General features: G+C 39.3%; 4 protein-coding genes, 2 long non-coding RNA genes and 2 pseudogenes across 9 annotated transcripts; 6 read left to right on the top strand and 2 right to left on the bottom strand.

Moving 5' to 3' along the window:
- Positions 1-43,357: 43,357 nt before the first annotated feature.
- LOC138421940 (acidic leucine-rich nuclear phosphoprotein 32 family member B pseudogene) lies at positions 43,358-44,494 on the top strand (annotated as a pseudogene).
- A 20,941-nt stretch (positions 44,495-65,435) lies between these two features.
- Positions 65,436-89,148, top strand: SHISAL2B (shisa like 2B). The gene is made up of 3 exons (XM_069556312.1): positions 65,436-65,834; positions 70,264-70,421; positions 87,520-89,148. The coding sequence occupies exons 1-3, from the start codon at positions 65,644-65,646 to the stop codon at positions 87,654-87,656; spliced, it is 486 nt and encodes a 161-aa protein (XP_069412413.1). The 5' UTR covers positions 65,436-65,643; the 3' UTR covers positions 87,657-89,148.
- Positions 89,149-91,867: 2,719 nt separating this feature from the next.
- SREK1IP1 (SREK1 interacting protein 1) lies at positions 91,868-123,094 on the bottom strand. Of its 4 annotated transcripts, XM_069556317.1 has the most exons (7): positions 122,900-123,094; positions 113,236-113,283; positions 107,323-107,466; positions 96,086-96,158; positions 93,788-93,876; positions 93,300-93,373; positions 91,868-93,189 (listed from the first exon to the last, which is right to left on the bottom strand). In XM_069556317.1, exons 1-6 carry the CDS (start codon positions 122,910-122,912, stop codon positions 93,342-93,344), a joined length of 399 nt encoding a protein of 132 aa, XP_069412418.1. In that variant the 5' UTR covers positions 122,913-123,094; the 3' UTR covers positions 91,868-93,189; positions 93,300-93,341. The 4 variants fall into 4 exon arrangements, with proteins under 4 accessions (XP_069412418.1, XP_069412416.1, XP_069412415.1 ...); XM_069556315.1 differs by having other exon boundaries at positions 91,868-93,373; XM_069556314.1 differs by lacking the exon at positions 93,300-93,373.
- Positions 123,095-123,096: 2 nt separating this feature from the next.
- Positions 123,097-379,013, top strand: CWC27 (CWC27 spliceosome associated cyclophilin). Its single transcript, XM_069556311.1, has 14 exons — positions 123,097-123,583; positions 135,144-135,240; positions 146,979-147,091; positions 150,444-150,587; positions 152,010-152,108; positions 153,126-153,229; positions 155,887-155,956; positions 170,430-170,509; positions 171,485-171,518; positions 175,395-175,552; positions 272,547-272,650; positions 337,980-338,089; positions 346,815-346,918; positions 378,573-379,013. Exons 1-14 carry the CDS (start codon positions 123,542-123,544, stop codon positions 378,733-378,735), a joined length of 1,422 nt encoding a protein of 473 aa, XP_069412412.1. The 5' UTR covers positions 123,097-123,541; the 3' UTR covers positions 378,736-379,013.
- LOC138421874 (NADH dehydrogenase [ubiquinone] 1 subunit C1, mitochondrial) lies at positions 174,135-174,547 on the top strand. The gene has a single exon (XM_069556318.1). The coding sequence runs from the start codon at positions 174,148-174,150 to the stop codon at positions 174,376-174,378; it is 231 nt and encodes a 76-aa protein (XP_069412419.1). The 5' UTR covers positions 174,135-174,147; the 3' UTR covers positions 174,379-174,547.
- Positions 368,408-482,592, bottom strand: LOC138421876 (uncharacterized). Its single transcript, XR_011249662.1, has 7 exons — positions 482,375-482,592; positions 467,308-467,361; positions 465,890-465,992; positions 464,226-464,348; positions 446,283-446,459; positions 369,019-369,063; positions 368,408-368,536 (listed from the first exon to the last, which is right to left on the bottom strand). It is a non-coding gene; the product is annotated as an uncharacterized lncRNA (long non-coding RNA).
- Positions 386,236-397,545, top strand: LOC138421875 (uncharacterized). The gene is made up of 5 exons (XR_011249661.1): positions 386,236-387,803; positions 388,293-388,456; positions 389,696-390,118; positions 390,809-390,902; positions 394,089-397,545. It is a non-coding gene; the product is annotated as an uncharacterized lncRNA (long non-coding RNA).
- On the top strand, positions 446,389-446,452 carry LOC138422050 (U4 spliceosomal RNA; annotated as a pseudogene).
- Positions 482,593-482,812: the final 220 nt, after the last annotated feature.

Here is a 482,812-nt window from a genome sequence, read left to right as displayed (position 1 = left end):
GGAAATGGCATCCACTACAGTATTCTTGCCTGGAGAATCCCATAGACGGAGGAGCCTGGTAGGCTGCAGTCCATGGGGTCGCTAAGAGTCGGACATGACTGAGTGACCTCACTTTCACTTTTCACTTTGATGCATTGGAGAAGGAAATGGCAACCCAATCCAGTGTTCTTGCCTGAAGAATCCCAGGGACAGAGGAGCCTGGTGGCCTACCTTCTATGGGGTCGTACAGAGTTGGACACAACTGAAGCGACTTAGCAGCAGCAGTGCTGAATGAACAAATAAATCTAGGTTTAAAAGTGCATACTGCCATTAGCATCCAGCATTCACAGAAGCTGAGTGATGGATGCTGTGGTGCAGTAAAACAAATGTAGGCAGGCACCACAACATCTACTACAGTTCCTCCTCTGCACTGCTCCGGCTTGTCACATTGATCTACACCATCAGTTTTAGTTTCTTCTGTATTCTGTTGTCACAACTCACACATACAAAAAGAGACACAGTGCACAAAGCATTGCCCCCACTTATGCAGGTGGTCCCAATTTTTATGTAGCAGCTGCTGATGACCTCTCTTATCAACCACCCATTCTAGATTTCCTTCATCCTAGTCTGGCACTTCTGAAGTGCCTGGTATGATGAACCAGACCCTCACTCCTAGTGGTCTGAGACTCTGGTGACCCTTCAGTAGAATATGGTTGTTGTACTTGCCCATTTATAGGTAAACCTAAAAAACCCATGAGCATCCAAGAGATGACCTAGTCATCTAAGTGTCAGACATGTTCCTCTGTGCCTCACTGTGTTATAGTAGCCCTCTTTCCTCATGATGATTAGGGCCAATAATCTCGGTCAGCATAGTAACTCCTTTATTCACGTAATAGTTTCCTGGCATGAGGAACCTAAAGTGACCAGGTAGCAGTGGTAGCTTAAAGTTTTGTGGGACATTTCCCTGTGACCCAGAACCTCTAGACACAGACGCTAGACCCCACAAATATTAGATTGTGAAAAGGTAATTGCTATTTTGGACTGTGAACCTTAAATTATTAAAACTAGGCTCAAACACATATTTATTCATTAAAATAGGAACCATGACAATCAACACATTTTTGCCAACGAGAAATGTTTGCTTATGCCTGAAGCAGAAAAATCCTTGCTGTCGGATTCAATGAACTCTTGGAAAGCATTTTCTGCCTTCTGCTCTTTGTGGAAGTGTTTTCCCTGCAAAAAGGTGTTGAGATGCTTGAAGAAGAGGTAGTCGGCTGGTGAGAGGTCTGGTGAATATGGTGGATGAAGCAAAACTTCATAGCACAATTTGGCCAAAGCAGAAATGACACTCAGCTGGAGAAGTGTCTGGTAGTGAAAGTCTGATGCTATAAAGAACAATATTACATAGAAACCTGGAATATTGGTTCCATGAACCAAGGTAAAATTGGACATGGTCAAGCAGGAGATGGCCAGAGTGAACATTGACATCTTAGGAATCGGTGAACTAAAATGGATGAGAATGGGCGAATTTAATTCAGATGACCATTATATCTACTACTGTGGGCAAGAATACCTTAGAAGAAATGGAGTAACCCTCATAGTCAACAGAAGAGTCAGAAACACATTGCATAGGTGCAATCTCAAAAACAACAGAATGATATTGGTTCATTTACAAGGTAAAGCATTTGATATCACAGTAATCCAAGTCTATGCCCAACTCACTTATGTTGAAGATGCTGAAGTTGGATGGTTTCATGAGGGTCTACAAAACCTTCTAGATCCAACACCAAAAAAAAAAAAAGATGTCCTTTTCATCATAGAGGATTGGAATGCAAATGTAGGAAGTAAAGAGATACCTGGAGTAACAGGAAAGTTTGACCTTGGAGTAAAAAATGAGGTAGGGCAATGGCTAACAGAGTTTTGTTAAGAGAACACACTGGTCATAGCAAACACCCTCCTCCAACAACACAAGAGACGACTCTACACATGGACATCACCAGATGATCAATACAAAAATAAGATTGATTATGTTCTTTGCAGCCAAAGATAGAGAAGCTCTATACAGTCAGCAAAAAAAGACCTTGAGCTGTGGCTCAGATCATCAGCTCCTTATTGCAAAATTCAGGCTTAAATTGAATAAAGTAGGCAAAATCACTTGGCCATTCAGATGTGGCCTAAATCAAATCCCTTATGATTATACAGTGGTGATGATAAGGATTCTGGGGATTAGATCTGGTGGAGTGCCTGAAGAACTGATGAGGGTTCATAACATTGTACAGGAGGTGGTGACCAAAACCATCCCAAAGAAAAAGAAGGTAACGTTGTCTGATGAAGCTTTACAAATAAATGAGAAAAGAAAAGAAGTGAAAGGCAAAGGAGAAAGGGAAAGATATGCCAACTGAATGCAATAGAATGGGAAAGACTAGAGATCTCTTTGAGAAATTGGAGATATCAAGGGAACATTTCACACAAGGATGGGCACAATAAAGGACAGAAATGGCAAGGACCTAGCAGAAGCAGAAGAGATTAAGAAGAGGTAGTAAGAATACACAGAAAAACTACACAAGAAAATTCTTAATGACCCAGATAACTACAATGGTGTGGTCACTCACCTAGGGCCAAACATTCTGGAGTGTGAAGTTAAGTGGGTCTTAGGAAGCATTACCAGGAACAAAGCTAGTGGAGGTGATGGAATTTCAGCCGAGCTATTTCAAATCCCAAACGATGATGCTGTTAAAGTGCTGCACTCAATTATGTCCGCAAATTTGGAAAACTCAGCAGTGGCCACAGAACTGGAAAAGGTCAGTTTTCATTCCAATCCCAAAGAAGGGCAATGCCCAAGAATGTTTAAACTACTGTACAATTGCACTCATTTCACATGCTGGTAAGGGTATGCTCAAAATCCTTCATGTTAGGCTTCAATAGTGCATGAACTAAGAACCTCCAGATGTACAAGCTGGGTTTAGAAAAGACACAGGAACCAGAGATCAAATTGCTAACATCAGCTAGATCATAGAGAAAGCAAGGGAATGCCAGAAAAACCTCTACTTCTTCTCCATTGACTAAGCAAAAGCCTTCGACTGTGTGGATCACAACAAACTGGAAAATTCTTAAAGAGATGGAACACCAGACTACCTTACCTGCATTCTGCAAAACCTGTTTGCAGGTCAAGCAGCAACAATGGACTGGTTCAAAGTTGGGAAAGGAGCAGGTCAAGGCTGCATATTGTCACCCTATTTATTTAATTTCTATGTGGAGCACATCATGCAAAATGCCCTGCTCAATGAATCACAAGCTGGAATCAAGATTGCCGGGAGAAATATCAACAACCTTAGATATGCAAATAATACCACTCTAAGAGCAGAAAGTGAAGAGTAACTGAAGAATCTCTTGATGAAGGTGAAAGAGGAGAGTAAAAAAGCTTGTTTAAAACTCAACATTCAAAAAACTAAGATCATGGCATCTGATCCCATCACTCGTGGCAAATAGATGGGGAAAAAGTGGAAACAGTGACAGATTTTCCTTTCTTGGGCTCCAAAATCATTGTGGGTGGTGACTGCAGCCATGAAATTAGAAGACATTTGCTTCTTGAAAGAAAAGCTATGTGAGATCTAGACAGCGTATTGAAAAATAGTGCCATCACTTTGCTGACAAAGGTTCCTATAGTCAAAGCTATACATTCAGTTGGTATATCTTTCCCTTTTTCCAGTAGTCATGTACGGATGTGAGAGGTGAACCATAGAGAAGGTTGAGTGCTGAAGAACTGATGCTTTTGAACTGTAGTGCTGGAGAGGACTCTTGAGAGTCCCTTGGACTGCAAGGAGATCAAACCAGTCAATCCTAAAGGAAATCAATGCTGAATATTCACTGGAAGGACTAGTGCTGAAACTGAAGCTCCAATACTTTGGCCACCTGATGCAAAGAGCCAACTCATTGGAAAGACTCTGATGCTGGGAAAGATTGAGGGCAGAAAAGGGCAACAGAGGATGAAATGATTGGATATCATCACCGACTTAAAGGACACGAGTTTGAACAAACTCTGGGAGATAACAAAGGATAGGAAAGCTTTGCATGCTGCAGTTCATGGAGTCACAAACAGCTGGACACAACTTATCAACTAAACAACAACAGCTATTTGTATTCATGTGTGTTCAGGCATTGTATTAGTGACTCAGAACCAAACGGTGATGACTGAGTTAAGAAATATAGTGCACCGGAGTATAGTGAACCGAATGCTGCAAGGTCTCCACTCCCTTGAGAGACCATGCCACCACACTGTTGGGATGGCAGCTTCTGTTTGGTGGAGTGTATGTAGAAAGAGTGGATCCTAATCATGTCACTGACGCACCTTCTTTGCTATTAAGTGGAGCCTTTTTGTTGTTGTTCAGTTGCTAAGTTGTATCAAACTCTTTGTGACCCCGTGAACTGTAGCATATCAGGCTCCTCTGTCCTCCACTATCTCCCAGAGCTTGCTCAAACTCATGTCCATTGAATCAGTGATGCTATCTAACCATCTCATTTTCTGTCATCCCCTTCTCCTCCTGCCCCCAGTCTTTCCCAGCATCAGGATCTTTTCCAATGAGTTGGCTCTTCACATCAGGTGGCCAAAGTATTGGAGCTTCAGTTTCAGCATCAGTCCCTCCAGTGAATACTCAGGGTTGATTTCCTTTAGGATTGACTGGTTGGATCTCCTTGCAGTCAAATGGACTCTCAAGAGTCCTCTCCAACACTACAATTCAAAAGCATCAGATCTTCGGCACTCACCCTTCTTTATGGCCCAACTCTCACATCCATACATGACTACTGGAAAAACCATAGCTTTGACTATGGGGACCTTTGTCAGCAAAGTGATGTCTCTGCTTTTTAACATGCTGTCTAGGTTTGTCATAGATTTGCTTCCAAGAAGCAAATGTCTTTTAATTGCATGGCTGCAGTCACCATCTGCAGTGATTTTGAAGCCCAAGAAAATAGTCTGTAACCACTTCCACCTTTTCCCCTTCAGTTTGCCATTTGGGACCTTTGGTCTGAGACAATGTTATATAGGATTCCATATGGATAGATCAGATGCTCTGTGAGCCCATGAGTACAGGTACTGGCTGCAGCCTTTCAGTTGGTAATGGCAAACCCACATTCAGATATCAACTTAGCCCTGGTCAGGTCACCAAGCGGCAGGTGTTCTTCCCAAGGAATGCTATTGGATCAAGAGCACAGTGTCAATCTTTGTTGCAAACAGGAGGTAATAAATAAGCTAGTCTTGAAGAGAAAAGACTGTATTAGCTTCCTATTGATATAATAAATGACCTCAAGTTAGTGGCTTAAAACAGTCTAAAATCAAGAGGTCAGCAGGTCTGCATTCTTTCTGGAGGCTGTAAGGGAGACTGTTTCCTTTCTTTTTCCAGTTTTTCCAGGCCTTAGGCATTCCTTGCTCATGGCTCATTTTCCATGTTCAAGTCAACAAGGTAACATCTTCAGCTCTCTGTCTCTGACCATGACTCCTACTTCCAACATCACATATCCTCTCAACTTTCATTCTTCTGGCTCCCTCTTATAGGAAACCTTGTGTTTACATTAGGCTCACCCAGATAACCCAGCATAATTTTCCCATCTTAAGATCCTTAACATAATCATATCTGCAAATCCCATTTTGCCAAATAAAGTAACATATTAATAGGTTCCGGAGATCTGGATTTGAACATCTTTCAGTTCAGTTCAGTCACTCAGTCCAGGGACCTCAAAATGCCAGGCCTCCCTGTCCATCACCAACTCCTGGAGTTCACCCAAACTCATGTCCATTGAGTCAGTGATACCATCCAACCATCTCATCCTCTGTCATCCCCTTCTCCTCCTGCCTTCAATCTTTCCAAGCATCAGGGTCTTTTCCAATGAGTCAGCTCTTCACATGAGGTGGCCAAAGTATTAGAGTTTCAGCTTCAACATCAGTCCTTCCAATACTCAGGACTGTTCTCCTTTAGGATGGACTGCTTGGATCTCCTTGCAGTCCAAAGGACGCTCAAGAGTCTTCTCCAACACCACAGTTCAAAAGCATCAACTCTTTGGCACTCAGCTTTATAGTCCAACTCTCACATCCATACATGACTACTGCAAAAACCACAGCCTTGACTAGACGGACATTTGTTGGCAAAGTAATGTCTCTGCTTTTTAATATCCTGTCTAGGTTGATCATAACTTTCCTTCCGAGGAATAAGCATTTTTAAATTTCATGGCTGCCGTCACCAGCCACAGTGATTTTGGAGCCCCCAAAATAAAGTCAGATGTTTCCCCATCTATTTGCCATGAAGTGATGGGACCAGATGCCATGATCTTAGTTTTCTGAATGTTGAGCTTTAAGCCAACTTTTTCACTCTCCACTTTCACTTTCATCAAGAGGCTCTTTCATTCTTCTTCACTTTCTGCCATAAGGGTGGTGTCATCTGCATATCTGAGGTTATTGATATTTCTCCTGGCAATCTTGATTCCAGCTTGTGCTTCATCCAGCGAACATCTTTGGGGAGCTGCTATTCTGTCTACCACAAAATCAATGTTGTTGGACCCATTTATAGCCTCCGTCTCTTCCAGTAGCTGCTTTCTGAATACTGTACCATTTCCTGCTGCCAATCGTATGCCCTTGCTCTAGAATCCTAAGCACCCATGCCTTGACTCTCTTATTGGAGTTTGCCAGAGTCTTAATACCATCCTTTTTATCCAGATGGCCTTTACCAGTTATGGCCTAAGTGACAAAGCTGCTTAGGCTTAAGCCTAAACCCACTGCAAAGCCCCTTCCTGCTCTGGAACCCACTTAAAGCTAGATCTCTTAACATTATCTAATAAATGGGTCAAGTGTGAAATTGCCAAGTGTGAAATACATTGCTTCCAAGGCCTGATGAAGCCAACCAAGCCTGACATTTCTTTCTCAGTGGTAGAAGATGGAAGGGACAAAAATTTGTTGTCACCTAGGATGGGATAGCCCGGCATCCCCTGACCACAGGACTCCTAGAAAGTCACTGATGTGCAGACCTCTTGATATTGGTGAGTCTTATCTCCCTCCCTCTGAAGTTCATGTGTGTTACTTACCAAGGCATTCAGAGTACTCAGCACTTTTGCTCACTACATGCAGGTAACATGATGGCATCAACTTAGTGGGCAAATGTGATCTTTTCTAGAAAGAATGCTCAAATCAACAGGATCAGACTATGCTGTTGTGAGATGTGGAGAGGCCTTCTAGGGATAGAGAAGCCTGGTTTCAAAAAGCCATCTGTGGACATGGATTTATGCTAAACCTTGGGTACCTAACCACTCGATGATTAAAGTACATATTATAAATGAGAACACAGAGTGCTATAGATGTGGAAAGTCTATTCGAGGTAGAGAAGCCGGATTCTAAAAGGTCATCTGAGGACCCAGAGTTGGACTATACCCCAGTTCACAGCTGCTAAGTAATAATATTCTATTGTGAGTAATAGAGTTCTATCGTCTATGTTCTCATTGTTAGATAAAAGTCCATAACAATATGGCATAACTTATAATAGTACATACGTACCTCAGTTCACTTAATGGTTGGCATTTTAGGGATTCCTCTTCACCAGCCCCACAAAAAAGTCTCTGCCGGGGACTTTTAAGGGTAGTTAATTTGTTGTAGGGAAGAGAAAACTAGTAATTCTCACTGGGAAGTCACAGTGTCTCTGGAATCCTGATCTCTCTTCAGACTTCTTATACCTTTTCCACAGCTCTCCTAACTGCTATTTCTCCCAAGCCAGGGAAACTGCTTGCGGCTCAGTGGCAAAGAATCTGCCTGCTGATGCAGGAGACATAAGAGACGTGGGTTCAACCCCTGGGTTGGGAAGATCCCCTGGAGAAGGAAATGATAACCCTCACCAGTACTCTTGCCTGAAAACCCCAGGAACAAAGAGGTTTGGTAGGCTATCATCCATGGGGTCACAAAGAGTCAGACATGACTTAGCAACTGAACAACAAAGGAAACCATGGGAGTCAGCACAGCCCCTCCTACTTATATCCTGTCCAAATTCATGAGGTGAAGGTCTTAGACATCGCACTACTACAACATCGCCAATGCAATGTTCCACCTACCATCAGGGCAGGAACGTCACTACTATCTGTCTGGTGAGTAATCCCACCCTTAGAGTCAGTTTCCTAGGACTACTTCTAGTACCCAAAGTCTTCACGTAGGTTTCAAAGAAATGGATCCAAAAATAAGGATTTGTGCACATATAACTTTTTTTTTTTTTTTGAGGGATGGGGTATCTCAGCATCTCCCCACACCACTGGACTCCTAAAGCATTTGATTTGAAAGCTCTTTGGGAAAAATCTAGGAGGGAGAGAAGGAAGCTGGACAGGAAAGAGGGAAGTAAGGATGTTGCCTCAGGTAAAATCTAGGCTGTCGGGTGTGGGAGACAGATGGTCTGAAGCTTGATCTGCATTGCCTAATGGTGCCCTCTGAGGGAAGAAGTCCAGCTTCGCACCCTCATATTCCTCAGTCATTGGTGTGGGCCACCTGACAAGGGAACTGTGCGGAGTAGCCCCTGGAGCAAGGTAGGTCATCAGCTGAGGACAGTTCTCTGTGAACCATCAGCAGCCATTGGAGGAAGGTGGATGGCCCAGGAAAGGCTATCGGGCAAGGTATCATGTCTTCCAGAGTCACCTTTCACTGGGGTCTTATATGATTTCCTTGTTTAAAATAGGAAGCTCAGCACTCTTCAGCTTCCTTCCTTGAGTTATTCTCCTCCAGAGAGCTTATCAGCTTCTAATATTTACTTATTTTACTCATATCTTCCTTGTAAAATGTAAGCTTCATGAGGGCAGGGTTTATTGTCTGGTGTTGATCACGATGTGCCAGAAGAGTGCCTGGCACATAGCCATCCTTGAATAACTCTTTTGAATAAATGGCTTGTTAATATTACTGTCTTGTCATCTGGCATATCAAACAAATGGATATCTTTTCAGTTAGCAAAACAATCATTTCTCCACCCTGGGTTTTCCTCAGAGAATTTTACTCTCTAATTGGCACCTACCATTTTCCCATCAACAGTGAGGCTAAGATTGCCCCAAAGATTTATTTAACTATGTGTTTTTCTAAGTTTTTTAAGCTCTGTCTTTATCAATACGTGTCAGGAAAAAAATAATGCAAAACAATAAATTAATAATAGGTATCAAAAATAGCATTATTATCTTACAAGCTTACAGTGCTTGGGACTCAGCTGTTACTTTCTGATTCTGCAAGAGAAACTTTTATATGAAAGAAATTTTTACAGAACTCCACAGGGTGAAAGTCTCCATGATATCACTCAGTGCAGGAAACAATTTGGTGGAGAGTGCTCCGAGGTTTGGCTTCACAGTATATGGTTTTTATTCTAGCTCCTTCCTGCGTGACCACAGTCTCATTCTGCACGATCTCAGTTCACCATGTTTTGGTCACCTCACCTGTAAGGTGAAATTATGTGCCTAAGGAAAAGCTTTCCCAAACACATCCACTGCGTATGACAGGGAAGACAGAAAAAGCAAAGGAGAAAAGGAAAGATATACCCATCTGACTGCAGAGTTGCAAAGAATAACAAGAAAGCCTTCTTCAGTGATAAGTGCAAAGAAATAGAGGAAAACAACAGAATGGGAAAGACTAGAGGTCTCTTCAAGAAGATTAGAGATACCAAGGGAACATTTTATGCAGAGATGGGCACAATGAAGGGCAGAAACAGTATGGACCTAACGGAAGCAGAAGATATTAAGAAAAGGTGGCAAGAATACACAGAACAACTGTACAAAAAAGATCTTCATGACCCATGATGGTGTGATCACTCACCTAGAGCCAGGCATCCTGGAATTCGAAGCCAAGGGGGCCTTAGGAAGCATCACTGTGAACAAACCTAGTGGAGGTGACGGAATTCCAGTGGAGCTATTTCAAATCCTAAAAGATGATGCTGTGAAAGTGTTGCACTCAATATGCCAGCAAATTTGGAAAACTCAGCAGTGGGCACAGGACAGGAAAAGGTCAATTTTCATTCCAATCCCTAAGAAAGACAATGCCAGAGAATGCTCAAACTACCACACAATCGCACTCATCTCACACACTAGTAAAGTAATGCTCAAAATTCTCCAAGTCAGGTTTCAACACTACATGAACCATGAACTTCCAGATGTTCAACATGCATTTAGAAAAGGCAGAAGAAACAGAGATCAAATTGCCAACATCTGTTGGATCATCGAAAAAGAAAGAGAGTTCCAGAAAAACATCGACTTCTGCTTTATTGACTACACCAAAGCCTTTGATTGTGTGGATCGGAACAAACTGTGGAAAATTCTTAAAGAGATGGGACTACCAAACCATTTTATCTGCCTCCTGAGAAATCTGTACGCAGGTCAAGCAGCAACAGTTGGAACAGGACATGGAAAAACCAACTGGTTCTAAATCAGGAAAGGAGTACGTCAAGACTGTATATTGTCACCCTGCTTATTTAACTTATATGCAGAGAACATCATGAGAAATTCCAGTATGGACCTACTGGCAAGAAATACAAGCTAAAATCAAGATTGCTAAGAGAAACATCAATAACCTCAGATATGCAGATGACACCACCCTTATGGCAGAAAACGAAGAGAAACTAAAGAGACTCTTGATGAAAGTGAAAGAGGAGAGTGAAAACGCTGACTTAAAGCTCAACATTCAAAACACTAAGATCATGGCATCCAGTCCCATCACTGCATGGCAAATAGATGGAAAAACAATGGAAACAGTGACAGACTATTTTCTTGGGTCCAAAATCACTGCGGATGGTGACTGCAGCCATGAAATTAAAAAGATACTTGCTCCTTGGAAGAAAAGCTATCACCAACCTAGACAGCATATTAAAAAGCAGAGACATTATTTTGCTGACAAAAGTCTATCTAATCAAAGCTATAGTTTTTCCAGTAGTCATGTATGGATGTGAGAGTTGGACCATAAAGAAAGCTGAGCGCTGAAGAACTGATGTTTTTGAACTGTGGTGTTGGAGAAGACTCTTGAGAGTCCCTTGAACTGCAAGGAGATCAAACCAGTCAATCCTAAAGGAAATCAATTCTGAATATTCATTGGAAGGACTGATGCTGAAGCTGAAGCCCCAATACTTGGGCCACCTGATGTGAAAAGCTGATTCATTTGAAAAGATCCTGATGCTGGGAAAGATTGCAGGCAGGGGTAGAAGGGGACGACAGAGGATAGATAGGATGGTGGGATCACATCACCGACTTGATGGACATGAGTTTGAGCAAGCTCCGGGAGTTGGTGATGGACAGGGAAGCCTGGCATGCTGCAGGCCATGGGGTCGCAAAGAGTCAGACATGCCTGAGTGACTGAACTGAACTGAACATCTTTCAGAAAAGCTTTCTCATAAAGGATTTGTTCCAATCTAATTCCATCTTTTAAAATCCTCTCTACTCTTCTGTTAAAGCTCCATCTCCTAATACAGTACATCGTTTACCTCTGAGGGTTCTATTTCATCTCTTATCTCTGTAAGAATTTATTCTACTTATGGGTAGAGAGAGGCATTTTTACCCCAAGTTAGGGGTAGTGTAGGACCAGCATTCACCTTGTGGTAAATGTTCAGAACCCCAACCGTGACACCTGAGCTGGGCTCGCCCCTTCCACCGGCAGCCCTCTGTACTTGTTGCTTCCCCACTTGCCCTCCTCCAACCTAGAAATTACTTCTGTATTTTATTTTCTCACAGATTTAAAAGGGATTTCTGCACACACAAGTTTCTAGAACACTGGTGCAATTGCCTAGTTCTCCAAATTTTGATCTATATGAAATTTTAGTAATACTTTTGCTAGCTGTTGCTATGGTGAGTTTGCCACTGAGCTGAGAAAATTGTATGAATTGTATAGAGCAGGAGCCACCTTCAAATAAAAGGTGAGTGAGTGAGTGAAAGTTGCTCAGTTGTGTCTGACTCTTGGCGACCCCATGGACTATATAGTCCATAGAATTCTCCAGGCCAGAATACTGGAGTGGGTAGCCTTTCCCTTCTCCAGGGGATCTTCCCAACCCAGGGATCGAACCCAGGGATCGAACCCAGGTCTCCAGCATTGCAGGCAGATTCTTTATAGCTGAGCCACAAGGGAAGCCCAAATGAAAGGTAAGAGACTTAGAAAATAAACTGGAAGATTGGGTTCTTCCTAAACATACAGTAGTTTTGCCTCATTAATATAAAAAAGATTATTGTTATGGCAATGAACAGTTCTAAAAATTGGCACAGTGGTAAAGGGCAATGAGATGAATAGTTCAAAAATGATTATGCTGCAAAATTCTAATGTTAGAAACCATGCTGGAATGAAGCCATTAGTCAGCCGGTAAGAATTCTGCCTGCAATGCAGGAGACCTGGGTTCAACCGCTAGGTTGGGAAGATCCCCTGAAGAAGGAAATGGCAACCCATTCCACTATTTTTGCCTGGAAAATCCCATGGACAGAGGAGCCTGGCAGGCTACAGTTCATGGGGCCGCAAAGAGTCAGACCCAACTGAGCAACATCACTTCACTTCACTTCACCACTCAGCAGCCAGTAACAATGGCTACTCATTGTTAGTCAGGAATAGACAAGCAAGGCTCATTGGACATTGAGAGTAGTTTACAACTTAAAAGAGAAAGACTATCATCAAATAAATAAACAAATTAGAAACAATAATATCAGAGAAAACAAATAGTTCTAATTACATATACTCAAATAAATTTGAGAAAATATCGCATCCTCATCAAACAAATATAGGATATTCTGAAAAAGGAAAAAAATAGGGAGTAAAGAGGAGCTAATGAAATTCAAATCAATTGCTGAAATAAAAATTTGAAATAATTATTTAAGAAAGCACTACAAAATCAAAGATAGTATAAGTGGACCAAGGCTATTGTCTCAGGAATGCACGATTAGTTCAGTTTTCAAGAATCAATTGAGAAGGAAGAGAAAAAAGAAAAAAATAGTCAATATTTGAAGAAACCATCTTGAAACATCAAGAAATCAAAGAAGAAAAATAATATGATAATCTCAATAGATAGGGGAAAAAACATTTGATAAAACTCACCATACATTCATAATTAAACAAACAAACCTCTCAGCAAGCTGGGAACTAAAAGAAATTTTCTCAAAAGGATAGGGGGCATCTACAAAAAAACAAAAAAAACAAAAACAAACACAAAACTGCAATTAACATCATGCTTAATGGTAAATAACTGAATTTACCATTCTTTACCAAGAAGAATTCTTCTTCTAAGAGGAAGAAACAGGTGAGAATATTTACTCTTACCAAAATTGTACTGAAGCTATAAGATAGAAAATAACAAATTGGTTAGGTTGTAAGAAACTGGAACACTAGTACATCGCTGGTGGGAATTTAAAATGGTACAGCTGTTTTAGAAAACAGTATAGCTATTGCTCAAAAGTTTAAATGTAATGTTACCATATGACCCAGAAATTTCACTCCTAGGTATAGGTATATGCCCAGCAGGAAACAAACACAAAAATCTGCAAACTAACATCTGTATCAGCATCATTCATGATGAACTCCAAGCCTCTAGCACAGTGCCTGGCACCAATGAATGGATAAATAAACATGGCATATCCATATCATGAAATATCTTTGGCAGTAAAACAAAATGAAATACTGATACATACTACAACAGACATAAATGTTGAAAACATAAACTAAGAGAAAGAACCTAGTCACAAAAGACCACATAGTATATGATTTCATTTATATGATATATCCAGAATAGGTAAGTCTATACAGACAGGGAAGCGATGGCTGGTTTCCTAGAGGCAGCAGGTTGCAGGGGACGTGAGGAGTGACTGCTGATGGCTATCGGGCTTCTTTTGAGAATGATGAAAATGTTCTAAAATTGACTATGGTGAAAATAACTGCACAACTTTGAGAACACTAACAACCATTGAACTCTAAACTTCAAATGGATAAATTGTATGGTATGTGAGTTAGATCTCAATAAAGGTCTTTTTTTTTTTTTCAAGTGTACCAGTGGTCTCAGTCAGTGAAGCAAAGAATAAAAAAGAAATAGGCAAAGATTTCTTAGCTAGGACACAAAGAGCACAAACCATGGGGAAAATATTGATATATTGGAATTAATAAAAATTTAAAATTTCTGTTCCTTGCAAGGTTTTGTTTAACAAATAAAAATCAAACCACAGACTGGGAGAAAGTGTAAGATTCACATCTGATGAAAGTTTGATATCCAGAATACATATATATACATATATATATATATAGATATATGTATATATATATATACACACTCTTGAACTTCAATAAAAATAATCCAATTTTTATAAACAAGCAAAAGATTGATGAAACATTTCATCCAAGAAGATACACAGATGGTTAATAAACATACAAAAAGAATTATCAGTCATTGAGAAAATGCAAAATAAAACTATAATGAGATCACACTATGTATCTATTAGAAAGGGCTTCCTTGATGGCTCAGCTGATAAAGTATCTGCTTGCAATGGAGGATACCCGGGTTCAATCCCTGGGTTGGGAAGATTCCCTGGAGAAGGACATGGAAACCCACTCCAGTATTCTTGCCTGGAGAATTCCATGGACAGAGGAGCCTGGCAGGCTATAGTCTATGCAGTCGCAAAGAGTCAGACACAACTGAGTGACTAACACACACCTATTAGAAGAGGGCATGGGAAAAAAAAAACAACCATATCAATACAAAGTGTATACAAGGATATGGGGCATTTGGAACTCTGGGGAAACAGCAGAAACAGTGTCAGACTTTATTTTGGGGAGCTCCAAAATCACTGCAGATGGTGATTGCAGCCATGAACTTAAAAGACACTTATTCCTTGGAAGGAAAGTTATGACCAACCTAGATAGCATATTCAAAAGCAGAGACATTACTTTGCCAATAAAGGTCCGTCTAGTCAAGGCTATGGTTTTTCCAGTGGTCATGTATGGATGTGAGAGTTGGACTGTGAAGAAAGCTGAGCACCAAAGAATTGATGCTTTTGAACTGTGGTGTTGGAGAAGACTCTTGAGAGTCCCTTGGACTGCAAAGAGATCCAACCAGTCCATTCTGAAGGAGATCAGCCCTGGGATTTCTTTGGAAGGAATGATGCTGACGCTGAAACTCCAGTACTGATTGAACTGAACTAAACTGATGCATTGCTGATGGGGATGAAAAATGGCACCTCCACTTTGGAGAACAGTATGGTACTTTGTCATTAGGATAAATCATATACTTCAGTTCAGTTCAGTCGTGTCCGACTCTTTGTAACCCCATGAATCACAGCACGCCAGGTCTCCCTGTCCATCACCAACTCCCGGAGTTCACTCAGACTCACGTCCATTGAGTCAGTGATGCCATCCAGCCATTTCATCCTCTGTCGTCCCCTTCTCCTCCTGCCCCCAATCCCTCCCAGCATCAGAGTCTTTCCCAATGAGTCAACTCTTCGCATGAGGTGGCTGAAGTACTGGAGTTTCAGCTTCAGCATCATTCCCTCCAAAGAAATCCCACAGGGCTGATCTCCTTCAGAATGGACTGGTTGGATCTCCTTACCCCACTCCGAAACATTTACTCAACTGAAAACATGTTCACTCAAAAACTTGTATGCGAAAGCTTATAATGGCTCTGATCTATAATAGCCAAAATCTGGAAACAACTCAAATGTCCACTGTACACTTAATACTCATATAATGTTTTATATCAAATTACATCTCAAAAAATTAAAAATAAAAATGAATGGTACTTACAACAATATGGATAAATCTCAAATGCATTAGGCTAAGTGAAAGAAGCCAGATTCAAATGGATACTCAATACTTCCACTTATATGACATTCTGGAGAAGGCAAATGTATAGGAACAAAAAACAGAGCAGTAGTCACTGGGGGCTAGAGGGAAAGGGAGGCAACTGATTTATGACAGAGCATGAGGAGACTATCTTGATTGTGGTGGTTACCTGACTGTATATGTCTTGTCAAAATTCAGAGATACTCATCAAAAAATAGTGTATTTTACTGTATGTATATATACCCACTATGCATAACTTTAGAAAATCTACTGAAGTGTCATTCATTTCTTTCATGAATTTATTGCAATCTGGGGTTCTAGCTCTCAGTCTCGCAACTTCAAAACCTGTCAGCAAAGTCTCAGGAGAATCAAATTAACACTTTAAGGATCACATTAAGTTCACAAGAATTAATACATAAATCAGAATGTCAGTTGATTTATCTGTAATGGAATTGCCAATGCTAATAGATAACCTAGGTTTTTAGTCAAGCCTTTCTCTCCCTGTAATCATGAAGTAAAGTGATAGTCACTCAATCGTGTCCAGCGCTTTGCTACCCCATGGACTGTAGCCTGCCAGGCTCCTCTGTCCATGGAATTCTCCAGGCAAGAATACTGGAGTGGGTTGCCATTTCCTTCTCCAGGGGATTTTCCCGACCCAGGGATGGAACCCAGATCTCCTGCAATACAGGCAGAATCTTTACCAACTGAGCCACCAGGGAAGCCCTCCCTGTAACCATGCTTCATGAGAAACCATGGCCATCACCCTAAATGATCCCCCCATGCAGCCTCTCTAGGTCCCACTTCCTAGCTTTGGTAACACCTTCTCACTGCCAGTACACCACTATCTTGTGGTTTCCCTACGCCTTGTCCATACTTTATAAGTCCTTTTATTAAACTTCCTTCAAATCAGTCATTTGGTTCCTACAGATAGAGTTACTTTGTATATTATATCCTATAGTTGACACACTGAGGTTTTCACACTAAAGCAGCACAAATACTCCCTGAGAACCTCCTTTGTGCCGGGTCTTAGGGAATACAGCAGTGAGCAACATCAAGAAATCCTCTCCCTCTGTCCTCCGCTGGGTGACTAAGGAAGGATTTCTCCCGGAGATGACTTTGAGGCAGGTTCCAGGACAAGGGGAAAAAAAGCCAGACATACAAAGATCTCTAGGAAGAACTTGCCCGGCAAAAGGACAAACAAGAGTGATGACCCTGAGGCAGAAACAAGTTTGGCCTTCTGAGGGACAGATACAAATGCAAGTGGCTGTAGTGGAGTGAATGAAAGAGAAAATGGTGAGAATGGGAAGAAACAGGAGGTTTTGTAGGTTGTGTTAAAGGGATGTGAATTTGATTCCAAGGTTTGTGGGCAGCCTTCGTGGGAGGGGACAGGGGAATGGTTGAGTTTGGGAGAAATATGATCTGATTTACATTTAAAGATTCATTGGCTGCTGTGTAAGAATAGACTGTAAAGCAGGAATGGCAGCAGAGAGTATTAAAATAGCTGAGGGAAGAGATTATGGTGGCATGGATCAGGCTGGCAACAATACGAGATGGAGAGAAGTGGCAATATTCAGAAAGTATCTGAATTTGCTCATTCATTGGAAATGGAGTGAAGGGGAAAGGAAGAGCCTGCTGCTAAAAATTATGATTTTTAACACTTCAGATGCCAGTTACTAGGTTTTTCAACATTGGGATGGTGTAGAAAAATAAGGATTGATATGTTTATTTGATATCCAAATTGAGATGTCGAGGAGGCAACTGAGTATGAGCCTGGCTCTTAGGAAAGAAATGAGAGTTTAAGAAATACTCATGTGTGAGACACCCACATGGGACTGGATGAGGTTACCCTGGACTCCTCTGCTGGTCCAGTAGTTAAGACTCCCTGCTTCCAATGCAGAGGGTGCAGGTTTGATCTCTGGTCAGGGAACTAAGATCCCACATGCTGTGCAATACAGCCAAAAAACTCAGAGGCTTCCCTGGTGGCTCAGACAGTGAAGAATCTACCTGCAATGTAGGAGACCCAGATTTGATCCCTGGGTTGGGAAGATTCCCCGGAGAAGGGAATGGCTACCCACTCCAGTATTCTTGCCTGGAGAATCCCTTGGACAGAGGAGTCTGGTGGGCTACGGTCTATGGGGTCCCAAAGAGTCAGACATGCCTGAGCGACTAAGCACACACTAAGGAGGTTGCCCTGGGAAATAGTGTGTCAGAGAAGATTAGGGACAGGGAGGAGCCAGGAGGGTGGGCTGGGGTTTAGAGCTTGGAGAGGAGAGGAGGAACTAGCAAAGAAGCCTACGAAGAAGCCCCAGCAAGGACAAGGGAAGAGGATTGTGGTGGGTATGCCTGGACCAGTGTGAGACTGACAACTCCATCTCCTAGAGAAAGGGTGTTTGAGAAAAATCAATTGTGCTAAATATGACTGAAAAGTGAAGGAAGACAAAGTTGAACGTCAAGTCATTGAACATGTAGACTATTGAGGCTTTCAACAGCAAATGACAGAAACAAAAGTAGGTTAGTTAGAAAACGGATAGTCTTAGAACGGAGAGCACGAACATAAACAGCTATGCGAAGGAGTTTTGCTATAAAGAGAGCACATGGAGGGAAAAGTGGAGTTGAGACTGTGGTTAAGATAGAAGACGTCAGGACCACCTGTGGGTGGTGCTAGTGGTAAAGAACCCACCCGCCAATGCAAGAGATGCGGAGACAAGGATTTGATCCCTGGGTCAGCAAGATCCCCTGGAGGAGGGCATGGCAACCCACTCCACTATTCTTGCCTGGAGAATCCCACGGACAGAGAAGCCAAAGGGTCGCAAAGAGACAGACACGACTGAAGCAACTTAGCACACATATACTGATGGGATTTTTCTAGCAGAGAGAAAAATAGATCATCTGGGGAAAGGAAAGATACGTGAAAGAAAAATGTTTTGAAATGAGGAGAAAGAGTGGGAGCCATTATGTAAGCAGAGGAGTTGCCAACTTACAGGAACCTGAACATTCTAAACTCTTGGTTCTAAATTCCATCTATATATTAGAATCTCTTGAGAATTAAAAAAAAAAAAAAAGAATGTTCCATACTGGATTAATTAATTAAGAATCTCTGAGAGTGAGATCTGGGCATCAGCATTTTAAAAATTCTACCTTTAGCCCCCACTGATAACCATGGACACTTTGAAAGAGGAGCAAAGACAGATTGAATATGGATCCAGACTGTTGGCTCGACTTGGTGATGGGAAGATGAGGCATTTCTTCCCTGATTGCTTTTCTCTTTTCTCCATGAGATATGAAACAAGGTCTGAGCTGAGAGAGTGTAGTTTGTTTGAAGAGGAAGAGAGGGTTAACAGATGAATAATTTTAGGAAGTAGGAAAGCAAATTTACTCACTAAATGCAATAGGATTGCAAGGATTTTCAGACGGTTGTGGCTCATCTGGTAAAGAATCTGCCTGCAATGCGGGAGACCTGGGTCGGTCCCTGGGAAGATCCCCTGGAGAAGGGAAAGTCTACCTACTCCAGTATTCTGGCCTAGAGAATTCCATGGATTGTACAGCCCATGGGGTTGCAAAGAGCTGGACTCGGCCGAGTGACTTTCACAGTTCACTTGAGATTTATGGCGATAAATGTAATATGAGACTAAATTAGCACAGCTGTGTTTCTTCTCCAGCCTGTACCATCCAGGACAGGCAAGGAGTAGGTGGAGATGTTCCTTTTGTGATATCTGAAGCAGTTGGCACCCCTTGATTTCTGAGTAAAGTTACAAAGTGGAAACAAGCTGTCTTCAGAAATTTCCTACCCACTTCTGCTTCCTAACATACTAAAACTAACATACTCCAGGCTGACTTAACCCCTCCCACCAACCCACTAGAATGTTATACAAGAAGAACTAACAAACCCAAAGGGAATTTTAATTGGTGGTAAATTAAGGTATAGGAAAAGAGAATTTTAACAGCATCTTATTGAGCCATGATTTACATAAAGTAAAATCTGTGCAGACCTTATGTGTACTGCTTGATAACTCTGTATGTTTATATACACCAAAATGTGATCACCACTAGGTGAAGACAGAAAACCATTCTCGTCACCCCTACAAAGTTCCCTTCAGGCCAGCACACATTCTACCAGGATAAGAGACTCCAAGACTGATTTTCTGATTTCCACCCTTACTCAATTCAGACAGAGCCAGGGTCAGTGAGGAATCAACCCTAACACCAAAAGTTTCATTCCCTCATTCATTCATTCACGAATAGATACATAGATGATATATACACGTAGAATCTGGATGTCAATGTCTTTCCTTTGTGCCAGAGACTGCTATCGCATCCTCCAGGGCACTTCCCAGGGGTAAAATCTTCCTGTTGCTAAATTCCTGAGTTTGGGGGCTGCAGACAGGAAGCCATCTGCAAAAACTGACTTCTAATGTCCCTTCCAGCTTTACCAGCTAATCATTCCAGGAGACCAGCGTCAGTCATAACTCTTTGACAGGTGCTAATCATTGTTGACTCAATATCTTATAGTTGGCCTAGGAGCTAAAAAGCCTTCAGGTTCTACACCAGTGACCATACTCACTGTTGCTGATACTTTAAAAACATAATAACTACATTGCTTTTGAAAAACAATTTATTTGAACTACACAAAACTGTAGTTCAAAATATGTCCCAAAGATGGCAGTACAATAATACTTTGTGCTCTGTTGTATTAATAGCTTCAAATATTTTTAGCCCTGCTAAATTATAAAACATTTTAGGTGAAAATTTCATCATGAGAGACTAAGAAAAATAGAAATTTTGTTTTCCGTTATTGTTTTGCTACAGGAATCCATCTCCAAGTAAATCATATCACACATCTGCATAGTACTTTAAAATATGCCAAACATCATCACATGAATTACTTTGCTTACAAACCTGTATGATGGTTATTTTCATTTTATATCACGAAGTTCAGAGATTAATCATGACTAGTTTAGAGTCACTCAGCTAGTAAAGGAACAGAATCAGTTTTCCAAAGACCAGAATTTTTTCCTATACACCTCTGCTTAGTAAAAACCAAACATCTACAGATTCATAATTTACTGTAAACATCACAGGTTATTATGATCCAGAAAAAGTTTGAGGTTAAAATCATAGAAGTTAATCACTGAAGCTATAAAGTTGCCTTGATAAGGAGGGTGACCAACTCATCCTGGTTTGCCTGGGGCTTCATCCGTTTTAACACTGAAAGCCCTACATCCTAGGAATCTCCTTGGTCCTAAACAAACCAGGACTGTTGGTAACCAGTGCCCTGAATCACCTTGTCCACTGGTTACCTGGCGGTTGCCCAATAATTCTGTAAGCTCTGCTAGTGCTACTGCTAAGTCGCTTCAGTCGTGTCCGACTCTGTGCGACCCCATAGACGACAGCCCACCAGGCTCCCCATCCCTGGGATTCTCGAGGCAAGAACACTGGAGTGGGTTGCCATTTCCTTCTCCAATGCATGAAAGTGAAAAGTGAAACTGAAGTCGCTCAGTCGTGTCTGACTCTTAGCGACCCCACTAACTGCACCCTACCAGGCTCCTCCGTCCATGGGATTTTCCAGGCAAGAGTACTGGAGTGGGATCCCATTGCCTTCTCCAAAGCTCTGCTAAGCAGTGCCCAAAACATTGCCTCCCACTTAATACTCTTCAATAAAAATTAGTGAAATTGTAATTCAGTGTTGTGTTTTGTTTGGGAAGTTTTTTTTTTTTTTTTTTGCCGTTTCCTAGATAAGACATCGGAGAAGGCAATGGCACCCCACTCCAGTATTCTTGCCTGGAAAATCCCATGGACGGAGGAGCCTGGGGTTGCTGAGGGTCGGACACGACTGAGCGACTTCACTTTCACTTTTCCCTTTGCTGCATTGGAGAAGGAAATGGCAACCCACTCCAGTGTTCTTGCCTGGAGAATCCCAGGGACGGGAGAGCCTGGTGGGCTGCCATCTACGGGGTCGCACAGAGTTGGACACAACTGAAGCGACTTAGCAGCAGCAGCAGCAAATAAGACATAATCTCTGGATTCATTCTTATTGATTCCAGACACATCAGCTCAGCCCATTGTGGCATCATTTTCCACTCTGGTCACTCCTGGTCTCAGCTTGGTTCAAAAAAAAAAAAACTTCCTTGAAGTTTTCATCTTCTCTTCAGAGGCTGCTGTTTGAGAGAGGGCGGCAGAGAACAGGAGCTGAAAAATACTGTGGGTGGAAGTAAAAGATCTTCCTCTATTTGCCTCCAACACAACGGAAAGCAAAAGCAAGTTCTTTCCCCCTTCAGATACTTCAACAATTCAGCAATGTTTAATGTGTGATACACAAGTGGTCGGTCTTTCATTATCCTTTATCTTGGATATGCAAAGAATAACATACCCCTGGGAAAATGAAAGCAAAATCAAGTGTATTAGGAGTTGAAGTAGAAAGGGTGTGTGTGTGTGTGTGTGTGTGAATACAGGAAGCAGAGGGCACACATAAATGTGGGGAAACATCCCCGGACACAGTTCCCTGCACACACCTGCACCTCTGCCTCATTCTGTCCTACTCCAGAAAGCAAAGTCAACTAAGTGGATTTGGAAAGCCAGAAGATGGTGGAAAATTCTTTGAACCAAAGAAACCAACCCTATCATTAAAAGCAAACGAAACAAACAAACACTTCAAATTTGTAACCTGTACAATACTTAATAGTAAAAATATCCCCAAAAAATAATATTGTAAAAGAATACCCACAGAACACAGTTTCTGTGAAAAGTGAATTGCTATAAACTTTTCAAGTAGTTCCACAGATTTACTCATACTGAAATTCAAATATGAAAAGTAAGTGTAGCTTTTCTGTTTCTCTAATCTTCACTCGCACTGAAATATCTTAATCTCTTCAGCCTCAACAATTTCTTTTCAGTATCAATAGTGCTTATAGGGGAATTCTGCTTCTCAGATGCCCTGACCCAGGGCCTCCCTATTGGTCCAGTGGTTATCAACTCTCCTGCCAATGCAGGGGACATGGGTTCAATCCCTGGCCCAGGAAGATCCCACACGCCACAGAGTGACTAAGCCCAAGCATTACAGTTACTGAAGCCCGCATGCCTAGAGCTGGTTCTCTGCAACAAGAGAAGCCACTGCAGTGAGAAGCCCAAGCACCCCAACAAAGAGTAGCCTCTGCTTGGTGCAGTTAGAGAGCCCACATTCAGCAAGGAACACTCAGTACAGCCAAAAATAAATAATAAAAAAAGATGCCCCTAAGCGTCCCTCCCCAAGATGGCATATGGACGCATGTCCTTGTGGGGACCTGTGACCTTCTCAGCAATGGACTCCTTCCCATCACACTGGTGGTATGGATGCATGAAGTCTGCGGCTGATGCATTTGCTTGGGTTCCTCCTCAGCCTGGCTCGGGCCACATGTTCCTCTCTCCTGACTTGACCCCACGTCAGCCACCCACCCTCCATGTATCCTCTGGGAGTGTAACTGTAATTCCTGTTTTGTCCCCAGAGCAGGCAGGAAGACCTAGATCCAACTGCGGTGAAGAGAAAGAAGATTAGGGAAGAAAGGCATACACATGAAAAATTTAAAATATGAACTGAAAATATATTTCTTTTCTCTCTTCTCCCCAGTAAATTAAGCAATCATGCAGGGAACCAGCCTGTCATAGCCCCTACAAAAGGAGGAGAGAGAGGAAGCCCTCTCAGGCAGAAGGCATGATGGAAGGGAAGTTCTAACAGGCCAGCAAGAAGTAGAAATCTGGCTCCTTTCAGCCTCCATGAGATAATGGAGAAAGACAAATAACAGAAGAAAAACCAAGACTTGAGATATTTGCTAACTGATCTCTGCACTGGTATCATAGCAAATATAAGCTGAGAAGAAAGCTACAAGACTTCACAGGGCCTCCTAAGGACCCTTGCAGGGTACAGTGTAGAGGTCCAACCATGTGCATGGCACTCTTAGCAACTCAAGGCAGCTGCTTTAGAGTAAGATTGGAAAGGTTATGGGATGACATGGTACTGGGGGGCTTCCTAGACTTTCTCAGCTCTAGGTGGCATAAAAAGTTGCTAGTAGCTCCCATGTGGCTTGTGGGTGGAGCACAAAGGAGTTAACATTGCTGGCTGGTGAGCTTCTCCAGGTCATTTTACTGAGAGCCATGTCTCAGAACCATGACCTAGGTCAAGACCAAAGGGGAGTTCATGGCCAGATCTCAGGCAAACTACGCAACATCCGCCGCAGCTGACAGACAAGACTACCCCAAGAGAAACCAGACCACGACTTCTCCAGAAACTTCAGCAATGAGAGCCAGCAGAGACAGCAGGGACAGACAGACAAGGAACACTCTCTCCACAGAAGGACAATGATCCACTCACAGATCAGAGTCCTCTCCCCTCCCTCTGCTATTGCCACATGCTCAGGTGCTTTAGTCGTGTCCAACTCTTTGGGACCCCATGGGCTGTAGCCTGCCAGGCTCCTCTGTCCATGGGATTATCCCAGCAAGAATACTAGAGTGGGTTGCCATTTCCTTCTCCATGCAATTGCCACAAGAACACAAAAACCATGACCTTAGAAGCCATCTCTGTTAGGGACAAGGAGAATGGTGAAAGAATAAACAGTTACTGAAAAGCCATAAACTGAAAGGAAACACTTGAAGTCAGAATACAATGATAAATCCTTAATTTGCATTCCCCTGGACACACACTCACATACACACACCCACACATAATACTCAGGAGGGCAAAAATGTGGGTGGGAAGGGTGCTTACAAGACTGGATTTTTGTTGAAAAATGAAATAACCACTTTTTTTTGCACTTTTATGAATAGAATGAGCAAATATGCCATTCTGCTATAATAGTTAATAGAATGAAGTTTTTAATGTATTGCTAATTCAGCAAATAAGTCTTTTGATGAATTATTCAATCAGCTAATTACTAGTCCATAAATCACAGTTTGGCAAACTGGTGCTCAGCACATTGCTTTTTTTTTAGTAAACTAATCTTTTGATAAATTGCTGTTCAGTGAATTGATCTGTTTCAGCCTACTGGTTTTAAACACACATACACACACACACACACACACACACACACAGAGAAAATCCCCACTCCCATTGTGCTTATTTTGACTCTCTGTTGTCTTACCTCAAATTCTGCATAATCATTGATCTGCATTGATCATTTTGGCATAAACATAAAATCTATGAACCATATATAACTGTCACAGACCTGGTGTGAGTGGCTCTCCAAATACAGCTGGTCTTTCCAGAACACTTATAGACAAGATGGGACTGCAAGAGCTGAAAGGAAGAGAATGGGATAGGGAGAATGAATGGGAGGTTGAATGATAAAAAATAACCCTGAAGCAACTGACACTAACACCCATCAAAATCCACAGATTTTCAGCTCTCAACTGGGACTTGCACGCCTTAGGCTCACTTCCAGATAATTGTTCTTACTTCAAACCACTGTTTGAAGTTCCACTCCACCTAGAATTCCTTCTCATTGATAAGCTTTGTAGGTGCATGGTATGCAACATTTTTTCCAAGGTTTACTTTGCATATGTTGAGACTTTTGTGTCCCTGCGAGCATCTGTAGTAAAACACCATTACAATTAAAATCATCCACTGTCAGGACTTCCCGGGTGGTCCAGCGGCAAAGACTGTGCTCCCAACGCAAAAGGCTGGGGTAAATCCCTGGTCGGGGAACTAGATCCCACATACCATAACGAAAAGCCATTAAAAAAGATCCCATTGCTGCAAAAAAGATTGAATATCCTGTGTGCTGCAACTAAGACTCAGCACACCTAAATAAGCAAATAAGAAATAACAATTTTTAAAAAATCATCCACTGTCATAATCCACAACATGGAAGGCAAGCTCTCCCTGCCTAGTCATTCTGATTCTAGCTCTCTCTACTCCAACACAATATAGGCAAGTAGGTGCCATCAGAGTCTCCCACATCCCACACATTACTCCTGCCACAACTGTCTCTTATTCCCACTGTCCCAGCATGCCTACCTTCTGCTCAATCCCTCTGTTTTCAAGGCTCTCTCATCTCAACAATCTCATGAAATCCTGCATCAACTACTTCACAATGATCTCTCTATTCTCTGGATGCTTGCCTGCATCATTCATTTCGGCTCTCACTTCATTCATTTCACATTTTACTTATTTCACATCTTACTTATGTATGTGTCACTCCAAACACCATACATTTCTTGAACTGAAGTGTTGTGTCTGATATTTCATCCCTTCATTCATTGATGAAGACATCAACATATACTCTAATAAAGATTTATGGAACTGAATGGAATTTTCTATTGTAACTTTAACACTGTGATCAGGTTTAGAAATAATTGCACTTGCTCACATGCTCAAAATAGACACCACACCGAATCACTTAGTAGAAAGAATGCTTTCAGAAAAACCTCTGTAATGATGGGGAGAGATGGTATTCAGAAATGGAACTGAATTGGTTCTTTGGAAAATCAACATTGGAACATAATATTCTTCTTACAAATTTGCTGAACAAAGAATACAGATCTAGCATATTGGCTATTTCTGGGGGAGGGGAATAAATTTAGGATCTAAATGAGATAATAGAAGCAGAAACTAATTCACTTAAGATGGAAAAATCTTACAAAATTCAAGACAAGAAAATAAAGAAATTATCTTTGTGTCACAATAAGCCATAAATTGAATATGAAGGTATTTTTAGAGTGAATATGATACTGGGGTAGAATGAATAAGGCATATGTATATTGAAAAGGGATCTGAAAATAAAATAATTTTTGATGAAGATTCATACACAGTCAGCTCCCTCAAATCCACAGACACAGACCCCACAAATATCAAGGACTGGCTGTGCTGTACCATTTTATGTAAGGGACTTGAGCATCCAAGGAGCTTGGTATTCATGAGGGACCTGGAACTTATCTCCCTCAGATTCTGAGGGAAAACTGTGGCAAGTTCCTTAAAATTTCCTTAAATGAACTTAAAATCAGTTGGCAATGTGGTTTATGTGTGTCTCAAGAGTATATCTATTAAATACTTATGGCCATTAAGACACATTGTTTATGTCCTCTTAATTGGTTAATTTTTAAGGCACCGAATTTTCATCTGGGAATCTCATCCAGAGGTGTGGAAAAATTGGAGTTAAAAAGCAAATGAAATAAAGACTAAAAAAAATAAAGCAAAGGTTAAAGATTTCATAAGCATGATTTTACCTATATAACTACTCTGAATTTTTTATGTATATATGTCAAAATGTTACCAGAATATGTGCAGAAATATAGAGATAAATACTGAAAGAAACAGCTAAAATATTTGAAAATAGTACCTCTGCGGAGAAGAAAAAGAGATGAAATAGTCCAGGGAACAAGAACTTCCCCCCCCCCCATTATACTAGTTGTAATGCTAATTGATTTTAAAGATATGCATGCATTATTAATACTTCAAAAAAATTAAATTTTAACGAAGATGCTGAGGAGCTGATTGGAGGTTCTGCACACCTAGGTGGAAATTCTCCACTAGTGACCCTCACTAGTGACTGGGTAGTGATCCAGCTGTAGAGAAGGTGTTTGAGTCTGTTATTAAATGGAAGTCTTTTCTCTGGGACTGTTTTCCTGAAGTGAGTTAACAGTGTCTACAGCTGATCAATCAAAATTTCAGTATAAGCACATTTTTGGAGATCTGTAGATTACCATGGAATTCAACAGACTTTTTCTCTAAGAAGAAAGTGCTATGAGGAAGTGTGTTCATACGAGTTTCCATCACAAGCCCATCATGTGCTTATACTATTGAAGGGAACACTTTAAAAATAGGAGATTTTTTAGCTGCAGTCTATCATAAATCATTTTTTAAATGTAAATAACCACTTTCCATAGGAATCATGCTAATTTTATATTTGTTTCTCTCACATTTCTGAGTGCAGTGCTTTCTTACATGCTAAGTAATCAGTGGGTGTTGAATGAGTGAACTTTGGTCCATAGGTACTGCATACTCTCCATGTTCCCTTCCGGTTTATAATTCATTTTATCTCCTGTCTATTGGCTTCCGGTTGGCTCAGCCAATGGGAGCCCTTCCAGGATATCTGATCTTGGGAAGAGAAAAAGATCCAGGTATTTTCTCCATCTGCTCTTTCTCTTTTCCTTTCTCTCTGCCAGCTCACTGTTTGGCAGCGATTATGTCCTCCCCTACCCAACGTCACCTCTTGCTAGGCAGCCTGCGTGCAAAGCCGCTTCAGTTGTGTCCAACTGTGGAACCCCATAGACTGTAGCCCACCAGGCTCCTCTGTCCCTGGGATTCTCCAGGCAAGAATACTGGAGTGGACTGTCATGCCCTTCTCCAGGGGATCTTTCAGACTCAGGGACTGAACTCACGTCTCTTGTCTCTCCTGCATTGGCGGGCAGGTTCTTTACCACTAGCGTCACCTGGGAAGCAGCCTTTTTTCTACAGTTGCCAGATTCCAGCAGCTGCTCCCTTTCCTTGCCTTTTTCAGACCCAGAGGAAGTGACTGCTTCCTGTTCGTCTCAGCCCCCGTGTGCTTCACCACCTTCCCTTAACCCACAGTTTTCTAAGTAGCCCTTTCTTTAAATTTCTTTTATTCCTCTTTTGATTCTTCTTCTTAACTTCTGTTTCCTGCTCTAACCTTGACAGAGTCAACATGTGCCTAACATATTTAGTCCAATTTCAATAACTCTTTAGGGTAAGAGGCATTGGGCAAAGTAATGCGGTAGATACAGAGACTGAGTCTTGCTCTTTAGTTATTCAATGCAGTGAAGGGGAAAAAGACATAGAAACAATTATATACTCAACATACAAGTCCATTTTATTCATCAGAGATGAATGTAACATTGGTAAACTCAGGATAAATTTAAAAATTTCTCTTTCTCCATCTGTTGCCAAAAGAGCTCTTCAAGGACCGAATGCACACACATCTGCCTTGTCCTTTGTCGTAACTAGGTCATAATAATTGCTTTAATAAAGAGGTCCTAGGTTTCTGGACCTGGGACCCATTTCAGCACCTATCTGATAAACATTTAAGACCTTTGAAGGTTGATGTGGAGCAACAAAATATACAGCAAAGGCCTAGATCCTTTAGTATTTATAAATGCATAAATTTTTTTGTTAAAAATTAGAAATACCAAGAGCTCCAGAACATACAGAGTTGGAGATTTCCCAGGACAGAGGGAACGAATATATGTTTTCCTCATCCTCTTTCTTTTTTTGACAATAAGAATATAGTTTTATTTATAGAAGTAATAAAAGGAATATACCACACAAGTGTCTTACACACAAAACAACTTAGACACAAAAAGATGGAGGTGAATTTTTACAGTTTATTCACATCGAGTCTAGAGTACCAGGTGACCAATTGTCACCTTAAAAAAGAATCTTGTCACATCTCTTGAATGCAAATTAAATAGCTCAGACTGAAGTGAATAAGGTCACATAGAATCGCAACTCACTCTAGTCTGTGCTCTTACGGTAGCTCTTGAAGCTGCTACACTTACGATAGAATAATTCAGTGGGTGATGGGTCAGACAAAAGAAACACTAAACAGATTCTCCATCACAGCACTGCAGGTGAAAGGGAAAGATAAACTTTAAACAAAGCTGCATTTATCAATCGTGTTCCCTTTCATCTACCCTCAAAAGCTTTGACATACGAGTGGTTGTGGTGTTTTGTCGAGAGAAGAATGGAATTGGTAGACCAGGATTTTAAAAAGTATATATCAGGCAGTATGGCTTACCAGTTAAGGATAAGCTGCTTGGGTTCAATCTTGGTTCTTCTACTTCCTGAGATAAGCTACTTAGCAGCCCAATGCTTTAGTTGTCTGTAAAATGCAGATAAGAGCAGTATGTATAGGATCACAATTAAAATTAAATGAATTAACATGTGTAGAGAAGTTGCACATGGCACATTATACAAGTATTAGTTGTTGTTGTTATATTTTGGGAGCTTACAAAGTCATTTTTAAACTCTTACTCTGAAATTGGTTTGGTTGCCCTGGTACATGGCTTGACTTTCTCGATGTGAGAAATTCTATGTGGCCCATAGATTTTTTTAAATTCTGCCGGTTATACGTCTCTATATTTCCCAAGATGAGTCCTGATTGGTATAACACTGCGAACTATAGTAAAATTTAATTTTAATTTAAGAACACTTCAAACTGTAAGTTCCAGAGTGCTCAAAGAGGGAAGAAATCATTGCAGACTGGGAACAGGTCAGGAAGAAGGATATTTGGGATGGAATACGAAAAAATCAGTGGGATTCTGAGAAGGGGGAAAGGAAAGGTACGTGCTTTCCCTCTCAGGAAAATATTTTTAGTTACCAGATTGTGCTTATCTTTGTTTATTCCAGGGTATACTTTCTAAAAGCACTTAGTCTTCCCAAGAACAGCACTAACAGGCTCTGATGTTGTCTATTCTGGGAAAAAAGAAAAAAGCAGAATGAAAGCAAAGGTTATGTAACCGTGTTACAAATTTAAATGCTTTGTGTTCTGCTCTGCCAGAATTTCATGAAAGACTGTGAGTTCACAATAGTAGGCACCCACTAGGGGTGTGTGTGTGTGTGTGTGTGTGCACTCACACACGAGCTGTGTGTGCATCTGCTTCTAAGTCATTTTCTTCTAGTTTGTTGGGGAGAAAAGAGGCTTTGTCTCCTCCCTGCCCTGAGTCAGTCTCATGCTGCAGCTATTTCTACCTCAGTTAGTGCCCCCATGAGCTGTCATTCGCTTTACCGCTTCTTGCTGCCAGGACACCTGGCTTATTGCCCCTTTCAAAGGATGTAGTTACTGCTTGTAGATATCAGCAAAGGGATGACTCTGAGGTTGGCATATTTACTGCCCTGACATTTTATTTCCTGCATCACCAGCTCACAAGGTTGTTCTGGCAAATTAAATTTATACTGAAGATTTAGAGTTACGAGGAGTTTACTTCATAACACAACTTATTATTATTGAATATTAACATCCCTGGCCTTAAAGATCTTTTGGTTCCTCCACTATTGGGAATTTTCTTCCTTCATCAGGCTTACTTCTACATTTCTCACTCCTTTCCCCCAAGGCCTCTGTTCTTTTATTTATTTACTTTTCCTCTGTTCTTTTAGATTAACCCCAATATAAAATCTTTGTTTACTCTTATACAGATCAATTTGTCTTTTTGTTTCATCCTCCTCTTTAAATGCATACCCTCAGGATCTCTCCTCTACCCCTAAACAGCTCATTAAGGCATTTTCCTAAACAAAGACATGAAGAGAACTCTGAAGACAACTCTGGTGCCAGGTGCTAAATGTTAAACATAGATGGTAAGAGGGAGAGGAATCTCCTCACAGAGGAAACCTGTAACTAAGTATGAAAGGATCAACCTGGTTAGTTATTCCTTCATCGACTTGCTAGCACAGCTATAGACAGTAGCAAAGTGGAAGACCATCTCTGCTTAATCAAGTTAAATGTTAGATGATGTCTTAAATTGGGCTTCCCCGGTGGCCCAGTGGTAAATAATCTGCCTGCCAATGCAGGAGACACAAGAGATGCGGGTTCAATCCCTGGATCGGGAAGATCCCCTGGAGTAGGAAACGGCAACCCACGCCAGTATTCTTGCCTAGAAAATTCCATGGACAGAGGAGCTGCTGGCTGCAGTCCATGGAGTCACAAAGAACTGGACATGACTGAGCGACTGAGCACGTACATACGATATCTTAAACTGGATCCACTAGAAATACAACTGAGGTGAAAATTACTGTTCAAGCGTTTTATTAAAAGAATGCCCTCAGGGAAACCTGTAGAGGAGTGAGGAAAGCAGGCTGGGGACCGGGGGAAAATCCAGGCAAAGATGTGGGTTCATCCCACAGGCAACTCTGGAGCAAGTACTCTGGCTGATGGAGCTGCCTATCAGTCAGACATTAACCGTGAGCCACCCTTCAGAGGAGGATATAACTTCCCATGCATTTCCAGGTCAGGTGCTTTTGTTAGCAAAAGGCAGTTCTCAGGAGAAGGGTGTACCTATGAGCTGTTTCCAATCAACAGGTAACGGAGCTGGGGGCTGGGTGTATCAGTCTAATGAAGAGGCTGAGGTGGGTGCGCAACAGTAGCATCTTCTGTGATGTCCGTGGTAGAATTTACCATCCTGACACCTGGGTCTGAAGCTGACTGAGACAGCTCAGGAGCTATCCAGGCCCGGGAGACAATCAAACATACACCAAATTGCACTCTGCCAGTCACTTTCTTTTCCATCTTTTTCCTTCCCTAACTTATTTCAAAATGTCTCCTCTCCATACTTACATCATATTTCATATTTTTATTTTAATACAACTCACTAGCTGCAAGCATTTACTGTTCTTGATGTATGAGTGGTGCTTTTTTCCACAATAGGTGCTACCAAAGTTGAATCACCAAATCCTGATAACGTAACTAGACACGTGTGAGGTTTACACGGGATCAAGACATCACTGGGTTCTGATTGGCTGGCTTGCTAGAGGCATAGATTCACAAAACATTGATCGCTCTTACCAAAGAAATAGAAGTTACATTCTTTTAATATTTTATACTGCAGTTTTTTTCTATGAAAATATTTAGCAATGTCCTATTCATTTGATAACTGCAAATAAAATAACCCAGAACACAATGTTTCCCTATAACAAAAAAAGATGTACACAATTATATTATATAGTATTAGAGCCACGATTGTCAATTACAAAGAACAAATAATTCTACTAAAGAGAGAAGTTAATGTCAAGGATACAGAAACTTCACTGACTCCAAGAACAAGGGATGACACAGAGAGCTGGAACGTCAGAAGCTCTCTATCTCTTAGCAATAGTGTGGCCTCCTTCACCCCTGATTCTTTCTCCAGATTGGTCCATGTATCATGGACCCTCAGTCATCCTTCTTTACTTTCTCACATTATACATAGCTATTGGCCCAATTCCACATTAGACCACTGATGACTGAAACCTCCCTCTAGGTCTCTTGGTTCAAATCCTGAAGAGAAGAAATCTGACAGGGTAAAGTGAATATCTTTAGTCCAGTCAACTCATGAAAGGGTCAGAGGAGTACTGTCACCTACTGTCCACTCAGCATGGCTGGAGCAAGAAAGCTCAAGGTGGATAATTAAACTGGGTATGATAAGACATTACTTTGCCAACAAAGGTCTGTATGGTCAAAGCTATGGTTTTTCCAGAAGTCATGTATGGATGTGAGACCATAAAGAAGGCTGAATGCTGAAAAACTCATGCTTTTGAACTGTGGTGTTGGAGAAGACTCTTGAGAGTCCCTTGGACTGCAAGGAGATCCAACCAGTCAATCCTAAAGGAAATCAATCCCAAATATTCATTAGGAGGACTGACACTGAAGCTGAAACTCCAATACTTTGGCTGCCTGATGCAAAGGGTCAACTCGTTAGAAAAGACCCTGATGCTGGGAAAGATTGAGAGCAGGAAGAGAAGGGGAGACAGAGGACAAGATGGTTGGATGGCATCACTGACTCAATGGACATGAGTTTGAGTAAACTCCAGGAGATGGTGAAGGACAGGGAAGCCTGGTGTGCTGCAGTCCATGGGGTCTGCAAAGAGTTGGACACGACTGAACAACAACGATAGAGACATTGGTATTTTTGATCCATTGAGTTCATATAAACCACACACGGTCAGTGACTGGGCGTTCCACATTCTCCTGTTAAGACAAGGGAAGAATTTATTCCAGTTTAGTCTGAGGCCTGGAAACTAGTAAGGCACTTAAACAAATAAGCCTGTTATGTAATTTGCCTTAGAATATAGCGAATTCTATAGGTGGGCTAAGTCAGAAAATAAAGAAGACATCTGGAAGAAGTTTCAGCTTTGGACTGTGTCTATTCAATGACCTAGACGAGGCAGAACAGTTGGGGGTAATAAATGCCATAATTCTTTCCTAAAGTCATTTTCATTTTAGGGTGCTGAGGTTGAAAACCTAAGATGGAAGATTCTGCTCTAATCACCCCTTTTCAATTCTACCCAGCTCCCTGAAGCTCCAGGAAGGTGTCTGGCCTGCAGACCACCTTGTGCCTTTGAGGAACAATGTTATATGCAGTGCTACTGTGGTGTTGGAGAAGACTCTTGAGAGTCCCTTGGACTGCAAGAAGATCCAACCAGTCCATTCTGAAGGAAAGCAACCCTGGGATTTCTTTGGAAGGAATGATACTGAAGCTGAAGCTCCAGTACTTTGGCCACCTCATGCGAAGAGCTGACTCATTGGAAAAGACTCTGATGCTGGGAGAGATTGGGGGCAGGAGGAGAAGGGGACGACCGAGGATGAGATGGCTGGATGGCATCACGGACTCGATGGACGTGAGTCCGAGTGAACTCCAGGAGATGGTGATGGACAGGGAGGCCTGGCGTGCTGTGATTCATGGGGTCACAAAGAGTCGGACATGACTGAGCGACTGAACTGAACTGAACTGAATACACAGTGTGATTGGAACTCTCAGAAGGGCATGCCTATTCCAAAAAGCTCCTTGCAAAAAATAGACAGCAATGCCTGACATTTCATCATTAAAGACTTAGCTGTGCCCAGATGAGTTTCTAAATACCATTCCCCACTAAAAGGGAAAGCACATCTTGGAAATTTGCTGATTCCAGGTCAAGGGCAGGGAAAATTCAAGGTGAACCTGGGACCTCTTGTCCTACAAACCAAACAAGTGCTCAGAAGTTAATCAGATCATGTCAAAGGGACATAGGTGCTAACTTACAGGGACTTTCACTGGTTAAATTTGGAATAATTCGGGCATTAAGAGAATAATTATGACAATGATTATAACACCCAAAAGTCCATAGCTATACTTGAAAGAAAGAAGGAAAACTCTCCTTTACAAAAGACTGCAGCTAATAAATATAGATGAAATGATAGAGGAAATCAACATTTGCAGCTCTCATTATAATAATTGATTGAGACAAGGATCCTCAGTGTATTCTCCACTGATTAATACTGCGGATGATGTTGGTTCCTGGAATCCATACCTCCCTTCTACAGTTATTCCAGAGTGGCTTTTGAGGATAGGAGACTGCAGCCCAAGCTTGTCTACCACCTTGACAGAAAGCAGAAACAAGACATTTTTATAGCTCTTGATCTATAGTGGCTGCAACATTTGGACTCAATATAGGCTACAAAAATAGTGAAGCAATTTGTACAACCACTAGAAGGTACCATGCGTGTGTGTTAAGTTGCTTCAGTCATGTCTGATTCTTTGTAACCCTATGGACTGTAGCCTGCCAGGCTCCTCTGTCCGTGGGATTCTCCAAGCAAGAATACTGGAGAGGGTTGCAGGCCCTCCTCCAGGGGATCTTCCTGATCCAAGGATTGAACCTGCATCTCTTATGTCTCATGCATTGCAGGCAGGTTCTTTACCAAGAGTGTCACCTGGGAAACCCAGAATGTACCATAGTGTCCACTAACTTCTGTCCTTGCCAGCAATATGTTTAATAACTATATATTTTTCTAATTCAGTATGGCAAAAGTACATTTTATTGATTTATTTGCATTTCTTTGTTCACCAATGAAGTTGAAATTAAATTTCTTCCAATATGTTTATTGAGTCCACGGATTTCTTCTCATGAGAATTTGGCTATTCATGGCATTTGTTCATTTACCTTTTTGAGGCTTTGTGTTCTTTTCTCATTTATTTAGTCTTCTATGATTTAGTCTGGTTTATGATTTATCCATTTATTTTGACTGACTTTGAGGACTTCTTAAAGTATATTATAAAAGACCTTTATGGTATGATAAGAGCAATAATGGAAATTCTGATGATCCCACCACAATGGAATATTCCTCCACAAGCTCTCTATGAGATAGAGATTGTAACTTTTTTTCTGTTCTGTTATTTATGTGCAAATATTCCTATTTATGTATATGCAAATCTGTCAATATTTTCTGTATTATTTTATCTGCTGTTTCTAAGCTTATAATTTTAAAACTCTCTTCACAATATTCAAAGCTATTAAATTACATTTTATTCAGGTTTCTAAACTTTAGTATTTTATTGGTCAATCTTTTAATTCATCTGAAATGGATTTTGAGGAAGAGAAAAAATAGTTTAAAATGCAAAAATTACAAACTGACTTGCAAAATGGACTTCATGCCTTTTATCCAGCTAAATTATTACCACAGTGGATGGCATCGTGGATCTAGGCATTACAAAGAGATAAATACTCTGTTGTCAAAAAAAAAGATTGCTCAGCCAAAAGAGAATAATGACAGAGGGGAAACTCCTAAAATGTTCTTACTGAGATACTATTTGGTTTTATTTTGTTGTTATGATAATTTGATTGTTGGGGGAAGGGCTGCAAAGGGAAATGGAAAAGGCTAGCTCAATTTAACTCTGTATTTTATTGCAAAACTGCCTGAATAATACAGGAGCAAGTTTGAATTGTGACAGCTGGTGCGGCCTTGCCTAAACCACATGGAGTTTCAGGCATAAGCTGAACAGTGACTACTAAACTTTGCTGAGCTGATAATGCTTTTATTTCCTGAATAAATTCATTACCTTTATTTACTTCATTTTCTTTCTGCTTTCCTTTGATTCAAATATGAATGAATTTATAACATTATGTTCTTTGATGACCAAGTTGCTTTCAGATTACACTCAACTCCTTTCACCTCACTGAAACCTGTCCTTCACCCCAGATACTGATCGTGGCTTCCAAGCCATCTTTGTAAACCAAGGAAAAATCATGGGGTGACTTTTTCTAATTGCCTGCGAAAAATAAGATACCCAGATGACAGAAATGTTCTCAGTACACTTCCCGTGTGCTTTTTCCCTGTGGAAATAATTTGCTTTATTGAATTAATACAATTCTTACCTTCAACTTGGTAGAAGGTGTTTATCAAACTGCTCTCAGACTCCATGCCTGGATAATTCTGTTGCTTGAGCTGTTTGGCACATTGGTTGTCAAGTAACTTGAATGAAGTCAATTTCCTTCTTTGTACTTTAATGTTTTCATTTGCAATAGCAATATAGCACCTATCTATTGAGAACTCAATTATTCAAAATATATTCATATAAACGTTCGAGGACACAGTTGAATGGTATTTCGTAATTGCAAAGGAGAGCTTAGGAAAGGAACAGGAGGAAACTTCTGGTTCATTTTAGACTGTCTACCTTAATGGACAACAGCAGCTGCTAATTCTTAAAGGGACATTATCTGGCCTTTGCTTTAAATGTATTTTTTATTGTTTTTGTTTTGTTTTTGGTTTTGTTGTTAATGCTACAGTGTCTGGCATATATGTTTTCCTTAAATAAATAAATGAATGAAATCCAGCCATCCAAATTCTATACTCCCAAATTAACTAAGGACTATGTAACAGCCTAAAATCAACACATTCCAGGAAATAATTGGAAGAAAGTACATTAAACCAATGGACAGGTGAGTCCATGACTCATTTGAAAAAAATTAATACTATTTTACAACTAATAAAATAAAAGCCAATACCGTGAGAAGGCAATTAAGAAAGGTCTGTTGTGCCTTGATTTACTTTGGTCTGCTTTCTTATTCTATTAGAAACAGCTGATGCCATTAGAAACAGTTGGATGTTTGTAATACAGATTAAATGAAAAAAAAATACACTTCCATATTTCAAGTTCTTTTCCTTGTACTGAGATCTGGCTCCCACTCACCTTTACTATCCTCCATTGGAATGTTTCTGTTTTTTGCTGGATGTTACCCATTAAAAGCCCCATAAAATAGTAGATTTCCAAGTTAAGTTCTCTTATTAGGTTAGCTATCCTGTTCCTATCCCCATAGCCTCCCCTAGTGAAAGTTCTAAACCTTAACCACTGGACCACCAGGAAATTCCCATCACATTCTACCATTTGTTATCATTGTGATGTCTTCATCTCGTCTCCCGTACAAAAGAAACTCCTTGAAGACTGGAAGAAGCCGTGTCTCTGACAACTGCATAGCTGCTATGGAACCTGGCACAGTGTCAGTGTACAGCTGCACCAGACCAATCTTTGTTGACTGACTGATTGACTGAAGGAATATTAAAGGGTCAAATTAAATTTTACCTTATTTTCCCCTCCATTTCCTTTATAACTCTTCCTCCCCTCCCCCTATACCCGGGCAGATGCCCAGTGTCTTCTCCTGCTACTTTCTAACTGTCCAGCTTTTCCCATCCCCCCTTCATGCATTACTTGCTAAACCCATTCCCTCAGACGTGCTCACTGCCAGGGGTCTGGGTTAGATTCCTGGTTGAGGAACTAAGATTCTGCAACCCGTGCATTGTGTGGCCAAAATAAATAAATAAAGTTAGAGTGTGGTAAAAGACATACATTCTTTCATCCTCATCCTCAAATTTCTCTCCTCCCATTTTTTCCTTAACCCACCCTAAAAAGGTTCTTTCCCATACCACTTTTCCAAAAATGTCACCCGTGACCAATTGCTAAATCTAATGGCCAGTTCTAAGTCCTTATCTGGTTTATTAGCAGCACTTGCTGCAATTCATCATTCTCCCCAAATTTCTGTCTTCCCTTGGTTTCTAGGATAACACACTCTCTTGGATTTTATCTCCTCTCTCTGGTCTCTCTTTGTATCCTTTGTTGCCTCATCATCGTCTCTTAAATTTTTTTACAATTTGAGTAAAACCTAGTTGTTGGTCCTCTTCTCTATCTACCCTTACCCCCTTGATGATCTCATCTAGGCTTATGACTCTAAATAGTACCTTCTTGCTGATGACTCCCAAATTTGTGTCTCCAGCCTAGCGCTCTCTTCTGGACTTGATACTTATAAATCCAATTGGATTCATGACACCCCACTTGAATGTCTAATAAACATCTTATATTCAGCATGTTTATATATTGAAACTGAAGTCCTGATCGACCCTCACCCTCCAAAACTAAAAAATCCTATTTAACCCACAACTTGCCCTTCTTAGCTTCTGGCTACTCTATCCTTCAATTTGCCCAGGCCAAAAACCTTGAAGTCAACTGTGATCCCTCTCTTTGTCTCACATCCCACATGCAATCTGTCAGGAAATCCTGTTGGCTCTACCTTTTCTAAAAAATATCCAAAACTTCGCCATTTTTCAGTGTCTCCACTGCTACCACACTGGTCCAATTAACTTGGTCCTCTCAGGTTCTCTTACCATCTTTTTTTTGCCATACTGCACAGCTTGTGGGTTTTTAGACTGGCAATCAGAGATTGAACCCGGGCCCTCAGGAGTGAAGGTGCAGAGTCCTGACCACTGGACCACGAGGTAATTCCCAGGTTTTCTTAGTTTTTAACTGATATCTCTACTATGTTTGCCCTCCTTCTCTGTAGTGTATTATTAACCTAGATGCCAGAGTAATTATTTTGAAACAAAAGTCAGATCATGTCAGAACTGTTCAAAACCCTTCAGTGGCTTCCTTTTTCATTCATGTCAAAGTTAAAGTCCTTACAGATGGCCAAAAGGGCCCTTAACGATGACTCCTCTCCCACCATTCTCTCCCTTGCCCTCTCTGCCCTAAAATTTTCCCCAACACACCAGGCATTCTCAGGACCTTTGCGCTAGCCATCCCTTTGCCTGGAAAACTCTTTCCCCAGATGTCTGCACCTTCAAATCTGTGCTCAAGTGGTACAGTTACAAGGGGACCTACCCTGACTGCTTTATTTAATACTGCAAATTATGCACCTCCATTTTTCTTCATACTTCATTATTATTTTACTTTACCAGTTTCATTTTACTTTACTTTTTCATTTTTTCATAGCACTTAGCACTATTTAAGCTACCATATAACTTACTTATTTACAAGTATATTGTCTATCTTTCCCTGCTAGAATCTGAGCTCCAGGAGGGAAGGAGTCTTTCTCTTCTTTATTCACTGATATATCTCAAGTACCTAGAACATTGTCTGGTGTTTATAGGTACTTAATAAAATGTGTTAAATTAAAATTGAATTCATTCAACATCCATTTGGCATATACATATTTAGCATCTCCTATGTCCCAAAAACTGTTCTAGAGGCTTGATGTTCAGCAGGGAATAAGATAGACTTGTCCAAATATTCATGGAACTCACTATTAGCAGGGATAATAGACTCTGAGCAAGTAATGGCAATGTGATAATTGTTGGGAGTAGGAAGTGTTATGGGGACATATACCGGGCATCTCACTAAGGCTTGGGAGTTAGAAAAAGACTCTCTAAAGGAAAAGATTGAAGTTCAAACCTGAAGAAGGTATGAGTGGGAACTAGCTAGCTAGTCAGTTCATTATCAGTTCAGTCACTCACTCATGTCTGACTCTTTGCTATCCCATGGACTGTAGCACACCAGGCCTCCTTGTCCATCACCAACTCCCGGAGTCTACTCAAAATCATGTCCATTGAGTTGGTGATGCCATCCAACCATCTCATCCTCTGTCATCCCCTTCTCTTTCCACCATCAGTCTTTCCCAGCATCAGGGTCTTTTGAAATGAGTCAGTTCTTCGCATCAGGTGGCCAAAGTATTGGAGCTTCAGCTTCAGCATCAGTCCTTCCAATGAACACCCAGGACTGATCTCCTTTAGGATGGACTGGTTGGATCTCCTTGCAGTCCAAGGGACTCTCAAGAGTCTTCTCCAACACCACACTTCAAAAGCATCAATTCTTCAGCACTCTGCTTTCTTTATAGTCCAACTCTCACATCCATACATGACTACTGGAAAAACCATAGCTCTGACTAGATGGACCTTTGTTGGCAATTATTTCTCTGCTTTTTAATAAGCTGTCTAGGTTGCTCATAGCTTTTCTTCCAAGGAGCATGTGTCTTTTAATTTCATGGCTGCAGTCACCATCTGCAGTGATTTTGGAGCCCCCAAAATAAAAGTCAGCCACTGTTTCCATTGTTTCCCCATCTATTTGCCATGAAGTGATGGGACCGGATGCCATGATCTTAGTTTCCTGAATGTTGAGCTTTAAGCCAACTTTTTCACTCTCCTCTTTCACTTTCATCAAGAGGCTCTTTAGTTCTCCTTCACTTTCTGCCATAAGGGTGGTGTCATCTGCATATCTGAGGTCATTGATATTTCTCCCAGCAATCTTAATTCCAGCATGCGCTTCATCCAGACTGGCATTTCTCATGATGTACTCTGCATATAAGTTAAATAAGCAGGGTGACAATATACAGCCTTGACATACTCCTTTCCCGATTTGGAACCAGTCTGTTGTTCCACATCCAGTTCTGACTGTTGCTTCTTGATCTGCATACAGATTTCTCAGGAGGCAGATAAGATGGTCTGGTATTCCCATCTCTTAGAGAATTTTCCACAATTTGTTGGGATCTATGGAGTTAAAGGCTTTAGCGTAGTCAATAAAGCAGAAGTAGATATTTCTGGAACTCTCTTGCTTTTTCTTTGATCCAGTGGATGCTGGAAATTTGATCTTTGGTTCCTCTGCCTTTTCTAAATCCAGCTTGAACATCTGAAGCTAGCTAGCGGAAAGGGCCAAAAGAGAGTTCTAGACTGAGAAAACAAGTTGAGATAGTATTAATAAAGGCATATCAAAATGGAATATTTTGTTCATGGCTCGGGGGGAGGAGAAGGCAGCATGACTGAGATCATATTGAAAATAAATTAACCATTAAAATGAGTTACCCAGGTAAGATGGTGAGGATTGATAAGTGGGTAGAAGTGTGCCAGATGAAGACACCAGTTTAAGCTTAAAATTAAGAGATAGGAAAAATATGGAACTTATAAGATACAGTTTGCCTGGAGCATAGGGTTAGAAAGTCCTAAGAAAGGAAAGGTAGATTGCAACCAAGAAGGTGGTAGGGAAGTCCTGGCAGATTTTTAAGCAGAATTGTAACAACCAAAACTGCTCTTTGCTGCTGCTGCGAAGTTGCTTCAGTCGTGTCCAATTATAGAGAGATTTAATTTAGCTGCAGGATATAGACACTCCTAATTGCCAAGTTCAGACTTAAATTGAAGAAAATAGGGAAAACCACTAGACCATTCAGATAGGACCTAAATCAAATCTCTTATGATTATACAGTGGAAGTGAGAAATAGATTTTAGGGATTACCAAAAATATAATAGGAGCATTTTGAATGATGTCATTAATAATTTAAATATAGTAGATCTAATTTAATTAATTGATATTAATCATATTCTACACAAATATATTTAAAATTTTGTGTCTCATACATTGTTAATACAGATGTCCATAGGACATTTAGGAAAACTGGTAAAAAGATAAACATTACTAAATTTCAGAAAGTAGAAATCTTTTTTGTGTGTGTGATTCAGTTATACATATACACATGTGTTATTTTTGAAATTATTTTCCATTATAGGTTATTACAAGATATTGACTATAGTTCACTGTGCTATACAGTAAACCTTTGTTGCTTACTGCATATCTATTTTTTAAATTAGAAATCTAGCATTCTAGAATAGAATAGCACTCTAGAATAGAATGCTGCTGCTGCTGCTGCTAAGTCACTTCAGTCGTGTCCGACTCTGTGTGACCCCATAGACGGCAGCCCACCAGGCTCCCCCATCCCTGGGATTCTCCAGGCAAGAACACTGGAGTGGGTTGCCATTTCCTTCTCCAATGCATGAAAGTGAAAAGTGAAAGGAAGTCGCTCAGATTTCTAATTTAAAAAATAGATATGCAACATTCTATTCTGGAGAAGGCAATGCACCCCACTCTAGTACTCTTGCCTAGAAAATCCCATGGACGGAGGAGCCTGGTAGGTTGCAGTCCATGAGGTCGCTAAGGGCTGGACACGACTCACTTTCACTTTTCACTTTCATGCATTGGAGAAGGAAATGGCAACCCACTCCAGTGTTCTTGCCTGGAGAATCCCAGGGATGGGGGAGCCTGGTGGGCTGCCGTCTATGGGGTCACACAGAGTCGGACACGACTGAAATGACTTAGCAGCAGCAGCATTCTATTCATACTAAGTCAAACAAGAACAATCAAAATGTCATAAAATTTTAGTTAAGCAAAAATTCACAAGTTTTCTAATATATATATTATACATAGTATTTATATATAAGTATACAAAAGCTTTTCTACTATGTTTGATAAAGGCTTAGGAAAGAACATCAAACCAAAAAAGAGATGGAGAAATTGGAAAACACACACTAAATGAAATGGGAACACTGAATATAAAATAGAAAGAGTGAAGCAAACTAGATGAAAGTAAAAGATACTCAGATAGTCCAGTGTTTTTTTAAACACGGCTGCTCATTAGAAGCATATCTGGAGCTCTGTCAAAAAAATAAACACAGTACCTGGGCATTTGTATTTTTCAAAAAATTCCAAGATAATTCTGATATGCATCTGGACTTTTTAAAGTGATTACAGGTTTTTCTGTTGAAGGTAGTTTTAGTGATACAGAATCCTATAAGTTTTCTGTTGACCAAACATTATACAATGATATTAAGTGAGTAATAGTTACATAATCACAATATTAAAAATGTTTATCAGTTTTCACAACCAATAACCAGACAAATTATAAAAGATAATTACAGCTTTTCCCTCCATGGTTTCTCTCCGCTCCCGCGAGTAACCTGTCTCCGGGGGCTCCGCTCGCCTGCCCGCTCGCCGCCCGCCACCCAGGGCCGCGCCGTCGGCCTGTGCCGCGAGCAGACCCCTTCCGACGGCCCTCGCTGCGCAGGCTGGGACGCCTCTCCCGCTCCGCCCCCGCCGCGGAAAGTTACGTTTGAAGAGGGGGGAAGAGAGAGAAACATGGACATGAAGAGGAGGATCCACCTGGAGCTGAGGAAGCGGACCCCGGCAGCTGTTCTAGAACTTGTCCTGGACAATTGCAAATCAAGTGATGGGAAAATTGAAGGCTTAACAGCCGAATTTGTGAACTTAAGAGTTCCTCAGTTTAATAAATGTAGACTTGATTTCAGTTTCAAATCTTCCCAAACTACCTAAATTGAAAAAGCTTGAGCTCAGTGACAATAGAATATGTGGAGGTCTGGATATGTTAGCAGAAAAACTTCCAAATCTTACACATCTAAAGTGGAAATAAACTGAAAGATATCAGCACCCTGGAACCTTTGAAAAAGTTGGAATGTCTGAAGAGCCTGGATCTGTTTAACTGTGAGGTTCAGTTCAGTTCAGTTCAGTCGCTCAGTCGTGTCCGACTCTTTGCGACCCCATGAATCGCAGCACGCCAGGCCTCCCTGTCCATCACCATCTCCCGGAGTTCACTCAAACATATGTCCGAGTCAGTGATGCCATCCAGCCGTCTCATCCTCGGTCGTCCCCTTCTCCTCCTGCCCCCAATCCCTCCCAGCATCAGGGTCTTTCCCAATGAGTCAACTCTTCGCATGAGGTGGCCAAAGTACTGGAGTTTCAGCTTTAGCATCATTCCTTCCAAAGAAATCCCAGGGTTGATCTCCTTCAGAATGGACTGGTTGGATCTCCTTGCAGTCCAAGGGACTCTCAAGAGTCTTCTCCAGCACCACAGTTCAAACCCCAGATTCAGATGCCGAGGTGGATGGTGTGGATGAAGAAGAGGATGATGAAGAAGGAGAAGATGAGGATAAGGAGGAGGATGAAGATGGTGAGGAAGAAGAGTTTGATGATGAAGAGGATGATGATGAAGACGAAGATGTAGAAGGGGAGGAGGATGAAGAAGTCAGTGGGGAGGAAGAAGAATTTGGACATGATGGAGAAGTTGATGATGATGAAGATGAGGATGAAGACGAAGATGAAGATGAAGAGGAGGAAGAAAGCGAGAAAGGTGAAAAAAGGGAGAGAGAAACAGATGATGAAGGAGAAGATGATTAATAAGACCCCAATAACCTGCAAAAAAAAGCTGTTCAGTATTGGTTGGACTGCTGACATGGATTTGGCAGCTTTTTTTTTTTTTTTTTTAAGAAAAATAAAAGGGTAGCTGTGATACAAACCCCAGGACACCCACCCACCCAAAGAGCCAAAGAATAGTTCCTGTGACATTTCACCTTCCTCCACTTAGTCCCTCTTGGAAATCCACCACCAAGCTTGGGGACTTCACCCCAACAAAACTGTAAGCGTTTTTAGGTTTTTGTGTAAGACTTGCTGTAGCGTGGATAGCTGTGATTGGTGAGTTAACTGTCCGTGGCTACCAGTTACACCAAGATTGTAACAGCATTTTTACTTTCTGTACAACAAAGAAGCATTGTAAATAAAACCTTAACATTAAAAAAGAAGATAATTACAATTTTTGCAAGCCATAATGGAAACATAATTAACCTAACAATATAAAATAATTACATACAGTTTAGGGGGTCAAGCAGAGTGATGTGGTAAGTGGAAATGGCCTACATACACATGTTTTCATCTGCTCAGTTAGTCCATATCCTTTGGTTGGTGCATTTAATTCATTTACATTTAAGGTAATTATCAATATGTTTGATCCTATTACCATTTTCTTAACTGTTTTGGGTTTATTTTCTGTAGGTAGGGATTTTCTTTCTCTTGTTTTCTGCCTAAAGAAGTTCCTTTAGCATTTGTGGTAAAGCTGGTTTGATGGTGCTGAATTTTTTTAACTTTTGCTTGTCTGGAAAGCTTTTGATTTCTCCATCAAATGTGAAGGAGAGTCTTTCTGGGTAGAATATTCTTTGTTATAGTTTCTTCCCGTTCATAACTTTAAATATGTCATTCCATTCCCTTCTGGCTTGTAGAGTTTCTGTTGAGAAATCCACTGACAGCCTAATGCGAGTTCCCTTATAAGTTATTTGTCATTTTTCCTGTGTTGCTTTTAAAATTTTATCTCTGTAATTTCGGTAATTTTGATTACTGTGTGGCTCAGTGTATTTCTCCTCTGGTTTATCTGGCCTGGGACTCTCTGTGCTTCCTGGACTTGGTTGATCATTTCCTTTCCCATGTTGGGGAATTTTTCAGGTATTATTTCTTCAAATATTTTCTCAGGTCCTTTCTCTCTCTTTCTTCTCCTTCTGCGGCCCCTATAATGTGAATGTTCATGCATTTAATGTTGTCCCAGAGGTCTGTTAGGCTGACTTCATTTCTTTTCGTTCTTTTTTCTATACTCTGTTCTGTGGCAATGAGTCCCACCATTCTATCCTCCAGGTCATTTATCTGTGCTTCTGCCTCAGTTATTCTACTATGGATTCCTTCTAATGTGTATTATTCATCTCTCTTTGTTTGTCCTTTAATTCTTGTAGGTCTTTAGTAAACATTCCTTGCATCGTCTCAATTTTTGCCTCCATTCTTTTTTCTGAGATCCTGAATCATATTTACTATCATTATTCTGAATTCTTTTTCTGGAAGGTTGCTTATCTCCACTTCGTTTAGTTGTTTTTCTGGAGTTTTATCTTGTCCCTTCACCTGGGACACAACTTTCTGCTTTTTCATGCTGATTAACTTTCTGAATGCGGTTTTGTTTTAGCCACTATGGGATTGTGGTTCTGAACCCATATCTCTGAAATTTCCCGAATTGGCAGGCAGGTTTTTTACCACTAGTGCCACCTGGGAAGCCCATATATTCATACATATATATGTGTGTGTGTGTGTATATATATATATACATCTATCTATCTATCTATCTATCTATCTATCTATCTATCTATGTCAAAGATATCTCAATAAAGCTGTTTAAAAAATACTGAGGCTGGGCACCACCCCAGGTGAAATGAATCAGAATCTCTTGCAGTGGAACCCAGGCATCAGTGTGACAGGGGTAGTTTCTCAGGGCTCCCCAGAACTCTCATTTTGGATTGGTAAAACACAAGCTTTGGAAGGGAACTTTGGGACCTCCCTTTTGGAAGCCTCCAGGAATAACCAGACTTGGTCAGTTTGACACAGTTTGGTACCAGACACTCTTTGGAGATGTTAATCCACTCTGAGTGGTTCAGAGGGGGAGGTTTCCTGCAGGTCTTGGAGTGATCCTGCTTTTAGCTCATGTTGTCTGTCTCTGCTCTCTCATAGCATTCACAGGACTCTTCCTAATGGGCAAACCTTCCCTCATTTTTCAAGTTCTATGGGTGAGGAAAGGCACTTCACTAGGTGATTAGATGAACCAAATAGAAAGAAACCTGGAATAAGAAGGTTGGCTAGGAATCTGTGCTGTAGTCCAAGCACTAGGCTGTGGGTAGGGTGATAACTGCAGGACAGAAAAGGAATGGAAAGGAGAGGGGAGGGGCAGGAAAAGGAATGGAAGATTAAATTAATTGTATTAGATTTAAACTATTCTCTTTGTACTAAAACTTTAAAAAGTTTACAGAGGAATAACTGAAGTCCCTGGGGAAGGGGTGATTCACAGAGCATCTAAACATAGAAAATTATGTGACAACTGACCACCATTGACACTTTGACAAGCTAACGACAGGGTTTAATTTCTCATTTGAATAATGTTTTTTCTTTGTAACTGTGAATATTGTATTCTTTTGACCCTAAATCACACATTATATAGCAATTAGACTATTAGGTCACAAAACAGAAGGCTGAGCTACTGATAAATGAATTTTAGAAGAGCTAGCAATCACTTGAGATATGAAGGTTAGACAACACACACGCACACATGATAAACTCCAATAAACAAATATTATAGTCAAGATAATGTTTTATCCTGAGAGTCTTAAAGAACTTTACAACACTTAGTTTTTCTTTGAAAAGCAAGGGGTTAAAAAAAAATTGATGAAATAAAAAATGTCTTCAAATTAACTTCCGTAATGTGTCTCCCACATTGTTCAAATTAGCTTTTTCAGATAAGAAATATAACTGCTTGACATACATCAGTGTTCCCAGATGTATTTAGAGGCAACATGTTGTTTACCAAATCCCTTTCATGTTTTTCCCTCTGTGTTCAGGGACTTAGCACAATCATGTAGCTGTCTAAATAGCTATCCTGCTGAGTTAATAATAGCATACTTATTATTTCATTTTAGAAGTTTTCTGTTTCACTATTTGAATTCAATAGCAAGAAACTCAATAACAAAGTGAGCCAAATTGAAATGTTTTTGACAGAGATGAAATATGATATCTGAGATTTTAGAAAATGGAATATTTGTAAGTTTTAAATACAACAGCTTGAAATCACTGATTTTATATATATTAAAATATAAATTTATATAAAATATAATATAAAGTGTTTATATTTATTAAAATATAAAATATAATATATTTCATCCAGGCAGACTGGATGAAGCACAAACTGGAATCAAGATTGCAGGGAGAAATATCAACAACCTCAGATATGCAGATGACACCACCCTTATGGCAGAAAGTGAAGAAAAACAAAAGAGCTTCTTGATGAACGTGAAGGAGCAGGGTGAAAACGTTGGCTTAAAACTCAACATTCAGAAAAATAAGATTAAGATATCCGGTCCCATTAGTTCAGTTCAGTTCAGTTCAATTCAGCTCAGTCGCTCAGTCATGTCCAGTTCTTTGCGACCCCATGAAATACAGCATGCCAGGGCTCCCTGTGCATCACCAACTCCCAGAGTTCACCCAAACTCATGTGCATCAAGTCAGTGATGCCATCCAGCCATCTCATCCTCTATCGTCCCCTTCTCCTCCTGCCCCCAATCCCTCCCAGCATCAGAGTCTTTTCCAATGAGTCAACTCTTCACATAAGGTGGCCAAAGTATTGGAGTTTCAGCCTCAGCATCAGTCCTTCCAATGAACACCCAGGACTGGTCTCCTTTAGGATGGACTGGTTGGATCTCCTTGCTCCAAGGGACTCGCAAGAGTTTTCTCCAACATCACAGTTCAAAAGCATCAATTCGTCGGTGCTCAGCTTTCTTTATAGTCCGACTCTCACATCCATACATGACCACTGGAAAAACCATAGCCTTGACCAGACAGACGTTTGTTGACAAAGTAATGTCTCTGCTTTTTAATATGTTGTCTAGGTTGGTCATAACTTTCCTTCCAAGGAGTAAGCGTCTTTTAATTTCATGGCTGCAATCACCATCTGCAGTGATTTTGGAGCCCCCAAGATGAAGTCAGCCACTGTTTCCCCTTCTATTTGCCATGAAGTAATGGGACCAGATGCCATAATCTTAGTTTTCTGAATGTTGAGCTTTAAGCCAACATTTTCACTCTCCTCTTTCACTTTCATCAAGAGGCTTTTTAGTTCCTCTTCATTTTCTGCCATAAGGGTGGTGTCATCTGCATATCTGAGGTTATTGATATTTCTCCCAGCAATCTTGATTCCAGCTTGTACTTCTTCCAGCCCAGCGTTTCTCATGATGTACTCTGCATATAAGTTAAATAAGCAGGGTGACAATATGCAGCCTTGACGTACTCCTTTTCCTATTTGGAACTAGTCTGTTTGTTGTTCCATGCCCAGTTCTAACTGTTGGTTCCTGACTTGCATACAGGTTTCTCAAGAGGCAGGTCAGATGGTCTGGTATTCCCATCTCTTTCAGAATTTTCCACAATTTATTGTGATCCACACAGTCAAAGGCTTTGGCACAGACAATAAAGCAGGAATAGATGTTTTTCTGGAACTCTCTTGCTTTTTCAATAATCCAGGGGATGTTGGCAATTTGATCTCTGGTTCCTCTGCCTTTTCTAAAACCAGCTAGAACATCTGGAAGTTCACAGTTCATGAATTGCTGAAGCCTGGCTTGGAGAATTTTAAGCATTACTTTACTAGCATGTGAGATGAGTGCAATTGCGTGGTAGTTTGAGCATTCTTTGACATTGCGTTTCTTTGGGATTGGAATGAAAACTGACTTTTTCCAGTCCTGTGGCCACTGCTGAGTTTTCCAAATTTGCTGGCATATTGAGTACAGCACTTTCACAGCATCATCTTTCAAGATTTGAAATAGCTCAACTGGATTCCATCACCTCCACTAGCTTTGTTCGTAGTGATGCTTTCTAAGGCCCACTTGACTTCACATTCCAGGATGTCTGGCTCTAGATTAGTGATCACATCATCATGATTATCCAGGTCGTGAAGATCTTTTTTGTACAGTTCTGTGTATTCTTCCCACCTCTTCTTACTCTCTTCTGCTTCTGTTAGGTCCATACCATTTCTGTCCTTTATTGAGCCCATCTTTGCATGAAATGTTCCCTTGGTATCTCTAATTTTCTTGAAGAGATCTCTAGTCTTTCCCATTCTGTTGTTTTCCTCTATTTCTTTGCACTGATTGCTGAGGAAGGCTTTCTTATCTCTCCTTGCTATTCTTTGGAACTCTGCATTCAAATGGGTATATCTTTCCTTTTCTCCTTTGCTTTTTGACTTCCCTTCTTTTCACAGCTATTTGTAAGGCCTCCTCAGACAGCCATTTTGCTTTTTTGCATTTCTTTTTCTTGGGGATGGTCTTGATTCCTGTCTCCTGTACAATGTCACGAACCTCTATCCATAGTTCATCAGGCATTCTGTCTATCAGATCTAGCCCCTTAAATCTATTTCTCACTTCCACTATATAGTTCATAAGGGCTTTGATTTAGCTCATACCTGAATGGTCTAGTGGTTTTCTCTACTTTCTTCAATTTCAGTCTGAATTTGGCAATAAAGATTTCATGATCCGAGCCACAGTCAGCTCCTGGTCTTGTTTTTGCTGACTGTATAGAGCTTCTCCATTTTTGGCTGCAAATAATAATAGTATTTGAAAAACCCACAACGACCCAAAGAACTATGTATGTTTTTTACTATGTGTTTTTTACTTGCATGAGAATGTTGATTCAGGTGGGTGTCTCAGCCACACCTAATAATAAAAGATTTGGCACCACTGACTTAAAATAAGAAAAGCGTACAAATGTATTTTCCAACAGTCTTTGGTGGATGAACACGTAGTTTAAGGGCTTTAATGCACAGAGACATGGATTCTCAATTCCGTAGTCTTCTCAGCACAGTGCCTCCAGACCCAGACTCGATCACTGTAGGTAGAGTGTTATCCATCTGATAAGCTGTCAGGTGCGAAAAGAACCTGCAGATCTCTACCCTTGACTTTCCAGAACTGTCTGAGGCATTATATCATACAATGGTTGACTTGTTGCATCTTTGTTCTTACCTTCCAGAGAATAGAAATGCCCAACAGTTTTAAATGTTGGCATTTAATGACTGCAGTGATTGAGAAACATCTATGACCATTTTTATCCAGGGACGTTTTTTAGGCTTTTTGAATGCCAAGCCACATGCTTTTATTTGACAGAATGAAATGTCCATACTAGAAAGGTTAGACATTTAAAACATGTCCTCTAATATTTAAAAATAACTTTATGTGATATTTTATTTTATTTTTTACTCTCTTTGCCTGTCTCTCTGTCTCTGATAATTCTGGAATATACAGAATCCTTAGACTGTCCTTCTTCCCATCTCCCTGTTTCTGCTAATCCATTTTTGGGTTCAGCATAAAATCAGTCTCATTGATTCCCTCATCTCGGAGCTTGTACTGACAGCATAGCTAACTTGTATTGTTAACCTGTACTGAGAGCATAGTTAACTCATACTTGCAAGTTAACTTGTTTTGGGGTGAGCAACTAGGGCTTTGCCTTTTGCCTTTCAGGCCTCAGGTACCTAGTTGTAGAGTAGATAGATACAGAAAATCTATGACAACTCCGGTAATCAAGGCTTTTTACCTAGGCTGTTGCTAGGCAATGGGAGGGAACGCAGGATGCCTTGTACTTGGGTCTTAGGACTGTACTGGGAATAAAGATCTGCCAGTCATTCCTTTTTCTCAGGGGATGTGCATGTGCAGGGTAGACCCAACTATGGAGATTCAGCGTAGCATCTGGACTTCCCTCTGGGGTTCATGCTTGCAGCTCATCACCATTCCCTGCTCTGATGCCACATTCTGACAATGGGGCTCTTGTGCCTCAGTAAACATCTCTTCTCCCCAGCACATTCTCCTTTCCCCTCCTGATTTATTTCAGTTCTGAGGATCAAGCTTCTCATTTTTCCCAGTTGAAGGTCCTGCTTCCCTCTTGAGATCCTGCTTAGAGTCCCCAGTCTTAACACCAACCTGGGGTCAAGTGCTTTGATAATTACACCTCTATCTTCCAGCTACCATCCTTGCCCTGGATTTGCCACGTCCATGTACCCTACATTCTCCCTGGTCCGTGATGGACAGTGACCACTTCCCAGCCCCTTCTTGGGTCCCACTTCAGTTTTTGCCACTCCTGACTAGACAGGTTGAACACCCAAGGCTTCTCTCCTTCTTCCAACTGCAATCCTTTCCACATACTCATACATTCCACATACACTCCAAATTCCAGTGTCCGTGTGTGTGTGCTCAGTAATGCCTGACTCTTTGCGACCCCGTGGACTGTAGCCTGCTAGGCTTCTCTGTCCATGGGATATTTCAGGCAAGAATACCGGAGTGGGTTGCCATTTCCTACTCTGGGAGTCCTCCCAACCCAGGAATTAAACTCATGTCTCTTGTGTTTCCTGCACTGGAAGACAGATTGTTTACCTCTAGAGCCTCCTGGGGCTCCCCAGGTGGGAATCTGCCTGTCAATGCAGGAGACACAAAAGACTGGAGTTCAGTCTCTGGGTGGGGAAGATCCTCTGGAGTAGGGAATGGCAACCCACTCCAGTGTCCATGCCTCTGTGGCAAATCCTGAGGTATGATGTTACCATCAATGTATGCCTTGCTTTGATGCCCTTTTTTGAACCTTTGTTCTGAACACGGAGCTGCATGCACACAGTGCTTTGGAATGGGCTAGAGTACACGGACCAGACTTTATATGACGTATCAGAGAGTTTCTAACATACAAACGGGTTATGTTCCCCCAGAAAAATCTACTTCTGAGACAATAACTGAGTCTACATGAACAATCATTTCAGAATCGATGTTATAAATTGTAGTTGGGCTCTCATGTCGCCTGTAAAGAGCCTACTTGATACAAAATGCACCAGAGGTATGGTACTGAAGCATTACTTCAACCCTGGCAAAAGCTATTTCTGCAAAGAAATGGAATGTAGGTTTTCACTAGCAGTTTCAGAATCAAGCCCCTGAGCTCCAGGGGTGGAAAAAGACACTTCCCTAGTGCCTAACAAGAGAAGGTGGAATCAGAGAGGCACTGCTGGAAGGAATACAAAGAATTAAGGCCAGCTGCAGTAGGAGTGGAAGGGTTAGAAGCAAACTGACTCAGTTATTACCATAGACCCTGGAAGATGGCAGGCAACCCACTCCAGTATTCTTGCCTGGAGAATTTCAGGGACAGAGTTAGCCTGGCGGGCTACAGTCCATGGGGTTGCAAAGAGTCGGACATGACTGAAGCGACTTAGCATGCACACATGGCCACAGAGGCTGAGAAGGGGGAGCCCAGTCGGTGGAGAAGCAGAGGTAGAGAAGTCTTTCTCTGTTGGGAACCTTCCTGCCTGAGCAGCCAGTGCCATTAGTAGAGAGACTGCCAACTGACAGCAGCCAGGATGGGCACCAGGGAGGGGTGGGCCCTATATCAAATCTGAAACAGGCAAAACCTGGGACAGAACCAAGGCTATGAATAAGAGTGATGCAAGCTATTGGGATTTCTGTCCAGAACCTTCTTTAGAGAAATCCTTCACTAATTCCCACTTCTATCCACAGCCATGTTATTGCAACCTGGGGCCACCAGGGTAATTTAGTGACTCTATCTGAGTAACATATTAAGAGATTAGACAAAGGATGGACCTTTACCTTCCCAGGAATGTAATTTTAAGATCAACAGACCTGAAGTATTCTCAGTACACATGCTTAATTGCTTCAGTGATGTCCAACTCTGCGACTCAGTGGACTGTTGCCCACCAGGCTCCTCTGTCCATGGGATTCTCCAGGCAAGAATACTGGAGTGGGTTGCCATGCCCTCCTCAAGGGGACCTTCCTGAACCAGGGATCTGACTCGCATCTCTTATGTCTCCTCTGTTGGCAGGTGGGTTCTTTACCACTAGCTCCACCTGGGAAGCCCATTCTCAGTCTACCTGAACACAAAATATAAAAATTCAGGGACTGTAGGCATGTTGTACCATGTGACCCTGGAACAAGGAAATCTAGCTGGCAGTAGAGATGAATTCATTCATTGTTCACTCACTCATTCATTCATTCATCAAGGGGGGATGGGAAAGGCAGAGAAAGGGAATTAGCATTTCATGAGAGTTTATTGAGTGCCAAACAGGAGATCATACAGAGGCTGCAAAGAAAACTGACGATGGTTCAGGAATGGGTGGTGTAGTCAGTAGGGAGAGGAATTTGGTTGTGATGATTAATTTGGTACAACCTGGAGTCAGAGACAAAGGATGTGCCTTGCCTGTTTGGGGGTATCCACCCAGGGCTCCCAGTCCTACCACTAAAGAAAGTTTTCCTTTGCTTGCGGAGTGCAGCAGACAAAATAATCTCCATGGATAACTTCTGAGGATTAGTAACATGTTTTGTACAAAAATGGGGTTGCAAAGAGTCGGACACGAGTGAGCAACTGAACTGAACTGATGAGAAAAAGTAACCATCTGGTTTGAATAGCCACTCCGTTCTGAAGGAAAACAGAAGGTGGTGTTGAGGAGAAGCATCCTGAAGCACAATCCCCAACTTTCTGTAGGTGAGTTAAGCACCTTGCATAACATCCCATGGTTTAATCAGTGAATTCGGGCTTACAAAAATGTGATTTTATTTTTTGTCATCTTCAAAGTAACACTATCACCCACATTATAGCACAATAGCATAGTAGACTGAGAAGACCACAGGACAATGATATAATCAATCAGCGATGGACGTTGCCAGAGCCCACAGAATGAAGCTAAATTGTAATTACTAAACTGGGCAACTCAAGTGGAATATAATATTTCTAAGCTTGTGTGATTTAAGAGTACTAAAAATACCATCTTTTTCGTTTTCTAAATAGACAGTACGCACAAGAATCGCTGCTTAAATACAATTGCACAGTAATCTTGACTAACGTGGCAAGATAACCCAAGAGAAAAATTAGCAATGTTTCATGTTTCTATAGCCTCAAGACAAAATCATGAGATATATGACTCCAAATTCCCTGTTTCCATCCTGACGCATCTTCTAATGAAACACACACACACAAAGGAAAGTTGAGCTTTCTCTGTCCCAGGACTGTGCTGTGATTTTTTTTTTTTCTTCAAAAACCTAAGCAAAGAGCAGAATTATTCTGGGAGGGGGAGGTATTAAGGATTAAGAGGAAGGGGACTGGCCCGACTGGAATTGGAGGAAGGGGATGGCAGTTACCAATGGTCCCCACAGCATGGCAGAAAAGTGACTTGTGTTGATGAGCAGAGCACGAATGTAAAGGAGACACAGAAAGAGCCCCGGGGACTCTGCTGGGCAGACTTGTCTCCTTTAAACAGACCCTACTGACAAGAGCAGCGGCATCTGCAACGGACTGAACACCAGAGCAGGAGCACAGAGAGCACATTTCATACCAGGAGCGGATAATTGACTTGATATCTCTACCTCCATAAGCCAAAACTTTTAAAGAATTCATCACATAATAATAACTATTTTCTTGACTTATTCCTTAGTTTTAAAAGCTAACAGTTTAAAATATAAAATTTCAGTTTACAAGTTATTGTGCAAAGGCGCTAGGATCATTCATGTAGGAATGAAAAGGCCCTAACCCAAACAATAATATTATGCATCACAGGCTGTGCTGTGTTGGGCTGCCCCCCACTCCCACTCCTGGAGGCCTAGAAGGCCTGCGCTTGCCTGGCTTCAAGACTGAAGAAAGGGCTTGGGGTGAGCCACAGAGACATCAGTGGTTTAATGGATGGGGCAGCTTACATTTCTGAAACAACGGCCTTGAGTGACTCCCTAGGGTGTGCAGACAGATGGTGGTGGGTGGCAGGGGTGGGTGGGCTGCACATGGCATGGTGGCGCTCTTCACTGCCAGCAGAGGGTTGCGGGGGGCTGGGCGGGGAGGAGAGATTGCCAGTAACAGGGGAATTAATATCAGTTACTAGGGAAACCGGCAGAGGGGCACACCCTCACTGCCCCTTTGATGAGAACAATCACCATGTGTGGCCTGGGACGAGTTCGTGGGAAGGTCAGTCCTGTGAGTAGGGTGTAGGTGAAGCAGGTACTGGTGGAGCAAGGGAGGGACCGAGAGTGAGAGAATAGCCATCTCGAGTGGCCTGACCATACACTCTCTGATTCACTGTTGTAAAATTTAAACACAGAAATTCCAAGTTGTCAAATTGAATGGGAGAACTGAAGTATCTGAAGTTTTATTTCTTCATATGCATAATCAGTTTGTTATCTTTGCTTCTCTTGAATTGAATCTACTGTTTAAATGCAGGAATAAGTAGCTCCACAGGGATTCATTCAAGTGTTTTTTAACATTTAGGAATTAATTACTAAGCAAACATGTATGACTGCTGGGTCCATGGCAGAAATGGGGGTAGCAGGCAGGGAAGAACTGAATAAAGTTTCTTCTAATTAAAGTTCATGCATATATAATAACATATTTAGTAAAGAATAAGAGATGATATGTAGTTTGATATATATTCTAAAAACTCAACAACGTTCACAGCAGTTGTTTAGAATTCATACACACAAAGATGATTTTCTCATAACAGAGTATCTACCCCTGAGTGTTTAAAATTGCTCTTGCATGATGACAATAGAAAAGTAACCTTGTAATCAGCATTATTATTCTTAATTACCCACAAAAATGCACTCCCTTACTGCCTGCACCTCGAGCAGACTGTTCCCACCAGTCCACTTTTGGTGTGCAGAAATTATTCGAAATTGCATAATCTCTCTAGGACATTTGTACCATCAGGAGAAGAGGAAAAAGCTTCCCAAAATATAAATGAGACACTGAGATTAAATTTCCTATCAGTTAGACTATTAAATTTCCAAATCAGTTGCATCAGATTGCCTTTCCTTTTTTTTGTTTTTGGTTGCGCTGAACCTGGGCCCAAGCCAGTGAAAACACCAAGTGTTAATCACTGGACCACCATGGAATTGCCTCATTTGATTCTTTACCTGCGTGCTTTAAATTCATATCAGTTATAATAATATAATATTGCTATAACATAACTAATTGCTATAACATGACTATTGCTTAAACATTTGTTTTTTTCTACATTAAAAAACTAAGCATTCTTAGATTATTTTTTTCTGATAAAACATGGGAGGAGGTGGTCAAATTTTCAAAATTTTATAAAGTAAATCAATCACAGAACTTATGATCTAGGTACATTTTCCAGATAATTCTCCTACCAGAAAGTCTTCTATAACAATGGTAAAAATGTTATCTTTTCCCTCTCTAACTTGGTAGTCATTAAAAGTGTTCCAGGCTTGAAAACTACTCAGCCTGTTTCCTCAGGCTGAACCATTCTGGGAATAAAATAATGTCATATAAATAGTAAATAACAGTATTTCTTTGCTTCAGCTCCACCTACTATTTCAGCATTTTAGGTTATTTTCCATCTTCCAAATTACCTGCATTTATTAATAGGTGCATTCAGAGGGGCAGCTAGTCTTCGCAGCCTATGAGCCCTCTCAGTACCCATCACCTCAGAGGTCTTTTCTGGCGCTGAGAGCCTCGCAGCCGTCTGAGGTCACCTGTGCTGCCGCAACCGGCCCTCTGCTTCTGATGACGACACCCGCGCCACCTCCACAAGGCACTTGCTGTCGCCGCTGTTGCCACAGCCGGTATTGGCGCAGTGACCCAACTTACACTTGACCCGGGTAGATTCTCGAAGACATTTGAATGCAGATAGCAGCACTCAAAATTGCAACCAAAGTTAAGAATATGAATGTTTCATTCCAGGAGGAAAACAAGGAAAGAATGTCCCCCAGGGGGTGTGAAGGATCTGAGGCCAGCTGAGATACCAGTGTATAGAAACCATGATCTTTTCTCCTAGTAGGAGCGTTCCTCCCTGAGGTGCCAAACTTTCAGATGAGCAGAGCCAATCCCCAGTCCTTGATTCTCACAATTACAAAATCTAGCAGAGAGAGAGAGGCGCAGAATCTTTGAGTTGAATACTAGTTGAGACTAGCTTCTCCAGCCATACAAATTAAACAGAGCCTTGGTAGACTGACTATCAAGTTTATCTTTGGGAACTACATACTAGTTCCATGAACCAAAGCTAATAATGCAGACACATGAGGCCATCCCACTTCTGTCACTCTCTGGGACCTACCTGCCCTTGGACCACCGATTCTCACCAGCCTTAACAGTCTGGACAGTGCCTCTCCCAGCGTCTGGTCTCTTATAGCAGACAACCAAAACACAAATCACAAGTTCCCCTTTAATGCTGGAGGAGGGGGAAGGACGAGGAACTCTTTATCCCAGTTCCTCAGTCATAGTAAATGCTAAATGAATGAGAACCTTTTTCTTCTTCTTGGACAGAGGAGGGCAGTTTAAACAGTGACTATTAGGTAGGTTACTGCGCTTCCCTGGTGGCTCAGTGGTAAAGAACCCACCTGCCAGTACAGGTGCAGGTTTGACCCCTGGGTTGGGAAGATCCCCTGCAGAAGAAAATGGCAACCCACTCCAGTATTCTTGTCTGGGAAATCCCATGGACAGAGGGAGTATGGTGGACTACAGTTCATGGAGTTGCAAAAGAGTGGGACATGACTAAACAAAAAAATTAATTAGGTTAATAATGGTTAGGTTAATAATGGTTAGGTTAGTAAGAGAAACTCCTTAAAAATTAGAAAATAACATATTGGGAAATGAAAGTCTAATCAAACCAGTTCCTCAAATGAGGAAGAGACTTTTCCTTTTCTCTACATCCTGAGACTCCCAGGGAAAGGGGAAGGTCAGAAACCAGTCCCTGGGCTGTGTTATGATACAATGACCTTGTCTCATTTCAGCCCCACCCTAGGGACCAAAGGAGGATAGAGGCTCCTAAACACTGGGAACCAACCTTCTCTCACCTCAGGTCCTACATGTCATGGGGTGTAACAGGCTCTCTCTTTTTTTTTTTTTTTTAAATTGGAGGCTAATTACTTTACAATACTGTAGTGGTTTTTTCCATACATTGACATTAATCAGCCATGGGTGTACATGTGTTTCCCATCCTGAAACCCCCCCACACACACACACACCTCCCTCCCCATCCCATCCTTCTGGGTCATCCCAGTGCACCAACCCTGAGCACCCTGTCTCATGCATGGAACCTGGACTGGTGATCTGTTTCACATATGATAATATACATGTTTCAGTGCTATTCTCTCAAATCATCCCACCCTCACCTTCTCCCACAGAATCCAAAAGACTGTTCTTTATTTCTGTGTCTCTTTTGCTGTCTCACATATAGGGTTATTGTTACCATCTTTCTAAATTCCATATATATGCATTAGTATACTGTATTGGTGTTTTCCTTTCCGACTTACTTCACTCTGTATAACAGGCTCTTGATGGAACATCTGCACCATTTGTTGGGGACAGCCACCACTTCCTGATGACGTGCTACTTGTCTTCACAGGGATTAGCTGGGACTCCCAACTTTTCACTGGTCCAGTCATAGTCTGCATGTGAGGAGCACAAGCTCTTCAAGTTATCTTGACGTGCTGATGCTCATCCCAGAGACGAAGGACGTAGATGAGCCATGCCCACTGGACCATTAGCCATGAGCCTGTCCAGCGAATTCATGGGCCAGAGTAAACTAGAGCTCACCATGTGTGTCCAGGTTTTGGATAAAATCTGACACTTCCTTCTACATCAGATTGTGAATTCTAAGTTTGAAATGGAGCAGGACCCTAGGGTCCTTGTCCTCCTGGCCCCGCATCCCAGGCCAAGCCCCCTGCCTGCCTTTGTCTGAAAAAACTTTAGCCAAAGAGTATGTTTAATCAGAGAAGAGAGAAAATGTAGAAACAAAGGAAAACAGTAAAAGGAGACCAAATAATAATAATGTAGCCCTTAAGCATCGTCAAGGACCTTTAATTCCTTCTCAAGAGCTCTTGATGATCTTCTGAGCCATATCCTGTGAACTGTTTTAGATACTGTAACACCCAGCAGATGGGAGAAGATAACTACACGAGGACCAGACTGTAGCCATGACACATGCTGCCACAATTCTGAGGACTGGTCTCAAGGAAATGCTAACAAATTGACCTGGAACTGAAGATTAACTGTGCCTAAAACAACCAAGATGACACTGGTCAATATCAAGATGACTTAAGAGCTGACTGTGCTGTTTCTACATGTAGTCCCCTCCCTCAGCCTACAAAAGCTCTGAGCCATTGATTGCCTGTGGGAGAGTCAGCCTTTTTACCTGGGTCCACTCTCCCCTGGGGTCACCAGCATCTAAAATAAAGCAAACTTTCCTTTTCACCAACTTGACCTCTTTAATGTCTTTTGAGCGGCGAGCAGCCAGACCTGGGTTCAGTAACAAGTTTGGCTGCTGTTTCTGCCCTGCATGTCTTCTTCAAGGGGGAAGCCAGATACATAGGGAGGGAAGATAATGTGAAGATACTGGAGCAGATTCATCCTGCACAGCCCTCAGAGGAAAACAATCCTGCTAACACCTTGATTTCAGACGTAGTCTTCACAACAGTGAGAAAACTACTTCTCTGTTGTTTAAACCTCCCAGTCTGTGGGTCTTAGCTATGGTGGTCCTAACAAACTAGTACATGAATCTGCCTGCAATGCAGGAGACCCTGGTTCGATTCCTGGGTGGGGAAGATCTGCTGGAGAAGGGATAGGATACCCACTCCAGTATTCTTGGGCTTCCTTTGTGATTCAGCTGGTAAAGAATCCGCCTGCAATGTGGGAGACCTGGGTTTGATCCCTGGGTTGGCAAGACCCTCTGGAGAAGGGAAAGGCTACCCACTCCAGTATTCTGGCCTGGAGAATTCCATGGGGTCACAAAGAGTCGGACACGACTGAGCAACTTTCACACACAATTATATAGAATGCCTTTATTGTGATGTAAAGAAGAAATAAATGGAAGGTGATTTACAATAAAGTCTGTATTGGCACTTGTAAATGATCAAGTACATCTATACCAAAAGACATAATGTTTCTACCATACTGGGCTTCAGCGGCTGTAAGTGTGACCGTGCAAATGAGAGCTCTCATGGAAAGCTCATGGTACTGGCGATTCAAATACAAAACTTGAAGCAACATTACCGTTGATGCGAGATCTTCTGAAAGAGTGAAAAATGCTTGGTAAAGTTCCAGACAAAACAAACAACAATCTTCCTTCAATTTACATGGTAGTTACCTTCCTGGAAAGTTTAAGTGATATGTGGTATTCATTTGTGACAAGGGAACAGGTGCTAAGCACAGATCATTATAAATAGGTTTTTCACTCCAAGAATGTCCTGTGAAATGTTTGAAAGTCACAGCCAATACTTCAGTTTTCTGTACGTTTTTTGCCAGCGTGTCTAGCATCGCTGGCTCATAGCCCTCACTGTCAGTAGCGTACAGTCATCATGACAACCAAAAAAAAAAAAGCCTCTTATTTCCAGAATATTTCCTAAAGACTCCCTAAAGGGGAGTACCACCATGGTTGAGAAGCAGTGATATACAAGAAGATTAAAGTGGGAATTCCCTGGTGGTCCAGTGGTTAGGACTCTGCACTTCTACTGCACAGGGGCATGGGTTCAATTCCTGGTAGGGGAACTAAGGTCCTGTAAGCCATGCGGTGAAGCCAAAAAGTTTTTTCTTTTTAATAGAATAAAACCTTTTAAAAGAAGATGTAATGTATGGCTATCTTTTGGTGCCCAGCCAGCCCCATCCACTCCTTGCCAGAGCCCGTCCGTCATGCCTGGAGACAGAGAGCTGGGGACTGGTTCACACAGGATCACACAGCAGGCAAGTCAAGCAAGGGATATGCATCTTCTGAATTGGTATTACTGAGACCCACAGACTTTTAAAAAAAATTACTTTATTGAAGTAAACTTGATTTGCAATGTCATATTAATTTCTGCTTTACAGCAAAGTTATTTAGTTATAAATGTGTGCATGCATGCTAAGTCACTTCAGTCATGTCCAACTCTTTCCAACGCTATGGACTGTAGCCCACCAGGCTCTTCTGTCCATGGGATTCTCTAGGCAAGAAGACTGGAGTCGGTTGCCATGCTCTCCTCCAGGTGATCTTCTTGACCCAGGATTCTAATTCACGTCTCTTATGTTTCCTGTATTGGCAGGTGGGTTCTTTACCACTAGCGCCACCTGGGAAGCTCCTTTAGTTAACATATCTATATTTTATCTGTATTCTTTTTCATATTCTTTTCCATTATGGCTTATCATAGGATATTGAATATAACTCTCTATGCTACACAGTAGGACCTTTTAAAGAGCCATAGTCTTGACACAGTCTTTGAGCTTCTTGTATTAAAATGTTCCTTTGCCTAATGGAACTTTAGAGGCCTCAATGTACTCTAAGCTTGGTAGAGACTAGCAGTTTGGGCACGTCTTCCTCGGTGTGAGCTTTTGTGTGTATTTGGAGGGTTGGAAGGGCCAAGGCACTGGCTGTGATTGCAGAGGGGGTACTGTGCCAGAGCACAGCTCCAGAGCACCATCCTGACAAATCCTGCTGTCCATTGCTTAGCTCCTTTTCCTGAACAATTGAACGTTCATTTTTGGAAGATATCTCATGAACCCACGAATTGGTTTCACCCGCAAGCTGTAATTTTTAATCATTAACTGGGCCCCCAATGCTCCCAACCCTTCTGTCCCACTCTACCTGCCCCCAAGGATGGCTTCCAGTGTTCACTCTCATACATTTCCCTCCTCTCAAGCACTCAAATTCCACGTCCTCGTCTCATGCTCCAGGCAGATTTTTGCACATTGTATTGAGACAGTATCAGTGTTCAAAAAACTTCCTTCCTTTTCACCTCAAAATTTCTTCTCCTCTCACACAACAAGAAGCAGAGTCCACTTGTGTGGACTATTGCTCCCCTTTCCAAGGGAATATGCTCCACTGATTAAAGAACTTTTTCCTTTTCAACTGCCCTCTCCTCTTCACCTTTGCCTGGAGATGTGCTGTTTGAGTTAGAACCCTTTCCTTGCAGGTAACAGAATCCAATTTGAGTGCACTTAAGCCAGAAAATAGGGCTTTAAGGAATAAAAACAAACAAAAAACAAAAAACCAAGCCAACGGTCGGAATGCCACAGGTCTCAGGAAAGGACTTGAACGAGAATTACAGAAGCATCGTGCCCCTTCCACCATTCTTCGCTGCCCCTCTGTGCTTCTTTTTTCTCATTCCTGTACACTAGCTTCTTGCGGCTTTCTGTTGTCGACTCCAAAAGATGCACAACCTGCGAGCTGAGAGTTATGTTTTATTCAGCAGGTTTTCTGAGGACTTCAAGCCAGGGAGACAGGACTCTTGGATTGTTCTTAGGGATTGCTTTAAAGAGGTAAGGGAGAAGCCGGGTTATATAGGAGTTTTGTAACAAAACCAGGTAGTTGGAACGTCAAAAGATGACTGTTAATTAAAGAAAACCAGACATCTCAAGTTAATGAATTTCGTGCTTTTCTATGTTTTGAGAATGCAAAGGTCTAGAGCTCATTGAAGGCATCCCTTTGATATGCACCTCAGTTATCTAGGACCAGTATCCTGTGTTTTCCATCCTGAGTCTCCTCAGGGCACACCCGTGAGGTGACTGCAGTGGCCAGCTGCCTGATGGCGGGGTGTCCTGTTTCTTTCCTGTGTTCCCTCAGGGCTCAGTGTCAGCTGTGAAGGCTGATGGCCTGATAGTAGCAACCTCCTTTGTTTACCGTTAGGCAGGTGACATTGTTAGTCCACCCTGTCCACACAGCAGAACCTCAATTCCAGGAGTGAGAATCCAACTGGCTAGCTTGGATTAGGTCTGATCCCTTGTCCAAGTCCATCTAAAATGACTTCTCTCAACTTCTGAGATGACCCCATGCTCCAGGGCCACTCTAACTTTTTGAGAGGAGTAGCATGTGGAATGTGTATGTCTCTAAATAAACCTTTCACTTTCCTGAGGCATGCTCACGAATTCCTTCCTGCGCAAAGCCAAGGACCTTCACTTGGCAGCCTGTCCCATGGGCTCGCCTGAGACCTGGGACATGACCATCCACTTTAACCCTACTTTTCTGCAACAAGAAGAGAATCATCAGTTTAGTCCTCGAGTCTGCTCTGGTACTGCCTAATACAGTTTAAAATCAAACCTGAAACAAATCCAACTGTTTCGGTTAGGGAATCGTGGACTGACGCAGCCTGCCTTGGTCAGGCATGATAATAACCACTTACATGAGTTGTCTCACAACAGGCGGTCCCAATAAGGAACACAGTGTTACCCTGAAAACTAACTGGGAGAATGTGGGAGGGGCCAAGAGGAGAAAGGAGAGGCCAGTCCATAATATGTCCTGCCAACTCCCAGAAACCCTCAGGCTGGAATCCATCTTGGCTCAGAGATATGCACACCGTCAAGAAGGGCCTTGAGTTGGACCAACTACAGGTATAAGTAAGATGACTGACCAGAGATGACCTAGAAAGCTAACCCTATTACCATAAACCCCAAGACTGTGAGCCATGTGGCAGAGCAGTTCTCCTGGGTTCCTTTACCCTGCCACTCTCTGCCTGGTTGAACAAAGTCTCTTGCTTTGCTGGTATGTATGCCTGCATGGAAAATTCATTTCCAAGTGTTAGACAAGAGCCGACTCTCAGGCCTGGAAGGGGTCCCAGGTCCAGTAACATTTCCAAGTAATTTAACTCCATCAAGGAGCAAAGCTCAAGAATACTTATGGGAATACAAAAATATACAGCATTCAACAGGATAAAATTCACGATTCTGATGCCCAATCAACCTTCAGTTGAAGGAAACAAGTGGAAAATGAAGAGGAAGGAACGATGTCCTATCTCAGCAATTCTATGAATAGTCGCCTCCTCTCCCATTTTAAAGCTATTGATATTTTCTTTTTTACACATCAAAGTATTGTTTGACTTACTACAAAAGCATCCATTACTACTGTTATTTTTAAAATCTTGGTCAACAAATGAATCACTAAAATGAGAATACCAAACAAAAAGAGAAATGTCTGCAATGCTTTAAAAGAATGAAGTTTCTCCCTCTCTCCCTATTTCCTTCGCCTCCTCTTTCTGCCCGCCTCTGTAAAAAGTCCTCAGTTTCTTTACTTTAATCTCTTGCTTTCCTTCCTTTTTCAGTTTAACTTAATACAGAATGCTCAGTGGTTGCGGTGCTTGGGCTTAGTTGCCCCGTGGCAAGTGGGATCTAGGGCTTCCCATGTGGCGCTAGTGGGAAAGAACCTGCCCGCTGATGCAGGCGGCCTGAGACCGCAGGTTCGATCTGGAGGTCGGGAAGATCTCCTGGGGAAGGAAAGGGCAACCCACTCCGGCATTCTTGCCCTGGAGATTCCCAGGGACAGAGAAGCCTGGCGGGCTACAGTTCATGGCATCGCAAAGACTTGGATACGACAGAGTGAGGACGCAGACCCATGGGGAGTTCCAACTGTTTGCAATGTTTTCAATGCAGGATGAACCCTGCATTGAAAGAGGGATTCTCAACCACTGGACCATAAGGAAGTCCCTTGCCCTTGATTTTTAAATTGGTAGGTTTTAATGTCTTACACATACTTCTGAAAAAAGAAGGGGTCCTATTCAACAGCCCCTCACGGTAGTTCAGCGCCTCTTGATCCGCCCTCTACCCCGCTCTCCCAGCCCAGCTCTGTTGGCCCGGAGCCCATCTGCCCTGTACCTGGGCAAACAGAGTCACACCTTTGGCCGCATCTGTCCGGATGGCAAACCGGTCCCACACCTCCCGGCTTCCTTCAGGGGCAATCTCCTGCTGGCATGGAGCGGGGTGGGCTCCATGAATTGAAGGAAAGTGGAGATAAGTGAGCAGGCAGACGAAGCGAGAGGGAGAAAATGTACAGGGCAGGAGATCGGCAGCTAAGAGAGCCGCTCGGTAGCGGGAGGGAGAAGCGCGAGTGAAGCGACCAGACACCATGTGGACAGAGGGAGGCGAGCGAGCAGAAGAGGCGCGCGACGGCTGCCCGCCCAGGCAGTCAGCTCCGGATCGCAGGAGGTGAGCCCGGCCGGAGGGGTCTGCGGGCCGGGCCGGGTGGGACGTGAGCAGCCCAGGCAGATCGGGGGGCTTCGTGAGCCCCCGGCCCGCAGCCGCCCGCGATGAGCGAGGCCAGTCGGGTGTGCTCCGGCTACTACAGCCTCAACCACAGCTTCGTGGAGCCCTTCCAGTGCCCCCGGCGCGGCGAAGGGGCCACCCTCCTCTACTGCTGCGGCTTCGCCGACCTCAAGTACTGCTGCAGCGAGCCGGGCAGCTACTTCCCCTACAAGCACAGCTACATGTGGAGCCTCAGGTGGGCAGGGCCGGGGGCTTGCGGCCAGGGCTCTGGGGAGGCTACCGTGCCACGCCGGGAGGAGGGAGGGCGCCCGCGTCCTCGAGACACGCTCGGATCCCTCGGATCCCTCCGCGGGGTGGCGGAGCCCCCAGGGGCGGGTGAGGGCCCTGCAGGGAACCGGTTTGTGGCCACCGTCGTCCGGGTGAAGGTCGCGCTGAGGTTCTAGAGTTGTGAATCCGCCCGGGGACCAGAGCGAGGCGCGCGCGGGAGGAGCGCAGGCGACTCGCCCTGGGCGCAACCGAGCGGACTGCTCTGCTCTGCTCTCTCCCTCGCCCGGGGACCGGTCCCAAGTCCGCGGCTCTGCGGCGCACAGACAGACTCACAGATAACTTGAGGAGGTTTTCATTCTCCTTTTGATTGGAGTATTTGGTGCATTTGAATCGAAAGGGGCTCTTTTGAGACTAATTTTAAGGCGTTAACCAAGGATCTGAGTATTTTAAGCCTCTTTGTGGCTGAGAAGGAATTTGCTGTATCCTTTAAAAAAAAAAAAAAGTATGTGTGAGTATGTATTTGGGCGCGCACAGGCGACAGGGCTTTATAATTTGCCCTTTCAGTTGATCTCACACTAACTCAGAACAGAACCGGAGATTCACAGAGAGGCAGAGTTTCAGTTGCAATGATTACACACCGAAGAACCTTTGCAGGACACCCCCTTTCTCAACATCTGAGCCCTTTGGCCATTGCTAGAAAACGACGGGACTTTCAAAGGTGGTGTCTTTCTGGCCTCTTTTCCCCATGATGGGAATTTTATAATAATTATTAATTTATTCAATTGGTATTCACACAGATACTTTCATTGTGAAGGGCTTTCCCTCCCCTCCACTCCAAAGGATTGAAAACTTAGACCTTCATTCTTACATTGTGCCTGGAGAAGGAACATGGTGCTGGGGTTATAGGAAAGAACTGCCACACCACCAGAAACTGTTTCTGACAAATTAGCTAATGTCTGGGAGAGAGAAAGAGGCTGACTCTGCTAAGGACGAGGAAGAGCTCTTTTTCTCCCAGTGTCCTAGCATGGTCCAGAACTTAGCATGCATGTCAAGACCATAGCAAATGAGTTCAAATGTTACTTCTTAGAGCAGTAAAGTCATTTTTTAAAAAATGCATTGCAAGCTTCTAAAAAAATCTCAAAAGGAATACCTACTTACCAAGTCCAACTACAAAGTAGTGTTGTGCCCTAATAGGCAAAATCTCAGAAAATAATGACAGCTTATCCTTACTACTTGGGGAAGAAATCTGTATTGCACTGGGATATTATCTGGCCTTTTGGAAAATGACATAGTAACCCAGCTCTGAGTCCTTGGAGGTGTTAATAAGGGTGGCAGCACCTCTGAGAAGAGACTGTCAACTCTTAAGTCAGACTCAATTGGAAAAGTGCCTGGGATTTTCAGATCCCTGAATAGTTCAAGAGTGACAAGCAGCAGAGGATAGAAAACCTTGCAAAGGTTTATGAAGGCATAAAAGAATTATTAGCTTCCTGGGGTCTTCATTCAGTACTGACAATGCAGCTCAGTTGCTGGGAAATGTAAAAATCATTTCAACTGATGGCATCAGTTGGCAATGTAATCCTGGAGTTCTTCGTTAGTTATTAAGCTCTGAGAACACAATGGGGAGGTAAACATTTAGAGCTTCGGTTCCCTTGTATTCTTTGCTCTCTCCCCTAATTTAAAACAGTCCAACTGTGAAAAATTTCCCTAGTGTCACTAGCATCTGTTCTGAGATTCTGTAACTGCTGCAGAAAGTTTCAGGTGTGTACCTCCAGGTAAATGAAGTTGTCGAGTCGGAGAATTCGTTAATGTGACAGCAGCTACAGACCTTTTCTCGGGGATTGAAAAGCAAACTGCCCTGAGGTGCTGGGAGGGAAAGATAATTCTCCCTTTTCTCTGCCCCACTCTCATCCCTTCTCCTCTTATAAATAAATCCCTAAGCTCTAAGGGTTTCCCTTTGGAAACCTTCAGGACCTAGGAAAATAACACGTATTGCACAAGGCTACACTCGAGTTCAGTAAGTTATTTATTGAAATGAATATTTTAGGAGATTCCCAGAGCTGCATCTTTATCTGGAGTTTTGCATACATAAAGCAACATTTCTAGAAAGTGGAACTATGGCACTGACACAGTTTGTTAGGATTATGAAGAATATCTTTTTATAACAGAAAGAAGTGCCATGTTGTTTTTATTTTTCCTTCAAATCATGTGACCTGGTTTTTAAAGTGTGTATTAACGCATGTAAAGCCCATACTATGTCACTGAATTCAATTAAGTTGATGATTTTACTTTTAATTGACTAAGTCACTTTTTCACTTTGAAGATGTTTTTAATAACTGGGTTCTTGTTTCAGAAATCTTTCCAGATGTCTGGCCTCCTAGCTGCCTTGTGAAGCAAATAATTAAGCGGCTATGTTCCCATATGTCTCTATAGAGTCCTAACCCTTCCTGACACATAGAATTTACAAAAGTCAGCTTTGGTACAAACAAGCATGAAAGAGTAGTTGCCAGAAGCAGGGATTCTACCCCTTGAAACAGAGGGCACCAAGTGAGGGCAAATTCCAATTTAAATGTCTAACTATATGCTGACTCTGCCTCTCATTGATGGCTCAGACAGTAAAGCATCTGCCTGCAGTGTGGAAGACCAGGGTTTGATCCCTGGTTCAGGAAGATCCCCTGGAGAAGGAAATGGCAACCCACTCCAGTACTCTTGCCTGGAAAATCCCATGGACAGAGGAGCCTGGTAGGTTACAGTACATGCGGTCACAAAGAGTCAGACACGACTGAGCGACTTCACTTTCTATACTGACTCTAACCAGAAAATTACCTAGTCTACACTTGTGTGCAGGGCTAAGGGAACTGGCTGATTATCAATAAACGAGCACAAAAATTGCTTCATGTCTTTGACTCAGAAGGCAAACAACCTCTAAATGGCAAAGAGACTTTATCTGCTAACATGAAGCGTAAGTGGGATGAATTTAGCCCTTCACTTTCGATTCTGTTCTTCCTCTCAAAGCAATGACATACCTAGTGTCCCTGGTCAAATTCTCCCTTCCTTCCCTGTTGGAACAAGTCAAATTTTTTACCGCCCTAATCTCTGGGAAATAGCAGAAGCTTAACGACAAGCCAGGAAGATAATGAAGAAAAAGATTACTAGTTTTCAATGACTATTCCAATGATTGTTACTTTTCAGTGATGATTACTTTCCAGTGACTACAAACAGATCAATCATCAGTCATTTATCATTTACTTCCATTTATGAAACATTAACTGCAAGCTAAGTACTCTATTAAACATTTTTAAGTGTGCAGATCACACAGTCAACAGAAGTATCTACTCTTGAGCAGTTAAAATCTAATTTTATATCTTTACACACCCCCACACACATAGGGCTCATGAAAGTACATGTGTTTATATATTAGTCTTTAAAGACAACTTTCTTTTTTTCCAAGCCTCTTTTCCCATTTGAAAATATTAAGTTCACTGGTTTGTGAAAACTGTGTTATTTCTCAAATGATTAGCCTTATACATAACTGTATCAGGAGGAATGATTATAAACTGAGTACTGAGCAAATATCAGATGTGCAATGCATTTTTAGAGGAAAGTACAAAGATTTCTTCCTTAATGCTAGAAGCCATTGGTGTTATGTTCTTTTAGAAATGAAAACTTTAGATTGAACATGAACTTTATATAAATTCCATAAATATTACTTTCCTTTAATTAAACTTTCTTCTTCTCTCTTGTAATAGCTATGGTTTTGTATATTAATACATAACTCCCATACACATCTCCAAAATAAAAGTTCTATACTTCTGGCAAGCATTTGTTTCAGTATTTTTGCAAAGGTAGATCCCTGGTGGCTCAGATGGTAAGGAATCCACCTGCAGTGCAGGAAATCTCTGAGTCAGGAAGATCCCCTGGAGAAGGGAATGGCTATCCGCTCCAGTATTCTTGCCTGGGAAATGTCATGGACAGAGGAGCCTGGAAGGCTACAGTCCATGGGGTCACAGTCAGACAAGACTGAGCTACTAAACATATACAGATTTTTTCCATTCATCTTTTATTAGTGAACCTAATCTTTCCCCTAAAATACATTAATAATAGAGGCTTATTGGATTGAGATGTTCTTGAACCATCCCTAGAGAATTGTGTCACCTTTTACCTGTAATATGAATTCATGTGGTATTCTATAATAATATTAACATACAAATGTATAGAGAAGTACAGTAAGACTTTGATGGTAGAAAAAGGTGAGCTGTAGATCTCAATAATATGCTGTTTATAGTAAAATATAATTTGGTTATGAATGACTGAAACAAGAACTAATAATATTTAAACCTTTAGTTTATGTGCAAACCAGTTTGTATGACAGTCACAATGTTTTTTTCTGTTTTCCTCAGCATTGGTGCCCTGATCGGATTGGGAATTGCTGCCCTTGTTTTACTTGCCTTTGTCATCAGCGTCTGTGTTCTTTGCTACTTATTTCTGTATACAAAGCCTCAAAGATTAGACACTGGCCTTAAACTTCAACACCTAGAGGCTGTTTCCACTCAAGAAGGTAATCAGTAGCCATTATTTGCAACCAATTACCTGTACTCTATTCAAAGTAATAACCTGTGCCTGGGTGGCAGATTATACACTTAAAAATGAATGCTTTTTGAAAATTCAGTTTAGTATGTGTCTTTATAAAAATTTATGTTGAATTAGGTCTTAATAGGAGAAGGCAATGGCACCCCACTCCAGTACTCTTGCCTAGAAAATCCCATGGGTGGAGGAGCCTGGAAGGCTGCAGTCCATGGGGTCGCTGAGGGTCAGACACGAATGAGCGACTTCACTTTCACTTTTCACTTTCATGCATTGGAGAAGGAAATGGCAACCCACTCCAGTGTTCTTGCCTGGAGAATCCCAGGGATGGGGGAGCCTGGTGGGCTGCCGTCTCTGGGACTGCACAGAGTCGGACACAATTGAAGCGACTTAGCAGCAGCAGCAGCAGCAGCAGCAGCAGCAGCAGCAGCAGGAGGTCTTAATGATTAAACACCTTTGAAAGATTGTGCTCAAGGAAAAAATAGTGGCAGGATGTAAATGTTCTCATGAAAAATAACACATTGATCTAATAAATCCACTTTAATTTATTTAGGTGTCCCTCAATTATAAAGGTTGTATCCTCTTGAAATTTTTAATTTTGTTTTTTGATGGAGCCAAAGAAGTCAAATAAACAGAGGAACAAAATATCTGATAATTAATCATCAGTGTTGCATTGCTCTAAACTGATTAGTCAGTGGTCAGTTAGGCATTAGCTGTGTGCCCACCGTGTGCAGAATTCAGAGGCATATAAAAGAAATTAAAAAATAAATAAAAGACAGTCTTTGTTCTTGAACAGATCACAAACTAGTTAAGCCCTATGTGTATGTGTGTGTATATTTGTGTATGTAGTGCAACCATAAATTAGAAATGTTGAAACGTAAGGTTTTTGGAACTGAGTCTCATTGTTATCTTAATTATAAAGTGCAATACACGCTAGTCATTATTATTATGAAACAATCAGAAAGAACTTGTAAAATTTTGTGAATACAAATTTCTATTAGTGTATTTTAAAAGTCAGTTCAGTCAGTTTAGTCGCTCAGTTGTGTCCAACTCTTTGCGACCCCATGGATTGCAGCATGCCAGGCCTCCCTGTCCATTACCAACTCCCAGAGCTTGCTTAAACTCATGTCCATCAACTCCGTGATGCCATTCAACCATCTCATCCTCTGTCGACCCCTTCTTCTCCTGCCTTCAATCCTTCCCAGCATAAGGGTCTTTTCAAATGAGTCAGTTCATCAGGTGGCCAAAGTATTGGAGCTTCAGCTTCAGCATCAGTCCTTCCAATGAATATTCAGGACTGATTTCCTTTAGGATGGACTGGTTGGATCTCCTTGCAGCCCAAGGGACTCTCAAGAGTCTTCTCCAACAATACAGAACTTTGTTGGCAAAGTAATGTCTCTGCTTTTTAACATGCTGTCTAGGTTGGTCATAGCTTTTCTTCCAAGAGCGAGCGTCTTGCTTTCATGGCTGCAGTCACCATCTGCAGTGATTCTGGAGCCCCCCCAAAAATCTGTCACTGTTTCCATTTTTTCCCATCTATTTACTGTGAAGTGATGGGACTGGATGACATGATCTTAGTTTTTTGAATGTTGAGTTTTAAGCCAGCTTTTTCACTCTCCTCTTTCACTTTCATCAAGAGGCTCTTTAGTTCTTCTCTTTCTGCCATAAAGGTGGTATCATCTGTGTATCTGAGGTTATTAATTTTCTCCTGGCAATCTTGATTCCAGCTTGCACTTCATCCAGCCCAGCATTTTGCATGATATACTTTGCATATAAGTTAAATAGGATGACACTATACAACCCTGACGTACTCCTTTCCCAATTTGGAACCAGTCTGTTGTTCCATGTCTGGTTCTAACTGTTGCTTCTTAACCCGCATACAGATCTCTCAGGAGGCAGGTAAGGTGGTCTGGTATTCCCATCTCTGGTATTCCATTTTAAAAGTGGTGATCATGAATTTCATTTTGATATACATACTGAATATATTTAGCAAAAATTTAGACTATATATTATGCATATATATATATATATTTAGAACAAGACGCAGGTGGTTACTAACTTCTATTTGAAAAGAAAGTGAAAAGCTCTCTTCAAAATAATTTAGAAATTTCCTTCCCGTATGTCCCACTTTAGCTGAATCCAGAAACTTATGTTTATGGAGTACATACTCTTTGACCTTCTCAAATACACCAGCACTGCATGACTGCATTAGCTCTAGTTTTCTTCTCTGTAGGGATCTCAAAGGGTGCCCTGTGTCACAAAGCAAGAAGCCAAGATCCATTTGGAGTTCTTTTTCTGAAGCACTGTTAGAGATTACATGGCCGAATTGACAGGTTGTTAGCTGAATTTAGTCCAATGGCTTAGACTCCGTTTCTCCACAGGCAGCATGAAGCAGTGGACTAGTGATTATCAAATAGTAAAATCAATTTTTGTCTCAATTGCTTAGACAATTTATAGTCCTTACATTTTCTTGTGTGTAAGAATCACCTGCTGCTGCTGCTGCTGCTGCTAAGTCACTTCAGTCGTGTCCAACTCTGTGCGATCCCAGAGACGGCAGCCCACCAGGCTCCCCCGTCCCTGAGATTCTCCAGGCAAGAACACTGGAGTGGGTTGCCATTTCCTTCTCCAATGCATGAAAGTGACAAGGGAAAGTGAAGATGCTCAGTCGTGTCCGACTCTTAGCGACCCCATTGACTGCAGCCTACCAAGCTCCTCCATCCATGGGATTTTCTAGGCAAGAGTACTGGAGTGGGGTGCCATTGCCTTTTCTGAAGAATCACTAAGGGATCTTGTTAAAACCAGAGATTTCAGACTCTGCATTTCAAAACAAATTGCTCCTCTTCCTGCCCTGATCTTTCTCTCCTGCTGTCTATTCTCCACAGAGAAACCAGAGGGAGCCAGAGCCAGGCTACATCACTACTCTGGTCAAAATCCTAATTGCTTCCTATCTTTTGATAGATGGGAATGGAGCCCTATATGTATGGACCCTAACTGTGAAGTATGGGGGCTTGCCCTTCCCACCTTTATTTCTTGCACCTTATGTCCAGCCTCCTTGGCATCTTTGCTGTTCCTTGAAGATCCTGCCTCAGGGCCTCGGCACATGCCATCTCTGTACTCTGGAATGCTTTTCCCTCACTTTCACTTTCTTTAAATCTTTACCCAGTCACCTTTCCCCATCACTAAATCTGCATCTTTAACTTCAACATATCATGCCCCCTTCCTGCTTTATTTTTCTCCTAAGCACTTGCCACTAATTTACTATGTATTTTACCTACCCATTGTCCAGTTTTTCTCTATTCCAACTAGAAAGTTCCAGGAAGGTAAGACTTTTTATCTTGTTTGCTCATTGTGTGTCCCTAGTGCCTAGAATGGGCTTTCCAAGTGGCACAGTGGTAAAGAATCCACCTGCCAGTGCAGAAGACACAGGAGACACCAGTTTGATCCCTGGGTCGGGAAGATCCCCTAGAGAAGGAAATGGCAATCCCCCCCAGTATTCATACCCCCAAAATTCCATGGACAGAGGAGCCTAGTGGGCTACAGTCCGTGGGGTCACAAAGAACTGGACACGACGGAGTGAGCACACAGTGCCTAGAACACGTAACAGATGAACTAAGGAAGCAGCACTGCACTTCTGTTGTAGGCGAGCAAAGGAGCACTTCTACGGTCACCATTCTAGTCATCAAACATTCACTGAGTGCCTCCTCCATACAATGCATTGTGCTAAGTAAAAATTGATTGTTTTTTCCTGATCTATCTCAGGGAGTACTCCAAAATTTTATTCAAGCTGGCTCTGAGAGCCCAGAGACAGAAATAGTTGGCTTGTTGATCCTTCTTGTAGTCTTATGCCTCTTCAGCTAAGGCGATCCATTACTGTACTTCTTATATAGTAAGTTGAGGCTACTTGCTTGCCATGAACTATCCCCACTCCACTCCTCTGAAAAACAGTTTATCAAGTCAGCAAATCAATACACTTTTCCTCAGTGATTACTCTTGGTAAGGCAAAATTTTATACAACCACTGCCTTCTGCTGCTTTTAAATTAGATGATTGTGGGCCCATTGGTTGATATTAACCAAGTAAGACATAGTGGAGAGTCAAAAACAAAATAGGTAATTCAAATGTTACTGGAATAGGAAGGGAAAGCAGTTTATATTTGAAAGTAACTCTTCATAGTTATAATTAAAAACCATTGCTGTACCTGTTGTTAAATATGCATGCTTCATTCCAATGATTCTCCCACCCAGGGATAGATGCCAGTGTTCCAGCATGAGAAAACAAGACTTTATTCCGTTTAAGGAATGCCTTTAAAGGTTAGGAACATAATATTATGTTTGTGTAATAATCAAGCAAGTAAAACTATCTCGGAGAAAAACTGATTTCACCGGTTACCACTCCTTTCTTTCTAAAATTTTTTTAAATTTAAAAAAAATAAATTTTGGCCAGGCAGCACGTGGGATCTTAGTTCCCCAACTGGAAATGTGGAGTCTTAACCACTCGACCACCAGGGAAGTCCCTACCACTCCTTTCAAAACCATCTGTTCTTAAGACTCAACCTCCCATTATTTTAATTTTTTTTTAATGTTTTAATTTTGTGATGGGCTATAGCTGATTGGGCTTCCCTGGTAGCTCAGCTGGTAAAGATCCACCTGCAATGCAGGAGACCCCAGTTTGATTCCTGGGTTGGGCAGATCCCCTGGAGAAGGGATAGGCTACCCACTCCCGTATTCTTGGGCTTCCCTGGTGGCTCAGATGGTAAAGAACTCGCCTGCAGTGTGGGAGACCTGGGTTTGATCCCTGGGTTCGGAAGATCCCCTGGAGGAGGGCATGGCAACCCACTCCGGTATTCTTGCCTGGAGAATCTCCATGGACAGAGGAGCCTGGCGGTCTGTAGTCCATGGAGTTGTAAAGAATCAAATGGGACTAAGCATAGCGCAACCAAGCTGATGGACTAACAATGTTGTGATAGTTTCAGGTGAACAGCAAAGGGACTCAGCCATGCATACACATGTATCCATTCTCCCCCAGCCTTCCCTCACATCCAGGCTGTTGCATAACACTGAGCAGAGCTCCCTTTGCTACACAGCAGGTTCTTGTTGGTTATCCATTTTAAATATTGCAGGGTCATGTTGATCCCAAACTCCCTGTCCTTTCCTCACATCCTTCCCCACTCCCCACTGTTGGCAACCGGAAGTTTCTTCTCTAAGTCTGGAAGTCTCTTTCTCTTTTGTAAGTTCATTTGTATCATTTCTTTTTAGATTCCACATATAACCCCCCATTATTTTAATGTTTAGAATTGAGATGTTTGGCAGTTTGAACGGCCTAAAGGGAAACATGTTTTTGTGCACATACTAAAGCTGACTTAAGGCACTGAACTTTTTTTGTGTTTCTGTAAATGGCTGTAGTGTTACAGGATAAACAGGTCCAAAATGGAGTCCCTTGTTGCTAAACCCATCAGCAAACCAAAACTCTATACCTAACTGCAGTTTCAGTCTCTTCCAGGAGAGAAATTTTAAACCTATCGGTCTGGAATTTCCTGATCAATACTAGTGAGGTAAACTGCAGGACAGGGTGACTTTACCAGAAGAAAATCTTTTGCTTATGATTTCCTTATCCTATCCCCCTTTTCCTACAAAATCCTTCATTGCCTGCATCATCTCAGAGCCCCCTTCTACTTGCTAGGTGGGATGCTCCCAATCCATGAATTGCTGGATAAAGCCAACTAGGTTTTCATATTCACTCAGCTGAATTTTGTTTTATAACAATAGTCCAAGTCTAAAATAGTCTAATCTTGGACTATTTTGCCAAGATTTTCTTTCAGGTATGTTTATCCTCTTGGGGTTCATTATTTTTAATGTATACAATGGAAGGCTTTATACATTTTGAATTGATCCTGAAAATAGCAGGTACTGGTACTGACTACATGTAGAGTTTAATTTGGCTACCTCCAGGCTCACTTAGTACAGAAGTACTACTGCTAAGCAATTGATTGGGCTTTAAATTGTGTCCCATAATCATTTTCTTTCTTTCTAACTTTTGTGGTTTGAGTTACACCTGTATCAAATGCTAATGTTTAAAAGAATACCATGGTTTGTAAATTGTACTGTATAGGACAAAGAGTTCTGGGCAAAGGTTGACTGTGTGAAGGACATCTTTCTGAGTAGGCACTCCTGGGATGAGGGCTCATGGCATAAATTGTGGAAGAATTAATGGTTAACAGGGGAGTAATTAAAGGGATGATTGTGTTAGATTCTTGCTTCTCAAACTTTTCCATTGGAGAACTCCTAAAGGTAGATAAGAAAGGAATGGTACCACCAAAATTCCAAGGTTTTCTTCGAAAGCCTTGCTTTATGAGCTTTAAATTATTTGAAGATGCCCATTATACTTTTTAAAATATGGTAATTTTTGATTGCAAATATAATGACTTGTTTTATCTAACAACAGCATCATATCCTTTCCACTTATGAGTAAAATTGATTCTCTTGGAAGATAAAATATATTCATCCTGTGGCTTTGAGTATCCATTGACACTCCAGGGTTGTGGAGTGTGGTGGAGAATTGAGGAGAGGGTCCTTAGAAGCATAGTTTTTGATGAAAATGAGAAGAGCAGAGAATAGAGCTGCTTAATACAAATAAAATAATATTGTTGTATAGGAATAATAGACAACTCCAATTACCTATTATTTGACGGTCTCTTTTGCAAAGGCAGGCAATATAAATGGGAAATGGTAAACAAATCAGCAGTAAGGCACAGGTTGTCTAGGAAAGAAACAGAAATTATATCTAGAAAACTGGGAAAGCAAAGCAAATTTGACAATCACATATGCAATTATTTGTTCTGCCTGTGAACAAAGTAGGATTTGGACCAGCTCAAAATGGTTTGCTATATTTCTTCTTAGAAGGCATCCTTACGTGCCCAGAAAAAAAATCCTTTCTCTTAATGCACTTTCTGATTAGGAAAATTAAAAAATATAGAAAAACTAGTAACTTCATCCGTGATCATACCACACAGAGGTAACAGATATTAACAGTGGTGAATATCCTTCACGGATTTTTTTTTCCTATGTATCTATAGATACATGTATGTATAACAAAATGGGGGAAAATGAATCCTATAACATGGGTTTTTTTCCACTGAACAATATTGATATCAGTGTTTTCCAAATAAACACTTTTAATGATTCCATTTTATTACTGTGATGGAGTGCTATGCATTTTTATTTTTTTATTTTGACATAGTTCACATTTCCAGAAAAGTTGCAAGAAAAGTATAGAAAAGGTAGTATACCTTTTCTCAGCTTTACTAACTGTTAATACTTTGCCTCATTTCCTTCAAAATTGACTTTCTTTTTATGTATATTTTCTGAACCATTTGAAAATAATTTGCAGAATATTTCAGTATGTGTTTCTTAGGAACAAGAATTTTTTTTTTTTTAGCCTAAATTTTTTTTTTTTTAGTTTTTTTTTTTAAATTTTAAAATAAGAATTTTTTTCTTATGTAATCACAGTATATTTATCAAAGTCAGGAAATGTAACAGTTATACAGTAATATTATCTAATCTGTAGTTCATATTCAAATTTTGCCAATATCCTTAAGTAGCTATTTTTTTCTTATCTAGGATCTAGTCCAGAGTTACATCTTATAATTAGTTATCATATTTCCTTAATCTTTTTTTTTGTCTTTGAAACGTTTTGCCATTACCAAGTAATTTGTTGGGAGGTATGAGAACATCCTGTTCCTCCTTCAACTATCACCCATCGTTCTTGACTAAACGTTTTCATTCAAAATACAAGATAATTTCTGAATTATTATTATGATAGCTATAATATAGTGATTTTCTAGCCTCATCATTTCTTCTGTGTTTATTAGTTGTTATTCTACTACAAGGAAGAGCTTTCCCTTTTCCACCTATTTATCTATTAGTTTATTAATATCAGTATGGACTCAGATCTTTATTCTAAAATACTCTATTACTATCATTGTTTATTTTGATTCATAAATTATCCCAGATTCGGCTTGTGGGAGCCCCTTTAAATTGAGTCCTGTATCCTTTTGAAATATGTACATCATTTTTTGAGCATTTTTTTTTATGTCACAAAATGTTCTCAAGCCTCCTGTACTTTTTCTTTTTCCTGTGCCAGCCCTGAAGTCTGCTATTTCTCCAAGAAGTCTGATTCATTTTGTTTGGGAATGGTGTCTAGTGGCTCAGAGGGTAAAGCATCTGCCTGCAATGCAGGAGACCTGGGCTCGATCCCTGGGTCCGATCCCTGGGTCAGGAAGATCCCCTGGAGAAAGGAAACAGCAACCCATTCCAGTACCCTTGCCTGGAAATTCCCATGGACAGAGAAGCCTGCTAGACTACAGTCCATGGGATTGCAGAGTTGGACATGACTGAGTGACTTCACCCTTCACCCTTAGAAACCAAAGTCTGAGTATATAATACTTTATTACTGACTTGGAACTAGCTTCCATTTTTTTTTCCTACTAATATTATACATATGCACTGAACACTGAAGTATTTTCCTAGCATAAATCCTTAGGAATGGAATTGCTGAACAAAGATTTGGTACAAATAAAAGGCTTTGGATACAAGTTGCCAGCTGTCCTCTAGAGAAGCACTCTTTTTTTATTTCAAAAGATATATATCTTACTAATTTCACTGAGGGAAACCATATAGTATTTTTAAACTTATCTAATTAGGAGTGAAGGTATAAATTTTAATGTCATTTTTTGGTGATATATTGTTGCTCATATTCTTATACACATTTTTCTAGGGGGTTGTTCATTTTTCTTTGCTTTATAGGAACTTCCCATACAGTAAATAAAAATTTTTTTACATATAATGTATTTTCTATAGTTGTTGCCTTTTTAATTTTATGTGTGACAATTTTTCAACTGTATGTTTCTCCTTTCGTGATTTCTCCCTTTAGTTTCTTTTTTAAAAAATTAATTAATATATTTTTGGTTGCACTGGGTCTTCATTGCTGCTGGTAGGCTTTCTCTAGTTGCAGCGAGCGGGGGCTACTCTTTGCCGCAGCGCATGGGCTTCTCACTGCGGTGCTTCTGTTGTGGAGCACAGGCTCTAGGTTCGTGGGCTTCAATAGTTGCACCATGCGGGCTCAGTAGTTGTGGCTCACGGGCTTAGTTGCTCTGTGGCATGTCAGATCTTCCCGGACCAGGGACAGAACCTGTGTCTCCTGAATTGGCAGGCAGACTCTTATCCAATGCACCACCAGGGAAGTCGTTTCCCTTTAGTTTCATACTCAGGAAGTTCTTGTGTGCTTAGCGGCGCAGTCGTGTCCGACTCTCGAGACCCTAGGGACTGCAGCCTCCCAGGCTCTTCTGTCCATGGGGATCCTCCATGTAAGAACACCGGAGTGGGTTGCCATTTCCTACTCCAGGAGGAAGTTCTTCCCTCACTCTAAGATATAAAGATATTCACCTATATTTTCTTCTAATACATTTCTTTAATAATCCTGGAATTAAATTTTTGTGTAAAGTGTGAAGTAGGGATTTGCCTTTATTTTTATTTTACAAATAATGAGCCAGTTGTCCAAATATTCATCGGGAGATCTATCTTTTTCTCTTATCAATTTAAAACTCACCTTTGCCATAAACTAAATTATTATATATACTTGGATCTGTTTTTAGATGTTCTGTTCTGTTCAACTTATTAGTCTGTTTATTCTTAAGCCAGTAATATACTTTAAAAATTATTGTAGCTATATGGTTTAATAACAGATTAGGCACGACTTTCTCTTCTTTCCCATTATGATTTTTCAAAATTTCCTGGCTACTTTTGTAGTGTTCAGTATTCCAAATAAACCTCTGAATCACACTGACAGGTTTTTAAAAATTAAGTGGTATTTTGATGGGCTGTACTAAATTTATAGGTAACTTTGCAAGCTATTTTTCTTAGTAGCCTTAATACCACTTCAACCAAATTCTGCTCGGAACACTTACTAATTATGATGCCAAATTATTTTTAAATGCTATTCTTTGTTTCAAAGAGATTTTAAGAACTCACTGTGACCTCAGTAAAAGATGAGGTAATTTGAACTCAATGGCAGAAAAGGACACTTGTGTCTCCTGAAAGGGGCCTTTCTACTGAAAGTGATGAACCTGGAATTTCCTGCAACTCTTTTTGCTCCTAGAATGTAGAAAACCAAATTGCTCAGTAGAGTTACTGCTACTTTTAGCAGCTGTGAGTCCTCCTCAGGGAGCCGGGTTAGGCAATGCTGGCTGATATCGGAACCAATTAGCAAAACAGAAGCCAAAGATTTAAAATATCAGCTAAATTCTTTTGTGAGCTATGCCAGTCACCTATGGTTGAAAGAATCCAACAATGCAGGAAAGAAAAAAAAAAAAAGTCCAATTGTGGAAAAAAATAGGATAGGAAAAACATTTCTGGAGAGAACTGAGTTCATTCACTGTTGTTAGAGCATGTCTAAGATTTTTTTCACAATGAATTGTTAGCTGTATTTTCATGAGATACATATGTGTCCTCCAGGGGAAGGCAGAGCATTGAAGAAGGGAGAGGTCAATAGATCACGAGGCAAATTTTGCTCACTTCACCATTTTTCTCAGATCCAGTTCTGTGGTTCTGTGTATTGTATTAAATTTGAAGGGAAAAATGTCCCCTCATAAATAAAAAACACCTTTAGGGTGCAAATTTAAGATTGCTTGTTTCCACTAGACGAAAATGCAAGATGAGTCGGGTGGGAGAGATTTCTGCTAAACAATACGGTGAGTCAGCTGGTTTGTCACTGAGGCTGCTATAGGGCAGCAGATTGGTAATGCAGAAGCTGGGAGGTCACAGACAGAGTGGCAGAAAAGCTTAATTACAGTCCTGCCACATAGCCCGAAGATAAAGACCTGCAGTGGGGCCCAGCATTCTTTTGATATTTTGAAATGGCAGGCAAAAGCAGAGTTCACAGAAAAGTTTCAGGATAAATGGACCTCTGAGGAATGGTTCTGAAAATGAATGTAAAATTTAACTATTGCAGAAAAAAAAAAAATTGGCCTAGTTTGTGATGAGGATAAGCAGAAAGATTTTGATGAATTTGATTTAAATGGTGAATTTGATTTGCTTGATGAACTGAATTTAAATTTTAGCAAAGGCCAAAGCTTTAATTTAAATGATGGGCTGAGAGGCGTAGGACTAAAGGAAGGTTGAGATTTAGGGATGTTGACCAGACTGAAGAAAAGAATAAAAATGGGACATGAGCAGCAGAAAGGACAACTAGTGTCAACCGAGGAGAACACAGGGATGTTGGATCTTTGTAGTCTGCACTCAGGTAAAGAAAAGAAGAAATGAAATAAGAAAAATCCTTTATGTGTAACAAATCCCTTGAGAGCCCAATGGTATTACAGATTTCTTATTTAAAATTTAATCCATGTTGTGACCTTGTGACAGAAGAGGCAGCTGGTTTTATCTCTTTGTTGGCTAAAAAGTAGTTTCTGTTTATTAAAGGAAAACTACGAAAAGGTGAAAAGGAAAACTAGGAAAAATAAGACTTTTTCTCGTCTCTCTTTTAAAATCATTCCAAAGGGATGCAGTTAGCTGGACTCTGATATCACTACAAGCACAGCCCCACTTAACTGCAGTTGCTTTTTCCATAATATGCCCGATTACTCTAACTTACCAGAGGGATATACATTGAAAGCACTTTTGACTTTTAGAAGATGCAGGTTTAATCCCTGGGTCAGAAAGATCCCCTGGAGGAAGAAATGGCAACCCACTCCAGTATTCTTGCCTGGGAAATCCCATGGACAGAGGAGACTGGCAGGCTTCAGTCCATAGCATTGCGGAGTCAGACATGATTGAAGCAACTTAGCACACACACACACAAGCTGCAGGAAGAGAGGGAACACCAGGGTGTTGACTTCCTAATCAAAGTTCTTGCTTCAAATGATGTCAGTATGGTGTTTATATCAAATCTTTTCTTATTTTTTCATGTAGCAAATCAGTTTGGCTAGTGGCACTGCCTTGCCTTAAGGAGCCAGTCTAAGAAGTGATTTTTGTGCCTGCACTGGTTAAAAGGATCCAGTAGCCAAGGACATAATGAACCAGGGCTGGGGAACAGGGGGTTTTACAAGTCCTAGAAGAAGGAAAATCTATAATGCTGGAATGTGCTTTGCAAGCCTCTAAATCTCAAGAGGACAGTAGACAGGTTAGATAAATTCTTTCGGTTGTTTCCAGAAAAACACATAATGGAAACAAGCTGACAGCTCTGGAAATGCCTTAAGAGAGAACCCCAGACTAAGGGATTCCTAGAGAGAAGCTCAAATTAAGGAATTAACTTTCTGAGTTTAATCCTCATAAAAAGCAAAAAACTCTTCTATGTGACAAGGTTGAAAAACCATCTTGAATGTCTCACTAGAATATTAGGAATTTAACTGTGGAAAAAGCTTAGGAAACATGAAGGATTTGAATAAACCAACATTACAGTCTTCAGACTTTCAGGACTTTGACTAAAAGGTTAAAATTTTAGATGTTTAAAGAAACGCTGGAGAGGGAAAACGAGTAAGAGGCACAAACTATTATGTATACGTAAGTGACAAGGACATATTGTATAGCATAGGGAATATAGCTAATATTTATAACTTTAAATGGAGTATAATCTGTAAAAATATTGAATCACTATGTTGTATGCCTAAAACTAACATGATATAAATCAACCATACTTCAACAAGGAAGAGGGGCTTCCCTGGTGGTTCAAAGGTAAAGAATCCACCTCGAATCCACCTGCCAATGCAGGAGACGTGGGTTTGATCCCTGGTCCGGGAGGATCCCACATGCCATGGAGCAGCTAAGCCCCCGTGTCACAGCTACTGAGCCGGTGCTCTAGAGCCTGGGAGCCACAACCACTGAGTCCATGTGCCGCAACTGCTGAAGCTCGCACTCCTTAGAGCCCATGCTCTGCAACGAGGGGTCACTGCAATGAGAAGCCCACGTACCTCAACTAGAGAGCAGCCCCCACTCTCCGCAACTAAAGAAAAGCCTGCTTAGCAACGAAGACCCAGCACAGCCAAAAATAATAAAGAAAAGAAATGCTTATATCAGATACAAATTCTGCCCAGACAATATGGAACTAACTTTTATTTTAAATCCTTGGTCTTTTTAAACTTTACCTACTGTGATACTGTAGAGTACAAATGATGCTAAACCAATAAAAATAAACCTACATTTTATTTTCCAAATGTATATAAAGCAAATAGTTTCAAGGGTGTATATATATATATGTGTGTGTGTGTACACATATGTATATAAACTTAGGTAATGGGATCTACATATATACATATGTTTAATATACATACATACACCCTGGAGAGAGAGATATATATATATCCCATTACTTAAGTTTTTAGCAGTTACATTTGAATCTCAAATATCCTTTATGGTCTACCTTGCAAATAACAGTCAAGAATCTATCAGGTCATCAAATTTTCATGCCAGCTTCCCCAACTACATTTATCTTAAACAATCTTGCTTGCTGATTGGGCAAAGAGCTACTTGCCAGGCTAGAAAATGTTGTGATTACAACAATTATCTTTTTGTTTAAAAATCAAATTATATAGTCGAAACATTATGATTGGATGTTTAGGGATAGAACATTAATTAACACCAGAGTTCAGAAGTAATGAAATAAAGTCCATCTGTTGTAGGCCCCACATTTTAAACTTACGATACTTTCAATGTTAGCTCAGCGAATGCCGCACGTTTCAGGCATATGAGTAAGATCTGAGAGCTGGCGTGAAACATTATCTTTCAAAACTTACCAATAACATTGTCCCTTAACAGCCCACAGTGGAGGATGTCCTCATTGACTCCAGAGAGCAGTCTATGTCTAAATTACTTAGAAATAGGCAAAGCCAGGCAGTATGAACACACTTAAAGATGAGGCTCAGATTTAACTAAAGAGGGAAAGTGAAAAAGTCATATAAGAAGACAGACTAGATGGCAAACAGTAGAGAAAAGCTACTTCTAATAGTGAAATCTCTTGACTAGTGAGTCTCCTTTCCCCTTTAGGTAGTTTTGGAGCAGACTTTCTAAAATTTAAAGGATAAGTAAGAGTTATTCAAGCAAAGAAGAGAGTTAGGGACACCGGGCAGCTGGAAGCATGCAAAGGCTTGGGGCAGAGAGAGCAAGCAAGCAAGCAGGGCAAGTCTGGGAGCCTGTCAGTCAGTATTTCTATATGTCTGAAATGCCAAATGCGAGGAAGGGAATGGGGCCAGCTGAGCCAGCAGAGGGAAGCAGGGCTGATCCTCTGTCTAAACCAGAAATTCAGACTTGATCCTAAAGGATTTTAAGTAGGGAGACGCTGTTATGAGGAAATGCTGTATGAGCAGTAACTATTATCGTACTGCTTGATAGTATCGCACCTCTCACTTAATGTTATATTCAATATAACAGAACATTCAATATCATTAAAAATTTCTAGAAATCAGTTTTTTCAAATTAAATGACTGCATCATACTTCACTACTATTGTTAAGGTACTTACATTTTTTGGTATTGAAAATAATCAGTGAGTATCTTTATATATAAATTTTAGAGCTCATCTCTCATGGATTCCTTGGGAACTTCACATTAAAATCACAAGGTATGAACACTCGAGACTTAAAAAATAAATGTACAGGTTACATTCCCATTGGGCTGTCCCATTAGCCCAGCTTCCTAGGGCTCAGCAGGACATCCCCCACTACGGGTTGATTTCATAGACCAACAATATTTATAAGTCTTGAAAAATGATGTCTCACTATAGCTAGCAGATATTGCCCACTGACCTGAAACATGCATGGCATTATTCTCTGGGCTAATATTAAAAGTATCAAGTTTAAAATGTGGGGTCTTGAGTGGTACCATATATGGTTTTATTACTTCTGAATTTTTGTGATGGAAATATAATTACTAATATAGTAAATATAGATTACTTACTCTTAGCCAAGAAAGATTACTTTTAATCTGCTCCTAATTGAGACATGAAAAATGGTATTATAATGTTTTGAATTTACACATCTTTCTGACTAGTGGAGATGCAGTATATCTTTTGTCCATCTCTTTACCATCTTACGTATGGATGTGTAAGTCCCTGTTACATTTGACATGAATTATTTGTTCTAAACGTTTCTTCCCAGTTGACTTTCAGCCTTGTCTTGTGCAATCTACAACTTTAAAACTTTTTACTATGTCACACTTTCACTCAACAAACTGACTGAACACTAGCTACATGCAAGGCAATTTTCCTGCATCATCAATGAATAAAATAGCGATCTCTGGCATGTGGTGCTTATATTTTAGACAGAGGAGACAGATAATAAATGATAAAATAAAAAGGTAAATTATATAGTATATTAGAAGATCAATACTATGGGAAAAATAGTAGAGAGCAGAAGGAATTGGGGATGGGATGGAGGGAACGTAGGTTGTAATTTTAAATACAGTGTTTAGGTCCGATTGAAAAGGTGACTTTTGAGCAAGAATTTAAAATTAAGAGTTACCATACAGATAATCAGAGGGAAGAGCACGCCAGAGTGAACAGCCCGTGCAAAGGTCTAGTGGCTAGAACATGCATGAAAGTCTGATCAAAGAGGTGAGAGTGAGAGAGAATGAGAGGACAAGGTAGAGAAAGATGAAGTCAGGGATATTAGTGTGTGTGTGTGTGTGTGTGTGTGTGTGTGTGTGTGTGTATGAAAACATGAAGGCCATTATAAAGACTTGGGTGAGATGAAGGTTCTGAGTAGAGGATGTGCTTTATGTTTCAAAGGATTACTCTGAGTGCTGTGCTCAAAACAGAACAGTGGTAGTAGTGAAGGTGGTCTGATTCCGGATGTATTTTAGAAGTGTAGTCAACAGGATGTCAGGTGAATTGGTGGTGGGGCTGAGAGAACAGGAGCAAGGCTGACTGAGGTTTTAATCCTGAGCAACTAAACACATGGAGTTGCCACTGATTGAGAAGATGAAGACTTTAAGAAGCTTTTTTTCCTGGGAATGATCCAAATATCAGTTTTGGACTAAGTTGGAGATGTCTATTAGATACCCAAGTGGAGATGGCAACTAGGCTGTTGAGTCTAGAGTTCAGAGGAGGTGTGGATTAGAGATATGTATCTGGGAATGATCAGCAGAGATAGTGTTAAAAACTGTGGGGCAGTTGAGACTAATAAGGGAGTGAGACAGAGACAGGAACCAATGGCTGGAGCCCACAGGCCCTCCTCCAGCCCAGGATGCCTGGGAGAGGAAAAGGGGCCAACAAGGGATATCAGGAAGGAGCAATGGTGACACGGAGTGAGTCGAGGAATGGTGGCATCTAGGAAGCCAAGGAAAGAACAGGCCACTTATGGGTCATATAAATGTGGCTTGTGAAGTGGGCTGTGGGTTTAGCAACAGGGGGTCGGTGAATAGCACCATCTGTGACTTCTTGCACTGCTTTCACATATTTGTAAATTTAAAATATATATTTCAGTTTGTATATATTGGTGAAATACATTACATATTATTTTCACACTTAAGATTTCTAACATCATCCACTGATTATAATAACCCATTTATTCACTATGAGCTTGTTAGTCTAACTTCTGATGAGCAAAGATCCATATTTCTCCACCCGTGAGCATTCTGGACCCATTTACATAAACTGAGTGAATGGGATTGTGGAACAAACATGTGCTTTTTAAATGTTACATCTAAATTGATTATAACGGCAAAGCCTTGAGATTGTTGTAAATTATGACTTTAGCTTTGTTCACTTCATGCATAGGGACAGTCACACTTTTACTAAGCAACCCAGAAATTGTTACCTTCTGATCAAAAGTGTACTCTCCTCCATGGAAGTGTAGAGAAAGCAATCAAGCATGGAAACAAAATCCTTACTTTTGTTACTGAAAATTTCCCTTATTTGATCTTCAGGAGAAAATGCTGAAGAACAACTCTGCAATGATTCATACACAGTGCTTAGAGGACATCTTACTTCCAATATGCTAAGAAGTTTATTTTTTAAGGACAAATTTTAAAGTAAAATTTGATGTCATAATTTCAAATAATTATTTCATTTTGTTTTGTGTATTTATTTGCAGGCAACTCAAATAGAAAAAGCAAAGCCCCCCGTTCAAATGCAGCATCAAATTCAACAAATGAAACGTTCTATGAGGCTGATGATATAATTCAAGAAAAAACAATGGATACGACACAAATCAACACTGCTTATTGTTAAAAATCCTGTGTTGTAAAAGCTCACTGGAGAGATGGAACAAAAAAATAAAGAGTGCACTTCAAATACAGTTTGTAATAATACTTTTCAAAACTTTGCCACACACAAAGCCAGACACAGTTGCAGTTTTGATCATTCAGTTAATTTATTAAATATCCACTAGGTTTCTGATAGACTGCCATGTGAGGAAGTTTACTTTTATTTGCTAATTAATGTGTTTCTACATTACATGAAATTATGCTAACATTTCAGGAGAAATTATAGAATTTATCAGTAACACAGATTAGCGCACCTATGTCAGTGAGGAACAATGAGAAGTTCATGTCACATTACCAGCATTTCACACGTTTCTCATTCTTGGAGGCAGTTATTTTCATAAGAGATGGTACTGGATAAGCTAAATCTCAGATAGCTGGCCTTATGAACGAGAAATGGCTTGTTCTTAAGTCTCTTAGAAATCAACCCATGCCTTTTTTAGAGGGTTTGCTGAACACACAATGTATTATTGCCTTTATAAAAACTAACATTAGATAACAAAATATATCATGTATAACCTGCATGATAAATATTTTCTATATACCAAGGGGTAATCATAACAAAAATCCTTCACTGATAAAGTTCCTAAGGAATTTCTAGAATGAAAGTTATAAAGCAAACAAGTTACTTCTCTGGTCCCACCTAAGTCTACTGCAGTAATACCATTTAGACATCTAGAAATAAAACTACAGTTTCTGCAAATTAAACCTGCTTTAAAAGATTTTTATTCATAAACATGGTTTCTATTATAAGAATGGAGACCTGGTCCTACAATGGAATTCAATAGGAAAAAAAAGAATTAATTTTAAGCTGGCTCTGCTAAACATATCCACTGTGTTGTACCAAGTTTCTGTAGCTGGAAGACTAGCCTTTCAAGGTATGCCAAATACACTCTGATCTGTTAGGGTAGGGGGCAGGTAAGGAATGCTTTATTCCTCTCTGGCATGCGAAGCTCAGGGTTACAAACTTTTGATCATTAGCCTGTCAAAATTTCTACCAAGAGTTGGGAATTCTAGCACTGTCCAGTAGAGGTTTTTATGTGATGATGGAAATGTTCCTTCTGTATCTGTCTTGTCTGGCAAGGTAGCCACCAGCCATATGTGGCCACTGGGCACTTGAAATGTGGCTAGTGCAACTAAAGAAATACTTTTTCATTTAATTAATCTACATTTCAGCAGCCACATGTGGCTAAGTTGACAGCGTAATTCCAGGTCATTATTGCAACATCTTACTGCCTGTGTTGTATTTCCAATTCAAAAGGAAAACAGTTTTGCCAATGTTTAAATATTAAAATTGCTTAGAGTGTGTGTGTCTGAAAGTTGAAACATTTCCACTACAAAAATGACATTTTATGTGGTTATAAAACCAAAGAATTTTCATTTATTTTTTGAGAAAACACATAAAGCATTTGTGGGTAGTTCTTGATCTCAGATCCAGCTTTGATGGAAAAAAAAAAAAATCCCAGACAATTGTGTATCTTGATACACAGATAAAAATAGTTATATTACTAATTAGATGTTGCCTCAGGTGAAAATCTCAGTTGAGAAGGTTAGTTAAGGCGCTGTTTAGTCTACTTTTGTTGCTTAAGGGCAAGAGCAGAGGCCATAAAGAGTAAGAAGCAGGAAACTTAAGAGACGGGCAGGGCCAGCAAAATCCTCCTGATTCCCCAGACTTTCGGAAAGGCAAGCTGGGGTTGGGCATGCATCGTGGGTTATGCTCTCAGGGAGGCAACCCAGTTCTCTGGCACTCTGCAAAATTTTGGAGGAGTTAGGAGGAGATAAATGAGGTCTGAAGACCCTGGGCTCTGCAAGTGAAAGTATCATTTAGTGGACGTAAAAAATCCCTACTATTCTCGGATGCCAACTGCCTGGGAAAACCCAAGTCTCAGTACTCGTATCAGCTGCAGTCTGTGGAGCACTCCCTGCTGAGCCAGGGAGCCTGCGGGAGAGCAACAGGGCTCACTGAGTGGACCAACTATGTGTGACACTGTGACTCTGACGCAGCTGTGCTTCATAATATTCACAATATTGAGACAAAATATTAAAAGAAGGCTTACTGAATTATGATAGTGTGTACATTGAAAAATACATTTTAAATGATTTATTTTGACCAAAAATACTAATATTATGACAGTCAGAAATAACCTAAAATAAAACTAAAAGCAAAGCATTCCAAATTATGTACATATGCATGTAATTCTGGGAATGGGTGTGATAAAGAAGACAGTAGCTTTTTAGAAAACTTAAGTTACTACAGCTTTTAGAAATAATCAGAAAAGTGGGCCTAACAGAAAATCAAAGTTTCAAATTATTCTTTATGTGGGCTTCTGATGAAAGCAAGTTCATCCTTTAAAAACTGGGAATTGGATTAAGAAATGGATGGAACTAAACCCCAATAAAAGTCACTTCTTTCCTTGTTCGTTGTTCAGTCGCTAAGTTGCATCTGACTCTTTGCAACCCCAGGGACTGTAGCATTTTTTTCTTAAAACTCGCCGGTGGGGTCTCTTGCTTACAGATAAAGTCTAAGCTCCCAAACATGGAGCATAAAACCTCTTTCTCTTGTACCTAAGAACCTAGAATGGTGGTCTTGATTCTTACCACTCCTGTCCTACAAAAGGCTTGTAATTCTTGACACACACACCCCAGCCTTGTCTACTGTGGGCTTTGTTCACAGTACTCATTCTGTCAGGAATTGCTCTAACTCCCACTCTCATCCTCAATCAAAATGTACTTCAGGCATTACTTTTTCTAGGCAGCTTCTTCTAACTGTTCCAGACTCTTACATACTCCTTGAAGTCTTCCAATTACTGCAGTTTGTACCTAATGATGAGTTTGCTGATTCCCCTACCAACTAACCTCTGAATTCCTTTCAGAGAAGCAAATGTGTCTTATTAATCTCTGTATCCCTAGTTATTTAACATAGTGCTTGCCATGCTAAGTTCTCAATAAATGTTTACTGAAGAAAGGACTCAATGGCATTTATCTAGACTATTAATGGTAACTCATCAATCTAGTTTAAGGTAACCTAAGGCATGTAATTTGAGAGGCTCATAAATACAGATACACACAGTTGTTTTACTTATTGATGTTTTAGCCTCAAAGAACCAAAGATGTAAACAGATACATATTCTGTGACAAACTGGGGATCTCTCTGAGAGGTTTTAGCCAACAGATGATATGGAGAAAAGAAACAGGGAACTGGGTAGGGTGTAGGTCCATCAGCTCAAAACCAATAGTCTCAAAATGTTCAGATAATCGGGTTACAGATACAAATCTAAAAATAAATTCTGTCTGCGTCTAGTGAAAATGACATACACTGAGCGGGAAGGATGTGAACCAAATGTCAATTATCTGCTTCGAGAAGTGACATGTGTTTAACAGCTATATTAATAAATTCAACCTTTACCACTACAGAATGCTACCTGCTTATCTGCAGCCATTTCTAAATGAATAATTTATATTCCTAAATGAATATAATTTCTAAAATATTATTATTTGAATTTTACTAAAACATTGATAATCATATATATTAAGGATTACAAGGGATCTCAGAGATAATTCAGTACAATATTTTACAGAGGAAAGACATCAAAGCCCAGAGAAGGTGAATGACTTTGTTGAAGGTCACACAGGTAGTCAGAGTGACGAGGATTTTTGGACTTTTTACTACCAAGTTCAATTTTCCTTATGCTACACATTGCCTGAGAGGAAATGTCACTAATTTACTCCTACAATATATTAGTGAGATTTACATCCAATCCTAATAACGATAACAAGATCACTTTAGTAGAAATTATTTTAGTAAAAACAAATGTATTTTATTCAGGTGAGATCTTTCATAAACTATTCTCATACTATGGGAAATTTAAGCAAGAACTATTCCAAGATTTTTTTCTGGGAGTAAAAAAATTACATATTAAAATCTTTTAATTTGCAAACTCTAGTAGTTAATGAAGGCCAAATTTTATACAACTCTCCTGAGCCACTGAGTATGCCACCATTCAAAAAACAAATCTGATAAGCCAATTTATTGTCTCTACAATTAACAGAAATAAAACATAAATAACTGGATTGACTCTGTGTCACTACAATAATCACTTATAACCACATTACATACTCAATACAATGAGACCATCTATCTGCATGTAGCACTTTCTAATCATCTTTTTAAAGATGGAATTTTTTTTTTTTACTTTTTTTATTCTGATAACCAAAGGACTGTATTTTCATAAAGTACCGGTTTTAAAAATAAACTACAGCAAAGGCAAAACAAACCCTTAAAAACCTAACAGCTCTGTGTTTCTCTCCCAATAACTGACTAACACATTTAAACAAGTGGAGGTCTTTTAAAGGCGGCTACTGGACTGAGCTGGGTTATAGAAAAGCTACAAGTGTCACAGCATCCATAGCTGCAATGCTACAACAGGGATGTGGACGCAGCTTCCCTAGAGTCTGCACCTGGTAAGCACATGCTCAGAGGAGCTATGAGGCTCTCCCAGGCTTACTGAGGTCATGCCAACTAGGGCTGCTGGGTGAAGGAAGAGTCAGCACACCTTTCCAGCCTGGGAAGTTATGTATACTTACCTGATTTCATCATTATGAATACACCTACAGCCACGTATGTAGGCTTCCAATTTGTAACTGCACCACAGTGAGGTACTCGGCAATCTTTGGTGCTGTGCCATGATAACTAGCTGACTTTCGATGCTGCTACAATAAACAGTATTTAACTTATAGGATGTAAGGGATATTGGAGTATTTGGCAAAGTAAGTAACACTGATCATTGTGAAATTAAAAAAATGCAGAAATATTTAAACCTACTACTATGTATCTGACAATGCTGACTCATACAAAATTTTCATTATTATATAAAGGCTTTCATGATGTAACTCCCTGGCTCGTAAATTTTAAAAAGTACAGAATAAAATTCTTAATCCTAAATTTTTGTCACTGCTCCTGAGATTTATGACTGAAGTAAGAGAAACACCCCAAACTGGTCATATTATGAAATCATAAATTCAATGGAAACCTGCTTCAAAACTACAAATTATTTCAGACAAATAAATATATATGTTCACATTTATAAAAAATTTCCACATTACTCATAGAAACAAGCTTCATAAAATTTATATACTGAATACAATAAAAATCAGTTCTAATGAAGATTTAGCTGTTGTCCTTCTAAATAAAAAACTCTGTGTTTGAGGTATTTCTTTAAGACATGCCAATATGGCACATTTGTAAAACAACCCAGGAGTCTGTCCTAAAAATCCTGCCCAACACAGCATCATCTCTACCAGACTTACAAATAGGTTGAACTAGACTTGTCTTTTTAAACAAGGAAGAAATATTTTGTTACAAAAATGAAGGAGGCAGGTACTAGAAACTCTGCATCTCAGAAAACAGTGAAATTTTGTTATAAATATTTTCATTATCATATTCCTGCTGATACCATCCATTTAGAAAGTTCTAGTCAAGACCAACAGAGCAGCTTCATCTCCTATGACATCAAAAAAAAAACAAAAAATCCAAGTGAAGAATTTCATTATCTTAATAGTAATATATTATCATAGGATATAAAGCTTTTAAAATTTTCAGTGTCAAGCCTACCTCACTTTATCATTGGAAGATAACCACTTAATCCAGCAATATTCATTTACTGCTAGGTAGATTGCCTGTGTTGACTGTAGTAAAGCAATTTACAATCAGCTTATGAAGTAATAACATTAACACAGAAAAGAATACCAAAAATGATGAGTTTTGTTGCACAGATATCCGTACTTGGGGCATGGCTATCAAGTAATAAGACTGATTCCATACTCTATAATCATAGCACATTAAAATATTGTCAGACAATAATGGTCCTATATATGAAAAAATGTCTATACGGAAATGGCTGTGATTTATTGCAAAGCATAATTATATGGCAAATTTCAAAGAAGGTCAAATAATTTTCAAAATTAAATTTTTAAATTTAATAGCTCAGGCCAGTCTCAGTTACTTTTTGGAGATTTCAGAACTGTTAGGGGCAGAGGAATGCTTTTCCTTTTTTCTCTTCTTTTTGTCCTTTCTGTGATGCTTCCCCTTTTTTGACTTACTCTTTTTCTCCTTTTTCTTTTCTTTCTTCTGGTATTTTTGCTTCTTTTGTTTTGAAGTGTCCTCTTCAGTGGAACTAGATGAATAAGACCTACGGGTAATAATACATACTGACTGATAACTGTATTTATGGCTGATGGGTGCATTTAAATGGAATCCGAACTGCTTTGAATCCTTCTTGGAACAAGGTGAGAGTATAGAGAAACTCGAATGTGCCTTTTATATCTGTATGCTCTTAAAATACTGTAATCAGAATTTTTGCCACTTAGCCAGAGAAACTAACAAAATAAATATCTCTATTCTGCTCAATTCCAGTTATGAGTTTTAAATTCAGCAAGGATGAAAAAATTTTCCTGTGATTTTCAGTTTCTCATCCTGTGTACCTTCAGTGTACCCCTTCAAAATCTTTCTTATAAGGCAAAGAAAGTGGCATTATATACACTCTCATTATATACACAATTCACTGCGTATACAATAACTTGTTAGTTTATTCTCTTAAAAGAGCCACAAAGAATGCAGTAATATAAAAAGAGCCATAATTGTACCTCCATATAAATATATGAAAGCTGAAAATCGGCAAAATAAAAGCACTTCTGTTATTTCTTTTTTATTTTTCAAGTTAAAGTACTTGATTCTTTTATACACAGAGTGATACAGATGAACAGTTGCATTCCATAATAATTTTCAGTAGTTACAAAAGGATACTTTTAAATGTATAATCTAAATAAATGAGAATGATTTACCCAAACCCCAAATAAGTAGAACAAAACAGAAACTGAGTTAATTTATAATAAAAAAAGGTATCTCAGAGTTAGATGGGTGATCTAAACATGAGAAGTTACAACTCAAACTAAGAAAACGTGACAGAAACACACAGGAGAAGGAAAAGTAAACCCAGGAGCCCACAAGGTTGCGTCTGTAGAGAGACTCGCTGTGCGAATTCCTTGACTGCCTCCCTGGATTAGGGACCCCGAGTCTCCGGGGTTTCTGTAACAGTGTGTTCCTTCCTTTTCATTGTTTGCCCTCTCAGACTCTGGCTCTCCTGAGCCTAGTTTCTCATGTGTTCTCTTGCACTCTCTTCAGTCCTGTTTTTCTCAGCTCTTGCCTGCTTTCCTGTTTTCAAGGCCTTCTTGACCTCTACATTCTGACCAGAGCTGCTTCTTTGCCTATACTTTTTTCTTTGCCTTTTTGGACTTGGATTCTCTTTTTTAAGGCAGAATGTTAAACTTTAACATAGCAACTACATTAAGTGGCATTATCTTCGCTAAAAGCGTACTTAGAAAAGTTCTTTTAATTCTGGGCTGTGTCTGAATGAGGTCTGCAACTGAGCTACAAAATCAGTATACGAAAATTTGGAAGAAAATAGAAAATCTCACTTTTCCTACAAGGAATCCATTATCTTGTGCTAGTGCAAATAACAATACAATATACTAATCAGACTACATTATACACTGAGCTCTACCTTCCTTCATTAGTTCTTACATTAGACACTGTTATTTAACTCTCAACACCTGAAAGTGAGTTAACTTCCAATATGTATAATAGCTGAGGTGTTAGAGCTTATATATTTCATGCTCCACAAAAACTACAGACATAACACCTGACATGCAGAACCTACTCTATCATAGAACTTAGGTCCAAGCTAGATATTACTACCTGCTAAATACCTTAAATAGTGCCTATATGTACATGCTTATTCTGGTATAAATGAAAGTGCACTCATGAACCAAGGAAGAAGTTGTCTCTTAAGTCTTTGGATCAATTTCTTTAACCAGTTGCTATTGAAAGAGTTGCCAGTAAAAAAAAAAAAAAAAAAATCATAGGTAGTTGAGAATTCTGAAAGACCTGAAGGAATTTTTAGCATGACAAATAGGTACACAAATCCAATTAATTAATGAATTAATTTCATTAATTAATGATATTCTGAGAATACTGATATTTAAGCCCCAACTTCATATATATGAGGACAAAATGTGTACGTGAAGAATTTCAACATATGTCCAAATTAAAACTTGACTAATGTTCCATAATTTAAAAATTCTAGAACACAAATAGAATACATAAAAGAAGCAGGTGGGGCTATTATTTATTTATATCTTAATTTGCTCCAAAAAAGAAAATTTAAGGTATCTGAGCGCTGACTCTATTTTTGAATCCTGACAGGAAGGATTTTGTTATTTTACTGAAACAACCAAAGTCTCATTAATATTAAATTAACTAGACTGTAATGTGAAAAATAAAATTCTTTAATCCATCCTATATTCAGTCCTATTTTTTTAAAGAAAATGTTTAAAAAATACCTCTTTCTTTTTTTTTTCAACTTGATTTTCTCTTTGCTTTTTGCTTTTTTCTTTTCCTCTTCTTCATTAATTCCTGTGTGTTGAGGGGAAAGAATCAGGTCATCATCAGTTTATACATTATTGTGGTATGTAAGCATTTTTTTTTAAAAATTGGGGTACAGCTGCTTTACAATGTTGTACAACAAAGTGAATTAGCTATATGTATACATACAAGGCCTTCCTCTCTCCACCACTCACCCCACCCTACCCACTGAGGCCGCCACAGAACACTGAGGTTGAGCACCCTGCGCTGTACAACAGCTTCCCAGTAGCTGTCTGTTTTACACACGGCAGTGCACATTCGGCAATTTCAATCTTCCAGTTCACCCCACTCTCTCTTTTTCCTTTGTGCCCCTGTCTATTCTCCACATCTGTGTCTATTCCTGTCCTGTAAATGGGTTCATCGGTATCATTTTTCTAGATTCCACATATCTTCTTTAATACATGATATTAATATTTTATACATTTAAAAATTTTGGTTGTTGGTTGGTGAATTTCACTGGTCAGGATCTGCACTTTTCTTGTAACAATGTCCCCTTTCTTGATTATTTTTACTCATTAAAAATCTAATAAAAACAGTTTTTCATACAAATTTCAAATCAACTATGTATATTTACTAAAAACTTCAAGTATTTCATTTCTAATTCCTAATCAATGTTGACACTTTGCTGGGTACTATTTCAGGCCTTAAGAAATGAAACACACAATCATGTATAATTTAAAAAAATTTTCCGTTTCAAGCAAAATTAGGATCACAAAATCCTAGGGTAATGGGACAATAACCACTAATATTTATGTTGTCAGTATCTAGGAAGGAGAGAATACACACTATTTTCTAGCTTGATTTTTAAATACACAATTTGGTGTGTATTCTTCTAGGCTTTATCTATACATAACTAAATTCAAACACACATTCACATATACAAATAAAGTTACATGTAAGTCCCAAGTTTTTCCTCATTTGAAAAATGTAGCATATATAATATTTTTCAACTTACTTATTTCACTTAACACTTCTAAAAATATTCATTTATTCTAGCACTATTTGCTGAAAAGACTTTTTCTACACAGAATTGCCTTTTCACCTTTGTAAAAAATCAGTTGAACTGCTTCTAGGAAGATGAAGTAGACATATTTTTCCTATTCCTCTCATTAAGTATAACTACACATCCCAGACATAACAAAAACAAGCATAAGAAGACTGAAAGGTGAAAAGGCAGACACTAGCTAGGGTTCTTGTATAATCTAGAAAATGACCCAGTACTGAGTTCCCTGAAATGTCTTTTTGCTTCATACAGCACAGACTTCAGAGCTACAGAAGCTGGCAACCTGGCAATGTCAACAGGTGGAGACAAAAATGCCCCACCAAGAATCTGCTCCTTCTAGTCAAGGACCAAAAAAGAGACAGCATAGTGACAGGAAGCTTTTAGATAATAATTGCCATTCTCCAGGCAAACACCACAGAAAAAAATGTGGCACCATCCACATCATCAAAGGCTCAGTGGAAAACACAGACTTCCTCCCTTGTGAGGCTATGATACCAAACATTCAAAGGATTAATACAAATTTTATATATACTTATCTAACAAACAGAAGAGAATGAAACCTTTCTCAATATTCTATGAAGCTAAGGTTACTCTGATGCCAAAATCATATTAAAATAGTACAAAATTAGAAAAAAAGACTAACATCTCTCATGAACGTGGATACAAATAACTGTTAATAAAAGATTAGCAAAGATAATTCAGTATTTAATATTTAAAAAAAATTATACACCATGACCAAATGTCACTTATTCAAGGTATGCTAGGCTGATTGAATATTCAAAAATCAATTAACGTAATCTACTGTATTAATTCTGAAAGAGATGGGAATACCAGACCACCCGACCTGCCTCTTGAGAAACCTATATGCAGGTCAGGAAGCAAAAGTTTGAACTGGACATGGAACAACAGACTGGTTCCAAATAGGAAAAGGAGTACGTCAAGGCTGTATATTGTCACCCTGCTTATTTAACTTATATGCAGAGTACATTATGAGAAACGCTGGGCTGGAAGAAGCACCAGCTGGAATCAAGATTGCTGGGGGAACTATCAATAACCTCAGATATGCAGATGACACCACCCTTATGGCAGAAAGTGAAGAAGAGCTAAAAAGCCTCTTGATGAAAGTGAAAAAGGTGAGTGAAAAAGTTGGCTTAAAGCTCAACATTCAGAAAATGAAGATCAAGGCATCTGGTCCCATCACTTCATGGGAAATAGATAGGGTAACAGTGGAAACAGTGCCAGACTTTATTTTTTGGGGCTCCAAAATCACTGCAGATGGTGATTGCAGCCATTAAATTAAAAGACGCTTACTCCTTGGAAGGAAAGTTATGACCAACCTAGATAGCATATTAAAAAGCAGAGATATTATTTTGCCAACAAAGGGTCTGTCTAGTCAAAGCTATGGTTTTTCCAGTGGTCATGTATGGACATGAAAGTTGGACTGTGAAGAAAGCTGAGCACCGACAAATTGATGCTTTTGAACTGTGGTGCTGGAGAAGACTCTTGAGAGTCCCTTGGACTGCAAGGAGATCCAACCAGTCCATTCTAAAGGAGACCAGTCCTGGGTGTTCATTGGAAGGAGTGATACTGTGGCTGAAACTCCAGTACTTTGGCCACCTCATGCGAAGAGCTAACTCATTGGAACAGACTCTGACGCTAGGAGGGATTGGGGGCAGGAGGAGAAGGGGATGACAGAGGATGAAATGGCTGGATGGCATCACCCACTCAATGCACATGAGTTTGGGTGAACTCCGGGAGCTGGTGATGGACAGGGAGGGAGGCCTGCTGTGCTGTGATTCATGGGGTCGCAAAGAGTCAGACACGACTGAGCGACTGAACTGAACTGTATTAACAGTTTAAAGAAAAACTGTAGGATCCTATCAACTGATACAGAAAATGCATATGGCAAAATCTGACACCCATTTATGATAAAAACTCTTTCAAAATAGGAATAGAGGGATACTTCCTCAACTTGATAAAGAGTGACTACAGAAAAACTGACAGCTAACTGCTAAGGTTTGAACATTTCTGTCCCCTAGGGTTGGAATCCAGGTAAGAATTCATCTCTCACTGCTCTTTCTCAATATAGTACTATAAGTTCTAGCCACAACAATAAGTCAAGAAAGGGAAATAAAAGGCTTACAAATCAAAATGGAAGAAGCACAACCACTCTGATATGCAGATGACATGACGGTTTACATAGAAAATTTCAAGGAATCTGCCAAACACTCCTAGAAATAATCAGTGAGTTCAACAAGGATAAAAGATAAACATACACAAATAAACTGCATTTCTATATACTCGTAATGGACACGCAGAGAATGAAAAAAATCATTTACAATTTTTCAAAAAAATATTTATATATATAAATCTAATAAAACATGTAGGATTTATATGCTGAAAACTGAACAGTGATAAGAAAAGAAATCAAAGATCTAAATAATTACAGAGACACATTATATTTGTGGGTTGAAATGCTCAACACAGTGAAGGTGTCAATTTTCCCCAAATTGATAAACATGCTTAATACAATGAGTATCAAAAATCCCAGCAAGATTCTTTGCAGATAAAAATTTTTATGGAAAGGGAAAGAAACTAGAATAGTTGCAATAATTTTGAAAAAGAAGAATAAAGTAGAAATCTCAGTCCTACCAACTTTAGCTATATTAATCAAGAATGGGTGGAGGGATAGACACACAGATCAATGGAGCATTATAGACAATTCAGAAACAAACCCACACAAACATGATCAACTATTTTTGGCAAAAGCAAAAAATTCAATGAAGGAAAGGCAGCCTTTCAATGAACAGTGCTGGAACAATTATTTATTCTTAAACAAAATACTAAGTGCTCTAAGTTTCATATCTTATAGAATAATCAATTCAAATGGATGAAGGACTTACTGTAAAATATAAAACTATAAAAATTTAGAAAAAAGTAAAGGAGAACAAGAGATAGGTAAAATGTTACACTTGAAAGCAAAGCATAATCTATGAGGAAAACTTAATAAATTAGACTTTATAAAAGTTAAAATCTATTGCTCTGTGAAACACCTATTAAGAAGATGAAAAGACAAGCTACATATTGGGATAAAATATTTGTAAACCAGGCATCTAACAAAGGACTTATATAAGTACACTAAAAACTATTTGCTTTCTCCTGGCTATTTTAATTGTATTATATCATTTAAAAAAAACTTACAATATTCAAGAGAGTTGGAATAAGATCTCTCTAGCTCTAAGGACTAAGGAAGAATTCAAGGAGCCCCTAGGATTATCTAAAGGGTGTTGGTCAAGAATGCACTCAGTCACTCACACTGAGAACTTACCCTTTCAGAGGCTTTGAACATCATCATCAAATTGTCAATGGAACTAACCATCACAGATTCTACACTCCCTTCCTCTGTGTGCTTCAGACCCCAGTCTATGGTTTATTTGGGTAGGGGTTACTGGAATTCCTTTCCACTGTTCACATAAGAAGGCATTCTTATCTCTCCTTGCTATTCTCTGGAACTCTGCATGCAGTTATGTATATCTTTTCCTTTCACCTCTTGTTTTCTCAGCTATTTGTAAGGCCTCCTCAGACAACCACTTTGACTTCTTGCATTTCTCTTTCTTGGGGATGGTTTTGGTCACCGCCTCCTGTACAGCTTATGAACCTCTGTCCACAGTTCTTCAGGCACTCCATCTACCAGACCTAATCCCTTGAATCTATCTGTCACCTCCACTGTATAATTGTAAGAGATTTGATGTATGTATGTATGGTTTTAGAAAAGGCAGAGGAACCAGAGATCAAATTGCCAACATTCGCTGGATCATGGAAAAAGCAAGAGAGTTCCAGAAAAACATCCATTTCTGCTTTATTGACTATACCAAAGCCTTTGACTGTGTGGATCACAATAAACTGTGGAAAATTCTGAAAGAGATGGGAATACCTGCCTCTTGAGAAACCTGTATGCAGGTCAGGAAGCAAAAGCTAGAACTGGACATGGAACAACAGACTGATTCCAAATAGGAAAAGGAGTATGTCGAGGCTGTATATTGTCACCCTGCTTATTTAACTTATATGCAGAGTACATCATGAGAAACGTTGGGCTGGAAGAAGCACCAGCTGGAATCAAGATTGCCGGGAAAAATAACAATAACCTCAGATATGCAGATGACACCACCCTTATGACAGAAAGTGAAGAGGAACTAAAAAGCCTCTTGATGAAAGTGAAAGTGGAGAGTGAAAAAGTTGGCTTAAAGCTCAACATTCAGAAAATGAAGATCATGGCATCTGGTCCCATCACTTCATGGGAAATAGATGGGGAAACAGTGGAAACAGTGTCAGGCTTTATTTTGGGGGGCTCCAAAATCACTGCAGATGGTGACTGCAGCCATTAAATTAAAAGATGCTTGCTTACTCCTTGGAAGGAAAGTTATGACCAACCTAGATAGCATATTCAAAAGCAGAGACATTACTTTGCCAACAAAGGGTTCATCTAGTCAAGGTTATGGTTTTTCCAGTGGTCATGTATGGATGTGAAAGTTGGACTGTGAAGAAAGCTGAGTGCCGAAGAAGTGATGCTTTTGAACTGTGATGTTGGAGAAGACTCTTGAGAGTCCCTTGGACTGCAAGGAGATCCAACCAGTCCATTCTGAAGATGAGCCCTGGGATTTCTTTGGAAGGAATGATGCTAAAGCTGAAACTCCAGTACTTTGGCCATCTCATGCGAAGAGTTGACTCATTGGAAAAGACGCTCATGCTGGGAGGGATTGGGGGCAGGAGGAGAAGAGGACGACAGAGGATGAGATGGCTGGATGGCATCACTGACTTGATGGACGTGAGTCTGAGTGAACTCCAGGAGTTGGTGATGGACAGGGAGGCCTGGCGTGCTGCGATTCATGGGGTTGCAAAGAGTCGGACACGACTGAGTGACTGAACTGAACTGATGTATGTCATATCTGAACGGTCTAGTGGGTTCCCCTACTTTCTTCAATTTAAGTCTGAATTTTGCAATCAGGAGCTCATGATCTGAGCCATAGTCAGCTCCAGGTCTTATTTCTGCTGACTGTATAGAGCTTCTCCGACTTAGGCTGCAAAGAAAATAATCAATATAATCAATCTGATTTTGGTAATGACCATCTGGTGATGTCCATGTGTAGAGCTGTCTCTTGTGTTGTTGGAAGAGGGTGTCTGCTATGACAGGTATGTTCTCTTGGCAAAACTCTGCTAGCCTTTGCCCTGTTTCTTTTTGTACTCCAAGACCAGATTTGCCTGTTACTCCAGATATCTCTCGACTTCCTACTTTTGCATTCTAATCCCCTATGCTGAAAAGGACATGTTTTTTTCGGTGTATATTGTCACTCTGCTTATTTAACTTACGCAGAGTACATCATGTGAAATGCAGGGCTGATGACTCACAAGTTGGAATCAAGATTGCTGGGAGAAACATCAAACCTCAAATATGCAGATGATACCACTAATAGCAGAAAGCAAAGAGGAACTAGAGCACCTCTTGATGAGAGTGAAAGAAGACAGTGAAAACTCAACATTCAAAACACTAAGATCACAACTTCATGGCAAACAGATTGGGAAAAGTGGAAACAATGATGGATTTTGTTTTCTTGGGCTCCAAAATCACTGGAGATGGTGACTGCAGCCATGAAATAAAAAGAGGCTTACCCCTCAGAAGAAAAGCCATGACAAACCTAGACAGCATATTCAAAATCAGAGATATCACTTTGCTGACAAAGGTCCATACAGTCAAAATTATGGTTTTTCCAGCAGTCATGTACGGATGTGAGACCTGGACCATAAAGAAGGCTGAGCACCAAAGAACTGATGCTTTCAAAATGTGGTGTTGGAGAAAACTCTCGAGAGTCCCCTGGACAGCAGGAGATCAAACCAGTCAGTCTTTAAAGGAAATCAACCTTGAATATTCACTGGAAGGGCTGAAGCTGAACCTCCAATACTTTGGCCCCCTCATGCGAAGAGCTGACTCATTGGAAAAGACCCTGATGCTGGGAAAGATTGAGGAGGGCAAAAGGAGATGGGAGCGGCAGAGAATTAGATGGTTAGATAACATCACTGATTCAATGGACATGAGTTTGGGCAAACTCTAGGAGGTAGTGAAAGACAGGGAAGCCTGGCATGCTGCAGTCCATGGGATAGCAAAGAGCTGGACATGACTTAGCAACTGAAGAACAACACTGGGATCCCATTTGGTGATCATGAAATAAATGTGGGTCCCTTCTTTGCATATGTGTTAGTTGCTCGGTTGTGACCAACCCTTTGTGATCCCATGGACTGTAGCGCATCAGGTTCTTCTGTTCATGGCATTCTCCAGGAAAGAATACAGGAGTGAGTAGCCACTCCCTTCTCCAGGGGATCATCCCAATCCAGGGATCGAACCTGGGTCTCCAGCATGGCTGGTGGATTCTTTACCACTGAGCTGTCAGGGAAGCCCTACTACACTGGAGTGGGCAGCCATTCCCTTCCCCAGGGGATCTTCTTGACCTGGGGATCGAACCTGGGCCTGCCTCATTGCAGGCAGATTCTTTACCATCTGAGCCAGAAAGCTGATGCTAATAATGAAGCTTCACCAACTACTCTCTGTCCTGGAGGCTATTATATGCTACTTCCTCCCCTTTCTCCCAGAGTGGATCTGTCCGGGCGTTCTTATTGAAAAATCACCTCTAGAACAAACCACTATTCATGATGGAAGTGTAGTTTATGCTTCAAGATTGATGTGATAAAGGACAAAAAGGTCAAGAACCAACAGACTGGATGATATCTAAGGTAGGAGAGCAGCATATTGTAATAAAAATACTACAGGACAAGTAGGCAAGAAACCTGGATCATGGCAAGAAATGTTGGCTCTACTGTGACCGGTAAGTGACTTTGGAAAGTCACCTGTTTTCATTTTCTTTTTCTACAAAACTAGGTTTTAAAATTATTTGTTCTAAAGATTCTTCCTAATTCTAAACTCTTTTGCATTTGTCTTCTTAAAAATAGGGCAGTATAGGTGAAAGGGATAGAAAGTATCCTTGTGGGATTAAGGATCTTAGGCTTTCTCTCCTAGAATCTTCTGTTGTGCTCCTATGTGGCTTGACTACTCTCCCTTTTGGTGCAGCTGTCCTTCTGGAATATCTCCTTACCAGCATGCTACAAATTTCCCTTCTTTTCTATTCCCTACATTCCTGTCTTCCTGTATTCAGTGTATTCCCTTACATTGGTAGAACACTTATTCCAGAGGTTTTCTGAGAAAGAGTGACAAGTAAATTGTTTTTTGAGACTTGAATGTCTGACAATATCTTTACTGTACTTTCACATTTGATTAAGAATTTGGTTGGGTATATTATCCTAACTTGGATATAACTTTTCTTCAACAATTGAAAGCATGATCCACATTCTACTAGCTTCCAATATTGGTTTAGAGACGTACACAACTATTCTGACTCCTCATTCTTCACCTGTGACCTGCCTTATTCTCAAATCTGGAAGTCTGGATTATATCTTTTGGTTTCTAGCATACATTAAGTTTCATTATAGTGTACCTTCCTATGGGATATTTTTAACACTGTGCCTGGTACTTGTTAAACCTTTTCCTCTGGAAATTATTTCTTCTCTTTCTGGGATTCATTTGAATGAAGTATTTTCAAGAATGACTCTTCAGTTGTTCTATCTTTTTTCTCTCAGTTTGCTCTTCTTTGTTTTTTCCAACTTTACCTTCCAACTCTATCAAGTTTTCCATCTTAATTTTTAGTTTTCAAAAGCCCTTTAGCTGGTTTTATTCATATTCATGCATGCTATATCTTATCTTTGTATGAAACTAAATATTTATTATTCTGCTAAGTTTTCTCCCTCTACAGATTATATTTCTCAAGTTGATTTTTTGTTTGTGTTTTGGAATCTATATTTCATGTGCGAATCCTTCTGCAGAAATTTAGCACTCCTCACTGTCTAAAAAGCTGACCGGAAGCTTTTAGCAAGCGAAACTTGGAAGACCAGACTTCACTGGCCATCTGGTGAGATCTTGTCTTTGAAGGATCCCTAATGTCAATATCCTTATTTCTTTCTTCTTTGGCTGGTCAGATTCCCCAGGGATGTATCTTCAGATCTTCTGCCTGAGTGATATATGACTGGGAACAAATAGGTGAAGATGGCTAGAAGGCTCTCACCATTCTGTATCTAACCTTTAACTTGAATATCTTCATTTGGGTTTGGTGTGTCCCAGTTTAAAGACTGTTGATCTGACCCTGTCTAGAAATAGGCCTGTGGCAGTCTGCTGAGACGACAGGGCTTCACAGAACAGGGGGAGGGAATGGAGCATTAACTACTGCAGGCTTTTAAGCACTCCCTGTTTCTAGCCTTACACTCTCACTTTCAGAGGTAACCAAGGATACTCACTGTCAAGATTTTAGGGGGTTTTAGAGTGGATACTCAGGTTATTTCTCAGCTTTCCACACTGTTAAAGGGTTGAGCTCTCTTAAAGTGTGAGTTCATTATCACTAACCCAAATTTTCTGACTCTTGTTTTCTTTGTCCTTGTGAATTTGGGTCTTTAAAAAATTCTTCTATTATTATTTTAGTGTTATTTCAGTAGGGAGCAAAAGAAAAAACATATATATTCAAGCAGCTATCACTGAAGTTGTACAGACTCATATTTCCCGTCACTCTCGCCTGCCTTCTTTGAGATGCTACCCTTCTTCTGCCTTCTCAGCTTGTCCCAGTACCCTGGCATTTGACTTTCTCCACTTACCTTCACTGGACATTATATGGAAAGGTTAAAAAATTTTAAGGTGTTTCTCGTTCTCTTATGATCAAAAACAAGTTTAACCTTTTTGTATCTGTCTCACTCCATGCCTAAACCCATATTCAAATAAGCTGCATTTTGCTTCTGTGTGACAACTAACAATATGGCATTTTGTAGTTTACAAAATATTTTCACATATGGCATATTTTATGCTTAAAAACCCCACTGCAAAGACAGGTCATTTTACACACAAGATGGAAAACAAATGGTTAAACAGTTGGTCTGAAATTTGTTCTCTGTTGCAGGGGAAAGGAGGATGCCTCAGGAAAGAAAAAAAGGTAACTTGGTCATATTTCTTTATAAACATGCTAATGATAGATTTCCTGGAAATAAATTACTAGTAGTTGCTAGCCAGAAAATCCTTTTCTGGGTGAGTGGGGAAGAGGTGGTGTATGGCCAAATTACAGAAATTTATTTCCTCACAGTTCTGAAAGTTCGAAGTCTATGATCAAGCTGTTGGCAGAAGAATCCTTATTTATAGATTGCATATAGCTGAATGTACTTGGTTGGTCTAGGACTGTTTATGGTAAGTAATCCTGGAATCTAGGGATTTATGGGGCATAAATCCATAATCCCTGGGAAATGTAACTATCTGGGCATAAAATTAAGGTGTTTCATGACCAAAATGACTTTCTTTTTGAAACCTTTTACATTAACCGTGGCCAGAGTGGGAACCTAGGAGGTTGTACTGTCGTCCCAGAACTCTTGCTGCTTTGCTATGCCACAAGGTCGTCCACATACATAAAGTTACAGTTGACCCTTGAGTGGCATAGGGGTTAGGAAATAAATTTTGTGAGAAAACAAATTTTCTGTAATTTTGCAGTCCAAAATCCAAGTATAATTTAGAATTGGCTTTCCACATACACAGTTTCTCCATATGCATGGTTCTGAATCTGTGAATTCCATCAACTGTAGCTTGTTTATTATTCTGGTATGTAATGCTGAAACAATTTGTATGAAAGTCAACCCATACAATTCAAAGCCATGTTGTTCAAGGGTCAACTAAACCTTGATACCGCTAAGATCTCTTATTTTAATGAGTGTGATTTGACGATCCAATCGTTTAGACTCTGTACCATGTGATACATTCCAGTGAGATGGAAAAACAAAACACAATAAAATCTGGGTTGCAGAATTAGAAACATACTTGCCTGCTGGTTCTATCAATGACCAATTGTTTGATTTTGGGCAAGTAACTTACAACGTTCAGCCTATTTCCTTACCCATGCAATACTTCTTATGTAAGATGCAAACTATCTTAATGACAAATAGAACAGAACAACAGATAAAGATGACATAATACATATTTAAAAACAACCTTTAACGCTGGAGGGAAAAAAAGGTATTGCTTACTTTTTTCTTGTAATGCCTGCAGTTTATTCAGTTCCTCATTCTCTTCATCACTCTCTTCACTGCTTGTGCTGCTGACATCCAAAACTATATCCCTTTTGGGATCTACTCGGAGAAAATTGCGGCATTCGAAAGTCAGGTGACCAGCTAATTAAAACAAAGAAATATGAATGACAAAGCTACAGATACATTACATATTTTTTGCTTTGTTTGTCCACTAAGCAACAATTGCAATTTAATAATATAATATTTAGTTTTAACTTTTATTCAGTGAGTGGTCATCTGCTTTACCTGAATGAAAAAAGAACTTTTTTTAACAGGGCTTCTTATTCAATAAATATTTTTTTTTGGTTACATCTTATGGATTTTAGAATATTGAATTAATGTAAATATTCTCAACTTTAGATTTTATATTTAATTTCTTTCTCCTATATTTAATTTCTTTCCCCTTTTTGCTTCTCATCTTACTATTACATTTTTCATTACACAGCTTTCACCTAACTAAAGGTGTCATAATAAAATAATTGAACATGTTGTTTGCAAGAATACTTATGATTTTAATTCTAACAATAATATTCAGTCCTTAAAGATTCTCCCTATAAGAAAACTACAACAGTTATCTACTTATTGCATGATGCAATTAAAAAACCAAACATTATAAACACCTGGAGATGAAACACTATCAGAATATCTAAATACCTATCACCTGCATGTTAACATTTTGCTTTATTCACTTATAATTTTTTTTAAGTGAAAGGCTTGCACACGTGTACACACACACAAAGTTGGAGAGCTTGCACCATGCCTTGGACCCCTGCCCCAAACCCATCCCATTTTCTTTGTCTTCAGAAGTTGGTTATACTGAAGTTGGTGTCGATATTTTCAGAACATCATATTATTATTTTTTAACATAAACTCAATTATACTTAGCTATCATTCTGTAACTGTTTCTGCCATTCAATATTATGTTTTGTGATTCAGTCGCTTCATTTGTGTCCGACTCTGTGCGACCCCATAGATGGCAGCCCACCAGGCTCCCCCGTCCCTGGGATTTTCCAGGCAAGAGTACTGGAGTGGGGTGCCATTGCCCTCTCCACTATGCTAACATGCTGCTGCTGCTAAGTCGCTTCAGTCGTGTCCGACTCTGTGTGACCCCATAGACGGCAGCCCACCAGGCTCCCACGTCCCTGGGATTCTCCAGGCAAGAACACTGGGGTGGGTTGCCATTTCCTTCTCCAATGTGAATATAAGTAGATGTAATTATCTCATTTTATCTGATGAATAATGTTCCATTGTATAAAAATACGTTTACCCTTTCTACTACTGATAGGATCTTAGGTTGCTTCTAGCATTTTGCTATTATAATAATTATGAAATGTGTAGTTAAACGTGCATATATGCCTCTCTAAGGCAGTAACTTTGAAATTTTTTTGACTAGGACTGACTAATGATAAAAAATAGCAATGCAATCAAGTGTATTAATATATACGTTCATATGCAAATACACACTAACTCACAAAAATTAAAACAAAAATTACATGAAGCATTATGACATTTGATACTCAAAAGATATGAATGCTGATAGAAACCACATAATTTATTTCACAACCCACTATCAATTCACTACAACCCTGTTCTAGGATTTATTCCTAGTTCTTACTCAAGGATAAAATCTTCTGGAAGTCTTAGACTCATATGAGAGCATCTCCTAGGAAAGTACCAATCTTGGGCCGGGTCCTGGGCCTTGCCTTATTCCCTGAACTCAGTCAATACACAAAAACAGAAGTTCAAGAACCCTGGGTTCAGCAAATACCCTCAACACCTCCTAGACTTTCTGCTTTCCTTTGGTTGCTAGTCTCTAAGTAGTCATGAATTCTGTATTTTCTCCTAGCATACTAATATATCTAATATGTACTGCATATTTTATACTAGTTTTTTAGTTGTTTATAGTAGGGTCCAACCTGCCATACTGCTGAAAACAAATTTTCTTGGTTGTGATTTCCTTCCAAATGAATCATTCAAATGTTCTTTTCGGTTCCAAACATACGGAGCTTTCAGGTTATGCTATTGCTGATTTCTAAGCGTGTTACACTGTTATCAGCGAGTATCTGTATGGTAAACCAGTGTTTTAGTGTTTGTCTGCATGGTATCAGTGTTTCAGTATTCACTAAGATTTCTTTTATGGCCTATCTTGTAGTAAATTTGGGGAAAACCTTGGAATGTATTTTAAAAGAATACATCACTACTTGTTGAAGAGAGGCTTTCATGTTTATTTTGTTGTTCAAAACTCCATCTTACTTTTTTGTGTAATAATTTCTGATAGTGTAATTTTTAAGTACCTTTATCACTATATGTTTGTCCATTTTTCCTTGTAGTATTTTTGCTATACATGTTTTGACATTATATTAATAGGTATAGTCAAAATCATTATTTTATCTTCTTGTTTGATTAGAACTGCTCTTGCCTCAAAAGTCTAATATTATAATTGCTCTACTAGTTGCTCTTTTGGTTATTAGTTGAATCATATGAAATTACCATTGTCATGAGTAAAACTGGTTGAATATCAACAATATTCAACCTAATATCTATCTGCTCTTTTTCCTCCATCCCTTTATTTTGAAATTTCCTATGTAGTTTTCAGTTTTCTAAGTAGTTTCACTAATAATGGCATGTAGCTGGACTTACTTTTTTATACTTTTTTAACTTGATAACAGACTTACTTTTCACATTAATTTCTTAGCTTGGAAAGCTAGTTTCTGCCTCATTGGAGGCAGTGTAAATTTACTCCTCATACCTACAGGTGGTGTAAGCTTGGACTGTCAATTCTGAATTATTCCTTTCCCTCTAATAATTGTTTTATAGGAAGTTAAACACAGTAAACTTTCTCATCACTTCCCCTAGAGAGTAAATGGAATTTCTGTAATTCCTGCTTCACTGCTTTTTTGAGCAGTCTGGCTTTAACCAAGAGCCTTCACTCCAGCCATGCTGTGATCCTGCAGGGGTCTAAAGCTTCATTCCATATTGCATAAAAGTCTACCCAGGAGGCCTGTGAACCTCATTGTTTTCAGCTATCATTTCCTACTCTGGCTTTGAGCTCCTTTTACTTTCTAACATGTGGCAATTCTCCTTTTATGCTTTTGAGCTAGGTTATTTTAATTTTTGTTGTTACTATATTTTTCTCCAGCATCTATCTGTGTTTGGAGCCAAACAGAGGACTTTCTATGTTGGTTTAGCTTGCCATTTTGATCAGAATTTCTGATGATACAATTTTTCTTTTACTTAAACTAGCTTGACATCCAAACATCTTACACTGTCATTATTATTTAATATAAACAAACTACTTAAATAATAATCACACTGGCAGCAGTCTTTGTCTCACATCCTTTTAAGCCTTGCTTTAATGAAACTGACCCTAAACTGATAATAAGACACACTGCTTATGAAGCTACAAAAAAAATTTCCTTTTTTTTTTTTTCAGTTGGGGAACATAAGTGAACAAACTTAGGAAATTACTCCAAAATATAGTTCTTGTGAGTTCTTTTCGAAATAGACTCTCAGGAGACAATGAGCAGAAAAATTCTTAGATGATCAGAAACTTAAATTTTGACCACAGATATGTAGAGACATTTCAAAGTTATAACATCTCAGTTCAGTTGCTCAGTCGTGTCTGACTCTTTGTGACCCCATGAGCCGCAGCACACCAGGCCTCCCTGTCCATCACCAACTCCCAGAGTTCACCCAAACTCATGTCCATTGAGCTGGTGATGCCATCCAGCCATCTCATCCTCTGTCATCCCCTTCTCCTCCTGCCCTCAATCTTTCCCAGTGAGTCAGCTCTTCGCATGAGGTGGCCAAAGTATTGGAGTTTCAGCTTCAACATTAGTCCTTCCAATGAACACCCAGGACTGATCTTCTCTAGGATGGACTGACTGGATCTCCTTGCAGTCCAAGGGACTCTCAAGAGTCTTCTCCAACACCACAGTTCAAAAGCATCGATTCTTCGGCACTCAGCTTTTTTCACAGTCCAACTCTCACATCCATACGTGATCACTGGAAAAACCATAGCCTTTACTAGACGGACCTTTGTTGACAAAGTAATGTCTCTGCTTTTTAATATGCTATCTAGGTTGGTCATAACTTTCCTTCCAAGGAGTAAGCGTCTTTTAATTTAATGGCTGCAGTCACCATCTGCAGTGATTTTGGAGCCCCAAAAAATAAAGTCTGACACTGTTTCCACTGTTTCCCCATCTATTTCCCATGAAGTGATGGGACCAGATGTCATGATCTTCATTTTCTGAATGCTGAGCTTTAAGCCAACTTTTTCACTCTCTTCTTTCACTTTCATCAAGAGGCTTTTTAGTTCTTCTTCACTTTCTGCCATAAGGGTGGTGTCATCTACATATCTGAGGTTATTGATATTTCTCCCAGCAATCTTGATTCCAGCTTGTGCTTCTTCCAGACCAGCATTTCTCAAAATGTACTCTGCATATAAGTTAAATAAGCAGGGTGACAATATACAGCCTTGACGTACTCCTTTTCCTATTTGGAATAAGTCTGTTGTTCCATGTCCAGTTCAAACTTTTGCTTCCTGACCTGCATATCGGTTTCTCAAGAGGCAGGTTAGGTGGCCTGGTATTCTCATCTCTTTCAGAATTTTCCACAGTTTACTGTGATCCACACAGTCAAGGCTTTGGTATAGTCAGTAAAGCAGAAAAAGATGTTTTTCTGGAGCTCTCTTGCTTTTTCAATTATCCAGCGGATGTTGGCAATTTGATCTCTGGTTCCTCTGCCTTTTCTAAAACCAGCTTGAACATCTGGAAGTTCACAGTTCATGTATTGCTGAAGCCTGGCTTGGAGAATTTTGAGCATTACTTCACTAGCGTGTGAGGTGACTGCAACTGTGTGGTAGTTTGAGCATTCTTTGGCATTGCCTTCCTTTGGGATTGGAATGAAAACTGACCTTTTCCAGTCCTGTGGCCACTGCTGAGTTTTCCAAATTTGCTGGCATATTGAGTGCAGCACTTTCACAGCATCATCTTTCAGGATTTGAAATAGCTCAACTGGATTCCATCACCTCCACTAGCTTTGTTGGCAAGCTTCAACTGAGCCAGGTTTCAGTTGTTGCTTGGAGGCATGTGACTTGGTTCTCCCAGCATGCTTTTATTCTTAGCCCTTGGAGATTCATACCCCAAGTATTCTCTTATTACATGATTTAAAAAGTAAATTTTTTTCCCATACAAGAACATTTTTATTCCATTACAAAATAACTCTGCTATGAACTAGAGTATCAACAACAATCCAGGTTCATTTGCATTTTCTCCAAACAACTTAGAAAACAGTGTAATGCCACTGTTAGAGCTGTTATCAAGGCTTTAGGAATTGTCACATTTATATAGAGAAATGATATTTGTTTACAGTACATAAGTACAAATTTAGATTGCATAACTGCACATGCTGAAGTTTACTTTTTCACTCCATTAATCATAATGGAGCTGTTTAAATCAAGGTTTCAGCAGACCAAATTCACCTTTATACAGAGTTAATTCAATCAACAGGAAAACCTTTCATAAACCGTTTCCACTGCTCACCTCTTCACCTAGTATTTGCAGGGATAAGGAATAAAAGGTTAAGAGTCAATATAGTTTTTTCTGGAATATACTTTCTCCAAGCTCCTAAATCTACTACACTTGTACTTCATGACATCTTTGCTAGTCACCAGATACAGAGCCACCTGTCACTGGGTCTGTGGCAGGGGAATAGAAGTGCTGACAGAGGGATTTCTGAATTTTCTGCAAACCCAAGACAAATAACAGAGCTAAAGGACTATGCCCAAGGCCCTGAAATCAGGATGCTAAATCACATTGTCCAAAGAGGCAATGATTCACTGCACAAAATGCTATCCTTTAATGTACTTACGGTAGCCACATTTTTTACAGCCTGCTCGGACACTGTCCTTGTTGCAACCTGAAATACAATTAGATAACATTTAAGAAGACATACAGACAAGTAAAAACAAACATTTCATCACTTGGAAAAGCTGAGAAAACCACTTGTGATAGAATTTATTTCTTAAAAAAAAAAACCCGAATTCCCCCTGACCTAGCTTAAGAGTACTGCTCAATTATTATAATTATTAGAAATCACTAGAAAAGCTAATTCACTCAAATTATTTCCTTGACAAATACTTAACAGAAGATTTTTTTTCTAATACAACAGAAATGCAGTACAATAGTCAAAGTTTCAACATTTCAAGGACTCTCTAACACTGCAGAAGAAATTCCAGGGTACTTTGGCCTATCCCTCAAATACAAAGCAATTGATTAGATAAATATGTAAACATTCAGGTTAACAAATGCTTTTCTGCTTACCCTTAAAAGAAAAAGAAATTCTAACTTTCTTAAAGGAATTGGTGAAATTTTAGAAAGATACATAATTGCTGGGTATTAGAAGGAACATCTCAAATCAGCACTCAAATTTTGACAAGAGAAAGGAAACTAGTCACATACTCAGTCTGACCAATGTTTAAAAGTATTTACAGTATCTCCGTACAATTAGTGGTATCCACAAGTAATGTTGAAGATACAAATAACAGATGAAATAACATTTTTTATTGTGATAAAATACATATAAAAATGTATCATCTTAACCATTTCAAAGTGTACAATTCAGTGGTGTTAAGTGCATTCACAATGTTATGCAACCATCACCACTATATCACTTCCAAAACTCCATTCTTATCATCTCAAACAGTAACTGTAGCCAATAAACCATTACAGTCCATCACCTTTCCTTTTTAGCCCCTGGTAATCTCTGTTCTACTTTGTCTCTATGCATTTGCCTATTTTAGGTATCTTATATAAGTGGAATCATACAATATTTATCCTTTAGTGCTTGGCTTATTGCATCTAGCATTAAGTTTTCATGGTTCATCCATACTGTAGCACAAACCAGAATAGCATCCCTTTTTATGACTGAATAATATTTCACTGTGTGTATATATACTTCAAACTGATTTTAACCTTCAGTAAAGGGCTCCCATCCAGAGAAGGCAATGGCACCCCACTCCAGTACTCTTGCCTGGAAAATCCCATGGACGGAGGAGCCTGGTAGGCTGCAGTCCATGGGGTCGCTAGGAGATGGACATGACTGAAGCAACTTAGCAGGAGCAGCAGCAGCAGCAGCAGCAAGGGCTTCCATCAATCAATCAACGGGCCAGTACAGTATTACTCTATTTCCTTAATGAAGGGTGTTTCACTTTCAAATCCTTCAAATGGAGATATCCCAATTTAATAAGGTATATAGTGTAATATAATATACCTAATTTTAAAAGAAAGATCATTTTCAAACCATTTCTTTAATATTATAAAGTCAAATATTAATTTCCAGCTAAAATATATATTACTGAGTTATTCTAGTAAAAATACAGTCAGTTGTACTACTACGCTTGATTTTAGAGACGTAAACTTGTTCCAGTGCATCTAAGAGGGAACAACTGGAGTGCAAAGTGTCCATGAAATAGACCAGGTGAATACAAAAAACTGCATCCAGTTGACTGGAGCCTCAAAACACACATGGGCACATCTCAAACATTTCCAGTGACCGCAGTTCACCCCATGTGTCTGAGAGCAGCACCCATACCTATCTGGTTTTGTATTATCACCTTCCTACCGTTACTTTAGAACAACTCACAGGCTGCAATTCTTCTGAATTCCACTCCCACAGCAAACTTCAGGACTTTTAAAAGGTACAATGCCCTACTTATTTCAGTATTTATGTATCTTTTAGCCAATTAACATGTGCAGATAGGTTCCTATGATTTTTTATGTACCAGTGATGAAGTTTTTCAGTGTGGTGCCCCAACCTCATATTTCTCCCTTTAAACCTGTGGGTTTTATTGCAGAGAGTAAAAACACATATGCTGCACTGTAGCACAATTGTAAAATGAAATTGGTAATAATAAAATCAGGCTCTTTGTTATGAAATAACTACATGCTGAAAAAAAGGCTCAGAGAATCCAGGTCAATGTGAAGTTTGTTCCCATAGAAACCATAGACACTGAATAACACTGAATAAAACTGCTAAACGCCCCGTTATCCGTCTTATAGCAAACTCAAGACGCTGTAATGGACAGACTGGAAATCATCTCATCTCAGCACATATTAGAAATAACGCATCTTTGATGAAAGATGTTGATAAAACTCATCATTCAAGTATCTCATATTTTTAGAATGAATAAAATATGAAACTTTTTCAGAGTAGTTCATCTTCTTTAATAAGGCTGTAATTTTTACATGAAAGGGAAGTATAATAAGAACTCTAAATAATTTCACATCAGGTATTTACTCATCAGCCTTTGGTTAAATTAAGATTTCAAGCTTCATCTGTCTGTAATTTCCGTGACTATCTGGCCAGCTAAATGCTTCTACCTGGAACCTTGAACCTATCTTCCTGGAACCGATCTTTCTTGAACCTTCTACCTGGAACCTCGCTTCCCTTTTCTGCCTAAATTAACCAGTCTGTTTCTGCTGTCTGGAACAAGAACTCTGTTGATACACCAGTACTCGAGATCTGCATCAAACTGAACAGCAGGATTGTAAGGGAGGCCCTGACTCTGACAAGTTTTCCATTTCCCCACTTAGGTTCCCATGCTGTTCTCTGTTCCACTCCTCTTCAAATTTTGAGAATAATAAACCCTGCCTCCCTCAAAATGTTTCAACAATCCAAAAGCCATTAAATAATCATGATCTACAATCCAAAAACCATTAAATAATCATAACCTATAATCCAAAAGCCATCAAATAAAAACTCAGAAATCTGGCTACATAACAAAATCTGAATGGCAAAGACTACCAAAAGCAAACTCAAAATGCACATTAAAAAAATGAGAAAAAATATTTGCAATTCCTAGTGCCAACAAACGGCAGTTATCCCTACTCTAACCCACCAGATCATTAAGACCAATAGCCACCAGGGAAGAAATGGGCAAAGGAACTGAACAGAATGTTCACTGAAAAGGAAATAAAGACAACTCTGAAACACATGGACAGATGCTCAGCCTTATTCATGATAAATGAAATGTACATTAAAATCTATCCTGGGATTCCATTTTCACTTATCTGAACAGCAGAAATTGAAAAGGTTGAAGAGAGCGTGGCGGGGAATATACCTATGTGTTTCACTGGTAGAAGTATAAATCAGTACCATCTCTATGGAAAGTAAGCAGACAAAACCTATCAGAACCACTCAAGTACATACTCCTTTGATACAGCACATCCACATTTGGGAATTAATCCTCAATTTACCTGCACAAATGCATACAGGTTTATGTACAAAGTTATTCACTGCAGCATATTTGTAACAGTAAAAGAGTGGAAGTAACCTAGTCATCAATTATGGTATGAAAGAATAAGGATGTTGCTTACTTAAAGATATGCAACAATCTCTGAAAGAAAAAAGCAAACTATAGAATACTGCTTATGGTACATTGCCATTTGTATAAAAGGAAGGAAAACCCCTGCACAGTTATACATAATATACATGACATTAATAGATACAGACATGTAAAAAATATCTCTGCAAGGATATACATTGGTTACCTGAAGAAAGCAGTCCTGGCTCCAGGGGGGAAAGGGTGAGAGATATGTCACTACAGACCTTTTATATCTCTAAAATTTAAAATTTGAATGAGTTGCTTTCTCAAAAACAGAACCAAGAAACCTCCCTCAAACAAACCAAACTCAACACTAAGAAGGGTTGCTGTCATGCACGTATTCGTAGACAAAAGGCAACGATTGCACTTGCAAATTCTTCAGAGAAGCTATATTGCAGATTTTCAATAAAATTTCATTAACTGAAGATTTTAGGAGCAAATTGTAGAGATCTTTATATCTTGCATTATTATATGTTAACAGGCTTCCTCTGAATCTAGAATTCTGCTGAGGTTGAATGGTAGGAGTTCTTCCCCTCCCAGGGAACTTACAGGAGCAAAAAATGCCAGATTCTCCAGATTTGGGCCACGCTACATTTTGTATACAACTTAGTGCCTAGCGTGGTGTAGAGTGGCTAGGAGCTTCTCAACAAATTTTTGTTGCTTTGAGGTTATAAACTTAAAATACTTCAACAGTTGGGAATCAGTAATTTCTACAGCTCCCAATTGCCAGCTATGAAACTGTTGTCGTTAGCCTATCTGAAACATGACAGGCTCTAGAAGGAAAGGAATTAAAGGACAAAAGAAAACAAAACGATGATTGCTGGGTAGGGGGAAATGACAGAGACACAAGGAAACTTCCTGAGGTGATGCAAATATTCAAAATTTTTATGTACGTATGAACTTCAAGTTGTAGAAAAGTTTTCCTGCCAGCTACATCAATAACAGACATTGCCACTTTTGCCAGGTAACTCTTCACTGGGAATGGTTAATTATTAACATGAATGTAAGAATGTGAATGATAAAAGCAGTTTCAAAAGAAAGCAAACTTCACTGAGCAGCTTCCCTGGTGGCTCAGCGGTAAAGAAGCTGCCTGTAGTGCAGGAGACGCGGGTTCAATCCCTGGGATGGGAAGATCCCCTGGAGGAAGAAATGGCAGGCCACTCCAGTATTCTAGCCTGAGAAATCCCACGGACAGAGGAACCTGGAGTCATAAGAGGCGGACACGATTTAGTGACTAAACCACAACTTCACTGAGTTTCAGTGTGTTAAAATGTCCTTTCCTTAATAACAACTCCGAGTCCATAATTTCACTAAGTAACAGTATACATTTCATTGTGTTACCTACAAAATGGTTACATACACTGCTATGGAAAAGCAGCTGGAGGAGGTGACCATAAAATAGGTGAGGCTGATTATCATTTGTGGAAACTAACCTTGATACTTTATAGTCATACTCTGTAATAATCACTAGCAGGACCACCCAAAAGACGCCATGCTGTAGAAGAGGGCAGCAGAGGATGAGATGGTTTGATAGCATCACTGACTCAATGGACACGAATCTGAGCAAACTCCAGGAGACAGTGAAGGACAGGGAAGTCTGGTGTGCTGCAGTCCATTGGGTCGCAAAGAGTCAGACACAAACTAAGCGACTGAACAATATCTGTATGAGCATTATACCTAAAAATAAAAGAGCATTCTTATCTTTTTGATGATCAGAATCGTTGGAGCCCTATTTTCATGTAATACACTATCTGGATCAATCATCCAAGAAATTACCTTCACATTTTCTGTATTTTCTAATGGCACTTGCATTGTGCTTTTACAGTGCTGTCATGCTTATTATTTCAATTTTTTCCTGGGTTTAAACAGTTTATCTATGTCTTACCATCTAACTTAATGGCACAATTTAAGATGATTACACTTTGAAGCATTATTTTGAATTGAAAGAAGGTTAACATATCTATAACTCTGGTCTAAGTTTAAGGGAACTTCAATAAGGATTTTTTTAAAAAAATCACTTTTGTCCTCTTTCTTTTTTTTTTTTTAATATACTGATAGGTTATATTTTATTTTATTTTTTTAATTTTTACTTTATTTTACTTTACAATACTGTATTGGTTTTGCCATACATTGACATGAATCTACCACGGGTGTATACAAGCTCCCAATCCTGAATCCCCCTCCCACCTCCCACCCCATATCATTTCTCTGGATCATCCCCATGCACCAGCCCCAAGCATCCTGTATCCTGTTGTCCTCTTTCTTAAGCAGTGCATTACATTTCACTACTTGACCTAAGTTTCATGAGGACACAGGCTGTGACACTGTGTCCCCCACTGTGCCTATACCACAGTGGTGCTCAAAACACTTGCTCAAATAATGAAACCAACAGGGGCAGCAGGTCAACTCAGGATGCAGCTGTGTGTGGTAAAGGCCACCAGGGCTGACTCAGCTTATCAAGATGCCGAGGCAATCTACTGTGAAGACTGGACTTTCTCCGCTGGCCCCTTACACATTAATATTCTCCAAGATCCACCCACAGACCTTCCCTTCGCACTCTATACATTCCACCTGGGCAAAGACTTCCATTCCCCTGGCCTATTATAAGTGTGTGGATGACACCAAATTGTTCTTTGATTCTGTTTTCCTTCCTAAGCTACACATTTTCTCTCTTAGTGTCTATTAGATATTCTTATTCCATGACTACACCTCAAAAGACCCAACTGAACGCATCATCTCGCTAAAAACTGCTCCTTCTCAGGTGCTGCCTGAAATAGCCCCACCCAACTGCCTATCGGTGAAACTCAGGTGTATCTCATTTCCAATCTTACTCACCTACCATGAATCAATCAGTGATTTCACCACCAGAAATATATCTCTAATCTATCTACTTCTCTTCTTTTTCACTGAGACCATCTGGTGAGGCATCATCATAACTTACCAGAGTTACTCTGAACTGGTGTCTCTGCCTCCAAACTAGCTCTCCTCCAATCTACTGTGCAGCCATGATGCGCTTCCAAAATGTGAGTACATTTAAAAATCCTTAAATCTCTTCCAGTGGTCCTGAAGGAAACATCCAAACTCCTTCTCATGGCTTAAAACATCCTCTACGAATGGGAAATTGCCTTGTAATTATACTAAAACATGGCAAAATGGACAAGCACACAGGGTCCAGAGGAACGGCACTGACCCGTCACTTCCTAGCTGTCTCAACTACTCACTTGACTTCCCCGTCCCTCAGCATTCTGAACTGCAGCATGGAAATTGTAATACCTATCTCGCAGTGTGGGTGCCAATGTTAAATAAGAGAAAAATACAATGTTTGAGACAGCGTCTGACACATCTGACATGCAGCAAATGTTGAGTAAATATTAGCCACTGTTCTGTCTCCAGTGAATTTCTCACTTCTCTCTGTTTGTACTCTGAGTTCCATCCAAAGGGTACATCTTTCATTTCGTCTTCTCACACATTTCCTCTTTCTGTACATATCTAGTCCCTCTGGCTATAACTCCCCCTCCCACAATTCTTCAGGTCTCATCCTAAATGCCACATCCTCTGGAAGGTCCTTCTGAACTCTCCAGTTTCCTATTAGATGCCCTTTCTATGTGCTCCTCAAGGCTGTGTATGTTCCCTGTCATACCACTGTCTGACTTTCTAGTACTTTCTTTTCACTGCTAAATTGTAAGTCCTGTGCCAAGGGCAACTGTATTCCCGGGGCCTAGCACAGAGCCTAGCATGCAATATGCCTTTAATAAAAATTATCAGGTCTATGTCAATGACCCAGATAACCATGATGGTGTGATCATTCACTTAGAGCCAGACATCCTGCAATGCAAAGTCAAGTGGGCCTTATGAAGCATCACTACAAACAAAGCTAGTGGAGGTGTCAGATTCCAGTCGAGCTATTTCAAATCCTAAAAAAATTATGCTGTTAAAGTGTTGCACTCAATATGTCAGCAAATTTGGAAAATTCGGCAGTGGCCACAGGACTGGAAAAGGTCAGTTTTCATTCCAATCCGCAAAAAAGGCATTGCCAAAGAATGTTCAAGCTACCACACAATTGCACTGGTCTCACACGCTAGCAAAGTAATGCTCAAAATTCTCCAAGCCAGGGTTCAACATGCGTGAACTGAGAAATTCCAGATGGTCAAGTTGGATTTAGAAAAGGCAGAGGAACCAGAGATCAAATTGCCAAAATCCACTGGATCATAGAAAAAGCAAAAGAGTTCCAGAAAAATACCTACTTCTGCTTTATTGACTATGCTAAAGCCTTTGACTGTGTGGATCACAACAAACTGTGGAAAATTCTTTAAGAGGAATATGAGACCACCTTACTTGCCTCCTAAGAAACCAATACATAGGTCAAGAAGCAATGCTTAGAACCAGACATGGAACAGAATGGTTCAACATTGGGAAAAAAGTACATCAAGGCTGTATATTGTCACCCTGCTTATTTAACTTATGTGCAGAGTACATCATGCAAAATACTGGGCTGGATGAAGTGCTAGCTGGAATCAAGACAGCCAGGAGAAATATCAATAATCTCAGATATGCAGATGACACCACCCTTATGGCAGAAAGCGAAGAACTAAACGGCCTCTTAATGATAGTGAAAGAGGAGAGTGAAAAGCTGGCTTAAAACTCAACATTGAAAAAAAGAAGATCATGGCATCTGGTCCCATCACTTCCTGGCAAACTGATGGGGAAACAATGGAAACTGACAGACTTTCTTTTCTTGGGCTCCAAAATCACTGCAGATGGTGACTGCAGCCATGAAGTTAAAAGACGCTTGCTCCTTGGAAGAAAAGCTATGACCCACCTAGACAGCATATTAAAAAGCAGAGACATTACTTTGCCAACAAAGGTCCACCTAGTCAAAGTTATGGTTTTTCCAGCAGTCATGTATGGATGTGAGAGTTAGGCTATAAAGAAAGCTGAGCACTGAAGAATTGAGGCTTTTGAACTGCGGTGTTGCAGAAGACTCTAGAGTGTCCCTTGGACTGCAACAAGATCAAACCAGTCAATCCTAAAAGAAATCAATCCTGAATATTCATTGGAAGGAATGAAGCTGATGCTGAAGCTCCAATACTCTGGGCACCGGATGCGAAGAACTGACTCATTGGAAAAGACCCTGATGCTGGGAAAGACTGAAGGTAGGAGAAGGGGATGACAGAGGATGAGGTGGTTGGATGGCGTCACCAACTCGATGGACATGAGTCTGAGCAAGTTCCCAGAGTTGGTGATGGACAGGAAGCCTGCATGCTGTAGTCTATGGAGTCACAAAGAGTCGAACACGACTGAACTGACAACAGTGCCCTGTGTGATCCTCCCAAAACTGCATTTGGTAGAACAGCACAACCTTCCCATGCATAACAGCTATGTGCAAAGCACAGTTCAGCAAAGGCTGCCACAGAACAAACGTGGTCAAATAATACTGGGGAGGGCAGGTAAAAACAAAGTTAGGGCTTCTGAACCACTGCACTTCTCAGCGTCTTTTCTAAGTACCGTGAATCTCCAAGTTGTATGTTTGAGTGGGTGGAGGGGTGGTGGTGGTGTATATTTCTCAAAATAGCTCCTGCAAGGAGAACTGGAAGGAACCACAGGTATAAATCAACACATTTTTTTTTTTAACAGTTGCAGAAACAGGCCCAGGAGGGCAAAAAGAAGGGTTCAGGACCACACAGCTACTACATGTAAGAGGAAGAGAGAGAAGCGGAACCGCAGAGGCTCATTTCAGCCCTGACACTTCCAGTGCAAACAACGCCTTCGGCTACTTGGGTCCGCCAAGTGTTGCCACCTCAAATTTTATTTTCAAACCATACTAAAGTTGAGGTTAGTTTTTCTGGGCCAACTGCCTCCTAGGCCTACAGACAGGAGTCTGTCTCAAACACCCCTCCCCCACTCCGCCCTATATACACTTTCCCTGTAAGTCCGTTTTTGGCAGTGGGAGCTGGGCTGCTGCGGGGGAGATCGTTTCTTTCTTCTTTTCTTTCCTTTAGAGTTTATTTTTGGACTGTAAAATTTTTCTTGTAAACCAAACGAACCTGATCATTTTAACCTTCCACCCTTGGGCGGTACTCCTTACCCAGCGCACACTAACCTACCCTACCTACTCCCTCCCTCGCCCAAACCCCTGCGGTTGGTCTTTACCTGGAATTGCCATGGCGTTGGTAAGAGGGGTCGCAGAACCCCTAGGCTTCGGAGGGTTCTCTCGCTTCCCGCTGGTCGCGAGGACAACACCCAGCGAGGGGGCCGTGTTTCTCCCACCCGCGCCGCGCCACCCGGGTGACAGCAGGGGAAGGCCCTAAAAGCGCCTGGAGATTGCGGAACCAAGTGGCTGCTGATGCAGTTTCCGGGGGAATCGTATTGTACGCCACACACGGCGCGAACCATTACTGCCAGCTTCGAGGAGGTGAAGGAGACCTGTACACGCGTGTAGTGAAGTAAACAACACCAAAACTTACGAACTGTTGTTTTAAAAATTGGAATACAAGTTAAATTCATCTATAGGAGTTTAATAGTCTCTTCTCAATTCCCTGGACGCCATTGGAATCCCCCTTTTCAGGATTAGCGGTGCTCGGGTCCAGGAGCAACATGGCGGCGTCCGTGAGGACCTAGGCTTGGGAAGAGCTAGTGTTTGGTGTGGTGCTACTGTCTTGCGGGATATTGACAGGCTGGAGCTTTCCGCGACTTGCCAATTTAAGGAAGCGTGTACCCATAGGTGGGCAGCTCTAGTTACCGGCGGTTTGCTCTCATCCCCATTTAGGAGCGGAGTTCTGAGCACTGACCGGAATGAGCAACATTTATATCCAGGAGCCTCCCACGAACGGGAAGGTGAGTCTCACCTAGGGTACCTGGGCTCCCCAAAGCGATATCTCATTGAATAAAGGAATTCTGGGGTTGTAGGGTTGGAAGGGATTACAAAAACTTTACCTCTGTCTCTGAGCAGGATTGCACTGAAAGCCACATGCTGGCACTTCTCAGCACATAATTGAAAAAGTCCTCAAGTGGAGATTTCTCCATCAACCAACCTCCTGGCCCTACTGTTCCTTGTTTTGCTTCAACCTAACTCTGCATGCGTTTTCTAGGGTCGTAGGTAAAAAGCCAGGTATGTTTTAAAAATTGACATTCTTTTGCTAAACTTGGAGATCGCGATTTCTCCATTTTTTCCACAATTCTATATTGACTGAATGCCTACTAGGCACCAGGTGCGGAGAATACGAAGATGGATGTTTAAAACCTGTTGCTGCCCTGGAAGAGCTAATGGTTTTAGTTTTAGAGACAGGCAGGTAAACAAAAACCTAATGGTATGTTTGGGAGGCGTTCTAATGGACAGAGGAGCATCTGCTATGGTATTACTGAGAAGTTAGCAACTGGGAAAGTAGAGAAAGTCTTCGTGGACGAAGTATCTTTTGACCTGGGCTTTGTCAGCGGAACTGGGGAGTGGAAAGAAAAGCCAGCATTGTACCTATTATCACAGCTTAAGTTGAGTGAAATATACATGAAATAGTCATGCAAATTAGTGTATGCAAACTGTGTTAAACATTGTTCTTCTGAACAGAATTGGACTGAGAAAGAATATCAGGCACAGCCCAAGTTTTCCTTCAAAACCAGTTTGGAACTTTTTATAGCATAAAACCAATTGAAGAATTGAAGCTTCAAAATTCTGTACCGTAGACAGCTTGGCAAGAATTTTGGCGTGGAGAACTCAGACCAGTGCTATGTGACAACCTAGAGGGATGGGATGGGGTGGAAGGTGGGAGGTTCAAGAGGGAGGGCACACCTGTATATCTATGATTGATTCATGTTGACGTATGGCAGACACAATGTAAGCCAACACAATATTGTAAGGCAGTTATCCTTCAATTAAAAATAAAAAGAAAATAATTTTGGCCTAGAAAGAATTTAAAGCAGGTGTAGTAAGTTTGCTTAATGAATGTTTGTTTAGTGATCTGTACTAAAAGGATTCAAAGATATTCCAAATAAATGGGACAAAATTTCTCTCTTTAAAGAGTAGTATCAACTTAGAAAGTACCCCTTGAAGAAATTTCCTGATCTACTGAAGATGAAATTTCCATGTATAATGATGATTTAATCTACATTTTATATTAACCCATATGTTTTAATCTTAAGAAACATTATCACAGTATTGTCTTACTTGTAAGCATTAAGAAAAAGAGCCACTGATACATGACAGAGTAGTTGTGGCCAAATGGAATGCATAGCCAGAGGAGGAGCAATGTACCTTCTTTTTTAATTCAGTAGCTTACCAATGAAAAGATTAAGAAAACCTGGTTAGAACTGTGACCCAACCATAATGTGGTTTTACCATATAAACTTACAAGTTTCCTGTTGTCAAAAATTTTTATAAAAATAATAATTACAACAATTATAGCTACCATATTTTGAGCATTTACTCTATCAGGTACTGTTCTGAGCAGTCTGTGTATGATAACTCATTTTGTCCTTACAGCGAACCTATGAAGATATTACTATCCCTATTTTTATTTTTTATTGAAGTATGGTGTATGTGATATACATTATTAGCTTCATGTGTGCAACATGATTTAACATTTGAAACATTACAAAATGGTCACCACAATAAGTCTAGTTACCACTTGTCAGCATACAAAGTTAATGCTATTTTATCGACTGTATTCTCTATGCTGTACTTTTCATCCCCATGACTTACTTATTATGCAACTGAATGTTGGTACCTCTTGATTCCCGTCACCTATTCTACCCCTCACCTCCCACCCATTTTCACTGTTTCTCACCTCTGGCAACCACCAGACTATTTTCTGTATCTAAGTCTGGGTTTTATTTGTTTCTGTTTCAGAGTCCACATGTAAATGGAATCATGTGGTATTTATCTTTCTATGTCAGACTGAGTTCATTTAGCATAATACTCGTAAAGCTCCATCCATGTTGTGGCACAGGGCAATATTACTTTCTTTTTTATGGCTGAGTAGTATTCTGGTGTGTCTTCTTTATACTCATCCATCAGTGGACACTTAAGTTGTTTTCTTATGTTCAATTCAGTCACTCAGTCGTGTCCGACTCTTTGCGACCCCATGGATTGCGGCATGCCAGGTTTCCCTGTCTATCACCAACGCTGGGAACTTGCTCAAACTCATGTCCATCGAGTTGGTGATGCCATCCAACCATCTCATCCTCTGTTATCCCCTTCTCCTCCCTCTTTCAGTCTTTCCCAGCATCAGGGTCTTTTCCATTGAGTCAGTTCTTCACATCAGGTGGGCAAAGTATTGGAGCTTCAACTTCAGCATCAGTCCTTCAAATGAATATTCAGGACTGATTTCCTTTAGGACTGACTGCTTTGATCTCCTTGCAGTCCAAGGGACTCTGAACAGTCTTCTCCAACACCACAGTTCGAAAGCATCAATTTTTTGGCGCTCAGCTTTGTTTATATTCCAACTCTCACATCCATATGTGACTACTGGAAGAACCATAGCTTTGACTAGATGAATCTTTGTTGGCAAAGTGATGTCTCTGCTTTTTAATATGCTGTCTAGGTTGATCATAGCTTTTCTTCCAAGGAGCAAGCGTCTTTTAATTTCATGGCTGCAGTCACCATCTGCAGTGATTTTGGAGCCCAAGAAAAGATTCTGTCACTGTTTCCATTGTTTCCCCATCAGTTTGCCAGGAAGTGATGGGACCAGATGCCATGATCTTTTTTTGAATGTTGAGTTTTAAGCCAGCGTTTTCTCTCTCCTCTTTCACTACCATCAAGAGGCTGTTTAGTTCTTCTTTGCCTTCTGCCATAAGGGTGGTGTCATCTGCATATCTGAGGTCACTGATACTTCTCCCGGCAGTCTTGATATGTGTGACCCACACAGTCAAAGACTTTAGCATAATCAACGAAGCAGAAGCAGGTGTTTTTCTGGAACTCTTGCTTTTTTGATGATCCAGTGGATGTTGGCAATTCGATATCTGGTTCCTCTGCCTTTTCTAAATCCAGCTTGACCATCTGGAAGTTCTTGATTCACTCACTGTTGAAGTCTGGCTTGGAGAATTTTGAGCATTACTTTGCTAGCTTTTGTAAATAATGCTGCAGTTAACGTAGGGGTGCATATCTCTTTTCTAGTTAATGTCTTCTTTTTCTTTGGATAAATATTCAAAAGTAGAATTGCTGGTTAATATGGTAGTTCATTTTTAATTTTTTGAGTAACTTCCACAGTGTTTTCCATAGTGGCTGTGCCTATTTATATTCCCACCAACAGTTCACAGATGTTCCCTTCTTCCATATCTTTGCTAACACTTGTTATTTCTTATCTTTTTAATAATAACCATTCTGTTGGGTGTGAGATGATACCTCACTGTGGTTTTGATTTGCATTTACCTTATGATTAGTGATTTTGAGCATCTTTTCATGTGCCTGTTACCCATCTGTATGTCTTCTTTGGAAAAAATGTGTATTCAGATCCTTATATGTGGTTTTTAAACACATTTTTTGTTACATATGTTATGGAAGTTCTCTTTATATTTTGGAGATTAACCCTTTATCAGATATATGATGTGCAGATATCTTCTCCCAATTCAGTAGGTTATGTTTTCATTTTGTTGATGGTTTCCTTTGCTGTGCAGAAGATTGTTCATATCGTCCCATTTGGTTATTTTTACCTTTGTTGCCCTTGCGTTTGAAATCTCATTAAAAAAAAAAAAGCAATTTGCTAAGACCAGTACTATAGGCGCTTACTGCCTATCTTTTATTCTGGAATATTTATGGTTTCAGATTTTGCATTCAAGTCTTGAGTCCACTTTGAGTTTGTTTTTGTATATAGTATATGATAGTGGTCTAGTTTCACTCTTTTACTTGCAGCTGTTCAGTTTTCCCAGGATAGATTTTTTTTTTTTTTAGTTTTTTATTTTCTTAATTTTAAAATCTTTAATTCTTACATGCGTTCCCAAACATGAACCCCCCTCCCCCACCCAGGATAGATTTTTGAAGAGAGTACCTATCCCCATTATGCATTCTTGCCTCCATCAGTTCAGTTCAGTTGCTCAGTCGTGTCCGACTCTTTGCAACCCCATGAATCGCAGCACGCCAGGCCTCCCTGTTCATCACCATCTCCCGGAGTTCACTCAGACTCAAGTCCATCGAGTCCATGATGCCATCCAGCCATCTCATCCTCTGTCATCCCCTTCTCCTCCTGCACCCAATCCGTCCCAGCGTCAGAGTCTTTTCCAATGAGTCAACTCTTCGCATGAGGTGGCCAAAGTACTGGAGTTTCAGCTTTAGCATCATTCTTCCAAAGAAATCCCAGTGTTGATCTCCTTCAGAATGGACTGGTTGGATCTCCTTGCAGTCCAAGGGGCTCTCAAGAGTCTTCTCCAGCACCACAGTTCAAAAGCATCAATTCTTCGGCGCTCAGCCTTTTTCATAGTCCAACTCTCACATCCATGCATGACCACAGGAAAAACCATAGCCTTGACTAGACGGACCTTAGTCGGCAAAGTAATGTCTCTGCTTTTGAATATGCTATCTAGGTTGGTCATAACTTTTCTTCCAAGGAGTAAGCATCTTTTAATTTCATGGCTGCAGTCACCATCTGCAGTGATTCTGGAGCCCAAAAAAATAAAGTCTAACACCGTTTCTACTGTTTCCCCATCTATTTCTCGTGAAGTGATGGGACCAGATGCCATGATCTTCATTTTCTGAATGTTGAGCTTTAAGCCAACTTTTTCACTCCCCTCTTTCACTTTCATCAAGAGGCTTTTTACCTCCTCTTCACTTTCTGCCATAAGGGTGGTGTCATCTGCCTATCTGAGGTTATTGATATTTCTCCCAGCAATCTTGATTCCAGCTTGTGTTTCTTCCACTCCAGCGTTTCTCATGATGTACTCTGCATATAAGTTAAATAAGCAGGGTGACATGGTAAACTAATTAACCATGAAAGTGTGGTCTTATTTCTGAGCTTTCCATTCTGTTCCATTGATCTATGCCTCTGTTTTTTACACCAATACTATTCTGTTTTGATTGCTATAGTTTTGTAGTATAATTTGAAATTAGGGAGCATGATACCTCTGGATTTGTTATTCTTTCTCAAGGTTTCTTTGTCCATTTGGGGTCTTTTGTGGTTCCATACAAATTTTAGGGTTATTTGTCCTAGTTCTGTGAAAAATGCCATTGGAGTTTTGATAGGGATTACACTAAATGTATAGATTATTTGGGTAGTATGGACTTCTTTTTTCCTTTTACTTTCTGGCCTTTATTTTTGTTGTTGTTGTTGTTGATTTATTTTTTCTAACTGATTTATTTATTTTAATTGGAGGCTAATTACTTTACAATAATGTAGTGGGTTTTGCCATACATCGACATGAATCAGCCTCAGGTGCACATGTGTTCCCCATCCAGAACATCCCTCCCAGCTCCCTCCCCATCCTATCCCCCAGGGTCATCCCAGGGCACCAGTCCTGAGCACCCTATCTCATACATTGAACCTGGACCGGTGATCCACTTCACATATGATAATATACATGTTTCAATGCTACCCTCTCAAATCATCCCACTCTCTCCCTCTCCCACAGAGTCCAAAAGACTGTTCTTTACATCTGTGTCTCCTTTGCTGTCTTGTATATAGGGTCATTGATACCATCTTTCTAAATTCCATATATATGCATTAGTATACTAATTAGTATTTTTCTTTCTGACTTACTGCATTCTGTATAATAGGTTCTAGTTTCATCTGCCTTGTTAGAACTGATTCAAATGCATTCTTTTTAATGGCTGAGTAATATTCCATTGTGTATATGTAGCTTTCTTCGCAGAAGGCAATGGCAACCCACTCCAGTACTCTTGCCTGGAAAATCCCATGGACGGAGTAGCCTGGAAGGCTGCAGTCCATGGGGTCACTGAGGATTGGACACGACTGAGTGACTACTTTCACTTTTCACTTTCCTGCATCGGAGAAGGAAGTGGCAGCCCACTCCAGTGTTCCTGCCTGGAGATTCCCAGGGATGGGGGAGCCTGGTGGGCTGCCGTCTATGCGGTCGCACAGAGTCGGACACGACTGAAGTGACTTAGCAGTAGCAGCAGTTTTCTTATCCATTCATCTGCTGATGGACATCGAGGTTGCTTCCATGTCCTGGCTATTATAAACAGTGCTGCAATGAACATTGGGGTACATGTGTCTCTTTCAGTTCTGGTTTCCTCAGTGTGTATGCCCAGCAGTGAGATTTCTGGGTCATCTGGCAGTTCTATTTCCAGTTTTTTAAGGAATCTCCACACTGATCTCCATAGTGGCTGTACTAGTTTGCATTCCCACCAACAGTGTAAGAGGGCTGCCTTTTCTCTGCACTCTTTCCAGGATATTGTTTATAGACTTTTTGATAGCAGCCATTCTGACTATTGTGAGATGTACCTCATTGTGGTTTTGATTTGCATTTCTCTGTTAATGAATGATGTTGAGCATCTTTTCATGTATTTGTTAGACATCTGTATGTCTTCTTTGGAGAAATGTCTGCTTAGTTCTTTGGCCCATTTTTTGATTGGGTTGTTTATTTTTCTGGAATTGAGCTGCAGGAGTTGCTTATATAGTTTTGAGATTAATTCTTTGTCAGTTGCTTCTTTTGCCAGTATTTTCTCTCATTCTGAAGGCTGGCTTTTCAGCTTGCTTATAGTTTCCTTTGTTGTGCAAAAGCTTTTAAGTTTAATTAGGTCCCATTTGTTTATTTTCGCTTTTATTTCCATTACTCTGGGAGGTGGGTCACAGAGGATACTGCTGTGATTTATGTCAGAGAGTGTTTTGCCTATATTTTTCTCTAGCAGTTTTATACTTTCTGGTTTTACACTTAGATCTTTAATTTATTTTGAGTTTATTTTTGTGTATGGTGTTAGAAAGTGTTCTAGTTTCATTCCTTTACAAGTGGTTGGCCGGTTTTCCCAGCACTACTTATTAAAGAGATTGTCTTTTCTCCAGTATATATTCTTGTCTCCTGTGTCAAAGATAGGTGTCCATAGGTGCGTGGATTTATCTCTGGGCTTTCTATTTTATTCCATCGATCTATATTTCTGTCTTTGTGTCAGAACCGTACTGTTTTGATGACTGTAGCTTTATAGTAGAGCCTGAAGTCAGGCAGGTTGATTCCTCCGGTTCCATTCTTTTTTCTCAAGATTGCTTTGGCTATTCGAGGTTTTTTGTATTTCCATACAAATTGTGAATTTATTTGTTTTAGTTCTGTGAAAAATACCATTGGTAGCTTGATAGGGATTACATTGAATCTATAAATTGCTTTGGGTAGTATCCTCATTTTCACTATATTGATTTTTCTGATCCATGAACATGGTATATTTCTCTGTGTGATCTTTGATTTCTTTAACCAGTGTTTTATAGTTTTCTATATATAGGTCTTTTGTTTCTTTAGGTAGATTTACTCCTAAGTATTTTATTCTTTTCATTGCAGTGGTAAATGGAATTGTTTCCTTCATTTCTCTTTCTGTTTTCTCCTTGTTAGTGTATAGGAATGCAAGGGATCTCTATGTGTTAACTTTATATCCTGCAACTTTACTATGTTCATTGATTAGCTCTAGTAATTTTGTTTTGTGGTGTCTTTGATTTTGGTATCAGGATAATGCTAGCTTTGTTAAATTAGTTTAAGAAGGATAGATATTTACTCTTTGAATGTTTGGTAGAATTCATCAGTGAAGCCATCTGATCCTGTGCTTTTGTTGGCAGTTTTTGATTACTGATTCGATCTCTTTACTAGTAATCTATTTAGATTTTCTATTTTTTCATGATTCAGTCATGGAAGATTGTATGTTTTTAGTAATTTTTCTATTTTTTTTTCTAGGTTGTCCAATTTGTTGGCATATAATTGTTCAGAGTATCTCTGTGCTCCTTTGTATTTGTATGGTATCAGTTGTAATTTCTTTTTCATTTCTAATTTTACTTATTTGAGCCCTCTTTTTCTTTGTGAGTGTAGCTAAAGTTTTGTCAGTTTTGTTTATCTTTTCAAAGAGCTAGCCATTAGCTTCATTGATCTTGTCTATTGTTTTTTAGTTTCTAAATCATTTATACTGTGTTCTTTATTATTTCCTTTCTTCTACCAACTCTTGACTTCATTTGTTCATCTTTTTCTAGTTCATCTAGGTGTAAAGTTAGATTGTTTTAGATTGTCTTGTTTCTTGAGTTTGGCCCATATTGCTATGACCTTCTCTCTTAGAAACACTTTTGTTGTACCCCATAAGGTTTGGTATGTGGTATTTCTGTCCCTAGGTATCTTTTTTTCTTTGATTTCTTTAATGATCCATTGGTTGTTCAGTTAATTTTTTTTTTTTAACTGAAGTATAGTTGATGTACAATGTTGTGTTAGTTTCAGGTATACAGCAAAGTGATGCACTTATACATATAACAGCAAGCCTCTTAGCATTTTTCCAACGGCATTTGTTCACTTTGTGTCTTTGGGTCACATTTGGGTAATTCTTGCAACATTTTAAGCCCCCCACCAGTGAAAAGATTATGATTCACTAAAGGCTTACATGTAGATTGGCAGTTTTTAATAATAAAGTATTTAAAAATTAAGGTTTGCACTTTGTCTTTTCAGACATAATGCTGTTGCATACAGTGTAGAGTCAACATAACTTCTGTATGCACTGAGAAACCAAAGACTTTATGTGGCTCACTTTTTTGCAATATTCACTTTGTTGTAGTGGTGGGAAACCAAACCTGTGATGTCTCAGAGGTGTGCCTGCATATGCTTATATGCAAAGCAATATGTGAGTGCTTTTGACTTAGACATTATTCTCTACTCAAATCATTTGTGACCAGGGTAACTTGGAGGTTTATTTTGCAACATGTGATGGTGCCCTAGAGTTTGATGGACGTTTTTTTTCCAGCATAGTATGGAATTTATGGAGGACTTTGTGGAGGCAGTATGGTGAGATAGAAGAAGCATGGGCTTTGCATTAGAAAGCCTTTGGTTTAAGTGTGTTCACTGTAGACCCTGGATAAATTGACTTTGTCTGAGTCTCTGATTCTTCATAAATAAAATAAGAGTAATGATACCTACCTTGCAGATGAGGATTAAGTGAGATAGGATATATAAAGTGTCTGGCACAGAAGCTGGCACATGGGAGGCACTCAACAAATACCCCCTTCTTTTTGTAGAGAAAGTGTAAGGATTGAGAAAATCATGCACCTTAGTACTTTTGGTTCTTTTATATTTCTTTAAGGGTTCAGTTCAGTTCAGTTCAGTCGCTCAGTTGTGTCCAACTCTTTGCGACGCCATGAATCGCAGCACGCCAGGCCTCCCTGTCCATCACCATCTCCTGGAGTTCACTCAGACTCACGTTCATTGAGTCCGTGATGCCATCCAGCCATCTCATCCTCTGCCGTCCCCTTCTCCTCCTGCCCCCAATCTCTCCAGCATCAGAGTCTTTTCCAATGAGCCAACTCTTCTCATGAGGTGGCCAAAGTACTGGAGCTTCAGCTTTAGCATCATTCCTTCCAAAGAATACCCAAGACTGATCTCCTTCAGAATGGACTTGTTGGATCTCCTTGCAGTCCAAGGGACCCTCAAGAGTCTTCTCTAACACCACAGTTCAAACGCATCAATTCTTTGGCGCTCAGCCTTCTTCACAGTCCAACTCTCACATCCATACATGACCACAGGAAAAACCATAGCTTTGACTAGACGGACCTTAGTTGGTAAAGTAACGTCTCTGCTTTTGAATATACTATCTAGGTTGGTCATAACTTTTAAAAATCTACTACAGTATAGATTTTTGGGGGCTCCAAAATCACTGCAGATGGTGATTGCAGCCATGAAATTAAAAAACGCTTACTCTTTGGAAGGAAAGTTATGACCAACCTAGATAGCATATTCAAAAGCAGAGGCATTACTTTGCCAACAAAGGTCCGTCTAGTCAAGTCTATGATTTTTCCAGTAGTCATGTATGGATGTGAGAGTTGGACTGTGAAGAAAGCTGAGCGCCGAAGAATTGATGCATTTGAACTGAGGTGTTAGAGAAGACTCTTGAGGGTCCCTTGGACTGCAAGGAGATCCAACCAGTTCATTCTAAAGGACATTGGTCCTGGGTATTCTTTGGAAGGAATGATGCTAAAGCTGAAACTCCAGTACTTTGGCCACCTCATGCGAAGTGTTGACTCATTGGAAAAGACCCTGATGCTGGGAGGGATGGGGGGCAGGAGGAGAAGGGGACGACAGAGGATGAGATGGCTGCCTGGCATCATGGACTCGATGGATGTGAGTTTGAGTGAACTCCGGGAGTTGGTGATGGACAGGGAGGCCTGGCGTGCTGCGATTCATGGGGTCGCAAAGAGTCGGACACAACTGAGCAACTGAACTGAACAGTATAGATATTGTCTCCTCCTCCACCCCCAGGTGCATAATTATGAGAGAACTATGTAGCCAGTAAAAGCTCAAAAAGATACAATACATTCATCAGTGTTATATAAATTATGGCAGTGTAATTTGGGCTTCTGAAGTAGAAACTGAAAGGCAATTGTAGCAAAAGTGATGGTGATGGTCATGTGTCCTGGACCATTAGTCAGCGATTGACAGTGGACTCTGTTCTGCTTTGGTACACTGAGGGCTGGTGTGTGGGGGAAGTGATACTAGAGCAGTTGGATTCAGCTGTGCCAGGGTGTTCAGATTTGGAGCTTTCTGTTCTTTGTGGCTGTTTGTGTTTATTAATAAGACTTATAAGCTGTTTCTTCCTGTGGACTCAGTAGGGATTTTGGTTCCTGCAAGATGGCTGCTTGCACCAAGGAGTAACTGCCTTCATAAGCTGTGGAAAGAAGACTCTCAACAGATTTCATTTACTGTAATTTTAGTAGTAATTTTAAGGGGCTTCCCTGGTGGCTCAGTGGTAACAAATCCACCTGCTAGTGCAGTAGACACAGGAGACACAGGTTTGATCCCAAATATACAACCCAGAATTGGATTAAGAATGTTCCTTTGTAAATTAGAAATGGCATGATTGTGAGTGAAGAGGTCAGCTGTTCATATGTTAAAAGATAATTGGAAAATCGTCTTTTAGTGATGTAGTTTCATGGGATCATTGTTCTTTAATGTCTTAATTTACTATACCAATTTTATTGGAAGAAATGTGGAAAACTTTTAAAATTAAAGCAAATTTACAGTATGGATGTTTAAATGAATGCAGTTGTTTCTGTGATTAAAAACTATTTTTCCTTAAAGCATAAATTATTTCTGAAAATAGTATTTAAAAAATAGTAGAGTAACTTGTACTGATTATTTGAAGTTTTTAAGTATAACAACATAAACCAAGCAAAGTTTCTTATTTTTGTTTTAAAATTGAGAATTCAGTAGTGAATACTTTATGTTGAGCAGCCAATAAACTCATTATGAAGCAAAATGATAACTTAATGATTTTATGTGCTTTCTACAGGTTTTATTGAAAACTACAGCTGGAGATATTGATATAGAGTTGTGGTCAAAAGAAGCTCCTAAAGCATGCAGAAATTTCATCCAGCTTTGTTTGGAAGGTAATCATAATTCTTGAATTTTATTCTGTAAAAGAAATTTTGTTAATTTAAAAATTGCAATGTGTTTTCCTACAACATTGAAGACTCATGTTAAATAGTGGTAATGAATGATCAGAGTTGGTATAAGCAATGTGGGTTTGAGCTGTGTGTCAGGAGATTGAGAGAGGAGATAAAATCCCTCTAATCCCCCGCCACCAGTCAGTAAATCTCTGCATCTTTAACAGAAATTTATCTCACTTCTTTCTTTCATCCTCTAAAAGTGGGTACTCCCTAAGATGCTTTAGTTCTTTTTTCTTCAACTGTTATTTCCAACCCGTGAAAGTGAAAGTTGTGAAAGTCACTCAGTTATGTCTGACTCTTTGCAACCCCATGGACTGTATAGTCCATGGAATTCTCCAGGCAAGAATACTGGAGTGGGTAGCCTTTCCCTTCTGCAGGGTATCTTCCCAACCCAGGGATCGAACCCAGGTCTCCCACATTGCTGGCGGATTCTTCACCAGCTGAGCCACAAAGGAAGCCCAAGAATACTGGAGTGGGTAGCCTATCCCTTCTCCAGTGGATCTTCCCCACTCAGGAATTGATTGGGGTCTCCTTCGTTGCAGGTGGATTCTTTACCAACTGAGCTAACTTCCAACCATGTAACCATCAAATGTAGAATTCCAACCATTTCTCCTCTTTTGAACTCTAATTTATATATCTGATTGCCTAGTGGACTTTTCTACTCAAATCTTCTACTGTCAGCTACAACTCAAATAGTATAAAACTAAATTTACCAGTTTCTTCCCCAAACTGCCTTAACTGTGTGATTGTAATTGCCTCTTACCTGGTCTTCCATTTTCTTATCTTTGATCTCTTTACCCTCATGTTTAATTCATCTGGTAGTTAAATCCTCAGGCAGCTTGGCTTCCTAGTTTTCCAACTTCATTTTTCATTGCACTGAATAACTATGTGGTCTCAGTTGACTCTTACCTTTATTTCCTGAGCAGGTCCTTCCCATTTCCACTCATAACCTCCTTCATTTCTTGAAATCTCATATCCTCACATGCCTTTTTGGAATACTTTCTCTTCCCTTCTTTTTCTGTTCAAGTTAACTCACTCGTTCTTCTCTTTTTTGTCCATGTGGTGTCGCTTGTGGGTTGTTAGTTCCCTGACCAGGGCTGGGGTAAATCCTGGGGCCCCAGGTAAACCATCCAGTTAATCCTACCAGGGAATTCCCAATCCACTTTTTCATGTGTATTAAAAATTTTGTTTGCTTCATAAAGCCTTCCATCCAACATTCAGTGATGATATTACCAATGTTACTAGTAACTCTTAGATTTGAGTAATAAAGTGACTATCTTTCTTTTAAACAAACTTTACAGAATTACAATCACTTGGGTGTTTTCCCCTTTAGAATATTCCCTTTTAGAGCTAAATATCCCTAACATTTATAACATGCTTACTTTCAGTATACATTGCGTATAGTTTCAGATATCTCCAGTGGTGGCAAATCATTGTCCTAAATTATATCTGATTTTTAGGAAAAGAGAAGGTTAATCAAGGTATCAGAAAGCAGCGCTCTGAGTCTAAAGCAAGATGTGAAAGACAATACAGAATAACCAGTAGTAGGGTGCAGTGAGAGCTCTCCAAATAGATAATTGGAGAGAAAATTCCCAGTGGAAGATTTAAAGAATAAAAATACCCAGACCAAAACAATAAAACAAAACAACCTCCTTCAGCACCTCAAAAAAGAAAAGAAAAATTGAGCTGACAAAAAAGAAAAGGAGAAAATAAGACATCTGTAAAGACCATTATTAATAATTACTATGGCAGGCAGGAAGGAAATTGAGTCAGACAGGTAGTTCAGTCAGAGAAACCTCAAATAACTGTCTGCAGAGCTGAGAAACACAGTAGACACAGAAAAGTCAGATTTTTTTTCTGGAAAGAAGTTTGAAGAATATTAAGCTCAAATTTTACAGAGGATCAAAAGTATAAAAACATTAGAAAGAATAAATGGTAAATTATAATCCATGACCAAGTGAATAGAAGAAACAGAAAACATCTGGATATAATATAACAATGAAAGAAGAAATAAGGTTCTTAAGTTAGGTGATGATGAAACTTAATCACAACATCAATAAAATTATTTCCCTATTTATGAGAATACAAGTAGAAAGAAAAAAGACAAGGAAAATAATAAAAAATAACTAGAGCAATTCTTTTAACTGAAAAGGTGAGAAATAAAATTATTATTGCAAAGGTTAACAAGAAACTTGAGAAAACTAATTTAAATAAAGATGCTTCTAAATGAATAAAGTCAGGGTTTTAAAAATTTAATTCAGAGGGCCTCATTTTAATTCTCTGCTTATATGATTTAAACAAATCACAATATTCTAGATCTTATAATGGTCATATCAATATTAAAAGAAAAAAAAGGCCATGGTTTCCAAAATTAAAGAGCAAATGAATAAATGCGAGCTAGTGGGAGCACAGCCTCAGATACAGCCTTCAACTAAAATGGTGTTTACAGCTAAAGAGAAGTTCTTATTTTTTTTTTCCAGTTTTATTGAGGTGTGATTGGCAAAAATTGTATACAGTTAGGTTGTACAACATGATTTTTTAAATAGTGTACAATGTGATAATTTAATATATGTATACATTGTGAAATGATTACCATAATCAAGTAACATATCTGTTACCTCACATAGTTACCTTTTTGTGTGTGTGTATGTGGTGAGAATATGATATGTACACATTTCTAGTATACACAATTCTATTAATAAAAATTTCTAGTATACAATAATCACCATACCGTGCACTAGATCCCCAGAACTTACTCATCGTATAATTGAAAATTTGTATCTTTTTGACCATCATCTCCCAATTTTCCCCATCCCCCCCAGCCTCTGGCAACCATCATTCTACTCTCTGTTTCTGTGAGTTGAACTTTATTTTAGGTTCCACACAAAAGTGAGAAAATTAACTATTTGTCTTTCTATGTCTGGGGGTAGTTTTTAGTGTTTATGAAAACAAAAGATTTACAGTTACACAGACTTAATCTTAGATTTCAGATCTTTGCAAGATAGTTAGGTGAACACTCAAAAATGTGAAAATGTTCCAGAAATTCCCTGGTGATCCAGTGGTTAAGATCCCGCCCTTCCAATATAGGGGGTGCAGCTTTGATTGCTGGTTGAGGAACTGAGATCCCACATGCCATGTGGTGTAACCAAAAAAAATTTTTTTTAAATGAGTGAGAATTTTTAAAAATTGCAGGTTTAAAAAGTAGGTTAAAGAAGAGAAGGGAAGCTTGTTATCTTTGATAATTTGATTAATTCTTCTGAAAAATGAGGAAGAAATAAAATTTTAGGTTTGAAAAGCAAAATGGGGAGCAAAAAGAGAAGTAAACAGGAACATCAAAATTTTTATACTTTATGTGACTGTTAACTCTTTTGAAATTTTATTTCAACCATGTCTCCTCAGTGTCCATGCTTCATCAGTTATCTTTTATCCTCTTTCTCCTTTAGCAAGAGTTTTAAATTCTTTAGAAGTTACAAACATTTAAATATTATAGTAAGAGGTTAAAAGAAATATCTTTACAAAACTAAAATATTTGTTTAAAAAAACCCAATGGGCTAAAATAGAGAGCTCATAAAGAACTTTTAAGTAAAATGTTATTAAAGATAATATTTGCAGAAGTAAACACAAAAAAATTCTAAGAGACACATATACATGATTTTAAAATGCAATGTAAATTCCTATATGTGCTTAAGCAGAAATATAACTAGTCAGAATATGTTGTTATACCCATACATTGTTATAGCCAGAAATACAAAACTTAATGACAGTAGCAGACTCAGCATCCAAATAGAAACTTCATTTTCTATTTGAGATACATATAAATTGCTTTTTTCAGTAGTGGAGAAAATTCAGGAGGATATTATGAACACACATAATGAAATAGCAAGACCTCTTCAAAATACTAATTGAATGATAAATAAACATTTAAGAAGGACGTCAAACATCGCAAACAGCAAGATCTTTTATAGCACATGATAAGCTATAAGTGCATAGTTCAATGTGCATGCATGCATGCTGAGTTACTTCAGTTGTGTCTGACTATTTGTAGCTCTGTGGACCGTAACCACCAGGCTCTTCTGTCTACCAGATTCTCTAAGCAAAAATATTGCAGTGGGTTGCCATGTCCTACTCCCAGGAATCTTCCTGACTCAGGGATTGAACCCCATGTCTCTTAAGTCTCCTGCTTTGGCAGGTGGGTAGGCAGGCACAGTTCAACAGTGATTATTAATAAATTACAAGGAAGTGGAAATAATGGATATAGAAATTATGTGGAAATTTGGAATTTTAGGCATGATAGAATACAAAATTAAAGTGTAGAGAAACTACAGAAAATTTATATTCAATATATATAATGTTATAATAATTTCATTTATCTGACAAGAATATAATTAAGAAAATAAAGAAAAGTTTAAAGTTAAAATCCAACGTCACTGAAAGACTTAATAGGAAGTACAAAAAGGAAAGATGGGTAATGTTAAAATCTGAAAACACAATAAAAGCCTCTTCCATCATCTCAAATAGATTGTGGAGTCTTAATAGATCCTGTTCTAGAGAATTCTTGAATCTGTGTGTCTCCAGATAAGCCATAGTTGTGTTTTGATTGGACAACAGTTGCTCTCTATCCAGCCTTGTAACTTACTGGAGTTTAAGTGATCCTTTGAAAAAGTAAATCTGACCATGTGCTAAAAACTGTTGCTTACATATTATGGGCATAATGGATTATTTTTATTTTTTGATGTAGGCTGGGGTATGTTTTATATTCAAATTTAAATAGGGATTTGTCAAATTTAAGTGGAAATATCAAAGCTTGATCTCACATTTGTGTTGAACTTGAGAATTTATAGGTTGCCTCCATATTATTTAATCTTCAGAATAGCACTATGAGTAATTTATATTGTTGGTTTCATAATTAGAAAATTATATGTGCAGCATGTTGACTATAGTTATTGCATATTTGGAAGTTGTTAAAAGAGTATATCTTACAAGTTCTCAGCACAAGAAAAAAAATTTGTAACTGTGTGGTGATGGATGTTAACTAGATTTATTGTCTGTGAACATTTCACAATATATGCAAATATTGAATCCCTGTGTTGTACATCTGAAACTAATGTAGTCTTGTATATCAATTATATCTCAAGTTTTTTTTTTTTTAAGAAAATTGAGTTTTCAAGTTAAAGCCAACGAGAGGCAAGACTTACAATTGCTAACTGCAATACACATTGTTAATCAAAATAAATGGTTACTTAGGAATACAGGAGAAATACTTTTAGACTTCTTGGTTTTTACAATTTCTGTTTGTAGCCAAAGAGAACTTATCTGTACTTGGGAGTTCTTATGAATGTAGTGCAACAGATCTTCACTCAGAATGGATTGGGAAAAAGAATCAGTTAATCTTCCTTTCTATTTCTTCCAATCCATCCTCCAAACTGGATACAGTTGTTAGATCACTTGTTACTTTGTTGTTACTTTTTTTAACTGTGAGTTTTATTTCCAGTTATAGCTTGCTCATGTGAAAAATTATAAGGGTGCCTGTAAACAAGCCACAGTATTATAGTATTTTGTGAATTATGATAAACCATAGTCATGTTTTGGCTAATAAAGTGTCACAAAGTACTCATGTAATTGGTATTTTATGGATTATGTCAGTAATTGTATCAGTACAGTGCCTGGTCCACAGTAGGCACTTGATAAGTATTTGTTGTTGAATGAGCTGGGTTGGTTCAGTTTCACATAATAGAAGACTCAACTCAAATGATTTAATTAATGGAGACATTTATCATTCTCTTTGATAAGAAATCTGGTGTCAAGAAGTTCTGCAACTCAGTAAAGTATTAAGGGAACTGTGCTCTTTTCATCTCTGTTTTACAGTCATCAGCATGTGATTAAATTATAACTACACTCAATTATTGACTCCAACTCAATCAATTCAGGGATCATATAAGATCTCGCATGTTTATTAGTGTATTTATATATAAATACAAATAATTTCTTCAGTCATTTAGCAAACTTAATGAGAGTCTAATTTGTTATTCAGCCGCTAAGTCATGTCCGTCTCATTGAGACCCGTGGACTGCAGTGCACCAGGCTTCCTCCATCGCCAACTCTTGGAGCTTGCTCAAACTCATGTCCATTGAATCAGTGATGCCATCCAACCATATCATCCTTTGCTGCCGCCTTCTCCTCCTGCCCTCAATCTTTCCCAGCATCGGAGTCTTTTCCAATGACTCAATTATATATTGTGTTGATTACTCATTTTATTTGTTGACTGTTTCTTGAGCAGGGTGCACTGATGGTGCCAGACCCATAATCAGTGAGTAATTTTGATATATTTTGGATTTGTATAGTGTTTGTGTAAGTTAATTTTCTGTGGGGAGACGAGGGAGAATTAAGAAATAGGCTATTTATCTCTATGAAGGTTTCTCAATCTCCAGCACTATTGATATTTTGGGCTAGTAATTCTTTGTTGTGGGCATTTTTTGTGCCTTGTAGGATGTTTACAAGTATCCTTGGTCTTTCCCTACTAGATGCCCGTAACATCTCCCATGTGTGACAGCCTGATATTTCCAGACATTCACAAATATGTGCCACAGAGAAAAATTGCTGCTCCTCCTACCCCTAGTTGAGAACCACAGATCTGTACCAAAACCTCTTCAATTTTTATTTTGAAAATTGCATCCAGAGTTTGAGAGAATCCTTGAAGTAGATACAAAACAACCAATACTATGGTTTCTGTAGAAACTGAGTTAGATATTTTATAGTAAGTAGGGAAGAAAAGATTTTGGTTAAGGAGCCTATTTAACATTCTGGGGAAAAAAAATCTTGTGACCGGTTGTGTTAACTCTAACTATAGATACACTTAGTTTTAGGCATTGATAAATTTTCATTTTATTAAAGTATATTAATTTCAGATGTACAGCAAAGAGATTTAGATATCAGTTCAGTTCAGTCACTCAGTCGTGTCCGACTCTTTGCGACCCCATAAATCGCAGCACGCCAGGCTTCCCTGTCCATCACCAACTCCCGGAGTTCAATCAGACTCACGTCCATCGAGTCGGTGATGCCATCCAGCCATCTCATTCTCTGTTGTCCCCTTCTCCTCCTGCCCCCAATCCCTCCCAGCATCAGAGTCTTTTCCAATGAGTCAACTCTTTGCGTGAGGTGTCCAAAGTACTGGCGTTTCAGCTTTAGCATCATTCCTTCCAAAGAAATCCCAGGGTTGATTTCCTTCAGAATGGACTGGTTGGATCTCCTTGCAATCCAAGGGACTCGAGTCTTCTCCAACACCACAGTTCAAAAGCATCAGTTCTTCAGCGCTCAGCCTTCTTCACAGTCCAACTCTCATATCCATACATGACCACAGGAAAAACCATAATCTTGACTGGACGGACCTTAGTCGGCGAAGTAATGTCTCTGCTTTTGAATATGCTATCTAGGTTGGTCATAACTTTTCTTCCAAGAAGTAAGCATCTTTTAATTTCATGGCTGCACTCACCATCCGCAGTGATTTTGGAGCCCAAAAAAATAAAGTCTGACACTTTCCACTGTTTCCCCATCTATTTCCCATGAAGTGATGGGACCAGATGCCATGATCTTCGTTTTCTGAATGTTGAGCTTTAAGCCAACTTTTTACTTTCACTTTCATCAAGAGGCTTTGTAGCTCCTCTTCACTTTCTGCCATAAGGGTGGTGTCATCTGCATATCTCAGGTTATTGATATTTCTCCCAGCAATCTTGATTCCAGCTTGTGTTTCTTCCAGCCCAGCGTTTCTCATGATGTACTCTGCATATAAGTTAAATAAGCAGGGTGACAATATGCAGCCTTGACGTACTCCTTTTCCTATTTGGAACCAGTCTTTTGTTCCATGTCCATAAGTAAATAGATTCAGATTCTTTTCCATTATAGGTTATTGCAAGATACTGAATACTGATACGGATACTGAATACTGTCCTGTGTTATCCATTGATCCTTGTTTATTTTTTGTATAGTAGTTTGTATCTGCTAATCCCAAGCTCTTTTTTCAGATTAATTCAGTTTTGGCCATGTTGGGTCTTCGTTGCTGTGTGTGGGCTTTCTCCAGTTGAGGCAAACAGGGGCTGCTCTCTAGTTGCAGTGTGGAGGCTTCTCATTGCAGTGGCTTCTCTTTTGTGAGGCATGAGATCTAGGGCACATGGGCTCCTCTAGTTGTAGCTTGTGGGCTCAGTAGTTGTGGTGCAGGCCCCATGGCATGTAGGATCTTCCCAGATCAGGTGTCCCCTGCATTGGTGATTCTCAACCACTAGGCCACCAGGGAAGTCCCGAAACTCTTAATTTATCCTTCCTCCACCCTCTTTTCCAAGTTTGTTTTCTACGTCTGCTAGTCTGTTTCTGTTTTGTAAATTAGTTCATTTGTATCATTTTATAGATTCTCCATGTAAGTGATAATATATGGTATTTGTCTTCCTCTGACTCCACTTATGATAATCTTTAGTCCGTTCATATTGCTGCAGATAGCATTATTTCATTCTTTGATCGAAATATTTCATTCATTGATATATGTGTGATTTCTGCTTTATTGACTATGCCAAAGCCTTTGACTGTGTGGATCACAATAAACTGGAAAATTCTTCAAGAGATGGGAATACCAGACCACCTGATCTGCCTCTTGAGAAACCTATGTGCAGGTCAGGGAGCAATAGTTAGAACTTGACATGGAACAACAGACTGGTTCCAAATAGGAAAAGGAGTACATCAAGGTTGTATATTGTCACCCTGCTTATTTAACTTCTATGCAGAGTACATCATGAGAAACACTGGGCTGGAAGAAGCACAAGCTGGAATCAAGATTGCTGGGAGAAATGTCAATAACCTCAGATATGCAGATGACACCACCCTTGTGGCAGAAAGTGAAGAGGAACTAAAAAGCCTCTTGATGAAAGTGAAAGAAGAGAGTGAAAAAGTTGGCTTAAAGCTCAACATTCAGAAAACGAAGATCATGGCATCCGGTCCCATCACTTCATGGGAAATAGATGGGGAAACAGTGGAAACAGTGTCAGACTTTATTTTTGGGGGCTCCAAAATCACTGCAGATGGTGACTGCAGCCATGAAATTAGAAGACGCTTACTCCTTGGAAGAAAAGTTATGACCAACCTAGATAGCATATTCAAAAGCAGAGATATTACTTTGCCAACAAAGGTCCATCTAGTCAAGGCTATGGTTTTTCCTATGGTCATGTATGGATGTGAGAGTTGGACTGTGAAGAAGGCTGAGTACCGAAGAATTGATGCTTTTGAATTGTGGCGTTGAAGAAGACTCTTGAGAGTCCCTTGGACTGCAAGGAGATCAGTCCTGGGTGTTCTTTGGAAAGACTGATGCTGAAGCTGAAACTCCAGTACTTTGGCCACCTCATGCAAAGAGTTGACTCATTGGAAAAGACTCTGATGCTGGGAGGGATTGGGGGCAGGAGGAGAAGGGGACGACAGAGGATGAGATGGCTGGATGGCATCACCGACTCAATGGACTTGAGTTTGAGTGAACTCCGGGAGTTGGTGATGGACAGGGAAGCCTGGCATGCTGCGATTCATGGGTTGCAAAGAGTCGGACACGACTGAGTGACTGAACTGAACTGATATGTATATATATTGCTATATCTATCTATCTGCCACAAATTCTTTACCCATTCATCTGTTGATGGACACTTAGATTGCTTCCATGTCTTGGCTAATGTAAATGCTGCTGTATGAACATTGGTGTTGTATGTATCCTTTCAAATTAGAGTTTTTGTCTTTTCTGGATATATGCCCGGGAGTGGGATTGCTGAATCACATGGTAACTCTATTTTTAGTTTTTCTAATGAACCTCCATGCTCTTCTCCATAGTGGCTGCACCAGTTTACCTTTCCACCAACAGTGTAAGAAGTTTCCTTTTCTCTACACTATCTCATGTATTACATTTACATTTACACCCATTTATTGTCTGTAGACTTTTTGATGATGGCCATTTTGACTGGTGTGATGTGACACCTCATTATGGTTTTGATTTGCATTTCTCTAGTAATTAGTGATGTTGAGCTTCCTTTTATGTGTTTTTTGGCCATTTGTATGTCTTCTTTGAAGAAAAGTTTATTTACGTCTTATGCCCAATATTTGATTGGGTTGTTTGGTTCTGTTAAGCTGTATGAGCTGTTTGTATATTTTTGAAATTAATCCCTTGTCAGTCTCATCTTTTGCATATTCTGTCTCATTCCATAGGTTGTCTTTTGATCTTATTAATAGTTTCCTTTGCTGTGCAAAAGCTTATAAGTGTGGCCAGGTCCTATTTGTTTACTTTTGCTTGTATTTTTGTTTGTTCTGGGAGACTGACCTAGGAAAACATTGTTAGGATTTAAGTCAGAGTTTTGCTCATGTTCTCTTCTACTAGTTTCATTGCATGATATCTTATGTTTAAGTCTTTAAGCCATTTTGAGTTTGTTTTCTAAGTTCATTGATTTATATGCAGCTGTCCAGCTTTCCTAATAACCACTTTCTGAAGAGACTGTCTTTTCTCCATTGTTTATTCTTACCTCCTTTGTTGAAAATAATTGACCACAGTGTGTGGATTTACTTCTGGGCCCTGTATTCCATTCCATTGATCTATATGTCTGTTTTTGTGCTAACACCACCTGTTTTGATTACTGTGGCTTTGAAGTATTGTCTGAAGTCTGAGATAGTTATGCTTCTACCTTTGTTTTTTTCCTCAGGATTGCTTTGGCATTTTGGGGTCTTTTGTGTTTCCATATAAATTTAGGGTTACTTGATCTAGTTTCATGAAAAATGTCATAGATAATTTGATAGGGATCACATTAAATGTTTAGATTGGTTTGGGTAGAATGGCCACTTTAACAATGTTAATTCTTCTAACCTACGAGTGTGGGATATCTCCATTTTTTGAATCATTTCTGATTTCCTTTATCAGTGTTTTATAGTTCTCAGTATATAGGTCTTTCACCTCCTTGGTCAGGTTTATTCCTAGGTATTCCTGGAGCCTGGCCACTGCAACTCCTGAACCCATGCACTGAAAGGAAGAGAGCCCCTGCTCACCGCATCTAGAGAAAAGCCCACACAGCAGTGAAGACCCAGCACAGCCCAAATTAAATAAAATTAATTTAAAATTTTACCAACTTATCTGTATTACCTTTGATGTAATTTTAAAAGGGACTGTTTTGTCAACAAAAAAGACAAAAACCACGTGGTCGTGTCAGTAAAGCATTTGATAAAATTCAGTGTTCATTCATGATAAAAACTCTCACCAAAATGGGTATGACGGGAAATATCTCACCATAATAAAAGCTATTTGTAACAAACCCACAGTCAGCATAATACTCAATGGTGAAAAACTGAAAGCCTTCTTGCTAAAATTTGGAACAAGACAAGACTCATCACTTTTATTCAACATAGTATTAGAAGTCCTAGCCATAACAGTTAGACAAGCAAAATAAATAAAAGTTATCCAGATTGGAAAGGAAGAGGTAACATTGTCATTATATGCAGATGGCATCATACTCTATGTAGAAAACCCCAAAGACTCCACACAAAAGCTATTAGAACTGATAAATGATTTCAGCAAGGTAGCAGGATACAAGATTAACATTCGGAAATCTGTTGCATTTCTTTATCCTAACACTGAAATAACAGAGAATGATAAATTATTTTTTATTTTCTTCCAGCATATTATGACAACACCATATTTCATAGAGTTGTGCCTGGCTTTATAGTCCAAGGGGGAGATCCTACTGGCACAGGGACTGGTGGAGAATCTATCTATGGAGTCCCATTCAAGGTGAGATTGAATTTTACAATTTATTTTCAAGTCAGTTCGGATTGCTTAATTGAAATGATTGAGCCCCAGAAGAAAATGCATTTTACATTAGTACACAAAATGGGGTCTATAACATATTTAGGATTATACAGAGTAAGTGCAGCACTTATCCCATTAAGCTTTCTTTCTAAGTTGTCTTATCACAGAGTTTTATGCTAGATTGAATTCAGGTGGAGCTAAAGGTGGTAATGAGCATAATGTGAATCAGCGAAAAGACTGTATAACATTTTTCCTGATATCTGATTATCTGATCTTTGTAACTTTGCACATGTAAAACATTTCTAGAACATTGCATATACCATTTGATTTTAAAACATTTTATTTTAACAATACATAGAATTTTTATTAATTTACTTGAGCCACTATAACAAAGTACTTCTGACTGGGTGGTTTAAACAGTAGCAATTTATTTCTCACAGTTCTGGAGGCTAAGAAGTCTGAGATCAAGGTACTAGCATTCACCACCTGTGAAGGTTCTCTTGCTGGCTTGCAAATGGCTGCCTTCTTACTGTGTCTTCACATGGTGGAGAGAGAGCGTTTTGGTGTCTTTTCCTCTTCAGTATAGTCACATTGGAGGTTAGAGTGTCAACATGAACTCCAGGAGAACATAGTTCAGTCCAGGGCAGAATTCATTTTAAACTGTACGCAGTAGACCTTTGTAGCACAAACTGCATGCCTTAATAAGAAATCACAAAATGCATGCCATAACACGGGGAAATGAAAGAAACAACATAAAAAATGTTAGAAAAAGATGTAAGTTTTAATCAAGAATAGGTCAATGCTTTGTTAACTGCCAACACAGATCTAAAAAGAAAGAGTTAATGTTATATTTACGATATTAAGGATAATGGTGGGTTCAAGTAAAGGCTAAAAGCTGGGTTGTTTATCAATCTTATGGTATCAATATTATGTTCTCTTAGTAAACATCAGTAGCTCTTAAAATATGTGAATTTTTAAAAAATTCACATTTATACTAAAAGGATAGAGTGTCTGGAATTTCCTTTAAGTTTATACTGGGTTACTATATGACTCTTGAGAAAAATATTTGAACTGTTTGCTTTAATTTTCACATGATAATGGCCTTTAGAGCACGTGAAATAGTTTTGAAAATCTCAAATGTCACTGTTAGACTATTTTATATTTTACAAAATTGAGATATCTTATAATTTTAGAGCCTCCATCTGTTAGGAAGCATTCCTTTATTATTTGGTTAACAGAATAGCTCTTGTGATGATTCCTTTCTAAATTGAGATTTTTGCTTATTTTATTCAGGTAATACAGATAAGTTGGTAAAGTTTTAAATTAATTTTATTTAATTTGGGCTGTGCTGGGTCTTCACTGCTGTGTGGGCTTTTCTCTAGTTGCGGTGAGCAGGGGCTCTCTTCCTTTTCAGTGCATGGGTTCAGGAGTTGCAGTGGCCAGGCTCCAGAGTGCAGGCTTAGTAGTTGTGGCCCACCGGCTCAGTTGCTACATGGCATGTGGAATTTCCTGGGACCAGGGATCAAGCCTATGTCTCCTTCATTGGCAAGTGGATTCTTTACCACTGAGCCACCAGGGAAGCTTGCTGAATTTTTCAGTTAGGTCATTTTGAATACAGTGTACAGAGTTATGATCTTTTGAGTTTAGATCTCTTGAGAAGAATTTATTAAAGGAAAAGAACTTTCTTTCTGAAAAGCATTGATTATAAAACATGTCTACATTAAAAGTGAGTCTAGTATCTGCTCTTCTGTTGACTAAGAGACTGGTGTAAATGTTAGGTAGCCCTACCCTAGTAAGAAAACCACCTTAGAATGGCTTGCTCTTGCTTTTTTTTGAAAACTACCAAATGGAACCAGTGCCAGTTCAAAGAAATTTAAACTTAAAACTTTAAAAAGCATAGTAAAGCACCTAACACCATCACACTAGCTTCCTTGAATTAAACAAATAAGAAAACAGTTGTTTCATGACATTCAGAAAAGGATCGAGAAGAGAATAGTTGAAGCTTCTGAAGTGAAGTGAAAGTTGCACAGTCATGTTCGACTCTTTGCAACCCCATGGACTGTACAGTCTATGGAATTCTCCAGGCCAGAATACTGGAGTGGGTGGCTGTTCCCTTCTCCAGAGGATCTTCACAACCTAAGGATTGAACCCAGGTCTGCTGCATTACAGGCGGATATTTTACCAGCTAAGCCACAAGGGAAGCCCTAACCATTAATTCAGATTTTAAAATGTGGCTTATTTTTTAAAGTGATAATGAAAGTCACTCAGTCTTCTCTGACTCTTTGTGAACCCATAGACTATACAGTCCATGGAATTCTCCAGGCCAGAATATGGAATGGGTAGCCTTTCCCTTCTCCAGCGGATCTTCCCAACCCAGGAATTGAACTGGGGTCTTCTGCATTGGAGGCAGATTCTTGACCAACTGAGCCGCAAGAGAAGCCCATTGAAGCCTCTATAATGACTCAAAAGTAGTTATCCTGGAGAAAAAAGAAATAGATGGTTCTGAAAGCTTGGAAGGAAAGTTATGACCAACCTAGATAGCATATTCAAAAGCAGAGGCATTACTTTGCCAACAAAGGTCTGTCTAGTCAAGGCTGTGGTTTTTCCAGTAGTCCTGTATGGATGTGAGAGTTGGACTGGTGAGTGCAGAAGAATTGATGCTTTTGAACTGTGGTTTTGGAGAAGACTCTTGAGAGTCCCTTGGATTGCAAGGAGATCAAACCAGTCCATCCTAAAGATCAGTCCTGGGTATCCATTGGAAGGACTGATGTTGAAGCTGAAACTCCAGTACTTTGGCCACCTGATGCGAAGAGCTGACTTATTTGAAAAGACCCTGATGCTGGGAAAGATTGAGGGTAGGAGGAGAAGGGGACGACAGAGGATGAGATGGTTGAATGGCATTGCTGATTCAATGGACATGGGTTTGGGTGAACTCTGGGAGGTGGTGATGGACAGGGAGGCCTGGTATGCTGTGGTTCATGGGGTTGCAAAGAGTTGGACACGACCGAGTGACTGAACTGAACTGAACTGAACTGAAAGCTTAGATGGCTTTGAGGGATGAGAAGAATAGGGAAATGTCTCAGAAATCCATTCCCCTTGAGTAACCTTGCTCAGTGTAAGTAGGCAACTTTCCACAAAAAATTTGTGTTTGAGTGTATTTAGAAGACACAGGTGAGTAAAGTCAAGATTAGTAGATTGAAGGAACTGTAGATATTGGATTTGATTATATGTGAAAATCAGTAGAAGTTGTGTGGGACCTTGTTTGTTAGCTGATATATGAAGGGCCTTATAACTGAGGACATTCACTAAATCTTTGTTTTTTTTAATGCTTCAGGATGAATTCCATTCACGGTTGCGTTTTAATCGTAGAGGACTGGTCGCCATGGCAAATGCTGGCCCTCATGATAATGGCAGCCAGTTTTTCTTTACCCTGGGTCGAGCTGATGAACTTAACAATAAGCACACCATCTTTGGAAAGGTTTGTATCCAGTTATCTTAGGCTTCTATGATGTATGTGATCAACTTACCTAAGAGCTGCCTTCATAAAAATATTCCCAATGATATTTATTTATTATTTCTAAAAATGGTGAAATGCTCTGTGTTCCTGTTATAGTGAGCTGTGAGGGACTACCTGAATTTTTGTCTGTGTGTTTCAGTCCAGTCATTGATTTTTAACTTAAAATTTTTATTTTTTCTAAAATTGTTTTAATCATTATTATTAACTGCTGTGTCACTCAGATGATATGTTTTAATGTTTTTAGAAAGACATTTAGGTAATAACATTTAGTAGTTTAAAATTTATTTTGTTAATAATGAATTCCCTTCAGTTTAAAGTGGAAGTTGTGTTAACATTTAAACTGCTTACCTGAAATATTACTTTGAATAGTACCTGTTTAATCCTGCTGACATTTAACAGCATATCAGAGATTGTCGCTTCCATAGAATTTTCAATAGTTTTCTTTTAAAGGGATTCTGAGGGTTTTTTTTTCCCTTCATACTTCTCCCTTTTCATGAATATGTTCTCAGATGCCTTAAGTGTTAGGCATATTAGGCATCACTAGTGTTTCAGCTCCCTCTGCTGGTTCAATTAGAATGGTTTCCCCATATCCCAGACAAAACTGGATTTTGTGCTGATGAAAAGAAAATAACAGCACACCTGGAAAACTGGTATTATTTTAGATTTTTAAATATTTGATTAAAGGAGTCATGCCAAAAACATGGAGTGCAGTATTGTTGCTTAATATTTTTGAGCCACTCCAACACAGGCTGTCTGACATTTGTGGATTTTCCTCCCTGTTATTTAAAAAAATAAGTATGTAATAAAATGATATTTAGGTTGTCCTTCTGCACCATTGTTTACAACTGATGTTGTATAACTCACACAGTAGAGGCAAAGTATAGCATAGTAGTTAGAAGACAGAAAGGCCATCACTGTCGGATCTTCAACTTCTTTCAGCCTCAATTTTCTTATCTAGAGAAGAAAGATAATGATAGTACCTATTTTAGGATGTTTTGAGGATTAAGCATGATAATGTCTTCAAAGCACTTACCACATTGTTTTTATTATTTGCTTGTTCTGCCCTCTTCTAAAGTCTAAATTTGTTTATAATGTTTGAACAAAACGTAGTCATTCAGAAGGAAGTTACTTGGCACTGTGTTTTTAATAAAAACTGACATTCAGTATATATTGGAAATTTCCCAAAAATCTTATTGAGGAATTAAAGTTTGTCAAACCTTTCCCTTTAGGATTATGTTGCTTTATTTGCACTGTTTAATGCATATAATCTTATATAACAATATGAAATGCCTTTTTAATTACTTTAAAAATATCAAAAGTCCTCCCTGATTTCAAAGAATTAATTTAATAATTTTCAATTAAATTTCCTTTTTTATTTGATAGGTTACAGGGGATACAGTATATAACATGCTACGCCTGACAGAAGTAGACATTGATGATGAAGAAAGACCAAGAAATCCACATAAAATAAGAAGTTGTGAGGTATGAGCATGATTATTAGAGATATATTACTTTAATTGTCACTTAAAAGAAATTGAATATTTGTGTTCAGTTATCAGATGAAGGCTTTATACTAAATTAACATCACAACTTGGATTTTAGCTCTGTAATTTAGTTACTGTTATGCCCGAAGTCTGAGTCCCCAAAACTGAGAGAATAAGACGTCCACAGCAATGCAAAAACATAAAGGGGTTTTATTGCTAGCTCGAGCTAGGGCTCCCGTCTCATCCAGCGCAATGGAGTCTTGACGAGAGCCCGGAGCTCTGAATCACAGCTGCTTTTATACAGGTGGTTCTTAGTACAGCTGGCGGGTAATGATTGGCTGAGCCATAGGCGCCAGCACGATTTTCAAATCCCGCATCCCTATCCAATTGGCTCAGGTTTGGTCGACTTTCCCAGGGTGTGGTTCCCCAGAATCATGACTCAGGTTTTACAAGAATCTGAATCTTAGGCCTAGTATAGCTTGTTGAGCCTGTCATGGCTCAGGTCTGGTCCTTTAACAGTTACAGTTTCTGATTAAGAATTTTTTTAATGGAAGATTTTGAATTCAACGATGAAACCTAAGCTGATAATCCAATGAATGAAAAATTCCATGGTGCAAAGCTGGATGAATTAGGTTTATTTAGCTCAGTGAAGTGTTGTCTTTGGTAATTTAAGAGCGATCCTTCATTGAGAAAACAAGGACCTGAGAACATTTGATTTGAAGTCAGAATACCTCAGTTTAAAAAAAAAATACCCGAGCTTGTCTCTCTAACTATATATTGTTTTCTTGAATGTCTTTCCCTTTTGTTAAATAAGTATAAAACATTTTTTCCTTAATAGCACATTGGATTACTGGGAGAATCCAATGAGGCCATGTAAGTGGAAGTATATATATCATTATACTGGTTCTATGAGGAGAAATTATAGACACTAATGGCACCATAATTAAATACTGGTTTTATTTTTTTGTGAAATTAAAAAAATTGAGTAATATTTTCAAAATATGTCTTTTCATAGGTTTTATTTAATCCTTTTGATGACATCATTCCAAGAGAAATAAAAAAGCCGAAAAAAGAGAAACCAGAGGAGGAAGTAAAGAAATTGAAACCCAAAGGCACAAAGTAATCAGAGTAGAAAGATTTTTTCCTCAACTTGAAAAGCAACACTGATTTATTTAGTTCACTTTGTTTCCTACTGTAATAATTGTTCAGTAATTTAGGGGGAGGCCAGTTTAGACCAGGATATATGTCTAAATTATCTGTGTGTGTTTCTTTTTCTAGATGTACATTTCTTATATTCAAATACAGTGTATAACTTAAAAACTTAAGCCAAAAAAGTATTGTCTGAGATGTCTGATGAAACCTGTTAATAAATAGATAAATATTTATGACCACCACAAGAATTATTTATATAAATGAGTTGTTGAAACTTTTGTTTGTTTGTTTACTTGTTTTTCTGATAATACATGCTCAGGATAAAGAAGTTAGAAAGTAAAGTATGAAGGATATAATGACTGCATGGTTAATATTATTTAACTTTCTCACTTTTTATTTTGATGCTATTAAAATAACCTTATTACAAATATATTTACACATAAAGTTCTTTCTGTATTCTGGATTAATTCCTGAGAATAGTTTTCTAATAACAGAAATTGCTTCAGTATTTCTGTGAGTAATATTCTTTACATTATTAATTTTGTCTGTTTTATTAAAATAGGTATCAGAGAGTTAGATTTCAACTTTCTCTTTTACTATACTGTAGCATCCATTTTAGGGATTTTGTTGTACTTATATAAGTGTTGGAGAAGGCAATGGCACCCCACTCCAGTACTCTTGCCTGGAAAATCCATGGACGGAGGAGCCTGGTAGGCTGCAGTCCATGGGGTCGCTGAGTTGGACACGACTGAGCGACTTCACTTTCACTTTTCTCTTTCATGCATTGGAGAAGGAAATGGCAATCCATTCCAGTATTCTTGCCTGGAGAATCCCAGGGACGGGGGAGCCTGGTGGGCTTCAGTCCATGGGGTCACTGAGTTGGACACAACTGAGCGACTTCACTTTCACTTTTCTCTTTCATGCATTGGAGAAGGAAATGGCAACCCATTCCAGTATTCTTGCCTGGAGAATCCCAGGGATGGGGGAGCCTGGTGGGCTGTCGTCTATGGGGTTGCACAGAGTTGGACACGACTGAAGCAACTTAGCAGCAGCATATAAGTGTTAGATTCAGAAAGCTTTAAGTATAATCCTGCCTACTACAGTTATAGGAAGCAAAGTCTACCGATCTTTGAGCTTCAGTTTCCCCATCTTATAAAATGGAGATTTATAGTATAGCATCTGCTTATTACAAAGTTTAAATGAGAAAGGGAATTTGAAAATACCCAGTAGTGTAGGTATTCAATACATATTCATTTCCTTTCTTTGATATCCTATAATGTAAGTTAAGTTGCTGTTATAAACTGTCAAATATGAGCCAAACTCTAATAGGCAGTTGATATATTGTGGCAAAATAACTTCTTACACAACTATATATTTATTTATTTTTATTTTGTATTAATTTATTTTTACTAATTTATGTCTGGGTGAAAAGTCACTGTCACTATATTCAGATATAATATTTCATCACTGATTTATCTTGACAGCAAAGCCAAAAGTTGGATATTTTGTTTTTGTTTTTAATTCATAGCAAATATGTTAGGGGTGATGTGATAGTTACTGATTATATCTAAGTAAGTTTTGAAATGAAATTCCTCTTTTATTGCCTGATCTTTTGTTTTTCCAGTATTTCAGAGGAGTTTTAATAACTTACTATGTATCTTCCTTGTGATGTATTAATCTGAAGAGTCAAAAAAGACTAAAGTTAGTTTTTTATTCCCATGGGCTGTTTGCTTAGCTAAGTTTGTTGCTTCCCCCCACCCCATAATTTTGTGTAACTTACTAATTTTAAAATATTGAAATTATTTTGGCAGACACTAGATAAATTGCTTCCCATTTATAGTACCCTCAGAGCTGTATGTTTATTAGTTTTTTAGCAATCCTTATTTGATAATATGCTATGCTGTGTTGAGTTGCTCAGTTTTGTCCGACTCTTTGCGACCCTGTGGACTGTAGCCCACCAGTCTCCTCTGTCCACGGGATTCTGCAGGCAGGAACACTGGAGTGGGGTTCTGTGCCCTCCTCCAGGGGATCTTCAGACCTGGGGACAGAACCTGAGGTTCTGATGTTTCCTGTGTTGACATGAAGGTTCTTTACTGTGCGTGCCACCTGGGAAACCCACAAAAAGCTTTAATTATTTCTGTCGTGCCTGAGTTAGTGTATTTAATCATAGTTTTCAGGATAGATTTTTGGTCATTAGTTTAGTCTAGTATGTGAAATATGGGAAAGATTGAAGCAAAAGGAGAAAGGGGCAGCAGAGGATGAGATGGTTACATAGCATCGCCAACTCAATAGACATGAATTTAGGCAAACTCCAGAAGACAGCAAAGGACAGGGAAGCCTGGTGTGCTGCAGTCCCTGGGTTAGCAGAGTCAGACATGACTTTTCAACTGAATAACAACAACAATATATAAAACATCTGGAACTAAACATTTAATGTTATGCTAAAATATATATATCCTTAGTATATTTCCCCTGAATACTTAGTAATTATTGTCTACTGAGAGAATGTATTTCTTCTTGTAAATTGTGTTCTATTGCTTTGAAAATAGGATATTTATAAGTTTTGTTTAACTTTTTCTTTCTAATTTTATTTCATTCTTTTTTCCTTCTTTCTTTTTCAATAGAAATTTTAGTTTACTTTCATTTGGAGAGGAAGCTGAGGAAGAAGAGGAGGAAGTGAATCGAGTTAGTCAGGTAAAACTCTTAATTTGCCCTTTGTTCAGAATTGTAAAAGAGATTAGGGTCTATATTCTCATTCATTTTTGTATCTATTTTTGTTTCTGTGCTATATATAGGATAGCATATTTTACATGTTTTACAGCAAATTTTAAATGTTCATTGAACTGATTCATAAAATGATTTGTGTGGTCAGTAATATTTGCAACTTCTGAAATGATTTGAAATATATTTTTTAATCTGGCATTTTAAAAATCAGTTACAAACTGGGGTTAAAGAATGATTTAATGTCATGATTCAGATTTTAGTTGCTGTTGGTTTAATTGGATTACTAGATAGTTTGTTATTAATATTACTGTAATAAACAGTGACAGACCAAAGCTCTTATCTTCATTTTAATATAATATATATATTTATTCTTTTCATTAATTCTCATCACAGCCCTGTAAGGTAGGTATTATTATTTCCATTTTACCTATGAGTTAATAAAGTACTAATAGGTTATAATTTGCTCAAACTCACATACCTAGTAAGTTGCTAGAGCTGAGAGCTGAACCTACAGCTGTCTCTCTAAAATCCACGTCTCAAGGTTATACATTGCTTCCTGGCCTTTACCCCACCAATGCTTCCCTTAGGCCTTTAAGTATGGTTTTCCTCATTATCCCTTTCATCACGGTACTCATTGCTGAAACACCTACAGTACCGTACCATTGTTTAAAGCAGTGATTCTGACAAATATGCCCCAAGAAAATCATCTTAAAGGATTTTTACTCTCCTAGATTTTCATCTCATCCTTTCATGACAGGTAGTGAACACTGAGACCTAAAGGATAAGATTCAGAGTCTTTTTTGTAGTATGTAATTAAAACTCTATAACCTAGTACTGCCTTTCTCACTTAACACAGTCACCTATTTCTTACTGACACTGACAATAGCATCATCTTAAAAGCACTTTATTTTTACCCTTGTCTTTACTTCTTTATCTGCATGCTTCCCTCATCATTGAGCCTGGTTTGGTAAGCTCTACTATTGGGCACACAATAAGCACTCTACTTATACCTCTTGCATTAAAACTGAATTAAAATGGGCATGTGTAAGTAAGAATTTAGTCATAATTTTTTTTACTTTTACTGTCTTCAGTATCTTTGATTGATCTGTTTGATACCATAGATTCAGTTACCACTTGTATACTGTTAATAACATTCTGAACTGTAGGAGATAAAGCCAAATATTTCCTCTGGGCTCTTATCCCTCATTCTGTGTTGTCTTCAGGAAACATCACTATTTTTAGATATCAAAACTAAATTCATTTTCACATGATAACTTCCTTTTTAAATTTTTTATCAGTATCACCAACTACTCTGTCACCTCTCCCATCAGAAAGCTTCTGTACCCTCTTATCCTTCTCTATCAGAGGGCAGACAGACTAAAAACCACAATCACAGAAAACTAACCAATCTGATCACATGGACCACAGCCTTGTCTAACTCAGTGAAACTATGAGCCATGCTGTGTAGGGCCACCCAATTTGAAGGGGTCATGGTGGAGAGTTCTGACAAAACGTGGTTCACTGGAGAAGGGAATGGCAAACCACTTCAGTATTCTTGCCTTGAGAACCCCATGAACAGTATCAAAAGGCAAAAAGATAGGATACTGAAAGATGAACTCCCAGGTTGGTAGGTGCCCAATATGCTACTGGAGAAGAGTAGAGAAGTAACTTCAGAAAGAATGAAGAGATGGAGCCAAAACAACAACAAAACTCAGCTGTGGATGTGACTGGTGATAGAAGTAAAGTCCCATGCTGTAAAGAGCAATATTGCATAGGAACCTGGAATGTTAACTCCATGAATCAAGGCAAATTGGAAGTGGTCAAACAGGAGATGGCAAGAGTGAACATCAACATTTTAGCAATCAGCGAACTAAAATGGAACGGAATGGGTGAATTTAACTCAGATGATCATTATATCTACTACTGTGGACAAGAATCCCTTAGAAGAAAGGGAGTAGCCATCATAGTCAACTAAAGAGTCTCAAATACAGTACTTGGATGCAGTCTCAAAAATGACACAATGATCTCTGTTCATTTCCAAGGCAAACCGTTCAATATCACAGTAATCCAAATCTATGCTCCGACCAGTAATGCTGAAGAAGCTGAAGTTGAATGGTTCTATGAAGGCCTATAAGACCTACAACTAACACCTAAAAAAGATATGCTTTTCATTATAGGGGACTGGAATGCAAAAGTAGGAAGTCAAGAAATACCTGGAGTAATAGGCAAATCCGGCCTTGGAGTATGGAATGAAGCAGGGCAAAGGCTAATAGAGTTTTGCCAAGAGAACACACTGGTCATAACAAATACCCTGTTCCAACAATACAAAAGAAGACTCTACACATGGACATCACCAGATGGTCAATACCGAAATCAGACTGATTATATTCTTTGTAGGCAAAGATGGAGAAACTCTGTACAGACAGCAATAACAAGACCAAGAGCTGGCTGTGGCTCAGATCATGAACTCCTTATTGCCAAATTCAGACTTAAATTGAAGAAAGTACGGAAAACCACTCAACCATTCAGGTATGACCTAAATCAAATCCCTTAAGATTATACAGTGCAAGTGAGAAATAGATTCAAGGGATTAGATCTGATAGACAGAGTGCCTGAAGAACTATGGACGGAGGTTTGTGACATTGTACAGGAGGCAGACCTGTACAAGACCATCCCCCCAAAAAAAAGAAATGCAATAATGCAAAATGGTTGTCTGAGAAGGCCTTACAAATAGTTGTGAAAAGAAGAGAAGTGACAGGCAAAGGAGAAAAGGAAAGATCCCTGAATGCAGAGTTTCAAAGAATAGCAAGGAGAGATAAGAAAACCTTCCTCAGTGATCAATGCAAAGAAATAAAGGAAAACAATATAATGAGAAAGACTAAAGATCTCAAGAAAATTAGAGCTACCAATGGAACATTTCATGTAAAGATGGGTACAATAAAGGACAGAAATGGTGTGGACCTAACAGAAGCAGAAGATATTAAGAAGAAGTGGCAAGAATACACAGAACAATAAGGAAAAGATCTTAATGAGCCAGATAACCAGGATGGTATGATCACTCACCTAGAGCCAGACATCCTGGAATGTGAAGTCAAATGGGCTTTGGGAAGCATCATTCCGAACAAAGTTAGTGGAGGTGATGGAATTTCAATTGAGCTATTTCAAATCCTAAAAGATGATGTTGTGAAAGTGCTGCACTCAGTATGCCAGCAAATTTGGAAAACTCAGCACTGGCCACAGGACTGGAAAATGTCAGTTTTCATTCCAATCCCAGAGTAAGGCAATGCCAAAGAATGCTCAAACTATTGCACAATTGCACTCATCTCACATGCTAGCAAAGTAATGCCCCAAATTCTCCAAGCCAGGCTTCAACAGTATGTGAACCATGAACTTCCAGATATTCAAGCTGGATTTAGAAAAGGCAGAGGAATGAGAGATCAAATTGCTAACATCCGCTGGATCATCAAAAAAGTAAGAGAGTTCCAGAAAAACATCTATTTCTGCTTTATTGACTATGCCAAAGCCTTTGACTGTGTGGATCACAATAAACTGTGGAAAATTCTTCAAGAGATGGGAATACCAGATCACCTGATCTGCTTCCTGTGAAATCTGTATGCAGGTCAGGAAGCAACAGTTAGAACTGGACATGGAACAACGACTGGTTCCAAATTGGGAAAGGAGTACATCAAGGTTGTATATTGTCACCCTGCTTATTTAACTTATATGCAGAGTACATTATGAGAAACTCTGGGCTGGAAGAAGCACAAGCTGGAATCAAGATTGCTGGGAGAAATATCAATAACCTCAGATATGCAGATGACACCACCCTTATGGCAGAAAGCGAAGAACTAAAGAGCTCTTGATGAATGTGAAAGAGGAGAGTGAAAAAGTTGGCTTAAAACTCAGCATTCAGAAAATGAAGATCATGGCTTCTGGTCCCATCACTTCATGGCCAGTAGAAGGAGAAGCAATGGAAGCAATGAGAGACTTTATTTTAGGGGTGGGGGGGGGTGCTCCAAAATCACTGCAGATGGTGACTGCAGCCATGAAATTAAAAGATGCTTACTCCTTGGAAGAAAAGTTATGACCAACCTAGACAGCATATTCAAAAGCAGAGACATTACTTTGCCAACAAAGGTCCATCTAGTCAAGGCTATGGTTTTTCCAGTAGTCATGTATGGATGAGAGAGTTGGACCATAAAGACAGCTGAGTACTGAAGAATTAATGCTTTTGAACTGTGGTGTTGGAGAAGACTCTTGAGAGTCCCTTGGATTGCAAGGAGATCCAACGAGTCCATCCTAAAGGAAAGCAGTCCTGAATCCAATACTTTGGCCACCTGATGCGAAGAACCGACTCACTGTAAAATACCCTGATGCTGGGAAAGATTGAAGGTGGGAGGAGAAGGGGATGACAGAGAATGAGATGGTTGGTGGCATCACCAACTCGATGGACGTGAGTTTGAGTAAACTCTGGGAGTTGGTGATGGACAGGGAGGCCTGATGTGCTGTGGTTCTTGGGGTTGCAAAGAGTTGCACACGACTGAGCGTCTGAACAGAACTGAACTGACTGACTCTGTCACCCCGGTATCTGAGAAGTCATCTTTAGATGTCAGTGTACTAGTCTTACATTATTCATGATTCACATTTGTCCCTAATCAAAATGAAAGATTCACTATATATTGTGATCCTGTAGGTATTTTTGTAAATAGAAAAAATCATGAATGTTAGATCTGAGAATTGCCAAGATTCCCTTTCATTGATGTTATCTGAAGATGTCCAGTTTCCTTGTGTATCCATGCCTTCTGCAGCATCCTCCCAGGCCTGTTTTTTCTTTTCCTTGAAGTGTGTGCTCTCGTTTATTTGACTTATTTTTATTTTTCCTTTGTAATATTTAGTTTCATTATTAACTTCTTAATGCCTGTACTTCCCTCCCAAAGCTGAGCCATCAAAGCACTTATTATCCTTCATTGTAATGATTTCTTTTCTTATCTGTGCTATGTATTTTATGTAATCTTTATAACAGTAATGTCATGGATTTTATTCCTGATTTATAAATGGCAAAATCAATACTGAGCTATTAAGTTTCTTGTCTAATTAAGAGTCATGGAATCTGAATTTTGACTTGAGTTTCTGTAGCTATTAAAGTATCCAATGTGGTTTTGAATACTGCAAAAGCTGCCTCCTTCTAAATGGCTGGCAAAAAATTTCACTGATAGCACAGCATTCTGGGGTTGGGGACAGCTAGCTCAGTGCAGTCAGCCCACTGCCCTTTCCTAACTTCCGCAGGGTCCTGGGTGGTACTAGTTTAGCAGCCATGTAGAGCAAGAGTAGGTAGTCAAAGGGAATTTTCTGTCAGTCTTTTTGTTGAATTGAATTTCTGGTCTAAAATAAGATTTGTAAAAAAATAAAATAAGATTTGTGCACAATTACTGAGATTGACTTTACTAGGAAATTAGTTTGAATTTTTTCTGTTGGTAACAATATGTCTTAAACATATCTGAAAGCATATCTTCCTCCTGCTGCTTGCTTTTTGCACAAAGTTTAAAAAAAAAACTACATGTTTTAACTTCTACTGAATATAGTAAACTGGCCACTGCAAAAGCAATTTGTGTTTGCTAAAGGTTGAAAAGTGAAAGAATCCACTGTAGATAGTTGTAGCTTGCTTTTTAAGTTTTCTTTTAAATGTGTAAACACTTTAAACTGTAGAAAGACCAGTTAAAATCTTTCCTTCTTGCCAAGAACATTGCAGCCCACAGTCCATTATCAAATAAGTAGTATAACTAGTATTGTGTCATCACATTTCTCTCGTCTGACTTTTTAATTGAGGGTGCTGTGTGATAAAATTATCAACTGTTTGTTTCTGACTCTCAAAGCTGTATCTCTAGGCTGACTTATTTTTCTCCAGCTGCCTACTAGGCATCTCTGTATTAGAATTTCCCACTAGTTACCCAAGCCCTAGCCAAGGCTTAATTCGTTATCTTTTCTTCCCAAACTTCTCCCTGTTCTGTGAATTCTTTTTCTAACTCCTTGGTATCAGTGTCCCCTAAAGAAAAATTTTAGATTTAATTCTGATGTTTTTCTTATTTTTTCCCTTGTACAACCAGTTAGTTGCATTAGGTCCACCAGTTTTTCATCTGTGGCGTATCTCAAATCTTATTTTTAATTTATTTTACTACTCCTCTTATTCCAGCCTTCATTATCTCTAGGCTGTGCCGCTGCCCTAGTCTGCAGACTGATCTCCCATCTCCCTTCTCTTTTTTCCCCTTCCACTCATTGCTATCAGAATAGTCTTCCTGAAGCCTGATAAAGATGCTATAGCTGCTCTTTGTTGACTATAAAAATAAGGCCAAGTTCCTTGGCCTATTATTTCAGGCTTCTGCTTCATGACTCCTCTTTACCAACTCTGTCCTTTAGGGTAATGGTTCTTAAACTTCCTCACTAATAAAAAGTCACTTGTAGTACTTAAAAAAAATTAAATTCCTATATCCATCTCAGACCTACTGATTCAAAATCTCTAGGGGAGAAACCTAGGAATCTGGATTTTTAATGAATTCAGTAGAAATCTTACCTGGAAAATGTAGGAAACACTGTGTTAGCACATCTGAACTATTTGCTGTTCTACATATATGCCTTGTATTTTCCTTTATGTGTCTTTGTTCATGTTTTTTTTCCTCTGCATGTAGTAGCTTATTCCATTTCTCAGTGTCAAAGCCATATTTATCTTCAGCATGTAGAATACTATATTTTCTAAATGTCTTTCCCAGTTTTTCTTAATCTTTTCTTTTTCTGATCTAATTTCTACCTTGTGATTCTTGCATTTTCCTTTTAAACACATTCTTTTTGCTTTATTATGCAAGAAATGTATGACTGCATTCTTGTTGTATACTAAAGAACATTACACCCTTTTATTTCTGCCTTATTAATTTTGTAGGGTCCTAGGTGCTGAGCTCCTTCACAGTAAACTTTGTGTCATCTTTGAGTGGCCGTGTGTTGCAGTAGAAATAGCATAGATTTGGGATCATACAAACTCATATTGGCACTTTTATTTTTACAGGTAGTCTGTGACTATGGATAACTTAAGTCTCTGTGAGCCTCCATTTTTCTCTTTGTAGCATGGAAATAATAGATACCATTTAGAGATGTGGAATAAGGATACAGATAATCCTTAACTTTGATAGGTCATGCAATTGAAAAGTGGTTTTGAAAGTCAAATGTCTTAAACAATGTACTCTAGAAGTTGTCTTTTATTCTCAAAGAGCTAAAGAATTCCAGTCACTAATATGACCATGATTATCATGCAGAAGCTGCTGCCCTGCGCTCAGGTAGTCTAGAGGGCTGCTGAGAAACTTCACCAGCAGTCCAGCTTCCTGAGGTAGGAGGTCATGAGCACAGCACAGTTGGCCCAGGGCCCTTCCTGAGCACTCCCACAGGGTCCTTGATAGTAGCTTGAGCAGCCTGGGAGAGCATGGGTGTACACCTGTACATCATAACCCACCAACGACTCATTCTCCATATGTGAGTGGGTCTTGGAACAATGAGCAGAATCTTTTGGCATACAGAATTTAGCTGTTTTGTCTATTCATATTATGGAATCATGGGTAAGTTTAGCTTGAGAAAAGAGAGCAACAACACCAAAAATTGTTGACATTTACTGGCTTAAAGAAAAGGAAGTTTCTGTAGAGAGCATGAGATAAATTCTAGGGAGAACAGAAATAGAAATATATGTTGTTTATTTTGCTTTTGTACTGTTCTTCACCCTTCAAATACATTTTGCCTTTTGGGTACAATAGGGTCAGAAAAGGGAAGGCTAGCTTGAATTTTGGAAAAGTGTGACCAAATGGTATATTTTAAAAAATTTAGCCTAACTGTTTTTAAATACTGATAACTAGAGCCAAAGTCAGTGTCTTTTATAGTGACTAAAAGCAATTTGCTGTTTCAGAGGTTGCATGAAATTAAGTATTTTTAGAGGGCTTGAAAATAATTGTTTCATTATTCATTTGCTTATCAAGTTTCTTTCTTTCAGTGACTCCACAGTGTTAATCTTTATCCCAGAACCTAACATCACAAGTTAATAATTGGTAAAGTCTGAATTGAGGCTTTACTTTATGTGAAAGGAGAAATAAGATAGAGTCCCCTCTGGTTTATGGATTATCAGTGTGGGATTACAGACACTGCTTTACCCCACTCAGTATTCATGAGAAGGTGCCTCTCTCCCAAGGGTTAGCTTTCTTTCATTATTTATTTCAGTATCTTTCTACTACCTGATAAAATCTCTTTTAGAATAATAGAATTTTATAGCTCAAAGGGATCTAGTCCAACTTCCTTTCTTTATAGATGAAGAAACTGAGACTCTGGTTAAGTGACTTGCCAGACTGACTTCATTTCCTTTTTGATAGGATTGCATGATAGGAGGATGCCATAACAAGTATCTTGAGTTCAGGAAAGCACATTGTCAGAGTCTCTCATGATATGCTTGTGGACAACATGAGGAAATGTGATCTGGGAGATAGTACAGTCAGATGGATTTAGAGCTACTTGAATACTTCTGCCCAAAGAGTGCTTTATTGTCAACCTGTGCCTAATTATTTGAACTAGTAAGTTGAAATGTAATAGGAGTACATGTATATTCTGTGCTTTAGTTTAATGAAATCAGCTAAATAGGTATGACTTAATAGCCTGTAAGCCTTATTGGATTATTAAGAGTAAGGTCTCTGGAATAAGGAATTTAACATTCTTTGCATTTTGGGGGATTGCATTTGCAGCATTTTGTTCAGTTCTGAACACCTTTAAGAAGGATACTGACAAACTAGATGTATCCAGAGGAAGGGAGGGTCATGAGGAGGATGGGCAGGATGCCAAAAACATGCTCCTCAGGGAATGCTTGAGTAACTGGATATACATTGGCGAAATAAAATCTAACTGAAAATGGGAGCCTAGGCTTCAAATATTTGAAAGATTTTTATCTGGAAGATACTCTCCTTTATATTGCTTTATTAAATAATAGTTTCATTCAAATATCCTTGTTGGTTTAAAATTTGCTCCTGAATTTTTGTATATAACTTAAAGAAGAATGTCAGAAAATGTTTTTCTAATAAAAACTTAGGATCAGATGAGTAGTTTTCTTGAGGCAAGTTAAATGGTAGGTCTAGTAAAAAAAATAGGTAAATTTGAAAATAGTTACTAAATTGTGCCACATTCATATTGATACACAGTATTTTTTCTTACTTCAAGATATGTTAACATTTTAATTTCAAACCCAAATTTATAAAAAAGCTTTTTTCTTACCCAGAAAAATGTATATTGATAAATATATCACTTTTGAGAATAAAGTGATAATATTTTTGTCTCATTCTCATTTATCCTTATATCTTATTCTCATTATAGTTTCCAGATGGGTTAGGCATGGCCTGGAGAGTTTTGTACAGAGGCTGTCAGAAATGTTAAATAGTTTTTTTATCACATGGCTTGTGGGATCTTAGTTCCCTGACCAGGAATTGAGCACCCCCTCTCAGCAGTTGAAATGTGGACTCCTAACCATTGATATTGCATTTTTAAAAATGTTGATGTATTTGTAATCACTTCGTATTTCCGCTGTAGAAAATTACCATAAACTTAATGATTCAAAGCAAAATAAATTTAGTGTCTTATAGTTCTGGAGGCCAGAAATCCAAAACAGGCTTCACTGGCCTAGATAATGAGGTACTGGCAGGGCTGCCTTCCTTCTGGCAGCTGAGGAGAATCCATTCCCTTATTTTTCCAGTTGCTAGACACTGCCTGTATTCTTTGGTTAATGTCTTCTTCATCTTCAAAGCCAGCAGTAGCAGGTCAAGACTTTCTTATCTTTCATCATTCTGCCCCTGACTTTCCTGCTTCCATCTTTCTTATAAAGACTCTTGTGATTGCCTTGGACCCACCCTGATAATCTGGGATAATCTCCTCATCTCAAAATTCTTAATTTACTTGCAGAGTTCCTATTGCCAAGTCAAGTAATTTACCCACAAGTTTTGAGGATCAGGAAGTGGACATCTTTAGGGGCTGTTACCTGCCTACAGCCTATTTGTATCTAAATGAAACTGTGCGGAATATTCCTATTGACAACACTTGTTTATGGTTCATTTTTAGTTTTAGAAGGTAGAAATAGGATTAGTTGGATGATTGAAAATTAAACATAGATTTTTTTTTTTCTCCAGTTAGAGGAAGACTTCTCCAATTACAGAACTCCTTTAAAAAGGGGTGATTTTTCATGTGTGTGTGTGTAGTTATTAAGCTCCTTTCCAGTGTGGAGATACTAGTTGACTAGTCAGTGATGTCAAGGAGATTCCTGCATTGTGTGGGAGGCTTAAAGATTTTTCCTCCTGTCAAGTTTTCTGGTTCTGTACTAAAGGTCACAAGAATGTAATAGGGTTCATCATAGAAACTATGTATATATTTATATATAAGCAGAAATGGAGACTGATAGATTGATTGAATTTTAGGAATTGGCTCATATGTTTATGGGGGCTGGCAAGTCTAAATTCAGTAGAGTAAACCAGCAAGCTGGAAACTCAAGGAGGAGTTACTGTGACAGTCTTGAGTCCAAAATCTGTAGGCTGGAAAGTCAGGCATAATTTTTGTGTTACAGTGTTGAGGCCAAATTGCTTCTTCTTGGGAAAGTCTTTACTCTTCAGGCCTTCAGCTGATTAGATGAGGCCCACCTACATTTTAGTGGATAATCTGCTTTACTCAGTCTACTGATTTAAGTGTTTAATCACATGTTTAAAAAATACTTAGTTTTGTAACACCATCTAGACTGGGGTTTGAATAGACAGCTTGGGTACATAACATAAAATTAACCATCACACACTGAAGTAGTTAGAAATTGACACTCAGACCTTCCAACTTCTTGACCACTATGCCTCTTGCTTTCTTTCTACTTGTATTTAGTTTCCACTGTTTCACTGCCTCTGTTCTTGATAAGAAGTAGCAGATAATAATATAACTTTCGCAAATCCCCTTTGATGTTCATTTTCAGGTTTGCTTATGGTTTTGAATTTACCTTGGAGCTTCTTCTGTTGTGCTCACTAAATATATTTAGTAATTTTTTCAGCCCCTAAACTGATTAATGAGCCAGCTGCCTTTATGTAACTTCTTCAAAAATTATTTTAAAGTATATTTGGTGTTTCTTCTTTCGCTAAAATTATTATTGATGGTATAAAATAGACCTTAAAATAGGTCTCAGAAAGAATAGGCATGAAAGAAATATTTGAATTCATTTTTACCCTCTTAGAGCCTATCTCCTATTTATTTTCTTGGCCTGCAGGATTCAAAGTCTACTATAGTGGGAATGGACATCTAAAAAATTGCTTTTGATCATATATTTCTCCACTAGTTTAGTTGAAAATATTAATTTAAATTTGAAATGGTAATGATTTATTCATATTAATCCGTTTCCTTCTATTGTGAAATCTTATTTAAAGTTAATGTTAAGACAAGTTTCTTCTTTTCCTTTAAGCTGGTTTAAGTTTTAGGAGATAAACAAGAAACCATTTTTAGAGAAATTTTATTAATCTATTTTTGGCTGCACTGGGTCTTTGTTGCCGTGTGTGAACTTTCTCTAGTTGCAGGTGGGGGATACTCTCTAGGTGTGGCATGCAGGCTTCCCATTGTGGTGGCTTCTCTTGTTGTGGACCCACAGGCTGTAGAGTGCACAGGCTTCAGTAGTTGCAGCGCATGGGTTCAGTAGTTGTGGCACATGGGCTTAGTTGCCCCATGGCATGTGGAATCTTCCTGAATCGGGGATTGAACTTGTGTCCCCTGTTTTGGCAGGCAGATTCTTTACTACTGGACCATCAGGGAAGTCCAAAAACCCATTTTTTAAAAATGTTGATTAAGCTAACAATTATAAACTAATATTTACAAGTAAATGGGATAGTATAGCTTATTAATGGACCAAGAACCTGGAGACCTGAATTCTAATCTTACTCCTCTTATGTGTTAGTGCAGCTCTCATTTCCTGATCTGTTATCTGTTTCTGAACTAGAGAGTCTGAGGCCTCCTCTGTCTGTTATGTCTGTAATTGTGACTCCATGAAGGAAGCACATGGGGAGAATTGATAAGGAACTATTTCTTAGAGTAAATGAAAATAAACATTGGTGGCTAGAGGTGCAGAAGGAAGAAATTTTAGAAAGGAAAACATGAAAAAAAGATGCTTGTGTTTTATTCTAGTTGTGGTCACTTTATATTCATTTGTTTACTTTTGCACATATCTCATTTAACAAAACTGTTATTATTATTATTTCCATTTTTTAGGCATAGGTTCTGAAGTCTGAGGAGGTCATTCTCTTTCCCCAAATGGTACAAGTTTTGGCCTAAAGCTCACAGAATTACTGATTATTAGATTTTGAAATTCTTTTGGTCCAACTGTTATCCTCTTTTCCTGTGTTCTTTCTATTATACCACCTTCAGTTTTTGGACAGTTTACATTGTTAGACAAACATCAAGTAATTCTTTGATGTTTGTCTTTTTATTACTTCTTGGTTTTTGTAAGGTTATGGAATTAGAAATTCATATTAATTGCATATCAGATTCTGTGCCTTTTTAAAAGTATGGATAATAGTATCTTTAGATTGAGAACAGTTTTTATTTTGCCTAGATAAACTGGACTATAAGTATATTTAAATGGACATCTAAAAAATGATTAGGTCTTTAAAATGTGGAGCACTCCATAATACAGAAAAATTCTAAAATAGATTATTTTCATCATGGAAATAAATTTCAGAAAGTATACATCTGCTTCAAAGTAAGACCTGTCAAATTTAGAAGCCTATTCTCAAAATTGTTAAGCAGTGAAGAATGAGGATAAAGGGAAAAAGGTATTTTCACCTCTCTGTATTTGACATTTTAAAATTTCAGTTAACACATTTTGTAATGAATTTTTCAAAATAAAAATTTCCTTCAAGATAGAAATTGTCTTCTTTCTTGTCAGCTCTAGTCTCATGCTGGTCACTCAGACATGATTAATTGAGGGATGGGAATGGTAAGCAGCTTTCCACCTTAAGATAGAAAGTATGAATTTAAAGTGTTCTCACCTTGTGGTGAGGAAGCTTGTACAATAGTCTGCAGCTCTGAAACAGGCCAGTTGTTCTGGGTCCATGGGGGCCTATAGGAGAAGAAAAATGGATTATATCATTGTGAGATAGACCAGGATTTAAATCTGAGATCTTCTACCACTAGCTTAGTGAATTACCTAATCTCTCTAAGTCTATTTTCTATCTGTAAAATGGGACTAATAATGGCTACCTTACTTACTTTCATTTGGGGACAAGAGGAATTGAGATGTGGGAATATTGTATTGTAGCTCAGTGCCTGACACAAGTATATATTTAATAAATTAGAATAATGGTTGTAGCTTGTTTAAATTTTTATTGGGATATATTTGATTTACAGTGTTGAGTTTCAGGTGTACAGCAAAGTGAATCAGATATACATACACATATGTCCACTCTTTTTTTAGATTCTTTTCCTGTATAGGTCATTACAGAGTGCTGAGTAGAGTTCTCTGTGCTACACAGTAGGTTATTATTAGTCTGTTTTACATATAATCATGTGTATATGTCAATCACAGTCTCCCCATTTATCCCTCCCCCTCCTTTATCCCCTGGTAACCATAAGCCTGTCTTCTGCATCTGTGACTCTACTTCTGTTTTGTAACTAAGTTCATTTGTACCTTTTTTTTGATTCCACATATAGGCAGTTATCATAGGGCATTTGTTTTTCTGTGTCTGACTTCACACAGTATGACAATTTCTAGGCCCATCCATATTGCCAAAAATGACATTATTTTGTCAGTGTTTTAATAGTTCTACTTCTTATCTTCTAATGTCTTATTATATAAATTTAAAGTATAAATTTACTGAGAATATGACTTTTGAAGTTATTTAATATTAGGTCACCAAGGAGCAGTCATACATGAAAAGATCTTTTACATATGTTAAATAGTATTTTATAGATGTTCTCATCTGGTTGCTTGGGTACATTTTAAAAGTGATTCTGTGCAAGAATACTATACTGCTAGTATACACAGTATATTTGAAGAATAATAGTGTGTGTTTATTTCAGATTACTCTTGTGATTTGTCTTCTGAGTTTTAATATATCAATCAAAAATTAACTAAGAAATCATAAAGAGTGTTTAGTGTTTGGAAATAGTAATCAATAAACTTGTTTTTAAGGCTATATCACGCTTTTTGAAGGAGAGATGCTTTTCAAATAATATTTTTAGTCTATGGGAGAATAAGATTGCTATTTTACAAAGCTTTTCTTTCTACTTAGATTTTTCAGGAACATGTGTCTTTTACTAATAACCACAGTATACCAGTACTAGATTCTATGTAAATGTGTTAACTTGTCCTTTTGGAAGACTGTTTTTTCCCCCACTCATGATTACATTGTACATTTCTTTCTAGAGCATGAAAGGGAAAAGCAAAAGTAGTCATGACTTGCTTAAGGATGATCCCCATCTCAGCTCTGTTCCAGCTGTTGAAAGGTTAGTATGGTGCTAAGCTCTCATTTTTTGGCTCATAATTTTCTGTCTCCCTTTGTAAGTAAGCAGTCAGTTCTCATTAAGTCAAATTTTGTCAGCCCAACCGAAAAACTAAAGCATTTTGGTAATGGGGGTAATAGAGCTACTAGCATAATGGAGAGAGAATCCCTCTAGTCACATTCACTCTCTCGCTATCTATCTTATTTTTGTTGAGCTAATTACATTTAAAGTTATCTCTTAAACTTCTAAATCTCGGGATAGTTTGAACACTAGAGAGCTGTCCACTTTAATGATTTAATGCTTAATTCAAAGGTTTTTTTTTATTAATCTTCTTCTTGAATCATTTTTGTCTCAGAATCATGAATAAGCAAATCAGATTTGAAGGGTTTTGTGAGGAAATCACCACATTTTGGACCAGTTCACTGAGTATTATTCCATATATATTTCAGGAGTTACCAGAAAACTATCTTACTGTTTTTGTTGCCTCTCTTTGGTATGGGCAAATGTCTGACTGTTAAATGTAATTACGTGTGATTTACTGGACCAGTGTCTGAAAGGGGGACTACAATACTGTGGTACTGAGTTTAACTCATTTTCAGAAATTATATATTGAAACAGTCTCTTCTTGACATACTTGTATTTGAAGGACTTGTCTTCTTCAGCCTGAAGACATAAAGCCAATAGAAAAAATTAATTTCTGCAGCCTTTTGTTCATAAAAATAGCACTATTGGTTATTTGCTTTAAAAAAAAATTCTAGTGAATTTGTATTTGTGCTAATGGAACATACCTTCTATTCTATTTATAAAAACAACTTCTTTTAGAATGTTTCTCTTTGCTCTATGATGCCATTCTGAAATTCCTATGTTGAAGTATTTTTGAGTTATTAATCATAGCAAAATATTCTACTTTTTTGAATAATTGAATAATTTTGCTAGTTTCATTTTGAAGCTAAAATTTGTTTTTCTTATTTTTTGTAGTGAGAAAGGGGATGCAGCAGAAGATTCAGATGATGTGAGTTTTAATTTTAGTATAAATATAGTTGAACAGTTTATAGAAAATTCAAAATCTTTACAAATGATTATTTTTCCTAAAAGGTACTATATATTATCTTTTATAAATATATAAAAATTTGAAAAAATTTTGAAAGATTTAAAAAATAAATTATGTATTTCAGTGTTGGAATTTTCTTCATACTATATTTATGTATTTGTTTTCCTCCAAAATCAGAATCTTATATGTGAATTTCTAGCCTTTTTCTCCATCTCACATAATGTTACATGAACACTCAAAATTTAGATGTCATTGATTTTATTATGATAAGTTTAAATGTTGTTGTGTGACATCCTATATGATATATGGGAAATGCTTAAATCAGTCATTTATGGTAGTTTCCTTCTTCATACAAACATTTCAGAACATTCTCTCTTAAAACTGTCTTGATGTCTCTGCATTACTTGTACTGGCTATTAAAGCTGATAAGGCAGGATTTCCTTTATGTGTAAGAGATCAAGTTTTTCAAATCATTCACTTATATAAAAACTCATTGATCTGTGCATTGTACAGAAGGAAACACATAACTGTCCATGCGAGAACACAGCTTCATCTATTATCATATTCAGAAGACAGCATTTTCTCTATATGTAATGGAGAAAGAATGACTGTCTAACCTGGTCAAGAGAACCTTCTGGGAAGAGATGATGCTGTGTTGTGTCTTATAGGAGAATTAGGAGTTAACTAGATCAAAAAAGAAACTGGTAAGGGTGGGATCACTCTAGCTTAGAGAACAGCATATGCTAACACATAGTAACCAGAGAAGGCAATGGCACCCCACTCCACTACTGTTGCCTAGAAAATCCCATGGACAGAGGAGCCTGGTAGGCTGCAGTCCATGGGGTTGCTAAGAGACGGACATGACTGAGTGACTTCACTTTCACTTTTCACTTTCATGCTTTGGAGAAGGAAATGGCAACCCACTCCAGTACTCTTGCCTGGAGAATCCCAGGGATCGGGGAGCCTGGTGGGCTACCATCTGTGGGGTTGCACAGAGTCAGACACGACTGAAGCCACTTAGCAGCAGCAGCAACACATAGTAACAAGGAGAGAGTATATCTTATTTAGGAAGTACACACTAAGGTTAAAGTTTGAGAAGGAACCTCACTGTGAGGAGAGCAGGAGGGAAGAGGGTTAGGAGGAGCTACATCTACAAAAGGCTCTGAAGTAGGAGAGAGTTTGTTGTGTTTCAGGAGCTGAAAGCAGAACAAAGTGACCAGAACTTAGTGACAGGAAGGAGAGTGGTGAGGTTGGAGAGGTGGGGAGAAGTCAAAGAATAGAGAGCTTCATAGACTATGGTGAGGACTTTAAATTTCATTCTAAAAGTGATGAGAAACAGTTAGAGGGCATTAGTTAAAAAGATGAATGCTGTGGTCAACTTTGCATTTTAGGAAGATCCCTATTGGCAAAGTTAGAGAGGACACATTAGAAGAAATAGGCAAGAGTCACGGAGAACTGTCAGGGAGCTATGTTGAGAGGAGAAAGAAAGAAAGTGAAGTCGCTCAGTCGTGTCCGACTCTTTGCAACCCCATGGGCTGCAGCCTGCCACGCTCCTCCATCCCTGGGATTTTCCAAGCAAGAGTACTGGAGTGGGTTACCATTTCCTTCTCCGGAGCATCTTCCTGACCCAGGGATCGGGAACCCGGGTCTCCTGCATTGTAGGCAGACACTTTACCATCTGAGCCACCAGAGAAGTCCTGTTTGGAGGAGAGCTGATAGAAAATCACAGCTGTGAGATGGGAGAGCGAGAGACTTGAAAGAGGTCTAAGAGGTGACTTATTCTCAGGGAAACAACCATAAGATTTCTGATTTGGGCAGCTTGTTCGATGGGTACAAAAGACAGATGGGGAGAATGATGAAAAATAATGTGCTTAATAATATACATTTTGTGATTCAGATAACTTGGAGACATCTGTGTAACATTAATATGGGTCTGGAAGGTAGGACCAAGGCCTGATGTAAAATTATCCATACATTCTTATGCTCTAGGCGGGGGTGAGGTCACCTAAGGATAGTGTACGATCTTTAACCTGTTTAGTATCCCAAGATCCTTTGCAGTCACTAAAACAGTGGACCTCTGTCCTAGGAAACATTGCATCCACAAACAAAATTTTACTAATTTGCATGGCATTTTTTTCTGTCTCCTGAGGACCATGCATGGAAGACCTGGGTCAATGGTTATGAAATTTTAAAGCTAAAGAAAGTCTTAAACATCTCACTGAAAACACTCACAATTTCTATCTGCAGAGATTAGAAACAATCCACATTTTATAGCCCGAGAAGCACTGGCCTTGGGTCCACAGGCCTAAATTTAAGAATCCTGCCTTACCATGACTCACCTGGTCAAAGAATCACAAGAGAAAAAGATCAACTTGGGTAGTTTCTTCCCTCTTCTCTACCCTCTTCCCTCCTTCTCTCTTCGTTTTTCTCTCCACTCCTTTCTCTGTTAATCTGGGAAGCTATTCTGGAAGTTGTCAATTTGGCAATAAGCACAACAGTCCAGAATTTTAGCTCTTATGGAATCCTTCCTCTGATCATTGGAGACAACAATCATATAAATAATTAAAATAGGCCCAGGAAGCCAGGCAAGATGGCGCCGTCCGCCTTTTTGCGCCCATTCTGGAAGCTGCTGGCCCCGGCTAGGTTCCCGAGTGTCTCTTCATCGCGGTCAAAGTTCTACATTCAGGAACCGCCACATGGCAGTCCTAACTGGCTGAAAGTTGGATTGACCTTGGGCACCTCCGCTTTTTTGTGGATCTATCTCATCAAACAACATAATGAAGATGTTTTAGAGTATAAAAGAAGAAATGGGTTGGAATAAACTTTGGAAATACTAAAACAGTGTGTTCCATATAGTGATTATAGCAGTTCCTCTGGATTCACGAATCTGTTGAGTTGTAAACGTGAGAGAAAGAATTACGTGTGACCATATGTCAAGTCAGCATTTGTGTTTTACATAATTAAATTAAAAAATACTTCTGTGTTCGTCAGATTATGTATATTGTGACAGTGTATAGAATGTCAGTTCTAAGGTAAATTATTAAAAGTATTTTAATGTGGAACGTGCCATCTGAAAAAAAAAAAAATAAATAAATAATTAAAATATATAGTATGTCAAATGAGTTATAAATGTTTTGAGGAAAAATAGGGAAGGGGAATAGAGACCACAGTGGGTGAGTGTATGGTTCTGCAATTTTATTAGGGTGATCAAGAGAAGGAGCACTGAGAGGGTAGCATTTGGCCAGAGACCTGAAGGAGAGGAAAGAGTGAGCAATGCAGAGTCATAAAGTAAGAGTTTCAGGTTGGAAGGAAGAGCAACTCCAGAGCTGGCTGTATGGCTGGCCTGGAATTGTAGGAGATTATGTCAAGGAGCTACAGATTGTATAGTGTCTTGGTAGAGTTGGGCTCATTGCAGGGTTTTGAGAGAGGAGTGATTGCTATGTCTTAATTTGTAGGAAGAAATATCAGCTTCTTTACCTCCTCCTCTTTAACTTGCATTACGTGGTTGAGATCAGTATGTTAGCCAACTGCCTCCAGAAGCCACCTTGCCCACTGGGGAAGAACAAGAATGTACAACAGATCAACACAAAAGTCTGGGTGATCCAGCAGGAGCACAGTACGGACTGGTTGTGGATTGAGCAGCAACACTTGCTGGGCTATGGCATACTCAGAGCTGGGTATTCCCACCTGTAGCAGATTCTTCAAGCCCTTACTAGTTCAAAATGAAACAAACAAAAAACCTGGCCTAAAATGCAGTGAGGAGAGTCTGAGACAGACCTCTGGAAGCGAAAGGAGAAAATGGAATGCCCAGTAAATACTACATTTCGATTTTTACAGGATGGAGAATATGAAGATGCAGAGCAGGATGAATATGTTGATGGTGATGAGAAGAACCAGATGAGAGAAAGAATTGCAAAAAAGTTAAAAAAGGACACAAGTGAGAATGTTAAGAGAGCTGGAGAGGGTGAAGTGGAGAAGAAGTCAATTAGCCGCAGGTGAGTCAAGCAGTTGAAATATCAGAGTTTCTGTCTTTTATACTTATTTAAGATTAAGATTGAGTCCTCTATTCAACTTTCCAAAATGTTGTTTTCATAGTGTTTGATATATATACCAGTTGTCTTAAATTAGCCCACTCAGGCCTAAAAGAAAATAGACCAATTTTATTTACATCAATGGTCTTAAGAGTCAAATTCTGCTTTATTTCTCTTTGATCTCTTCTTTAAAAGCCTCTAAGGTTTTTTTGTTTTTTTTTTTTTTTGAGGTAAGCAAAATATTAGCTATATGTGGAAGACTGTATTTGTTTAAAACAAACAAGATAAGTCATTATAAAAAACAAAAAGATGTCCTCAGATTTAAGGGAGTAAAATTTGTCAAAAATGGCTAAAAAGAGGGTGGGCCTGAAAATACTCTTAAATATTTTTTCAAGTCTGATTTATACTGTCTACCCCTCCTAACCTTGGTGGTATCATAAAATAAATCTCAACACATGTCTCATTTCAAAGACTTGTTAAATTTTGTGACAACATTTTATTCTCCTGAAATTCAGCTTAATTGAAAAGCTCTCCTTTATAATTCTGTTATTATAACTTTGTTACACATATAAAATAATATAGCTTTAAAAAAATGGTAGTGTTTGTTTTCTTTGAATGACCTACAATTGGGGGTAAGATAGGTGTAACTCCCTGTAAACAACATTGTTTTATTCTGTTATGTTTCTCAACCTCACACAGAAAAACTACAAATAAAAAACATTTTCATATTATCATCACTTAGATCTCTAAATTTTTTCTTTGTGTAACCAGAAAAGTACTTCCCTAGAAATTTCCACTGATAGTATAACCTTTTGCATTCAGAAATGGTACTTAGAAGTTGTCTTTAAATATCTTTTTCTGGTGACATTCACCTGATGCTCAAGTAATCATTGTTGAATAATTTAATATAGTTGATTAACTTTGGGCCACTATTGGATGAAGATTTTAGCAATCATATATATGCTTATATAAGGCCCGTGGAGTTGACGGGCCTCTTATCAGCCCGAACTTTTAGTTAGATCATCAATATAATCAAGAATCCTTTATTTCTTTCTCTTACTCAGGAGATACATTTCCTGATTTTTCAGTTCCTTTCAGTCCAGTCGCTCAGTGATGTCCAACTCTTTGCAACCCCATAGCCTGCAGCACAATAGACTTCCCTGTCCATCACCAACTCCTGGAGCTTGCTCAAATTCATGTCCATCCAGTTGGTGATGCCATCCAGCTATCTCATCCTCTGTCATCCCCTTCTCCTCCTGCCTTCAGTCTTTTCCTAGCACCAGGGTCTTTTCCAATGAGTCAGTTCTTCACATCAGGTGGCCTAAGTACTGGAGCTTCAACTTCAGTATCAGTCCTTCCAATGAATATTCAGGACCTATTTCCTTTAGGACTGACTGGTTTGATCTCCTTGAAGTCCAAGGGACTCTCAAGAGTCTTCTCCAACACCACAGTTCAAAATCATCAGTTCTTTGATACTCAGCTTTCTTTATGATCCAACTCTCACATCCAGCATGACTACTGGAAAAACCATACCTTTGACTAGACGGACCTTTGTAGGCAAAGTAATGTCTCTGCTTTTTAATATGCTGTCTAGATTAGTCACAGCTTTTCTTCCAGGAGCAAGCTTCTTTTAATTTCATGGCTGCAGTCACCATCTGCAGTGATTTTGGAGGCCAAGAAAAGAAAGTCTGTCACTGTTTCCATTCTTTCCCCATCTATTTGCCTTGACGCGATGGGACTGGATGCCATGATCTTTGTTTTGTGTGTGTGTGTGTGTGTTTTTTTTTTTTTTTTACTTTATTTTACTTTACAATACTGTATTGGTTTTGCCATACATTGACATGAATCCGCCATGGGTGTACATGAGTTCCTAATCCTGAACCCCCCTCCCACCTCCCACCCCATATCATCTCTCTGGATCATCCCCGTGCACCAGCCCCAAGCATCCTGTATCCTGTATCAAACATAAACTGGCGATTCATTTCTTACATGATAGTATACATGTTACAATGCCATTCTCCCAAATCATCCCACCCTCTCCCTCTCTCACAGAGTCCAAAAGTCCATTGTATACATCTGTGTCTATTTTACTGTCTCACATACAAGGTTATCATTACCATCTTTCTAAATTCCATATATATGTGTTAGTATACTGTATTTGTGTTTTTCTTTCTGGCTTACTTCACTCTGTATAATAGGCTCCAGTTTCATCCACCTCATTAGAACTGATTCAAATGTATTCTTTTTAATGGCTGAGTAATACTCTATTGTGTATATGTACCACAGCTTTCTTATCCTTTCATCTGCTGATGGACATCTAGGTTGTTTCCACGTCCTGGCTATTATAAACAGTGCTGCGATGAACATTGGGGTACACATGTCTCTTTCAATTCTGGTTTCCTCGGTGTGTATGCCCAGCAGTGGGATTGCTGGGTCATAAGGCAGTTCTGTTTGCAATTTTTTAAGGAATCTCCACACTATTCTCCATAGTGGCTGTACTAGTTTGCACTCCCACCAACAGTGTAAGAGGGTTCCCTTTTCTCCACACCCTCTCCAGCATTTATTGCTTGTAGACTTTTGGATCGCAGCCATTCTGACTGGTGTGAAATGGTACCTCATTGTGGTTTTGATTTGCATTTCTCTGATAATGAGTGATGTTGAGCATCTTTTCATGTGTTTGTTAGCCATCCGTATGTCTTCTTTGGAGAAATGTCTATTTAGTTCTTTGGCCCATTTCTTGATTGGGTCATTTATTTTTCTGGAATTGAGCTGCATAAGCTGCTTGTATAATTTTGAGATTAGTTGTCAGCTGCTTCATTTGCTATTATTTTCTCCCATTCTGAAGGCTGTCTTTTCACCTTGCTTATAGTTTCCTTTGTTGTGCAGAAGCTTTTAATTTTAATTAGATCCCATTTGTTTATTTTTGCTTTTATTTCCAGTATTCTGGGAGGTGGATCATAGAGGATCCTGCTGTGATTTATGTCGGAGAGTGTTTTGCCTATGTTCTCCTCTAGGAGTTTTATAGTTTCTGGTCTTACGTTTAGATCCTTAATCCATTTTGAGCTTATTTTTGTGTATGGTGTTAGAAAGTGATCTAGTTTCATTCTTTTACAAGTGGTTGACCAGTTTTCCCAGCACCACTTGTTAAAGAGATTGTCTTTAATCCATTGTATATTCTTGCCTCCTTTGTCAAAGATAAGGTGTCCATACGTGTGTGGATTTATCTCTGGGCTTTCTATTTTGTTCCATTGATCTATATTTCTGTCTTTGTGCCAGTACCATACTGTCTTAATGACTGTGGCTTTGTAGTAGAGCCTGAAGTCAGGCAAGTTGATTCCTCCAGTTCGATTCTTCTTTCTCAAGATTGCTTTGGCTATTCGAGGTTTTTTGTATTTCCATACAAATTGTGAAATTATTTGTTCCAGCTCTGAAAAATACCGCTGGTAGCTTGATAGGGGTTGCATTGAATCTGTAGATTGCTTTGGGTAGTATACTCATTTTCACTATATTGCTTCTTCTGATCCATGAACATGGTATATTTCTCCATCTATTAGTGTCCTCTTTGATTTCTTTAACCAGTGTTTTATAGTTTTCTATATATAGGTCTTTAGTTTCTTTAGGTAAATATATTCCTAAGGATTTTATTCTTTTCGTTGCAATGGTGAATGGAATTGTTTCCTTAATTTCTTTTTCTACTTTCTCATTATTAGTGTATAGGAATGCAAGGGATTTCTGTGTGTTGATTTTATATCCTGCAGCTTTACGATATTCATTGATTAGCTCTAGTAATTTTCTGGTGGAGTCTTTAGGGTTTTCTGTGTAAAGGATCATGTCATCTGCAAACAGTGAGAGTTTCTTCTTTCCAATTTGGATTCCTTGTATTTCTTTTTCTGTTGTGATTGCTATGGCCAAAACTTCCAGAACTATATTGAGTAGTAGTGGTGGAAGTGGGCACCCTTGTCTTTTTCCTGACTTTAGGGGAAATGCTTTCAGTTTTTCACCATCGAGGATAATGTTTGCTGTGGGTTTGTCATATATAGCTTTTAGTATGTTGAGGTATGTTCCTCCTATTCCTGCTTTCTGGAGAGTTTTTATCATAAATGGATGTTGAATTTTGTCAAAGGCCTTCTCTGCATCTATTGAGATAATCATATGGCTTTTATTTTTCAATTTGTTATTGTGGTGAATTACATTGATTGATTTGTGGATGCTGAAGAATCCTTGCATCCCTGGGATAAAGCCCACTTAGTCATGGTGTATGATCTTTTTAATGTGTTGTTGGATTCTGATTGCTAGAATTTTGTCAAGGATCTTTGCATCTATGTTCATCAGTGATATTGGCCTGCAGTTTTCTTTTTTTGTGGCATCTTTGTCAGGTTTTGGTATTAGGGTGATGGTGGCCTCATAGAATGAGTTTGGAAGCTTACATTCCTCTGCAATTTTCTGGAAGAGTTTGAGTAGGATAGGTGTTAGCTCTTCTCTAAATTTTTGGTAGAATTCAGCTGTGAAGCCGTCTGGACCTGGGCTTTTGTTTGCTGGAAGATTTCTGATTACAGTTTCAATTTCCGTGCTTGTGATGGGTCTGTTAAGATTTTCTATTTCTTCCTAGTTCAGTTTTGGAAAGTTACACTTTTCTAAGATTTTGTCCATTTCTTCCACGTTGTCCATTTTATTGGCATATAATTGCTGATAGTAGTCTCTTATGATCCTTTGTATTTCTGTGTTGTCTGTTGTGATCTCTCCATTTTAATTTCTAATTTTATTGATTTGATTTTTCTCCCTTTGTTTCTTGATGAGTCTGGCTAATGGTTTGTCAATTTTATTTATCCTTTCAAAGAACCAGCTTTTGGCTTTGTTGATTTTTGCTATGGTCTCTTTTGTTTCTTTTGCAGTTATTTCTGCCCTAATTTTTAAGATTTCTTTCCTTCTACTAACTCAGGGGTTCTCCATTTCTTCCTTTTCTAGTTGCTTTAGGTGTAGAGTTAGGTTATTTATTTGACTTTTTTCTTGTTTCTTGAGGTATGCCTGTATTGCTATGAACTTTCCTCTTAGCACTGCTTTTATAGTGTCCCACAGGTTTTGGGTTGTTGTGTTTTCATTTTCATTCGTTTCTATGCATATTTTGATTTCTTTTTTGATTTCTTCTGTGATTTGTTGGTTATTCAGAAGCATGTTGTTCAGCCTCCATATGTTGGAATTTTTAATAGTTTTTCTCCTATAATTGAGATCTAATCTTTCTGCATTATGGTCAGAAAAGATGCTTGGAATGATTTCAATTTTTTTTAATTTATCAAGGTTAGATTTATGGCCCAGGATGTGATCTTCTGGAGAAGGTTCCGTGAGCACTTCAGAAAAAGGTGAAATTCATTGTTTTGGGGTGAAGTGTCCTATAGATATCAATTAGGTCTAACTGGTCTATTCTATCATTTAAAGTTTGCATTTCTTTGTTAATTTTCTGTTTAGTTGATCTGTCCATAGGTGTGAGGGTGGTATCAAAGTCTCCCACTATTATTGTGTTATTGTTAATTTCCCCTTTCATACTTGTTAGCATTTGTCTTATATATTGCGGTGCTCCTATGTTGGGTGCATATATATTTATAATTGTTATATCTTCTTCTTGGATTGATCCTTTGATCATTATGTAGTGGCCTTCTTTGTCTCTTTTCACAGCCTTTGTTTTAAAGTCTATATTATCAGACATGAGTATTGCTACTCATGCTTTCTTTTGGTCTCTATTTGCATGGAATATCTTTTTCCAGCCCTTCACTTTCAGTTTGTATGTGTCCCTTGTTTTGAGGTGGGTCTCTTGTAGGCAGCATATATAGGGGTCTTGTTTTTGTATCCATTCAGCCAGTCTTTGCCTTTTGGTTGGGGCATTCAGTCCCTTTACGTGTAAGGTAATTATTGATAAGTATGATCCCGTCGCCATTTACTTTATTGTTTTGGGCTCGGGTTTATACACCCTTTTTGTGTTTCCTGTCTAGAGAATATCCTTTAGCATTTGTTGGAGAGCTGGTTTGGTGGTGCTGAGTTCTCTCAGCTTTTGCTTGTCTGTAAAGCTTTTGATTTCTCCTTCATATTTGAATGAGATCTTTGCTGGGTACAGTAATCTGGGCTGTAGCTTAGTTTCTTTCATCACTTTAAGTATATCTTGCCATTCCCTCCTGGCCTGAAGAGTTTCTATTGAAAGATCTGCAGTTATCCTTATGGGACTCCCCTTGTGTGTTATTTGTTGTTTTTCTCTTGCTGCTTTTAATATTTGTTCTTTGTGTTTGATCTTTGTTAATTTGATTAATATGTGTCTTGGGTTTGTCCTGTTTGGAACTCTCTGGGTTTCTTGGACTTGGGTGATTATTTCCTTCCCCATTTTAGGGAAGTTTTCAACTATTATCCCAAGTATTTTCTCATGGTCTTTCTTTTTGTCTTCTTCTTCTGGGACTCCTGTAATTCGAATGTTGGAGCGTTTCATATTGTTCTGGAGGTCTCTGAGATTGTCCTCATTTCTTTTAATTCGTTTTTTTTTTTTCCTCTCTGATTCACTTATTTCTACCATTCTATCTTCTATTTCACTAATCCTATCTTCTGCCTCCTTATTCTACTATTTGTTGCCTCCAGAGTGTTTCTGATCTCATTTATTGCATTATTCATTATACATTTACTCTTTTTTATTTCTTCTAGGTCCTTGTTAAACCTTTCTTGCATCTTCTCAATCCTTGTCTCCAGGCTATTTGTCTGTGATTCCATTTTTATTTCAAGATTTTGGATCATTTTCACTGTGATTATTTGGAATTCTTTCTCAGGTAGATTCCCTATCTCTTCCTCTTTTGTTTGGTTTGGTGGGCATTTATCCTGTTCCTTTACCTGCTGGGTATTCCTCTGTCTCTTCATCTTGTTTATATTGCTGCATTCGGGGTGGCCTTTCTGTATTCTGGCAGTTGTGGAGTTCTCTTTATTATGGAGTTTCCTCACTGTGGGTGGGGTTGTATCAGTGGTTTGTCAATGTTCCTTGGTTAGGGAAGCTTGTGTCGGTGTTCTGGTGGGGGGAGCTGGATTTCTTCTCTCTGGAGTGCAATGAAGTGTCCAGTAATGAGTTATGAGATGTCAGTGGTTTTGGAGTAACTTTGAGCTACCTGTATATTGAAGCTCAGGGCTGTGTTCCTCTGTTGCTGGAGACTTTGCCTGGTATGTCTTGCTCTGGAACTTGTTGGCCCTTGGGTGGTGCTTTGTTTCAGTGTAGGTATGGAGGTGTTTGATGAGCTCCTATCGATTAATATCCCCTGGAGTCAGGAGTTCTCTGATGTTCTCAGGATTTGGACTTAAGCCTCCTGCTGCTGGTTTTCAGTTTTATTTTTACAGTAGCCTCAAGACTTCTCCATCTATACAGCACTGATGATAAAACATCTAGGTTAGAGATGAAAAGTTTCTCCACATTGAGGGACACCCAGAGAGGTTCACTGAGTTACATGGAGAAGAGGAGAGGGAGGGGGTAGTTAGAGGTGACTGGAATGAGATGAGGTGGGATCAAAAGAGGAGAGAGCCAGCTAGTCAGTAATCACTTCCTTATGTGCACTCCACAGTCTGGACTGCTCAGAGATGTTCACGGATTTATACAAGGAAGAGGAGAGGGAGGAAGTAGACATAGGTGGCCAGGAAGAAATGAAAAAGAGAGAGACAGATCCAGCCGGTAACCAGTTCCCTAAGTGTTCTCTATCGTCTGGAACACACAGAGATTCACAGAGTTGGTTAGAGAAGAGAAAGGGGAGGGAGGAGACAGAGACAACCTGGTGGAGAAAAAGGAGATTCCAAAGGAGGAGAGAGTGGTCAAGCCAGTAATCTCGCTCTCAGGTAAAATTGGATACTGAAGATTGGGTTTTTAAATGTACAAAATTGTCAACAAATACCAAAAAGCAAAGATTAAAAATCTAGAGTAGAGGTTGGATTTTCAAAAATACAATATTAAAGAAAAGAAGAAGAAGAAGAAAAACAAAGTCACAGGAATTATTAAAAAAACAACAACAACCAAAAAAATATATATGGCATTTGCTTTAAAAATAGGGTCTTTTTTTTTAAAGTAATAGGTCATAAAAATAAAAATTAAAGGAGAAATAGAGGACCTAAAAATTTTAAAAAGTTAAATAAAAAAGATAAAAGAAGAAAAATACAATCAAACAGCAACATCAAAAAAAAAAGAATGATCATAAAAATAGTAAAGATATATCTGGGACTTTCTCTGGTGTTGTGGGCAGTGTGGGGTCACTTCCAAGGCAGTTCCCTCTGTTGAGCTTCTTCTGTTTGCTGGTTTCTTCAGTGTCTGATTTCCGCCCTGATACAAGGGGGGCGGTGGTGGACACTTTTTTTAAGCTCACTTGTTCAGTCGCGCTGTGGGGAGGGAGGGATGCTGCAAACAAATAACACTGGCATGTGCTCGCAGTGCCTCAGCCACACATGCTCACGGAGCACACCGCTCAGGCTCTTCGTTGCTCTGCAGGGAACCGTCTGAGGCTGGCCCTAGGCTGCATGCACCTCCCCGGTCTAAGCTGCTCAGGCTTGGCGCTCAGGTAGCCCTCAGACGTGCAGATTCGGTTGGGCCTGCGTTTTGTGCCCTTCCCAGGTCTGAGTCGCTCAGGTGTTTGGTGAGCGCGGTCACTGCGACTTATCACCTTTCCCATCCCTGCTGCTCAGTTTTCTGGGTGTACTGCTGGCGCCCCTTCTGAGGTGGATAGTGACTGTCCAGAACCCAAAGAAGTCTTAGCAAGGAAGCCTGCTTGCAGTTTGGTAGGAAATGTCTCTCCAGGGCTGCAATTGCCCCCTTCCAGCCCTTACGGCTCTGGCTGCCTGTCACCGGAGGGGTATGGTCTACAGCCGGCTATTTCTGTTCCGTCCTTTGTTCTGTGTGTGGTCCTGGTGGTTTCTTATTTTAGAGCTTTTCACGTGGTAGCTATCCCACCGTCTGGTATGCTAGCCCAAGTTAGTTTGCTCCGGTTACACTCAGGGCATTCTGGCCCGATTCTTAAAAAGCACTGCAGCCTGCACCTCCCTGCCCAGCCCCTACTTGCTAGTGGCGGATGTGGGCGTCTGCGCTGCTTCTCCACTGGGGGAGTTACTGTTGGGCTGGTAATCTGTTGGTTTTAATTATTTATTTATGTTTCTTCCCTGTTATGTTGCCCTCTGTGCTTCCAAGGCTTGCCACAGACTCGGCAGCGAGAGTGTTTCCTGATGTTTGGAAACTTCTCTCTTTTTAAGACTCCCTTCCTGGGACAGGACTCCCTTCCTGGGATGGAGCTCCCTCCCTACCTCCTTTGTCTCTTTTTTTGTCTTTTATATTTTTTCCTACCTGTTTTTGAAGACAATGATCTGCTTTTCTGGGTGCCTGATGTCCTCTGCCAGCATTCAGAAGTTGTTTTGTGGAATTTACTCAGCGTTGAAATGTTCTTTTGATGAATTTGTGAGGGAGAAAGTGGTCTCCCCGTCCTATTCCTCTGCCATCTTCGAGCTTTGTTTTTTGAATGTTGAGATTTAAGCCAGCTTTTTCACTCTCCTCTTTCACTTTCATCAAGAGGCTCTTTAGTTCTTCTTCACTTTCTGCCATAAGGGTTGTGTCATCTGCATATCTGAGGTTATTGATATTTCTGCCAGCAGTCTTGATTCCAGCTTGTGCTTCATCCAGCCCAGCATTTCTCATGATGTACTCTGCATATAAGTTAAATAAGCAGGGTGACAACATACAGCCTTGAGGTACTCATTTCCCAATTTGGAACCAGTTCGTTCTTCCATGTCCAGTTCTAACTGTTGCTTCTTGATCTGCATACAGATTTTTCAGGAGGCAGGTAAGGTGCTCTGGTACTCATATCTGTTTAAGAATTTTCCACAGTTTATTTTGATCCACAGTCAAAATCTTTAGCATAGCTAAATGATGCAAAAGTAGATGTTTTTCAGGAACTCTCTTGCTTTTTCAGTGATCTAGTGGATGTTGGCAATTTGATCTCTGGTTCCTCTGCCTTTTCTAAATCCAGCTTGAACATCTGGAAGTTCTCAGTTCACATATTGTTGAAGCTAGTTCTCCACTAGGTTGGAGAGCTTTGAGCATTACTTTGCTAGTGTGTGAGATGAGTGCAATTGTGTGGTAGTTTGAGCATTCCTCGGCATTGTCTTTCTTAGGGGTTGGAATGAAAATTGACCTTTTCCTGTCCTGTTGCCACTGCTGAGTTTTGCAAATTTGCTGGCATATTGAGTGCAGCACTTTCACAGCATCATCTTTTAGGATTTGAAATAGCTCCACTGGAATTCCATCACCTCCACTATCTTTGTTCATAGTGATGCTTCCTAAGGCTCTCTTGACTTTGCACTCCAGGATGATTGGCTCTAGGTGAGTGATCACACCATTGTGATTATCTGAGTCATGAAGATCTTTTTTGTATAGTTCTTCTGTGTATTCTTGCCACCTCTTCTAAATATTTTCTGCTTCTGTTAGGTTCATCCCATTTCTGTCCTTTATTGCACCCGTCTTTGCATGAAATGTTCCCTTGGTATCTCTAATTTTCTTGAAGAGATCTCTAGTCTTTCCCATTCTATTGTTTTTATTTCTTTGCATTGATCACTTAGGAAGGCTGTCTTAACTCTCCCTGCTGTTCATTGGAACTCTGCATTCACATGGGTGTATCTTTCCTTTTCTCTTTTGCCTTTTGTTTCTCTTCTCAGCTATTTGTAAGGCGTTCTCAGACAACTTTGCCTTTTTGCATTTCTTTTTCTTAAGGAGGCTTTGATCACGGCCTCCTGTACAGTGTTATGAACCTCCATCCATAGTTCTTTAGGCACTCTGTTGATCAGATCTAATCCCTTGAATCTATTTCTCACTTCCACTGTATAATCATAAGGGATTTGATTTAGGTCATACCTGAATGGTCTAGTGATAGTGGTTTTCCCTACTTTCTTCAACTTAAGTTTGAATTTTGCTATTTAAGTCTGATTTCTATAAGATTAGCTTTCTAATGTGACAAAAAATACATTGAGTTTTTAATAGGTGAACCAAATATTTGTTCATGTAAGTCCTTTTTAAGTCCTCAACTCTGTTTTGTTGGCCTTAATACAACTTTAAATACTTATATACCCTATAATTAATATAACTTAAAGTTTAACTAAGTTGAATTTTCTGTAAGAATATATAAAACTTACTTGGTAAAACTTGCCATAGTAAGTACAAAACATCTATTTATAACTGTTCTTCTCTTCCCCCAGGTTTTTAGTATTCACATCTTCCTTTCTCCCTCTTTCATCCTCCGTCTCCTACCCTACAAAGAGAAATTAAAGAAAAAGAGGTCAGGACAAAGTACAGAATTTCAGAGAGAAAATAGTTTTTCTCTCTTGTCTCGAAACGTCCATGATTGTCTCATGACCACTTATTTTGAGTGGAAGAAAATTTCAAAATCATTAGAGGTTTTGGTCAGCTAAACCAGCTTCACTATAGTTTGTCTCAAGTTAATTTTATGTTAAAAGAAAAAGAAACTTCTAAGAGTCTTTAAAAATTGTAATGTGGTTTTAAAAAAAGGATAATTGTATTTATTAATAAAAGAAAATCACTGCTCAGCCTAAGTTAAATTACAATGGGTATAGATAGTTGCCAGCCCTGTAGGATGTCAATGTGGAATCATTATCTATTCAAAAAGCAATTCTTTTGGTATATACAAACTTTTCACCTGATGTGTTTGAAGTACTCTATTATCCTTCAGTTGTTTTCCGATTTGAGCAGTATGATCAAGGACTAGAACTAGCCTTGGTCAACTTTTTATGCTAGAGCCATTCAAAGTGTGATTTTACTGAAAATTTGTGGTAAAGAAACATCTGGACTCTGTTAAAGCTGTTTATCACTTTGGATGGTAAACCTACAAGCAGGTTTCTTGAGTACTTAATATTTAAGTTGGGGAATGATATTTCATAATATAATTTTTAGCAGATTTACAGAGTGGAATATTTTCCTAATTGTTCTGCTGAAAAATACTTAGGGGTTCAAGAGGGGAAAAAAATGCAAAGCTCTTATTACCTTCTCTCCTTTCTTTTCTTTCATGTGCTTATTCTGACTTGAGGATCTCTGTCTCTTGCTTCCTTCCTTTTCTCAGTGTATAGTCTCACTCTTTCTTATCCAGTCCACTTTCTCTAAGCCTCTACCTTGACTACTGAATGCTGCTGAACAGAACCACACAGCCAGGGACAAGTCCAGCCTCAGCTGTGCCTCCAGTGCATCTTCATTATCCAGTCCCTGGTGCTCCCCTTCAACCTCAGGTTCACTCTCTCATCAGATCACCTGACTTTCTGCTCTATGAAACAGGAGTACCTTCTTCAGCTCATATTCTTTTCCTGTTTATTCACATCAATTCTTATCTCCTCCTCTTCTACTGTAAAGGTAGGAATCCCTCTACCCACTGAAAATGATTCCATCCTCTTTTTTTTGTTTTTAATTTTCTCTCACTCTCTTGCCTTCCTTCAACTTGTGGATAGACTTCAGGAGTGGAAAAAAGAAAACCACTTAATTTTATTTCCTGTCCCCACCACCTTAGTTCCTATTTATTTCTAAATACACATCATTCAGCTTCTCCTTCATCACTCTCCTGAAACTGCTCTCCCTAAGGCCATGTATTTGACACGTCTAGTGACTGCTTTCCAGTTTTTGTTTTTCCTAGTGTGTCTGTTGTGGAATTTGGCATTTTTTTGCTTTTTCCCTCTTAAAAACCATCCTCCTCACGAACTTGCCACCTAAATTGTGTTTCACTTGGGATCTTTATAGAAATGCCAAGTTTCAAGCCCCACCTCACACTTTTAAATCAGAATCTGCATTTTAATAGAGCCCCCAGGTGATTTGTATATTCAAGTTTGAGAAGCACTCCTCTGGAATAGTAATTTTTACCACCTGTGCCACTGGACTAGTTCAAGTTTGTATCATCTTAGCTCTAAGGTCAGCAATTTCCAACTCCCCAGGGTGTTTCCCAGGGTATTCCTATAGCATCTTTCTCATGCTTCTGTGATAGTATGACATCAGGTTTGTATATATATATATTTCTTCTTTGTGTGGCCTTATACTGTAATTTTCTTGAAGGCAGAGATTATGTCCATTTATCTGTGGTCAAATAATCATAAGTACACAAATATTTATGTAAATAAATGAATAACAAAAAAGAATGAATCCTTCATGGACAAATCATTTCTGTAGATCTTATAAGTGACTTACTTGTATTTATCACTTGAGATTTATTGGTTTGCCTTCTACCCATTGCCTGGAGTGAATTCCTTCAGAGATCATCTTATTTATCTTTAGGTCCTCTGAGTCTTATGTAATAAGTGTATGGTAATTAGTCATTAAAGTTTGTGTAATGAGTGGGTGAATGAATGAATGAATGCATTTGTGATTCTTTAGGGGAGCGGTTTTTACCTCCTGACTCCACATTAGATTCACTGGAAACATGTTAAAAAGAAAAACTATTGATACCCAGATCCCACTCCCAAAAATTCTGAATGATTTAGTCTGAAGTGAAGTCTAGGCATATCCTTTTTTAACATTTTAACTTTCAATTTAAATATAATATACATACAGAATTTATCTGTATGAATTATATTTCATAGTGCACGTATTATTGAATTTTTACAAACCAAATACACCCCTATACCCATCACCCAGTTCAAGAAACAAAATTGCCATTACCCACAGGTCTCCCTCTTGCCCTTTTCTGGTTATTTCTTCCTTTATCCCCTAACAGTAACTACTTTTCTAACTTCTGAGAATATAACATTAATTTACACAATAATACTTTGTAAAATCTGTCCATATATTCTAGTGTGCAGTTAGGGTTAAGAACCGTAATCCCCACCAAGTACTAGACTTAAAAAAAATAAAAGTTGCATCACCTCCAAGTCTTTTTTGCAGTCTGACAGAGACAAAATAGTAATATCAATGGAACTCAATTTAATCTCTGAAAAAGTCAAAGGGTCAGTATAGTGGGAAGTCATTTTAGAAGAAACAGAATGATACTGAGTTTTCCTAATGTTTTTCAAGATGTGTGCTGTTAAAAACACAAATCAGTATCTCAGTCTTTTCCATATATTTGAATCACCTGAGGAAACCCCCACCCCCACCCCGCCGCAATCAAGACAGTCAAAATGTTTGGACCATGAGAAGTTTTAGAAAGCACAGGTTATTCTAATGTGCACTCAAGGTTAACTGAAAGGCATTGCAGCCTGTCTTTTGCAAAGTCCTGTTTTAAAATTTTTTCTAAAAAATCCTTTTGTTGCCTGTAGGTGGAGCTCAGCTGCTGCAAGTTAGTCATATAAACCAAGCTGAGTTGTCTGCTCTACTTTTTTTTCGCATATGTGTATAGATTTATAATAAATGGCTAAACAGTAAAGTCGGATGTGACAAGCAGACTGGATAGTCAGAAATCAGTGGTCTGTTGTGCTGATTACAGTCATCATGGAAATCCTTTCTTTTATTGTGTAATTTCTATCATCTCTAATTTTATTGTGATTACTCTTACTTCTATATTATTTTCATCAAATTAAAATATAAATCAAAGAAATCTTGACACGTACCCTGAAATCGCCATCATTAGTTTCTGTAGTAGTTGTTCAAGGTTAACTGGAGTAATGTTAGTTTTGGTGTTTGCAGAGGTTCTTGTTTGGTCAGCTGTGTTATGTCACATTAAGTCAACTGTGGCACTATTCCTTTTTTATAAAAACAGTTCTCTTATTTGGTAAAGTCAAGTTAATTTGTGTTCTATTCATAAGCTGTGTTAGGTTAACTGAATATCTTATCTGATAGTATCAAAAATTTAGATATAAATATTGAAATTGAGTTTGAAACCTAATGAGTTGAACTTTAAATTATGAAACAAGGGATAATACAGTCAGAAATACCTCCTTTGGCTTGGGTGAACACCCAAATGAGCTGTTGCTAATTTTAGCCTTACACTGTAAGTCTCCTTTTGTTTATGGGACCACATTTTCTTATGGTACTTTGAATACTTTTATTTCCTCAATATTTCTAGCCTTCTGAAAAATATTAATAAGTTTTCCCTGAGCCTTAGGGAATTTTTTGAGTCTTAATATACTTTGTATTCTGTTTCTCTTACTTTGTGATCAAACTTGAGGAAGTACATAGCTGTCTCCAGTACTTAAGTTTAGTTTACTTTAGCAAATTCAAAAAGATAGTGTCATATTTAAGTTTCAAAAATTTAAAAGATAATGCACATTTAAAAATGATAGTACAAAATTTAAAAGATAATACAGTAACAAGGATTGAAGTCCAGAGACATTCTTACCATCCTATGTAAATCATTAAAACCATGATCTCTAAGAAGTCCCCCTGCTGCTCTCAGAACTTTTATAAGCGAGAAATGAAATTAACCAGTTAGAGCATTTCTGCTGCTTTTCACCTTCTGTTGCCCCAAGATATTGTACTGAAGCAGAGAGTAAAAAAAGAAAAGAAAGAAATGTAAGATCTATATACTGGATAAGTGGTCTCTGAAAATTTGCAAGTGTTATTTCTTTGGTATGGAGTAGTAGTGGTTTAAATACTGTATTTTCAGAGAATATTTGGGTTTAACATCAGATGTTAAGTTTTGGAGCGGTCTGGTAGCAGCTAGTTTGCATACTAACTTTTACTAGAACTTGGCTTTTCTTTTCTGCATGTTCTTTCTTAATCTACCCTTCTATTCTCTTATCGTCAGTTACTGTGCAAGAACTGCTATATGCCAGACAGTGCCAGGCCCCAGGAACATGAAGACAAAGGAGAAATGGCTTCTGCCCACAGATGTTCACAACTGTAGCACAAGAGTAAGAATTATGAACAGTTAATTACAGTTCAGTATGGCATGTGCTGTAATGGAAGTGCATGTGAAATATTATAGATGTTAAGTAGGCAATGTATATTTCAGGAAAAGATTAAAATACCAGGTTTAAAAAGGATTGAATGTATAATTGCCTTTTTTGTAGATCAAGAATAGTAAAATACAGTAATCTCATAAGTTCCACCCAAATCCTAGTAAGATAGGCCATTTCTTGGAACCACTATCTAAAAGAAATAACATTTTAGCATTGTCAAATTATCTAGTGTTGTATAATCTCCTTATGTAGACTAGATGGTTTATCATATTGTCTTTACCTGTACTTTTTAAAATTATGAAATAGTTATAAACTATACCATTATTTGACTTTTCTGGTGAGCTTCCAGTTTTCTTCTTTTTGGGTATTTATAGCAAGAATTTGGATAAAACTGTTTCTTGGGCAGTTAGAAATAAAATACCACTTTAAAATGCCCAGTTAGTTTATTGATAACCTTAATCCATATCCAAAGAACCACTTTCAAAATAAAACCAAAAAAGTCCTTGAACTTCAGTTATACACTTCAGAAATATAATCACCCTACCATTTTTACAGTTAGGTTTTATATGACAGAAAGAAAACAGGGAAGTGTACATATGGGGGGAGATTCTCCTGTCAAAATAGAGAAGTAATTGCATCTCTTTAGAATGTATTGTGGAGAAGGCAATGGCACCCCACTCCAGTACTCTTGCCTGGAAAATCCCATGGATGGAGGAGCCTGGTAGGCTGTAGTCCATAGGGTTGGGAAGAGTCGGACAGGACTGAGCGACTTTCACTTTTCACTTTCATGCATTGGAGAAGGAAATGGCATCCCACTCCAGCATTCTTGCCTGGAGAATCCTAGGGATGGCGGAGCTTGGAAAATCCCAGGGACTGCGGAGCCTGGAGAATCCTGGGGATGGCGGAGCCTGGTGGGCTGCCATCTATGGGGTCGCACAGAGTAGGACATGACTGTAGTGACTTAGCAGCAGCAGAATATATTGATTTGTATTACCCTTGAGAGTTATATTCTATTGATCTTGTGGCATCAATTGTTTATAGGCAGTGGAATTATACATTTGAATTATACATTATACATTTGAAATGTAGCATTGAGATTATGTGTGGGAAAACATTCTTTTAAGTTATCCAGCATTTGAGGAAATGTTCAGTGTTGTCACACTGAAGAATTTTTAAACATTCATTCCTTTCCTACCTTCCTTATCAGGACTTTGTGAATTCACCTGTAAATGAAGTTGGCAAGAGTAGTTTGGTTAAATACAGAAGAGAATAGCCACTCAAGATGCCAAGTTCTTGTTTAGCACAAAGTTAAAAGCACATGTAGTTACACAAGGACTTGAGGAAGATTTATCATTATTGATTTTATTCACTCTGACTTTACCCTTTCTCTCTGTTTCCTTCTGTAACCATTCAGGGTGTGTTATCCACTTTCAGACATCACTTAACTTTAATACTTTGACTTCCTCTTTAGTCCAGGCGCTGTGCTTGGTCCCAGGGTGCTCAGATGAGAGAGGCTCAGCCCCTTCTCAAGCTGCTTAGTTTCTAGTAAAGGGAGATAATTAGATAAGCCAATAAGAGCTGTGAAGTTTTCACAGCCAGAGATTTGTTCTCTTATTCCACAAGTGTTTATTGTTCTACGGTGTGACCAGGCAATAAATTATGCCAACTCAGTTTATTTCTCTAATTTAATCCTGAGAACAAAGCTGCTAGTAACATTATGATTCTTATTTTACAAAGGAAAAAAAAAAAAATTGTACTTGAAGAGGTTAAGTGACTTGTGGCCAAAAAGTGGCAAAACCTGTACCTGAACCTGTGTTGTTTGATACCTTTACGGAGCCTAGAGAGGGGTTGGCTAGGGTTGACTCCTGTGTTTCCAGCTGAAGTGTGTCTCATGTGGTATGTTTCTGGCAAAGTGGCAACATCGTTTTAGGAATATGTATTACTCTGTATAAATGTAGGGAGTGGATTAGAGGAAGGAGACTGAAGCAGGAAGGCAAATTAGTAGATTATTACTTTAGTGCAAGGGAAAGGTAGTAAGAGGCTAATTAAGATAGTATCTGTGAGGATAGATACAAGAGACATTAAGGAGTAATAGATTGGATGTAGGAGACTTAGAGGAAAAAGATATATTCCAGATGATTGTTTTCTGGCTTGGATAATTGGCTAAGTAGTGTGATAAGAATTGAGACGGGAACCCTGGATGTTCCTATTGCTTCTCTCCTGTTAGTCCTTTCTGTTATACATTGATGTCTCAACACGTAAACATACATACTGAATTGTTTCCTATTTAATTGCTCCCCCTGGTGGCTCAGACGGTAAAGAATCTGCCTGCATGCAGCAGACCCAGATTCGATCTCTGGTTCTAGAAGATCCCCTGGAGAAGGGCACAGCAACCCACTCCAGTATTGTTGCCTGGAGAATTCCATGCACAGGGGAGCCTTGTGGGCTACAGTCCAAAGGGTAGCAAAGAACTGGACACAAGTGAAGCAACTTTCACTTTCACCTTTTAAGTCAGTTGCAGAGCCAGAGACGACTGAGCAACCAAACAAAAATAAGTCAGTTTAGGTCAGGTTATACTGTAGTAACAAACAATCCCCAAATCTCACTGGTTTAAAATTAATGTTTATTCCTTGCTCTAGCTACATCCTGGTGAGATCTGTACATCTGCTCCATTATCATTTTCATTTAGGGATAGAGGATAAAGGAACAGCCTCTTTCTGAGAAGCATGGTAGAGGGAAAAGAGTGACAATGAATTATGTGCTAGTTCTTAAAGCTTCTACCTAGAAGTGGCATATATCACTTCACCATTTTATTAGCCAGAGCGAGTGATATAGCCAAGCCTGATGTCCACATGGTAAAGCATCAACCTTTCACCGAGTGCTTAGAAACAGTAACACAATCTACTACAGCCTCTGTGCTTTATCTAGGAATTGCTATAAACACCTGTGCTTGTGTAATAAACTTATCCATCCTCCTCCTGGCAGAAAACACAAAAATAAACATCAGTTCAGTTGCTCAGTTGTATCCAACTCTTTGCAACCCCATGGACTGCAGCACGCCAGGCTTCCCTGTCCATCACCAGCTCCCTGAACTTGCTATTTCCGTCGAATCTTGGTGATGCCATCCAACCATTTCATCCTCTGTCATCCCCTTCTTGCCTTCAATCTTCCCCAGCATCAGGGTCTTTTCCAATGAGTTGGCTCTTTGCATCAGGTGGCCGAAGTATTGGAGCTTCAGCATCAGTCCTTCCAGTGAGTACTCAGGGTTGATTTCCCTTAGGATTGACTGGTTTGATCTTCTTGCTGTCCAAGGGACTCTCAAGAGTCTTCTCCCTCACCACAATATGAAACCATTAATTCTTTGGTACTCTGCCTTCTTTATGGTCCAACTCTCACATCCCTCCATGACCACTGGTAAAACCATAGCTTTGACTATATGGACCTTTGTTGGCAAAGTGATGTTTTTGCTTTTTAGTAGGCTGTCTAGGTGTGTTATAGCTTTCTATTAAGTGTGGCAGATCCTAAGTCTAGCTGATAGTGTAAGACTGTTTCTTCCAGGCCAGATTCTCTAAGGTGGGAATGTGGGAAGGGAGGAAATGAATGGCTGCTTCATTATTTCAGATAATTTTCTTAGTTGGTTTTCTCGTTGTTCCTGGAAGAGAATCATCTCAATCAATAACGCTCAACATGTCCATCCCTTCTCTTACTTTTTGGCGAATCATCTTGCTCCTTATTTCATTACAGAAACAGAAGTAGTGGGAGAACTTTCTCATTTCCCCACCACGAAATCTACTTATCTACATCTGAATTCATCTTCTAGTGAAGACAACCCCCCCACTCTCTTCTCTGATCCTCACTTTCTTACACTCATTACCAAGCTGTTAGCTACCTTACTCTTGTTGCTCACTTCACACCTGGCATATTATCCTTCTTGCTGTTTCAAGGACAGGTAAAGCTCATTCGTCTTTCAAGCCTCTGCACTTGGGGTTGCCTCAGCTTGAAACTTTCTTCTCTGAGATATTCTTAGTAACCATTCCTCCTCTTAGTAGCCATTCAATTCCTTATTCAAGTGTCATCTTGTCAGAGAGGCTACCACACTGCTTAAATAATGGCCTCCATCCCTACTGATGGTACATACCCAAATGACCTGGGGACAGGACCTTAGAGAAGGAAATAGCAACCCACCAGAGTATTCTTGCCTGGGAAGTCCCATGGACAGAGGAGCTATAGTCCTCCTCCTGAGTATAGTCCATGAGGTCACAGAAGAGTTGGACACAACTTAGCAACTAAATGACAACAAATGCTAGGACTGGCTCCCCTCAAAAAAGCAAACAAAAAAACAAAACTCATTCAGTATGTCTAATATGATTTGCTCACATTTTTTTTTTAATTTTTATTTTTGCTTTATTTTACTTTACAATACTGTATTGGTTTTGCCATACATTGACATGAATCCGCCACGGGTGTACATGAGTTCCCAATCCTGAACCCACCTCCCACCTCCCACCCCATATCATCTCTCTGGATCATCCCCGTGCACCAGCCCCAAGCATCCTGTATCCTGTATCGAACATAGACTGGTGATTCGTTTCTTACATGATAGTATACATGTTTCAGTGCCATTCTCCCAAATCATCCCACCCTCTCCCTCTCCCACAGAGTCCAAAAGTCCATTGTATACATCTGTGTCTTTTTTGCTATATCGCATAGAGGGTTATCATTACCATCTTTCTAAATTCCATATATATGTGTTAGTATACTGTATTTGTGTTTTTCTTCCTGGCTTACTTCACTCTGTATAATCGGCTCCAGTGGAGATTCCTTAAAAAATTGCAAATAGAAAAGCTCACAGTTTTTGAAGCTAGTTAATTAGTGATGAAAATATACATTACTTAATGTTTTCACAGTGTTGGGAGCATCAGAAAATAAAATTAAACAAGTTTAAAAAGCAAGTTTGGAACTAACTTATCTGTCCTTTTCAGGCTCAGATTTTGTAGAAGACAATGGGCACTCTACTCTAGGGAGTTAGAGGGTTTCTTCTCCCCACCAAAGTCACTTTTTCTACAAGTTCTACAATTTTAAGAATGATTACTTTAGTGTTTCATCAGCATTAATCTTCTAAGCAAGTGGATTTTGCTCTGTTTTGTTAGCCTTATTGAATCTTAGCATTTATTTAAGCTTGTCTTTTTAAGAGTAGACATGATAGAAAGTCTTCAGTAAAGACTTACTTTGAAGAAGAATCTCACAATTCACTACAATTCTTTCCTTTTTTGCCAATTTTGATATGTTAGAAAAATTTGACCTCTCCTCCTTCCTTAGTTTTTGTTAGATATTGCTATGCCATGTGTATCAGTTTGTTCAATGTAAGTGTGCATTTATATTGATTTCAATGTGTGTACTATATAAATGCACCTCTGTGAGTGTTAAGGGCTTTCCTTGTGGCTCAGATAGTAAAGAATCTGCCTACAATGCAGGAGACCGGGGTTTGATCCTTGGGTTGGAAAGATCTCCTGGAGAATAGAATGGCAACCCACTCTAGTATTCTTAATTGGAGAATTCCTTGGACAGAGGAGCCTAGTAGGCTTATAGTCCATGGGATTGCAAAGAGTTGGACACGACTGAGCAACTAACACTTTCACTTTCATGTGAGTGTTAAACCTTAAATAGGTTTCCCAGTATTACTTTGAAGTATAGCTTCAGTGGCTTAATGTCAGATTTTTAATGTAATTTTCTATTTGATTTATTTTTTAGTAAGTCAATAAATATAGTAAGCCTGTTTCTTCCAGGGCTGCTAATAGGGTAGGTCCTTTCAGGTGGGAATATAGACAGGAAGGAAGTGAATATAAGCCTATCTTCTACTTCATTTTTTTGTTAAAGGTTCTTAATACATTTTTATGGTATCACTAATTGAAAATTTTATAATGTCAGCACAGTTTGCTTTCCATTTTAAAATTTATATTGTTGATTTAGCTGCTTCTTTAAAGATTTATCTTGTTTAAACAGTCTTGAGTTTATTATATGATAGTGGATAGGATTCTGTTCCTACTGAAAAGTACTTTTCTTATGGTCAAAGGCAGTTATTAAATTGGCATGCAAGCTTAAGTATTAAATCCTTTCTTTTTAATTTGTGTTTTCAATTTGTTCTAGAAATTCATTAGATCAAAGGTATATATGTACTCAACAGATAGGAAGTTAGATTTGTTCTTTGCTGTATATTTGATTTTCTTGATCCTAAGAAAATGTTTTCTTAACTTCAAAAGTTATATAATGACTTCCTGCCAATTTCTTTTTCCTTTTAGATAAGCATTTACCTTTTTATCAATGATTTTATTAATCATTACAGATTAATAGAAAATTTCTGGATGTGCTTATTTGTTCACAGTATTGACAGTAACTTGAAATGTCTTAAAGTTGGGCTTTATGTAAGGGAGTTAAAAAGAAAAACCCTTGGCTGGACTTCAAAGAGTTCAGAAAGATAGTCATGTAGGCCTCATACAAAGACTTGAGTGTTATAGTCTCTATTTTATATCCTTGCTGCTCTTTGGTAAGATTCAGTTTTAGATACAATTTGTATGTACTTGCCTAGTCATGTAGGAAAAAAGATCTATGGCTGACCTGTGAAAGCATATTTGTGATAGAAGGTGAGAATGTCTAATCCTGATGCTTCTGGAGAATAGCCCGGAATTTGAAGGCCAGGATAACATTGCAGAGTTATCACCAATATTAATTACTTGACTTTATGCTCATCATTATACTCTTAGGTAGGATTTATCAGTGTCCTAGGGAAGTTTTGAAAAATTAGGATTTTTTTTGTTTGTTTTAAGGATACTATATGGTATGCAATGGATTTTGTAACAAAATGTGTTTACGCTTTAGTAAATATTTAAGTCTTTGCTCACAGTTTTTTAGTAAATTAGTGATAAAAATGTCACTTAATGTTTTTCTATGTATTGAAAGTATAGATGAATAAAGGTAAAAAGATTAAAAACAGGTTTAAATATAGATTATTTGTCTTTTTCTTTTTTTTTAATAATCTCTTTGGGATCCTTTATTGAGATTTCTACTCTTTGATTCATTAGCTATGCAGTATCCTTTTTTTTTCTTTTTTTTTTAAAATTTTACTTTAATTTACTTTACAATACTGTATTGGTTTTGCCATACATCAACATGAATCTGCCACGGATGTACACGTCTTCCCAATCCTGAACCCCCCTCCCATCTCCCTCCCCATACCATCTCTCTGGGTCATCCCAGTGCACCAGCCCCAAGCATCCTGTATCCTGCATCAAACATTTGTCTTTTTCAATGTTAGGCTCAGATGTTTGCAGAAGACAGTGGTTACTGTAGAGAGACAAAGTGAGAAGAACCCTTCTCCCAGCCAAGCTAACGTTGTTTCTAAGCTGTGCCACTGAATAGCAACAGTTTGCACTAGGAAGAAAGAGACATAACACCTGCTATAGTACTTACACACAGCCTTCGACAAAACACCTGGGACCTTGGCCTTTAGAGTGGGGCTGCAGTCTAAGGATGGTTCAATGCAGTATCACTGCTTTGGGTCTTTGGTGCTAGAGCCATAAAATGGAGAATGTTAGAATTACCTTAATTCGTGGAGTTAAGTAATAGCCTTTTACCACGTGTAAAAGCTCCTACTAACTCAAGGTACTTTTCATAAAATACTGATAAAATGACTGTTCCACCACAAAAAGCACATAAGGCATATTTGCATATGAGAAGATTAATTTGTTCTTTTAAAAAGTTTTTAAAGTAACATTTTAAGAATATTTGTAATGTATGTATTTTTGAGTTACTCTTTTATTTATAGCACTATTACTGTTGAAGTTTAATATAGATGAACATCTGGCATCTAAACCGGGTTAAAACAAAGTGCAAGCAATTAAAGCAACTATAAAGCTATAAATCTAATATGAAATGAGATTATGCCAAAGGGATTTACCTCATCTGGGCCCTTTAATGTTGAAAAACTCCCAGTTTCTAGGTAGCACAATTGCCTAGCCTTAGTATATTATTGCATGCTACAGCATTACTTTTTTGCTACACATTAGTCAATTTCTGCTTAGGTCAACTTTTTGTTATTGTTGTTAGATTTCCATTGTTTTATTCTTAGGATGGAAAGAAACTCATAAATCAAACTATAATACACTGGACATGAACCTTGAACGAGAAGGAATACTTAATTAAGCATATTCTGTTGACCAAATCTAGAGCATTGCATACCTATTAAATCTTAAAGAGGAAGAAATAATAGATGGCTAAAGAGTAGAGAGAGATTGATGGGACAGAATACAGCACCCAGAAATAGATTCATACAAATATAGTTTTCTGATTTCTGACAAAGGTACAAAGACAATTTGAGAAATGGTAGTCTTTTCAACAAATGGTAATAGAACAGAGTTCCATATGCTCCAAAAGTGAATCTTGACACATACACACATTTAAATAGGAATTAACTCAAAATGAATCATAAAACTAAATGTAAAACTTCTAAGCTTCTGAAAGAAAACAAAGAAGAAAAGCCCATATGAACTTGGATTTGATAATGAGTTTTTAAGATACAAAAAACATGAAATACACTAATAAATTTGAATACTTTGGCTCTGCAGAAAATGCTATTAAGGGCATAAAAAGACAAGCCATAGACTGGGAAGCAATATTTCCAAATTACATTTCTGATAAAAAACCATGTATCCAGAGTATATAAAGAACTCTTAAAACTCAACAATAAGAAAACAAAGCAATTTAAGAAATGGACAAAAGATCTGAACAGACTTCACCAAAGATATATGAGGCAAAAATGTATGAAAATGTACAGTATGTGTATCCTTGCTGAGATGGACAACTATTGTAACTGAAAAAGAATTTGAAATTTTCTGTTTTGTTACTTCATATTTTAGTATACAGTGAATATGGAGCTAGAAGAAAACAAAGAGTACTGCTTATTTGTTTTTAAGTCTTATTTGTTTTAAAGTAAATCAAATACTTCTTCTGACAAGGAACCTAGAGCTTAGATTTTAATGCTGGCTCTTATTTTTGTATTTTACAATAAACGTTGATGTTGCCCACCTAACCACTAGAGCAGAGTTGTATTGCAAAGAGAGCAGGAAAAGAATGGTGAGGCTAGAGAGTTTTCCAGTCTTCCCTCAATTGTATTTGCGAAGTTTAACTTACTCAGAATTACTCTCCCAAGTAAGGACAATCTAAGATTTAAACACAGATAATGTTTAACTCAACTGCCCTATTATACCTCCCCTGAGATGAGGTATAAAGAATGAGCTGTTAGAATGATGGATCTTGTAGATGGTCTTACAAGGTATAGGTAAGAGTTTGCTGTTCTGATAAATATGGAAACGCGTGTAAACGTGGATGCACATCTGCATGAATTAACCATACAAAATGGAAGAGAATTAGACTAGGGTCATGTCAAGATCTCCCTTAGACAGTGGAGAATAGTGTACACTGAGAAAGGGACATAGTCAGGTTTTTGTCTTAGACTACTGTGGTAGTAATATGGAAAATACAGTGGAGAAAGCCAGAATTAGAGGTTGAGGAAACTGACCAGGAGACTGCTTTACTAGACCAAGTCCAAGTGAGATATGATGAAAGCCTGATATAAGACAGTGTTCTGTTTGCTAAGTAATTTGCGTTAAAAACAGTTTTTCATACATCTACAGTATGCATGTGGTAGGTATAAAACTAAAGAAAGATACTCCCTTGTCACAAGCTCTGAGCTGATATATATATATAGCCATGAACTATAAAACACAATGAACTCAGTATAAAACAGAGGTCCAGAGAAAGTACAGTAGCCTCATGGAGGAGGGAGAGATTAATTCTGACTTAGGGGTCAGGAAGTCTGCGTGTATGTAAAGTAGATAGCATTAATACCAGTCCTTGAAGAAGGGGTAGAGTTTGAATAAGAGGAAATGGGTGGGAAAGGACATTTCCAGTAGAGGAAACTTAGAAAAGTACAGAGTGTATTTGAGGAACAATCTGTTGTGTCTAGAGGAGAGGATATAGTTGGAAATAAAGCTGGAAAGATAGTTTGGGATAGATGAGGTACCTTCCAGGACAGTAAAGTAGAAATATAACTCATTTTTGCTTGACTTTTGTATTAATTCAAATGTACAGATAAGCCATAGATCAACTTCTTTTTTTCAACCAAAGTATATCAGTTTGAAAGATTCAAGGTTAGGTAAATTTTGGATTTCTACATTTTTGGAAAAGAGAGTTTGGTGAGACTACTATAGCTGGTAGTCATGTTTATTTTACTTTTTATAATTGGAAAATGAGTGCCTGTAGTAAATGAGGTCACAGTTTAAGGAGAGAGATGAATCTGCCTAATGGCAAGACGAAAACAAGTTTTATTTCTGGCACTGTGCTAAAAATTTTATTTATTCAAATAAAATTCATTATTCAATGAAAGTTCTGGTTGTTTAGTCACTAAGTCATGTCCAACTCTTTTGCTAGCGCAATGACTGTAGTCCACCAAGCTCCTCAGTCCATGGGGTTCCCCAGGCAAGAATACTGGAGTAGGTTACCATTTCCTCCAGGGGATCTTCCCAACCCAGGGGTCGAACCTGCATCTCCTCCTGGTATATCCTTTACCATTAAGCTGGCAGAGAGCTTCCCTCTGTGTATTCCCTCTGTGTATTTCTTGGCAGAATAACAACTGCATTCTAGACTGAAAATGTCTTTAATTTCCGCAGAATTCCAAATGATCAAAGCATCCTCAGAATCATTTGAAATATGGTATCAAATATAGATAGGAATTCCCTGGTGGCCAGTGGTAAAGGATCTGCCTGCCAATTCAGGAGATGAAGATTCAGTCTCTGGGTCGGGAAGATCCCCTGGAGAAGGGAAAGGCTACCCACGCCAGTATTCTGGCCTAGGGAATCCCGTGGACCATATATAGTCCATGGGGTTGCAAAGAGTCTGGCACGATGAGCGACTTTCATTTCACTTCACTCCCCGCCACCAGAGAACCCATATTGAAAGTTACTCAAATTTAATGCCAATTTAAACAATGCTGAATTGCTTTGTTTACTCTAAGTGAGATCTGAACAAGTCAACTTTTCCGAATCTGTTCTTCACCTGTAAAATGTGATTAGTACCTGCCCTCCCTGTCTCAGTAGAATTGTGGTCAGATCAGATGAAATATTGCATGTGAGACTACTTTTAAAACATGATGCTATTGATGGCTCATGACTGTAGAGTTTAAAGTGATTTTGCTACCTCACAATCCAACCCTTTCTTTAATGAGCATAGGACAGCTCACCTTTTGGTACTCCTTCCAACCATGGCATATTTTAAAATAAAATGAAAAATTAATTTTTCAGGCAATCGACAATTATTATTAGGCATGGATGGCAGCCAGTGTAGTGTTGAAGGGGATGTATGTGTTTAAGGGGTATGACACCAACAGAGTAGAAGAGATCCGTGGGGACCGGGTAGAGAGACAAGCCAAGACTGCCTAGAAAGAAAATTAGTCACTGCTGTTCTTCATAGACGTCCTGGTTGTCCAGCCTCCTACATCCCTCTGTTGACTACCGAGCATGTACTCTGCATCACATGCGATTATTGCCTAATTCATGCTCTGTAAACGATGAGCACATGAAATTACTTAAGAAAGTAATACATTGAAAAGTACCAAATGGTATAGACAGAGTACTCTGAACATCCCAAGTAAAATATTGTTAAGTCAGATGAAGTTAATTAGTTTTCCTGAAGGTGTGTTTTAAGGCCATTTATTTATATTGCCAATAGTCAGAACCTAAACTGCAGTAAGTGGATTGTAGGAGTAATTTTGCTAGTAAAAGAAATCTTCTAAGATAATGTGTTTTACTGAAATTGTTAATTACTATTTTTATTTCATTTGTTTCATTTTGAATGTTTATAAAAATGGAAGTATTATTTTTGAGAACATCCTGTTTATAATAAAAACTTAATGACAACTTCATAAAACAAAAATAGCATGTGTCTACAAATGTGATTATGGACTTGTTCACTTAAGGAAGCAAATTTAGAAGATAAAATTCTAACTTTAGCTAGTATATGCAACTGTTTTATTTTAGAAAGATAAGTGTCCTTGCAATTATGACATTTATTACTTAGGAAAACATGTTGCTTTATTTTTTCCTTCCATGTGACTTTTAATATAGCACTTACAGAAACACTTCAAATCTAACTAAATAAAACAAACATAAAATGTCACTTTTTAAAATGAAATATTGTTAATAAACTTTTTCTGTCTAACACTTACCGTTGAGATTCTCCTTGAGTATTTATAATATTAGAACTTCTGTATGCCAAGAGTTTTAAGATACAGCTTAAGAGTTTTAAAATGTAATTTTTTCCTTTTTTAAATTTCATTTTATATACATTCAACTCATTTATGAAGGGAGTATTTTTATGGAGTGACATTACTTGATTTTGTGCATTTGACATTATAGCAAATGATTAAGTAGGACTACTGAATACAGTTTTGCCCATTGTAACCTGAAAAAGAGGACTTAGCCAGAGAGTGTGAACATGGGCTGGAATCTGGCTGGAGCTCCACTTCAAGCCTTGTGCACTGGTGAGGGGCCACATGGACTCCAGAAAATAGGTGCCTTTTTGTAATCTCTCAGCTGAAAAAATATGTGTATTTTGTAGGAGATTTTCCAGAGAGAATATGCATAAAGGTGTTTTATGTGCTGGCCTGTGGATAAATTTAAGAAGTAAAAGAAAATGAGCAGATAGATATGGTGGTAGTTTTCCTGATGGTTACTCGAGCATAGTAGCCTAGATGTGGCAGATTTTTAGTGACAGGTAAAGCAACTGGGAGATTGTAAATTGCAATGGGAAGAACTCTGGGAAGCAGTTTTGGAAATCAGGTGCTAGTCCTTGCTCAACTTTTTCCTAGCTGTTTGATCTTTGGTGTCTTTTCTTGAAAATGAAGGGCTTGAACTTCATTCTACCTTCAAGGATGCATCCAGATTTCAACTTCTGTGAAAGTTGTATCCGGAGCATGGTAAGCAAGGAGAAGTTGAAACTGAGAAATTTTCAAATTGTCACGTTTCATATGTGATTAAAAGTCTTTGCGATACCTATTTACATGATTTATAATATAAAATAGTTTTGAAATCAAGTAGCTTTCTGTTTTCCTTCTTTTACTTACTTTCTATTTAATCTGCTTGTTCTTCTTTTTCTTCTTGTCCTTTGTTGTTGTTCTTGTCTTATGTGTGTGTGTTTTCTTTTTCTTAAGCTTCGTTCTTCTGGAAGCTGAGATAGTTGATTTTGGAATTTTTTTTCTATTATGACTACTTAAAGCTTTAATGTTCCCTCTAAGCACGGCCTTCTCTGGATCTCACCGATTTTAACATATTGTTATGATTGTCAGTTTCATCAGCTATCAACTTGGGTAGGCTATAGACCGTTTAGTTCAGTCGCTCAGTCGTGTCCAACTCTTTGTGACCCCATGAACCGCAGCATGCCAGGCCTCCCTGTCCATCACCAACTCCCGAAGTCTACCCAAACCCATGTCCATTGAGTCGGTGATGCCATCCAGCCATCTCATTCTCTGTCAGCCCCTTCTCCTCCTACCCTCAATCTTTCCCAGCATCAGGGTCTTTTCCAGTGAGTCAGCTCTTTGCATCAGATGGCCAAAATATTGGAGTTTCAGCTTCAGCATCAGTCCTTCCAGTGAACACCCAGGATTGATCTCCTTTAGGATGGACTGGTTGGATCTCCTTGCAGTCCAAGGGACTCTCAAGAGTCTTCTCCAACACCACAGTTCAAAAGCATCAATTCTTCGGCCCTCAGCTTTCTCTATAGTCCAACTCTCACATCCATACATGACCACTGGAAAAACCATAGCCTTGACAGATGGACCTTTGTTGGCAAAGTAATGTCTCTACTTTTTAATATGCAGTCTAAGTTGGCCATAACTTTCCTTACAAGGAGTAAGCGTCTTTTAATTTCATGGCTGCAGTCACCATCTGCAGTGATTTGGGAGCCCCCAAATATAAAGTCAGCCACTGTTTCCAATTGGTGTTGTTGTGAAGGTATTCTGTAGATACTATTAAAATCAGTAATCAGTGATTTAAGGCAGATTATCCAAGATAATCTGGGAATCTTAATTCAATCAGTCGAAAAGCTGAGGAGCAGAGCTGAGGCTTCCCTGAAGAAGAAATTCTACTGGTTCTATTTCTCTGGTTAAACCTAGTAATTTAGTTGCTTAGTTATGTCTGACTCTTTGCGACCCCATGGGCTCCTCTGTCCATGGGATTCTCAAGGCAAGAATACTGGAATGGGTTGCCATTCCCTTCTCCAAGGGATCTTCCTGACCCAGGGATCAAATCCAGGTCTCCCGCATCACAGGCAGATTCTTTACTGTCTCAGCCACCAGGGAAGACTGGTTAAACCTGGACTGATACAATTGTGCTTTCAATTTCATTCAGTTCATAATACTTCCTAATTTCCCTTGTGGTTTCTTTTTTGACCTATGGGTCATTTAGAAGTGTGCTGTTTATTGTCCAAATATCTGGGAATTTTCCAGATATTTTTCTGTTACTGATGTCTAAATTGATTTCATTGTGGTCAGAGGACATATTCTGTAAGATTTCAGTTCCTTAACATTTATTGAGGCTTGGTTTTTGGTCCAGTGTTTGGCTTATGTTCCATGTGAACTTGAATATATATCCTGCTGTGGTTGTTTGGAATGTTCTATAAATGACCCCAAGATTTTTGATGGGACCTTAGATGCATTTTAATGTTTGAGTTATACCTGGTAGCTTATAAATTTCATTGGCTGATCAGATTTTTGAAAATTATCCTATTTCTAAAAAACTAAAAGATGGAGTAATAAGTTCTGACTTTCTACTTCATTGCTGCTGCTAAGTCACTTCAGTCATGTCCGACTCTGTGTGACCCCATAGATGGCAGCCTACCAGGCTCCCCTGTCCCTGGGATTCTCCAGGCAAGAACACTGGAGTGGGTTGCCATTTCCTTCCCCAATGCATGAAAGTGAAAAGTGAAAGTGAAGTCGCTCAGTCATGTCTGACTCTTCGCGACCCCATGGACTGCGGCCCACCCGGCTCCTCCATCCATGGGATTTTCTAGGCAAGATAGTTATTTCAATTAATAAGTTAATAGTTATTTTAACTGCAGTTCTTACTACTTGATTATTTGCAGTAGTTCATAATATAAGACAACTGTTAGTTTCATGTCTTTGCTTTCAATTTAGTCTTATATAATACATTTATAATACTTAGAAATCTTTCTCAGCTTCTTCTTGATTATCAAAGAATAAATTTTTAGTTGATAAATTTTCTTGGATTTGTCCTACTTAATTTTTTCAAAACAGTGTGTGTGTCGCGTGTGTGTGGTAATTTTGTTGCTGTACCCTTTGGAGCAAGTTTTTCCTATCTTTAAGAAAGCATTATTACCCCGGGTTAAAATGGTCTTTTGAGTTTTCAGTGTTTTTCTTAAACTCAATGAAAGAAAATAGAAAGTTTTAAAAGAGCAAGTCTTTGGATCCTTTCCTTAGAAGATCCCCAGTATTACTTCTTGAAATTATATGCTTATTATTTGTGATTAATCTACGATTGATGTGTATAAATTATACATTTATGTATGAGTGGGAAAATGCATTAGATAACCTATGTAAGCCTCAGTGAATGAAGAAGACTGCTTAGATTTGAGACTTGGAAAATGGCCTAAGAAGCCATCTTATCTAGAATCTCACCCAGCCCCAGAACTCATTTTACTGGAATTTATTCCATGTCATAAAGTGTTATACCATGTGTGTGTGGGATTTATTTTTCCATGTTGTTCCTTTTCCCATTACTATTAGCAATTAAAGCTTGACTATAAAAAAGATACTCATTTGTGCGAATTGAAATGCATGATATTATAGTGGGAAGAGTATTGCTTTATAGTCAGACAGACCCAGGTGAGAATATCAGTGGTGCCATTTTTTAATTTAGTGTCTTTGGATGAATTATTTAATCTGAGCCTCAGTTTCTTCATTTTCAAATAGGAATTAAAATACCTTTTTTACCAGATTATTATATGATGAGGTAAATCAGTAAGCAGTCAGTAAATCATAGTTATTAAAATTGCATCAGTTATAATAGTTTCTTTTTCTGTTTTCAAGAAACTTTGTACTTAGAATGATATTCTCTAATATATTTTCAGAACCTTTTGAGTGATTCTTTCTGAATGCTGTTCATTTTACTGTTTAGTTTCTTAATTTAAGAAGACACTAATAATGTATAGTACATTTTAAAATAGCTAGGATGAGTCATTTATACTACTTTTTTTTTTCCTACTAAGAAGCATATAATCTCCTGTCTCAATAGTTCTAAGCCAAATGTTCACAGCACCTAAATAGAATTATGTAAGTTTAAAACTGGAGGATCCACGAAAGTGAAAGTTGCTCAGCGGTGTCCAATACTTGCGACCCCATGGAATTCTCCAGGCCAGGATACTGGAGTGGGCCAGCTGTTCCCTTCTCCAGGGGACCTTCCCAACCCAGGGATTGAACCCAGGTCTCCCATATTGCAGGAAGATTCTTTACCAGCTGAGCCACCAGGGAACCCCAAGAATACTGGAGTGAGTAACTGTCCCTTCTCCAGCGGATCTTTCTGACCCAGGAATTGAACCAGGGTCTCCTGCGTTGCAGGCGGATTCTTTATCAGCTGAGCTACAATTCTGCTTCCTCATTTAGCAGATAAAGCTTTGAGAGGTTAAGTGACTAGATCGAGATCATTTGTTATGGACAACCTAAGCAGTTTCAGTGAGTCTGAATGTCAGTGTGGCATACTTTGTCATGTGCTTCCCTCTGGAAGCTTCCAAACCACTCTCCAGTCTACTAAAACATGTGAAATTCTGGAAGCAGCTCTTAAGTTTCACATTATTTTTCCTCTACTCCCTAAATAGTACACACAAGCAAAAGCCAGGAAACCACCTAAGGAACTAGTCACAACTTCTACCAGTGGCATCTTGTGTGTAATAAATTATTCAGCCATTGTGAAAGAATGAGTGAATATTAAATCTATGAGTTAGGCAAGTGATAATCCCAAGTGATGGTGTCAAATGAAAATGTGATTTTCAGTACTCTGATGTTTAAGATAAATTTGATTACAAAAGAATAATTAAACTGTTAATATGACTAAGAAAATTACCTTTCTTGATTTGGGTTTTCTAAAAACTTGCCTCACCTGTACCTTTTATGGCTCATATGTTTCATTCTTTTTTTGTTAGATTATTTGTTGGGTCCAGGAAATTCAGTCAGTTTCCAGTTTTAGAATTATTGGCTCAATGTCAGGGTGCTCACTGATTCGTAAATGGATCATATTTGTAATCTTTTTGTTTTTTTATTTAGAATTGAAGAAAATTTTCCTATAGAAGCAGGCTATAACTTGTAATTGGTTTTTCTTAATTTGGGATCTATTGGAATGCCACTAGGGAAACAAAGATGTTAAGAGATAAATATGTAACTTTGCATACATATGCATTAGTGTGTATGTGTAAAATCTAGGAAGTGCCTTTAGAACTACATGTAAGGTGCATATACACAATTGCTAAATATATCCTGACAATAATTTCAATGGCAGGTCTGCGGAAGGAGAATCATTTTAATCAGTTTATTCACCTATTTTTTGTTAAAATCTATTTAGCATCTGATGTCTTTATGGCATATTTTAAGAAGTTTATATCTCAGCTAGATCTTCAGAGATGGATAGGATTTGAACATATGGTATATTTCACTATGTTATGCTTGTATAAGTATTTGCCTTACTTTATAAATATGGTCTGTTTGTCAGTCACACATTTAATTTTGTGTTTTTTCAAATATTCAGGAGAGCTTGTATAGTTTTGCTGGCCGTTTGACCCTCATAGCTTTCTTAATTACTATTACTACTTTCTGCTTAGAACACTACTTTTATTTTAATGCTGAATAACAATTTCTTGAGTTAGAGAGTTACAGTTGCTAAGATTATTTTCATGTTTGTGGTCCGTACATGCTCTTCCCTATAGGGAAGTAGAGAATCATCCTTCACAAAACAAAACTCTAGAAGTTGGGTAGTAAATATAGGAGCAGCCAAGGGCTATTGTTTTCCCTCTATCCCATAACATGTACATGGATACACACAAACTCACACATGTAGAATAGTGACAGTATAGCTTTGTGTAGAAGTTCTCAACTTTTAGTCTCAGAATCCTTTATATTCTTAAAAATTTATTGAGGACCACAAGGAGCTTAATATTCATTAATATAAATTTAAAATAGCAATAGTCAACTTCATTTTATTTTAACATAAATAACACATGTTAGGGAAAAAAAAAAGCCTATTTCCCTAAATTAAAAAAAAAAATTTAGTTAGAAAAGTAGAATTGTTTTACATTTTTACAAATCTGTTTAATGACTGGCTCAATAGAGGGCAGCTGGATTCCCATATCTACTTCTTTAATGAGTCTCTTGTGTGTTGTTTTGGTTAAATTATAGGAGGAAAATATGTTCTCACACAGATATATGCTTTGAGTAGAGATGAGTATTTAATAGCCCTTTCAGTTTTTTCTAGGTTAATGTGAAACCAATAAATCATAATCTACTATACTTTAAAACCCATTGGTTTAATTTGCACCTTGAATGGATTTTTTACCATGCATGATTTTTTTATTATTTTGCATTGATCATTTGGAAAGTGTTGATCCAGTTAGTCAATGCAGATCTACCAATGTTGATACAGTTTGCCATGCAATTTTTTAAAAAAATCACATTCATTAATATCATCACTGATCTCCAGAGTCTCCCAGTGTAGTGATAGTGTGGTTCTGAGTTTTCTAAAATTCAATTTCCTTCCCTTGAAAACTCAGAGTTTATCATTGTCAACAAATTTACCATTTTCAGTCCTTTTCCTTGAAGTAAAAGTATCACTTTGTTCCCAGATCAGAATAACCAGTTTGTCTGTTGTTCATTCAAATAAAAGTGGTGTATTATTTGAAAAAACAAAACTGTTTTACCTCACAATTCAAATAATTGCATGTTTTTCCTCAGAACAGCTACATTTCTGTATGCAGAAAAAGTGCTTTATGCAATACTTCAGTTTCATCACATAAAATATTGTGCTCAAGGGTTGAAGTTTCATAAAATTAATAATTTTTACTGCTTCATCAAGGGTATTCACAAGTGAAACTGGTTTAAAAAGTGTTTTCTCCACTGTGAGTTCCTGACAGTGACAAATATTACAGTGACTTATACCCTAGTGCTGCCACTGCCTGATTCATGTCATAGTTCCAGCAGTTTTACCTACAGTCACTTTTGTACCATCAGTACAGCAGATGTCAACACATTGGAAAGGGAAAATCACATCTTAATAGCATTACTAAAATAGTTTTGAGGTCACAGACTCTTGAAATGGTTTTATAGCTTTTCAGGGTCTGTGAACCATAGTTTGAGGACTGCTCATGGAGTGGTTTTAAGGTATTGTGCACACTCAGTTGCATTTGGCTCTGCCTAGCCATGAGATCTAGAGCTCTAGAGCAAATAATTACTTCAGCTTTATTTGTAAAGTGAATTTATAATAGTGTGATATATGGTTTGTGGGAGGGTATGAGTTAATATATATAAGCTTTTAGACCACTGCCTGGCATAGAGTAAGCCTATGGGTTTGCAAATTATATTTTTATATTTTACAGATTTAGATAGGTATTCCATTAATTCTGGATATTTGGAAACTCCGGGTTCATCTCACTGCTTTCAAATCCGCTCATACTTAAACCAAATAGGTGATACATTTTAGTTCTGAAGATGCTCAGGGACAGTTCTTTATGTATTTTTTTGACATTGCTTCAATTTGAAGAGTGTTCTTTGGATTGTTTGATAGCAGTCAAGGAGTAAATGCTTCCATTTATGTGCTGTAAGTGGATTCTCTTATTTATCAGTTGATCAGTGTGTGCTTTTGAGATGATTCCTTTTGCATCTTAAGTGGCCTTAAGAGGTATTTTCAGTGGTAGTTTGGCCTTCAGTGTTAAACGATAGCACAACTCGGCTAGTCTCGTAGTTAAACAACCATTTGTATTGCTTTATGTAGGCTTTTGCTTTCAGTTCATATATTCTTTGCAACTTGAATTTACTTGAAAGTTGTTAGCTCTGTGACATACTCGGAGTTTTGATTCTCTCTTTCCTATGGCCTTCACTCAGAGCTTTGTACTAAGAGGCTAATTGTCATCTTTGCTACACAGTGTAGGAGGAAAATGTTGAGTCTCTCAACAAAGTTAGTCTTTGCTTAATTTAAATTCATCATATATCCAGAATATACAAGCTATTGATAGCCTGTCTTTTACACTTGCTATAACTTCTGATTAAATGTAAAATTAGCTTAACTGTATTTTTGAGGCTAACAGGACCCTTTATGCTAATGATCAGTCACATCGAATGAAATTATTCTGTTAGAATAGTAAATAACAGTTACATGAATATGTTTAGTATCGCTAAACATGAGATGGAGGAAAATCAATGGTGAATTTTGGGGGGAACCAACCTCAAAATTTGCTCCTTGCCATTTTTTAAAGGAAAACATATTGTATCATTTATATTCAAATTCTAAAGAAAGTAAAACCCAATTATTTCTTTGAAAATTTTCGATATTTATTGAATTTCATCTGTTTACATAAGAGTAATAAGTACAATTTTTTCTGTCATCTTTATAACCAGAAACAAACGTCTGTTCTTTTCTTATTCGAACTTTAAATGAACTCTTCTATAAAGCTCTATTACGTCTCCTCTTACTAACTCAGTATTCTTCTACATATCATAACACAAAGGAACTTTCTATTTAAACAAGGCAACTTTGATGTAATTTGCTAAGACCCTACAAAAGGTCTGGAATACTTTTATATTTTGTTTTAACCTCATGTTTATAATTTGGTTTTTGGCATTCTATGAAACGCCTTTCACTCTAAGTTAGACTAGATGATAATCACTCTTCTCAGTCTGGCCAAAAGGTAATACTCAATGCAGTGACACATTCAAAAGGAAAATGGAGAGATTTCCAAGCATTTATATCTTAGTTTGATTTTTACTGATGTGTGCCCTTTTTTGTATTTTCTGCTGTTTGCTTTGATTGAAATTAAAGTTTCTTCGTAAACTCCAAGGACACATATGTATTCTATACCTAGGGTCCAAAAGTTTCCCAGTCATATGCTTATACTATGCTTCAAGACTTGTGTACACCTAAGCTCTTAATCCTTTCCCCTGAGCCATCTCCAAAAGCAAGCTTCATATTTGGTGAAGCAAGAATTGTTTCTAAAGATTGTCCTTGGATTCAGATGTAGAACAGGAAAAGAGTTTGCAATTCTGGGAGTTCCCCAGGCTCCCACCGCCAAAACAACTGACAGTTTCTGGAGCCTGCATATGTCTCCCTCTTAACAGTACAGAGACACTCTTTTAAAACCTGAATTAACAAAACAGAAATGGAGAACATTGTAATAAATGTACAATTTCTTATGGTTTTTAGATTTACAAGTAATTTTATTTATTTTGATAAATAAAACACTACTCTTTCAGACACATAAATAGTAGAATGAAGAAACTTTTCTAACAGTAGGATATTTCCACTCAACTTCTTTAGTGTATATTAACCTTGTGTCTTTGACTAGTAGACATCTTCCAATATTATAATTTAAGAATTTACTTTTCATAAAATTCCTGAATAAATGAATAGCAGTTTTCTATGTAAAGTCTAAATCACATTTTTTAAAGGATTATAGGCTAAATCTGTGTTCCTCCTTCCCATTTACATGCTTGTCCATAAAAAAGACATCATACTGGCTATGGATATCTTGTGCATTCAGAGTCTGTAGATTGCTGAATGTTTGGCAAAGATAATTATATGCTTTGGCTTGGGATTTGGAAACAGTAAACTTTTCCACTTTCCATTATGTAAATTAGCAGTGGAAATAGCTGTATATTTCTCTATGATGTTATCTTGCTAAATATAGGTAAGGCAGATTCATTTCTATTAGAAGGAATAGTTTGCCATAAACTGATGGTTCAGTTTTTGGTATAAGTTAGATTTTATATTAACATTTTTCATTGTATAGGAGTATCTTTCAATAATTTATTTTTTCTTCTAAACTTCAATGGATTTTTAGCCTCTAGCAAAATTAATCAGACTTCTCTCATGACTTGTTTTATAGGATATCTTTATATTATTTATTTATTGAAGTATAGTTGATTTATAATATGCAGTTTCATGTGTATAGCATAGTGATTATTTTTGCAGATTATACTCCATTATAGGTTATTACAAGATAATGGCAGTAATTCTCTGTGCTATACAGTATATCCTATTTTTTTTTTAAATCATATGAATACAATATATTTGCATTCAGAAAAACATTATCCCAATTCAAGAATTTCTAATAGCCTATGGTTATCCTTACGATTGAAGAGGCTCCTATTTAAAATTAGACATTCAACAATATTCAGTTTTAACAGATATTGCAATTTTACAGATATTATAGTATTACACTTTTAACAGATATTTATCTTTATGCCCCAAATCTAGTTTTTATATAGAAAATAAAAAATTAAGAACCTATTTAAAATTAGGCATTCAACAATATTCACTTTTAACAGATATTATAATTTTACAGATATTATAGTATTACACTTTTAACAGATATTTATCTTTGTGCCCCGAATCTAGTTTTTATATAGAAGATAAAAATTAAGAACCTTATAGTAGAGAGGAAACTTAAAATTCGTAACAGGTCAGTATAAAACAGTGTCACTGATAAAATTCAGTTTTGATGTAGTCATTCAACAACTAGTTCAGGATCCACTACAGTGTACTTAGGCTTTGACCTTCCGGGGCTTAGAGAGGGCCAGAGCAGACAGCTCAGACATTGTATGCCCTGCCTAAAATTAAAGATTTAAGTTTTTGAAACTAGACTGCAGACATTGTTTGAATTTTATTTATTTTTCTGCTAATGTCCTTTTCTGTTACCAGGTCCAGTCTAAAATCCCATAGTGCATTTAGTTCTGTGTCTCCTCAGCCTCCTCCAGTTTTAAAAAGTTCTTTTACCTCATTTTGTCTTTCATAACCTTGACACTTCTGAAGGATTCTGTCAGGTGGAGTGTATGCTCCTCGGTTCTTTGTCTCCTCACAGCAAAGATTTGGAGTGACGGACATGAAAGCCCCCTCGGCGTGTCACAGCTCTCGGGTCTTGGGCAGACCGTGTCACAGCTCTCTGGTCTCGAACAGACCATGTTATAGCTCTTAGACAAATCAGTGTTACAGCTCAGTGTTACAGCTCTATTTTATTTAGAAGATAGCAGGAAAATCCATCTTGAGGCATGAGGGCACATCGATCCAAAGACATGAAGAGAAGAGCGCCCCAGCACATGGGAGAGAGAGAGAGAACCCTTTGGCTCCTCTTTTTATGTTTTTTTCTTCCCCCTGGGCCTGCCCTATGCAAATTGGGCTTAGTCAGGAGTGCTGTTCTACCTAAAGTCCTCACTCTGGTCCGCAGACTTTCCTTTGACCTTTCTCTGTTCTATTTTTGTGGGCCCTTCTCTTCCGTGTCTTTTAGCCACCACCATTTTGGACTCCTTTTCCCTATTCTAACTACCTAACAGTTCTGATCAACTATTTTGTGATGCCCCTCACTGTGGGTTTGTTTGATGTTTTCTCATAAGTAGGCAGAGAGTATCAAAAAATGTCATATTAGGAGTACAGAATACCCATAGATCTTTTTATTGATGATACTATCTATCCCTAACTATTTCATCAAGGTGGTATGGCCCAGGTTTTCTATTATAAAATTACTATTTTTCCTTTGTGATTAAAAAATATATTGGGGGCACCCTTTGGGACTGCATAATTTTTTAAAAAATTTTAATGAGAGAGACCATTGTGTTCTTTTTTTCTTGTTTTTGACTCTATTTTTAACTGGAGGATAATTGTTTTACAGTGTTGTGTTGGTTTCTGCCATATATCAACATGAATTCACTGTATTCTTGCCTAAGGAAAAAAAATTTGTTTTGTCCTGATATATGTTGCTTCTGGATCTCTTATTTCTTGTGAGCTTATCTTAATTCTTGATACTGTTGAAATGTGGACAACCAAACCCAAACAAAAATTTAAAACTTGCCAGCTTAATTTTGATGAAAATAGAGAGTAAATTACCTTATTAAGTATTTCCTTCTTGAGTTAAGCAAACTAGTTTATAAATTATATCCTATATCCAGTTTAACAAATATTTGAATACTGCGTTCAAATTAATTATTTAATTATCATATTTAAGGCATTCAACTGAGAGTATATTATTCTTATCGATTTATGATAGTGGAATCTGGTGAACCTTGAGCAAAGGACTTAAGCTGAAAATTGCTGAGGTACCATTTTGTTTCAAAATGCTTATAAATCCTCCGCTTTTGAAGTAATCTAATGTCCTTGGTGGCTCTAGAAGACAATGGACCGGAAGGAGAAAAGAAGTGAATCTGAGACAGCCAGGCACAAATAGCACAGATTGCTTGCTGTAGGCCTGCATTGCATTGTGTGGCATATTCTATTTTTAGGTTTCACTTAACTGTTATGTTTTTACTTTCATTCAATTGCTAATCAAGAGTTTCCTCTGTGAAGATGTTTTTGCTATTCTTGGAACCACATGGAGTTTTCCCCTTTAATACTGTTTGCTGTGGTCCCAGACATGTGACCTTTAAAAAAAAAAAAAAAGGCAAATCATCTTACTTTTAGTATGTGGTTAGAAGTAGGTTGCCCATTCACATCAAGCCTAATTTGATGTGAGTTAGTACTAACCTTTGACAAAATCCATGGTTTAAAATTTAGACTAGAAAGAGACCATAAATCTTACTGTTTAAATCACCGAAAAGGGTAACTGTACTATTTGTAACATTTCTCCAGTCTTCTGTTCCCAAATCTGTTATTCTGTGATGTAAAGCCTTGGTTGCTTTTCACTACTTTTAAATTTGTTTGCAGAAGGTGGAGCCCAGAAAATGTGCCCATCATTGAATATTCTAAGTTTAGCTAAGGAAAAGCAAGGCTGCTGTAATGTTCCTATTCTAAAAAAGTTGTATTTATCTGAGTTACAGGACTGGTTTACATAAATGAGAAACTAAGATTTTCCATACACCAGGAAAAGTTTCAAAAGGATGGCTTTTGTGCTTGCCACTTCACCCCCACCAAATGTTACAAACAAATACTCATGTCTGCAGTGGGCCATTTGTGGGTGTACTTAATTGCAGTTCTCAAGTCATTCAAGCTCAAGACTTTTCCAGGTAAAAATGAGAAAGTCTCAGAAAATTCGTCTTTCCTCTGCACTTTTGGAATGAGGTTTAGCTTTAAGGTTTACAATTTTTTTTAATTAAATTTTTTTGTTTACATAGAAGTAGATATATCAGAGGCTCACTTTATTTCAGGAGGGAATTCTAATACCTTTGGAGTAAAACAGCACCATTATAATTTCTGTCATATGTAACTACATTTTTGATTGTTGGGACTGGTATTTTAGAGATGTTAAAATCTTCAATAGCTTACTTTATTTTTGTTAACTTTTAAAAAGAACTTTGTACACTGATAAGTTTTTAATGTGACTCCGTTGCTTACTTTGGCTACTGAACTGCCAAATTTGGTTTCAGAACTCAGGAGAAGATTTTAATCAGTCTCTTTTTCATAAGGAAACCAGAAAAGATTTCAGTGAAGTCGTGTTTAATGTTAGTCTTATCTGTTACTATATAGCAAAACAGCTTGTGCTTAGACCAATAAGAGAGAAATCCAGGCTTAACAAAATCCATTTTACCACTCTTTTTACCATGTTGGACATTGAAAAAAAAAAAAACACAGAAACCCCAAAAACTGCTCACAAGGATCTTTCTTATTTAGTTTTACAACTTTACAACTTATTTAGTGTGTAATTTTGCTGAACTTGTTCCAAAATATAAAATCTAAAGTAGTTGTTGCTGGTTCTAGGAACTCTTCCCTTCAAAGTATTTTTGAAGTTGAAAACTTTTAATAGTATTTCCTTTGGAAGACATTTTTAATGTCAAAAGACATTTTCTGTTTCTTTTGAGGTGTCATTTCTAAAAAGTTGAAGTGTCTCTCAAAAAGCACCTTACTATATTTTTCCTAGAGATTCCTGAATTATATACATTTTGTTTCCTGAGTAGGAGTACTGTCTGTTCTAGAAGGACTATTTTCAATTAATCAAATGATCATTCTTTGTAGTTATTATTGATCATGTAATTGATTTATTCCTGAGTAATATAAGTAACATTACTTATTTAGTCAAAGCTGTCTTAGTTTTTCTCTAAATTAAGTACAGTGTTTTGGGTGGGTTTTAGATTGACAGGAGGTTAACTATATACATACATGTGTGCTTTTTAGCTTTAGTTCCTAATTTAATTAACCAAAGATCCAGTATCTCATCAGAAGTAAAGTCAGGGCAAAAGCAGATGTAACATATCTGAGCATAGCTTCTTTTAGTTCATAATAGGAATCAGCAGTTGCTAATAACGAATTACATGCAAGGTAGTATCCTTGAATTAGGAAAAGTTCATCTATTTCTATGTCACTACCCTTTTAGATTCACTCTTCTAAAAGAACTAACGATCTGGGAGCTATTCCATTTTCATCACTATTCCAGAACTTAAACTGACCATCTGTGGGCTTCCTTTTAAGGGAATGTTTATAATTACCAGACTCCTGGTTCTTGAACCAAACTCAGTGTCAGCAAGGACATTTTCTCATTCAGAGGGCGAAATCAGAGTTAATACACAGGTGTCCTCTGTCTCTTTACTTACAAGTGTTCTGGAAAGCCCACTTCCCCCTAAGTATTAAACCTGAAATTTATAACTTTGGATCTTAGAATAACCTAGTAAGCTCTTGATTTTTTGCATTAAAGAAAAGGAATAGAACTATACTAATCTAAATGGACCAAATTTATACAATAGTTTGTTTCGGTTTAGAATTTCTTTTATACTCAGATTTGATGTGCCTAGGGTATTTTTGAAAAATAATGATTCATATTATGAAAACTTGACTCAAGAAGAAAAGAAGCTACCTGGTGTCTTCTTCAATAGGAAAATAACCTTTCAAAACAATGCAAGATGGCACCATAAAAGAAAAAACTATTTCTCACACACCTCTGACACCAAATGTGTGGTTTTCCACAGCAAGCAATTCTCCACCAACACTAACTAGGTGTCCTACAATTTAATTCAGTTCTGCTACTTAATACCTCGACTTAGCACACATTCCACAGGTTTCATATATGCTTACTCCCCAACTTCCGTCTTGCCCAGTCATGTCTTATGCTGTGCCTTTTTACACTAAAGTCCCACAAGACTGTTCCCCATTTCAGATACTAGTTGCAAGCTGTGGGTTTGAAGATGACCCACAGTGAGTCCAACTTCATTACAAATCTGCTGCTGCTGCTGCTGCTAAGTTGCTTCAGTTGTGTCTGACTCTGTGCGATCCCATAGACAGCAGCCCACTAGGCTCCCCCGTCCCTGGGATTCTCCAGGCAAGAATACTGGAGTGGGTTGCCATTTCCTTCTCCAATGCATGAAAGTGAAAAGTGAAAGTGAAGGTGCTCAGTCGTGTCCGACTCTTCTTGACTCCATGGACTGCAGCCTACCAGGCTCCTCCGTCCATGGGATTTTCCAGGCAAGAGTACTGGAGTGGGTTGCCATTGCCTTCTCCATACAAATCTGAGACTCCCACATTTTTTCCTCTCTCTCAGGTTCAGTAGTTTGCTGTAACAACCCACAGAACTCTGGGAAATACTTTTGTTTACTGGTTTGTTATAAAGGATTTTTAAAGGATACAGGTGAACTGCCAGAGGAGATAATCATCGCATGAGATCTGGAAGGTCCTGAGCACAGGCACCTCTGTCCTTGTGAAGTTTAGAGGGTATCACCCTCCGAGCGCATAGTTGCTTTCACCAACCCATGAGCTCTCCGAAACCTGAAGTTTAGGAGTTTCTGTGAAGGTTTCATTACAAAAGCATGATTATTAACTCAATCTCCATCTCCTCCTCCCTCCCTAGAAGGTGGATGGTGAAGCTGAAAGTTCCAAGCTTCTAATCACGGTTTGACCTTTCTCGTGCCAGCCTCTATCCTGAGGCTGTCCAGTTAGCCCGCCAACAGTCACCTCATTAGAACAAAAGATACTCCTGTCACCCAGGAAGTTCCAAGAAATTTAGGAGCTCTGTATAAGACACTTCTGTCACCCCTATCATTCAGCAGATTACAAGTATTTTAGGAGATTTGTGTCACAGGCACATCTTCCCATGTCACAGATGATTTTTATAATTTTAGTTCAGTCCTCTTTGTGAACTCCTAACCTCTGTGCCTGACATACACTGGGTGCTCAGGAAACACTTATTGAATGAGTGAATAAGTGAAGTACTTATGTCTATTAAGTACCTTCATCAGATCTTTAATTAGATGTGCAGAGATTAGAGATGTGAAGACAAAGTCTTGGTCCTCAAAACATTTGTTGAGAAGAAACATTAATTCAGCATTCATCTACTGTATGTTGAATTATGTTGATCTCTGTGATGATTCCAATAATGAAGATGAGGGGAAAATAACTTCAGTAAAATGTAGTATAGTGACATAGGAGACAGAAGTTGGGGAGTTAAGTATTATTATACAGGCAGTGTTGGAAAGAATTAAGGTTGACTCTTGTGAAGAAGGAGAGCTTAACAGAGTAGATAGCATTTAGCTGGCAGGCTACCTTCCATGGGGTCGCAAAGAGTCGGACACGACTGAGCGACTTCCCTCACTCACTCACTCACTAAAAACTGAGTGGGATACTGAGGAAACCAAAATTGAAAAAGACACATGTATCCCATTGTTCACTGCAGCACTATTTACAATAGCTAGAACATGAAAGCTACCTAGATGTCCATCAACAGATGAATGGATAAAGAAGTTGTGGTATATATACACAATGGAATATTATTCAGCCATAAAAAGAAATGCATTTGAGTCAGTTCTGATGACGTGGATGAACCTAGAAGCTACTATACAGAGTGAAGTGAGTCAGAAAGAGAAAGAGAAATATTGTATCCTAACACATATATATGGAATCTAGAAAAAATGGTACTGAAGAATTTATTTACAGGAGAACAGTGGAGAAGCAGGCATAGAGAATAGACTTATAGACATGGGGAGGGGGAGGAGAGGGTGAGATATATGGAAAGAGTAACATGAAAATTTACATTACCATATGTAAAAGAGATAGCCAACGGGAGTTTGCTGTATGGCTCAGGAAACTCAAACAGGGGCTCTGATTCAATCTAGAGGGGTGGGATGGTGGGAGATGGGAGGGAGGTTCAAAAGGGAGGGGATATATGTATACCTATGACTGATTCATGTTGAGATTTGACAGAAAACAACAACATTCTGTAAAGCAATTATACTTCAATTAAAAATTTTTATTAAAAAAACTGAGTGGGATAAAGACAGGCCACTCCTTTTTGGAGGGGATTTGAGAAAATACCTGAAAGCAGGAAAACACAAGGTCTGGTGAGGGAGCTGGGAGAGACCCAGCTATCTTCATGGACAAATACTGGGGAAAGAAGTGCTGGTCTGGAGTGGAGTCTGAGGCAGTCTGTCTCGGCTTTCCTTGGAGGGCTATTTAAGGTTTCTGAGTGCTACACTCGTAAGATGGATTACAGCAGTGGAAGACTGGAGGCAAAAAGATCAGTTAGGAATCTGGGGCAGTTATACAAAGGAAAGATTAAAGCACTTGAAAAGAACATAGAAAGGAGAAGATGGGGGAAAAGTTGATTGTGAAAGAAGAAATGGCAGCTAGACATGGCACGGACTGAATGCCCAGAGGGGATAGAATCAAAGAGGATTCCTGACACTTCTTACCAGGGGCCTGGTAACTGCCTGAGCAGGGCCATCTGTGGCCAGAAGACTGCAAATTACAGATTTTCTTATACCTAATCTCACAGGATTCTTTTTGGGAGGAAACTCCTGCAGATGAGCTCCGTGCCAGGGACATAGCCCTTCAGGCCTGCCCCCTCCTGAGCCAAATCTCCAGTCTGGGTCTGGGAGTTAGTGTGGTAGGAACAAGTAACTGAGTGTGCCAAGCAGAGAACTGAACTCTGCAGGCCGTTCCAGAGAACAGCCAGATGGGGAGGAATGACTCCACCACCCCAGAGCCCTGTCCTGAAAGGATATAGATGCAAAGATGGAGTATTCGAAAGGACATAACAGAAGGAGTTGCCAGAAAAGGGAATTTTTGTTGTTGCTCTTGTATGTGTTTTAACTTTCTCTCACTTTTCATTAAAAAGAAAGGGAGGGGGTGTAATATGTACTAATTCAAGACATTTCAGAAAACAAAAACTTGTTTAAAAAAGTTTTCCTCATCTATATAGAACTGTTCATATTTTTGGCATAATATTTATAAGTTTTTCTATGGAGCAGGTTTTTTTCAGCTGAAGGTAATGATGTATGCTATATAAGGCAACAGGCAGCTACTATAATTGCTTGTTATTATTTTTCAACAAGATGGGATTCTCTGGTGGCTCAAATGATAAAAAGTCTGCCTGCAATGAGGGAGACATAGGTTCAATCCCTGGGTCAGGAAGATCCCCTGGAGGAGGAAATGGTAACCCACTTGAGTATTCTTTTTCTTTTTTTCTTTAAATTAAAGGATAATTGCTTTATAGAATTTTGTTTTCTGTCAAACCTCAATGTGAATCAGCCATAGGTATACATATATCCCCTCCCTTTTGAACCTCCCTCCCATCTCCCTCCCCATCCCACCCCTCTAGGTTAATACAGAGCCTGTTTGAGTTTCCTGAGCCATACAGCAAACTCCCGTTGGCTATCTCTTTTACATATGGTAATGTAAGTTTCCATGGTATTCTCTCCATACATTTCACTCCAGTATTCTTGCCTGGAAAATCCCATGGATGGAGGAGCCTGGCAGTCTACAGTCCATGGGGTTGCAAAGAGTTGGATACGACTGAGCAACTTCACTTTCACTTTCAGATAGGAGTTAGATCCTAAAAGGACTTACACATTGTTGGGGAGCTGTTGAGTTTTAAGCAGGGGAGTGCCATGATCAGATTTATGTTGGAGAATGGTTCTTTTGGCCATAGTGTTCTTGTTGATCAGTTGAGTTGCTAAGTCACATCCAACTCTTTGTAACCCCATGGACTACAGCATTCCAGGCTTCCCTGTCCTTCGCTGTCTCTTGGAGTTTGCTCAAACTTATGTCTTGAGTTGGTGATACCATCCAAACATCTCATCCTCTGTCATCCCCTTCTCCTCCTCCTCTCAGTCTTTTCCAGCATCAGGGTCTTTTTCCAGTGAGTCAGCTCTTCTTATCAGGTGGCCTAAGTATTGAAGCTTCAGCTTCAGCATCAATCCTTCCAATGAATATTCAGGGCCAATTTCCTTTAGGATTGGCTGATTTTATCTCCTTGCAGTCCACAGGACTCTCAAGAGTCTTCTCCAGCACCACAGTTCAAAAACATCAGTTCTTCAGCGCTCAGCCTTCTTTATGGTCTGACTCTCACATCCATACATGACTACTGGAAAAACCATAGCTTTGACTATACAGACCTTTGGAGGTGTAATATAAAGCAGCACAATGGCAGTAATTCTTACCACATTTACTTCCCATCCTAGATTCCGTCTCTCAGTGACTATGTTCTTGCCCACCTAGATGACCAAACTAGAAATTTGGATGACATCCTAGACTCTTATTCCTCTCATATCTATCTCTACATCTAGTCAGTCTCCAAAACCTACCAGATCTTCTACTTAAATCCTTAAGATTGATTTCTTTATGTCTTCATTGCCACTGTACTTGCCAAGTTCTAGTTTTTATTTTTTACTTAGAACAGAGATTGGCAAACTTACAGCTTATAGACTAAATCCATCCTGCCACTTATTTCTGAATCACCTGTTTCTGAAAGTGTTGACTGAAATAAAAAACACACAGTTTGAGAGCTGTGAGTTTCATTTATACTGGGGACTTACTGAGCACTGTATCCCAGGAGGCAGCCTCTCAGATAGGTCTGAGGAACTGCTCTGAAGAAGTAAGGCGGGAGGTCAGCATATATGTGGTTTTGGCAAAGGGATGCGTGCAACCAAGTACATCTCAGTAAAAGGTTTCTGCTAGTCACGAGGCACAGATACCTCTGTTAGTGATCTTAGTGCTTTACTAAATATGGGAGGATGCAAGAAATTTAACTCACAAAATTTTCTCCTGAAAATATCTATCTGAAGGCCTGTTTTGCCAGTTTTACCAGAGCACAGAGTACCTCATTCTTGATCTCCACCCTGAACTCCTTTCAGGGTGTGTTGAAGGTCAGCGACTGCAGTGGCTAGTGACTCAGCCCTTGCAGAGCAGATGGCTAGTGATGTTCTTTAGTTGGCAGAAGTTTTAAGAGAACACAGCCACACTCATTTGTTTACATTTTGTCTGTTGCTGCCTTTATACCACAAGGGCAGAGTTGAGTACTTGTGATCAAGACCATGTGGCCTATAAAGCCAAAAATATTTACTATCTGGTCCTTTACAGAAATATTGCTGGCCCTTGGCGTATATTGTTGCAGTTAGCTGGCTTCCCTGACTTCAGTCTTCCATCTGGCCTTTACTGTGTTGATGGAGTGACTTTCCCAAAACGCAGTTCTAGTCGTATCAGCTCCCCTTGATCATATTTCTTTAATGGCTCCCAACAGCCAACAGAATTAAATCTACAACTCCTTCACATAGCAGGTACTGAGTTCTAGTATAGTTTCTCAAATCCTAATCCCAAAACAAACCCTATCTCAATCATCAAGTTCTTTGTAATGGTTCACTTTAAAGGGATCATTTACATGAGAACAATTTCCATTAATGTTAATGTTATGAAGTTTAGTTTTTCAAAGTCTTGTACAGAAATTATTTGATGAATTCATGTTTCTATGAGGTGATATTTCTTAGAAAACCTCCATCTATTGGCGGTCAGTTGTATATGTCAATAAAAAGGAAAAGAGTAAATATTGTTGCCAGACATTAGTTTTACTTCTTCGATGAGAACTCTGAAGCTTGCTAAGATTTTTTAACACTTCTGCTGTTTTCATTTATTTTGTGATTCTGGAAAGACGACGACTACATATTATCAGGAAACAAAGAGAGCCTTTTATAGACTTCCAAATTCAGCACAATAAAAAAAGTTGAAGATAGCTTTGTGTGCAAGAGAAAACAGAATCAAAGTTTTGCTATGTATATGAGAGAACATTCTTTTTAGTGTCTTAGCACTAAATAAACAATATTGAAACATTTTAAAGTACAAAGACATTTCATTTGCAAGTTTAGTCTCAAACAGACTCTATTAATGACATATTCTAGGAGAAATATATCAGGAATCAGTTCTTTTTACCCTTTATCCCAGTAAGGAATTCTGTCAGAAGAGAAGAACCTTGTTTTCTAGGTTGACAATGAAAGGAACTCATAGATTTTGATTTGAGAAAGGTCCCAGGTGTTTTAAAAGGGAAATTAGTTGCTTGTCTCTTTCTCAATATTAGCAGAACTTTTTATAGCACTGGAGAATCAAAATGGAAACATAGTTGTAGCCATTCAAGTACCTATATAAATATCTTCTTTTAAATATCTTCTTTTAAATAGAAGAAGATATTTATATAGGTACTTGAATGGCTACAACTATGTTTCCATTTTAATTTACTGGAAAATTTTTGAGAAATGTAAATTTTAATTATATGAATTTAATTGCATTTAAGTTATTGAATTTATTTTTATTTTCCTCTTCAGGTAAATTTCAACCCTTTTAGAAGCTAATAGAATTTCAATTAAGTACATGAAAGTAGACTTTTCAAAAAGTTTATAAGCAATTATTTTGGTATATGGCATAACCTATCGATATAGGTTAGACAGCATAGTCCATCAGAATGATTTTGAAGACATGATAATGTTACCTAAATTACTTTTTTTAAATTCCTGAAATAAACTTTCACTAGTACTGAAATATAGGAGATTTCCTTACAGTGGAAAGCAAAAGTAATTGGTTAGAGTGCTTCAGTAATTTAGATGGGCTGCAAACTAATGCCTAGTATTGGTTCTTGTTTATACAAATGAACCCAATGATCACAGTGACAAAAATTGTCTTAATCACTTTAGATTGTTGAGTGCTGAACATCTAAAATCTCCAACACAAACGAAAATGAACCAAATGGCTCCTAATAAGATACTGTGCTTTTGTCACAACCTTTGGGCTAAAGCACTTTGCTAACAGCATTTATAGATGTCTGGGAGCTACTTGGAGGAAGGACAAAAGAGCCAAATGGAGTTTCAGGGTCTGAAGAAAAAACCCTGTTGGTGATTAAAGGCTTGCATTGCCAAATAGAAGGAAAACCTAAAATTATAAATGATTTCAAATGAATTAACATTCCTTTGAACTTTTAATCAGAACATTTTGAACTCTATTTTAAGAGAAAATGACTTGGAATTATATGGGTCCTATTACCCATCCTTGAGGGCAACGGGCTCATGAACTTGCAGGCAAAAAGCTAGAGACTATGGTATTATGGCATTGTCTCCAACCCCTTTATACTGAAAGATGTTCATATGAAAGAACTAGGTGATTTCTGTCCTCTCTAGAATTCCTAAGGCGGGAGCCAGAACTAATGAATGAACGTTGCTAGGAAGCAGTTTGGGGTTCAACAATAAATAAAAACTTTGTAATAGGTAGTAAGTGAAAGTCACTCAGTTGTACTCTTTGTGACCCCAAGGACTATATAGTCCGTGGAATTCTCCAGGCCAGAATACTGGAGTGGGTAGCCTTTTCCTTCTCCAGGGGATCTTCCCAACCCAGGGATCGAACCCAGATCCCCCCATTGTGGGCAGATTCTTTACCAACTGAGCCACCAGGAAAGCCCTGTACCAGGTAGACCAGGCTCAAAATAGGACAGAAGAGCCTGGCAGGCTACAGTCCACGGAGTCACAAACAGCTGGACATGAGTGAAGCGACTAAGCACACACATATGCCATATCACAAAGCATTACAGTGGTCCAAATGGAAGTTAACGGCCCTTTGCCAGAGGTGCTGGGGAGGGGTGTGAATGGGGAGAGAGTGGACTTTTTTATTTTTAAGAAATGAACTTTAAGGCCCCTACTGAGTCAAACAGTGAATCCCTGCTTTCTTCTGAGGAAGCAGTGCAAAACTTCTGGACCTTATTTCAGCTTATCATCAAAAAGTTAATTGACTTAGTTTATTGAGCACTGTCTTACGCAAAGTATTGACATAATTTTGCCCCTCCTTCTCGTGGAACTCACTTTTTAAAAAAAATTTTTAGATGTGGTAAAACAGCATAAAATTTACCATCATAACCCTTTTAAGTGTATAATTCAGTAGAGTTAACTTTATTCATGTTGTATAACCAGCTTCCAGAACTTTTTGATCTTGCAAAACTGAATGTCTATACCTATTAAATAGTTCCCAATTTTCCCTTCCTCCCAAGTTCCTGGCAACCATCATTCTACTTTGTGTTTCTGTAACCTTGACTACTATAGGTAGTATCACACAGTAGTTGTCTTTTTGTGACTGGCTCATTTCACTTAGCCTAATGCCCTCAAGGTTCCTTGATGTGTCGGAGTTTCCCTCTTTTTTAAGACTGAATAATATTCCATTGTATTTATGTACCACATTTTGTTTATCCATTAATCTATCAGCAGACAGTTGGGTTTCTATTGTGAATAATGCTATTAGGAAAATGAATGTGTAAATACCTCTGTGAGATCCTGCTTTCAGTTCTTTGGGGTATATAACCACAAGTAGGATTGCTTGGTCATGAGGTCATTCTACCCTTATTAGTTTTTTGAAGAACTACCATACTGTTTTCCATAGTGCTGAACTCTTTACATTCCCACCAACAGTGCACAGGGGTTCTGATTTCTTTACATTCTTGCCAACACTTGTTATTTTCTGTTTGGGGTTTTTTTTGATAATAGTCGTTCTTATGGATGTGAGAAGTACTGACACTTTTGACTTCAGTGCCTTGTGCAATACCCTACACATAGCACCTACTTTGTAAAAATTCGTACTTGAGATGAAAACTCATATTTTCATAAAATGTTCATTTTATGAAGTTGATCTTGGATAAAAAATATTAATAGAGTCAATAGTCTCTGTTCTAGGATAGAACAAGGAAGCCACATCTTAGTTCTTCTTATAGCTGTTTCTCGATTAATATTCCAATTTTCAGCACTGATGTTAACTTATATGTGTTTTTCTCATAAATACCTATCAATATCCTAGCTTAGGGTCATAATCCATCTCCTGGTTTTAGCAGTCTGCTTCATTCTTTTATTCTAGCACTTTTAAATAACACTTGTGAAAGACAAACATACTGATTAGTCTACAAGCAAACTATTCACTGTATCTAGGAATTAAGGTTTTTGGAGTTGTGGTGTTTTTTTTTTTTTTAAAGAGTCTTGTCAAGAAAAGAATCTGGTTTACTACATTTGGAGTTGTAGTGTTTAGTTTTTCTCTTCTCCTTTCTTCCCCTGCAGTGCCTACAGGCTGATATGAGATCACTGGTACTCTGAGCCAAGTTTATAGTTAGTGTGGTCATGTTTAAACTTTTGCTATCTTGAGTAAATGCTTGGTAACCTTAGTATTAACGGTCTAACAATTACCAGTTGCTGGCCTTTTGAAAAAGAGATTTATGATTGTTATCATATTTGAAAAAAGTGGTTTGGGAATAAATAAGGAAGTAAGAGAGCTGAAAGTTTTCACTCCTAAGTAATTATTGCAGAAGAGTGTTTTAAGTAGTATTTTCTTAGCAATGAGTGAAATCAACATTCTGAGGCTTCTGCAAGTAGAAAATATATATCTTTTCTGAACATTCTGGCATAATAAGCAGGTGCTTTGTAGCTGTTTCACCTTGTATAGTTAGGGTTGACATAGAGCAGGGCTCTGGTCTATGTTTAAAATGAGGAGGTTTCAATTAATTTATTGCTTCTTTGAGAGCAATATAAGAAATGTGTAAGGTATAGTTATACTCTATTTATGAATCAAAACCAAGTACTATGAGGCTCAAGCAAGTGGAACGTCTTTTAACCTCCCAGGGATAAATGTTTATTGAATAATGACTGAAGCAAGCCTACACAGTGAGCAGTTGGGAGTAATGTGGTAATAATGTACCTACTTAAATAGTGTTCCATCATGACCATTTCACAAATAATATTTGGTTGAACATGAAAAGATTCTTCAGAAAGCTTCATCAGGTTCTTCTTTCTATTTTAATAGAACAAGGCAAACAAGGGTATGGAAGTGTGAGTAACTCATACTGAACATTTGGGAGTAACCATTTTTATTCAGACATTTTCCCTCACGCTCACTTTGATAGAAAAAAACTTTTTCTTGATTTAATGTAGTCTTATTGTAGGTCTCCAAGAGAAAAGCAAAGACTGAAAAAGGCTATTTGTAAGAAATCCATAATATGAGCAGGTCAAACATAAATTTAGCTATCAGGAGGAAGCTTGGCTTACAGGGAATTATTATCATCACCATCCTGTTTAGTCCAAAAGTTTTTAGGTTATTCTTTTTGAATGCAGATTTTGTAGTTTTTTAGATGGCTAAAGTCTTCAACATTAATTTTAAACAAATACCTCACATTCTTTTTAAAAAGCAAAATGTGTCCTGTAATGAGCCAATTTAGTAGGTACACATACCACCTAATATCAAGTGGCTCAATGGTAAAGAATCTTCCTGCAATGCAGGAGCTTGGGTTCGATCTCTAGGTCAGGAAGATCCCCTGGAGAAGGAAATGGCAACTCACTCCAGTATTCTTCCCTGAGAAGTCTTGTGGACAGAGGAGCCTGGCAGGCTATAGTCCATGAGTATGCAAAAGAGTCAGACATGTCTTAGCAGTTAAACAATGAGAATAACACCACCTAATGTCAGTACTTATAGACATGATTGATTTGTTCTAATTGTTATAACTTTTTTTTAAATGTTGATATATTTATGCTTTAATTAAAGCTTTTGTAGAACATATTTTCAAAAGCAAATAAAATTAGTTTTCCTAATAGGAAGAAATATTATAAAGCATTTATAGTAAAATTTAAAGAGAGCTTTTTAATTTTTTCTTGAAACTATTTCCTATATATTTTGAGAGCTGTTATACCACTTTCATACTTAAAGAAATTTAGTGTGTTGTGTGTGTATGTGTGTGTGTGTATATATATATATATATATATCCTAGATTTTAATCTGAATTTTTAATCATTTAGCTTTTCAACAAGTTTTTGTGTCTGCTGAAATAAAACAATATTTGGGGTAAGTTTGTGAGGTTCTCTTATTGCTCTAGTTGCATCATGTAATTCTAGGGAGAATTAGGGACTTGGCTCATTCAGGGATATCACATTCATTAGAAGAAAAGAGATCATATTAAGTCAGTGGTAGTTTTAAGAGGTAGACATTGTTAAAGATATATGTTTGAAGAAATAGTTGGAGGCAGTAGAAATGGACTTATTAGTTACCTTTTCACAGCCTTTCTGTGTAATCAACTCCATTTTTTTTATAGTTCTGAAAATCAAATATACATTGTTTTCTTATTTCTGTAAATGATCTCTGTATAATAACAGTTTGTGATGGACCAAGTGCTGTTAGCTAATGTAAATAGCCCAGGTTGAAAATACAGGTATGTTGATAAAGATCTGTAAATATGTAAAAGCCTATAAAGAATAGTAATAGTTTACTGGCAAAGAGAAAAGTTTCAGTTGACAGTGCATTTTTCAGTCCATTCTTTCTGAGAAGGTCTCAGATTAGAGATATTGTAAGCTCTTACTTAAGTTCTGAGTAAGTTGTTAATAGCTGAGTGATATATTGTTTTAAAGAATAAAACAATTTATTATTTATTATCAGTTTAAATTTCAGTATTCAGTTTATTCATCACTGCCTAATATACTGAGATTGTGCTTTTTTTTTTTTTTTCACTACATTTACTCACTGACTAGTGTTCTGCTACTGTCCAAATAGAGACAAGGATAAATGCCTATGTGTGGGCAGAATACACTCAGTCAGGGTTTCACTTTATGACTACCAGGTTTAAAAGATCCAGCAATACAAAGCCCATGAAAGTGGAACCCTTGACAGGGACCTACTGTTAGGTAATTTAAGGATCAGACCCACAGAGGAACTGTTAGCACTTTTTGGCAACCTGGAGGGTGTATTGAGTGCCTGATCCGTGTGAATATCTGATTTGTTGACTTTGAAAAAAGGAGTCAAATTAATATTCAGTATATTTGTACACATAAGGTAGCATTACTAAAGTACTAGAGGTCAGATTTAAAATAGCCTTATTAAGTCGGGGGGGGGGGTGCGGTGTAGAAAAAGCCTTAAAAATGGAAAGCCGCTCAGGTCAAATGTATCAAAGTAATAGAGGAAATCGTGGACCAGAGGTCAGTGACAGATGTGGTATTGGAAATTCATCTTGGACCTCATTGCATTTTCTTTTGGATTTAATAAATAATGATTAGAATTATGATTTCACATTATATAATTCCAGTATCAATTGCACTTTAAAGGAATAACAAGGAAATCTACAAAATTAAAATTTTTTGCATATCAAAGGATATTGTTAAAAAATGAATAGGTGGATACAGATTTGGAGAAATATTTGCAACGTGTATATTTGATAAAGACTTGTATCTAGAATCTTACCATTCAAAAATAAGAAGATAGTTTTTTTAATGAGGAAAGGACTTGAACAGATATTTCACAGGAAGACGAATGGCCAGTAAGCACATGGAAAAACGTTCATCATTTTAAAGGCAACAAAATCAAACCACTATGAGATAACACCCACTGGATTGACTAATAACAAAGACTGAAAAACTGGAAGTTTAGCAAAAATGCAGCAAACTAGTCACTGGTGGGAGTATGAAATATGACAAGCAATTTGAGAATTTTTAATAAAGTTCATGATGCACATACCCTGTGTTCCATCATGCCCAGGTGTTTATCCAAGAGAAATGAAAGCATTTATCCACAAAAAACACTTGTACATGTGTGTTCGTAATAGCTATATTCATAACAGCCCCAAACTAGAAGCAATCCAAATTTGTATCAACATAATCGATGATAAAGTGTATATATTCTTGATGGACTACCACTCAGCAATAAAAAAGAAACAAATTACTGATCCACACTATAGTATTTTCTATGAATCTCAAAAAGTGCTTTGTTCTGAGTGAAGGAAGCCTGACAACAAAGAGAACATACTACGTGAGTTTCATTTGTATGAATTATTAGAACATGGCAATCTAACATACGGCGTTAGAAAACCAGAGCAGTGGTTGTGGGCAGGGATAGTGGGAGTGGCAGAGATTATGTGCAAAGGGGTACAAGGGAACTTTTGAAATGATGGAAACACTCTAAGAGTTTGGGTTACCCCAGTGTAAACATCTATCAAAACTTGTTAAACTATATACACTTAAGATACAGTTTATTACACTTTGTCTAAATTATATCTCATAGAAAAGAAAGAAATTTCAAAAAAGAATAGGACATGATTAGAATTCAGAGTAGAATACCAACATCACTAAAGTAGGGGCAAGTAGATCTGTCAGCTATGATGAAGTTACTACAGGGACTTTGTCTGAGGAAGGTACTGCTGTGTATTTGAGCATTAAGAAGGCAACACATTCCAGAAGCAGAATCAGATGATTCCTTAAGATCCTTTCCTGCTAGGATTCTGTTCTTGTTGTGAAGTACTTATTCTGTCTCAGGGACTATACTGAGTCCTTTATGTTGATTTTCTTATTCTTGGAGAGACCTTTTCCAGAGAGTCGTCGTTGTTCAGTTGCCCAGATGTGTCCAACTCTTTGTGACCCCATGGACCACAACATGCCAGGCTTCCCTGTCCTTCACCATCTCCCAGAGTTTGCTCAGATTCATGCCCATTGAGTCAGTAATCCCATCCAATATTATTGTTCATTTAATTTTGAATTTTGAAACTGTAGCATCAACATTTTATTATTGGTAAAGTTAATAACAATTACAGATATTTATTTGGCACATGTTATATATGCAGTCTTCCATGTTAATTCATTAAACCCTCTCCACAACCCTACAAGAGTTACTATAACTAGACCTATTTTTGGTTTTATTTTATTTTATTTTATTTATTTATTTTTACTTTATTGGTTTTGTAATACATTGACATGAATCCACCATGGGTGTACACATGTTCCCCATCCTGAACCCCCCTCCCACTTCCCTCCCCATCCCATCCCTCTGGGTCATCCCAGTGCACCAGCCCTGAGCACCCTGTATCATGCATCAAACCTGCACTGGCAATTCGTTTCACATATGATAATATACATGTTTCAGTGCCATTCTCCCAAATCATCCCACCCTCACCTTCTCCCACAGAGTCCATAAGACTGTGCTATACATCTGTGTCTCTTTTGCTGTCTCACATACAGGGTTATCGTTACCATCTTTCTAAATATATACCATCTTTCTAAATATAAATATATATAATGCATATATATGCATTAGTATATTGTATTGGTGTTTTTCTTTCTGGCTTACTTCACTCTGTATAATAGGTTCCAGTTTCATCCACCTCATTAGAACTGATTCAAATGTATTCTTTTTAATGGCTGAGTAATACTCCATTGTGTATATGTACCACAGCTTTTTTATCCATTCGTCTGCTGATGGACATCTAGGTTGCTTCCATGTCCTGGCTATTATAAACAGAGCTGCGATGAACATTGGGGTACACGTGTCTCTTTCAATTCTGGTTTCCTTAGTGTGTATGCTCAGCAGTGGAATTGCTGGGTCATATATCAATTCTATTTCCAGTTTGTTAAGGAATCTCCACACTGTTCTCCATAGTGGCTGTACTAGTTTGCATTCCCACCAACAGTGTAAGAGGGTTCCCTTTTCTCCACACCTTCTCCAGCATTTATTGATTGTAGACTTTTTGATAGCAGCCATTCTGACCATTGTGAGATGGTACCTCACTGCAGTTTTGATTTGTATTTCTCTGATAATGAGTGATGTTGAGCATCTTTTTATGTGTTTGTTAGCCATCTGTATGTCATCTTTGGAGAAATGTCTATGTAGTTCTTTGGCCCATTTTTTGATTGGGTCGTTTATTTTTCTGGAATTGAGCTGCAGCAGTTGCTTGTATATTTTTGAGATTAATTTTTTGTCAGTTGCTTCATTTGCTATTATTTTCTCCCATTCTGAAGGCTTGTCTTTTCACCTTGCTTATAGCTTCCTTTGTTATGCAGAAGCTTTCCAATTTAACTTGGTCCTATTTGTTTATTTTTGCTTTTATTTCCAATATTCTGGGAGGTGGGTCATAGAGGATCCTGCTGTGATTTATGTCAGAGAGTGTTTTGGCTATGTTCTCTAGGAGTTTTATAGTTTCTGGTCTTACATTTAGATATTTAATCCGTTTTGAGTTTATTTTTGTGTATGGAGTTAGAAAGTGTTCTAGTTTCATTCTTTTACAAGTGGTTGACCAGCTTTCCCAGCACCACTTGTTAAAGAGATTGTCTTTTCTCCATTGTATATTTTTGCCTCTTTTGTCAAAGATAAGGTGTCCATGCTGCTAAGTTGCTTCAGTTGTGTCCGACTCTGTGTGACCCCACAGACGGCAGCCCACCAGGCCCCCCCCATCCGTGGGATTCTCCAAGCAAGAACACTGGAGTGGGTTGCCATTTCCTTCTCCAGTGCATGAAAGTGAAAAGTGAAAGTCAAGCTGCTCAGTTGTGTCTAACTTAGCGACCCCATGGACTGCAGCCTACCAGGCTCCTCCATCCATGGGATTTTCCAGGCAAAAGTACTGGAGTGGGGTGCCATTGCCTTCTCTGAAGGTGTCCATAGGTGTGTGGATTTATCTCTGGGCTTTCTATTTTGTTCCATTGATCTATATTTCTGTCTTTGTGCCAGTACCATACTGTCTTGATAACTATGGCTTTGTAGTAGAGCCTGAAGTCAGGCAGGTTGATTCCTCCAGTTCCATTCTTCTTTGTCAAGATTGCTTTGGCTATTCGAGGTTTTTTGTATTTCCATACAAATTCTGAAATTATTTGTTCTAGCTCTGTGAAAAATACCATTGGTAGCTTGATAGGGATTGCATTGAATCTATAGATTGCTTTGGGTAGTGTACTCATTTTCACTATATTGATTCTGCTGATCCATGAACACGGTATATTTTTCCATCTATTAGTGTCCTTTATGATTTCTTTCACCAGTGTTTTATAGTTTTCTATATATGGGTCTTTTGTTTCTTTAGGTAGATATATTCCTACGTATTTTATTATTTTCATTGCAATGGTGAATGGAATTGTTTCCTTAATTTCACTTTCTATTTTCTCATTATTAGTGTATAGGAATGCAAGGGATTTCTGTGTGTTGATTTTATATCCTGCAACTTTACTATATTCATTGATTAGCTCTAGATATTTTCTGGTGGCATCTTTTAGGGTTTTCTATGTAGAGGATCATGTCATCTGCAAACAGTGAGAGTTTTACTTCTTCTTTTCCAATTTGGATTCCTTTTATTTCTTTTTCTGCTCTGATTGCTGTGGCCAAAACTTCCAAAACTATGTTGAATAGTGGTGGTGAGAGTGGGCACCCTTGTCTTGTTCCTGACTTTAGGGGAAATGCTTTCAATTTTTCACCACTGAGGACAATGTTTGCTGTGGGTTTGTCATATATAGCTTTTATTATGTTGAGGTATGTTCCTTCTATTCCTGCTTTCTGGAGGGTTTTTATCATAAATGGATGTTGAATTTTGTCAAAGGCTTTCTTTGCATATTGAGATAATCATATGGCTTTTATTTTTCAATTTGTTAATGTGGTGTAGTACATTGGTTGATTTGCAGATAGTGAAGAATGGACCTATTTTTGAGTTAAGCAGCCATAGCCAAAAGCTAAAAAGTGGCAGAGCAGCATTCCAGATCAAGTAGTCTCATTTCAGATAACCATGTATTTAACTGCTTTGTCATATTTCCTACCATTATTACATTAACTTTAACAAACTGTCACATTTTAACAGTTTTATCATTTGTTGATATTTAAATGAATTAAGATATTAATGGTGAAAAAAATTACAAACTAATACTAGATTTTTTAATGTATTTAAACCCTCAATGTGAATAAAATGCAAAAATCATTAACATTTATGATAAATAAAGCATCAGACATCAACATCTGTCTTAAATAGAGCTTTTGCCTGCCCTGTCTGTTGGGGTTGTGTGTCTTCATCACCCCATGAACTGCCCTTCATGTGATTTTAAAGCAGGCCACTATGGTGTGATGGGTGTCATCAGATAAGGCTGAAATGCTAGCCCAGGCTCAAGGTTTTAAGGCTTGATTTTCAGTTTTTGCCTTTGGATGCTTTGCCTGTGTTTTACTTTGAGTATGTTCAGTGCAAGGATCTCGTTGGAGTCTTTTTATTTTTAATGTTGTTAATATTAACAGCATAAATCTTTCTAGCTTAAAACTTCACGTCAAATTTTTGAGTGGGTATTTTACATGTATAATATAGTATGTTTTAAACTGTTGTGGTGGCTCAGTGGGTAAAGCGTCTGCCTACAATGCGGGAGACCTGGGTTCAATCCCTGAGTCGGGAAGATCCCCTGGAGAAGGAAATGGCAACCCACTCCAGTACTCTTGCCTGGAAAATCCCATGGACTGAGAAGCCTGGTAGGCTACAGTCAATGGGGTCGCAAAGAGTCAGACAAGACTGAGCAACTTTCCCTTCCCTTTAAACTGTTGTAATAGAAACATCTGTATTTCCTCTTAACTTCAGATATTTTGATCCAGCTCTTTGTGGGCACCATTTGGACTGATTAATAATGGTTAATTCCTTCAAAAAATATCACTGCTAACTTATGAGTACTCTTGGTATGTTATCAGTATATAAATGACTTTGCACCATACTAGATTCCTGTTTCAGTTATCTCTTTCTGTGTGGAACTATTCCCAAACCTAGTGACTAAGTCAAAAAACTAATTCTACCCATCAGAAATTTAGATAGGGTACAAAAGGGACCATTCATTCTTTTCTGCTATATCTGGGGCCTTAGTTGGATGCGGTATCTGGTTATCTCTTGTTTCCTCAAGATTAAGTTTATCTCTCATTTATCTCTTATTTATTTATTTATTTATCTCTCATTTCCTAAGTTTAGGTACTGATAGCTAGTCTACAATATTGTAAAGTTATGTTTTTCCTGGCATATTCTCTATGAGGTGATACTTTGGTATCACATGAATATCTAGTATTCAAGTAATCTAGTAAAGTTTTTCATATCTATTGGTAATTCTTTTCTTGAGTCAGTTACTTCAATAGAAGTCACAAAATAGTGATTTTCTATCCTTTCTATATTTATTAGCTTGCCATCTTTTATAAAAAAAGGTTTCACTCATTAGCTGAAGCTGTTGGTTAGTAATATATAGAGAGAGATGTTGTTAGTAATATAGAGACAGGATAAATCCTTATTTCCTTCTTTCATTACCAAACTTTCTAGCAACAAGTTAATAATAGTCACCTCTGCTTCTGCTGCTGCTAAGTCTCTTCAGTCGTGTCCGACTCTGTGCAACCCCAGAGACGGCAGCCCAACAGGCTCCTCTGTCCCTGGGATTCTCCAGGCAAGAACACTGGAGTGGGTTGCCATTTGCATCTCCAATGCATGCATGCATGCTAAGTCACTTCAGTCGTGACCGACTCTTTGTGACCCATGGACAACAGCCCACCAGGCTCCTCTACCCACAGGATTCTCCAGGCAAGAATACTGGAGTGGGTTGCCACTTCCTTCTCTGATAGTCACCTCTAGAGATGGCAAATGAGTTTTTTGTTTGTTTGTCTTGGCTTTCTTTTTTATGAGTATTATTTATGACTCATAGATTTTTATATTGATAACCTGAATAGTTAATATCTTGTTGGAATATTAATCTTAACAGAATTGTACATTTAGAGTCATTTTCTAAAAAGCTCCTCTTATTTTAAATTCTTCCAGATACATCTGTCATATATTGTGACTGTAAGAAAGTCAATCTGGATTTAAAATATTTGGAACTCAAAACAAGTCATTATTACCAAAGTATGTTAGAAAGACTTGGTTAAAATAATCACACACATAAATAACAAATATTTCTAAGTTCTTGGGACTTGAGACCAAGAAGCTTTCTTAATAAGAGCCTCAATTTTTTCATCCATAGAACAGGTGATAAGCCCCTGCCCTGCATTCTCTGAAACTTCGGTAAGATCATGTGTGTACACAAACTTTGTTGGTATGATTTGAATATGTGTTTGAGACCAAGGCCAGTGATTTTTATCTCCAAGTTATCACATTAACTTTTGAACTCCCAGAAGTATAATTCCCAAGTAGCAAATGACAAGAGAAAATAATTCACTGGTTGATTCTTATTATATGATCCAAATTAGGAGAAAATACTGGAAAACAATTACTAGGCTAAGAGTATCATATTGATAGCTTATGTTTACTTAAGGCTTACAGTGTGCTAAAGCAGTAAAAAGCACTTTATAATTATCTCATTTATTATTCAGAACATCCTTATGAAGCAGGTACTGTTGTTAATCTCATTTCCAAATTGAAGAAATTGAGGCTTAGAAAATTTAAGTTACCTACCCCAGGGGCTTCCCTGATGACTCAGATGGTAAAGAATCAGCCTGCAATGCAGGATACCCAGGTTTAGTCCCTGGGTTGGGAAGATGCCCTGGAGAAGGAAATGACAACTCACTCCAGTATTCTTCCTGGGAAATCCATGGAAAGAGGAGCCTGGTGGGCTACAGTTCATGGGGTCACAAGAGTTGGACATGACCTAGGAATTAAACCACCTTCCAGTTCAGTTCAATTAGTCATGTCTGACTCTTTGCAACCCCATGGAATGCAGAACGCCAGGCTTTCCTGTCCATCACCAACTCCTGAAGCTAACTCAAACTCATGTCCATTGAGTCGGTGATGCATCCAACAATCTCATCCTCTGTTGTCCCCTTCTCCTCATACCTTCGGTCTTTCCCAGTATCAGGGTCTTTCCCAGTGAGTCAGTTCTTTGTATCAGGTGGCCAAAGTTATTAGAATTTCAGTCCTTCCAGTGAATATTCAAGACTGATTTCCTTTAGGACTTACTGGTTTGATCTCCTTGCAGTCCAAGGGACTCTCCAGAGTCTTCTCCAATACCACAGTTCAAAAGCATCAATTTTTCAGCGCTCAGCTTTTTTTATAGTCCAGTTCTCACATCCATACATGACTACTGGAAAAACCATAGCTTTGACTAAATGGACCTTTGTCAGCAAAGTAATATATCTGCTTTTTAATATGCTGTCTAGGTTGGTCATAACTTTTCTTCCTAGGAGCAAGCACCTCTTAATTTCATGGCTGCAGTGATCAAGAAAATACAGTCTGCCACTGTTTCTATTTTTCCCATCTATTTGCCATAGATGGGACTGGATGCCACCATCTTAGAATGTTGAGCTTTAAGCCAATTTTTAACTCTCCTTTTTCACTTTCATCATGAGGCTCTTTAGTTCTTCTTCACTTTTTGCCATAAGAGTGGTGTATCTGCATATCTGCGGTTATTGATATTTCTCCTGGCAATCTTGATCCCAACTTGTGCTTCATCCAGCCCGGCATTTGCCTGATGCACATGGCATATAATTTAAATAAGCAGAGTGACAATATACAGCCTTGACATGCTCCTTTCATGATTTGGAACCGGTCCGTTCTTCCATGTCCAGTTCTAACTGTTGCTTCTTGACCTGCATACGGATTTCTCTGGAGGCAGGAAAGGTGATCTGGTATTACCATCTCTTTAAGAATTTTCCATAGTTTGTTGTGATCCACACAGTCAAAGGCTTTGGCATAGTCAATAAAACAGAAGTTGATGTTTTTCTGGAGCTGTCTTGCTTTTTCTATGATCCAACAGATGTTGGCAATTTGATCTTTGGTTCCTCTGCTTTTTCTAAATCCAGCTTGAATATCTGCAAATTCTCAGTTCACATACTGTTGAAGCCTGGTTTGAACAATTTTGAGCATTACTTTGCTAGCATCTGAGATGAGTGCAATTGTGCGTTAGTTTGAACAGTTTTTGGCATTGCCTTTCTTTGCATTTGGAATGAAAACTGTCCTTTTCCAGTCCTGTGGCCACTGCTGAATTGTCCAAATTTGCTGGCATACTGAGTGAAAGCTTTTCACAGCATCATCTTTTAGGATTTGAAATAGCTCAAGTGGAATTCCATCACCTTCTCTAGCTTTGTTTGTAGTGATGCTTCCTAAGGCCCACTTGACTTTGCATTCGAGGATGTCTAGCTCTAGGTGAGTGATCACACCATCACGGTTATCTGGGTCATGAAGTTCTTTTTTGTATACTTGTTCTGTGTATTCTTACCATCTCTTCTTTTTTTTTTTTAATTTTTATTTTTACTTTATTTTACTTTACAGTACTGTATTGGTTTTGCCTTATATTGATCACCTCTTCTTAATATCTTCTGCTTCTGTTAGGTCCATACTGTTTCTGTCCTTTATTGAACCATCTTTGCATGAAATGTTCCCTTGGTATCTCTAATTTTCTTGAAGAGATGTCTAGTCTTTTTCATTCTATTGTTTTCCTCTATTTCTTTTCATTGATCATTGAGGAAGGCTTTCTTATATCTCCTTGCTATTCTTTGGAACTCTGCATCCAAATGAAAATAGCTAGTGAGTGACTGACTTGGAATTTAAATCTCAGCAGTCTGACTCTAGAGCCTACACTTTTGTTAAGGACAGAGTTCAATCTATAGATCAATATGAAGAGTATTAAGTCTTCAGATGCAGGAATCTCAGAGGTTTTTCCCAATTATTTACATAATTACTAATTTATCTGAACAGTGTTTCCTAGTTTTCAGTATACAGGCCTTGTACTTCTTTTGTTAAATTTATTCCTTAGTAGTCTATTCTTGATGCATAAATGGGATTTTTTTCTTTATTTTCATTTTTCAGTTGTTCATTACTAATATATAGCATGTTTACATGATAGGTCACTTCAGTCGTGTCCAGCTCTTTGTGACCCTATGGACCGTAGCCCACCAGGCTCCACTGTCCATGGGATTTTTCAGGCAGGAATACTGGAGTAGCTTGCCATTCCTTCCTCCAGGGGATCTTCCCAACGCGGGGATCAACATGGTTCTTACATCTCGTGCATTGGCAGGTGGGTTTTTTGCCACTAGTGCCACATGGGAATGTTTGTATCCTACAGTCTTGTGGAGCTTATTAGTTCTAATATTATGTTTATGGATTCCTTATGATTTTCTATACAAAATTACATCACCTCCAATTTGGATGTCTTCTATTTCTTTTTCTTTCTTAATTTTAATGGCTAAATCTCCAATACAATATTGAATAGAAGGGGCAAGATCAGATGTTTTAGTCTTGTTTCTGGTCTTAAGGAGAGACATTCAGTCTTTAACCTTTAGATGTGATGATAGTTGTGTACATTTTATATACTCACTATCAGATTGAAGTTCATTTACATTTCTAGTTAAGTTTTTTTTTCATGAAAGGGTTCTAGATTTTTCAAATGCCTTTCCTGCAATTATTAAGATTAAAATATGGGTTTTGTCCTTTATTCCATTGATTGGAATATAACATTGCATATTACATTAGTTGATTTTTAGATGATAAACCAACCTTGCTTTCCTGGGATAAATCTCGCTTGATCATAATTATAATTCTTTTTATCTGCTACTTTTGTTGAGGATTTTAGAATCTGTATCCACAAGATTTTGATCTGAAATTTTCTTGTGATAGTTTTGTCTGGTGTTGGTATCAACATAAGACAGAATGAGTTAGAAAGTGTTCCTATCTCTTCTGTTTTGGGGCAGTGTTTGTAAAGAATCAATATTAATTCTAAATGTTTATAAGAATTCACCATTGAAACCATCCTGGGTTTTACTTTGTGGACAATTTTTCAATGACTAATTCAGTCTCTTTACTTGTTATAGGTCTATTCCAGTTTTCTATTTCTTCTTGTTTTGGTTTCAGTAATTTTTTGTCTTTCTAGGAATTTGTCCATTTCATCTAGGTTACCCAATTTGTTGGTGTACAGTTGTTCATAATATTCCCTTATAGTCCTTTTTAATTCTGTGAAGTCAGTAGTGATAGCCTCTTTTTCATTTCTGATTTCAATAAGTTGAATTTTGTCTCTTTTTTCCCCTTGGTCAGTCCAGCTAATGGTTTGTCAATTTTGTTAATCTTTTCAAGAACCGACTTTTGGCTTAGATGATTTTCTTTGTATCTTCTATTTCATTAATTTGTGCTCTAGTCTTTATCATTTCCTTCCTCTGCTTGGTTTAGTTTTAGTTTGCTTTTATTTTATATTTATATTACTGGTTTGACATCTTTTTACTATTAATTTACAGCTGTAAATTTCCTTCTGAACATTGTTTTAGCTGTATCCCACAAATTTGGATTTGTTGTATTTTCATTTCCATTAATCTCAAATAACTTTAATTTGCCTGGGATTTATTTGATTCATTGGTTACTTAGTGTGTTGTTTATTTCCACATATCTGTGAATTTTCCAAATTTCTCTTTGTTACTGATTTCTAGTTTCATTCCATGTGTTCAGAGAACATACTTTGTATGATTTCGCTTCTTTTAACAACTACATTGAGTCTTGTTTCATGACCTGGTATATAGTCTATCCTGAGACTGTTTTATATGCACTGGAGTAAAACATTATTCTGCTCTTGATAGGTGCAGTGTTCAATAGATTAGAGCCCACACTTTCGGTCACTCACCATAAGATATAAGCAGGAGTATTGGAAAAGCTATGACACTTTTACTGAGATATTTCCACTAAAGTGCTTTATAAACACTCCACAAACCTAAGAATTATGAATAAATAGAATTCAGTAGCTTCTAGCAAAAAAAGAGAAACAGTTTGGGTTAGTCTGAGAATGGAAGAAGAAGAATCAACATTTGTTGAGAATTCCCAGCAATACTGTGGTCCAGTACTCCTTGGAAGCAGTCTCAGAGATTGTATATAAACTTCCCTAATGTCACACAGATCATGAATTTTTGAGTCTGGATTTGAACCCATATATTTCTGACTGCAAAACTTCTGAACTTACCGTGTGTGTGCATATATAGTCGCTCAGTCGTGTCCAACTCTTTGTGACCCCATGGACTGTAGCCAGCCAGGCTCCTTTGTCCATGAGCTTCCCCAGGCAAGAATACTGGAGTGGGTTGCCATTTCCTTCTCCAGAAATTACCATATAGAACTTATAAATGGAATACATTTGAATCTTGCTTTTGGTATTATTGATGTTGTTGTAAATAGATATGTTACAAATTTTCAGGATTATAAAGTATGAATTTGCATTTTAACAAGAATAAGTTTCTATTTTATGAGCACCCTTTTCATGTGGATATTGAGAGGACATGAAATCTAAGAAAGCAGCCAGTGATTTATCATTAACTTAATCCTAACAGCTGGGCAAGCAGCACTACTCAGAATCTAAAATATGTGATACGATTGCAGAGTTGAAATTTTCAGACCAAGTCAGGGGTCCTGATAAAGAAAACCTTGTTAGGCATTGGGACAGACCTCCAGTGTGAATTATAAGGAATTACTTTGCAGATCAGTGGGACATGAGAAGGTACTCTCAGTCATAATATTCCACTACTTACAGAGTACACTTGATGTGTGAACTTACTGAATGACAGTGATCCCATGTCAAGATTCCTATAGTATATTGAGTATTTGAGATTATTTTCAATGCAGAACATTAGGACTTATCTCTAACCCTAACCTCCTCTCACCCACAACTAGGGAAACTTATCAAAGGGAGAAGAGAAGGAAAGTATTTTAGGAGATACCTCCAGATCCCATTTGTTTTTGTTCTTTGTTCTGTTTTTAACATTAGTTGTAGACATTCACTGCTGTGTCAAATACCAGATTTGTATCCTTCTGAGCCAGTACTTGCATTATAGTGCCAGTTAAGAATGCACATCATAAAACCAGGGGGCAGTAACATCTATAAAGCTAATGGTAATGTTGAAAATTCACCAAGAAATTACCAAGATTCTGGAAGACTACTCTCCCTACCCCAAATGTATTACCTTCTTTTAAACTATATGTTAGAAAAGTCATTCTGAAAGCTCTCCATGTTAACTGTGACAGTGAAAGAGCATTAAGCATGTAGAGGGAATCTGTGTTCCCTCTGGCCTCTGGAAAATACCTCAGTTTGTTTATTGAAGATCTTACCTGGGAGCAAAATTACATCTATGTACTTACCCACCATTTCCCAGTTGCCTCTGAAGTTTTTTTGTCCCCAGCTATAAATACTAAAGTTTGATCAGATCGTTTCATGGCAAATAGATGGGGAAAGAATGGAAACAGTGACAGACTTTGTTTTCTTGGGCTCCAAAGTCACATTGGACGATGACTGCAGCCATGAATTTAAAGACACTTGCTCCTTAGAAGAAAAGTTATGACAAACCGAGACAGTGTATTAAAAAGCAGAGATATCACTTTGCCAACAAAGGTCTGTATAGTCAAAGCTGTGGTTTTTCCAGTAGTCATGTATGGATGTGAGAGTTGGACCATAAAGAAGGCTGAGCGCCAAAGAATTGATGCTTTCAGACTGTGATGCTAGAGAAGACTCTTGAGAGTCCCTTGGACAGCAAGATCAAAGCAGTCAATCCTAAAAGAAATCAAGCCTGAATATTCATTGAAAGACTGATGCTGAAGCTCCAATACTTGAGCCACCTGATGCAGAATGCCAACTTATTGGAAAAGGCCCTGATGGTGGGAAAGACTGAAGGCAGGAAGAGAAGGGGGTGACAGAAGATGAAATGGTTGAGTGGCATCACCAACTCACTGGACATGAGTTTGAGCAAGCTCCAGAAGTTGGTGATGGACAGGAAAGCCTGGCGTGCTACAGTCCACAGGGCCACAAAGAATCTAACACAACTAAGTGAGGAACAACAAAGCAACTAGTTCTATTCAATAACTGACTTAGACTTATTTTCAAATTTAAACTAATATTAACAAAATTGAAGATTTGCATATGTGACATTTCTTTGAGCCATTTGTTCTCAAAGTATGGTTCTCAGACCAGCAGCATCATCTTCCCCAAGGAACTTGTTGCAAATGGAAAGCTCAGACCCCACCTCAGACTTAAGGAAGCAGAGAGCATGGGAGTAGAGACCAGTGTGATTCTGATGTGTGCTAACAGTTGAGAACACTGTTTAAACTAGATTCCGTTGAAAACACTTTCCACCTGCCCCCACTGTTATCTTAAGTGATCTTTAAGCTTATCTGTCCAATCAGACTCTTTTGGCATTTAGAATGCAGTATGTATGAAGTATGTTGTTTTGTTATCCCAGGTTTAGACTTGGAGTTTAAGTTATTGTGCACTGTCTTCTAGGTAAGCTGAAATGTTACTTCATTTATTTTGCAGTTTCTTGCCTCATTATCTTTGCATATGTCATTCCCTCTGTTCAATTCCCCATAGCATTCCCTCTGTCCACTTGTAAAATAAAACTTCTATAGATTTTGATGTGAGGTCTAAAGGCGAAAGTGTATATAGTTGTACTTAGCACAGCACTTGGAACATTTTAGAATAGACAGAAAGATAAAAGGAACTGTGTGAAGTTCTGATCATATTACTTCACTGCTTATAATTTTTTAGTGAATTTACTCCATTGGACAAATTTTAGTTTATTGACAAAATTAACGACAAATACAAAATGTAGTCCACTGGAAAAAAGGAATGGCAAACCAGTTCAGTATTCTTGCCTTGAGAACCCCATGAACAGTATGAAAAGGCAAAAAGATGGGACACTGAAAGATGAACTCCCCAGGTGGGTAGATGCCCAATATGCTACTGAGATGAGTGGAGAAATGACTCCAGAAAGAATGAAGGGATGGAGCCAAAGCTAAAACAGTACCCAGTTGTGGATGTGACTGGTGACAGAAGCAAGGTCCAGTGCTGTAAAGAGCAATATTGCATAGGAACCTGGAATGTTAGGTCCATGAATCAAGGCAAATTGGAAGTGGTAAAACAGAAGATGGCAAGAGTGAATGTTGACATTCTAGAAATCAGCTACCTAAAATGGACTGGAATGGGTGAATTTAACTCAGATGACTATTATATCTACTACTGTGGGCAGAAATCCCTTAGAAGAAATGGAGTAGCCATCATGGTCAACAAAAGAGTCCAAAGTGCAGTACTTGGATGCAGTCTCAAAAACGATAGAATGATCTCTGTTTGTTTCCAAGGCAAACCATTCAGTGTCACGGTAAACCAAGTCTATGCCCCGACCAATAATGCTGAAGAAACTGAAGTTGAACCGTTCTACGAAGAACTACAAGACCTTGTAGAACTAACACCCAAAAAAGATGCTAAAGATGATGCTGTGAAAGTGCTATACTCAGTATGCCAGCAAATTTGGACAATTCAGCAGTGGCCACAGGACTGGAAAAGCTGTGAGAAGAAAAGATGTCCTTTTCATTATAGGGGACTGGAATGCAAAAGTAGGAAGTCAAGAAACACCTGGAATAACAGGGAAATTTGGCCTTGGAGTACGGAATGAAGCACGGCAAAGGCTAATAGAGTTTTGCCAAGAGAACACACTGGTCATAGCAAACACCCTCTTCCAACAACACAAGAGAAGACTCTACACATGGACATCACCAGATGGTCAACACCGAAATCAGATTGATTCTATTCTTTGCAGCCAAAGATGGAGAAGCTCCGTACAGTCAGCAAAAACAAGACCGGGAACTGACTGTGGCTCAGATCATGAACGCCTTATTGCCAAATTCAGACTTACATTGAAGAAAGTAGGGAAAACCAATACACCATTCAGATATGATCTAAAGTGAGAAATAGATTTAAGGGACTAGATCTGATAGACAGAGTGCCTGACAAACTGTGGATGGAGGTTTGTGACATTTTACAAGAGACAGGGATCAAGACCATCCTCAAGAAAAATAAATGCAAAAAAGCAAAATGGCTGTCTGGGAAGGCCTTACAAATAGCTATGAAAAGAAGAGACGCAAAAAGCAAAGGAGAGAAAGAAAGATATACCCATTTGAATGCAGAGTTCCAAAGAATAGCAAGGAGAGATAAGAAAGCCTTCCTCAGTGATCAGTGCAAAGAAATAGAGGAAAATAATAGAATGGGAAAGACTAGACATCTCTTCAAGATGATTAGAGATACCAAGGGAATATTTCATGCAAAGATGGGCTCAATAAAGGACAGAAATGGTATGGACCTAACAGAAGCAGAAGATATTAAGAAGAGGTGTCAAGAATACACAGAAGCACTGTACAAAAAAGATCTTCATGACCCAGATAACCACGATGGTGTACTTACTCACCTAAAGCCAGACATCCTGGAATGTGAAGTCAAGTGGGCCTTAGGAAGCATCACTACAAACAAAGCTAGAGAAGGTGATGGAATTCCACTTGAGCTATTTCAAATCCTAAAAGATGATGCTATGAAAGTGCTATACTCAGTATGCCAGCAAATTTGGACAATTCAGCAGTGGCCACAGGACTGGAAAAGGACAGTTTTCATTCCAATCCCAAAGAAAGGCAATGCCAAAGAATGCTCAAAATTCTCCAAGCCAGGCTTCAATACTACATGAACCATGAACTTCCATATATTCAAGCTGGTTTTAGAAAAGGCAGAGGAACCAGAGATCAAATTACCAACATCATCTGGATCATTGAAAGAGCAAGAGAGTTCCAGAAAAAAACATCTATTTCTGCTTTATTGACTATGCCAAAGACTTTGACTGTGCGGATCACAATAAACTGTGGAAAATTCTGAAAGAGATGGGAATACCAGACCACCTGACCTGCCTCTTGAGAAATCTGTATACAGTGCAGGAACCAACAGTTAGAGCTGGACCTGGAACAACAGACTGGTTCCAAATTGGGAAAGGAGTACACCAAGGCTGTATGTTATCACCCTGCTCATTTAACTTACATGCAGAGGACATCATGAGAAACGCTGGGCTGGAAGAAGCACAAGCTGGAATCAAGATTGCCGGGAGAAATATCAATAACCTCCGCTATGCAGATGACACCACCCTTATGGCAGAAAGTAAAGAAGAACTAAGAGCCTCTTGATGAAAATGAAAGAGGAGAGTGAAAAAGTTGGCTTAAAGCTCAACATTCAGAAAACGAAGATCATGGCATCTAGTCCCATCACTTCATGGCAAATAGATGGGGAAACAGTGGCAGACTTTATTTTGGGGAGCTCCAAAAATCACTGCAGATGGTGATTGCAGCCATGAAATTACAAGACACATACTCCTTGGAAGGAAAGTTATGACCCAACTAGACAGCATATTAAAAAGCAGAGACATTAATTTGACAACAAAGTTCCATCTAGTCAAGGCTATGTTTTTTCCAGTAGTCATGAATGGATGTGAGAGTTGGACTATAAAGAAAGCTGAGCTCCGAAGAATTGATGCTTTTGAACTGTAGTGTTGGAGAAGACTCTTGAAAGTCCCTTGGACTGCAAGGAATTCCTTCCAGTCCATCCTAAAGGAGATCATTCCTGAGTGTTTATTGAAAGGATTGATGTTGAAGCTGAAACTCCAGTACTTTGGCCACCTGATGCAAAGAGCTGACTATTTGAAAAGACCCTGATGCTGGGAAAGATTGACGGCAGGGGGAGAAGGGGACTACAGAGGATGAGATGAGTGGATGGCATCACCGACTCGATGGACATGAGTTTGGGTAAGCCAGGAGTTCATGATGGAAAGGGGGCCTGGCGTGCCGTGGTCCATGGGGTCGCAAAGAGTTGGACGCAACTGAGCGACTGAACTGAACTAAACTGAAGGACAAATACTGAATCTTGCCACACATTTCATATTGGTTTAACGAAAAGCAGGAGGGGTATGTGATGGCCAAATGTACACCTTATTCTATAAAATGGCAGCTTGTATTCATGAATCACGAATCAAGCCTAAATAAAAAACTCACATAAGTATAAATAAAGCATCTTTTCCGTTTAGATGGCGCTAGTTTGGATTTCGCATTAAGCCGAATTAAAAATATGTTTTTATTAGGTGCAAGTAGTTTCCAGAGTGCTTTTTCAAGCTCACATCTTGTCCTTATTTTCCTGACGGCTTGGTCTAGCACAGTTCAAGCAAGTTTTTTGGTCCTCTTTGTCTGCCAGGTGGTAACAGACTGGGAAACCCACAGAGAGGTTAGGTTTACATCGACTTGCAGAAAAGAGAAGCTGACCTTTTTGCAGCAATAGCCTGGAAGTGAGTCAGTTCTTGCATCCAGCCACTAATGCTCTGAGGATGCAGCTTGTTTTCAGCTAAATACCAGCCAGGGTTCTAGAAGTCGAGAATCTAATTAATTAGAAATTAATACTGCATACTAATTAATCTCACTGTTGTAGGTGAGAGTTTTTACAAAAGTCAGGAAACACAGATTGATAGCCTTTGCTGTGGCTCAGTGCCTATTGGATATGTAATACTTTCATACTGTACCATGTGTGTGTGTTATGTAGCCAGAAAGGAAAGAAAACTAGTGGAGTTTTTCCTCTAAATTTAGAGCTTTACTTTTTACTATTAAAAGTATTAGAATTTTTTTTCCTCTTTTCCTCGTATTGTCTTGGTTTCTTGCTCCTTCCCCCAACCTCCATTCCCTTCCCCCATGGCTCTGAGGATAGGAAAGAAGCTTTAAAAAAAATATTAAGGTTTATGTTCATTCTCCAAACACCTTTCTAGTGGCTGTGGATCAAAAGCATATTTCAGTGTAGGTCCCAAAATGTTTAGTTTTGAGAGGTGAGATCAAATTTGAGTAAAAGATTTTGAGTAATTTGGGTTCATAATTTTATAAAATTTGTACAGCAAGTTTATTTATCTGTAGTGACAGGTAATAAAATTGCAATGGAAATTTTAAGAAAGCTTTTCTAAAAATCTCAATGCCATTGTGTGATAGTCAGCTTATTACTTAGTACAAACTATAATATGCCCTATAGTAAAATTTGTCTTACAAGCAGGAAAATCTAAACATTGTATAAGCATTCAAATATGCTAAACTCTGTCTTCTCTTCTGGAATAGTATATTTTATTAATAAGCTCTAAAATATCTGCGATTAATATCTGAGATTGTGCACTGTGACTGTTGTGGAAATCAGAAAGTTCTAACAGATGGATTCTTAAATTGGTCAGAATGATGCATTCAAAGTGCTGGACATCAGAGAAGTTTCAGTTGATTAAATTTAAGTTCTTAGTTGTAATTTTTTATTTTATTTCTTTTTTTTTGCTTTAAAGATCAAGGAGGAAACAGTGAATCATAATACATACCAAAGATGTTCAGGGAAAATTATTTCAAATAATTCCCCATGTAAGAATTGAATCGCCAGTCTATGTCTGACGCAGGATACAGCATGCTTGGGGCTGGTGCAAGGGGATGACCCAGAGAGATGTTATGGGGAGGGACGTGGGAGGGGGGTTCATGTTTGGGAACGCATGTACGAATTAAAGATTTTAAAATTTTAAAAATAAAAAACTTAAAAAATAAATAAATAAATAAAAAGAAAAAAAATAAATATATTTCCAATTCAAATTGTCAAAAAAAAAACTTTATTTTTTTTTAACAGAAATAGATTTTTCTTTATAATCAAAATTGAGAGTTTATAAAAATCAGCAAGTCATGTGGTATTATAGTGTACAGAGCTAATTATTGTTTTCATTTTGGTAAACTTACTTTCAAATCTTTCACATGGCAACCCGTTCCAGTATTCTTGCCTGGAGAATCCCATGGACAGAGAAGCCTGGCGATCTATATATAGTCCATGGGATCACAAGAGTCAGACACGACTGAACACAGCTTGGCATGCACACACAAACACATGGTTTTATATAAATTGAATGATTCTTTGTCTTTATTATATAATCTATATTATATAGTCTAATTATTTTAAATACACATTTCCCATTTGTAATGATGTTTTAATGAACAGCCAGCACTTTTTTATTTTTTATTTTTTTTGCATTGGTCCAGGTGCTTGAACACTTTGGAGCCCTTAGTTGAATGCCTGGAATTGCTGAGTTCAAGGGTACACAGATTTAGTACTGATACATGCTGTCAGTGATTAAGAGAAACTATTTTTTTAGTGTTAAATGTACTTTTTTTCACCTATTCAAAATGAAGATAAATTGCTGCATTAGGCAGTTTTGAGGAAAAATTAATGCCACCAGCAATTTGGTTCAATTTGATGTGTTTTCTGAATGCTGAATACTGCTTATGTGTCAGATTCTATGCTAGTTATTAGGTTTGTAAAAGTGAAGTGACTCAATTTTATTGGACTAATGGAGATTACAAACAAATAATAGGGTGTTAAAATACAGTATGGTAAGTGTAACAGTAAGGATAAAATACAGGCAGCTTGTGTACCAGTATCAGGAGTTCTGAAGTCTCAGCATGAAAACTGAGAACTGAGGACAAACTGAGTTATGTGGAGGAAGGATGTAAGAGGAAGGAGTATTGTAGGCCATGAGGAGTAGGTGTCAAAGATTATGATACATTCTAGGAACTATTATAGTAGGATTTTAGAATGTGTGAGATGCACATAGGGACTGACGCACCAGAGCTAGAGCTGGAGAATACAACAGCTGAAACCGTGAAGAACCTTGTAGTAGAGCTAATGAATATGGACCTTGAGAATTAAGGGGTGCTGTGTAGCATGGAAGCAATGAGATCAAATTTGAGCTCTAAAAAGTTATCCTGACTTCCCTGGTGGCTCAGAGGTTAAAGCGTCTGCCTGCAATGTGGGAGACCCGGGTTCGATCCCTGGGTTGGGAAGATCCCCTGGAGAAGGAAATGGCAACCCACTCCAGTATTCTTGCCTGGAGAATTCCATGGACGGAGGAGCTTGATGGGCTACAGTCCACGGGTCGCAAAGAGTCAGACACAACTGAGTGAGGCACAGCACAGTTTGGAGCCAGGAAAATGCTAGCTCACATTGTACTTTTTGTCTTCCTCGTAAATGGTTCCGGAGGCATGTGAAGTGGACTTGTAGATGAAACTGAGACCTCAGCATCTCTGCATGCTATAAGAAAGGCAGGGCCAATTGTCCCTAAACTTAAAATGTGAAAAGTTTCAGTGATGTAAGAGGAACACCTCCATGCAGCTCCATTTGTGGAACACTGTATAAAACCTCATGATTCTCTAGGAGCCAATTTATATAATTCTGATTCATACTGTTAAAAGTCCAGCTGAATGCCAGAAAAATTTTTGCCTCAGTTTCTTTTCCTTATATAGTCATATAGTCCATTTTGTACTTAAAATCATTTGTTTACATTTTCATTCTTTTATGTAATCTAGAAATCATTTTGATGTCAGGAAAACAGACTTCAGAATACTGGGGGAAATGGGAAATCTGTATTAAACAATTTGCGTAAAGCTTTTCTGTCACTGAGTAAGTATGACCTTCACTAAAATGACCCCATCTTTTTTTAGGTAGACATTATTTTAAATGACGTCTTTTTCTTAGTAATTTTTATCCTGTGTGCTACATTTGAGATGTCTGTCTTCTCACAAAATTTCTGCTCTTTCCTAGCTTCCACACCTCCCTCTGGTGGTTTCCAGGATTAGTATTCTGATACTGTTTTCCCCTTAACTTATGACTATTTTTATTTAGTATATACTACATAGTATACTCAATGTTAGAAACTGTGATAAATGTACCTAATTAAATTTTTTACATGACTTTCGTTTTTTGTAAAAATGATGCCTGCTCATAAAAAATGAAGGCAATACATCAGAGAGAGGAGAAAATAGGAAGCCGAAAATGACAGCTCACTGAAAACTATCCAGAAATAACTATCATTAACAGTAAGTAAACCTTATTCAACCATCTCTTCAACTCAGGACCAGAGAAAGGTACTGGAGTAAAAGAGATGGTGGCAAACAATGAATCCATTTAAAAAGAAAACTGAGGCTATACAACTCTGAAAATTTTGTGCAGATTCTGTAGACTTTGACAATTTAAAAACACTAACATACCCCAAATTGGAAAATGAAGGAAGGAAAAGTAGGAAGAAAATGTTCAGTTCAGCTCAGTCGCTCAATCGTGTCCGACTCTTTGTGACCAGCGTGCCAGGCCTCCCTGTTCACCACCATCTCCTGGAGTTCACTCAGACTCACGTCCATCGAGTACGTGATGCCATCCAGCCATCTCATCCTCTGTCATCCCCTTCTCCTCCTGCCCCCAATCCCTCCCAGCATCAGAGTCTTTTCCAGTGAGTCAACTCTTTGCATGAGGTGGCCAAAGTACTGGAGCTTCAGCTTTAGCATCATTCCTTCCAAAGAAATCCCAGGGTTGATCTCCTTCAGAATGGACTGGTTGGATCTCCTTGCAGTGCAAGGGGCTCTCAAGAGTCTTCTCCAACATCACAGTTCAAAAGCATCAATTTTTTGGCACTCAGCCTTCTTCACAGTCCAACTCTCACATCCATACATGACCACTGGAAAAACCATAGCCTTGACTAGATGGACCTTACTCGGCAAAGTAATGTCTCTGCTTTTGAATATACTATCTAGGTTGGTCATCACTTTTCTTCCAAGGAGTAAGCGTCTTTTAATTTCATGGCTGCAGTCACCATCTGCAGTGATTTTGCAGCCCCCCAAAATAAAGTCTGACACTGTTTCTACTGTTTCCCCATCTATTTCCCATGAAGTGATGAGACAGGATGCCATGATCTTCGTTTTCTGAATGTTGAGCTTTAAGCCAACTTTTTCACTCCCCTCTTTCACTTTCATCAAGAGGCTTTTTAGCTCCTCTTCACTTTCTGCCATAAGGGTGGTGTCATCTGCATATCTGAGGTTATTGATATTTCTCCCAGCAATCTTGATTCCAGCTTGTGTTTCTTCCAGTCCAGTGTTTCTCATGATGTACCCTGCATATAAGTTGAATAAGCAGGGTGACAATATACAGCCTTGACGTACTCCTTTGCCTATTTGGAACCAGTCTGTTGTTCCATGTCCAGTTCTAACTGTTGCTTCCTGACCTGCATACAGATTTCTGAAGAGGCAGGTTAGGTGGTCTGGTATTCCCATCATTTTCAGAATTTTCCACAGTTTATTGTGATCCACACAGTCAAAGGCTTTGGCATAGTCAATAAAGCAGAAATAGATGTTTTTCTGGAACTCTCTTGCTTTTCCCATGATGCAGCGGATGTTGGCAATTTGATCTCTGGTTCCTCTGCCTTTTCTAAAACCAGCTTGAACATCAGGGAGTTCACGGTTCACGTATTGCTGAAGCCTGGCTTGGAGAATTTTAATCATTACTTTACTAGCATGTGAGATGAGTGCAATTGTGCGATAGTTTGAGCATTCTTTTGCATTACTTTTCTTTGGAATTGTAATGAAAACTGACCTTTCCCAGTCCTGTGCCCACTGTCGAGTTTTCCAAATTTGCTGGCATATTGAGTGCAGCATTTTCACAGCATCATCTTTCAGGATTTGAAACAGCTCCACTGGAATTCCATCACCTCCACTAGCGTTGTTCGTAGTGATGCTCTAAGGCCCACTTGACTTCACATTCCAAGATGTCTGGCTCTAGATTAGTGATCACATCATCATGATTATCTGGGTCATGAAGATCTGTTTTATACAGTTCTTCCATGTATTCTTGCCACCTCTTCTTAATGTCTTCTGCTTCTGTTAGGTCCATACCATTTCTGTCCTTTATCAAGCCCATCTTTGCATGAAATGTTCCCTTGGTATCTCTAATTTTCTTGAAGAGATCTCTAGTCTTTCCCATTCTGTTGTTTTCCTCTATTTCTTTGCATTGATCACTGAAGAAGGCTTTCTTATCTCTTCTTGCTATTCTTTGAAACTCTGCATTCAGATGCTTATATCTTTCCTTTTCTCCTTTGCTTTTCACCTCTCTTCTTTTCACAGCTATTTGTAATTAATTTCCTCAACCTTTAGGGCAGGATGTTAATCAATATAAACTAAAATTAAATCATGTAGTTTAAAAAGTGACTCTATTCTCTTAGTATTTTCATAACATTTCATAAAATGGAGACATTTCTTAAGAAAGCTCTTGAGACAAAGAAGTGAAAGTCACTCAGTTGTGTCCAACTCTTTGCAACCCTCTGGACTGTAGTCCATGGAATTCTCCAGGCCAGAATACTGGAGTGGGTGGCCTTTCCCTTCTCCAGGGGATTTTCCCAACACAGGGGTAGAACCCAGGTCTCCCACAATGCAGGCAGATTCTTTACCAGCTGAGCCACAAGGGAAGTCCAAGAATACTAGAGTGGGTAGCCAAACATTTATGTAAAAATTAGAAATTTCTCGGTTTACTTCTGTTTAATATTTTTGTGTTAAATTCAAGTACAATAAAATAGTCTCTTTTAATAAAATTATCTGTCTAAACTTCCTTTCCCTCTTCTTGGGTCACTAAAAGAGGTGAGGACACAGGGCAAACTGCTGCCGGCCAAGATTAGAGAGAGAAACTGACTCCCTGTGTTCAACTGTTTATCTGAGCACAAGCAGAAATTGCACTGGAACCAGTGCTAGAATATGAAACCTGAACTATAATTGACGAATTGATGGAGGCTCAGCATGGATAAGTCTGAGAGTTAAAAACTCCAGGGGCACCTGGTCATGTAGGGGGCACAATATTGTGAGATTTATTTTTGAATGCTTGACTAGGTCCTCATAGTAAATATCACAGAAATAAAATTTCTACTTCTTCCTTTAGGAGGAGGAAGAAAGGAACCATTTGACTTAGACCAGAGCACTCTTTCTGTTTTCCTTCAGGGAAAACCAGTTAACTAGAGCTCAACTTGCTGCAGGAGAAGGCAATGGCACCCCACTCCAGTACTCTTGCCTGGAAAATCCCATAGACGGAGGAGCCTGGTAGGCTGCAGTCCATGGGGTCGCTAAGAGTCAGACACAACTGAGCGACTTCCCTTTCGCTTTTCACTTTCAGGCATTGGAGAAGGAGATGGCAACCAACTCCAGTGTTCTTGCCTGGAGAATCCCAGGGACGGGGAAACCTAGTGGGCTTCCATCTATGGGGTCGCACAGAGTCGGACACGACTGAAGTGACTTAGCAGCAGCAGCAGCAACTTGCTGCAGGTTATCAGAGCTTAATGGACCTGGGAGAAGGGAAATGGCCAGCTTCAGGTGGCTCTAACCCTCCATGTTGGAGAATAGAAACACCCAGCTGCAGCCCATCCTAACCATCCTGTCCCTACCTAAGGGAGGAGAAAAAACCTAAGACACATTTCTATGTTCCACAGTCCAGAGGCATAGTATCACTAAGAGACTTGAGACCTAATCACAGGACTGTAGGACACACCCCCTTTCCCCATACTTCACTATTACATTACTCAAGTTCTATTTATAGCAATTCCTTTTACTGGTATATAATATCTGGCTATCAAGAAAAAAGTGTAGGGCATACCAAAAGACAAAAACACAAGTTGAAGAAATAAAGCAAACATCAGAACCAGACATGGCAGGGATGTTGGAATTATCAAACAGAATTTGAAACAGCTACAATTACTATGCTTAAGGCTCTAATGGATAAAGTAGAGAGCATGAAAGAAAAATAGGCAATGTTAGCAGAGAGATGAAAATCTTAAGAACAAACCAAAAAGAAATTCTATAGACCAAAAACACTGTAAGAGAAATGAAGAATGCCTTTGATGGGCTAGTTAGCACACTGGACTCAGGAAAGAATCGCTGAGCTAAAGGATATATCAAATAGAATCCTCAAAAACTGAAGCGCAAAGAGAACAAAAACTGAGCAAAGAGTAAAGAACATTCAAGGACTGCAGAACAGTTATGCAAGGTGTAAATACTGTATTTTTCTTGTGTGCTAAGTCACTTCAGCTGTGTCTGACTCTTTGTGACCCCATGGACTGTAGCCTGCCAGGCTGTTCTGTCCATGAGATTCCCCAAGCAAGAATACTAGAGTGGGTTGCCATTCCCTTCTCCAGGGGATCTTCCCGACCCAGGGGTGGAACCTACATCTCTTATGTCTTCTAGATTGGCATGAAGGTTCTTTACCACCTAGCACCACCTAGACCTAGTGAACATAACCATTTTTGGCAGTCACATCATAGTGTTGATTCAGACTGTGAGGTGAGGTGAGGTGAGGTGAAGTCGCTCAGTCGTGTCCAACTCTTTGCGACCCCATAGATTGTAGCCTACCAGGCTCCTCCATCCATGGGATTTTCCAGGCAAGAGCACTGGAGTGGGTTGCCATTTCCTTCTCCAGAGGATCTTCCCAACCCAGGGATCGAACCCGGGTCTTCCACATTGTAGGCAGACGCTTTACTGTCTGAGCCACCAGGGAAGCCTGATTCAGACTGTGCAGTCAACTAAATGCTTCACAGTCTTTTTTGTTCTTGCTGCTGCTATTACTCCTCTTACCTCCTGACCCACTCATATACCCTCTATCTGTAATTGTTTTGTCTTCTGATTTATGTTCAATGCAACGTCATATGTCAGAATATGGTAAGGACCTAGTGGACAGTATCTTAGTAGAAATATATCTCAAAGTTAACTTTGACTTATTATTTAGCATTCTGGGAAGAGTTGCACTAGTTGAGACTAATTAAAAATCATTTTTGCTTAAGCATCTAGGCATTATTTGTTCTCTGCTTTAATGGCTGTAATGAAAGATATCACTTAAATCTTTTGCTGCATAAGTCCATGACTACTTTATTCTCACAATATGTCCAGTGTGCTGCTGCTGCTGCTAAGTCATTTCAGTCGTGTCTGACTCTGTGTGACCCTATGGACAGCAGCCCACCAGGCTCCTCTGTCCATGGGATTCTGTCCAGTGTACTGTCAAAGAAAAAAGCGAACTCGATTTGAAGTGATTTATCCTTATTAATTTATGCTGGTTGTTTATGGTGTTCTGCATTTTGACTACGAGATGTCTACATTTGGATTTTACTTTCATTTATCCTGCTTAAATTCATTGAGCTTCCTAAATCTGAAAGCTAATGTTTTTCATCAATTTTGGAAAGTTCTCAGACATTACTATCTCAGTCTCATTCATTCGATTTTTCTCTTTCTACAGTTTCACTTATACGTATGGTAGACCTCACTCTGTCTTCCATGTCCTTTAAAGTCTCATAGTTGATGTTTTTCTCTGTGGGTTTTGCATCCTATGTTACTCATTTTTTTTCAAATAGGTCTTTTGATTCACTCATTCTCTTTTTCAGCTATTCAACTTTTCATTAACCTTAAATTTAACTATTTATTACTTCTAAAATATTTTTTTGCATTTCTTTTCCATGGGGATGGTCTTGACCCCTGTCTCCTATACAGTGTCACAAACCTCCATCCATAGTTCATCAGGCACTCTATCAGATCTAGTCCCTTAAATCTATTTCTCACTTCCACCGTATAATCATAAGGGATTTGATTTAGGTCATACCTGAATGGTCTATTGGTTTTCACTACTTTCTTCAATTTAAGTCTGAATTTGGCAATAAGGAGTTCATGATCTGAGCCACAGTCAGCTCCCAGTCTTGTTTTTGTTGACTGTATAGAGCTTCTCCATCTTTAGCTGCAAAGAATATAATCAATCTGATTTCGGTGTTGACCATCTGGTGATGTCCATGTGTAGAGTCTTCTCTTGTGTTGTTGGAAGAGAGTGTTTGCTATGACCAGTGTGTTCTCTTGGAAAAACTCTATTAGCCTTTGCCCTGCTTCATTCTGTACTCCAAGGCCAAATTAAGAGAAGTAAAAAGCAAGGGAGAAAAGGAAAGATATAAGCATCTGAATGCAGAGTTCCAAAGAACAGCAAGGAGAGATAAGAAAGCCTTCCTCCGCGATCAATGCAAAGAAATAGAGGAAAACAACAGAATGGGAAAGACTAGAGATCTCTTCAAGAAAATTAGAGATACCAAGGGAACATTTCATGCAAAGATGGGCTCAATAAAGGACAGAAATGGTATGGACCTAACAGAAGCAGAAGATACTAAGAAGAATGAATTTATTATTATTTCACAATAAACTGTGGAAAATTCTGAAAGAGATGGGAATACCAGACCACCTGACCTGCCTCTTGAGAAACCTATATGCAGGTCAGGAAGCAACAGTTAGAACTGGACATGGAACAACAGACTGGTTCCAAATAGGAAAAGGAGTACGTCAAGGCTCTATATTGTCACCCTGTTTATTTAACTTATATGCAGGGTACATCATGAAAAACACTGGACTGGAAGAAACACAAGCTGGAATCAAGATTGCTGGGAGAAATATCAATAACCTCAGATATGCAGATGACACCACCCTTATGGCAGAAAGTGAAGAACTAAAAAGCCTCTTGATGAAAGTGACAAAGGGGAGTGAAAAAGTTGGCTTAAAGCTCAACATTCAGAAAACGAAGATCATGGCATCTGGTCCCATCACTTTATGGGAAATAGATGAGGAAACAGTGGAAACAGTGTCAGACTTTATTTTTTTGGGCTCCAAAATCACTGCAGATGGTGACTGCAGCCATGAAATTAAAAGACGCTTACTCCTTGAAAGGAAAGTTATGACCAACCTAGACAGCATATTCAAAAGCAGAGACATTACTTTGCCAACAAAGATCTGTCTAGTCAAGGCTATGGTTTTTCCAGTGGTCATGTATGGATGTGAGAGTTGGATGGTGAAGAAAGCTGAGTGCCAAAGAAGTGATGCTTTTGAACTGTGGTGTTGGAGAAGACTCTTGAGAGTCCCTTGGACTACAAGGAGATCCAACCAGTCCATTCTAAAGGAGATCAGTTCTGGGTGTTCTTTGGAAGGAATGATGCTAAAGCTGAAACTCCAGTACTTTGGCCACCTCATGCAAAGAGTTGACTCATTGGAAAAGACTCTGATGCTGGGAGGGATTGGGGGCAGGAGGAGAAGGGGATGACAGAGGATGAGATGGCTGGATGGCATCACTGACTCAATGGACTTGAGTCTGGGTGAACTCCAGGAGTTGGTGATGGACAGGGAGTCCTCGCGTGCTGCAATTAATGGGATCGCAAAGAGCTGGACACAACTGAACGACTGAACTGAACTGAACTGAACTGAAAGTATTTTTATTCTTTTTCCAGTTACTGTTGTAGATCTCATATTCAGTTCTTTATTCTCTTTCATTCTTTCCATATAATAAACATATTTGTTTTATTTTTGCAGTATCTGAAGTTTTGAGCGTCAGGTTCAATTACTTATTGTTCCTTTATTCTTACAAACAATGCCTTGTTTCCTTGTATATTATGAACTCTTTTTATTGAGAGCTGATTTTTTTAGAACTTTTTTTTTAGAGTTCTGTGATATCTAAATTAAAGATTCTCTGTTTCAGAGAGGATTTCATTTTAGATCAAGCAGGTGCATCAGAGTACCATACTATATTAGTGATTTTAATTGAAAATACTCCTTAAATACCCTGAGAATATGCATTAGCTTGAACGCCTTCTTATCCACATAGATCTGAGACAGACAAGCTTCACTGCAGCCTTTCTCTGTTTTATAGTTGATGTGTTTATTCCCACCCTTCCAGTGAGTGGAGAATGTTAAGCTTTATGTGTAGGAGTTCTAGTTCATGATTAAAACCCCATGTTAAACCCACATTCCTAGGTAGAATAACTCAATGTCTCAATAATAGTACCAGTGCTTCTTTGGTTTTTAGTCTTCCCCTTGGTTTTCAACCCCTTGGTTTTTAGTGAGCTAAGCTATGCATTTAAACGTATTTTTTTTTAATGTGTGTTATTCAGCCCTCCTAGGTATTTGATTGTAAGAGAGTTTTGGGGTTACCTAGTAGTCTGCCTTACTGGAATTGGAAACCTCATTTGTTTTTCATATTGATTTAATGTCATTCTATCAAGTTGGATTATGGAGTAGACATATGGCTGAAGACCGAACTTCTGCCACAATAGATTTACTCTACTTCTCTGAAATACTGGCTAAGCCAAGTTCTTCCTGTGAAATAACATGTTTGATTTAGAATTTTTTACTTGGTATTTAGATAGAATAATACTATCACCTCTGCTTATTCTGGATACTTTGTGATTTAGTGCAGGGTTTACTCTTGTTTAGTTTGTTCTGGAATAGACAATAAGATTTTCTAATATATGAAGGAGGTTGACAATCTATATCAGATGTCTAAACTTTTTATTTAAAAATAAATGTGCTCTTTCATATGAAAGGAATAAGACTGTAAGTCTAAAGGCTAGTTGCAGGTGCATTTAAATTCTTCCTTCTCAAATTTCAGTGTACATGTACTATGTACCTATGGATCGGTATTACAGTCTTTCTTTTCCTACACAGTGGTATAACAGATTATAAAAGGGCATGTGCAACATTATCTGTCAGGTTAAATTTTATCTTCTGATAGATACGTCTAGGATCATTTAGACTAAAATAATGTAGATTCTCTGTTAATCTCCCTCGTAGAAATTATAAGTGTGTAAACACACACACACACATACATATATACATTTCCTTGTTGACTTGTTTATTCCTTATCTTCTTGACTAGACTATATGGATGACAATAAGCAATTCCATTCCAAGTGTTTAGTAACCACAATTAAGATGTGAGAATTTAGTAATTTTTAGGGGTTTTATCTACTTTATATTCCTCATTTTCATAGCATATGATATTTAATCCAAGCAGTACATCAGACACACACACACAAAACTTATCAGTGAGCTTTTAAAATCTGTGCATCCATGAGAAAAATGGAAGAATTTGCCTTTTTGATCTCTTCAGTTAGCCTGAGATCTTATTTTGTCAGTAATTGATCCTGTGAATAGTAAGAATAGTAGAGTTAATACTGGAGAGGAGAAGAATGATGGTAATTGAAGAAGCAAACTCATGTTGGGCACATATTCTGAGCCAAGCACCATGTAAGTATACTGAGTAATTTCTATGGAATCATGTTTCTTCCTTACAATTTTACCTTAATTCTCAAGATGAGAAAACAGATTTACATTGGTTAGCTTAACTGTCTAAGCCCATACTGCTAGAAACAGGTAGAACAGAACTCTGTACACACAAATCAGGGGTTCTGTGATTTAATTTGATTTTGATTTTTTATTTCCTGTGTATACTTTCAAAATTAATGTATAAACTGTAGCATACTATACTTCCTAATACATGTTTAACCTGCATCTCTGCTCTTTCTGCTCTTTGCTGATGATACCATGCTAAAAATCATGTCATACATTTATAGTTTTAATACTTATGATGGTCTTTCATTATGGCCATTTTATGATTTCATCAACAGCCAAGCTGTTGTTTCATTACAAACAGATTCAGTATCTTTGTGATTACAGCGACAAACTAAAAACCATGAAGGCTGTACTGTTTAGCTTGCAATCATTTCCATGTGTTATGAATTCTTATCAGATGTTGGGAAATAGTAGGCTTAAGCTAACTGCAAGTACTACATCCATGGTCCAAGAAGCAATGATCTGTAATGGACATGTGTTTAGCGGTCAGCTTGCTTAACAAGGTCTCTAAGCAAATTCATTTACCATCTTATGTAAGATATATATACATATTCCATTTTATTTTTGTAGATTAAAGTTCTTTTCAAAAGCATGTCAAGTACTCAAGTCTTGATAACTTTACTTTTTTTTTTTAAGTGAATGTTAGAGTTCAGTGTTTGAGTTCACCACCCTTATATTAAGATAATATTTCTCATGCCATATGTAAAAAGAACAGATATAACTCAAAATTTTCCTAAGGCACATTCCTGGAAACTGGAGAAAATGAGAAAAGCATCTGGGAAAAAATAAAAACTGACTGAAAATTATGCAGGATACGTATCCTTGCCATATTAAATCCTCAATCTCAAGCTGAAAATTTGTATGATTTTAAAAGTTGCAAGAATTCTACCTTTTATAAAGTAATATAAACAGTCTGATAAAAATGTAAATATACTGCCTACTTACTTATTCATAGTGTGTTCTGTTGCATGAAAAATACTCAGCTCAAAAATAAGGTATTCAAGTCTAAACGTATTTTTCATTCAGTGGGTAGGAAGCATATTAAGGGGAAAATTGCATAAAGAATTAGGATGTCTGTATCATGTTTATAGTATTGTAATTGATTTAGGCAATATTGAAAAAAGTAAAAAACTCTCACTGTCTCTACACTTCAACTTCTTTGTGTCTAGACCTCTCACCATTTCTTTAGATAATGGGCTTTAAGATCCTAAAACCAAAGGAATTGAAACAGAATGATATACAGAGTACAGTCACTTTTTACATTTATAGTTGATTATGCATTTCAAAAATATTAATTTATACCTTCCTCGGATTATTTTTAGATGATGATACAACTGAGATAAAGGAAGAGAATTAATTGCTTTCCTGTAACCATGTAGTGATGTTGGGTGTAGGTCTTCTGAAACATGTCTCTTTTTTTATGCAGAAGTTTTGTTTAATCTTTTGAAATGGACATGGGCATTAAGATGAAAACAACATCCATCAATGAGATTAGAGTGTATATCTTTAACAGTATAGTAATTAATATCATTTTACATAAAAATCATTGATTTTTATTTAAAGTTTTAATTCTTTAAATTGCTTATATAATTTAATAGTCATGAGTTGGTTGTAGTATATTTTCTTACTTAAAAAAAGAAAAAATTCCCTGGTAGCTCAGATGGTAACGAATCTGCCTGCAGGAGACGCGGGTTCAATCCCTGGGTTGACAGGTCCCCTGGAGAAGGAAATGACAGACCACTCCAATATTGTTGCTTAGAGAATTTCATGGACAGACCATGGGGTCACAAAGAGTCAGATATGACTGAGGGACAAATACTTTGGGCCTCCTTGGTGGCTCAGACAGTAAAGAATCCACCTGCAATGCAGGAGACCTGGGTTCAATCCCTGGGTTGGGAAGATCCCCTGGAGGAGGGCATGGCTACACACTCCAATATTCTTATCTGGAGAATCTCCATGGACAAAGGAGGCTGGTATGCTACAGTTCATGGCGTCACAAAGAGTCAGACACGACTGAGCAACTAAGCACACGTTCTAAGCACCTAATGAAAGTGAAAGTCACTCAGTTGTTTTCAACTCTTTGTGACCCCATGGACTATACAGTCCATGGAATTCTCCAGGCAAGAATACTGGAGTGGATAGCCATTCCCTTCTCCAGGGGATTTTCCTAACCCAGGGATCAAACCCAGGTCTCCCGCATTGCAGGCGGATTCTTTTTTTTTTTTTTTTTTTTATGTCTTTAAAATGTTTATTTATTTATTTTTGGCTGTGCTGGATCTTTTTTTTTTTTTAATTTTTAGTTTTTTATTTTTTAAATTTTAAAATCTTTAATTCTTACATGCATTCCCAAACATGAACCCCCCTCCCACCTCCCTCCCCAGAACATCTTTCTGGGTCATCCCCATGCACCAGCCCCAAGCATGCTGCATCCTGCGTCAGACATAGACTGGCGATTCAATTCACATGATAGTATACATGTTAGAATGTCATTCTCCCAAATCATCCCACCCTCTCCCTCTCCCTCTGAGTCCAAAAGTCCATTATACACATCTGTGTCTCTTTCCCTGTCTTGCATACAGGGTCATCATTGCCATCTTCCTAAATTCCATATATATGTGTTAGTATACTGTATCGGTGTTTTTCTTTCTGGCTTACTTCACTCTGTATAATCGGCTCCAGTTTCATCCATCTCATCAGAACTGATTCAAATGAATTCTTTTTAACGGCTGAGTAATACTCCATTGTGTATATATACCACAGCTTTCTTATCCATTCTGAGCCACAAGAGAAGCCCAATAGTACTGAGGTGGGTAGCCTGTCCCTTCTCAGGGAATCTTCCCAACCCAGGGATCAAACTGGGGTCTCCTGTATTGCAGGCAGATTTTTTACCAGCTGGTCTACCAGGGAAGCCCTAAGCACCTAATAGTGATCTTATTTTAATCCTTAATCTTTGCATTGGTCTTGTTATAATACATAGGCTGAATATAGTCACTACTTATAGATAAGAAGATGCTTTGAAAGTGCTGCACTCAATATGCCAGCAAATATGGAAAACTCAGCCTGGCCACAGGACTGGGAAAGGTCAGTTTTCATTCCAATCCCAAAGAAAGGCAATGCCAGAGAATGCTCAAACTACTGCACAATTGCACTCATCTGACACGCTAGTAAAGTAATGCTTAAAATTCTCCAAGCCAGGCTTCAGCAATACGTGAACCATGAACTTCCAGATGTTCAAGCTGGTTTTAGAAAAGGCAGAGGAACCAGAGATCAAATTGCCAACATCCACTGCATCATCAAAAAAGCAAGAGAGTTCTGGAAGAATATCTATTTCTGCTTTATTGACTATGCCAAAACCTTTGACTGTGCAAATCACAATAAACTGTAGAAAATTCTGAAAGAGATGGGAATACCAGACCACCTGACCTGCCTCTTGAGAAACCTGTATACAGGTCAGAAAGCAACAGTTAGAACTGGACATGGAACAACAGATTGGTTTCAAATAGGAAAAGGAGTACATCAAAGCTCTATATTGTCACCCTGCTTATTTAACTTATATGCAGAGCACATCATGAGAAATTCTGGGCTGGAGGAAGCACAAGCTAGAATCAAGATTGCCGGGAGAAATATAAATAACCTCAGATATGCAGATGACACCACCCTTATGGCAGAAAGTGAAGACGAACTAAAGAGCCTCTTGATGAAAATGAAAGAGGAGAGTGCAAAAGTTGTCTTAAAGCTCAACATTCAGAAAACTAAGATCATGGCATCTGGTCCCATCACTTCATGGCAGATAGATGGGGAAACAGTGGAAACAGTGGCTGACTATTTTTCTGGGCTCCAAAATCATTGCAGATAGTGATTGCAGCCATGAAATTAAAAGATGCTTACTCCTTGGAAGGAAAGTAATGACCAACCTAGACAGCATATTAAAAAGCAGAGACATTATTTTGCCAGCAAAGATCTGTCTAGTCAAGGCTATGGTTTTTCCAGTGGTCATGTATGGATGTGAGAGTTGGACTGTGAAGAAAGCTGAGTGCCGAAGAAGTGATGCTTTTGAACTGTGGTGTTGGAGAAGACTCTTGAGAGTCTCTTGGACTTCAAGGAGATCCAACCAGTCCATCCTAAAGGAGATCAGTCCTGGGTGTTCATTAGAAGGACTGATGTTGAAGCTGAAACTCCAATACTTTGGCCACCTTATACGAAGAGTTGACTCATTGGAAAAGACCCTGATGCTGGGGATGATTGAGCGATGGAGGAGAAGTGGACGACAGAGGATGAGATGGGTTGGATGGTGTCACCAACTCGATGGACAGGAGTTTGGGTGGATTCCGGGAGTTGGTGATGGACAGGTAGTCTTGGCGTGCTGCGGTTCATCAGGTCTCAAAGAGTCGGACACGACTAAGCAACTGAACTGAACTGAAATGAACTGATAGATAAGAAAATTGAGGTTCAGTGAGCTTGACAACCTTGCCCCAAGGCTGTGCTCAGGGGCTACTTTCGCCATGAAACCTTGAAAAATGAGGAAGACTTTAGTTAGCAGAAATAGGAAATAAAGACCATTTTAGGTAATGGAAATGGCACGAACAAAGGGGTATGTGTGGTGAAGCTCAGAGTTTGCCAAGGTAATTATGCCTAGTATGTTTTGGCTGAAATTTAGAGTAATTGTAGAGGATCTGTGACAGATAAAATTAAAAAGTAGTTCCACAGTTTCTCATGAGAGGCACTTGAATGCTGGGGAAAGAAATTAGTGCACGAGTCAGTAGGACTTAGGGAGTTATAATGATCAGTAAGTAGAATTGTAGGATTTGGCCTCAGTGTGCAAAGTGAATGTAAGAAAGGTCAGACCAGAAGCATGTAGACCAAGATGGAGACTGTGGTCATAGGGAAGTGGAGGCTCCTGATATTTTACTGGGGTGATTTTTTTTTAATTATTTTTTTCATTGGAGCAAAGTGTACTGCTTATTTAACTTATGTGCAGAGTATATCATGAGAAACACTGGGCTGGAGGAAGCACAAGCTGGAATCAAGATTGCGGGGGGAAATATCAATAACCTCTCATATGCAGGTGACACCACTCATGGCAGAAAATGAAGAAGAACTAAGAGCCTTTTGATGACAGTGAAAGAGGAGAGTGAAAAAGTTGGCTTAAAGCTCAACATTCAGAAAATGAAGATCATGGCATCTGGTCCCGTCACTTCATGGGAAATAGATGGGGAAACAGTGGCTGACTTTATTTTTCTGGGCTCCAAAATCACTGCAAATGGTGATTGCAGCCATGAAATTAAAAGATGCTTACTCCTAGACAACATATTAAAAAGCAGAGACATTACTTTGTCAACACAGGTCCGTCTAGTCAAGGCGATTGTTTTTCCAGTGGTCGTGTATGGATGTGAGAGTTGGACTATAAAGAAAGCTGAGCGCCAAAGAATTGATGCTTTTGAACTGTGGTGTTGAATAGACTCTTGAGAGTCTCCTGGACTGCAAGGAGATCTAGTCAGTCCATCCTAGAGGAAATCAGTCCTGAGTATTCATTGGAAGGACTGATGTTGAAGCTGAAACTCCAATACTTTGCCCACCTTATGCGAAGAGCTAACTCATTGGAAAAGACCCTGATGCTGGGAAAGATGGAGGGCAGGAAGAGAAGGGGACAACAGAGGATGAGATGCCTGGGTGGCATCACCAACTCAATGGACATGAGTTTAGGTGAACTCCGGGAGTTGGTGATGGACCAGGGAGGCCTGGTGTGCTGCGGTTCATGGGGTCGCAAGAGTCGGACACAACTGAGCGACTAAACTCAACTGAACTGATACTACAGATTTACCAAATTAAAAAAATATATATGATGAATTATTAACTGATGGCTAATTAGCTGATGCTGATGTCATAAAAACCATGTTAAAATTCAAATGAATCCAAATTAAAGATCTATTAGGAAAAAAATTAATTAGCTTAAAATTAACAGTAGCTATAGAAGTATTTATTTTATCATACAGGTGGAAACTAGGCTCTGAGGAAGCCAAACAGATGCTGCCTGGACTCAAGCAAGCCCACAGTTTGTATTCTTGCTTTGTAAGCTGTGTAAAGTGACATATAGTCCAGGCTTACAATTTTCATTCTTTTTTTAGCAGGTTCAAAGATATTCTATTACCAATGAATGAAATTGTATTCCAGAGAATATAAGATTGGGTCCCCTAAAACTAGACTGTTATCTAAAGACTAGGTTAAAAACATGCACTTCATTCTAAGAGTTACAGATTCCACGTGTACTAACAAATGGTGTTGTTTGAATAGTCTTGAGAGATTTTGACAGTGTTGTAAATTTTTAATTACTTGAAAAATTCAGTATAATGAAACATAGTTTTATGTATATAGACAAAAACCTCTTACTTTGTCTTTTTTGAGTTCTTATTCATCATTGTTCAGTTTGTTTATTATTATGGCTACTTCAGCAGTGTATCTAAATCTTTGTCTATTTAAGAGTAGATTTTTAGAAGCTGGCATTAAACATTTATTACCCTTTTTAAAAATTATGAACAGAGTTGATCTTCATATGCAGTAGAGGTGGCATTTGTTTATAATAAATAATATAAGAAAATATTCCTACTTGACAAACAGACCTTAACTCTGGTACTATTTTTAACAGATCCAAATAATAATAGCCATCATTTGTTGAAAATGTACTGAATGCCCAATATTTTAAATACCTTACTCTGACTTTATAGCTGAGGAAACTGAATCTCAGAGAAGTTAAATAATTGTTGTTAGATCTTCCAGACAATAAGTGATGGAATTGGCTTTTAAATAAGGACGTTCTGATCTGTTTAATATCTGTGCTTTAATATCTGTGTTAGTCTTTTTGATATCTTTGCTTTACTGGCTCTACAATAGTTTATACTCTCATTGCCCCTCATTCTTTGCATACTTCAGATCACCCTGATAACTAGTTTGTTCGGCTGTCATGCAGCACTTCTTCAGCTTTCAAAATAACCTTCCCATCACCTTAGTCTTCGGAAAATATCATCTGAATTTCTTGAATTATTTACCAAAAAAAAAAAAAACTTAAGCTAGTATTTAGTAGATGGAGCAAAGATGTGGTTGCTATTTTCTGTTTTCATATAACTTCAAGAAATAGGAAGTAATCACATTTATCTGAGAGATAGATCATGAGAGCCTAACCCAGGCATTGATGGTGAGAGTCAAGAAGAGCAGTTGCATGTAAGAGAGAAATCGGAAAATGACACACTGGGACAGTGATTCAGTGAAAGGGAGGGTGAACAGTCCCAGGGGAAGTTTAAAGTTTGGTTATTAGAAGGAAATCGGTCTCGTGATCAAATAGGGACTTCAGGAGAAGGAACAGATTTGACCAGGGAAAAGATGATTTGGAGTTTGGACATAGAGAGTTTGTAATTCTTGTGACATCTAGCCTCAAACTACATCTGGATCTATGCCCTTGACCTGTGACTAGTTTGAATTGAGATGTCCTTTAAGTGTGAAATACACACTGCATTTAGAAGAGTTAGTATGGAAAAAATGTAAAATAGTGTATTTATTAATATTCTTATATTGATTCCATGTTAACATAATAATACTTTGGATATTTTTAGTTATTGAGCTAAATAAAATATGTTTTTAAAATTAACCTGTTTCTTTTTACCAGTTTTTAAAATGTGCTAGGAAACAAAATTGTATGTGTGTCTTGGCTTATATTTCTGTTGAACAGTACTAATTTATGTAGAGATTTGTAATAGATAGAAGTATAGGGGGAAACATCTAGATTTGGAAATATCCTATTATAGAAGTGATAGTTTATAAGATTAGATAAAATGCCAGCATACAGGGTATAGAAATGAGGAAAATGACAATTATAGTATGAGAAGAGAAAGAGTAATTCAGAGGAGAAATGGAGAATCAGGACTCTAAAGTGGTACCTAGTCTGATTAGCAGAAATTTTCAGAAGGAAGTAGTTCATATCATTGGATGATAAGAAGGCCAAAGAGGAAGAAGAGGACTGAGAAAAGACCAACGAACTTGACTGATACAGAACGAATTTCAGTAGAGTACAAGAAGGATCGATTGCAAGAGATTAAGAACTTAGAGCTTAAAAAAAAGAAAAAAAAAGAACTTAGAGCTTGATGAATTAGATTCTGTATATAAGCTGTTCTTTCAGGCAAGGAGTCCACTTGTAAAGATAATGATCTCTTGTTTGGAGCAGAGTACGGGGAAATTTGAGTATGCTGTTGGCCGAATGAAAGGATCAGTAAAGTAGAAGCACTTGAAATTGTTAAGAAAGAGAAGATAATTTCTGTAGTAAGGTCCTAAGGCATTGGGTCCCAAACTTGAGTGATGTTAGAGTCACCTGGGTAACTTGTCACAGGAGCGAATTCCAGGCAACGCCTCACCTCTAAAGAAATCATATTTCCTGGAGATACGTCTCCCTGAACATGTTTTAACAATTCTTGTAGATGATTATGATGCATCCAACAGGACAAACAAGAAAATTAAGGATCCTGGTGAGGACATGAGGGAAATGACTGACCATAGCATCAGAATGCACAGAGAGCCAGTTGGGTTAGAATAAGACTGGTGGACCATGAACTGTGATTAAGGAGTTGGCTTTCATTCATAGAAGAGTGAGCTAAGTTCAGTAGGAATGAAAGACTGAGAAAGTTAAAAGCATAGTGATCAGAGAGGGAAGTTTCAGAATTGAGGACCTTGGAGGTCATGTAGATACATACAAATAGGGCTGTGTGTGTTTGATACAGAAAAAGTGTGAAAAGAACTGAGTCACACACATTATAAAACCCATCAGTTTGGTGACTCTAATACAGGACAGGAGTAAAAAAAAATTGAGACTTGGAGTTTAGGAGGAAGCACTAAAGGCTTTATTTTGGGGGCGCCAAAATCACTGGAGATGGTAACTGCAGCCATGAAGTTAAAAGACGCATGCTCCTTGGAAGAAAACCTATGACCAGCCTAGACAGCGTGTTAAAAAGCAGAGATATTACTTTACCAACAAAGTTCCATCTAGTCAAAGCTATGGTTTTTCCAGTAGTCATGTATGAATGTGAGAGTTGGACTATAAAGAAAGCTGAATGCCAAAGAATTGATGCTTTTGGACTGTGGTGTTGGAGAAGACTCTTGAGTCCTTGGACTGCAAGGAGAGCCAACCAGTCCATCCTAAAGGAGATCAGTCCTGGGTGTTCATTGGAAGGACTGATGCTAAAGCTGAAACTCCAATACTTTGGCCACCTGATGTGAAGAAATGACTCATTGGAAAAGACCCTGATGCTAGGAAAGATTGAAGGCGGGAGGAGAAGGGGACGACAGAGGATGAGATGGTTGGATGGTGTCACCACTGCGATGGACATGAGTTTGAGCAAGCTCCAGGAGTTGGTGATGGACAGGGAAGCCTGGTATGCTGCAGTCCATGGAGTCACAAAGAGTTGGACATGACTGAGCGACTGAACTGCTGAGCTGGACTAAAGGCTGAATCAGCGTAGAACCAGTGTCTTTAGAGACTTCCAGAATGGGGTGCCTCCTTGGGCTACAGTGTTCTCAGTCTTCATGACACACTCTAGCGTGTTGAAAATAGAGTGAATGCCTGACCATCACAGATATAAAATGCATAGTTTTAACTATTTGCAAGTGACTCACAGGGTTCATGACATGAGCAGTTAATAATTGTTTCCAATTATTGAAATTGAATCTCCTGCCCTAAAGTGGCTTGTAGAAACCAGTCACATAACATGTAAGTGTTGCAGTAAAGCTAGCACTTACATCTTCATTTGCCTTTGATATATGATTGTACTAATTATCAAACTATCTCAGCCTGATAGGTTTCACAGAAGAGAAAATTATTTGGTAAATTGTGGTATCAAAAGGTTTAAAAACTAATTGAGTTTAAAAAAAATTTAGCATTGCTCCTAGCATGTAATAAAAAAGGGTTAGAAATGAACTGAGTTTAAGACAAATTTTAGCATTGTTCCTAGCATGTAATAATTGCTTGGTAAGTGGTAGTTACTGGTACCAGTTCAGGAATTCAGTAAGTTTTGAAGTCAGATATTTTTTGTGTATGCCCAAGTTTAGAGAATAGTATTTATATTAAAAAGTTTGTTTTGATTCGGAATCTCCGTGTGTTATTAAACTGAATTTAGAATGTTAAATTTGAAAGTAAATTAGAGGGAGAACAAAGGTTCATTTATCGCTCATCAACTGTTTGATATACTTGAAGGGCTATATTTCATAGTGCGTGCCTGTGTGTGTGCTAAGTTGCTTCAGTCATGTCTAGCTCTTTGCGACCTCATGGAGGAGCCCACCAGGCTCCTCTGTTTATGGAATTTTTCAGGCAGGAATCTGGAGTGGGTTGCCAATTCCTTCTCCAGGGCATCTTCCCAACCTAGGAATCGAACCTGCCTTTCCTGGGTCTCCTGTATTGGCAAGAGGATTCTTTACCACTGTTCCACCTGGGATGCCCCTATATTTCATAGTAAAGCGTCTGCCTGCAATGCGGGAGACCTGGGTTCTAAAATGACAACCCACTCCAGTATTCTTGCCTGGAAAATCCCATGGATGGAGGAGCCTGGTAGGCTACAGTCCATGGGGTCTCAAAGAGTTGGACAGAGCGACTTCACTTTCACTTTCATATTATATTGCTTTGGTGAAATCACAACTTTTAATATATCTTTTAAGTATGTTTCCATACCCTGTGGTTCAGATGGTAAAGAATCTGCCTGTAGTGAGGGAGACCCAGGTTCAATCCCTGGGTCAGGAAGATCCCCTGGAGAAGGGAATGGCAACCCACTCTAGTATTCTTGCCTGGAGAATTCCATGGACAGAGAAGCCTGGCAGGCTACAGTCCATGGGATTGCAGAGAGTCAGACACGACTGAGTGACTGTCACTTCATTTCACTTCCATACCATAAATACACATACACAGAAACAAAATGAATTACATTATTTATGTTTTCTTACCGTACATGACAACTGGGTTCAGGTTTTTTTGCTGAACAGCTTTTCTCAGTCTGTTATAAACTTACATAATTGTTTTTGATTTGTAGTGAAGAGCTCAGAAAAGAAGCAAGACAATTAAAGCGGGAACTCTTAGCAGCAAAACAGAAGAAAGCAGAAAATTCCGCAAAACAAGCAGAAAAAAGAAGTGAAGGTAAGCACGGTTATCAAGCTTATATTTTCACTTGGTATTTCTTCCCTCTCTCCTTCCTGAATTGAGTGGTGGTGGTATTTATTACTTTGTTTGGCTAGTTAGTCAATAAAATTGTTTCACTTAGAACTTTTGTCTGAAAAGGAAATTCAGTCAAATGTGATCATAACTACTGTTGCTTAATAAAGAGAGTAGTTAACATCAGGCAAAACTTATGTTGTCATAGCACATATCTAGAAGTGCACAGGATAGAGTGTTGTTTTTTTTTTTAACATTGTGTACTCTTTAAAACATTTGATAAAAGTGTTTAGGCCCTGCACATGGCACTTGTATAAACATTATTCATACATCATTGAATAGTATTAAATACAAATTCCTGGTTTTTTATTTTTCTCTTATTTAAGTACAGAAAATCTAAAACATTGATAAAAATGATCAAAAGCTTATCAGAATAATACCCTGCTTTTTATACAAGTTAAATATTTCTTTATTGTACTGTGATTTTTTTTATTTTTATTAAGCTAGAACAGCTTCAGAAAAGCTATTGCACTGAAGATCTTTTAACTGTTTCAGCTATGAAACATGTAATGTTCAGTTTCCAAAATAGCAATTGGAACCCTCTAATCTGTCTTCTCTTTATAATAGTAAAATACGTTATAGATTTGGTGAACATGATCAGAAATTTAATTGTTATCTTTAATAATGTACACTAAATTTGGCTTAATAAATTTGCTTTGTGCATATATCTTGTGTATTCTCCCTTTTGGAAAGCATGAATAATTGTATCAATTGATACTAGGTTCTGTAATAGTGACTGGGGATAAAGCATAAGATGTAACATCTAACCTTAAAGAATACACATTCCAAAACCAAACAGTGGTACAGCATTTGACCATGTGATTATTATTTATTTTAAGTAGTGCAAGTTATACCACATAACCCTCTAAAGCTCAAAGTTCTTAGATGATTTGCACCATGTTCCCAATGACTATTGTAGTAAAGGCAAGATACTTGATGAAGAACTTGAAATTGCCAAAATATGTTTGAATGAAACAAATTATTAAAAAGTTAACTCACCCAAAAAAGGATAAACTTATATATGTGACTAGATCATATTGGTAAAATGTAACCCAGAATAGAAAGAAGATATATTGGCAATATTGAGATTTGAAGAAGTACAATAAGGATTCTTTAAGTTTATGTATAATTTTCCCAGGAGATTGTTTCTTATAATTAAAAAGCACTCTAAATATATGAAAGTAATTCCTTTTAACTGGGAAGATCTTCATTTTTTTATTCTTTTCTGAGCTAGTAATTGTTATTCCCACACTCCATCTCAAAGTCCATGATGTACTGTGAAGTTGGCAATGGATGGTTCTTGCTTTTGTAGTTTATGATCTCAAAGAAGTGAGAGAACTGCAGTAGGAAGTTTCTTAAATAGAGCTGTATGGTTAAGACTTATACTAGACGTAAACATTGCTGAGTTAATTTATCTGCCTTTGAAATACTTAATACAATTAGGTAAAGAAAGATTTGAGTCTTAAAACATTGATTTCTTAACACACAAAAAAAGAGTCTTCTGGAGCTTATTTCAGTCTGTTTATATGAAAGTTAACCAGATTAAAACTTTCTATGCTGTAATTAGAGAATTATATTGGTAATTTTCTCAATTTAATTTCTCTTGTATCATCTAGAAATACCTGGGTTTTCCCTAAATCTGAAAGGCAGTTAAAATTAGCTTCTCTAAAAGTGTGGTCATTTGGTTGCTGTCGTTTTTCTTTTAGTCTCAGAATGGGCCATTTATTTTTTGTATTATTTTGAAATAATTTTAGGTTTACACAGCAGTTATAAAAATCAGGAGTTTCCATATACCTTTAATGTTAAGGTCTTATATAACCATAGTACAAGGATCAAAACTAAGCAATTAATGTTAACACAGCACTATTACTAACTGCAGAACTTATTAGAATTTCATCAGTTTTCCCACTAATGTCCTTTGTCTGTTCTGTAATTCCTTCCAGAATTCCATACCACATTTAGTCATCATGTCTCCTTAGTCTCTTCTCATTTTTAACACTTCCCCCATCCTTTCTTGTCTTTCCTGACCTTGACACTTCGGAGAATCCTGATTAGATATTTTGTAGAATGTCTCAGGTTGAGTTTGTCTCCTGTTTTCTTATGATTAGACTGAGGTTACACATTTGTTGGAAAGATTGCCACATAAGTGGGGTGTCCTTCTCCATACATTGTTCCAGAAGTAACAAGATGTCGGCTTTCTTTTTATTGGTGATACTACCATGATCACCTGGTTAATGTGGTTTCTGCTTAGTTGCTACACTGTTAAGTTGCTTTTTCCCTTTGAAATTATAACTGTTGTGGGGGAAGATATTTTGCGACTACACAAATATCCTGCTTCTTTTTGAATTTCCTCCCACTAATTTCAGCCTCCATTGATGGATATTGCATACAGGCAACAGTTATTTACTGTGGTGTTCTAATGGTGACTGTTTTCTTGATTACTACTACTTTTATTACTTGGAATACTTCGTTAAGAAGAATTTACTATTTTTAATACAAATTTTGACATTAATACTAGGTGCTCATTTATCTGTAACACTAATGGTTATAAGAATCGTTTAGAATGTTATGTTTTCTTTCAAGGTATACAGGAAGGTATTGACTCACTTTCAGTTACTAGCATTGAAGTTTTTTAAGCTTTAGTGACTCTGGTTTTTTATCATAAATCCAGAGATAAAATGCATTGTGCACCTTTCAGGTTGCTTGTAAGAAGTAAATTAGGTAATGCTGCTGCTGCTGCTGCTAAGTCACTTCAGTCGTGTCCGACTCTGTGCGACCCCATAGACGGCAGCCCACCAGGCTCTGCCGTCCCTGGGATTCTCCAGGCAAGAACACTGGAGTGGGTTGCCGTTTCCTTCTCCAATGCATGAAAGTGGAAAGTGAAAGGTGAAGTCGCTCAGTCGTGTCCAACTGCTGCCCGACCCCATGGCCTGCAGCCTACCAGGCTCCCCCATCCATGGGATTTTCCAGGCAAAAGTACTGGAGGGGGTTGCCATTGCCCTCTCCGAATTAGGTAATGAGAAGACCTTTAATAAATTTACAGTGCTATATAAAAAATAATAATTTTATATTTGTAAGAGAAATATAGTTATTCATGGTTTTATTTTGTTCTCTGTCCAGACTTACAAACTTAAAATATGAATTTTAATATGGTGTTAGAATTAAAGCCTCTAATCAACATAGCTACATGTAAATATGACATAAATTAAATCTCACAATGAGCTTTCCTTAACTGTGTTTTCACAGTTGTATTTTTATAATTATATTCTTTCTTAAAAAGTATGTGTGTATGAACTACGTATTTGCATTCTTAAGTAAAGCTTCCAGTAGTAGTATTTCCTGATTTTATGAATTAATTTGGCAAGTCTAATACTTGCTGACTACTGCCACTTTTTTTTAGAATTTAATGTATTACTTCCGCATTAAAAGCACTTGGCAAGAGACCCCTAAGAACAAGAAAGCTTCTGTGTGCTGCTGTCCCTGCACTGGTTTCCCGAGCTCGGTCAGTGTGTGAATGGAGGTCTCCCACGCAGGCAGGCGCTCTAGAAGATGTGGTGCTCTCCTCAGGGCTGCTGTCATCGCAGGGAATCACCTTTGATCAGGGAGTAGTATTCCCTTAGTTTTATCATCTCTGTCGAATTTCCTGAGCTAGATCCTTAGCCAGATCTGTGTAGATAATTAGGAATTTGTATTCTAACCATGGGCTTTCCTGGTGGCTCAGATGGGAAAGAATCTACTTGCAATGGGGGGAAACCCTTTTTTGATCCCTCGGTTGAGAAGATCTCCTGGAGAAGGGAATGGCAACCCACTCCAGTATTCTTGTGTGAAGAATTCCACAGGCAGAGGAGCAGGCGGGCTACAGTCCATGGGGTCGCAGAGTCAGTCATGACTGAGTGACTAATACTTTAACTTTCCCTTTTTTCATTTTAACCAGTTTGGCTTCTAAATCTTTTCTATTACCTGAGGAAAGTACTTTGAAACCAGGATCCATCTGTTTCTCCATATAGAAAATCTAAAATGAGATTTTATATAATCTTAACAGAAGGTCTGCTTTTTTAATGTTTTACTGTATTTATTCTATATTAATTCCTTCAGTTCCACTATGACAGAAAATAAAATAATTAAAATTCATTGTTACTTTTACATTAATAAATACTTTGGACCACATACAATTAAGCAATTCTAAATACATTGCCATTTTGATATTACCTGATTGTAGTGATAGTGGCCCCTGAGTATATGCACATGTTCAGACCCATCAAACTGTGCATGTTCAAACGTGTACAGCTCATTTGCAAACTGTGCATGTTCAAACATGTACAGCTCATTTGTATGCTAGTTATGCCTCAACAAAGCTGTTCCCCGGAAAAGAATATTGATCCGTAAACCAGAAGCCTCTTAACATCTCTGTCCTAGTATGAAAGCATGTACATATAATTGAGTCAATGTATAAATCTTTTTTAACACTAGTGTAGTAAAAAAGCTTCTCTATGTAGTAAAATTGAATATGGGGCCATCCATTTTTCCCTTCAGTCTTCCCAGTAAACCTCAAGTTCTGCTCTTTCTTCTATCACAGAGATATGGTCAGGTAATAGATGTAATTATGCTTCTATGTATGAAGAAGAGCACTACATAAATATAACCTCATAATTTTTGCCATTGCTCTGCCACCTATTTAGTTTTTAAAGGCTTCAGCTAATGTGTAAAAGAAGGCTTCAGTAAATTAGAGAACTAGAATGTGACGGAATAGTAATGTGAAACTTGATTCTAAAATTCAAAACAGTTACATTTCTCAGTTGAATACAGATTCTGCAGTAGGCTCTAACATCCCAATTTAAGTAAACAAGGAATGTGGTGTTTTACTTTAGATACCAGCAGTGTCAAAAGAGATGTACTGCAGGACAGTCTGTTTACAGCCTGGGAGTCTCTTTAGTCCCACTGTAAATCATCCAGGCCTGTGCATAGGATTTTTGTAGGGGGTAATAAATTTCAAGTAAGATTGATAGTTAATTGGAGATAGAGTTGGTTTCCTGGGTTGGCTCTGTCAAGTTCTTTAATAAACTATATAATCCTTTTCATTAAATTATGCCTCTAAGTCCTTTCCAGATTTCTTTAAGTTTCATCATATCAAAACCAGTACCAAACTGAACACAGTCACATAGAAATACATGTTTGGACATATTCTCTAATCAGCTTTAGGGAGATAAGGTGTCAGATCCTCTTTTCAAAGTTCCAGGCACACAATACCTGCTGTATGACTAGTGCCAGAAATTAGAGGAGGAAGAGCAATCTGAGCTTGTAAATCAAGAAAGAATTTAAAAGCCTCTTCATGCAACACATCCCTGAGGTGCTTAGTACCTCTCAAATTGCTCTGGGCCATTTCAGGTTTCTTCAAACAGTCTTTTTAATGCTGGATTAAGTCAGATTAAGGCCCTTCACGCTTAATAGGTTGTGAAAGTATATAGTTTTTTGGTTTTTTTTTAACTACTTTTCGTCTAACATATTATGTTAAACTAGCTTAATCTTGGTTTTTATAAGAAACAGAAACCATTGTGGAATGTTAGCTCTGTGTTGTGCCTGATACTATGTATAATTAATTCCTCTCTGAGCAAACTGGTCCTGTTTGCCACAGCAGTTAACTCTCTTCAGGGAGTCTTAAGTCATCATTTTTTTCTTGGAGGCTAGAAGTATCAGACCTATTTTTCCCATAGTCTGCTCTTACTGTATTGCCACCTTTTAATGTTATTTACACAGAAAAGTGAAAGTATATTTGCCCTTGACTTATAGAAAGCCTTTCAGTCCAACCGTCAGTAATAGTCTATAGATTCTTACTTTGAGCATGGTACTAACAAATTGTTTATCTGATTTTACGTTTCAAAACAAGTTAAAGAATAATACAAGTGTGGGACAGTCCTCTTTAAAAGGGAAAATTTGATGGTGTATAAAGTATATCTCAAGGACTAGAAAATAAATAAAGGAAATAAAGGAAAACCCAGGGCAGGACTTCCCTGTGGATCTTCCTAGCCTACTATTTTATTGAACTAAAAAGAAAATAAAATTTTTTAAAGTGAGAGATAAAGATACAGCTGGGGACATCCGTTCAGGTAGCAGTAAGAGTTGATACTGAACACTACATTAGGTAAGGAAACACAGGAAGGTGGTAGTGGAATGTTATGGACATATTTACTATAGATGATATTTCACTATATTTGAAAGTATGTCAATATTCAAATTATTGATGCTCATTTTAATAACCCTGGTTCATTAAGAAAAGTTTAGATGTTGTTTATTACTGTTTAATAAGGCAGAGAATGGGCAGTGGGTCTAACTTGATTGATTGAAAAACTGTTTTTAATTATTTTATCAGCTAAAGATAAGATTTTTTTATCTGAAATAGTTAATTGTGTGGAATCCTTCATTTCCTAGAAGTCCTGGAAAAATGAAGCTTTCTTCTATAGTCAGGACAGTCTGTCAAGTGAAATCTTATTGAATGCAGTTTACTACATTTATGTACCTTTACTACATTTACGTACATTTACTACATTTATGTACATTTACATTTATGTTTATTTGTAACAGTATGTTTTTCAAAAATATACTTTTTAAAATAATAAAGACTTTTAAAAGCATATAACAAGTATAAAGATGTACATACCCTCGCAATTAGACCAAGAATTTAATCTTTTTATAAAGTGAGTAAGAGATGATTATCTTTAATTTGTGAGTCCATAGCGAACTCTATTCTTTTTTAGACAGTCCTTCTCAGACTTTTTGCTAGCCACCATGAACAAATCTTGTTGTGCTTTAAGAATTATACATTGTGGGCATATTTAATTTTATTTTCTTGAATTCTGTGCCGTCTTGCAGACCTCCTAGCAGTTACTTAGGACTCTCATCTCTTGCTACTTTTAAAAGCCAGTGTATTAGGAATACCTCTTTGCTGCCCTTCACTGTCTTAATATAGTTTTTTAATAAGCATTCTTTTTGCCTGGTGATTGATGTAATTCCAATATTGGAAATTTGACAAAAACCTTAAGCTATTTTTTTAGTAACTGCAGCCTGTCTTCCTTTTTAATATCAATGCCATTCCTAACCCATTAAATATAGGTTTATTAATTGATTCGGATAAGTATTAACCTTTGGCCATAACTGTCTCTTTTTAAAAAGAAAAAAAAGTATGTTATTTCTCCCAATTGTAAAAGTAACATATGTCCTTTGCAAAGATAGCAGAAATATAGAAAAGTATAAATGAGAAAAAGAAAGACCACTCCATAATACGTCTTCCAAAGATAGCCATGGTTAACTTTGTGATATTTATTTTTCTGTACTTTTAAATCTTCATGCCAGAAACACATGCGTATTGTTTTCCATAATCCTATTTTATCATAATCTTTTTTGTAATATATATATTTTTCAAACTTTCCAAGTGAATTGACTGTTAACTCTTAAATGGACAACTTGCTTTTAGGGACATGTCTTCCTCTTCATTCTCTCATATCTGATAGAGTAGACTTTAGAAGATGATAAAGACTGTATAAATGTAAATGAGAGATGAAAATTTCCCAATGTTTTTAATTCAGGGGTTTAGAAGATGTGAGGGACTCCATCTGCATTGCTGATGGGAATTATTTGTACCTCTCATAAGTTAAAACAAGAAGACTGACATTGCCTGGTAGCTTGCCATCTTGTCATTTCCCAAGTGGCCATTGATAAATCTGTAAGATATTTGGAGCTTGAATTGAAATAATTAAAAATTCGTCCACATTAGAAAATAAAAGAGGTGAGGGCTGTGTATGTGTGCGTGCACATATTGTTATTTTATTTTGTTTTGTTTGGGTATTTAAATTGTCTCGAAGAGGGAACTAATACCGTCATTAAAAGTTTGATTATAACCAGCAATTCCATTTGGGAATGGTGTTAACTATTCCAGACTGCTGTCAAGACCTTATTTTAAGTAAGATGTTTTTCTTTTATGTGACATTTTCTGAGGCTTTGCCAAAAATGACATCAAACATATAACTCATTTGAGTGCTGAGTTTCTTCAACATCTTGCAGCACTTAATCAAATTTGAAAAAGATATTATTTTCACAACTTTATAGTGTAAACCTGTGAATATGTTGCATTAAAACTTACTTGGGACAATTTAATCTGTGTGGTATTAGGTTGTTTTTTTTCTTTTAATGATTAATGCAATATGCTGACAGTTTTAAATGGTTCTGTTTTCAAAATTCTTCACATAAACTCCTGGCAGATTACTCAGATGCAGCTTTTGAGTAATAGTAATTTTTCATGCAAAAACCAGATAATCCATAAATTTTGTTAATAGCTACATTAAAAATTTTGAAATACCAGATAGAACAAAGAGAATAATGAAGTTCTCAGAACTAAGAAGATGTCAAAATATTAAGAATCATTAAGAATTTATTTGAAGTACAAAAGTAGTCTATATTGATTTTTTTTAATGGCTTCACCAGAGTGTAAGCTTTTTAAAAACATGCTGCAGTATGTTTAAAATGTGAAACTAGGCTAGCCATAAGCAATGCCATGACATCAGAAACTTCTATGTTGAGTATAGTCTACATCCCATAGCTCTGTGCTGTCACAGAGGTTTGGTCCTGAGAGGAACATCCAGCCCTACCCCCCCATTATATATAGGAAATCAAAAGTGTCACTCAGTCGTGTCTGACTCTGCCACCCCATGGACTCTATAGCCCACCTGGCTCCTCTGTCATGGAATTCTCCAGGTAAGAATACTGGAGGGGGTAGCCATTCCCTTCTCCAGGGGATCTTCCCGACCCAGGAATCGAAGCCAGGACTCCTGCATTACAGGCAGATTCTTTGCCATCCTAGCCACCAGGAAACCCATAGGAAACCAAAGGCCAGCCCGTTAAGGGGCCTACCCAAGCCGCACAGCCAGTAGCAGGACTGGGGCTGGGGTCCCCTGGTCTCCAGTCCAGTGCTCTTTCTACAGCTCTACTTTTCAGTTTGATCTAATCTTGAGTAGGTACAGGCTGTAACTTTTCAATTGTTATTTATTAAAACTCACCTTGGTTTTAGTGCTAATAATTGTTTCTAAGATCTTCTCAACAAACCTAGAGTCCTTTAAAGAGCACTTTATCATTAGACTTGTTGTGCTTTTTCAAAGACTAAAACATATGATTTTTGAATGAGTGACAAAAATTGTAATGTTGTAGAAAATGTTCATTTCTAACAACACAGCAGATTGAGTTCAAACTGATCTTACTGCTAAAAACAACTAGAAATGTTGGATATACTATTGAAAAAAAAAAACTTCTCGTATGCTCCTATGAGCTTTTAAAAAAAAAAAAAAAGCCCACAAGAAATACTCAAACCAGGGAATAAGTAAAGGTGTGAGGTAATAGAAGTAAGTGGGGCACCAGGTCTAGCTGAAACTCTAATGACATTTGCTAAACTGGGTGAACTGAAACATTGTTTTTTGAGGTCTTACCAAGAGAGAACATAAAACCCAAGCCCTTCCCAAGGTAGAGGCTGACTAATAAAAGACTGTCCCATGTAGTTGGGGGCCCAAACGATCTCATCCTTCATGGCAGGGAGAATTAGAAATAAACAAAATCACCTTATCCCCCATCAGAAGACTACAAGGAAAACTACCTGTCTTGAGTCATGTCACAGAGTATTTTGGGGCAAGAGCATTTACTAGGAAGTCTAGCCACAAGGCAGTCTTCCCATTAGTTTGGAGTGCCAATTGACCATGCTTGGATGGCTTCAGAATCCTCCAGCCAAGAATGTAGTTGGGAATAGTCCTGGATTCTTAGTGCCCGCATAAGTCTGATAGAAGAAAGCATAAATCTTTTTAAGAGGAACCTGCTTTCATCCCCTCTTCTTAAAATTCAAAAGAAAATAGAGTAGTTCTGAATGAAAACACAAACAGACACACACCAATCCAGGCGTCCTGTCAAAAACCTGATAGAAACAACAGAGAACGGGATCAGACTCGAACAGATTCTTAGGACTTCATTCGGACACTGAATGTTAAGTATGTGTAACGTATTTCAAGAAATGATAAACTAAGAACAAACAAATTTTGAAACAAAAAAGGTTAATTTCCTTGAAATAAAATCTATAATAGTTGACATTAAAAACTCAGGAGGTTTTTTTTTTGGTTGGTTTTTTAGCAAATTAGACACAGCTTAAAAGAACATTAGTGCACTGAAAGACAGATCTGAAAACATTATGTGAAATTCAGCCCCAAATGATAGACCTAGAAGAGAAAGAAAATTACCTAATGTCTAATCAAATTCTAGGAAGAGATCAAAAGGCAAAGGCAAGAGTTGAAGAGATGATAGCTGAAAATTCTCTAATGGAAAAGATCAATTCACAGAGTAATGAAGTTTTTTTAAAAAAATGAATAGAGAATAAATAAAAATAAAATCAGTTCTAGACACGTCAAGTTAATACTTCCTAGCATTCAACACAGAGAGACCTTAAAAGCAGCAGTAGAGAAAAGACATCTTTTTAAAAGGAAGAGCTGATTTTTCAACAGCAACAAGTGAGGACATAAGAATATAATCTTCAGCACGTTGAAGGAAAATGTTCTTCAAAACTGAGAGACTTTGCTACCTACATACCGTCATTAAAAGAAATTCTAAAGGACATACTTTAGGCAAAAGGTGAGCCCATATGGAAAATCTGTAGTGCAAAGAGAAAGGAATGTGGAAAGTAATAAATATATGAGTACATCTGAAGGAACATTGAATGAGTAAAATAACAATAATGTCTTATGTTAACAATAAAAATAAAATATATAATAACAATAGCATATAAGTTTGAGGAGCAGATAAGGAAGTTTGGAAAAGCATGCTATGGTCCCTGTATTGGTTCTGATTTGGGAAGAAAGTAAAGACCCAAATTAACTTTTAGACTTGATCACAGTAAATATGCATGTTAATATTTTTAAGAAAACTGATAAAAGGAATGGAAAAATAACTACCAAACTGGTAGAGAAAAAAGATGGATTAAGGAAAAATTGAACTGAAAAGGAAGCAAGAAAAAAGAGAAAAAGAAATGCAGTCTGGATAGGTTATTAAAAATAATGGTACAAAATAAGATAGTAGACATAAAATAAAGATATACTAGTGATTATACTGAAATAATGCAAAAAGTCAAATACTTTAAAAGATCGAGATGGTCAAACTGGGTTGAAAAAAGAAATTTAATCAGGTACTATTTACTTGAGAAACATCTTAAATATATTGTACAATCTAATTCTTAGGGCCAAAATGTATGATTAGGGATAAAGAAAGTCTCTACCTAATAACAAAAAATGTATTTTTCCAGGAAGATTTAACAATCCTAAACCTGAGTGTACCCAGTAACACAAACTCAAAATGTATGAAGCAAAAATTGGTAGACCTATAATAAGTAAATAAGTTCATCATAGTGGGAGAATTTAATACATTTTTCTCAATAACTGATTTTAAAAGCATATAGAAAAATTAATGAAACTATAGATTTGGACTACTCAGTTAACCTACTTTATATAATACACCTATAGAGAATATTGCACCCAACAGCTTCAGAATGCAGTCTTTGCCAGCATCCTTGAAGAAAATTAGAAAGGTTTCAGTTGACTGTTTTCAAACAGCCTACCTTCTCTGACAAAATGCAGTTGTTAAGAATTAATAACAACTGATTTTGAAGTGAATGATTTCCAAATATGTTGATGTGTCTATTGCTGTACTTAGAAGGAAAATCATAGCTTCAGATACTTGTACTATTTTAGGAAATTACTAAAAAATGCTTCTCATGTAAAGAAGCTTTAAAAAAAGAAAAAGAAACAGGCAAATTTAATGCAACGAAGTGGAAAAAAGGAACTAATAACAGGATCAACAAAATAGTTTTTAAAACAGGGTTACAATAATAAATTACTCCTGGCATAACTTCTTAGTCCTTTATATAACACATGGTAGATAATGAGGAAATTGATTTGATGATGTTGTGTTAGACATTTGTCATTTGGTATTTATTGGATGTCCTTCCCATCCTGAGAAAATAAGATCTGCTTACTTTGTACAAGGAGTTCCACAGGGGAAAGTTTCTATTACCAGTGTTGCTTTTATTCAATACAAAAGAAGCTGCTGTTAAAAAGAGTGAGCGAGAGAAGCAGATAGGGACACAGAAATACAGTGTTCAGTTGAAACTGGGGATTGTTTCTCTCGCGCAGGCCATCGGCGTGTAAACACTTCAGGGCTAGCAAGTGATTCAAGAGCCAAATTTCGTTTCATTTTGATTTTTCAGTGTCCGCATTGCTCACCTGTATGTCTGTTGTTCTAATGAGGGAAGAGGAGAAATCAAGGACCAGACAAAGGGCTTCATCTTAAAGTTGACCCAAAAGTGGCACCCAGCACTTTCATTCATATCATATTGTCCTGAAATCACATGGCCATACCCAGCTCTCAGAAAGCTAGAATACAGTTGGGTGGCCAAATGCCTGACTAGAACTTAATGTTAGGACTGGGGAGGTGAGGCTTGGTTCTGTCACTAAAAGGTAAAAGGAGAGAATAAATTCACAGAGAAAATCAGCAAATTCTGTTACATAATATAAACCAAAGCCTGAAGAACTAAAGAGGCAGTAATCCATTTGGTTGAAAAAACCTGACCAAGTATCTGAGCCAGATTTTGAGAGAGAACTAAGATTTCACCATAAAATGAAGGGCAATAAAGTAGAGCAATAGTTGGAAGGGTGCCCTGCCAGGCAGGAGTCATAGCTGATTCATCCCTTCCCTGTGCTTGGTACTTGACACAGTGACTCACAAAATAAAAAGTATTCAACAAATATTTGCAGAAGGAATGAATTAAATTGACTTTTCTATCTAAATGGATAATTCTATAACTTGTAAGGGGAAAGAGAAAAATAAGAATGAAGGAAACTCAGGATAATATTTTAAAAATGTTAAAATGAAGAGTACAGATGAACAAATAATAAAGTAGATAGTAAGAGCTAAGAGAGTAATATAAAACAGGATAGTGTGAAACACTGACCAGAGAGCTACTTTAAATTGAGTGGGTATCAGAAAGGACCCAGTCACAAACAAAATCCACAAACATTAATTTGAATGCATAAAAATATTTAACAGCTTTATTAAGGAATAATTTAAAGTTAATAGTTTGACTTGTTTTGACATATGTATATACTTGGAGAAGGAGATGGCAACCCACTCCAGTATTCTTGCCTAGAAAGTTCCATGAACAGAGGAACCTTGCAGGCTGTAGTCCATGGGGTTCACAAAGAGTCAGACACAACTTAGCTCCTGAACAACAGCATACCTGTGAAACCTTCATCACAATCAAAATAATATTTTCTTCAAGGTCCAGTATGTTTTCATGCCGCTTGATAATCCCCTCCCCAATCCCCAGACTGATGTTGAAGCTAAAACTCCAATATTTTGGCCACCTGATGTGAAGAAATGACTCCTTGGAAAAGACCCTGATGCTGGGAAAGATTGAAGGCGGGAGGAGAAGGGGATGACAGGATGAGATGGGTGGATGGCATCACCAACTCAATGGACATGAGTTTGGGTAAACTCCGAGAGTTGGTGATGGACAGGGAGGCCTGGCGTCCTGCAGTCCATGGGGTCACAAGGAGTCAGACATGACTGAGCAACTGAACTGAACTGAATCCCCAGACAACCACTCAAGTTCTTCCTATCACTATAAAGCAGTTTGTATTTTCCAGAATTTTATTTAAATAGAATTATATATTTCTTACATAATATACCCTTTTGGGGCATGGCTTCTTTCACTCAGCATAAGTATTTTGAGATTTATCCATGTTATTGTATATATCAGTAATTTATTCCTTTTATACTAAGTAGTACCCATGATATAGATATGCCGTGAGGGTTTTTGTTTTTACTGTGAGTTTTTATATAGCTGTATGGTCTTATTTCTCTTGGATATATATCTGGAAGTAGAATGACTGGGTCATGTGATAGGTTTATGTTTTGTATGCTTAACTTTTTAAAGATTGCCAAACTGTTTTCCTGATGACTTAGGTCGTAAAGAATCTGCCTGCATTGCAGGAGACCCAAGTTCTAATCCTAGGCAGATCTGGAGGAGGGAATAGCAACCCAGTCCAGTATTCTTGCCTGGAGAATTCCATGGACAGAAGAGCCTAGCAAGCTACAGTCCATGAGGTCATAAAGAACTAGCACACTTCACGTACAAACTGTTTTCCAAGCTAGTTGTGCCATTTTACATTCCTACAAGCAGTGTGTGAGATACTCTTATTCCACATCCTCATCAACACTGGTATGGTCACTTTTAATTTTAGTCATTCTAATAATTGGTAATGTTACCTTGTGGTTTAATTTGCATTCCTCTAATTAATAATAATGTTAAGCATCTTTTCATGTTTATTTGCCATCAGTATATAGTCTTTAGTGAAAAGCCTATTTAAATCTTTTGACCATTTATTATTGTTATCTTTTACTGGATTTTGCATTCTGGATACAAGTCCTTTATCAGACATATGATTTGCAAATGTTTTCTCACAGATACTGACTTAATTTTTCATTCTCTTAATTTTTTCTCAAAAAACAAAACTTAAATTTTGATGAAGTCTAGTTTACTTATTTTTCATTTTTGAATTGAATTTTTTATATAGAAATCTTTCCCTTAGTTTTTTATGACTGGCTTCTTTCCCTTAGCATATTTTCAAGGTCTCCCTATTGTATCATGTATCAGTAGTTTATTCCTTTTTACTGACAGTTAATAATCCATTGAATAGATATACCATCATTTGTTTATCTGCCAATCAGTTGACGGACCTTTGAGTTTTTTCCTCTTTGTGTGTGCGCACATGCATGAGCACACACGCTCTATTGTGTCAACTCTTTGTGACCCTTTGGACTGTAACCCGCCAGGCTCCTCTGTCCATGGAATTCTCCAGGCAAGAATACAGGAATTGGTTGCCACTTCCTACTCCAGCGGATCTCCCCGACCCAGGGATCAAACCCGCATCTCTTGTGTGTCCTGCATTAGCTGGCGGATTCTTTACCACTGAGTCACCTGGGAAGCCCTTTGAGTTTTTCCTACTTCTTGCCTGTTTGAATAGAGTTTCTATGAACTTCTTGTACACTCACTTTGCTTTAACCCTCACCGGTGGTATCCTCAGAGATTATTATGCTTCTACAAACAGTTCCTTCAGGATTTTGAAGCTTTCATTAACAAATTCCTCAAAGTCCTTCCAGCTCTGTCCACTATAAGGTTCTAGACCTACTCACATGAATTCAATTTTAGGATTTTGATAGAGCAGCACCAGACATCCAGAATTTTTCAATGTATGTGTTACAATAAATACGATTACACCCCCACACACATATGTGTATATTTTTAATTTGACAACAAATTAAAAATTCCTATCCATTAGATACTTCTATGCTTTTGGTTTCCAACTGTTTTTCTGTACCCTTCTCAACATCCTTGTCCTGACAGTCCTCTAACCACCTTCACCTGACTCAGTTTAATGACAGCTACAACAGTAATAGCAGCTACCGTATCATATATGCTTACCATGTGCCAGACTGTATATTAGAAGTTTTATGTATTATTTACCTGAATTTAGTTATCACACAGCAACCTATACAGATGGATATTACGATCCCCATTTTATAAATAAGGAAACTGAAACTCAGAGAGATTCATCTAGCCCATTTCATACAGTTGTAGAACCAGCAGAATCTGAATATTTGAGTGTTTCCATTGTATTAACCTGCAGGAGAAGGTCTGTGGTTTTTTTGAACTTATGAAGGTCTTTGACGGTTTTGCTCTTATTTCTTCTCACTGATTGAGAAAGATTATCATTTTCAAGTATCATTTTCTTACTTTGTCTGTCTCTTTTATATAGTACTCAAATAACACAACTCAAATATGCCTACTAAAGATTTGCCCTTTCAACAATAAAATGAAATTGTATTTTTCAGAGTAATTTTACAAGATTTTCCATGTTAGCTTAACTGTTTTCAAAAAGTTTATTAAAGAAGCCAAGATACATACATGATTAGAAAAATGCTGTAGTTTCTTTTGGTGGCAGATAAGACTATAGGATTTCAATTTTCAAAGACAAGAGGTGTCATGGTTAAAAGTACAACTTTTAAAGTTAGAAGAATCTAGTTTTGAGAATTAGCTCTTCCACTGATACCTCCTGCTCTTGGATAAGTTGTATATCTGTGTATTTCTTAAGGTTCTTGGTCTCACCCAACTACAATTTAAACCACAGGATAGGATACTGAGATAGCACACTGAATAGCCAAGCTTCAGGAAGGGCAAGAAGACCAAAGGCATTGGATGCCGGACGTCTAGGATTCTTATCAGGATCTATCACCAGACGACTCACCCTAGCTTATTTCTAGCTTCCTTGTGTACCCACCTCCCAGAAGTCAGACATCAATTGATTGGTGTGTCACTCTGTCATCAGGGGCAGGATCTGTCATCAGAGGAAGCAGTCAGAAATACACTAGGCAAACAAAAGCATACCCACAACATTTGGCCTCTCTTACCTCAGTTTCCTCCTCTGTGCAATGAGTATATTCATTTGTTTATTGTTAGGTTTGAGCATGTAAGGTATGCAGTGTCTTTGGTGGCAGCTCTGGTGGCAGTGGTGATAGGGGCAGTAATAGTATAGAGGATTTGCTGTGTGTTGGAAAGTTATCTTCAGGTTCGGGACCTCAGCTAGTATTTTAGAATGTTCTCCCCTTTTTACCGTAGCTAAATGGATAGTCAAAGTCGCCTATAAGGCTTATGTTCTCATTCCTCCAGAAAACTGGCTCTGTTCCCTCATAAGCATATGTCTTGGGGCTGGGAGATTAGTTCTGCAGTTCTTTGTGATATTCAGCTCTTCCCCTGAATCCCCTCTGCTTCCACACATGTGCCCAACCAAGGTACCACCCATCTTCTGTAGTCCCCTTGGGGTAATTATGACTAGAGGAGACCACACTGAGGTCCTGCAGCCTTCCAGCATTAGTAGCCCAGGAAAACATATTTCCTTATTCCAAGTAGGGCATCTGGCAGTATCTTCTGTATATGCATTATTACATGGACTGCATGTGTAATAGGAAAGCTGAGTTCTGTTAATTTTGTCAAAGAAAGGACAAAGGCCCTTAATCTGATGTGATATTTAATTTTATGTATCAACTTTATACGGCCACAAAGTACCCAGATACTTGGTCAAACATTATTCTGAGTGTGTCTGTAAGGGTGTTTTTAGATTACATTAGCAGTTGAATTGGTAGCAAAGTAAAGGAGATTGCCCTCCCTAGTGCAGGTAGATGGCTCTCATCCATCAGTTCGAGACTTGAATAGAACAAAAAGGCCTGTTTTCCTGAGAGTAAGAGAAAACTCCTGCCCGGACTACCTTGAGCTGGGACACTAGTCTTTTCCTGCTTTCAGAATCAAACTGAAACATCAGCTCTTCTTCAGTTTCAAACCTATGACTCTTTTAGATGAGAACTTAAACTATCAACTCTCTTGGTTTTTGGACATTCAGACTCAGACAGGATCTCTAGCTTGCCAACTGCAGGTTTGGAACTTTGTAGCCTCCATAATCTTGTGAGCCAGTTCCTTATAGTAAACCTCTTACTGCATCTAATCCTATTGGTTTTGCTTTTCTAGAGAACCCTGACTAATACACCTGGTAAATTCAAAACAAAAAAAACCCTTTCTGTTTTTCCAGCTGAGTGCTTGTTTTTCAGCATCCTAGTCTCAGTCCAAAAAAAAGAGGGAAGGAGGAGAGAAGTCTTTAAATAATAAATCTTGAAGATATCTGTATGTCATTCTAATAAGATTCAAAAATGAAAATAAGACAAGTTGGTATTAATATTTTTCTTTAATTTAACAAGTGTAATGCAGTCTTACCTTGAATCTTTTCTGCTTGTTTCTTCTTGGTTTCAGTTTAATAATGTCTTTCACTTCTTTTCTTAAATGGTTGTTTAATATTACTGCTCTGTTCCACAGAATACCCACCACAGTCCTGCCCACTTTTCTTCCCATCCACCCCACCTCCATCCCTCAGAGGTTATGTATTGAACATGAGCAAAGTCATTCTTCCAAGGTTTGTAAAGCCCTTTGGGATGATTGAGAATGAATCGTGTTGTATAAATGTCATATTGTTTCATAACAGTTCTTAAAACAATGAGATAATGTCTGTTAAAGGACTTTAAGTTCCATGGAGAAGTGGAAGGTATAAAAACAAGTCATTTTCATTATATCCATATATTTTTGCTGTACAATTTAAAACACTATTATATCCTTTAGAGATATAAATGTTTGAGGGTGTGTGTGTGCACACATGCTGTTGACTGTATAGGACTAAATAACTAGATTTTGATTTTGTTGCTCCACTTTGTCATTTGGATACAGTAAATTTGTCACTGTAAAAGCTGGCTAGAAATCTAAAGCAATCTCTTCTTAAGATTAAATATGGTGTTTATCTCTTAATTTAAAGCTTTGTACTTGTGCAGTACTGAATTTTTTCTATATATATGATGATTTATTTGGTTTTACAAAGACCTCAGTGAAGTCAGTTATTTAAAATAATTCCAAAATTCTGAGCTTCAGACCCATGTAAAACTAATAGTGACTAAAATTAAATGTGTTTTCTTCTCCAAAAAAATAAGCCCCTGACCTAATTCCCCTACTAGTATTATTAATGGCACCAATGTTCTTTCAGTCAGCCAAGTTAAAAAATCTTAGTATCATCTTTGGCTTCTTCCACTTCTTCGCTCATCCTTCATCTCTTATTCGCCCTTCCTCCCTAGACCCACAGGCAACCCTGTCCATCTTTACCTGTCCCTTCAGTTATGTTACCTCATCCTTGCTCTTGGTGTGTTTCTCACTACCTCTTCCTAAAATGTTGTCATTAATTCCCGATTGGTTTCCTTGTCTTGATGTTCCCGTGTTCCAGCTACTCTTATATTTGTGGAGTTAAGACACCGAGCCTGAGGTTTAATCCTAGCTTCATCTCATAGTAGTTATTTTTCTTAGGAAATTTACTTATACTTGCTGAACCTCAGTTTTTTATCTAGAAAATACCTTACCTCATGGGTAATTCACTGTGATAATTCAGTTGGATGACCTGTTGTTCAAGTTTATACTTTATTGGTTTCACGCTTCAGGAACCATTCAAGCTAGCTTAAGTGAAAAGGAAATTTTTGTAAGCATACAGTGGAATCTCATGAATACCCAGAGATAGAAACCGAACAGAATATGACCAGAAACTGAAGTTGTCCTCCTCCTAGAGATATGCCGTCTCCTTTCCGCTTTGTGTCTCTGCTTTTCCTTTTACATCTGCCCTTCTCTGTTCTTTCTGTACAGTCTTCTCTTTTTCATCTCCTGTAGAATTCTGTGTTGCACATGGTATCATAATGCCCATCCTATCTCTGAATATGCACAGCTTTTTGCCTACCACCAACTGGCTCAGTCTCACCATATTTTCAAGAAAGGAACCTGATTGGCCTATCACATATTTTGACTAGCTACACAAGTCACAGTCCCTTGGGAGCATGCATGTCTCACATGCTACCCCTGACTCTAGCCTCTGAGGCTAATAGAAGGAGCTGCAGCTGTGGACAAGGAAATCCCATTAGACATAGATACGGACAAGCTGGTAATGATTGGCACCTAGAGAAATTTTAGGTAAAGGCATAGTGTGCTCAATGAGTAGTAGGTATTATTTTTATATACCAAAATAAACTAAAGTTAAATCCTGATTTTCTGTCTCCTCACTCTCTTTTTTAGACATATATACACATATATATGAAAACACACAAAATAAAAAATTCATAGTTAGCAACATGGGCCTGAAGCCATCAGATATGAATTTGAGCTATAAATCTATTATTTAAGCCCTATGTGACCTTGGACAACTTATTTACTTTCTCTATCCTTCAATTTCTTCTTTTGTAAAATGGAAATGACATTCTGTTTGTCAGTTGGGAATCTTATGGTGTAAAATAGTTAATCAGGCTTATTGACATTCTAAAAAGCTTATATTTGAGCTAGCAATTCAGTTCAGTCACTCAGTCGTGTCCCACTCTTTGTGACTCCATGGACTGCAGCACACCAGGCTTCCCTGTCCATCACCAACTCCTGGAGCTTACTCAAACTCACATCCATCCAGTTGGTGATGCCATCCAACCATCTCATCCTCTGTCGTCCCCTTCTCTTCCTGCTTTCACTCTTTCCCAGCATTGGGGTCTTTTCCAATGAGTCCGTTCTTTGCATCAGGTAGCCAAAGTATTGGAGCTTCAGCATTAGTCCTTCCAGTGAATATTCAGAGCCAGTTTCCTTTAGGATGGACTGGTTGGATCTCCTCGCTGTCCAAGGGACTCTCAAGAGTCTTCTCCAACACCACAGCTCCAAAGCATCAATTCTTCAGCACTCTACTTTTTTTATGGTACAACTCTCACATCTATACATGAGTACTAGAACAACCACAGCTTTAACTAGACAGACCATTGTCGGCAAAGTAATGTCTCTGCTTTTTAATATGCTGTCTAGGTTGGTCATAGCTTTTCTTCCAAGGAGCAAGCATCTCTTAATTTCATGACTGCAGTCACCATCTGCATTGATTTTGGAGCCCAGGAAAATACAGTCTGTCTCTGTTTCTGTTGTTTCCCCACCTATATGCCATGAAGTGATGGGATGGGATGCCATGATCTTAGTTTTTTGAATGTTGAGTTTTAAGCCAGCTTTGTCACTCTTTCATTTTCATCAAGAGGCTCCTCAGTTCCTCTTCACTTTCTGCCATAAGGGTGGTATTATCTACATATCTGAGTTTATTGGTATTTCTCCTAGCAATCTTGATTCCAGCTTGTGCTTCATCCAGCCTGGCATTTCATATGATGTATTCTGCATGTAAGTTAAATAAGCAAGGTAACAATATACAGCCTTGACATACTCCTTTCCCAATTTGCAACCAGTCCGTGGTTCCATGTCTGGTTTTAACTGTTGCTTCTTGACCTGCATACAGATTTCTCAGAAGGCAGGTAAGGTAATCTGGTATTCCCATCTCTTTAAGAAATTTCCACAGTTTGTTGAGATCCACACAGTCAAAGGCTTTTCCAATTGACTACTGGCGTAGTCAATAAGGCAGAAGTCAGTGTTTTTCTGGAACTCTCTCGCTTTTCCTGTGATCCAGTGGATGTTGGCAATTTGATTTCTGGTTCCTCTGCCTTTTCTAAATCTAGCTTGAACACCTGGAAGTTCTCAATTCACATAGTGTTGAAGCCTCGCTTGGAGAATTTTGCACATTACTTTGCTAGCATGTGAGATAAGCACAGTTGTGCAGTAGTTTGAACATTCTTTGGCATTGCCTTTCTTTGCGATTGGAATGAAAACTGACCTTTTCCAGTTCTGTGGCCAATGCTAAGTTTTCCAAATTTGTTGGCATATTGAGTGGAGCACTTTCACAGCATCATCTTTTAGGATTTGAAATAGCTCAGCTAGAATTCCATCACCTCCGCTAGCTTTGTTCATAGTGATGCTTCCGGAGGCCCATTTGACTTCACAGTCCAGAATGTCTAGCTCTAGGTGAGTGATCACACCATCATGGTTATCTGAGTCATTAAAATCTTTTTGTATAGTTCTTCTATGTATTCTTGCCACTTTTTCGTAATATCTTCTGCTTCTGTTAGGTCTATACTGTTTCTGTCCTTTATTGTGCCCATCTTTGCATGAAATAGTCCCTTGGTATTTTGGAGCTATAGATAGAACTGATTTCAGGCACAGCTTTATCAGAGGCTAAAATAATGTCAGGTAGACCTTGATTTCTGTGTCTCCATCTTTTCATTCTGCTTTCACATCCCCACCTCAGTCCCCATATACGCACCTTATTTGTGCCATTCAGGTTTTCCCCCTTGTGGGTTTGAATAGTCATATCAGCTCCTCATATCTTCCCTGAATCTAATCCAGTGGACAGAGGATGCTTTCCTTTTTCCCAGAGGTCTCAACAAAAATCTCACACCACCTCATTGCTGCTGCTACTATAATGTAGTTGTAGAACTAAAGGCTTTAACTGAGCAGTCCTGAAGCACATGCCATTTCTCATGCCATAGATAGAATCAGCTCCCTTAGAGTCACATGGACTCAGAGGAGCAGTTTGCCCACCACAATTATAATAATACCAGTCTCACATGATTGTCTAGAGGATTAAGTCAGATAAGCTAAGCCAAGAAAAACTCTCGGTCTATGCCCATCCTGTTTTCAAGAAAATGATATGCACTCAGAATCTGCTGTAAAACAGATTTGAAGTCTTTTCTTCCATTATTTCCCCAGACAGATTCCATCTTCTCCCCCAGCTGCCCCATGGATCTTTGACTACCCTCCACCCTTTCTTGTCTGTGTCAAATTGCTTACTGCTTATACAATTTTGTTGTACCATCCTTCCACCATTTTAGTCTCTGGAATTATTGTCCTTTGTGCCCCATCTCAAACACTCTTCCACCTACAAACCTTTCCCAAACTCCCTTAGACTCTAATCAAAATCCCACAAAAGATATGGTTGCTGGTTCACCAATCTATTTCTAGCTCCATACCTCAGACATTTCAAAATACATTTCCCTGGATATCTCAATAAATTTCTTATGATACTTACCATATTCTGCCTTGTATTAATCTTCTGTATCAATCCATAACATGTATACTGAAGGCTCGCAATAAATATGTCTTTCATCTAATTAAACATAATTTCATTAAATATACATAAGCTTTAAACCATTTATTTTATGCAAAAGAAAATGGTAATCTTTAAAAAGCAATTTATACTCTTGACTGTATCTTAGATATTTAGCAATGATCTAATCAACCAAATACATAGTTCCCAGTATCCACAGGGCTGATGTTATATCATATAAACCTTTTTTCCTTAGGATTACATTTTCCTTTATATGCATTAGGATTATATATTTGATGTTCTATCTGCCGCTAAGTCACTTCAGTTGTGTGCAACTGCACAGACGGCAGCCCACCAGGCTCCTCTGTCCCTGGGTTTCTTCAGGCAAGAATACTGAAGTGGGTTGCCGTTTCCTTCTCCAATGTATGTATACATGCTAAGTAGCTTCAGTCATATCCGACTGTGTGCGACCCTATGGACAGCAGCCCACCAGGCTTTTCCATCCACATGATCCTCTAGGCAAGAATACTGGAGTGGGTTGCCATTTCCTTCTCCAGATTTTTTATCTATTAATCCATATTTATTGAGAACTTAGTCTAAACATTCAAGGCTCTTGAGAAAACAAAGAATAAAATGATAAGTATCTGTTCTCAGGGGACTTACATTCTAGTTAGGCATGGGGTGAGTTGGGATAGGCAATGGTGAGTTGGGCTAGGCAGTAATGAAGCAAATATACTTTATAATGTTAGGTAATGACCCAGTCCAGTATTCTTGCATGGAGAATTCCATGACAGAGGAACCTGGCAGGCTATAGTCCATGGGGGTCACAAAAAGTCAGACACTACTGAGCAACCAACAGTGACAGTTCTACTAGTTTTAAGTTGCCAGAAAGTTTGCTTGTTTGTTTGTTTGTTTGTTTTTAAAATATCTGTGTTGTAAGAGGAGTGTTGAAAGAAAATTATTATATGGCAGACTTCAAACAAAGTAGGAAAAAAGCATATTATGCTACTTGCTTCACAGAGTTATCTCACAGAATGTTTTTTCAGTTTCTTTAACTGTCTCACTTTTTAATCTCTCTCTGAACTAGGATTCACCACCATTTTATTTTATGAGCAGTCAGCTTTTTTTTTTTGGCTCTAAAAATCGAGACATTCCTAAAAACTGTTCTCAAAGAATGGTGTTTTACTGTGTAAAAGCAATGTTTATTGAACATTAACCTTTAAATCAGTTCATTCTTTTAAGTACTTATAATGGTGAAGAGAATTCTTTAGATAGTTATTACTACAAGCTTAAAATAACATGTAAATACAATGTGTGCATATAATCACAAATATGCATATTTCTAGTTCAGACTTAGCAAGTGCTGTATTTTTAAAAGTTCAACTCTTTGTTGAGTTGATATATTGTTTGTGATTTTATGGGATAGCTTAAAATTTTTAGTCCAATAATAAAAAGATGGCAGCAATTTCAGAACAGTCACATCATTTAGTATCTGGCAAATGTTCCACTGAAATAGGGAAAAATTGAAAGAGTTTACTTGTTATTGACATCCCTGGTTTTAATGTAGGTAAGTGTACTTTACATTATTAAACTCAAAGCTGAATAAATTCCAGTACAGAGATTGTCATATTTATATTGTTCGTTCTGTTCTGGGTTCTCCATGTAGCCTCTCTCTCTGCCAAGCATTTTCCACAGTTCTCACATCACAGTGTCAACGCTGCCTCCCTGCCCCAACTTTTCACAGATTACCTCATCTTTACTCTTTTCAGAAGACCATCTGATATGAGCTTCCTCAACTTCACTCCCCTCCACCACCGGATTTGTTTCCCCACATATTTCTCCAGACTCTTTTGACTCATGACAAGGTGACCCTAATTCTTTTTAAGACTAACCACCTATCTACCCAGCCCCACGATCTTCAGGAACTTTCTCTTCTCAATCCTTGTTCTTGTGCAAAAGTCTCTCCACATCCACAAACTTTTTTCCCTTTGTCTGGTATCTGCTCATTTCTCCCCTGACTTTAAAGATGATGTTTTAACTTTGTTTCTTCTGTAGAAGAAGTTTGTTATTTCCTCTCAAATTCTGTTTTCCACTGTTGATCTACTTCTGAAAGGAGCAATCTTAAAAATCCTGTCTCTTTTTACAGCTTCTAATTATTTCTTGGGATCTAGGTTCTTAACTTCACAACTGTGTGAAAACTGTCCTTTAAAAAAAATAGAAGTATAGTTTATTAAATAGAATTATTTACTTCGCTGGTGGCTCAGATGGTAAAGCATCTGCCTGCAATACGGGAGACTCAGGTTCAATCCCTCTGTTGGGAAGATCCCCTGGAGAAGGGAATGGCAACCCACTCCAGCATTTTTGCCTGGAGGATCTCATGGACCAGAGGGGCCTGGCAGGCTACAGTCCATGAAGTCGCAGAGTTGGACACAACTAACTGACAAACATTTTAAGAACTTTAAAAATAGTTTATTTATAATATTGTGTTAGTTTCAGGTATGCAGCATGTGATTCAGTTTGTATATACATGTACACACATATATTTTGACCACCTAATACTTTGGCCGCCTCATGCGAAGAGTTGATTCATTGGAAAAGACTGATGCTGGGAGGGATTGGGGGCAGGAGGAGAAGGGGACGACAGAGAATGAGATGGCTGGATGGCATCACCGACTCGATGGACATGGGTTGGCATGAACTCCGGGAGTTGGTGATGGACAGGGAGGCCTGGTGTGCTGCAGTTCATGGGGTCGCGAAAAGTCCGACATGACTGAGCAACTGAACTGAACTGATATATCTTTCCAGATTATTTTCCATTATAGGTAATTACAAGATTGAATATAGTTCCTTGTGCTTTACTGTAAATCCTTGTTGCTTATTTATTTTATGTGTAGTAATTTGAACCTGTTAATCCCACACGTCTAATTTATTCTTTCCCACCTCCCTTTTCCTTATGTTAACCATAAGTTTGTTTTCTGTTTGTGAATCTGATCTATTTTTGTATTCATTAATGTTGTTTTTTATATTCCACATACAAGTATTATCATATATGTGTCTTTTTCTATCTGATGTACTTCATTTAGTATAATACTTACACTATAGTGTAATATAATCTCTAGGTCCATCCGTGTTGCTGCAAGTAGCAATATTTCATCCTTTTTTATGGCTGAGTAATATCCGTTGTGTATGTCTTCTTAGTCCAGTTGTCTGTCGATGGGCACTTAGGTTGCTTCCATGTCTTGGCTGTTGTAGATGGTGCTGCTGTGAACATTGCAGTGCACATATCTTTTCGAATTAAAATTTTTATCTTTTCTGGATATATGCCCAGAAGTGGGTTTACTGGATCAGATGGTAGCTTTATTTTTAGTTTTTAAAGGAACCTCTGTACTGTTTTCCATAGTGGCTGCAAAAATTGTCCTTTTAAAAGTCAACAGTCATCCATACTCATTGCCTGTTTTCAGTTCTCAAATTCTCTTGAGGAACTTGAGTCTTTTTCTTATCACCATTGCCTCTTCAGGTTTACAACACAGGCATGCCAGTTGCTTCTCTGAAATACATTTTTTTTACTCTTCCATAGCAAAAATAAACTTTTAAAAGTCCAGATATCCAGTATAATCATAGGAAATGACAATATTGTTTGTTTTCAATTATCAGTTGTTTTGTTTTTCTTTTAGCAATCTCTGTGTTGCAAAGCTAATGCTGAAAAGGGATTACTAGGGGACTACTTCAAATAAAGATAGGAGAAAACTCGTAATTTACTACTTCCTTCCCAGGGGAATCCTTGAAAATACCTTTTTAGAGTCTTAAACTTTTTTTTATTATTATTTGAAAATAAGTGAAAAAACTAAGTATATGCTATGCATATGCCATATATTTACTTTTATGTGAGGGAAAAATGAGGAAATAAGTATACACATACACCCTTACTTTTGCAAAAATAAAAAAAGCATGGGATGGATAAGCTAGAGAACAGTGAAGTTTGTTGTCTGTAAGCAGCAGAAGAGCAAGAATGGGTGGAAGAGATGGGGAGGCAGTAACACTGGTCCGTGTTTGTCTTTTGGTGTGGTTTTGACTTTGGGAAATATACTCATGTTCTATGTATTTTAAAAATTAAATTAAATCAGCAAGCACAGGAAGAAAAAAAAGACTAAAACTGAATGTAAACAGAAACAAATAAACCCAACTATAAGTCAAATGAATAACATTACACTGATGAAGGATAAAAGAAAGAGAAAATTAATTCAAACTTTGAACTTGGTATTTTGACTATATTATGTTTGGTCTGGGGGGAAGATGAGAATAGCCAACAAATTTTGAACTCTTCTTAGGAGGTTTTATTTTTGTTGTTCTATAGACCCACTAATTATAAAGCTGTTTATGAATGAGATTTAGTAAATGAATGCATATGTTGATGTTGTAGGGAGCCAGAGTTCTCATCAGAGAAGAAAGGAAATAAAAAATACAGAAGAGGGAAGATAAACACTCTGGGAGAGGGACTGAATTTGCATAAACTCATAATTTCGTATATATGTATATACATCAGTTCAGTTCAGTTCAGTCGCTCAGTTGTGTCCGACTCTTCGCGACCCCATGAATCACAGCACGACAGGCCTCCCTGTCCATCACCATCTCCCGGAGTTCACTCAGACTCACGTCCATTGAGTCCGTGATGCCATCCAGGCAGCCTTCTTCACAGTCCAACTCTCACATCCATACATGACCACAGGAAAAACCATAGCCTTGGCTAGACGGACCTTAGTCGGCAAAGTAATGTCTCTGCTTTTGAATATGCTATCTAGGTTGGTCATAACTTTTCTTCTAAGCAGTAAAGTCTTTTAATTTCATGGCTGCAATCACCATCTACAGTGATTTTGGAACCCAAAAAAAGAAAGTCTGACACTGTTTCCACTGTTTCCCCATCTATTTCCCATGAAGTGATGGGACCAGATGCCATGATCTTCGTTTTCTGAATGTTGAGCTTTAAGCCAACTTTTTCACTCTCCTCTTTCACTTTCATCAAGAGGCTTTTTAGCTCCTCTTCACTCTCTGCCATAAGGGTGGTGTCATCTGCATATCTGAGGTTATTGATATTTCTCCCAGCAATCTTGATTCCAGCTTGTGTTTCTTGCAGCCCAGCATTTCTCATGATGTACTCTGCATATAAGGTAAATAAGCAGGGTGACAATATACAGCCTTGACGTACTCCTTTTCCTATTTGGAACCAGTCTGTTGTTCCATGTCCAGTTCTAACTGTTGCTTCCTGACCTGCATACAGATTTCTCAAGAGGCAGGTGAGATGGTCTGGTATTCCCATCTCTTTCAGAATTTTCCACAGTTCATTGTGATCCACACAGTCAAAGGCTTTGGCATAGTCAATAAAGCAGAAATAGATGTTTTTCTGGAACTCTCTTGTGTATATACATAGATATGTGTATTTCCTACCTATGATTGCTAAAAAGACCTAAAAGCAGAAAATCAACAGCAATGAACACACCTAGCACCCAGATATTGGTTTCTAATACTATTTCCCAGTGAGAGGAAACAGCTCTTTGGAGAAAAGCAGTATTCTTAAGCCTGGATCACCTGTTATGCAAGCAAGTGTCAAGAAGTCATAGGAGGCATCTTGAAAGGCCCCTCCCTACTCCCAGGTCACATCTGGAATAATTTGAGCTGCAGCTAATTGAGGATGTACAACTCAAGAACACAAAGGTAAACAGCCCAGTGTAAAAATAGGCAAAACATTTATTCTGAGAAGATATACAGGCAGCCAATAAGATGAAAAATACTCAACATCACTAGCTATCAGGGAAATGCAAATCAAAACCACAGTCAGGTACTATTCTACACCTACTAGGATGTCTTTAATTTTAAGAGAAAGGAAGGAAGGGAAAGAGGAAGGGAATAGGGAAGAAGGTTTGGCAAGGATATGGAAAAATTGGAACCCTCATACATTGCCAGTGGGCTTGTAAAATGGTACAACCACTGTAGAAAAAATTTAACACTTCCTCAAAAAAAGTTAAGCGTTGAATTAAACAGATGACCCATCAATCTCATTCCTAGCTATATACCTAAAAGAATTGAAAACAAGAGTTCAAACAAAAACTTGTACACAGTGTTCACAGCAGTTATCCATGATAGCTGAAAAGTAGAAACAAACCAAACAGAAACAACCTGGGAAAATATAGTTCCATGCAATGAAATGTAATTCAACCATAAAAAGGAATGAAGTACTGACACATGCTACATCATGGATGAGCCTTCAAAACATTACGCTAAATGAAAGAGCCAGACACAAAAGGTCACATGGTATGAGTCCATTTATATGTAGTGTCCAGAATAGGCAAATCCATAGAGACAAAAAGATTAGTGGTTGCCAGGAGCTGCAGGGTGGTGAAAATTGTGACTCACTTTTCAGAGTGTTTCTGCTAAGAGGTACCATATCTTTTTTGGGTGATGGAACTGTTCTAGAATTATATAGTGGTGATGATTGTACAATATTATGATTGTACTAAAAATCACTGACTTACACATTTAAACATGGTGAATTTTATGTGGATTTTTACCTTAATAGGAAAAGGCAAAAAATATGGGTTTCCCTGGTGGTCCAGTGGTTAAGAATCTGCCTTGCAATGCAAGGGACATCAGTTCTATCCCTGGTCAGGAAAATGCCACATGCCTAGGGGCAACTGAGCCCAGGCTCTGGAGCCTGTGAGCCACAACTACTGAACCTCGAGTGCCTAGAGCCTGGGATTCATGAGAGAAGCCCTACAATGAGAAGCCCTCACACTGCAACCAGAGAAAGCCCTTGCACAGCAGTGAAGACTCAGCACAGCCAAAAATAAATATTAAAAAAAAAAAGAAAATGCAAAAAATAGTAATTTAGAACAGGAATGAAATTTAAAATAATATCTGTGAGTCCATAAGCTATAAATGAGTAAATAAATACTTAGAAGCAAAGGAAAGTCTTCTTATAGTAAGATGCCAACCAGTAGATGTGCAGAGTGTGGTAGAATTGAAGTTTTCATAGTTAAGATGGGTTTGGCTAAAAATTATCAAAGGATACTAAATGCATGGGGACTGTTTGATGAAGAGCGATGTATTTGCATGATCTTAAAGTACCTCCCCACTGATTGCTTATTAGTTGCAATATGAAATACATACATTGTTTCTCTCTAGAGAAATCAAATAACACCTTGATTGAAAATGAAAGTCGCTGAATTGTGTCTGACTCTTTACAGTCCATGGAATTCTCCAGGCCAGAATACTGGAGTGGGTAGCCGTTCCATTCTCCAGGGGATCTTCCCAACCCAGGGATCGAACCCAGGTTTCTCACATTGCAGGGAGATTCTTTACCAGCTGAGCCACCAGGGAAGCCCTTGATTGGCTCATCAGAATTAACATCAGCAGTGAGGGGCACCACGTATCTGCTAATGATACCCTGAGAAGGACGAAAAGTCCCTCATATGGTGCTTTAGCCTGAATTCTAATAAGGGAGCATCAGACAAACCCAAACTTGTTTATTAAAAAAACAACTGCCCTATATTCTTCAAAAAATGTCCATGTATAAAATACAAAGAAAGGCTAAGGAGAGTAAAGAGATGTTAAACTAAATGCTGTACATGATCTTAGACTGTCTCTTGAAACAGAGGAAAAAAAATAATGCCAGAAAAGAACATTATTGAGGTACTTGACAAAATTGGAATGTGGATGGTATATTAAAGCATTGCATCAATTTTTATCTTCTGAATTTGATAATCATGCTTTAGTTCCATAAGAGGCCATCCTTGTTCTAATAATTATAAGCTGAAATATTAAGGACTAAAGGGCCATGGTAAACTGCATTCAAGGGGTTGAGAGAAAATATGCGGAGGGAGAGAAAATAATGAAACCTGTGGCAAAATGTTAAAAATTGATGATTTTGTATAAAAATGTGTTTTATATTATTCTTCAGCTTTTCTAATTCTTCTACATTTCATTAAGATGTAAGTTTTAAATTTTATTCAAATTGATGGGCTGCCATTTTTTCTTCTGCTTTTTCCCCTTTTTACCTTATGAAATATTTTTAAAACACAGAGAAGTACAGGGATTTAACCTATATTTTACCTAACTAACCAGAATATTTTTTTCACACTTGTTTTAGAGGGTTTTTTAATGTGGATTTACATATATTAAGTCATCTGTATATATATGTACTCTCCAGTTTAGTTTCTCTCCCTCCTCAAAAGTATCCACTACCCAGAAGTAAGTGTGTTTCCTTCCTGTGCATATTTTTAAACTTTTACTACATATATTTGTATATAGTCATTAAAAATAATAATATTGTTAGTATGCCCCTTAAAATAAGCATTATCAAATGCTATGTATCCAGTTGCACCTTATATTTGCACTTAGCATTATGCTTTCCACACTTGTCTGTTTTTAAATGTACTACATCTTTATTCATTTTAAATGGTGTATTCACTGAATGCTTATACCTGTTCATGGACTTTGACATTCTTTCCGTATATTTGCTATTTTAAACGTTCTGCAGAAAACATCCTTAAGCATTTACTGTGCACGTAAATAAAGAGTTTCTCTCGGTAAGGTCTTGGAATGGAATTGCTAGATCTGGGCTGTCAACATCTTGATGATCCTATTGGCAGGCAGTGTTTACCACTGTTATGTACTGGGCATGGGCACTGTTCTAAGTGCCTCATATGTATTAATTTAGTTAATCCTCAAAACAATAGGTAGACACTGTTATTATCTACATTTTACAGATGAAGAAACTGAACTCTAGGTCCCAGATCCAATAAGTAGAAGGTGTCAGAGCTCTGATTCAGCTGATGTATGTTCTTAGCGATGGGGCTTCCCTGATGGCTTCCCTGCCTGCAGTGAGGGAGAAGCAAATACACAATACACAAGCCATGTTCAGCAGAATACGAACACCTCCCCTGGATATTGACGTTTTTCTCCAAAGTAGTTTTACCAGCTTTTACTCTCAACAGCTAAAAGAAGTTTTTTGGTGTTGTTTTTTTTTTTGGAGTTCTTAATTTATGAAATTAAAAAGCAACTCATCCATTACGTTTGTTTGGAATGTTTTTAGATCTCTAAAATCTGCACGTCTGAAAAGCACTTCCTTACATGACACTGTTTAGAGGAACATGCTTTATAGAATGTTAAGGCTGGAATCACCACTTCCTTACTTGACACTGTTTAGAAGAACATGCTTTTATAGGATTATAAGGCTGGGATCTTGGCCTTTAAAAGGCCCAGCTATAGGAAGTTTTCTTGAATTCATCTGGATCCAAACTCTTCTATCAACCACCCAGGCGTGAAATCTCCGTAACCTTTGCTCCCTTTCGTCTCTCCCTTACCTCTCAGCTCTTCTCACCACAGTTCCTTATCCTGTGCCTGTACCTCATTCAGCCAATACACTCACCCACTGTGAAATCTCTCATCTGTCCCCTTCTAGTCCCATAGGCTAGTTCAGGTTCTTAACACATCTTTCTTGGCACACTTATAAAAAACTTACAGTGCTCTTTTCCTCCCGAATCTCCCAGAAGTAACACATTCTATACACTACTACTAGAGTGATCTTCTTAATATAATTATTGTATTATTCCTCTGCTCATTAAACCTTGTATTAAACCTTCTGTAGTGTCTTACTGTGTACCAAATTAAGTATAAAATCATCTAATGCTGTTCTCCATAATCTTACTTTCAAACAGTTTAGCATCCTATTCCCAATTACTGCTCTTATGTTCTGTAGATCATAAGTGGTCTGGGGTGGAACTGAAGAATTTGAGTTTCTATCAAGTTTTCAAGTGAAGCTGATAGTCCAAGCGCAGTCTGGGTATCACACTCAGAACATTACTCCCAGCTGATCTGTAGGACCTGACATGAGGTTTTATAAATGAGATGCTCATTGGCTATATGCTGAACAGAATTAAATCTCTGTTTTTTAAGCCTAGAAAAACTGATTTTCCAAAGATCACGGGAATGAAGCATTCAAATCATAAGAAATGATTACTTTTGAAAATTTTAAACTTACAAAAAGTAGCAAGAATACAGTGATTCTTTACGTCTTTTACTTTGTTTTGCCGGTAGTTTACATTTTGTTACATTTGCATACGCTATATGTTTGTAGTTTTGCATGAGTGAATAAATGTATGTATGTTGCACTATATGTAATGTCCTTTCCTTGAACTATTTGCTTGTCCCTGCTGTACTATCAGGAATATGATTTTACAGAATTCTCAGATAGATGCAGGCTTTGTTACTCTGATTTGGGGGATGGGCAACCTTTGGGGATAGGTGAGTTATTTCTGAGCCTGTTTCCTTATCTTTAAGATCTGAATATAATAAATAAATTAGGTACAACAATTTAAGTAATATATATATAAATTACCAATTACAGACTTCTTAACATAGCAAGCATTCAGCAAATATGACCATTTTGCAGATTATCAAAGGAGTTATTTACATGTGTAGGTAAATAATTTATAAACAAGTTTGTTAATATGCTAAGTATATTGTACTAGATGGAAGCACTTTTAAGGGCAGGAAGTGTATCTTCTACCAATAAAAAATTGGCAATAGATCTTTTAAAAATAAATGGACAATATAAATATATATGTATGCATATATGCATAATAGCATATACTATATTTAAGGCAAAGTCAGTTATGCCTCCATTACATATAAATCCAGAAATTAGGAATCATAGTTTTATAATACATATACCAGAGAATTGATGAATGCATGTGTTATTTGCTGTTAGAATGTGCTTGGTCAGCCTGTTTTTAGCTTTTATGCTTGTAACAAGTAATGAAAACATTGGCTTTCCACAGTCAACCAAATATTTGTTTTGCTGCTACTTACTCATTACTGTAGACTAAATAATTTTTCTTGCCTTTAGCAGCAAAAATATGATTTTATTCCAAGCTTTGGATACTTCAGCTTTAATTTTATTCCTGTATATATAATGCCACATGTGTGCTCCTATAATAAAATTGCAAATACTTTATCTTCTGTCGTATAATAAAGGATTGTACTCAGGTACACAAGTGATTCCAGAAGAAAAAGATAATGCTTTATCTGCTAAAAATGAAAGGAGGAAAAAGCATCCTGGCATGGAACAGAGAAATATAACTCTTCTAAAGAAAAAAGCAGACATTGAAACTCTTAAATGTTTAAAACAGGGCATCCTGTGTGCTTTTCAATAAAAACTGGTGATAGCTGTGGTAAAATGTTTCATCAGTATGATTGTACTCCTAGGTCAAAAAAAAAAAAGATGGAGACAAGAGAGAACAATGAAGTTAATGAAAAAAACAAATGTTCTCCTAGATCATGGCCCTAGTTGTGTCTTACTAAGGAAAAATATAAGGATTATATAAAATAAATTTCTTTTCAATTTATTTTTATAAAGAAATTATCAAAATATTCATATGAGGCAAAACATTTTATAATTAACATTCAAATGGTGGAAGCTTATTTTCACAATCTGCAAAGAAGTTCATTTCCTTTCAGAATCAAGGTTAGCTAACATCCAGTGCTTTCCCCTATTTTACCACTTAGAGCATGGGAGTGTAATTATTTCTTTATTTGCTAGTATATATCAATGTACAGTGCGTTTCTTAAAAGCACAACCCATTTGATAATACTTCATTTATTTAGCAAATATGTATTGAGTGTGTACTATGTGCCAGACACTCTTTTTGGACACCTTGGATACACCAGGTAACAAAATAAAGACCTGTGGAGTCCTTTTAAAATGGATAAATAGGTCAAATCATCACACTGTACATCCTAAGTATCTTACAGTTTTGTCAGTTACACCTCAATAAAACTGGGGTTGGGGGAAGCAGAAAAAGACCTCTGCCCTTGTGGACCTTACCGTCTACACACATTTGCAAAGTTACTGGCACATACATAGTGGATTTCCCATCACAGTAATAAGATGTCCACACCAACTCTAAGCATTATATCTTCATAAAATAGCATCCAAGGTAAGAATGAAAGGAAAATGTAAAAGGCCTTTCTTATCTTGGACCTTTCTCTTTATGGGAAAGACAATCTTTCCCAGAATCCCCTGCCAGATGTCCCTTTGCATACCATTGGTCAAAACTAGACCCATAGGACTAATCACTGCCAAAGAGGAGTGAGATTTTTTACTATAAGCAACTAGAAGAAAACATGTATCACCACAGCTACCAACTCACCTGTATCTGTGCAATTTGCTTGCCTGTTGCCCTGTAGCTGTTCATACTCCAGACCAACTCCTCCACTTCTGCACTAGATCCTGCAGCCTCTTCAGTTCAGCTGCTCAGTTATGTCCTTCTCTTTGCAACACCATGGACTCTAGCACGCCAGGCTTCCATGTCCATCACCAACTCACAGAGCTTGCTCAAACTCATGTCCATCCAGTCGGTGATCCATCCAGCCATCTCATCCTCTGTTGTACCCTTCTCTTCCTGCCTTCAATGTTTACCAGCATCAGGGTATTTTACAGCAAGTCAGTTCTTCGCATTAGGTGACTAAAGTATTGGAGCTTCAGCTTCAGCATCAGTCCTTCCAATGAATATTCAGGACTGATTTCCTTTAGGACTGGCTGGTTTAATCTCCTTGCTGTTCAAAGGACTCTCAAGAGTCTTCTCCAATACCACAGTTCAAAAACATCAGTTCTTTGGTGCTCTGCTTTCTTTATGGTCCAACCCTCACATCCTTACATGATTACTGGAAAAACCATAGCTTTGACTAGATGGATCTTTGTCAGCAAAGTAATGTCTCTGCTTTTTAATATGCTGTCTAGGTTGGTCATAGCTTTTCTTCCAGGAGCAAGTGTCCTTTAATTTCATGGCAGCAGTCACCATCTGCAATGATTTAGGAGCCCAAGAAAATAGTCTGTTACTGTTTCCATTGTTTCCCCATCTATTTGCCATGAAGTGATGGGACTGAATGCCATAATGTTAGTTTTCTGAATGTTGAGTTTTAAGCCAACTTTTTCACTCTCCTCTTTCACTTTCATCAAGAGGCTCTTTAGTTGCTCTTCGCTTTCTGCTATAAGGGTGGTGTTATCTGCATATCTGAGGATATTGATATTTCTTCCAGCAATCTTGATTCCAGCTTGTGCTTCATCCAGTCAGGTATTTTGCATGATGAACTCTTCATGTAAGTTAAATAAGCAAGGTGACAATATACAGCCTTGACGTACTCCTTTCCCACTTTGGAACTAGTCCGTTGTTCTTTGTCCAGTTTTAACTGTTGTTTCTTTAGCTGCATACAGATTTCTCAGGAGGCAGGCAGTATGAGAGTATTCTCATCTCTTTAAGAATTTTCCAATTGTTGTGATCCATGCAGTCAAAGGCTAGCATAATCAATAAAGCAGAAGTAGATGTTTTTCTGGAATTCTCTTGCTTTTTTTGTGCTCCAGTGGATGTTGGCAATTTCATCTCTGGTTCCTCTGCCTTTTATAAATCCAGCTTGAATATCTGGAATTTCTTGGCTTACATACTATTGAAGCCTGTCTTGGAGAATTTTGAGCATTACTTCACTAGCATGTGAGATGAGTGGAACTGTGCAGTAGTTTGAGCATTCTTTGGCATTGCATACTTTGGGATTGGAATGAAAACTGACCTTTTCCTGTGGCCACTGCTGAGTTTTGCAAATTTATTGGCATATTGTGTGCAGCACTTTCATAGCATCATCTTTCAGGATTTGAAATAGCTCAACTGGAATTTTATCACCTCCACTAGCTTTGTTTGTAAGGATGCTTCCTAAGGCTCAGTTGACTTCGCATTCCAGGATGTCTGGCTCTAGGTGTGTGACCTAGGTGTGTGATCCTGGTTATCTGGCTCATTAAGATCTTTTTTGTATAGTTCTTCTGTGTATTTTTGCCACCTATTCTTAATATCTTCTGTTTCTGTTAGGTTCATACTGTTTCTGTCCTTTATTGAGCCCATCTTTGCAAGAAATGTTCCCTTGGTATCACTAATTTTCTTGAAGAGATCTCTAGTCTTTCCCATTCTATTGTTTTCCTCTGTTTCTTTGCATTGATCACTTAGGAAGGCTTTGTTATCTCTCCTTGCTATTCTTTGGAACTCTGCATTCAGATGGATATATCTTTCCTTTTCTCCTTTGCCTTTTGCTTCTCTTCTTTTCTCAGCTATTTGTAAGGCCTCTTCAGAAAACCGTTTTGCCCTTTTGCGTTTCTTCCTCTTAGAGATGGTTTTGACCACCGCCTCCTATACCGTGTTACAAACCTTCATCCATAGTTCTTCAGGCACTCTATCAGTTCTACCTCTTAAGCATGCTATCTATCAGATCTACCTCTTACCCAGAGCTACCTCTTGCCCACTTGCAGATACACTCCAACAGTTCTCTTCTTTCTGTCCTGCACCCTCTTTACTGGATCATTTACCATCAGCGTGAAAATGTGCAGTATTTTCCCCATTTAAAAAACAAACAAAAACTCTTTTGTCCCCATAGTTCCCTCTAGCTAATGCTCTTTAGCTCTGTTCCTCTTTCCAGAAAAACTCCATGGAAGACTGTATATGCTTGCCATCTCCAATTCCTCTTCTGCCATTCCCCCTTAAACTTACTTCATTCTTGCAAGTCAGCTGCTCAGCCCTCTTCTTAAGTGATCTGCCACCAGCATTTTGCACTGTTGATCACTTCCCCTTCTTTTAGTCACCTTCTTTACTTAGCCTTCAATTTCTTCTCTGTTCTAGCCTTACTTTGCTGTAAGTCTCATGGATTTAAATATCATCTATATGCTTATAATTTGAAAAGTATTTAGTAGTTCGCATCTTAAGTTTAGCGTGTCCCAAATTGAACCTCTAATCTTATATCCCAAACCTACTCCTCTTGAAATCTTCCCTATATCAGTTAATTTTAGACTCATCTTTAACTTCTCTCATTCTTTTATACCTTCCATCTGGTCAGCAAATCTAGGATACATAATCTGACCACTTCCACTGTTACCACCTTGGTGGGAGCCATAGTCATCTCCTACCTAAATTAGTACAGTTGTTTTTTAACTGCTCTCTGCTTTTGAAAGTCTGTTTTCAACATGGTTACCAGAATCGTCTTTTCAAAGTGTAAGGCAGATCTTATCACTCCTTTTTTTTTTAACCTACCAATGGATTTTTTGAAAGCCAAAGCCTCAGCGTTTGCCTACGAAGGTCTGCCCGATCTGTTCCCCCACCTCCTTTTACCTGTCTCACTTCCCCTACTCGGAGTTTCCACTCCTTCATTCTGTTCTAGGCAAGGCAGCCTCTTTGTAGATCTGAGTTCATGTTGGGCATTGTTTCCTGCCCCGGGGCCATTGTATGGGCTCATACCTGGTCTTGACTGCAGTTCCTCCAGGCTTCCAATGACTCATCCCCTTACCTGTCAGATCATATTCTCACTGGGACCGTCTTAGACCACCTTTGCTTGGCACTCCCTGACTGCTCTTCCCTACTTCTTTCTTCTCTGTACTATCTTACCACTTTCTGACAGACTGTATGTTTTACTTATTATTGATTTCTGTCTTCCCCACCAGAATTTTTGTCTGTTTTCCTTACTACTTTCCTAACACTAGAACAATGTTTGGTTTGTGGTAGGCCTTCAAAAAGCTATGACAAACCTAGATACTGTATTCAAAAGCAGAGACATCAGTTTGCCAGCAAAGGTCCATATTTGAGTCAAAGCTATGGTTTTTCCAGTAGTCATATATGGATGTGAGAGTTGGGCCATAAAGGAGGCTGAGCACTGAAGAGTAATGCTTTTGAACTGTGGTGCTGGAGAAAACTCTTGAGAGTCCCTTGGACAACAAGGAGATCAAACAAGTCAGTCCTAAAGGAAATCAACCCTGAATATTCTTGGGAGGACTGATGCTGAAGCTAAAGCTCCAGTGCTTTGGCCACCTGATGTCAAGAGCCGGCTCCTTGGAAAAGACCTGGTGCTTGGAAACATTGAAGGCAGGAGGAGAAGGGAGTAAACAGGATGAGATAGTTGGGTGTCATCATCAACTCAATGGACATGAGTTTGATCAAACTCTGGGAGACAGTGAAGGACAGGGAAGCCTGGCCTGCTGCAGTCTATGGGGTCACAAATAGTTGAACACAACTGAGCTACTGAACAACAACAACAACAGATATTCAAAAAACAATATTTGGATAAAGAAAGATGAACTAATTGGCTTAAACAGGCATGATTTGTCCTCCATTACTAAGCATTCTATTGCCCAAAACAGGTCTAGATTTTGTTAGCAAAAAAAAAAGTAGGCTTATTATTTGGACAATCAACTGTGTCTAACATAAGCCTTAGTGGCTTATGTTATGATTCCTTGGTGGCTCAGAGGTTAAAGCATCTGCCTGTAATGCAGGAGACCTGGGTTCGATCCCTGGGTCGGGAACATCCCCTGGAGAAGGAAATGGCAACCCACTCCAGTATTCTTGCCTGGAGAATGCCATGGACGCAGGAGCCTGGTGGGCTACAGTCCACGAGGTCGTAAAGAGTCGGACACGACTGAGCGACTTCACATTCACATTCGCATTCAACATAAGCCTGTACTTGTGAATAATTTAGTGCCCTTTTCCTTTTCTGCTCCACCTTAGAGCTTCCCCGTTGGCTCAGATGGTAAAGCATCTGCCTACAACGCGGGAGACCTGGGTTCGATCCTTGGGTTGGGAAGATCTCCTGGAGAAGGAAATGGCAACCCACTCCAGTATTCTTGCCTGGAAAATCCCATGGATGGAGGAACCTGGTAGGCTACAGTCCATGGGGTCGCAAAGAGTCGGACACAACTGAGTGACATTTACTTTAACGCTTCCCTGGTGGCTCAGACGGTAAAGCGCCTGCCTACAATGTGGGAGACCTGGGTTTGATCCCTGGTTTGGGAGATCCTCTGGAGAAGGAAATGGCAACCCACTCCAGTACTCTTGCCTGGAAAATCCCATGGACGGAGGAGCCTGGTAGGCTACAGTCTATGGGGTCGCGAAGAGTTGGACACGACTGAGCGACTTCACTTTATCTCTTACAAGAACCCAAGAGGAAGGTGGGACAGGTTGGCACAAGGAAATTATGGCTCAGATAAGTTAACCTGTTTTTCCCCGAGAGCACCAACACACTGGTAGAACCTAAACTACCTGGCAGCAACTGCAGTCCTCTTTCCATGGTTCAGTTCATTCTCTCAACATGTCCGACTCTGACCCCATGGACTGCAGAACGCCAGGCCTCCCTCTCCATCACCAACTCCCAGAGTTTACTCAAATTCATGTCCATTGAGTCAGTGATGCCATCCAACCATCCCATCCTCTGTCAACCCCTTCTCATCCTGCCTTCAATCTTTCCCAGCATCAAAGTCTTACCAGTGAGTCAGCTCTTCATATCAGGTAGCCAGAGAATTGGAGTTTCAGCTTCAGCATCACTCCTTCCAATGGATATTCAGGACTGATTTCCTTTAGGATTGACTTGTTTGAACTCGTTGCTGTCCAGGGACTCTCAAGAGTCTTCTCCAACACCACAGTTTAAAAGCATCAATTCAGCACTCAACTTTCTTTATAGTCCAACTCTCACATCCATATGTGACTACTAGAAAAACCATAGCTTTGACTAGAGGGACTTTTGTTGGCAAAATAATGTCTCTGCTTTTTAATATGCTGTCTAGGTTGGTCGGAGCTTTTCTTCCAAGGAGCAAGTGTCTTTTAATTTCATGGCATCAGTCACCATCTGCAGTGATTTTGGAGCCCAAAAAAATAAAGTCTGTCACTGTTTCCACTGTTTTCCCATCTATTTGCCCTGAAGTGATGGGACCAGATGCCATGATCTTTGTTTTTTCAATGTTGAGTTTTAAGCCAACTTTTTCACTCTTCTCTTTCACTTTCATCAAGAGGCTCATTAGTTATTTACTTTCTGCCATAAAGGTGGTGTCATCTACATATCTAAGGTTATTGATATTTCTCCTGGCAGTCTTGATTCCAGCTTGTCCTTCATCCAGTCAGGTATTTTGCATGCTGTACTCTTCATATAAGTTAAATAAGCAGGGTGACAATATACAGCTTTGACATACTCCTTTCCTGATTTGGAACCAGTCCATTGTTCCATGTCCAGTTCTAACTTGCTTCTTGACCTGCATACAGATTCCTGAGGAGGCAGGTAAGGTGGTCTGGTATTCCCATCTCTTTAAGAATTTTCTGCAGTTTGTTGTGATCCATACAGTCAAAGGCTTTGGCATAGTCAATAAAGCAGAAATAGATGTTTCTTCTGGAACTCTCTTGCTTTTTCGATGATCCAGCAGATGTTGGCAATTTCACCTCTGGTCTGTCTGCCTTTTCTAAATCCAGCTTGAACACCTGGAAGTTCACAGTTCACGTACTGTTGAAGCCTGTCCTGGAGAATTTTAAGCATTGAGTACAGTTGTGCCATAGTATGAACATTCTTTGGCATTGCCTTTCTTTGGGATTAGAATGAAAACTGACCTTTTCCAGTCCTGTGGCCACTGCTGAGTTTTCCAAATTTGCTGGCATATTGAGGGCAACACTTTCACAGCATCATCTTTTAGGATTTGAAACAGCTCAACTGTAACTCCATTGTCTCCACTAGCTTTGTTCATAGTGATGCTTCCTAGGGCCCACTTCGCATTCCAGTATGTCTGGCTCTAGGGTGATCACACCATCAGGATTATCTGGGTCATGAAGATCTTTTTTGTATAGTTGTTCTGTGTATTCTTGCTACCTCTTCTCAATATCTTCTGCTTCTGTAGGTCCGTACCATTTCTGTCCTTTATTGTGGCCATCTTTGCATGAAATAAATGGTCCCTTGGTATCTCTAATTTTCTTGAAGAGATCTCTAGTCTTTCCCATTCTGTTGTTTTCCTCTATTTCTTTGCATTGATCACTTAGGAAGGCTTTCTTATCTCTCTTTGCTATTCTTTGGAACTCTGCATTCAGATGGATATACCTTACCTTTTTTTCCTTTGCCTTTTGCTTCTCTTCTCAGCTATTTGTAAGGCCTCTTCAGACAACCGTTTTGCCTTATTACATTTCTTTTTCTTGGGGATGGTCTTGATTCCTGTCTCCTGTACAATGTCACGAACCTCTAACCATAGTTCTTCAGGCACTCTGTCTATCATATGTAATCCCTTGAATCTATTTCTCACTTCCACTGTATAATCATAAGAGTCAATATCTAGTATGGTATTTTGTGGAATAATGTGTCACCCTTCATGCAAGCTCAGAGAGCCTTGACCTTCAGAAAAGTGGTTATGAGTCTACCTTTTCCTTTGCCTGTTGTCTCAAAATGGAAAAAACAAGAATACTGAATATTTAATATGAGCCTTTTCTTTTCTATATTTAGGATTAAAAGACTTTTGTAGTAATTTGTACATTGGTTACTGATTATCTTATTTACTGTCAGTGTACTTTTTACATAACAGTATGCAGCATATGCTTTGCTCTCAGATACCTCCATGTTTTGCCCACCTCCTTCCCTTCACTTCCCCACGAGAAATCATCTGTTTCGGCAAAGATTGTTATTTTTAACCAGTCAAGTAAGGTGAACAGGCATAATTGTCACCTTTTTTTGTTAGATAGTAGAGGAAAAGGTATTTGTAAACTTTTTCACCTAGAAGGAATTATTTACAGTATTCAAATGTGTCATGATACTAGTAGACTAGCTATGTGTATGTGCATACATATATACCATAAGTGTGTACATGTTACATAATGTATAACATAGAATAAGTGCGCATAATAAAATATCTAACACTAAAGCTATCCTGAATGTGGTTTATTCCCTCTTTGACATTTCAAAATGTATTTCTGAATTTTGTAACTCCTTTTGGTGGACATCAGGGCCATTATCCATTATTATCATTGCATGGTGATTAAGCATGTCCAGTTTTACAAAACTTGTGGTGAATAGAGTGATGGACATTTAGGTTTACTATTCAGTGAAGAAGACACAGTGAATGCCCTTAAGTTCTAACATGAGATTACAGGATAGAGCAGATGAAAGCATTCTCTTGGTCTGGAACTTGAAAATGTGCTGGGTTTAAGAAAGATGCTTATTGTGAATTCCCTGGCAGTTCATTAGTGAGCTTTCACTCCCAAGGGCCCAGGTTCGATCCCTGATCAGGGAACTAAGATCCCACAAGCTATGCAGTGCAGCAAAAAAAAAAAAAAAAGATACTTATTATTAAAACTGCTATTTCTATTTGCACTTATTAGCATTTACAGTTATAAAACTTACTTGTTTCAGATTTTTCTTCCTTCCTAAAATTAGACAGGAAATTTCTTTTCCCTCTGATTTTTATATTGGCATCATAGGTCTGTAGTTTTTGATTGGCATGATAAGTAGTCAGGCCTCTCAACTGACTAGGACTTGGCATTCTTATCTTTACTATTGTCATGCTTTATCTGCTGAGATAAACAGTAAAAGGACTAAACAGTCTTGCATGAGCTAGAACTCAGTTCAGTTCTAGTATGCTTATCTGTGTGGCCAGGTGTTATTTCCTTTAGATTTATATTTTTCATCTCAGCGTTGTAGTGCCTTATTGTATACACTGACCATTTATTTGACTTTCTTTGATTCTTTGTTTTCTAAAAACTGAAAACTTTTTTTTAATATCAGAAAACTGTGATAATCCATTTCAACCATTTTTTCATATATCATCTTACTGCTACTTCCAAAAAAGGAAACATTCCCTCCAGCCAGCAACTGTTCCACCTTTTCTCATCAGTAGGGCTGGCACCAGTTCAAGTTCTGTCAACACTGTTCCATCAGATAAAGCTGCTGGTAACATAAAGGGTGAGAGGGGGTGGTATGAATGCACATGATTCAAGCACCAAAGAGCAGGTTAATGCATTCTCATTGCTCCCATATTAGCCTGAGTGCCTGTGCTCTTGCTTGAAGCCTTAGAGCTGAGAGTGACACTTGCCCATGCACATATCAGCATCTGTCTGATAATAGTTGAGTCATTTGGATAAGAACTCATGTTTTTGGGTTTTCATTGACAAAATGGTTAATAATTAAGCTTTTGTACAAGATCTTTGTATAAACATCATTTTTAATAAGCTAAAAGCCTAATCAGAATATAAGCAGTATGTCTGCAATCTGTTATCATCTGTACTGTTTCACTCATTATTAACAGAACTGGATAAGCTTCACTTTTAGAACATGTTATGCATCATGGAAAGTTTCATTTCATCCAACAAAACGATGATCTTCTAAAAAGCAAGGAAAGAAGTGTCAGACAGAGTTATTCCCTATGGGCCTCTTCTCCTTGTGGAAGAAAATCTGGCATTACATGTAAAGTTTTTTTTGGATTCAGGAAAGGGCTTTGGAGAGAGCCTTATAAAGCTATCACTGTGTGCCAAGGGACAGCCCTCCTTCTGCACATTACCAGTCAACCATGCTGAATCACAGTCTAGTTACGTGATCAGTTTAGTTGTGTCGAGTCAGAAAAGATTTAATCAAGCTCTCCAGTCTCTGTATTCTGTCCATTTTGTATGGTCCTTGCCAGTTCTGCTAAGTACTCAGGGATGCACAGAGAGCTTCCGGGCAATTGCACCACCTTTCTGACGTGCTTCATCTCTTTACCCTGCTGCCCTATGCCACTTGTGAGTCTCTCAAGATTTTTTATCCTGTAAGCCTAACTTATGCTAGAGGCAGGCCTGAACAGTAGGTTAGAGGTTAGAGGAGGGGTTTTCAAACTGTAGTTGATAATTCACTTGGCGGGGGGGCGGGGGGGGGGGGGCATGAAATCAGTAGTGTGTCTTAATCAACATTTTGATTTAATGGAATGGTATGAACAAGAAAACATCAGAATGCATCACATGTAGTAAGGGTAAATAGTGTTTTATGAAATTTTTATTTTTTTCATTATAGTAACAATATGAAATTGCCTTTTTTGTGGGTAAAACAATAGAATACCAGTGATTTCATATGGTTCAGCCTTATACATACAGTTTTATATGTTAGTTATGTATACCAAACATGTGTGTAGAATTAAGGTGAAAAACTTATTTCCTGTGCTAAGTCACAGTCTAAAAAGTTCATCATCAGTGCATTAGACTAAATGTCTAATAGTGCTGTGCTAAACCAGGAAAAAGAAAACCCCACAAAATTCTTTCCCCCTGTTCTAAAATAGCTAACCTCTGCTGGGTAGAATAAGACTATTCATGAGAAACAGATATTTTATAATTAATAGACAATTTAATAATTAATAGTCATAATTAAACAGTATTCACAATTAATAGACATTTCAAGTGCTAAATTTGGTGTACAGATGAGCTGGTTTTAGAAAAGGCAGAGGAACCAGAGATCAAATTGCCAATATCCACTGGATCATCGAAAAAGCAAGAGAATTCCAGAAAAACATCTATTTCTGCTTTATTGACTATGCCAAAGCCTTGACTGTGTGGATCACAATAAACTGTGGAAAATTCTGAAAGAGATGGGAATACCAGACCACTTGACCTGTCTCTTGAGAAACCTGTATGCAGGTCAGGAAGCAACAGTTAGAACTGGACATGAAACAACAGCCTGGTTCCAAATAGGAAAAGGAGTCCGTCAAGGCTGTATATTGTCACCCTGCTTGTTTAACTTATATGCAGAGTACATCATGAGAAACGCTGGGCTGCAAGAAGCACAAGCTGGAATCAAGATTGCCAGGAGACATATAAATAACCTCAGATATGCAGATGACACCACCCTTATGGCAGAAAGTGAAGAGGAATTAAAAAGCCTCTTGATGAAAGTGAAAGAGGAGAGTGAAAATGTTGGCTTAAAGCTCAACATTCAGAAAACTAAGATCATGGCATCTAGTCCCATCACTTCATGGGAAATAGATGGGGAAACAGTGGAAACAGTGTCAGACTTTATTTTGGGGGGCTCCAAAATCACTGCAGATGGTGATGCAGCCATGAAATTAAAAGACGCTTACTCCTTGGAAGGAAAGTTATGACCAACCTAAATAGCATATTCAAAAGCAGAGACATTACTTTGCCAACAGAGGTCTGTCTAGTCAAGGCTATGGTTTTTCCTGTGGTCATGTATGGATGTGAGAGTTGGACTGTGAAGAAAGCTGAGCGCCGAAGAATCGATGCTTTTGAACTGTGGTGTTGGAGAAGACTCTTGAGAGTCCCCTTGGACTGCAAGGAGATCCAACCAGTCCATTCTAAAGGAGATCAGTCCTGGGTGTTCGTTGGAAGGACTGATGTTGAAGCTGAAACTCCAGTACTTTGGCCACCTCGTGTGAAGTGTTGACTCATTGGAAAAGACCCTGATGGTGGAAAGGATTGGGGGCAGGAGGAGAAGGGGACGACAGGGGATGAGATGGCTGGATGGCATCACCAACTCGATGGATGTGAGTTTGGGTAACTCCGGGAGTTGGTGATGGACAGGGAGGCCTAGCGTGCTGCAGTTCATGGTGTTGCAGAGAGTCGGACACGACTTAGCGACTGAACTGAACTATAAAATTTAGAGGCATTCAGAATAGTGAGAAATACTAAAATCAAGAAAAGTTTCCTCGTTGAGAGAGAAAGGAAGAAATGGGTCTAACTGGACAAAAGGGCACATTCTTATAACATGTTTAATCTCTGTAACACAAGTTAAGTAGTTTAGTTTGATAATTTACGGAACCTTGAAGAAACATGAAGTAACCTCTATCAGAGAGAAATCATGAATAATATATAATTTTGATGCAATAAGATCAAAAAACAGTGTCACTTTGAAAACCCCTAACTTTAATGTGATCAACTCACTTTAGAGCTGATGGTACCTTACAAAATCACTTTAATTTTACCTACTGGGTGTTTTGGTTTCTTTTTAAGATTTGATTTTTCTTTTAAGAAATTTGGGAAATGTAGAATTATAACTTCAGGGAAACTCTATTTTACTTAGCAAATAAACAAATTAAGATTTCTGAAAATGAATATGAAATCTATGACCTCAAGGATAATGATTTTAGAAACTGTTTTATTGTCTAGATACCTAGAGGTATTTTTAGAAAAAAAAAAAAAAACAGCATTTATCATGTGTCAATGAGGGATTAGTGTTTGCCTTTTTTTTCCTAAATGAAAAGAATTAGATTTAGATCTCAAAATACTGCCATATCCTCAAAACAAATCTGTTTTTGTACATTTCTCTTGCAAATTCCACCTCTTTTACTGCAGGTTTTAAGTCCACACCTTATGTCCTACCCTGACCATTTTAGCCACGATTTTTTCTGTTGGGCTATTTTAACAACCTGCTAACAGGCTGCCAACAGATCTCTGTTGCTAATCTCAGATCCTGCCAATACATTCTGTGTGGCTTTCTTAAACACAAACTTGATCATGTGTCAATCCCCTTCATAAAATTCTTTAATGGCATCTCATTTCCTACAGGATGAAATCCTTTGCATCCCATACAAGGCCCCACATGGACTAAACTTTGCCTGCCACACTAGTCTCATCTCTCACTGTGGATTCTGTGCTCCACACAGGCTTAATGTTTCTGCAAAGCAACCTATTTTCCATCCAGCTTCCTCTTCCTGAAATGATTTCTATTTGTAATGGATATTGCCTCCATACCCAAGTTGTTATTTCAGACCATTTCTCTAAGATGCCTTTTCTGATGTCTCCTTCATCACTTCCAGTGGTCCTCAAACTTTTCTGCACATTAGAAGCACCTGAAAATTCTAAAGCTCAGGAAGGGAGACCCAGTTTCAGTTTTTTTTTAAACTCCGCAGGTGTCTGATCAAGATGGTTTAAATATTCCTCCATATCTTCCTATAGTTTATTCTATTATTTTATTTATACTTTTAATTCTTTAAGCCACCTTAAAATTATTTTAATCTGTGATATACAGTGAGGATATAGAGTTTGTAGTTTTAACAGATGAAAGAGAGAGACTACCAGTTACCAGTATAGCATTTTTTCATAAATCTCTTCAAACATCACTGTAATTTTAGAACAGTTTCATCATGTCAAAAAGAAGATATATTCTTTACTGGCGACTGCAACAACCTCAGCCTCCCCTCCCCCAAGCCTAGACAACCACTAATCTACTTTCTGTCTTTATAGACTTCTCTGTTAAAGATATTTCATATGAATGGAGTCATATAATATGTGGCTTTTTGTGACTGGTTTCTTTCACTTATCATGTTTTCAAGGTTCATCTATATTGTGAGACATATCAACTAACTCATTCCTCTTTATGGTTTCAACTTTATGGCTAATCCACATTTTATTAATTTGTCAACTGAATGGACATTTTGGTCACTTATGAAGTATGAACATTTCCAATATATATGTTTTTAAAGTGTGTTTACGACTCACGCAAGTGCTACTGCATATTCATTCAGTAAGTACTGTATATAACATATACCAAAATGTCTTAAAGATAGAATGAAATATAAACAGCATTCTTACTTTTTTTTTTTCACCTCTCAGTGAGTCATTTGTATTCTGGAAACCTCTCACTTTTACAGATTTTTGAGGCTACTAGATCAAGTGGGTAAATTAGCTGAATAACAGTGTTTTAGATAGAAGATACAGTGCATGCAAATACATGGAAATAAGAGAAAATATGGCACCTTTTCTTGTTTTGGAAGTTGTGTGTCTGAAATATAAAGTGGAAAGGAATTTTTAGGCAGTCATTTTTATCTTGTCCCTCACTATGATAGTTTAATGCTTAGTGAGAGTAGAATATCTATACTCGTCTTCTTTCTCTCTCTCTCTACACAGAAACACATATATATGTGTGTGTATATATATGACACATATGTACATATGTATGCATATATGTGACACATATATACATATGTATATGTGTATATACATGAGGGCTTCCCAGGTGACTCAGTGGTAAAGAATCTGCCTGCCCAAAGCAAGAGACACAGGAGACATAGGTTCCATCCCTGGGTTGGGAAGATCCCCTGGAGAAGGAAATGGCAACCCACTCCAGTATTCTTGTCTGGCAGATCCCATGGACAGAGGAGCCTGATGGGCTACGTCCATGGGGTCTCAAAGAATCAGACACAACTTAGTGACTGAGCACCTATATAATATATATATGTATGTGTATATATATATATAATATGAACAGCTAAGAAGGAATATTAAATAGAATTTTATCCTATAAATGTCTATAATTTTTGTAAATTTATAGTTTTATTATTACAGTTGACCCTAGAATAACAAGGGTTTAAACTGTACAGTTCCATTTATTCATGATTTTTTCAGTGGCTGCATCCAGCATGTGACTGGTTGAATCTGTACAGGTGGAACCACGGATATGGAGGACCAACTATAAAGTCGTACTCAGAATTTTAACTGTTGGGGGATTGGCACTCCTAACTGCCCACACTGTTCAAGGGTCAAGTTTACTATTTGGCAGTATATGTTAGACGCTGTAGAATACTTTCTAGAATACTTTCCAGAAACCCCCTTGTAGTTTGGACTTTTTTCAGATAACTCCAACTAAGAATTAGCGGCATTAAGTTCCTACTTAACCACTCTTTTCTGGTTCATTTCTAAACATCTTGGTTGTAGTATTTTCTGTGATTTAAGGAGACAGACTGAGTCTGCTACAAGAAGACAGCATCAAAAATAAGTCCTCTGTACTTTCTCTTCCACAAAACCCATGGAGACGCCCCTTACACTTTCATTTCATATTGTGCTGAGTTCAAAATTAAGCAAATATATAAGAAAAATTATGTGTGTTCTTACCAATTTGGCTGTGGTTGAAAAGAAAATGGTTGTAATATTTATCCTACTACAGCCAAAGACTTTCCTAGTCTGTGGTATCTTGTGAAGATTCTGGGCAGACTACTGGGATAGAATCCAATCAACTTAATTTCTCAGAAATATTTCTCAAGATTAGCTTGTTTATTTTTCTATTATTCACACTCTCATTTTTCTAGGTATTTTAACAAGCATACCGCAGTAATTAATTTACTACCTTATATACTCTTAAGCCAATAGTAATTAATACTGAGTTTACCATCTAATAAAATAGAGACAAAGCATTTGTGAGGTTGACTCAAGCCTTTACTTCAGTGAGTGACAAACTGGGAATAGAATGTAAAGTTGCTAACTCAAAATATTGAACCCAGTCCATTCAGTGTGTTGGCTTTCTTTTGTGACTAAGCCAGAGATTTTTTAAAAATTAATCAGTGAGAATGTGTCTGTAATTATGTTCTAATCCAAAATAAGAGGGTGAGAAATTTTCCACTTCACCAAGAAAAAAAGTGTAAGATTGCTTTGGTAACGATTTCAGTTTATGAAATTAATCAGACAAACAAACCAAAATAATCCTTATTCATTAAAGGATTAATTAATACCATTTGAAAACTTAGGTACTTTCTAAATCATTTTATTTCCTCCATTAAATATGTTTTTATACTGTAGAGTTCAGAGACTAACTTTGGTTGATAAACTACCTTGATGAGTGTTATATGTCCTAGGTTTCCTGATTGTTTTTTGACTGTGGGTACCATATAAGAATTGTTCAGCGACACCAAGCCTAAGAGAGCACCTGATTACAGCTCTCCATGGTTTGAGACAAAGAAGACTGGCTTTTCAGCCTACTCTGCTTTGACACACTACCATTTCCCACTCTCAATTATTTTCTTTAAGAATCTACTTTCCGCTGAAATATGACTTTCCTTTTTTTAAAAATTTATTCATTAGAACAATATTTGTCAAATGCCTGAAAACATACAGGCACTGTTTTAGGCTCTAGACATAAATCGGCAAGTAAAGCAGAAAAGTCACTGCCCTCAGTGAACTCACAGGTTGGATCTGACTTTGGTGCCCTTTTCAGTTTGAGCTCACCAACATTTACTCATCACATACTTTTTCAGTTTTCTGCTTTTTCCAAAATGGTAGGTTTCCAAATGTAATGCCCTCATCTTTCTAGTGGCAGCTTCTTCCCTATTATATTTAAATGAGTTATTATGCACAAAGCACTTAAAATAAGTGGCACATGGAAAGCCCTATTTGTGTAAGTGTCAGCTACAGGTCAGAGTTGTAGTTTCTCCAGTAGTCATGTACAGATGTGTGAGTTGGACCATAAAGAAGGCTGAGTGCCAAAGAATTGATAGTTTTGAACTGTGGTGTTAGAGAAGACTCTTGAGAGTCCTTTCAACTCTCAAACCAGTTGGAGAGTTGAAACTGATCTCAGCTGAAAACCAGTCAATCCTAAAGGAAATCAACCCTCAGTATTCATTGGAAGGACTGATGCTAAAGCTGAAGCTCCATTGCTTTGGCCACCTGATGCAAAGAGCAATAATCCAAAACCAAGGATTATTTTGGTTTGTTTGTCTGATTAATTTCATAAACTGAAATCGTTACCAAAGCAATCTTACACTTTTTTTCTTGGTGAAGTGGAAAATTTCTCACCCTGAAATTTTCAAAAGACCCTGATGCTAGGTCTTTTGAAAGATTGAGGGCAGGAGGAGAAGGGGACGGCAGAGGATGAGATGGTTAGATAGCATCACTGACTCAATAGACATGAATTTAGACAAACTCCAGGAAATAGTGAAAGACAGGGAAGTCTGGAGTGCTGCAGTTCATGGGGTTGCAAGGAGTCGGACGCGGCTTAGGGACTGAACAACAAAACAGATTGAATATAGGAGTTGTTCAGAAGGTAGGAGTAGTGAAGCATTTTCCATCCTATCAGCATGCCAGCAGATACTGCTTATTCTTAAGCAAATTCAGGGTTGTGGGTAAACCTCATAACAAGAATACTACCTGAACATTTAAATTTATAAAAATATAAATTGTTCTGATAATGCACATCACAAGGATTCTCTACATTTCTTCCAATTGTAAGTTTTATTGGTGCTTTAAAAAGATGATTTAATATACAAAAATATTTTTAGTCAAACAAGTATGTTAATAGAATGAAAAATGTTATATCTATTCCTTGCTTCTTCAACTGAGATTTAGTCATTTGAGGGGAACCATAACTATAAAGTAGCTTATAGGCATAAAATGTGGTATTCTGTATTCTCTGCCAAATAATAATACCTCATATTTATATAACGTGAATAGTTTAAAAATCCTGTCACATGCCTCATTACACTTAGTTCTATAACAGTCCTGAGAAGTAGATTAAACAAGTATTGTGTCCGTTTTGCAAATGAAGAAACCAGTATTAAAGATAGTTAGTAGTCACCCTAACTTAAAGGGTAGATTTGAGGAGTCAGATCTTCTGTCCAATATTGTTTCCACTATAAAACTGCAAAGCATTGTTTCCTTTTAAAATGAAACAAAAGAAGCCACAAGCAATATGACCTGTTAGCTTGAAGCCAGAATCAGCAGACAGAGGACTGGCCTATAATTTCCAGCATTACCACTAAGATTGAATAAAATGACCCCCGTCCAACTCACCCTCTAACCCCAGATTCCAGAAAGCATATTTGGACAGTCAACTTCAGGTAAAGCATAATTTGATCATCTTTTTTTCTACTCTCACTTCATTAAATGTACCTTGTTAGAACTATCATTAAAGATGGGGGTTAGGAAGAACAGATAAAATCTGAACCAGATTACAGAACAGTCTAGGCAGGTAAAAAAAAAATCTGAGACACTGAAGAGAGCCAGAAATCCCGAGTATGGTCCTTTCAAATAATGGCACATATTTTCACATTTAAATTAAATTATTCTGATAGATGTGGAAAATGTATTTTTCCGGGATATTTTTCAAAGTTTCTTCCTAAAATAATTAGGGAAAAATCCTATAAGATTTGGGGAGTCAGTTTCTCTTTGTCTCTTTCTCTTACCCACTTGCCGTTGCTCTCTTCATCCCTGAATTTGGGAAATGCATTGTTTTCCTTGATTTAGGGAAGTGTGGATGTCAGGAAACTTGGAATTGTAATTGTATCAACTAACTCAAACTAGTACTATAATAAGGAAATGCCTTTTAAAAAGCTTCTTAGAAATGAGTTCTAACAACTTAACAACCTAGGGTGGTTTGGCACACTTCATTACATTTTCTAAAAGGGTCAAAAACACTTGTGACCAGCCGGTATAAATTGTGGCTTTCTCCTTGTGTCCCCTGAGGGAGTTCAAACTCCTTTCGTGATCAGATTTTTAACTTATTTTCTTTATGCCCCATTTTATTTACCCATTCTTCATTTTCCCAGAATATTACTCCTCTTCCTCATGTATACCTTGCACCATGCTGCTTTCGTGCTTTGGCTGTGTTGTCTTTGCTACCTGCTGAGGTTAAATCTTATTACTCCTTTAAGGCCCAGGTCTGCTTCCACTTCCACCACCCAATTTTTCCCTCCTCTGCATAAATTTCATAATTACTTTATCAGGACCTCTCATATGTCATTTGCACCATCGCATAGTTGAAGAGTATGTCTTATCCATTTTCCAGCCTACAAGCTCTACAACATCACAACTGTCTGCTTTTCCCTCGCTCTCATGTGTAACAGTGCCCCCACCGTAACGGTCTGCCATATAACAGGCTAGCAAAAGCGTGGACCTTGAAGTCTAAGAGCCCTGATTTCAAATTCTTGCTCTATCATTTATTAGCCATATAACCATGGGCAAATTACTTAAACTCTCTGAACCTCTGTTTCTTCATATTTAAACTCTCTGAACCTCTGTTTCTTCATATTTAAACTCTCTGAACCTCTGTTTCTTTATACTTCAGCAGAAGTATGAGATGATCATACTCCTGTTGTTACAGCATAAATTTAAGTGAGAAAGCAGGCACAGAGTTATGAGTATCTCAGACAAGCTAGATCCTAAAAAGTGGAGATGGTGCTGGTGGTAGTCATGCTTATATTTTAGCAGCCACTTTATTGTTTGTTTCCTCAGCCACATAGAGGACAGGAAGAAGACTCTGTCATACCACACATGAAATGATTTAAGGGCTATTTTGAACCAGTTTAGAAACTCTCATAATTAACTTGAAGAAAAGTACTTCATGAGTTTACTCCAAAATAATAGAATCCTCCTTTAAGTACTGTTAGCAATTATGTTATTCTGCACAGTTGAATTTGCTAGGGTAGTCATAGCCTCAGGAGATTTTAGATAGCAGTTATTTCTTTAGTATCCTCCTTGAGATCCAACAAGTCCATTCTGAAGGAGATCAGCCCTGGGATTTCGTTGGTAGGAATGATGCTAAAGCTGAAACTCCAGTACTTTGGCCACCTCATGCAAAGAGTTGACTCATTGGAAAAGACTCTGATGCTGGGAGGGATTGGGGGCAGGAGGAAAAGGGGACGACAGAGGATGAGATGGCTGGATGGCATCACCAACTCAACGGACGTGAGTTTGAGTGAACTCCAGGAGTTGGTGATGGACAGGGAGGCCTGGCGAACTGCGATTCATGGGGTTGCAAAGAGTCAGACATGACTGAGCGACTGAACTGAACTGAACTGATTGACTTTATGAAATCTTTTTATTTTTAAATATTCAGGGGTTTTTTTCCTTATTGATACAACACAGAATATGTATTAATAATTTGTAAGTTCCACATTCAGAATAACAGGGCAACATAGGGATGTTGTCAAAATGCCCATCAAATTACAAGAATTGTGTGTTGTACCATCTGGAGAAGTACAAAGTATGTTCTGTTGAGGGGTCTGGAGGCAACATCAGTCAACCATGTGCTAGTCCTGAGGTCCATATGAGGCAGAATAAGGTAAAAGCGAACAGGAGGACAGGCTATAGCCAACAGGTGGGAAGCTGGAGCCCCCAGAAGAGTAGTCATTTATGCCTATCAGTAATTCTCAGTAACTATTTATATATTGTATTTGTTTCTTGTGATCATTATTAATAAGAATGGAGAAGCATCTGATGAAAAGCTTATCAGATAGTCATATAATTTAAAACTTTTATTAGTAAAATATAAGACAATTAAGCCTAATTGAAATCAGTTTAACGTTTAGGGTTCAGAACCTGTCTTTGCCAATCTATGTTCTCTTATCTCTTAATTTACTAGATAAGTTCATTTAACTTTACTTGAATTGATTTTTAGTATATGTGTTGTTGTCATTAATTACTAGATAAGTTCATTTAACTTTACTTGAATTGATTTTTAGTATATGTGTTGTTGTCATTAATTTATGTGTTGTATAAGTTATTTCCAACATGCCTGCTACTTGAATTATAGACTCGACAATCAATATACTCTCTCTAAAAAAAAGAGACAAAATTTCGTATTTGGAAAGGAGTGAAACTTAAGCTTCCCACTCCAGTATTCTTGGGCTTTCCTGGTGGCTTAGATGGTAAAGAATCCACCTGCATATGGGAGACCTGGGTTCTACCCCTGGGTTGGGAAGATCCCCTGAAAGAGGGCACGGCAACCCACTCCAGTATTCTTGCCTGGAGAATCCCCATGGACGGAAGAGCCTGGTGGACTTCAGTCCATGGGATCGCAAAGAGTCAGACACAACTGAGTGACTAAACATACATGAGACTTTAAAAAACAAGTTTTTAAATTACTAAGAGTAGACTATATTTTGGGATTAAAAATTCCAGGAAGTTTCAAAAAGCAAAACATGAATTTTCTGTATACCAACTATTTACAATAGCATTTACATTGTACTAATTTTTGTAAGAACCTGCTTGCCAATGCAGGAGACGTTAGAGATGCATGTTTCGTTCAATCCTTGGGTCAGGAAGATCCCCTGGAGAAGGGAATGGCAACCCACTCCAGTATTCTTGCCTGGAGAATCCCACAGACAGAAGAGCATGGCAGGGTATAGTCTGTGGAGTTGCAAAGAGTCAGACACGATTGAAGCAACTTAGCACACAAAATGGTTTAGGTAATCTAGGAGAAGGCAATGGCACCCCACTCCAGTACTCTTGCCTGGAAAATCCCATGGGCGGAGGAGCCTGGTAGGCTGCAGTCCGTGGGGTTACTAAGAGTCGAACATGACTGAGCAACTTCACTTTCACTTTTCACTTTCATGCATTGGAGAAGGAAATGGCAACCCACTCTAGTGTTCTTGCCTGGAGAATCCCAGGGACGAGGGAGCCTGGTGGGCTGCCTTCTGTGGGGTCGCACAGAGTCAGACACGACTAAAGCAACTTAGCAGCAGTAGCAGCAGCAGAGATAATTTAAAGGTTATGGGAGGATGTGCATATTTATATGCAAATACTATATCATTTTATATAAGGAACTTGAGCATCCTTGGATTTTACTCTGGATGTTGAGGGTCCTGGAACCAGTTCCCCACAGATACTGAGGACAGCTGTATATAATTGAAAGTGGTTATTAGACTATAATGAAATATATCTGCAGTGATTATGCGCTACAAAAAAAAGTACACATGGCAATGTGTAGAGAGAGGAAACAGCATTGGGTTATCAGAAAATCTGGTTTCTGATATTCTCAGCTTAGCACAGCCATTTAACCTCTCTGAACCTCAGTTTTCCCATCTGTAAAATAAGCAATTTATTACTGTTTAAATTCTTAGTGTTGATATTTTGTGTTGTGATTCTGCACATATTCCTTTTTTACTAAATTTAAAAATTAAGATTTAATAGCTAGTAGAACATGAACACGGAGAAGACAATGGCACCCCACTCCAATACTCTTGCCTGGAAAATCCTATGGATGGAGGAGCCTGGTAGGCTGCAGTCCATGGGGTCGCTAAGAGTCGGGCACGACTAAGCGACTTCCCTTTCACTTTTCACTTTCATGCATTGGAGAAGGAAATGGCAACCCACTCCAGTGTTCTTGCCCAGGGACGGGGGAGCCTTGTAGGCTGCTGTCTCTGGGGTCGCACAGTCAGACATGACTGAAGCGACTTAGCAGCAGCAGCAGCAGAACATGAACATACAGACCCCTAGATATGAACTGTCATATGTTCACTAGTCACCCCTTCTGGAAGTGCCTAAATGGGGGAAAAAAGTAATATATATATATTTATTTATATAGTTATATTCCAAATGAAAATATAAAATACAATCTGAAAATGTGGATAAATTTAACTGTATTATAATGTGTTGCCTTTATATTTCTTAAATCATCTAATAGAAAAGCACACAGGAAGGTAGTCTATATTACTTTGGAGAATTATTTTAAGCTCCAAAATAACATGATGAAATGAGGCTAGTATGAACAACAGAAAGAAAAATGTTTTACATTTGTGTAGATGTAGACAATTCCACTTAACATTCAATGTTGAGGCATACCTCAATGTGTAGTATTCAATATTCAAGCGTATTATTTCACATAGTACCTAAATTATTTAATCACTTTTGAGTAATTTTCCTGAAGTTCTAGAGGCTTATTTTGACCACCAGATGGAGCCAGCATTGTTTGATTTGTAAAATTTAAAATATACTGAAAATAAAAATTGATTAAATGAAATTAATAAGTTGTAGATTTCTTATTTCGGCACATAGTACAGAAAAAAGTAAACATTTAGCCCATTCTTTCCCTAAATTTCTGCCTAGTCTTCATAAATGTAGATACCTCCATTAAATAATATCTTTATTGTGAATTAGTTTTTATATTAGCAGTTTCATTGGATAAACCAGTTTTCTTATCACCTTTTAAAGATATCATCTAAGCACTTTCAGTTATCTTTAAAACAAAATTAGTACAATAAATAAATATTGTGGATTATAATTATGGCTATATTACACATAAGCTCTCATTTTAATGTCACAGAATATTCCCAATGTTATCATTTCTATAGTGGATTTTCTTAATAAAACAAACCAAAAAAAAAACAGGCATTTTGACTGAGGTGGAAGATATGCCGTTTATCCCCACTAGCTCCTCAAGGAGATGGTATAAAGCTTCAGTGATTGGCTGTAGCTCTTACAGAGATTCTACCCAGAAAGCTCAATGCTCAAGGGCTTCATGAGGGATAACTGCCTTCAGGTTGACTTCTACTCCTCTCACCTCGTTTAATAAGCATAAAAATTATCTAATTCCTTACAACTCAACTTAATTAGGCAGCTATCTATTGAAAAAATGTTTGTTCACTAGGGGCCCAAACCCTCAAGGAGCCATTCCATCCAGCAAGAGCTACAAGGTAACCATGGACACTGTTGTAATTTAAGATCTAAAAATGAGCACATTTTGTTTATTTGTCCATTCAGCTTCTATCTATTGAATACATACTATATGCAAGGAATATACTAGCCCACAAACAGGGCACTGTCCCTAACATTTGAGTTTATAGCTGAAGGGGCAGTACAAAGAGACAGTTATGATATAGTTAAGTGAGGAGCTAGAAAGTATTTAAAAATTCAAATGAGGGAAATATAAGATTAATTAAGGGGAATCAAGAAAAGCCATAAAGGACTCTTTCTAGATGGAAATTATTTTCATTAACCCACTGTTTGGCATATCACTGTTCCTATTTATTATGGTCCAGGAGGAATTCAAGACCAAATTTTTTGGTAGGACTTTATATTTCATCAGGACACTTCCAGTATGGTGACATGATGCCTTTTTGTGTCAAAGTGGAATATCTTCTTCTAAGTTTTTTTGTTTCACACATGAAGGAAAAAATAACCACGCTGGTTAAGAGATTGTACTTTAGAGCTGGACTGCCTGGTTTTTATTCCCATGATTATAATCGCCAATTATAACCCAGTCAGCAGAATAGGTTAATAATATCTTGTTTATGAGGATTAAACAAGTAATTCAAGGAACCAGTATCTGGCACTTAGTGAGCACTTGAAATGTTAGCTATCATGTTATTTATTATTTTCCTTTTTTTGCATCATGTTAGCTATTTTCAAGTCTGGTGCTTTTCCTAGAATTAATTTCAGGTATATATAAAATTTGATAAAAACATACTTTGTAGCTTCCAGTATGATGAGATACAATTAGATGTTAGTAACTTTGGTATTTTTCCATATTCATATTCATTAAAGTCTGTCCCTTTTCTTTTCAGATGTTGTTTACTATTATCACTAACATATCACCTTTATTTATATAAAAAATATATAAATATATTTATATTTTATATAAAAATTTCCTTGAAACAGTGGGCCTGGATCTGTTTAAAAATCATGTGCATGCTTAGTCATGACCAACTCTTTGCAGCCCACTAGGCTCCTTTGTCCATGGAGTTTTCCAGGCAAGTATACTGGAGTGGGTTTCCATTTCCTTCTTCAAGGGATCCTCGTGATTCAGGAATTGAACTTGCGTCTACTATGTCTGCTGCATTGCAGGCACTGCAGGATGGCTCATTACCCATTGAGCCATCGGGGAATTCTATTTAAAATCATAAGTAACTTTATTAACAGTTTCTGGCACATAATAATCACTTAATAAACTTTTTTTTTAATGAAAGAGTATGCACCTACTTGAAGCTTTCAGCTGCCTGAGCTCTAGTACTGAGACAGTAGAAGGTATAAGCCCTTTTGTCTATGAAGTGAGATTTGTAGATAGATACCATTGGTTCATTAGCTAAGTAACCAATAATTGAGTAGTCCTCACCCCTTTCTTCTCAGAACAAAATAGTTTTGTAATGAAGAGAGTCAAGTGGAACAAAGATTATGTTTCTGACTAGTTCTTAGGGAAGAGTTAAAGACATTCTTTATAACACACAGCGGGGAAAGTACAGTATTAATGTCACCAGTTCTCAGAGTCAGAACATAAGTTTTAGCCCAAGTTCAGCTTCTCATCCACATGGGACACTAGCTAAGTTCTGGTGCTCTAGTAAACTAATGCTCTAATAGTAAATTGATGGTTATAGTGTTGTTGGACATTCTTGTCACCAAACCCTTTTAAATATATTTTCTATTATTATTTTGAAGATCACTAATATGTTTAAATTTTGTTATTCTAATACTATGCAGGCTTCCCTGGAAAAGGAAATGGCAAACCACTCCAGTATTCTTGCCTGAAAAATCCCATGGATGGAGGAGCCTGGCAGGCTATAGCCCGTGGTGTAGCAAAGAGTCAGGCACAACTGAGTGACTTAACTTTCACACTTTTTTCATTCTAACACTATAGCACAGGTAATGGCTTCCCTGGTGGCTCATGCAGTAAAGAATGTGCCTGCAATGCAGGAGACCCAGGTTTAATCCTTGGGTTGGGAAGATCCCCTGGGGAAGGAAATGGCAACCCACTCCAGTATTCTTGTCTGGGAAATCCCATGGGCAGAGGAGCCTGCTGGGCTACAGTCCATGGGGTCACAAAGAGTTGGACACAACTGAGCAACTAACACAACAACAATAACATTAAGTTCAGTTAATTCGCTCAGTCATGTCCGACTCTTTGCAACCCCATGAATTGCAGCATGCCAGGCCTCCCTGTCCATCACCAACTCCCGGAGTTCACCCAAACTCCATTGAGTCAGTGATGCCATCCAGCCATCTCATCCTCTGTCATCCCCTTCTCCTCCTGCCCTCAATCCCTCCCAGCATCAGAGTCTTTTCCAATGAGTCAACTCTTCACATGAGGTGGCCAAAGTATTGGAGTTTCAGCTTCAGCATCAGTCCTTCCAATGAACACCCAGGACTGATCTCCTTTAGGATGGACTGGTTGGTTCTTCTTGCAGTCCAAGGGACTCTCAAGAGTCTTCTCCAACACCACAGTTCAAAAGCATCAATTCTTCGGCGCTCAGCTTTCTTCACAGTCCAACTCTCACATCCATACATGAACAATAGCATAGGTAAGCTTTAAACCGTCTCTTGGTGGCTAATAGTCTATCCAAGAATCAGCAACATAATACTTATAATCAGTGGCTTGATTTCTTAACTATTTTTACATATATTATGTTTACCCATTAAATTACTTTCTAGAATGAAAAGCCAGGTGTACAGCGGGAACACATTAAATTTTGTTTTCTGAACTGAACTTTTAATTGGGCACAGGATGGGATTTTAGTATCAGAGAGACTTGGGTTCAAGTTACAGCTTTAGTATATTCTAATTGTGGTCTTAACCCTGTTTCCTAATTTGTAAAATGAGTTTATAGATGCTTTTTTCATGGAGAGTCAAAGAACCTTAGCATGGTACCTAACATATAGTAGGTATTTAGTAAATGTTCTTTTTTCCCCCATTCTCTATACCTAGTTATTTAGCATACATTTTGTTGAGATTTCAGTTAATGACAAATAGTTGTCATATTGCATTATTATTTATAAATTATTCAACATATATTAACATTTTTAAGAAAGGTATTAGATGTGGAGCACTCTGTACTTAAAGAAACTGATTTTTTTCCAAGCCCCTTTTCTATTTTATTAGATAATTTTATATCACTAACATCGTCCGGTCACTTACTCAATTTTTGCTTATTCAGGGACATTCAAAGTATAAGTGAAAGTTGCTCAGTCATATTCGACTCTTTGCAACCCCATGGACTGTAGCCTGCTAGGCTCTTCTGTCCATGGAATGCTCCAAGCCAGAATACTGGAATGGATAGCCGTTCCCTTCTCCAGGGGATCTTCCCAACTGAGGGACTGAACCCAGGTCTCCCACATGGCAGGCAGATTCTTTACCATCTGAGCCACCAGGGAAGCCGTGAATGTGCTACTTTTTCTTCTGGCCACATGGACTTAGTTAAAACAGAACATCTTTCTCCAAACATATAGAAATGCTAGATAAAATATGATCCAGCCCAGTCTAAATCTTAGCTAAATATATATGGAATCTGGAAAAATGGCACTGATGAACCCATTTGCAGGGCAGGAATAGAGACACAAATATAGAAAATGGATTTCTGAACACAACATGGGAAGGAGCGAGTGAGAGAGCAGCATGGACATACATACACCACCCTGTGTGAAACTGACAGCCAGTGGGATGCTGCTGTGCGGCACAGGGAGGCAGCCCAGTGTTCTGTGATGGTGCAGAGAGTGGAATGGAGGTGGGGTGAGAGGGAGGCTCAGGAAGGCTGATTCACACTGTAAGGCAGAAACCAGTGCAACACTGTAAAGCAGTTATCCTCCAATTAAAAAATAAATACGTAGCTAAGCTTGAAAGAGACAGAGGGGGCGTTGGCGGGGGTTAGGGAAAGTGGAAGTGAGAGAGAGGGGCTAAGAAAGAAAAGAAAATTCCTAGGTACTAGAAACAAAGGGGAGGCCTAACTAGAGCATTAAATGCTCAGACTGACACAGTAGTTGCCCAGGGGGATATTGAAACCAGATGTGGGCTCTGATAGCTAGAAGCTCCGGTTTTAATATCACACTTAGAGATACAGTCTTGGATCAACAGAGGAAGGAGCTAGAAAAACTGTCCTCCTGGTCATGAAGTCCACAAAGAAGCTCATCATTTTTTCAAAACTATATATGGAAGGAAAAAAAAAAGGCTGTCATAAAAAATCAAAACTCTAAACCTCTACCAGGCACAGCTATAAAGTCTGAATGTACACTATGTGGTACAGAAATCCTAAGCCAGGAAATTAACTTGGGAGAAAATGGCTGTGCACTAATGGAACCCCTTTAATTTCCTGGTAGAAACAAATGCAGAAGCTCTCTGGAGGAATGTTGACACAATCCTGGGTGTCAGGGATTCCTATGGAGCATGATGGAGACGCAGCTCTAGCTGTAGGAACACTCAAAATCAAGAATTAGAAAACACATGGAGAAACCACCACTGTGGGGAGAGAGTCAGAGCCATAACAAAGGCAACTCCCAGAAAAATCCAAAAGATAAAACATAACAAGTGTGTTTAAGATAAAGAAGTTTTTTTAAAAATTGTATAAAAATCATAATAAAAGACTTAGACCATCAAAAACAAAGTCAATTTGAAAAGGAACTAGAATATCTAGAATTTTAAAATATGATTATTAAAATCAACGACTCAGTTTATGTCTTAAAACTGATTAGATACAACTAAACAGAGAATTAGTGAACTAAAGTAGAGCTAAGGAAATTACTCAGAGTATAGTACTGAGAAATAAAAGCATGAAAAATGAATGTGCTGTGAACATTTGATCACACTATAAACAGAAGTACTTCATGCTGATATAATATGCCCCATTAGGAAATACAAGAGTTTACCATATTTTTTCACACAGTTGGGTTTGTGTAGCAGATAATCTTTGCGTTTGGCTGTGTGTACCATGTTGAAGTGTTTGAGTCACAGTTTCTATGCAGTCCAAATGGAACCTTAGGCTTAATCCTGGTATCACAGATGTATATAATGAAAGACCAGCTGATCTCACAGCTATTCTAAAGTTGTTTGTTCATTTTGGCTAGAAATCTAAAAAGGAGAAGAAACACATCTGAAAAAACAGACAGTTAAAAATCTCAGAAGACCGAGAACTAGAGAAACCATAATTACCGAGAACTAGAGAACTAAAATCTAGATAATTAACATAATTAACACCTCACAGCGTTATACTTTGTGTATGTGTGGTGATCACCTTTCTTAGCAAATTATAGGTATACAATACAGTATTATTAACTATATTTACCATCAGTTCAGTTCAGTTGCTCAGTCGTGTCCAACTCTGCGACCCCATGAATCGCAGCACGCCAGGCCTCCCTGTCCATCACCAACTCCCGGAGTTTACCCAAACTCACATCCATCGAGTCGGTGATGCCATCCAGCCATCTCATCCTCTGTCGTCCCCTTCTACTCCTGCCCCCAATCCCTCCCAGCATCAGGGTCTTTTCCAATGAGTCAACTCTTCACATGAGGTGGCCAAAGTACTGGAGTTTCGACTTCAACATCAGTCCTTCCAATGAACACCCAGGACTGATCTCCTTTAAGATAGACTGGTTGGATCTCCTTGCAGTCCAAGGGACTCTCAAGAGTCTTCTCCAGCACCACAGTTCAAAAGCAACAATTCTTCTGCACTCAGCTTTCTTCACCGTCCAACTCTCACATCCATACATGACCACAGGAAAAACCATAGCCTTGACTACACGGACCTTTGTTGGCAAAGTAATGTCTCTGCTTTTGAATATGCTATCTAGGTTGGTCATAACTTTCCTTCCAAGGAGTAAGCGTCTTTTAATTTCATGACTGCAGTCACCATCTGCAGTGATTTTGGAGCCTCAAAAAATAAAGTCTGACACTGTTTACACTGTTTCCCCATCTATTTCCATGAAGTGATGGGACCAGATGCCATGATCTTCGTTTTCTGAATGTTGAGCTTTAAACCAACTTTTTCACTCTCCTCTTTCACTTTCATCAAGAGACTTTTTAGTTCCTCTTCACTTTCTGCCATAAGGGTGGTGTCATCAGCATGTCTGAGGTTATTGTTATTTCTCCCAGCAATCTTGATTCCAGCTTGTGCTTCTTCCAGCCCAGTGTTTCTCATGATGTACTCTGCATGTAAGTTAAATAAACAGGGTGACAATATACAGCCTTGACGTACTCCTTTTCCTATTTGGAACCAGTCTGTTGTCCCATGTCCAGTTCTAACTGTTGCTTCCTGACCTGCATATCGGTTTCTCAAGAGGCAGGTCAGGTGGTCTGGTATTCCCATCTCTTTCAGAATTTTCCACAGTTTATTGTGATCCACACAGTCAAAGGCTTTGGCATAATCAATAAAGCAGAAAAAGATGTTTTTCTGGAATTCTGTTGGTTTTTCAGTAATCCAGGGGATGTTGGCAATTTGATCTCTGATTCCTCTGCCTTTTCTAAAACCAGCTTGAACATCTGGAAGTTCACGGTTCACATATTGCTGTAGCTTGGCTTGGAGAATTTTGAGCATTACTTTACTAGTGTGTGAGATGATGCTGTACCTTAAATCTCCAGAACCTTCCTATCCCACATAATTGAATCTTTGTACCCTTGACATCAAAATCATATCAGGTAACCATAAGAAGACTCCTTGTTTCTTGGTTCACACATTTTTTTTAAACTAGATAATCTCTTGAACAAAATGGCTGATTATTAATATATTACACATTAATTATGCTTCTCAAACTAGGTAACAAAGAGGCAAGCAACAAACCAAGGCTTGAGTAGAACCGTTTTTCATATTCTTGATTACAACTGGCTCATCTTGGTTTGCAAAGATGAGAAGATATAGGTTTTTTTTTCTTAAGTCACAAGTTTTCATTAATATATATAAATGTAAGTATTTTAAAATATTGGTACCTTTTTTTTTTTTTGAGGCAACACTGTTTTCTGTGAACCCAGATGTTAACTAGTCTTTGTATGGAATTTATTGCAGGATCAAATCCATTTTTTTATTCTCATTTCTAATTTAGTAAAAGTTACTTTTATCTGCTTCTGGGCAACTTTCCTGATATTTTGTTAGATATATTTATATTTTATGATGCTATTAAATTGAAGTTGTTTGTTGTTGTTTGGTTATTGTTTTAACTAGGAAGCAGAAATAGCAAGTAATTGGAAAATCAACCAATATTGAAGGATTATATCTTGTAAGGCAAAAGAACAATATGAAATGGTATTGCTGAATTTTAGGACTATCTTATTTCAAAGGTGACATAGGTGACTTTATAGTCAAATAATTACAAGTGGAGAACAACTATAATAGTGCAGTATAAAATAAAGACATTAAAATTGATTGTTTAATTAACATCAATCACTTTCTAATCTAGGAAATCATTGTGGAGCTTGTAGAGTTTATTGGTTTGTTTGTTGAGTTTTTTTTTTTTTTTAATGGAGGAAAACCAGTCCCAGGTTCTGACCTCCTCTTCAGCAGTAGACATTCACAGACTTCAATATGAATCCATACAGCCTTTTTAGTGTTTATTCTAAAACTAGTCTATTATTCCTCAGAGGAAGAAGCTGCTCCGGATGGTGCTGTTGCAGAATACAGGCGAGAAAAGCAAAAGTATGAAGCTTTGAGGAAGCAGCAGGCCAAGACGGGAACTTCCCGGGAAGACCAGGTAACTTCACAAACCAGAATCCATATGCAATTCATTGCCTTTTAATTGTATGCAGGAGTTGTTAACAGAACCTATTTTGATTATACATGAGACAAAACATTATGTCTTAAAAATGAAAAAGGATATATTAGATACGGTGAAGTGACCAGGACCTTGGCCATTCAAGCTAAGATCCAGATGATAGAGTTCTTTCCAGATAGAAAGGTATAAAGCCTGAGACTTTCAGATTTTAACTTTGTGCATGAATGCTAAGTCACTTCAGTCGTGTCCAGCTCTTTGTGACCCCATGCACTGTAGCCTGCCAGACTCCTCTGTCCAAGGGATTCTCTAGGCAGGAATACTGGAATGGGTTGCCATGCCCTCCTCCAGGGGATCTTCCTCATCCAGGGATTGATCTCAGATCTCTCTCTGTCTCCGCATTGGCAGGTGGGTTCTTTACCATGAGCGCCACCTGGGAAGCCTTAAATCATGGGCACCTGGTATAGACCTGGTATACTAGGGGATCTTCCTGACGCAGGAATTGACCCAGGTCTCCCTCATTGCCAGGAGATTCTTTTCCGTCTGAGCCTCCGGCGAAGTCCTCCCTAATTAAACACAGGAACCTGGTAAAACCACATATTACCAGATACTCAGATAGAATCTTCGCTAAGTGAATATTATGAGACCATAATTATAAATGATGAAGGGCTCAGCATCTCACCTGCTGGCTAGCCAACTTCACTTGAAATAGTACACTGCCTATAAATAAGGCACTTGGTCTGCTAGTTAACTTCTACCATAAACAATATTGCAAAACTCTCTTTACTGAAAGTAATTCCTGAATCTTTAGCTAGTAATATAACAAAAGATTGTCAGAAATCAAGAATAAAAAAGAGAGGAGGTTAGCTCAACAACTTGGGAGTCAACACGATGCAGCACTTGGCACTTGGTGAGATGGATCCCTTGAGAAGCCCTTTATGTTGAAAAGCTAGGGGGCAGACCAAAATTACTTATATTTGGTGCTGCCATATATATATGAGAACACATCATTTTAGGCATATAAATAAAACGGGCAAAATAAAAGTAAATTAAAAAGCCCAGGCCTGTTTGAATAAATTAATCTAATCAAGAACTGTATTATAAATGACACCTAATTACTGGTAAGGAAGATCATGCATCAGTGCCTAGCGTGAAAATAATCATAGGGAAAATTCAACGAGAATTCAGGTATAGGTTATTATAATTACAGAGAACTAACTTATGTGCAATTTTCAAAAGAAATGGCACATCAAATGAAATTAAGAAAAGTGCTTTATTAACTTGTTTTCATGGAGTCACAAAGTCCTCTGAATGTATTACCAAAAGATGTTAAGGATCACTGTTATTCTTGCATTTCTCTTTCTTCCTCCTAGGAAATAATTATTAAAAATCTACCATGTCCTAATCACTGTAATTGGTGGTAAACGAGGCAGAAACATCCCTATCTTCTCTGAGCTATCTGGAAAAAAAGGCAGTTAAACAAGTAATACCAATAAAAGGGTATGAGCATTATGACAGGTTAGATACAGGAAATTATGTAAATGTATCACAGTAGGACCTAATACGGCATAAGAATCCGGAAAGGCTTCCCTGAGAAAATGATTTGTCAGCTTGAGGGTTACAGAGAAGATACATGAATACTATATGAGAATTCTTTAACCTCTTTGCAAAAAACTAAAAGATGTGAAGTATGACTGGAACTTAAACTAAGAGAAAGAAAGAGATGAGGCTGGAGAGGTAAGCAGGAGCCAGTTCACACAAGATATTTTTGAGCCATATGAAGGAGTTGAGATTTACCCTAAAAGCAGTGGGGAGACATCAAAGAAAGAAGGTATTATAATCTCATTTGCAGTTTGGGAAGATCCCTCCAGCCTGGTTGCTGTATAGAGAGTAGAGGACCCAGGGCAGGACTGGAGGAGCAAAGGCCATTTGAGAGACCCTTGTATACACATGTGTGCAAAAGGTCTACCAGGGGAGGTGCCGTCAACACATCTTCTTCATCAACACAGCTGGAAGGCCCACTCTGTGCTGAAGAGAATGCGGCTAGTGGTTAGTCCTTTATTCCTCCTGCGGGAGCCGGGAGACTGATTCCTCTGGATGCCAAACATTAATACCTCCATGCAGATCCTGTTTTCTTCCATTTCTTTCCACAGTGTCTGCTTTTTTGGCTAGTATCTGTCTTGCCTTTCAAATGCAACTAGAGAAAGTCCAATCTTGAAAATAGGAAATGTTTAGAAAGGCCAACCAAATGCAGAGGTCCAGAGAATGGCAAAGAGAGATAAAGCCTTTATAAATGAACAGTGCAAAGAAATAGAGGAAAACAGTAGAATGGAAAGGACTAGAAATCTCTTCAAGAAAATTGGAGTCATCAAGGGAACATTTCATGCAAAGATCGGCTCAATAAAGGACAGAAATGGCAAGGACCTAACAGAAGCAGAAGAGGTTAAGAAAAAGGGTCACAGATACACAGAAGAACTGTGTATGTCTTACTGACCCAGATAACCACAAAAAAAGATGTCCTAATGACCAGATAACCACAACAGCACAAGAGATGACTCTACACATGGACATCACCAGATGGTCAATACTGAAATCAGACTGATTATATTCTTGGCAGCTGAAGATGGAGAAGCACTATACAGTCAGCAAAAGCAAGACCGGGAGCTGACTGTGGCTCAGATCATAAACTCCTTATTGCAAAATTCAGACTTAAATTGAAGAAAATAGGGAAAACCACTAGACCATTCAGGTATCACCTAAATTAAATCCCTTACAGTTATACAGTGGAAGTGACAAATAGATTCAAGGGATTAGGTTGGATAGAGAGAATGCCTGAAGAACTGTGAACAGAGGTTTGTAACATTGTACAAGAGGCAGTGATCAAGACCATCCCCAAAAAGAAAATGCAAAAAGGCAAAACGGTTGTCTGAGGAGGCTTTACAAATAACTGAGAAAAGAAGAGAGGCTAAAGGCAAAGAAGAAGAGGAAAGATATATCCATCTGAATGCAGAGTTCCAAAGAATAGCAAGGAGAGATAGGAAAGACTTTCTCAGAGATAAGTGCAAAGAAATAAAGGAGCACAATAGGATGGGAAAGACTAGAGATACCAAGGGAACATTTCATGCAAAGATGGGCTCAATAAAGGACGAAAACGGCATGGACCTAACAGAAGCAGAAGATATTAAGAACAGGTGTCAAGAATACACAGAAGAACTATACCAAAAAGATCTTCATGACCCAGATAATCATGGTGGTGCGGTCACTCACCTCAGACATCCTGTAATGCAAAGTCAAGTGGGCTTTAGGAAGCAGCACTGCAAACAAAGCTAGGGGAGGTGATGGAATCCCAGCTGAGCTGTTTCAAATCCTAAAAGATGATGCTGTGAAAGTGCTGCATTCAATATGCCAGCAAATTTGGAAAACTCAGCAGTGGCCACAAGACTAGAAAAGGTCAGTTTTCATTCCAATCCCAAAGAAAGGCAATGCTAAAGAATGCTCAAACTACCACACAATTGCACCCATCTCACATGCTAGCAAAGTAATGCTCAAAATTCTCCAAGACAGGCTTCAACAGTATGTGAACTGAGACCTTCCAGGTGCTCAAGCTGGTTTTAGAAAAGGTAGAGGAGCCAGAGGTGAAATTGCCAACATCCGCTGGATCACAGAAAAAGCAAGAGAATCCCCAAACAACATCTACTTCTGCTTCATTGACTACTCTAAAGCCTTGGCTGTATAGATCACAACAAACTGTGGACAATTCTTAGAGTGGAGAATACTCTCAGACCACCTGACCTGCCTTCTGGAAATCTGTATGGAGGTCAAGAAGCAACAGATAGAACCAGACATGGAACAATGGACTGGTTCCAAATTGCGAAAGGACTACGTCAAGGCTGTATATTGTCACTTTGCTTATTTTAACTTATATGCAGGATACATCATGCAAAATGCCTGACTGGATGAAGCACAAGATGGAATCAAGATTGCCAGGAGAAATATCAATAACCTCAGATATGCAGATGACACCACCCATATGGCAGAAAGCAAAGAGAAACTAAAGAGCCTCTTGATGAAAGTGAGAGAGTGAAAAAACTGGCTTAAAACTCAGCATTCAAAAAACTAAGATCACGGCATCTGGTCCCATCACTTAATGGCAAATTGGTGGGGAAACAAAGGAAACAGTGACAGACTTTCTTTTTTGGGGGCTCCAAAATCACTGCAGATGGTAACTGCTGCCATGAAATTAAAAGACGCTTGCTCCTTGGAAGAAAAGCCATCACCAACCTAGACAGCATACTAAAAATCAGAAGATACCACTTTACCAACAAAGGTCTGTCTAGTCAAAGCTATGATTTTTCCAGTAGTCATGTATGAATGTGAGAGTTGGACCTTAAAGAAAGCTGAGTGCCAAAGAATTGATGCTTTTGAACTGTGGTGTTGGAGAAGACTCTTGAGAGTCCCTTGGACTGCAAGAAGATGCAACCAGTCATTCCTAAAGGAAATCAGTCCTGAATATTCATTGGAAGGACTGATGTTGAAGCTGAAGCTCCAATCCTTTGGCCACCTGATGCAAAGAACTGATTTATTGGAAAAGACCCTGATGCTTAGAAAGATTGAAGCAGGAGGAGAAGGGGATGACAGGATGAGATGGTTGGATGACATCACCAACTAGATGGACATGAGTTTGAGCAAGCTCTGGGAGTTGGTGATGGACATGGAAGCCTGGCATCCTGCAGTCCATGGTGTCGCAAAGAGTTGACAGACAGAACTGAACTGAGCTGAACCGCAACAGTATGGTCACTCACCTAGAGCTGGACATCCTGGAGTGTGAAGTCAAGTGGACCTTAGGAAACATTACTACAAACAGAGCTAGTGGAGGTGATGGAATTCCAGCTGAGCTATTTCAAATCCCAAAAGATAATGTTGTGAAATTGACTGGTATGCTGAATGTGAAATGCTGCACTGAATATGTCAGAAAATTTGGAGAACTCAGCAGTGGCCACGGGACTGGTAAAGGTCAGTTTTCATTCCAATCCCAAAGAAAGACAATGCCAAAGAATGTTCAAGCTACTGCACATTTGCACTCATTTCACATGCTAGCAAGGTAATGCTCAAAATCCTTCAAGCTAGGCTTCAGCAGTATATGAACCAGGAACTTCCAGGTTTACAAGCTGGGTTTCGAAGAGACACAGGAACCAGAGATGAGATCACCAACATTCATTGGATCATGGAGAAAGCAAGCAAGTTCCAGAAAAACATCTACTTCTGCTTCACTGACTAAACTAAATCTTTTGACTGTGTGGATCACATCAAACTGTGGACAATTCTTAAAGAGTTGGGAATACCAGACTTATTTGTCTGGGAATACCACCTTACTTGTCTCCAGAGAAACCTATCTGCAGGTCAAGAAGCAACAGTTAGAACCTTACATGGAACAGCGGACTGGTTCAAAATTGGGAAAGGAGTACAGCAAGACTGTATATTGTCACCTTGCTTATTTAACTTATATGCAGAATACATCATATGAAATGCCATGCTGGATGAATTACAAGCTAGAATCAAGGTTGTTGGGAGAGATATCAACAACTGCAGATATGCAGATGATATTACTCTAATGGCAGAAAGTGAAGAGGAACTAAAGAGAGTCTTGATGAAGGTAAAAGAGGAGAGTGAAAAAGCTGGCTTGAAACTCAGCATTCAAAAAACGAAGATCATGGCATTCACTCCCATCACTTCATGGCAAATAGAAGGGGAAAAAGCGGAAGTAGTAACAAATTTTATTTTCTTGGGCTCCAAAATCACTGTGGACAGTGACTGCAGCCATGAAATTAAAAGAAGCTTGCTCCTTGGAAGAAAAGCTAGGACAAATCTAGACAACATATTAAAAAACAGAGACATCACTTTCCCAACAATGGTCTGTATGGTCAAAGGTATGGTTTTGCCAGCTGTCATGTATAGATGTGAGAACTGGACAATAAAAAAGGCTGAGCACCAAAGAATTGATGCTTTTGAATTGTGGTGCTGGAGAAGACTCTTAAGAGTCCCTTGGACTGCAAAGAGATCAAACCAGTCAGTCCTAAAGAAAATCAACCCTGGAAGGACTGATGTTGAATATTCACTAGAAGGACTGATGTTGAATATTTACTGGAAGGACTGATGTTGAAGCTGAAGCTCCAGTATTTTCACCACTTGATGCAAAGAGCCCACTGGAAAAGACCCTGATGCTGAGGAAAGCTGACAGCAAAAGGAGAAGAGGGGCTGCAGGGAATAAGATGGTTAGATAGCATCACTGACTCAGTGGACATGAATCGAAGCAAACTCTAGGTAGAAGATAGAGAGAACAGGGGAGCCTGGCCTGCTGTAGTCCATGGAGTCACTAAGAGTCACGCATGACTTGGTGACTGAACAACAAAAAGAAAGGCCACGAGGGTATTTTTTGCTTGTCGTAGTCCCAGCTCTGCTCTGAGCAAATGCCGGTATCACGTTAGTTGGCTCTAAAAACAGACTGTCTTGCCACTTTCACCTCGAAAGAATAAGATCCATGTCTAGTAATTTTCTAGGAAGTTTTAAAATCATTCCACTAAGATGTCTCCTTTGTTTTCATTTTTATTTATGTCCCCAGAGAAGACATTTCCAAATTTGTGAAAACCCACCATTAAAAATTGATGGGGTTTGCTTTTAAGTGATAGAGATACATGTTTGTAGATACATGCATGTAGAGATATGTGTTTTTGAAATATATAAATATATAAACACATACACATATACACACACACGAACAGGAACCCCTGTAGGATATATACCAGCTGTCCACAGTGGCTACTAATTCTTAGTGGTGGGATAGTAGATATTTTTATTTTGCTTGTCTGTGTTTTCTGATATTTCCACAATAATTTATTTCCTTATTATAAAGCAAATACAATAAAAGTGTGAAGGCAGAATGGGTTTTTTTTTTAATGAATAAGGTTTTAAAACAAAGGATGTTTTCTTTATTAACATTGTTTGAAGTGCTTAATCCTTTAATTACTACTTTAGAAACAAATAAAATATCTAAACCCTAACTCACTAGCAGCCCTTAAATGCTTATGAGGATATTCTATAGGAATTTATAGTTTTTCATTAAAACTCATCTCATTCAGCAACTGTGGTAATGTGTATATTTTCAGCTATTGTCTATGTAGGCATTAAATCTTACAAAAACATATAAGGCACTTTTCCCTATCATTTTTTAACAATAATTTCCTTTGTTTCTTGTAGTTATTTTGACACCACCTGTCTTAGCGAGCCTAGGTTCTAGGCCACCAACACCTACTAAATTTTTTCATAAACTGTGGTCTTAATGATATTTTAGGTACATTCTGGAGCCTCCAAGTTACCATGACTATTATATTTGTTTTTCACACATTGAACTATTACACGTTTTCCCTTGTAAATGTAAGTACAGTTAGCCCTTGAGCAACACAGCTTTGAACTTCATGGGTCCACTTATACTCAAATTTCTTTCAATAAATATATACTACAGTCCTGGACTAACCATGAATGGTTGCATAACCACAGAAGTAGAGAGAGGGCGGATTTTCAACTGCTCAGAGGGTGGGTGCCCTTATGCTGTTTAGGGGTCAACTATATTTCAGTACTGAATTCAGTGCGCCATTGTCTTAATTAGAAACTTGATTTTTTTTTTTTTTTAGACAGGTGGTACTTTATCCCATTTCACAATTATGTACCTTCTAAAACTGTAGAATAATTTTTTTTTTCTGATTTCTCTGCTCAAATTCTGAAACAAATTGTTAAGGTATAGCTGGAGACAGTATGATTAATATTTCAGGCACTTGTTGTTTCCTCTTACCTGTAAAGGGCATGGGAGTCAAAAAAAAAAAAATCAGAGGACTGGTCCCTTTTTTATAAAAATATACTCAACGTGATCATTATATCCTACTTCTTTCACTTAACAATAGACTACTTCCTGAATATAGTTTCAATAACAGTGCAATCATACAGTCACTGCTTTTCACCAAATTCATCTATTGTCTTATAAGTGGACATTTAGCATCTCCTTTTCCACTCGTATGAGCACTGCCGCAGTGCTCATCTTTTGCATGAGCCATTCACAGTGCTTCAGACTCTCTTTCTGCATGTATTCCCAGGATTGGAATTATTGAACCAAAGACAATGAGCATTTACTGTTTCTGAGACGTATAAAAAACTTTCCAAAGATGTCACTCCAGTTTACCCACCTTCCAACAATTAATGTGTTCTTTCATTTCACCTTTCCCAACATCGACATCTTTACATTTTTGGAAATTTGTTCAGTGAAAAGTGCTGTTTGTTGTTGGTGTTTTGTTTTTGATTTCACATGTCTTAGTGAAGTATTAATACTCCCTATTTTGTATACCCTCAAAACTTAGCTCTTAGTAAGCATGCATTTTAAACTTTAAATGTCTTCTATATAAACAAGTTTATATCCCCCAAATGAGAAATAGTCACATATTCCTGGGGGAAAATGTTAGTGCAAATACAAACAGGGCAATGTCAAGGTTTGTAAATATCAGTCATGGTTATAATTGGAGGGCAGTTTTGTTATTTTCCTTCAAAGTTAGAGAAAATTGTTTTATGGAAGGATATTTTCTCTTCTACCAAATTTGAGTGTCTCTTTTGAAATTATATTTACCCTTATCAGGATGTTTAGCAGTCCTAATTGTTATTTCAGACTCTTGCGCTGCTGAACCAGTTTAAATCTAAACTCACTCAAGCAATTGCTGAAACTCCTGAAAATGAAATTTCTGAAACAGAAGTAGAAGATGATGAAGGATGGTAAGGCCTTTGATTTCTTTATATTAACTATGAACAAATGGACTCAGAGCAGAGACACTATTAAAACAGTTCTATTATAGCATCTTTTTTTTTTTCAGACTTTACATTCGATTATATCCTCATCTTATATGGTCTCAACCTCCTTTTACTCCATTTCAGTTCAATAAGCATAATGCTTTGTGTATTCCCACTATTGTATTATCCAGTAGAATATACACAGGAAATATATGACACTATCCTTGCCCTAAATAATTTTCTAATATCGTGGGAAAGATAAGACTCACATTTAACAACGAGAAAACAGTCTTAAAAGATTCTGAATCATTAATTTTTTTACCCTTTCGCACAAACACTTTAGAACTCATTAGTCCATTTCATAATCCTACTAAGTTCCTCTTCAAATTTATGATCTTCTGGATCCTAGCAATACATACACAGTTAACTCATTTTTATCTTTGGATATTTTTCAGCTTTTAAAGACACTGATAAGAAATAAAGGGATTAATGTCCTGTGCTTAGCACTTTATCCTATACTGGAGGGGGAAGAAAAAGAATTGTGCTTTCTCTTATCATTCTCCTCTGTCCTCCAGTTGACTTCACATGTAGTATATTAGGCCTCCCCACACCTAACTGCCTCCACCTCCCACGACACCCTGGCTCAGGCACGTTGCTTCAAGCAAGCCAGTGGGTCACCCCCACACATGACTCACTCTCTGGAGCCTCTAAACTGTCACAGTGTGCCATTACCCCAACCCAGAATCACAGCCTCACTCCCCTCTGCCAAACAGCATCTCTCCCCCATTTCAAAACACTGTTCAGCACTCCCATGCTCCAGGAAACCAGTCAGCAAGATTTGTTGAACACTCACAAATCTAGAGGGTGGAGGAAAGAGGGCTGGAACACACATTTAAAAGGACATAAAAACACTTACTAAGAAAACATTTAAGCAAGTAAGACTCTGCAACTATATCTAACTTTAATCCAAAGGACCAGGTGATGATGAGTTGAATAGGATAAATCTTATCTACCCTACGATCCTGAAAGCACTTGTGTATTTCTCAGTCTATAATTTCTGTATGATTTGGGTTAGGATGCCAATGTTTGTAAAACCCTAAGTCTCTTTTAATAGGTTTCTATTGCTTATGTGTATTTGTTTATACTTAAATTCAAAGTTGCTTAAGACAGAAGCTGGCTTATCCCATAGTTCTTTGCCAAAGGTGAAGGCTCAGTGAGTGGTGAGTGACCCATAGAGATAAATGCACATTGCACAGAACTTTCTGGTTTTTTATATGACTGGACAGGTTTAGTTTTATTTTGGATTCCTTGAATGTCTCAAAATATCTTTCAAATGTTTTGGGTTCAGCCACCACACACACAAAAATGTTTTGCCAAGTCCTCTTCCTCTTATTTTTGAATCCATATGCATTTTTTAAGGAAATATGATCCATGTGTTTCTGATTCATTTACACTTAACTCATCAAGATGGTGTTTTGTAAGAGCAGTTTGATGCCCAATAAGTTTTTTTAACCTTTTTATAAGCCATTTAAGTCCTTTTTTATTGAACAGGAAAGTCACCAACAAATTTAAACCCAGAAATTTCATTTGAAACTCATAACCCACAGGATTCAAATTTACTTTCAACTTGGCAAGACCATTTAACTTCCCAAGGTTCTTCCTGGTCCCTTGGTTCCATATCCTCTCATTTTGAATCCCTCATTAGCATCAGATATCAATTAGTGTTTTTGAAAGGGTCATTTTTATTTTTGAGGTGATTTCATAATACAATCAATATTCTAACACCCTCAATTAGAAAGTTAAAACAAACGGGAAAACTTCACCAGATTGGGGGTGGCGGGGGTAATAATCACAGGTCAATGATATTGGCTAGTTCTCCAGCTAGAAAACAAAAATAAGTGGTAAAGGAAGAGGGATTAGGATAAAGGAACCATTACCAGGTCTTTCAAGGGGTTCCTTTCTGCTTCCAATTACAGTCACCTAAGCAGAAAGTCTGGAGAAGGCAATGGCACCCCACTCCAGTACTCTTGCCTGGAAAACCCCATGGGCGGAGGAGCCTGGTAGGCTGCAGTCCATGAGGTTGTGAAGAGTCGGACAAGACTGAGAGACTTCACTTTCACTTTTCACTTTGATGCATTGGAGAAGGAAATGGCAACCCACTCCAGTGTTCTTGCCTGGAGAATCCCAGGGACAGAGGAGCCTGGTAGGTTGCTGTCTGTGGGGTCACACAGAGTCAGACACGATTGAAGTGACTTAGAAGCAGCAGCAGCAACCAGAAAGTCAGAAGTCTACACTATATACCTACACAATTTTGTATTTTGTTAATCTAACATCTAATTAAAATATCTGGAGCTCTTATCTACTGCCTTTCTATTGTGGTGTAAACTATTGAAATTTTATAACCTGATAAGCAATGGCATCACTTCTGTTCATAAATAAACCAGTTCAGCTTTATCAAATCCCTGGTGATTTAGATCATCTCTTATAAAATATATTCCACTAGGAAAAGATGTCTTATATTCAGAATGATTTATAGCAAATATTATGAGTGCATGGCATATGCATGTGTGTTATGCATAAATTACATGGTTCCCAGACGGTTTTGTAGGTCACGCTTGCCACTTTTCTAAGAAGTGAAAGTCAGCCAGTGCTGTACTACACTGTCAGGGTCTGTTATCTGAGGTAAAATGATTGCTTCTAAGACATTTTTATGTGTCCGCATGAGTGACCACACATTGAGGGATCATTTTCATTTTCTGTCGAGATAGAAACCATTACCAATTTGTTATGTTTTCTTTTACTTGGCAAACTGTTCTATTCGCATTTTTGGCCGAGCTGCTGTATTGGCATGGTATACAACAGACATTTGGGTACCATTCAGCTGCGTTCTACTTTTTATGCAAAAAAAAAGTGGGAAGGGGAGAGAAAGAAAAGAAATATGATTCTATTGTAAACACCGTATATGGTGTTTGATAATTATTCCCAGATTTCACTGTCTAACAAGGCATTTAAGAAAGTGTTATTAGTAGATCTAAGCTGAAATGCATGATAGAAATTTTTCACTCAAAACGATTAGCATTCTTCCTTTGTTAGGATATATACTGCCAATATTTGATAGTGGTATTGACGGGCACCAGATTCTAGTGTAGCACCTAAAGGAACCTCTTTGCCATGACATTCCTTCTTCCCATCCTACATCCTATAACATCACATACTCGTCTAGATATAGAAACCAACTTCAGACATGGATTTTATAAAACCAATTAGATACATAGCAGGAGTAATCAGCCAAAGGATTTGTATGACCATGTAGATGAAGTCCATATGCCATTTTGAGTTTAGTTCATGAAGCTTGGTTAGCTCCCAAAAAAGTTTTGAGAGTTGTGTCTGACAAGGCTGTAGGGAGACTTATAAAAAAAGAGAAAGCCACCTGCTCCTTATACAACAAAATTAGCATTCCAAGAAAAGGGAAAAAAATTAAGTCTATGAGAATAGACTGCAGTCTTGTGAACATTAACTATTCATTACTGTGTTCCATTGAAACTTCTTTCCAGATTATTAACATAAAACTTCACAACAAATATACATAATAAAATAATAAACAGTATAAATGTCTATCTGCCTTCATCCCTTTTTCTCTCTCTCCCCTTCGCCACTTTCCGTTAGTACATACAATATACAGTAATATAAGAATAGGAAAACACTAACAATTGCAATGGTTGCCTTAAGTAAATTGGAGAAGAAAATGGCAACCCACTAGTATTCTTGCCTAGAGAATCCCATGGACAGAGGAGCCTGGCAGGCCACAGTCCACGGGGTCACAAGAGTTGGATACGACTTAGCAACTATATCACCATCACCACCTCAAGTAAAGATTTTATTATATAAGGAAAAGATATTCACTGTAGAAAAACCAGAGTATAGATTCCTCAAAAGAGGTAAAGTAAATCACCTGTGATCCCAAACTCAACAATGTGGTATTAATTTATGCATATATATATGCCCTTCTACATACTTACGCATATTTTAAGCAGAAATGAGATTATATAATGCTACAGTCTTATAATTTGCTTTTTTCCCTCAGCTATGTATAATAAATACTTTCCCTTGTGATATATAATTTTATGATATTCTGTTTGTATTCTGTATTGTGGCCATAAAGTATTCCCTTATATGCTGAACCATGTTTTACTCAGTCAATTCCTTGTTGTTGGATGTTCAGGCTCTTTCCAGTTTTTATTATTATACACAGCACTGTAATGAGCATCCTTATATCTGTGTCACTGCCAGTTTTCTCAGGATAAATTTCTAAAACTGGAATTGCTTAGTCAGTGGGTATGCATGTTAGACTCTGCTAAATATTTTCAAGTGGCCCTAGCAAAATGTCATTCCAATTTATACTCCCAAGTAAATATCTTTTTTATGACTTGCTTTTAGGACTGTTAGAATCGTAAGAATTAATTATGGTACTTTGCAACGCTTAGTGCAAGAGTATAACATTTCAGAAGAAATGCTTTTCCCTTGTAAACTTTTAAAAAAATACCCAGTCTGGTTTGCTCCTGTTTTTAATCTATCAATAACTGGTACATATTTCAACATAGCTCCTCAAGATTGTCAGCTCTAAGTATCCTTGTTCTTGGTTCTGAAAAAGTCTTCAAGATAATCCTTTGTGTTAGAACTTTAGGATCTAGAATGTTTTTCCCATTTTATTATTACACTTTGGCTTGCATTAAAAATCAGTTTTGTCTATCAGCCAGACAGTTTGTTTCTGCTAAAGATTAGAGTTCTGAGAACCAAGTTAGCATAGCATAGAAGCAACAAGTACCAGTTGTCTTGAGTATCCAACACAGTGAAAATTTAATAATGTAGATGTTAAAAAAAGATTACAAACTGTTGGACCAGTTTAGACCTCACTATAAGATACCATTAAAGGATATAGTCTCATTTCATTCCTTGTGCTAGCAAAGCTATAAACACCTTTTATATGTAATACTATAATTACAAATGTCATACATACTGTGGATGATGTGGTCATGTATTGAACGAAAGGTGCTGTGACAACAAATGAATATTTTAATTATATTCCCTACTTCATTCAAGCAGCACATTGCCAGGCAAGGGTAATAAGTTGGTGTTAGTTCAGTTCAGTCACTCAGTCGTGTACGACTCTTTGCGACCCCATGGACTGCCACATGCCAGGCTTCCCCATCCATCGCCAACTCCCAGAGCTTGCTCAAACTCATGTCCATCCAGTCGGTGATATCATCCAACCATCTCATCTTCTCTTGCCCCCTCCTCTTCCTGCCTTCAATCTTTCCCAGCATCAGGGCTTTTTCTAAGGAGTCAGTTCTTCACATCAGGTGGCCAAAGTATTGGAGCTTCAGCATCAGTTTTTCCAGTGAATGTTCAAGACTGTTTTCCTTTAGGATTGACTGGTTTGATCTCCATGAAGTCCTAGGGTCTCTTAAGAGTTTTCTCCAACACCACAGTTCAAATGCATCAATTCTTTAGTGCTCAGCTTTCTTTAGGGTACAACTTTCACATCCATACATGACCACTGGAAAAACCATAGCCTTGACTATAGGACCTTTGTCAGCAAACTAAGAGATCTTTACCCTTTAGTGATAAGTAGAACTGCAGGTCTCAAAATATTGGTCTCTGGGCCACTTTTATACTCTTAAAAATTTTTGAGAACCCCAAAGAGCATTTGTTTATGTGAAATATATTTATTGATATTTACCTTATTAGGAATTAATACTAGAAATTTTAAATCACTTCAAAATAACAATAATGAACCGATTACATTTAACATAAGTAATGTACTTTTATGAAGAATAATTATATTTTCAAAGCAGAAAATAATTATATTCTCAGCAGCAAAAAAACTGAAAAGAGTGGTATTTATTTACATTTTTTCATATCTCTTATGTCCAGCATAACAGGAAGAGCTGGTTCTCATATCTGCATTTCACTCTGTTTTGATCTAATACATCATGTGTTCTCTGAAAATTTTCTCTGCACGTTCATGAGAGGATGAGAATAATGAGGGTATATAATGTCTTAGTATTCACAGAAAATAATGTTGACATTGCAGGCACAGTGACCCCCAGCATTTTGAGAACTGCTGGATTAGAGCACCTTTAGCCATTGTGTGTGTCACAGTGGTCCTCATCTATCAGAGGGCATGACCCAATCTGTAGGTCCTGGGAAGCTTTACTCCACATCCTGGTTTGTGATCCTTGTTCTCAAGTGGTACCAAAGTGGGGCTTTCTGAATTAAATGTGCCCAGCAGCGTTGACTTAGACTTGGTACTGTTGTTCTTGTTCAGTCACCCAGTCATGTCCAACTGTGCGACCCCATGGACTGCAGCACACCAGCCCTCCTTGTCCCTCACCATCTCCCGAAGTTTGTCCAAGTTCATGTCCGTTGCATCAGTGATGCCATCCAGCCGTCTCATCCTCTGACTCCCTCTCCTGCTTCTTCCCTTAATCTTTCCCAACATCAGGGACTTTTCCAGTGAGTCAGCTATTCTCAGATGACCAAAATACTGGAACTTCAGCTTCAGCATCAGTTCTTCCAAAGAGTATTCAGGGTTGATTTCCCTTAAGATTGTCTGGTTTGATATCCTTGCTGTCCAAGGGACTCTCGGGAGTCTTCTCCAGCACCACTGTTCAAAGGCATCAATTCTTTGGTGCTCTGCCTTCTTTATGGTCCAGCTCTCAAACAACCGTATGTGACCACTGGGAAAACCATTGCCTTCACTATACGGACCTTTGTCAGCCAAGTGATGTCTCAGCTTTTCAACATGCTGTCTAGGTTTGTCATTGTTTTCCTGTCAAGAATCAATCATCTTCCGACTTCATGGCTGCAGTTGCCATCCACAGTGATTTTAGAGCCCAAGAAGAGGAAATCTGTTACTACTTCCACTTTTTCCCCTTCTGTTTGCCATGAAGTAATGGGGCCAGATGCCATGATCTTAGTTTTTTCATACTTAGTTTTAAGCCGGCTGTTTCACTCTCCTCCTTCACCCTCAAGAGGCTCTTTATCTCCTCTTTGCTTTCTGCCATTAGAGTGGTATCATCTGCATTCTTGAGGTTGTTGAAGTTTCTCGAGCCTGTCTTGATTCCAGCTTGTAACACATCCAGGCCGGCATTTCTCTTGATGTGCTCAGGGTATAGGTTAAACAAACAGGGTGATGGCAGACAGCCCTGTTGTACGCCTTTCTCAATCCAGAACTTATCAGTTGTTGTATACAGGGTTCTAACTGTTGCTTCTCAACCCATCCATGTTTCTCAGGAGACAGGTAAGATGATTTGGTATTCCCATCTCTCTGAGAGCTTTGCACAGTTTGTTATGATCCACACAGTCAAAGACTTTAGTGTAGTCAATGAAACAGAGGTAGATGTTTTTCTGGAATTCCTTTGCTTTCTCTATGATCCAGCGAGTGTTGGCAATTTGATCTCTGGTTCCTCTGCCTTTTCTAAACCCAGCTTGGATGTCTGGAATTTCTTGGTTCACCAAGATTTTAAGCATGATCTTGCTAACATGGGAGATGAGTGCAATTGTCTGACGGTTTGAACATTCTTTAGTACTACCCTTCGTGGAAATTGGGATGAGAATTGACCTTTTCCAGTCCTGTGGCCACTGCTGGGTCTTCCAAATTTGCTGAAATATTGAGTGCAACACTTTGATAGCATCATCCTTTAGGCTTTTGAATAGCTCCACTGGAATTCCATCGCATCTACTAGCTTTATTGACAGCAGTGCTTCCTAAGGCCCACTTGACTTCACACTCCAGAATGTCTAGCTCTGGGTGACTGACTAAACCATCATAGTTATCCAGTTCACTAAGATCTTTTTTGTGCAGTTCTTCCATGTATACTTTCCATCTCTTCTTGATCTCTTCTGCGTCTACTAGGTCTCTACCATTTCTGTCCTTTATTGTGCACATCTTCAGGTGAAATGTTCCCTTGATATTTCCAGTTTTCCTGAAGAGATATCTAGTCTTTCCCCTTCTGTTGTTTTCCTCTATTTTTAAGCACTGTTCATTGAAGAAGGCCTTCTTGTCTCCTTGTTATTCTTTGGAACTCTGTGTTTAGTACCTTTCCCTTTCCCTCTTGATTTTCACTTCTCTTCTTTCTTCAGCTATTTGTAAAGCCTCTTCAGATAATCAGTTTGCATACAGGTTTCTCAGGAAGCAGGTAAAGTGGTCTGGTATTCCCATCTCTTTAAGAATTTTCCACAGTTTATTGTGATCCACACAGTCAAAAGCTTTAGAGTAGTAAATGAAGCAGATGTTTTTTCAGGACTCTCTTGCTTTTTTTGTGACCCAACGGATGTTGGCAATTTCATCGCTGGTTCCTCTGCCTTTTCTAAATCCAACTTGAATATCTGGAAGTTAACAGTTCACGTCCTGTTGAAGCCTGGCTTGGAGAATTTTGAGCATTACTTTGCTAGCATGTGAGATGAGTGCAATTGTGCGGTAGTTTGAGCATTCTTTAGCATTGCCCTTCTTTGGGATTGGAATGAAAACTGACCTTTTCCAGTCCTGTGGCCACTGCCGAGTTTTCTAAATTTGCTGGCATATTGAGTGCAGCCCTTTCACAGCATCATCTTTTAGGATTTAAATAGCTCAACTGGAATTCCATCACCTCCACTAGTTTTGTTTGTAGTGATGCTTCCTAAGGCCCTCTTGACTTTGGACTCCAGGATGTCTGGCTTTCATCAAGAGGCTCTTTAGTTCCTCTTCGCTTTCTGCCATAAGGATGGAGCAAGTATTTTTTATTTTGTGGTTGCAGTCACCATCCACAGTGATTTTGGAGCCCAGGAAAATAATATCTGTCACTGCTTCTACTTTTTCCCCTTCTGTTTGCCATGAAGTGATGGGACCAGATGTCATGATCATAGTTTTTTGGAAGTTGAGTTTTTTTAATGAAGGATAATTGCTTTACAGAATTTTGTGGTTTTCTGTCATATACCTACAAGAATCAGCCGTAGGTACATCCATATCCCCTCCCTCCTGGACATCTCCCTCCCCAGCCCATGCTTCAGCTTATTTCAGAGCCCCTGTTTGAGTTCCCTGAGTCATACAGCAAATTCCCGTTGGCTATCTGTTTTATATATGGTATTGTAAATTTCTATGTTACGCTCTCCATACATCTCCCCTTCTCCCTCCTCTCCTCCCACTGTGTCCCACAGGTCTGTTCTGTATATCTGAAGTAAGTCAGAAGGAGAAATATAAATATCATATACAGACACATATATATGGAATCTGAAGAGATGGCACTGATGAATTTATTTTCAGGGCAGCAATGGAGAATGTTGAGTTTTTAAGTCAGCTTTTTCACTCTTTTTTTATCTTCATCAAGAGGCTCTTTAGTTCCTCTTCACTCTCTGCCATTAGAGTGTCATCAGCATATCTGAAGTTGTTGGTATTTCTCCTGGCAATCTTGATTCCAGCTTGTAATTCATCCATCCTGGCATTTTGCCTAATGTACTGTGCATGTATTTAAATAAGTAGGATGACAAAATACAGCCTTGCCATACTCCTTTCCCAATTTGGAACGAGTCAGTTATTCCACATCCACTTCTAACTGTTGCTTCTTGACCCACATACAGGTTTCTCAGGAGACAGGTAAGGTGGCCTGGTACTCCCGTCTCTTGTTACAAATTTTCCACTGTTTGTTGTGATCCACAAATTCAAAGGCTTTAGCATAGTCAATGAAACAGAAGTAGATGTTTTTCTGGAATTCCCTTGCTTTCTCCATGATCCAGGGAATGGTGGCAATTTGATGTCTAGTTTTCCTTTCACTTAGCAGTATATATTTAAAGTTCCTCCATGTCTTTTCATATTTTTCTATAGCTCGTTTCTTTTTAACAATGAATAATGTTCCATTGTCTAAATGTATCATAGTTTATTTATCCATTTACCTACTAAAGGATATCTTGGTTATTTCCAGGTTTTGACAGTTACAATGAAAGGTACTATAAACCTCTATGTGTAGGTTTTTGTGTAGACATAGGTTTCTGGATAAATACCAAGGAACATGGTTGCTGTATTGTATGGTAAGAGTACATTTATTTTTGTAAGAAATTGCCAAACTATCTTCCAGAGTGGTTGTTTCATTTTGTATTCCCACCAGTAATGAATAGGATTCCCTGCTCTATGTCTTCAGCAGTGTTCGGTGTTGTGTTTTGGATTTTGGCCATTGTGATAAGTGTGGTGGTGGTTTAGTTGCTAAGTCGTGTTGACCCTTGTGACCCCATGGACTGTAGCCTACCAGGCTCCTCTGTCCATGGGATTTCCCAGGCAAGAATACGGAAGTGAGTAGCTATTTCCTTTTCCAGAGGATCTTCCTAACCCAGGAATCAAACCCAGGTCTCCTGCATTGCAGGGATTCTTTTTACTGACTGAGCTGTGGAGTAGTACCCAGTTGTTGCATTAATTTGCAGTCCCCTAATGACCTGTGATGTTGATCACCTGAGCTTCCCTGGTGGCTCAGCTGGTAAAGAATCCACCTGAAATGCAGGAGACCTGGGTTCAATCTCTGCGTTGGGAAGATCCCATGAAGAAGGGAATGGCTACCCACTCCACTGTTCTTGCCTGGACAATTCCATGGACAGAAGAGCCTGGCAGGCTGCAGTCCATGGGGTCGCAAAGAGTTGGGCCCAACTGAGCAACTAGCACTTTCACTTTCTTTTTACCTTTCTCAATGACCTGTGATGTTGATCATCTTCTCGCGTGCTATTTGCCTTCTATATATCTACTTTGATAAGGTGTATACTAAGGTTTTTTGCTCACTTTTTAATTAGCAAAAAGTTTAAAATTTTGTAATTGTTGAATTTTATGAGTTCTTTGTATATTTTGAGTAACAGTTCTCGATCAGATATATCTTGGACAAATATTTTCTCCTAGTTTGTAGCTTGTCTTCTCATTCACTTGACATTGTTTTTCACAGAAGTGTTTTAATTTTAATGAAGTCTAGCTTATACATTATTTTTTCCTAGATCACGCCTTTGATACTGTATCTAAAATATCCAATGTCATGTAGGTTTTCTCCTATGTTATCTCCTAGGCATTTTATACTTTTGCATTTTACATTTTGAGTTAATTTTTGTGAAGGATGTAAGTCTGTCTAGATTCAGTTTTGGGGTTTTTTTTGCTTTTTTTTTTTGTTTGTTTTTTGCTTGTGGAGTGTTTATGTTTTCATAGACTTTCTGTTTTGGTATATCTTCAGGGTTACTTTAATGTGAAATCTCATCATTTCTTTTAAAACCACTGGTTAAGTATGCTTTTAGCCAATTATCAGTTATTTAGATTAAGCAGTAAGATTACACAAAATATCTGACAATCAGAGTCGCTTATACTTGACTTTAAAGTAAGTGTACATCCTTTTTATGCTTTTTTGTTTTTGCTGTTCTGCTGATAGTGGACTTCCCATGTGGCATAGTGGTAAAAAAAAAAAAAAGAACCCACCTGCCAGTGCAGGAGATGCGAGAGATGCAGGCTCAATCCCTGGGTTGGGAAGATGCCCTGGAGTGAGCACACACACATAACCCTGGGAGCAGGGGATGAAGGGGGCTCTGGATCCCACCAGTTCATTCTTAAAGCAAATACTTACATGTGCTACATTTCAGGCACCCAAGAGGGTTAGAGACCAACTGTGGTGGGTTTATTTCTAACTCTTATCAGATAGTTAGTATTACTTTCATCCTATAAATGAAAAAACTGAGGCTCAAACAGATCATTTGTCCAAGATCACACAGTAATAAATAGTGAAGCTGTCAGTCACACTTAAGAGCCCATCCCGCCTCCAGAACACCAGCTCCTATCAACAGTCATTTGAACATGAAGTAATAATCTGCAGGATGAGAAGAAATCCTAATAATTAGTAGGATGAGTAGGACTTTCAGATACTTTTGATTCCAAATAATAATATCTGTCTTCTGAAGCTGGTTACAGAGTATATCACCCATTCTCATCTTTGGAATACTTTCCATGTTCCTTTAAAAAAAATACATTCATGGAGACTCTCTGAAATGCCATATATTGAATCATTTCCTAATAACACAGTGAGCTATTAAGTTATAGCACCTGGTTCAATATCCCTTCTCTCACAATGACTGCAGCAAGCAGCCTCTCTTGCAAGCCTCAATTTCTTCACTTGTAAAATAGAGATGACAATACATACCTCAGAGTTATTATTAGAGTTAAATGAGCTAATTAATGTAAAGTAGTCAACAGAGTGCTTGACTCTTAGGAAATGCTCAGGAAATGTTAGGTGTGAGAGAAGGAGGGTGCATGGTACCAGGGTAGTATTGATAAAGCCTGCCAAATTACCCAGACAACACAAACTAAATAAACTAGCAAAATGTTAGTTATACAGTCCTCTCACTGTAATAACCTCAAAGAAAAAATAACATATAAAGAAAAGGCAAATGTTCATTTACTTATGTTATCTGTGACCTGGAAGGAATGTAGACATAGTCATTAAATTGGCTAGTAGTGCTCAGTGATTCTATTTTAAAATCTGTTGAGAAAAGGGGATAAGTATAGTCAAGCAGGTTCTTTAGCTGAATCAAGATTATAAAATGCTTAAGTGGGCAGAGTTCAGCTAATACAAATAGAGCATTCATAGAAAAAGAGGAGGAGAGTGGGAATACACAGTCATAAATTGTAGACTCTCTCCAGAATCTCCCCCCGCCAACAAGTGACAGCATTTTGGAACAGAGAAAACTATATAGGCATAAGAAGTCTACTTCTATTAAAAAGTAAGTTTAAGGAACTTCCCTGAAACTCCAGTACTTTGGCCACCTCATGCGAAGAGTTGACTCATTGGAAAAGACTCTGATGCTGGGAGGGATTGGGGGCAGGAGGAGAAGGGGATGACCGAGGATGAGATGGCTGGATGGCATCACTGACTCGATGGATGGGAGTGTGAGTGAACTCGGGAGTTGGTGATGGACAGGGAGGCCTGGCGTGCTGCGATTCATGGGGTCGCAAAGAGTCGGACACGACTGAGCGACTGAACTGACTGAACTGAACTGAACTGGTGATCCAGCAGCTAGGACTCCAAAGCTCAGAGGGCAAGGGGCCCTGGTCTTCTGGACCAGTTCCAGCGGTTCCAGAACTTCTGGACCAGTTCAGTCACTGGTTAGGGAACTAGATCCCACATGCTGCAACTAAGACCCAGTTTAGCCAAATAAATAAATAAAATTTTTTTTTTTTAGTTTAAGGAGCAAGCAAAGGTCCTTAGGATTAGCACAGTGTAGTTAAAAAGTCATTTCTCAATGGTAGTTTCAAACAGCAATAAAGCCAGTACAAAATGAGAAACTGGAAGTTGCCATCATACACAGGCAACCAAGAAATTCTCAGCAAACCATATCTGAAGTTACATGACACTTAAAGCAAGATAGAAAAACCCAAGTAGTAAGATTCCAGGCAAAATTTAAGGAAAGACTGTACATAAAATGTACATAGTCTTGTTTGTATTTCTCTAAAAGCAGTTTTAAACAATGTGTCATTTTCTTTCATAAGAGTTTTGTTGTTTGTTGTTCAGTTGATCTCAGTCATGTCTGAGTCTTTGTGACCCCATGGACACTGAATTATAAAACATTGAAAAAGAAAAGGAAAAATCATTTTGATCTTATATCCCACAGGTAATCATCACTATGCTTTTGTCTAGACTAAGAACACTCACCTTTTTATTATAAGCCTTTCATCAGTGAATAATCCAGTAGTTAAATATTTTGTGTATCCACTGTTATTTCTTAGACTAAAGGAATTTAAACTGCTGAGCCAGGTATGCATTTTTTTACTTTAATTGAGGTATATTTTACAGATAAAAAAATTAACAGTTCTTATTGTTCATTTTTAGAATTTTAATAATTATATATAGCCATTATAAACACCACCAGAACAAGATCGAGAACACTTATAATACCCCAGAAAGTTTCCTCATGCCCCTTTTCAGCCAGCCACCTCACCCAGCCACTCTCTGATTTCTGTCAGCTCAGGTATGCCTTTGATGACACTTTTGCTAGATTGAATTCCAGCAAAATGAGTCATCTATACCTGTACAGCAATATATGAAGTTACTGGATTCTCCATCCTCTAGGTATTATTAATGTATGTGCTGTAGTATATCCCAGGATACAGATACAGTAGTCTTTGCCAGTTTCTACTCTGCATTATTTTCTGTTTCTTTGTTTACTGGCAAAGTGAACTTGTTAAATATGTTAACTAGCCCATTTATATTTCATTATTGTTTTGGTGATGGTTAGTTGTATACTCTAAGATGATTATACATTTCTTATTGTTTTAAAAAAGCTCTTAAATATTAAGAATGATATTATTTGCTTTAAATATTTTTACCAGTTTGTCATTGCTTTATAGTTTGTTTATAGAGGTTTTTTTTTGTTTTGAAAAGAGTTTTAACTTTGCATTGCCAGATCTGCTAATCTTTTTCTCCATGTTTTCTGCCCAGTTTCATCTTTAGGCCTTTAAAAATCCCAGGATTATAAATACCTAGTTGTATCTTTCTCGAGTAATTTTATGGTTTTATTTTTAATTTTACATCTTTAATCCATGTGGAATTCTTTTGGTATATTATATTAGGTTAATGTTACAACTTTTTTTCCCTAAATTACTAATCACCGCAATTGAATAGTCCTGTGTTTCCCCACCAATATTAAGCATGCCCTTTATGATGGAATAGGTCTTGCATACATTTTTGGATCAGCTTCATTATTTTACATGGATTTTTCTATCTATTCCTGTGTCAGTACCTCAATACCATAGCAGTGTAATACTATTTAATATTTGGTAAGCAAGTTGGACTTTATTGTTCAACATTTTTATTTTTACTGTAAATGCTTAAACAACTGGTTAGTGTGCTACATTCTTATTTTCTTTTAGTTAACCACACCTGGAGAAACCTTAAGACAGTTGACCATGAAATCAGTAAAAAGCCCTCATTATTTAACAGGTGGCCACTACCTGAATTGTGCCCCTAGAGCCAAGAAGGAAGTAATCAATCCTAGGCAAACCCCCTTCCTTCAAAGTAATGGAAAAGACTACATGTGGAAAATAAGTAGTGCGAGGAATAAAAAGAACAAAATCTAGGATATTTGATTGCCATTTTCTATTATAGGTATATAAAAGTTTTTATGAGAAGGTTGATCAGAATTTTTCCATCTCCCTGTTACTGAACAAGCACAAAGGATCAACAAAGCCGTAGGGTAGACAATAGCTCACTTATATTTTATAAGATGTGAATTCCAAGGACATCTAGGGTGGCCATGTATAAATGCAAGTCACAGAACCAACTTCCAAAGACATTCATTAATAATCTTTCTACCACCTGACATTTTGGATTATTAATACCCTTTTTCTTCTCTGGCACTAGTGGATAATCAAGTTACATATAATAATAATGTTCTGTTCTTTGTGTTCAGATAGTTCACTTGACTATGATAAATAAAACAGTGGGCTTGAGCTATTTTTCTAAGTAGAAGTAAACCATAGTAAGAAGTTAATTTTTACTGAACATTTTCAAAACACCTATCTTTTTTGATATTGTTCTTAGGCCCAGATTCTATGGGAAGAATCTGAGGCACAGAAAGGTCACATAATTTTGGTCAAGATCTCATAGCTAGGAAGTGGTAGATTTCAGAAATAGCCAATCATGTTTGACTCAGTGATTTGATTCTGTTTGTTTTCAAAAACATTACCTTGTTTGTGATTTTGTATTTCAACAGTGCATATTTTTGTATTTCTAATAAGGCAGTATTGTTTCAAACTGTAGTAACTAGGTCAGACAAGTGACTTCAGGACTTTAATTCTTGATCAAAAATTGTCTGACCATCTTTAGATCATAGAAAATGTTAAATTCATGGCCCTACTATTATAATCCCTATATTATTTGAAGAATTATAATTCAGAAAGTTACTCAAAATGTTGTTTAACTTGAACAAGAAGTACCTGTGATTTATTTGTAATTTTTCTTTCTTTTTTTTTTTTTGTAATTTTTCTTAAAAATGTAAATAGAGTGGTTGATTATGGAGTTTGAAGTTAGACCTGATTTTGAATGCTATTTTGGAACTTGACTAGCTGTGTGATCTTGGACAAATTATATATCCTTTCTTAGCCTGTTCCTTAAAGTGTAAATTGGATATAATAAGAGTACCTTCCTGATAGGTATACCTATCAGTGTTCCTGATAGGTATATCCGTGGATTAAGTGGAATACTGGTTTTGAAGGATTTAACATGGTGTCTGAAACAATCAGTGCTCCAGAAAGTATTTTATTCTCATTCAGTGTTGTCCCTGATATTTTTAAGAATTAATTTGTCTATATTTGACTACTGTCAGTATATTGAGATGATGATTGGAATTTATAGCATTTCTATAATATTTGACAGTTTTTGTGACCTTTCCCTCATTAGCCCACAAGTTACAGTGTTTAGTTTTTATTGTAATTCTTGATATTCTGAGAAAAAATTGAGATCTGATATTTTTATGGTAAACAGTTCAGTTCAGTTCAGTCGCTCAGTCGTGTCCGACTCTTTGCGACCCCATGAATCGCAGCACGCCAGGCTTCCCTGTCCATCACCAACTTCCAGAGTTCACTCAGACTCGCGTCCATCGAGTCAGTGATGCCATCCAGCCATCTCATCCTCGGTCATCCCCTTCTTCTGCCTCCAATCCCTCCCAGCACCAGAGTCTTTTCCAGTGTGTCAACTCTTCACATGAGGTGGCCAAAGTACTGGAGTTTCAGCTTTAGCATCATTCCTTCCAAAGAAATCCCAGGGTTGATCTCCTTCAGGATGGACTGGTTGGATTTCCTTGAAGTCCAAGGGACTCTCAAGAGTCTTCTCCAACACCACAGTTCAAAAGCATCAATTCTTCGGTGCTCAGCTTTCTTCATAGCCCAACTCTCACATCCATACATGACCACTGGAAAAACCATACTACCTCATAAATGAAATGTTGGGGGGTTTTCCCCTTGATGCCAGTGCTGGAAAGAAATTAGGGGGTGGGGTTTCACTGGTAAATACAATTTAAATAGGAAGCAGAATATCATTACTTTGGAGATTATACAGTTATAGGCTCAGTGTAATGTGAATGTTTTCCTTCCATTTCTCCCTCTTAGCCAAGTTCTAAGGCAGTAAGAAAATGAAGGGAGAAGGAATATGATTATAGACCAGGTTCCCTATTTAGTGTTCATTTTATACAAGACTATACATAATGCTGCTGAAGACCAACATGGTTCTTTATAAGTAACTCTTTGTCAGACCTGCTGACCCTGGAAAGGTGATTACTCAAATTGTAGTAAGCCTTCTGTCCAATCCCTGAAGTTACCTCTTTTTCTGCCCTTTTCTTCAGGATGAAGAAGACTCTTCTGTATTTACTCTGCTTTCTTGTCTGCTCTGAAATAAATTTCTATCACATTAGAGAAGTTTGCTTTGTTCGTGGATTTGTTTTGACACAAAACAAATCCCAGCTGCTCACCAGGCCTTTTGATTGGAAACTCCATCTTCCCTATGTTTTATTAGTTCACAGACCATATATTAAAAGTTACTGGCAAGATGACACAAACAGATGGAGAGATATACTATATTCTTGGCTTAGAAGAATCAATATTGTGAAAATGGCTGTACTACCCAAAGTAATCTACAAATTCAGTGCAATCTCTATCAAACTACCAATGACATTTTAAAACTAGAACAAAAACTTTTACAGTTTATCTGGAAACACAGAAGACCCCAGATAGCCAAAGCAATCTTGAGAAAGAAAAATGGAAGAATCAACCTTCCTGACTTCAGACTATACTACAGAGCTAAAGTCATCAGGACAGTGCAGTATGGTAGTAGTACAAACAGAAATATAGACCAGTGGAACAAGTTAGAAAGCCCAGAGATAAACCCACACACCTATAGGTACCTTATCTTTGACAAAGGCAAGAATATACAATGGCAAAAAGACGGCCTCTTCAATAAATGGTGCTGAGAAAACTGGACAGCTACGTGCAAAAGAATGAAGCTAGAACACTTCCTAATACCACACACAAAATAAGCTCAAAATGAATTAAAGACTTAAATGTAAGGCCAGAAACTTAGAGGAAAATATAGGCAGTACACTCTTCAATATATATCACAACAAGATCCTCTGTGACCCATTTCCTAGAGTAATGGGAAAAAAAACCCCACAAAAATAATCAAATGGGACCTAATTAAACTTAAAAGCTTTTGCACAGCAAAGGAAACAATAAACAAGATTAAAAGACAACCCTCATAATGGGAGAAAACAATTGAAAATGAAACAACTGACAAAGGTTTATTCTCCAAAATATACAAGCATCTCAATCAGCTCAATACCAGAAAACCCAATTTAAAAAGTGGGCAGAAGACCTAAATAGATATTTCTCCAAAGAAGGCATACAGATGGCTAATAAAACACATGAAAAGATGCTCAACATCACTCTTTATCAGAAAAATGCAAATCAAAACTACAGTGAGGTGTCACCTCATACCAGTCAGAATGGCCATCATCAAAAAATCTATAAATGCTGAATAGGGTGTGGAGAAAAGGGAACCCTTTTGCACTGTTGGTGGGAATGCAAATTGATCCAGCCACTGTGGAGAACAGTGTGGAGACTCCTTTAAAAGCTAGGAATGGAACTACCATATGATCCAGCAGCCCCACTACTGGGCATACACCCTGAGGAAACCATGATTGAAAAAGGGACCTATACCCCAGCGTTCACTGCAGCACTACTCACAGCAGTGCTCGGAAGCAGCCTGGATATCTGTCGACAGAGGAATGGATAAAGAAGTTGTGGTACATATACATAATGGAATATTACTCAGCCATAAAAAGGAATGCATTTGAGTCAGTTCTGATGAGGTGGATAAACGTAGATCCTATTATACATAGTGAAGTAAGTCAGAAAGAGACAGACATCAAAATGTTAACACATATATATATGTATGGAATGGCTCAGCAGGTAAAGAATCCTCCTGCAGTGCAGGAGACATAAAAGACACAGATTCAATCCCTGGGTCAGGAAGATCCCCTGGAGAAGGAAATGGTAACCCACTCCAATATTCTTGCCTGGAAAATCCCATGGACAGAGGAACTTGAGAGGCTATAGTCCAAAGGGTCACTAAGAGTCAGGCAAAACTGAATATGCACACATTATGGAATCTAGAAAGACGGTGCCGATGAACCTATCTGCAGGGCAGCCCTGGAGACCAAGACAGTAGACAACAGATTTGTGGATGCAGGGCAGGGAAGGAGAAGGTGAGAAGAACTAAGAAAGTAGCAGTAAAACATATGCATTACACATGCACAGATAAAAATAGCCAGTGGAAATTTGCTCTGTGATGCTGAAGCTCAGATCCGATGCTGTGACAACCTAGAGGCGTGGAATGGAGTGGGAAGGAGGTTCAAGAGGAAGGGGACATGTGTATACCTGTGGCTGTTTCGTGTTGATGTGTGGCAGAAGCCAACACAATATTGTAAAGCAATTACCTTACAATTAAATATTTTTTTTAAAGTTACTGCCTGAGCAGTTAGTTAAATCTCATGGCAAGTGTAAAAATACATATTACAGATTTATTCTAGAAAGCCTCTTAAATCTTTCCACCTGTGTCCTGTTGAGTGTGAAGCATGCTAGATAGGCCAGAAAGCCAAGAAACTGCATTCCCATGTCACTAAATATATTTTTTAAAGTTACATATTTTATATTTGCCTCAACAATATGCAGCATTTATTAGAGGCACTGTATAATATTGTGGAATTTCTCTTTTTCAACTAAAGGAAACAAAATATATTTTTTAAGTCAGCTTTTCAAAATTCTAAACTAAAGGAGAAATACTAATATTCATTCAAAACTCAGAACAAAGGAAGTTTTCCCATGTGAACAATGAACAGAAAAAGAAAACGCACTGGCTTTCATCTGTGTTTTCTTTTTCAAAGGCCAGCGTCTATCTTCCTCTTTGCTTGGTTTACCTAGTGTTCTAGTTTCCTGTACTTTGCTTATTCCTATTTTTCCTCCTAGGTCAATTTCCAAAACTCTTTGAGTTTTGGACATTCCTATCTGCATTTTTCTATGCTTCCTTTAGTCACTGTTTCTCTCTCCCTCTCTGAGTTTTCTTACATTTTTTCCCTTCTTGTTTTCTTGCTTTTTTAGTCTTTCTGTTTCTCAGTCATCTGTCTTGTGCCATCCTGCTTTGCTGTTCATAAAGAATGCTAGTGACCTCATTTTCCAGGAATTCTTTTTAAACATACATACTTTGGTCTCTGGACTCATTTATGTTTTGTCTCTCTCTTCCTATGAATTACTATGATCTCTATATACTTCATATTGAAAAACGATACTTTAAAAACTGGTACTTTTTAACCCTTTAACTTCTTAATCCCTACAGAAGCTTTGAACATTTGTGAAAACAAGAGCCATAAGTTGTTTGTAACTAGCAATGGCGCTAAATCCTAAAAATAAAAAAATTCATAAGGTTTTAACTTTAATATTACATTTTGGAGTTAAAAATGCAGAAATTAAATCATCTAATCAGTATTATCCAATTAATGTTTTTAAATTTATTCTAGAAATCATGTTGATCGTATGTACCCTTGATATGATGTAATGATAATTGCACTTTACATCTTGGTCTTGGCCAACAAAGGTCCGTCTAGTCAAAGCTATGGTTTTTCCAGTAGTCATGCCATCAATGGGGTCGCACAGAGTCGGACATGACTGAAGTGATTTAGCAGCAGCAGCAGCATGTAGGGATGTGAGAGCTGGACTATAAAGAAAGCTGAGTGCCGAAGAATTGATGCTTTTGAACTGTGGTGTTGGAGAAGACTCTTGAGAGTCCCTTGGACTGCAAGGAGCTCCAACCTGTCAATCTTAAAGGAAATCAGTCCTGAATATTCATTGGAAAGACTGATGCTGAAGCTGAAACTCCAATACTTTGGCCACCTGATGGGAAGAAATGACTCACTGGAAAAGACCCTGATTGAAGGCAGGAGGAGAAGGGGACGACAGACGATGAGATGCTTGGATGGCATCACTGACTTGATAGACATGAGTTTGAGAAAGCTCCAGGAGTTGGTGATGGACAGGGAAGCCTGGCCTGCTGCAGTCCATGGGGTCACAAAGTCGTGTCAGATTTCTTCACTGTAAAGTTAATTTTTTTTTCCTGCTTTCCATGTTGAATCCTTTGGAAGCAAATTCACTATATGCAGTCCACACCAAGGAGTGAGTGTCCAAAATGAATTGAGACTCAAAGAAAAAAGATTTGTGATATCTGTGGTTGATAATTTCATTATTCCTTATATAACTAGTTTCGATTCATTTGATACAAATCTAAAAGTTTGCAATTTTTATACTACTTGTACTTTCTTAAAGTTGTAATAAGTAACAAATGTGTGTTAGCATAGTTACCTAAATCCTCAACAAGTGATTTAAGTCTTTATTTTTTTATAGAAGCAAAAGTACCTGTAAAAGTATTGGACATAATGAGACAGATTTCTAGGCATGAACTGGAAATCAGGCTTCAGGTTGGTAAATAATCTCAATAGCTTTTCTTCAGTTGCTTATCTATAAAACGAAATGGGGGAAAACAAGTTACTTGCAGATCTAGAAAATCTAAAGCTATCTACCAGCAGTCCTAAGCAATCAGTAATTGCACTTTACATCTTGGTCTTTATCCCAGTAACTCAAAGCCCAGTCTTATCATGAGACGAATCAGACAAATTTCAGTGATGGGGCATCCCACAAAACATCCAACCAGTATCCCTGGAAATTGTCAAAATTTAAGAAACTTGGAATCATAAAGCAGCTTTTCTGACTACAACGCTATGAGATTAGAAATCGACTATATAAGGGAATAACTGCAAAAAAAAAATGCAAACATAGAAGCTAAGCAATATCCTATTAAACAACCAATGGATCATTGAAGAAATCAAAGAGGAAATCAAAAAATACCCGGAGACAAATGAAAAGGAAAACATGATGATCCAAAACCTATGGGATGCAGCAAAGCAGTTGTAAGAGTAAGGTTAATAGCAACACAAGCTTACCTTAGGAACCAAAAGAAATCCCGACCAACCAGCCTAAGCTTACACCTAAAGCAAGGAGAAAAAGAACAAATGGAACCCAAAGTTAGTAGAAGGAAATACATCATAAAGAGCAGAGCAGAAATAAGTAGAAACTTAAAAAAAAACATAGAAAGGATTTACAAAACTAAAAACCAGTTCTTTGAAAAGATAAAATTGATAAAGCTTTAGCCGGACTCATCAAGAAAAAAAGGGAGAGGGACCATATGAACAAAACTAGAAATGAAAAAAAATTATAACCACCACCAAAGTAATACAAAGGACCATAAATGACTGCTACAACCAACTATATGCCAATAAAATAGACAATCTAGACGAAATGGGCAAATTCTTAGAAAGGCACAATCTCCCAAGATTAAACCAGGAAGAAATAGAATATGAACAGACCAAATTACAAGTACTGAAATTGAATCTGTGGTTTTAAAACTCCCAATGAAAGTCCAGGACCAGATGGCTTCACAGGTGAATTCCATCAAACATTTAAAGAAGAGTTAATACCTATCCTTCTGAAATTGTTACTTACTCTGGAAAAGTGAAAGACTTACAAACATTCAGTTAACACTTGAGCAATGTGCAGGTTTAAGGCACCCTCACTTCGTGCAGTTGAAAATCCACTTATAATTTATGGTTGGCCCTCCACATACCTGGTTCCTCTAAATAAGTGGCTCCACGTCTGCACAGTCAGCCAACTACAGATCAGATAGTGCTAAAGAATCTTCAAAAAATCTGCATATAAGTGGACTGTGCATTTCAAACCTGTGCTGTTCAAGGGTCAACTGTAGTTGCTAAAAAAATTTGGAATTTCCTTTTAATACTCAAGGAAAAAGGTGAATAAAGCCAGGTTTTTAGAGGTTACTAGCTATCCAGAAACATGTGTTTATTTAGCATTTATTGAGGGCATCCTTCTTGTGAAGCCTTGGTGACTGTGATGGTACAGAAGTCCATAAAACAGCTATCTTCAGTCTCGTGAGGGAGGCTGAACTAAAAATAGGTTCGTAAGAGGACCTTAACCTTCCTGAAAAAGAGCAGGAGAGGAATCATGGACTGATTCTCAGAGGGATGATACCTCAATTGAAGCAGGGAGAGAAGTATATCACCATACAGAGGTGGCAAGGAGGCAGGAGAGCAGGTTCTGCAGAGGAACAGCGAGTAATTCGGGATGTCTGGAGCATAAGATGTGAAGAGGACATAGTAGCTTAGAGAGAGGAACAAAAGCTGGGTCATAGAGGCTACATAAGAAATTTGGGTTTCATTGTTTAGATAGTGGGAATAGGGCAGTTTTCGTGGCTAAATCTGAATTTTTGAAAAATATATATGTAACAGAAAAGACCTCCTGGATATCATCAATCACAAGGCACTGCTTAGCAATTTGGATGGCTGAGAGGAGACGGCCAGACATCACCCGACAGGGTCAGCCAGGGCTGTGGCACCGCAGACATCCACTCTCTCAGGGTCAGGCCGGGGCCCTTGGCTCTTGCTCCTCTTGGACCTCCAGCCGAATGGAGGTCCTCATTTTATGATTATGGAGAAATTGGGACTAATTTCAGAGAACAGTAAGAAAAGGCAATAAAGGCATAAAAACTTAACAGTGAAAATTAACTGCCCCCTTTAAAAAAAAGAAAAAAAAGGCAAATGTTCACCTCACAGAGAAGTGCCTTTTCCCAAAGAGTCTCTCATATGGTTCAAGACGTTTTTGGAACCTCTTTTCTAAATGGCATTAAAGGCCAGCCTGGGAGCTGCAAATATTATCATTCTTGGCTCTTCATAGCTGCCTTTTCTTTTATTTTTAAATTTTTTCCAAGTGGGTTTATTTCAAAATTATGAAGATTTATATATTATTTTTTATTAATACAATAAAGCAGTTTAGCTTAAAAGCTTTCACATTCAAAGTTTTTATTTTAAAAAGATATTTTTAAAATGTAGACCCTTAAAAACCACCAAAAAAGCTGAATATATCTTGCAGCATAGGTTTATCCTTAAAAATTCACATCTCAAATGCTGTTTAGAAAAAAGATTTTAAAACTGGCTAAAAATCATTTACACTTGGTAATGAGTACAATCTCCTCGTCTCTGACAGAGCGTATTAATGGCACGTAATGAATTTACTGTCACAAGCATCTAACAGTTTAATGGGTATGCAGTTTTATCAGTATACAAAATGGTCTTAGATGGTCAGTGCAGTTGTTCTGGAGTGATCACTGTATCAGGAAAAGGACACGGCACCAACAACAGACATCAACTTTCAAAAGGTCTTTTCAAACAGTTTCCTTTTCAAACAGCTTTCAGCTCAGGAGAGAAGAACAGCACTTAATTACTGCATCCCTTGCATATGAACGAATGACAGACTATACCGGGTCATCGACGGGAATTGCAGTATGCAGAATAACACGGCCAGCCCCTTATGCCACCAAAGAGCAGCGCACAGGGTGAGCACGAAACACAAAAGCATAATTGTTGTTGCAAGCAATCTCGTTGTTTCAAACATTTTCTTCAGTTGTTTCACAGTTCAGTTCAGTCGCTCAGTCGTGTCCAACTCTTTGCGACCCCATGAATCGCAGCACACCAGGCCTCCCTGTCCATCACCAAATCCCGGAGTTCACTCAGACTCGCGTCCATCGAGTCCGTGATGCCATCCAGCCATCTCATCCTCTGTTGTCCCCTTCTCCTCCTGCCCCCAATCCCTCCCAGCATCAGAGTCTTTTCCAATGAGTCAACTCTTTGCATGAGGTGGCCAAAGTACTGGAGTTTCAGCTTTAGCATCATTCCTTCCAAAGAAATCCCAGGGTTGATCTCCTTCAGAATGGACTGGTTGGATCTCCTTGCAGTCCAAGGGACTCTCAAGTCTTCTCCAACACCACAGCTCAAAAGCATCAATTCTTCAGCGCTCAGCCTTCTTCACAGTCCAACTCTCACATCCATACATGACTACTGGAAAAACCATGGCCTTGACTAGACAGACCTTACTCGGCAAAGTAATGTCTCTGCTTTTGAATATGCTATCCAGGTTGCTCATAACTTTTCTTCCAAGGAGTAAGCGTCTTTTAATTTCATGGCTGCAATCACCATCTGCAGTGATTTTGGAGCCCCAAAAAATAAAGCCTGACTCTGTTTCCACTGTTTCCCCATCTATTTCCCATGAAGTGATGGGACCAGATGCCATGATCTTCGTCGTTTCACAGGTCCCATTAGGAAGCATGTACTGGCTAATGTAGCAATATTTCCAAAAGTATAAACCACTGCAAAAAGCTTTATGCCTCCAGGGAGCCACAGCAATCCAGTTCCAAGGATGGAGAAGAAGATGCCACTGACAAAGCATATGGCAAACCACTTCAGCCTGGTGTTGAAACTAAGTGTCGAGGCATCAAGGACCTGTGCCGTCAGGCCCTGCTCCTGTCATCCTGGCTGCTTAGGACCCACGCAGCTTCTCCATGGCCGTGGCCACGGCGCCTGCCCACCCTTCTCTCCTTCATTGCTGCCTTTTCATAATGTTGTATTCTGAAATAAGCACTACTCGATCTGAGGGGTTTTTTTTAAATCCTGTTCCCAACGGGGTTTAGCACTGAATTAACTTTTGATTTATTCCTAAAGTTAAATACATCCTCACAAGACGAACGTTTGTTACCTCTAAAGACATTCAATCAAGCATCCTGTCAACTACTTATCAGCTACAAGTTTGTTGACCACAAATCTCTCAGGTTGCCTGTTAAATGGGGTGAATGACATATTTCCCACCTACCCCATATAGTTATTATGAAGATAATACCAGACACATGAAAGCTCTTCATAGACTGCTGTGTAAGAGGATGCTCTTCTTACTGTTGCCTCACACTCTGCAAACAGTTCCAAAATGTACGTTTGTTCCGGTGCCAGTATGTTCATCTCCCCTAACAGGCTGTTCACTTCAGGAGAGCAGAGCCCGGGTCATGTTCGGCTTTATTTCCCTAGTGTCTGACACTAGGTCTCACACATAAAAAGGCTCCAGTGTTGAATGAATAATTCAGCATAGCTCCTTGCCTTTCCCTCAGACTATATTTAAGAAATGGATGATACACTTGAGATTATTCAGTTAAAATAGGCTCAGAAGTCACTTAAGATTCTTTAAGTATGTGAGTAGTTTGTCATTAGGAACCAGCTGTTCTTAATGTTCTCTGAAGGGACCAGAACAAATGGCTGATGAAATCAATCAATCTGAACATGTAAAGGTTCTTAAACTTAATGCTGTGGTCTTAACTTTGGCTGTATTTTTAAATCACCGGGAAAAAAAAATTTTAGATTACTGAGGCTGAGGCCCCATCCTGGGATGATGAGGCCTGGCATTGATAGTTTTTAAAACTACCCAAGTGATTGTAATGTGCAACCTATGTTTGTTGCAGAAGTCTGGGATTCGACTTTGAGGAACACTGTTTTAAAAGAAATCCTGTCTAGTTCTACAGGTACCTACATTAGGTACCGTACCATAGGAAATGGGAAAGAACGTAAGACACGCTCCCACCACAGTCTGCAGGGAATAAAAACTAACCATCACTGATCTGAGAGCAGTGGAAAAGCAGCCATCAATGTGAGCCAAGCTATGAGAGGTCACGAAAAGGTGGGCCTGTGCGGAGCCCCAGACTTTCTGCAGAACCTGTTAGACATTTAGAAGTTTATCATAGAAATAAAAAACAGTCCCTGCCCATGAAAGGAGGTTAAGTGTTAGTTTAGCAAACCAGCCAGTTGCAGCCAGAGGGCCTGGCCAGTACAGAAGATCTGAAGGCTTTGATTCCCAGCACAGAGAGAGAACTTAGCTGTGAAAAAGACAGACTGTCTGAAATAACTGATGTTCAAACTCAAGTAAACAGGCAATTACAAAATGGTCAAAGTTGATGAAAGAAACAAAATAAAGTTGGTGAGGAAGATCCCATTGTCAAAGGGTTTTAAGGTCAGGCTAAGGTATTTCAGTGGAATCCAATAGCTGATAGTTTCTGGTCAAAGAATATGCTATAAAGAATATGTATAAGAAAGATTAGGGTTTCACTGGTGGTTCAACAGTAAAGAATCTGCCTGCAATGCAGGAGACATGGGTTGGATCCCTAGATTGGGAAGATCCTCTGGAGAAGGAAATGGCAACCCACTCCAGCATTCTTGCCTGGGAAATCCCATGGACAGAGGAGCCTGGCAGGCTCTATAGTCCATGGGGCCACAAAAAAGTTGGACATGATTTAGTGACTAAACAACAACATCAGAAAGATTATTTTAGAACCTTTGGCGGTTAGAAAAAGGAGAAATAGTACAGACACCTACAACAATCTCAGGGTAGGGTGGTAATTTCCTATGTTAGGGAGACTTGGTAATGGGAAAGAGTAGTTTATAGAATTGCTGATGAAAAAGATAGCTGTTTACATTATATTAAACATAAATGCACTTCAGTCAGAAATGAGTTATGAATATCGGAATTCTGTATTGTAATACTACTTACTCTATGTCTGAGAATAAGGACCTCTCTTGTTTTCCCAATGAATATGAACTGCTGTCACGTCTTAATCTAGTTCACAATTATATAAGAGGTTTTAAAAACAGATGTCAGTTTGGTCAGAGTCCAGGTCCCTTCTGAAGAATCACTTGCTTACTTCGGTTTATAATTCCACACAGTCTCATACAAAAGAGAAAAATAAACTTACCTGTTTGTGGGCTGCACCCCACTGGCCTATGAGCCTTTTAGTTGCCCACCCGTGAAACCAAAGAAAGAACCCGGAAACAGTGACAAAGTCACCCAAGATGCATTGCATAGGGAACCTTACAAGCCAGAAGCCGAAGGGCGTGGAGTGACACCCTACCCCACAGGCAGATGGCAGGCAGGAGGCAGCAGCAGTCTTAGCTACCACGGGGGGGAAGGAGGTCACCGTTTACAGGGGAAATCGATGTCAGACTGGCTCACCAGTTAACAGGAGAACCACAGAGGAGCAAGTCTCTGCCAGCCCCTCAGGTTAACCGTCGCCGAGGGGGACGCTCCCCTTTGATAGCCTCGCTTGGTGGACTGGTTCTGCTCTCGGCACTGGAATAGTCACTGCCTGGGACAGGGGGGCACCCATGTAGTGGTCACTGTTGAGGCTCTGGGGTTGAGCGGGAAGATGGGTCATGTGGTAAAGCAGGGACTGCATAGAAAGCAAGAGAACCACCATCTTGAAGGGCCTGACCATACACCTGTCGGACGCAGCCTCTGTGGGAAGGGAAAGCCTCCACATTTCTAAAACCACTGAAGTCAGTGTTCTTCCTTGAGAATCTGATCTTATGTAAAACTTTTAATTAATGAGAACTAAATATTTGTCTTTGCCTTCAGCTGAACAAGCTCTAAAATTTTCATATGTAAATGATGTGTGTAATTCCAAAAACTTCACTGCTCTTGTTGGCCCAATTCTATGAGCAGCCACAGAGTGAGTTATTAGTACACACAGGGTTATAAACCACCAGACCTTATGTACTTGAATTAAATCTGTATAATAAGTCTGCGTGTGTATTCTCATAGGAGACTGTAAAATGTGGGCATGCTTTCAATTCATGCAGTCTGTGATTTATGAAGGCACACAGGTCAGGAGTTTATTATGCTGAAAATCATAATAACTGTTTTGTTTTGCTTTTTAAAATGAAGTGGCCAAAGCATGTTGAAAGATAAATGGGAGAAGCATTTTGATTATGTTTTTATTTCAATTAAAGATTAAATATTATTGCTGAGTAACCAGCCATGCTAAATAGTATGATATTAAGGCTGAAGTAGTTTGTAAGCTGATAGCCCCTTCTTTCCTCTGGGTTTAGGTTTGTTATTAATCAAAATGTTGGACTTGTTTAGTGCAGTGGTGTATGAAACAAACAGTTGAAAATGACAGCTACTTTAATTTACAGCTTTCTGTTTTTTCAGATTTGTAGGAAAATCTGTTTCTTTTTGTGGACTCTTATGCTATTATTCACATGTCTAGATTTTATTTCTTAACACCAAAGCCAACTAAATTCAGTAGTTGTAAGATTCTCTCATGACATAGAAAGGAGGGTGCCTGTAATGGTTTTACTTGACAAATTCTGATAAAGTCATTTTTGAAACATGGACAACCCCTACTAGAAGTAGATAATACAAAAAAAAAAATCTGTCTTTGGGGGCAGAGAAAGGGCTAATTTTTAAAATAGAAGAATGTATATACAGAAAGGTATTAAGTTACCTAGGATAGTGGGGTTTGTATTCTTATATTAATATAGGAGTATCAAATAAGATTGTTTTAAAGGGAAGATGATTCCAGCTATTTTCTGGTTTGGGCTTAGCCTCAGCACAAGTCATTTGGAAAGCTGCTGCGCACTTACCAAAATATAGTGTTAGGGTCTGGGTTCCCCACATGTGATAAGGACCTTTAACAGGACAGTCTTGCCACACTTCTAAACTTAGTCCTCATCAGCAGTAATACACTTGCAGTTTCTGAAGAGCACACTCTGTAGGGAATGCTGCATAGATTGTATGGAGTATCAAAGAAAAAGAAAAAGACTACCTCTCAGCATCTGGGGGGAAAAAAGCATATTAAGTAAGAAAGAGCTTGCTTTTAGGCACAGTCTCTGAGCAAAGCAGGTTGCAAACCTTATGCAGAGTTTTGGGGTTGGGGATCGTCTCAGGGTTGATCACAGCCTCCGAAGCACCGCTGTTACGGAGAGGCCCCTGGTGACTGGCGGGCTTTCTGAAGCATGTTCACTGGTGTGGTTCTGCCACTGACTGGCCAACTTTCAAGAGCATGAGGCTGTCACTGATTTTTGGCTTTTCAGAGGTATATTTACTGAAATGAGTTACCACTGATCATTTTGGCCTACGCAGGCCATCATTAATTGATTAAATCCTGTTTGATCAATTCAGTCTGGTTCTAATGGTCCCTTGCTACCATGGCTCGAGAGTAATTGCCTTTTGCTAGGAGGTGAGGATTGTTTTATTCTCAGATGCTAATACTTAAAGAGTGTAGAACATTGAAAGCATAAGAAAATCATACTCAGAGGATTCCATCTAATAAGCAATAATCCTATAATGCACTTTCTAAATAAGGCTGTTTCCAAGGTTAAAGCTGTGAAAGTATGAAAAGTCAGCAGTTTTCATGTGTGATACTGTTATGAAGTCTAATGCAAATAATATATTAATAATAAAGTACAGAAATGCAAATGTGCTTTACTTCAGTTAGTAAACTAGACTCTAGGTCATCCATATAATAATATCTCTTGTACTCATTGCATTCCAATAAGCTTTTCTGGGAAAGAAGAGGGTGGGAATGGTGGCAATATATAGCTTGTCAACTCGTGACAATCAACCCTACTGAATTCTTTCCAATTGTAGTATCACTAATATTGTAACATTTCATTTTGCTCACAAAATCTTTTTAGAATTCTTAAAAGATCTAAGTATATCCATGGGAATTCTTAAGACAAGTAAACTTCACCCAGCATTTGTGGTACTGCAGGAAGAAAGGCTGTGGGAGTTTCTGCTAGTACCTATCGCCCAATCTCTGCTTATAGAGGGAAAAAGAAATCACTATAATATTTGGATTTCATCTGAAAGTTGCAGCTGACACGTGGGGAGTGTTAATCCTTTAGGCAATTTAGCCATATCTGCTGTGATAAAGAAAAGTGCTGGGTACGCCTGTTTTTAAAATTGCTTAAATATCTAGTGAGAAAAAGAAGCCTTAGTAGTTTTACTTATATATCAAAAGACTGAACTTTTTTCATTCCAAATTTATTCAGCTGCCCTAGAATCTGGTTTGGAACTTCCCTATTTATTCCCAACACCTCCTAATGGGGGCAGAGCTAATCACTTACACAGTTCTGTGCTGCTAAGCATGGCCAACTTATGACCACTTAGGATTCAAGCACATGTTGATACCTTAAGACCAGTAAGCATTTGATAAAGTAGGGAAGCAGGGTGGTTAGATTTGTTGTAATCAACAGTAAGAGGAGGAAATTAATTCATGGATCTGTGCCCAAAGCTCCGTTTCTTCTTGTACAATTATTTTTTTAAACTCAGCAACTCCCCAGAAAAGGGAGTCATAACACCATTTGAACAGGAATTTTCTGAACACATTCCCTACTTGACCCATTGAACTACTGCAAACAAAACAAATCAGATAGGGCTGGTTTACTGTCAGGGTTTTGCTTTGTAACCTGGCTCACTCTGGCTCAGTGAGTGTGCTCTTTAAAGGAAGCTGACAGAATGTTCTCTGAGTTTAGTTGAAGAAAGACTTCTGGGTAGAACTCTTTACCTCCCATTAGAGAAGGAACCTCAAGTGAAGTCTGAAGCACAGAGACTCACTACTAGAAATACAAACCAACAAAACAAACTCCAGACATGTTTTTCAAATTTAAGTGTTTTCTGAGAAGTTGGTTTCCATGTGGTTTAAGCACCAGTAAACAATCAACCCATCTTGATGTTTTGTAGCCTTTTGGTTCATTATGCCAAGACAAGTGTAGTGTAGAACTTCTTTCAGTTCTTATGCCAAAATCAGTGAACCATCTCTCTCCCACTTTAGGATGTCGCATGTACTTCAGTTTGAGGATAAAAGCAGAAAAGTGAAAGATGCAAGCATGCAAGACTCAGACACATTTGAAATCTATGATCCTCGGAATCCAGTGAATAAAAGGAGGAGGGAAGAAAGCAAAAAGCTGATGAGAGAGAAAAAAGAAAGAAGATAAAATGAGAGTAATGATAACCAGAACTCGTTGGAAATGTGCCCACAATAAATGGCCTTATAACAGCCATTGTTCCGGAACAACAGCATCACTTAAGGGTGTGAAAAGAAGTATTTTTGAACCTGTTGTCTGGTTTTGAAAAGCAATTATCTTATGTAAATTGTGGGATGATGTAAGCAAATGCTTTTGGTTACTGGTATATGTTTTTTTCTTTTTTCTAATTGACCTTTTGTATTGCTAAATCTGAAATAAAATCACTTTCCTTCCAGTTTACATATTAACCATTTGCAGACTGCACAAGCCTGTTTGTATCTTTTTACCCTAAAATCTGTGAAGCATTTGTTTTCAAGATTTTTTTATAAAAGTTTTACAGGAAGAATATTTAAGGGAAACCTCCTTGGCATTCTGCTATCTTTGAAATATAATTTTTAAATTATGTAATATAAAGATTGATAGGTTTGTTTTAAATCTTCAGGAACCCCTGAGTGAGTGTTGACACCTGCATCTAGGTACCTAGGCTTACTGACTGCAGTCAGGACGCAACCACACCAAGTAGTATCAGCCAGGCTTACTGCAGACCATGGCCTGGCCCATCCACCTGCCCTTCTCAGCGCAGCAACAGCAGGAGCACACACGGAGGTCCCATCCTGGCAACAGAACTCATTAAGAATTCAGCCTTTCATGACAGTCGGTCATGCTGACTATATACTCTATGTTATCTATACTATTTAATCAGTGTCTTCTAGAATCTGAATGCCAAAATTATTACCACAGGTTAATGCTCAGTTACCTAATAAAAACCTTACCAGCTACATGTTTTCAGATAGTGTCTCATCAGTTCTCCCTTTTGAAGTGGAACCCAATTAGGCTTTCTTTATGAAGCTACCAGGTGGCAGAAGTGATAAAGAATGTGCCTGCCAACGCAGGAGATGTAGAGAGATGCAGGCAGAATCCCTGGTCGGGAAGGTCCCTCAGAGGAGGGCGTGGCAACCCACTCCATTATTCTTGCCTGGTTTTCCATAGAGGAGCCTGGCAGGCTACAGTCCTTGGGGTTGCACAGAGTCAGACACAACTGAAGCAGCATGGCACACACACGCAGGCTTTCTTTACAGCAGTTTCTCTCACAACATAGTCCCAGACACTACAGCTGGAGCAGCAGCAGCCTCACTTATGGCCATGTTAGAAAAGCAAATTCTTGCCATACTCCCCACCACCACCACCCCATCTAGACGGAATGTGAAACTTTGATCATAGAGAGCTTGTTAAACAACCTGCCAGCTTCACTGCTGGTGATCCAGTCTTTGAGACAGCAATATCTAGTGAAGTTTAAAATGTTCATATCCAGTGATCCAAAATTTCAAATCCTAGGTCTGCTCCTTAAAGAAATTCTCACACACTGCTCAAAGGAACTGTACTAAATATACATTGAAGTATCAACCAAAGACTAGATAAATAAGTTATTGTATATCCATGCTGTGGAATACTTTGTAAGCGGTAAAGATCAATAAACCAGATCTCTGTGTATTAGTTTCTCTTAAAAATAATGTGAGGAAAAGGAAAGCTCCCATATAAAAATTTAAAATGTGCAGCTCACAATTATATATTGTTTATGGACGTACACATGTAGCAAAAGTTAGTGTTCACCTCTAGGGAGGCAAAAGGAGTACATAGGCAGATTCACTTATGTTTGTAATGTTTGATTTCTTACGATAGATGTTGGGTAGTCAATCCTCGCTCTATTTTTCTCTATACATTTTGGTATCCCTGGAATATTTCATAATTTATTCTTTATGATCATATCTAGAACCTGGGGTAAGAAGACAGAAGGACAATCCCTTTCTTTTTTGCACAGAAGTAGGGGGAAGTTTCAAAGCAGAGAGGAATATGATAAAAGTTTTCTGGGAAATAGATGCAAAGTCACCAAAACATAAGCCAGTGTTTGGAAATGTGCCCTGTCTTTCCCTCATCACTGTAACAGCAGTTGTATTACAGAGGTTCACAAAGCAAAAGGCTCTTTTCTCAGCTCACTAAGTCTCTGTTGGTTACTGTTGAAAAGTATTACCACTAGATCTGTCTGTATTGAAGTACCCCATAGGTTTTCTCTATCATTCCTCCAAGACTGTGTCCACCTAAAACAGTGTGGTTTTGTCTCCAAAACAGAAGGAACCTCAGGTCTCTGGGGTGCAACCAGAAGACTAGTATTTATAGGCTGAAAAAGAAGTGAATGACAGAATTAAAACAGGTTGGCTGAGTGCTCCTTATGTTGCTTTAACTGCAAGGAGCAGAAAGATCTGAAATTCTGCAGAGATTAGAATCTAATCAGAATTTCACCATGATAATAAAACTGACTTTGAACTTAACCAAATAATAGCAATAGCAATTTTGAAAAGCTTAAGAACATGGTTAAACTGTTATATATGATATTAAATGTGCTTACAGCAAAATCTTTGGAAATGTCACAGGAACATGTTTGGGCCATGTGAACTGCAAAAAAAGCAAAAAAATGAATTCAAAGAAAAAAGAGAAAATATGTAAGAAAATTAGCCTTTATAGTTCATTCTACTACTACTACTACTAAGTCGCTTCAGTCGTGTCTGACTCTGTGCGACCCCAGAGACGGCAGCCCACCAGGCTCCCCCATCCCTGGGATTCTCCAGGCAAGAACACTGGAGTGGGTTGCCATTTCCTTCTCCAAATAGTTCATTCTAGTTTTACATTTATTTGGGCTTATTTTCCTCTATATGCATCCTCTAGGGATATGTTATCCTGAAACAGTGAAGTCTGGAAGCCTTCTTGTTCGCTGTCTTTGGTGATGCTGGACATTGTAGAGAGCAGAGAGAAAAGCAACTCCCAGCAATTTTTTTCCCCTCATTTTCCTGACAAGCCATTTTTTTTCACATTGGTTGAAGCTGACGGCAAGGTGAAAGTTAACATTCACTCTAGACCTCCCCTTTCTCAATAGGTAACTGAAGAAATGCAGATCTCTAGAATTCTTAATGATAGAATGGCAAGATGCACACGACCACATGCCCGCAGCTCTCTGTATGCTCCGAGGCCACGCAGTCAGTAGTACGTCTGCTGCATCTAAAAACAGGGACACCACAGAACAAGGTCATTAAAAAAGTGTGAGGAGATAAGTGGTTTGCTGCTGTTGTTTTTAGAACAAGTTCAATAAACTATGGTGTCCTTATCAACTGTCACTACCAAGTCTCTTGATAGGATCTGACGTGTGAGGAACAGAAACCTGTGCTGTTGTATCTCTGTGGCCTGAGTGAAAAGGTTAGATAAATGCAGAATATTGCCCCAACATGCTGTTTAATCTTGGTGATAACAAGAAAGAAAATGGATGTGTGAAGTGAGTTACCATTGAGGGTTGTATCAGTATAAGCAATTTGTATGTACGGGGTGTAGAGAAGTTAAGAGGGGTTACATTCTTTAACACCGTCATTCACAAAAAAAAAAGGGGGGGGGGGAGGTCTGGTGTCTCTATGGCTTTGACTCCTTTCCAATGACTACAGTTTATCCTGGGATACCACTTCTGCTTCCTAGAAACCAGGAGGGTTTCCTGTCCCATATATATTTTATCTCCATTCTTTTAGCTTTTAATAAAGGTGAAATAAGAGCCATATTTTAGAGAAATCCTTTCTAATAAGGATTCAGTGAAATCTGAATTCCTAGAGAAATAAAATAATCATAACAAGACAAGTATTAGAAGTCTCCACAAGAAGTATGCTTGTGGAAAGAATACTCATTATTCCTCAAAATCTTCCTTGCAAAGCCATACTCGAACATCTTTGTCACGGGTTCTAAGGGCTGTGCTAATCCCTGGGCAGAGTTTTCAATGGTGCGCTGCTTAACTGGCTCCGTAAAAAACAGAAGACAAGCAAAGCCCTGATTTGCATCATTTACCAACTTCTGTGGTGTAAATACTCTCACCGTGGCTGATCTCAAGCCACCAAAGGTAGCTCTCGGCTACAACCGGTCATTTTTCCCATTCTGTTTCATTGCTAAACAAGAACCTCTACAGTAACTCTTGCACTAGCCCTAAAGAACTCACAAAGGTTTTTAACCTTTTTTCCAAGATGACAGTCTTCAGGGGTATTTCTCTTTTATGTGATTACTTCAGACAATTTGGTGAAGTTCTAAACTGTAGCAACGTCTGCACCCTATGCTTTTCATAATGAGTTTGCATCTTTAGACATATGCTGAGAGAGTTTTCTGAAGTCACGTGGCTCACATTTATTTTTCCCTCTGCTCATCTTTTTGCCTCAATTTAGTCCAAATCTCACAGAAAGAAAAAAGGGGGAGGGAGAAGGAAATGTAATTACATTTCTTTGAATTATTTTCTGTAAGTGATAATGTAGAAATTCATCATTTAAATTTTTTGGAAAATATTTTGGGCTAAGGTTGGAGAATCCTACCTGGAGAGAATACCAGCTTCTAAATGCAGACAGGAATCTGGTCTCTCTCTTCCACATCTGCTGGGGATTATTCCTTTAAGGTTAGATCATGATACTAATTCACATTACTTGATCAGTAAGAACATCCTCTGACGGCTTTCTTCATAGCACCAGTCAAAAAGAAGGTGTTCTTAGTCTTTTAGAAAATTGTTATTTTCTCATTCCACGATGCCAGAAATGATAATCATTGCTGCAGTTCCAGCACTTTTTAATAATCAGGATAACTCTGAGAGCAGAAAACTCTTATGTGATTTTCTCATTTGTTTTCTGAGTAATATAATCAGAGCTTTGTTATTCAAATGCTTTAATAAGAATATATTTGAAACAAAGGGCATCATGTATTGAAAATATATTTGAAATGAAAGGCATCATGTATAGAAAATAAATGACTACTTTAAAGTAGTATCTATGGCTAGTTCTCACTGGTTATTAGTAAATTTAAAATTTGTGAACTACCTCTTTTTTGGTATTATGTGTGTAAATTGTTCTTTAATTTGCAATTTTTGAGGAAATATTTAGGGTAAGAGGAATGTGATCTCTGCTCTAAACTTTCATTATATTATTGGTATAAATGAATACAGTAGTTAAGAATAGGTACTGTCTCCCAAGCAACCAAAGAATTCAATTAGTGATTTTTAAATTAATTTAGAAAAGTTATGCATGTGAGGTGTGGGTCCATTTCAGAGTGAAGTTTCCTAATGTCCATCCTGTGGATTTCGTGTGTCATCAGGCCAACATGTCCAACACTGAACCTGTCTACACCTCCGAGCCCTTCTTCCCCGGATCTGCTTCTCCTGCACTTTCCCCCATCTTCCCCACTGGCAGTGAGACTTTTCTAGTTGCTCAGGCCAAATAGTTTGGATTCCTGTCTTCATCTCACACCCTGTATCCAGTCTGTTATGATAATCTGTTGGCTCAACCCTTGAAATATACCCAGAATTTCACCATTTTTTTTACTGCTTCCCACTGTTACCAACCCTGGTCAAAGGGACCATCAGCGTTCGTGTGGAGAACTGTAACAGCACCATAACCAGGCTCCCTGCTTCGACCCTTGTTTCCCTAAGTTATTAACAACACAGCAGCCAAATGCACCCTTTTAAAACATAAGTCATATTGTTATACTTCTCTGCTCAAACCCGGCAGCGTCTCCCCATTTCATTCACAGTAAAACCCACAGCCTCACCATGACCTACAAGGCTCTAGAGGACCCCCATCCCCTCCCTCAATCTCTGACTCCCCCCTTATTACACTCCTCCTCATCACTGGACTGACCACACCGTGTGTCCGCCGCTGCATCAAACGAGCTAGATGCAGTCCTCTCAGGTGCTGTGCCCTAGCCGGTCCCGCCTGACTTCTTGTCCTCCACACCCCAACTCCCACAGCTCCTTCAAGGCTGCTCAAATGGCCCTTTCTCAGTAAGGCCTACAGTAACCCACTCAGCTTTAAAATTGCAACCCATCCCCACCCCGCATGCTGTTTCTCTACGTCTCCCACTGTAGTTCAATGGCACTACAAACTCCTAAGCACTCTTCTTTATTAATTTATTTAACTCTTATTAACAACCCTATGGAGGAGGCACGAACTCTTGTTACCACTTTACAGATGAGAAACTAAGCTTTACAGATGTTAATTATTTGTTGTTTATCATAATCTCCCACCACAGAATGCCCTCCAGGAGGACAAGGAGTTTTGTCAGTTTTACTATTGATCCAATGCCTAGAACCATGCCTAGCAAAGACAGACACTTAATATTTGTTGAATGAATAACCCTCCCTCCAAAAAAAAAAAACAAACACCAGGATCCATTATAGTATTGAGGCTTCCCTGGTGGCTCAGACAGTAAAGAATCTGCCTGCAATGTGGGAGACCCAGGTTCAGTCCCTGGGTTGGGAAGATGCCCTGGAGAAGGAAATGGCAACCCACTCCATCATTCTTGCCTGGTGAATCCCATGGACAGAGCAGCCTGGCGGGCTATGGTCCACGGGGTCGCAACGAGCTGGACACGGCTGAGCAACCAATGTTATGTAGTGTTGCTCTGTATTTTATCACTTAATATTACCATCATTTCAGAAAGCTAGGGCATTTGTATACTAAAAATGAAGGAAGGTTATAACTTCTGTTCAGAAACAGCTCTAATATTTGAAGAAATTTCACTTTAGGAACCCTTACTACATTGTCTTTTTCTCATTCTAACATAAGACGCTTTGTCACAGGTGGGCACAGATCCAAACAGCATTTGGAGGGACCTCTGGTCTGTAGGAAAACACACATGGCTTCCTTGAGTACCTGCTCTTTATAGAAAGCAATGTTCTAACTCCAGAGACGAGAGGGAGCCGAGGGCCAACGGGTAATATGTAGAAAGCCAGACATGGAATGTGTATAAGGCTTTAGACATGCAACTGATTTAACAGAAAAACAATATAACCTCTTAATATCAGTTTTCTCCTCTCACATGGAAACAGTATCAGCTGCCTTACCTACCTGTCACAGTCAAAAGAAAGGATAAACACAAAAACCAAGCTTTATAAAGCATATAATGAAAACAGCTAACATTTAATGGATGCTTCCTTTGTGCCAGACACTTCTAAGTACTTTATCTGTATTAACTCTTTTAATCCTTATAAACAATTCTGTGAGATAGGCTGTACTATTGCCTCCATTTTACAAATGAGGAGGAGACTTGAAGCTTTGCAAAGTTAAGTAATTTGTCCAGGTCACACATGAAGTAAAGCAGCTTGCTGAAATTTAAAACAAGACTGAACCCAGAGTTTTGAGTTGATCACTAGACTACCATGCCTCTTGCTATACAAAGCAGACTGCTTTACAGTACAGCTTGCGTATACCTATAGAGTTACAATCCAAAGGAGGCTAACAGCCCAGAATAAAGACACAGCACCGTGACTTCAGTTGACAAGAGTTATGTGTGTAAAAACTGAGTGCTAGAATGAACACGGACTATGGTTTAGTGGGATTAGTCTAGAACTGCTTTGTGGCGGAGAGAATTCTGACCATAATTTGGAAGGAAGGGAGAACATGGCATTGAGGAGACAGGTCATGTTGCAGGTGGAGAGAACGTTATGCAGACAAGCCATTAAGACAAACGCAGGAGACAGTGATGTGTCTACATGATGCCAAAACATCTGGCCAATTCAGTTTAAAAAAAAAACAACAACCCTATCAGCATAGATTTCTTCAGTCAATCCAGATGTTTGGCGTCCTGTAGACAAAACATCCAGATGATTAACTGAAGATTTGACAGAGTTGACTGAATTAACCAGATGTTGCAGCATTGTAGAGACATCGTGTCAGGACATTTGTTTGGCTGGAGTGGGGTCCAGCTGTCAAGGAGATAATGGTCTGGGCAGTGAGGGAGGACTGGAGCTTGCATTTGATGCAACTGGGAGCTGCTGGAAGAGGCGTGTGATGGAAAGGATGCTTAAGGAAGAGGATGCTAACAACCATGTGAAGGAAAAAATATGGTGAGAGGAAAAGTTGTAGACAGGAAAGAGGATGTGAGTAGAGTGCAGGTGTGTGTGAGGTAATTAGAGCCTGGACCAGAATCAGGCGGGGGAAAGAAACAGGAAGGAGCGGATCTGAAAAACATTACAGAGAAAGAACAGGAAGTCATGATGGGCTAGACAAGGGGGTGAAACTGCACATCACCCCAAGGGTGGAAGCCTCCAGGCCTGGGAAAGCAGCTGCCGTCAGCCTCGCCACAGTAGTAAACCAAGCCGGGATCTCCAAGAGACCTCCCCCACACACCTCCATCCAGAGGCCAGAGCCAGGCCTGCAGGCGGAGGGAACCTGGTTGGAGACCACAAACACAACTCTTATGCAAGGTTCCCTGTTCCTTTTAGAGCCACCTAAATGATTTCCCTTCAAATCCAATTTCATGCAAGGATTGAGAATGCTAGATTAAGACCATTAGGTAGACACAACTTCAGCCAAAAAAGACAATATTTTGATGTAATTTGCCTTTATACAGTATATCATGTAAACTAAGATCTATAGAGGTATGACTAAATTAGATGAGATTAAGAGAAATTATAAATATAGTACCTATATTACCTAGTTAAGCATTATAAAAGCCTGTTAACAGGCACAATTAATGGCTGAATTCAAGAATTTATATATCTTTTAAAGTCCTAAATTTATGAAACCTTGGAACATTGACTCTTGGTTTGGATATTCTGCAGATTTTATCTCGATAAAGAGTCACATACTCTAAATTACTAGGATCCAAACTATGGTAACTATGGTAGTGTGCTCCTATTTATTTTTAAAAATTCCAAATATTCATGGTTTTGAAAATTTGCAGTTTCAAATGTTTTCAGCCCCAGGTTTATCAGCCCACACAACCAGTGCGTGCCCTTTACAAAAACACCCAGGATTTCTTCAACTGTTTCCTTGTTCATTTCAGGAGGCAAGAAACCATCAACAGAGGCTTGTTGCTGTTGTTCAGTCGTTCAGTTGTGTCCGACTCTTGCAGTCCCATGGACTGCAGCACGCCAGGCCGGCCAGTCCCTCACCATCTGCCGGAGCTTGCTCAAACCCATGTCCATTGGATCAGTGATGCCATCCAATCATCTCATCCTCTGCCTGTCAACAGAGGTTACTCTCTCTTTGTTCATGGTTTAGAGCAAAACCGAGAATTTCTCTCTTTCTCTTTCCCTCTCTCTCCCCTCCCATCTCTCTCTCCTTCCTCCTCCCCCCACCAGAGAAACAACACAGAATGTGAGACCATAAATATATTGCTGTGCTCCAAATCACCATGGGGGAGGTGGAAGCGTCAGGAAACTTGTTAAAATCAATTTCCCAGGCCTCAGAAATGACAAGTTTGTTGATCTGGGGTGGGAGCCCAAGCATCTGTTGCTTTTTCTGTTAGATTTTTAACAAACTTCCCCAACAATTCTGATGCCTGTTTCCTGAAAATCAGACTTAGATGCTGCCCTAAAGCAGAAAGCTAGAGAATGAAATACATCTATTGGAAATGCAATTTTAAAATGGTAAAACGTGGATTAAATTTTTTATTACACATCTCTTAGTCCTTCCTTAATGTAATAGTGCCTAAGTAAATTCACTGTGTTCTGTGATATGCAGAATGTTTCACAGAAACTGCATAAAGTCAAGCACACCTATGCAATCAAGCTAGAAGTGCGGAAGACAAATAGGACAGCTCGTCTGTTCTCCATTCACAGCAGTGGCTATGGCAGCCCTTCCCGAGCACAGTGTGTACATGATGGGAAATATAATTAATGATCTTGGTAAGTATTTCTAGTGCTCCAAGGCTGAGTAACTTATCAGATAGAAAAAACAGTTGAGTTCACCGAAACAATGGGTGATTTATCCAGGTGTGTTTGAATATAACCTTCCCACAGCCATCTTTTTGTAAGAAATACTTCAAAGTTAGTAGACAGCAAACTATTCAAAAAGTTAATCAGTGAAATGTCCCCCATCATAACATCAAGATTACAGTGTTTGTTCTCTATATATAATACCTTAGGTATCCTTTTCTGGCAATACTAAATCTGCTACAAGAAATATTAGTGAATTTTTTTTCCTGGTACTAAGGCTTCATTTGCCTTAAGCTCAACTCACTCTCAGAAGTCTTTTCCCCAAAGGATATAGGAATGAGAATAAATTGAGAGAACCTTATTAGGGGCCCTTCATTACCTAAGGTGTAACAATTAAAAGTCAGATTTACTTTTATTGTGCTTTGAATGATGCTTTGGAAACAATCAAGGGTCTCATATGTAACTCAAGCAGTTTTGACTTGAGTAGTAATTCTTTCCCACTTCGCATTCTCCTGCCACTTTGAAATCTCATCTGCAACCATGGGGAATGGGAGAAAATTAGGACAAGCTAGGATTACAAAAGAAAACCCTTAGGAACTTTTAGAATATAAAAAGCCCTTGCCTTCTGATACAGGTTAAAATGAAGATTCATTTCCAATGATCCTCTTTTATCCCACGGCATGTGCTCTAGAGCCTGAGCGTCTGCCTCTACATCCTCTGATCAAAGAAGAAAGCTTTCCTTCGCTTCTGAACCAAACCTGCTCTCTTTCTATTGGTTCAAACAACACCGGGGGGTGGGAGGAAGAACCTTGTTGGGGCTTGACCTCACAGGGTTTATAACACTACCTTCTTGGAACTCTCTCCTCCCACCTCTTAATCCTGACTCTCCCTTTCCTACCAGCAGTTCTTGTCCTGCTCTTCTTCTTCTTCTTCTTCTTCTTCTTTTTAACTCTGATCTTGGATGCTGGCTCTGAGGAATCTGGTCAATACTCCCTGAGATAAAATGGCCTTCACAGCCAAGGCATTTAACAGGTGGAAGCTGAAAGTGCTGCTTGTTCCACATGACTTAGCCTGTATCACCTCACTTTCCCACTGTGAATACTCATCAAATACTTGTCTTCCTGTAAAACTTGTGGCACAAGCTAGCCGATTCAGTGACAAGACAGTAATTTATGACTTGGGCTATCCAATGTTCCATCTCACCTGCAGAGGCCCATGACTTGCTCAAGAAATAGATCTGCCTGGAAGTTCAGACTCTACAATAACTAAAGAGGCTTCTGAGCATCACCGTTCTGGACCACAGCCCTCTGCCTCTGGCCCCCAACCATCTGCAGCACTTTGAGGAAGATGGTTTTTCACCAGGCCTATAATTTCACAGCCACCCAGTAAGATATGGAACAAAGACACTCTTCCCAGGCCTGTGAGCTATATGAGTAGCCAAAGTGTCTCTCCACAGGCTGGCGATAGTCCCAGGTTTAAGAACAAGGTCCTCATGACCTGCTGAGCTGGGAGAAGATTGTGTTCCTGGATGACAACCTGCCTTTGGCTCCTGGGTGAACCCTCTCTGTAGGTATAATGTGAAAATGTGTTTAGCGCCTCTCTTCAAAGAAAACCTCCTCTCTGCTGACAAGGGTTAGTAATATGCTAAAATGGTACACTTACCTCTCTCTCTTTCTCCTTTAAATATCCAAGACACTTAGCGTCTCCTGAGGTTTGCTAGTTAATAATGGGGCTTTTCCCCCCCTGACAATCCCATCAAGTATTACCTGAAGAAGGGCTAGCCATTTCAAAATCCACAGTAGCCAAAGAATTCTTCTAGCACCTGCATGCACCTGAATGCAGTTCCTCTTGTCTTCTATCCCACATTATCCTTACTGCTTTTAAGTAAAGAATCTCCTACCAATAGAAGAAAAAAAATTTATTTTGTTTTTCAGCAAGTGCACTTTTTTCCAATCATCTTGTGTGCTGAAAGTTAAGTAAACATTGACCTAAAAATGTTACAGCACCTTCAAGAACCAAGCTTTTTTGCCCCCCTCTGTCTCATCCAATATGATGGGGCCAAGTTTGACATTTCCAGAGTATTTAAAATATAAGGCTAAAATATAACCTCAGTGGTCATTGGCCTGACATGAGTCTGGTTAAATTTAAGGAAACTGCTTCCAGGATACGACTTAGATACTTCAGAATTTGTTGGAATGTGGTCAACAAAAAAATAAAATTTCAAATCCCAGTTTATTTGTTTGAAGGACCTCCATGAGGTAGACTCTATACAAGAAACAATTCCATCATCCAGAGTGAATATTCACTCATTTTTTTTTCCAGCCAGGAGTTTGGAAGAAGCCAGCAGGCAATGTAATCATTTGGTAACATCCTTCCCACTGCCAAGATGGATTAATGCTGGGAGATCTTACAACTGGTGAGTAATCGGTAGTACTTACAGACCCTTCACGATCCCCAAGATGTGATTATTTTCCTACATGGATTTCTGTCCTCATCCTCCAAAGGGTGCTTTGTCATTTCCTTTACTCTCCCCGCTCTGGACTCTCAAGCCCATGTTACAAGTATGGCATGGTCTCCAAGTCATTGCTGACTTTCTTCTCAAACCAAGACAGTGAGCACTTTAGAGACACTGCTAAAATGTGAGGGCTATATTATCAAAGTTATACCTGTTTCCTTTTAAGTGATTCTGGAAAGGTATGAATAGTTGTTTATTAAAATTTAGAAGCTAAGCATCCTTTGGTTCCACTGGTTTGGTTTATTATGCCCCTACCTAATACTCAAGCTGATTTGAAGATATCATGGATATACTAAAATCTCACACTATGGAGAACCTAACTGAAACAATAACCCCACTGTGAGTTTTCAAAATAAATGCTCTTTGCGGCTTTTAGCACTATCATTTGTTCCTTAAATTTTGCTCACCTCCACTGCCCCAGCTCTGCAGCTTATATTCAACTCTCTTCTTGGACTAAAACGGCCTCTGAAAAGGGAAATGAAATCTGACACCAAAAGAACTCACATTCGGGAATCAAACAGCCTAAAGGTCAAGCTCTGTCTCTGCCACCAACTAGCTGGGAATCCTTAGATGATTCACCTAATTGCTCTGAGCTTTGGTTTCCTCATCTGCAATTTGGACATACAGTTTTACCTCAAAAGACTGATGGTTCTTTGACCTAAGCCAAACTCTTTTCCTTTAGGCTTAGGGACCTGCAAACCTTTGCCTCCTAATCACTCAGGAGGTAGGTACTTTGGTCCTCTTCCCAGATCCCTTCAGCTGAGTCCCAAGTCTTAAGGTCATCAGCAAGGCTAATTTTGGAAAACTGGGCTAAATATATCTCCAAAACCTCATTATTTCTGATTAGCAGCCTCACCCCCAGAAACACTGTGTTGCCTAAGCTGAGTGCTACCCCTCATTCACAGTAGCCCACACCGTAAACCAGTGGGCCCTGCCTTACCCAATATCAGAATCAGCCAAGAGCTTTGAAAACCACAGATGTCTGCTCCACTCCCAACCCTGGAAGCCTCTATTTTTAAGTTTGCTGGGTAATTTTGATGATAACCTCAGGTTAAGAAGCTCTGATTTTAGTAGCCACCAAACATCCCTATCTTTTCCTCCCACACCTTTGAACTGGCTTATCTCTCCTGAGCTATATAAACCCACTGCTACTTCTCCTGAACCCAGTTAGATATTGACTATGAGCTCCAAACAGGTCACAGGGACTCAAGCTACTGATTATGGCTTAAGAACCCTCCTCCACATCCCCAGCCCCTTGGGTCCAAGAGGGAGAAAAGGCATCACATTTTAGCCAAAGAAATATAATCAAGAAAGCACTGGGGTTGTAGAATCAGTAGCAGCCAGTGTGGAACAATGGATCTAAGTTCAAAAGATTTAAAGGCCTGAGACTCCAACAGTGATCAGAAGCAGATAAACACCCTTCTCCCTGCCAAGGCAATCTAACATGATGTAGCACTGAGTGTGTGGGTGAAGCTCATAAAGCAACCCTGGTGAGACCTCTGTTGTGAGAGAGAGAGTGTGAGAGAGAGAGAGTGTGTGTGAATGAGAGAATGTGTGTGAGAGACAGAGTGACTGTGCGAGTGGGTGTGAGAAAGTGTGTGTGAGTGAGAAAGAGACAAAGTGTGTGTGGGAGTGTGTGAGAGAGACTGTGTGAGAGTGTGTGTATGTGAGAGAGTGCGTGTGTGAATGAGAAAGAGTGTGTGTGAGTGAGAGACAGGCAGGGAGGGAGAGAGGGAAGGAGGGAGAGAGAGAGGAAGAAGGAAGGAAGGAAGAAAACAGATCGTGTCAAGTCCTCATGTGATTAAAACGAATCAGCAGGGCAGTTTGCACTTAGCGGCATTCTTTAGGAGTACCAGTGCTGCTCATGTGGACCCCGACTCCAGCTCCATCTACACTCATCCCCAAGTTCCAGGTACTTGCCTGCACCCTGCTCACTGGTGTGACTCATAGTATGGCTGACAGTTTAACATGTGCCTGATAAACCAAACCCAGGGTGTAGGAGCCGGGACACTGAGCTGCAGGGACTCCAGCGGGAGTCCTTCAAGACTGCCCACAGGAAAGTTCATGGAAGAGCCTGCTGTGAGACGAGACGCTGTGAAGGCGAAGGGAGGCGTCCCTCACTCCCTGTGCTCCTAGGCACTCTTCCCAGCACTGCCTCCTGAGCAAAGTCCAGTAGCTTCCCACTTAAAACGCATCAAGCCCGTTGCTTGACTGGCCCGAAAAGACTGTGTCACCTCACCCAGAATTCTTTTCAGAAGACTTTACAAAGCCATTCATAAGAACCACATATTTCACTATCTGATGTCTTTACTGACATCTCAGAACCCCTAGAATCCTTTGATCACTTTTTCTCCCAGAGGACATAGCTTTTCAGCAAGACCAGTGTGAAGGACCATCTCCAAGGAAAGCAGCCAGCATCCAAGGGTCACCCTCCCTTAGCAAGCCTCTCCAGGCGTCGGCAGCCCTGTTCCATAAATTGCTGCTAGGCGCCCATTCTGTTTTTGCTGCGGTGGCTCCCCACAAGGGCTCCTGGGGAACACAGGCCTGCACCCTGACTCTGGATCCTAGAGCCGGGCCATCCTCCAGCAACTGGCTAACGGAGCAGGCTAACAATGGTTGGAAATCGTTAAAACAATTTTAATAAAAATAAAGTCATGAATAATATGGAACTCTAATACAGATCTCATTAAAGCAGGTAGCTATAAAACCCTATACTTTAAGAATGGCCTCTCTCTCCAAGTGAATTTCAGTTACGGTCCAGGATTTAATTTACGCTTTGGGGCTCTGATACTACTGCAGATGGTGGGCAAACCATTGTCTCAGCACCGTGGTGATAGTCAAGCACGGTCTTAGCACAGCAAATCTGCCTGGCTGGAGGGAGCAGGTGGCGGGCCAGCGACCTGCGGGCTGTTGCGCAGGCGCCCCTGCGCAGCCCGCCGGGCCGGGGGCGTGGCTGTCCGGACGGCGGCCCCCGCGGCGGCGTCTGACATCGCCGTCTGGGGCACCCTCTCATCTCACCCCGACCCGAATTCCTTTCAGGGATTAGTCCTGACTTCGTGATTAATCGGCGCTTTCTGGTTTTCCTAGGGTGACGTCATAGGTGCGCAGAGATAAAACAGGCTCCCCTCTGAAGGCTCCGGCGCAGAGCAGGGTCCTGAGCCCCGGAGGCGATCCCGGGACCCCGCCCCGCCCGGACGGCGGTAGCCAACTCCGCCCTGCGGCCCTGAGGAGCGCTGGGTGCCCCGCCACGGAGCCTCTGCTCTTTATTGCTTTGGCCCACTGGTTAAATGCAAAGTTCAAGACTTTCTGTGCTTTTTTTCATAGTTATAAAAGTAGGACATGCTCATTTCAAAAGCTGGAAAATTATAGAGAAAAGGCAATCAAGCAACGTCTCACCCTGCGGGCTCCATCTCTGTTCATTTTGATGCATTTCTTTCCAGCCGTTTTTGTCTTTCTTTGCAGATGTTAACACTGCCCAGCTGCAGTCGTGTTATAAGGAAATAATTTTGAATCTTTTTTAGCTTAATGTGAGAGCAGATACATTGCCTGTGCTTGGATTAGCCAGCATTTCTGTAAAGCTCCTTTAGAACCTCCTTAGTGGATGTACTCTCACATACGAAAATATTATTTCTATTTATGGACATCTAGGATGGGGCTTCCCTCATAGCTCAGTTGGTAAATATCTGCCTGCAGTGAAGGAGACTTGGGTTCAATCCCTGGGTCGGGAAGGTCCCCTGGAGAAGGCAATGGCAACCCACTCTAGTACTCTTGCCTGGAGAATCCCATGGGCGTGGGATGTCCACGGGGTCACAAGAGTGGGACACGACTGAGTGACTAAACCACCGCCAGGATGCCTCCATCTTTTACTGGAATCCAGGTAACAGGTGGACCAACTCTGCAGCCTTTCTCATGTTTGCCCAGGATTGGTTTTTGGTGAAACATACAAACCCAAACTAAGAATTTCATCCAGTTTATGTTAAAGAGAGAGAGAACTTGAAAACTTCCACCCTTTTCCATATTGCTGAGGGTGGGGAACCAGGGTAGGGGCTGGCTGCAGGATGAGCTTTCTGTGTCTGTGAAGTGAGAGGTCACAGGGCTTTGCAATGAAGATGGAGGCTGGCGACAGAAGAGGATGCACCCTCTCCACTCAGCTGAGAAAGAGAGGTCAAGAAGGTAGTAATCTGGCAACTATGGGGAAAACTCCCTGTGAAGATAAGGGGTTAATTAATTTTTGTTGTTCAGTCGCTGATTCCTGTCTGACTCTTTGTGACCCCATGGACTCCAGCATGCCAGGCTTCCCTGTCCTTCACTGTCTCCCAGAGTTTGCTTAGACTTATGTCCATTGAGTCAGTGATGCCCTCCAACCATCTCACCCTCTGTCACCCCCTTCTCCTCCCACCTTCAATCTTTCCCAGTGTCAGCATCTTTTCCAGTGAGTCAGCTCTTCACATCAGGTGGCCAAAGCATTAGAATTTCAGCATCAGTCCTTCCAATGAATATTCAGGGTTGATTTCCTTTAGGATGGATGGGTTTGATCTCCTTGCTGTCCAGTGGACTCTCAAGAGTCTTCTCCAACATCACAGTTTGAAAGCATCAATTCTTCGGTGCTCAGCCTTCTTTAAGGTCCAACTTTCACATCCCTACATGACTACTGGAAAAACCACAGCTTTGACTATACAGACCTTTGTTTGCAAAATGATATCTTTGCTTTTTAATACGCTGTCTAGGTTTGTCATAGCTTTTCTTTCAAGGAGCAAGCATCTTTTGATTATTTTTAGAACACTGTTATTAAATGATCTATTTTAATTCTGTTGGTCACAAGCTCCAATGTATTATTTGGGGAAACTCTTCTTGTCACTTTCTATTTAAAAAAATAATAAAATCAGAGAAAAAAAAGGTGGGAGAACTGGTCTGAGTGAAGGGAGAGAATCACCACTTGCATTTACTGCCCTGCTATGATCTGCCCTCTGGAAAGTCCCTGCTCCATTTTCTGAGAGACTGGTGTAATGTTTTTGTAAGATTCCAGATAGCTGGGATAAGCAGAACCCATGAGCCATCCAAAACTTCTCTGTGGGCTCCTGCATAAGCCTACTTCTATTTTACCTCCTGCAAGTCACCTGGTCTGCAAGTTGTGATAGGAGGACAAGATAGTGGGACAAAGGCTGGCAGCTGGGGAGTAAATTCAGCCTCCCAGGGCCTCTTCTCCCAGGTTTTATGCACCCTGTCACTTGTTAGTCTAGTTAGTGAGAGGCACACCACCCTACTAGTTGTGTGAGGACCAGAGCACTGCAGGTCCCAGCCGTGCTTGGCCATGACTGTCTGTAACCCAAGAGAAAGCCAGGAGCAGCCCTGGCTTTCCCCTCCCCTCTGTGCTTGGTCTGGGGACGCTTTCCCTTTATGCGAGAGCTCTGTCTCCAGTGTAGTCCGTTTCCTCAAAGCTATCTCTGAGAGGAAAGCTAGACTGACCAAATGGCAGCATTAAGACACGCCACCATGGTACTTGGTCTGCGAGGAGAGGAGAACCAGCTTTCTGGAGGGCAACACTCCAGACCTGCCTTCCAGCAGCAAACCCACCAGCTCCCAGATCTCAAAATCTGGTCCTCTTTTAGTAGCCAGCGGTTTTCAACGCTTCCATTTCTGGAGGATGGTTTCCTTTTTGCTGTCTGGCTTTCACAGGACTAGGAAAAAGCCAGCTCCTTCACAGTAACTTCTCATCATGTCCAGTGAGGTCAGTCCCTCTTGGCCTGGACTCTCAGCATCTTTCTCTAAGTCACAACGTTCTCTAGGCACTTGCTGACCCTGCTGTGTTCTGCCTGTTAAAAGGTCACCTGCGTTTTGAATTCTTTCCACTTTCCTCCCAGTTATTTGTGATAGCCTCTTAGAAGCTTAAAAATAACATTTATTTCCCCGGTGGTTTTGTATATTTCCATTTGACAAACTCTATTTTGTTCCATGTGTTTCTAAGGGAACAGAAACCAAAATGGTTTATGTCCTACTTCCTACACTGGCCTGACTGATGTTGTCAGCCTGGAATTGTCCTTCAGCCAGAGTGGGTACTTCCAACCATAAGCTGGACCTTGATGCAGAAACTATATAAACTACAAAGACAATGGACATTGTTTGGCTGTTGCGAAAGCTACTTCATTGTACTTCCTTTAATCAAGCAGTTAATTTTTTAATAGAAGATTCAAGCCACTTTGCATGGATATGATAATATAAAAGTGGGTTATACCAAGATACTGTGATTGTGAATCCATTATTAAAATATAACTGAGGGCAATATCAGACATCAAAATGGAAAGCAGCAGTTACCAGAAGGGGTACACTGGGGGACTTCTGGGGAAAGAAAATGTGCTGGAAATATTCTATTTGAAGATGTGGGTGAATTATATGAGTGTGTTTGCTTGTGAAAATCCAGTGAGCTCTGTAATTTATGATCACATTTTTCTGCATGTATGTTCTACCCCAACAAAAAGTTGACTTATAATAGACAAACTGAGGGCTTTGGTTGAGGTAGGCAATTAAAGGAATGAGGACAACTCTTCTTTCATTTGACGTGTATTGTTTTGGTGCTCACACAGTGCTCAGTGGGAAACAGACTTAGTATGTATTACAGAAATGAAAAAGTTAATGGCCTGGCTTCAAGGAGTTTACAGTTATGAGTGAGTTATAATATAAATGCAAGTGCTCAGTATATATACCAATGATGCTAATTGGTTGTAGCAAATGTACCACAGTAATGTAGGATGTAAACATTAAGGGAAACTAGCCAACAGGAATATGGAATTCTCTATAGAGTAATCACAACTTTTCTGTAAATCTAATCCTATTCTATGTTTAAATTTTTATTTTAAAAATATGCAATGCCATGAGAATGACTAGAAGGAAGAGATTATTTTTGTACTAAGGGAATCAGAGGAGACTTTGTAAAAGAAAAGATGTGATTACTTTAAAGGAAGAATAGGATCATAATCAAGGAAACTAGGGAAGAAGTTAACTGACAGGTGAAAAATGATATAAGCAACTATGGGGCTGGAGTGAGGGGTTTCCCTGGCAGTCCAGGGATTAAGACTCTGCATTTCCAATGCAGAGGGTACAGATTCAATCCCTAGTTGGGGAACCAAGCCATGTGGCCAAAAAAAGTAAAAATTAAATAAATTAAGCAAAAAGAAAGAAATTTTACAATCAATAGTCAAGATATGAAAATAACCTGTGTCCATCAACAGATGAATGGATATGAAGATATGTATGTATATATGCAATTCAGCCACAAGAAGAATGGATTCATTCAGCATACTGCATTCAAGATCCATCCTTTATGGAAACATGGATGGATCTTAAATGCAGTATACTAAATGAAATTAAGTCAGAATAAGCCAGATAAAGACAAATAGTATATGATTATTACATATGTGTGAACTCTAAAACACTCAGATTCAAAGAAACAGAATAGAATCGTGGTTACCAGAGGCATGGGGTGGTAGGAGAGAGGGAAATGTTGGTCAAAGAGTTCAAACTTCTAGTTGTAAAGTCATTTAGTTCCAAGGATCGAATGCATAGCACAGTGATTATATTTAATGAAACTATATTACATCCTTTAAAGTTCCTAAGAGAGGGAATCTTACATGTTCTCACTGCAAAGAAGAAGTGGTCATTTAGGACATGATGCAGGTGTCACACCCAATGCTGTGGTGGTAAGCATTTTGCAATATAGAAGTGAGCAAGTCAACATTATACACTTGAAACTTACACAATGCTACCTGTCAGTTTATCTCAGTAAAGGTGGAAAAGAAACTGTGGAATGTATCAGGACTAGTACATGGTTCTGTCAGACTGGTGAGTTGGAAGCAGGAAAGAAATGGTGTGGAATAGGACCAGAGAAGCAGAGGGCTTTAAAAATAGATCGGGAACAGCCTTCAATTTTAAAACTTAACTAATGCACAAAATATTAGCTCTTGATTGCCATTAAAACTCATTATCGGGCTTCCCTGGTAGTCTAGTGGTTAAGAATCCACCTGCCAGTGCAGGGGATGCAGGTTTGATCCCTGGTCTGGGAAGATCCCACATGCCACAGAAAAACTAAGCCCGTGCCCCACAACTACTGAGGCCCATACATTCTAGAGCCCATCTCGGCAACGAGAGAAGCCACCACAACGAGAAACCCGCACACCACGACGAAGCGTAGCCCTTGCTTGCCACACCCAGAGGAAGGCCGTGTGCAGCCATGAAGACCCAGTGCAGCCAAAAATAAAGAAAATAAATGAATCTTTAAAAAAAAAAACTCATTATTTTACAATGAAAGACAAATGTTAATTTGAAAACTGATGGATATTATTACAGGTATTACCCACTTTTCAAAACTTGACTTTACATCATTTCACTTTTACATAAGGCCTAAGTTAGTGCCTGTTTCTGCTAAAAGAAATCTGAGGAGGATTTTTTTGCTTTTATGAAAAGAGGTGAAAAGCAAAAATACACTTCAGTGTCTGACTTGCAGAGACTGACAGAGGTAGCACCCAGCTCAAGTGGTGAGAGTGGCCCTGCCAAGCTCCTTCCCCAGAAACCACACTCAGCATCTCCTCATCAAGATGCCATAGCTTTTGCTTTACTCTTTAGATCCCACAGATAAGTTATATCATATAATATTTATCTATACACCAATCAGAAACAGACTTATAGACTCAGAAAACAAACTTATGGTCAACAAGGGGGAAAATGGGGAGAGAGAGAAAATTAGAAGCATGGCATTAACAGATATCATCTACTATACATAAAACTGATAAGCAACAAAGTTTACTGTGTAGCACAAGGAACTATATTCAGTATAAGAACCTATAATGGAAAATAAAGTGAAATATATATGTATGTATGACTGAATCATTTGCTGTATATCCAAAACAAACACAATATTGTAAATCAACCAAACTTCAATTTTTAAAAAATGCCATAGCTTTGAACTGTCTGTGAGGATATCTTGATTTATTTCATGCATCCTTAGCAAGATGTGTCCTAAGGTAATTGCTTTTTCACTTTTTGCTATTTCACCTTGTGAAATAATTTCCTAGGAACTCTCTATTTTCAGATAGTAGGAGAAACCTATATTTAACTCACTTTCCAAGTCTTTATACTTCTACCATGAACTAAAGGAATTAAATTTATTAAACATTCACTATGTACCTCATACTGTGAAATCACTTTGTCTACTATCTTAATCATCTTAAAATCCTTATGAAGCAGCTGTTATTATTTTATTTTACAGATAAAAAAATCAAGAACGTGTTCATTTCCAACAAACACAAAAGAGTCATAAATATAAAAAATAGATATAGGCACCTGAGATCTTGTTTGTTTCCAACAAGCACAAAAGTCATAAATGCCAAAGAATAGATACAGTGCTGACTGCCAGAATGTGCTTCAGTGGTTGAAATAGAACTGAGTTAAAAATATGTTTACATTCAGATTTTGTTTAAATCCATTTTTTAACTGGAAAGAGAGTCATCTGGGACTAATTTAAGTTCTTCAAGACTTAATGGTCTTGATAAACCCATTTATCAAGTTGTTTCATGGAATAATTCAGACAAGTGTGTTTGGCAAGGAGTAATTATCACACAGAGTACCCAAAACTGATAAAGCCTGGCCTACACAGACTGGACTAGACATAGCGCAGGAGAGCTGGTTTCCAATTCAGTTGTATAAACTCGTTCTGTAGAGTCAGAGACAGCACAGCTACACTGCATGGACCACAGGGTGGACAGCCCAGTTCTGAGCTCTGAATGCTTGCAAACAGTTCCAAAGGAAATGAAACAGACTTAACCTTCCTATCTTGGGGTGACTTGCATTGTGACTTGCCTGCAAAGCTAAGTTATTGGGTCTTTGAGAATAATATAGTCCAATAGTTACTAATGTCATTTCCCCTCGAATTATAAGATAGAGTGAGGAACAAAATAGGTTTCAGCTTGGCTCTTCTAAATCTCAAATCATGCAGAAATGAAAAAGTCATCAAAGATCCACAGTTTCTATCGAGGACTTCCTTCCTTCGTTTTTTATTTTCTAATGAGATTTTCCCTCCCCATACAACCACATTACAAATTTTACCTTCTTTATATTTGTTGAAAGAAAACTAAATTCTCAGTTCTCTAAATTCTCAAAGAGAAATAAATTCTAAATTTTGCTTTCCTCTAATTCCTGACAAACTGTTCTATACCTAACAGCCACAAGGTAGGAAGGCAGCTGAGTCATTCAAAGAAGCATTTTATTCTTGATCTTACCATTCAATATCACAGGGTGTGATGAAAACTGGAACAAATATGGAAATCACAGAGGTGCCAGAACATTACATTTAAAAAATGGAATTATTTGAGTCAATCTGGAATGTCTGGTTCTTTTAGTTTAGGCCTCATGGGTAGCATTGTGCTTCAAAAACAACTTGAATTGGCTACCAGGATTCCAGAAGGGTAACATAATCGTGTACCTTTGTGGGAGATGCTTATCTATGTCTCCTACGAGCAGAAGGAAGCTGGATTCTTCTACCTTTTCAAGTTTCAAAATGAAAATTATTCAAAAAAGTTCCAAACCTGAGTGGAATTTGGAAACAATGGGAGGAGGCAGTTTCTCAGATCTTTTCCATTTGTGCTAGTCTTTATTTGAAATAAACACCCAGCATGAATCAAATCCTCTACAGCTACAGACATATGGGGCTTGGGGGAGGTCCATCCTCACCACTTCCCCTATGTGATTTGACAAGTACAGAAAAGGTCTCCAAGTTAATCATCCTGAATACAAAATTCAGACCTGCAGAGGAGACAGAGATACTTAACTGAGACCCAGGAGCTGGCAGCAGCTTACCTCCCCTTCTGAAAAATGCAGCCTGGAACCCTGAGACCTCCCACCCCCTGGAAGGACACTGCTCCCTCTGCAAAGTCCTCCACTGAGGGCTGTGAACACAAGGCAGGTCTCTCCTCCCCAGTCATTGATGCACAACATTGTACGGGTGTTGTCAGACCTCAGAAAAGGGTTGGGGAAAACCAAAGGGAATTATAACATATGAAGGAAGGAATTTTCAGCTGTGTCATCCAACACAGGGGAAAAATTCTCCACTGAGTTAAGGGGACACACCCAGACTCCTGACCTAGTTGCCTTGTCACACACTGGGAATGAATCCCCAAGCGCCTTTGGGGTTAGAATTTCTTCCCATGGGGGTAGCCTGCCTCCATCATTCTTCCTCTCCTCTGTGTAGTACCCATCTCCATGTCTGGGCTATCCCATCTAGTAAAAACTCTAAACGGCTCTAGCAGAACAATCCACGGTGCCTCACAAGAGTCTAGGGTCCAGTTCCCTTGAGGGTTTCACCTTTGGTCTGGGTTGCGGATGTGCCTCTGAATGCTACTTGGATAACCCAGATGCTCCTCCCCTCTACACACACACAGAAGCATTCCCCTGATGTAGTAACATCACAACCAAGAAACGTAATACTATTCAGTCATAAAAAAGAAGGAAATATGCCATTTGCAGGAACTTAGATGGACCTAGAGATTGTCATACTGAGTGAAGTGAGTCAGAATAAGACAAATATCGTATGGTATTACTTATTTGTGGAATCTAAAAAACTAATACCAATGTACTTATTTTCAAAACAGAAATAGATTCACAGACATAGAAAACAAACTTGTGGTTACAAAAGGGGATGAGGGGGAGATAAATTAGAAGTTTGGGACTAACATATACATACTACTACTATACATGAAATAGGTAAATGACAAGACCTACTGTATAGTACAGGGAACAATACTCAATATCTTATACTAACCTATGGTGGAAAATAATCTGAAAAATAATATATATATATGTATAACTGAATCACCTTGCTGTACACTTGAAACTAACACAACATTGAAAATTAATTATGCTTCAATTAAAAATTAAAAATAACATTTTAAAAAGAAGTGTTAAACTGATTTAATAATATCATCTAATATTCTAATATAATGTTTCTCAACCTTTAATGTGCATCCAAACAACCTGAGGTTTAAGCTGCATTTCTTTTTTTCTTTTTTTTTTAAGCTGCATTTCTAATAAGCTTCCAGGTGCTGCCACTGCTGGTCAGCTGTCCAAACTCTAAATAGTAAGGATCTAATTAATATACAATCCATATTCAACTTTCTTCAATAGTTGAAAAATCTCTTTGACAGTTTTTTATTCCTAACTCAGGATCTGGTCAGGAATCATTCATTACACTTGGCTGTCATGTCCTTTTAGACAGAGGATGTGAGCTTTTTCTTGGCTGCTCACTTGGTTTCACAAAGAATCAGTCAAAGTGTTGACATTTCCCCTAGTGAGACCCGCTCACACCATTAAATACTGAGACACGGACCACCCCTCTCACAGTCTCAGTGAGACTTGTCCAGCTGCATCTGGAAGGAATCGCCTGCAGGAGGCACTGTTAGTGGTGAGGTTCTATTATGTGCTTTTTAAAAAAAAAAATGCAAACCATATATACTGACCTGGATTTTCTGAGACAAGTGCAGGTATATGGTGCCTATCTCAGAATAGCAGCACAGCACTCAAACATAGCTGCAAAAGAGTTTTATTATCCTTGTTGCTAGCCTGAAAGGTCTTATCCATTCTCTCCAGAGAAATTAGAGTCCCATGCTACAGGCATAGTGAAACCCACTGTGTGTACAAACTTCATTTTCTATTTTTCAGAGCTTAGAGTTTAGATGAATTCAATCATTTCTAGAATAACTCTTCTAAGGGCCCCCGCAGGGTGGGCCATAGGGACTTGTCCAAATCCCACTACACTGTCCACTATGGGCTCTACCATCCCCTCCCTGGCTTGGTGTGCCCATCTCATTCACCTGTGCAACCTCATCATAGCAGTATCTGCTAAAATGCTAAATAATGCCTAGAAGGAAAGATGAAAGATGCATCCTTACGGCCAGTTAGCTATCAAAGACTCACCTGAAGAACAAGATGGGTTATCTCTCAAGCTGATAGAGAAAGGGGTTATGTGGCAAAGGCACTTGACCAAATAGGAGGAATGGAGAAGCAGGGAACCCAAATAAGCAGGCAGCACAACCAGCCATCTGGCACCTGAGATGAGGATGAGCATCTCAAGAAAGGCAGTGGCACTGAAAGGGCCCTGAGAAGCTCCCTGGTCACCAGCCTCATTCTTTGTCCTAAGGTTCACATATTACGTTCCCAGGCAGCACAGGAATTATTTCATAGAATGGAAAATAATCTAAGATGATGTTAGATCCAGACACCCTTGTCCCCTCATGTCCCAGTACTGTATTCACTTATAACATTTTAACAGTAGGAGTATTTTAGCCTCTGCTTGAGCATTTCCTACGTGGGGTTCACAGCAGGCCTACATTCCTACAAAACACATAATACTAACAGTTAGTGGTTACCAACCTAGACAGCATATTAAAAAGTGGAGACATTACTTTGTCAGCAAAGGTCCGTCTAGTCAAGGCTATGGTTTTTCCAGTGGTCATGTATGGATGTGAGAGTTGGACTGTGAAGAAAGCTGAGTGCTGAAGAATTGATGTTTTTGAACTGTGGTGTTGGAGAAGACTCTTGAGAGTCCCTTGGACTGTGAGGAGATCCAACCAGTCCATTCTAAAGGAGATCAGCCCTGGGTGTTCATTGGAAAGACTGATGTTGAAGCTGAAACTCCAATACTTTGGCCACCTGATGCGAAGAGCTGACTCACTGGAAAAGACCCTGATGCTGGGAAAGATTGAAGGCGAGAGGAGAAAGGGAAGACAGAGGATGAGATGGTTGGATGGCATCACCGACTCAGTGGACATGGGTTTGGGTGAACTCTGGGAGTTGGTGATGGACAGGGAGGCCTGGCGTGCTGTGGTTCATGGGGTCGCAAAGAACCAGACATGACTGAGCGACTGAACTGAACTGAACTGAGTGGTTACTTAAGTGCATTGAACATGGGCACCACTCCAAGGCCTTTACAGAGTCATTTAACCTCCACAATAGCCCCAAACCTGTAGTTCTCTTATAATCTCCATGTTATAGATAAGGATATGAAAGGATCCAAATTAGACCAAGATTGGGATTATAGACCAAAGCCAAGATTATGAATTCTAAATTGGAACAAGAAGTGGGATTCCAAGGCCGGTGATCTTAACCACTTCTCCAAGCTGCTTCTCAAGAAGTCACAAAACAAAACAGTTGCTACCTTACAGAGGATTAAAGCCTAAAACATGTAGCACACATATATTATGTATGCACTCAACTTAAAAATTTAAAACTCATAATGCAATGCATTGATCAAACCAGTTAATCCTAAAGGAAGTCAACCATGAGTATTCACTGGAAGGACTGATGCTAAAGCTGCAATACTTTGGCCACCTGACTCAAGAGGCAACTCATTGGAAAAGACCCTGATGCTGGAAAAGACTGCATGCAACAGGAGAAGGGGGAGGCAGAGGATGAGATGGTTAGACAGAATCACGGACTCAGTGAACATAAATTTGAGCAGACTCCGGGAGATAGAGGTGGACAGAGGTGCCTGGCGTGCTGAAATCCATGGGGTTGCAAAGAGTCAGACATGACTCAGTGACTGAACAACAAAAACAACACAATGCAATGCACTTTTCTTTAAAATTTCATGCCTTGGTTTTCTGTTTTTCCTATTTTCTATATTTTACTTGTGGTAGACTCAGCACAGACCTCCTGGGAAAAGACTTATGCCAGAGAGAAACAATGAAGATTCCTCCCATAACTCACCCACAACAGGAGGCTTCCCCCAAGGTTTCAGGGGGGATTTGGCAAGAGATTTATGGGGGGAAAAGGGAAGGGAGATGGCTAAATACTGTCTCTGAGATGATGACTTCCAAATCAATCATTCTTGCCTCAAACTTTTCCATTTTGATATCTAATAGACGTCTCCAACTTAAGTCCAAAATGAAATATTTTATTTACACCACTGCTCCCCAAACTGGCTCTCATCCACCTTGTTAAATCATACCACTGGTCACCTAATTCCTTAAGCCAAAAGCATGAGAGTCATTCACGATCTCTCTCTCACTAATATCCACAGCAATTCCACTGGCAAGTCCCATTGGTTGTACTTTCTAAAGATATCCAGCATCCAAACATTTTTCACCACCCTGTCATTCTCATCACCTCTTGAGTCTAAGCTGCCATCACATTCTGCCTGGATTCCTGCTCTCGCCTTACATCTGATCTACCCTCTTTGGCCCTTGTTTCCTGAAGACTCTACTCCAAATGGCAGCAGTGGTCATTAAAAGCTTAAGTGACATCATTTCACTCCCTGCTCGGAACTCTCTAATGGTTTCTCATCAAACTTAGAATAAGATACAAACCCCTCAACATGGTCAACAATGTAAACTCCGTATGACTAGCCCCGACCACCTCTCCAAGAGCAACCTCTATCCCTCTCTTCTTGCTCATTTTCCTCTGCCCACGTGGTCCTTCTTGCTGTCCCTAAAACACATTATGCTTATCTTCCCTTTGCACTGCTTCATTCAGATCACTTCTCCTTGTCTTCAAACATTTGTAGGACCTACTCCCTAATTCCTTTCAATGTCACCTCCTCAGAGACAACTTCCTGGACACCCTTTCTGAAAGAGCTGTTCCAACCCCACCTCCAACCATCATTCTTTACCACTTTGCTTTGCTCTGTTTTTCTTTGTGAACATTTATCACTCCAAAATCATATTTTATATTTACTTGTTTACTTATTTTTATTTATCCTATTAGATTATAAATTTTATATTTTATAATGGTCTTGTTTCCCTAGTGGCTCAGTTGGTAAAGAATCTGCCTGCAATGCAGGAGATCCAGGTTCGATCCCTGGGTCAGGAAGATCCCCTGGAGGAGGAAATGGCAGCCCACTCCAGTATTCTTGCCTGGAGAATTCCATGGACAGAGGAGCGGGGCAGGCTACAGTCTGCGGGATCACAGAGTTGGATCTGACTCTGTGACTAACTTTCATAATTGTCTTATTCACAAGTGTTTCCCCAGTGCCTGGTAGATTGTAAGTGTTCAGTTTATATTAATTTATTGAATGAATATCAAGATTGCCAGAAGAAATATCAATAACCTCATATATGCACATAGCGCCACCCCAATGGCAGAAAGCAAAAAGAAACAGCCTCTTGATGAAGGTGAAAGAGGAAAGTGAAAAAGCTGCCTTTAAACTCAACATTCAAAAAACTAAGATCATGGCATATGGTCCCATCACTTCATGGCAAATAGATGGAGAAACAACAGAAACAGTGCAGATTTATTTTCTTGGGCTCCAAAATCACTGAAGATGGTGATGCAGCCATGAAATTAAAAGATGCTTGCTCCTTAGAAGAAAAGCTATAACAAACCAAGACAGCATATTAAAAAGCAGAGATATCACTTTGCCAACAAAAGTCTGTGTAGTTAAAGCTGTGGTTTTTCCAGTAGTCATGTATGGATGTGAGTGTTGGACCATAAAGAAGGACTGATGCTGAAGCTGAAGTTCCAGTACTTTGGCCACCTGATGCGAAGAACTGACTCACTGGAAAAGACCCGGATGCTGGGAAGGACTGAGGGCAGGAGGAGAAGGGTGTGACAGAGGATGAGGTGGTTAGAGGACATCACCGACTCAACACATGAGTCTGAGCAAACTCCAGGAGATAGTGAAGGACAGGGAAGCCTGGCTGCTACAGTCCATGGGGTCACAAAAGTCAGACACAACAGAGTGACTGAACAACAACAACCTGTCCACAGTTTGTTTTTAGACTTTCTCACTGATACTTAGATCCATATAACTTGCTGTGTATGACCCACAAGTCCAAAAGGAAATTCAAACTCAGCATGGAAACTGAGCTCACTATTCCTTCCATTCATCCCCCGTCATTTCCAAGCATAATTAACAGTACTACTATTCATCTAGGCCCTCAAGACAGAATTCTGGGTGTCATTCTAGATTTCACCCTTTCTGTCACCCCAGTCTATCACCAAATCCCACCATTTCCACTGGTATCAGATTGCGTTCTTGGCCACAAACAACAGAATCCGCTGCAGCTGCTTTAAGAAAAATCAAAGAGCACTTACTAAACCACCAGGTAGCACACAGCACCTTCAGGAAGGCCGAAGGCCCAACTTGGCAGATTTGCAGACAAGAACAATGCCCAGATCACCCTGCCAAGCTGTCCGGAGGAAACCTGTCCCTGCTGACCCAGGCCCCAAAGATCACAACAAACCAGAGGGGAAAATTATAGCTAGGATCACGGTCTCTCAAACTCAGTGGCCCCCACTCTCCTCTGCAGAATATGTTCCCTGTTATCTCTTTCTTCACGCCCCTCTTTTCTAAAATCAGGTACTAGTGGGCAGTGCCTAGATCACATGCCTGTTCCCCATCTGTCAGGAAGGCTTCCTGGGAAATTTCCGAAGCATGGGAAGAGTGTTCAAAAAATGGAGGGCAGCCACAGGGCATCACAGATGTCAGCTCGCACTGTCTCCCATTTCCCGAGCCCACCCACCACTGCTGACTCAGCGCTAGTCTTAATAGTGTGTGGTCTTGACTGTGATCACCTCCTAACTGGTTTCCCTTGCCTCTTTTCTCACCTCTTCACTAATGCATCTGAGGGCAGACACACTGAAACCATACTCACAGAAAACTAGTCAATCTAATCACACTAGGACCACGGCCTTGTCTAACTCAATAAAATCAAGCCATGCCTGAGGGGCAACCCAAGACGGGCAGGTCATGGTGGAGAGGTCTGACAGAATGTGGTCCACTGGAGAAGGGAATGGCAAGCTACTTCAGTATTCTTGCCTTGAGAACCCCATGAACAGTAGGAAAAGGCAAAATGATAGGATACCAAAAGAGGAACTCCCCAGGTCAGTAGGTGCCCAATATGCTACTGGAGATCAGTGGAGAAATAACTCCAGAAAGAATGAAGGGATGGAGCCAAACCAAAAACAATACCCAGTTGTGGATGTGACTGGTGATAGAAGCAAGATTCGATGCTGTAAAGAGCAATATTGCATAGGAACCTGGAATGTTAGGTCCATGAATCAAGGCAACTTGGAAGTGGTCAAATAAGAGATGGCAAGGGTGAACATCAACATTCTAGGAATCAGTGAACTAAAATGGACTGGAATGGGTGAATTTAACTCAGATGACTGTTATATCTACTACTGCGGGCAGGAATCCCTCAGAAGAAATGGAGTAGCCATCATGGTCAACAAAAGAGTCTGAAATGCAGTACTTGGATGCAATCTCAAAAACGACAGAATGATCTCTGTTCGTCTCCAAGGCAAACCATTCAATATCACAGTAATCCAAGTCTATGCCCCAACCAGCAATGCTGAAGAAACTGAAGTTGAATGGTTTTATGAAGACCTACAAGACCTTTTAGAACTAACACCCCAAAAAGATGTCCTTTTCATTATAGGGGACTGGAATGCAAAAGCAGGAAGTCAAGAAACACCTGGAGTAACAGGCAAATTTGGCCTTGGAATGCGGAATGAAGCAGGGCAAAGGCTAATAGAGTTTCGCCAAGAAAATGCACTGGTCATAGCAAACACCCTCTTCCAACAACACAAGAGAAGACTCTACACATGGACATCACCAGATGGTCAACACCGAAATCAGATTGATTATATTCTTTGCAGCCAAAGATGGGGAAGCTCTATACAGTCAACAAAAACAAGACTGGGAGCTGATTGTGGCTCAGATCATGAACTCCTTATTGCCAAATTCAGACTCAAATTGAAGAAAGTAGGGAAAACCACTAGACCATTAAGATATGACCTAAATCAAATCCCTTATGATTATACAGTGGAAGTGAGAAATAGATTTAAGGGCCTAGATCTGATAGACAGAGTGCCTGATGAACTATGGAATGAGGTTCATGACATTGTATAGGAGACAGGGATCAAGACCATCCCCATGGAAAAGAAATGCAAAAAAGCAAAATGGCTGTCTGGGGAGGCCTTACAAATAGCTGTGAAAAGAAGAGAGGCAAAAAGCAAAGGAGAAAAGGAAAGATATAAGCATCTGAATGCAGAGTTCCAAAGAATAGCAAGAAGAGATAAGAAAGCCTTCTTCAGCAATCAATGCAAAGAAATAGAGGCAAACAACAGAATGGGAAAGACTAGAGATCTCTTCAAGAAAATTAGAGATACCACGGGAACATTTCATGCAAAGATGGGCTTGATAAAGGACAGAAATGGTATGGACCTAACAGAAGCAGAAGATATTAAGAAGAGGTGGCAAGAATACACGGAAGAACTGTACAAAAATGATCTTCACGACCCAGATAATCATGATGATGTGATCACTAATCTAGAGCCAGACATCCTGGAATGTGAAGTCAAGTGGGCCTTAGAAAGCATCACTATGAACAAAGCTAGTGGAGGTGATGGAATTCCAGTGGAGCTGTTTCAAATCCTGAAAGATGATGCTGTGAAAATGCTGCACTCAATATGCCAGCAAATTTGGAAAACTCACCAATGGCCGCAGGACTGGAAAAGGTCAGTTTTCATTCCAATCCCAAAGAAAGGCAATGCCAAAGAATGCTCAAACTACCACACAATTGTACTCATCTCACATGCTAGTAAAGTAATGCTCAAAATTCTCCAAGCCAGGCTTCAGCAATACGTGAACTATGAACTCCCTGATGTTCAAGCTGGTTTTAGAAAAGGCAGAGGAACCAGAGATCAAATTGCCAACATCCGCTGGATCATGGATAATGCAAGAGAGTTCCAGAAAAACATCTATTTCTGCTTTATTGACTATGCCAAAGCCTTTGACTGTGTGGATCACAATAAACTGGAAAATTCTGAAAGAGATGGGAATACCAGACCACTTAACCTGCCTCTTGAGAAACCTGTATGCAGGTCAGGAAGCAACAGTTAGAACTGGACATGGAACAACAGACTGGTTCCAAATAGGAAAAGGAGTACGTCAAGGCTGTATATTGTCACCCTGCTTATTTAACTTATATGCAGAGTACATCATGAGAACGCTGGACTGGAAGAAACACAAGCCGGAATCAATAACCTCAGATATGCAGATGACACCACCTTTATGGCAGAAAGTGAAGAGAAGCTAAAAAGCCTCTTGATCAAAGTGAAAGAGGAGAGCGAAAAAGTTGGCTTAAAGCTCAACATTCAGAAAACAAAGATCATGGCATCCAAACCCATCACTTCATGGGAAATAGATGGGGAAACAGTGGAAACAGTGTCAGACTTTACTTTTTTGGGCTCCAAAACCACTTCAGATGGTGATTGCAGCCATGAAATTAAAAGACACTTACTCCTTGGAAGAAAAGTTATGACCAACCTAGATAGTATACTCAAAAGCAGAGACATTACTTTGCCGACTAAGGTCCGTCTAGTCAAGGCTATGGTTTTTACAGTAGTCATGTATGGATGTGAGAGTTGGACTATGAAGAAGGCTGAGCACCGAAGAATTGATGCTTTTGAACTGTGGTGTTGGAGAAGACTCTTGAGAGTCCCTTGGACTGCAAGGAGATCCAACCAGTCCATTCTGAAGGAGATCAACCCTGGGATTTCTTTGGAAGGAATGATGCTAAAGCTGAGGCTCCAGTACTTTGGCCACCTCATGCGAAGAGTTGACTCACTGGAAAAGACTCAGATTCTGGGAGGGATAGGGGGCAGGAGGAGAAGGGGATGACCGAGGATGAGATGGCTGGATGGCATCACAGACTCGATGGACATGAGGCTGAGTGAACCCCGGGAGATGGTGATGGACAGGGAGGCCTGGCGTGCTGCAATTCATGGGGTCACAAAGAGTCAGACATGACCGAGTGACTGAACTGAACTCACTAATGCTAGAGGAACATGTCTAAAAACTTACCCTTACTTACCATCCATTACTGAAAAACCAAAAGTCTCTCAAAAGTGCTCATTGCTTAGAGATATAAGTCCAAACTCCTTTGACTGGCATAACGAGCTTTTGGTAACATGGCCCTGCCCATCTTTCCATGATCACCTCGAGGCTCCTGTGCTTCCACTGTACCAAACTATTTGCCCTTCTCCAAACGTTGTTGCCCATTCTTCCCTGTTTCTGCTTCTTTGTACCCACTCCTTCCTGTTCCTTGGAATGACCTTCTCCTCAACAAACTCTTACTCATCCTTCAAAACCCGTCTCAAGCATCACCTCTCTGCCTCCACCCTGATCTCTCATTGAGACACCCCAGATTTGGTTCTCCCTTGACATCTACCTCTACTAGTACTTATTCTGTTATTTTGTAATTGTTTGCTTCCACATTTGTCTCTGTGACAGGAAGGAGCTTGACTGTACTGAAATATTTATATATATTATATATATGATATATGCATATATAGATTCCAATATACTATTTATTTAATAAAGATAATGACTCTATCATTTAAGTATGATTATCCTCATTTTACAGGTTGGGGAAAAAGAGCCTTAATGAAGATATAAAAAAGAGAAGGGGGTGACAGAGGATGAAACGGTTAGGTAGCATCACCAACTCAATGGACATGAATTTGAGCAAACTCCAGGAGATAGTGAAGGACAGGGAGGCCTGGCGTGCTGCAGTCCACAAGGTTGCAAAGAGTCAGACACAACTTAGTGACTGAATAATAGCAACAACATATAACATTCCCAGGATCACATCACTAAAAACCAAGTGAGCTGAAATTTGAACTTGTGATTCCAAAGCTTATACTTTTGATTAATATAATTGACAGCTCCCTGTGAATAAATGAAAATGTGGGGAAAAGAATAAACAATGAAAGTGTGAAGCTTCACCTTGCATTCTACAGTTGGAATCACTCTCCAGCTTGCACAACCAGAACAGTGTCCTTGCTTTTTTGTTATTTTATGTACTTCATTCTGCTTGAAATACAACTGCTTCTTCCCATGCCCTTGGAGACAGTGAGCTCCGTGAGGGCAGGAAGTCCTCTCCTTTTCATCTTCATGTCTCCTCACTTGTACTAGTTTCCTGGTGCTTCCCTGGTGGCTCAGACAGTAAAGAATCCACCTGCAGTGTGGGAGACCTGGGTTCGATCCCTGGGTTGGGTAGGTCCACCTGGAGGAGGGCATGGCAACCCACTTCAGTATTCTTGCCTGGAGAATCCCCACAGACAGGGGAGCCTGGAGGGCTACAGTCCCTGGGGTCGCAAAGAGTCAGATACGACTGAGCAACCAAGCACAGCACAGCCTGAGGTTACCAAAATATTGTACCACAAATTGGGTACATACTGTCTCACAGTTCTGGAGGCTAGAAGTCTGAGCTTAAGGTCTGGGCAGGGCCACGCCCCACTGAAGGCATGAAGGGAGGATCCGCTCCAGGCTCTCTCCTAGCTTCCGGTAGCCTCTTGGCTTGTAGCAGCAGAACACTAATTTCCACATGGCATTCTCCCTGTGTGACTGGTCTTTCTGTGTCCAAATTTCCCTTTTATAAGGAGCCAGTCACTTTGGATTAGCGCCCTCCTTCATGACTTCATCTTAACTGGATCACATGCAAAGACCCTATTTTCAAATAAGGTCGCATTCACAGGGACTGAAAACTGCAACACATTCGAAGGGACACAATTCAACCCATAACACCACGCATCTAGCAAGGTGTCCTGAGGTTATCAGCACTCACTGAAGGTTGGTTAAAAGACCTGTAGGGCCCACAGTGAGACCTGGCCTCTAGCCAGTGTGTCTGAGATTCCCTTCCCTGATGGCTCAGACAGTAAAGAATCTGCCTGCAATGCAGGAGATGCAGGTTCGATCCCTGGGTCGGGAAGATGCCCTGGAGAAGGGAACGGCAACCCACTCCAATATTCTTGCCTAGAGAATCCCATGGATAGAAGAGCCTGCTGGGCTACAGTCCATGGGGTAGCAAAGAGTCAGACAGGACTGAGCGACTAACACATACACATACATCCGTGGTGAGGTAGAAAAGCATCGCCAGGTGGTCACATTACTCCTTGTGAAATCTCTGCAGGGCTGGTGGGTGGAGAGGAGCTGTAGAGACTTCAGGTCATCTTCTCTTAGAAAACAGTATTTTCTTCCAGGAAGGGTATAATGTCCTGGGGCTCATTTGTAGATAAGAAGAACGGCATTTGAGCTGGCTGCTTTTATGGCAGTGGTGTTGGGCCAAGAGGTTGTAAACATGCCATCCTCTGGAATGCGTCTGCCTGCCTCACTTGGCAGACTCCTCAGGGACTGGATGGGCTCCAGCTGATGTCCAGGCTCTGCATCCTCACTTGGGGCCCAGCAGACTGTCTTGCCATCTGCCGCCCACTCCTCTGTGCCATCCGGCCCCGCCCTTGCCAAGACTCAGGGAAGAATGATTTTATTCTTTTTAAAAAAAATTTACACACGTATTATATTGATCACTTTTATGCCTGGCACCATGTGTGTGTTGTGGGCCATTTAATCTTTTTAATCTTTGCCATAATACCACAAAGTGGAGTTTTTATTTAATTGCAGGAGGTACCACAGATAAATGAATAAATGTTATCCGTAAATGTTTAAAATAATGGTGAAATGTGTAACCACTGCCCAGAATAAGAAACAGAACATTACCAAGTATCCTAGCGCTTCTGAGGCCTCTCTCCAGTTGCACTGCCTTCTCTCTCTGTATCTAAGCTTTTATTAACCACAGCCATGCTTTTCTTTATAATTTACCAACTGTGTATGCATCTCTTAGGGTATAATACTTGGTTTTGCCAGTTTTTGTTTTTTATATAAACAGAATCATCCCATTTGTAGTCTTATTTTGTTACATTTTTCATGCTTTTTTGTATCTTTTATCATCACTCTGTTTTTGAGAATCGTCCATGTTATAGTAGTTCAGTCATTTTCTCTGCTGTGTTTTTCCCACTGTATAAATAAGCCGTAGTCTGTCTCTTTTACTCTTTATGGACATTTAGAATGTCACCAATCAGAGCTATCAGGAACAATGCTGCTAGGATATTCGTCTCTTTTTGTGTTGTTTAGTCACTAAGCCTGCCATGCTCTCTGTCCATGGGATTTCCCAAATAAGAATACTGGAGTGGGTTGCCATTGCCTTCTCTAGGGCATCTTCCCAACCCAGGGATCGAACCTGTAACTCCTGCATTGGCAAGCAGATTCTTTACCCCCGAGCCACCAGGGAAGCCTATAGGCTATTTTTCTACATGTCTTTAACATACATAAGCAGAGTTTCTCCAGGTGACAGACTCAGAAGGATAAGGAATAGATTCAGGATATGCACATTTTAGCTTTACTAGGTAATACCAAAGTGTTTGTAAAATGTTTACACCAAGTTATATTCTGCATAATTACATTATTCCAAGTTACAGTGGATTAGAGGGCTCATTATTCCATGGACTTGCCATCTGCATTTATCAGAATTAAAATTTCACCCATCCAATGAGTAGGAAATTATAATTTTAATATTAATATATATTTCCTTGATTGTTAGAAAAGGATGAACACTAGTGAATGTGAGGCTCTCTTATGAAGTGCCTATTTTCATTCTTTTATCTGTTGGACCATGCTGTCTTCTTCTTATTGATAGTATACTTTAATGTACTGTGGATGTTAGTCCTTTTTGGTATTTGATTATATGTGTTGAAATACCTTTTTCATCTTTATGACCTCTTTTTACTCCTTATTTGGTATCTTTTGAAAGATATTTAACCAAATTGAATTTTTCAATTTTTCATTATGGTTTATGTTTTCATATTTTGGCTTAGAAAACCCTCCTTTACCCTTAGAATACCATAAAGATATTCTCCTAATTTGCCTTCTAAAACCTTTATACACTTGCCTTTCATATTTAAGTCTTTATTCCACTTGAACTTGATGTTTGTGTGCAGGTTAAGTTCAGATCTGATTTCAGGTTCTTCCACATGGATAACCGATTGTCCCAATACCATTTGTCAACCTCATGCAATCCACCATGGCCAATTTGTCTTCTTTCAACTGTCCATGTGTACATGTCTGTTTGGAACCCTCCCTTCTGTTCCACTGGCCTGTTTTATCTGTTCCTGTATAAATATCACACTAATTTAATTCCCATGGCTTTAGCAGATCTGGTAGGGCAAGTTTTCTAGCAGTCTTCTTCCAGAGAATATTGGCTATTCTAGGCCTCTGTACCTCCATAAAAATTCTAGTATCATTTCATCAAGTTCCAGGAAAACCTCTGAGAGAACATTGACTGGAATTCTATTGAATCTCTGTATTTATTGATTTGTAAGCTACTGTAAATTCCTACTGAAAAATTTGCTATATGGCTTCACTTATTTCAGTTCAGTTTAGTTCAGTTGCTCAGTCAGGTCCGACTCTTTGTGATACCGTGAACTGCAGCACACAGGCTTCCTGTCAAATCACCAACTCCTGGAGTCACTCAAACTCATGTCCATTGAGTCAGTGATGCCATCCAACCATCTCATCCTCTGTTGTCCCCATCTCCTCCAGCCTTCAATCTTTCCTAGTGCTAGGGTCTCTTCAAATGAATCAGTTCTTCACATCAGGTGACCAAAGTATTGTTTGGAGTAGAGTTTCAGCTTCAGCATCAGTCCTTCCAATGAATATTCAGGACTGATTTCCTTTAGGATGGACCGGTTGGATTTCCTTGCTGTCCAAGAGACTCTCAAGAGTCTTCTCCAACACCACAGTTCAAAAGCATCAACTCTTTCATGCTCAGCTTTCTTTATAATCCAACTCTCACAACCATACATGACTACTGGAAAAACCAAAGTTTTGAGTAGATAGACCTTTGTTGGCAAAGTAATGTCTCTGTTTGTAATATGCTGTCTAGGTTCATCATAACTTTTCTTCCTAGGAGCAAGCATCTTTTGATTTCAAGGCTGCAGTCACCATCTGCAGTGATTTTGAAGTCCAAGAAAATAAAGTCTGTCATTGTTTCCACTGTTTCCACTATTTGCCATGAAGTGATGGGACCAGATGCCATGATCTTAGTTTTCTGAATGTTGAGATTTAAGCCAACTTTTTCACTCTCCTCTTTCACTTTCATCAAGAGGCTCTTTGGTTCTTCTTTACTTTCTGCCAGAAGGGTGGTGTCATCTGAATATCTGAGGTTATTGATATTTCTCCCAGCAATGCTGACTCCAGCTCTGCTTCATCCAGCATTTCTCATGATGTACTCTGCATATAAGTTAAATAAGCAGAGTGACAATATACACCCTCGATGTACTCCTTTCCCTATTTGGAACCAGTCTGTTGTTCCAAGTCCAGTTCTAACTGTTGCTTCCTGACCTGCATATAGATTTCTCAGGAGGCAGGTAAGGTGGTCTGCTATTCCCATCTCTTAGGAATTTTCCATAGTTTGTTACGATCCACAAAGTCAAAGGCTCTGGTATAATTAGTAAAGCAGAAGTAGATCTTTTCCTGGTATTCTCTTGCTTTTTAGATGATCCAGTGAATGTTGGCAATTGATCTCTGGTTCCTCTGCCTTTTATAAATCCAGCTTGAACATCTGGAAGTTCACAGTTCATGTACTGTTGAATCCTGGCTTGGAGAATTTTGAGCATTACTTTGCTAGCGTGTGAGATGAGTGTAATTGTGTGGTAGTCTGAACATTCTTTGGCATTGCCTTTCTTTGGGATTGGAATGTAAATTGACCTTTTCTAGTCCTGTGGCCACTGCTGAGTTTTCCAAATTTGCTGGCATATTGAGTGCAACACTTTCACAGCATCATCTTTTAGGATTTGAAATAGTTCAACTGGAATTCTATCACCTCCACTAGTTTTGTTTGTAGTGATGCTTCCGAAGGCCCACTTGACTTCGAACTCCAGGATGTCTGCCTCTAGGTGAGTGATCACACCTTTGTGATTATCTGGGTCATGAAGATCTTTTTTGTACAGTTCTTCTGTGTATTCTTGCCACCTCTTCTGAATACCTTCTGCTTCTGTTAGGTCCATACCATTTCTGTGCTTTATTGTGGCCACCTTTGCATGGAAATTCCCTGGTGGCACAGAGGTTAAAGCATCTGCCTGCAATGTGGGAGACCTGGGTTCAACCCCTGGGTCTCCTGGGTTGGGAAGATCCCCTGGAGAAGGAAATGGCAACCCACTCCAGTATTCTTGCCTGGAGAATCCCATGGACGGAGGAGCTTGGTGGGCTACAGTCCATGGGTTGCAAAGAGTTGGACACGGCTGAGCGACTTCACTTTCACTTTCCATGAAATGTTCTCTTGGTGCCTCTAAATTTCTTGAAGAGATCTCTAGTCTTTCTCATTCTTTGCTTTCCTCTCTTTCTGTGCATTGATCGCTGAGGAAGGCTTTCTTCTCTCTCTTTGCTATTCTTTGGAACTCTGCATTCAAATGGGTATATCTTTCCATTTATCCTTTGCCTTTCACTTCTCTTCTTTTCACAGCTATTTGTAAGGCCTCCTCAGACAACCATTTTGCCTTTTTGCATTTCTTTTTCTTGGATCATATATTTAGGTCTTTTTAACCTCTTTCCTTTTGAAGGAGGTAGCCATTATTTAGGCCAAACTACAGGGAGGGAACACAGCCCCACCCATCAACAGAAAATTGGATTAAAAATTTACTTAGCATGGCCCCACCCATCAGAGCAAGACCTAGATTTTCCCACAGCCAGTCCCTCCCATCAGGAAGCTTCCACAAGTCTCTTATTCTTATCCATCAGAGGGCAGACAGACTGGAAACCACAATCACAGAGAACTAACCAAACTGATCGCATGGACCATAGCCTTGTCTAACTCAATGAAACTATGAGCCATTTCATGTAGGACCACCCAAGATGGAAGGGTCATGGTGGGGAGTTCTGACAAAACATGATCTGCTGGAGAAGGGAATGGCAAACCATTCTTGCCTTGAGAACCCAATGAACAGTATGAAAAGGTAAAAAGATATGACACTGAAAGATGAACTCCCCAGGTCAGTGGGTGCCCAAAATCCTACTTGAGAAGAACAGAGAAATAACTCCAGAAAGAATGAAGAGATAGAGCCAAAGCAAAAACAGCGCCCAACTGTTGATGTGACTGGTGATGGATGTAAAGTCCGCTGCTGTAAAGAACAGTATTGCACAGGAACCTGGAAGGTTAGGTCCACGAATCAAGGTAAACTGGAAGTGGTCAAACAGGAGATGGCAAGAGTGAACACTGACATTCTAGGAATCAGTGAACTAAAATGGACGAGAATGGGTGAATTTAACTCAGATGACCATTATATCTATTACTGTGGACAAGAATCCCTTAGAAGAAATGGAGTAGCCATCATGGTCAACAAAAGAGTCTGAAATGCAGTATTTGGATGCAATCTCAAAAATGACAAAACGATCTCTGTTCGTTTCCAAGGCGAACCATTCAATATCACAGTAATTCAAATCTATGCCCCAATTAGTAATACTGAAGAAGCTTAAATTGAACAGTTCTATAAAGACCTACAAGACCTTTTAGAACTAACACCCAAAGAGATGTCCTTTTCATTATGGGGGACTGGAATGCAAAAGTAAGAAGTCAAAAGATACCTGGAATAACAGGCAAATTTGGCCTTGGAGTAGAAAATGAAGTAGGACAAAGGCTAACAAAATTTTGCCAAGAGAATGCACTGGTCATAGCAAACACCCTCTTCCAACAACACAAGAGAAGACTGTACACATGGACATCACCAGACAGTCAACACTGAAATCAGATTGATTTTATTCTTTGTAGCTGAAGATGGAGAAGCTCTGTACAGTTAGCAAAAACAAAGACCAGGATCTGACTGTGGCTCAGATCATGAATTCCTTCTTACAAAATTCACACTTAAAATGAAGAAAGTAGGGGAAACCACTAGAACATTCAGGTATGACCTAAATCAAATCCTTTATGATTATACAGTGGAAGTGACAAACAGATTCAAGGGACAGAGTGCCTGAAGAACCATAGATGGAGGATTGTGACATTACAGGAGGCACTGATCAAGACCATCCCCAAGAAAAAGAAATGCAAAAAGGCAAAATGGCTGTATGAGGAGGGCTTACAAACAGCTGTGAAAAGAAGGGAAGTGAAAGGCAAAGGAGAAACGGAAAGATATACCCATTTGAATGCAGAGTTCCAAAGAATAGCAAGGAGAGATAAGAAAGACTTCCTCAGTGATCAATGCACAGAAAGACAGGAAAACAATAGAATGGGAAAGACTACAGATCTCCTCAAGAAACTTAGAGGCACCAAGGGAACATTTCATACAAAGGTGGCCACAATAAAGCACAGAAAATGGTATGGACCTAACAGAAGCAGAGACTTCCCTGGTGGCTCAGACGGTAAAGTGTCTGTCTACAATGAGGGAGACCTGGGTTCGATCCCTGGGTTGGGAAGATCCTCTGGAGAAGGAAATGGCAATCCACTCCAGTACTATTGCCTGGAAAATTCCATGGACAGAGGAGCTTGGTAGGCTACAGTCCATGAGGTTGCAAAGAGTCGGACACGACTGAGTGACTTACTTTCACTTTAACAGAAGCAGAAAGTATTAAGAAGAGGTGGCAAGAATACACAGAAGAACTGTACAAAAAAGATCTTCATGACCCAAATAGTCACAAAGGTGTGATCACTCACCTAGAGGCAGACATCCTGGAATGCCAAGTCAAGTGGGCCTTAGGAAGCATCACTACAAACAAAACAAGTGGAGGTGATGAAATCCCAGTTGAGCTATTTCAAATCCTAAAAGATGATGCTGTGAAAGTGTTGCACTCAATATACCAGCAAATTTGGAAAACTCAGCAGTGGCCACAGGACTAGAAAAGGTCAATTTACATTCCAATCCCAAAGAAAGGCAATGCCAAAGAATGTTCAAACTACCACACAATTGCACTCATCTCACACGCTAGCAAAGTAATGCTCAAAATTCTCCAAGCCAGGTTTCAACAATACGTGAACCATGAACTTCCAGATGTTCAAGCTGGATTTATAAAAGGCAGAGGAACCAGAGATCAATTGCCAACATCCACTGGATCACCTAAAAAGCAAGAGAGTTCCAGAAAAACATTTACTTCTGCTTTACTAATTATACCAGAGCCTTTGATTCTGTGGGTCATAACAAACTGTGAAAAATTCTTCAAGAGATGGGAATAGCAGACCACCTTACCTGCCTTCTGAGAAATATGTATGCAGGTCAAGAAACAATAGTTAGAACCGGACTTGGAACAACAGACTGGTTCCAAATAGGGAAAGGAGTATGTCAAGGTTGTATATTGTTACCCTGCTTATTTAACTTATATGCAGAGAACATCATGAGAAATGCTGGACTGGATGAAGCAAGAGCTAGAGTCAAGATTGCTGGGAGAAATATCAATAACCTTAGATATTCAGATGACACCACCCTTCTGGCAGAAAGTGAAGAAGAACTAAAGAGCCTCTTGATGGAAGTGAAAGAGGAGAGTGAAAAAGTTGGCTTAAAACTCAACATTCGGAAAACTAAGATCATGGCATCTGGTCCCATCACTTCATGGCAAATAGATGGGGAAACAGTGGAAACAGTGACAGACTTTATTTTCTTGGGCTCCAAAATCACTGCAGATGGTGATGCAATCAAGAAATTAAAAGATGCTTTCTCCTTGGAAGAAAAGCTATAACGAACCTAGACCGCATATTAAAAAACAGAGACATTACTTTGCCCACCAAGTTCCACTAGTCAAAGCTATGGTTTTTCCAGTAGTCATGTAGGAATGTGAGAGCTGGACTATAAAGAAAGTTGAGTGCCCAAGAACTGATGCTCTTAAAATGTGGTATTGGAGAAGACTCTTCAGAGTCCCTTGGACTCCAAGGAGTCTAACCAGTCAATCCTAAAGGAAATCAGTCCTGAATATTCATTGGAAGGACTGATGCTGAAGCTGAAACTCCAATACTTTGGCCACCTGATGTGAAAAGCCAACTCATTGGAAAAGACTCTGATTGTGGGAAAGATTGAGGGCAGGAGGAGAAGGGGACAACAGAGGATGAGATGGCTGGATGGCATCACTGACTCAATGGACATGAGTTTGAGCAAGCTCTGGGAGTTGGTGATGGACAAGGGAGGCCTGGCATTCTGCAGTCCATGGGGTTTCAAAGAGTTGGACACAACTGAATGACTGAGTTCAGGTCAGTCGCTCAGTCATGTTTGACTCTTTACGACCCCATGAACCACAGTACGGCAGGTCTTCCTGTCCATCACCAACTCGTGGAGTCCACCCAAAACCATGTCCTTTCTGTCGGTGATGCCATCCAACCATCTCATCCTCTGTCGTCCCCTTCTCCTCCTGCCCTCCATCTTTCCCAGCATCAGGGTCTTTTCCAATGAGTCAGGTCTCCCCATCGGGTGGCCAAAATATTGGAGTTTCAGCTTCAACATCAGTCCTTCCAACAAACACTTAGGACTGATCTCCTTTAGGATGGACCGGTTGGATCTCCTTGCAGTCCAAGGGACTCTCAAGAGTCTTCTCCAACACCACAGTTCAAAAGCAACAATTCTTCTGCACTCAGCTTTCTTTATAGTCCAACTCTCACATCCGTACATGACTACTGGAAAAATCATAGCCTTGACTAAGCTGACCTTTGTTGGCAGAGTAATGTCTCTGCTTTTTAATATGCTATCTAGGTTGGTCATAACTTTCCTTCCAAGGAGTAAGAGTCTTTTAATTTCATGGCTGCAGTCACCATCTGCAGTGGTTTTGGAGCCTAAAAAAATAAAGTCTGACACTGTTTCCACTGTTTCCTCATCTATTTGCCATGAAGTGATGGGGCTGGATGCCATGATCTTCGTTTTCTGAATGTTGAGCTTTAAGCCAACTTTTCACTCTCTTCTTTCACTTTCATCAAGACGGTCTTTAGTTCTTCACTTTCTGCCAGAAGGGTGGTGTCATCTGCATATCTGAGGTTATTGATATTTCTCCTGGCAATCTTGATTCCAGCTTGTTCTTCTTCCAGCCCAGTGTTTCTCATGATGTACTCTGCATATAAGTTAAATAAGCAGGGTGACAATATACAGCCTTGACGTACTCCTTTTCCTATTTGGAACCAGTCTGTTGTTCCATGTCCAGTTCTAACTGTTGCTTCCTGACCTGCATGCAGGTTTCTCAAGAGGCAGGTCAGGTGGTCTGGTATTCCCTTGTCTTTCAGATTTTCCATAGTTTATTGTGATCCACACACAGACTTTGGCATAGTCAATAAAGCAGAAATAGATGTTTTTCTGGAACTCTCTTGCTTTTTCCATGATCCAGTGGATGTTGGCAATTTGATCGCTGGTTCCTCTAAAACCAGCTTGAACATCTGGAAGTTCACAGTTTACATATTGCTGAAGCCTGGCTTGGAGAATGTTGAGCATTTCTTTACTAGCATGTGAGGTGAGTGCAATTGTGTAGTAGTTTGAGCATTCTTTGGCATTGCCTTTCCTTGGGATTGGAATGAAAACTGACCTTTTCTAGCCCTGTGGCCACTGCTGAGTCTTCCAAAGTTGCTGACATATTGAGTGCAACACTTTCACAGAATCATGTTTTAGAATTTGAAATAACTCAACTGGAATTCCATCGCCTCCACTAGCTTTGTTCGTAGTGATGCTTCCTAATTCCCACCTGGCCTCACAATTGATGTCCGGCTCTAGGTGAGGGGAGTGATCACACCTTCATGATTATCTGGGTCGTGAAGATCTTTTTGTACAGTTCTTCTGTGTGTTCTTGCTGCCTCTTCTTAATACCTTCTGCTTCTGTTACATCCATACCATTTCTGTCCTTTATTGAGCCCATCTTTGCATGAAATATTCACTTGGTATCTCTAATTTTCTTGAAGAGATCTCTAATCTTTCCCATTCTATTGTTTTCCTCTATTTCTTTGCATTGATCACTGAGGAAGGCTTTCTTTTTTTTTAATTTATTATAATTGGAGGTTACTTTACAATATTGTATTGGTTTTGCCATACATCAACATGAATCCGCCACAGGTATATACGTGTTCCCCATCCTGAACCCCTCTCTCTCCTCCCTCCCCGTACCATCTCTCTGGGTCGTCCCAGTGCACCAGCCCCAATATCATGCATCTAACCTGGACAGGTGATTCATTTCATATATGATATTTTACATGTTTCAATGCCATTCTCCCAAATCATCCCACCCTTTCAGCAAAAGAGACACAGATGTATAGAACAGGCTTTTGGACTCTGAGGAAGGCTTTCTTATCTTTCCTTGCTATTCTTTGGAACTCTGCATTCAAACGGGTATATCTTTCCTTTTCTCCTTTGCTTTTCGCTTCTCTTCTTTTCACAGCTATTTGTAAGACCTCCTCAGACTGAACCTAGACAGCATATTAAAAAGCAGAGATATCACTTTGCTGATAAAGGTCCATCCAGTCAAAGATATGGTTTTTCCAGTAGTCATGTATGGATGTGAGAAAGTGAAAGTTGCTCAGTCGTGTCCGACTCTTTGTGACTCCATGGACTATACTGTCCATGGAATTCTCCAGGCCAGAATACTGGAGTGGGTAACCTTTCCCTTCTCCAGGAGATCTTCCCAACCCAGGGATCAAACTCAGGTCTCATGCATTGCAGGAGGATTCTTTACCAGGTGAGCCACAAGGGAAGCCCAAGAAAGCTTAGTTTCGAAGACTTGATACTTTTGAACTGTGATATTGGAAAAGACTCTTGAGAGTCCCTTGGACTGCAAGGAGGTCAAACCAGTCAATCCTAAAGGAAATCAACCCTGAATTTTTGTTGGAAAGACTGATGCTAAAGCTGAAACGCCAATACTTTGGCCACCTGATAGGAAGAACTGACTCATTTGAAAAGACCCTGATGCTGGGAAAGATTGAAGGTGGGAGGAAAAGGGGATGACAGAGGATGAGATTTTTGGATGGCATCACCGACTCAATAGACATGACTTTGAGCAAGCTCCTAGTTGGTGATGGACAGGGAGGCCTGGTGTGCTGCAGTCCATGGTTTGCTAAGAGTTGGACACAAATTGAGTGACTAACTTACTGTATCTTTTTCCTAATAAAGTTCTATAATTTTCTCCACTAAGCACTTTCACATTTTCTTCTTAGATTTATTCATCACGTGTATTTTGGCATTTCCATAAATTATTATTATTTTTTTAATGCATTGCTTTTTGTAAATGATATGCTGTTTTGAATGACTCTCTAGTAAAATACTGAATAGCTATTCAGTCTCCCTTTTTTTTTCCTGGATCTTATGTAGAATGTTTTCAATATTACCTTAAAAATTATAATGTATTCTGTAGAGATTTTAATGGACACCATTTTCCAAATTAGGTAAACCTTTTTGTTTGTTTTTTAATCATGAATAAATTTTAAATTTTATCAAATGCCTTTTTCTGAGTCATATGTGCCTGGCAGCTCTTTGTTTTGTTTTGTTTTTGTATGTGGAAAGATTTTAAATTACTAATTCATTTTTTTAAAACTATTGTAGTAGAACTATTCAGATTTTCTACTTTTTGAGTCAGTTTTTCCATTATGTTTTTTTAGGACTGAATCCATTTCATCTAAGTTTTCAAATTTATTGGTATAAAGTTGTTCACAATGCCATCCATCTTTTAATCTAGGAAATTTCTTCATAATTGAAGTTTTGTTTCTGCTGTCTCTTTTTCTCTCCCTCATTCATAGTGTTCTGTTTTCCTAGTGTGCTTTTTGGGTTTGATTTTATTGTGAGTTGCTCATTTTCCTTGTAACTTTATCTGAAAAAAATTCTTTAAGTCTAGGGTTGAAGGTGAGTTCCTCTTCAGAAGATTCAAATTGCTTCTGCCAGTCTCCTGGGGGCACTAATCTGGTACTATTTGAAGTTGAATACTTTACTTAAAGTTGTTTTGACCCTGAAGGAGTATGAATTCAGGCTGATAGACCCTTATGAGGGCTCAGTTGTGATTACATAATTCAGGGGGAGGAGCTGTTTAATTCCTTCAACCCAGTAACCAGGTCAGTGCACTGATTTCTCTCTGTGGCAGTTCGTGCCAGGGTATCTTACTCAATCTCCATGCTGAGCAAGTGTGGGAGTTAACTCCAACTTCTTGAGTCTGACATATCCATCAAAGTAGAAATTTCCTGGCCCTCCAGAAAACCTCAGGGTGAAAATTACCTCGTTTCTCAGTGACTCCTGGATTCCTGGGTTCTCAGTGACTGCTGTTCCTTTCCTTTTGGGAATCACAGATTCTTTATTTTCAAGACACTTTAACAATGTGTTTTTGTTTTTTAAAGGCACTTTTTTTTCCTTCTTTCATTTTAGCTGGTTCAGTTGGAAGTGTCATTCAGTGTATCTAATCTGCTATACTGCCAGAAACTAAAACCCAGATAATCTTTTTCCAGATGAGTAAAGTGAGGTTTGATAAAGCTATAGCCAAGTCCAAAAGCCACCACATGAGCAGTGCTGACACCTAGAAGGAGCCACAGGTAGTGTAACCTCTCACATATCACTCTGGCTGTGGACAGGTGCAGGAGATATAATTTAAAGCCAGAGACTCTCAAGCAAAAGGTCCCAGGAAGTCTTCTGTCTCCCCTGGGAAGTAGCAGTTGATACTGTCTCATGGGGAGAGTATCTGCCTCCCTTTACAGTCCCCTACTCCATGTCATCTGCCCTTTACTACCATCTTCACTCATGAATCTGGTAATTCTGTGTATTACATAAGGTAGGAAGAGCCAGGGGTAGGAATGCTCACAGAATCAGCCAAGGTCAGAACTTCAGCTTAGAAGTCATCCTTTAGGGACTTTCCTGGTGATCCAGTGGCTAAGAATTCCATGCTCCCAATGCAGGAGACCAGAGTTTAATCTCCCGTCAGGGAACTAGATCCCACATGCCTCAACTGAAGATCTTGCATATTGCAACTAAAAGGTCACGCATGATGCAATTAAAACTCCCACATGCCATAAATCAAGATCCTGCCTGCTGCAGCTGAAAGATCCTGCATGCCAGAACTTCCCTGATGGTCTAGTGGCTAAGACTCTGCCTTCCAGTGCAGGTGGTGTGGGTTCGATCCCTGGCTGGGGAACTAAGATTTCACATGCCTCAAGACCAAAAAATCAAAACATAAAGCAGAAGCAGTATTGCAACAAATTCAATAAAACACTTTAAAAAGGGTCCACATCAAAAAAAAATTTTTTTAAGATCCCATATGCCGCAACAAAAGATTCCACGTGCCACAACTAAGACCAGGCACAGCCTAAATAAATAAATCTTTCTTCAAAAGGTCATCCTTTAATTCCTTCATTTAACAAACGTTTATTGAATACTGTGCTATGCCTGGGGGAGTCACCAAAAACAAGAGCCAATATTTGCATCTGTGTAGCTTACAGCTGGCGGAGGAGACAGAAAGGTGGAGCAGACTTTCTGAAGGTAGGTCAGTTGCTACAAAGGGGTGAGCACCGGATACTGCGAGAGCACTGAGTCAAGGGGTCAAGGAGTGCATCTGGGAGAAGTAACATCTAAGCAGAAATCTGAGGGCAAGAGGGGATTAGCCAGGCAAAGAGAGGAGGCAGCCATGGTGTTCCATGCACAAAATATCCTGGGCTTGGGAGCTGAAGTGAGGAGCAGCATGAAAAAAGCCTGGAAGGTGGGTAAGGGCAGCCAGGGGATAGGTCTTGCCTGTTGCCCTAAAAAGTATGGACTTTGTCTGGAGGGAAATAGAGAGTTAGAGAGGGTTTTAAAGAGAGCTCATTTAGAACAATTGCTCTGGCTGCATTATAGGGAATGGAGTGTTACAGGGAACGGAGGGCGGGGGACATGACATCATGGTGGCCTCAGAGGACTGAGACACATTGAGCATTTAGAGCTTTGAAGCCAGACTGCCTGGGTTCCAATCCTACTTCTATCACATATTGGCTGTATGACTTCAGGCAAATTGTCGAATCTCTTTTGCCTCAATTTCCTCATCTGTAAAGCAGGAGTATGACAGCATCCACCTTACAAAGTCGTGAAGCTTGATGACAACACATGTAGAGTACTTTTGACAACACCTAACAAGGAGATCCAACCAGTCCATCCTAAAGGAAATCAGTCCTGAATGTTCATTGGAAGGACTGATGCTGAAGCTGAAACTCCAATACTTCAGCCACCTGATGCGAAGAACTGACTCATTGGAAAAGACCCTGATGCTGGGAAAAATTGAAGGAGGGAGGAGAAGGGGGCGACAGAGGATGAGATGGTTGGATGACATCACCAACTTGATGGACATGAGTTTGAGTAAACTCTGGAAGTTGGTGATGGACAGGGAGGCCTGGCATTCTGCAGTCCATGGGTTCACAAAGAGTCAGACACAACTGAGCAACTGAACTGAACTGAACACATATTAAGAGCTTCCTTTTACTGTTATTTAAATGGATGGGACTTTGTGGGTGATTGAATAAAGGAAGTGGAGAAAAGAAGAATCAAAATGGTTGAAGGGACAAGGAAACCATGGAAGGAGCCAGTGGGACATTCGCGTCTAGTCTACAGCTGGATGTTCTTACTTTCTGGTTCTTACATATCACTGAAGCCTAGCACACAAAGAGCCAGGAACAGTGACTCAGTCCCTACTTTGGAGGAGCTAACAAAACAAAGTGATGAGCGTTTGGCTAGAATTGACAGGATGCACAGGAATGGCTCCTACCTAAGCTCAGGTGGGCAGGGAAGACACCCCAGAAAGAAACTGAGCCGCACCGTGAAGGACACGTAGGAGCTACTCAAGTGCTGGGAAGCAGGGAGAGGAAAATGGCAGGAGATAACCTGGGGAGAGGGATAAAGCAGAAAAGCCAGAGAACAAAAGGGAATGCAGCAGAGGAGGGAAACAGTGGAGGCAGAACAAGAAAATAGCAGTGTTATGACCTAATAGTGTGATGGAGTCCTTCTCAGCTCCCTTTTCTCAATACCTACCATGAGAACCAACTTTTCTTTTTCCTTCCTTTATTTTTTCTGGGGAATGCTAACTTCTTAAAATGCTTGCAACATGCAAAATGTTCTTGCCCCATTGCTTGCATTTTTAAAAATAGTTCACAGCAGATCTATTTAATCAACATGGTAGGTCATTACAGTGTCTATGTGGGCCTGGGCGTCTCTGTGACTCTGCATCCCGGGAGTGGGGCTGAGGCCTGGCTACCCTTCCCTCTGCAGGATGCCCGGGGCACATGGCAGATTTTTAAGGTAATGAAAACGCTTCTCTGCTCCTCTTCACAGGTCAAGTCCATGGCAACGGGCCAGCTAGCACCCTGGACCTCACTCACTGTCAGACTCTCAATATGATGTGTTCTTTCCACTTTCAAGGCTTAGTAAAGCCACCCAAAATTTAAGCCAGAAATGTAGTTGCAGGCCAACACTGACAGCACATCCTCATGATTTTTCAACATCAGGAGCGCAGGTGTGCTGGTCACGACTCGTTATGCCCCTCCTCTTCACTCTTCCCAGACCTCGGGTGCTGGAAACAGACTGCAGCAGTCCCACCAGGCAGCCTCCCCCGAATTCAGCCCTATGAGTCAGGGGCTGCTGATTCCACATCCCCAGTGAAATTTCCTAAAGTCCAGCACATGGGTGTATGCTTATGAAGTTGGGCTACTGGGGGTGACGATCAGTGCCAGGCATGGCCCTTCCCAGCGGGTTCCTCACTCATGGCATCCTGAGCTCATTCAATACTGGGGAGACAGACCTGGGTTCAAATCCTGGCTCAGCCACACACTCAGATAAGCTAAGCCTCTGAGTCCTCACCAAGAATAGCCCCCGGAAAATGGAGGTGATAATAACTACTGTAAAGCATTGTTGAAAGGATTAGAAACAATTATATAAAGATTCTAGCACACAGTAAGGATTCAGAAATGGATGGCAACTGTTAAAAACAACATTTTGTAGGATTGGAGGCCCAAGGTGTTAGACTGCATGACCTCAGAGTTTCAGAGAGCAGACTCGGAGGCTGATAGTTTCCTCCCAGGCCAAGCAAACAGGGTGGGTTGCTGGTGGGAGGGTGGGGAAGAGGTGATCAGACCCTAGACCCCAGGGATTCTCTGGATTCTCAGCTCTTGCCCCATAGGACAGCAGGGAGTTAAATGGAACATCTTTTCTCCATGGCTCACCCCTTCTTTGGGCAGAGGCATGAACTCTCCAGCTTCAGGGAACCCTCTGTCTTCTATATAAGCCACTTTTACAATTTCCCCTTGGCTAATGTTTAATATATAATTTTATAATTAGCACTTCCCAGTCACTGTCTCCAACTGCTCTGCAACCCCCCTGGGGACTCTGATGTGATGAAACACACCCCACCCCGCTTTGCCACAGGCCCTCCCCCACCAGCGCTGGCTGAGAAGGGCACAGGAGTCTGTCCCCTCATTTCTAGAGGGTCATTTCCTCACTCTCTGCAGGCTGGTATCTCAGTCCAGCTGTGGTCCTTGTTCTGGAATCATTCCACACAGATAGCACCAGATGTAATGTGCACACAGTTCACCTCTCAGGCCTACAAGCTTCAGATCCCCTCCACAGTTCTGCTTGGACTGTAAGAGTGCCAGGAGAAAACAGGACTGAGGATGCGAGGCTCCTCAAGGATAATCCTTGGGGATTTGAGCAGTCTTCCCAGCCAGACGTTACAATGTGCTAACACCCTTGTGAGTCATGAACTAACTCATGGTCAATTCTGTTTGGAGAACAGGATGAATAATTGAGAGTAACTGGGTGTTTGCTTGAATCTGGGCCTAACCCAGTATTTATTCTGTTTTCTTGTCTCTTTTTGCCTAAAACAAACATGTCTAGTTTCCCATCTTCCTCCACATTCCCAGCCTAATCCTTCACTGGCTCTTAGAGGAAAGTCAAAGCCTTTAACATGATCTGAAGACGCTGCAGGATGGCCCTGCCTACTTCTTCGGCATCTCTAGACTGGATGTGAGGGCAACCACATCCTTGGGGGTATGTGCCTGAAAGTCATGAACTTAATTTTCTTTAATATTTTTTGTGTGTGTGGAATACTTTTACAGACACCTTGCAAAAATAAAACAGAAGGTTCCTCCATTTCTCTAAACTAGCTTCCCTAATGTTAACATCTTATATAACCACAGTCCAATGATCAAAACCAGGAAACTAACGTTGGTACAATACTGCTAACTAAACCACAGTCTATATTTGAATTTTATCAACATCTTTTCTCTGCCCCAGGATGCAATTTGGGGCCACACATTGCATTTCGTTGCCGTTAGTTCCCTTTAATCTGTGGCAGTTTCTCAATCACTCGTCTTTTATCTTTGATGAGCACTGGGCTCACTGGAAAAGCCCCTGATGCTGGGAGGGATTGGGGGCAGGAGGAGGGAACGACCGAGGATGAGACAGCTGGATGGCATCACCGACTCTATGGACGTGGGTCTGAGTGAACTCCGGGAGGTGGTGATGGACAGGGAGGCCTGGCGTGCGTGATTCATGGGGTCGCAAAGAGTCGGACCCAACTGAGTGACTGAACTGGGTAGTTATTTTGTAGAACGTCTCTCGGTTTGGGTTTGCCTGATGTTTTCTCATGGTTAGATTGAGATTATGTATTTTCTGGCAAAAATGCCACAGAAGTAATGTCATACTCTTCTCAGCACATCATATCAAGGGGTAGGTGATATTGCTATGTTTCATTACTGCTGATATCAACCTTGATTACTGACTAGAATTACCTTCTTCATGCTCAGCCTCTAAACTTACTGTTCCTATTCTCTATTGTAATTCCTTTGGTGAACTTGTCCTTTCTCATTGGTTTGAGTATCATCTATCTATACCCCCAATATAACCAAATTTGTATGTTTATTTTAGTTCTCCTCTTTAAACTTTAACCTGAATGTCAGTCTATTCATGCTTTCAAATTGATTATCTAGTAAGGATATCAAACCTAATATTCAAAATCAAACTCCTTACTCTCCAGTAGTCTTCGATATCTTAGTGAATGGCAATCCATCTTTTTAACAGCTCAAGACAAAAAATCTTGGTGTCATCCTTCCCTCCTTTTTCTTGCTCACTGCATCTAATCCATCAGAAAATGCTGTTGGTTGCCTGATGGCTCAGACAGTAGAGAATCCACCTGCCAATGTGGGAGACCCCAGTTCAACCCCTGGGTCAGGAAGATACTCTAGAGTAGGCAATGGCTACCTACTCTAGTATTGTCTGGAGAATCCCATGGACAGAGGCTACAGTGCATGGCGTTGCAAAGAGTCGAACATATTTGAGTGACTAAGACTCTGTATTAAAAATCTGTCCAGGTCCATTTCTCAACACCATCTCAGCTACTGCCCTGAAGTAAGTCATCACCGCCACCACCTTCTACTTGGATTACTGTAATTGTCACCCACCTGATCTCCCTGATGTTAGTCTTGTCCTCCTAGAGTCTTTTCTCCATATAGAAAAAAACTTTCAAAAACCTAAATCAGATTATGCAATGCCTCTGCTCAAAACCCTCTCATATTGATAGCATCCCATCCTGACAGCATCCCATCAAAAGGTAAAATCCTTTCCTGGTGACCTATATCATCTGCCTTCTCCAATCACACCTCTGACCTCATTTCCTACTGCTCTTCCCCATGCTATTCCTTGAAAACCATCGAGTTTTGTCCAATTCAAGGCCACCTTTGCTCATGATTTCTGTTCTACTTTTCAGTGATCCCTCACACATAAGTGGAGCTCAGCTCATCCAGCAGCACAAATTGGAGCCTCAGTCATCCTGGATGATCCCTTTCCCTTGAGTCTAATCCATCATCAAATTCTGTTTTCCCACATAGACAATGCTCAAGCCTGCCTATTTCTCATCTCCACTGCTAAAGCCTGCGTTCACTATGATCTCTCCTTCCTGAGCTCTTTGCCCACTGCCAATGAACTCCCCCCACTGAAGCCCAAGTGGTCTTTTTGAAATGCAAATCCAGTCAAATCACAGCCTGTTCAAAGGCTCCTCAATGGCTTCCCACTCCTGGTAGACAGAGATCACAATTCTGAACACAGCTTACGTATCCCTCCTCCTGTGGCCCTCGCGCTTCTGTTCCAGCCACAGTGACCTCCTCTCCATTCCTCCCAGGGCACCATGCTCCCCTCACCATGGCCTGCTACTCTGGAAAACACTCCTCAGCCCAACCTGCTCCTGCTGCCCAGCCCAGTTTTTTGCCTAGTTGAGACCTATACCTACACATACGCACACAACCTAATCATCACTTCTTCAGAGGAGCCTCCCCAACTACTCTCTCCAATTGAGGTGTGTGTTTACTCAGTCATGTCTGACTCTTCACGACCCCATGGATTGTGGCCCGTTATGTTCCTCTGTCCATGGAATTTGGCTGCCAAGAGTACTCGAATACTGCCATTCCTCCTCCAGGGGATCTTCCCAACCCAGAGGTCGAAGCCACATATCGAGTCTCCTGCATTGCAAGCAAATTCTTTACCCACTGAGCCACCTGGGAAGCCCCCTTTGTTTTATAGGTACTATCAAAGAACCCTTCTTTCCTACAGAAATGCTCACCTAATTGTCTATTCAGCACTGGAATTCTTTGTCAAATATGCCTCTCCCTCATTAGACCATAAATCTTGTTATAGCAGAGAGCAAAGTGTTTAACACCCATTTGGCACTCAATAAATATTTGTTGAATGAATGGATAAACTGATGGACTGGTGAAAATAAAATCATACTTTTGAAAGACAGATCTGGCAAATCAATTAACAGAAGGAAGAGAAAGGGAATTCTGTACAATTAAGAGGCAGAGTAACACAGGTCAGGAAAGAGGAACAAAATCCTAAAGTAGGAAGCTGCATGCAGAATGGAAAGTAACTGCCTTGGGGGGCTGTGTTGTGTTGATATACCAGGTCACCCACTAGCTAGCAACACTGCGTTCAGTGCCCACAGCTCACCCCACACATGGGTGGAGGATCAACAGACATCTGGCATGCTCAGGAGTCTCAGCACTGAGGGAAATTCCAAGGCAAGGACAAAGGCACTTTCTAGGACATCTTGTCCCTTCAAAAGACAAAGCTGTTTGAATGACAAAGAAATTCCAGTACCCTTTTGCCATCCTCTGGACCCTGGGAGTTCATAAATAGCCTGGTTCCTGTGTTTTAATAGCCTCTGATGTATTTGATTACATTTTCAATTCGAATGGTTCCATTACTACAAGAAGCAACTTCATTACCAGGAGGGCCCAGAGCCCAGACTATACTAGCTCCCTGTCATATAATTTAGCCTCAGTCATACCTCAGACAATATTTATACAAGGTCACTTCTTCAAACCATGTCTAGCCTTCCCAAATGACAATATTATTTATGCCAAATGCTTCTCCTAAGGGGTGGAAAACTGCCAACTCTGGTTTAATAGGCTATATGGACAGGCTAGAAAAACATCATTTGTAGCACACACAGTTTATGCATTTAGTATATAACTAGAAGTACAGACTGATCACTGGAATCATGGCCGAAAGCTGGCCCCAGGAAAAAAAAAAAAGCCACAAAAGCAGTAAGGTTTGGATCTTTCCTCCCTGATATTAGTTTTGGAAGCCCTAGGCTTAGCCAGAATTATGAATGCACAAGAGAGAGCTGCTTCAGTGGCTACCTGAATATCCAAAATAGGGGGAAAGCCTGCAAAAGGAAATTTAACTTGGGCGTGTTTGCCCAACAGCCATCCTCCTGTGGTTGCAAATTAATGTGACCATCCAGTGGAACAGGCAGCCCAGGGGCATTTGGTAACAAAGAACAGTCTAACCCATTGATGTTAATTTACCAAATTATTCACATCCCACAATCTGGAATAGAAATCAGCGGCCAAAAAAATGCCTCCTCTACACCTCAGTCAAAACACCTATAAAAATCTAGATACCAGGAGGCAAAGTCTGGAACATAAACTACTTCATCCTGTTGCCAATGAGTTATTAAAGTACAGAGCGTCGGAGCTGCCAGCAGTGTCTGGGCCTCCCTTGCTTCCAAGCTCCATTCTTGGTGGTGTCTTTAATAAGACATTTGGGCAAAATATATTGGTGACAACTCCTTTCTCTTAAAATCTAGTTAAGGATACAAGTCATGCATTCCACTTAATCCCTTAGGGACCTCAGGAACTTGAAAATCTCTCTCGTAGAGAGTTGGCAAATGTTAGGATGCTGAGCTTTCTTCACATAAAGTGAAAATATCTGTCCAGATTTGCATGATTTATTGATGAAAAATATCACTAATAAACAATTTAAACATTATTGTCCTTTAAAGAGATGTTTACTACTCCTATGTAAAAATACTGTATCTAATTTAAATTTTAGGAACAAAAATGTCAGATTATAAAGGAGTTTAAAAATTCAAAAATTTCCTTTGTATTGATCAACTTGGACTGGTTCTTGTTTCTTAATATGCATTTTTTTTAGAGAATTTACATGTTGCGTTTTTGTTTTCAAGCACTGTCTCCAGAGTAATTGCCTCCCATTGGCCCAACGTTTAACAGGACTTTATATCATTATGATTTATTAATAATAATAGAATTAACCCATTATGATAACTACAGCCTTGACCAAGCAACCCCATGCCCAGAATTCATTTCAGGACAGCATTTAAGAGATGTGTGCAAAGACGTGAATGTAAAGACGTGCATGCAAAGACAACCATCACAGAATTATATTATTATTGGTAGTAAATGTACAACAATCAAGGACTGGTTAAACAAATTATCCATACGATGGAATACTATATAATCATTAAAAATGTAACACAATGCAGGAGACACAACCCTCACATACTTCAGACAATATTACAAAACTACAGTAATCAAAAGAGTGTGGTATTGGCATAAAAAACAGCCATATGTATCAATGAAACACAAAAGAGAGCTCCAAAATAAATCCACACACTTAGAGTCAATTAATCTTTGACAAGGTAGCAAGAATATAAAATGTGAAAAAGATAGTCTCTTTAGCAAGTGGGTGGGCTTCCCTGGTGGCTCAGAGGTTAAAGAGTCTGCCTCCAATGTGGGAAACCCGGGTTCGATCCCTGGGTCGGGAAGATCCTCTGGAGAAGGAAATGGCAACCCACTCCAGTATTCTTGCCTGGAGAATCCCATGGACAGAGGAGCTTGATAGGCTACAGTCCACGGGGTCACAAAGAGTCAGACACGACTGAGTGACTTCACTTTCGCTGGGAAAGTTGGACAGCTCCATGTAAATCAATGAAGTTAGAACACACCCTCACATCATATACAAAAACAAACTCAAAATGGCTTAAAGACTTAAATATAAGACAAGACATCATAAAACTCCTTGAAGAGCTCATAAGCATAACATTCTCTGACATAAAATCATACCAGCACTTTCTTAGATCAGTTACCCAGGCAATAAAAATAAAAACAAAAATAAACAAATGGGTCTAATCAAATTTACAAACCTTTGCATAGAAAAGGAAAACATAAAACAAAAAGACAACCTATGGAATGGAAGAAAAAATTTTCAAACAACACGACCACCAAGGACAACCAGTCTGTACAACTCAACAACATAAAAACAAATAACCCAATCAAAAAATGGGCAGAAGACCTAAACAGACATTTCTCCAAAGATGACATCAGTTCAGTTCAGTTCAGTCGCTCAGTCATGTCTGACTCTTTGCAACCCCATGAATTGCAGCACACCAGGCCTCCCTGTCCCTATCACCATCTCCTGGAGTTCACTCAAACTCATGTCCATCAAGTCAGTAATGCCATCTAGCCATCTCATCCTCTGTCATCCCCTTTTCCTCCTGCCCCCAATCCCTCGTAGCATCAGAGTCTTTTCTAATGAGTCCTCTTCGCATGAGGTACAAATGGCCAATAGGCACATGAAAAGATGCTCGTCAATGCAAATCATTAGAGAAGTACAAATCAAAACTATAATGAAGTATCACTTCACACAAGTTAGAATGGCCATCATCAGAAAGTCCACAAATAATAAATGCTGGAGAAGATGTGGAGCCAAGGGAACTCTCCTACACTGTTGGTACAAATGTAAATTAGTGCAACCCCTATACAGAACAGTCTGGGAGTTCTTTTAAAAGCTAAAAATAGAACTACCATATGACCCAGTGATCCCACTACCAGGATATGTCCTGAGAAAACCATAATTTAAAAAGACACATGTATCCCAATGTTCCCTGAAGCACTATTTACAATAGCCAGAACATGGAAGTGACTTAAATGTTCATCAATAGAGGAATAAAGAAGTTGTGATAAATATATATAATAGAATATTATTCAGCCATAAAAAGTAACAGAACTGAGTCATTTGTAGAGAGATGAATGGACCTAGAGTCTGTCATACAGAGTGAAGTCAGAAAAATAAAAACAAATATTGTATATTAACGCATGTATATGAAATCTAGAAAAATGGTGCAGATGAACCTAGTTCCAGGGCAGGACCCGAGATGCAGATGTAGAAAACAGATGTGTGGACATGGGGCAGGGGGCAGGGAGGAGGAGGAGAACTGGGAGATTAGGTCTGACTGAACTATACTTCCACATGTAAGACAGACAGCTCGTGGGAAGCTGCTGCAGGGCACAGGGAGCTCAGCTCGGTGCTCTGTGATGACCTGGAGGAGTGGGGCAGGGGAGTGGGGGGAATGCGATAGTGAGAGTGAAGGTGGAAGTCCCTCAGCCGTGCCCAGCTGTTTGTGACCCCATGGACTAATGAGATTCTCCAGGCCAGAATACTGGAGTGGGTAGCCTTTCCCTTCTCCAGGGGACCTTCCCAATCCAGGGATAGAACTCAGGCCTCCCACATTGCAGGCAGATTCTTTACCAGCTGAGCCACAAGGGAAGCCCAAGAACACTAGTGTGGGTAGCCTATGCCTTCTCCAGAGGATCTTCCCAACCCAGGAATTGAACCAGGGTCTCCTGCATTGCAGCTGGATTCTCTACCAACTGAGCTATCAGGGAAGCCCCCAATATATGTATACATATAGCTGATTCAATTTGTTGTACAACAGAAACTAACAGAACATCGTAAAGCAATTATACTACAGTTTTAAAAAAAAGATACACGCACCCCTATGTTCCTAGCAGCACTATTCACAATAGCCAAGATAAGGAAACAATCTAAATGTCCATCAACAGATGAATGGATAAAAAAAATATGGTACATACAAACAATAAAATACTACTCAGCCATAAAAAAGAAATAACATCATTTGCAGCAACATGGATGGACCTAAAGATGATCATACTAAGTGAAGTAAGTCAGACAGAGAAGGACAAATATCATATCACTTATATATGAAACAAAACATGGTACAAAGGAACCTGTCAACAAACCAGAAACAGACTCACAGGCATAGAGAACATCGTGGTTGCTGAGGGAGAGGCAGGTGGGGGAAGGACAGGCTGGGAGTTTGGAGTTAGTAGATGCAAACTCTTATGTATAGAGTGGATAGACAACAAGGTCCTACTGTATAGCACAGGGGACTATATTCAATATCCTGGATAAACCATAATGGAAAAGAACATGAAAAAGAATGTATATGTGTCATGTACATATGTGAGAGCTGGACAATAAAGGAAGCTGAGCACCGAAGAACTGATGCTTTCTACTGTGGTGTTAGAGGAGACTCTTGAGAATCCCTTGGACTGCAAGGAGATCAAACCAGTCAATCCTAAAGGAAATCAACCCTGAATATTCAGTGGAAGGGCTGATGCTGAAGCTCCAATACTTTGGCCACCTGACGTGAACAGCTGACTCACGGGAAAGATCTTAATGCTGGGAAAGATTGAAGGTAGAAGGAGGAGAGGGTGACAGAGAATGAGATGGTTGGATGGCATCCCTGACTCAACTGGGCAAACTCTGGGAGATGGTGAGGGACAGGAGAGCCTGGTGTGCTGCAGACTATGGGGCTGTGAAGAGTCAGACACGACTCGGCAACTGAACAACAACATGTGTATAACTGAGTCAGTTTGCTATACATTAGAAATTAGCACAACAGTGTAAGTCAACTATGCATCAGTAAAAAAATAAATTAAAAAAAGAGTCATGTTAGGGCTTCCCTGGAGGCCCAGTGGTAAAAAAAAAAATCTGCTTGCCAATGCAGGAGACACAGGTTCAATCCCTAATCTGAGATCCCACATGTTGCAGAGCAACTAAGCCTGTGCACCACAACTACTGAGCCTGTGCTCTAGAGTCAGGAAGCTGCAGCTACTGAGGCGCCAGCACCGTAGAGCCCATGCTCCACAGCAAGAGCAGCCACCACGATGAGAAGCCCTCGCACCATAACCAGAGAGGAGCTCCTGCTCACCGCAACTAGGGAAAGCCCGCACAGCAACGAAGACCCAGCCCAGCCAAAAAAAAATAAATAAGACTTAAAAACAAATAAATCATTTAAAAATCAGTTTATAGAAAATATCCCCTCATAGGAGAAAATTCACAGTACACTAAATAGGGAAATAACAGAGCAATATTTACCAAGTGTATGTCCCGATGGAATAATATCAAAATATTCACCCATGTAGGACAGTCCTGGAGATGCCCCCAAATTTTGTGGATCAGGTTTTAGAAGGAAGCTAAGGAAGTAACACTGATGTGATTTCATTTATACCTGCAGGCAGGTAAGACTTGGGAACATTTAGACAGTAAGAATTTTTATTTACACTTTTATTATGGAAATAATTTGCTTCCTACTTGTCATCATCCAAGCAAAGAAGGGAGAGCACGGGCATTTTTCACTGTTCCTAGCCCAGTGGTGGTTTGGATGGGGTCTGCATAAGATTCCATCTGGTTCTCTGTCTGAATCACTTTCCTTAAGTCAAGAGCTAGAAGCCTGACTTCAGTCTCACACAGTGAGATCCCTCTGTCCTCAACAGTAAAGTGTTGCCATATGGTTTGTAACATTACAACACTCACGGGTAACCCCTGAAACCGTCTTCATGTCCACATGATCCCAGAGCACAAAGATTTATTTAGGATATTGTAAATAAAACTTGGATAAACAGAAGCATGAAATGGGAGACCCCACAGGCTAGGGGGAAAAAGTTGTTAGAAAAATAGACCTGCTTCATCAGCCTCTCTGGCAAATAGATATGACCCATGATTTATTAAAACAGGAGCTTTTTCAAGACATAATTACAGGCAAGAGAAAAAGCCTTTTCCTAAGAGTGTCTCTGTATGCTTCTGCTGAGACTTTTGTATTTGAACTTGACACATTTGAAAATCATTCTAATTTTTTCTTAGTGTCACTGTTTGGGTAGTACCTGAGCAGAGGTAACAAGCAAAGCAATAGGGGTGACTAAGATTTCTGTGGGCAGAAGCATCATAAGACTGGGGAAGAGGACCAACAAGAGACTCTTAGGATAGACCAACATTTGAGGGAGAAGAAGAAAGAAGTAAATACAAAGGTATCATTCAAGAAGTCAGAGTGTGAATGAGTCCTCTCTGTATCAAACTATGTAAATAACATTTGCTTTAAGGTAGAAATTTTTAGTGAAAAATATGATTTGAAAGCTATAGTTTTGTTTTGTTTGATGCGAATGGATCTTTGCCTGGGGCTAAATTAATCCAGATGTACTGGATAAAACAAAGCAAAATTATACTTAAATAGATTCAAGAGTTCTACTATTTTACTCTTCTGAAAAAAAAAAAAACGTTAAAAATAAATAAAGGTTTTCAGGGAGTAAGTGAATAATTACAAGGATATAATCCTACTCCAAAACATTCAATGTATCAGGAAAAGTTTCTAAATGAGCAGACCTTGAAAGGGTCCTACTAGTTTTACAGACCATGGTTTCTCATCCTCAAAGGTTCAACTGACATTTTTGCTAGAACATATTACTAAACAGAGGGGGCTTGTGAGGGTTCACTTTTTGTTTCCCAGCCTGCATGTTGCCTGGCTCCCTCTGCTCCAAAATAACCACAGGGCTTGCTCACTCAGTAGCAATGCTGACAGCATCCTCCGTGACTGGAAGGTAGAAAACTTGTCTCTGTGGTTCCCGAGGCTAGGATCAGACTAGAGCAATTATGCAGTGAGTTTGGCCCACCTTGGGGACTTTGGCTTTCAAATGGCAGGGCTACACAGACTAAACTGAAGGTTGTTTTACAAGAGACCATCAAAATCCTTATTTGCATGTGTGACATTCCTGTGGAGAGGCTGATTTTCAATCAAGCTGGCTGGGCCAGATTACAAATCCAGTCTGCTAGTGTGAATGTAAATGGCATCAGCTGGATCTCGTCCCTCCCAGTTAGCCTTTGCCTTCTCTGACCCAATGCGTGCTAAGTCACTTCAGTTGCATCCTACCCTTTGTGACCCTATAGACTGTAGCCCACCAGGCTCCTCTGTCCATGGGGATTCTCCAGGAAAGAATACTAGAGTGGGTTGCCATGATCTCCTCCAGGGGGTCTTCCTGGAGGTTGACCCCAAAGATCGACCCCATGTCTCTTGTGTCTCCTGCCTTGACAGGTGGGTTCTTTACCACTAGCGCCACCTCGGAAGCCCCAGACCACTAGCCAATTCAGTTTAAATACAAATGATCCCAACACCTTCTAGCTAACAGGAAGACATCAAGTTTTCTTGGAACAATGGTCATCAGTAGCCATCCCCACAATCATGAGGTCCACTGGGTATTTACATTGTACTAAGTGCTTTACACACGTCATCTCCTCCAATCCTCACAGCAGCCCTGTAAAATGAAAGTATGAGTCACTCAGTCATGTCCAGCTCTTTATGACGCCATGGACTGTAGCCCACCAGGCTTCTCTGTCTGGGGAATTCTCTAGGCAAGAATACTAGAGTGAGTGGCCATTCCCTTCTCCAGCAGATCTTCCCAACCCAAGGATATAACCTGGGTCTCCTACGTTACAGGAAGATTCTTGGCCATCTGAGCCACCACAGAAATCTTCATAGCAGACCTATGGCATGTGACATCACTGTATTGTCATGTTGCCATTCTTCAAGGGGGAAACAGAAGCTCAGAGAGATTAAGGTTAACTCATCCCTGGTGAGTTAACACACCAGTTAACACAGGAAGAAGGCAATAGATGTGAAGGCAGACAGTCTAATTTTCACATCTAAACTTTCCACCCTTTCTGCCTGATGTCATATTGCTTATGAGTAGCATGGCTTCAGTTGACAACAGCAGCAATGAACTTTGAGATCAAAACAAATCATAAAGTGTGATTAGAAGCTGTGTCATTTTTGTCACACAGAGCTGTATGAATCATAGGGAGCCCTCCCACTTCTGGATAGTGACTCTAGTTCATTAAAAACCTGGACCTTATATGGAGGATCCAGACAGAGGATATGCTCCATGCCTCTGTCTCCCAGTGGCAATAGTTCTGTAATTATGCAGTTTTTCTCTGTTAGGCAGCTCTGGGACTCAGCACTTTCTCTGTAGAGGCCTGGGGGAATAGAAAACAATCCATAACCAAAGTCCCAAACTGGAGCTGCAGAGGGCAGGTGCCCATAGCATTGCAGCTGCACAGACTACTCCCCCACCCCACTTTCAGGGTAGGCGCTGGGGATCATGAGGAAATGGGGACATTCACTCTTCAGCACAGAGATTTCTGGGAGTCATCAGGACACCCTCGGTCTTGAGGACATAAGGCCCTGACAGCCATTCCAGGGGAGGATGAAGCCCAGTAGTTACAAACTTCCCAGCTCTCAGTCCCTGCGGAACATCTTCCACATATGGAGGGGGGTCCTCCACTCATCACCTGGACAGCAGTCTGGCAACCGCTGGCCGAAGTGGTTTATAACATCTGGATAACTGTTTCCAGATGGGGCCTTCCCCTGAAAGACTTGATTAAAAGTTTCACACTCAGCGTCTTGAAATAACTGACATATGCACAGAGAGTTTCTATCATCTGCACCCAGAGTGGAAGCAGCGAGCCACGCCTAAGATGAGAGCACACATCCTTCGTAGGATTTCAAGAGCCTCAATAACTGCAAGGCTGTTTCTACTGGGCCCATATCAAAGTCCAGTAAATCCAGCTGCGTAAGGAGGCAGTAAAGTGGACTGGACAGAACAAGAGCTCGGGAATCAGATCTGCATCCAAACCCAGAATCTACCCATTGCCAGCAGGGACTTCAACAAGGACTTAACCTCTCAACGTCTCCGATTTCCTCTCTGAAAAATAGGAATGCAATAGTCCTTACTTAGAGGAGGACTGTGACACGCCTGCACACAGCAGGCACTCAATAAATGGTTTTTTTCTCTCTCTCTTTTTTTATTATTAGCTGAGTCTATAAACACTATCTGAATTCACTATCATACTTATTACAAAATTTAGCAAAACACGTAGGACTAGAAGTTCCTTTTTCAGTCTTTATACAGAACATTAACATTTTAAAAGCATAAACAATAGTAGCGGATGTTTATGATATGTCCTTTTGAGGAGGAGCTCTAACCATCTCCCATCAGAAAAAAAAAAAAAAAAAAACACCCTGAATTTGTCTTATAAACAGATTCAAACCAATTCTGACCCCTGGATTAAAATCCTGTGGTACCTCATGTCTTCTGGAGCTAGACATCTTGATGTTGAAGAGAAAAGGAAGTCTGACTTCCCTGGTGGCTCACAGAAATGAGGCCCGCAGTGTGGGAGACCAGGGTTCGATCCCTGGGTCGGGAAAACTGCCTGGAGAAGGGAATGGCAATCCACTCCAGTATTCCTGCCTGGAGAATCCCCATGGACAGAGGAGCCTGGCAGGCTACAGCTACAGTCCACGGGGTCACAAAGAGTTGGACATGACTGAGTGTTGTCTTATAAACAGATTCAGACCAATCCTGACCCCTGGATTAAAATCATATGGTCCCTCACTTCTTCTGGAGCTAGACATTTTGATGTTGAAGAGAAAAGGAAGTGAAAAGGAAGTCCAACTAGACCTAAGATTAAGAGTCACCAAATATGTGAATGGGTCAAACAAAATGATCCTCATTTAAAAGGGAGGGGCTTCCCTGGTGACTCAGTGGTAAAGCATCTGCTTGCCAATGCAGGAAACACAGGTTCGGTCCCTGATCTGGGAAGATCCCACAGGCTGCAGAACAATTAAGACCGTGCACCACAACTACCGAGCCTCTGCTCCACGGCCCAGGAGCTGCAACTACCGAGTCCATGCGCCACAACTTCTGAAGCCCTCCCGCCCTAGAGCCGTGTTCTGCAACAAGAAAAGCCACTGTAATGAGAAACCCTCACACCTCAACTAGCGAGTAGCCCCCGCTCGCCGCAGAGAAAAGCCCAAGAAGCAGTGAGGACACAGCACAGCCAAAACCAAACAAAATTTTTAAAAATAAAAATAGGTTCAGAGAGGTTAAGTGATGCTTTAAGTGTTAGGTTGAAGATTTAGCACAAATGAGTAAGCTAATTTCCTTCACTTTACAGCACTTCTCCCACTTATTTTTTTAAACAATTAAATGGAGGATAATTACAATATTGTGATGGTTTTTGCCATGCATCAATATAAATCGGCCATGAGAATACATGTGCCCCCCATTCTGAACGCCTCTCCCACCTCCCTCCCCACCCTATCCCTCTAGACTGTCCCAGATTACTGGCTTTGACTGCCCTGTTTCATGCATCTAACTTGCACTGGTCATCTATTTTGCAAATGGTAATATATGTTTCAATGCTATTCTCTCAAAACGTCCCACCTTGCCTTCTCCCACTGAGTCCAAAAATCTGTTCTTTACATCTGTGTCTCCTTTGCTGCGCTGCATGTAGGATAGTCGTTACCGTCTTTCTAAATTCCATATTTACGCATTTATATACAGTATTTATCTTTCTCTTTCTGACTTACTTCACTATGAATAATAGGCTCCAATTTCATCCACCTCGTTGGAACTGACTTAAATGTGTTCCTTTTTATAGCTGAGTAATATTCCATTGTGTATATGTACCACAGCTCCCTAATCCATTCATCTGCCAATGGCCATCTAAGTTGCTTCCATGTCCTAGCTGTTATAAACAGTGCTGCAATGAACATCGGGGTACATGTGTCTCTGAATTATAGTTTCCTCGGGGTGTATGCCCAGTAGTGGGATTTCTGGGTTGTACGGCAGTTCTATTCCCAGTAAGGAATATCCACACTGTTCTCCATAGTGGCTACACCAGTTTGCATTTCTACCAACAGGGTAAGAGGGTTCTCTTTTCTCCACACCCTCTCCAGAATTTATTTGTAGACTTTTTGATGATGGCCATTCTGACTGGCATGAGATGATACCTCATTATGATTTTAATTTGCATTGCTCTAATATTCCCCCACTTATTTTGAAAATCATTATCAATATAATAATGGCTATAATTTATGGAGCATGTATAATATTCCAGGGCAGTGATAGGTCCTTACACTATTTCCATGTAATCTTCTTTACAACATGCCTATAAAGCAGGCATAATCATCAACCCTGGGTTTTTTTGGGTGAGGAAATTGTAGCTCAAAGAAGTTAAATAGTTTACCACAAACCATAAAGCCAACCAGCAGCAGACCTGGAATTTGAAGCCATCAGTCTAGCTCCAAAGGCATCTGCCAAGAGCGCTGAAACAATTTCACCTTGCTTGCCATGAGGCGAGCAAGAAAACTAGTGAGAAAAATTTTTCCTGCTCATCACCTGAAATCGCTATGATAGTTAACCTGTGGCATCCTTGGTTACTGTGTCCACAATCTGGGCTCTGTCCACTATTCCTCATAGCTGCTATAAATCCTTTTTTTTTTTTTTCTGGTCTCTATTGCCGGACAGGTGTTCAACACAATAGCTCCCTTTTCCCTCCATCTGCTTCTCCCTGCACAATGAGGCCCTGATCCGTTTCGGGTGGCTGCTCCCCACATGTGCTCACAGCCCCACTGATGAGAAATGGCAGAAGCAGGTATTAAAGGTGGAGGTTCTGGCTTGTTGCTCTGAATGTATTAAAAACCATTCCCAGACTCCACATAAAGAGCTTTACACACATACCCAGCACATGCGATACGAGGGAGACAGAGAAGCAGACGTGGGGATAACCACAGTGAGACAAGTAACCACAACAGAAGTCTGGAGAGATGGGCCCAAGGAAAGCCGCTTTCACAGACCGGGTGATGGATCGTCTCCTCAGCAGACAGACAGACAGCTCGAGGTACTTATTTTTATAAAAAGCTGACAGAAAGAACTCCAGACATCCAGGCCCGCTCCCTGCTCAGTCCTGTGTCCAGAGCTGACTCAGCTCTCTGTTTCCCTTCGCAGGATGGTGAGTTATTCCATGCGCTCCTGCTAATTATCCCCATCCAGCTCCTTTCTTTTCTCACAGGTCGTTTAAATGTCTCCTCGTCTGGGTTAGAACTCGGGTGGATGCTGAATTCCCTTTTGTTTTCCTCCCCAGGGATGAATTTCTCATACGTAGGGTATTGTTTGTGGGGGTAAATTCTTTCAGTTTAAAGGCGCTTGAGATGATTATCCCAAGAACTTGTCTCACTAGGCTCCTGAAGAGGATACTCACCATTTACTGAGTCCACAGTAGGTGCCAGATAATCTCCACACTCTATCCCCTTTGACTCTCATAATGATTATACAAGGTCCTTGTAAGTCCCATTATGTAGATCAATAGCTTTGCGCAGTGGCAGTAGTGTAGCCAATGAGGTTTATCCAAGGCACGATTATTGCTAATTATTGCTCTCTGAAAACAGATCAATAGCACGTAGGACATACACAATAAATGGAAGGGAAGACAAAGCCACATAGCCTACTGATTTCCTCAGTGTTTCTTTATAAACCAGAAGACAAAATGATATAGTAAAAGGAGTTGATTCTGGACCAGGAGACCTGAATTCTTGTGTTAACATGAAAACCAACCAGCTCTCTGGTCTGGGCAAGACATTTCACCTTTGTGCACTTCTGTTCACTCAGTCTAAAAAATGCATGAATAGACTAGCAATTTCTACACACATGGCTCCTTCTTCCTCTAAATTTCTATGACTATTGCCTGCTTTCATACTATAACTATAGTTAATACTCATAATGTCAGACTCTCCAAGAATGAAGTCCTTGAACACAGCTAGTCCATCAGCACTGAATTGACATCCTTCATCACCCAGCTCTGGAGCACATCTAAGCCACATCTGGATAACAAATTAAGGTAGCCATAACACTTTACCCCTTCCAGGCTAATTCAGCATGCTGTAGCTTTTAAAGACAAGGTGAAGCAGAACTTCAAACCCTGTGGCATAATAACAGATTCAGTTGTCTTACTACCTTGGATCTGAGAGATTTCCTGACAAAAACAGATACTTGGTATTGTAGTTAGTTATTTATTTCTGCCCCCCCCCCAAAACCCCAAAACTTAGTAGATGACAACAAATATTTACTATTATCTTTCATGATTCTGAGCCTTTAAAGACTCAGTTGGGTGTTTTTCTTTTATGGGGTCCCTCATATAATTTTAGCAGGATGGAGGCAGAGGCTGGGAGTCTGAAAAGATTTTTTCATTCACATGTGTGACAAATGAGCTGAGATAACTGTGGGCTTCTTGGTCATATCTCTGTCCATGTGACTACCTTGGGCTTCCTCACAGCATGGTAGCCCTGGGGAAGTCAGATTTCTCATATCATAATGGATTTCCCCCTAAAGTGAGCATCGCAAGAGAGCCAGTCAAAAGCTATAAGCCTTCTTGTGAACTAACTTCACTTCTTCTGTAGGTCACAACATTCACAGATTGGCCCAGACTCAAAGACGTGGAGGCACAAATTCTAGTGCTCAGTGTGAGCACAGTTTTTCCCTCCAGGAATGAAGGGATGGTAGTCATCTTGGGGACAAGTTAATCTACTTGGCCTATCTCAGAGCAAAATGAACTACAGTAAAGGTCAGTTAGATTCTCAACATTTCTCTCTTTTCCTTACACACACACAGGCACACGCACGCACACACTTACACAAACAGTTCCAAATGATGGCAATTATAGCACCATATTGAACACCAAAGATGATTACATAAAGTAGGAATTACAGGTTTACTCCCATAAAGAATAGGTCACAGAAACCACTCTTCCATTTCTCTCTGAAATAACATTAAGCTCTGCCACTAATGGGAAAGGGAAAGCAACTTAAGTGAGGAAAATGTCTTCAGAAGAAAGAGTGATGGCAGGTCAGTGATCTAGTCAGGTCCATCAGGATGGACACTGAATCCCAGTTATCTTAAGAGAAATCCAGATGTTCGCTTGAAACCATCCTTAAAGGAAGGTGAGCCAGCAGGATGAAGTCGTCAGACTCTATTCCAGACATCCACACCGATAAGCAGGCTTGAGGTGTGGCAGTTTTGCTGGGCAGGCTTAAGAACACTACTAAGCAAACTGAGGATCTGGACAGTATCACTATCAGGAAAGCATATCATAAACCTCAGAATGTGACACTGCCCCAAGAAAAATAGCAACCCAGAGGCCAGCTGAAAAACTAGAGATTCTGGAGTACAAACGCAGGTCAGATAGGAAAGCAGTGGTGAGCAAAGTCTGGATGGTGTGCTGGAACCCAAGAGGGATGGCATAAACACTGGAATTACAGGCCCCCAAAGGGCTGAGATGATCTGTGAAAGAAAATACCAGCAGCTCCCGGGGAGGAAGAAAGACTTAGGAGCCATCAGGGAAGCAGCACAGTGATCCTTTGGGTATGGATGCCAGAGCAGAGCTAGAATTACTGTGGCTTGGAGGTGACTCTAAAGGCCCCCCCAAAGAAGCATTTCTTTCTCTTCATGACTCAGAGAAAGTCAGGAATGAATTCCCGAGACACGAAACTTAAGGAGGTTTCTAGCCTCTAATTGTAATATTTAGGATTTGTCAGTCTTGAAATCTGATGGGCACTGCTAGGAGCTCTGTGGTTCTATGGGGAGGGAAGATGCAATAGAAAGTTATTTTCCTCTCTGGTTCTGCCTTCAGATGGGAATATGAGGCTTGTTCTTTAAGCCGTACAATTTTTAGCACCAGAGGGCCCAATGGGTCAATCATAGTCCACCACCCAGCAGAGGAGCTAACTGGACCAATCTTCAGGTTAGAGTGCTCAGTTAAACCCGCCCCTCTGCCTCTTAAAGCACTCTCCCCTAATTCTCCATGAGCAGGGGAAATGCACGTGCATGAAGATGTTCACAGCAGCATTATTTATAAGTAGACAAACTCAGAGCTTCTCAAAGTTGATGCGCATCTCCTAGAGGTTTTCTTAAAGGGCAGACTTAGTAGATCTGGTGGGTCTGAGAGGGGCTCTCATCTCTGCATTTCTAGCAAGCTCTCAGGTGGTATCCAGCTTATCAGGTCACACTTTGAGTCCCAAGGGGCTTACTTTATATGCACTGCTAAGTCTGCTGCCAAGTTGCTTCAGTCGTGTCCGACTCTGTGCGACCCCACAGACGGCAGCCCACCAGGCAGCTCCCCTGTCCCTGGGATTCTCCAGGCAAGAACACTGGAGTGGGTTGCCATTTCCTTCTCCAATGCATGAAAGTGAAAAGTGAAGGTGAAGCCGCTCAGTCGTGTCCGACTCTTCGCGACCCCATGGACCGCAGCCCACCAGGCTCCTCCGTCCATGGGATTTTCCAGGCAGGAGTATTGGAGTGGGTTGCCATTGCCTTCTCCGTTATATGCAACTTTTTAAAAAAATCAAACATGTACATGACTAAATAAATGATAGGTATACCTCCTCTATGGAATACTGAAATGGATGTTAAAATGATTTCAAAAACAGCTAATGTGAAAAAGTGTGTATGACATACAGTAAGAGAAAAACACAGGATACAAAATCATATACATATTAGGATTGCAATTGTAAAAAAAATAGGGAAAACATTGGAAGCAAATCCAAAATTATTAACTGAATGGTTCTTTTAGGATACTGAGATTATGTTTCCCCCCCTCATTTTCAAGTTTTCCATCATGTTGCCACATTACTTTCATAGTCTAAAATTGCTGGTAAACCGGGGAATATTAGGTAATCATACATCCTGCTTTGCTAGAGTAGTCTCAGGTGCCTGTTGTCTCTACACAATTATTAATAGTGGTCCCTTCACTCCCAAAATGCTTTATGTAGTTGATAAATTCTGTGGCCATATTAGATACAGGACTGTCTGGAGGCTAGTTACGTGCTTTCTCGGTTACTCCAAAGCATGTGAAAAGCTGAACTGAAATGCCTGGAGAGAGTAGGCAGGGGATGGGGGGAGGTCTCTGATGTGTACATTGTTTCAATTGATTTTTTAGAGCAGTTTAGGTTCATAGCAAAATTGAGAGGAAGATACAGAGATTTCCCATATACTCTCTGTCCGCACACACACACAGCCTCACCTATTGTCAACATGCTCTACCACCACAACTGAACCTACACTGACGCATCGTAGTCACTGAAAGAGCACAGTTTACATTAGGGTTCACTCTTGCTGTTGTACATCCTGCGGGTTTGGACAAAAGTATAATGAATGACATGTGTCTACCATTATAGCCTCATACACAATCGTTTAATTTCACTATCCTAAAAATCCTCTTGCACATTTGTTATAGGTGTATTTAGGTTGTGATATAAGACCTCAATAGTAAATGCATTAAAAAATGTCTGACACAACCATGAAAGCTAGCAATTTTGAAACAGGGGAGAGAGGAAGTCAGATAAATGTTTGCTGTGCTTTTTAAAACTCTTGCTTTCTAGTCAGCTCTTTCTGATCTTTTCTAACTGCACACCAGGAGTCATCTTGTAAGATGAAATCCTACACATCTTAGGGCTGTGATTTTTCTCCTGCTGTTGCTGATCCTCTAAGACAGTAGAGGTAATGTTTGAAAAGGCTGATGATTTGATTCCTTTTTGATGCTTTTGCTAATACGTGGAATTTTTAGAGCCAGATTTTTTTCATTGTTGCCTTAAACCACGTAACTTACTAGGTCTTTTACTTTATACCTTATAAACCTGAATCAAACTAATGCTACTACTTATCAGTTAAATATTTTTAAAGTATTAAGAGGAAAACTTCAAAACAATTGAATTAACTAAATACAAACTGGATTTCCCTATAGCAAATTCTAAGGCACATTCCAATTTCACTGACTTGGAATTTTATCATACAGAATATTATCTTCAAAAATGTAAGCAATAAAAAAAAATATGTGAGCCATGGGAAAAAAAAAAGTGAGCCATCAATTGCAGCTTGGAAAATATCTTATAAATATACCTTCTGTTGTAATTATTTTATACAAATTGAATTTAACTTGCAATGTTATTTCTTTTGTCTTTATGAGATTCATTAATTTTTTAATTCTTACAGAAATTAATATATGTTTCCCTCTCTCTCTCTCTCTCTCTCTCACACACACACACACACACACACCCTGGTGTGAAACACTCTAAGTCCTAGGCCCAAACTATTTGCTGTAAGTCCTTGTCTGCTAGTGATTAGGTAGGTGGCAGCCCAGAGAATGATGGTCTTTGTTCTTTTGTTCCCTCTGGTGTATATTCCATTTCACCTGTGTAGAGCTAAACTTACACCCCAAGGACAAATGACACTTAGGTGAATGACAATAGGTGATTCTAAATTGAGAACAGCTATTCAGTATGGGTGTAAGTTCTGATTGATGGTGCATTTAGAAGCAAAAAATAGAAGCCCATGGGGTGGATACTGGACTTCACCTTTCAGGTCATTTTAAAGAATAGTGAAAGAAAGACAGGAGAGTGAGAGGCCATAGTTTGCCATTCCAGGAAAGCAAAGGAAAGAAAAAGACAATAGATAAAGCTGAAAAGCAATGGCCTCAGAGTATACAAGAAACAGAATAAGAGTGAAATAGAGTGTGAACAAACTCCAGGAAAAAAAAAAAAACGTTTAAAAATGCTTAGGGGGCAAAGTGTTACTAAAGAAAGGAAATCCTAGCTTGTGAGACTTAACGTGAAACAAGAAGATAAAAATCCTTTATACAATCAGCAAACAAAAGCAAGGAAATATAAATTCCCAAATCCCATGGAGAGCCTGGAAGGGAAGTCAGCGAGACAATGCAGAACATGCAGTTGAGAGGATAAATCATTTCTTTACCTCACTCCACACAAAAAGAAGATAAGGGCCAGGGTGAGGCGTATTTTCCAGCAGAAGGGTAGGGAACTGTTGCAATGCTTTTCCCTTACCACAAAAAACTAACAGAACACCCAGTTCCAATGAACGGGATTCTCTCAGAAAGACAATCCATTCCTATAGCAAACACGGGTGAGGTCCATGAAGGTGGAAGGAAGAGAGGCTGCCCACTATGGCACCACATGAAATATCTGTCAACTCACTGTTGAAGGAAAATCAATAAGGACCTTAGAATTTGTGGGAGCAGCCTCTCTTGAGGGAAGACACTGGGGTTTTCGGGAGGTGCGGTCTGAGTAATTGGAAAGTTGGATCGTTGGAACACTGAGACCATGAGTCTCTCACCCATAACCACAATTTTGAGAGGAAATTAAGATTGTTTAAAATAGAGAATCAAATTTACTTAAAAACATTTACTTAAATGTCTCGGCATGTACTTAAAAACAGTACACACACACACAAAAGACCTGGATTCCAAGAAGTCCACCAAGGTCTTACAAACTTGAGGGAAAAAAGAAATGCCTGACATGAGATTGAAGCCAAAAATATTTCCCCTTGGCCAAAAAGCATTTAAAGTTCATTTCTCATAATGAAACACAAATTTGGCACATATACAGAATGTTTATTTTTTCAAATGGCTGAAAAAGTAGGTAACCAAAACATACAATGTCAATGAACTATGTCCATTAATTTATCCTGGCTATGGATAATCAGATATGGAGTACCCTGAAAGCAATCATGTGAGTGACCTGAATAATTGCATAGGGGCATTTCTGTAGTTGGGCCTTAGAACCACTAGTAACTCTCGTCTCTAACAAAGTGTCCTCATTGTTCACCGGCAAAATGGACTCTGCGATAATACTGCTTTTCTCTATACTGGCTTTTTTTTTTAATGCTCCGAAAAAGGTCCAAGCTTTTCTGAGATGCAGTTTTGAAAACAACAAGAGGCTTGGCAATTCAATTCAAATTACTTTGTATACAAACTTGAGTTTCAATGATACAGACAGAAGAGGAAGTGTTTCTGGTTTTGCTTTGTGTGTGTGTGTGTTTTATTGAGTGTGTGTTTTCTTGAGAAATCTTTCCTAGTTAGAAAAAAGCCATCAAAGAGTTTTCACAAGCTGTAGGGAGTCTTGCCTACATCTTGATTTTCCTCTTTCTTTTCCTTCTTGGTTTCTGATTGATTTAGAAATTTTCAATTTCTAAAGGAAAGATCCAAGTACTGTGGGTACAGGCAAATACAATTTGCATTTTCCCTAGTATAATGCATATTTCCTTCCCACAGTTAGAGAGCGGTCTAGAGCAAGAAAAGAAGGCCATCTCTCTGATTGGAGCACAAATAAATAGATAATTAAAGCCTTTTGATGTGCATGAGCAGACAGCTTAAAGAAGATTATTGATAGACTTTCGTGCTCTTTGATGGACTGTGTGGAAATAGCTTTTTCCTTAAACCAAAATAATAATGAAAAATAATGTTGGTAAAATAGTGGTTAAAAACTGAAGCTTTGGGGAATATTTAATTTGTACTTAGGTGGTTATGTGTCTTTAAAAATCTGTTTAGACTGTGTAAACACACATTTTACTAAAATGTCCTTTTTATACCCCTTTTTTCTCTGTTTTTGGATAGTACTATTATGGCCAAAGAAATGGCCCTTAGTTTTTCTATATGACCAATGAAAACCAAAGTTAATTATACTCAGAATTATTCTATAAGGTTTTTTGCCCAACAGATGTGTTTCTGGCTAGCAAGCTGTAAATTTATTTAAACTGCATGTTTGCCTGGTGTTTAGTTCTAAACTCCAACATATCAGTCTATTTCACTAAATCATAAAAACTTTTTGAAACAAGAAAAAACTGCTGTTATTTCAAAAGAAGAAAAGGTAAGAAAAGACATATAAAGTATGGTTTCCTTGTTTTTGTTAAGATTACAGTTTTAATTTGTTATGGAACACTTCTGTTAAACCAGGAAATCCTGCTAGAACTCAAATTTGTTGCATTATTTGAGATGAACATACTTTTAGTTTGTAGTGAATCTCCTTATTCAAAAGCTATTTGGAATAAAAAGCCCAGTCTAGAAAGTAAACCTTATAGTTTGTGTTTTTAAAAGAACTAATTTGCTGATAGGAAATTCTTCTTAGAAAAACCACAGTGACTTTTCAAACGCTATTTTTTAAGAAGACCCCTAAGGGTCATTTGTCTGTAAAAATAAGGACTAGGCTGCCTCCAAGGGCTGTGCCTTTCATTTACTCTCACCCAGGCATTCCAGTCACTCAAAGCAGGGCCCATCCTTTGGCTCCCGTTGCCTACACACATTTTTGCCTAATTTTGCCTAATTTTGGACAATTCCCCCTCTTCTCTTCATCTTCCCTTGTTCTTCCTTTGTTCTCTTCTCGGTTTTCTAAAGGAAAAACTATAGCATTTAATTTGATAAGTAGATATAAATAAAATTCCCTTTTAGCTTTTAAAAACTGCTTCCCAAAGGTACAGGAAAACCTTAAATTGTGAAATGTCAAAATGTCACTGAGATGACTCTTTAGCTGTTTAAATATATATGTTATTTTATATAAACAGACACAATAAAGTTATACCCTATTCATTAGAAATTCATTAGGAATTTACAAAATTCAACCTGGTTGAGATCAGAATTTATCTTTTTAGTCTTTAGAAATGATTTTACATGGAAGTAATATCATAAAAGATAATAGCATTAAGTTTAAATTACTTAAGACTGTCTAAGGCCAAATGAATATTGTTTTCTACTCAACAGAAAGCATCCAATAAGAAATCTTGGTAACCTTTTCTTAGCAGTTAATGTGAGTTATTTTTGATTTTGAAAGCAAGACCTACATACATTTTGAAAAATACCTGTGTAGCCAGTTAGACTGTTAGATCTCTTTCTCACAGTGTGATGAAAGGAAAAAAAAAAACCAGACTTTGAAGTTAAATCTGTTTGACCCCTGGCTCTATTGCCCATTAATTTAATAGCTTTGGACAAACTTCTTCTTCAAGCTTCAACTCTCTATCTATAAATAGGGATACTAATACCTACGCCAGTGACTTGTTTTAAGTGTACAGTGCTAGATCCCTACTATGAGATTAGTTATGTACGTTTCCTGCCTGTCCCTCAGCTCTCAGTGACCAGTTTCTTTGCAGTGATCTGAAGAGAGGAGATGCAAGAAAAGGACAGAGGAGGGAAGCTTTTGTCAGCTGGTGTTAATGAGCTGACTCAAATACAGTTGAAAGAAGAGTGATATACCTCCCTACCAACAGTGTGGCATTCTAGAATGTTTTCTCTCAACTGTGATTAGAGCTGCTTTTCCGCTCCAAGATGAGTTTTAAATGAATAAAAATGCTGAAGGGTATGGAAAGCTATGAGATAATTGGCAGTGCAATTATTACATGCCCAACATATTTTGGGAATGACCCTTCAATACCCTTATGGCGGAAAGTGAAAGCCTCTTGATGAAAGTGAAAGAGGAGAGTGAAAAAGTTGGCCTAAAGCTCAACATTCAGAAAACAAAGATCATGGCATCCGTCCCATCACTTCATGGGAAATAGATGGGGAAACAGTGGAAACAGTGTCAGACTTTATTTTTTGGGCTCCAAAATCACTGCAGATGGTGATTGCAGCCATGAAATCAAAAGACACTTACTCCTTGGAAGAAAAGTTATGACCAACCTAGATAGTATATTCAAAAGCAGAGACATTACTTTGCTGACTAAGGTCCATCTAGTCAAGGCTATGGTTTTTCCTGTGGTCATGTATGGATGTGAGAGTTGGACTGTGAAGAAGGCTGAGCGCCAAAGAATAGCTGCGTTTGAACTGTGGTGTTGGAGAAGACTCTTGAGAGTCCCTTGGACTGCAAGGAGATCCAACCAGTCCATTCTGAAGGAGATCAACCCTGGGATTTCTTTGGAAGGAATGATGCTAAAGCTGAAACTCTAGTACTTTGGCCACCTCATGCGAAGAGTTGACTCATTGGAAAAGACTCTGATGCTGGGAGGGATTGGGGGCAGGGGGAGAAGGGGATGACAGAGGATGAGATGGCTGGATGGCATCACAGACTCGATGGACGTTGAGTCTGAGTGAACTCCAGGAGTTGGTGATGGACAGGGAGGCCTGGCGTGCTGCGATTCATGGGGTCACAAAGAGTCGGACACGACTGAGCAACTGAACTGAACTTCAATACTACCAAGGTATGGGCTTCCCTTGTGGCTCAGCTGGTAAAGAATCCGCCTGCAATGCAGGAGACCTGGGTTCGATCCCTGGGTTAGAAAGATCCCCTGGAGAAGAGAACAGCTACCCACTCCAGTATTCTGGCCTGGAGAATTCCATGGACTGTATAGTCCAGGGGTCGCAAAGAGTTGGACATGACTAAGTGAGTTTCACTTCACTATGATCCTCTAACATAGGTTCACTCACTCATTCATCAGTCATTCAACTAGCGTTTATTATGTGCCTGTCAAGTCCCCAGCACTGCACTAGGTATTCAAAGATTTAGCCCTCAGGCACATTACAGCATCACTTACAGACATATAAACAAGTGCCCTAAAGTCCTGGCATTCAAGGTGTAGCCTGTGGGCCAGCTACATTGGTATCTCCTGGGAGCTTGCTAGAAATTCAGCATCTTGGTCTCTTTTAACGTTGGTTAAGAAGTAAGTATTAAAAAAAAAAAAAAAAGAAGAAGTAAGTATTGTCTCACTGTGACCAACGATCTTATTTGACCAAGTATTTCAAAGTTTTTTGACAAACTTCCCAAATACCAAATTTTAATTAACATTCTTTTGACTTCCAGCTAATGTTGGGATGCTTTAGAGGGCATCTCAGAGAAAAATGTTTAACTAATATGATTTGGTATATTAAATTACATAAAGCCCATTACTACACGAGCAATAAACCGACTTAAGATATACTGTATAGATGAATGTTATTAATATAGACATTCTAAAAATTATATAACGTTTCTAAAATTTGGATAAGTCCTGGTATAATGCTATAGTTCTAGTTGTTATCTTGAAAAGTTGTATGTCACAACAGTAACCAAGCTTCTATATCAATTACACTGTAATCAGATGTCTAAACATGCCTTTTCAGTCTTTTGTCATTCATAGACAATTATTATTGTACTCTGATGGTGTTACAAAAGTGCTTTATCTTCAGGAAGATTCATAGAAAGACTACGGAAGTAGTTACAACAGTTCCACATTAAGATGATGCCTGCGCAGGAATTCCAGCCCAAACCTACCTAAAACAAGAAGCTGTCCTGCCTTTGGGGCCTCTAGATCAGGCTTCAAAAGATTTTTACTTCCTGACAGGCAGAGTTGATGCCCCTACTTAGCCCTGAAGCAGCTACAGAAAACAGACTATCCCCTTCTGCTTCTCAAAAGATTATGGGAGTAAAATTTCTAAGTGGGGAATGAAACGGAAGGGAAAGGGGCAGGGCAGAAGCTTTAAAAGAATGACAGTCATCGAGGACACAACATACACTGGTTAGAACCAACGAGGTCCAAGATGGCGGAACTGATTTCCACTGAACCTTGAGCCTTAATATACTTTCATACTACATGAGCAAGCTACCCACAACACACCCTCAGGTGACAGTTCCAAGGCTGACCATAAAGGCCAGAAAGTGGGCAGTGGCCCAAATTCCTGGAAATCTCTGTCTCTTCCCCAAAATAGCTGGAATACTCTTCCCACTCATTAGCTTATGAAACTACCCACCCCCTATAAAAACTCACAACACCGTGCCCTGACCCCTCTCACTTTCTGAGATCGCCCACACGCTGTCTCTGGAGTGTTTATCTCCCTAAATAAACCTCTTTCACTTAATGAAAAAAAACAGAAATTCAGCATCTGAGGCCCCAGTTTGGGCCTAATGAATCAGAATCTGCATTTTAACAAGGCTACAAGGTGATTTGTATGTATATTATAACTTTAAAAGTAGTGCCTTAAATGAGACTTAATTAAAAGCTTTTGAACAGCAAAGGAAACCACAAACAAAATGAAAAGACAACCTACAGACTGGGAGAAAATATTGGTAAACAATGCTACAGATAAGGGATTAATTTGCAAAATAGAAAAAGTTTAAAATATATATATATATAAACAACAACAACAACAAAAAAAAAACAATAAAAAATGGGCAGAAGACCTAAGTAGACATTTTTTTGAAAGAAGACATACAGATGGTCAACAGATACATGAAAAGATGCTCAACATCACTAATTATTACAGAGATGTAAATCAAAACTACAATGAAATATTATCTCACATCAGTCAGAATGGTCATCATCAAAAAGTTTACAAATGATGAATGCAGGAGAGGGTGTGGAAAGAAAGGAATCTTCCTACACTGTTGGTGGGAATGTAAATTGGTGCAGCCACTATGAAAAAGAGTATGGAGATTCCTTAAAAAACTAAAAGCAAAGGAGAAAAGGAAAGATATAAGCATCTGAATGGAGAGTTCCAAAGAATAGCAAGAAGAGATAAGAAAGCCTTCTTCAGTGATCAGTGCAAAGAAATAGAGGAAAACAACAGAATGGGAAAGACTAGAGATCTCTTCAAGAAAATTAGAGATACCAAGAGAACATTTCATGCAAAGATGGGCTCAATAAAGGACAGAAATGGTATGGACCTAACAGAAACAGAAGATATTAAGAAGAGGTGGCAAGAATACACAGAAGAACTGTACAAAAAAGATCTTCACGACCCAGATAATCATGATGATGTGATCACTAATCTAGAGCCAGACATCCTGGAATGTGAAGTCAAGTGGGCCTTAGAAAGCATCACTATGAACAAAGCTAGTGGAGATGATGGAATTCCAGTGGAGCTGTTTCAAATCCTGAAAGATGATGCTGTGAAAGTGCTGCACTCAATATGCCAGCAAATTTGGAAAACTCAGCAGTGGCCACAGGACTGGAAAAGGTCAGTTTTCATTCCAATTCCAAAGAAAGGCAATGCCAAAGAATGCTCAAACTACCGCACAAATGTACTCATCTCACATGCTAGTAAAGTAATGCTCAAAATTCTCCAAGCCAGACTTCAGCAATACGTGAACCGTGAACTCCCTGATGTTCAAGCTGGTTTTAGAAAAGGCAGAGGAACCAGAGATCAAATTGCCAACATCTGCTGGATTATCAAAAAAGCAAGAGAGTTCCAGAAAAACATCTCTTTCTGCTTTATTGACTATGCCAAAGCCTTTGACTGTGTGGATCACAATAAACTGTGGAAATTTCTGAAAAAGACGGGCATACTAGACCACCTGACCTGCCTCTTGAGAAACTTGTATGCAGGTCAGGAAGCAACAGTTAGAACTGGACATGGAACAACAGATTGGTTCCAAATAGGAAAAGGAGTATGTCAAGGCTGTATATTGTCACCCTGCTTATTTAACTTATATGCAGAGTACATCATGAGAAATGCTGGGCTGGAAGAAACACAAGCTGGAATCAAGATTGCCGGGAGAAATCTCAATAACCTCAGATATGCAGATGACACCACCTTTATGGCAGAAAGTGAAGAAGAACTAAAAAGCCTCTTGATGAAAGTGAAAGAGGAGAGTGAAAAAGTTGGCTTAAAGCTCAACATTCAGAAAACGAAGATCATGGCATCTGGTCCCATCACTTTATGTCAAATAGATGGGGAAACAGCGGAAACAGTGTCAGACTTTATTTTCTTGGGCTCCAAAATCACTGTAGATGGTGACTGCAGCCATGAAATTAAAAGACGCTTACTCCTTGGAAGAAAAGTTGTGACCAACCTAGATAGTATATTCAAAAGCAGAGACATTACTTTGCCGACTAAGGTCCGTCTAGCCAAGGCTATGGTTTTTCCTGTGGTCATGTATGGATGTGAGAGTTGGACTGTGAAGAAGGCTGAGTGCCGAAGAATTGCTGCGTTTGAACTGTGGTATTGGAGAAGACTCTTGAGAGTCCCTTGGACTGCAAGGAGATCCAACCAGTCCATTCGGAAGGAGATCAACCCTGGGATTTCTTTGGAAGGACTGATGTTGAAGCTGAAACTCCAGTACTTTGGCCACCTCATGCGAAGAGTTGATTCATTGGAAAAGACTCTGATGCTGGGAGGGATTGGGGGCAGGAGGAGAAGGGGACAACCGAGGATGAGATGGCTGGATGGCATCACTGACTTGATGGACCTGAGTCTGAGTGAACTCCGGGAGTTGGTGATGGACAGGGAGGCCTGGCGTGCTGCGATTCATGGGGTTGCAAAGAGTTGGACACGACTGAGCGACTGAACTGAACTGACTAATATTATCCTGCAATTCCACTCCTGGGTGTATTATCTGGAAAAAACTCTAAGGATACATACACCCCAGTGTTCACAGCAGCACTATTTACAATAGCCAAGACACAGAAGTAACCTAAGTGTCCAGGGACTGACGAATGGGAAAAAACGATGCGGTATATACATACGGTGGAATATTATTCAGCCATAACAATGAAATAATGCCATTTGCAGCAACATGGATAGACCTAAAGATTATGTATGTCAGAGAAAGACAATATCATATGATATCACTTACATGTGAAACCTTAAAAAATGATATAAACACACATTTATAAAACAGAAATAGACTCAAGACATAGAAAACAAACTGATGGTTATGAGAGGGAATTTAGGGGGCTGGAGATAAATTAGGAGTTTGGGATTAACAGACACACACTACTGTATATAAGATAGGTAACCAATAAGGACCTACTATATAGCACAGATAACTATATGCAATGACTTATTATAACCTATAATGGAAAAGACTCTGAAAATATACACAAAGGTATAACTGAATCACTTTGCTGTACACCTGAACCTAACAAAACATTGTAGTTCAGTTCAGTCGCTCAGTTGTGTCCAACTCTTTGCCATCCCATGGACTGCAGCATGCCAGGCCTCCCTGTCCATCACCACCTCATGGAGTTCACTCAAACTCATGTCCATTGAGTCAGTGATGCCATCCAACCATCTCATCCTCTGTTGTCCCCTTCTTCTCCCGCCTTCAATCTTTCCCAGCATCAGAGTCTTTTCTCATGAGTCAGCTCTTCACATCAGGTGGCCAGTATTAGAGTTTCAACTTAAGCATCAAGTCCTTCCAATGAATATTCAGGACTGATTTCCTTTAGGATGCACAGGTTGGACCTCCTTGCAGTCCAAGGGACTCTCAAGAGTCTTCTCCAACACCACAGTTCAAAAGCATCAATTCTTCAGTGCTCAGCTTTCTTTATAGTCCAGCTCTCACATCCATACATGACTACCAGAAAAACCATAGCCTTGACTAGACGAACCTTTGCTGACAACGTAATGTCTCTGCTTTTGAATATGCAGTCTAGGTGGGTCAAAACTTTCCTTCCAAGGAGTAAGCGTCTTTTAATTTCATGGCTGCAGTCACCATCTACAGTGATTTTGGAGCCCCCAAAAATAAAGTTTGCCACTGTTTCCTCTGTTACCCCATCTATTTGACATAAAGTAATGGGACTGGATGTCATGATCTTAGTTTTCTGAATGTTGAGCCTTAAGCCAACTTTTTCACTCTTCTCTTTCACTTTCAGAGGCTCTTTAGTTCTTCACTTTCTGCCAGAAAAGTGGTATCAACTGCATATCTGAGGGTATTGATATTTCTCCCAGCAATCTTGATTCCAGCTTGTGCTTCATCCAGCCCAGCTTTTACCATGATGTACTCTGCATATAAGTTAAATAAGCAGGGTGACAATATACAGCCTTGACGTACTCCTTTTCCTATTTGGAACCAATCGGTTGTTCCATGTCCAGTTCTAGCTGTTTCTTCCTGACCTGCATACAGATTTCTCAGGAGGCAGGTCAGGTGGTCTGCTATTCCCATCTTTTTCAGAAATTTCCAGTTTATTGTGATCCACACAGTCAAAGGCTTTGGCATAGTCAATAAAGCAGAAAGAGATGTTTTTATGGAAGTCACTTGCTTTTTCCATAATCCAGCTGATGTTGGCAATTTGATCTCTGGTTCCTCTGCCTTTTCTAAAACCAGCTTGAACATCAGGAAGTTCATGGTTCACATATTGTTGAAGCCTGGTTTGGAGAATTTTGAGCATTTCTTTACTCGCGTGTGAGATGAGTGCAACTGTGTGGTAGTTTGAACATTCTTTGGCATAACCTTTCTTTGGGATTGGAATGAAAACTGACCTTTTCCAGTCCTGTGGCCTCTGCTGAGTTTTCCAAATTTGCTGGCATATTGAGTGCAACACTTTCACAGCATCATCTTTTAGGATTTGAAATAGCTCCACTGGAATTCTATCACCTCCACTAGCTTTGTTTGTAGTGATGCTTCCTAAGGTCCACTTGACTCCCATTCCAGGGTGTCTGGCTCTAGGTGAGTGATCACACCATTGTTATTATCTGGGTCATGAAGATATTTTTTGTACAGTTCTGTGTATTCTTGCCACCTCTTAATATCTTCTGCTTCTGGTAGGTCCAGACCATTTCTGTCCTTTATTGAGCCCATCTTTGCATGAAATGTTTCCTTGGTATCTCTAATTTTCTTGAGGAGATCTCTAGTCTTTCTCATTCTATTGTTTTCCTCTATTTCTTTGCATTGATCTCTGAGGAAGGCTTTCTTATCTCTCCTTGCTATTCTTTGGAACTCTGCATTCAAATGGGTATATATTTCCTTTTCTCCTTTGCCTTTTGCTTCTCTTCTTTTCACAGCTATTTGTAAGGCCTCCTCAGACAGCCATTTTGCTTTTTTGCATTTCTTCTTCTTGGGGATCGTCTTGATCCCTATCTCCTGTATAATGTCACAAACCTCCATCCATAGTTCAGCAGGCACTCTGTCTATCAGATCTAGTCCCTTAAATCTATTTCTCACTTCCACTGTATAACAGTAAGAGATTTCATTTAGGTCATACCTGAATAGTCTAGTGGTTTTCCCTACTTTCTTCAATTTAAGTCTGAATTTGGCAATAAGCAGTTCATGATCTGAGCTACAGTCAGCTCCCAGTCTTGTTTTTGCTGACTGTATAGAACTTCTCCACCTTTGGCTGCAAAGAAATCCAAGATCAAACTGTCAGCAGCCTTGGCTCCCTCTGAGGGCTAAAGGAAAGTCAGTTCCGTGCTTTCTCCTGGCTTCGGTGGCCTTTGTCATCCCCTGGCTTGCAGATGGCATTCTTCTGTGTCTTCACCTGGTCTTTCCTCTCTGCAAGTCTATCTACAACCAAATTTAGTCTTTTTATAAGGACACCAGTCATTTTGCATTAGGGCTCACTCTAGTGACCACATCTTAACTTAACCATCTGCAAAACTCTATTTCCAAATAAGGGACTGGGATTAGGAATTCAACATCTTTTGGGGGGGACAAAATGCAATCCTTAGCATGACCTTTGACCCCTCAACTTGAAAATGATTAGGTATTAGTGAAACAAGCTGGGCATTTCAGGTGGTAGAACCAGAGTTAGTAAAGGCTAGGTAATGAAACGAGCATAAGGAATCACATCTCTCAGTAACCACAGTTAAAGGATAAGAGCAAACGGAAGGTGAGGGAAGGAAGGAGGCAGATTTACTAGAAAATTAAGGAGGTCTAAAAATGCTGCAACAGAACTGAACTTTTCATTCTGCAGGCAATGAAGACCCAAATGGAGGGCTCCAACCTTCAGTGATGTGGCCTGGTTTCCAGCTCCCTGGAAGCAGGACGCAGAGCAGACTGAGCTGGCCTCTGGAGTCAAGTCACCAGTGAAGAGGTCACTACACTGGTCTCTGTGAGAGATGAGGAGGGCCTAAGCTGGGGCAATTCAGACAGGATGAAGAGTGGGGGAAATGAGAGTCGTGAGGAGATGGTGATGTCAGCCCTGGGCTTGTTGCTTAGTCTGCTTATGGGGGGAAAACCGACCTCAGGGGCAGCATGTTGGACTTGGGACTTGTGTTCCTTCAAGAAGAGAGTTTGGCCCAATGAGAAAGCAAGACAAAGGATGCTCCCCCTCTACACCCCGAATGCCTGGTAATCAACCTACGGACACATCAGCAGGGCTTTCTGGCAACATTCAGACACAGTTGCAGCAGGAGAAACACTCGTGACTCTTCTGGGATTCAGATCAAAGAGTAAAGAGGAAGAACCTGGAATGAAAGGCAGTCTCTATCTCACCAGAAACTTTAGGAATCAGCTTAGAATCTTATCTTCCCCAAACCTTGGAGGTGAGCCAGCTCTTAAAGAAGGGTATTGGAAGAAAAACACCCAAGTATCAAATGGCTCAGACGATTTGATAAACACTTGTGCTTGCTGGGAGGCAAGGCTGCTCTGGGAGTCCCTTCATGGCTGGGAAGTTAGAGAGCATTGCTCTAGTCCACATTCAGTCTCCCTCTCTGTAAGCCGTTGGTTCTGCATCCACTTACCTGCTGAACACAAGGTTTGGCGGCTTTGGACTGTGGTAAGGCATGCCTCAGCGTGATGCAGAAAGCTCCCAAATTGCATGTGGTTCTTGTAGGGTCCTTGAGCCAAGTCCTCTCCTAAGTTAACTGACAACACAGATAACTTAAGTGACAAAGAGAAATGACATAGCAGCTAAAACTGAGAAATTTCTCATGATTACACCCTCCTAGCTTAGACACTTTTTCTGTAAAAGTCCAGATAATAAATATTTTAGATTTTGTGGACCACATACACTCTCTATCCATATTATTTGCTTTTAGTGTTTTTTTCTAACAGCACTTTAAAAATGTAAAAAAATCATTTTTAGTTTGTGGGCTGCACGATATCAGGGTACAGACGATAGTTTACTGACCCCCGGCTTAAAGCTGACCCATGAAGCCACGGAAAATAACAGATATGCAATCTATCTTGCTTAATCACTTGAGACATTTGAGTTTTTATTCTCACCTCTTTCCACCATAGAGTCTGATTCATTGGCTCTTGCAGTTAGCTGACATGAGAACTCTCCAAGAATTCAGAAGCAAAGCTTGTGTGGCCTGCCTTCTTATAAACAAACACACTCTAAGGTCTGAGGTGCAAAGTGATTGATGTACAGGAAGCAAAAGGCCTCTAGTCTTCCACTCACTACCTTAAAACCCTGACCACTATCTTTTTTTTTTTTTTTTTTTAACTTTTTGGCCTCACCCTGTGGCACATGCGGTCTTGGTTCCCCAACCAAGGATTGAACTTGCGTCCCCTCCATTGGAAGCATGAAGTCTTAACCCCTGGACAGCCAGGAAAGTCCCATGAGCACTAGTAAGGAAAGAGGAGCCCCACTGAGAAGTGTAAGAAAAGGCCTGCCTCTGAGATGGCATGACTTTACGTTCCCCAAACAGTCATGGGTTATGCTTCCAATTAGCTCCAACCCTCCCTACATCCTGCAGAGAAACTCTTGGCCAGTTCACAAGTGTTAGGTGTTACATTAGTAGCACACATCATGGTATCGATACAACAGGCCTGGTGTTTGCTTTCTGACTCATGGACATGGTTTCCGTGGAACTACAAGCACGCAACCCCAACAATGCCCAGTCTGTTCAAGGTACAGACTATTTTAGGAGCGTCTGGCTTAAAGCAGAGTAGATTAAATGGAAATAATCAGAGAAAGAAGAATTACAAAAAAAGTTTTATGCATAGATCTCAGTTCCAAACCCAAATCTCTATTCTAACATCAAACAATACAGATACTACTATGAATTTATATGGATGCAATGGGGTGAACTGGAGTTAGTGAACTCTAGCATATATGCAAAGACAACAATATATGATGATAAATAAAGCCCTGGGTGTTTGTGTATTTTATCCTAGAAGCATTGATAAAACAGTTGATTTGAGCATATGCAAAGACAGATATTTGCCTGGAAATTGACAGAGGAAACAAAAACAGACTGTGTACCCTTCACGCCAAGGAAATTGTCTTCTCCTTTCCTTCTCACCCCCCAGCCCTGCTAGAACCCTGCTCTCAGGTGCTAAACTCCGTTCTCGGTTTACAGTGAGCATCCTGCCAAGAACCGAGAGGCAAACAATGTGCCTGTCATTCGAGCATCTGGGAATCGTTTTGTCACATGAGCCCAGACAAAGCCACACTCACCACAGGTCAGACTGCTCCTCGGCTATATACATGGGTGTTTCTCCGTGTGCCTCGGAATCCCCTCAGCGTGACCTCACCATTGTGTTGTCCACAAAAGTATCAGCTGAAAAATAAAGGCCCACTCTTCAGCTATTGTATTGCTGGCTTGTTTTATGTCCAGAAATATTCTATTTAAATACAGCTTTTGTAGAACTTGGAAAATGCTCACTATAATTGCTAAAATATCAATGTAAACCCTCTTGGCTTTGGGATTTAAATATATCCATGAGCTACTATCGAACTGCGCAAGTTGAAAATTGTGTGCAAAGAAATAAAAGTGACAAATATGGTAGGAACATACAATAGTACAAATGATGAAAAGTAAATTGCCCTTTGAATTATGCTCATTTAACAACTGAAAACATCGTACTGCACATAAGGGATTTTATGAGGCATAGCATTTTAACTGCTGTTTCTCAGTGCAGCCCTCTATCCATTCCATCTCCCTCTAAAATGCCATAACCCAATGCCCTGCAACTGTGAAGGAAGGACAAATTTTGAGTTATAAAGCTGGGCTCTGCCACGTACAGCTGCCTTCTTAGAATAGTACAGCCCACTGCCAAAATAAATGAACAGCATCTTTTTGTGGAACTTACTGTCAGAAACCCTCTAGCCTCACGTCTACAAGCTTGATTGGTAACAGAAGCAACCCAAGGAAAACTATGTGATGCCTGCTCTCTGCTTAATGGTGCCGTCTGTGCATTTGTTATTCAGACCCAGATTTTCATAGCAACCATTGAATACGCAAAGTTGAATTTAGGGATGCCAGAGTTAATTAACACCAGCTCCATTTGATGGCAAGCTTTGTAAACAATCAGGATTCTAACTTCTCTAGACTTGAATTTGGGAGCCTGACAATTTTTATCCCTTGGAGTTAGGAATTTTGTATAAAGTATAAATAGTTGATATCAGGTCATATTTACTTGCCAAAAGATGGAACACCAATTGGTAAGGATGCCTGCACACCTACAGGCTACTGGATGAAGGAGGATTTTCATTTTTCATGGTTGGCAGTAATACCTCGTTTAAATTCAGAGGGAGGCCCAGGCTTTCCCTCTGTGGAGGGGCAATAATCTGAGGCAGGCTCTTCAGAAATCCTAGGCTGTGACTTCCTTTTGCTGATCTTCCTTGCACACACTTCAAGAATGACTACTACTTTGCTGTTCTCAGTGACCATGCAGTTGGATGCAACAGAAGAGGGTTTCATTTTTTCCATGTTATACGCTGTGCCCTGAAGATACTGCAGAGGTTTAGCATCTTGCCAAAAGCAAATTTCCCCCATATTCTCCCCAGTCTACGTACTTCACAGCTCCATACAAACTGTTCCCCTTACACAAAACTCTCAGTTGCCACAGAAACACCCATCTCTTATCTGATACCTGGCATTTGAGACTCAGCACTTCCAAGTTTAGAAACCAGGCAGCTTCTGCTCTCTGAAATGAGACAAGACTCCAGTGAATTTTCATTTTTCCAGAGGTTGAATGTCCGGGTTGCTGCTCTTCCTCTGGCCACTTGCCTTTGGCATTTTGCTGCCCATTCAGGCACTGCCACCAGAGCCTGGGCAAGAGAAGTAAATGAAGTTAGGATTCAAATCTGCCAATTTGGTTCCTCCTTAGATTCTGCCTGGTAAAAGATTTGGCCAAGAAGGGTGCCATGTCTAAACCTTTTTTTTTGTAATTGGAGGATAATTGCTTTACAATATTGTGCTAGTTTTCACTGTACAATAACATCAATCAGCTATACACATACACATATCCCCTTCCTCTTCAGCCTCCCTCCCACTGCCCCAGCCCACTCCTCGAGGTCATCACGGAGCTCTGAGCTGTGTTCCCTATGTTTCTAAACTATTTTAAAGTGTAAATTATCTATGGGTTGTAGCCATTTGACAACTTGAAAGTCAGGGACTAAAACGATTTTTAAACCTTTCGAAAATGAACAACTTACTCCAACAAACTAGGAGGACTGTGGACAAGTCAGGAGCCAAAGAAAACGAATCAAGAACCTGAAAATGGAGAAAGCTGAAAACTGTGTTGCTGGACCTAGACAAGGAAAGGCTCAGTGCAGTTTCCTGATGCGCAATGTGAAGGGGTTACATTGAATGAGAGCTGCAGTTCCTTCCAGCTGTGACTTTCTGCAGCGTTTCAGCTGAGCATGAGATTATTATTTATTTCTGTATAGAGCGGCAATTACAAGGAAAGACCTGGGCACTCAGGGCAGGGCTGTTTTGCTTTTCTTCTGCCAGGAAACTGCTCTTTCTAAGGCTGTGAGAGATATCCAAAGAGTCATTATGAACCCACCTGTACCATGTGAGCACCTACTATTCACCAGGCACTCTGCTAGGGACCAGGATACAAAGGCGAATAGGACCCAGACTCTGCCTCCAAGGAGCCCAGAATCTGGTGAGGGAGACAAATGTTAAAAACCACCCAAATACAATATAGTAAGTGCTGCACTAGAGATGACATAAGAAATATTATGAGTTACACGAAAGAGCAAAAACTCTTATGGGATAAGGCGAGGCAAAGAAAAGGATGCAAGGGCATTTATGAGTGAGAAGTAGGAGGAATGGGAGCAGCTTGTGTGGCTGTAGTGGGGCAAGAAGGTAAGCACAGCTACATGACTGGAGATGAAACTGGAAACAGTTTAAAATAGCTTATACAGCTCGCTAATTAATGTGGATGTCATCTTCAAGGCAGTAGTTCTTGACTGGTGGTAAGTCATCATGGCAAGAAATCAAGAATTCATTGTCTACAGATTGAATGTATCTTATGTTTCTGGATAGATATTATCAGTCAATTGTATGTCAATGCTTTATTTCTTTTTTCAAGTTTTTTTAAAATTTTATTTATTTTAATTGGAGGCTAATTACTTTACAATATTGTATTGGTTTTGCCATACATCAACATGAATCTGCCACGGGTGTACAGCTGTTCCCCATCCTGAACCCACCTCCCACCTCCCTCCCCATAATAAATTGTAAACTGTTGCTGAATTCAAAGTAGCTTTTAATTTAGGTAATCTCTCAATTAACAGGTGAAAAGAGTATAGCTATCATTGACATGAAAAAAAAAACCATGCAAAAAGGATTGGGAACTACTATTTTGGGTGATAAAAAAATAATTACTTTAAATAAGGGCATGATTACTTTAAATAATGCAGCATGGTTTAAATCATTCACTGTAGGAATGAATGAATTTTGGAATAATCACTCTAAAAGATATTCCAGGATGAATATGAGTGCAGTGAAAGGAAGCTGCTCAAGTTGAACAAGGAAAAGAGCTTTGACAGTAACAGGAAGAGACAGAGGAGAGGATATGTAGAGAGTAGAAATAAAAGGATTTGTTGACAGATTGGATAGACTGGAGAGAGAAGGAGAAGAGAGTAAGGACCACTCCCGGGTTTCCCATTTGGACTGTGAAATGCAAGTGGGACACACAGGAAACAGAACTGTTGGAGAGGATAGGAAGCTTGGTTTGGGATATGTTCACAGAGGTGCCTGAAGGACAGAGAAGTGGAGTCCTTAATAGGAGATAAGGAATATGAGTTGGAACCCCAGGACAGAGGCAGAGGCCACAGGTTAAGTGATTTCCACAGATACCCAGTGGAAATCACGAGAATAATTAGGAGAGGTAATGGAAACCTTAAGAGTGGATGACATTGCTCAGAGAGACTTGTTAAGGAGCTTAGAAAAGAATGCTATGAAACAGCAAACTTTAGGGCTGGGCAGTAGAAGAGTCCTGACAAAGGCGGCAAAAGACGCAACAGGATCTGAGGGGACAGGGAGACAGAAACTCTGGAAGAGATGGCAAAAGCCTAAACATCACAGAAGTAAATTAAAAGGGAATAAAAAAGAAAGCAACAAGTTCTGGCCACCAAGGGGCCCTGGTGACCTGTAAGAACCCCTCAGGAAAGGAATCGGCAGAGAATCCAGAGCACAGGGCATTGGGTAATGAGTTGTAAAGGGAGGAAAAGGAGGCCAGGAATGAAAGGAAAAGAAAGAGAGGTACAGGACAGTAGATTGAGGAAATAGCAAACAAGGAAAATGATTTCAGACCCGAGGAAACATGAGTGTACAGGTTTCAACCAAGGAGAGGTTGTCAAGGGAGACGAATTATGAAGACATGAAAAAGGAAGGTGTCAACTGACAGAGCCAGTCCCAGAACCAATGAATGGGTTGATCGTGATTACCTCTCCTCCCCAGCAACCTGGACACACTGCTAGTTCTTCCCCCGGGCTGGCAGAGAATTTTCACACCACTGTGCCACCGCTGTGGTATAAAATCACTTAATCCGTGGCCTCACATTGTTCTATCAGCTAGAAATGACTTGCCCACTTGCCCTGCCTTCTCTGTCTTCCATTTGCACTCACCCTTCTGACCCAGAGCAAATTCTGCCCTCCTCTGAGAATCCCGCCTGATTTCCCCTGCAAGTCCCAGTCCTACAAAACGAGACGAACCTGCTGGATACTGTCATCACAGACTTTATTTGTACTGCCATCATCATTTTCCTCTCTGTTTCCCCCAGTAGAATGTGAGCTCCTCAGGGCAGGGATTTTGTCATAATATGCTTTGTATCTCAATTGCCTAGCCTGTTATCTGATTGACAGGGGCAGGGAACTGTAATTGCATACTCACTTTGGAGGGTGCTTCAATCCCAGCAAACTCTGTTACACATGTAAGATGATCTTCCTCTTACAGAGGAGGAAGCTAAAATTCAAAAACTCTAAACAAGTTGCTGAAGGTCACATTATCAATAGTAATAAGGGAGGGTGGCGCTTTCCTCGTGGCTCAGTCGTAAAGACTCTGCCTGCCAATGCAGGAGACACGGGTTCGATCCCTGATCCAGGAAGATCCCACAGGCCGCAAAACTAAGCCCATGTGCCACAACTTTTGAGCTTGTGCTCTAGAGCCCAGGAGCTACAGCTACTGGAGCCTGTATGACCTAGAGCCTACGCTCCAAGAGAAGTCACCGCAAAAAGCCCGTGCACCACCGCAGAGTGGCCCCTGCTCACCACAACTGGAGAAAAGCCTGCACAGCAATGAAGACCCAGCCCAGCCAATAATAAACAGAATCTTTTAAAAAAGTCTTCTTGTTTAAAAATACTTAAAATAACAGTAACAATGCAGTCGTAGCAAATACAGATCATGTTACCCCACCAGGCACTGCTTTGGGTTCCAAAGGAGAAAAAAAGACAAAATTCAATTGATATGGCCCTTACAGTTTCATGCCTTTTAGCTTCAACAGCCCCACAATTGCATCTAATCAATCCTTTTATGCTTTTCAGAGTATCTCGTTAACACAATCCCCACATATTTGACCAACACATTCTTCTTCCTCTCATTGAGTAGCCATCCTACCACTTCATTACCCTCAGCACATAATTACTGACCCAAGCTCAAGGGTAACCTCTTCCCCAAGCTTGTGTGTACTCAATTCTGCAATTTAATCTCAAAAGGTGCAGTTAATTGTGGGATCTAAGTCACATGCATATAGCCAATCTGTTAAGAAGACTGAGAGGAATAGGTGTGTTTGGTTATCTTCCTATACCTTGTGATAGAGGACCCCTGGAAGGGAGAGAGAATGGCTGTTGAACAAGCTAATCTTCAGTTTCTTCCCTATATGGACTGCTTACCTCTCAAATTTAGCATATCCCAAATTAAAACAACATCTTCCGATAAGTCAGATTTCCAATCTCATATTTTTGTGAGATTTTCTGATTTCACATAGAATTTCTGTCAACCCAAACAAAAAAATTAAGTCAACTCTTTTCTCTTTATCAGCTGTGTCCAGTCTTTTACAAAGACTCAGTGTTTCCTTTGAGAGGAACTGTTCGTGGACACACACTTTCTGCTCCATCCCTCATGTCCCTATCCTATCAAGGGTCTCACTGCCCCAGTGTAAGACTGCTGCCATTGACTCCCAGCCTGTGTACATGCCTCCAAGCTCAATCTCTTCCAAACGTCTTTTGTAAAGTCAGGCATACTTCTGAAGCATGGCTTTCATGATGGCAACTTCTGGTCAAAATGAATTGTTAACACAGGAGAAAAAACATGTAATGTTTGATTAACAATTCCTAATGCTTGTATATGTATGAAAGACATACATATACCATACATACAAGAAAAACTAAAACCGGTATTGTCAATCTAAAGTTTGCAAGTTTCTAAAGTATGCAAGGACAATCTACTAATTACAAAACATTTGGAACTGAATTGAGAAATTCTGTAGAAGGTGATAAGGGCTTCCCTGGTGGCTCAGTGGTAAAGAATCCACCTGCCAATGCAGAAGACGTGGGTTTGATCCCTGGGTCAGGAAGATCCCCTGGAGAAGGAAATGGCCACCCGCTCCAGTATTCCTGCCTGGGAAATCCCATGGACAGAGGTGCCTGGTGGGCTACAGTCCACGAGTCGCAAAAGAGTTGGACACGACTAAGTGACTAAAAAACAACAAAAAATAGAAGGTGACAAATTTTTGCCACTTAAAATTGAACAAACCACAGTCTGAAAGGCAAAGACATGTTTCTTTCCCACTTCCTGCATGACATTCTGGAATGTACTTCAGAAAATCACGCAGCTGTCACTGTACTGCTTTTTGGAGTAGCACATTACATTCCCCTCATATCCTCAAAACTATTCTAAGTGTGTCCCCTACTGTGTCCTTCTAGAACTATTGCTCCCAGCCTACAACAAGGTGGGATATAGAAAAATGGGCGTGGTGAACATGCCTCCCATTACCCAGAGTGCTCAGACCAGATGGAGGCAGAGACAACCCTACTACTGGTGTGGCAGAAACTTCTCATTGCCACCACCCTCCCCCCGCCCCAATATCAATTCTTTCTTCTTCTCTGGTAAGAATCTATAGCCAGATGACGGCTTCCAAGAAAAGGAACCATCACCTACTCTTCACCTAGGTATCCCCATGAATGAAGTTCTCACCAGTGGCCTTTAAGACAAAGGTGCTCGTGCATCTTTAAGAGACAGCTGGTGTATTCTCTTTACCCCTTATTCTTCATCCTCTTTCCCACAAAACTTCCCAGGTGGCACCAGTGATAAAGAATTTGCCTGCCAATGCAGGAGACACAAGCGACATGGGTTCAATCTCTAGGTTGGGAAGATCCCCTAGAGAAGGAAATGGCAACCCACTCCAGGATTCTTGCCTGGAAAAATCCCATGGACAGAGGAGCTTGGTGGGCTACAGTCCATGGGGTTGCATAGTCGGACATGACTGAGTCCACACACACACATTTGTGCAAAATAAAATTGAAAAGCTAAAAATTGAAGGTTAGGCGATGATTTCTTAAGCAAATGCAGACACCAAACCCAGGTATGACAATATTAATTTCAAACAATTGAAAGTTAAAGCAAAAGACATTAGAAAGGACAAGGACGATCATATTCCTTTATAAAGATCAATGATTGGGATCTGCTACTAAGTAACAAAGCATCAAAATACGTAAGATAGAAACAATTAAAAATTACAAGGAGGACTTCCCTGGTGATCCAGTGGTTGGAGTCTGCCTGCCAATGCAGGGGACATGGGTTCAATCCCTGGTCTGGGCAGATTCCACATATGTTGGGGCAACTAACCCAAAGCACCACAACTAATGAATCCTGAGAGCCCTAGAGTCCATGTTCTGCAACAAGAGAAGCCACTGCAGTGAGAAACACGAGTGCCTCAAGGAGGGAGTACCTCCCTCTTACCATAGAGAAAGCCTGCACACTGCAATGGAAACCTAGCCAAGTCTAATAAAATTCAATAAAAAATTATAAGAAGTCAATAGACATAAAACTAGAGCGACCTTTTTGATAAGTCAGGTAGACTAAAAATAAATGCAATGAATTCTGGAATTACAAATTAAACCATTAAAAATCTAGGTGAAAAATTAGCTGATCTGAGAGTGGGTAAATCTAAAAACAATGGAACAACAGAAAAAAGAAAGATTTGTCTATGTAATTTAAAAATACGTAATCCAAAAAAAAGGCAAATGATGTACTAGAAAAAGTTATAACAGGTACAACAGACAAAAGGTAAAATTCTGAATTTATGAAGGTCTCATAAATAAGTATCAGAGATACTAACATTTGATGCTGCTGCTGCTGCTGCTGCTGCTAAGTCACTTCAGTCGTGTCCGACTCTGTGCGACCCCACAGACGGCAGCCCACCAGGCACCCCCGTCCTTGGGATTCTCCAGGCAAGAACACTGGAGTGGGCTGCCATTTCCTTCTTCAATGCATGAAAGTGAAAAGTGAAAGGGAAGTCGCTCAGTCGTGTCCGACTGTTAGCGACCCCATGGACTACAGCCTACCAGGCTCCTCTGTCCATGGGATTTTCCAGGCAAGAGTACTGGAGTGGGGTGCCATTGCCTTCTCCAACATCTATGCTAGTTCTATCTAATTGTTCTAAATCCGCACTGTCCAATAGGGTAGCCACTAACCACAAGACGGCTTGAAACAAGGCTAGTGTCAGTGTTAAAATGATACTATTTGGGGTATATTTGGCTAAAAAATTTTTATTATTAAAACAACTTTTCATTAAAATTATTTTACCTGTTTCTTTTTACTTGTTTAATGTTGATACTAGAAAATTTTAAATTACATACATGGCTCATGTTAGGTCTTTATTGAAAAGGGCTGTTTTAGAATAATGATTAAGAAAACAAAGAAAAAATTCACAAAACAACAAATACAATAAACTAGGTACAAAAAATTGTTAGTACCTCACTTATAATCCAAGAAATACAAATTGAAACGAGATACCATTTTTTCTTTGAAACGGACAAAGTTAAAAAAAAAAAAAAGACCTTACTGTTGGCAAAGTTTCCATGAAATGGAAGGCCCATAAAATGGAAACTCTCATATAGTGCTGATGAGAGTATAAATTAATTCAACCTTTCTTGAAAGCCATTTGGCAATATGAATCAAGAATCTTAAAAACACTTATACTCTTTGACCTAATGTCTCTGTTTCTAGGAATTCAGCCTAAATAAATAATTTTTAATGCAATTAAAGCTTTTGTATAAGGATATCCATCACAGTGCTAATTCTAATAGTGAAAAGTTGGAAACAAATAGACAACAACAGAGAAACTGTTAGGTATATCATGGTTCTACCTTATTCACATTCTATAGCCTTAAAAAATTGTTTTTAAATCTAATGATGAGGAAAATGTTCACAACAAACTGAAAAAAGCAGGACTTATTTTACAGTATAAAGAACACTGTATTTATGTACATATCATGCATAGAAACACTATTTCATAACTTTAATATCTTAATTTCCTAGTTTATAACACCTTTCACAAGGTTAGGATCAAAGTTAGATAACGCAAAAAAGGCTCTAAGTGGGTATCTCTGGGTAGTAGAATCATTTTATTTTCATCTTTATACTTTCCTGGGTTTTTTCCTCTAAAATATTCATGAGTATGTACTATTTTAAAAACAAGAAGAGAACAATCCCTTTTATGAAAGTATCTAGGCCACATCAATCCCCACCCTCTCTCAGGTTGCAAGCCCTCTATGAACCAGAGCCCTTTTCCTTTCCAAATTTATTTCCCACGGCTGCCATTAGTCATGTCAGAGTTCCCTCCATGCCACGTCTGTCCTCGCCTCCCTTCCCCTAATGTGGCCTGACTTCCCACTGAGCACATGCAGCTCAGAACATTCACAAACCCTCTCATTTATTCCACCAAACAATCCTGAAAGGTGGTTATTATTATCTGCGCTGTAAAGAGAGAAGGGGGAGAGGAAATGGTGTTTTTTTTCACTAACCTACAATTTCACCCACCCTTACCTTCTGCACAACTGTTTTTCACCTCCACTCCCTGAGTGACAAGGAGCAAGTTACTTAACTTCCCTAAGGTCGGCTTCTGACATGCAAAAGGGGGCAACAATGGTACAACCCCCACGGAGCTGCTGTGAGGACGTTGGGATGTAACTACTCAGTTCTCTTAGCCCACTGCCTGGCCTCCTCCTACCATTACTGACCCTTTTCAGTTGGACCCCAACAAGACACCTCCTGCCGGGTATCTCAGGCTAGCGAGAACTAGTCCGGTGCAGACGCAAAGGAAACCTTTCTTAGCTCAGAAAATGGACAGCCAGAAGCTCGGGCTCTAGAGCACAAGCGCATCCCACAGGTTGTGGCCCCGGCTGCCTTATAGGGATCTCGCCAGAGGGGGCGGATTTCTCGCGGCGCTGGCACAAGTGCGCTGCTCTGCTTCCAGAGAGCCGCGCTGAGCACTCCTCTGCACGCTGCCTGCTGCCACCGCCGCCATCTTGACTGGAGCGTTGTGCTCAGCGCTTCTGCACAGGCCTGGCCAGAACTGAGTTACAGGAAACAGCTATCTCCCACCGGGAACTCTGGTCTAAAGGGCTGGGTGCGAGGCCTCTGCATGTGGCCCCTTGTGAGCAAGTGAAACCAGACTCAGCACAAAGGATTTTTTTTTTTTAAAGTTTAGACCTTATTTCATTACTCAGATTCCTTTTTATATTTCCCAGGAATTGTTAATGGGCTTTGCCGGTGACACTGCCAGCTCAAGTCCCTCCTTGCCTTCCAGCTCTCTCCAGCTCCTAAGACCCATGCCTTTCTCTGCCTTCTCTACTCTTCCTTAACACAGGGCTTGGTGGTTCTGTGTGTTAGTTGTGATTCCCCAACTGCACCACAAGCTCCCACCAGGGAAAGGCAGAGCCATTTCCACTCCACCCCCACTCCACCGCCCGTCTCCCTCTCCCACCACACTGAGCACTGTGGAACATTCTAGACTTCAACGTCTAATTGCTTGAAAAATATTTAATTGCTTGAAAAGTCAGTAGCATTAGCTCACGTGTCAGGTCTTGGGCAAACTGAAAATTTCATATAGGGTGAGCAACCAGTCACAAGGATTTAATAGGCTTCTCCCAGAACATTCTTACAAGCCAAAGATTGAGGAGAGGCACATCCACTTTACTCAAGCAAACCTAAAGCACCTGCATATTGCCATGGGCTGGATACATCCATTGCCTTAATTAGCAGGGACTCCCCAGGGAAGTTCAGGTGGTGCTAGTGGTAAATAACCCACCTGACAGTGCAGAAGACCTAAGGAACTCCGGTTTGATCCCTGGGTCAGGAAGATCCGCTGGAAGAGAAGATGGCAACCCACTCTGGTATTCTTGCCTGGAGAATCCCATGGACAGAGGAACTACAGTCCATGGGGTTGCAAAGAGTCCAACGTTCCTGAAGCGAACTTAGCACACACAAGTTAACCAGTTTTCTAGCTAACTAATTTCCTCTCCTTCCAATCCTGACCCCAAATATCATATGCTGGATATCAGAGAGATACGGCCTCTCCACGAAGAAGCTCACAAAAGGGATTCCTTCAGATGAGCCCCACTGGTCCCTGGGTCAGCGCATTCTCAGCCCATCACCCACAATGCCTCTGGCTGAGGACTCATTCCCCACTGGGCAGACATGATCCAAGATCAGGATGAGTCTGATATGATACTAAGTTATTAACCATCCAAGGAAAAAAACAAAAAAAAACTAATTTGCTTAGTACACACTTTTAACTAAGGTAGTACTTATAAGAGATAGTTACTGAGATGAAAAGAGAAGTTAGTTTAGGGGAAGCAAAAAACGTAGATACCCAGAATATCTCATCTTCAAACAGATTCAACAAATATTTTCTGAGCGTCTGTTTGGTGCCAGGCACAGTCTGGGACACTAGGCACACAGCAGCATTACTGTTGCTAAACTCCCACAAGCCTACCCTGCTCCTTGCCACCCGTCTCCCCTCACCACACCCCACGATGATTCAGAACCCTACATTTATCCACAAGCCTGCCTCCCTTGACAGCTTGGTGAAGAGTGATGTGGACACAGAAGGAAACCAATAAATATTTGTTGAAGGAATGAATTGGCAAGGAATCCAAGCTTTTGGTTTCCCCACGCCTTGAGCACAGGACACACAGAGTGAGAAACATTCCCTGGGCCCCTGGGAGGTAGGATCCTACAGAGCTGCTCACAGCATCACCTGGAAGTGGGGAGGACGGATTCTTTACTGAAGGAGCCGCACACACATGCACCAGGGGGCAGAGTGAGCAGTACTTTTGGAGTTGGCCGGGAGCTGGTGCCTTTTCAAGAGAGTCCTCCTGGAGCCGTCTGAGACCTCCCAGTAGAACAACAACATATTTTCTGTGCTTCTCGGCACATTCATGTTTCTAGTCAAAGTACGGTATCTCTGAAATCCAGCGTGTGATGTCCAGGTCAGGATGGGAAGCGGAGGAAGGCAGTGAGCTGGAAAGTTGGGATTCCTCAGGAAATGTGGATAATTCATCCTACCCTTTTGGTTGGGGAGGCTGAAGGAACAGTCACTGCTGCTGGAAGACTGTGTAACACAATTCCACTGTCTGAGGCGCTTTCCCCTCAGTGTCTGAATGGCCAGCCCCATGAAGCTGACAGTAATCCAATAACTGGGAGGCATTCTTAGTTTTATGTCCCAAGAAGAATGTGTAACATTTAGAGGACAGTAAACCCCAGGCCCACAATGTTCCATTAGACTCTTCCTTACTAGGCAGTAGGCACCACTTGGGCACTCTAAGCCTAGCATTATCAGGAAATAATTGAGAAATACAAACTGAAAGAATTCTGCTACAAATGGTATTTATTACTTCAAAAGAGAGAAGTGTTTTCCCTTTTATGGAATCGAAGATATCCATTTTTTGAAAATGTTTTCCTAGCACATTACAAATTACTTCAGAGTTGGGAAATGCTCCTTGCTAGGAAGAGGCTGTGTGCTCTGAGGATTGGTCCTGACTCCTGATTGAGAATGTTGTTTATTTGGGCAACTACATTCTTCAGTCAGTAAGGCCTGGGGAGTTTACTATTAATCCCAAATGTAAACCCCAGTTAGAGTTGCTGGTTACAAAAGCTGATTACTATTTAACTCTCATGTTCACAGCACATCTTGCAAATGCCTCCAATAAATGAGAAAACAGTGCTTACAAGCAATGCTGACTGAGGTGACCTACATTACTGCGCCTTCGATCTTTTCTCCTACCTCGAGTCTCTCCATTGACTGTCCCAGAAGACACCTGAGGGTTTAGCCTAAAGATGAACTTGCACCAATCTGGGGGGTGGAGGTGGGGGTGGGGGGCCAGGGGGGAACACAGGAAGTTGTGCCTGACGGCTGGCCTGGTGATTGCATGCTCCCTTCCTGTTTTAAAGAATTGCTATCTGGACAGGAATTGAACCAGAAGAACCATAGATACACATGGAGTTAGCATTGCCAGATTTAGCGAAACAGACAAAAACTAGTGTATGTGACATATACAATATAGTCCCTGTTGATCTGAGGTTCAACTTGAACTGGGCATCCACACAACCCTCCACTGAACAGATAACTCAGACTTGCAGGAGACAAGGGCTGTAGAAGGATGAGGCCTTCAAAATCCCTAAGGGAAAGGTCCTCAAGATTTCTAGGGCAGCCACAAGTACCCAAAGTAGAGGTGAAGAGTCTGAGACTCCTAGAGGGCAAAGGTTAGTCCATCCCATGAGCCTGGCACCCCTGGTCCCCCTGGTTCCCCTGGCCAGCAGTGGGCAGTGGGAGAGGAATCAAAGAAAAGGAGATAGCCAGAAGGGTATGCCCTTTCCTTTTCCTGCAAGCTCCTCTCTTCACGTGTTCTTTTTCCTCCTCTCCCTTTCGACTCTCCTCCTCCTCGCCCCAGTATCCCCTAAAGCCAAACAAATCCCGAAAAACAAAAAGTAAAAAAAGAAAACAAAACCAAAAAACACCTTTTTTTCCACTGTGCTTTTCACGTAGATTTCCAACCTACGACGTGCAGACATGATTGAAGCAATTAACCCTGAGGTGTGAGAGACGCTTCACTAGGATTTGCAGTCACCAGTCAGGAGGCGAGACTGGTGCGGGAGGGGTGGTGGGGCCCCAAGAGGAGGGCGCCCCCAGCCGCCATCCCCAGGGGCTCCCGCGGCCGCTGCTGTTTATCAAGCTGCTCACAGGAAGGGCTTCACAAAATAAAAATCAACTTTCCAGTTGCAGCCCTGACAAGTCCCAGAACAGCCAGCTCCCGGCTCCCACACACGCACCCCTTGTGCCCTCTCTGGCTTTCAATTCCAACTCCCCATTACATGGGAGTCCCCACCTGCTGCCCCATGAAGCTGCTCTTCCTCTTGTAACGAGAATGTCCATCTCGGGTTTTATTTCCTCCCGAGAAGCCTGAGGAAGCTTCAGGTGGGTTTCCATGTCAACCTTCACTGAAATCCAAACATTTGACTTTCTCAAAGGCAGTTTAACCTCTGCCACCACATCCTTAGAGGGGCAGAGGATTTTTTCCCAAGGCTTAAAAAAAAAAAGACTAGAGCTTTCAAAAGACTCAGGCTTCTGGGGGATTCTATTCACAGAGTGATAACACATCTTGAAACAGGATATTTATAATTTGTTTGGTTTCACGTTTATCCTCCCAAAGCTAAACAGTAATGGCTGAGAGCTATGAAAACACTTAGGTAACAAGAGGGGCCAGAGCAGAGATAAAAAGGATAATTGGAAACAGAGAAGCTGCTTCAAGTCGCACCTTCTTGAAGGCTCATAGCTCGGCAGGCTGGAAAGCTCAGGACAGGCCGCAGCATCCTTCCATTCTGGGCATTCCTCAGCCTCCCCTCTTCCAAGGTTTACTTATGCAAGCTTAGCTGCAATTTTCCATAGATCCTTGGCCTGGTCCCAGGCCACCTTCCCAGGGAAGAAGCCAGCAGGGATGGGAGCTTGGGGGAGAACAAACACAGGTTCCAAGCTCTGGAACAGGCCACCTGGAAATGAAAGAGAACCTGTCGAGATAAGGGATTTACCCAGGCCAGGGTGCACTGTGGGAAGGGGGCAGGGCAGGAGAGGAACAGCCTCACATGCCCAACCATCAGATGATGAAACTGGGAGGTAATAAATGGGTCTAGTGAGGCCACACGTGGAATGGTATGTTCCTCATGGCCTCACAGGGAAGAGGCACACACTGAGTTGGCTGCCATTCAGAGAAGAGCAATTAGGATGATTAAGAGGCCAGAGGGAGTGACTTAGGGGGAGAGATTAAAAGAATTAAACATGTATACCTTGGCTAAGCTCAAAGCAGAGGGAATGTGGAAACTCTATAAGCATCCTCAGAACATAAACATGAGGAGAACATGGAATTGTTTCACATAGTCCCTGAGGGATGTAACTGGAAGTAATAGGATGGAGGAAAAGAAAACTGAACTACCTGTTGGAGAAAGCTTCTGAATAGGTCCAGATCAACTCTGACATTCAAGAAGTGTCAGTCACACCAAATGTTCTTGAAAACAAAGTCAACAAGGGGAGGAACAATGTGATAGGAGAGAAATAAATGCATGTAACAGAGACGCTGTGAAAGGGAAAATATAATAACACAAGACAATTCCTTATAGGGCATAGTCAAAGTCTTTGGAGGCTCCCTACTAACTGCAATTGATTATTGGATGTCTTAGCTTGGCATTCAAGGCCCTCTCCCACTGGCCTGAGCTCACCCTCCTAAAATGACTTCTCATCAGTTCTCAACGTTAAGCATATCTCCTGAAGTTTCCTGCTGTGTTTCCTCCTTTGTTTATGAAACCCCCCAACCTGGAATTCCTCCCCTGACTCCCACTGTCCAGCTATTGAAATCTTACTCATTATTTAGAATCTACTTAAACCCTGCCTGCTCTGGCGACCCTGATCAATCCCAGTACTCTTCCCGCTCCCTCCTTCCCAGAACCCATTTTGGCAGCTGTGACAAACCACTTGTTTTGTCAGCTAATAGGTTCATGTAGCACTGGAGACATCATGAACTGGAATGCGTTATCTTCTCTCTCATCCTTTGCCACCAGCTTTTTGATCCTTCTTTGACAGTTCTTCCCTCCATGGTGAACCAGAATTCATATAACACTAGGATCCTGTCCTGCTTTCCTCCTTCCTACCACTCCAGAAAAAACTCTTTCTTTTTTCTGACTTTCAGATGCTGGTGCTCCCCAGAACTTGTTCTCAGCCACCTCTTTTCTCAGTCTGCATTCTCCCTGGAAGATCACTTCCAATCTTGGGGCTGCAAGGACTCTCTCAACACTAATAATTCACAAGTCTCTGTCCAGCTCAGTTGCTTCTCCTGTGCACCAGGCTTCTTACTGGGCATCTCAAGTTGGAGGTTACATGTGCTCTTCAACATATCCCAGGTACAGATCTGAACTCAATGTCTTCTACTTCAAACCTGCTTCTACTCTTTTCAAGAGAATGCCCTCAACTAGAAATCTCCCTATCACCCCAAATGAAAATCTCCGAAGTGCCCTCCTTGGCTCATTCCTGCCCCTCCTCCACAATCAATCAATCATCTCAATCAGTCACCAAGTTCAGTTTATTCTGTCATGCCTTTGTGTCTGCCCAGGACTGCCCCCAAACTCCCCTCTACTTATCTGGTGATAGTACTTACCTCCTTGACCACTGATGAGAGCACATCCCTTAGACACAGTACTTCTCCCGTTGCATCCAGAGATGAGCCCAGATGTAAGCATATGATCCAAGCCTGGTCAAAAACAGATTTTCCTGAGCCCCTACATTTTGAAGCTGTTCTGAATCACAGAGAGCAGGACTCCTTGGTTTCATCAGACGCTGCAAAGACATGATTTCACAGCCACCAACAGGTCATGTAACCAGGCCTGAAAGAGTGAACAGCTAACTTCCAAAGATAAGAATAAAAATAGAAAGAGATGGCAGGATGCCATCCCCCAAACCAGCTGTGACAGGGCCAGTGGCTTCCTTGCATTTCCATGATTTGTTTACAGGAGCCAAAAAATTCCCCACCTTTAACAGAGCTTCTTAGAGGTCATTTCTGTCTCTTTGAGAGTTCCTATTAATATAAAAAAAAATC

This window comes from Ovis canadensis, chromosome 16 (genome assembly GCF_042477335.2).
Source record: "Ovis canadensis isolate MfBH-ARS-UI-01 breed Bighorn chromosome 16, ARS-UI_OviCan_v2, whole genome shotgun sequence".
In the NCBI taxonomy this organism is placed as follows: Eukaryota; Metazoa; Chordata; class Mammalia; order Artiodactyla; family Bovidae; genus Ovis; species Ovis canadensis.
The sequence above is the reverse complement of the archived record's forward strand: the minus strand, read 5'-3'. Positions and strand labels throughout refer to the sequence as shown.

Coding starts and splice junctions, on each gene's coding strand:
- SHISAL2B (XM_069556312.1), top strand. CDS start 65,644: ATGAGCGAGGCCAGTCGGGTGTGCTCCGGCTACTACAGCCTCAACCAC. Junction 65,835..70,263: donor AGCTACATGTGGAGCCTCAG/GTGGGCAGGGCC, acceptor TGTTTTCCTCAG/CATTGGTGCCCTGATCGGAT. Junction 70,422..87,519: donor GGCTGTTTCCACTCAAGAAG/GTAATCAGTAGC, acceptor ATTTATTTGCAG/GCAACTCAAATAGAAAAAGC.
- CWC27 (XM_069556311.1), top strand. CDS start 123,542: ATGAGCAACATTTATATCCAGGAGCCTCCCACGAACGGGAAG. Junction 170,510..171,484: donor TCTGTTCCAGCTGTTGAAAG/GTTAGTATGGTG, acceptor TATTTTTTGTAG/TGAGAAAGGGGATGCAGCAG. Junction 171,519..175,394: donor CAGCAGAAGATTCAGATGAT/GTGAGTTTTAAT, acceptor CGATTTTTACAG/GATGGAGAATATGAAGATGC.
- SREK1IP1 (XM_069556313.1), bottom strand. Junction 107,467..113,235: donor CTGTAAAAAATGTGGCTACC/GTAAGTACATTA, acceptor TGTTTTAATTAG/CTGGTCACCTGACTTTCGAA. Junction 96,159..107,322: donor GCAGGCATTACAAGAAAAAA/GTAAGCAATACC, acceptor CTCAACACACAG/GAATTAATGAAGAAGAGGAA.
- LOC138421874 (XM_069556318.1), top strand. CDS start 174,148: ATGGCGCCGTCCGCCTTTTTGCGCCCATTCTGGAAGCTGCTGGCCCCG.